The 576716-nt window shown below is 38.3% G+C and overlaps 1 long non-coding RNA gene and 1 pseudogene across 6 annotated transcripts; both read left to right on the top strand.

Annotated features, from left to right (window-relative positions):
* Positions 1 to 270107: 270107 nt before the first annotated feature.
* On the top strand, positions 270108 to 557924 carry LOC146407046 (uncharacterized). 6 transcript variants are annotated; one of them, XR_014822410.1, is made up of 15 exons: positions 270108 to 270328; positions 338442 to 338498; positions 379131 to 379192; positions 463737 to 463839; positions 474463 to 474511; positions 501777 to 501871; positions 512569 to 512903; positions 517191 to 517354; positions 520155 to 520373; positions 522198 to 522339; positions 527457 to 527551; positions 529281 to 530191; positions 531089 to 531188; positions 546366 to 546419; positions 549131 to 549756. It is a non-coding gene; the product is annotated as an uncharacterized LOC146407046 (long non-coding RNA). The 6 variants fall into 6 exon arrangements; XR_014822413.1 differs by lacking the exons at positions 338442 to 338498; positions 463737 to 463839; positions 474463 to 474511; positions 512569 to 512903; positions 520155 to 520373 and adding exons at positions 382763 to 382930; positions 523800 to 523894; positions 555643 to 555731; positions 557595 to 557924 and having other exon boundaries at positions 501777 to 501957; positions 549131 to 549243; XR_014822411.1 differs by lacking the exon at positions 474463 to 474511 and having other exon boundaries at positions 512572 to 512903.
* LOC146407047 (heat shock factor-binding protein 1 pseudogene) lies at positions 552053 to 552482 on the top strand (annotated as a pseudogene).
* Positions 557925 to 576716: the final 18792 nt, after the last annotated feature.

Raw genomic sequence — 576716 nt, 5'->3', positions numbered from 1 at the left:
CTGGGAAATGTTCTTCATTCAGCTCAAAAGAGTCAAATGCATATATATTAAAGAATATAATTTCAATACCACTTCAAGCAAAGGAACCAACTTAAAAGAATAACACAATCCATCAAGTATGCCCAGCGAAGTGGATTAATAGAGGAGACCAATCAGTAAGACCTGACAGGCTGTTATTTGGCAGCATGTCACTCCACATGCAGTAACAGTCTTTTCTGGTTTATGCAAATTTATAATGACATAATATATCCACATTTCACAGGACTTCCATCTGACTTTATGATTTTCAATTCAACATGCAAAAAAATTGGAGATATCCTCTGTTACTATTCCCTTTTACCTAATTTTAATCATAAGAACAAGCCTGTGCCAATTCAGGTTAGGTTATAGATCTAAAAAAAAATTCTAGCAATTACATCCTCAGGTATGTCTTTTTATATCTTCTCCTGGAGACCTATTGGAGTTATGTTTGAGTTCCTTAATATATGTTTTATATATATATTTTCCTTTAATAATTTTTATTTTTCTATATTTCTGTGCTGGGTTCTGATTGATTTAATCAACTGTGTCTTTTAATTAATTTACTACTTGTTTCTTTTTTTTTTTAATGGCTACACCAACAGCATATGAAAGTTCCTGGCCAGGGATTGAATCTGAGCCGTAGCTGTGACCTATGCCACAGTTGTGGCAGCACCAGATCCTTTAACCCACTGCAGTGGGCCGGGGAATGAACCTGTGTCTCTGCAATGATCTGAGCCACAGCAGTCAGATTCTTAATCCTCCTGTGCCACTGCAGGAACTCCTACTCCTTATTTCTTTATGTTCAATTTGTTGTTTATCCCATCAATTGAGGTTTTGAAAAGATAGGTTCTAAGCCATTTATTCATGAATTGATTATCACTGGCATTGGTTTTAAAACCTCCTGTTTTTGTCTTACATATACAAGTTTCCTCTTAAAGATTTTAGAAACCTACATTTATAAGTCTTTTCAAATTACCATATTACTTTTTTCCCTTGACTGCCAGTTTTTTGGTTATCATTTGTTATTTTTCACAAGGCTAGATTATTTTGGTGTACTTTGTAATTTTTGTTTGAGAGTTGTTGGGTGCTTTCATTTTAGTTATTCTTCCACTCATACCTCCCCTTAACATTTCTGTGATGTCTCAGCCTGGATAGTCAATGGGTGATATTCAGTGGGTGTACAAGCCAGGATTTTATACGTACTAACTAGGTCTTGTGGCTTCCTTGAATACTAAGTATAGTCACTACTCATCCTTCAAGATTTATGATAACTTTCCCTATTTCAAGGAACAGATATTCACACGAGTCACTGCTGGTTCCATTATTTCTTGGATTGTCTTCCTACTTTGTGAGATGATTGTGAGGATTCTCCCTGTAATTTCTGCGATGTAGTTACATACAAAACAGCAATAGTGTATTGAGGGAGTGTGGCTCCATGGCTGTGTGACACCATATGGGCTCTGCTTTTAATGTATCTGTCATCAGCCTACTCATTCTCCCTTGTTTGTTATGGCAAATCATCAGTAGCAACATGACTCCATTTTAAAACTTGAATTAGGTGAAAGAAGTTGATTCCGTGCCATTTTAAGCTTTGCAGGATAACTCCATCAACCCAGCTCATTGATCTGAAATGAGTTGGAGAATTAAATATGCAATACCTATGAGAGAGAGTGAGACCTTTTATTTTGAGGGGGCTCAGGGAGCCTTCTGAGGGTACATTACATTGTGATGCATGAACTTTGTAGTTAGAACCTCCACACTCTTTTCCATGCCTGCCTACATCCTCTTGTGAAGGGGACACCCTTTTCTCACCTCAAACACACCCATAGGGTCTGGTTCACATCTCACATTTTACCTTCTTATAACGTGGGCCTGGTAGACTGACTCAAAGCTTGGGGGACATGGAGCCCTCTATCCGTGAAGGTCTGAATTTCGGAGCACAGCCTGGGTCCTGGCTGCCACACACGCTCAACATTATGCTCCAAGAATATAAACTCTCTCATATCTCTGTGTCTTTCCTAAGACTTCACTTTCCTAAGACTCCATGTCCCCAAACCAGTGCTGCAGACATGTGCCCCCCAGTGCTACCTTCCCCCTGAGGATTTCCCTGATTCCAGCTGGCAGATATAGGGCTCTGCCCCTTATATGTCCCTGGTGCACACCTCTGTCACTGCAGTTACCACTTGGAGTGTGTTTTTGCTGTCTGATTGGTCAATCTGTGAGGACAGGGGCATGTTTCTTCATCTTTATGTCTCCAGGGCATAAGAAAGACATTAAACTTCTGGTTGGATGAACGACTGAACCTTGGCATCTGGAGAAACAGCCCATGTGCTGCTATCGGGGCCAGAGACTAACTCAGTGGCTCAATGGCTCCCCTTTGTTCAGTCACTGGCTTTCCGTGTCTCCAATTTGGGGATAACTTAGCTTGGCACAGGCAGAACAGTAGCGGAAACTGGGATGATTTCATTGAAATCCATCTCTCTGGAAAAAAGTAGCCAGTTCACCTCATTTGGTCAAGATAGTCTCAGTGAGGGCATACTTCTTAAATGATTAGCAAATATTGGAGCACTCTAGTTTGTTAGCAGGGAACATCTAATAATAAAAAAATCTGAGTTGTGAGAGACTTTAGGGTTAAAAGACTCCTCCTCCATTTGCAGCCTCTGTCCTCCCTTCCCCTGCCAGTGTTGACAGTTAACTTTGTTAAGTTACATTCAAAAACATGGTGACAGCTGGACACTCTTGATCACATGAATTTCTACTAGTCTATGTCCAAGGAAGATTATGGGTAATTGAACTGGGAAGAGGGTTGATGTGTACCTCAAATGCCATTTTCATAGTGATCCTGAGGGTGGCGGCCAGAGGTGTGCTGTCCAGCTGCTGTGCTGCGTGGATGTTCCTAGCCACGTCTAGAAAAAAACTCTGAAGCACAGATGTGCTGACAGTCCTCTCAGGTTCCAAGTGGCCCTCTGCATAGATACTCTGTCAGTTTGCCACTGCTGGGGAGACAGAGTTGAAGTGGTTACACCTATGGTCAGTGTGACATTTGCTGGCAGAAACAAGAGAATATGGGTTTTTAGAGGTGCTATCACAACATGATAAGGAATCATAGCTCCATTTTTCTCACATCCTCATTTTGTTTCACCTATAATTTAAATATATTTATCAAACATATTCTGAGTTTTTTTTTCTTTTCTTTTTTTATCTTTTAGGGCCACACCCGCAGCATATGGAAATTCCCAGGCCAGGGGTCGAATTGGAGCTATAGCTGCCAGCCTACGCCACAGCCACAGCAACGTGGGATCCAAGCCATGTCTGTGACCCTCACTGCAGTTCACAGCAACGCCAGATCCTCAACCCATTGAGCAAAGCCAGGGGTTGAACCTGCATTCTCATGGATACTAGTTGGATTCGTTTCCTCTGCACCACAACAGGAACTCCCAGTTCTGAGATTTAAAAATGTGTTAACATTTTCTCTTTGTGTTATGCATATTTTTAAAATATGCCTGGTATGTTACAACAGATAAGTTAAAGCTTGAAGGAGCCCTGGAGGTTATGCACTTTTTCAGCTTCTTTGTGGATAGAGAAACAAACTAAAGGCTGGAAGTTCTGTGGCTTCTGGACTATCACCTGTTCACAATATCGTTCTAAAACTGAGATGTGAACTCATATCCCCTTTCGAGGGCCCCAGGGCTGTTTTTAGTGTATCAGGAAACTTGATATGTTTGTCATCAGCGAAAGTCTTAGGTCATATTCTCAGTGAAGCAGGGCTCTTGAAAAAATATTTAATTAAATTAGTTTATACTGTAAATCAATGGAAATCAACCTGGAGCTAGGTTCTGTGTGTTCTAAAATCAACTTACTTTTTGTTTCCATTGGTAGTCTTTGCATCAACAAATATATCTGTAAAATAGCCAGTCAACCTCAAGAAAATATTATTAGTGGAAATAAGTATTTTTCTTCTGCCATAGAAATAAAGAAAATTGAAATAATACTGTAAGCCTCTGAATATTTCATATAGGAATATGGAATAATTTTGTGACTGATATTTATGCTGTCTTATTAACTGATAAGGGTTCTAAGTTCCAAAATTCAAAATAAAGTCATCAGTCTAAAGCCATTTGATAATATTTGTCAAATTCATCTATTTTTAAAAAATTCCAAAAAGTGGATGGACAGAAATATCTAGGTTCCAGAAGGCAGTTGTCACTAGGAATAACATCTTCTGTACTTTGCACAGGGTTACACATGAGTCATTCAGTTAATATTTGCATGTTTCCCAGTCTTACGTCTTACTTGAGTAAAGGGAGGAAGGGGCTGGAATTGGACTGGTCAGCTCTTCAGCAGTTGAATCCTTGTTCAAAGAGAATGAGAAAGAGTTTGCCTTTGAAACCTAACCACAAGCTACACACAAACAGTGAAGAAATCTGAAGATTTCTGGCTTAATTACTGTATTGAAGAGACTGACATGGTTGCCAGTGCCCTGGAAAGCTGTCCATCTGAAATTCTCTTTGAAAGTCAGGTGACTAGCTTTACGCTTAATGTAGGCATGAACCATGAGCACATGGACACTCAGGCTTTTCAGCTGAAAGTCTCCTGCTCATTGTAATTCTACATCTCTCTTTCACATCTCTTTCTAGTTCTCCATTGATCAACTGGGATTTGAAAGCTGTGAGAATCTCAGGCTGTGCCACAATGCTCTATATTCTGAGAATTCTCTGGGGGAAATTCGTATCCTTGATTATTTCTCTGCTAAGGTAGAGTAACCTTAGCCAAGGTGAAGCCACATCACCTTAGCCACTGGCCAAGGTAAAGTAACCCTGGAAACACATGGACTGCATTGATAATTGTAGACTTGCTCTTATATGATGATCTATGCATCTGCAAACTGAATCTATGTAACTCGTATTACTGGTGTTGAAATCACTCATTATAATAAGGAGCTCTTTTTTTTTTCTGTTAAAATCAAGGATGCCTATCATTGAATGCAGGCAATATAGCATTTATTATAAAAGTGAATGTGGAGTTCCTGTCGTGGCTCATCAGAAAGAAATCTGACTAGGAACCATGATGTTGTGGGTTCGATCCCTGGCCTCACTCAGCGGGTTAAGGATCCTGCACTGCCATGAGCTGTGGTGTAGGTCACAGATACAACTCAGATCTGGCATTGCTGTGGCTGTGGTGTAGGCTGGCAGCAATAGCTCCAATTAGACCCCTAGCCTGGGAACCTCCATATGCCTCGGGTGTGGCCCTATAAAAGACAAAAGACAATAAATAAATAAATAAATAAAATAAAACTGAATGCCATCTCCGAAGCCACAGTTGATATCAGGTTCCTCCCTCTCTCCCACCCAAGATCCTTTAAAGAAGAATGGGGAGAATAAATTTCATAGGCACTGACATTGCACTTTCTAAAGAATGCATTTAAATTATTTTCATTGCAATAAAACAGGGAAAGGGGACACTGGAAATGAGTTTGTGAAAAGACCACAGACCTCATAAGTAAATGCACCTCAGTTAACATACAGTAGGTAATAAGCTGGGTGACCTGGAAAATGACATAGCTAATCACTCTGAATCTCATTTGTCTCATCTGTGGAGTGGGACTAATAGAATTTCTCTCATGGTGTGTTCTAAACATTCACTGCAATACTTCATGTAAAGCCTGGCTCATAATAGAAATTTAATGAATGCTCATTTCTATCCCTGTTAGCAACTTGGATATTGTTCGTGAATTATATGCTGTATTTACCCTCGAAGTGGTTTTTAGGTTCAGCAGCTTTTGTTGGCTCTGTTGGAAGCTCCAAGGGAATAACTCTGGGCTGGGTAAAAGATCTGTTTGCAAGAAGCTTGAGGAATCAGCACCTTGTCAGCCACTCCATGAGGTGTAGAAGCATGGGTGTTGCCCTAGGTTCTGATGCTCAAATATACCAACTCCGGTACAATGCTTTCCAACACCTGCCTTGTGTTGTATCATTTCTCATATCTGATATCATCATCTTGCAACAGCTGACGATAAACTAATTTTTGAGTGTCTATGAAAGGTCAACAAACTGGTACTCTGTTAGCCTTGGAGATTGTTGAGGCTTAGGTGTGGAAGTCGAATGAAGAAAAAACTCCAGGGAAGATGTTAACAGTAGGGGCTTATCCTCACAGAGCAAGAGCTTGTGTAATGATGCAGAGGAGCTCTGTTTTAGTGGGGACTCAGGCACCAGATGTGCACAGCTGTGTGAGGGAAGCTAACCCTTCCAGAGCAAGAAAAGCCATACTCTGGTTGTTTTACTTTGAGTGAGAGTGAAGGGAAAATAAATCTCTCTCAGTAGAGAAAAACAAGGTTGTTAATGTTTATTATTTATCAACTTATTCTTTCTCAAATGAAGTCTGAATGGGCCATTTGTCTATAACATGCCTTTGCCAATTTAAGAGGATGAGAACAATTTTGCAAAAGCTTTTTCAATTCAAGTGGCCTGTTCAAAACAGGCTCCATTTGTTCAGGAATATGTACTTTAAAAAAGGCTCTGCTTTTCTTGAATTTCTTAATGTCATATCATGAAAGAAAATGAGTGGCTGACCCTGGGTGCAGAAGTATTGCCTTTATAACCAAGTGTATTTTTCTCTTAGAGGAAAGTTATTTTATTTAAACCACCACTGACAAATACTGTTGCTAATGGTCACATATACATTGGGACTAAATTTTCTCTGGCGTAGCTAGTCCATTGAAAATGATTTGCTGTGACTTGCTCCTTGCTGTAGGTAATATCATGGTCTCTAACTGAAAAGCATTTAAAACTTTGTCATATGTTATTAAGGCATATTTGCACTTATGGGACTGTTCTTAAGAAAATCAGAGCTTTTGTAACTGAGATGGAAATAAAAGCTATTCTGCCATGATTTAAATAGAAGAAAGATAATGTACAGAAGCCTTTTTTTTAGAGTTTCTATTGACTGTAAAGTTACTTGATACAGTTGGCCAGAGCTAAACTATTCCTTAATTTCAATCCCTTTAAAATGAGCTTTCCATTATAGCTCTACATATACAGAATAGTGTTTAAAATGAAAAACATGTAAGAAGACTGTATATTAGGTTTTCTGAAAATGTCTTTGTTTTTCTAACTTATAGTGATAATTCAAATTAGAGATATGCTAGTACATTATGATCATACCAAAAGGAAGATTAGACTAATAAGGTAATAACAGTAGCAGCAAAATTGCCTTTTCCTTCCTGCTCCCTTATTTGAGGGGAAGACTGAAACAGGTACTTGGTTTAAACCACATGGGAAAAATACCTTTTCAGTTGCAAACTGACCTATATGTCTGAGCAATGTAAACACATCATATGACTGCCCCCGCCTCCCACAAGGGCTGAGTTCTTCCCTGTGTAAATACTGCACGTGGGCACTAACATCTAAGAGGTGGAGAGATAAAGTCTGACAAACATCCCTGGAGGACAGATGTCTTCTCCCAGGGCCCAGGATTCCAAGACATAGAGGCAATGTCAGCCTGTGGGGCTTTTGCAATAGTGAAGGACCACTGCCACCTGGGGACAGCAGTAAGCATCAACGCCGACATGGTGCAGGCCAAATGGAGCACCACACGCACTGTTGGTGACGAATGATGTGCGCAGAAGCTGGGCCACCTGCTGATGCTGATGGTCTAAAAATCTCCCAACAGCGAGTGTTTTCATGGGTACATTTATGGCCTGGGGTAAGGCTTTTTTCCCACAAATCAATAATTATCCTTGCAACCACACAAAAGATATGATTATCTTGTGTTAATGTAAACAGGCAACTAGATAACATAGTTGTAAATGGATAAGAGCCATAGGGGCAGGGAATCGGAGACTAAACACCCTGCCTAGAGGCTTTCAATTTTATCAAGAAATATTTTTGGGGAAGACTGTACTCCATTAAGCAGCACACATTTGCAGCTCCAATTCAGCCTGCAACCATCTAGAACTGGAGGTCACTGGGTGGGTATAAAGATCCTTGGTGACATTTGAGCACCTGGAACAAAAGTCTGAGAATACTTAATTCACTTATTCACTGTAAAATATTTATTGAAGGCTTGTTTTATTTTAGGCATCATTCCATACTGATAGACAAGTTAGGAAAAGAGATATTAAACAAATAATTACCCAAATGGAGTTACAGTTATGATAAATGCAATGAAAAAAATCCAAGGCAGCTACATAACTATATGCTGTGTTTCATAAAACTTGCTTGCTTATAAATCACATAAATATTTTATATTCTACCGAGAGACAAAACCCTGCCAATGAAACTACAGCCCTTTACTTTCTTTTTTCTAAGAAATGAATACCCTATGCTTTTGATACATTTTACTTCATACTTATTGAAAGAGCTCATTTTAGATTTATGACATAGATATTTTATCATATGTCATTCTTGTACATACATAAGAAGGAAAGTATAAATTAAATAAGATATCTCATTGAAAGTTGAACTTTATCACTTTTTGACTCAGGGTCCTTAATATCCATACTTTTCTATACAGAGTCATTCATCAGGAGAGTTGGGAGAAGTATTTCTTAGAAGAATGCTTCACTATTGTCTAGAATTTTCTCCCCAGCATCTGACACTAATTCTCAGAGTTTAGATGCTGATGCTTTCTTGACCTTACTAAAATATGTCAACACAAGCTTTTCAGATGCTGACTAGGACTTCTACCCTTCCCTCCAGTGGTCCAGAATGGTTTGTAAACTCAAAAGGCAAGGGGCTTCAGTTGTACTGCCATGTTGTTAGGGCTCACATGCACATGTGCTGGCATGACAGCCGTGTCACGACCTGACCTATTGAGTTTGGAAGACCCTGTTGTTAAAAAGTCACATATAACTTCAGAGATGTGAAAATATGCACATAACAAAGAATCAGTGAAATATAGTCCGTTAATGTTCAGACCTGCTCTTCAGGACTAGAGACATTCTCTTGCAGAAGGTGACATTTACTGTCAGACCTGAAGACTAAGAAGTTATCCAGCAATTGAAAAGAAAAAGTGTCATACTAGTAGAGGCAAGACCAGATTATGGAGCAGACCAGATGGACAGCTCATCAGGCCACCAAATTATGGGAGTGCTTATAGCATTTCCAGATTCATAGTGAAAGTTGGTCCCTGCCAGCTCAGGTTTCTACCTGCACCTTCTTATCTTCCTAAAGAGATGTAAGTAGGTCTCACTTTCACTGAAGCTGAGGGAGTTGTTGAGTGCAAAAGAGAACAAAATAAGATGAAGCCATCCCTGGTTTGTTTCTTATTACTACAACTATCTCAAACTGGCAGTTGCGGTCATCTGAAATTCCAAAACCACATCATTCATGGCATAGAACAAGTGGCAGTCTTTGTGATCTCCATGTAAAACCCTTTTAACATCCGGTCCCACTTCCTAGGATATTGTCTTGTTTGATAATTGACAAAAGAAAGCCAAGGAGAGACCAAAAAACTAGAGAATAAATGAAAATAATCCTTTTTTTTTCAAAATATCATTTTGCTTCCTCAGGTGAAATAAATTGTATATTAAATTTGTCCCTATCAACAATTTTTGTTGCTTGAAGATTAGGTTCACCCAGTCTCAGCAGATATGTATTGAACAAATGTTTGAAGAATCAATGTTGGAAGGGGCTCCAGACTCCTGGTCTTCTAGGGAGTGGGTATATTTTGAGTGGGTGCTAGTCAGACTAGAACCAAGAGGTTTGCAAATTCATGGAACCAAAGGAAGGGCAGTGAAGCTGGGCATGGTTTAGGATGGAGGGGATAGTGTGTGTGGAAAGGCTGGAGGCTGGTCCAGAGTCATGCCGTATAAATTTTCTATGAAGGATTTTGGTCTTCATGCCAAGGGCATGTGGGAGTTATTGAAAGTGTTTTGATCAGTGAAATGCTATGATCATATTTGCATCCTCTCTCTGGCTGCAAGGAAGCAGATGGATTGTTGGGAATGAGTTATCTTCTCTCTGGGCAAGGTGGAGTTCTTCGTTCATGCAGCAATCTGGACTTCAAACACTGGTGAACTGGCTTTTAGGCATTTCCTCAAAAGGGGCATGTAAATTATTCATCATTCACAGCAACATTTGGAAATTTTACAGAGCTGAAGTGAACAGTTAACTGCAATAACAGTAATAAATCTATAAGAAGTCTGTTCAATGGGATCTTCAGTGGATTTATTTCTCTACTGTTTTTGTATTGGATAAATGAAGTAAATAATAAGTGAACAAAATTAGGATTTGGAGCCCAAAGAAAAGTTCTTTTGAATCTTGCCTGTGAAATAGGGTGAGAAGAGATTGAGCCCAGCATATCTTGTGAAATAACCCCTGGATAACACACAGTAAATTGAGTACGACTACATAAAAAAAAAAAAAAATTTATGACCCTGAGACCTTAAACCATTAATGGCAGTTTGGCTTAGTTGGTGGTAACTAACTACTTGCTTTTGTTGGAAAATGATCAATTCATTTGAGGAGAACTAAGTGATGAGAACTGATGGCCAAAGTGGATTTTTGCTCTTTAGTTATTCCCCCTAAGAACCTCTGTACATAACATTTGAATGAGGTACTGTGCTCTTTGTCTTTTTTAATTCTTTCAAATATTTTTGAGGGGCAATCACATGATTCTCATTTTATGAGCTTAACCTAAAGATTCTAATTAAATGAAAATAATTTTTAATAATAATGATGAAAGTTAATACTAACACAGTCTACTTATTATAAACCAGGCACTTGTTTAATCTTCATAATAACCACAGGAGCAGGCGCTATTGTGACCCCATTTTTACAGATCTGGAGAACTAACGCACAGAGAAGTTAAATAAATTGCCCAAGGCCCCACAGCCTGTCAGGAGTGTGGAACTGGAGTTTGGTCTCAGGAAATCTAGTTTCAGACACTATGTGCTTAACCACTGTATACGTCATCTCTTTAAAAGTAATGCTTTTTGAAAAGTCAGCTTGTGATATGTACATGTATGTATACACAATATTTTCCTTTTAACCATTTTCATAAACCCCTTAAACTGGATCACCCCAACAGAAAAATATGGGAGATTTTTGAAACTGAACCCAACTTTATGGCACAAGATGAGTAAAGTTTAAAAGCAAGCAGATGTTTGCAAATCATATAAAACTCAAGATTGCTCTACATGAGATGTTATTTGGAACACAGGCATAATTCTTTTCAAATATGATTTTTATCTAAATGGTGTCTCTTAAAACTTCATTTTAACACCCAAACGATCCCCAGCTGTTTGGGTGGATTGGCCCCTGCTGGGTCTGTTTCCCAATACTTCCCATCTTCCACCATAAATATTCATGATGCAGTACTGTGGCTCCCCAAAGGGGGCCAGCCTTCATTTTTATGAACTCCTCTCAACTGGGATTAGCATCTTTCACCTATTACCCAACTCCTGAATTATGGTTTTGTTCTGCTGTGCTCTCCATTTTCTTTATTTTTCCTGATATCTGAGAAGTCTGAAGAGAATGTGGAGTGTGAAAGAAACTTCTAATCCCAGGAAGTTGGCCCAAGGAGTATACAAAATCAATTTTTAAAACACAATATCTTATTCTAACTTTACACCCAGACCACTGTTAAACCACTGTTTTCTTCCTTTGCCAGATTTCCTCGGCAACAGCAATGCCTTTGTAAGAGGTTTGCAAACTTAATTTGAAGGCCAGGAGTAGGGATCAAGGAACAAGTAAGTGGAAGGGATGCTATTCCCACAGACAACACGTGCGTGGGCTACAAAAATGATGATTTTTTTTCCTCATGTGATTTATGTTTTGATGTGTTCAGAACCTAGAGAATGCTAGGATTTCATCTGCCTTTTTTAGGATTGAGACGTATCAGGACTGGTGTGAATTTTCCCACCTATATCACGTGCTCTCTCCTTGTTTTTAGAGGGTTTCTTAAATCAGGTCTCCCCCTTGCATATGTCATATGCACCTAGAGATGATTTTGACCTCATCCAGATGAAAATCAGGAAACTGTAACAACTTGCCTTGTCTGTGGGAAGAATGCTTATCTTTGACATTAGATTTGCATTCTGATGCTTGCTTGGCACTAACTAGTCAGATATACTTGAACATAATATTTAACCCTCATGAAACTTCTTTTTTTTCCATTTGTAGAATAGGGGAAATATTTATCACAGAGGCTTCTTGTGAAACATAAATGATATATAAATTGAGGACTTACCACATGCCTAAATAAGGGAAGTTAGCTTCCTTCCCTCTTCCTTTACATGACACCATCTACTTGGGTATCACAGGAAGAAACAAATAGTGGAAGGTTGATGGTAGTCCTTGGCACATTGGGCACACTGGCCACTTCACACTTTTCATGTATTTGCCACATCACACAATGGCAAGAGGTCAGCCTCTGAAGGTTCTGAAATTCCATGCAGTCCTGCAAATGTTTATGTCATAGTATGAGTGGATTGTGAGGAGAGGCAGCCTAAGTTAACTGCCCTGCGTGGGTTAATAACTACATGGTTGAGCGGACAGTACCTTCATCTCATTTTTCTGTAAATGGCACTCTTCTCACTTTGAAACCCATTGTGACCTGCCAATCACCACAAATTGCCCTTTTCAACCCTGCTAAAACTCTACTACAAGGAGGAGATCCTGGAAGAACTGTTACTCAACAAGGATGAATTATTGAGTTCCTGGAAATGGATGGCAGAAAGAGACACCTACTGATATCCTCACTGCCTGAGCCAGAGGGACTGGCTATAACACAGTCAGTGAACCCAAAATATGGAGGCAAAACATTGGAGTCATTAAGACATGAGATCTGCAGCCAGTCTGCTGGGGATTGAATCCTGTCTATGTTGTGTCGAGGCACTGTGAAATTGAGCAAATCTCTTAACCTTTCTGAGCCTGAATTTCCAATAGGACCTGCCTCTTAGGGTTGTGATAGGGATGAAATGAGATATTCCAGGTAAAACATTTAGTCCACAAAGCACAGTGTTGGCACAACGTAGTAAATTTATATTAGTTTACAGATTATTTTTGAAAGAACTTGTTAAAGGCAAACGTTAGGCCCCATCCTGTATACTTAGGCCTGGATACTTAATTGGCCATGCTGGCAGGGCCTTGAGCAGATTGCAACAAAGGTATTGAGTGTCTACTGAACACAGAGTACATTTTTAACAAAACTGAAGGCTGCTTTATATTTGTGCTCATATTTTAAGGGGGTGATTCTTGGTGGGTTGCTTTGTGTGGGAAGGTGAATAATGTGTGCATCTGGAAGAGGCAACCGTGCTTTCCAAGATGTGCACATGGAAAGGTCATTTTTTAAAGTATGAAATAGCAATTACTATATGCAGAGCCTGGTGCCACTTGCAATTTCATTTCTGAAATAGAACTGTCACCCACCAGGCAGATATGTCTGCTATTTCAATCACAGGCATCTTCAAGCCTACCCTATTATTTTAAGCCAGGCTTCAGTGTATATTCAGCGTATTTCTTCAACTTTTCTTGCTTCTGAGTTACAACACTTTAGTCCCTCTTGGACTGTCATGGTCTCCTATACTGCTGAGGAATATAGCCCTGTGTGGTAGTGAGTGTTGTTTAAATGCATTCCAGTGCCATCCTACTCTTGGTCAATTCACATCAATTAAAGTTAACTTAGCTGAGTGGCAACAATAATAAAATTGCTCAAGAAATGAGGCATAAGATTGTAGTGGTTCTGACCTGGCAAAGTGGGCTCAGAGACTGATAAGAAACGTCACCATCACCTCCCTCCACATTCTTACGCTTAGCTGTTTGCCCCAATACATAGTTTTTTTTTTTTTAAAGAACATTATTTGGATAGGAGGCAGAAATTTTGAACGAAGATACTTGATAGATGTCTGTCACCCATCTGATCCCTTGGGCTGGGTTTGAACCTCTTTTTAATAGAGGATGAGAGTCAGAAATGGACCAAATTCATGGGAAATTCTAGGTCTAGTATGGGCTATCTTGGCGTCAGGTCAGAAGATGGAGCACAGTCAGGTGAGAGGCCAGTCTTCTCAACTCCTCTCAGCATAAAGCAGAGTCACTAGCCTGACTCATGGAAAACTTCCAGCTCCTTGACACCTTCAAGAACCATTACTCAAGATAGCCCCATCAATGTGGTATTGGGGTGATTCCTTCAAGTAGCTTCACTTGGCATGGATAGGTTTCATGGGAATAGGAGGTCAGTAGTGACTGAAACTGACAAAATGGTTCACTTTGGAGACTCTAGGAAATACTGGCAGAAACATTGAGAAAGTCTCAGTTCTTACCTGGTGTGTCTAACTGGTAGGTAAGAGGAACTGCTGAAACTATTGTGGCTTAGGTGTTTAAATTCCATGTGATTCTTTTTTTTTTTTTTTTTTTTTTTGTCTTTTTAGGGTTGCACCTGTAGCATATGGAAGTTCCCAGGCTAATAGTTGAATCAGAGCTGCAGTTGCTGGTCTGTACCGCAGCCACAGCAATGCCAGATCCAAGCTGTGTCTGCAAGCTACACCACAGCTCCTGGCAATACTGGAACCTTAACCCACTGAGTGAAGCCAGGGATCAAACCTGCATCCTCATGGATACTAGTCAGGTTTGTTTCTGCTTAGGTACAATGGGAACTTCCAAATTCAATGTTATGTTAACCTTTATAAATTAAAGATTTTGGGGAAGGGATATATCGTTCTAACCACTTTGGGAGGATTCTTGTGGACTGAAATAGAAAAGGATTCTGGGTTATGTTTATAGAGTTAGTAGCCTGTAAGGATTTTCTTAACTTCATCATTGATAATTTTTTTTTTTTTGTCTTTTGTCTTTTTGTCTTTTTGTCTTTTGTTGTTGTTGTTGTTGCTATTTCTTGGGCCGCTCCCGCGGCATATGGAGGTTCCCAGGCTAGGGGTTGAATCGGAGCTGTAGCCACCGGCCTACGCTAGAGCCACAGCAACGCAGGATCCGAGCCACGTCTGCAACCTACACCACAGCTCACGGCAACGCCGGATCGTTAACCCACTGAGCAAGGGCAGGGACTGAACCCGCAACCTCATGGTTCCTAGTCGGATTCGTTAACCACTGCGCCACGACGGGAACTCCGATAATCATTATAACAAAGTAGTTAGAGTCAAACATGCACAGATTTCTAGATAATGTCATTTATGTGTTTTATTTCATTTTTAAAAGACCATTCAAATGATGGTGAATCTCTACAATAATCTGTAGTGATATGGTGAATGATCTGAAATACTACTGTGCCATGGTGCAATGTGTGTCTATTAAAAAAGCCGTTTGGTTTAAAGATGTTTTCTGATTTGTTTCCATTTTTCAAAATGTGCACCTGTTGTGAGGATAAAATGAGATCTCAAGTGTCTAGCACGGCAGATGCTAAGTAATTGGTAGACCACTCCTTATACATTAAAGGGCTTCATTTACTCTATCTGTAAAGACAGGGTTTCAGGTGAGAAATTCTGTTTTAAATTTGGAACCTTACTTTTAGAAGATGTGGATAAGAATGTCTGGGTATAAAGGAAATTCTGAATTCAAAAGTTAGAGATGCATCCTTTGTATTTGGTGGCCACATTTTGGAGTGCCAGTCTGCTGGAAGACTGATCCTTTTCTGGAATCCATTCCCACCAGGGGAGGCTATGTGATTTTTAAGATTCATTCCCCTACTTAGAGAAGATCAGATGAGAATGCTCATATGACTTGAGTTGGACCAGTCATACTATACCCCTAGGGTTTTGAAATCAGGGCACTGAGAGAAATTGCGTGTCTTAGATTGTTCCCCACCACCCAAACTCTAGGCAAGGATTTATTTATTAACAATTAAAATTCCCTTTTCTCCTCCCAACTCATCAAAACTACCATAGTCCTTTATGGAGAATTTGTTATGATTCTTTATATTTGAGAGCACCAAAGCCAGATCAGCAAACTCTGACTCCCAAGCCACTGCCTCTCATTACCCCCTAGCTCTCATACTCTGAACCCCATAGGATTCAGGAAGCCTTTGAGCTTTGCCAGTCATTGTGCCTAAATTTTGTCAGCAACTGGGCTTTTTGTGCCTTGTCTCATTTAATGTTTGCCAAAATTCTGGGATGTAGATAACACGTCTCATTTATAGATAACGAACCAGAGATTCGAGAAGGCTAAATGGTATGCCCAAGATCACAGAGTAAGTGGCAGGGTTGGGACATGAATGTAGTTCATTCTGATCCCACAGTCTGTATACTTTTTTGTATGTGTTGTATTGCTCTGCCTTGTCCTTGAGGCCTTTGAAGAACTTAAGGTCCATGGGTTGTTTTTGTCCCACCCAAAATCTGCCACACAGATTTTGTTCATTGGCATGGTAGCATAACCAACCGCTATACCTTTTTATGAGAAAATACCTTTCGAGGTTAAAATGTTTTGTTAACATCATTTAAATTGGAGTGCCTTGCTTATATTTTACATGTGGATATATGTGTACATATATATAATTACATATAATATATATTATATAGACTACATTATATAATTATATACTACACACAAAGTTATAAAATACATTAAAATTTTGTATATATACAGTACATATGCAATATATTTTTATGCAGATACAAAGTTTTAACCTATTATATGTGTATGTGTATGTTCATATGAGAGAGCAACTCTTTGTGTTGGAAATTACTAATTTATTTGTGCTATTCTGCATAAAACTAAACAGTGCTTCATTGATGCCTCATAATAATGAATGACATTCTCTAATATATTCAAGATTATTGATTGCCTGATTTTAAAATCTTTTTATTTTGTTATAATCTCTAGATTTACAACATAGCTACAAAGATAGTAGGGAGAGACCTAATATACCTTTACGTAGCTTCCCCTAAAGTTCACCTCTTACACATGAAATTAACATTGGAACAGTGGCATTATCCCAGCTACACACTGTGCTTTTTTTCTGTTCCAGGATCTACTCAGGATAACACTTGTCTTTAGTCTTCATCTTCTCCAGCCTGTGACCATTTCTGAGTCTTTTCCTGTTTTTCATGGCCTTGATGCTTTTGAAGAGCATTTGTCAGGTATTTTTTCAAATATGTTTCAGTTGAGTTTGTCTGCTCTTTTCTCATGTTGAGACTGGGCTTATGGGTTTTCTGGAAGAGCTCCACAGAGATGAATTCCTCATGCCTTTCACCTTGCGCTGTATCCAGGGTACACAATATCACGTGAATTCTCACTGGCCGTGTTGGCCTCGATCACTTGATTGAGATGTGTCTGCCATGTTTCTTCACTTTGAAGATGCTTATCATTCCCTTTTCACACTCTGTGGTTGGAAAAGAGTCACAAGTCCAGCCTATACTCAAGGAGAAAGGAATTGCCTCTTGGAGGGAGGGGTATGACTGGTTGATATTTTGTGGGCAGTGGGAAAGAATATTTTTACTCCTGAACTAGTCCTGAACTAGCAGTGCTTTGGCTTATAGAAACACTTCTGGGAATTCAAACCTTGAGTCATCTACATCTTTAAATTCTTTATCATGGGATATATATCCCAAAGAATAATACCCACTCTTACTTTGCTACATGATTGAGAGCCAAGTTATAAGTGTGCTAAACATCTCTACCCTCCCCGCATAATGACAGGCTCTCTCTTGTTTCTTAAATGTCAAAATATATGATGTCTGAGATAAAGTATATTTAGCACAATTTCATCAAATATATAGGACTTCTTTCCACTGAAAGGAAGAAGTTATATATGTTTTTACCTTTAAATTTTCTCTGGCACCTAGAAAATAATAACTATTAGGAATATTACTAATCATACAATTTATAAACTATAGAGCATAATATTTTATAGTTTAACATATTAATTTATATTTATACAAATATGTATTTATATATAAATATTTAAATTTGTGAATATAAAGTTATAAAAGTCATAAATCTTATCAAATAATAATAATTCCCATTGATTAAATACTTCCTTTGGGTTGAGCTCTGTGGTTGGTAACTTTCAATCTTTATTTCTAATCCTTACAAAATATAAGGGAAGCATTATCATTCTCATTTTACAATGAAAAGAAGCTGATGTTTAGACAGAGAAATTATCTTTCCCAAGACTATATGGCAAGTGGCAAGGCTGGAATTTGAACCTAGGGCTCTTTGATTGTCTACTGTGAACCTGTTAAATGGTTGTAGATAGACTGATTACAATTTGGTAGGGAAAAAACAGCATTTGAAGATTGGACTGGCAATAAGTATTTCAAAAAATTACACACAATTACACATGATTGAGTAAGACAGGTGTTAGGCTGTGCTTGCATAAAGAGAAGCTTTCGCTTCAGTCAGTCAAAAGAATCACTCTAATGTTCAGATTGATCTGTGAAAATAGCAGCTACAGCCTGAATTCTGTGGGACTGGGGTCCTACCTTCCACTCCTTGCTCACATCTAGGATGGGTTGTATTAGTTAATTGCCCCATATAAAGTAATTCCCCTGTCTCCTGGGGAAACAGAAAATAACTAATATAAAAAAGATATAGAGAGATCCTAAAATATATAGAGAGATCATAGAATGGGAAAAGCAAAAAGTCACTATAGAATTAATGTGAGTAAAGCTCTGTATAATAATCAAAGGATCACACTAAAGATGAAGTATAAATTAAGCAGGTAAAAATTAATCTCTCTGTGTGTGTGTGTATGATAGAAGTAGAGAGAATATGAGGAAGTACCACAAACTCTCATAAGTTTTTATAGCAACATTGCATCTCTATATTTTCTAGAAATCTGCTTAATTTTTATGTGTGTTCCCTTACTGTTGTGCTTTGGGATGCTTTGCTTATTACTTGAATTTTCTCCCAAAACGAATTGTGTTGAGAGGTTTCTGGGGATCTTGATGTGGACCTGGGAGGCCCTTGACATTGGCCTATCTGCCACGGTACCCACAGAAATGTCCAATATACTTTCCAGGGTGTCCCTTTGGATTAAGATATATCTATCACTTCTGTGCCCCATGTGGGAGAACGATATCATCACAGGCTCAGTGGCTTTCAACTCAAATGAGAAGTTTATTCAACAAAAAGGGCTAGAAACCCCTCCCACTTTTGTCCTGTTGAGGTGGATACCAAACTCCGGAAGGAATAGAGGGACAGCTGTGGCTCAAGACCTCATGGCTTGGCCCCTCACATGTCATTCTCTCAATGGGGCAGAAATTCTGGGGCATGAAGATTGCAAGCTGTGCAAAACGCATGTCCCATCAGGAGAATGTGAGTTACCATTCTGAAACTGACTTGAGGATTCCTGAATGCTTCATTTGTTTCTCTCCTCCTTGATTACTTGGCTTAATATTTCAATATTCTCCATCCACTGGGAGACATCAAGAACATCCTGCTGTCCCAGGCTGGCATGGTCTCTTCTGCAAGCTTCTCAGAATGTTGCTGTAGAAAAAGTGTAATGGGCCATGTGCGGTGACACCCACCTCTCAGAGCAAGGCTGGCCCTCACAGTTCCCTAGTCGCTGCTCTTTCCCACCAACCCAACTGCCCGTCGTTTAGCTGAACACAGGCCTTTCAGTTTAGCTATGGTGAGGTGTGAGTAACCGATCCTGAAGGACAAACACACGAAACTCTGCATGTCTGCTCCCTCCTAGACACCCAGCGCCCACCCTCTCCCTTTCCCCTGTTCCCATCTTAATTCTGTAATTTCAAAGTGAAAACAGAACTCCTACCCTGCTTTCTTTCTTCCAGAAATCCTCTATCAAGGATTACTGTCTGTCACCCTTTCTTCCCCAATGTAAACAGCACCAACCAGTCTTTTAAAGTGTTGATTTGAGAGACAAACCCATTCTCATTTCTGCTGCTGGGCTGGGCTAGAAAGTGTTTGAAGACTTCAGGTTACACTCAGCAAGCCTGTGCCCAGTGGGTCGAAAGGGTACATGGGGCAGCCCTGCTTCTCAGCTCTGAGTTCATTGATTTGCTACAGCTTCTTTTGTTACTGCTGAGATGGGGGCGGGGAAGACTTGGATTAATAAAAGCATGAAATAAAATACACGTGTAAAATGTGGTAAATAACAAGGAAGGGTGTGGGGGTGAGGCGTGGAGGGTCGAAGAAGCTCGGTGTGTAAAAATTGTGGTTTCTGTGATCTATACTGTGGTTTATTTGGGAAATCATGACATAGGGACCTCAAGAAATTCACTGTGGACAGTTGACTGATGGATTTCCAAATGAAAAGCCATGCATGAGAAATTAATTTCCAGGTGTGCATGACCATTTAATTTAGATTTTCTCCCCTGGCTAATGTATCCACAGGCATGATTTTTATAATGTAATGAATGTACCGTTTGTGTCACTCACGGTAGCCATTCTGTATTTTATGGGGCGTGGGGTAAGACGATCACTCAGCACAGGCAAAGGCCCTCTTCAAGGAATTGGTCTTTATTGTAAGATATGTCTAAACTCTTCAGAAAATGCCAAAGAACTTGCCCATGTTGCGTGGGAGTTAATGTATGACACAAAAAATAATTATTAGCCTAAAATGTCAATATTTGTGTTACTGTTTTATCTAAAGGTTATGAGAAGGCAAAATAACAAAATACCTCCCTGCTTCATAAAACCAGATGCTGCATTCTAGTTGCTGTGCTTTGTGATGATCATTGTCATTAGAAAGCAGTTATGACATATCTGAGCTCCATCAGAACTTCTATATAGAGACACAAGTCAACTTCCTGACTTTGGTGCCAAATGCATGTATGGCATCATACAAGCTCTTTCACTTGTCTTATCTGTTAAAAGAGTAAGTCAGTCTAGATAAATTTTTTTCTGGGAGTTCCCTTCGTGGTGCAGTGGTTAATGAATCTGACTAGGAACCATAAGGTTGAGGGTTCGATCCCTGCCCTTGCTCAGTGGGTTAATGATCTGGCGTTGCCGTGAGCTGTGGTGTAGGTCGCAGACGTGGCTCGGATCCCGAGTTGCTGTGGCTCTGGTGTAGGCTGGCAGCTACAACTCCAATTAGACCCTTAGCCTGGGAACCTCCCATATGCTGTGGAAGCGGCCCAAGAAATGGCAAAAAGACAAAAAAAAAAAAAAAAAAAAAAAGATAAATTTTTTTCTTTTGGATGCGCCTGCAGCATGTGGAAGTTCATGGGCCAGGGATTGAACACAGCTGTAATCAAAGTGACAGCAGTGACAACACTGGATCTTTAACCTGCTGAGCCATGAGAGAAGTCCTAGATACTTTTTATTTACATGTAAATTATAAAAATTCTCTGATTCTAAGTTGCAAGGACATAATGAGTGAGCACTGATCTGAAGTAGAATGGGCAAAGTGAATGATTTATGTTATATCAATGGTGCCATCCATGTACTTATGAGTTGCAGGAGGGTAATCTTAAGCCTTAGGTTAAGACAGGGGAAGACAAAGGATTCAGTTTTTCTAGTCCTGTAAAAGTCATGTGCTGCAATGAATATTAGAGTACATCTATCTCTGGATAGATGCCCAGCAGTGGTTCATATATACAATGGAATATTACTTAGCCATTAAAAGGAAAGAAATAATGGCATTTGCAGCAATACGGATGGACCTAGAAATTATCATGCTAAGTGAATTCAGTCAGATGGTGAGACACCAGCATCTATCACTTATATGTGGAACCTGAAAAAGGGGCACAATGAACTACTTTGCAGAACAGATGCTGACTCATAGACTTCAAAAAACTCATGGTTTCCAAAGGAGACAGGTTGGGGGGTGGGGGAATGCACTGAGGGTTTGGGATGGAAATGCTATAAAATTGGTTGTGATGATCATTGTACAAATATAAATGTAATAAAATTCATTGAGTAATAAAATTTTTAAAAAGCCGTGCATTGAGTAATAAAATTTTTAAAAAGCCGTGCGGAGAATGCCTACTTTAATTACACGCAACTTACTTGCTTTAAATGGCATCCTTAGACAAGCTAAGCGTGAACTGAAATTCTTTCAGTATGTATTAGAGCTCAAAATCTGACTAGTGTGGCAGGCCTTCCCCAAAGCTTCCTTATCAGATGTTCTTAACTGCTCCAGCAGTTTCATTGGTCTTCATATTTCTAACTAAGAAAAAGTCTTATTCAGTTTGTGTTTTTTTAAATGATCAGAAGGCATCACAGATATTTGAGAGTCACATTGGATTTTACTCCTTGCTTATTTGCAAGTGATTCTTTTTCTTTATGATTTTTTATGCCATGTCTTATATTTTTATTTTCTTATTATAAAAATAAGGTAAAATAACAGGGAATTTAAGAGCAATGTCAAGCTCCCATAATTTGTCTCCCACGACTTTCCTTTTGGCGTATTTGTTTCCAATCAGTCTCAGTGAAAAAAACGTGTCTTTATTACACACAGATAATCACTATGTTTGGGTATAAATTATTTTAGTCATCTCAGTGTCAGTAATGTTTCACTTACTTGAATGTTCTTTATGTTGAAGAGTGTTTGATTAGGTTTGTGTATGTGCCCCAGCTTTTTCCTTCCTTCTCATTTTTTATATCCCCTATTTAAGAAGGGGTTAATTTGGCACAAATAAAAAAGAAAGGCTAGAGAGTAAAACTGAATTACTCTAGCCAAACAAATGAATGGGATGCAAACTGACTCCAGAGACTGATAGCCCAGCAGGGAAGAGAGCCTGTATTACCTAATTGTTCTTAGAAGAGGAGGAGAGGAGTGTTTGTGTGTGGAAATAAGTGATTCTCTCAGCTTGCTGGGCAGCCACCATCTGCCTTGTGCCTAAGTTGTTAGTGTTGGTTCTCTTCTTTGATTAAATAGGTTATCCACATCTTTCACTTGAGCTCTTATCCTCATCTTTCATGAGGTTGATTCTTGTGTCTGTAAAGATGCCTGTTTGGCCACTTGATTATTTGATGAGAATATACCATGACCTGAGCTGCCCCACTGTGGTTGGGAGTTAGATGGTCAAGGTTCTAGAATCAAGGCATAAAGATGAGCAAACACAGCCTCCAGCCCAAAGCAGGGTCTGCAATGCAAATATTTCCAATTGAGTGATTCACCAGCTTTCAGTCTTCCAGGGTGGGATAGTCACTGCCTATGTATCAGTCTATTCTAGAGGTACAAGCTCAACTACTATGTGTGCTGTCTATGTAACTGCTGAATAAAGCAGGCCCAGAACCTGAAAATTAAATGCACAAGTAGATTCAAACTATTTTTATAGATATTGAACTATGGCATAAGGATGTAACATGATATAAATATGTAAATATGTAAATATTTTAAAGTCAAAATTGAAAAAAAAAGAAAAATAGAAACAATGATTCTTTCAACACAGCATCCTTTGTATGCATATTAAACCCATATGGATTTTCTCATTTTTCTTGAAATGTAGCATTTTCAATCTGTCTTTTATTTTCTTGCATTTGATATAGATGCAGGTTCAGAGAAATAATTCTCTATTCCAAGGGAAAAAAATGGGTGAGCATGATGCTAAGTGGCAACTGATATTAAACCCCAGAGTCAGGAAGATGATAGGCCTGTGGTGGGGTCTGTGGTGACCCAGAGTGTCCACGTTCCCTCCAGAGCAGGCAGCCACTACTCAACTCCAGACAAATGTTGACACTTGTTGACATGTAGGAATGCAGGCCCTATGTTACTAATCTTCCACTTTCTCAGGAACAGCTAGGATTCTCGATTTTTAAATAAAACCCTCTAACTTTTAAATGTCATCTATTTTAAAACAGTTTGGGCTCAGGAAAATATATCCAGGTGCGAGGTGATGTCGTGAGCCATCATTTTGCTTTCTCTGGCCTATGTTAAGGGTTAGAAAACTAGAGCCTAAAGGCCAAGTCCAGCCCACTAACATGGTTTTGTAAATAAAGTTTTATTGAAGCACAACCATGCTTATTTGATTATGTGTTGCCTGTGGCTGCTTTTGTGCTACAGGGGCAGAGTTTCTCAGGACAGAAATTGCATGGGCTGCAAAAACTAAAAAGCAAACAATCTGGAGCTTTACAGAAGTGTGTAGACACTTTTCTAATCCAATTTGGTAAAAGTCAACTTTTAGAAAGCCCCTCCTATTTTGAATTGAAATCTATCTTTCAACAACTTTTATTCATTTTTCTTGTATCTGTTCCTGATTACCCTTGAGCATTCATAAAAGATGTTTAGACCCTTTGGGATTATTTAGTTATAAGACCATCCAAGGATGAGTTGATCATCTTTCAGGTCTAAAAGTTGTTGCTCAAATTAAATCTGACTTCTTAGATAAATGGTGCATTTTGGCATAATCTAAAATATCACATGCTCATCCAGAAAATGGATGGAGCTTATTCACAAACTGCAGATACAAGAACCTCAAAAAAGAAAAATTGTCTAGATGTGGTCAATAGGAACACTAGAATTGTCTTGGGCTGTGTAAATGTAGCCATGAGAAGTTGATGGCATGTCCCTATGAAGCCTAAATTCTTCATTCCTCTCAGAATAACATCTAAATTTGTCCCATGGCCCATGAAGTTCTCTCTAATCTAGTTTCTCCATTTCGACTCCTTTCTTTTCCCTATATTCATATTGCTTTGGTCACCTTCCCCCATTCAATTGCTCAGACTTTCAAGCTCTGTCCTAGCTCAGGCTCTTTGCACTTTCTGCTTTTTCTACCTGACACACTTCTCCTCATCTCTTCACAAGGTGGATCATTTTCATCTTTTAGATTTTAGTTTGATGTTGTTGCCTTAAAGATATCTTTCCTGACTGCCCTCACTTTAGTGGCATATCTCCTGCTAGAAATAACCTCTTAAGCACAGCTTTTCATTTATCAAATTCTTTGTACATATTTGTAAGCATTGTGTTTATTTTTCTAGTATTGTATTTTCTATTATTATATTCTAGCTTACTGCCAGTCTCCTCTCTTAGAATAAGTGTGGTGAGATCAGGATTTTTCATGTTGTTTTTCTTAGGACCTAGAAAATTGTAGACATTCAAAAATACCTGAGGAATGAATGAATTTCACATCAGCAGTAGTTTAGCATTGTATACATTATAATCCTGATTATTTTCTTTGATAAATGGAACTTGCAAAAACTCATCTACATCGTCTTAACAAAATAACCTTCTTATTATGCAGAGGATGCTTTGAATTAAATTATTATTGCTTAGTTATTTTTTTAATTATTGAATTAAATTATTATTACTCAATGGCTGGCCATATAGCTATATTTGGTGAGGGAAGTTTTAGGTTTTCATGTTAGTGGAAATCAATAATTGTATACTGATGTGTTGATTATTAATAATCACTAAATAGGTGATGGGACTATTTTCTATACAATGCTTTGTGATTTGCAAAACCTGTATTTCAAAAGCTCTGCTTTGCAATTCTCGCGTGAGAGGAAGATCAGAAGGGATATTTGTGATTTTTCCACTTTATTTTATGGATGATGATACTGAAACTCAAAAAGTTTTCTCAAGATCACACAACCAGTTAGCTGCAGAGCCTGGAGGACAAGTGAATTGCTTCATTCTCAGCTTCTGTGCATTTAACTGTGTTTCCTCTTTGTTGGTGATTAGCCTACTTTATAGGTTCTGGTGACAGTAAAAACACCTCATGTCTTGATAATAGTACTTTTTTTCGTTATAATGTACCCTTCATGTGTGTTCTCCTAAATCGCAATATTGGCATGAGATGATCTGAACAATTGCTGTTACTCTGTTTTTTCTTTTAATTTGAGGAATGATCAAGTGGAATTTGGACAGTGTTCATGCTGTGAACCAAGATCTCACAGGTAGAATGTGGTAGAAACAGAATGTGAGCCTAGATGTTCTTTCTTATCCTTTGGTGTGGTCCCTGCCTGTCCTTGTTCTTGTTTTAATGTGGGGGCTAGAATTTAATGCTGAGCTTAGTAATTAATAAAAATTAAGGTGTTTAATACATGTTAAGGATTAATACATTATAATGATTTATTGAAATATTAGGGACTTTCGTATTTATAACAATGGTGAACACTTTATGTAGTGCTTCACATATGTAGTCATGGTCCTAAGTACTTTACATTTATTAACTCATGTACTTTTTGCAGAAAGCCAACTCATGTACTTTTTGCAGAAAGCCTATGAGTTAGATGTTATCCTCTCCTTATTTTACACTTAGGGTAACTGATGCACAGAGCAATTAAATGGCTTGCCTGAAGCATCATGGAATGAACAGTAAATTTGTGATATGAAGCTAGGTAGCCTGGCCCCAGAGTCTATCCCTTTACTAATAACTGTACCAAGTGGCTTTCTTTCTGGCCTAAAGAATCATAAAACTGAAGTAATGGGCACATAATGAAGGCTGAGCTTAAGCCCTGAATGACCTGACTCTGTGGGAAACAGCAGAATTATAAGCTACTGGGGCTACCCATCTCCTCTCCCCCATTGCTGTGTTGGCCAAGGGAGAGGGGACCCCTCTAACCTTCTGAGGGTGTGTGGCAGGGGAGGTTCTTTGCTCCTGCTGGCTGGCTCCTCTCTGGAGAATGAGAGATATGTCTGGCTACAGAACTGGTGAAAGTCTGTCCTGTGCTGGCCCCACACTAATCAACTCTGCTGGCCAGGGTAAGATGTTACAAACCACAGTTTAAGGCCAAAGTCCTTATCTTTTTTTTTAATGGCTTTACCTGTGGCATATGGAAGTTTCTAGGCTAGGAGCTGAATCAGAGCTGCAGCTGAGGCTACACTAAACAGCGGATATGAGCTGCATCTGTGACCTATGCTGCAGCTTGTGGCAATGTGGATCCTTAATCCACTGAGCAAGGATTGAACCTGTATCCTCATGGAGACTACGTTGGGTCCTTAACCTATGGAGCCATGATGGGAACTCCAAAAGTCCTTATTCTTTTTTTTTTTAAAAGTTTTATTGAAGTATAGTTAACTTACAAGGCTGTGATAATTTCTGCTGTACAACAAAGTGATCCAGTCACACATATACACATGTTCATTCTCTTTCAGATTCTTTTCCCACATAGATTATTCTTTTCCCACACAGAATACTGGGTAGAATTCTCTGAACTATACAGCAGGTTCCTGCTGGCAATTGTTCCATATACCTCAGTGTTCATATGCCAATCTGAAACCCCCCCCGTCCATCCCTCCCACTCCCTGAACCTGTCCCTGTCCCCTTTGGTGACCAGAAGTTTTTCAAAGTCTGTGAGTCTGTTTCTGTTCTGCAAATAAGTTCATTTGTATTCTCCCCCCTTTTTGGATTCCATATATAAATGATTTCATATGATGTTCATCTTTCATTGTTTAACTTCACTTAGCATGATAGATTCTAGGTCCATCCGTGTTGCTGTAAATGGTATTTCATTCTTATTTATGGCTGAGTAATATTCCATTGTGTATAAGTACCACATCTTCTTTATCCATTTCTCTGTTGATAGATATGTAGGTTGCTTCCATGTCTTGGCTATTGTAAATAGTGCTGCAATGAACATTCAGATGCACACATATTTTTTTGAATTATGGTTTTCTCTGGATAGATGCCCGGGAGGGGGATTGCTGAATCATATGGTAGTAGATTGTTGGATTGTGTGGTAGTTCTATTTTTAGTTTTTTGAGGAACCTCCATATTGTTTTCTGTAGTGATGGCACCAATGCACATTCCCACCAACAGTATAAGAAAGATCCCTTTTCCTCTTTTTTTTTTTTCGTTTTTTTTTTTTTTGTTTTTTTTTTTTTTTTTTTTTTTTTGTTTTTGGTCTTTTTGCCATTTCTTGGGCTACTCCCGTGGCATATGGAGGTGCCCAGGCTAGGGGTGGAATTGGAGCTGTAGCTGCCAGCCTACGCCAGAGCCACAGCAACACCGGATCCGAGCCGCATCTGCAACCTACACCACAGCTCACAGCAACGCCAGATCATTAACCCACTGAGCAAGGGCAAGGATTGAACCCGCAACCTCATGGTTCCTAGTCGGATTCATTAACCACTGCGCCACAACGGGAACTCCCCTTTTCTTCTAAAAGAAGATCTCCTTGCTGAATATCTAAATAGACATTGCTCTAAAGAAGGCATAAGGATGGCCAAAAAACACATGAAAATATGCTCACCATCTCTAATTATTAGAGAAATGCTAATCAAAACTTACTATGAGGTACCATCTTACACCGGCCAGAATGGCCATTGTCAAAAATTCTACACATAACAAAAGTCCTTATTCTTAATACTCAGTCTGTCATTTGCCAGAATGTTCCCACTGCTTTCATTATTGGTGATAGAGGAATTTCTCCAAGTAGTTTTGCTTCTCATTATAGCCAACAGTTGGATGGTGAGGAGAAGGGAGTAAATGTACAGATTCTGAAGGCAGAGAGTCCACTTGGGAGGCCTTAGTGCTCACAGAGGAGGGGAGCAGAGAGAGAGAAGAGAAAACAGCTCCCTGAAATAAGGCAGTTTTGTGCATATCACCAGGGAACTGAATGCAGAGTAGGAGCAGATTTCATTTGCTGAACAGATGTTTGCTTGAATTTTATTATGTGTCAGGCCTTGGACATTCAGCTTTGAACAAAATAGACATCATTCTTGCTCACTCAGGACTTACATTCTAGTGGAAAGAGATGGACAGCAGGCAAGTGAGTGGATAAATAGGATCATTTCAGAGAGGGGGAAATGCTCTGAAGGAAAAACAACTTGACAGAGTGACTAGTTTGGGGCTGGAGATGGGCTACTTCACTTTGAGTGGTTGGAGGTGGTGGGGCTGAAAAGGTGACAAAAGCTGAGTGACAGCCTTCTGAGCATCCTGGCAAGTGTTCCTGCAGAGGAAGCTACACCATGACCTGCTTTTCCCTTTTCCTCCTATCTTAGATATGTGGTCAGTTTCTTCAATGCCTCTGCTACTCTGTGCCTGCTCTTGTCTTTCCTAGTTTGCCTGATTCCACCAATGGAGAAAGCATTAGCAGATGTCAGTAAAGGCTATCAGGTACCTTGTCCAAATGACAGCCCCTCTCTTCTGCAAATCTCTTAGCCCAACCAAAAAAAAAAAAAAAAAAAAAAGAAACAAGTTTAGTTTGGCATGATGTGTTTGCAGGGAGCCCACACTTCCTGTGCTCAGAGCTCAAGAGCCATCTGTTTAATAACCTCTTGAATTTATGCAAGGGTTGATGTCATATGCCTTGGGATCGAGTCTCTGAAATTCACCAATCCCCTTCTTCTGAAAATCTGGACAACATTTGTAAATTTGCTGTCTTCTGGAACCATGCCTGCTTCCTCCATTTCCTCTAGGATTGCTAACACTGATTCTGTGACCACATCTGCATGTTCCTTTAGTAACCTGGGATCTGATGTGCAGCACAGGAAACCTCAACCCATTTGTTGTAGCCATTTCCTCTGTCTCTCCTCATCCAACTTGGGTGACAAACCTCTCCTTTCAGTCTCTCCATTGTATGTGGTTTTCCGATTAGAAAAGTAATACATGTTGTAGAAGATTGTGAATATCCAAAAATGGGAAAAAAAAGCCATTCATATTCTCAGTACTTAGTGATGATTACTTTTAACATCTTGGGATTTGTCTTTCCAGACTTCCCTCTACTGATACTGCCATACACATACATGTGTGCACACACATATATGCATTCACATACATGCACATGTAAACACATGCATCTTCATATGTTAATGTTGACAACTTTGTAAAGTAGTGCAAAATCTACTTTGATTATATTTTATTCATTTAAAATATTTTTTCAGTATTACCCTTTATAGCTTGAAAGGTCAGTGCTTTTATGACAGAGATGGTGAAAGCAAAACAGAACTGAAATGTCCCTTTCCTCTGAAATGTAGTGTTATATCCTCAGTCTCAAACAGAAGTAATGTGTAAATTCTACATTTTCTCAATCTTTGCTGACTATAACTAAGGCAGACCGGTGGCCTCTTCTCTGGAGATATGGAGTGCAGAAGAAAAAACATGTTTTTCTGCCTCTCTGGGGACTTTCAAAACTCTTGGCCATAGGATTGTGTCTCTCTCTTGCATTTGGGGTTGTGTAACACTTCAGTCAATACATTTGTTCAAGGACCTTTCTCCAGGTAATTCGTGTTTTGCCATTTAGCGGAGTATTCATTTATCTATCTCCTGGCTATATCCGAGAGAAAATCGTTCCTTCCAAAAAATTAAGACTTGGAATTTATAGAAAATGGCATGCAATTCACACATCCAACAAAAAATTGGTGACATCTTATAAGTGATGCAGATTTGTAGTCAGCCTCAGTCTACAAAATCCTCAGTCCTTCTATAACACTGATTCTGCTCCTGAACTCTTGGGAGCATGGAGGGGATTTTGGGCTATGTTAGCATTGATGTTTGGCCTTTCAGCCTCCTAATTCTTATTACAAGCTCTAACCTCTGAACTCTCAAAGTTCATCTTTGCATGGTTATCACTAAGCTCTGCAGTGCATTCCTTTTCTGAATACCCATCTCTGAAAACACACCATAAACTGGAAGCATTTAGAGAAAACACTCCATTCTTTGTCTAAGCTAAATTCTTTTTTTTTGATGGGGGTCCATGGGCTCCTGATTCCATGTACCACCTTCACTTTGCAGGAACCACTTCATTATAGTGTAAAGAACTGAATTCATTTTTTGGGATGGGAGATCCTCTCTGCATCTCCATGAGTAATTATTTCAGGTCTTTCATAGGCTATTCTGAAAGACTGGCCTTCTGAAAACCTCTCTCTGTAGTATGCTCCTACACTGCACCCCATTAGAGTTGGTTATGTATCCTTTTTTCCTGTTTCTATAATATCACTGTAGCTATTGCAGTAATACCACAGTAACAGTCTGAGCTGAGTTCATGGAAGTGGATCTTTTATAGATCATAATTAGACTGTGAGCTCCAGGAGAGCAACAACCATGTCTGCCATTTGGGTTATAGCCTCAGGGTCTAGTAGAATGTCTGGCATAAATTAGGTGTTCAGTAAGTATGTGTTCATTTATTTAACAAATATAACATGATATTACCAACATTCTAGGAAGTGTTTTAGAGACATAGGATATTACAGTCAATAAAACAGACAAAGTCCTTGCCTTTTGAAATTTAAATTACCATTGTGGAAGACATAAAATAACAGAATAATAGAAGGTAAGTGAATTATATGTTAGAATATGGTAAGTGATACTGAGAAATCAGAGCAAGGTAACTGGATTGAGATTGCTGGGAGTTGCAGTTATAAATACGGTAGTTGGGGAAGGCCTTATTTGAAAAGGTGACATTTGATCAAAGACTGGAAATAAGTAAGAAATTAGCTATGCTGTATCTGGGGGGATCTGTGGACAGAGAGCATCTGGTGCAAAGGCCCTATGGAGAGTGGGAACTTGTTGGAAAATTCGAAGAAGAGCAAGAAGACCCATGGATATACATAAATGAGAGGTAACCTATTAGGAAATTAAGTTGTAGTGGTAAAAATCTAAAGATGAAGCACCATAAAGTAAGATGTGGAAGAAGTAGACCGCAAATTGATCCAGGATGTTAACCTCAAGATGACTAGTAGACATCCAAGTAGAGGGGTCGAGTAGATAGTTGGATAGATAAGTCAGAAATTTAGAAGAATGGACTGAGCTAAAACTTTGGGAGATTTCACTAAATAGATGGTTTAATGCCTATAGAACTGATTTCAAGTAATTGTGTTTATATAAGTAGAGGGACCAGTGATAGGAGCCTGGTACACTCCAACAGTAGGATATCTGGGAGAAGAGGGGAAATGCAGCAAAATAAAGTGAGCAGGAGTGACCAGTCAGGCTAAAGGAAAATCAGGAGAGCACATTACCTGGAAACTAAAGGAAGAAAAGACTAAAGGAAGGCATCAATGCATTCCTTTTTTGATGTTCTTAAAGTATTATTAGAGGTATGAAAGGATGTTGATGAAAGAGATTCTGAGAAAGTTGAGGACTGAGAGAAGTGGTAGAAGAGGAAAATCAAGCATCCTTGAGATCCTATGAGAAATGGTCAGCATCTCATCAAAGTCTTATCTCCTTTAGTGAATATGATTCTTTGACACTGATTCCTATACAACTTTTATTGTGATATTTAGATTTTTATTTCTTTTATTGGAGTTTTAGTATTTTTATGCATACATATCCTGTGCATATTAGTTTGATTTATTTTTAAAAAAATTTTTATTAGAATATAGTTAGATTACAATGTTGTGCATTGACAGAGAAATGGATAAAGATGATGTGGTACATATATGCACAGTGAAATATAATTTGGCCACAAGAAAGAATGAAATGATGCCATTTGCAGCAACTTGGATGGACTTAGAGATTATCATATGGAATGAAATAAGTCAGACAAAGAACAAATATCATATGATATCACTTATATATTGAATCTAATAAAAATGGTACTTATTTATAAGAACTTATTTATAAAATAGAAACGGAGTTTCCATTGTGGCTCAGTCGGTTAAGAACCTGACTAGTATCCATGAGGATGTGAGCTAGATTCCTGGCCTCACTCAGTGAGTTAAAGGAACCAGTGTTGCTGTGAGCTGTGGTGTAGGTCACAGATGAAGCTTGGATCTGGTGTGGCTGTGGTGGAGGCCAGCTGCTACAGATCCAGTTTGACCCCAAGCCTAGGAACTTCTGTATACCATGTGTGGGGCCATAACAACAACAACAAAAACAAAAATATGGTCATGTAGTCTCATTGAGCTGCAAAGCAGGCTGGAAATTCTATCCTCTACAAGTGTCTAACTTCTACTTTCTATCTAGAGAAGTGAAAACTAGATTTTGCTAGATAGTTGTGCATGTCTACCACCATCCCTCAAAGTGCTTTCTGTCTTGCAAAGGAGATAAGATGGCATGACTTTTTCAAATAACCCTGTTACTCACTAGACTGCAAGTCCCATGAAAGCTGCTATGATGTGACAGAGGAGAAACTAAAAGTGTTTCTGGTTGGAGAGATAAAGGGGGCTTCTAGGATGAGATGACAATTAGGCTTAGGAGGATAGCGGTAGGCAAGAATGCATAGAGGTTCAAAAGAACATTCCTGACAAAAGATATTCAGGTGGGAGCATTAAGCTGGGGATGTTTAAAGAATAATAAATCATCCCTTTGAGCTAAGGAGTAGATTGTCTAATAAACCAAATGTGACTTTACACCAAATCTTGGAGACCTTTTGTAGAAGCATCAAAAAATTGTAGAACTTCTTTGGACAGAGAATGATGTGATCCAGACCAAGGATTTTCACACTGTTCTGAGTGGCCTTGGGGTCTGGGCTTTGGGGACCAAGGGAAAGAAAAGAACACTTGACTCTTGAACTTCCACTTCTATTCAAACAGCAGCAACTCTTTCATCTGCTTGTATAAACAGTGAGCAAGATTTCATTGAAAAAAAGCCTTCTTTTGCCAAATAAAAGATTTGAAAACTCTTGCTTTAAGATGCAGTTTGGAAAAAGTTATGCAATGATATTGTTTGTATGTGGCAAGTGTATGATCTGGCTTAAAGTCTTTCAAAATTAAAAGCTTTAAAAATACTGTGGGAGTTCCCGTCGTGACGCAGTGGTTAACGAATCCGACTAGGAACCATGAGGTTGAGGGTTCGGTCCCTGCCCTTGCTCAGTGGGTTAACGATCCGGCGTTGCCGTGAGCTGTGGTGTAGGTTGCAGACGCGGCTCGGATCCTGCGTTGCTGTGCCTCTGGCGGAGGCCGGTGGCTATAGCTCCGATTCAACCCCTAGCCTGGGAACCTCCATATGCCGCGGGAGTGGCCCAAGAAATAGCAACAACAACAACAACAACAACAACAAAAGACAAAAAGACAAAAGACAAAAAAAAAAAAATACTGTGTATATAAATGCACATTCTTGCAGGCTATCACTTGGCAACTTTTGATCTCAAGACATGTAAACGTGGTACTTTTCCCATTGAACTTCAGTCATTATTGACACCTCATGAAGAGGTATGTAGCTCTCTGAAGTGTGTGTGAACATGACAGTGATGGGCAACCTCTGCTTAGCACTGGGAGTCTGATGTTAATTTCTGTTACATGCTTCTTTTCATGAAAAGGGTAATTTGAATAACTCTAAATCAAGATTTTTTTTTGTTATCCTGACTTGACTGATTCCTCCTTCCCTCTTTCCCTCTCCTTCTTTCCTTCTTCCTCCTCTTCCTCCCTCTGCTCCCTCCTTCCTTTTCTCTTTCTTCTGTCCCTCTCCTGTTCTCCATTTTCTCTCTTTCCCTTCTTCCATTATTTTCCTTTGTCTATCTTTTCTACAATTTATTTATTTATAAATGTATTTAACATACAGTACTGTGTAGGTTTCAGGTATACAGCATAGTGATTTGACTTCCATATACCATGAAATGATTACCAGAAAAAGTTAGTGAACATCTATCACTTCATATAGATACAAAATTTAAGAAATAGAAAAAAATTGTGGGTTGAGATATACTTTTGTTTTTCTCTCCTCTATCTTTTTGTTTTTTGTCTTTTGTCTTTTGTCTTTATAGGGCTGCACCCATGGAATATGGAAGTTCCCAGGCTAGGGGTTGAATCGGAGCTATAGCCTCCGGCCTATGCCAGAGCCACAGCAATGCCAGATCCGAGCTGTGTCTGTGACCTACACCACTCACAGCAACACTGGATCCTTAACCTACTGAGTGAGGCCAGGGATTGAACCTGCAACCTCATGTTTCCTAGTTGGATTCATTTCTGCTGTGCCACAGCGGGAACTCCTGAAGTACACTTTCTTAGTAACTTCCATATATAGCATGTAGCTGTGTTAATTATATTTATTTTGTTGTGCATTACATCCATAGTAATTACTTATCTTATAATGGGAACTTTATACTTTTTGACTGCCTTCAACCAATTTCCCCCCCGCCACCACTTCCACACATGAGTAACTACAAATATTTTTTTTTTCTATGAGTTTGTTTTTATTTTTGAAGTATAGTTGACTACAACTCTGTGATAGCTCCTGTTTACTGCATAGTGACATGGTATCATCTGTATACATTTCAAAATGATCACCACGAATCTTGTTAAGTCACCATATAAGGATACTACATAGTTCTTGACTATACTCTCCACACTGTGCATTTCATACTCATGACTCATTTATTTCACCACTGGAAATTTGTACCTCTTAATCTCCCTTATCTGATTATTCCTACCCCTTATATCTTGTGATTTTACTTAGACATGGCTGCTCTTTCTCCTTTTAGATTTTTTAGAGTTTATTAGAATAACACCTGTCAAAGTAAAACAAACAAACAAAAAAATTCAAGGAGTTCCCGTCGTGGCACAGTGGTTAACGAATCCAACTAGGAACCATGAGGTTGCAGGTTGATCCCTAGCCTTGCTCAGTGGTTAAGGATCTGGCATTGCTGTGAGCTGTGGTGTAGGTTGCAGACGCAGCTTGGATCCCACGTTGCTGTGGCTCTGGCAAAGGCTGGCGGCTACAGCTCCGATTAGACCCCTAGCCTGGGAACCGCCATATGCCACAGGAGCGGCCCTAGAAAAGGCAAAAAGCCAAAAAAAAATTTAAAAATATATAATGGCACATTAAAATAGAAGTTGTTACATTTTGCTCAAGTAATAGTCTTACTGTGTAGCTTAGCATGGCAGCTCTCCTCCACGTGGTCCCTCGGGGGCCCAGATTGATAGTGGCTCTATCATCTTCAACATTTAGCTTCCATGATCATCTTGAGGTATGGTGACCAACCATCCCAGTTTGCCTGGGACTAAAAGGTTTCCTGGGATGGGATAATTTTAGTGCTAAAACTGGAAAATCCCTGGCAAATTGGGACGGTTGGTAACACTATCTGGAGATAAACATATCAATGAACTGGAGAATCAAATGTAAGAGGTTTTTGTAGGTATCATTTCTGCTTACATTCTCTTTGAAAAATCTTAGACACATGATCATACCTAATGAAAGGGCATGTTTGGAAACAGTCTGTGATGTGCTCAAAGCAAAGAAAGGATCTTGATATATAGCTAGAGGATTCTGTCACAAAGGGAAACCAAGATTTCTCAGATCCTTTCCCACTTTAATATATTTTTTGTTGTAATTGAATGATTAGGGACTAGCTTACTTTTTAGACTTAAACCATCAGCAGTTTTCTGTTTTCATTTTTGTTATGCAGCTGACAAACTTAGTGAAGGGAACAGCTTGTCAAGAAGATGCAATAATATCACATTTTAAACATTCCCTTTTCAAAAATTCTTTCTTCACCACATAAATATCACTGAAGCTCATGCAAACACTAACCTCCACACAAGTGCTGCTAAAATGAGATTAAACATGAATACATCAATCTAGTGGTCCTTCCTGGGTAACAGTACTCTTTGGTATAGAGGGCCAGCAAGGCAGAAAGGGGCAAAGTTTAAGGCCTCTAAGATGATGATGTTTCTGAAAGGAGTCCTTAAGAGACTTGTACACACAAATGTAAGGGAGGTGTTTTTCTCTAACACTGGGTTAAAAACATCCTAGAAACAGAGATAATTTTTAGTACATCCCCAAACTCTGGATAGAGCATTTATTCATGCCAAATTATACTCCTTACTGTCAAACATTCAGAATTAGTGCATAAACTTACAAGTAACCTAGGGAAATGAAAAGTTCAATAAACAAGGATAGGCTTAAAAAAATCCCCTTTAGAACTACATCCATCTTGGGTTAGACCATGATAGAAGATAACATAGGAAAGAGAATATACTTTGCTGTATAGCAGAAATTTGTACATCATTGTAAGTCAACTGTACTTATAAAACCAAAACTTTAGAGCTAGTCATTTCATTATAGAGAAACAGTATCTGAGTTTTGAAAATGTGATGGCTCCTCAAAGGACCAAAGTCCAAAATCTTAAAGCCTCAGAATAAAGTTCCACTTTATTTTCACATAACTTTACATTGAAATTATAAAGAGACCTCCCAAAAATTTTCTTTAGAAACTTATTGTGACCTTAAGATTCCTTTAATGAACTCTTCTGCCAAGTTTCATATGTCATGGTGCTCACTCTTAGCCCTGATGGCAACACTTCTCTCTGACAATGAAAGTTACTATAGTCCATACATGAGAAACAAAGCTAGGCTGAGTGTTAATGGGACAATCTCAACTGACTTTTATTAATGGATTTAGTTACTTCTTTCACCCAGAACCTCCAAGTTATTGGTTCTTAAACTACTTATCAAGGTCCTGGGATGGAGATGAACTGTCTGGAATAGTTTTGGGTTGATCCCTTCCTTCTCTGAACTCCTTAGTATTTTTAAGACTAGATATTCTGATGCTTAGCTGATTTTCTTGTTTCACTTTTCTTGTGAACATTGAATTACAAGCTCCCCAACATCAATGTTTTTTTCTTTATATAAATCCAAAAGAATATAGGATCCTCCCTTAGTATCTACAGGGAACTGATTCCAGGAGCCACATCATCTTCCCCTGAAGGTACTTGGATCCCCAGATGCTCAAGTCCCTTCTATAAAATGGTTACTACAGTGATTACAATAGGACCTGCATATCTGTTGGTTTTACATCTATGGATTTAACCAAATGGATGAGAAACTAACTTGGTGGTTAGTTAAATCCTGGGATACAAAATTTTCAGGTACAGAGCTGATGGTATACATACTAGCATCATAGCCTTTTAGATCAGAGGCTTTATGCACGCTACCTTTTCATTTTAATTTTAGGGAACACTGCAGGGATAGAGCAATGGGTGACCAAAGTGGGAAAAAGAGAGGTTTGAGAGTTCTCCAAAAGTTTGATTTGTTTCATTCCAGTATTAATGGAAAATGACAAGATAGAATGAGTCTGTCTTTTTTTACGGCCTCTTTCTTGAGTCTGCTTGGATGGTCTGGTAGAATCATGAAAATTAACTTTTATAGAATGTTCTAGAAATTGTCTGTGACTCTATAGGCTTTATTTCATTCAGTCCTTATAATGGCCCTATAAATACGGTACTGCATGGCTCCATTTCACAGACAGAAGATTTAGTGCCTTGACTGTATTCCCATAGATAGTAAGTGTAGAGCTGGAGTTTGTCCCCAGGCAGTCTGCTTGGAGAGCCCTTTTTCTTTTAACACTTTTTGTATGGTTTTCAGTGTCCTGAGACTATCATGGTAACAATATAGAAAAAATTGTTTCTTAATTTAGTGGTGGCATTTTCAAATCTATTGTCATATTTGAAGTTCATTAATTTTTTGCTATAGTTGATTTACATTGTTTTGTCAATTTCTGCTGTACAGCAAAGTGACCCAGTCATACATACATATATATATACACACATATATACACACACACACACATATTCTTTTTCTCATATTATCTTCCATTATGTTCCATCACAAGTGATTAGATAGTTACCTGTGCTATACAACTACACTGTGAGCCACAACCTGTCCTTTTATAAATGATGAAGTGGATCCAGAGAAGATAAGTGATTAACTAAACTCATACAGTTTGCTACTTAGTGTTTGGGACCAGAACTCAAAATTCAAGATGTGCATTCTTTTTTTCTCCAGTAGACCATATTAATTCAATAAACGCTTGCTAAATGTGCAGTGAAAGAATTGAATAGAAATACCTATTAATAAACTGGAGCTGGATATTCCAGTTAAGGATCTGGGCATTCATCTCAATATCATCATTTCAATTGATTTTAGAATATTGTGGTTTTCAGTGGAAACTGGTTACAGAAATTGGGGTAGCAACATCTTGGTTAATATGAGAAGGTGTTCCATCTCTCAGATGATGGTTTCTGTTAGGTTTAAATAAAAATGTATTGTATTCACACCACACCTCTTAGTGCAACCATATTTAAATGGTTCTTAATGCCAGAGGCACATTTATGACCATTTGGAGGCTGAGTCATGAGGAAAAATTACTCAGTGTTACAGCAGATGTCATCATTCATTCTCTCACTTGAGGTGATGAGTCATAAATTTGGTTGTAATTTAAAATTAAGGCAGAGTGGTATGTTATATATGAAAGTTGTTAGGAGAGTAAATCCCAAGAGTTATTATCATAAAGAAATTTTTTTTTCATTTCTTTAGTTTTATTTCTATATGAGATGATAGATGTTCACAAAACTTATTGTGATTAAATCATTTCATAATCTATGTAAGTCAAATCATTATCCTGCACACCTTAAACTTACACAGTGCTTTAGATCAATTATACCTCAGTTAAATTGGAAGAAAAAAATTAAGGTAGGATATATGTGTGAGACCTCACACAACTCACAATTTAGTGTCCAGAGAGCAAAAAATAACTTAACAAAACTTGCTATAATTGAGCTTAGTGAGTTCAACACATATAGCATTATCAATGACACCCCCAGTACACACACACACACACACACACACATACACACACACACGCACACACACAAAATCTCTCTTTGTCAAAACTATATAGGACTTTACTTGGTTTGGGGGATAGAAACAGAGAATGGTCATACACATACACACACACACATATACACATATATATTTATAACATATAAAACCATTTGTTCTGGGCATTTGATATGGAAATTTAGAATGAAAAAATTAGCTGTAACATACTAAATGTCATTCCCCTTGGAGAAGACACAATTCTTTGGACCATTTTTGTGTGTAAAATTTACCAAATACAGGAGTTCCTGCTATGACGCAGTGGGTTAAGGATCTGGTGTTGCCACTGCTGTGACATAGGTTGTAGCTGAAGCTTGGATTCGATCCTGGCCTGGAAACTTCCAGATGCCATGGATGTGGCTGAAAAAGAAAGAAAAATTACCAAATATAGAGTAGTTGGGGCATAGATGCATGCTCCATATCAGAAAATTCCTTGAATGACACACAATTATACACCTGGTAGGATCCTAGGAGCATGAACATGCTCAAGCTATAGCTGGAGGCCCATTGCAAATATAAGGATGTGGCAAGTATTTCCTGGGTTCCTTACAATGGGGCCAGTGGGAGGAGAGAAGAAGAAATCAAATTTCATGATGGGGCTCAGACTGCTGGATAAAAATCCCATTAACATGTGTGAAGAGTTTATTGAATTCAAACAAATAATTATCCAAGCTTTTATGAGCATTGTGAAGAGTTACAGAAGAAATGGGCTGAAACTGTGAGTGATGGGGAGGGCAGGGATGCACTCAATTCCTGCACCACCTGTAAGCTCTCTTGAAAGGTCTGCATGGGAAACCGCAAGCCTCTGGCAGGCCTGAAATTAGCATGACAAAAGGAAATTTTGTACAATATCATTGTTGAAGATGCTCTGCAAAATGATCCACTGCAAAGAGAATATCATGTACTAACCCAATCCCTTCCATCCTGGCCTCTTAAAACATTACAACACAATCCCATACACTTGATAGGACAATGTGCAGTGCCTCACACCTTACTAGAACCTGGAAAATATAACACTTGTCTTACTCTTGTCCCATCTTATTGCTGCCATTTGTTCTTTTTCTATAAACAGTCCCCACTTTACACTAACAAGTATGCATGGAAATGAGGAGATTTGCTAATAATTTGTATAAGCTAAGTGTTTGGGGTCCTTTAAGTGTTTATATTTTTAAAACCCATATTTAGAAAGAAAATTGGCAAGTCCAGAAGAAGGGTGGGAAGGAGTTTCTGGCTGCTTGAGCAGCATGCATTGGCTACTTGAATGTCCAGAGCGATTCATCTTTTGGCAAACCTCCACACCTCACTCAGCAAAACAGCAGCTCTGCAGAACACAGCCCCACCTTCCCCAGAAGTTCATACAGTGACCATTTGTGGTCACTGTAGTATGTCCCTGGCAAGGTCTTATTCCCCCTCTTCCAAATAGGTTATAAAAGGCTATAAGCCCATATAGTCCTTTTCCTGAGAGCTACTCTGGTAAATCTGAATGTTTCTATCTGGTGCATTATTTAGCCAGTGATTGTTTAGTGTTCCTTATTGTAACAAGGACATTTCCCAGCTGATCTGCTACTTAAAGGGGCTTTGCCTGCAGATTCTGTCTTAATGTAACATTTAGAATTTGAAGTTTTCAAATATACTTTGCACTTTCTCATTTGACTCACAGATATAGGAGGATTATTATTTCCAATTTATGCATGTATAGAATGAAGCTCAGAGCTGGAGACTCCCAGGTGTGGTGGGAAGGTGAGGGATGAGGAGGAAGGAAGCCTGCTTTGATCCACTTAACCACTAGGGGGTCATCTTGCATATCCAGGAATGCTTTGTTCCATCTGCAAACATTGAAGAAAAGTTCAGAGACCAGTAGAAACTGACAATGAGGGTTTAAGGCATAAAGAAGTGAGGCCTGGGTGTATTTGTGGGCTGGTTGAGTGTTGGGAGAAGAAAAAAAGGTAAACTTGGTTAAAGGATAGAGGTTTTCAGGGTATTTTCCTTATCAGGACGTGCACTAAGATGGCTTGCTTCAGAGAGGGCAGAAGGAGCCTGTGCTTTGTGCCTCCATCATTGTGTGTATACAGAGCATGGGGGAAATGCTGGTGAAATAATGCTGAGGAGAGCACAGGGACCTCCTTGCAAAATTAATAAGTGGAGACTGAGGACAGTCATGGGTAATAAGAACTTGTTAGAAAGGCAATCATTGTAATGATGTGACTGAATGGATTCCCGGTCACACAGAGCTTCCTGGTCATAATAGGTCCTAGATGGTGACTTGATGATATTCTTGTCTGTACAGTTGAGGCTTGTTTTGCTCTCCATGGACAGGACCCAAACCTCGAGACGGTGACTTGATGATATTCTTGTCTGTACAGTTGAGGCTTGTTTTGCTCTCCATGGACAGGACCCAAACCTCGAAGTGCAGGGCTCACTGCTTAGTGAGAAATGAAGATGAAGTTTCCTGAATGAGCACCCTACCTCCCGCCCCCTACCCAATGACCTATGTAGGAGGAATAGGCAATAGGCACTAAGGGTTTTCAGGTCATTTCAATCACATTATTTAAAAATAGTTAAGGTGATGAGCTTTCTGAGGGGAAGGACAAGTTTGAGTCTGAAGTCCAAATAAAGCACATGGCAACCAGCAGATGCTCTGTTATAATAACTGTACACCTGGATTTTCTGAAATAGGCCTAATTTCAAGTCACCGTCTTATTATCTTTTTTGGATGGCAAATGTTCCAGAAATGCCATCATGTGGGAATGATTTTAAAATAAGTAATATTTATAGAATACCCACCTACTATTCACCAGGTGTGCAGCCTGGGGCTGATGACACAGAGTCTTCCGGTGTCCCTGAACTTAGAGTCAAGAGGCATGGGCAGGCCTGGAGGCAAAGAATTACACATGAGTCTGATGGAACTAGGATAGTGGGGCGCAGCCAATCTCTGGGAGAACAGAGGACAGTGGCCTAATGCAGGCTGGAGGGCAAGAACCCTTTCTTGGTAAAGGAGCCTCTAAGATGAGCCCTCCAGGGCCAGTGAATGATGGCCAGGTAAAGGGAGGTAAATAGAAAGGTAGCAAGGGAAAAGCCTAAGTCAGATATAAGAGTGTGCTTGGGGTTATCAAAGAAGTTTTGTTTGATCTTTAGAAGCCATTTCAACCCAAAATAATTTGAAAATAATACATAAGTTACTAATTTGTTTAAGTGGATCTGCTGATCTTTGTCAAGGAGAGGAAGTCTTGTAAGTGTCACCTTCAAAGTCTTAGTCTTACTGAACTTTCAACATAGAGATAAAAGAAGGAAAGGCAAGCTTGGTGGAAATAAGATAGACTTTGGCAACATGACTCTTTTACAGAATAAGAGCCCTGGTAGACATTTAGATTCTTTGAAAACTAGGATTTCTGCAGGATGTGAAATGAAAATAACTTGACTGCTTGTCCATTGTACTTAACCAGTTTTCCACCCATACATTTTTGAGGTTCACTCGAACTTGACTGTGTCTTCACACTTCCATGGCCTCTCCACCTTTCTATTATTATCAATCAAAAGAGTCCAAAAGCTATAATTTTCTTCCTTTTTTTCCCAGATGCTGTTCACTCTTACACTCCCTTTTGGGTTTGTTCTAGCAGTGAAAGATAGACTGTTTTTTTAATAAGTCGACCTCCTTGGGTGGTCAGCTGTCTTCTGAGTTTCTATGTAATACTGGAAGATGTGAAATTACTCAATACATGCAGAATTATATGAGCAGCATGAATGAGAATCTTTCTGGGATAGAAAGAGATGGTCTTTTATTTTCCTTTGGGTTCCTTGAAGTTTCCATTGAAAGCACTTTAATAAGTTTAGGAGTCAGGCAATAAATTTACATTTTTTAATAATGCTCCATTGCAATTCAGGCACAGGTACCACACAGTTCTTAGTCACAGATTATCACTGTCCAGGAATGTGTTTTCAAGTATTCATCTCCAATACAAGAATAAAAGATACTGTTATATACCAGGCACTGTGCATTGTAATAGTCTTCTCTTAAAGCCATAATCAATTGCCTGCAATCAATAAGATACACAAGCACATCTTCTTTTATTGCACTTCACTTTACTATGCTTCGCAGATACTGTTTTTTTTTTTTAAATGATGGTTTTTGGCAGCCTTGTGTTGATCAAGTCTATATCAGTTATTTTTCCAAAGCATTTGAACCCTTCATGTTTCTGTGTTGCATCTTGGTAATTCTTGTAAAAGTTTAAACTCTGTTATTACTATTGTGTTTGTCATGGTGATTTTTGATCAATGATCTTATATTTTACTATTGTAATTGATTTGGGGTGCCATGAATTTCACCTATGTAACAATGCAAAGTTAATTGACAAATGTTTTATATATTTTCACTGCTTCACCTACTGGCTGTTCCCCCATCTCTATCTCCCTCTCCTGGGACTCCCCATTCCCTGAGACAACCATGTTGAAACTAGACCAGTTCACTCTATTATGGTTGCTAAGTGTTCAGGTGGAAGAAGGAATCACACATCTCTCACTTTAAAAAAGCTAGAAATGATTAAGCTTAGTGAGGAAGGCATGTTAAAAGCTAAGAAAGGCCACAAGCTGGGCCCTTGACCCCAAATGTTTAACCGAGTTGTGAATAGAAAGCAAAAGTTCTTGAGGGAAATTAAACATGATCACAGGACTGATAAGAAAGCAAAATGGTCTTATTGCTGATATGGAGAGGTCTAGACAGAACATCAAACCAGCTTCAACATTCTCCTAAGCCAAAGCCTAGTCCAGAGCAAGGCCCTAATTCTCTTTAATTATCCAAAGTATAAGAGAGGTAAGGAAGCTACTGAATAAAATATTAAAGCTGGCAGAGAGGTTGGTTCATGAAATTTAGGGAAAGAGGTCATCTCCATAACATGTAAGTGCCAGGTAAAGCAGCAAATGCTGAAATAGAATCTGTAGCAATTTAGGTAGACTATCTAGCTAAGATAATTCATGAGGGTGTCTACACCAAACAACAGATTTTCAGTGTAGATGAAACAACTATCATCATTTCCTAAGTGAAATAGCAAAATACAGAAAATTGAGTTCAACTGATATTTTTATAAATCCAACTCAGAGGCAAGATGCCACTGCTAGCTGTTTTATTCACTGCAACTTGTGCATTGTGAATAAATTTTACTTTTTTTGTAAAAAAAAATCTATTGGAAGAAGATTTCATCTAGGACATTTGTAGCTAGAGAGAAGTTAATGCCTGGCTTCAGATCTTCAAAGGGCAGGTTGACTCTCTTGTTAGGGGTTATTGCAGCTGCTGACATTACATTGAAGCTGATGCTCTTTGACCATTATGAAAATCCTATAGCCCTTAAGAATTATGCTCAATCTATTCTACATGTGCTGTCAAAAATGGAACCACAAAGCCTGGATGACAGTACTTCTGTTTACAACATAGTTTATCATATTTTAAATCCACTCTTGAGAACTGCTGCTCAGATAAAATATTCCTTTCAAAATTTGACTGTTCATTGACAGTGCACCTGGTCACCTAGGAGCTCTGATGAAGATGTACAATGAGATTTATGTTTTCATGCCTGCTCATACCACATCCATTCCACAGCCCAAGAGTAAAGGAGTAATTTTGACTTTAAGTTTGAATATTTAAGAAATATATTTTCAGGAGTTCCTGTTATGGCTCCGCAGGAATGAACCTGACTGATATCCATGAGGACGTGTGTTCGATCTCTGGCCTCACTCAGTGGGTTAAGTATCTGGCATTGCCGTGAGCTGCAGTGTAGGTTGCAGATGTGGCTTGGATTTTGTGTTGCTGTTGCTGTGGCTGTGGTGTAGCTCTGATTGGACCCTAGCCTGGGAACTTACATATGCCACAAGTGTTGCCCTGAAAAGTAAAAAAAAAAAAAAAAAAACGTGTGTGTATGTGTGTTTATATGTATATGTATATATATGTTTTTTCTGGAGTTCCCGATATGGTGCAGTAGGTTAAAGATCTGATGTTGTCTCTGTGGCAGTGCAGGTTCAGTCTGGGCCTGTTGCAGTGGTTTAAGGATCTGGCATAGACACATCTGTTGCATAAGTCACATTTCTGGCTCAGATTTGATCCCTGGCCCAGGAACTTCCATGTGCAATGGGTACAGCTAACAACAAAAACAAAAAGAAATATATTCCTAAAGCTGTAGCTGCCTTAGACACTGATTCCTCTGATGAATCCGAGAAAAGTTAATTGCAAACGTTTTAGAAGCCATTAAGGATTCACCATTCTAGATAACATTAAGAACATTTGTGATTCATGGGAAGAAGTCAAAATATCAATATTAATAAGAGTTTGAAAGAATTTGATTTCAGTCTTCATGCATGACTTTGAGGGGTTTCAGGACTTCAGAGGAGGAAGTTACTGCAGATGTGGTGGAAATAGAAAGAGAACCAGAATTGGAAGTGGAGTCTGAAAAATGTGATGGAATGGCTACAATGTCATGGTAAACTTTTAATAGGTGAGGAGTTTCTTCTTATGGATGGGCAAAGAAAATGGTTTCTTTAGATGACAACTACTCTTGATGAAGATACTGTAAAGATTGTTGAAATGACAACAAAGGATTTAGAATATTACATAAACTTGGCAAAGTAGCAGCAGGATTTGAGAGAACTGACTCCAATTTTTAAAGAAGTTCTAAGTAAAATGCTACCAAACATCATTGAATGCTACAGAGAATCAGTCATGACAGGAAGAGTCAATTGATGTGGCAAACTTCATTATTGTCTCATTTTAAGAGATTTACACAGCCACCCCAACCTTCAGCCTGGTCAAAAGCCATCAGCATCGAGGTCAGACTCTCCACCAGCAAACAGTATGACTCAGTGAAGGCTTAGATGTTGGTTAGCATTTTTTAGCCGTAATAACTATTTTTTAATTAAGGAATGAACATTTCAGACAAAATGGTAGTGTGCACCTAATTGATTATAGTCTGAACCTAGCTTTTATATGCCCTGGGGAATAAGAAATTTCATGTGGATCACTTTATTGTGGTATTCACTTGATTGCAGTGGTCTGGAACTGAACCTACAATATCCTTGAGGTATGCCTGTAATACATGTAGTAGTATTTTTAATTTTAGGATTAGCTAGCATCTTGTACACTCATGAGAAATCAGTAGAAACTTCATGAAAACAAACACAGATGTGGGAGATCCTGAATTCAGGAGTACTTCACTGAATTCTCCAATATAGGTATGTAAATTATATACAGGTATGTCCCCTGGTGGGTAACCATATTCCATGCAGGCAGAAGTACACTTAATTTTCATGAAATCAAACTAGAGTTTAGGCCAGGTAATGAGAAAGTTCAACTCCCCTGAGAAAGAAAGAAAGGAAAGAAGAAGAAATGCTAACTCCATAAAAATCTGAGACTGGCAAGCATTACAGAATGTTCATTTATATCCTTGTGCAAAAGAGTGCCCACTTTGCCTGGGGGGTAAGGAGTGAAATATTTGGAGTTAGAAAACACAGTTTGTTTGAAGCAGTATATATTTAAAATCCTGCATAAGTTGTATCACGTTCCCACTAAGTCTTCCATGTTTCTGTGAAGGTATTTTTGAAGATGAGATTAACATTTTAATCAGTAGACTTTGTTGTTTTAAAATGTTTTTTATTAAAGTATAGTTGATTTGCAATGTTCCTTCAATTTCTGCTGTACAGAAAAGTGACCCAGTCATACATATATGTGCATTCTTTTTTTTTTTTTTCATACTATCTTCCATCACATTCTAACCCAAGAGATTGAACATTGTTCCCTGGGTTATACAGTAGGATGCCACTGCTTATCCATTCCAAATGTAAGAGTTTGCATCTACCAACCCCAGCTCCCTGTCTATCCTAATCCCTCCCTAACCCTTAGCAACAAAAAGTCTTCTCTCCATGTCTGTGATCTGTTTCTGTTTTGTAGATAGGATTATTTGTGCCAATTTTAGATTCCACATGTAAGTGATATGGTATGGTATTTGTCTTTTTTTTTTTTTTGTCTTTTTGCTATTTCTTTGGGCCACTCCCGTGGCATATGGAGATTCCCAGGCTAGGGGTCTAATCGGAGCTGTAGCCGCTGGCCTACGCCAGAGCCACAGTAATGCGGGATCCGAGCCATGTTTGCAAACTACACCACAGCCCACGGCAACGCCAGATCATTAACCCACTGAGCAGGGGCAGGGATTGAACCCACAACCTCATGGTTCCTAGTTGAATTCGTTAACCACTGCGCCACGATGTTAACTCCAGTATTTGTCTTTTTCTAAGTTACTTCACCTAGTATGAGACTCTTTAGTTGCATCCATGTTGCTGAAAATGGCTTTATTTTGTTCTTTATTATGGCTGAGTAGCATTTCATTGTATATATGTGCCACATACTCTTAATCCATTCATCTGTTGGTGGACATTTAGGTTGTTTCCATGTTGTGGCTACTGTGAATATGCTGCGATGAATACAGGGGTGCATGTATCATTTCGAATGAATATTTTGTCTGAATGGATGCCCAGGAATGGGATTGTTGGATCATATGGTAGTTCTATATAGAACTACTATAAATCAGGATACTTTGAATAAAGCACATTGCCCTCTGTAATGAGTATGGGTCTCATCCAAACAGTTGAAAGCCTTAAGAAAAAGACTGACTTCCCCTGAGGGAGAAGAAATTTTGCCAGAAGACTGGCTTCAAGCTGGAACTACACCATCAACCCTTCCTTTGGTCTTTTGCCTTTGAGTCTACCTTGCAGATTTTGAGTACTTTTTAGTTCCTCGAAATAAGCATCCCCCCACCACACATGCATATGTGTACACACACACACACACACCTTAATGGTTGTGTTCCTTGTTTCTCTGGAGATTCCTGACAAGTCCTTACCTTAGTATCTCTCAGAAGGAGAGGGTTATAGGTTCTCAATTCCAGGTATTCAGGATGGGTGCCTTTGGTGGACTGAGCTGATAATGAAGATTCTAATTGCCCCTATTATATTTAAGGGCTAACACAGCAAGTGACCTTGACCCAGATGAGCTAAGTTAGGCAGAGACTATTAATTGGTAGAGGCCTCAGCACAAGCTGATCCTATTATGTTCTGACACCAGAAGATATCTAGCTGGGCATGGTAGTAGAGTTGGGGGAACATGATGTGATATCATATGGCTATATCATCTATTGCCCTGTCTTGCTGGCTTCTTTTTAAAATGGGCTCGTGGCACCCCACCCCCATCCCTGGTTCCCTGAAAATTTTGGCTCCTGGCTCTAATTCTGTCATTGTTTTTCATGTCTTCAGCATGTACAACTGATGACCCATCTAACACCTTGGCATCTCATTCCTTTACTTCCTCATTTCCAACAACATATTATTTTCCACCACACTGCAGCCAAATTTCATCTTAGACCTTGTCATCACTAGTAACTGCTTCAATTCCAAGGTCTCAGTTTCAAAATCCAATTACTCCCTATATTGCTTTCTATACATCCAGCTTACTTACTCTCATATTCCTCTGCCATAGTTCTTTGACCAGGGAGGCCCACAAATTCCTTGATATATTTCTTTCTCATTATCCATCAACACCTTCTTGTTTTGTTTGACCCCCTCCTTGTTCAGCTTATCATCACACAGTCCCTCACTCTGCTAACACCATAGCAAATGCCTTCAACAAAGCCAGATGCAAAATGCATGCATCTCATTGGTCACCTGAACCTGTGGATTCTTAAAAGACTAGGCCCCCATCATGTTGAAGGGCAATATATTCTTAGAAAAGTTGATGAGGTGGCAGGGGCATTTTAAAGTCTTAAGGGAATTGGAAACATATTTCTCAGCAGTTAAAATAAAGTCATTTTTTTCAAGTTTATTACATTGGAGGTGTTCAGGATTAACCTATACGTTCTGAATCCTAAAGAATAAAGCAACTTCATGTAGCCACTAGTCTAAAAATCTGAATGTGCCCAAAGAGAGAAGATTTTTTTTTATAGCACTTTGACCACTTTGGGGACCTTCTGGATTTTTGTATCATGTTAAGTAAAGAGACCTATCAGTTACATTCTCTATTTGCTAACTGTTGAGTTCCTAAATATTCTGCTCATTCTAATTTCAGGAGATTGGTAGTTTGGCCTTGAAACAACCTACTTATGTAGGCAAATCAATACCCATATAATATTATTTAAATTGAAATTAATTAAAATGAAGTAAAATTTAAAATTCAATTTCTCAGTTGGACTAGCCAATTTCACATGCTCAATAGCCATATAGGGCTAATAGTTACCATATTGGGCAGTAGAGAAATATTTCCACATTACAGAAAGTTTTGAATGGTTCTTCTCTCTTAGGTCAGGGTGGCAAACTATATCCCAGAGCCAAACCTGGCTCTTGGCTTGTTTTTGTACAATCTGCAAGCTTAGAATGGTTTTTACATTTGTAAATGGTTGTAAAGGAAAACAAAGAAGAGCATATGGCCAAAACCATATATATATATATGTAACCTACAACACCTAAAACATTTATTATCTGGCCTTTTATAGAAAAAAAATGTTGTCAGCATTTTCTTACGAAATCATTTAAGTGTATATGTTTATGCAGACTGTCCCCAACTCATGATGATTGAACTTATGATGGTACAAAAGCTATACAGGTTCAGTAGACTGGCCTTCAAAAGTTGACTTTTGATCTTCTATGCTATCTTCTATGCAGTATGATGCTCTCTTGTGATGCTGGGCACAGCAATGAGATATTCAACACTTTCTTACAAAATAGGCTGATGTCAGATGACTTTGTCTAACTGTAGGCTAATTAAGTATTCTGGGAACATTTAAGGTAGGCTAGGCTAAGCTGTGATATTTGATAGGTGAGGTATGTTAAATGCATTTCCCACTTATATTTTCAAATTTGATGGGTTTATTGGGACATATTCCTACTGTAAGTTATGGAAGATCTATATCATGTATTATGTAATGTAAGAGCTTGTGATCCAGAATCATAGTTTTCATGATACTATTGCATAGACTCTAGTACATGGCTAATGCTTATTGAGTATTCAGTCAAATGCTATTGGAAGACTTTTAAATGCCTATTATTGGAGATTTTTAGGTGAATAAGACATTCAGGAAATTCAAGGAATTTTAAAATTTTGTTTGCTGTTTATGGCCACACCCATGGCATATGTAAGTCCCTAGGCTAGGGATCAAATCGAAGCTGCAGCTGCAACCACCACCACAGCTGCAGCAATGCTGGATTCAAGGAGTTTATGCTTTATTTGAGCAGGTAGACCTATAAATTCCTAGCTATATTACTAATTAAATTATAAGTACTGCTAATAATGGTATGAAAATAGTAGTGTTAGATTAGACAGTGATGAGTTCTGATTAAGGTTATGTGTGGCTACAGAGTAAAGAATGCAACATGTAAATTGGAGTTTTAGGATGAGTAGGCATTAAGTAGGCAGAGAAGCAGAGAAAAGCATTCTTGTCTATGGGAATGGTGAAACATGTGGAGAGTGGTGAAAACATCAAGGTGAATTTGAAAAAATGTCAAGTAGCCAAATGTAATTGAATCATAAGATGAGACATAAACAGTATGTCAGGAGACAAGGAGTAGTTGATATTTGGTGAAATGCTGACTTTCTATCACTAAGTGAGTAAGATGATTGTCACTGGTTCTCAGGAGAAAGCCCTATTCTACTGAGTGCCTGAAGTGGAAAGTGCTATGTCCATTTTTCCATTTATTGGTTTGGCTTCCATACTTTTGAGGTATCATCAAGGGATTTGAAGCTGCTGGAATGGTGGACTCAAGGATATTACAACAATGGAAACTGACACAGCACCCTGAGTGATTAGCCTGACTCAGAACTTTTCAGTTTCCTTACTGCTTAGGATCACCAAGTCTGGCTTACTGGGAAGTGTGGATTGTGAAGATGGTCCCAATCAAATTATTTGTCAGGCACAACTGCAAAAATGTATGCTCTGCTTGAGACTATAGAAAAAGATAACTGAATGAAGACTTTTTGCTCTCTCTTTTTTCTTTTTTTCTTTTTTCTTTTTTGTCTTTTTAGGGCTGCACTCACAGCATATGGCAGTTCCTAGGCTAGGGGTCGAATCAAAGTGGTAGCTGCTGGCCTACACCACAGCTCACAGCAATGCCAGATCCTTAACCCACTGATCAAGGCCAGGGATTGAACCCGCAACCTCAGGTTCCTAGTCATATTCATTTCTGCTGCTCCATATGGGAATTCCAAGAGTTTTCTCTTTTGCATAGCTGTTGTAGAGTTGATGGTTGCAGTCCCAGGAAAGTAAGCAGGGTGACAGAGTCAATGTAAGAATCATAATACCATACAACAGCGTGGGCTTGCATCTTGTGAACAACCCCGTTTTCTGGAATTTTATGATTAGGATCATTTGACTAAGAGCTTAGCTGAATCCTTTGAAATTCTAGTATTTGTTTTCTGGGCACAAAGCAAGTGGCTCTGAGGGTCTTAAACAACATCAATGGTTGATCCCAAACTTCTGAGAAGGCATTTAGATCGTTCTCTTTTCCATAAGATGGCATTCAATGTTTTATCATTAGCTGCCTTTGTTCAGCTTTTTCATTTTATTTATATCTCAAAATTCATTTACTCAAGGGACCTTTTTCTTTAGCCAATGGCTATATGGGCCAAAATAAGATAGATTGTGGAAACTTTAGAACCTATTTACAATTCATGGGTGTGAAGTTTCAACCTTAATGTAAACTTTTTGGTGTCTGAATTAATTTATATTTGGCAAACCATAATTTCCAGGGTTCAGATAGGGAAAACCAAGAAAAAGAAACCGTCTAAGGAAAGGTATTTTAAGGCTTCTTGGATACCATAACCTCTTAGGAAAAACATACATGGATGTTTGAAGAGAAAACCAATCAGAAATACCTGGCTTAAATTGCTTTTAAAGAAAGAAAACTTTAAATATTAAGAGGGAATAGGATTTTGGAAAAATCTGATGATGTTTTCAAGACTCAGAAGTTTGGAAGAAAGTGACTAAAACCCAAACATACCCTTAACATAGACATCTTTCTATCTGACCAAAATTAATAATCAATGATTTATCTCCTACTGCCTCTGCATTATGGATGAGGAAATTGAAACAGTAGGCTCCCAAATTTTGCCACATGGAGATTAAGACTTTATCCATGAGTTTATGATGTCACTAACTCTCGTCTTAGAGTGTGTAAAGGGCAGCTATTGTAACAGTTTGCTTAGACATAGTGCTCTAGTTCATGAACTTCTCCAATCATTTGGACAGATGTTCCCCAGGGATGGGCAAGGGAATCACAGTGGTCATCCATAAAACCTAAATTGTGGATTTAATACTCACTAGGAGTTATATAGTGTGCTCAATATCTATTTTAGTGCCCTTGCATCATAAATGCATTTAATGTGTGCAAACTCAACTATTTGTGCTGTCCAAAGTTTAATGTGAAAAGGGAGAGAAAGATACAAAGAACAAAAAATTAGCAATAGTTGCAGGTTATTCAATTACCATTCTACTTGGTGAACATGAGATGGAAGGCATCCCTCCAGCCTCAGGTGTCCTCTATTGCCATGTAACTTTCTTAGAATGTCTTGCTGCATTGAAGGTAGTTCAGGTTATTAAATATACTAATCTGTGTCTTTGTACAAAGTGACCCCTTGGTACCTGCAACTACAGCTCAGCCAAAGAAATGGTGAATTATTTTCCAAAGTTAGCTGTGATATATTCACTGGAAAACTCTTACAATGTGACACTAACTTTGTCTAGATACTCATGTTGCAACAGAAGAAAGGGTGGGGGAAAAATGTAATTGTAATGTATACATGTAAGGATAACCTGACCCCCTTGCTGTACAGTGGGAAAATAAAAAAAAATTATATATATATAAAAAAAAGAATTTTCCAAGAGAAAATTTGGTATTATTCAAATATACTTCTTATGCCTTGATTTAGAACTTAGCTTAAGCATAAAACAGAATACCACTATTATCTACCTGCAGAAGCCAAAGAACTTAGTAAAAGGAAATTCAGAGGGGTAGAACATTATACCTGTGGCATAGCATTATCAGCTAATTCTAATGTTCAATGGAAAACATTAAATAGAAAAAGAAGGAGGCTCACATCATAAGGAAAAGCAACCTTGGCTTACTTGTTTGCCCCTCTCACTGGAAGGTGGCTACATAGGACCTCAGATAATCCAGTGCTATCAAAAACATCTTACACTGAAACATGGATTCAGTCTTAGAAGAGATGGGATTAAGATGGTGGAATAGAAGGTCTAGAGCTCAACTTCTCTCATAAAAACAACAAAATTACAACCAAATTTTGAACAACCTTCAACCACATGGTCTGGACTCTTTAAAAAAACATATCCTACTCCAGAAGACAAAGAGGAGGCCACATCAAAAGGTAGGAGGGCCAATTACATGATATAAGCAACCCCATACTTCCCAGGTGGGAAGCCCACAGATTGCAAAGTAACTGTATCACAGAGACTCACCTACAAGAGTGAGAGTTCTGGGCCCCACATCAAATCCCCATGCCTTGGGATATAACATTTGGAGAGAGAGCCCCTGGAGCATCTGGCATTGAAGACCAGTGGGGCTTGTGTGCAGGAGCTCCACAGGACTTGGGAAAATGGAGACCCCATTCTTGAAAGGCACCCACAGACTTTCATATGCACTGGGTCCCTGGGCAAAACAAATGCTCCAATAGGAATCTGGGTTGGATCTGACTGCATTTGTTGGAGGATCTCCTGGGAAAACAGTGGGTGACTTTGGCTCATTGTCAGGGAAGGACATTGGAGGCAAAGCTCTCAGGAACATTCATCAGCATGTGTTTCTCTGAGGCTGGCCATTTTGGGAAAATATGGCCCCACCCATCAGTACTGAGAAGCCCAAGCCCAAACAATAATCCATGTGGGGTCACAGCTCCACCCATCAGTAAACAGGCTGCCTAAAGTCCCCCCAGACACACAGCCACCTCTCACCTCACCCAGAGACAAAACCCCACCCACCAGAGGGATAGGAATCAGCCCCACCTACCAGTGGGCAGACACCAATCCCTCCCATCAGGAAGCCTACAGCAAGCCCCTGTACCAACTTCAGCCACAAGGGGTGAACACACCAGAATTAATAGAGGCTTCAATTATATTGCCTGCAAAAAGGACACCACACCAAAAACCTATAAAAATGAAAAGACAGAGAACTATAACTCAGATAAGGAAGAAAGGAACAACCCCAGAAAAACAGCTAAGTGATCAGGAGATTCTCAGCTTCCAGGAAAAAGACTTTAGACTGTTGGTGCTGATGATGATGCGAGACATTGGAAATAAACTAGGCAAAAATTGATAATTTACAGGAAACTTTGAGAAAAGAAATACAAGATTTAAAACTTAAGTAAGCAGAGATGCAAAATAAAATAACTGAAATAAAAAATTCATTAGAAGCAACCAATAGCAGAATACAGGAGGCAGAAGAACAAATAAGTGAGGTGGAGGACAGATTAGTGGAAATCACTAATGCAGAACATAAAAGAGATATAAGATTGAAAAGAAATGAAGAGAGTCTCAGAGAAGTCTGGGACAATGTTTAACACACCAACATTCGTATTACTGGAGTGCCAGAAGGAGAAGAGAGAGAGAGATATGGACAGAAAAAATATTCAAAGAGATAATAGCTGAAAACTTCCCTAACATGGGAAAGGAATCACTCACTCAAATCCAGGAAGTGCAGTGGGTACCATATAAAATAAACCCAAGGAGGAATACACCGAGACACATATTAATGAAAATGACCAAAATTAAAAGACAAAGAGAAAATATCAAAAGCAGCTAGGGAAAAAAAACAAATAACATACAAGGAAACCCGGTAAGGTTATTGGCAGATTTTTCAGCAGAAACTCTGCAGGCCAGAAGGGAGTGGCATGATATACTTAATGTGATGAAAGGAAAAAACCTCCAACCAAGACTACTTTACCTAGAAAGGCTTTCATTCAGATTTGAAGGAGAAATAAAAAGCTTTACAGATGAGCAAAAGCTAAGAGAATTTAGCAACTCTAAACCAGCTTTACAACAAATATTACAGAAACTTCTCTAGGCAGAGTAGGAAAGGCCAGAACAAGAAACAAAAAATACTACAGATGACAAGGCTCACCAGTAAAGGCATATATACAATAAAGATAGGAAATCATCCATGCACAATTATGCTACCAAAATCAGAAATCGTGAGAAGAGGATGGTACAAATGCAGGACACTGGAGATACACTTGCAATTAAGACCAACAACTTAAAACAATCGAATGAATATATATATATATACACACACACACACATACACACACACACACACACACACACACACACACACACACACACACACACATATATATATACACACTTAGATCCAAACTTACAGGGCAACTGCAAACCAAAAATCTACAATTGATATACAAACAAATAATGAAAATCAACTCAAATATAGCACTAAAGATAGCCATCAAACCACAAGAGGAGAGAACAAGAGAAGAAGGGAAGAAAAAAGAGCAACAAAAACAAATCCAAAGCAGTTCATAAAATGGCAATAAGAACATACATATCAATAATTACCTTACATGTTAATGGACTAAATGCCTCAACCAAAAGACATGGACTGGCTGAATGGATGCAAAAACAAAGACCATATATATGCTGTCTTCAAGAGACCCACTTCATTTCTAGGGACACATACAAATTAAAAGTGAAAGAATGGAAGAAAATATTCCATGCGAATGGGAATCAAAAGAAAGCTGGAGTAGGAATACTCATAACAGACAAAATAGACCTTTAAATGAAGAATATTTTAAGAGATGAGGAAGGACATTACATAATGATCAAAGGATCAATCCAAGAAGAAGATGTAAAAATTTTAAATATTTATGTACCCAATGTAGGATCATCACAATATATAAGGCAACTGCTAATGACCTTAAAAGGAGAAATAGACAATAACACAATAATAGTGGGGGACTTTAACATCGCACTTACAGCAATGGACAGATCATCCAGACAGAAAACCAATAAGGAAACACAGGCCCTGAATGAAGCATTAGACCAAGTGGATGTAATAGATATTTATAGGACATTCCATCCAAAAGCAACAGAATACACATTCTTCTCAAGTGCACACAGAATATTCTCCAAAATCCTGGGCCACAAATAAAGCCTCAGTAACTTTAAGAAAATTGAAATCATATCAAGCATCTTTTCTGACCACAATACTATATGACTGGAAATCAACAAGAAAAAAACTGCAAAAAACACAAACACATGGAGACTAAACAACATGTTACCAAACAACTAATAGATCACTGAAGACCTCAAAGAGGAAATTAAAAAATACCTAGAAGCAAATGACAATGAAGATACAACACTCCAAAACCTATGGGATGCAACAAAATCAGTTCTAAGAGGGATGCAGCAAAAGCGGTTCTAAGAGGGAAGTTTATAGCAATACAAGTCCATCTCAGGAAACAAGAAAAAGCTCAAATAAACAACCTAACTTTACATCTGAAGCAGCTTGAGAGAGAAGAACAGACAAGACCTAAAGTTAGTAGAAGGAAAGAAATCATAAAGATCAGAGCAGAAATCAATGAAGTAGAAACAAAGAAAACCATACAAAAGATCAATGAAATTAAAAGCTGGTTTTTGAGAAGATCAACAAAATTGAAAAACCCTTAGCCAGACTTAGCAAGAAAAAAAGAGGACTCAAATCAATAAAATTAGAAATGAAAAAGGAGAAGTAACAACCGACATCACAGAAATACAAAGGATCATAAGGGACTACTCTACGCAACTATACACCAATAAAACCAAAAACCTAGAAGAAATAGACAAATTCTTAGAAAAGTACAATCTTCCAAGACTAAACCAAGATGAAAAGAAAAGATGAATGGACCTATCACAAGAACTAAAATTCAAACTGTGATTAAAAAACTTCCAACAAACAAAAGTCCAGGACCAGATGGCTTCACAGGCGAATTCTATCAAACATTTAGAGACGAGCTAACACCTACCTTTCTGAAACTCTTACAAAAAATTGCAGATGAAGGAACACTCCCAAACTCATGCTATGAGGCTACCATCACCCAAATACCAAAACCATAGAAATATACCACACATACACACACACACACACACACACACACACACACACACGCACAGACACACATTACAAGGCCAATTTCACTGATGAACATAGATGCAAAAATCCTCAATAAAATACTAGCAAACCGCATCCCACAATACATTGAAAGGATTGTACATCATGATCAAGTGTGATTTATCCCAGGGATGCAAGGATTCCTCAATATCTGCAAATCAATCAGTGTGATACACCACATTAACAAACTGAAGAATATAAACCATATGATCCCCTCAATAGATGCAGAAAAAGCCTTTGACAAAATCCAACACCCATTTCTGATAAAAACCCTTCAGAAAGTGGGCATAGATGGAACCTACCTCAACATGATAAAGGCCATATATGACAAACCCAGAGCTAACATCATTCTCAGTGGTGAAAAGCTGAAAGAATTCCCGCTGAGACCAGGAACAAGACAAGGATGTCCACTCTCACCACTGCTCTTCAACATAGTTTTGGAAGTCCTAGCCATGGCAATCAGAGACGTAAAAGAAATAAACGTAATCCACATTGGAAAGGAAGAAGTAAAACTATCACTATCTGCAGATGACATGATAGTATACCTAGAGAACCCTAAAGACTCTACCAGAAAACTGTTAGAGCTCATCCATGAATTCGGCAAAGTCGCAGGATACAAAATTAATACACAGAAATCGACAGCATCTCTATTCACTAACAATGAAAGAGCAGAGAGAGAAATTAGGGAAGCAATCCCACTTATCATCACATCCAAAAGAATAAAATACTTAGGAATAAACGTACCTAAAGAGATAAAAGACCCATACTCTGAGAACTATAAGAGAAATCAAAGATGACACAAACAAATGCAAAGACATACCACGCTCGTGGACTGGAAGAGTCAGTATTACCAAAATGACTATACTACCCAAGGCAATCTATAGATTCTATATAACCCCTATCAAATTACCAAGGACATTTTTCACAGAACTCAAACAAAATATTTTAAAGCTTGTTGGGAAGCCCAAAAGACCCAGAATAGCCAAAGACATCCTGAAAAAGAAAAATGGAGCTGGAGGAATCAGGCTGCCTGACCTCACACTGTACTATAAAGCTACAGTCATCAAAACCGTATGTACTGGCACAAAGACAGAAATATACATCAGTGGAACAGGCTAGAAAGCCCAGAATTAAACCCACGCACCTACAGTCTACTACTCTATGACAAAGGAGGCAAGAATATACAATGGAGAAAAGACAGCTTGTTCAATAGGTGGTGCTGGGAAAACTGGACAGCCACACGGAAAAGAATGAAATTAGAATACTCCCTAATGCCATACACAAAAATAAACTCCAAATGGATTAAAGGCCTAGATAGAAGACCAGACACTATAAACCTCCTAGAGGAAAACATAGGCCAAACACTCTCTGACATAAACGACAGCAACATCTTCTCAGATCCACCTCTTAGAGTGTTGACAATAAAAACAAAAATAAACAAATGGGACCTAATCAAACTTAAAAGTTTCTGCACAGTAAAGGAAACCCTAAACAAAATGAAAAGACAACCCACAGAATGGGAGAAAATCTTTGCAAATGAAGAGACTGACAAAGGATTAATCTCCAAAATTTATAAACACCTCCTACAGCTCCATAGCAAAACAAAGAAACAACCCCATCCAAAAATGGGCAGAAGATCTAAACAGACAGTTCTCCAAAGAAGACATACGGATGGCCAAAAAACACATGAAAAGATGTTCAACATCACTCATGATTAGAGGAAAGCAAATCAAAACCACGATGAGGTACCACCTGACACCAGCCAGAACGGCCATCATCCAGAAGTCTACAAACAATAAGTGCTGGAAAGGGTGTGGAGAAAAACAAACCCTATTACACTGTTGGTGGGAATGTAAATTGGTGCAGCCACTGTGGAAAACAGTATGGAGATTCCTCAGAAAACTAAAAATAGAAAAATAGAACTACCATTTGATCCAGCAATCCCACTCCTGGGCATCTATCCAGACAAAACCATGACTCAAAAAGACACATGTACTCTGGTGTTCATTGCAGCACTGTTTTCAATAGCCAAGACATGGAAACAACCTAAATGTCCATCGACAGAGGAGTGGATCAAGAAGATGTGGTTCATATACACAATGGAATATTACTCAGCTATTAAAAGGAATGAAACACCAGCATTTTTGGCAACATGGATGGACCTAGAAATTATCATGCTAATTTATCATTTGAGCAGACAGTGAGACACCAACATCAAATGCTTTCACTCAACATGTGGAATCTGAAAAAAGGACAGACCGAACTTCTTTGCAGAACAGATGCTGACTTACAGACTTTGAAAAACTTATGATTTCCAAAATGAGACAGGTTTGGGGGGTGGGGTGATATGCTTGGGCCATGGGATGGAAATCCTATGAAATTGGATTGTTATGATCATTATACATCTACAGATGTGATAAATTCATTTGAGTAACAAATATATGTATATACCCTTAAAAATAAATACCAAGTAAAATATGACAGATAAACATATGAAATTATGTTCAAAATCATTATTCATTAGGGAAAGGCAAATAAAAAAAACAGAATGAGATAAAATTCATATCCATTAGAAATGGCTAAAATTAAAGAGATTGACAATATCAAGTGTTGTCAGGGAGTGGAGCAACTAAAACTATTCCACACTGGTGATGAGGATGAATAAAATGACAAGCATCTTGTAAAGAAGTTTGTCATTTTCTTATAATTTTAAGCCTCCAGTAATTACAAGACCTAGAAATCCCACATCTATTTATTCAAGAGAAATGTAAATATATATTCATGCAAAGGCTTGTATATATATGAGTGTTCTTAGCTTTTAATCCCAACATCCCAAAAGTGGAACAAATCCAAAAGTCCCTGAAATTGTGAATGGGTAAACTAATTGTGGCATGGCAATAAAATGGGATTATCCAGTCATCAGTTAAAAAGGCATTAATGATGATTTCAACAATATGGATGAATCTCAACATAATGCTAAGTTTAAAATAATCTAGACACAAAAGACTGCATACTATATGATTCCATTAACATAAAATTTCCAAAGGGGCAAAACAATAGTGAAAATAAAGGAAATAATTAATGATTGCCAGAGACCAGAAGTTGGTAGTTCATTGACTATAAAGGGGGTACCAGGGAATGATGAAAATAGTTTAGAGTATCATAGTGAGGATGGTTACATGCCTTTTTACATTTGCCAAAATGTGATGAATTGTATACTTTAAACTGTTGAATTTTAATGTAGGTAAATTACACCTCAGAAAAGGTGACAAAAATAATTTACTTTATCCATGGATCCTACTGTGTATGTGTGTTTCTGTATATAAAATTGTCAAATAGAATCCCAGAGGTAAAATAAAAAAGGATATTTGAAATCATATTGACAGATGTTTAGACCCTGCTATAAATTCAAAAACATTTTTTAAATGTTACTAATTAGAATATTTGAGATCATTATGCAGTGTAAAGCATAATTCAGAACTTCATCTCACAGGCAAAAGTAATTCAAAAAAAATTTAATTATATTAAAGCTGTTTGAGTACTATAAAAAAAGTGGAGGAGAGGAACTAAAATTGAGTTAAAGCTATACGTTGAGTTCTTTCAATGTACTTATTACTTCATTTAATGCTTACTAGAACTCTGAGGGTTGGACTGAGTTATCACCTTAGGAAACCAGGCAGAGAGAGAAGTGGAAGTGAATCAAGTTTAAGTCTATTTGACTTCAAAACATTACATCCAGCCCTTATTTTCATATCCAGGAAGATGGAGTTTTATTATAAGGTCATATAAAATCTGGCAGACACATCTACATTCAGAATTTTTCTGAATGCCCCAAGTAAAGATGAGGTTTTCCTACATTCCATTTGTCAAGTGCTATGCCGGACATTTTGTCATATCTCATGTAATCCTTTTAACAGTCCAATGGGCTAAACATTGTTATTATAGCCATTTTGCTGGAGAAGAAAGTGAGTTTCATATGGTTTTTATCTCATACAAAATTCTGTCTTCTTTCTACACAAATTGCTATTTCATAAATGACTTTCAGTAGATTTAGGGGCTGTAATTTTCTATTGAAAACAGTAACAACCTAAATGTCCATTGACAGATGAATTAAGAAGATATTATATATATATATATATATATATATACACAATGCAATACTATCGGCAATAAAAAATAACAAAATAATCTCATTCGCAGCAACATGGATGGAACTAGAGACTCTCATATTAAGTGAAGTAAGTCAGAAAGAGAAAGACAGACACCATATGATATCACTTATATGTGGAATCAAAAATATGGCACAAATGATCCATCTACAAAAGAGAAAAAGATCAGAGACATGGAGAGAAGACTTGTGGTTGTCATGGGGAGGGGAGAGGGAGTGTGTGGATGGGGATTTGGGGGTCAGTAGATGCAAACTGCTACATGTGGAATGGATGAGCAATGGGGTCCTACTATGCAGCATAGAGAACTATGTCCAATCTCTTGGATTAGAACATGATGGAAGATGGTATTTTTTAAAAAAGATGCTACTCATTTGTAGGACTGAGTCATTTTGCTGTATAATAGAAATTGAAGGAACATTGTAAATCAACTATACTTTAATAAAAAATTTTTGTAAAAGAACCATAACCTCTTTCCTTCATTTTAGGTCAAATACTTAGAAGTCACATATATGCCCAACATGCTATTCCTTCCTATTGGGCCTAGTTGTCATAGTTCACTTACTCTTCCCATGTTCCCAACCTCCTCCCATTTGTCATTACTGTGTATTCTCTTTCCTTCATTTATTACTTGCCATTACAATTCTATTCTCTACCTACTAGGCTTTCCTTTAGTGCAGAAAATCAGAATTTTGCAAAGCATGGCTCTTTGTAACCATCCCTTCCTTCCTTTTCTTTTTTTTTTTTTGAATGTTATTATGTTTATAGTTGTACAACAATAATCACAACCAAATTTTATAGCATTTTTATCTCACATCCTCAGTTAATCCCCCCCACCCCCCAACCTGTCTCAATTTTGGAAATCATAAGTTTTTCAAAGTCTGTGAGTCAGCATCTGTTCTGAGTCAGCATATAATTTTAAAGGTGCTAATGTTTTGAAATACAGAGAAAAACTGAGTAGGTTTTTTCTAGATTAAAAGAAACTTAAAGAAGCAGGACAACTAAATGAGTGAATGATCCTATATTGGATCATTGGACTATATTGAATCCTCATTGGATTGAGGAGAAAAAGATCTGAAGCATATTAATGGAACAGTTACAAAATTTGAACGAGATCTGTGGATTAGATAATAGTAATATAACAAAATTAAGTTAATAAATTTTACTGTAGTTGAGTAAGTCAGTGCTCTTAGGAAATACATGCTGAAGTATTTAGGAGTAGGGGTACAAAAGTTTCTTTCAAATTCTTTAAGACATTACACACATTCACCTGCACATGCACACAGTCACATATCCATAACACAAGCAAACAAATGATAAAGCAAATTAAAGAAGATGTAAATAATTGCTAAATCTGAGAAAAAAGATCTATAGGAATTATTTGTATCATCCTTTGGTCTTTTCTAAAACCTTGAAATTATGTAAAAAAAAATACCAAAAGTGAATTGGCTCTAAGACATAGTATTGAGCTTGTTTTTATTCCTAGGTGTACATTGGTTAGCCTCTTGGGAGAGTTGATGGGTTTAATCTACACATGGAGAAAGTGGAATGATTTATTATTTTCTCCTGATAGCTCCCCCTTTCTAAATCAAATTTGAGTTACAAACCAGAAGCTATCTGATGCCAGGACTGATGTGATAGTAACTAATCTTTGTCAGTCAAGGAGACAGTCTGCTACATGTCTGTATATGTCACTCCCCATTACCAATGGCATGAAGCTGACACTGGAAAAGATGACATTAGAAATTGCAGCCCTTTCTTCCTAGAGTCATTCATCACAAACTTTAGTAGCACAATGCTCCCAAATTCTTAGTGTAGCCTCATGAAACCAGAGCTGACTTCTTGCTAAATTCCAATATTAGTCACAGCTTTGTGGTCATGGTACTTTTTTGGATTTTTTTTTGTTTGTTTAATAAAAAAGATTCTCCTGACTATAGCAGCTTATTTTAGGTAGAATGTTGGGGCCAAGGGAGAAGAGGGAAGGATTATTTGTCATCCTTCATTACAGGTGACCACAGAAGGCACTAGAGGGGAAGAAAGTCTCTCAGAATTTGGTGGTAGTTGTCAAACTTGGTAAAGTGGGAACAACGTGGTCAGTGTTATAGTGAATGAAAACTTTTTGGAGAGGATGTGTATGTGGGAGCAGGGGGAACTAATGAAAGGTAGAACAACACACCATCAGTTGCTCACAGCTTCACTCACCTAACCCTGGTCATAGATCACCCTATAACCCTTTTGGTCTTTGCTCGTTAACAGAGAAGAATGTATCTGATCTCAATGTCTTGTCCAGATGATTAATGGGGATGCTACTTCAGGGATAAATGCTGCTTCCTTTCATGCATCCTTGGCATCAGGTAGCACCTACTCAGTTACCAAGGCGTGTTATCTTACCATCAGTAAATAAAGTTGGGCTGAACTGAGTAAGTGTCCTGGACTAATGGCAATGTTTAATAAGAAAGGAAGCTAAGCTGCAAAAGGGGTGTTTGGTTTCTTTAATCACCTTAAATATCACCTTGGTTAGAGTCATCTGCAGACTGTTCTATGAGAATCATCATCCCTAATTCACCAACTTTTCCCCCAGGAATACATTTAACAATTCCAGAAAAGTTGGTGTAGTCACTATGCACAGATCTGGCCCTAAAGGGGCCATGCTCTACCCCCATGTTTCACTTTTCTTTTTTGGGACTCTTGTCTCATTTATTCCTTCCCCTTAGAGTTAGTATTCTTGTAAGACATATGCTGAGTTTTTAAATTGAGCTGTGGATAGATTTACTTAAAATTGAAAGTTTAAAGGAAATTGGTCAAGTACAGCCTTGGGTGATTTTTAATGATTTAAATAGTTTCTTGTCAAACTACACACATTCTGTATGTATTATTAGCCTTATTTTAGACATTTGGAATCTGCGGGATGTATGGAAATGATAAACAATTTGCCCAGGGGAAAATAGGTAATATGTGGAAGGAATGGGATTCAAGACTAGTTCTTCATGACTCCAAGAGCTGCCTTTGATACCAGGTTATGGAAATGTAAATCTACCATCCTACCTCTATCCTTCCCACAAAACACTGCCCCAAATCCTTTCTTCTCTTTGTTCAACAAATATATTTTGAATACTCTCTATGGCAGGTGCCAGGCCAGGCATTGGGGATGTGAAGGAGTTTGATAAGTTTTATGAAAGGAAAAACACATAGTGACATGAGAGAAGATACAAGTATATGGAAGTGTTTTTGTTGTTGTCATTTGGTGAAAGATGATCTCTCTGAGCTGGTGACATTGAGACCTAAGACCTTAAGGATGGGAAGGAGGAAGCCATGCAAATCAATGAGCTATGAGCATTATAGGCCAAAGGACAAGCAAAGGAAAATTCCTTGAAGCAAGGAAGATGTAGTCTGTTCATGGAACTGATAATAGACCAGTAGAATAAGCACATAGAGAAGAAGACAAAATTATGAGCTTATATTGGAGAATGAGGCTGAGCAAGATCATGGAAGTCCCTACAGGATGTGGTTGAGCTAAAGAGCTTGAAGCAGGAGTCAGAAGTCATGTCACCAAAAGCTCCAGTGGATTCCAAAGTTCAGCTCTAGATTGCCAGTGAATCTTCAGTGTTGCATTGAGTTGATTTTGCCTTTTAATTGAAACTTCTCTTGTTAACTTTAGTGATAAATTACTGTCGGTTAAGTTGAGAGATCCTAGATGATTACCCTTGCCACTTCCTTTGAAGCATTTATCTCCAGCGGTAATTGTATGCTTGAACTTTTCTGTAATTTCTAAATTGGTTTCTGTTCCCATAGATTATGTCATAGTAACACAAAGGATTTCAGCAGGTTGCTATCTCCAGTCCCATTAAGTACTTTGTAGCTTAGCAAGTTTAATTAAGTCAAAAAAATTATCATATGGACTATACTTTGATTTTTGGCATCCTTCAAAACTAAATTTCTTTTTTTTCATTTATAATGATTTTTATTTTTTCCATTATACCTGGTTTACAGTTTTCTGTCAATTTTATACTGTACAGCAAGATGACCCAGTCACACATACATGTATACATTCTTTTTTCTCACATAATTCCACATCATCAGTAACTAGACATAGTTCCCAGTGCTATACAGCAGGACCCCATTGCTTATCCATTCCAAAGGCAATAGTTTGCATCTATTAACCACAAATTTCCAACCCATCCCACTCCCTCCCCCTCCCTGGGCAACTACAAGTCTGTTCTCCATGTCCATTATTTTCTTTTCTGTGGAAAGGTTGATTTGTGCCATATATTAGTTTCCCAATATAAGTGATATCATATGGTATTTGTCTTTCTCTTGCTGATTTACTTCACTCAGTATTAGTTTCTAGTTCCATCCATGTAGCTGCAAATGACATTATTTTGTTCTTTTTTATGACTGAGTAGTATTCCATTATGTATATACACTACATCTTCTTAATCCAATCACTCGTCAATGGACATTTGGGTTGTTTCCATGTCTTAGCTATTGTGGATACTGCTGCAGTGAACATGCAGATGCATGTGTCTTTTTCCAGGAAAGTTTGTCTGGATATATACCCAAGAGCGGGATTGCTGGGTCATATGGTAGTTCTATGTATAGTTTTCTAAGGCACCTCCATATTGTTTTCCGTAGTGGTTGTAACAATTTACATTCCCACCAACAGTGCAGGAGGGTTTCCTTTTCTCCACACCCTCTCCAGGGTGGATTTATGAATGATGGCCATTCTGACTGGTGTGAGGTGGTACCTCATGGTATTTTTGATTTGCATTTCTCTAATAATCAGTGATGTTGAACATTTTTTCATGTGCTTGTTGGCCATATGTATATCTTCTTTGAAGAAATGTCTATTCAGCTCTCTTGCCCATTTTTCAATTGGGTTATTGACTTTTTGATGTTAAGTTGTACACGTTGTTTGTATATTTTATTTTTCTTTGTCTTTTTTTTTTTTAAGGGCAGTACCCGTGGCATATGGAGGTTCCCAGGCTAAGGGTCTAATTGGAGCTGTTGCTGCCAGCCTAGCCAGAGCCATAGCAATGCCAGATCTGATCCACGTCTGCAACCTACACCACAGATCACGGAAATGCTGTATCCTTAACCCACTGAGTGAGGCCAGGGATTGAACCTGCAACCTCATAGTTCCTAGTGGGAACTGTGCCACGACGAGAATTCTTGTTTGTATATTTTAGAGATTAAGCCCTTACCTGTTGCATCATTTGAAACTATTTTCTCCCATTCTGTAAGACGTCTTTTTTTTTTTTTTAATGGTTTCCTTTGCTGTGCAAAAGCTTGTCAGTTTGATTAGGTCCCATTGGTTTATTTTTGCTTTTATTTCTGTTGCTTTGGGAGACTGACCTGAGAAAACATTTGTAAGGTTGATATCAGAGAATGTTTTGCCTATGTTCTCTTCTAGGGTTTAATGGTGTCTTGCCTTACATTTAAATCTTTCAGCCATTTTGAGTTTATTTTTGTGCATGGTGTGTTCCAGTTTCATTGCTTTGCATGCAGCTGTCCAGGTTTCCCAGCACCACTTTCTTAAAAGACTGTCTTCTTCCCATTTTATGTTCTTGCCTCCTTTGACAAAGATTAATTGACCATAGGTGTCTGGGTTCATTTCTGGGATCTCTATTCTGTTCCATTGGTCTGTATGTCTGTTTTGGTACCAGTACCACACCATCTTGATTATTGTGGCTTTGTGATATTGCCTGAAGTGTAGGAGAGTTATTCCTCCTGTTTTGTTTTTGTTCCTCATGATTGGTCTGGCAATTCTGGGTCTAAAACTAAATTTCTTATCAACTTTATTGTAAGCCTGACTTCATCTGAAAAAGAATTATTCCAGCTAATTCTTTTTTTGAATGTACTTTTATTACTTACCTTACCAAATTTTAATTATTTACACACATGGTTCATGCCCTCTAATAAATAATTTCTGAACTCATTGGGTCTGTTGACCTTATGACCCTGTCTCATTCATCCTTAGACCTCCAGCACTTAGCTCAGTGCCTAGCACAAAGTAGACTTTAAATAAATGCTAAATGAAATGAGTGCTTAATGGAAGTTCACACTCTGCCATTAACTCAGAATTTGATGTATGGTCTTAGGTGACTCATTTACTTTCTCAGGGACCTTAATAAGTTATATAATTTATAATACTACATTTGAGTGAATCATATACTTTGTAATATTTATAATTATTGAGTACTTACCTTGATTAATTACCCTGTAAGTTTCTATATTAGGTGCTTTATATTCATTATCCCAATTGATACTTATGTCATATCTGTAGTTCTCATTCTCATTTGACAGACAGAAAGCTGAGATCTAGGGCTGAAAAATGACTTGTGCAAAGTCACACAAGAGAGCAGAGTTTAGAATATATTAGAACTGAGTCTGTTGGACTCTAAATCCCATGTTCTCAAGTATCGTGCTGAATTGGTTTCAGTTCTATGGATTAGTGATAGAAGCACCTCATGATGATACTTCTCAATCTTTTTCTTTCTGATGGAGGAAATGCTCAAGCCACTGTAGGTGATGATTTTGTTTATCTGTCTACCATGAAAGTTGAGGAATAAGAGTCTCCCTTAGACTCATAATTGTGAGTCTTTAATAGGCTGTTCTGAAAGTTGATTTGAAAGTGACCTTGTGGGGAAGGCTGGTCCATCTGCTAAGAGAGTCATGAAAGACTAGCACCATGCAGGGAAGACAAGCTGATCTGGACCCCAAAGAAACAGTGTTCTTGGGGGTGGGGTTAGTGATAGGAGTAGGTGGAATTGAAGAGTGAAATAGAGGGCTTATGGCAAAATGTAACCAACTTCAAATGCAGAGACTTTGAAACAAAAAGAATTCATCCTAGAACATGACTATATTTAACCAATGGAGATTTAACAACATGCTTCTGTAATTTAATCTGGGGAACAAACATGACTCAAGTTACAAATCTCACTGAAATGACTGTGGCAGCCTGGGACATGAGACATCCAGGTGGGAGGCATCTATCACCAGCATACAGCCGAGCCAGTCAGCATGTGGCCTGAATAACAGCTGTGGGTGTGTCTTGGTGGATTCTGATCACATCAGACACCTGAGGTAGGACAGGTGTCATGGATCAGAGGGTAGGAACATGGAGGCACACAGAAGCATTTTAGTGAATATAAATGGCATAGGATCCAGAGTTCAGAGTCTAGGACTGAGGGGCAGCTGAGCTGTATAGGGTGGAGAGGTGGGCAAGGAAAACCTCCAGATTCATGTGTGAATAAATGCAGAAGCATATAGTGTTTCCTAACTCCTGGCCAAGCACTCTCATTACCAGTACTGCCATGAAAATCAGACACCAAACCAAAGGTCTAGTGAGAAGAATTGACTGAATTCTGGACACTCACCCTGACTGCTGCTTCCATTTTTGCTCTGATTCCCTAGGCAGCTGCAGCCCATTTCAAAAACTCTTCTTTATTTGATTCTTGAAGGTCTGCTACTGATGTAACAATTGTCTGCGACTTGTCTTGAGTTCAGGTTTGCCTCTAATTTTCTGGTTTACTAATTATTTTCCCTCACACGCTTTCATTGCGGTCCTGAGACATATTGTTTCTATCTGCATTTTACATATAAAAAAAGCAAATCTCAGAGAAACTCAGTGATGTACCCAGGGTCACGGGTGAAAAATCAACATTGTTAGGAAGAAATCAAAATCACTTAACATGGAATATTTGGCTTTTCTTTTTTTTTTCTTGTTTTCTCATGGCTAGTAGTTTTAGAGTTACTTCCCAAGCAAAGTCAATGCCATAGTCTTTGCTGAACTGATCCTGCCCCACTGCTCTGCCTCTATTAGAGAGTATTAGCTATATTTCCAAGTCTCAATGAGTTTTCTCTGAAATTTAGTGTGTGAGAACTCTAAGTTCATAAAACTATTGATAATTTCTTCTAAAAAGAATATTTTCATTAGGATGACCATAAAATTGCTTGTCCAAATTGGCATATATTTGAGATTAAAATGAGCAAAAAAAATAATTTAAATTATATGATTTTGAAATATTCACTAGACAAAAACAGTTCTATTAAAACAATTTTCCAATACAAAATTCTTAAAGTAATAATAGTATATAGCAATTTAGTATAAATCAAATGTAGAAAAATGCATATTGCTTATAGGAATACTAAAACTAATGTGCAAAATAACTATTCTTCATATTTATTCACATACTTTATAATCAATTTCTTAGACAAATATATTTCTAAAACCCTATCACTGATATTTTTCCTAAAGAAATATTTTTAATATGGCCATATTATTATTTTAAAATAGCTTGAAGTCTTTTTCAAGGTAGCATTTTATAGTTAATAACTTTTAAACATTTTTTTAACCCAAGAGCAGTCTATTTTCTCATGTATATAAAACCTTCGGTAAGAAGTTGTGTTCCACGTAGTTATTCAAGGACTCAAGCTAATGGAGGATAGTGAGTTTTTCAACCTGTGATCCCCAAAGTTGTCTTGAGTCTTGACACCCCAGTTAGCAAATAAGGAGGTGAGAGAGTTGCATAAAAGGTTTTCATGGTCAGGTACCCTGATTCTGCCCACTTTCCATTGGCTGTAACTTAATCACATGACCCCACCTGACTACAAGAGGGTTCACCCTGAGTCCTGCAACTTTCTCCTTCCTGTGTGACTAAGGTAAGGCAAACAAATTTCTTGAACAGCTACCCAGTATCTTTCAGAGATGCATGGTGGTGATCACCAACATTTCCTGAATTTTACAAATGAGGCAACCTAGTTTCCAGATTAGGTAACTTGCACAGAGCTACTCAAGTAATAAGGGTTAAGGAAGAGACTCAAGCTTGAGGGTTTTGAAAAATAAAAAAAATAAAACGCCCATTTTCCCCCCTCTTCTGCCATAAGTATGCTGTTTTAAGAAACACACATACTATTAAATCTTTATGGGATATCAGCTAATCCCAAAGGGAAAATATGAATTACTTGATTTTTTTCACATTTCTCTTTTCAAGGATAATGGTATGTTTCAAGTTGTCTGCTGGGCTTTATTTTTTAATTAATTAATTAATTAATTAATTATTTTTTTTAGGTTATATACTTATTTTTTAAAATTCTCATGGTTATTTTTTTATTTTCTTTTTAATATTTTTTTATTTTCCCACTGTACAGCAAGGGGGTCAGGTTATCCTTACATGTATACATTACAATTACATTTTTCCCCCAGCCTTTCTTCTGTTGCAACATGAGTATCTAGACAAAGTTCTCAATGCTATTCAGCAGGATCTCCTTGTAAATCTATTCTAAGTTGTGTCTGATAAGCCCAAGCTCCCGATCCCTCCCACTCCCTCCCCCTCCCATCAGGCAGCCACAAGTCTCTTCTCCAAGTCCATGATTTTCTTTTCTGAGGAGATGTTCATTTGTGCTGGATATTAGATTCCAGTTATAAGTGATATCATATGGTATTTGTCTTTGTCTTTCTGGCTCATTTCACTCAGTATGAGAGTCTCTAGTTCCATCCATGTTGCTGCAAATGGCATGATGTCATTCTTTTTTATGGCTGAGTAGTATTCCATTGTGTATATATACCACCTCTTCCGAATCCAATCATCTGTCGTTGGACATTTGGGTTGTTCCCATGTCCTGGCTATCATGAATAGTGCTGCAATGAACATGCGGGTGCATGTGTCTCTTTGAAGTAAAGTTTTGTCCGGATAGATGCCCAAGAGTGGGATTGCAGGGTCATATGGAAGTTCTATGTATAGATTTCTAAGGTATCTCCAAACTGTTCTCCATAGTGACTGTACCAGTTTACATTCCCACCAAGAGTGCAGGAGGGTTCCCTTTTCTCCACAGCCCCTCCAGCACTTGTTATTTCTGGATTTATTAATGATGGCCATTCTGACTGGTGTGAGGTGGTATCTCATGGTAGTTTTGATTTGCATTTCTCTTATAATCAGGGATGTTGAGCATTTTTTCATGTGTTTGCTGGCCATCTGTATATCTTCCTTGGAGAACTGTCTATTCAGGTCTTTTGCCCATTTTTCCATTGATTGATTGGCTTTTTTGCTGTTGGGTTGTATAAGTTGTTTATATATTCTAGAGATTAAGCCCTTGTCAGTTGCATCATTTGAAACTATTTTCTCCCATTCTGTAAGTTGTCTTTTTGTTTTCTTTTTGGTTTCCTTTGCTGTGCAAAAGCTTTTCAGTTTGATGAGGTCCCATGGGTTTATTTTTGCTCTAATTTCTATTGCTTTGGGAGACTGACCTGAGAAAATATTCATGAGGTTGATGTCAGAGAGTGTTTTGCCTATGTTTTCTTCTAGGAGTTTGATGGTGTCCTGTCGTATATTTACGTCTTTCAGCCATTTTGAGTTTATTTTTGTGCATGGTGTGAGGGTGTGTTCTAGTTTCATTGCTTTGCAGGCAGCTGTCCAGGTTTCCCAGCAATGCTTGCTGAATAGACTTTCTTTTTCCCATTTGATGTTCTTGCCTCCCTTGTCAAAGATTAATTGACCATAGGTGTCAGGGTTTATTTCTGGGTTCTCTATTCTGTTCCATTGGTCTGTCTGTCTGTTTTGGTACCAGTACCACACTGTTTTGATGACTGTGGCTTTGTAGTATTTCTTGAAGTCTGGGAGCGTTATGCCTCCTGCTTGGTTTTTGTTCCTCAGGATTGCTTTGGCGATTCTGGGTCTTTTGTGGTCCCATCTAAATGTTTGGATTGTTTGTTCTAGTTCTGTGAAAAATGTCCTGGGTAATTTGATAGGGATTGCATTGAATCTGTAGATTGCTTTGGGTAGGATGGCCATTTTTACAATATTGATTTTCCCAATCCAGGAACATGGAATATCTTTCCATTTCTTTACATCTTCTTTGATTTCTTTGATTAAAGTTTTATAGTTCTCGGCATATAGGTCCTTTACCTCCTTGGTCAGGTGTATTCCGAGGTATCTGATTTTGTGAGGTACAATTTTAAAAGGTATCGTATTTTTGTATTCCTTTTCTAATGTTTCATTGCTGGTATACAGAAATGCAACTGACTTCTGAATGTTAATCTTATATCCTGCCACTTTGCTGAATTTATTAATCAGTTCAAGGAGTTTTGGGGTTGAGTCCTTAGGGTTTTCTATGTATAGTATCATGTCATCTGCATACAGTGACAGTTTGATCTCTTCTCTTCCTATATGGATGCCTTTTATTTCTTTTGTTTGTCTAATTGCTGTGGCTAAGACTTCCAAAACGATGTTGAAGAGCAGTGGTGAGAGTGGGCATCCCTGTCTTGTTCCAGATTTGAGTGAGAAGGCTTTCAGTTTTTCCCCCTTGAGTATTATATTTGCTGTGGGTTTATCATAAATGGCTTTGATTATATTCAGGAATGTTCCCTCTATACCCACTTTGGCGAGGGTCTTGATCATGAATGGATGTTGAACTTTGTCAAATGCTTTTTCTGCGTCTATTGAGATGATCATATGATTTTTGACTTTTCTTTTGTTAATGTGGTATATGATGCTGATTGATTTGCGTATGTTGAACCATCCTTGTGAACCTGGGATGAACCCTACCTGGTCATGGTGTATAATTTTTTTGGTATGTTGTTGGATTCGCTTGGCTAAGATTTTGTTGAGAATTTTTGCATCTATATTCATCAAAGATATTGGGCGATAGTTTTCTTTTTTGGTGGTATCTCTGCCTGGTTTTGGAATGAGGGTGATGGTGGCCTCATAGAATGTCTTTGGGAGTATTCCTTCTTCTTCAACCTTTTGAAAGAGTTTAAGGAGGATGGGCACCAATTCCTCTTTATATGTTTGATAGAATTCACCTGTGAAGCCATCTGGTCCTGGACTTTTATTTGTAGGGAGTGATTTTATGACTTCTTCAATTTCATTTCTAGTGATCGGTCTGTTCAGTTGGTCTGTTTCTTCTTGATTCAGTTTTGGCAGGCTGTAAGATTCTAGAAAATTGTCCATTTCTTCCAGGTTGTCAAACTTGTTGCCGAATAGTTGTTCATAGTATTCTCTTATGGTTTTTTGTATTTCTGCTGTATCCGTTGTGATTTCTCCTTTTTCATTTATAATTTTGGTTATTTGGGTTCTTTCTCTCCTCTTTTTAGTGAGTATGGCCAGGGGTTTGTCAATTTTGTTCACCTTTTCAAAGAACCAGCTCTTGGTTTTATTAATTTTCTCTATTGTTTTTTGAATCTCTATTTTATTGATTTCTTCTTTGATCTTTATAATTTCCTTCCTTCTGCTGACTTTAGGACTTTTTTGTTCTTCTTTTTCTAATTCGTTTAGGTGGAGGGTTAAGTTGTCAATTTGGGATCTTTCTTCTTTTTTGAGAAAGGCCTGGATTGCTATAATTTTCCCTCTGAGCACTGCTTTCGCAGCATCCCATAGATTTTGAGAGTTTTTTTTTTTAATTTAGGTTAATTTGTTTTACTGTAGTTATCTGAGCTTTTGCAGTACCAAATCTGTGAGAACTTCCTTGTCTTTTGAATATTTCTTGGCTACTTAACATTTTTTGGCTCATTTGTTTCTTTTGTTTCATTTTTTATTTGTTCATAGCATACAGGCTTATAACAGAGAAAGAAACATATGTTTTAATCAGAATACTCTCAGTCATACTATAGGATAAATGCCTTTCATGGAAACATTCTGCAAAATTTCTGTGTTTTAGTTTCTATGTTTAATATGGCCATATTTTAAAAAATAGCTTGAAGTCTTCTTCAAGGGAGCATTTCATAGTTAATAACTTTGAAATTTTTGATACTTTCATTGACTTTAGTGTGTAGACCATATTTTTAATTGAAAAAAACAAGTTTTCTTTACAGGGAAGTTCAGAGAAAATTTTGCTAAATAAAAACAATTCCAATTATAAATTTTCATTTTGAAATTTATAAATATTTCACCCCAAATATTTTCAGTGGTATTTTCTTATGGCCAGGATTCTGCACATCTTTATTTAATAAAATATATCTAATATAATCAAATAAATTGTACTTATGATTCTTTTAATTACCTTGCCAAATCTTGATGTTGCAAAATATAGACTTTCCCACTCTCATTTCATTCTGACATGGAGTATAGGCTTAATCATAATAGGAGCTCTGCTCCATCAACAATTTGCTATAAGTTAAGATATTCCAAAATACAATGATAAAAATTTCAAAATTAAATCCTGTACACCATTAGAGTCCTCATTATTTAATTTGTTCAGCTTCATCCTAGATTATACAGGAATAAATTTCAACATTTTCTCATTAGCAAGTATTGTTTTCAATAACTGCAATTTAATAAATGCAAATAATAAGGTACTTTTTGTGCTCCACTCATTAAATTTTCTAATTAAAGCTTTATAAATGATTTTGAATGATATGCAAACAAATCACACTCAAAAAAGTTTGATTATTATTATAGATACTTAAATGGATTTACATAGTAGTTTTCCCCAGTGTCAAACATTTCTAAAATACTTTTGTTATAGAGAAAACAGAAATTCGATAAAATAGAAGATTCGTATGAAAAAAGTAGACAGAAAATAAAACATATACCTCCATGCTATATTTTTTATTTAAACTAAACTTCATTTTGCTATTCACTCTAATTGTACATGAATAAAATATTCATAGGTTTTGATATTACAAATTCTATTTATTTACTTATTTTAAAAATAATTACCAACTCACAGGAAGTTTGAAAAAATGGTAGTCCTGTGTAACCTTCTTCCAAATCCCCCAATGGCACCCTCTTACACAGATGTAAAACAATATCAAAACAAGGAAATTGATGCTGATACATTACTACTAACTACAGTACAGGCCTTATGTAGTTTTCCCCATTTTTAAACTTTCATTCATTTGTATGTGCGTAAGTGTAAAACTTCTCCGCAGTTTTATCCCATATGTAGAGTCATAAAAACACCAGCACAATTCAGACAGAAAACGCGTCCATCATCCTAAAGGAAAACCCCGTGTTACCTCTTTGCATATGCACCTTCTCAATCTTTTCCCTATCCATCACCACCCCCCATCCCCATCCCTCTCCTCTGGCAACCACTAGTCTGTTATCCATCTCTATTGTTTTCTTTCATTTTAAGAATGTTAAATAAGCAAAATCATACAACACATAACTTTTGGAGGTTGACTTTCTTTCAACTATGAATAGTGCCCTTGAAGTTCATTTAAGTTCAATGGAATACATCTGTAATTCATTCTTTTTATCACTAAATACTCTTGTATTATACAGATATACCAGAGTTCATTCTACCATTTGCTTATTAAAGTAATTTGGGTTGTTTCTACTATTTTTCTGTTATGGAAGAAACTGCTGAGAACATTTGTATACCAGTTTTTATATAGACATAATATTTCATTTCTCTGGGGTAAATGCTCAAGAGTATGATTGCTGGGTCATGTGGTTTAGTTTTGTAAGAAACTACCAAACTATTTTTGAGAGTGTGTCTGTACCATTTTAAATTCCCACCAGGAGTGTATGAGAGTTTTATTTTCTCCACATCTTTACATCTGACATTATTGTTACTTTTAAAAAACTTTAAATTTTCTAGTGCATATATAATGGTGGATTTTTATGGTTTAACTTGCATTTTCTTAATGGCTAATGATATTGAACATCTTTTTACATGACTTCTTGCCATCCATATTACCTCTCTGCTGAGGTACCTGTTCATGTCTTTTGTCCACGTTTTAATTCAATTTTCTATTTTTTACTATCGAGCTTTGAGAGTTCTCTATTTATTCTAGATATAAGGTATTTGTTATTTATGTGATTTAAAGATATTTTCTACTTATCTGTAGCTTGCACTTTCATCTTTTTAAAGTGGTATTTTACAATATAGAAGTTCTAATTTTGACAAAGTCCATTTTTGGATTTATTTCCTTTCGTGGACTATCTTTTTGGTGTCATGTCTAATAATTCTTGACCTATTCCTAGATCCTGGATGTCTTCCTGTATATACTTCTATAAGTTTTATAACTTTATGTATTATTTTGAATTTTTTGAGTACAATATGAAAGTTGACTCTTTTTTTGCTTATGGTTATCCCATTGTTCCAGCATCATTTGTTGAGGGGACTTTCCTTTGCCCATTTAATTACTTTTGTACCTTTGTGAGAAATCAAATAGGTGTGTCTGTTTCAGTCTATCTGGGTTCTGTGTTGTGTTCCATTGACTTATACGTCTATTTCTCTGCCAATGCCTTGCTGTATGGATTACTATAGCTATAAATTAAGCCAACATCAAATAGAGTGATTTCTACCATTTAAACTTCTCTTTCAATTTTTTTAGTTACTTCTTATGTAATTTTAGACTTTTTTGTATATTTAAAAAGTCTTTGCAGAGAATAGCTTTAACTTATTCGTAAAACACTTTATTGAGATATGATGCACATACCATACAATTTACCCATATAATGTACCAATTTAGCGGGTTTTAATATGTTCACAAAGTTGTGTATTCATGACCACAATCAGTTTTAGAGGATTTTTCATTAATCCATAAAGAAACCTCACTTCCATTAACCATCACTTCCCAATCTCCCCATCCCCCAACCCTGGGCAACCATTAATCTACCTACCATTGCCAAAAATTTTGCCCATTCGGGACATTTCAAATGAAAGCAATCATAAAATATGTGTTGCTTTGTGACTAGCTCTTTCATTTGGTATAATATTTTCAAGATTCATACATGTTGCAACATGCATCAGTACTTTGTTCTATTACCAAATAATATTTCATTGTGTGGATATGCTACCTTTTATTTATCTATTTATCTGATGGTTGATATTTGGGTTGTCCCCACTTTTTAACTTTTATGATAGTGCTGCTATGAACATTCACAAAAAAGTTATTTTGTGGGTATTAATTTTTTATATCTCTTGGGCATATATCTAGGAATAGAATTGCTGGATTATATAGTAACTTAGTATTTAACCATTTAAGGAACTGCCAGACTATTTCCTGCATCATTGTACATGTATGAAGATTCCAATTTTGCCATATCATCCCTAAAATTTGATATCTTTCCTTTTTATTATAGTCACTTTAGTGTGTTTGAAGTCATATGTAATTTTATTGTGAAATGTGATATGTGTATGTGATATATGTAATTGTGATTATGATATGTTTCTCTCTTGGTTACTCATGTGGCTTCTCCTCCTGGTGCTTACTGGCCATTGTATGTCTTCTTTGAGGAAATATTTATTTATATTCCTTAGGTACTTTGCCAATTATAAAATTGGATTATATGTCTTTTTATTATTGAGTTATAAAATTTCTTTGGATATTCTGGATATAAGAACCAGATGTATAATTCAGAAAACCTACCAATCTGTATTCTGTCTTTTTTTGTATTTATTATTTATTTACGTAATTACTTTACTTTCATAATGATTTTTATTTTTTCCATTATAGCTGGTTTACATTGCAGCAACATAGATGGAACTAGAGACTCTCATACTAAGTGAAGCAAGTCAGAAAGAGAAAGACAAATACCATATGATATTACTCATATCTGGAATTTAATATATGGCACAAATCAACCTTTCCACAGAAAAGAAAATCAAGGACATGGAGAATAGACTTGTGGTTTCCAATGGGGAGGGAGAGAGAGTGGGAAGGATTGGGAATTTTGGGTTAATAGATGCAAACTATTGCCTTTGGAATGGATAAGCAATGGGGTCCTGCTGTATAGCACTGGGAACTATATATAGGCACTTATGATGGAGCATGATGGAGGATAACGTGAGAAAAAGAAAGTATGTATGTATGTGTCACTGGGTCACCTTCCTGTACAGTAGAAAATGGATAAGCAATGAGATCCTGCTGTATAGCAGCTATGTCTAGTCACTTATGATGGAGCATGACAATGTGAGAAAAAAGAATGTATACATGTTATGTGTAACTGGGTCACCTTGCTGTACAGTGGAAAATTGACAGAACACCTTTTTCTGTCTTTTCACTTTCTTCATGGTGTCCTTTGAAGCACCAAAGTCTTTAATTTGATGATTTCAGTATATATAATTTTGATGTTTTTGTTGCTCTTTTCTTTTGGTATCATATCTAGGAAATTATTGCCTAATCCAAAGTCATGAAGAAACAAATTAGAGTATTCATACTTGCTGATTTCAAAACTTATTACAAGCTACCATAATCACTAATTGTGGCACTAACATAAGAATAGATATATAGATCAATGGAATAGAACTCAGAAATCAGAATTAAGTCCATATACTTATGACCAAACTATTTTTGACAGAGAGTTCACAATCATTCTTTGTTGGAAAGGACAGTCTTTTCAACATATGGTACTGGAACAACTGAATATCTATCTACAAAAGAAAGAATTTTGACTCTTCCCTCACAATGTATACAAAAATAAAATAGGTAAAAACAGGTAAAAAAAGAAAAACCCTAAATGTCAGAACTAAAACTATAAAACTTTTAGAAGAAAGTAAATAAATTCACTACCTTGAATTTGGCAATGGATTCTTTTTTAAAAATGATTTTTATTTTTTCCATCATAGCTGGTTTGCAGTGTTCTGTCAGTTTTCTGCTATACAGCAGGGTGGCCCAGTCACACATACATATATACATTCTTTTTCTCACATTATCATGCTCTATCATAAGTGACTAGATATAGTTTCCAGTGCTATACAGCAGGATCTAATTGCTTATCTTGGGAATGGACTCTTGGATATGACACAAAAAGTACAAACAGCAAAAGAAAAAAAATAAAAAAAACCCAGATAAATTAGGCTTCATTAAAATTAAGAACTTTTGAGAATGAAAGAACACTATTAAGAAAGTGTCATGAATTACAGAATGGGAGAGAACGTTTGCAAATTTGGTATCTCATAAGGGACTAGTATCCAAGATATGTAGAGAAAACTTACACCTCAACAATGAAAAGACAGAAAAACTAATTAGGAAATGGGCAAAGGACTCAAAAACACATTTCTCCAAAGAATGTAAACAAATGGCTAGCCAGCACCTGAAAAAAATGCTTACTTCATTAGTAACTAGGGAAGTGCAAATCAAAAGTACGATAAGATGTCACTTCATATTCACTGATGTATAAAATTAAAAAAAACCCAAAGGAACAGAAAACACAAGAGTTGGTGAGGATATGTAGAAATTCTCAACCCTTGTACACTGCTGATAGTAATATAAAATTGTTAAGTCACTCTGGAAAACAGTTCCTCAAAAAGTTCCTCAAAAGCTAAACATAAAATTTCCCTGTGGCCTATCAATTCTACTCCTAGGTATATACCCCTCAAACTGAAAACATGCATTTAAACAAAAACCTGTACTCTAATGTTTATGCCAGCACTGTTCACAAAAGCCAAGTCAGAGAAACAATCCAAATGTCCATCAACTGAAGAAAAGATAAATAAGGAGTTCCCATCGTGGCTCAGTGGTTAACGAATCCAACTAGGAACCATGAAGCTGTGGGTTCGATCCCTGGCCTCAATCAGTGGGTTAAGGATCCAGCATTGCTGTGAGCTGTGGTGTAGGTCAGAGATGCAGCTGGGATCCTGAGTAGCTGTGGCTCTGGTGTAGGCTGGTGGCTACAGCTCCAATTAGAACCCTAGCCTGGGAACCTCCATATCCCACAGGTGCAGCCCTAGAAAAGACAAAAAGACAAAAAAAAAAGAATAAATAAAATGTAGTATATGCATGCAATGGAATATTATTATTCAGTTATAAGTAAGGAAATATAGATACATGTTGCAATGTGGATAAACATCAAAAACGTTATGCTGTGGGAAGAAGCTAGACACAAATGGTCAAATATTTTGTCATTCCATTTATATGAAACATCCAGAATACATAAATCCATAGAAACAGAAAGCAGATTAGTGGTTGCTAAAGCCTGGAAAAGAGCAAAGGTGTCTACTTAATGGATATGGAATCTCCTTTGGAGTGACAGAAATGTTTTGTAGTTAAATGGTTATACAACATTGTGAATGTACAGCACCAAATGTCACTGAAGTGTATGCTATAAAATGATTAATAATAAGTTGTATGAATTTTATCTCAAAAAAAAAAAGATTCTGGATAAATGTTAAACCAAATGGGAGATTAGGAAAATAGGCATAAACTAGGTGAACAATTCATATGGTGTCCCTAACTTCTACATATTGTGACTTAAGGCTAATGAAGTTTCAAAATGAAGTTGAAGGAGTTCATGTTGTGGCTTGCGGGTTACGAACCCAACTAGTATCCATGAGGATGCAGGTTCAATCCCTTGCCTTGCTCAGTGGGATAAGGATCTGGCATTGCTCTGTCTGTGGCTCTGGTTGCAGCTCCCATTTGACCCCTAGGCTGGGAACTTCCATACGCCTCAGGTGTAGCCCTAAAAAGCAAAAAACAAAAAACAAACAACAACAACAACAACAACAACAAAATTGAAAGATTTATTAGCTATGTGCTCTCTTACTAAATTTCCACTATGCTCTCTTAAGTCTAAGTTAAATCCAGTTTACCGTGGCAGTCTTTTCTCCTAGTCTCTCTTTCACTCAGAGATTTACTATGGATTACCTGTAATTTCCTTCTATAGCAGATCTTCCCAAGGACTCATCTCAATGTACCAATTTTATTTTTTGTCAGTTGAGAAGCTAGTTGCCACATTGGAATTTCCAAGAGATAACTGTCTCTTTTACTAAGGTTTTTTTTTTATTGTTTACTGTTATAATATTTTTGATTAATCAAGATTACAAACTCAACATCTGACAGTGGCAAAGAGAATAAATTAGATGAGGAGTATCATAAGAAGATTGGGCTTTGTAGCAAAGTAAGATACATTGCCTAAAAGAAATTTACACTTAAGCTTTAAAATACTGTACTAGCTAAATAAAATCTATCTACAAGCTATGATTCAGCCCACAGTTCTTGAGTGTATAACTTCTGCAGCTAAATCCACTGGATTCTAGAAAGTATTTTCTGTGCTCTCACTCAAAAGGATTTGATGACAATTAAGCAGAATAAAAAGAGTATTCTTTATGGAATCCCCAAAATTAGAAACAAAACTTTTCTGTAAGGGAAAATAATTTTAATTAATTTGTTCATTTTATTTTCTGGACTCACAGAACCTTACATGCAAAGAAACTGAACCTCATTTTCCACTTAAGTGTGAATCTTCCTTTAACAGAAAGCCCCAGTCTCCTTTGAACACTTCAGTTTGATAGTCAGGACTTTATAACACATAGTAATGGTCATTTCATTACTGGCCTGCTCATGTTCTTAGCAGTTTTTGGAGTTGACTTGTGTTCTAGTTCCTTGTCTGTTTCTCCTCTCCATCTTGGTTCTGCCTATTGTGATGGGACAAAATGAGTCCAGTACTGCTTTTACATGTCTTTTTCTTTCAAATATTTGAAAATAGCTCTCCAGCCTCTCATTGGATTTATCTTTTCCAAGGGAAATTATTGCACTTCATTTCAGGCACTCCTCAGTTTGATACAGTTTGTATTTCTTTATCTTATAGCACACAGTCCTCTAAAGGCACTCTCTTTTTGACTTTGGTGGACTTAGAACTAAATATTACAGCTCACAGGATAGATGAGGAGAACAAAGCTCAGTGAGTCCATTGCTTCCTGTGTTCTGAAGTTGAGCTATCATTCAGTGTTTATCATTTCCATTGGATTATAAACTATATGATGGCGAGGACCATGGCTGTCTTGTTCACCATATCATCTTCAGTACTTTGCACAGTGCCTGTAATTACATATTTCCAACATGTAATTGGTCAATCATTAACTAGATAACTGCCCATGCAATGTCCCTTCATTGGCTAGCTACACATAAGGGCTGGAAATCAAATTTGGGAGAACCTGGTTCTGTTGAGCTTTCAAGCGTTCCGTTTTATTTTTCTTTTTTTTTTCCTCTTTGCATCCCTCCTTCCTTACTTCCCTCCTTCCTAACTCCCTCCTTCCTATGCACCATCCCTCCATCCCTTCCTGCCTTCCTCCTTCCTTCCTTTTTTCATTCCTTCCTCCTCTTCCTCTTCTTCCTCCTCACCCTTTCTCCATTTCTTTATCCTGAATTCCTCCTAATCTTTAGAGATACTTAGAGATTTAAAAAATACATCTAGTGAACTCATGAGACCATGTGAGTTTAAAAGCCATCCATACATTTTCAGCAAAATACTGTCCTCTGGGCTGTATAGAATTTTTCACCCAAAGTAAATTCCAACATCCAAATCTAGAACTAAAGTAGAGGTCCTTTAGCCTTTAACTCCTAGATCACTGTAGAGCTGTTTTCTTAGGGAGTAGGTGTATACTTGTGCATGCGTTTTAGTGTGTACGTGCGTGTGTATACATTATGTATATGAGTTTATGGGATGCCAGAGTGAGACTTGTGCCTGAGAACTGGGCTGGTCAGCTCTATAGAGCAGTGATTACCAAACACTGGTTTATGGGACCAATGACAAAAGAATTACCTAGTGTGTTTGTCAATTATGGGGCCCCATCTCACACCCCTAGAATCCAACATTTCGTGAGTTTAGGAATTTGTATTAACAAGCAATCCTGGTAATTCTCTATAGGCTGAAAATAAGACTTGATGTTTAGATGTTTTGTCCTGGATATTAACTAGGGAAAATCAGCCATAGGAGGAATTTACTGATGTAGGGAGCGGTGTTTGAAGTGAGAAATCAGTTTACAAAAAATTGTCAGGTGACAGATTTTTATAAACAAAAGACAAAGAGGAGTGAATTGTAAGTAGCTCAGAGGTCTAAGGCCATTTATTTGGGGACAAATGGTCATGCTTATCCAAATGACTGGCACCTGGGAGCATCACAGGACATTGCAGAGTAAGATAATTCACATCACTATAGATGACAGGTAGACATTTAAAATCTGAGCAGCTAAAAAAAATATATTCATGTACCTCTCTCTCTTAAAAATAGGGGTCATTAAGAGGAGTGATGAATTAATTAGCATGTTGCATGCACTTTCCTGATTGTGTGTTGTAGTTCTCAAAAAAATTCTTAAAGCATTTCTATTAAAAAATGGCCAAACTTTGAAGTTTTACATCAGCAAGTAATGTTTTAATTGTCTGGAAATTTTGCTTAGAATGAATAACCCAGTCTAGCTTCTTCTTAATTCCTGGAATAGAAACTTTAAATGTTTACATTAGTTCATGATTCAAAGGGATAGATTTGATTTTAAACACTTGCCGTTAAGGATCTCTTGAAAATAACTTGCTGGTTTAAAAAAACATACTGCACTCTAAAACTGAACCAAGATTTTTTGGCTTAAAACCAGTTCTTGGGTTTTGTTTTTCATTAAAATTAATTTTCTCACTCTGTTATTTTAATGTTCCTTTTTGTTTTTTCAATGGCCGCACCCACAGCATATGAAAGTTCCTGGGCCAGGCTGTGACCTATGCTGCAGCTGCAACAACACCTGATCCTTTAACTCACTGCACTGGACCAGGGATCGAACCTGCACTGCACTGGGACCCAAACCACTGCAGTGGAATTCTTAATCCTCTGCACCACTGTGGGAAATCTAAATGTTCCTTTTTAATTCTAAAAGGTGAAACCTTATAAATCCAAAGCTTTCTGTGGGTTGCACACAGCAGGCTGGACTGTTTGATTTGATTTAGTCCTTAGAGTATTTCACTAAGGCCATAGAGAAGTCATCCCTAATCTTTTCCAGACTCAAAATTTCTCATTTCTGAAGTAAGTGGAATTAGCTCAGCTATTGTCAGTCATATAGCTAATAATGGGTAGAATCTAGAATCAAGCCCAGATCTTATGAATATAAGTATAATACTCTACCCATTATGATGTTTCTTTTTTTTTTTAAAAGGCAAATATTCTCCAAATTAATTTGTCCTCTATTTATGAGGCTCATGATTTTATTTTTTGAAAGAGTGACCCTTGTTGGAATAAAAATTTCCCCAGCTTTGTCTGGACTCAAGGGTCCAGTTGTCATTATTTAGTTCTACTTTACAGATAAGTAAACAGTTGCTTAAATGAAAAAAATTCCCATTAAATTATAATTTGCATACAGATAAGTGTACATTGGTGTGTCACTCAGTTGATATTCACAAACTGAAACAACCTTGCAATAAGCATCCAGGTCAAGAAGTACAGTATTTACCAACACTCCAGAAATTTCCCTCATGTTCATTTCCAATCAGTGTCCACACTCCACAGTTAACCACTATCATGATTTTTAGCACCATAGATCAGTTTTGTCTGTTTATGTGCTTTATATAAACATAACCATACAGGATCCATTCTTGTGTCTGTTTTCCCACTTTAATATTACACATGTGAGATTCATCCACATGACTCTTTGTATTTTTAGAATACTCATTTTCTTTGCTCCAATGCTTCATTGTATGACCATATCACAATTTTTCTGTCAAGTGTTGATGAGTATCTGGAGGCTGGTACCACTAGAATACAATGATCATTCTAGTCCAGGCGTTTTGGTAACAAATTGTACACATTCCTTTTGGGGGTATAGTTATAAGTGGGATTGCTAGGTCCTCACCTATGAATGAATGTTTTCAGATTTAACAGATAAGGGTGAAAAGCTTTCCAAAATAATTGATATACCTACATGTCCCATTATAACCAGATTGGGAGAAAGAGAGGAAGATGACAATTATTTGGGTTAAGATAATTAGATCTCTCACAGAAGATTTGAACCCAGACACTGGTGGGTTGCAGGGATCCTAAAAGCAGATACAAAGAGGCAACGAGCCAAGTTCATGGAAGAACAGCTGCTTCCAAAGTCAAAGTGCTAGTGTTGCCCAGACTTCAGAACTTCTCTCCAAATTCCTCTCCTAACAACTGTAGTGATGCTTCCTTTCCCATATTGACATCCAGGAGGTTGTGTCTTTACAGTGAAATCCAGCAGTTTTACCTACCTAGATTGCCTGTATTTTAATACTTTCAACTAATATATCCTTGGCGTTGAAACAATTGAAAACCATTTGTTGGGTGTTGAGCTTCTATATGGTCCCTAGTAACATTTTTGTAATCGAAAATTTAAAAAATAATTAGTTAATGTTATCCTGATAAATGTTATAACAAAGTAAGTAAAAAAGAACACTACAAACAAAATAAATAAGTGGTGACTTCTATCAGGGTGCACTTACTCTGGAAGTCTGCGTCTCTCCCTTGCAGGAAACCCATCCTAAGCTCTGGAGGGACACTACTCATTATGTTTCTTTAAATGTTTCAAAGTTAGGGCATTTGAACTGAAAATTAGTGAAAGTTTATATTATTTTATTTTTAAATAATAATTTTTATTTTTATAATTCCTTCCCTGCAATTATTTATCTTTTGTGTGCTGCAATACCTGGATCCTCTTTATCCTGGGGAGTTTAGTAAAGATTTTAGAGAAGAGGAGACTTTGGGTTGAATCTTGAAGCATGAAGAGGGCTTTTTTTTTCCCAGTGGACAAAAGCAAATGTGCTGGGCCAGGCCACAAGGACAGCACGTGTCAAGGCACAAGGCAGAGCTGTGTGAAACAAATGCGATTGTTTGAAGACAGACAATCATTTGATGCTAGAGCTGAGTGGACAGTGTATGGTTGTAGGTAGTACTATAATTGATGAATAAGGAATCTGAGGAGGTAGCCAAGGGCCAGTCAGGGAGACCCATATATGTCATGATTAAGATCTTGTATTTATTATGTGAGTGAGGGGAGTTGGGGGAGTGTTGGCATGAAGGAGTGCTACACAGCTTTTGTAGCCAGAGCCTTTCCCAGAGAAGAATGCTCCCAGTTTTAGAAATGCTCAGCTAGATCAGGAGTTTTTGCCGATTCTGTATCTGTAGCTTCAAGGAAGAGGAAACATGGCAAAGGCTAGGAAAGGAAACAACAATCTATATATTTAGAGATAAAAATAACACAATGACACAAGAACAAAACATAAATCGAGATATTGTACAAATGCACCTTTAGGAGTTTGGAATTAACATACACATACTACTAAATATAAAATAGATAATCAACAAGGACTTACTGTATAGCACAGAGAACTCTACTCAATATTCTATAATAACCTATATGGGAAAAAATCTGAAAAAGAATGGATGTATGCACATGTATAACTGAATCACTTTGCTGTGAACCTGAAACTAACAGTGTTGTGCATCAACTATACTTCAGTAAAAAAAAAATTAATTAAAAAAAATTATTGAAAGCAGTTTCCAAGATGTCAAGGAGGAAGACTAGAAGGGCGCTGGAGACTAAGAAAGCAAATATTTGGACCAGCTACTATTTAAAGCATCCATTGCCATAGTGGGTCTCTATATGGAAAAGACAGGACACAGTTTAGCAGAAAGAGCAAGCAGTTGGAATTTCCCCAGGACTCTGCACACGTGTTTCTGTGAATGTACACACATTAAGACCTGCTTAGTGTAGGTCAGGGGCATGAGATCCAATGTGACAGGAAGGGCCCCTTCCCAAACGCCCACATCCTTATGAACTATGGCTCCCCAGCCACTGATATCCCATGCTTCCATGAATTACAACATAACCTATAGACAGTCGGATCTGGGATTTCAGCTTGGCTGTGCACACCCATAACCCAGGTGTCTTGGCGGCAGTTACCCTCTCACCCATGCTCCATAATTCATATCTGGGCATGAGAAAAACTTTTAAATTGCATTTGGGACTAAGACTTCAGCAGCAGTAAGTTAAATCCTAGAAATAAGCATGCAATACTGTACATGTATTTCCATGAAGCTGTTGTGTCAGGCAGGCATCAATTAGGTGGTTGCCTCAAATGTGGCCATCAGTAGATTTCACCTATTACAGAGGCGCTTCTTCCTATGTTTGACAAAGCTGTGGCTCAGTTGAGTAAATAGACATGGAACTATGACATCACATCAAGGAGTGTTCTCACTCTGAGTGTTCCGTGCTTAGCATGAGGAAACATTCATTCAGTTTAATTGCTAATGAAGATCCTTTCAAATGGGCACCATTCACTGTCAACTTCCTGTATCTGGTGTCACCTGACACCAGAAAATTTGGGCAAAGGGAACCCAACAAATAAGAGACATTGCAGCCTTATTGTTTTTGCCTCTATCCACACTTCCATAGTCTTATTACTGCATCAATACCCAGTGTATTTACTACATGTATTTTAACAACAACAAAAGAGATTGAGTCAGGAATAGGTGTGATTCAACTGAAGTTTACTTTGACTCAGTGAATCCAACATTTCTGGGCTTATTGTAAGGTTGTTATAAACACACTGATTAAAGATATCCTATCCCACTTGTCAGGAGACCAGCTTACTCCTTGTGGGCTGGGACATATAGACTTAATTTTTTCTCCCCAGTGTCTTTCTTGAATCCTTTAATTCATGCCAGTAATGGCTCCCCAAACACGTGGTCTGACACACTTCTACCAGGACAAGAAAACCAAGGACGGGACCAAGATATTAAATGTGATTAATATTTTTATCCATGGGTAGTATAGTCATTTTGATAATATTGATTCTTCCAATCCAAGAAAATGGTATGTCTTTCCATCTGTTTTGTGTCATCTTTGATATCACACATCATCACTCAGAGTACAGGTCTTAGGTCTCTTTAGGTAGGTTTATCCCTACATATTTTGCTCTTTAGGAGGTTTATTCCTAAGCCATGGCGAATGGGATTGTTTCCCTAATTTCTCTTTCTGATCTTTCATTAGTTAGTGTATAGCAATACAGTCAATTTCTGTGTATTACTTTTGTGTCTTGTGACATTGCCAAATTCACTGATGAGTTCTAACAGTTTTCCAGTAGCATATTTAGGATGGATCATAGTATCATGTCATCTGCAAATAATGATAGTTTTACTTCCTTTCCAAATTGGATTGCTTTTATTTCTTTTTCTTCTCTGATTGCTGTGCCTAGAACTTCCAAAAATATGTTGAATAGTGGTGGCGAGAGTGGACGTCCTTGTCTTGTTCCTGGTCTCAGCGGGAATTCTTTCAGCTTTTCACCATTGAGAATGATGTTAGCTCTGGGTTTGTCATATATGGCCTTTATCATGTTGAGGTAGTTTCCCTCTGTGCCCACTTTCTGAAAGGTTTTTATCAGAAATGGGTGTTGGATTTTGTCAAAGGCTTTTTCTGTATCTATTGAGAGGATCATATGGTTTTTATTCTTCAGTTTGTTAATGTGGTGTATCACACTGATTGATTTGCAGATATTGAAAAATCCTTGCATCCTTGGGATAAATCCCTCTTGATTATGATGTGGCTGCCAAGGGGGAGGGGGAGGGAGTGGGATGGATTTGGAATTTGGGGTTAATAGATGCAAAATATTGCCTTTGGAATGGATAAGCAAGGAGATCCTGTTGTATAGCACTGGGAACTGTATTTAGTCACTTATGATGGAGCATGATATTGTGAGAAAAAAAGAATGTATACATCCATATGTAACTGGGTCACCTTGCTGTACAGTAGAAAATTGACAGAACACTATACACAGGCTATAATGGAAAAAAATAAAAATCTTTATTAAAAAAAAAGCTTATCTCTCAAGAAAGCTTGCTTTAGAGTTAGCTCAAGCCACATGCTTCCCAGGCATAGTTACATGGAAAGATTTATCCTAATGCATGGTTTTGAACAAGGCATTCATTGCCAGGGACTTGATGTCATGTCATAGATAGTCACCTCCTTGGCTTGTGTGTAGAACAAACTTAGTAATGACAACATTTGGAGCTGCCTGCTCACATAGAGAACATTTGTACAGGCAAATTTTCTTAAGAGATGGATAATGTGAAGGAAATATAAATTTCTTGGAAACACCATTTAGAAGTCCCCAGGAAGAAGGATGATCCTTCTTTTCCCAAACATTGCTGAATGACAACCCAAGTGAGTTCCAGGTCATCAAGTTCTGAAATTGTGTATTTATCAATCTTTCTTGAGATGTCCTTGTGTCACAGACACCATTAACTTGGAGAGAAAAAGTGTTCCCTGCTAACAGGCAGCCACTCCCCTACACTTTTGGGAGCATATTGGAAAGAAGCGAACTTTCATTCATTTGACTTATTCCCTAGCTACTTAAGCACTGATTCTGTGTCAGAGCCCAGTACCAAATGGAAGATTTAAAGTTCCCACTTGAATCTGTCATGAAGTAGGATCACTACTTAGGCCAGTGAAGCCACAGGTCCTGGGTACTGGAGGAGGCAACATGTACAAGTTATTTCTTTATCAGGGGCTGTGTTTTCAGGGAATCTTAAAGATGCTCTCCTCAGATTAGTAAGTTCTATGGTTTATAGGTCTGGCTGAGATCATTCAGAAAAAAAAATTATGGTTTGAGCTAAATGAGAAGGATCCTCAAAGATGTCATTCCTGCAACTGGTTTTAGCCATATAATTTTAGATAGGCACACTTAAAAGACATGTGGCTTATAATCAGCCTATTATACTCCAACAATAAAGGCTGGGAGGGCTCACAGAATGTTTTATGCTGAGACAAGAACAACTCTAACCTTAAGAATGATAGTAAATGTAACTGAAAAATGATACAAAAGAACTTATTTATAAAATAGAAGCAGACTCAAAGATTTTGAGACCAAACCTATGGTTATCAAATGGGAAATGTGGGGAAGAGGAATAAATTAGGAGGTTGGGATTAGCAAATACACACTACAGATAAACTTGATAAGTAACAAGGACCTACTCAATAGGGAAATCTATTCAATACCATCTAATAACCTACATGGGAAGAGAATCTGAGAAAGAATGGATATATACAACTGATTCACTTTGCCCTACACCTGAAACTAACACAACATTGTAAGTTAACTGTGCTCCAATAGTTTTTTTTAAAAAAGTGTAATAGTAACAATGAGTTAAAATATTTCTTTCTTTCTTTTTTTTTTTTTTTTTTTTTTTTTTTTTTGTCTTTTCTAGGGCCGCACAAGCGACATATGGAGGTTCCCAGGCTAGGGGTTGAATTGGAGCTGTAGCCGCCGGCCTATGCCACAGCCACAGCAATGCGGGATCCAAGCCACGTCTGTGACCTACACCACAGCTCACAGAAATGCCGGATCCTTAACCCACTGAGTGAGGCCAGGGATCAAACCTGCAACCTCATGGTTCCTAGTCGGATTCATTAGCCACTGAGCCACGATGGGAACTCCTCAGATAGTTTCTTATATTTTATTAGAGTTGTGCCACACTTCCATCCTGTCTCTACATCCTTGAATGGATTTTCTGGTTTACTTAACTGTAGTCAGAATTAGATGGGAATTAAGAGGAAGATGAGTTAAGGGACAAAATAGTAGAGGAATGAGAGTGGAACTGGTGATCAGCATTTTATGAAAAGAAGCACTTTGTGTTTCAGAATGATAGTTTAAGGCTGCTCCAATTTCAATGATCAATCCACCTGACATCCTGTACTACAGGGCACAGCCTTTCGGTCAAACCAAGATAATGTCTCTGCTGGAGTAAGGAGAACAGTCAGTCCCCATGTGAAGAGGCTTTGAATGTCTCATAATCAGGAATATTTGGGATTAAATTATGTCACTGTATACATACCAATGAGCAAATAATCTTTCCAGAGCAAATGAAATCTATAACATGGGATAATTCCTCATCCCCAAATACTAACATTATGCTAGGATTCTAGTGTATCCCAGTTAGACACATAACCAACACTGCGAATTATTGTAAATTCATTACTGTTAATGAATTTTACATGACACAATTAAAATTCTTCATAGGTGCTTCTTTTAAGGTACCCCTTTTAAAAGAACATTCACTATTCCTCAGCACTCCCCTCCCTTCCCCATATGTTAAGGACTCCAACACACCCTCTAGTGACATTCTAGTTCTGACTCCTCCACTTAACTAGCTATGTGACCCCAGATAGGTAAGTTGCCTATCCTCTCTGTTCCATCACCTGCGAAAGGGGCGTAATGAATAGATAGTGCAGTATAGTACAGCCCCTTATCCTCCTTGTTTTGTATTACAAATTAATAAACAGTTTAGGGAGGGTGGTTATCAAAACTGAGTTAGGAATTCCTGTTGGGGCTTAACAGTAACAAACCAACTATTATCCATGAGAATGCAGGTTCGATTCCTGGCCCTGCTCAATGGATTAAGGATCCAGCATTGCCCCGAGCTGTGGTGTAATTTGCCAATGTGGCTCAGAAATGGTATTGCTGTGGCTGCGGTATAAGTCAGCAGCTGCAGCTTCAATTAGACCCCTAGCCTGGGAACTTCCATATGCCATAGGTATGGCACTAAAAAGATAAAAAACAAAACAAACACAACAAAATCTGTGTTAATTTATATAGATATATCACTCAATACCAGGCTCATCATAAGTGCTCAAAATGTTGATTATTACCATAACCAAAATCTTTTTCAAAATCTGAATTTCTATTTCCATCTCTTGTGAAAGTAATGGAAAAAAAGCAGGGGCAATGGAGTCAGAGATTTGGTTTGCCACTTACTAGATCCTGACCTTGGTTACTTAACTCTCAATCCCACCAACTGATTCAATTTCCTTGTCCATAAACTGTTCACATTAACAACAATATCTGCCATACAGTAGGTGTTCAATAAATATTAGCTTTCGTCTTCCCTCCTGTTTGATTCACAGACCTCATAAGACAAAGCGATAATCCACATGAACTTATTATTGGGAAGGGACACTCTAAAAAACAGTGGGTGATATTGAAGGCTTCTAGTTCAGAAGTATTTAATGAAGAGTAAAACTTCAGATCTCTGTTTTGCTCCTGATAGCAAGAAAGAAGAGGGCAGAATAACTGAGCAGTTAACCAAGGGTAACATAGCCAGCCCTGGAAGCTTTACTTTTGGGCCCAGAATTTAGATGTCTGCCACTTATTGTCTGTCCTCTTTGTGAAATGTGGCAAGGTAGCAGGAGGATATGGGAATATACAAGAGATCAGAGACACACTTCCTTTTTAGAAAGGGTTCCTAACCCATTAGAAGTAATACAGTTCTGTGTAACTTCCAGTCAGATCAAGATATATATAGTGGCCAAGAGGAGAAGGAGAAGGAAGACATGACCTGGTAGAGAGGACTGGGGAAGTCTAGTCAGAAGTCAAATGAGCCTCTATATTTGATCAGAGCATAAAAAGTATCAAAAGTACTATGACATTTTTCTTTAATTTTTTAAATTATTTTTTAATTCCAAGAAGGAAGCAGCAAATACTTAATTAGGAGACATATTATTCCTCACAGCAAACAACTGTTAGACAATTATAAAATTTGTTTGTTGATGATGTTGATATAAATTACATATGGCACAAAGTACCATAACATTTAAAAAGAATTGTATTTTCTAATAAAAAGATAAACAACCACAAGCATAAATAACCAGCTAATTAATGTGATCTTTTTGGGGAGTGACTCAAAATTAAGGAAACTAATTCTCGTAGAAAATGTTGCAACAAGGACATGAGGGAGCTTCTGGGATACTGATAATGGATTCCCAGGATTGAACTGGAACCGAAGCTATCTCCTTCATTGAGCTGAGAGATTCCTCCTCTGAATATCATTTTGAAGTGTCTGCCCTGGAGGGTATATCTATGAAGAAACAACACAATTATTAAATCCCAGGTGGGTAGAGATATTAATTTTTACTCCAGTGATATAAGCCCTCCCTGGGTAAAGGTTTATTGTTCTTAATACTCATTTGGTTTGGCTCTACTAAGCTGCATATCATAAGTACAAAAACCAAACATTTCCTATATTTTAGCCCCTTACATAAAATGCATAGACCTATATGGCATCCTTTGGGCACTTTATAAATGTTTGTTGGAATCTGAGGGGTTGAATTACACATAAAGCATTTGGCTTATGTTGTAAGAAATTATTCTGATCTTGTAATAGCCCTAGTGCAAGGTGTATAACTTAGCCGTGCTAGCATGGGGTGGACTCCAAAAACTGGCAGCCTGAAAGATTAGGTGTAAATGAGACCACGGTAACATCTGAGAAGACCTGTTACTGGGCTGTGGAAAGTTGATTGGTTCCAGACCTTTTGTTCTTACTGTGCTTCTCACAGCCATTGGCTTCCATCTGCAAGTTCCACACAGCAAGCATGCACACAGCTGCATGGAGTCCTGGAATAAGCTTGACAGCTTTGGTCCATTTAGCCAAAAGAGCTGTGTGCTTAACTCAGTGTCCCAGGTGTCCCATGGCCCATTTGCCATTGGTTTCCAAGACACAGGTTCTGTAATGGAATAATAGTCAGACAAGCACAGGAAAGGGTACATTCATCAAGGCTAAGCCATGAGAGGGGGATGGCTGAAAACTTTAAGAACAATGTATATTGGAAGAAAGTATTTACCCCCTAACATATCTTAAGGACCCTTCTTCCACAAATCACCTTGGTTCTTCACTTACTTTGAATTAGCGGTTTTAAATTCTATCAGGCTAAACACCCCTTTCCCTCTTTTTTTCGTAATGTTTATTTATAATGCCCCCTGTGGTATCCTGAAATTGAAATGTGTTAAATACCATAGATGCACCTAGATTCATAAATGTTAATGCAATGTCCTACTTAAATGTAAAGTTGAAGAAAATTATAACAGAGGAGTTCCCATTGTTGCTCTGTGGGTTAGGAATTTAATTAGTATCCATGAGGATACGGGTTCAGTCCTGGGCCCTGCTCAGTGTGTTAATACTCAGTGTTGCTGCAAGCTGTGGTATAGGATGCAGATGCAGCTTGGTTCCAGTGTTGCTGTGGCTGTGGCTGTGACCAGCAGCCGCAGCTCCAATTAGAGCCCGAGCCTGGGAATTTCCACATGCCGCAGGTTTGGCCCTGAAAATGACAAAAACAAACAAACAAATAAATAAAGTTATAGGGGAAAAATTGCTAATGTGTTTGACTGTGTATAATATTTTGGGTGAAAGAGAACTGTAAGGTACAGTTTTTCCTTTACAAATAATCAATGCCAAGATACATATGCAGACAGAACCTGGTGTTTATTCTTAACTACTCACATATTACAAGTGGTATTGTTATGGGTGATATGATTTTTCTTTAAAGGTGAACACCTCTTGGTAAATATGCAACAACATAAAACATATTCTTCTCTTGATTTTCAAATTAGTTGTATTCTTAGAAAATTCAGCATGTGTTAAAGTCAAGCAAAAATATATTTATTCTATATTTAAAATGGAGTTAGGGTGTTTGGCTAATTGAAAGCAGATGTGATAATTTTTTTCTGTACAACACAGTGATTCAGTTACACATGTACACACATCCATTCTCTTTCAGATTCTTTTCCCACATAGATTATCACAGAATATTGGGTAGAGTTCTAGGTGCTATACAACAGGTGTCCCTTGGCCACTTATCCCGTATACCTCAGTGCATATATGCCAACCCCAGGAATTTGCATCTTTGACCACATCTTCTCATACCAGTGGTGGTCCCTACCCTGCAACCTCACAGTCATTGTGATAAGCAAGTACTATCTCCAAAATGTTCAAAATGGGAAACTCCAGTTTCCCCTGAAACTTTCTTTTGAGGGTAGTTTTTTTCCTTAAAGAAATATGTTGCTGGTGCTGGTAATGGAAGTGAGAAGCAACTGATGAATTGAAAGGGATTATTCTCAGTCAGAAAAAAAATATAGTCTTATATAGGGAAAATCATTTATGTTTGGAGGTATCATTTAGATATATCTTGACCATAGTTTATGAAGGAAATTATGTGATCTGTTAACTTGAGAATGTAAGAGAGTCTTAGGACATAATTTTTAGGAATATCAAGAGTAACTTGTAAGTGATACTATATGCATTTTTCTTGGGTCCCCAAATAGATGTGACTACCTGAGAATAAGGACTATCTTATTTCTCCATAGCTCCTAATATGGGTCTTTTCCCACATATATATTGCTTGTTAATATCCAAAATTTTCAGGTGCAAATATAGCTAACACACTTAATGATAAATAAATGGTTAAACTGAAAGTGACCTGCAGTGGCTAGGCGGATATTGGTTTCTCTTCCACTTCTGTCTATGTGCTAATGTAAAAGTCAACTCTCCATCAAAAGTAAGTAGGTTAAAATCCCCCCTTCATCACTATAATATTAGCCACACGTAGAGGCAGCTGGTAGAAAGTGCTCAAAGAGGGAAAGAAAGTTTGAAGCCATATTGTTGGAATGAGAATCCATTTCCTAGATGAAAGTTACTTGACACAAGGCATTTGGTAGATAGTGCTGGAGGAAAGTGACTGCCTTTAATAGATTTAAAGTGAACTTGGAACCTTTGAAAATACAAAGATAGGAGTTCTCATTGTGGCTGAATGGGTTATGAACCTGACTAGTATCCAGGAGGATGCAGGTTCAATCCCTGGCTTCCCTCAGTGGGTTAAGGATCCAGTGTTGCCATGAGCTGTGGTGTACATCACAGATGTGGCTCAAATCCTATATTGCTGTGGCTATGGTTTAAGCTAGCAGCTGCAGCTCCAATTCAACTCCAGTCTGGGAACCTCCATGTATCACAAGTGTGGCCCTATAAAGACCAAAAAAAAAAAAAAAAAAAAAAAAGAAAGAGAGAGAGGAAGGGAAAAAAAGAAAAGAAAATAAGAAAATACAAATACTGTATGTCACTTATATGTAAATTCTAAAAATTAATGCAAATGAATGTATAAGCAAAACAGAAACCGACTCACAGACATGGAAAACAAACGTGTTGGTTACCAAAGGGGAGAGGGACAGGGGAGGATAAATATTAGGGGTATGGGACTAAAGCTACCAGCTACTAGGTATAAAATAGATAAACCACAAGGATATATTGTATAGCACAGGAGATTATAACCATTATCTTGTAATAACTTATAATGGAGTATAATCTACAAAAATCCTGAATCACTATGCTGTACACTTAAAATTATTATAGTATTGTAAATCAACTATACTTCAACTAAAGAAAGTACAAATAAATTTAAAAAAAAAGAAAATGCAGATTGGTGATCTGGAGGCTTGGTGTGGCTAAGTGAGCATTGTCTTATAGAATATGTGAAGGCAGAACAGCATAAGGATGACGCAAAAGAGGAGAAGCAGACTGGGATGCGAGAGAGGTCTGGCAGGGCCATTATTCCAGCTGCAGCCCTCAGTGAGTTCAGCTGGAGTTACAAAGCTGAGAGCCTAGAAATATGCAATCAGAATTCCATGTTGCAGCGTATGGCACAAACTGAGGTCAGTGCATGTCATTCTTGTTTCATGTAGAAAGTTAAATACTTCCTGAGTTAAAACATCCCTCTAGGTATTGGTATAGAAAAGGAAACAAACCTCATGTGCCTGGTCTTAGTATTGCAGACAAGATGATGCTATTCACATTGGGCTAACTCAGGCAGAGTACACCCCTTTATTCAATGCTTCTTTTATAAAGTTCTTTTTGTCTAGGTGGACTATTTGTTACACTACTTTTAAAGGAAGCAGAAAAATCATATTTTCTCCAAAATCATTCAGTAGGTCAATACTAAGTGGTAGAATTGTAAGTTTCACAAGAGAAGAAGCTGTTAAAAGTAATTTTTACAAGTCTCATAGCATATAATAAAAATAGTCCAGTAGACTATTCAATTGAATATTTGGTAATTATAATAAAAACAATAAAAGAAGGAAATAATTAAACTGTGCTCTTGGACACCATCATTCTAAAATTTTCAGGCACTCTAGATTTCAAATAGTTTGTCTCCAGGGTCCTCATAAGCATGTTTCTTGGTTATGAGTCGTCAGTTTTCATTTAAGATAATGACATCATTTCAAAATTCAAAGTGGGAAAACCACACAATGTTTTGAATTTATAAACCACATAATCAGACTAACTCAAGGAAAAAAACAACATGTTATTATTGAGGAAATTACTGTCCCAAAAAAGTCTCTTTAGATGCTCTTGGGTCCATGATTTTCTGTTTTTTCATGTATTGCACAATTACAATGGTTACGGTTTTATTCTTTTCCTTTGGTAAAAGGAATAGAGTATGATGAAGTGTTAATCTCCCATGTGGTTCTACAATTTTTGGATCGTTTTTTCTTGTAAAGTGTGGCAAAGCTTTGTAAAGTCAGTGGTAGGCCAATACAGAACACTGGGAAGTTTTAGTAGAAGTTTTCAATGGGTACTGTTTAGTGATCTAGCCTCTGCAGCCAAAGAAGAAAGCAACCACACACATTAGAGACAGCATGCTCTTCTTACCTTCTCTGAGTGAAAATATTTATTTAAAAGCTGTGAAAGATCCTGTGTCTGGTTATTTCCTTTTGTATTTGGTTCCATATAGTGATAAATATGAGTGTCTCCAGGGAAGGGGCCCTGTTATGGATACATTGAGACCCTGTACAGTACGGTGCAGAGTGCCTGGTGCAGGAAACCTGTGCTGAATTCCATTGAGTTGAAGGAGAGCAGCAAGTTATTGCCCTTTCAAAATATCTATGGTTGTGGGAACTTAAATCTTCCGTGTCATTGAGGAGGTTTGTCCAAGATGGGTGATGTTTCTGAAACCCAAGATTTTCTCTGGAGTTTGGAATAGAGTCACTGACTGGTTTATCACCTCTGTGCATACACTAATTTGGGGGACATTGTGGGAAATGTACGGGTTCTGAAAGGATAGTTAACTTACTACGTTCTGATGTTAAAGGTGCAATGGAGTTTAGGCTGTAGTTGTGATTGGCCTGCAGCCCAGTGGCTCTTTAAAGAAAGAAAACAGTGAACTTGGTATAGTAAAGAATTCCAGAATGTTAGCAACTGTCAGAGACGGACACACATTTTAGCACTTAGCCATGTGACTCTAAAAAACACAGGTATGTTATATATCAGTTAGGAATTTTGATGTTGCACACAAAAGGAGTCCAACTAAATTGGCTTAAATCTCAGGAAATTTACTGTCTCAAGTACCTTATAAGTCCTTGGGGTAGACTAGAGGCTTAAATCATACACTCAGATGCAGTTTCTCTGAATATCTGTCTTTTCTTTCTCTATGTGATGCATTCATCTTGAATTGGCTTCCCTCATGGTATAAAAATGCAGGAACCCCAGCCTAATATCTTAATATTATCAAGTCCGGTGGAAGAAAAGAAATTCCTCTTTCCCAGAAATCTGGACATACATTTCCTTGAATCTCATAGGCTCTGGCTGGAATACCTTCTCATCCTTGAACCCATCACTATGTCCAAACACACTGAATTATAAGTCTCCTCTCCCCCCAATTTGTATTTTAAAGGCCTACCTCCAAGGACCTTAGAATGTGACTGTATTTGGAGATAGGGCCCTTAAAGGGGTAATTATGATAATATGGGGTCCTTGGAATGGGCCCTCATCCAATATGACTAGTATCTTTATAAGAGGAAATGAGGACAGATATAGGGGAGCACCAAGGAAAAAAACATGTGAGAACATAGCAAGAAGGCCACATGCAGGCTGAGGAAAGAGGCCACAGAAGAAACTGAACTTGCTGACACCTTGATCTTGGACTTAGAGCCTCCATAGCTGTAGGGAATACATTTCTCCTGTGTAAGCCATCCCGTCTGTGGTATTTTGTTATGGAAACCCTAGCAAACTAATATAAGGAAACAGAATACATTGGTATGAGCCAATCAGGGCCTAGGCCTAGAAATGGGGGTGTGATCAACCTCTTTCAACTTTATGATTGAGAATGAAAAAGAGCAATTTCCCAAAGGAAGTTCCACTTTCTGTCTCTAGATGGAGGAAGGCAATGAATCCTGAGTAGTCAAAATCAGATGCTCCTTATTTATCAGGATGTAGCATCAAGAAGAGGGTTAAATAAGACAACAGACATAGCGCAAGGTCTGCCTTATGGTACATATTTAATAAATATATTAATATCCATTACCCTGTCCTTTCATTTTTGCTTTCCCTTCTATTAGGGCTACTTCTATTTAATCTCTATAATTTCACTAAATCGGTTTTATAAGACACCACAACTTTCCAGTTCCTGAGCACAAAGATCCTGATTTTCCTTCATCTCTGCACGCTCTTTTGGCCCCTCAAGGAAGGAAGTCTTATAGTTTTATCAGGATTTGCTTCGCTCCTTTCTGGTGTGTCAGAAGTTTCTAGACAATGAAACTGGTAATATTAAGGAAGTACATTAAATCTCTCTCTACCATAGAGGAGGATTATCATACCATTGAAAATTAACTGAAACCTACAGGGATGCCTAGTCAACGGGGCAAATGGAATAAGTAGAAAGTGAGATCTTAAGTTTCTTAAGGTGCCAGGTAGGCAGTGTGATTGTTCTGTAATTAAATAAGCGTCAACACAAGGAGAAAAATTACCTTTCTAATATTATATGACAAGATAGAGTTAGGAAACATAAGATTGGGTTCAGTAGATTCAAGTCCTGATTCTGCCACCAAACTGAATGGTCTTGGTTGAGGGTCAGCCTTGACCTTCAGTATCTTCACCTGCTACCTGTCCCACTGTGTGTTCTAGATGGTTTCCTGTTGCCCCTGAAGTCCACTCCTTACTCTCTATACTTTGGTTTCTTCCTGGGAAGGCAGACCTGCTTGGACTTCTGGTTTCTGGTTAGGCACAGCTGATAGGGAATAGCAGCAGCAGAGCAGAGGGAGGGAGGAGAGGAAGCTTAGTGTGCTGAGTCCCATGGCCTCTTCTCTTTATCATCAATTTAAAGCCACAAACCTTGTCAGACACCCTTCCTTCAGAATCCTCTCTGCCTCTGGTTTTCTGTGACTGCTTCTACCCCCTCTTCCTTCATACCAAGCATTGGGAAGAAAACCCAGTATTCCTAGCCCTGGGACACTGCACTGTTTTCTATGGCATCCCTCTATCCAGCTCACACCCTTACAAATGGTTTATTAATCTATCCTTAAAATACTCAATTTCAGCGTTTCATCCCTTTCCTTCAGAGACAATGACCCTGAAACATGGTGGTTGATGACTATTTTCATAACATGTCACAACTACAAAAACTCTTCAAGATAATCTGCTTATATCATGATATTTTCATTTTTAATATATGTAATGATTAAGTTCATGGGCTCTGTAGTTTCTAAAAATATGACTCAGGCAAGGTTCATAAACCTTCTGTGCCTCAAATCCCTTTATCTGTAAAGTATAGATGATGATAATGTCTAGCCTATAGGTTTATTGTGTTTTTTAAGATAAAGTAAAATGTTTAGTGAATATAAGGCACTCAGCAAAATTTCTGGCTTATATTGAGTGTTCAGCAAATGTTACCTGTTGCTGGTACAATGTTTGTCTATTTATACAGCTTGTATACTGCCATATTGCTGGATTCTCTAGAAACAAATGGTGAGACAGAGTTTGGGGTGCAAGGTGTTTAATAGGGATCAATATCTATGAAGGGAAGAGGGAGAAAACCAGCCTGGTCAGAGAACAAAATTGACCTTCAAGGCAGGCTGACAAATCTTCAGTCCATCCATTGGCAGACTCTCAAGGGAATATTGCCCATCTGGTGCTCGTGAGCCATAATGGACTAGCCTTTATTTTTTTTCTTTTTTTTAAAAATTTATTATTTATTTATTTATTTACTTTTGTGGACCACACTTATAGCATAGGGAGATTCCCAGGCTAGGAGTCAAATTGGAGCTGCAGCTGCCAGCCTATGCCACAGCCACAGCCACAGCCACAGCATTGTGGGATCCGAGCTCACGTCAACACCAGATCCTTAACCCACTGAAAGAGGCCAGGGATGTGACCCACATCCTTATGGATACTAGTTGGGTTCCTAAACCACTGAGCCACAAGGGAACTCCTGGCTCAACCCTTTATGCCCTCGCATCCTTCAGTTTCTTGATGTTGGCTGCACAAGGAAGGGCATCTTAACTCAGGTGACTCTTTGCAACTGAAGCCAGTCCGAAGGAGCTGATGGCTGGAGGCTGTCTGCTGGTGGCCACAGAGCCAGGCAGAAAGCCCATCCTTGAAGGGATGCTGAGCCATGACACTTGATGTCTACATAGTTCCATTTAGATCAACTTCTCCATGGACATTCATTGAGCTAATACTCCAGGGTTCCCGTGGCCTGCCTCCCAAGGGAAATTAGAGGAAGGGAGTGTGTGGGATGAACTGCGGTCCAGGCTGCTGCTGTTGACCTCAGAACTACAACTGGCACTCATTTATCTCCTCTACTATGTGGTCTATATTACTCTTACCTCTTTCTCTATTTACCTGTTAATGTGACCCAACTATCATGCACTGGGGGCCTATACCTCTGGTCACTATATCCTTCATTGCTTCAGATTGCTGTACTTGCCTATCTACAATAAATTTAGACAATGGAGTACTAAGTAGATCACCTACGTCCCATGAGTATTCCTCTCTGGCCCCATGTGTAACAACTTTACCATCTCCTGCCAGAATGGTGTCTTTTCCCTAGCCATCTAATTCCTGAATACGAGTCCTACATGTCTAGGTGGCAGCTATATCTGATAATTTAGTGGTACTTTCTCTGTCTCTTGTAAGCAAAATATACCCTATACTTTAGAGCAGAATCTCTATCCATGCAGAACCCTGATTTCTGAGGTTAGGAAGTACAGTGATCCCTAGTGTTTAATTGAGAATGATGGTAAGTGGAGTCATTACTACTTCCACCCCTGGGTTCCTGAACACATGTATTTTCCCCATTGAAGACACTTATAATTTATATGCTTTACCCTGAAGAATGTCTCTCCATCACCTCACATTGTTGTATGGGAGTTGGCACACTATCTGAGCCTTTAGCACCCCATTCTAATGCTCTATCAGACATTCTGGGGATTGTGGTACATGACAGGACCAGTGGGTCCCACAGGCATGAGACCACTTCTGTACCTCCTTTGCTATAAAGTTAGTCACTTGGCCTTATGTAATATTTCTGGGATTCCACATCGGTGGATCAAGTAGTCCATACTTAGGAGTGTTTCTCTTAGGCTCTCTGGGCAGGAAAGGCAAACCTATATATGAAATAAGTATCTCTTCTGATGAGAAAGAACCACTGGCCCCTCTAGGATGAAAGGACTCAATGTATGCGGTTTGCCACCAAGTGGCCAGTTGATGTTCTAGAGAAATGGCACCATATTGGGGGCTCAGCACTGGATTCTTTTGCTGGCACATTGGATAATTAGTTGCAGCAATAGTGAAATTATACTAAATAAGTGGGTTCCATGCTGTCCATGCATAGCCTCCATCTCTGTCATTTTGGTCATTTAGTTCATGTCTGATTTTACCTACACTTTAGTGGGCAATAACATGGACTGGCTGCTATTAACTGGCTAAATAATTATGTCTGATGGGTATTAACAAACACACATAAAACATCTTCACCATTCAAACCCACTGCCACATGTCTATTTACATGACTGAATCCATATCCCTTCCAGTCTTTTCCCATCCAGAACCCTGACAGCTGTTTGGGATTTTCATTACTACCTATGAGTCCATATTTATTTTCAGCTTGGGTCTCTTCTCTTTCCAACAAAGAAAGAGAATGACTAGGTGTGATGCCCAAAGCTCCTCCCATTGGAAGGGTTTTCTTTCATTTAAGGCTACCCTTGAAGGTGGTGCAGCTGTACCCACATACAAAGCCAGCTCATCTAAACCAGACTCAGGTTTTTCCCTCCTTCGTCAGCTGATCATAAGGGATCTCTCTCACACACATATGTGTGAGCTCTTGATGCATGCCGGGGGCTATTTTTCAGAAGGTATATACTATTCCGTTGCCATAGTCTGGCTCCAGAAGTCCAGGTACTTGTACCCTGAATCTCTCACATATTTCACAAGACATCTTTTCCCACAAATGATACCTGTAATACCACAGGTTCTGCCAATTTGTATGTCCCATTCCCAGGGTCAGGATTCTAGTTTTTCCCAAGGAAGGCCTTGACCTTGGTTTAACCTATCTGCTTTGGTTGGACATTTAATAACATTTAAGTTTTAGCCTCTGATGGGGACTGGTCCTCAGCTCTCTCTGTTATTCCTCTGTCTCTAGAGACCCCCTGCATTTTACACTTGGTCTTCAGTTTCTTGTTACCCACACTCAAGTGTTCATTACCTTTCTGTAGCACATTCTTTTTTGCAAAATTCCTAAATAGCATTATGCCAATAGTTCTTATCAGATGGAACTTCCTCCGTGTCTCAAGTGCCTGATACATTGCACCTCTAGTGGTTCCCTCTTACTGGTTCACCATCCTGGTTCACGTCCACTGAAAGCTTTAACAATTGGAGGACTGCCAGCCTGTGCCAGGAGCTTCCTGTTCACTCATGATGGTGTCCTTCCTGGTTGGCTGAGAGGGACCTGATCCATCTCCAAAATCCTATCTTAGCATTGTTTCCTCAGATCACCCCTGTAATAACTCCCATATTGGGCTCTTTGGATCCAGACCTTCAGCTGAGATGGAGTTTAGGACATAAGATATTTATTATGGCTCAATACCTGTGGCAGAAAATGACTGGGCAGCAGGACTGAGCAGGAAAGAACCTTAGTTGCAGTGCAGATCTGACAAACCTCAATCAACCAGCAAGAAGAGAAAATTGCACACCAGTCTGTCCCACATTAAGGGACCTCGATTCCTCTGCCATGCTCAGTCACCTGGCAAGGGCTGTCTTGGGAAAGGCATGACCTTGGGCAAGATGATTCTCTACAGCTCAGGCAAGCCCTGAAGGAGCCATAGATGGAAATTCTTGTCAGGATAGCTGGGTAGCCAGTCTCTCCTTGAAGGGGGAATGAGACAGTCCATCTCCAGCCTACCACATATGTTACTGTTTTAAGATTTGTCATTATGTGAAACAGTATCAGGCAAAGGCCACTTTCTCATGAGTAGAGTAATATCATCAGCATAAATCATAAAATCTTACTGAGATGAATGGAATTGCCAACTTGAGACAGAACGGCTTAGATGGCCACTTCTCCCAAAGTATTTTCCCATTGTCATTAGTTACATGAGAAATTTGGAGAACAAAGGTGCTTAAGTCAAATCAGGGAAGTGCTACATGCTACATACCTTTCACAGAGATTCATAATAACAAAGGTATATTTCAAGCTTTGAGAAGTTCTGCATTAAAGACATATGTTTATTTTTATGTGTTTCCAGAACATATTTGATTATGTTGACTGCCTCTATCTCTTTGTTAGTAACATCTATCTTCAGCCTATGGAAGCAGAATTTTTGGAACACATTGAGAATGATGCTGGGCCAGAGCACTCCTAGTGGTGGGCCACGGGAATTGAATCACCTTTGTGTTGCAGTGGTGAGAACTAGCTTTATCCATCACGCTTAACTCTGGAACTAATGAGAAGATCCTTAGAGGTGCAAAAGTTGTGAAACAGGAAAAAGTTCTTGTTGAGGCATGAACAGTGTTCCTTGAAGGAAAGAAATGATGTACTTGGGTGTATTGTTCCCACACACAGGAGATGCAGAGGAACTATGGCTACCAGAGCCTGTGGAATAAGAGTCTTGCTTTCAGTAAGTGGGTACAGAGGCTAGGATCCATTCTGTAGAGAGCAGATGGGAGTACCCTGTGAGATGCAGATAGCAAGAGGGTTACATGGTCAATGGTGGGACACATGAGTGGAATCCCAGGCCAGATGGACACCTTGGCCTCTGGCTGTTCCAGCTGTTGCTTTATTTTCATATAAACAAAGCTAATATCAGTATAGAGAAACATTTGTATCAATAAGCACCATGAATGGAACATGAACTTGGAATTATTTTCATATTACATCACTTTTATAAATCATGGATGACACCTGTTTGCACAGTGCTTACTGATTAACCAATTTAGACATCATGTGCAGAGAATTAATTTGTAGATGAGAAACAATATAAAATTATAATTTCCCCCCATAAACTGCCCCTTTTATACTCATATACTTGGAGCACATTAAGGTTACAGTTTATAAACATCTAAATAAAGTCGGTAAAAGTGTCTTCCAAAAGCAGCAGAGAAGATAAAAATGGAATATTTTAAAGAGATTAAATAATGTTACAAAGATCATAAAATCAAACTGGGAAAGCAAAACACACTATCTTTTTTTCTGCTGCAACATTTCCCCCTTTCCTTACAAGATTCATGCATATGCTTTTTTAAAAATGTACTTTACATTATCTTGGAAATAGATCAGAATTTTTATTGTATAAAATTCTATTAAGTAGGAAAACAGTGGGTTTCTTTTCTTATCTATAGTTGCATTGACAACCAACTGTTTCTTTAGGAAGAAGGGTTTGCTTGATAAGTCTAAAGAATCGATGAATAAGATAAGGTTGATGTGCATGGAATCTCTCCTTGTATCAGAGAATTCCTATAGTTTCTGTATTTTCCAGTTCCTTTTGCACTGATATGGGGCAATGTCACCGAGTTTTAATGATGGAATATACTCAGAATCCATGTATTCCACTTCCAGCTCTAGCACATAAAACCCTCCCATGTACTCCTTCCTCTTGTCTTCTACTATCTAGTGGCAGAATGGAGAGCATCTTGTACTTCTGTAAGATGCCCGACTAAGGCTGTAGGAGCTGGTGGAACTACATGGAAGGCATCCATTGACCAGGGACATGCACATTAATTTTGCTTGATTAAGATACAAACTTATATTCTACTAAGCTTCTGAAGTTTTAGAATTTGTTATAGCAATGGGCATTTCTTTCTTTCTTCTTTTCTTTTCTTTTTCTTTTTTTTTTTTTTTTTTTTTTTTGGCTGCATTCCCAGGCCAGGGACTGAACATAAGCCACAGCAGTGACCCCACTTGCTGCATTGACAAAGCCATATCCTTAATCTAATGAGCCATAAACTCCCATGAACATGTCTTATGTTAACTAATACAACAAGTAGGAACCATCATTGAGTCAATTGTCATTAAAAAGACATATCACAACTAAGGGAGGGAAGAGGGAGACGACAAACAATACTTTTAATGTATTCTCTTTTCCTTCCTTTTTAGTTAAAAAGAGATGCTCTTTATCAGAGCCAAAGACTTTGTTTACATATTTCTTTTCCTACTATAACATTACATCAGGTTCTAATTTTTACAGATGAGGATATCAAATCTCAGAGGGGTGTTAATTTTCAGTGTCACTAGTGACTGGTAGATCTGGATCTTGAACCAAGTCATATGACATTAGAACCAAGATACATTTTTTTTCCTATTTCATTATGACACAAATTGGTATAGATATTATTAAAGGACCTTGTACATTGCCTTCCCCAGAATCAGGGGGCAGGGAGACTTCACTGGATATAGGTATAGACATATAGCATCATTTTATCAAATATTTAACTGCTAATACAATTTGAAGGCCACTGGACTTCTAACTCTGTGCTTGTAGAATTCTAAAGAAGGTGGCTTAAAGCATAGAGATGTTGCTGAAGTGACAGCCTGGCTTAGCATTTGGGTTATTAGGTTTTGTCCCAAGCATTCTCAAGTTTGATAACTCCACTTCATTTCATTGTCTTCTATTTTAGCTCTGCTCTTTTGAAATGTCACTCTCTATGATGCCCTACACAGGAGAAAATTCCATTATGCAAAATACCTTCACTCCAAATGATATCACCCCATTGCTTCACCTTTCCCGCCCGCTTATATTCCACCCCCAGACTTTTGCAAACATAATTCAAAATGAATATTGCCTCTTTCATCAAGACTGAATTTGAGGCTTTGCTTGATATCACCTTGGCATATTCTCCAGGCCGAGGGTGAGGAATGACAAAATGAGATCTGAAAGTGCTGAAATTCTGTGTCTCCAATTGCTTCCAATCTCCCACCAGCTGACGTTTCCAAGCTACCCAACTTGCCAGGCATGCAAACTCCTGTTGCCTCCTGTTCACTTTCTTCCATCAGAATTTAACTTGCCTTGTCAGATATAAAACTTCCAAGCAACAACCATTGGCTTTCGCATAGATTTCAGTTTCTGGTCCTACTTTGTATGGAGGCCTAGGGCTGCCAGTGTCTGGTGATTCTAAGGAAAAGGGGTTCTTTTCTGAAAAGTAACAGCTCTAGACTGTCCAGTGGCAGGTTCCCAATCTTAGGGCATCTGTATTGCAAAGTCCAGGGTGATGGCTTCTTTAGGACTGCTTTGCTTTTATCTGAAATTCTTAAGCTTGGGTCTGGAGACCTGCAGAGGGCTTAATGTAATTTTAAGAACAAGATTTAGAACAAAACATTTAATAAGAATGCTGTCTCTGATTGAAATTGAGTTGTTTTTGGAACATCTTATTTACAGGGAATCTGAGTCATGGCTCGACAGAAAAAAAAAAAAAAAGATGTAATTGATTTTAACAGTGGCCATCAGAGATACTGGCAGAGTAGTGGGTTTATGTGCTGCATATTTGCAACCCTTATCTAGTTCAAATTCTTCATGGAACAGAGACTAGAATCAAAACTCAGAAAGGACTTATAGTGAAGAGAGACCAATTTTCTTGTCAAGGGTAGGAATCCCTGAATCCTCTATTTTTCTGCAACCTTGGTTAAATTACTTGTATTTCTGAGTTTTATTTCCTTTTTGTAATACAACTGAGGATATGCTCCTAATATGCTGCTTAGATAATTAAACAAAATTATGCTTATGAAATTATCTATTATAGTTTATAATCCATGGTCTTTTAAAATAAATTCTGGTTCTTTCCATCTACAGAAAAAAGATAAACTTGAAATGTAACATGATATAGTCTTTTCGTCCTTCCCCCATAAGAACAGTGCATCTCAAAGTTGCAATAAATTGTTTCTTAACTGTTTCATCCCCATTTCTATCCTTGCTGCACCTAACATAAATTTCAAAACAGAGGATTCTCAAGTAGCAAAAAACTTGTTGAGAATACCAAGCAGAAATAAATAGGACAGATTATTTGTTTTCAAAAAGTTGTGTGAGTAATATTGACAGTTTGGAGATAGAATATTTTATTGACTTTTCCAGTGATGAAATTGTAGATAGATTTCCCTGGGACTGTGCCCTTAATTTATTCTTGGGTAGTTTTCCAGACATTTTCAAAGGACTTCAAACTTCAATCTAGTTGTCTTGTTACAAGGAGGTTTCAGGTCAACTTAATTTCGGAGAGTGTGGTCAGACATGTGAAGAACTGGAATCTCTTTCACCCAAACCCAAACCCTAAATGATGAAGCTCTGAAGCCTGTGGAAAGTTGGGCCAAAGAGATGACTATGGTCCTTGATTCTTCCCTGCAGTTAAAAAGTCAGTAGCTACAGTTTTGACTGTGTATGTACACAGAAGCTAAGTCCTTCAGAAGTGCCAAAATGTCTGACAGAAGGGAGAAATGTGACTTGATTCATGTAAGAATACTTAAGAAAGGTCATTTAGTGGTACTGACTTTCATGACATTTGGAGCCAGAGATGTGACTGGCACCAGGACTGCTCTCTCTAACCATCTTTAGCTTTACTCCTGCTTAAAAGCTATCTTCTGCTTCATTCTTTCAAAGAAATAGTGGCGGAAGGTAGGGAGTGATGAGAGAGGCCATGGGCAACTCTGAACTCCATTCTTACCTCTTGCTAGTCAAAGAGAAAAGGTTTCTCTTCTTCCAGCTTGAGATTAACACTTTATGGAGAAGACACCTGGCTGTCATGACTTAAGTCATATGCCTATTGAACTGTACCTAAGACTTGCCCACATTGAGTCATGTGAGTGACTTTATGGTGGGGATGGAGGAGAAATAAGTGGCATGCATGCTTCAACTGCCAGCCTCTGCTAGAACCACTGGGGCTGGAGAAACATTTACTAGACACAGGGGCAGGAATGGATGGTACTATCCTGGACAAACAAAAGAATAGACATCTACTTCAGTGAGGACATCAAACTCCATTTACAAGAGGGAATTTATAAGTGAAGTCTCCATCAAGAGGAATATCATCTCCTGTCATTGATGGTGTTTTCTGGCTTATGTTTGGTATTCTTATACCAGAATTTAAGTAAAGCAAAATTTTATACCCTTGGACAAAAGGGCAAATGGAATAAAAGGAGAAAGTAGAGAGAAATAATTAGGTAATTAAAATTCATAATAGACCACTGGTGCTTTAAGAGAGATTCCAAGAATTTTCTTATGATCTCTCTCTCTCTCTATTTATATATATATATATATGTGTGTGTGTGTGTGTGTGTGTGTGTGTGTGTGTGTATAAGTGAGGCTAAATTCACATACATAAAATTATTAACCATTATTAAGTGAAAAATTAAGCAGAATTTATTAGTTCCCAATGTTGTGCAACCACCATGTCTGTCTAGTTTGAAGATATTTTCCTAATCCCCAAATAATATCTGTACCCATCAAGCAGTTACTTCCTATTCCCCTCTCCCTCCAACTCCTGAAAAACACCAATTCACTTTCTGTTTCTATGCATTTACCTATTCTGGATCTTTCATATAAATGGAATCATAGAAAATGTGTCTTTTATGTGTGACTTCTTTCACTTGGCAAATTGTTTTCAAGTTTTCATGTTTTCATTCATAGTGTAGTGTGTATCGGTACTTTATTCCTTTTTAAAGCTGGATAATATTCTATATAGATATACCACATTTTGAAAATCCATTGATTTGTTAATGGACATTTGAGTTTTGGCTATTGTGATTGGTCCTTCTATGAACAATTGTGCAAAGATACTGTTTGAGTACCTGGTTTCAGTTTTCGGGGGTATATGCATAACAGCAAAATCACTATGCCTTGGAGTAATTCTATGTTTAACTTTTAGAGGAACTGACCAAATTTTTTTTCATAGTTGCTATACCATTTTGCTTTCTCAAGAGCAAAGTACAAAGTTCTAATGTGTTGCAGTGAACATAGGGGTGCATGTATCTTTTTGAATGAAAGTTTTGTCCGGATATTTGTCCAGGAGTGTGATTTCTGGATCATATGGTAGTTTTATATTTAGTTTTCTGAAGAAATTCCATACTGTTTTCCAATTTACATTCCCACCAGCAGTTTAAGACGGTTCCCTTTTCTTCACACTATCTCCAGCATTTGTTATTTATAGGCTTATTAATGATGGCCATTCTGACTGGTGTGAGGTGGTACCTCATTGTAGATTTGATTTGCATTTCTTTAATAATTAGTGATGTTGAGCATCTTTTCATGTGTCTATTGGCTATCGATATGTCTTCTTTAGAGAAATGTCTATTTAGGTCTTTTGCCCTTTTGTCGAATGGATTTTTTGTTTTTATGTTGTTTAGTTGCATGAGTAGTTTGTGTATTTTGGAAATTAGGCCCTCATCAGTTGCATTATTTGTAAAGATTTTCTCCCATTCTGTGGGTTGTCCTTTCTTTTGTGTGTGTGTGTGTGGTTTCATTTGCTGTGTAAAAATTTTTGAGTTTAATTAGGTTCCATTAGTTTATTTTTATTTTTTATTGTGATTATTCCAGGAGGTGTATCAGACAAGATGTTGCTGTGATTAATGTCAGAGAGTGTTATGCTTCTGTTTTCCTCCAGAATTCTTATAGTATCCGGACTTACATTTAGGTCTTTAATTCATTCTGAGTTTATTTTTGTGTATGGCGTTAGAAAATGTTCTAATTTCATTTTTGTATATATAGCTGTCCAGTTTTCACAGCAGCACTTATTGAAGAGATTATCTTTCCTCCACTGCATGTTCTTGCCTCCTTTGTCATAGATTTGTTGACCATAGATGCTTGGGTTTATTTCTGGGCTTTCTATCCTATTCCATTCATCTATATTTCTGTTTTGTGCCAGCAATACACTGTTTCAATGATTATTACTTTGTAGTATAGTCTGAAGCCAGGGAGCCTGATTTCCCTAATTCCATTTTTCTTTTTCAATATTTCTTTGGTTATTTGGGGTCTTTTATGTTTCCACACAAATTTAATTTTTTCCTGTTCTAGTTTTGTGAAGAATGTCATTGTTAATTTGATAGGGAATGCATTGAATCTGTAGATTGCCTTGGGCAGTATAGCCATTTTTACAATTTGATTTCTCCAATCCAAGGGAATCATATATCTTTTCATCCATTTGTGTCATCTTTGATTGATTTCATCAGTGTCACACTTTTCAGAATATTGGTCTTTTGTCTCTTAAGTGACAAAGATGCAATGATAAGGGGATGATTTCCTTAATTTCTCTTTATGATCTTTCATTGTTAGTATATAGTAAGGCAATAGATTTCTGTATATTAATTTTGAATCCTGCAACTTTACCTTATTTATTGATGAGCTCTAACAGTTTTGGGGTAGTGTCTTTAGGATTTTCTAGGTGTCATATCATGTCATCTGCAAACAGTTTTCTTTTTCTTCTGTCTTTCTGTCTTTTCTAGGGCCACACCTGTGGCATGTGGAGGTTCCCAGGCTAGGGGTCTAATTGGAGGTATAGCCACCAGTCCACACCAGAGCCACAGCAATGCCAGATCCGAGCCACATCTATGACCTACACCATAGATCATGGCAATGTCAAATCCTTAACCCACTGAGCAAGGCCAGGGATTGAACCCACAACCTCATGGTTCCTAGCCAGATTCATTAACCACTGAGCCATGATGGGAATTCCTGCAAACAGTTTTTAATTGCGTTTTCCTTTTGTTATTGATGGTAAGCATTTTTTACATATTCTACATACTGCTCCCTTATCAGTACATGGTTTGCAAATATATTCTTTCATTCTTGAGGTTATCTTTTCACTTTTTTGATAATGTCCTTTCATGCACAAAATTTTTAATTTTGATGAAGTTCAATTTATTTTTTCTTTGATTGCTTTTGATTTTGGTATCATATCTAAGAAGTCATTTTGGAATCCAAGATCATAAAGGTTTACTTCTATGTTTTCCTCTAGGAGTTTTATAGTTTTAGCTCTTATATTTAGGTCATTGATCAATTTTGAGTTGATTTTTGTGTATGATGAGAGGTAGGATTTTAATTTAATTCTTTTTTTGTGGCTATTTTTTCCAGCACTGTTTTCTCCATTAAATGATATTAGCACCCTTGTTGAAGATCAATTGGCCATGAATGTATGTGTTTATCTCTGGGCCCTCAATTCTGTGCTACATGTTCATATATTTTTGGAAATTTAATTTGAACATAATAAAAATTTACTGTGTGTATAACCAAGATGATTTTGAACTCACTAGGCTAAAACTTTTGGGTATATTTTTCAGTCAACATATAAGACCAACTTGCATCAGCCATCAGTGGATGTTCAATATGGAGATCCTTTCAGGATTAGATTACTCTGCAGCAACATGTCATTTACTGTCAATATTATGCCTTCAAACAAAATTAAGGCATAAAATTTCCATCCAAGTCCACATCTGCCAAGTTTAAATGACTCTTTTTAGATTTTCCTGACCTACTGTTTCCCGTTTTGCTTTCCTACTACCAACTTTCACACACACACCCTTAATGGCTTGGAAATATCTTCTTTACCTTCTTTTCAGTGGGCAAGAAATACTTTGAATGGATATTACTTTGCTTACTTATCTTTAAGATCTCATCTAAATGTAAGACAACATGTTTGAGGAGGTTTTAAAGGGGGGTTGTACAGAAGAGAAGAAACTTGGAGAGTAGCTCTATACTTGAGGCTTCCAAAAAAAATGCAGCCACAGTGGGAAAAAAAGGAAAGAAAATCATACTGTGGTTAGCAGACATTTTAGATTCTTTTAGAATAAGCTATATGCCTGATTAGGCTTATGATTGAAGATGATACCAGAAAAAGAGGCTCCATTTGATGTCAGGTGTTGATTTTTTTGTTATGCTACATAGTAGATTTTTTGATGATGGCAAGAGATTCTGCTTCCTGGATTTGCCATGAAAACCCTATTTCTTTAAAAATGTAGTCCTTGGCATGGCATCAAAGCACCTGCCTTCTTTTTAAGTGGAGCTGCTTCTTGGGAGTTCCTACCTAGTAACTCAAAATGAACAAGGTGTGAAACCGTATTGCATTTACCTATATGACAACCACAATCCACTCTATTACTCAAGGAAGTGGTCCTTTTCTATTTTGAAAGGATAGCGTGGGTGGGAGTAAAGTATCACTATTGCACATGCAACTCCTAATTTACATGCTTCAAATCATTGTGGGTGGGAGGAAGGCATGGACAGAAAAAAAATTTCCAAGTATCTGAGACTGAGCTGTTGAACTAAGATAACTTTCAAGATACCATTGAACAAGGTAAGAATGTAATATTAATTCCTCTTTGTGAGAACTGTGACCATTGATTTTCCTTCTGAAGTCTCCTTTTCAGCAAATCTTGGTTATGATGTTAGAATTTGACCATTCGTGTAAGTAGAGCTAGACAGCTAGCTCTGAGAGGACTCTAGCTCTATTGCCACACATCTGATGTCCACCACTTGCCCAGATGCTAGTCCTCTTGGTTGAGGCTTTGGTTACCTGTAAACTGAAGATATAGACAGGTGAAGACTGTAAGTTACTACAGCAATTTGTGCATTAATGTGAATGGATATTTGAAGTTCAGGGATCTGACATTTTTATAGCTAGCTCTGATTTGGGGAATGCTGTGTCAATTGAGAGGCACATGAACACAGTCTGATGAGGTCTGTGTTGGGGGCAACTGCTAACTTTGCCTCAGTTTACCTGGATTGATGAATAGTTGCCACTTGTTGCTAAAAGTCAGGCATGGCCATTTTGGCCTATCAGAAGTTGGGAATGTGTAGATGAAAGAATGCTGAGCTTGGAGCTGGAAGACCTCTCAGTTACCAGCTGTGTGATTTTACAAAAGTCATTTGATCTTGCCAAGCTTCTGTTTCCACAGCTGAAATATATGGCTAGTACTTCTCGCACTCATTGATGTGAGGATTAAATGATCCAGCACATATAAAGCACTATTTAAATGTATTTCTATTATTATCTGAGGTATTTAAAACATCAGAGGTGAAGTGTAAAATCTTGCAATCCACTCATTAGCTCTGTCAGTGGAAGAAGAAGAAGGGATTAAATCTGGCAGGTACTAAGCTTTGAGTTTGATTTAAGTTCATTCCTCCCACTCTCCTATTTGCAAAGAGTTTTCTTCCATTGTTGAGAGTCACTGGAGCTTGGGCCAATTACTTGTGTTGACAAGTCATTAGAGAAAGTCATAAGCACCTGGCTGTAAAGTCTAGGAGCCCATCAGCAGCTCCAGGGCCTTCCAGGTTGTGCGCACTATTGGGAAAACCTGTTCTTTCCCTACCCTGGGCACAGACCTGCCCTGGACACTAATAACTCTGCTTTTAAAAGCATTAGTGACCTGAAGTTTTGAAGGGGCTTATTGTTTTGTACATGAGTACAGACTCTCTTGCATAGTTTACTCACTCTGAGAACATGCCCTTACTTATAATGGTCATTTGAGATTTACTTAATCCAAATATATATTCATAACTATTTTTGCTTTTTGTCTAATATATGGTAGTCATAGAAAAATTTTAGAAAATGTGTATATTTAACCTTTTATATTATACAAGGGTTTTTTTAAGTTAAATATTTTACTAGTAATACAAAATGAGAAATAAACTCATACTATAGAATTAAGTTGGAATATCATTCAAGGTAGAATATGTATACCTACATATGCATATACACACATATTAAAATATATACAAATACATGTATATATACACATATACATAGTTTTACATTATGTGCATATACATGTGTGTGTGTATGCATATATATACACACACACAAATAGCATACCGGTAAATAAATAACCTGCTCTCCAAACAAACAAAAAGCCCAAATCTGTAGTGTTTGGCAATTTCTATCATGTAAATACTCCCACTATGGCTTATTTGCAGCTATCACAGTCACATCAGTGAATGTGGTTAGGACAAGATGTGAATAGTCAGGTCATGTGAGCCAGTGGGGACTGGCTTTAGCACACCACTGATGGAGAGGCACATTCGTTACCCTACTGGGTGGATACATATAACATACACACAGAAATCTGTAAATGACACACACAATGTGAGTTTGCTGTTAAACATTGCAGTTCTGTTATTAATAGCCAACCTCCTTTCACTAGGGAATTGTTAACCTCTTTAGGTACAACCTGAATGAATCATATTTGGCTCAGCCTTTTTAGAGTTTCTATATTTTCCATCCTTTTATCTTCACACATCTTCCCCTAAAAGCCTTATAAAGTGTCTTGTATGGATAGATCACTCAGAGAAGAACTCACTTTGGCCAAGTACCATTCTGAAAGATTGTCCAGGGAAGTTTCCAGTTTGTACGTGGCTCAACCAGTACCCTTAGGGAACCACTGTTGTTAAGGGTAGCATGCTGCAGGGGCAGCAAACAGCAGAGCATTAATCATTAGCGGACACACTCATGTACTGCCTCTACTTTGTTCTGATGGAGCCTGTGTTTGTCCTCTGGGCTGGCCTACAGCCAGGGGGAGAGGCTGCCCATGCAGTGTGACTTAAGGTTGCTGGGAAGCCTTCCTCCCTCCTCCCTTCAAAAGTATCTTCGACCAGCCTGTAAACCTAGGGTTTTTCCTCACTCTATATTTTCTTCTCCATCATTAGGATCAGTTTGTTCTCATTAAGAACGTTTTCCTCTTAAAGAGCTTAGCCTACTTTTTAAGAGGGGACCACAGGATGGGGGAGAAGAGCATAGGAATGACAGACAGGCAAAAATGCAAAGATAAATTTACTTTTTACATGACTTGGTCTAAGATAACCTCCCCAGATAGCAACTTTATTCCTCTTATTTTCCTGTCCACCTGCAGCTCACCTTGCCACTTATAGATCTGCCCCTATCTCATGCCCCTGGTCTGTGCTTTAGTTAACACTAATTTTTAGACTCATTCTCTAAACCTTGAATCATTTGAAGGGTTGAAGTAGCAGGTCATTATTAATTTATTAAATTGAACATTGTACATGGGCCCTGCCCTTGAATATCTCACAATTTCTTGGGAGAGTCATTAAGAAAACAGAATAATTACTCTGCAACTATTACACCCTTTGTCCTACTATAGAGATAGTTCTAAAAGGCTTGATGGAACCCAGAGAAAATATATCAGTGAGTTCCTTGGAATTAGATGGGCTTGGCTTCAAATACTGATTCCGATGTTTACTCATGATGAAATTTTGGGTAAGTTGCTTAATTTCTCTGACATAATTTTCCTAATTATGCCTATTACATAGGTGTTTACACTGGAATTACAGTAACATTCATGAGGGCAGGCATTTTATTTTGTTCACTCCCGTACTCCTTTCAAGTGGAACAGTACCTGGCATATAGTAGGTGGTCTGCAAGCCAGATAAACTGCTTAGTACAGTGTCTATAGGTACATGATAAATAGTAGCTGTTATTAATTATGCCGTCATATGAAATAAGCGGCAATTCTTCCTGTGGGATTAGAAAAAGGTTTATTGAATTTTCGTCTTGAATGAGACATAAGAGTTCTAAAGAGGAGAAAGGCCACTGGGCATTCCAGGGAGAGTATATAGCATTGACCATGGCAGTCACATATGACCTAGCAATTCAAGAAAGAGTGAAATGTGAGACTAAATTAGGGATGGAATGGCCTAAAACAGATCACAGCACCATCAACTCCACTCATAATCTGCCTCTTTCTAGGCTAACCACTGGATCCTGATTTTCATAAGTTAGTAGTAATGATTATCAGTTACATAGCACTTAACTACATACTAAGCACATAATGTATATTATGTTGTTTAATTCTTTTAAGAATCCTTTGAGATAGGTACTACTCTTACTCATTTTTAAATGAGGAAAATAAGTCAAAGAGTGATTGGATAACTCATCCATAGTCCACAGGTAATAAGTAGAAACACTGGAGTTCAAACCCAGACATTTTTTCTCCAGAATCTTACCATCATTGCTTATGTGATGTAGCTTCCAGGTCATAACTAGATTTTGTGATCAACACTAGTACTGTTCTCTGAAATCTTCAGGCTGACAGGGAGAGGGATGGCCATGTAACTTCCTTCAGGCAACCTAATATGACCAGAAAAGATGTCCTTTACTTCCATGCTTCTGGTGTTCTCCCCTAATATAAGGAGCATCAGTTTGGCTATGGAGTAGTAGAGCCTCTGTCAGTCCAAATTTCTACACAGAGCACTGTTGCCTTGGAAAGATGACTAGGTCCATAAGAAAGAAAGAATTAAATTTTGGGATTCTTTGTTACTGCAACATCACCTAACCTCTCCTGAAAAATAGGACTTTTCATTCCCAGACCCTTATTCTGACTCTGTGGGACCTGTGCTTGAATTCTTGAGCTAACCCTTCCTTCCTAACATCTATCTCTACTCACTTATCTGGGGTTCCACTGGTTCACTTTGTGGGGGCTAATGTGTCTATTATACCAGTCCATTTCTAATGGTAAACACATTTAATGGCACTTGCCAATTGCATTTCCCTAGGAGTTGAGGTTTTGGTTCATAACTCCTATTTGTAGATGGGCCAATAAAATATCTGCCTAGCTGTGTTGACTGATATTACCCACCTGATGCTGAGATGTACCCAGATGAAGCATGCTATATAACAACAATCAACTGAGTTCTACCAACTTGAATAAGCTTAGAAGGGAGTTTTCAGCTCCAGGTGAGATCCTGGTCCTGTCAATTCCATTATTTCAACTTTGCATGATCTTCATCAGAGAAGCCAGTCATACCATGCCTGAAAATGTGACCTAAAGAAACTATGAGATACTAAATATGTGGTAATTTTTTATGAAGCAGTAGGAAGCTAATGGAATAATTAATTGTTCAAATGGAGAACAAGAAATAACTTATTGGATTCCAGAATAAATGTAAAAGAAAAATGAGGTTTGGTATAAAAAAAGTTCTTATGAATGTCTTTAAAATTGTTAAAAAAATACATTTTAGTGAGAGAATAAGATTCCCATTGACCTCCCTCCAGAATAATTCATTGAAAAGTTGCATTAACTCTTTGCATTTAAGAATTGTGCTGTATTACTGTTAATAGAGTTACTGAGATACAATAAACTGAACATACTCAAAATGTGTGATTTGGTAAGTTTTGACATATGTATGCATTCGTGAAGTCATCACTACAATAAAGATTATAAAAACACCCATCACACCCAAAAGTTAAATATGACCCCTTGTATTAATCTTGCTCTCCACAATAGGGAACAGCATGGCCAAGTGGCAACATAAATCAAGATTATTACATTAATTTCAGCTCTTTCCTCTAATATTCTCCTCATAGTATATGTTTTAAACTAGTCTAGATTGGCAATCTCAAATGTGGCTTAATGTGAAATCAGGGGAGGAGTTTGAGGTTAATAAAAAAGGGACAAAAAAAGACCCTTATTACCCTATTTTCAAACAAATTATTGTTAGTACAACAGTTGCAAGTTTTGGCAGTCAGATATAAGTCAGAGTCTCTCAATCTTGTGAAGCCAGTAACACAACCTATGCCATGCTTTGTTCAGGAAAACAAGGTGCTCTCCCCTCTTTCCAAATCCATCCATTAATCCATCCATATTTCTTTCCTTCTAGCATTTTCCACATATACTTATTAGAATTTATTCCTCTCTATCTCCTCCGGATTATTTTTGGATCTACCCATAATATAGGAGTTAATAATGGAGAAGGACAACAGTTACCTCTTTTATTCTTGACCTTCTATTAGATCATTATCTTAGGAAATATTTATTTTCAGAACTAGCTGGACATGTTTTCAGAATACAAAAGAAACCTAAAATAATTTTTTTCAATGAAGTATATAAAATAGGCACTAACCCCTTAATTTTTTAGAGTTCCTGTAAATGAAAGGTTCAGAAAGAAAATGGTGAAGACCATAAGAGTAATTATCTTTTATGGTTCATATTTCACCTATATGAAGGTTGAAGTCTTTATAAATACCATCAGTAATTTTACTTTATGAATCATAATATTCATTCTTAAATATGCATATATGAAAATTTATATTTGAGTACCAGATAAACATTTTAAAGATAAGCTCATTCAAATATAATTTTCTTCTCAACTTTTGATGAGATGATATTTTCAAGACTGCTGCTATGTCCTGCATTATAGCACTTCACAATTCTTCCAAGCACATCACTTACATCCTCTCTTCTGATATTTTTAGTATCCCTATGAAGCAGGTAGGGCAAGTGGTTTTATTCCCATTTAAAGACAGAATAAACCTGAAGATTAGAAAGATTAACTGGCCTGCCAAGGATGGGTGGACAATGGTGTTGAGAGTAAAACCCAGATCTTATAGGTCTTTCTTTCATGCAACACTATTTATCCTTGTTTTCCCTCTAGGCATAATTTTTAATAAACCATACCAAATAATGAGTAAGAGGTGATATGTATTTTATTGCCTTAGTACACATTCTGAATGAAGGAATTCCTTGTATTTCTCCGTTTCAGAGAAATCAAACTAACATAGTTATAAAAAATATTTTGCTAAATCACTGTTCAAGAAAGATAGTCTTGAAATAGTTTGAGTCAAAATTAAAAACTAAAAGTTCCCTCTTCTGTAGGAAAAGATAGAAACATTGCACTTGTGCAAGTTCCTGCAGGTAAAGCAGAGGGTGGAAAAGGTCCTCCCCCATCTGTGTTTATTATGACAAATACTGTTTAATCTTCCACCTTAAGTTCAAATTGCTAGATTTGTTTTTCATTAAAAAATGAGAACAAAATGGTGACGACATGAAAACAGGAGGTAAGGCCCTCTTAGAGTCCTTATTTTCTACAGAATAATTCTGAACCAATCTCTGCTCTGGGCTCCATCTGTCAGCTCCTTAAGTGGAGGGGAAAGACAGAAGAATGGACCTGTAATTTCCGTGTGAATAGGAAAACCCTTTCTGTGATCCATTGCTCAGGGTACACAAATGAAACTGTTAAAAGATAGATTCACCAGCAGGAACACACACACACACACACACACACACACACACACACACACACACACACAGAGAGAGAGAGAGAGAGAAAAAAAAAAAACAGAAAAAGGCAAATAGGAATATTTGTTTTCTTGCTCAGACAGTGCTAAGAATGGGAAAATAATATTTTTAAGGCTGCAAAAACAAAACTACTATACTATAGTGTGTGATGAGCCTCAAAGATAGCTCTTGACATCTCTTGCTTTCATGAGCTCTGGGGACTCCAACACTTGGCTTGCTGATGGAAAAAGTAGGTGGAAGGAAAGAAGCTATATACATATGTGAGGGTATGTAGATAAGACAGAAGCAGAAGCCTTTTGAGCCATCACTCCAGCCCCCCAGGCTGATGTGGGGTGCAAACATCTGTCTTGGAACGAGAAGGAATGAAATGGCTTGAGTAACTTGTGATTTGTGTCTTCGTGACTTGAATACCTACCTACCTTTTCTCCTCCTTCTTCCAGCCTCCTTTCTCCCCTCGACACTTCACACAAGCTACACGTGTGAAGTGCCACGTCGTCGTTCCATGCTCTCACCTTAGCTAACTACCTTAGCGAGCCAGATGTCTGCAGAAAACCTGGAGCTGCGAAGAAGTCTTTCCTTCCTCTTCCTTGCCCATTGAAGTATAGTTCCAGGCAAGCTGTCACTGGTCTCCTCCCCACTATTTGCTCTTCGGGATAGATGCTCACTGGTGTTTTTCTGATTGCTCTGCCTTTCCTCTTTTTTGCTTCATTCTGCCGTGTATATGACCATCTAATAAAAAATCAGTCCAATGCCCCCTCCTCAAATCATTCTTCTGCTGAAAACTTCCCAACCACTCCTTATTACATCCAGATAAAAATCTAGACTTAGTCTGGCCTTCATGTCTTTTGAGAGAGGCTGTTCACTGTGGGCCAGGAGGATCCCTGTACATCCTTACTGAGTAAGATAAGGGTAAGTTCTGACCATCCTGTGGGACTGAGCCACTTCCCTTTCTTCCTTTCTCTCTTTCCTTCCATCCTTCCTCTTTTTCATTTTCACTATTTTTTATTGTTATTTCCCCAACAGCAATTTTTTTTTCCACTGTACATCATGGGGACCCGGTTACACATACATATATACATACTTTTTTCTCCCATTATCATGCTCCATCATAAGTATCTAGACATAGTTCTCAGTGCTGCACAGCAGGATCTCCTTGTTAATCCATTCCAAAAGCAATAGTTTGCATCTTTTAGCCCCAAGCTCCCAATCCATCCCACTCACCTTTCCACAGAATATCATGGACTTAGAGAATAGACTTGTCCTTCCTTCCTTTCTTCCTTCCTTCTTTTTTGTCTATTTAAGGCTGCACCACGACTTATGGAGGTTCCCAGGCTAGGGGCTGAATTGGAGCTGTAGCCTCCAGCCTATACCACAGCCACAGCAATGCCACATCTGAGCCATCTGTGACCTACACCACAGCTCATGGCAAAGCCGGATCCTTAAACCCACTGATAGAGGCCAGAGATCAAACCCAAGTTCTCATGGATACTTGTTGGGTTTGTTATCGCTGAGCCACAATGGGAATTCCCCTAGTCATTTCTATAGCTAGTCACGTGGCAACTGGATATGTCAAGGTGACTGCAGCCTGATTGCATGGAGACTGCTTGCTCCCTGGAGGAAGGTGGACTGGCTTATAACTACCTACTATAAAAGGTGCTGAGCCCTGAGCCCTAGGATCCCCTGTGGCGTCATAACTCACTACTCACTTAACTGCCATTTGTGTCCACAGCATCACCCCTCTGGGACAGGGAGGCTAGCACAACCTTGGCCATGCTTCTCCTATTTCCTGTGCTCTGGGTAATAAACCGTCCTGTGCAGATTCATCAAGTTTTGTTTCCTACTTTTGACAGCTATAAAGCTTTGGCAGGTCAACCCGCTTGCTTAATCCATGGGAAGGTGTTCTTCCTTGCCAAAGTCTTTTCTTAATCTGTAATTCCTTTAGTGCTGAATATGTATTTGTTTATTGAATCAATTAATAGATGTTTCCTTGGAAATGATCAAATCAATCTAGAATCTTTTCACTTATAAACCCAATACAGGAGTTCCTGTTGTGGCTCAGTGGTTATGAACCAAATAATATATATGAGGCTACATGTTTGATCCCTGGCCTCACTCAGCTTAGTGGGTTAAGTATCCAGTGTTGCTGTGAGCTGTGGTGTAGGTCGCAGACACAGCTCGGATCCTGTGTTGCTGTGGCTGTGGCGTAGGCTGGCAGCTGTAGCTCTGATTACGCCCCCAGCCTGCTGTGGGTGCAGCCCTAAAAAGACAAAACAAACAAACAAAACAAAAACAAAAACCCAGTACTTGCCCACTTATGCTCAGACTGTTCCCCCTTACTGAAATTCTCTTTTCTCATGTTACACCTTGTACAAATCCTTCTCTTCCATTAAGAACCCTCTCTAGGGAGTTTGCGTCATGGCTTAGCCAAAATGAATCTGACTAGTATCCATGAGGATGCAGGTTTGATCCCTGGCCTTGCTTAGTGGGTCAGGTATCCAGCATTGCCATGAGATGTGGTGCAGGTCACAGATGTGGCTCAGATCCTGCAATGCCTCTCTAATGCTACCTTGCCCAAGTCTGGTGTAATCAATCTCTTCTTCATTTGACTTTCCACAGGACATTAGATGTACCTCTTGTATGATACTGATTACTTGAAGTACAATATTATATTTAGGTATATTCAGTTTGTTTCCAAAATAATAGGCATTTGTTGAATGCTTAATATATGTCAGGAACTGAGCTATTTACCGGAAATATTGGAAATGCAAAAGTGAATAAGATATAGTCCCTAAGTGCATTAACTCTTAGGGTGTAACAGAACAGTCCTGTCTAAAGGAAAATGTTCTATCACAACAGGTGTGACTAAGCAGCTATTGCATTACCGTAGGGGCTACAATTGTTTCACCTAAATTGAAGGTCTAGGAAAGCTTAGAAACATGTTTTCCTGTGTTTTTCACTTATGTCTCTTATGCTCATGGGGACAGGATTTTTCTGATAGTAGTTTATTAAAAAAATGTTGTATCGTGTCATTTTTAATATCTCACAATTAAATAAAAGCATTTAATTAATTTACTTAAATAGTGATTTATTTCATATTAAATTTGTACAGTAGATTTACCGAGCACTGCTTGGTAAAAAACATTAAATTAGGGACCAAAGAATATACCGTTCCTATAAAAGTACTCCTATAAAATTACCCTTCCTTTAGGGAACTACATCCTCTTAGGAACTAATGTCTGTAAAGCTCAATTTAGAGAATCTCAAGGTCCTGCAGTGATATGTAGCATTTTAATTTAAGATGTTCTAGCTCAAATTAAAAATTGATACACGTTTCAACGGGATTATGCTTTTTTACATACGTAGTTTCTGTATGTGGCATAATTCTGTGCATTCTTAAATGCTCAGGTCATATGTTATCTCTTCTCAAAGCCTTCATTGACCTTGACCTTTAGGCAGAATAACCTCACTACTCCCTCTTTGCTATTCTTGTGTCTTTTGTTAATATCTTAATTATATTTTGTGTGTGTGTTTAATATTGTGATGTCCCTCTAACAGTGATCCCCTTGAAGGCGGTGCTGTTTATTTTACCAAAGCCCTACAGTTTCTGGCACTTAGAAGTTACTAAGCAGCTATTTAATGAATGATTCGAAAACCTCTACTTTCTTATTAAGATTTCTGACACCCAATCAAGCAATTTCAGTACATACTTTAGAAATAATTTTTAAGTGCTATATATGTAAATCAGACCACAGATTTGTATTTAGAATATATAAAGGACTCTCACAAGTTAAGATTAAGTAGACAGATATCTCAGTAAAAAGTAGGCAAAGATTTAAACAGATGCTTCACAAAAGAAGATTTATAAATGACCAATTATTCATGAAAGATGATCAATATCAATATCACTAGTTATCTGGGAAATAGAAATAAAACCACAATACCATGTTATGCTCTTGAAAATGCAATGCCAGATTTCCCTGGTGGCTCAGCAGGTTAAGGATCCCGTGTTGTCACAGTGGCTTGGGTCACTGCTGTGACACAGGTTTGATTCAGGGCTAGGAACTTCTGCATGCTTTGGGTGCCACCAAAAAACAAAACAAAAAAAAATGTAATGTCCTATATAGTAACAGAAGCAGATCAGCAGTTGCCTGGGAATGTGGCAGAGCTACTGATAGATTGAAAAAAAGTGTACTAAGAAACATTTTGGAGTGATGAGAATGTTTGTTATTTTGATTATGATGATGGTTTCACTTGTGTATAAATATTTAAAACTAATCAAATTGTACAGTTTACATATCTGAAGTTTATTATATGCCAATTAACCTTAATAAATTATGTATCAAGAAAGCAATAGAAGTAGTATTGCTTTTGAAAAATGATGCCACTGTTTTTCATAGAAACCACATAAATGACGTTATGTATCAAAATATTCAGAAAAATACCGCTAGAAACTGCCTCTTGTAGTTGTCAATACCTTTGCCCAACCCAGGCACCATCCAGGAGCAATGGAGGGATGCCGACTCCCCACAAATAGCATTTGGGAACCGTGGACATTGACTTCTTGGCACAGACTATGGGATTAACCTAGGAAATACTGGGGACTATTTAGGGGTTTTTATTTTCATTGCAGTTGCTGGGATGAAAAAATCCCATTTGCAAAATTTTCATGGCATAATTTTCACTGAACTGAACTCCTTAATAATGTTGGTATCAGAGGATAAGACAAATACTAGTAGCATAGTAGCATCCTTCTTTTTTGGTAGCGTCATACCAGGCTCTTAGGTATGAGAATGACGTTTGGGGTTGTGAAGCCATATAAGAGTGAGGAGTGATACAGTGGGATTCCGTTATTTATTTATTTATTTACTTGCTTGCTTGCTTTTTAGGGCTGTACCTGCGGCACATGGAATTTCCCAGGGTGAAATCAGAGCTATGGCTGCCAGGCTATGCCACAGCCACAGCAACTTGGGTTCCGCGCCGCATCTTCAACCTATACCATAGCTCATGGCAATGCCAGATCCCCTCCCCACTGAGCGAGGCCAGGGATTGAACCCGCATCCTCATGGATTCTAGTTGGATTCATTTCCACTACACCACAAAGGGGACTCCCTGGGATTCTATCTTTTAGAACCACATGGTTTATTAGGAAATATGACATAAGTACCACCAAGAAAGACCTAGACTATAAATCATATATAAGAATGAAGAAATATTCATACACAGAGGAGGAAAAAAAGAACAACTTTCTGCTTTTATGGGCAGGTGGACAGCAGCTTCAGGGTTTGGAATTTGCCATTTGGTCCTGAGATGGTAAGAAAGGTTTATACAGTTTGGAATTTTTTAAATAAAAATAAAATATAGCTCTGACTGTGGCTGAAAATATACTCAGTGTGTGAGGTATGTGATTCACACTGTAGTGAAAATATATCTGGATCAAAGGCATTTTTTTTTTTTTTTGTCTTTTTGCCATATCTTGGACCACTCCTGCAGCATATGGAGGTTCCCAGGCTAGGGGTCGAATCAGAGCTGTAGCCACCGGCCTACACCACAGCCACAGCAATGCGGGATCTGAGCCGTGTCTGCAACCTACACCACAGCTCATGGCAACACCGGATCCTTAACCCACTGAGCGAGGCCAGGGATTGAACCTGAAACTTCATGGTTCCTAGTCAGATTCGTTATCCACTGAGCCACGATGGGAACCCCAAGGCATTTTTTTTTTTTAAAAAAAGAAGAAAGCAAAAATGATTAAAAGTGGGAGGATGGGGGTTTTGAGTAAATGATTTTGAAAAGCATATTTTGAGTGATTTCTCCAAAATACATGAACTTAAGACTGTGTGTGTGTGTGTGTGTGTGTGTGGTTGAGAAACAGAGAGACAGAAAAAGAGACCAAGAGATGAGAGAAAGAGGCAGGAACAGAAACAGAGTTAGAGATACAGACAGAAAGATAAAGAGAAGGAGATAGAGACAGAAATAGAGGGTGTTTCTCTAAATCGAGAACAAGCTAGAGAGAGATCGAACTAACAAGCTTAAGGATTTCTGTGTTTTTAGCAGCCTTTCATGGGTGTGTCTTTGGAACAATTGCTATTTTCCCTGTGTCTTCCTGTGTATTCTTTTTTACTTAGCATTTCTCCTAAATTGCCCTGGGAGTGGTTCTGGGATGATGCAAGAAGCCCTGTGGTCCCAGAAGGGAGAGGGGACTCACAGACTGGCTTCTGAGGCACGTGCATAAGAGCTCTTTTAGTCCCGACTTGCAGCTGGAGCGCTGACAGGGTATCAGTCATCAGGGGCTGTCAACAAAAAAAGAATTTTAAAAGCCTGTCTGCCTTGCTCTCATCCAAATTCCTCAAGTGCCATGAGAAGCAAAATTCTGACAAGAATAGTTGTTATTATTATTTTTTCTTTTAATCAACCTGGGAATGATGTGGCTTTGTGGAATCTATGAAAAGCAAGAGAGAAAAAGGAAAAAGGGGCAATGGAATCCTTGTCCCTTTTCATGTTTGGAGAACTCTCACAGTTGCTAAGATGAGATTTGTTCTAACATAAAAATGGGTTAAGGAAGTGGGAAGAGGGGGAGGAGCACTTGGGAAGGAGAGGAGAGTATACATTTCATAAAATGCCTGTCTTGGCACGCCTGACTGGTCCTGAGTGATAGGGCTCTTCCATTCTGGAGACAAAATAAATGCCTGCTGTTAGGGAAAGATAATAAGATCTGTGCTCTTAGGAAAGGTTAAAAACATACAACGAGGTTGTCTTCCTTTTCTGGCACTTTTCCTCTTCCAAAATCAATTCTTGTATGTGTTCATTTTGCTATGTATTTTGGTGTTTTCATCTTCCCAGGTTTGATTTTCCTCCCGGAGGTGGGGGAGGGGCACAGCAAGGGGAGAACTTGCGCTCTGAAGTTAGACAATTGGGCTCAAATCACAGGTTCACCACTTACTATGTGTATGAGCTTGGGCAAGTTAGTTAACCTCTCTCAGTCTTAATTTCTTCATCTAAAAAAAAAATAGGAAAAGGAATAATAATCATTGCAAAGAAATCTGAATTTATTGAACAGTCTATAAAATAGATTTTGCAGAATACCTGGTATATAGGAAGTGCTCAGTAAATGTAACTCTTTTATGATGTTACTTCCCAGCCTCAGCTGCCTCCTTCTTCCTCCACTTCTTAACACTAGACAGGCATTCTGAGAGTAGTAGTATTCATGAGCCCCAAGTTTTCGTTAAGTGAGGTCTCAAGTAAGGCTAGATCCTTGTAATATTCCTAGGTTTGGTTACTCACATGCAGATTCTTAGCATAGCATTCTGGTAAGACCAAGCATTTCTAGACCACCTGCTCTTCCAAGTAATTTCCCATGGAAGAGGTGGAGTTGGTGAGGGTGGTGGGGGTGCTAGGGAAGAAGACAAGCAAGAGAGGGGAGAGAAAGGGGAGGCAAGTTTATATTCTATTTTGTGGCAGCAATAAACGAGATTATTCAGAAATTATTAACTAAAATGAGAAGCCAGAGTCTCTGTAAATCATACCTATTAGTATTATAAGCAATATAGTATGAGCACAAAATGAAAAAATAAGTAAGCACACTTAAGTATGGGGACGAGAAAAAAGAAGAAAAGCATATTAAAACGTTGGTGGAGTTCCTGCTTTGGTGCAGTGTGTTAAGAATCTGACTGCAATGACTTGGCTCATTGCAGAGGCACGGGTCCAGTCCCCAACCCCACGCAGTGGGTTAAAGGATCTGACATTGCTGCAGATGTGGTGTACGTTGCAGCTGCAGCTTGGATTCAATTCCTGGCCCAGGAATTCCATATGCTGTGGGTATGGATGTAAAACAAAGAATCAGTAATGGTTGTCCTCAGCTGAAGAGATCAGGGATGTTATTTTCTCGTTATTTCTATTATGTTTTGTACTTTCCAAATATGTAGATGGATAGATAGAGAAGGAGATGTATATCTATATCTTTGTATATCTATCTATCTATCTATCCATAATAGCCACAAGCCTGTGTACGCCTCTATCTATATCAAGGTACTTTGAGGCCAATTGTAGATCTCTTATGAAGTGACACTTTGAGAACCTTAGTATTCAAGAGAACTGGAATGAATAATATTTTCCCCTCTCTTTGGCTTTCCTCATGCTTTATCTTAGAAAGACATGCCATCTCTCTTTCAAGGATAAAAGATGAACACTTAGGGACTCTAAAAGTCTTAGTGTCAGAGAAGCAGACCAGCAAGAAGCCACAACTATAGAGTAATAACACTAACATTTGTCTAATACTTTGAGACCTTTCAAATAGCTTATCTCATTTGATCCTTAGACCAACCCTGTGAAGTAGGCAATGTTGCAACATAATTTATTGATATTCATCTCATTAAATAGGTTCATGGAGTCATTCACTCATTTCTTCATTCATCTAATTAGTATGTATGAGGTCCTACTGTGTGCTGGGAATTTAGGCTGCATAAGGGATAATAATGTGGTAAACAGAACAGACTTCTGGTTGGGGGAGATACACAGTAAACCAGTAAATAAGTACATAAGATAGTTTGAAATGCTGGTAGAAAGAAATAAGATGATATTTAATAGATCAATAAGAAAGACATTTTAAAATAGGGTTGTCTGAGAAGACCTTTTTGAAGAAGACATTTGCACTGAGACTCAAAGAATAAAAAGGAGCCAGGATATGTGTTGAGTTGAAGAAGGAGTATTTGAGAAAAGAGAATAGCAGACCTAGAGCCTCTGAGGCATGAAGCTGGAGCTATTCCAGGAGTAGAAATGATGGTTTGAGAAAAGTGAGGGGAGGTGGAGAAGAGAAGGGTGAAAGTTCTTCTCTCCAGGTTTCCCAGCAAAGGACCTTCCTGACTATGGAAATCCTGTAAAAACGGACAGAAAAATAAGGCTGTCTTGGTGTATTATACAGAGTATTATAAAAGGTGGATGAAGGGGAGGGAGGGAAAAGAATTTCTCCTTGGCTGCTAGATACACAGACATAAATAGATGATAGAGATAGATGGATAGGTAGGTAGGTAGATAGGTAGATAGATAGATAGATAGATAGATAGATAGATAGATAGGGTTCCAGAAATGGAGAAGTAGACAAATGGTAGCAGTTCCAGAAGCTGGAAAGACACATGTTTCTGGGATGTATCTTGGGGAGGTGACATGCCCTCAACTAAAAATAAATATATGGTGACCTACGGAGGCAAACTGCAGGCCACAGGGAATTCTAGGCCTGAAAGGATCATTGAGGCTAAACTACTAGCCACCAAGGAGTTACCATTGTAAGCATGACCAGCGGGCCTCAATTTTTTGTACTGAGAAAAACTCCAGGAGCCTGGCTCAGGCCCTGAGGGTTGGGAAGTGCAGGTGGGAAGTAATAACTAAAACTGATATTGTGATGGGACAGGGTATGGTGCCAGAAACACATAATTCACTGGTTATTCTCTGTGTGCCCCTCCCCCAGATCCTCCCTGCTTTTTACCCTGGGATAGTCACCACTATGGTAACTATCACCCCCTTTCCCTGATCCTCTGACTTCCGCTTGGATTCAGCTGCCCACCAGGAGACATGGGCAGCTAGAGGATGCAGAGAGAAGCAGAGTCAGGTTCTGGACTTATCTTCTTCTTCCTGGCCACTGTTCTGGCAGTGGCTATGTTTCTGGGGCCACTTCACCTGGTTATCAACCCCTCTGTCAGTGTTCTGCTTCTCTCCCTGACCCTGGTAACATTTTTACCCCTGCCCATTTAGGCTCAGGAGAGGTCATAGCTTCTTGCTGTTGTTAAATCCTATGTCACCCTCCCTTTCCTGTTTTCTGTGCACACTCTCTCAGTGGTCCTTGAAATAAATCCCTTTAATTACATGGGCCATTGATTCTCACTAGGACACCAACAGACTCAAGTTGATTCAAAGAAAAACAAGTAATATTTCGTACAAATTCAAATTTGCATACTAAGATGCATGCTTTCTCCCTTAGGATAGGAATTACTCTTCCTTATTTTACCTTGATAGAGAAAGGTTTAGCAAGTTATCCAAGTTACACAGCAGCTGGTGTCAGGCAGGGCCAGGACTTGAACTCAGTAATTCTGGCTTTATGGCCAGTGTGCGCTCTTATATATCAGAGTTAAAGGAAACATAAATCTCTTCATCCCACTACAAGTAGAAAGTACTGGCTGATCAGAAAGGTACCTTCTCCTGTATTATTACAAGAACCTTGGTCTTGGATATGAAGATCCTTTCTAGCTCAAAATTCCAAGACTATCTGCCTTCAGGTTCTCTAAGCCTATAACAAAGAAGCAACATTGGCTTCCAAAGAGAAAACATATTTGTTCCTACAGGAAGAGCTTCCACCCCTTGGAGCCTTCCAGACCCCCATACAAGTAGCTGCCTTGTTTTCAGCAGGGTGGAAATTGATGTTCATTGCCAGCAAGCCTCATGGCTGCTACTGGGGAAAATCAACTCAGCCTCATGGCTGCTAGTGGGGAAAATCAACTCTTGTCTTAATGGACAATGTTCAATGTAGCTTATCCATTTAAAGTTCTTTTTTTCAGTACTCATCAGTCGTGTCTCAGATAAGCCTGTTGTTTCCTTTTCTAGTTGACCTATTAAAGAAAAGACATGTGCAAAGACAGATATTTTTGGTTTTGTTTTTCCTTAAAGACAAAATATCCCTAGTGATCCTAACCTGAACACCCATGTGCCTGAGAGTTATGTGCACAGAATGTTAAAGGTGAAGTAACTGGTTTTGTATTTTGTCTGGAAACATCGCTACCATTTAATCCCTAGTGCCTTTCACCTGGCCCTGTCACTTTGGAAGGTCATGCCCTAGCTGCAGTCATTTGTGTTTGTGGACATTGGTCTAAATCCACGACAAAGAGAATATTTCTTCTGTTAGCAAGTGATCATCCCTGTTTTTCTAATAACTATTAGCTTTCCCCTGACCACCACTATTCTTGGTGCTGACCTGCAAACAGCTTCTTATTACATTTTATTCACATTTAAAGTCTTTACTTTAAGTATAACATACAGGTAGGAAAGTGAAAAATGATAAAGGTATAGCCCAAATTTCACACATAAATTCATTTAAGCACCATCACAAGGAGTAGAACATTATGTTCATTCAGGAAACCCTTCTGCAAAGTCTCCCAGTTCCTAGAGGTAATGATTCTACTGGTATCTGTCACCACAATGGGTTTTGCCTAGTTTTTGGTCATTATATAAGCAGAATCGATTTTTTTTTCTGATTTATTTTGCTCGCTATTATAGTTTTGAGTTTTATGAATTTTTTAGTGTAGCAGTTTCACTATTACTGTATAGTTTTCTCATTACATGATTTTATCAAAACATGTTCACTTTACCATTGGTGTACATTTGGGTTTTTTTGGGGTGTTTGTTTTTGTTTTTAGTGTAGTTTTTTTTTTTTTCCATTACAAATAATGCTACAAATGAAGGCTTTGAGAAGTTTTAGAGATGTGCATAGTTATTTGTGTGGGTTTCTCTCTGGACATGGGATGTTTGGGTCATAATTTAAGGATCTATTCAACTATATAGATATTGCTAGTTTTACGAAGGATTTATTTACCTCCCCTCTCCCCAAGTAGTGTTTGTATGAGAGTTACTGTTTCTCTACATCTTTGCCAGTACTTGGTTTTATTATTTTCTTTAGTTTTAACTGTTCGTTTGTGCATTTAATTTAAATTTTTCTGTTCACTAAGAAGCTTAACCATTTCCTGTCCTTATTGTCTATTTGAGAATACTCTTTAGCAAAGGGCCTGTTCAGTACTCTCTCCATTTTTTTTTTATTATGCCATCTATATTTTCCATATTGATTTCTAAAAATTTTTTATTTATTCTGTATGAGTGTTTTAATAGTTACAGATATATTAACTATCTCCCTGAGTTGAAGATTTGCCTTTTCACTCTCTGAAATGATGTCTTTTATGCACACTTTTTTAAACTCTTGTTATTTTTGTGTCTTTATATGTGTATCCACTCACCTTTATAGCAGATAGTTGGATGCTCAGGTAAAGACAAAAATCTTCAGAAATGTGGATATTTTTGCTACTTAGAGTCTAAGATAATAGACCACAATAAAAAATAAATAGAATAGAGTGAATGGCCTGAGTCTATGCATGGACAGGAAAGGGATATATCAGGAGAATGAGAATTGAGACTTTGTAAAATTTTGTGTGTGGAAGGCCACAATTTAAAGTTATATCCTATAATTTAATGTGAGAAATTAGAAATGTAAATAATCTTCAGTCCAAAGTTGCTTTTCATTCCTCTAATATATGAACACTTCCAATTATTTTACTTATCTCTACTTTTATCTGAGTTTTCATCCTGTAAGACATTGCAGCATTTTTCCTATCTTGAATCAGTAAGAAAGACTGGATATAATGATATCTATAAAACCCCTCAAACAGAAAAATCATTCCATGGTAGGCCTAGGAACAGGGTCATGGTCATGACTAAAAAGAACATGCAATAGTGCTAACTACAGCGAGTACTGAAACACAGTTGATGCGCTTGTGTTTAGAAACTATTGGGAAAATAAAAGAGACAGTATTTGATGATATTAAGAGACTTCTGCAAATTTTGTTTAGATATTTTAGTTGAATATTTAAAAAAAGTAGAATCCTTATCTTTAAATATATATACTAAAATCTTCTCAAAAAAATTGTATTTTGTCAGGGTTTTTAATTCAAAATTGTCCTGAGTACAACAGTATTGGACACAGTTGGTAATTGCTGAAGTTTTTTTTTTTTTAATATAGAATTCTTTATACTTTTCTAAATGAAAAGTTGAAAATAGGCACAAAAGAGTGAGAAGAGAGGAATTACAGGTATTGAATCTACATTATTCTTCAAAGAAGTTTTGGTACAATGGGAAGGGAAATATATACTATCTTAAGTAATAGATAGGATCAAGAAATAGTACTAGCTGGGTGTTCCCTTTGCGGCCCAGTAGTTAACTATCTGGACTAGGATCCATGAATATGCAGTTTCAGTCACTGGTCTTGAAAAAATCATGGGTATCAAAAACAAGATGTGTGTTTTTTTTTTTTTTTTTGGTTTGTTTAGTTAGTTATATATATATATATATATATATATTCTCTTTCTCGTCAAAGCATGTCTGGGTGGGAATAATCTAGTAGGGAGAGAAAATTTTATATGCTACAGCAAGAGAAGACAGTTACATGATATTACATGATATTTTGCTTATAATAGCAAAAAGAGGAAGAATATTCTAAGAGGAGGAATAATACGGACAAAGTCTTTAGAACAGAAGTGAACTTAAGGTATTTGAAGAGCAGACAGAAGACCAGAAGGCCTGGAAGGAAGTGAATGGGAGGAGATTGGGTGGCTTCCTACCAACCAGTTATTGTGGACCTAGTAGACTCTTGTAAAAAATTTAGGTTACATTCTACTGGTAGTGGGAAGCTTTTGGAGGATTTTTAAATAGGGAAGAGATAATGATTGAAGTTGAGCTTTAAAATGATCTGGCATGCTATGCGGAAATAGATTGTATGTATGCAAGTGTGTGTACATGTGTGTTTTGAGGCAGGAGGTAAGTGTGGATGTAGGAAGAGCAGCTTGGAGAAAATTTCACTATTCCAAATGAGAGCTAATGATGGCTTAGGTTGAGATTGTGGAAGTGGAGTATTACAGATTAATTTGTGCACTCTCAAAGTTGTATTAAGGTTTGAATTCCTTAGATTGTAGCTTTGTTTGGAAATAGGGTCATTGCAGATATATTAGTTAAGATGAAGCCATGCTGGAGTAGACCCTAACCCAACATGTCTGGTACCTTAAAAGAAGACAGCCATGTGAGAAGGTCACATAAAGATGGAGGATTAGAGTGATGCATTTACAAACCAAGGAATGCCAAAGATAGGTAATCCGCCAGAAGCTAGAAAGAGACAAGGAAGGATTCCTTTACAGATTTTATAGGGAGCATGGTCTTGATGACACTTTTATTTTGAACTTTTAGTATCCAGAACTATCAGAAAATATATGTTCTTTGTTTCAAGCCATCCAGCTTATGGTGCTTTGTTATGGCAGCCTTAAAATGGAGGTGATGAACACAGCTACACATTTTGAATAAAATGAATATATATTGTATATGTGATATGTTATTAAGGTATATTAATTATGTTAATATAATCATTCATTTTATTAATATATTATAAATATACTATTCAATATTTTGATTAACATACTTACTGATAAAATTTAACTTTTACTGGAGTTCCCGTTGTGAATCAGTGGTTAATGAATCTAACTAGGAACCATGAGGTTACAGGTTCAATCCCTGGCCTTGCTCAGTAGGTTGAGGATCTGGCGTTGCCGTTAGCTGTGGTGTAGGTTGCAGATAGGGCTCGCTGTGGCTCTGGCATAGGCCAGCAGATGCAGCTCCGATTGGACCCCTAGCCTGGGAACCTTGGTATGCTGCAGGAGCAGCCCTAGGAAAGGCAAAAAGACAAAAAAAAATTTTTTTGACTTTTATTGAAGCACACGGAAAAGGAGCTGAATAAATGTTCATATATGAAAAGGCCATATATCATAAAGAGGTCAGTGGTTCCTCAAATTAATCTATATAATTCCAAAGTAAATCACAACAGGATTTTTCATAAACTTAAAAGAGTTGTAGAATTTATATGAAGAAGTAGAGTTCCAGGAATAATCATGGCAGCATCAATGATAAAAAACAAAAATGGTACTTGATCACATAATAGCAGATATCAAGCCATTTATAAAGCTGTAATAATGAGACTGACGTGGCATTGATAGATTGTCAGAAAAAAATAGACAAATGAACAGATAATGAGCCAAGAAATGTACCTACATAACTGAAAGGGTGATATATTATAGTAATTCAATGAGTAGTTATACAAATCAGAGAAAGATTAAGACTTTTCAATAAATGATTCTGGGGAAATATTTAAAATGTCAGTATGTGTGATTCTCAACTGATACTTGAATAAAAAAAGTAATTCCAAAAGGTGAAAAATATAACATTAAAACATTTAATAGGAAACACAAAATATACTTTGTTTCTTAGTGGCAGAGAAGGATTTTTAATCAAAATACTAAAAGCAAAAATACAAAATAAAAAGGTAAATGAATTGGATTACATTAATATGAAAATCATCCATTAAAGGACTCCTGAATGTATCAGATCATATAAAAAGAAGATTAGGCCACAAAAATAAGAATCAAAATATAGTACCCAGGTTGTTAAGTCCCCTAAATCAGTAAGAAAATGAGAGGCAATGAAGTTGGGAAAAAAAGGGGAAAAAGATATGCACAGGAAACTTTTAGATTAGCCAACATGGCCAATAAATACACTTAAAATATATTTATTATCACTAGTAATTAAGAAAAGTCAAATTACAAAATAAAGATATTATTTTAGTTAAATAAAAATGGCAAAATAAAAATACTTAAAATGTGAAATATTAATAAAGAAAAACAGGAATTCTAAAACTCACCTGCTGTGAAGTTGGAGTGAAAATTGGCAGAATCACGTATGATGATGAATTGGTAATATTTAATAACATTCAAAATTTATATTCACTAATGACCCAGAGAGTCTACTTACTGGAGTATGCCATGCTGTAACCTTTGTGCACATACACAAGGAGATATGTATAAGAATGCTCACTATTTGTAATAGCAAGCAATTAGAACGCATCTAAACATCCACCAATGGAAGGTGAGGTCTAATGGTGTTCAAATGAAAAATAATTATATATTCATTAACATGTACATGATCTTTACATCTTAACAAAGATAGAGTGCAAATCATACCGAATAAAAAGATTTTAGATATAAGCCAATGAATATGAGGTCAGTCATGTAAAATTTTAAAACACGCCAAACAATACAATTCACTGATTTTAATCCATTGAAACAAGAACTAGCAGTTGACATACTGACTTTAGGGTAGTGGTTTCTTCATGTCAGGGAGAGAGGGGGATTAGATTGCAGAGATTTAAAAAGGGTCTTAAATTCTAGAATGTTTTGCTGTAGCAAATATTAGCATTTGTTAGTATGGGACATATGAGTATTTTATACTTTGTATTTTTCTCTTTGTCTCACTTGAACAGGCAAATCTCAGAAGTGTAAATACAAAGGTCAATATGCTTATGAAAAGGTTTTCAGCATTAGTAGCATACAAGAAATGCAAAATCATACAGTGCTTTCTAAATTTTTTGAATGAAGGACAATATGGTAATGAGCATCAACATTTCATTCCTGAATTCTTTTTGAGCCAAGAGTCTACTTTTAATTCACCCTTTGAAAATAGTTGGGCAACCAGGAAAAGATGCACATATGGCGATATTCCTCACAGAATATTTCTGCTATAGCCAAGATTAAAAACAATTTAAATGTCTCCCAATAAGAGATAGATTCATTAATTCATGATGTGTTTGCTCAATGGAAAATTATGCTGTCATTAAAAATCAAGGTCTATTTAATTGTCATGAAAGGAGATACATATAGGTATATGTCTGAAATACACACACACACACACACACACACACACACACATCTTTGGGGATTATGTGCACAAAAATCTGGCTTTATTTTAAAGTATACAGTGAGATCATGAATGATTATTAATTTATTTGTAACTTTCTTCAGTCTTGACGGGGAGAATTTCTCCCTAGCCTTCTCAGTTCTTTCTTTTGGATAGACTAATAATTAAGTTAAATTGACAGGATAGAGTAATAGTAGAAAAGCAAATTAATTTCATAGATGAAGTGGCCCGAGCAGGCAACTTTTATACTTTTAGACAAAGAAACAATAAATTTGTGAAAAATAGACAAGATGCAGAGGTTTGGACTTGGGGGAGTAAATTAGTAAAGAAGTAACAAGTTTCATTTGTAAGTCTTCTCAGGTCTAAATTCCTCTATCTGTTGGTGAGGATGTTTCTCTACCTCCTGGTACAAGGAACAAACTTTTCACATGGAGATCTCTAAGGAGGTTCAGAGTGTCCTTCTTATACCAGTTGTTTCTTAAATAACTTTAATTAAAATAATAAGTATGCCATAAGTGGTATATTTCGGGGTGAGCTGTCCTGAAACCCATGAGTCTCAACATCTTTCTAAATAAATACGCAAAAATTTTATAGTAAAACCTTGAGATTTCTTATTTGAAAATAAGAAAATATTAGGAACTGAAGACACGAATTTTTTGAAGCCAAAAGATAAGAATTTGGCAAGTTTCTGAAGACAGTTAAGTCACCACATGTAGAACTGTCTACCCTTCCTGTCCTCTCACTAACCACTTTCACCCGTGCCATACACACCACACACAATCTCACATACCTACTCAAACACAAAGGTGGGGAGAGAGAGTGGAGGTGGAAAATAACAGCCATGACAGGGCTTCTTTGTGAATGGGCTGAGGAAAAAGATGTATGGTACATGCCAAGGGATTTCACTGAGCTCTTGATGGATGGGAAGGACAATGGAGGGAGGGGCTTGGAAAGGATTTACGGGGACCAGGATTAAGAGTGCGTGTGAGAATGCCATCACTAAGCTGGCTGGAGGTAAGAGAAACATGTGGAACACTTCAATAAGACATTAACTAATGCTTCTGCACAGGTGCAGCTGAATGAGGCTAACACCTTATATCAGATGCTCTTCATGTTGTCCAGGATGTCTGGATAAACAAACAGAGGTGGTGCAGACAAGGGGGCCCGGCAGGGTTGGGAAAACATTTCTACATTCCTTGCACTCTAGGCTTAGAAACGTAGCTTGATTCCATGCCCAGAATTTTCCCACCTGTTTCTACCCACACTGTTAATCACAAACACTCTTACTGGGAACCTTTCTCTCTGTTCCCTTTGGGTTGCTGAACACTAGATTCCTCTGTAATACATTGAGGTCTGAGTCAGCTTGTTAATATGGCTGCTGTTAAAAGTTCAGTCTGCTCCTAAGATTATTTACCTCCAGGTAAACCCCCCTAGTATAATGCAATATAACTGTAGGGTGGGGGGTTGTGAAGGAAAACATTTATTAAGTGCCTACTATGTGCCTAGCATGCATTATTGCTGAGATTCTCAAAGCCACCCTATAAAAAATGTTTACTTTTTGGTTTTATAGGTGAGAAAGCTGAGTTGCAAAGGGATTAAAAGAATTTCTAGTTCAAGGTTTCAGTGTTAATTGTCAGAACTAGATGGAAAAAAAATTCATTCTTTCTGGACCAAATTCTAGACAATTATAAATATCCACAGGGTCTTACAATTGAATTTCTTATGTCAGTTAGTTGCAATTAATATTTTTGTTTTAATGATATACATAACTAAGTAAAATAGAAAACATAGGGTAAACTGCACACATTCAGTTTTTTTAATCATGAAGATTTAATGTGTGTGTATTATAATACTTGGAAATATATTTTTTTTTATTGAGGAGTGAAAGTGTTCAGAAGTTACTATATTACACCCTGCTGTATGCACCTACCTTTTCATCATTCCTACACCCAACTATAAGCAGCAGGACCTCTAAACTGGGCCATGAGAATAAGCATGGTCCCTTCTCTTTTGAACAGTATCGAGACAGACCTAAAGGGGACCAAGAGGGTTGTTAAATTAAATATTTCTTGTAAGATGAAAGAGACTTGTGGCTTCCTTTTGAGTTTTTCTCTGATGTTTGTGTGAATTTGAGGGCCTATTAGTTCTCTGTTATTTGCACCACTATTAATGATTCATAGAGTAGGGAAATAAAATAAGCAAGGGGAAGTGAGCAGCCTGAAAAAATGTTACTGGAGTCATTGCCCACTTGCAGGCTGCATGAACTTTTGAGTTTTGAAAATTATTTGGAAGATTGAATTATATTGTAACTTCAGGAAAAATGTGTAGAAGAGACATGGAAAAAGGAAAAATAGCATATAACAAATAGAAAAAGTGGTTCTAGGACCTTGTCCTTCTTATCACTTAGTGTCACATTCCCTGATCATTTTTCATTACAAAGTAGATCATTGAGCATTTGGAATACTAAAACTCTGGGGAAATCAAGTCAGCAGGGCAACCATCTCTCATAAATAATTTCATATGGAGTATCATTACTTTGTATTAGTGAGAGATATACAGCAATTCTCTTCCTCATCTGGCTAAGAAACATCACTGAGGGTGTTCCCTGATGGTTAAGGATCCAGCATTGTCACTGCTGTGGTTTGGGTCATTGCTGTGCTATGGCTTTGATAGTTGGCCCGGGAACATCTGCATGCTATGAGCAAGGCCAAAAAAAAAAAAAAAATCATTGAGCTGAGCACTTATTTAAGGCACAGGGCTAGGGGCTGTGACATAGCTGGAGACATCACAGAATAAGGTGGAAGAGAATCCAATTAAACAATCCAGTGAAAATGAAGATGATTAAAAGCTAGATGACATCAGTAAAATAGATGTCATGTGAGTAGATAAACTTAAGGGAAGTTATCATTGTCAGCAATGTGTGTGTTATTTAACTTTTTAAAAATTTTCAACAATTTTAGAATTACTAAAAAGTTATGCAGTTGTATGGAGAGTTTGTATATACACTTATCCCAGCATCCTCTAATACTTATATATAATATTGTCAAAACTGAGAAATTGACCTTGGTTAATTTGGTTAATTGGTTAAAGTATGTAACTAAGTTACATACTTTATTCAGATTTCATCACTTTTTCTGTAACTGTCATTGTTTTCTTCTGCTATGCAATCCAGGATACTCCCTTACCCTAGAATGTGCTTAATTTTGCTATTTTTCGTGAAAATAATGACTGCTTTTCCAAGTTTGACAATTTTGTAGCTGGCAGAGGGAGTAATGTAACAGAAGCCACCTGCTAGGATATTTTACTGGATCACAAAAATTTTGATCAAAATGGAACTCATATATCATTCTAACAGTCAGCTAGAGAAGCTGACTTTGAACATGGATGATATAAAACCCATGAGATTTTTAACTTGAATTTTGTTATGAGAAGTGCTTTTAAGCCTTTCTAAAATTATTTATAGAGATCTACTAAAATTTATAGATATATAATTACTAAAATTATTTTTAGAAACTTACTACAATTGTATGTATTCAGTATTATACCTATAATTGAAATGAGTCCAGCAGTTCATCTGGTCCAGCCCTCTCGTTTACAGCTATAGGAATGAGACTTAATAGAAATGTGACTTACCCAGTCACTTGATGAATTAGTAGCAAATTTAGAATCTACTTGTTGTTCTTTTCCTCACTTTGGAGAGGGACACAAATCATTCCTCGGGTCATATAAGAGATAAAATGTAACTCTTTGGGGTGAACAGAAAGATGACGAGAACAATTAGAACGAGAGTTAAAGCATTCAGCTATCTTCTTTCTCCCCAAATTTCATTCTGTTTTTATCAAACATTCTATACATTTTGAAGAAGTTTTTCCATCTCTACCTGTGTGGCCTTTGGAGAAGACTTATCCTTTTGGGTGGATAATTACCTGTTCTTAAATTTCTGCCACATCATTTCAAAGTTGGGCTTCTCAAGTCTCTGGAATTCCTCAACAACTACTTCATCTTTCTCGAGTTTTGGGAGCTAGTTTATCTCTCTTTTCCTTCTTTTCTATATTCTTTCTTTCTTCTCAAGTTTTGCTTTACCTGTATTGAGTTTTAGTTAATATTTCCTTACATTACTAAGAAAACCAAACTGTGGCCAGGTACTTTGGAAAGAATGTCTGTGGGAATCATAAAATGCTTCCTCTTAATCCTCTACGATTAATTTTTCTGTAAGAATTTTGAGTCTATTCAGCTTGTTTTTATAGCAGTTACTGAAAAAGGGTATCTGTCAGGCATACCATATATTTATTGTAGATACCGTTGTTAATGAATTGAAGTCAACATATCACTTTTCAGTTTTAAAGTGGTAGGTATCAAATGAATAACTAGAAGCAAAACTTGTCAGTTGTGTCTGGAAAGCCATTGTTCAACATACACTAAATAAAATAAAGTGCCTCACTTTCAAAGAGATGAGGGCTCAGTTTTTTTTTTTAAACCTATCACTTAGCCTTACCTCACACAGAAACAAAAGAGTCTTATTCCTTTTTGTAGTATGAAGAACTCTTTAATAAACAGTGGCTTGGTATTCACCTAGAAATGTAAGAAATCATAATCCTTTTTGGGGTGGACTATTTAGTTATGTCTATATGTATATGTGGAAAGAAATTTTACTTTGAAGTCAGAAATGGATTTAAATACAGGCTCTTCAATTTAGTATTTGTTTAAGAGTGGGCAAGTTACTTATTACTTCTGAAGATTCAGTTTCCTCAACTGCAAACTCTTCTCATGACCAAGTCTAAAGTTAAAATTGAAAATGCTGAATTTTCTATACCCTTTTAGCATTTGCAGTATTTCATAAGCCAAAATACTTCTAAAATCACACCTACCCAAGTTATGAAATGAATAAAAGTACTACATTGCACATTTAATTCCGAACACAACTCAAGACTTCTTGATCTCTCCATGTTGCCAGTTATTGGATAAATGTAAATCAAAAACTACAGAGAGACAGAGTTCTCTCTGTAGCATAGTGGTTAATGATTAATGGTTTAAGGATCTGGCATTGTCTCTGCATCCATTTGAGTGGATGCTGAGGCATGGGTTAAGGATCCCACATTGCCACAGCTGTGGCATAGATCACACCTGTGGCTTGGATTCGATCCTTGGCCCAGGAAATTCCATATGCCAGAGATGTGCAAAAAAAAAAAAAAAAACAATCAATGAGGCATCACCTTACACTGGTCAGAATGGCCATCATAAAAAAGTCTACAAATAATACATGCTTGCAAGGATATGGAGAAAAAGGAACCCTCCTACAATGTTGGTGGGAATGTAAATTGATGCAGCCACTAATGAGAACAGTATGGAGTTTCCTTAAAAAATAAAAATATAACTACCATGTGATCTAGCAATTCCACTTCTGGCATATATTTGAAGAAAACTAGTTGATCTAGTTAATTCTTCTTTATCATGTATATCCATCGAGGTTATAAATACTTTGAGGATCTAGCCATACTATTGGTTCTTGCATTTTGATTTTTGTATTATTATGTTCCCTAAACAGAGAGTTATTAATGAGATGAAGAGATAAACCAAACCAAACTGGTGGAACAGTCTTATAATGACTAAAGGGAACATTTGATACAGAAATCCTCTGAAGAATAGATAAGGTAGGGTTAGATATCTGTGGTAGGCAGAATAATAGCTCCCTAGTGATATCCCTGTCCTAATCCTCAGAACCTGTGACTATCTTAGTTTAAATAATAAAAGGGATTTTACAGATATGATTTACGTGTTATCTTAAATTATCTGGATGAGTCCAATCTAACCACATGAGCTCATTTAGGACTTCCAACACAAAGGATTGTAAGATAATAAATTTTTGCTATTTAAAGCCACAAAGTATGTGGTCACTTAGTATAGCAGCAAGAGAAAAAACAATACTCTTTTCCTTGAAGGCTCTTAAACTTAAAGGAGAAGAGATAGAAAAAAGGTGACATAAGGGACCAGAATACCCATGAATATTCCTTTTTCAGTTCTTGGAAATTCAATGTCCTAAAGTGATAAGAAGGATGAATAAGAGATCTTCCAACAGCAGAACCCAAGAAGAGGTCAATATTCTTATCACAAGGATGATCCATGGAAGAAAAGATTCACTTCCATAGGGACTTTCGGGGCTAAAACCCTTTTTGGATTGAGGTCTAGGAAAGAAGTAGGGCAAATTATTAATTATCCCAGGAAAGATGGTTTGGCTTGATCCTGGAACTATTACTTACTAACTTTATGAGTTTGGGCAACCCTCCAAACTGCTCTAAGCTTCAGGTTTCTCACTTGTCAAATGATAATAAAAAGTGAACTTTACCAGTGGGGATTCATGAAGCTTATGCATAGAAATCCTAAGCGCAAGTCTGTGTGCACAGTAAGTATTAAATAACCACTAGCTATTTTCAATTATTCTTACTGAAAAAGTCTTGCAGTTCCTAAACTCCAGCAAACTAAAACAGGGTAGACACAGGGGATAAATTTTTTGATCAGTCAAAAGATTCCACTATGTATCAGATGTGGTATCATGCACTGGACATAGTACAATGAATAAAACAGGCACAGACCTGCCCTCACTGAGCTTACAGTCTTTGACACAAGAGAATATTTTTAAATGATGTGTTTTTTAAATGTCTTCAATCAGTAACAAGGTAACTGAATAATGAAAATATAAACTCATTTACTACAAGTACAAATAGTTCCTATCTCACACAATATTCTCAATGTATGATCACTTTGAAAATAGTCATAAATAAATATTTATTGAGGATTCTTATCCTATTAAGAAAATGACAATAGAATGCCATTTAATAATGTCAGAAAGACAACAGGTGAATTATTATATTAGTGCACAATTTGAGGAGTGACTCTGTTTTGTCACTGTCCTTTCCTTAGACCCAAATTCATTATTAGAAATACATTACTGTTAACAATTGTTAAAGATACAATCAGACAAAAGAAAATCTCTATCCACCCAATCAGCAAATGAGTAAAATGGTTTATATTGAGAGGGAAAATAATTTAAATTTATCCAAATAGTATACAAAAGATCAAAGTTCTCATTTTTTAGTTCTTCAGTTGAAAGAAAATACAATTTCAAGACTAAACAGAGGGAAGTTGGGGAGCACAAAATTTGACATCTATACTGTGTAAGGCCAGTTCCAATCCAAGCAAGGGCAAGGGACAGGATGATAGTTCCTTGAAGATGGTGGGTTGTCATGAAGGTGGAGTTAGTATAAACTCTGCCCAAAGATAGCCTTGACAAGTGGTAGCAAACTTTGTTATTTATATATTCCTTAGAAAACATCATCTTTGCCTATCCAATGAGCATAAAAAAATATCTTATTGTGGGCTTTATTTGCATTTTCTTGACCACAAATTAGGTTGAACATGTTTTCATGAGTTTATTGGCCCTATGAGTTTCCTCTTCTCTAAATAGCTTCATGTCTCTTCATGTCTTTTGCCTATTTTTTCTTCCTATTGGATTGAGTGCTCTCTTTTTTTAGGTTTTATTGATGTATAGTTGATTTACAAGGTTCTGACCATTTCTGCTGTACAACAAAGTGATTCAGTCATACACACGCATGTATCCATTCTCTTTCCCCACAAAGATTATCACGGAATTTTGGGTAGAGTTCTCTGTGCTATATAGCAGGTAACCATTGGCCAATCATTCCACATACTTCAGTATGCATATGCTAATCCCAAACTTCCAGTATATCTCTCCCACCCCCTACCTATCCTCTTTGGTAATTATAATTTTTTTCAAAGACTGTGAATTTATTTCTTTCTGAAAATAAGTTCATTTGTATCCTTTTTTTTATTCCACATATAAGTAATATTTTATGATGTTTGTCTTTCACTTTCCAACTAATTTTACTTAGTATGATAGCTTCTAGGTCCATCCATATAGCTGAAAATGGCATTATTTCATTATTTTTAATGCTTGAGTAATATTCCATTGCATATGTGTACCACATCTTCATTATACATTCCTCTGTTGATGGAAATTTATGTTGCTTCCATGTCTTGGCTATTATAAACAGTGTAATTTGTAGAGAATTCTTTATATAATTGAAGGTGGTTTTAAATTATAAATTTAATCTCAGATTCTTGTGTGTATGTGCATGTTATAGTTTGTTCATAGTGTTGCCTATTATACTTCTGATGCATGCACACTTTGTAGTGATATTCCTTTTCCTTCCAGATGTTAGTGATTTATGTATTATCTTTTTTTATCATTAGTCTTGCTAGAATGCCAACTTTGTTGAACCAATCCTTTGTTCCATTGATTTTTCTGTTTTTTTCATTTACAGTTTCACTGATTTCTGCTCTTTGTCATTTTGTTCCTTTTGCTTGCTTTGGTTTTTTTTTTTTCTATTATTTTTCTAGGTTCTTGAGTGGAGGCTTAAATTATTGATTTGAGACGTTTTCATTGTTCTAATGTATACATTTAGCACAATGACTTTTCCTCTGTATTGCTTTTGCTGTGTCCCTGAAATTTCAATATAGTGTTTTTTTATTTTCATTCAGTTAAATGTATTTTCAAAAAAATCTCCTGATTTCCTCATGACTCATTAATTATTTAGAAATGTCTGGTTTTGTTTCTGAAGATTTGGAGATTTTTCCTATTTTCTCTTTATTATTGATTTCAAGTAGACACCATTGTAGGTAGAGAACATATTTTGTATGATTTGAATTCTTTAAGATTTGCTGAGGTTTGTTTTATGGCCCTGGATGTTGTCTATCTTGGTATGTGTTCTATCGGTACTTGAAAATTTATGTTTTGCTGTTATTACATGGCATGTTCTTTAAATGTGAATGAAATCCTTTTGGTTGGTGGTGTTGTTCAGGTCTACATCATTACTGATTTTCTGTCTAATCAAGTTTTGAGAGAGGGGCGTTGGTGTCTCCAATCATAAATGTGGATTTATCTACTTCTCTTTAAATTCTGTAATTTTGCCTCATATTTTTCAGTAATGTTTTCTGGTCATAAACATTGACAATTGTTATGTGCTCTGGTGAAGTAACTCTTCTAGCATTACATAATCTCCTTTGTCTCTGATAATTTTCATTGTTTTGATATTAAAATAGTCACTCAATTTCCTTTAATCAATATTTGCATGATGTATCTATCTTTTTTTGATGCTTTTAATTTGACCTTAAGTTTCTTAATTGAATGATAAAGGATAATCAATAGGTGGCAACATCAAGATGACAAAAATTTTAGAATTAATCTGACAAATACTTTAGAGTATCTCTGATAAAAGTTCTCTGACAAACAGAAACATGCATGAATTATAGAAAATAATATAAAATAATATAAAATAGAAAGTTTTTGCAGAAAAATAGAATAGTTTTTTTTTTCTTTTTGCTTTTTAGGGCCATGCCCATGGCATGTGGAGTCTCCCAGGCTAGGGGTCCAATCAGAGCCACAGCTGCCAGCCTACACCACAGCCACAGCAATGCCAGATGTAAGCCATGTCTACAACCTACACCACAGCTCATGTCAACGCCAGATACTTAACCCACTGAGCAAGGCCAGGGATTGAACCCATAATCTCATGGTTCCTAGTTGGATTCGTTTCTGCTGCACCATGATGGAACTCACAGAATAGAATATTAAATAGAAACAAGTAGAAATTTTAGAACTTAAAATTACAATAGCAGAAATACAAAGCTCAGTGGGTAAGCTCAATAGCAGACTGGAAGGGACAGAGGAAAGAAACAATGAACTGGTAGGTAGAACAGTAAAAACTCCCCAGTATGAAAATCGGAGAGAAAACAAGCTGAAAACAATGAACAGATCCTTAAAAACTGTGGGGCTATATAAAAAGATTTAAGATTCATGTCACTACCAATCCTGGGAGGAGAGGGCAAAGATGATAAGCATGAAAAGTATTTGAAGAAATAGTGGCTAAAAACTTTCAAATTTGGCAAGATACCTAAACCTAGACTCAAGAATTAGTTAATGCATGCATGCAAAGAAGTAAAAAAAAAAAGTGTCCCATACATAAAATAATTAACAGAAAATATCTGTGAGGAGGCCTAGACATTTCAATTATTAAACAAAAACTTTAAATTGACTGTTTTATTTTATTTTATTATAATTTTTAAATTTCATTTTATTTTTTAATTATTTCCCCAACATTCTTTTCTACTGTACAGCATAGTGACCCAGTTACACATACATGTACACATTCTGTTTTCTCACATTACCATCGTAAGTGATTAGATATAGTTTCCATTGCTACGCAGCAGGATCTCATTGTAAATCCATTCCAAGAGCAATAGTTTGCATATATTAACCCCAAGCTCCCCAACCACCCCACTCCATCCATCTCCCCCTTGGCATCCACAAGTCTATTCTCCAAGTCCATGATTTTCTTTTCTGTGAAAAGGTTCATTTGTGCCATATATTAGATTCGAGTTATAAGTGATATCATATGGTATTTGTCTTTCTCTTTCTGACTTACTTCACTCAGAGTGAGAGTCTCTAATTCCATCCATGTTGCTGCAAATGGCATTATGTCATTCTTTTTTATGGCTGAGTAGTATTCTATTGTGTATATATACCACATCTTCCGAATCCAATCATCTGTCGATGGCCGTTTGGGTTGTTTCCATGTGTTGGCTATTCTGAATAGTGCTGCAATGGACATATGGGTGCATGTGTCTTTTTTAAGGAAAGTTTTGTCAGGATATATGCCCAAGTGGGATTGCCGGGTCATATGATAAGTTCTATGTATAGTTTTCTAAGGCACCTCCATACTGTTCTCGACAGTGGTTATACTGGCTTACATTCCTACCAACAGTGCAGGAGGGCTCCCTTTTCTCCACACCCCATCCAGCATTTGTTATTTGTGGACTTATGAATGATGGCCATTATGAGCATTTTTTCATGTGCTTGTTGGCCATCTGTACGTCTTCCTCGGAGAACTGTCTATTCAGGTTTTTGCCCATTTTTCCATTGATTGATTGGCTTTTTTGCTGTTGAGTTGTATAAGATGCTTGTATATTCTAGAGATTAAGCACTGGTCCATTGCATCATTTGAAACTATTTTCTCCCATTCTGTAAGTTGTCTTTTTGTTTTCTTTTTGGTTTCCTTTGCTGTGCAAAAGCTTTTCAGTTTGATGAGGTCCCATGGGTTTATTTTTGCTCTCATTTCTATTGCTTTGGGAGACTAACCTGAGAAAATATTCATGAGGTTGATTTCAGAGAGTGTTTTGCCTATGTTTTCTTCTAGGAGTTTGATGGTGTCCTGTCGAATATTTACGTCTTTCAGCCATTTTGAGTTTATTTTTGTGCATGGTGTGAGGGTGTGTTCTAGTTTCATTGCTTTGCATGCAGCTGTCCAGGTTTCCCAGCAATGCGTGCTGAATAGACTTTCTTTTTCCCATTTGATGTTCTTGCTTCCTTTGTCAAAGATTAGTTGACCATAGGGGTCTGGGTTTATTTCCGGGTTCTCTATTCTGTTCCATTGGTCTGTCTGTCTGTTTTGGTACCAGTACCACACTGTTTTGATGACTGTGGCTTTGTAGTATTTCTTGAAGTCTGGGAGAGTGATGCCTCCTGCTTGGTTTTTGTTTCTCAGGATTGCTTTGGCGATTCTGGGTCTTTTGTTGTTCCATGTAAATGTTTGGATTGTTTGTTCTAGTTCTGTGAAAAATGTCCTGGGTAATTTGATAGGAATTGCATTGAATCTGTAGATTGCTTTGGGTAGGATGGCCATTTTTACAATATTGATTTTCCCAATCCAGGAACATGGAATATCTTTCCATTTCTTTACATCTTCTTTGATTTCTTTGAGTAAAGTTTTATACTTCTCGGCATATAGGTCCTTTACCTCCTTGGTCAGGTGTATTCCCAGGTATTTGATTTTGTGAGGTGCAAGTTTAAAAGGTATCGTATTTTTGTATTCCTTTTCTAATCTTTCATTGCTGGTGTACAGAAATGCAACTGATTTCTGAATGTGAATCTTATATCCTGCTACTTTGCTGAATTTGTTGATAAGTTCAAGTAATTTTTGGATTTAGTCCTTAGGGTTTTCTATATATAGTATCATACCATCTGCATGCAGTGACTGTTTTACCTCTTTTCTTCCTATTTGGATGCCTTTAATTTCTTTTGTTTGTCTGATTGCTGTGGTTAAGACTTCCAATACTATGTTGAATAACAGTGATGAGAGTGGGCATCCTTGTCTCCTTCCAGATTTTAGTGGGAAGGCTTTCAGCTTTTCTCCATTGAGTATGATATTTGCTGTTGCTTTGTCATAAATGGCTTTGAATATGTTAAGGAATGTTCCCTTTATACCCACTTTACCAAGAGTTTTTATCATGAATGGATGTTGGACTTTGTCAAATGCTTTTTCTGAATCTATTGAGATGATCATGTGGTTTTTGATTTTTCTCTTGTTAATGTGGTGTATGATGTTGATTGATTTGTGTATGATGAACCATCCTTGTGAAACTGGTTGTGGTGCACAATCTCTTTGATATGCTGCTAGATTCAGTTAGCTAAAATTTTATTGAGAATTTTTTGTCTATATTCTTCAGCAATATTGGCCAATAGTTTTTTGTTTTTTTTGTTTTTTGGTGGTATCTTTGGTTTTAGAATTAGGGTGAAGTTGGCATCATAGAATGTCTTTGGGAGTTTTCTTTCTTCTTCAACCTTTTGAAAAAGTTTAAGGAGGATGGGTATAAATTCCTCTTTGAACATTTGGTAGAATTCACCTGTGAAGCCATCTGGTTCTGGACTGTTATCAGTAGGGAGTGTATTTATGACTTATTCAATTTCATTTTTAGTGATAGATCTGTTCAGTTGATCTATTTCTTCTTGATTCAGGTTTTTTTTTCTCAAATGAAATTTATCACATCTGTAGTTGCATAATGATCATAACAATCTAATTTCACAGGATTTCCATCCCACAGCCCAAGCACATCCCCCCACATGTCTGAGAGTCAGCATCTGTTCTGCAAAGAAGTTCAGTCTATCCTTTTATCAGATTCCACATGTCAGTGAAAGCATTTGATGTTGCTGTCTCATGTATGGCTCACTTCACTTAGCATGATAATTTCTAGGTCCATCCATGTTGCTAAAAATGCTGGTATTTCCTTCTTTTTAATGGCTGAATAATATTCCATTGTGTATACGTACCATATCTCCTTGATCCACTCCTCTGTCAATGGACATTTAGGTTGTTTTCTTGTCTTGGCAATTGTAAATAGTGCTGCAATGAACATCGGAGTACATGTGTCTTTGCGAGTCGTGGTTTTCTCTGGATAGATGCCCAGGAGTGGGATTGCTGGGTCAAATGGTAGTTCTATGTTTAGTTTTCTGAGGAATCGCCATACTACTTTTCACAGTGGTTTCACCAATTTACAGTCCCACCAACAGGGTACCAGGGTTCTTTTTTCTCCACACCCTCTCCAGCACTTATTGTTTGTAGATTTTTTGATGATGGCCATTCTGGCTGGTGTCAGGTGGTACCTCATTGTGGTTTTGATTTGCATTTCTCTAATGATGAGTGATGTTGAACATCTTTTAATGTGTTTTTTGGTCATCTGTATGTCTTCTTCGGAGAATTGTCTGTTTAGATCTTTTTTGATTCAGTTTTGGCAGGCTTTAAGTCTCCAGAAAATTGTCTATTTCTTTTAGGTTGCCAAATTTGTTGGCATATAATTGTTTATAGTATTCTCGCATTTTTTTTGTATTTCTGTAATATCCATTGTGATTTCTCCCTTCTCATTTCTTATTTTGTCTATTTGGGTTTTTTCCCTCCTCTTCTTGGTGAGTCTAGCCAGAGGTTTGTTAATTTTGCTTACCTTTTCAAAAAACCAGCTCTTGGATTCATTGATTTGTCTATCATTTTTGAATCTCTATTTTATTGATTTCCTCTCTGATCTTTATGATTTCCTTCCTTCTGCTGACTTTAGGTTTTGTTTTTTCTCCTTTTTCGAATTCATTTAGGTGGTGGGTTAAGTTGTCGAGTTGAGATTTTTCTTCTTTTGGGGGGAAGGCCTGTATTGCTATGAACTTCCTTCTGAGCACTGCTTTTGTGGCAGCCCATAGATTTTGAGTGGTTGTGTCTTTATTATTATCATTTGTCTCGAGGTATTTTTTTTTTAATTTCCTTCTTGATTTCCTCATTGACCCATTGGTTTTTTAGTAGCATGTTGTTTAGTCTCCATGTACTGGGTTTTTTTCTCATTTCTTTCCCTGTGGTTGATTTCTAGTTTCATGCCATTATGGTCAGGGAAGATACTTGGATCCATTTCCATACTTTTAAATTTTTTGAGGTTATCTTTGTGCCCCAATATGTGGTCAATTCTTGAGAATGTTCCATGTGCACTTGAGATGAATGTGTATTCTGATTGTCTTGGATGTAATGTCCTGAAAATGTCGATTAAGCCTAACTTTTCTATTGTTTCCTTTAGGATCTCTGTTGCTTTATTAATTTTCTGTCTAGAGGATCTGTCCATTGATGTGAGTGGGGTATTAAAGTCTCCTACTATGATTGTATTCCCATCAGTTTCTCTTTTTATGTCTGTTAGTATTAGTTGTAGGTATCTGGGTGCTCCTATATTAGGGGCAGATATATTGATGATTGTAATATTCTCTTCTCGAATGGATCCTTTTACCATTAAATAGCGTCCTTCTTTGTCTTTCTTTAAAGCTTATTTTGTCTGACATGAGTGCTGCTACTCCTGCTTCCCTGTCTTGTCCATTGGGATGAAATATCTTTTCCCATCTGCTCACTTTCAATCTACATGTATCCTTTGCCCTAAGGTGAGTTTCTTGTAGACAGCAGATTGAAGGTTTTTTCTTTTTTATCCAATCTGCCTCTCTGTGTCTTTTGATTGGAGCATTCAGTCCATTGACATTTAAGGTGATTCTTGATAGACATTTATTTATTGCCATTTTAAGCCTTCTTTTCCAGTTGATTCTTGGTTTCTGTTTTCTTTTTTTGGTTATTTTATACTGATTTATATTTATTTTATACTTGAGTATTTTTCTTTTCAGTTTTTGTAAATGTTATGTTTGGCTATGATTTGTGGTTTCCTTGTTTTTTAAGTATGTTAATACCTTCCTATATCTGCTTACTTTAGCCTGATAATCATATAGGCTCAAACATATCATTAAGATTAAAAAAGGATCTATTTTTACTTACTCCCCTTACCCACATTGTATGATTTTCATGTCTTTTTATTTTTTTTTTTTTTAACATCTTAATGTGTGGATCTGTATGCTGGCTTATTTAAGTGACTGCTTTCCACTTGTGGTTTCCTCCATCCTAGTTCTTCCTTTTTTTTTTTGTAATTTAGTGAAGCCCATTCAGTATTTCTTTTAGAATGGGTTTCATATTGTTGTACTCTTTCAGCTTTTGTTTGTTGGAGAAATTCTTTATTTCCCTTTCTACGTTAAATGATATTCTTGCTGGAGAGAGTATTCTAAGTTGCAGATTTTTTCGTTTCAGTTCTGTAAATATCTTGCCATTCCCTTCTGGCCTGTAGTGTTTCTGTAGAGAAGTCAGCTGATCGTCTTATTGGAGTTCCCTTATAATTAACACTTTGCCTTTCTCTTGTTGCCTTTAGAATCCTCTCTTTATCTTTAACTTTTACCAGTTTTATTATCATATGTCTTGTCGTGGGCCTGTTTGGATTCAGCTTGTTTGGGGCCCTCTGCTTCCTTTATCTTGATATCAGTATCCTTTAGATTTGGAAAGTTTTCAGCCATAATTTATTTAAATATATTTTCAATCCCCTTTTCTTTTTCTTCTCCTCCACTTTATATCCCATTGGTCTCTTATATTCCTTTCATATTATTTTTCATTTGGTTTTGTGTCTGCTGTCCTGTTTGGGTGATTTCCGTTATTCTATCTTCCAATTTGTTCCTTTGCATTATTCATTCTGGTCTTTATTGTCTTTAGCTCGGTTTGTATCTCTGCCAATGAATTTTCTAGTTTATCTTGGCTCCTCCTTATATTTTCTAGCTCCTTTCTGAGGGAATCTGCATTACAGTTTATATCCTCTCTTAATTCCTTCAGTATTTTCACTGTCTCCCTTTTGAACTCAAAGTCTGTCAGACTGCAGAAGTCTCTTTCATTGCTGATTGCTTTAGGTGAATTCTGTTGCTTTAACTGGGAATGGTTTCTGAGCTTCTTCATTGTGCTTGTGTTTTTCTTTTTTCTGTGACTTTGGGGAAGCCAAACTGGCCCCATCAGTCCAGGATGGTCTGATGGGGCCAGCTCTATGAGGGCATGGCACAGGCGCTGGGAGTGTGTGAAGGTGTTGGCAGGCCAGATCCACATGGGCAGGGCATGGGTTCCAGGAGCATACAAGGGTGCCAGTGCGGCCAGATCCATGCAGGCTGGGTTGGGGCAATGGTAGTGTGTGAGGGTATCAGTGGGGCTGGTTTCATGTGGGTTGGGCATGGGTGCCAGGAGCACATGAGGGTGCCAGCAGGGCTGAATCCACTCTGGCTGGGTGCAGGTGCCAGGAAGGAGTGCTCTGGTGGGCAAGTGTGACCACTGGGGCCCAAGGCATTTTCTATAGTGGCCTGCCCCTCCTTCTCTCCCCTTCCCAACAGTGGTGACTTGCCTCTCCTGTGGGTATGGACCTTCTCCTGGGTTCCCTCTGCCATGTCTTTCCACTCCCCAGCCCTTAGCATACCACTCCCCCCACCAGCAGTGCACCACTCCCTAGTCCCTTAGGCTGTCTCCACACCACCAACCCCAGCCCACTTCCTGGGACTGACTGCCTGAGCCTAAGTCTCAGCACCCAGCCCCCACCAAGCATCTCAGTCTGTAGTGTCTGTTCCAGTAGTTCAGATGGTCTGTGCATCTCTCACTCTGCTTTTTGGATCTCAGACCTGCTGTTGTGCTTTTCTTGGCTTTTTGGAGTTCCCTCTGACTGAGCTGATGCTTCCATTGGTTAGGTGACTTCTCAGGGTGTAGGTTCCCTTTCTCCTTCACAACTCCCTGATGGAAGTGTTAGACCTGTCCTGATTTCTTTTCTCTCTCTATTTTTTTTTCTTTTGTTCTACACAGTTCTGTCAAGAGTTTATTGCCCTTTTTGGAGGTTTAAATTCTTCTGCCAGCATTCAGTATATATTCAGTGAGAATCATTTTACATGTAGATGTGGTTTTTTTTGATGTGTTTGTGGGAGAGGGTGAGCATGTCCTTTTACTCTTCTGCTCTCTTACAAGACCTCCTAAGTTGGCTATTTTAAATACAATTAAAGACCTCAAGGATTTTATGAAAGTAATGTCTCACCAACTAGAGAATATAATTTAAAAGATTGAAATTAGAAAAACAGAACCAAACAGAAATTCTGGAGTTGAAAAGTATAATAGCTGAAATAAAAAAATCATTAAATTAATTCATTAGCAGATTGAGTAGTAATAGGAAAGAATTTGTAAACTTGAAGATAGGATAATTAAAATTACCCAGTCTGAGTAATAAAAAGAACAAAAAGAATGAAATAAAGGTGGACAATACCTAGGAGATTGATGGTATAAATGAAGCCTACATGTGCATAATAGGATTCCCTGAAGGAGAGAAAGGGAAAAAAGGATTATTTGAAAAATAATTGCTGAAAACTTCCCTGATTTTGATGAAACATACACCTATACATCCAAGAAGCTTAACAAATTAAAGGTAGGCTAATGCAAAAAAAAAAAAAAAAAAAAAAAAAGAAGAAGAAAAAGAAATCACACCAAGCCACATTGCAATCAAATTGCTCAAATCCAAAGACAAAGATAATCTCAAGAGGATCATGAGAGGTGATTCACATACCAAGGATACTTATTAAGATTAATGGCTGATTCCTTATCAGAAACTATGAAGGTCAGAAGTTAGGGATATGATGTATTCAAAGTGCTGAAAGAAAAACACTATCAATCAAGAATTCTCTATCTGCCAAAACTATGATGCACAAATGGAAGAGAAATTAAAATATTCCCAGATAAACGGAAACTGAGGGTTCATCATCAGAAGACCAGTGCAACAAAAATGCTAAAAAGAATCCTTTGTATTTATATTAAAAGACACTAGTCAGTAACTCAATTTCAGAGAACTTAAACACTGGTAAAATAACCATATGACTAAATATAAAGGTCAGTATTAATGAATTTTTGGTTTGTAACTCTAAGACAAATCCTTAGAGAAGACCAAGTGGGGTCATTACTACTCACTTTCAGAAAGAAAAAGTATTATGAGAAAATATTATTAACAATAATATGTCAACAAGTTAGATAACCTAGGCGTACAAAGTACCAAAATTGACTCAAGAGAAAACAGAAAATCTAAATAGACATATATTAAGTAAAGAGATTGAATTGGTGACCAAAAAGCTTCCCACTAAAACAAGCTAAGTTCAGCAGCTCCACTGATGAATTCTAACATGTATTTTAAGAACAAATAACATCTATCATTCCCAACATCTTCCAGAATAGAAGAGAATGGAACACTTACTAACTCATTCTGAGTGTTACCTACGTACCTTGTGGTTTTTGTTTGTTTTATTTGGCCACACCCATGGCATGCAGTAGTTCTAGGGATTGAGTATGAGCTACAGCAGCAACATGAGCCATAGCAGTAACCTGAGCCACAGCTGTGACAGTGCCAAATCCTTAATGGCTAGGCCACTAGGGAACTCCAGAGGGCAGCATTACTGTGATACTAAAATCAGAAAAAGTAATCACAGGAAATAAAAATGACAGACCAATACCCATAATGAAAATACATGCAAAAAGTCTCAATAAAATGTTAGCAAGTGGAATTCAGTAGCATATTAAAAAGAGATATACCATGACCAAAGAGGATTTGTCCCAGGAATTTAAAGATGCTTAAATATGTGAAAATCAATTTAATATACCATGTTAATAGAATAAAGAAAAATCTTTTATGATCATCTCAATTGATGCAGAAAAATTATTTGATGATGCCCCCCAAAATTTTATGATAAAAACATTCAACAAACTGGGGAAAAAATGGAACATCCTCAGAATGATAAAGGGCTATGTGTTTACAAAAATGCATAGCTAACACCATGAACGAGGGAAATATTTTCCCCGGTATTGAGGACAAGGTATGGATGTCCACTCCCATTTCTTCTGTTCAACATTATATTGTGAGATCTAACTCTGGCAATCAGGCAAGGAAAAGAAATAAAAGACATTCAGATTGGAAAGTAGAAGTAAAACTACCTTTAGTCACAGATGATATGATTTTATATAAAAGATACCCCAGATAATCCACAAGATATGTTTAGAGATAATAGACAAGTTCAGGAAAGTTACAGCATATAAGATCAATGTACAAAACTATAGGTATTTCCGTACTAGCAATGACTAATCCAAAATTTAAAAAAACTTCATTTTATATCATCAAAAATAGTAAAACATGGAAAAAATCTCTTATTGATTCCAGAAGTTGGGAATGGTGTGTGTGTTCAGATTGTGGTGAGATGTGAACTTCCTTCAAACTTTTAATGTCTCTGAGCCCACAAACTTGTGATCACTTGAGTAGCAGATGGGAAAAGGGAGACAAATGGTAGACCTAAATGATCACAAAAAAGCCTTGGGCCGTAACTAAAAAAAAAAAAAAAAAAAAAAAAAGGTAAAACATAATGAATAAAATTAACCAAGGAGGTAAAAGAATTGCACATGGAAAAATGAAAAAAGAAAGGCTGAAATGAGTGGAAAGACCTCTGTGTTGTGGATTTGATTAAAATTAACATTAATTATTGATTAATATTAATAGTTCAATGTTTATATTAATGATATTAGTGTTATTGAGAGTGTAATGTTTCCCAAGGAAATCTACAAATTCAAAGAAATCCATATCAAAATGTCAATAGCTTTTTTTTCCAGAAATTAAAAATTTGGTTCGAAAAGTCAAATGTAATTGCAAAAGGCCTGAATAGTCAAAACAATGAAGAAAATAAGAATGAAGTTGGAGGACTCATACTTTCTGATTGAATAACTTACTCTAAAACAACTATAATCAAAACAGCATGGCACTGGCATGAAAACTTATGTTTAGATAAATGGAATAAAATGGAAAGTCTAGATATAAATCAATGCATCTATAATAAACTGATTTTCAGCATGAGTACCAAACCCAGTCAATGAGAAAGAACAGTTTTTTCTAAAAATATGGTGATGGGACAAATGGATATCCACATACAAGAGAGTCAACTTAAATTACTACCTCATTCCATATACAAATATCCACTCAAAATGTATTAAAAATATAAATGTAAGAAATAAAATAATGAAACCTTTAGAAGAAAATACAAGGGAAAACCTTGATGATATTGGATTAGACATCAGTGTTTTAAAGGTGAAACCAAAAGCATAAGTAACAAAAAAAAAAAAGCAGATAAATTGGACTTCATCAAAAGTTTTAAACTTTGGAGCAGAGAATGACAGAAAGTAAAAAGATACCCTACAGAATGGAAGAAACTACCTATGATCATATATCTCACAAAGATATAGAATATAGAATATATAAAGACAACTTAAAATTTAGGAGTTTTAAGTTTAGGAGTTCCCATTGTGACTCAGCAGGTTAAAAACCCAACTAGTATCCAAGAGGGTGCGGGTTTGATCCCTGGCTTTGCTCAATGGGTTAAGCATCTGGCATTGATACAAACTGTGGCATAGGTCACAGATGCAGCTTGGATCTGGTGTTGCTGTGGTTATGGCATAGGCCAGCAGCTGCAGCTCTGATTTGACCACTAGCCTGGGAACTTCCATATGCCTCAGGTGTGACCCTAAAAAGAAAAAAACAAAAAACAAAACAAAACAAAAGGTTAATATTAAAAGAGGGGAGCTCAAGGTGACAGAGGAGGAGAATGGAGAATTCACTTCCCACCCATGAACACGTCAAAAACGCATCTAGATGTGGAACAATTCTCTATGAAAACTAACTGGAGACTGGCAGAAAGACTCGATCAACTAGCAACAGAAAGTACCATCAAGCCTCTAAGAAATGCTCACACAGAATCGGGGGGAAGGGAGGATAAGCCATCAATCAGTATTTGTGTTCCTGGGAGTAGAATCAGAGGAAAAGGGAGATTACACAGGTGGAAGTGAGCAGTTCAAGCTGTCTATTGGGTGCTACAGCTCTAGGGGGCTGACATGGGGAAGATGAGCCCCCTTGGCTAGTTGAAATGCTGGTGGGACTGAAAGGAGGGTTGTGTAAAGCCTGGACTTTGCTTATAAGGAGTTGACACATATTGCTTGGTCCTGAAGCAGGGCAGAGAGGACAGATTGAAAACTGCACTAGTGGCTGGTCATTTTAACACAACTGCCCCAGCAGGTGACAAGCCTGAACCAAGTAAACCCTTCAGTCTCACTTGGAGGCTTGGCTGTGAGACACAGAAGAAGCATCTGAGCAGAGCAGGGGCAGCCATTGCTGGTACATAACAAATAGTACACTGATGCGTTTTATAGTGTCACAATGAATATGATAATGAGTACCTAATAAAATTAAAAATCTTGGTTTGAAAAAAAAAAGAAATAGCCTCATCTTGGTCTGGCAACTGACCACTAGAGCCCATGAAGGCAGGCGTGAGCTGCAAAATAGAATAATGGAAATCACCCCCAACATTAAAAAGAACATTAAAAAGAAAAACTAGGAGTTCCCATCGTGGCGCAGTGGTTAATGAATCCGACTAGGAACCATGAGGTTGCGGGGTTCGGTCCCTGCCCTTGCTGAGTGGGTTAACGATCCGGCGTTGCCGTGAGCTGTGGTGTAGGTTGCAGATGCAGCTTGGATCCCACGTTGCTGTGGCTCTGGCATAGGCCGGTGGCTACAGCTCCGATTTGACCCCTAGCCTGGGAACCTCCATATGCTGCGGGAGTGGCCCAAGAAATAGACCAAAAAAAAAAAAAAAAAGAAAAAGAAAAACTAATTTAAAAAATGAGAACAGCTTAAGGAATCTCTGAGACAATACTAAGCATGCCAACATTTGCACTATACAAGTACCAGAAGGAGAAGAGAGAAGGGAGTTGAAAATGTATTTGATGAAATAAAGACTGAAAATTTCCATATCTGAGGAAGGAGAGATACGCAGGTATAGAACGCACAGAGAACCACAAACAAGATGAACTCAAGCAAACACAAATCAAGACATATCTTTATTAAAATGGAAAAAGTTAAGGACAAGGAGAGAATTCTAAAGGCAGCATGAGAAGTTAAAAAGATAAGACCATCAGCTAATCTTTATATGAAAACTTCATTTCCCTTTTCTTCTTTTTTTTTTTTTTTTGGTTGGATTGTTTCCATTTGTTTTATGCTTGAGTACTTTTCAGTTTTCGTGAATGTAATGTTCAGTTTGATTTGTGATTGCCCTGTTTTTTAAGTATGTTAACCCCTTCCTATATCTGATAAGAAGAAAAGAGAAACCAAGAATCAACTGGAAAAGAAGGCTTAAAATGGCAATAAATAAATGTCTATCAAGAATCACCTTAAATGTCATTGGACTGAATGCTCCAATCAAAAGACACAGAGAGGCAGATTGGATAAAAAAGAAAAAACCTTCAATCTGCTGTCTACAAGAAACTCACCTTAGGGCAAAGGATACATGTAGATTGAAAGTGAGCAGATGGGAAAAGATATTTCATCCCAATGGACAAGACAGGGAAGCAGGAGTAGCAGCACTCATGTCAGACAAAATAAGCTTTAAAGAAAGACAAAGAAGGACGCTATTTAATGGTAAAAGGATCCATTCGAGAAGAGAATATTACAATCATCAATATATCTGCCCCTAATATAGGAGCACCCAGATACCTACAACTAATACTAACAGACATAAAAAGAGAAACTGATGGGAATACAATCATAGTAGGAGACTTTAATACCCCACTCACATCAATGGACAGATCCTCTAGACAGAAAATTAATAAAGCAACAGAGATCCTAAAGGAAACAATAGAAAAGTTAGGCTTAATCGACATTTTCAGGACATTACATCCAAGACAATCAGAATACACATTCATCTCAAGTGCACATGGAACATTCTCAAGAATTGACCACATATTGGGGCACAAAGATAACCTCAAAAAATTTAAAAGTATGGAAATGGATCCAAGTATCTTCCCTGACCATAATGGCATGAAACTAGAAATCAACCACAGGGAAAGAAATGAGAAAAAAACCCAGTACATGGAGACTAAACAACATGCTACTAAAAAACCAATGGGTCAATGAGGAAATCAAGAAGGAAATTAAAAAAAAAATACCTCGAGACAAATGATAATAATAAAGACACAACCACTCAAAATCTATGGGCTGCCACAAAAGCAGTGCTCAGAAGGAAGTTCATAGCAATACAGGCCTTCCCCCCAAAAGAAGAAAAATCTCAACTCGACAACTTAACCCACCACCTAAATGAATTCGAAAAAGGAGAAAAAACAAAACCTAAAGTCAGCAGAAGGAAGGAAATCATAAAGATCAGAGAGGAAATCAATAAAATAGAGACTGAAAACTTTGCAGATCACAAAAGAGTAGCATGATATATCCAAAGCTGAAAGGCAAAAACTTACAACTTAGGATATTCTGCCCACAATTATCATTCAGAATTAGAGGAAAGGTAAAAAACTTCTCATACCAGCAAAATCTGGAAAAAAAAATCATCAGTACTAGACCTACCCTAAAAGAAACATTAAAGGGACTTTTCTCAATGGAAAAGAACTGATATAACAAGAAATTAGAATCTATAAGGAAGGAAAAAATTCCACTAGTAAAGGTAAATATGTTGTAAAGGTTGCAGATCAAGCAATTAGTAAGCTAGTATGAAGCATAAAATAAACCCATACACTTATGGTCAATTAATTTATGACAAAGGAGCAAGACTATCCAGTGGATAAAATACAGACTCTTCAGTAAGTGTTGCTAGCAAAACTGGGCAGTTACATATGTAAAATAATGAGATTAGAACATTTCCTCACACCATATATAGAAATAAACTAAAAATGGATTAAAGAGGTAAATGTTGACCTGAAAACTCCCAGAAGAGAACATAAGCAGAGCAGTCTTGGACATAAATTATAGCAATTTTTTTGAATATATCTCTTAAGGAAAAATAAATAAAGGCAAAAAATAAACAAAGGGGACCTAATTAAAACTAAAAGCTTTTGCACAGCAAAGGACACCACTGACAAAATGAAAAGATATCCTACTGAATGGAAGAATGTATTTGCAAATGATATTACCAATAAGGGGTTAATATCCAAAATATATAAACAGCTCATACAACTCAGTAGCAAAACAAACAGGGAGTTCTCATTTTGGTTCAGCAGTAATGAAATCAGACTAGTATCCATGAGGATGTGTGTTTGATCACTAGCCCTGCTCAGTGGGTTAAGAACCCAGCATTGCTGTGAGCTGCAGTGTGGGTCACAGATGTAGCTCAGATCTAGTGTTGCTGTGGTATAGACCAGAAGCTGTAGCTCTGATCCCACCCCTAGCCTGGGAACTTCAATATGCCATTGGAGCAGCGCTATTAAAAAGGAAAAAAAAAAAAGTATAAGTCCTTTACCTCCTTGGTCAGGTGTACTCCCAGGTATTTGATTTTTTGGGGTGCAATTCTAAAAGGTATTGTGTTTTTGTATTCCTTTTCTAATATTTCATTGTTAGTACAAAGAAATGCGACTGATTTCTGAATATTAATCTTATATCCAGCTACTTTGCTGAATTTGTTAATCAGTTCAAGCAGTTTTTGGGTTGAGTCCTTAGGGTTTTCTATGTATAGTATCATGTTGTCTATATACAGTGATAGTTTTATCTCTTCTCTTCCTATTTGGATGCCTTTTATTTCTTTTGTCTGTCTAATTTCTGTGGCTAGAAATTCCAAAACTATGTTGAATACCAGTGGTGAGAGTGGGCATGCCTGTCTTGTTCTAGATTTGAGTGAGAAGGCTTTCAGTTTTTCTCCATTGAGTATTATATTTGCTGTGGGTTTATCATAAATGGCTTTGAATATGTTAAGGAATGTTCCCTCTATACCCACTTTGGTGAGAGTTTTTATCATAAATGGATGTTGGACTTTGTCAAATGCTTTTTTGGCATCTATTGAGATGATCATGTAGTTTTTGACTTTTCTTTTGTTAATGTGGTATATGACTTATATGATGAGAACTATAAAACATTAATCAAAAAATTAAAGAAGATGTAAAGAAATGGAAAGATATTCCATGTTCCTGGATTGGGAAAATCAATATTGTAAAAATGGCCGTCCTACCCAAAGCAATCTACAGATTCAATGCAATCCCTATCAAATTACCCAGGACATTTTTCACAGAACTAGAACAAACAATCCAAACATTTACATGGAACAACAAAAGACCCAGAATCGCCAAAGCAATCCTGAGAAACAAAAACCAAGCAGGAGGCATAACTCTCCCAGACTTCAAGAAATACTACAAAGCCACAGTCACCAAAACAGTGTGGTACTGGTATCGAAACACACATACACACCAATGGAACAGAATAGAGAACCCGGAAATAAACCCTGACAACTATGGTCAACTAATCTTTAACAAAGGAGGCAAGAACATAAAATGGGAAAAAGACAGTCTATTCAGCAAGAATTGCTTGGAAAACAGGACAGCTGCATGTAAACCAATGAAACTAGAACATGCCCTCACATCATGCATGAAAATAAACTCAAAATGGCTGAAAGACTTAAATACATGCAAGACACCATCAAACTCCTAGAAGAGAACATAGGCAAAACATTCTCTGACATCAACCTCATGAATATTTTCTCAGGTCAGTCTCCCAAAGCAACAGATATAGGAGCAAAGATAAAACAATGGTACCTAATCAAACTGAAAAGCTTTTGCACAGCAAAGGAAACCAAAAAGAAAACAAAAAGACAACTTATAGAATGGGAGAAAATAGTTTCAAATGATGCAATGGACCAGTGCTTAATCTCTAGAATATACAAGCATCTTATACAACTCAACAGCAAAAAAGCCAACAACCCAAGGAAAAATGGGTGAAAAACCTGAATAGACATTTTTCCAAGGAAGATGTGCAGATGGCCAACAAGCACATGAAAAACTACTCAACATCCCTGATTATTAGAGAAATGAAAATCAAAATTACCACAAGATACCACCTCACACCAGTCAGAATGGCCATCATTCATAAGTCCACAAATAACAAATGCTGGAGGGGTTGTGGAAACAAGGGAGCCCTCCTGCACTGTTGGTGGGAATATAAGCTGGTACAACCACAATGGAGAACAGTATGGAGGTGCCTTAGAAAGCTATACATTAGAACAACCATATGACACAGAAATCACATTCTTGGGCATATATCTGTATGAAACGTTCCTTGAAAAGACACATGCACCCGCATGTTCATTGCAGCACTATTCACAACAGCCAAGACATGGAAACAACCCAATTGTCAATTGACAGATGATTGGATTAGGAAGATGTGGTATATATACACAATGGAATACTACTCAGCCATAAAAATAACAAAATAATGCCATTTGCAGCAACGTGGATGGAACTAGAGACTCTCATCCTGAGTGAAATGAGCCACAAAGACAAAGACAAATACCATATGATATCACTTATAACTCAAATCTAATATATGGCACAAATGAACCTTTCCACAGAAAAGAAAATCATGGACTTGGAGAATAGAGTTGTGGCTGCCTGATGGGAGAGGGTGGCAGTGGGAGGGATTGGGATTTGGGGGCTAATGGATGCAAACTATTGCTCTTGGAATGGGTTTACAATGAGATCCTGCTGTGTAGCACTGAGAACTATGTCTAGATACTTACATCGCAACATGACAATGGGAGGAAAAATTATGTATACATGTATGTCTTAATAAAAATCAAAATCCAGTATAAAAATAGAAGTACTTATATAGACATCCTTAAAGAAAGATATAAAAGGAGCCAGTATGCACATGAAAAGGTGCTCAATATGATTAGCCACCAGGAAATGCAAATCAAAACTACCACAAGATAGCACTTTACCTGCAATACTATGTTTATAATTTAAAAAGTGATAGACATTAACTCGTGTTAGATATAATATGGACAAGTTGGGACCCACATATATTCCTGGTGAGAATGTAAAATGGTGCAGTGACTGCTGGAGGAGCCCCTTAAGCCCAGAAAAAGCTAGAACAAGCTTGGCCGGGTCGTGAAAAGATCTGCCTAATTTTTGGACAGTCCTTCTGAGTCAGGCTGCTCTGGGGAAGAGCCTCTTGGGTTTGCAGTGGCCCAGCTAGCTGTTCCATCCCTCGGGGGGGGGGGGTGCCGCACTCCTGTGGATCGGATCCCCAGGACTGCCAGCACCCTACAAGAAACCCTGCACCCCAGAAAAGCTAGAACAAGCTTGGCTGGGTTGTGAAAAGATCTGCCTAATTTTCTGACAGTCCTTCTGAGTCAGGCTGCTCTGGAGAAGAGCCTCTTGGGTTTGCAGCAGCCCAGCTAGCTGTTCCATCCCTCAGGGGGTGCTGAAGTCCTGCAGAACAGCTGCCCAGCACTGCCAGCCCCCTAGAAGAGACCCTGTACACCAGAAAAGCTAGAACAAGCTTGACCAGGCCGTGAAAAGATCTGCCTACATTCTCAGACAGTCCTTCTGAGTCAGGCCGCCCTGAGGAAGAGCCTCTTGGGTCCTCAGTGACCCAGATAGCTTCTCCAACCCTGGGAGGGGGGTGCTGCACTCCTTCAGAAGAGCTGCCCAACACCACCAGGCCCCTAGAAGAGCCCCACAGCCCAAAAACACCAGAGCAAGCTCTGCCCAGCCAAGTGAAATCTGCTCCCATCGTAGTGTGGATCTCCCAGTCCTGTCTGCCTTCAGGAAGTCCTCCTTTGCTTCAGAGAGACCCTGTTAGCCCCACCAACACTCCAGAAAAGCCACACTGCTTCAAAAAAGACTGACCAACAACGCCAGCTCTCAGGAAACATCCCACGGCAGTGACAAGGCAAACACTGCCTGGCCACGGAGAGTATACAACTCCACCAGGAAAAAGAAAACAACGAGCAAGATGAAGAAGCTGAGAAACCACCCCCAGTTAAACCAACAGGAGAACTCACCTAAAGCAGTCAACAATGAAACAGATCTCTGCAGTGTGACAGACCTGGAGTTCAAAAGAGAAATAGTGAAAATACTGAAGGAATTAAGAGAAGATATGAACAGTAATGCAGACACCCTCAGAAAGGAACTAGAAAATATAAGGAGGAGCCAAGAAAAACTAGAACATTCATTTGCAGAGATACAAACAACTAAGGGCAGTAAAAATCAGAATGAATAATGCAGAAGATCGAATCAGTGATGTGGAAGATAGAATAATGGAAATCACCCAATCAAGTCAGCAGACAGAAAATCAAATCAAAAAACATGAAAGCAATATAAGAGACCTATGGGATAATATAAAGCGGGCCAATCTACACATAATAGGAATTCCAGAAGGAGTAGAAAAAAATAAGGGGAAGGAAAATATATTTGAAGAAATTATTGCTGGAAACTTCCCAAATCTAAAGGATACTGAGTTCAAGATACAGGAAGCACAGAGGCCCCAAACAAATTGAACCCAAATAGACCCACACCAAGACACACAATAGTAAAAATAGCAAAAGTTAGTGATAAAGAGAGGATCCTAAAGGCAGCAAGAGAAAAGCAGAATGTTACCTACAAGGGAACGCCCATAAGATTATCAGCTGATTTCTCTGCAGAAACTCTACAGGCCAGGAGGGAATGGCAAGAGATATTTAAAGTGTTAAGAGGAAAAAATATGCAACCTAGAATACTCTATCCAGCAAGAATATCATTTAAAATAGAAGGGGAAATAAAATTTTTTTCCAACAAACAAAAGCTAAAAGAATACAGCAACACAAAACCAAGGCTAAAAGAAATACTGAAAGGGCTTCTCTAAACCACAAAGAAAGGAAGGAAAGAAAGGGAGGAAAAAGGAAAAAAAAAAGAAGAAGAGGAAGAACTAGGATTGAGGAAACCACAATCAGAGAGCAGTCACTCAAATAAGCCAGCATACAGATTTAATCATGAACATGTTTCAAACAAAATAAAATTAAAAAGAAAAAAAAGAGTCATCAAAATTATAAAATGTGGGCAACGGATGTTAGGAAATAAATATACACTTTTGGTTTGTTCGTTCGTTTCTCTTCTTAACTTTAATATAGTAATGAAGTGTTTGAACCTACAGGACCATCAGGCTAAAACACAATTATAGGAAGGGGTTAGCATACTTAAAAAACAAGGCAACCACAAGCCAAAACCAAACATTGCATTCACAAAAAATGAAAAAAACAACAACACTCAAACATAATAACCAGAGACCATCCAACCAAAAAAAGAAAGGAAGAATGGAGAACCATAAAATCAACTGGAACACAAGGTTCAAAATGGCAATAAATAGTCATCTATCAATTATCACTTTAAATGTCAATGGATTGAATGCTCCAATCAAAAGACACAGAGTGGCTGAGTGGATAAAAAGGCAAAAACCTTCAATATGCTGCCTACAAGAAACTCACCTCAGGACAAAGGATACATATAGATTGAAAGTGAAGGGGTGGGAAAAAATATTTCATGCCAATAGACATGACAGGAAAGCAGGAGTTGCAACACTCATATCAGACAAAATAGACTTTAAAACAAAAGACATAAAGAAAGACAAAGAAGGACACTGCTTAATGATTAAGGTATCCATCCAAGGAGAGGATGTTACTATCATCAACATATATGCCCCAAATACATGAGCACCCAGATACCTACAACAAAAATTAACAGACATAAAGGGAGAAATCAATGGGAATACATCATAGTAGGAGACTTTAATACCCCACTCACATCAATAGACAGATCCTCTAGACAGAAAATCAATAAAGCAACAGAGATCCTAAAGGAAACAATAGAAAAGTTAGACTTAATTGATATCTTCAGGACACTACATCCAAAAAAATCAGAATACACATTCTTCTCAAGTGCATATGGAACATTCTCAAGAATTGACCACATATTGGGGCACAAAGATAACATCAATAAATTTAGGAGCATAGAAATTATTTCAAGTATCTTCTCTGACCACAACGCCATGAAATTAGAAATCAACCATGGGAAAAGGAAAGAGAAAAAAACCTGCTACATGGAGACTAAACAACATGCTACTAAAAAACCAATGGGTCAATGAGGAAATCAAGAAGGAAATTAAAAACTACCTTGAAACAAATTATAATAAAGACACAACCTCTCAAAATCTATGGGGTTCAGCAAAAGCAGTGCTCAGAGGGAAATTTATAGTGATACAGGCCTTTCTCAAAAAAGAAGAAAGATCCCAAATTGACAACGTAACCCTCCACATAAATGAATTAGAAAAAGAAGAACAAAAAAGGCCTAAAGTCAGCAGAAGGAAGGAAATTATAAAGATCAAAGAAGAAATCAATAAAATAGAGATTCAAAAAACAATAGAGAACTAAGAGCTGGTTCTTTGAAAAGGTAAACAAAATTGACAAACCCCTGGCCAGACTCACTAAAAAGAGGAGAGAAAGAACTCAAATAACCAAAATTATAAATGAAAAAGGAGAAATCACAACAGATACTGCAGAAATACAAAAAACCATAAGATAATACTATGAACAACTATATGCCAGCAAATTTGACAATCTGGAAGAAATGGAAAATTTTCTAGAATCTTACAGCCTGCCAAAACTGAATCAAGAAGAAACAGACCAAATGAACAGACCAATCACTAGAAATGAAATTGAAGAAGTCATAAAAACACTCTCTACAAATAAAAGTCCAGGACCAGATGGCTTCACAGGCAAATTCTACCAAACATATAAAGAGGAACTGGTGCCCATCCTTCTTAAACTCTTTCAAAAGGTTGAAGAAGAAGGAATACTCCCAAAGACATTCTATGATGCCACCATCATCCTAATTCCAAAACCAGACAAAGATACCCACCAAAAAAGAAAACTATTGGGCAATATCTTTGATGAATATAGATGCAAAAATTCTCAACAAAATCTTAGCCAACCGAATCCAACAACATATAAAAAAGATCATACAATATGACCAGGTAGGGTTCATTCCAGGTTCACAAGGATGGTTCAACATATGCAAATCAAACAACGTCATACACCACATTAACAAAAGAAAAGTCAAAAATCATATGATCATCTCAATAGACGCAGAAAAAGCATTTGACAAAGTCCAACATCCATTCATGATTAAGACCCTCACCAAAGTGGGTATAGAGGGAACATTCCTGAATATAATCAAAGCCATTTATGATAAACCCACAGCAAATATAATACTCAATGGGGAAAAAATGAAAGCCTTCTCACTCCAATCTGGAACAAGACAGAGATGCCCACTCACACCACTGCTCTTCAACATAGTTTTGGAAGTCCTAGCCACAGCAATTTGACAGACAAAAGAAATAAAAGGTATCCATATAGGAAGATAAGAGATAAAACTATCACTGTATGCAGATGACATGATACTATACCTAGAAAACCCTAAGGACACAACCCCAAAACTCCTTGAACTGATTAATAAATTCAGCAAAGTAGCAGGCTATAAGATTAACATTCAGAAGTCAGTTGCATTTCTGTACACCAGCAATGAAAGATTAGAATAGGAATACAAAAATAAGATACCTTTTAAACTTGCACCTCACAAAATCAAATACCTGGGAATACACCTGACCAAGGAGGTAAAGGACTTATATGCTGAGAACTATAAAACTTTACTCAAAGAAATCAAAGAAGATGTAAAGAAATGGAAAGATATTCCATGTTCCTGGATTGGGAAAATCAATATTGTAAAAATGGCCATCCTACCCAAAGCAATCTACAGATTCAATGCAATCCCTATCAAATTACCCAGGACATTTTTCACAGAACTAGAACAAACAATCCAAACATTTAGATGGAACAACAAAAGACCCAGAATCGCCAAAGCAATCCTGAGAAACAAAAACCAAGCAGGAGGCATCACTCTCCCAGACTTCAAGAAATACTACAAAGCCACAGTCATCAAAACAGTGTGGTACTGGTACCAAAACAGACAGACAGACCAATGGAACAGAATAGAGAACCCGGAAATAAACCCTGACACCTATGGTCAATTAATCTTTGACAAGGGAGGCAAGAACATAAAATGGGAAAAAGAAAGTCTATTCAGCACGCATTGCTGGAAACCTGGACAGCTGCATGCAAAGCAATGAAACTAGAACACACCCTCACACCATGCACAAAAATAAACTCCAAATGGCTGAAAGACTTAAATATACGACAGGACACCATCAAACTCCTAGAAGAAAACATAGGCAAAACACTCTCTGACATCAACATTATGAATATTTTCTCAGGTTAGTCTCCCAAAGCAATAGAAATGAGAGCAAAAATAAACCCATGGGACCTCATCAAACTGAAAAGCTTTTGCACAGCAAAGGAAACCAAAAAAGAAAACAAAAAGACACCTTACAGAATGGGAGAAAATAGTTTCAAATGATGCAACCAACAAGGGCTTAATCTCTAGAATATACAAGCATCTTATACAACTCAACAGCAAAAAAGCCAATCAATTAATGGAAAAATGGGCAAAAGACCTGAATAGACATTTCTCCAAAGAAGATATACAGATGGCCAGAAAACACATGAAAAAATACTCAACATTGCTGATTATTAGAGAAATGCAAATCAAAACAACCATAAGATACAACCTCACACCAGTCAGAATGGCCATCATTAATAAATCCACAAATAACATGTGCTGGAGGGGCTGTGGAGAAAAGGGAACCCTCCTGCACTCTTGGTTGGAGTGTAAACTGGTATAGCCACTATGTAGAACAGTTTGGATATACCTTAGAAATCTATACATAGAACTTCCATATAACCCCACAATCCCACTCTTGGGCATCTATCCAGACAAAGCTCTACTTAAAAGAGACACATGCACCTGCATGTTCATTGCAGCACTATTCACAATAGCCAGGACATGGAAACAACCCAAATGTCCATCGACAGATGATTGGATTGGGAAGAGGTGGTATATATACACAATGGAATACTACTCAACCATAAAAAAGAATGACATCATGCCATTTGCAGCAACATGGATGGAACTAGAGAATCTCATACTGAGTGAAATGAGCCAGAAAGACAAAGACAAATACCATATGATATCACTTATTACTGGAATCTAATATCCAGCACAAATGAACATCTCCTCAGAAAAGAAAATCATGGAGTTGGAAAATAGACTTGTGGCTGCCTGATGGGAGGTGGAGGGAGTGGGAGGGATCGGGAGCTTGGACTTGTCAGACCCAACCTAGAATAGATTTACAAGGAGATCCTGCTGAATAGCATTGAGAACTTTGTCTAGATACTCATGTTGCAACAGAACAAAGGGTGGGGGAAAAATGTATACATGTAAGGATAGCTTGATCCCCTTGCTATACAGTGGGAAAAAAATATTAAAAAAAATAAATAAATGGTGCAGTGACTGAAAATCAGTGTATTCCTCAAAAATTTAAATATAGAGTTACTATTAGGCCCAGCATTTCCACCCTTAGGTATATACCTAAGAGGATTTAAAATATGTATTCAGAGAAAACTTAAAATGACTATTCTTAGCAGTATCATCTATAATAGCCAAAAATGAGAACAAGTCAAATATCCATGAATTGAGGAATGGAAAAATAAAATGTGGTATGTCTATGCAATGGAATATTAACCAGCCATAAAAAGATTGAAATGCCAATAAAAGCTGTGACATGGATAAAACTTGAAAACATCATATTAAATGAAAGAAACTAGTCACAAAAGACTATATATTTTTTTTCTTTTGTTTTTTAGGGCTGCACCCACAGCATATGGAGGTTCCAAGGCTATGGGTCCAGTCTGAGCTACAGCTGCCAGCCTAAGCCATAGCCACAGCAACACCAGATCTGAACGGTGTCTGTGACCTACACCACAGTTCACGGCAATGCCAGATCCTTAACCCACTGAGTGAGGCCAGGGATCGAACTCATATCCTCATGGATACTAGTTGGATTCGTTTCTGCTGCACCACAGTGGGAACTCCCAAAGACTATATATTGTTTTATAACATTTATGTGAATTGTCCAGCATAGGCAAGTCCATAGAGATAGAAAGTAGATTAATGGTTGCCAGAGGGTTGGATGGTGGAGGGGACAGAGCATAATGGGTAAGGGGGCTTAGAGGGTATGGTGGTTTCTTTTTGGGAGTAATGAAAGTGTTCTGAATTAGATTGTAGTGATCAATTCACAGCATTGTGAATGAATGAGAAGTCACTGCATTGTATACTTTAAAGTGGTTAAAATGCGAAATTTTATGTAGATTTTACATCAATCAAAAAGAAAGAAAGAAGTGATTTCTCTAGTATTCACCATCTCAGCAAGTGGGAAAGAAAAAAACCATGCAAGAGTGCATGGCAAATTTGGTAGATTCAGCCTGGAGCAGCTACTCAGTTTCAACACTCTATTAGCTAGAATACACTCCCATGGCTACACCTCACTCACTGCAAGCTGGGCTGGGATATATGGTGTAGATGTGTGTGCAGGAAAAAGAAGTGAACTTTTGCTAAGAAGCCAGCAGTCACTGCTCACAACAGAAGGAGAATCTTTGGGAATTAAATCAGGAATCTACTAGTTGAGCAAACTTCCCTGGTGAACCTCATGGCCACCAATGTTTGAACTGGAACCATTCTAGACATTCAGGATCCACAATTCTGCTTCTGCTATTGTCTTGCAGTTTTCTTTTAATGGGTAAGAAAGTAAAGCACAGAAAGAAGAAATACAAAAGTGTTGTCAATAGAAAGAAAATTTAATTCTAATAGAAATATCAGAGGTTGCAAGTTTGAACATGCTGGGCTTCTACATCAAACCAAGAATGTAAAAAAAAGTCAGCAGTCTTTCATTGATTCACAAAAGAGAGTAAGAGACAGAATGAAAAATAGAGTAGTTAATCATTAGTCCAAAAGTAAACAATTAAACTATAAGTGCAGATTTCTTCTTCTAATGATATGAATAGATATTTAAATATGAACAAAACTGTCATCATTTTTAATGAGTGGATTTTGGATCATAAGCATAACCGAACAGAAATGCATGAGATTTTTTTCCATGTGCTATGCATATATCCAAAGTCCACCTGTTAAAATACAATTCATAAACTAGCCAATATGCCAATATGCATTGTCTGTTCTTAGGATTTCCTTGGTGCTAAGAACAAAGGTAGAAGTAAGCTTTTTTTTATGCAGTTTAAATGGAAGGCAATGCCAGTCATACTACTACAGCAGAAACCTAGTCACTCACTACTCTCCTAACAACAACAAAAATAGCAACAGAAAACCAAAAGCAACCAAAAAAATTTTTGTAGGCATCTAGATGGTTAAAAATAAAGCTATGTCCCTCAATCCCACATGGGGAAGGTTAGAATTGAACTTACAAGGGGAGCTAGGCATGAGTTAGGATGAAATCTAAAAGGAAAATAATCTGTAGAAGAGCTAACCATTAGCTTCCTGAAGCTCTCACTCCACCTCCGTAGACCACCCGCAGGAGCTTACTACTCCAAGAGCTTACCCCCAGTGAGAGAAAAACATGTGGAGAGAATGAGAAAGGGAGGAAGAGAGGAGGAGAAAGAGCAGACAGGCAGGCAGGCAGGCAGACAGGCAGGCAGAGATAAAAAGAGAGAACAGAACCTATATATTGAAAAATATTTGTAAGATATATCAATTGCTCAGCTAATGTCATACTCAATGGTGAAAGAGTAAATGCTTCTTTCCTAAAATAAGGCTTAAAACAAAGATGTCTACTCTTTCCACCTCTATTCAACATTGCACTGGGAAGTTTTAGTCAGGGCAATTAGGCAAGAAAGAGAAATAAGACACTCAGGTTGCAAAGAACTAAAACTCTATCTGCAGGTGAAATGATTTCTATATAGAAAATTCCAAGGAGCCTGCACAAAAGCTGCTAGAACTAATAAGTGAGTTCAGAATGGTTGCAGGATACAAGGTTAATATACAAAAATCAATTGTATTTCTCTACATTAGAAGAATATGAAAATGAAATTATGAAACAATTCCACTTATCAACAAAATTATAATAGGAATGAATTTAACAAAATAGTGCAAGATTTGTGTACTATACAAAATATCATTGAGAGAATTTAATAAAGATCTAAATAAATGGAAGGACATTCCATATTCATGGATCAGAAGATTTAATATTGTTAAATGGCAATACTCCTCAAATTGATCTACAAGCTTAATACAAGACCTATCAAAATCGCAGCTGGAATATTTTGCAGAACTTAAACTGGTCTAAAAATCTTGGGGAAATTCAAGGGACCCCAGATAATAAAAATCATGTGATCTTGATAAAAAAAAGAACAAAATTATAGCTCATACTTCCCACTGTGAAAACTTCCTATACAACTACTGGAATCAAAATTGTGTGTGTGGCTGACATATGCGTAGATAGACCTTTGGAATAGAACTGAGCATCCAGAGATAAAGCAGTTATGGTCCACTGATTTTGACAAAGGGTATCAAAGTACATGAATGAGGGAAAGTGTATCTCTATCTATCTAATATATATATATACACATTAATTCATCTACTTCTCTCCAGATAAGTTTCTTTTCCCTTAGATGGCAGGGAAATAAGTTGGCTATAATGTTGCCCAACTATTGGAATTTTCCTCCGTTTATGTCTTTTCTTTTGCAGGAAGGTTTAGGAAAATCCTAACATAGAAGAGAAGAATTGAGTAAATACTAACCTAGGTCTTACTGATCTCTGCCCTGGGTTTGTCATCTTTTGGCCACAGAGCCATAGACCAGCACAACTTGACACTCTTACTTGTTTCACCCCATCACTGAGCATTTTTAATCGCCTACTACTGTGTATTACAGGATGTGTAAAGGGCTAATATTTGCTGATGAACTGGTAGGGAGATGAAGAGAGACGTTTTCCATGTAATTAACTACATGTTAGATGATTTGCCAAGGGTCACACATATGTAAGAGGCGTAGCACATAGGGCCTTAGAGCAACTGCAGAGTTGGATGCAGCTCTGGAGGAGATGGCTTCTAAGCTGTGGTTTTTTTTTTTTAATTAATTAATTTTTATTTTAATTTATTTTTTAAGCTGTATCTTTTAAAGAACAGTTTATTGAACTATAGTTGATTTACATTACATTAATTTCTCCTGCATAGCAAATATATATATATATGTATATATATATATATATATATATATTTGTTCCATAGATATGTTCATTTGTATTGTCTTAGACTCCACATATAAGTGATCATATGGTATTTGTTTTTCTCTGTTTGACGTACTTCACTTAGTATGATAATCTCTAGTCCAATCCATGGAGTGACAAATGGCATTATTTCATTTTGTTTTGGCTAATATTCCAGTATATATATGTACTACATCTTTATCTATTCTTCTGTTGATGGACATTTAGGTTATTTCCATGTCTTGGCTATTGTGAAAAGAGTTGCTATGAACATAGGGGTACATGCATCTTTTTTTTGTTTTGTTTTGTTTTTTGTTTGTTTTTTTCTTTTTAGGGCCTCACCTGTGGCATATGGAAGTTCCTGAGCTAGGGGTCTCATCGGAGCTGTAGCTGCTGGCCTATACCAAGCCACAGTAACACCAGATCCAAGCTGTGTCTGCAACCTACACCACAGCTCACGGCAACACCAGATCTTTAACCCACTGAGTGAGGCCAGGGATCGAATCTGCATCCTCATGGATACTGGTGAGATTCTTAACTTGCTAAGCCACAATGGGAACTCCAAATGTATTTTCTGAATTATAGTTTTGTCTGGATATATGCTGAGGAGTAGGATTGCTGGACCATCTGGTAGTTCTATTTTTAGTTTTTAAAGTAACCTCCATGCTGTTGTCCACAGTGGCTGCACCAATTTACAGTTCTACCAGTAGTGTATTACAGTTCCCTTTCTCCACAAGCTGTGTCCTGAGTAGGAACTTATGCCTCTGCCTGGGTCAGGCTTTCATCATCCCTCAGCTGTTTTGTTGGGAAGGCTTCCCAACAGGTCCTTGTCCCTACAGTCTCTTGTAGCAGTCTTCCATCTTCCTGCTGGGGAGTAAACATTACTGCTCTTGATTTACAAGACCCAAGGATCCTACTAGCTGAATAATAAAGAAAAAAATCCTATCATTTGTTATAGCTTGGGCTGCCACAACATAATACCAGGACTGGATGTCTTCAACATCAGAAATATACCTTGTTATAGTTCTGGAGGCTGGAAGTCTGAAAAGGTGATTCAGTTAAACAGTTTTTTTCCAGATTATATTTAATTGTAGGTTATTATAAAATATTGAAAATAAGTCCTTCTGCTATACAGCATGGCTGGATTCTGGTGAGGGCTCTTGCTGTGTGCTTCCTTGGCCTCTCCTCAGAGCATGCACACAGGAAAGAGTGAGCCAGCTCTCTGGTGTCTCTTCCTAGGAGGACCCTAATTCTATAGGTCAGGGCCCTGAAATTGGGACCTCTTTTACCTTAATTAGTTATTTAACATTACCATCTCCAAAAGCTTGCATGCTAGTGGCTAGAGTTTGAAAGTATCAATTGGGGGGAGCACAAATATTCAGCCCCTAACAGCATGCAAGCTGCAAACTACTGAGCCACAGTCTGTTCACCCCCCCCACCCCACTCCTTCTTGTACATCCAAACACCAGGTATAGCAGAGGAACTGTGGTTTTCTGAAGGGCTCGTGTATTTTCATGCCTCCATTTCTTTGCACATAGAGTTCCTTTCATTCGGAGTATCCCTGCCCTCTCTGCCATCCCTTTTTCGCCTGGTAAACTGTTCCCACTTCAGGGAAAATGCAAATATTCCCTCTTCTAGAGTCTTCTCTGACCGTCACTCAGGGTCCCTAAAACACTTTATTTAATTGTCCATTAACTATGGGATCTGGGTTAATTACTTATTTTGTCCATGTCCTCAAATTCCTCTCTGTTAAATGGGAATAAAAATAACAGCAAAATATTTTCTGTCTCCCAGGGTTGTTGTGAGGATTAAGCAGGTTAAGGAACATGGAGTACCCGTAGCCCACTGAGAGGGCTGTTATTATTAATTGAAATTATGTGTTAATAATATGGTCCTTGAAACAGGAACTTTGCATTCTTAGGACATAGTGCCCAGCTATGTGTTCAAGAAACCTTGATTGACTCATCAACCTGGAAGGATCCTTCCAGATCATCTTCTAGTCTCTAATTTCACAGATGGGTTCACTGCAGCCCAGAAGGAAGGAACTTGCCCAAGGACCCCAGTTAACTAATGAGGGGGCCAGGCCTCTGACACTAGAAGAATTCTCTTTGCTTTATCTCATGTGACCCTGTGTGCTCATAACTTCACAGACTCATTTTTCTCTTCCCGGCAAAATCATCTGAAGCTGTTGCAATGATTAAGTGACAGCAGGAAAGGGCTGCTCTTTTTCTGAGCACATTTAGATGAGGCTAAACTCTGCCTGGGGCAGGATTTCTCTGGACTGGATGGTGCTGCCTGCCCAGGCAGCTGCTGCAACACCAGGGGCTGCACATCCAGGTGCCACATTGCACCCCATCTGCAACCTGACTTCCCATAAAGCGCTACAGAAGTTTTGCCTGATTGGACTGGTGTGTGGTTTTTTTGTGTCCCCGACAGGCATTCAGCTGAGTTATTGCCAGTAGAACATGAACATATTCATTTCACACATATGTACCGAGGCTCTGGAATTTGTCTAGACTCATTAGTATCATAGTCTGAGACGTTTGTGACCCAGAGATGAGAATCTGGAGAGCTTCTGGAATACCTAATTTACATTATGTTTTATTATTCCCTATTTTTTAAAAACAAGAGTTTTTGTTTTGTTGTTTAATATTGAACAGATGCTTCTGAAACATTGGATAGAAGGAGCCTCAACAAAGAACCCTGATTTCTCAGTGAAGTCGCTTGGGTTTTAATTCCCACTCTAACTAACCAGCTGTGTAGCTTCAGGCCAGTAGCTTAATCTTTCTGACCACCAGTTTTCTCATGTTAGTAACAGAAATCTTTGATTTCTAGGATCCCATCCAGCGTCAGCACTTCAGGTGTCTAAATCTACCCCTATCAAGCTTTTAAACAGCCCTCAGAAAGTGTTCTCTCCAACATTTGGGATACTCGAGAGTTCCCGTCGTGGCTCAGCGGAAACAAATCTCACTGGCATCCAAGAGGGCACAGGTTTGATCCCTGGCCTTTCTCAATGGGTTAAGGATCTGGCGTTGCCATGAGCTGTGGTGCAGGTCACAGATGTGGCTTGGATCATGCATTGCTGTGGCTCTGGCATAGGCCTGCAGCCACAGCTCCAACAAGACCCCTGGGAACTTACATATGCCGCAGGTATGGCCCTAAAAAGACCAAAAGAAAAAAAAAAGAAAAAAGAAAAAAACCCAAAATCCCCAGCAACCTTTGTGATACTTGTATGTTCCTGTGACTGGCATTTGTGCCATCTCCCCCTGTGTCATATGGAAGGGGGGGAGAAAAATACAAGAGTAATGCCTATTCTGTAATAGGAAATCTCATGATACAGGAAAGAGAAATAGACCAAGATTTAAATCATATTTCTGCCAGTAATATTCTATGTGGCTGTAAATTAATTATATATAAATATATAATGTTCATAGCATGGTGAATTATATTGATTAAGTTGAAGTATGTGCATAGCATACACCTAGCACGATACCTGGCATATAATAGGTGATAACTAAATACTAATTGCTTGTCTTCCTCCTCTTACTGTTTTGGCCCCTCAGTAAGGATTCCAGGGGAATAGGGGGCAGCTGCCAGTCTGCACTGTTCTTGGAAGTGCTTTCACCTTGGATTCACCTGGTGAACAATCCCTGAGTCAGCCTCCCTAGCTTACAGACCACTTACATGAAGACAGACTTCATGTAACAGTTTCTCTGGTAATCATGTGATTTGTAATCAAGGCAGGCTCATGTCTGGCATTATTTAGTGATTATTTCAGGTTGGAAGCAACAAACAGGCAGACTGGGTGGAAGGTGCTTTGGATATATCCAAGTAAGATTTAATTAGAAATGCCAGGTCACCTCAGACCTTCTAATTCCCCATGACAACTTACAAATGTTTCTGTAGGACCCCCTTCCTATAGTGTATTGAGGCATTTACATGAGAATTGGATCTTCTTCCCTTTCCTCTTTCTGTTTCCTCATTTTTAATTTTCTAAATTAAAGTATAGTTGTTTTATAGCATTGTGCCAATTTCTGCTGTATAGTGTAGTGATCCAGTCATTCATATATATGTGAATATAGTATGACACACACATTCTTTTTCTCATACTATCTTCCTTCATGTTCCACCCCAAGAGATTAGCTATAGTTCCCTTGTGCCATAGAGCAAGACCTCATTGCTCATCCATTCTAAATGTAATAGTTTGCATCTACCAACCCTAAACTCCCCCTCCTTCTCCCTCCCCCTTGGCAACCTCAAGTCTGTTCTCTATGTCTGTGTGTCTGTTTCTGTTTTGTATATAAGTTCATTTGTGCCATATATTAGATTCCACATATAAGTGATATCATATGGCATTTGTCTTTCTCTTTCTAACTTAGTATGAGACTGTAGTTACATCCATGTTGCTGCTAATGACATTATTTAATTTTTTATGGCTGAGTAAGATTCCATTGTATATATGTACCACATCTTAATCCACTCATCTGTCAATAGACATTTAGGTTGTTTACATGTCTTGGCTATTGTGAATAGTGCTGCAGCACACATAGGGGTGCATGTATATTTTGATTTATAGTTTTTCCCAGATAAATGCTCAGGAGTGTTTTTGATGCAGTCTTCATCCTGTCCAATAGGCAATTCTGTTGGACTTCTGCTTCCAAGAGGCTTTTTGAAGCAGTTCCTGTTCTCATCAAACACAATGCACTTTATAGCCTCGGCCATAGGATTCCTTAGACTCCCACTTACATAGGATTACTTCCTGTGCTGCTTGGAGGTACTTTGCTCAGTAACAAGCTCACAGCACAGAGATGCCTCAGCCATCATCTTGCATTTAATCCAACCTTGTTCACAGAATCACAAACATTTGGAGAGGAAAGAGAGACAGGGGAGATTCTCCATTCTCAAGTTTATGCAACCACTTCCCTGGCAGGAGATACAATAATCTATTCCACAAACTAGTCATTTACCTGCTGACTTTGAGGGGCCGAGTAATGCACTGATGGGTTCTGCCTGGCAGTTTTAGTTTGGTGCTTATCCAGTGTCCTCCCTCAGCACTTGAGCATGCCTCTTTAACACAAAAGTTATTTTATCCCTGGGTGTTACATGCTTTCAAGTCAGTTTTTCAAGGAAGTATTAATTGTGAGAAGGAGAATATAAAGTAGATTGGAAATTCCTATCCTGAGGGCAGCTGGGAAATGTATGTTGCTTGCCAAAATGTTTTCTGGGAAGAATGTTTAAACCAAAATTTAAAATGAAGATAAAAATTACTCTCTTCCTCCTCTTTCACTTCTTGTTTCTATGGATTCTGGAAAGAGGAAAGACGGCTTTACAAAATACTAAGTGTGTTTGTCTCTCTGTTCAGTCATATTTGAACATAACAGTATTTCAGTCCTTTCAGAAGTTGATGTACTGGCTTAACTTTATTTATGACCATAGAATTTTTTACATTTTTGGAAGCCACTTGAAATATCCTGTTATTTGTGCTTATTACATGCTGTTCCTAAAAGAAAAATATATATATATATTCACATTCAGTTCGTTTGATGGTCTCAAAGCACTTAGTGAGTAGACCCTGCAGAAATCCACTTTTCTCTATTGATGAAGAGGGATCCACCTCCTCTTTCCAGAGCAGATTCTGAGGGCAGGAAAATGGCACATGAAAGCCCTCCTTTAGCAGCTGCCCCTGGCTCTCAGCCAGCAACTCAGGCCCACTACACACCTCCCCAAACGCTGTGGCTTGGCAGTTTAGGAATACTGCAAGCCATCAGGGCAGACTTGATTAGTAAATATCAAACTCAGACAGTTTTAGTGTGTGTGTGTGTGTGTGTGTGTGTGTGTGTGTGTACACAGAGTAATCTGGTGCATAGGGTAACACTGGGACAGCCGACTGCCTGGATAGGACTCACGTGGGGCAGCTCAGGTTGTTCCACTAAAGGAGTGGAGAAGGCAGAGTAGTTATCCACCTAATCTCCCTGCCTGTGGTTAAGGGTCCCCTCCCACAGAGCAGGAAACCTGGTATTCCCAGCCTGCCCTGTGGCTGTCTAGCAAGTTTTCACAAGCAGAGTTGCAGGTGCTCACAATAAGATGCCACCCAGAGGTCCTAGAAGGGTGAGTGCCAAGTGGCCGGATATGGAATACTTGGAACACCTGCTACACATTCCATGTAGCACTTTGGAAGAAAGAAGTTGGAATGGAAATGAGGAGTAGCTGTGAGGTGTGAATTGAGATAAATGCACCAACAAAATGGACAGGGCTCCAAATCCTTCTTAATTTTCATGGCTCAATCATTTACACTGTGCTATAGGACCTAAGATACGATTTTAAAAAATGAATGTATAGTTGATTTACAGTTTTTTTTAATTTTCCCAATACATTATTTTTTTCAACTGTACAGCATAGTGACCCAGTTACACATACATGTATATATTCTTTTTTCTCACATTATCATGCTCCATCATAAAGGACTAGACATAGTTCCCAGTGCTACACAGCAGGATCTCATTGCCTATCCATTCCAAAGGCAATAGTCTGTATCTATTAACCCCAAGCTCCCAATCCCTCCCCCTCCCCCTTGGCAACCACAAGTCTATTCTCCAAGTCCATGATTTTCTTTTCTGTGGAATAATAAGTTAATAAATAACAAATGCTGGAGGGGGTGTGGAGAAAAGGGAGCTCTCCTGCACTGTTGGTGGGAATGTAAGCCAGTACAACCACTATGGAGATCAGTATGGAGATACCTTAGAAAACTATACATAGATCTACCATATGACCCAGAAATCCCACTCTTGGGCATATATATGGACAAAACTTTCCTTAAAAAAGACACATGCACCCACATGTTCATTGCATCTCTATTCACAATGGCCAAGACATGGAAACAATCCAAATGTCCATTGACAGATGATTGATTTACAATATTGCACTTGTTTCAGGTATACAGTAAAGTGATTCAGTTATACAGTTTTTTTCAGATTATATTTAATTGTAGGTTATTATAAAATATTGAAAATAAGTCCCTCAGCTATATAATAAACGCTTGTTGTTTATCTATTTTATGTGTAGTTGTTTTTATCTGTTTTTATCTGTTGTTTATATCTGTAGCTGTTTTTATCTGTTACTCTTCCCCTCCTAATTTGTCCCTCCCTCACTCATTCTCAACTTTGGTAACTGTAAGTTTTTTTTCTATGTCTGAGTCATTTTTTTTTCTCTATAGACTCATTCCTTTAAATTCATGTAACATGTAAGTGTTACTGTACAATATTTGTCTTTTTCTGCCTGTCTTACATTACTAAGTATAATTTTCTCTAGGTCCATCCATGTTGCTGCAAATGTTAATATTTCATTCTTTTTATGGCTGAATGATATTTCGTGTGTATGTGTTTGTGTGTATCACTTCTTAAGTCTGTTCCTGCACACTTGGGTTGTTACCATGTCTTGTCTATTATAAACAGTAGTGCTGTGAACATTGGGGTGCACATATCTTTTTAAATTAGAGTTATAGTTACTTCCAGATAAATACCCAAGAGTGAGATTTCTGGATAATATAGTAACTCTATTTTTAGCTTCTTAAGCAATCTCCATGCTGTTTTCCACAGTGGCTGCACCAATTTATATACCTACCATAAAGTATGAGGGTTCTCTTTTCTCCACACCCTCTCTAGCATTTATTATTGTCCCTCATTATTATTATTTATTTTGTCTTTTTTGAGAGCCACATCCACGGCATATGGAAGTTCCCAGGCTAGGGGTCTAATCGGAGCTGTAGCCACTGGCCTATGCCACAGCCACAGCAACGCCAGATACAAGCTGCATCGGTGACCCACACCAGAGCTCATGGCAATGCAGGATTCTAAACCCACTGAGCGAGGCCAGAGATCAAACCTGCAACCTCATGGTTCCTAGTCAGATTTGTCTCCACTGCACCACGATGAAAAATCCTGTCCCTCATTATTTTGATGATGTCCATTCTCACTGGTGTGAAGTGATGGCCTCATTTTAGTTTTGATTTGCAATGTTCTAATAATTAGTGATATGGAGCATCTTTTCAAGTGCCTCTTGGCCATCTGTGTTTCTTCTTTGTAGAAATGTCTATTTAGATTTTCTGCCAATTTTATGATCTTTTTTTTGCCAGTAGGTTGTATAAACTGTATATTTTGAATATTAAAGTCTTGTCACATCATTTGAAAACATTTCTCTCTCTCATTCCATTGGTTGTTCTTTTGTTTTGTTGAAGGGTTCCTTTTTGCACAAAAGCCTTTCAGTTTCATTAGACCTCATTCATTTTTTTGCTTTTATTTTGCCTTGGGAGACTGATCTAAGAATTATTGATATCATTTATGTATGGAGAATGTTTTGCCTGTGGTTTTGTTCTAGGAGTTTTATGGCAACATGTCTTATAATATTTAGATATTTTTAACTATTTCGAGTTTATTCTTGCATATAATGTGAGGGAGTTTTCTAATTTCATTATTTACATGTAGCTGTCCATCTTTTCCAACACCACTTGAAGGGACAACCATTTCTCCATTATATATTCTGGCCCCCTTAGTTGTAGATTAATTGACTATATATATATGTTTATTTCTGGGCCCTCTATTCTGTTCCATTGATCTACATATCTGTTTTTTATTACCGTAGCTTTGTAGTATAGTCTGAAGTCTGGAAGTGTTATGCCTTAGGTTTTATTCTTTTTTTTTTTCTCAGGATTGCTTTAGTAATTCTAGGTCTTTTGTGGTCCCATATAAATTCTAGGATTATTTGTTCTAGTTCTGTGAAAAATGTCATAGGTATTTTTTTTATAAGAATTGCATTGAATGTTTGTAGATTGATTTGTGTAGTATGGCTGTTGAAAAGGATCTCACACAAATATGAAAATTAATTCATTCAAGGATCATAAGAATGGCTCAATATGTGCAAATCAATCAATGACATATACCACATTAACAAAAGGAAAGACAAAAACCACATGACTATCTCAATAGATGAAGGAAAAAGCACTTGGAAAAATTCAGTATTCATTCACAATAAAAACTCACCAAGGGAGATGGGATTAAGATGGCAGAACAGAAGGACTGGAGCTCAACTTCTCTCCTAAAAACAACAAAATTTACAACCAAATGCTGAGCAATCTTCAACCAAATGGACCAGAAACTTTCAAAAAGATATCCTACTCCAGAAGACAAAAGAGGAGGCCATATCAAGAGATAGGAAGGACGATTACATGATATAAGCAACCCCATACCTCCTGGGTGGGAAGCATCATAGACTGGAAAGTAACTGTATCATAGAGACTCATCTACAGGAGTGAGAGTTCTGAGCCCCACATCAAACCCCAGTGCATGGGGATCTGGCACTGGGAGAAAGAGCCCTTGGAGCATCTGGCATTAAAGGCCAGTAGGGCTTGTGTGCAGGACCTCTATGGGACTGGGGTAAATGGAGACCTCATTCTTGAAAGGTGCACACAGACTTTCATGTACGTGCACTGGATCTCAAGGCAAAGCAAAATCTCCACAGGAATCTGGGTCTGACCTGACTGCAGTTCTTGTAGGAACTCCTAGGAAATCAGGGGTGAATGTGGCTCATTGTGGGGGCAGGACATTGGAAGGAAAGCTCTTGGGAATATTCATCAGCATGCCTTTCTCTGGAGGTGGCCATTTTGGGAAAATCTGGCCCCAACCATCAGTGCTGAGAAGCCCCAGGCCAAACAATAATCCAGGTTGGATCACAGCCCCACCCATCAGTAAACAGGCTGCCTAAAGACCCCCCCAGGCACACAGCCACCTCTAATCTCACCCAGAAGCAAAGCCCCACCCACCAGAGGGATAGGAATCAACTCCACCAACCAGTGGGCAGGTATCAGCCCCTCCCATCAGGAAGCCTACAGCAAGCCCCCCATACCAACTTCAGCCACAAGGGAGGCAGGCACCAGAAGTAAGAGAGGCTACAACTCTATTATCTGTAAAAACGTCACTACAGCAAAAACCTATAAAAATGAAAAGACAGAGGACTATAACTCAGATAAGGGAGAAAGAAAAAAACCCAGAAAATCAGCTAAGTGATCAGGAGATTCTCAGCCTCCAAGAAAAGGACTTTAGACAGTTGATGCTGAAGGTGATGCAAGACATTGGAAATAAACTGGAGGCAAAGATGGATAATTTATAGGAAACACTGAGCAAAGAGATACAAGATATAAAACTTAAACAAGAAGAGATGCAAAATACAATAACTGAAATAAAAAATTCATCAGAAGAAGCCAAACAGCAGAATACAGGAGGCAGAAGAACGAATAAGTGATGTGGAGGACAGATTAGTGGAAATCACAGATGAGGAACAGAAAAGAGAAAAAAGATTGAAAACAAATGAAGAGAGTCTCAGAGAACTCTGGGACAATGTTAAACACACCAACATCCGTATTATAGGGGTGCCAGAAGGAGAAGAGAGAGAGAAAGGGACAGAAAAAAAAAATTGAAGAGATAATAGCCAAAAAATTACTAACATGTGAAAGGAACCACTTACTCAAATCCAGGAAGTGCAGTGAGTACCATATAAAATAAACCCAAGGAGGAATACACCGAGACACATATTAATCAAACTGACCAAAATTGAAGACAAAGAGAAAATATTGAAAGCAGCTAGGGAAAAAACAAAAAACAAATAACATACAAGGGAACCCTGATAAGGTTATGACCAGATTTTTCAGCAGAAACTCTGCAGGCCAGAAGGGAGTGGCATGATATACTTAATGTGATGAAAGGAAAAAACCTCCAACCAAGACTACTTTACCCAGCAAGGCTCTCATTCAGATTTGAAGGAGAAAACAAAAGCATCACAGATAAGCAAAAGCTAAGAGAATTCAGCAGCACTAAACCAGCTTTACAACAAATACTAAAGGAACTTCTCTAGGCAGAAAAGAAAAGGCCACAACAGGAAACCAAAATTCCACAAATGACAAGACTCACAGTAAAGGTATATACATATATACTGTATATATATACAGTAAAGATATGAAATCATCCACACACAATTATGCCACCAAAATCAGAAATCGTGAGAAGAGGATTGTACAAATGCAGGACACTGGAGATGCACTTGCAATTGAGAGACCAACTACTTTAAACAATCTCATATATGTGTAGACTCTCATATCAAAACTTCAGAATAATGCAAACCAAAATCTACAATTGATACACAAACACATAAGAAAAATCAATTCAAATACAACACTAAAGAGAGTAATCAAACCAGAAAAGAAGAGAACAAGACAAGAAGGGAAGAATAAAGAGTAACAAAAGCAAATCTAAAGCAATTAATAAAACGACAAGAAGAACATACATATCAATAATTACCTTAAATGTTAATGGAAATAACACCCCAACCAAAAGACATAGACTGGCTGAATGGATACAAAAACAAGACCCATATGTATACTGTCTTCAAGAGACCCACTTCACTTCTAGGGACACATACAAATTGAAAGTGAGAGGATGGAAGGAAATAGTCCATGCAAATAGGAATCAAAAGAAAGCTGGAGTAGCAATACTCATATCAGACAAAATAGACTTTAAAACGAATAATTTAAGGGGCAAGGAAGGTCACTACATAATGATCAAAAGATCAATCCAAGAAGAAGATATAACAATTTTAAATATCTATGCACCCAACACAGGTTCACCACAATGTATAAGGCAACTGCTAACAAACTTAAAAGGAGAAATCAATAATAACACGGTCACAGTGGGGGACTTTAACACCCTACTTACAGCAATGGACAGATCATCCAGACAGAAAATCAATAAGGAAACATAGGCCCTGAATGAAGCACTAGACCAGATGGACTTAATAGATATTTTTAGGACATTCCATCCAAAAGCAACAGAATACACATTCTTCTCAAGTGCACATGGAACATTCTCTAAGATTGATTACATCCTGGGCTACAAATCCAACCTCAGTAACTTTAAGAAAATTGAAATCATATCCAGCATCTTTTCTGACCACGACGCTATATGACTGGAAATCAACAAGACAAAAACTGCAAAAAAACCACAAACATGTAGAGACTAAACAATGTGCTACTAAGCAACCAATGGTTCACTGAAGAAATCAAAGAGGAGATTAAAATATACCTAGAAGCAAATGACAACAAAGATATGACACTCCAAAACCTATGGGATGCAGCAAAAGCCATTCTAAGAGGAAAGTTTATAGCAGTACAAGCCCACCTCAGGAAACAAGAAAAAGCTCAAATAAACAAGCTAGCTTTATATCTAAAGAAGCTAGAGAGAGAATAGATAAGACCTAAAGTAGGTAGAAGGAAAGAAATCATAAAGATCAGAGCAGAAATCAATGAAATAGAAATGAAGAAAACCATAGAAAAGATCAATGAAATGAAAAACTGGTTCTTTGAAAAGGTCAACAAAATTGATACACCCTTAGCCAGACATATCAAGCAAAAAAGAGAGAGGACTCAAAGCAATAAAATTAGAAATGAAAAAGGAGAAGTAACAACGGACATCACAGATATACAAAGGATCATAAGGGAATACTATATGCAACTATACGCCAAGAAAATGGAAAACCTAGAAGAAATGGACAAATTCTTCGAAAAGTACGATCTTCCCAGACTAAACCAAGATGAAATAGAAAAGATGAAAACCCCAATCATAAGTACTGAAATTGAAACTGTGCTTAAAAAACTCCCAACAAACAATAGTCAAGGACCAGATGGTTTCACAGGGGAGTTCTATCAAACATTCAGAGAAGAGCTAACACCTATTCTTCTGAAACTACTCAAAAAAATTGCAGATGGACACTTGCAATCGCATTCTATGAAGCCACCATCACCCTGATACCAAAACCAGATATCACAAAAAAAGAAATTTATAGGCCAATTTCACCAATGAACATAGATGTAAAAGTCCTCAAAAAAATACTAGCAAACCACATCCAACAATACACTAAAAGAATTGTACATCATGATCAAATGCAATTTATCCCAGGGATACAAGGATTCTTCAATATCTGCAAATCCATCAGTGTGATACACCACATTAACAAACTGAAGAATAAAAACCATATGGTCCTCTCAATAGATGTCGTAAAAGTCTTTGACAAAATCCAACACCCATTTTTGATAAAAACCCTTCAGAAAGTGGGTGTAGATGGAACCTACCTCAGCATAATAAAGGCCATATATGACAAACTCACAGCAAACATCATTCTCAATGGTGAAAACCTGAAAGAATTCCTGAGATCAGGAACAAGACAGGGATGTCCGCTCTTGCTACTACTATTCAACATAGTTTTTGAACTCCTAGCCACAGCAATAAGAGAAGTAAAAGAAATAAAAAGAATCCACATTGGAAAGGAAGAAGTAAAACTATCACTATCTGCAGATGACATGATATTATACCTAGAGAATCCTAAAGACTCTAGCAGAAAACTGTTAGAGCTCATTCATGAATTTGGAAAAATCACAGGATACAAAATTAATGCACAGACATTGACTGCATTTCTATATACTAACAATGAAAGATCAGAAAGAGAAATTAGGGAAGCAATCCCATTTACCATCATATCAAAATGAATAAAATACCTAGGAATAAACCTACCTAAAGAGACAAAAGACCTGTCCTCTGAAATCTATAAGATACTGATGAAAGAAATCAAAGATGACACAAATAGATGGAAAGACATACCATGCTCTTGGATTGGTAGAGTTAATATTACCAAAATGACTATACTACGAAAGGCAATCTACAGATTAAATATAATCCCTATAAAATTACCAAGGACATTTTTCACTGAACTCGAACAAAATATTTTAAAGCTTGTTGGGAAGCACAACAGACCCAGAATAGCCAAAGACATCCTGAAAAAGAAAAATGGAGCTGGGGGAATCAGGCTCCCAGACTTCAGACTATACTACACAGCAACAATCATCAAAATTGTATGGTACTGGCACAAAGACAGAAATATACATCAGTGGAACAGGATAGAAAGCCCAGAATTCAACCCATGCACCTACAGCCAACTAATCTATGACAAAGGAGGCAAGAATATACAATGGAGAAAAGACAGCCTGTTCAATAAGTGGTGCTGGGAAAACTGGACAGCCACACGGAAAAGAATGAATTTAGAACACTCCCTAATGCCATACACAAAAATAAACTCCAAATGAATTAAAGGCCTAGACATAAGACCAGACACTATAAACCTCCTAGAGGAAAACATAGGCCAAACACTCTCTGACATAAACGACAGCAACATCTTCTCAGATCCACCTATCAGAGTGTTGACAATAAAAACAAAAATAAACAAATGGGACCTAATCAAACTTAAAAGTTTCTGCACAGCAAAGGAAACCCTAAACAAAACGAAAAGAATGGGAGAAAATCTTTGCAAATGAAGAGACTGACAAAGGATTAATCTCCAAAATTTATAAACACCTCCTACAGCTCCATAGCAAAAAAACAAACAACCCCATCCAAAAATGGGCAGAAGATCTAAACAGACAGTTCTCCAAAGAAGACATACAGATGGCCGAGAAACACATGAAAAGATGTTCAACATCACTTATTATTAGAGAAATGCAAATCAAAACCACGATGATGTACCACCTTACACCAGCCAGAATGGCCATCATCCAAAAGTCTACAAACAATAAGTGCTGGAGAGGGTGTGGAGAAAAAGGAACAGTGTAATAGACACTGTTGGTGGGAATGTAAATTGGTGCAACCACTGTGGACAACAGTATGGAGCTTCCTCAGAAAACTAAAAATAGAACTACCATTTGATCCAGCAATCCCACTCCTGGGCATCTCTCCAGACAAAACCATGACTCAAAAAGACACATGTACTCCAATGTTCATTGCAGCACTATTTGCGATAGCCAAGACATGGAAACAACCTAAACATCCATTGACAGAGGAGTGCATCAAGAAGATGTGGTAAATACACACAATGGAATATTACTCAGCCATTAAAATGGATGAAATACTGGCAGTTTTAGCAATATGTATGAACCTAGAAATTATCACACTAAGTGAATTCAGTCAGACAATGAGACACCAACATTAAACTCTATCACTGACCTGTGGAATCTGAAAAAAGGACAGACGGAACTTCTTTGCAGAACAGATACTGACTCACAGACTTTTAAATACTTATGGTCTCCAAAGGAGACAGTTTGGAGGGTGGGAGGATGTGCTGGGGGTGTGGGATGGAAATCCTATAAAATTGGATTGTGATGATCATTTTAAAACTATAAATGTAATAAATTCATTGACTAATAAAACGAAAAGAAAAAAAAACTTGCCAAAATTGATGTGGAGGAAACATATCTTAGCATAATAAAAGCCATTTATTAAAATTCACAGCCAACGTAATACTTGGTGATAGAAAACCAAAAATTTTCCTTCTAAATTCAGAAACAAGAAAAGGATGCCCACTCTCATCACTTCTATTCAGTGTAATATTGGAAGTCTTAAGCTACAGCAATCATACAAGAAAATAAATAAAATATATCCATATTGGAAAAAAAGAGGCAAAACTGTTAGTTTGAATATGGAATGATGCTCTGTATAAAGAACCCTGAGGTCTCCACAAAAAATTATTAAAATGAATTAATGAATTCAAGCAAAGTAACAGGTTGCAAGATTAATATACAGAAATCTGTTGCATTTCTTTATAGTAAAAATGAAATATCAGAAATCCAAAATAAAAAATCCCATTTAAAATTGTGTCAAAGAATGTACCTGAGAGTTAACCAAGGAGGTGAAAGACTCACAGGCTGAAAACTATAAAACATTCATAAAGGAAATTGAATATGATTGAAAGAAATGGAAAGATATCCCACACTCTCGGATTGGAAGAAACAATATTGTTAAAAACACTACCTGTAAATATAGCTAAGTGAGAAGCATTTTCCTTTGTGTATATTCTTGCCCTTCTCAGTTTTCCTGTTTTCTCACATCCCTAATATCCTATACGTACTAGATGCTTGGTAAGTTTTTTTTACAGCTCTTATCTTATTTCTCAATACCTAACTTCCTAACTTCCAAATTCAGTCTGCAGCATGCATTTCCAGTCTCCCTTTGTCTCCCAGTATTTGTAGAATCTGATTTAACTCCTAAACTCATGAATTTGGACTGTTGTGGTTTTGAGAGGAGACCTACCTTGGCCAAGTTGAGTAGCTGAGTTTTCTTATTGTCTAATTCTCTTCTTACTCCACCTTGTTACTTCTGGTTCTTTTTTACTTAATTGAAAGTGTTCTGCCTTCTAAATCCTAAGAGAGCCCCATCGGTTATGCTCCTTAGGTCGGAACATTCACTTCTGCTTTGACTCTAAGGGCAACTTGTGTCCATTTCCATCCTCCCTCCTGTGACCCTCTCTCTCACTCTCAGGGGGCCAGCTTTTGGCCAGCATTGCCTCTCCATCCTCAGTATTTACAAGGCTTCTGATGTGAACACATATTTATCTTAGATTTACACACTATGTTTTCTACTGTTGAGAGTTCTGTCTCAAGTACTAAGAAATAATCTAGACTCTTTCCTCCTAAAATAAATAACCCAGCTTCTCATTTTTGCCTTGTCTGTTAAACCAGACAAAATAGTGCAAAATTATGCTGTATATCTTTAAATTCCCTATTGGATTTAAACTATAGATCTATTGATTTTTGTTCACTGTAGTAAAACTTTGTAGTCAGACTTCAATCTATGGCAAAAAGAGTGGAGGTAAAATGTCATAGTCCCACAGCCACAATTTACAAACTTCCCCAACCCCTTGGCTGGTTGGCTGGTGGCTGTATCAGTGGCACAAAAGGCAAGCAAACAAACACAGCATACAACAATTTATTTTGGAGGGATGGGAGATTGTCTTTTCTGTTGTCACAGCATTACCAGGTAAATATTGTTTTCCCAACCAGAGTGGAGAGCTGCTATTAATAGTAAGTGAATTAATAGATGCAAACTATTGTATTTGGAGTGGATAAGCAATGAGACCCTGCTGTATAGCACAGGGAACTATATTTAGTCACTTGTGATGGAGCACGATGGAGGATAATGTGAGAAAAAAGAATGTATATATGTGTATGACTGGGTCACTTTGCATACAGTATAAATTGACAGAACACTGTAAATCAACTATAATGGAAAAATTAAAATCATATATAAAAAATAATGAATGACAAGAGGACTAAACAGTAAGTGGACTGTGTGAGGTGACCTGGTAGGACCTCAGCTCTTACTAAAAACCATGGACTGTGTGGAAAGCATATTTTTAAATTCTGGAGCTAATTAGTCATGTAAACATGAACAAAGGAGTTGTTTGTTTCCTCAACTAATACTGCCCTACTCACCTAAAAAGTATTTAGAGAGAACAAAATAATATAGTATGGGGGAGATGCTATTTTGCAATCACAAAGAGTGAACATTATTGAGACTAATTCTTAAGAGGCATAGGTCCTAAGATCATTGTTTATTACTGCTGTAACAACACTTGTTAAATGACTTTTCCTGAGTCCTGCAAAGGTATGTTATTTTAATTTTCTGTTGAGAATGGATGATCTCATTCCTTTGAGTTACTACCTCTGCCCTGAAATTCTCAAAAAAAAATTGGCAGAATGTCAGAACCTTGCTTTGGCAATAGTGAGATGTGGACTTTCCTCCTTTGTAGTCAGATGCTTAAGATTAGTTTACAGCTATAAAACCTACCATGGTACTAAACATCTCCTGAAATAGGAAGTACCTGTTTTTCCCACTGAAAGATGTATTTCACACATTAGCAATGCTACAATTTCCCTTAATCTTTGAGGTAAGACTAAGGTGTTTACTTGGCCCTTATGAAACTGGGGATGCATTTTGTTAACTCACACTGCATGATAAGAACTCAAGTCTTATACTCTGGCACGCAGTTTTCATTTGTCATAGTTAAGTCCACTCTGCTTTAATTAACTGATATGTTAATTGCTTTAAGCGCCTGCTATGAGCCTTACGCTTTTTTGAATTCCAAGGAAACATTTTAGATGGGCTATTGTGGATGTATTCTCTTTTTTTTCCTTTAGTCCTTTTAGGGCTGCACCCACAGCATATGGAAGTTCCCAGTCTAGGGGTCAAATTGGAGCTGTAACTGCCGGCCTACAGCACAGCCACAGCAATGCCGGATCAGAGCCACATCTGTGACCTACGCCAGAGCTCACAGCAGTGCTGGATCCTTAATCCACTGAGTGAGGCCAGGGATTGATCCTGCATCCTCATGGGTACTAGATGGGTTTTTTACCGCTGAGCCACAAAAGGAACTCCTGTGGATGTGTTCCTTTTTTGTTTGTTTATTTGTTTTTTGTCTTTTTAGGTCCACACCTACGGCATGTGGAGGTTCCCAGGCCAGGGGTTGAATCAGAGCTGTAGCCGCTGGCCTACACCACAGCCACGGCAATGCCAGATCCGAGCTGCATCTGTAACCTGCGCCACAGCTCACGGCAACGCTGGATCCTTAACCCACTGAGTGAGGCCAGGTATTAAACCTGTGTCCTCATGGATACTAGTCAGATTCCTTTCTGCTGAGCCATGATGGGAACTCCTCCTGTGGATGTATTCTTGATGAACAAGCAGGAATTCTTCTCCATTACTGACTTGAGACATATGCTGAATTTGGGAGTCTGAAAAGCTTTGGTCAGCTTAACCACAGGCTCAGTTTACTTTCTGCCCCTGGGTGACTGTTTTTTCTTTCTCTTGGTGAGTCCCAGAGAGGTGAATATTACTTCTGATGTAGAGGCAGAGCCCCCAGTGCTATTCAGATTTTTTTCATCTTTATCATGAATATTTTCCTTTGGTAGTCTGAGGAAACCAAAGAATGCACCTCAGAATAATATTTTTAAATTGATCTGATAAAATACACTAAGTTTACAAAGGGAAAATTTATATAGAAATAGACTTTCACTTCAGAAGAATTTAGGTAAAAAAATCTCTATGGGTGAAGAATTCTTTCTGATAAAGAATAATGGCGCAGGAGTTCCCATTGTCACTCAGCGGTTACAAACCCAACTAGTATCCATGAAGATGCGAGTTCAATCCCTGGCCTCACTCAGTGGGTTAACGATCTGGGACTGCCATGAGCTGTGCTATAGGTTGCAGATGTAGCTCAGATCTAGCATTGCTTGTGGCTGTGTCCTAGGCTTGCAGCTGTAGCTCGGATTCAACCCCTAGCCTGGGAATCTTCTTATGCCACAGGTATGGACCTAAAAAGAAAAAAAAAATAAAGAAGAATGTTGTAACCACAGCAAAAAAAAAAAAAAAAAAAAAAAAAAAAAAAAAGATTCAAACTATTTATTTTGAGTTTTATAGTGATTTTCCTTTGAAAAGTTTACAGAGTTATATTAGAAACTTTTGACCTGTAATATTATTTCCTCAGTATAGATGCAAAAGTCTACCCAGCCCAAAGATTGCTGCAGTGGAGGTCTTCAGCTCTTGACTTCTCCTCTCATTGCTGCCCCATACAAAGGAAAGGACCAAATCCATCTTATATCTTGAGTTGCCTGACCATTGAGTAGAGTCCCAGGGGCTGAAGGTAGAGCTGCTATTGTAAATGTGGGGAATGAATAATGCCAGAGATTGAGTATAAGATTGGTTCAAAACTAGGAGGGCTGGAGTTCCCGTCGTGGCGCAGTGGTTAACAAATCCGACTAGGAACCATGAGGTTTGCGGGTTCGGTCCCTGCCCTTGCTCAGTGGGTTAACGATCCGGCGTTGCTGTGAGCGGTGGTGTAGGTTGCAGACGCGGCTCGGATCCCGCGTTGCTGTGGCTCTGGCGTAGGCCGGTGGCTACAGCTCCGATTCATCCCCTAGCCTGGGAACCTCCAAATGCCGCGGGAGCGGCCCAAGAAATAGCAACAACAACAACAAAAAAGGCAAAAGACAAAAAACAAAAAAACAAACAAAAAAAAAACTAGGAGGGCTGAAGTGGATAGAACAGAGGAACAAAGCTAAGATTACAGCTAAGAGTCCAGCTACACTTCAGTGTAGCTCTAGAACAAGGACGAGTAGAAAAATGCAGTAGAACCCAAGATTGTGTTAAGGGTTGATTTCTAGTTATATTAGCTTTGTCATGGTATGCCTCTGATATAATTTAAAATGTCTAAATCAATAAAGAATTAAATAATATTTTGCATAATGTAATAATATTTTATGTTACAATACAGAAGTTTATGCTTTCTACATATTAATAAAAAGTTTTCATTCTTGCAAAAAAACTAGTCATGAAAACCAAGCCTAGAAATGTTTTATAATTTCACTTGGCTAGTTCGGATAGTGTATTTATTAATAGTTTCTTCCTGAGGACTTAAAAAATTTTTTTTTGGACAGCAGAGAAAACATCCTCCTTATCCCTATAGCTACTTAAGAAGCACTATTTCTGTGTTCTGACCACCAACTTTCTTCATTAACCAATCTGCCCTGACCAGCAGAGCCACCTAGTGGTCATTATATGAAACTCTACAATCCAGAGTTTCTTTACTGTAAATGCTTCTCAAATTATAGCCTGCAGAATATCCTGGAGAGCTTGTTAAAACACAGATTGCTACACCCCATTTCCCGAAGTCTGAGTCAGTAGGTATAGAGTTGGGTCCAATAATTCGAAATTTAAAAAAATTACTATGCTTGATTTATAGCGTTCTTTCAATTTCTGCTGTACAGCAGTGACCCAGTTATACATATATATTCGTTCTTTTTTTCACATTATCCTCCATCATTTTCCACCACAAGTGATTAGATATAGTACCTGTGCTATACAGAAGGATCTCATTGCTTATCCACTCCAAATGCAATACTTTGCATCTACTAACCCTGAAATCCCAGTCCATCCTACTCCCTCCCTGCCTGCTTCCGCCCTCCCCTACACAGCTCCCCGGGCATTTCTAACAAGTTCCCAGTTGGTACAGGAAAACAGAGCTGCTAGTCTCACACTTTGAGAACCACTGCTTTACTGCAATGTTCTTTCTTTTAAGAGGGATATGTGCAGGCCGTAGTCTATGGTTTTCAACAATCTCACTGACCAAAAAATCAGTTAAGATCACACTTAGGTCAGTCTCTTTTTCATATGGACACATACTTTCTTATGTAACTGCATTTCTGTAACACACTTTGTTCACCTTTCACCTAAGACATCACAGACAACTTTTTTTCTGCTTTTCTTTTCGTTTTGTTGTCTTTTTTCAGATGTAATTAAAATTTAAAAAGGAAAAAGAAATGCCTGACATGGTCTAATAAGCAAGACTAGTTAACACATCTGATTAAGTAAATAACACCCCAAGTTTTGAAATTCGCCAATTGCCATTATATTCTGAAGCCGTAGAAGTGTCATATTATTTATATCTCCACTGAAGTCCCCTCTGGCTTCCACATCTTCTGCTAATTAAAAAATGTGCTTTCATCAAAAAATAATATTCACAGTAGGAGAAGTTATTTTCTATGTTTTGTTGTTATTAACTATATGTAGCTGAAAGCACAGAATAGTATTAATACATTATGGGTTAAGGAGATTTTGAGGCTCCATTAAGCATGGTTTCTAATCTTACTTCTCTGTGGAATGGGTTTTGCCTTCCAAAACAATATCAACTTATAAATGAACCTCTGAAAGTGACTTATCTATAAGTTTAGGGCCACCAATACTCAGAGAAGACTTTGACAGTTCAGATGTGCACAGCTGTAGAAATCACAAAGAGGACTATCTCTGTAATAATAATAATAATAATGATAATAATAATAATAATAAATAGTAATATCCACAAGTGACAAAGAATCAGATCTTCGTGCTTAATATTTTTAGTCACAACCCAAGGGATTGTGAATCTGGGTTACCCTGTGCACTTCAGAGTCATAACAGTGGTAATGTAATTCTTAAAGACCTTAATCTTTTTATTTTACCTCAGGAGCATTTTGAAAATAAAACCAAACAGCTGTTTCCCCCAGTTGATTTTATCTTTTCAAAAAGATAAAAACCAAGCAAACACTAACTTCCTGAGACAGTGATGCATGTGCAGGGCACTCAGAGCCAGCATGACAATCCATCAGTCATTTCCCCTAACAATTGTGTCTCCCTGACGCTACAGTGAGAAGCTTCAGTGTCCCTTTGGTGGGAGTTTTGGGTGGAGATGAAAGATGCGTGGAGGATGCCCTGACCCACCTTTGTCAGGGTCCCCACAGCCCAAATGACTTTATAGGCCAAGTGAAAAAATACTGGGGACTAATTTGTAAACAAAGGCTTTCTTTGAAGTTAGGCAGACAAGTAGATTCAAAATAGTTGTATGTGTAAGCAAAACTGGGCATGCCTTTTTTTTTTTCTTTTCTAGAAACAGCCAGAACTTTTGACACAGTAGAGCCATGAGTGTGTGGAGCACTTATTTAGTAAGACCTTTGTGACCAGCACTCTTAGATCTCTGGATCTCAGAGAAAGAAGGAAAATAATTTGGCAAACTGAGATGCCGTGGCTTCCATATATCTATTTCAAGGTTTCTTTTTGACAAAAGATGGGCCATAATTCTGCTCTGCATTAAACCCTTTGATCTGGCTTCCACAGCACAAGGCATGATAAGACATTGGTTTATGGAAAATAGATATTCAAGAGCAGAAAGTATTGCAGAGACCCTTAACCCCCAGAGACATATGACCTTGAAGGAAACTTGAAAGTCTGTACCCTATTACCTTCTAGATATCTCTCTTCTGAGACTTTTCGTAAAGGACCCCAAGATCCTGGATCATTAGTCTCTCTGACTGGGAGTGAGACTCTTGGGAAATAAGACCAGTGCCTGACTGAGACTGCAGGATCTGGTGTGGGGCTGCCCCTCATTGCCCTTGGGCAGGATATTCTCTCTGTAGGCTCCTATAGGGTAGCTAAAGACTTGACTCTGAAGGACAAATGCTGCACTGAGTACCATGGAGGATGCCAATCATGTTGTAATCATTATCGTTCATACTTAAGTTCTCCAGCATGTGCCTGCTTGAAATTCAAAGCCAGACTTATCAGTGGCAAACATTGCATCACCTTAGGAAAAGTTTTCTTATAATGTTTTGGACTCATGACACTTCTGCAATTAATTCCCACCAATACCTAGTTTTAAACATCTTTGAATCAGTTGTTTTTGAGAATCAAGCAGTCCAAAATGACCTCCAGAATCCTGGAGAAGCATGGGAACCTTGGAAGCATGATGGACGCTCCTGCCTGGTAGGTTCCCAGGAGGATCGTGACAGACCTCCCCCCTCTCCTGAATGTGGCTGTTCACTTTGGAGACCTGCTGTGGACATGGGTATGGCCCAGCACAAGATTTACGACCCTGTCCCAGAATGTGGGTAGTCAAGTGGGACAGCAAGAAACAGTGGTTTGCAGAAAACAACTGCATGCATAGATTAACACCCTACAAAGATTAACTGCCCTCCCCTCTGTCATGGGACTCAACCCCCACCCCTCCCCAGACCTTCCCCTCCTCCTCCTTCATGGTTCCTGCCACAAGTCCCCATCCCAAACTCCCTCCACAGATTTCTGACACAGATCTTTTATAAGCCTAACATATCAGTTGGTCCTGGTGCCATCTTGAGCTCAGCCCAACCACTTTGGATGCCTTAATAAATTTCTCTTGCTTTACCAACATGGCCTTGGACATTTCTCCCTCAGCAAACCTATAGCACTGTCAAGAGTGAGGGATTTTTCCAACGTGGGTCTCTTTTCGCCTTCTTCCTTCTTTGCCTTCCAGAAAGGATTTCTACTGTCTCTTGGTATTTTTGATCACTGAGTTTCTCCTCTGCTCACCAGCTCAGACATTTCTGCATTGATGCCAGAGAGCCCAGGCAGAATACCAGTGTGTCTCTCTGTCCAGCAGGCAGCACATCTGTATTTATCATGGTAGGAATACCATCAGCATATGCAAAAAAACAGCTGTTGCCTTCAGGGCTCCAGCACCCAAGAACAAAAATAAGTCCCACCAATCTAACATATTTTCCACTGTGTGTCCTAACAGTTTGAAAAGAACTCCTTAAACTGCTTTTGTTTCCATTTTTATGGCCCCGGGGGGGAAATATCTATCAAATTTAGTATATGCATTTTACTTTGTGGCACTTTGAGATTCAACCGTATCATCTGTAACGAAAACAGAGCAACCTTTAAAATAAATTTGAAAAAAAAAACCTCTCTGCCAGAGACATGGCCTGAACCAGTGCCAAAGATTTCAAGCTGGTGAACCAGAAAAGGAGTCAGATAAATCAGAATGAGTGTAACAGATCTCATCTATTTCAGCTCAGATTAACCTCTTTACTATGTCTTCAATGACCAAAAATCCTGCGTTGCAGGAATAAAAATGTTTAATAGAGCAGAAACTCTGGGGAAAAAATTAAAAAAGAGAGAAATTGCATAAAGAAAAGTGAGATGTGTGACCATAGTTATACATGACCTGACTATGGTGAAGATTGAGAGCAGAGGAGGGAAGGAGTCTGAGCCAATCTGAGAACCAGATTTATTTCACTTGTATATAATAATTCCAGATCCCAGTGACAATTTACATGAGTTGGCAACAGCTGCTTATAGGTCAGGTAACAATAGCATTGAATAATCTTGTAATGAACAACTGTGAATTTCACATCGGTGTTAATTGCATTTCATGCTTTTAGAAAGCCTTGAAAAGCTGTGTGAAAAATACAGAACCAAAAAATCCAGTAAAAACTGGGCAGAGGATCTAAATACACATTTCTCAAAAAAAAAGGTAAATGGCTAAAAAAAACACATGAAAAAGTGCTGCATCACTAATTATTAGATGCAAGTCAAAATTACTTGGGGTATGTATCATCTCACTCCAATCAGAATGGCCATTATCAAAAAGTTTACAAATAATAAATACTGGAGAGAATGTGGAAAAAAGGGAACCCTGCTAAACTGTTGGTGGGAATGTAGGCTGGTTTAACCACTATGGAGGGCAGTATGGAGATTCCTTAAAAAAACTAATTATAGAACTTCCGTATGATCCAGCAATCCCACTGCTGGGCATTTACCCTGAGAAAATCATGAAAAGATACATGCACCCCAATATTCAGTGCAACACAAATTACAGCAGCCAAGACATATAAGCAACCTTAATGTTGTTAACAGAGGAATGGCTAAAGAAGATGTGGAACATATATCCAATAGAATATTATTCAGTCATAAAAAATGCAATAATCCCATTTGCAGCAACAAGGATGGACCTAGAGATTGTCATATTGAGTGAAGGCAGACAAAGACAACTATAATGAAATCACTTAATATGTGGAATCTAATAAAATTATACAGAAGAATTTATTTATGAAGCAAAAATAAACTCACAGATTTCAAAGTCAATCTTATGGTTATCATCGGTGAAACCATTGGGGCTAGGGAAGAATTGGGAGGGTGGGATAACATATACACACTATCATATGAAATAAATGATTAATGAGAACCTACCTATAGCATAGGTAAATCTACTCAATAGTTTATAATAACTTACAGGGGGAAAAAAGAGTGAGTATATTTATATGTATGACTGATTCACTTTGCTGTATGCCTGAAACTAATACAACATTATGAGTTACCTATACTCCAATAAAATTAAATTCACAAAAGAAAGAAAAATACAGAATCAAGTTCTGCTTTTCTGATTCTCCACCTCACCTGTCCTAAAAGAAAGCCCCTTCCACATCTTCAGAAGGAAGGTGGAGGGTGAGAATATGCTCATGAGTCATGGACCAAGTGGGTTTTCTTCTGGGCCAAGATTTGCTGACATTTTCTAAGAATGGAAGACAACAATGGAAGCAAAAAGGAGTCGAAGGAAATGTAGAAGTCCATTCCTGGGCTGACCAAGACATGGACAGGATAAACAAGGGAATTAACATATAAGTCCCCTTCCCTGTTTCAGTCACGATGTTTCATTTAATTCTACAATTTAAGTATTACAGTGATTGAAACAGTCCAATCTGAATCCAGATCCATAGGATTTGGGTGAGTGTCTTAGGCTGGTGTTTCTCACATGTTTTCCCCAAGTTTTATCCAGATATTATTAACATATAGCATTGCATAAGTTTAAGGTGTACAATGTGATTATATTTACAAATGCATACTATATAAATGATTACCACAGTAAGTTTAACTAACAGACATCACCTCACATAGTTATTTTTTCCCTGTGATGTGAGTTTTTAGGTTTTTATATTTTAACATGCATATGAGTTTACCTGGGATCTTATCCATTGCAGATGCTGATTTGAAGATCTAGCATCGGTCCCCAGATTCTGCATTTTTAATGAGCCCCCAGGTGATGCCAGAAGGTCCTCAGACCATGCTCCCAGTGCTGAATTACAAACCCAAGGTATTTTGACAGTTTGGGGACTTGACAACTTGAACTCTGTTGAAATTTGAATTCTCCAGGACAGGAGATGAGTTATGTCAGGTGACACCCAGTGATGGTAAATGCATCCATGCAAAGGCAAGTTGACCTATTTTCTGATGGCTTTACCTCATGATTCACTAGAGTTTCTCCAAAGAATCTGCTGCAGCCACAAGCATTGTATTTATTTCCACTATAGATGTTTTCAAATTTACTCACGGACATCCTGGAGAGAGCTATGACAAAGCCTTGGATATATACGCAAGTCTGTGACTCTTCTCCAGCTCTGATATTCAAAATATCACTTACATATAGGAAAATATAAGTTTCAAACACACACAGTTTCCCTTTTGAAAACCCACGTTATTATTTAAGTATTTACTGAAAAGGCAAAAAGTATATAGCATCAAACTAAAAACTTTAATCTTTCATTATAACGTAAAATTTAGCACAGAAGAATCTCATTTGACACTTCCTCAGGTTCTGTGATAAGATCAAGAAGCTTTATGTGAATTGCTATAAATCAATTTATATTAATATATGCATTTAATTTTTAATTATATTACTATATCCATGTGAATTGCCCCTGCAACAAACTCATAGGGTATTTTTCTTCCAACTATGGAAACTATGTTTCATTAGAGCTGCCTCAAAAGGACAACAAGGTGTTGCTAGCCATAAGGTCAGTGAAAATGCATGACTTGGTAGGATGGTTAGAGATAAATATAGGGATTTGAGAACTTTTCAAAGATAGCGATAGTTGGAGTCATGGGATGGAAGAGGTAAGGTTTTGGGATCTTGAGAAATGTCTCCTTCATTCTGATATCTCCATCTCTAATCCAGCTGAGAGGGCCCTTCTTTTATAAAGCTCCAACCCCTAGGAAGAACATTGAGCAAGAATCTTAACGTTGAAAGGGGTTTTAGAGTCATCTAATGTAAGGAGGATGACCATATGATTTATCTTCCAAACTGGGACACTTTTGAAAGTGAAATGGAGAAGAACTAATAATTATGCTAGAACAATAGATGTAAACTAGAACTGTTTGGGGGAAAGTGGGATGTGTGGACACCCTAAATAGAACCCTGCCTTCCAAGGAGGATAAAAATCCACCCAATTATACCCAAACAGTTGGTCATTTGAATTCTCTGGTGAACACCTCTAAGGAAGGGCACTCAATCCTACCCAGGGAGCTTATTCTACTGTTAGTCTGCTTCTTATTATTTATTGGAATGATCTTTCTACCATTTGCATGTTGTTTGCATAACATTCCCTTAATTTCATGCTGCCTATTGGGTCAAACAAGTGGGCTCTCTTTTCTTCATGTGACTGCACAAAAGATCTAATGTTTTCTCTGTTAGGTTGAGTTCCACAAAGCTGCTATCATGTCTCTCTCTCCCTTATGTTTCCCAGTTCCTTCTAATGGAGTGAAACTAATGGACTGAAGCCTGGTTCCTCTACCAAATAATCTGAGTCTCAGGAAATGTCCTAGTTAGAAAGAATATTGAAGGATACATAGTTCAACCCTTCACCCAGTGTTCACATTTCCTCTACGACACCACTTCCAGGTTGTTATCAACTCTTTCTTTAAACACTTCCAATAAATAGGGGAGCTTATGCTTTCAGAGGTAGACTGTTCCTTCTTTCTCCAACTCACAATTGAATGAAGGATGTTCTGCCCTAGCTCTTCAAAGACTGCTTCCCAATACTCTGTGGAGAGCTTTAGCATAGGTCAAAATTAATTCTAAGAATTTTAGAGTCAATAATAATACTGAGTAAATCCAGTTGTTTCTGAGTAAACTTGTAACATCGATAATGAATCATCACTGCCTTTCATTCATGCAGTAAATACTTGTTGACCATGCACTATTTTTTAGAGATTAATCATGGCACAGGCCCCCAAGGAACTGGCAATGTGGAGAAGAAATAAGATGATTCAATTGTATTAAAGCACTTACCACATAATATTTTAATTTGCTTATGAAAGCCATGTAGTGATGAAGAGGAGGGAAAGCCAAGTCAATGTTGACATGACAGGGCAGACTTCAAAGGAAGAGGAAAGTGAACAGATAGAATAGTATTTCCCTAGACAAAGAAGATGGAAAAACTGTTAAACAGAGTATACAGTATGAACAGAGATGACTCAAGAATCTCGCATTAGGATGACTCAGTGGTTCTCAGAATTCATTCCACTCGATTCATGGATTAAGTGACTTGGCAATTCTTATATTAGATATTTTTCCTCAGATTCATTAATACCATGTTTTTAAATTTTAGCTTTTTTATCTTTGATGTATAATTGACATATAAAATTATAAGACATTGAAAGTGTACCTTGTAGCAATTTGACATATGCATGCATTGTGAAAGAATTTCCTTTATTTAGTTAACACATGCATTACCTCATGTATTTATCTTTTTGTGTGTGAGAGAATGCATTCAAGTTCTCTTAGGAAATTTCAGTTATGCAATATAATGTTATCAACGAGTGTCACCATGTTCTACATAAGATCCTCAGACCTTATCCATCCTATAGGTGAAAGTTTTTGCCCTTTTCCAAACTAGTCCCCCAGCCCCTTGCAGCCACTTTATTTTTTCAGAATGGATAAGTCTCAGCTGGAAACTCTTAAATTGTTCAGTGAGAGGATTATTGGAAGTCTTAGTTCTTGTGTTTATAAAGAGACATGAATTAGGACATGTCTAATTCAATTAGAACAGAACTCAAGGCTCAGAATTCTGTTAGTATCCTGGGTGCAGCAGTAAAAACATTCCTGGAAGGGGAGACTGGGACCTTCCTGTGTCCAGGTCTCACTTTTAATTAGCTTTCATGACTAAGGAAGGTCCTTCTTCTCCTTAAGGATTTCCTTCTTTGTAAAATTAGGAATAGTTCTATAAAATCCTTGAGGTTCTGTGTGGATCTAGCCATTTTAGAATAACATCTTTCTTTCCTTTATTATGTTCTATATCCTTTGTGAGAGAACCGCCGTCCTTTTCTTGCATGTTGTCCCAAAATCATGTCTTGACTTGGGAACTGGCTTTTCCTGAGCATAGACATGATGAACGGACATTTCCATTGAGTGAGGGAGCTGAGGATAAAGGGAAGGAAGTTGGGGCTGGAGAAGGTAGAGACTGCTGTATGTCAGTGCAGCGGTCAGAATAGGATACAGAGGAGTTCTTGTTGTGGCGCAGTGGAAATGAATCTGACTAGTATCCATGAGAATGTGGATTTGATCCCTGGGTTAAGGATCTGGTGTTGTCTGGTAACTGTAGCTCCAATTTGACTCCTATCCTGAGAACTTCCATATGCTGTGGGAATAGCCCTAAGAAGCAAACAAAACAAAACAAAACAAAACAAAGGAAACACAAAACATATCACAGATACACAGTAAAACAGAATTTTATCACATACATAGTATCTGCAGCCCTGGAAGGATAATTCCCAGGTTCTTAGAATTAACCCATAGTTTCCTTCTTCCAGCATGTCATAGGGCATCATAATTATTATTTTTATCATAAAATATTTTGTAAATACTCAGAAGTATAGAGAACAACATATGGATATCAGTTTACTTACCGCAAAAATTCAGTGACTATCAACATATATCTATATATTTGGTTCAAATCTTTTTCTTAAAAATATAATTTACTAATATTATTTTAATACTATTATTACTAAAATATAACTAAAGCCTCAGTGCTCCCCCATCCTATTATCCCACTACCCAAGTGTAAAACTATCTTCACATATATCACTCTGTACATATATATTTTTTTTACTTCTGCAACACATGTGTATCATCTTCAAAATATACAAGCATGATGTTATATTGTGTTCTTTAAAATGTTACATAACCAATGCCATTCTCTGCGAGTCTGTTTGTGCCTTACTATTTTTCACCTGATACTATCTTTTTTTATATTTGTCCATGTTGATACTTGTAAATCCAGTTCTCTCAATGTCACTTCAGTATAGGATTCTACTGTATAAAAATACTCTTTTGTTTATTCACTCTTCTATTGAGTATTTTTAGAAAACTATTCTGGGAAGGAGAACCCAGAGTTTAATTAAGAATCCTTTCTCTGTGCTTCTGTTATACCTTAAGTATGGCCCTTTCATAGCATTTATCATGCTGCTTTTCATCCTTGATTATTTTTTCTTCCTGGAAAGCAGAGCCGGTTTCAATTCATTTATGTAGTTATTCATTCAGCAAGCATTTAAAATTAGCAATTGGAGTTGCCATCGTGGCACAGTGTTTAACGAATCCGACTAGGCACCATGAGGTTGCAGGTTCGGTCCCTGCCCTTGCTCAGTGGGTTAACGATCCAGCGTTGCCCTGTGCTGCGGTGTAGGTTGCAGACGCGGCTGGGATCCCGCGTTGCTGTGGCTCTAGCGTAGGTTGGTGGCTACGGCTCCAATTAGACCCCTAGCCTGGGAATCTCCATATGCCGCGGGAGCGGCCCAAGAAATAGCAAAAAAATAAATAAATAAAAAAAATAAAATAAAATTAGCAATTATATTCCAGGGGCTTGCTTGTGCATATTTTGAAAGGCAAAACCTGAAAAGGTTCAGAATAGAGAGATATAACGAGCAGAAGTCGTGAACTGGACAGGAGATGCATGGGCTGGCTTGAGTAGGAAGGCAACTCTTTTGTTGTATTTATAATTAAGCTAATATTTGAAAATTGAGAAAGTACATATAAATCGAAGGTTCTATTCTCTATTGAAAAAGTGAAAAACTTCAATACGGCCTGTACTCTTCTTTGTTTAAAACTGGCTGAAGGAGTTCCCGTCGTGGCGCAGTGGTTAACGAATCCGACTAGGAGCCATGAGGTTGCGGGTTCGATCCCTGCCCTTGCTCAGTGGGTTAACGATCCGGCGTTGCCGTGAGCTGTGGTATAGGTCGCAGACGCGGCTCGGATCCCGCGTTGTTGTGGCTCTGGCGTAGGCTAGTGGCTACAGCTCTGATTCGACCCCTAGCCTGGGAACCTCCATATGCTGCGGGAGCGGCCCAAAGAAATAGCAAAAAGACAAAAAAAAAAACAAAAACAAAAAACAAAACTGGCTGAAGCTAGGCGATGGTCATGCCCTTCAGATGAGGCAAACTTTCTCTGCTTGGACAGCTTTTCTCATGGATAGTATACATCTGGGCCCCATGATCTTTAAGTTAGTCATATTTCATGTAGAGGAATATGGGAGAGCTCTTGAGAGGAGCTTGTACTGACATCCTACTTTCACATGTGACAGGGAAGGCCTGTTTGAGAGAGAGCGTATATTGAGGGGCAGAGCAGAAGACAAGAATATGCAGCCCTAGCCAGTAAGGCATGGTGTTCAGGAGTACAGACAATCTGTTTACCACACAGACAGATTATTCTGTCTAATCTCCCACAACAGTTGTGTTTCTGTTTCTTTCTTTCCGTGCTTCACTCAGTTTTTGCTTTTTATGAAATATTTGATGCATTGCATGACTTTAGTCTCCACCATAATTTCCTTATGTACTTTGATAACTCAAAATGGCTTTATTTTTCCCACACAATATATTTTCCGCAAATTCTACCTTGTATAATAATAATATCCATTTTTTCTTCCTTCTTCTTTGCAGTTACCTGCTGATGGATGTTTGCTCATACCTTTTTTTTTTTCATAATTTTTTAGTGTCATTTTGTTTTTTATGTCTCCCCTATATATCTTTTCCTTTTTTTATTTTTTATTTTGTTTAGGGCCACACCTGCCACCTATGGAAGTTCCTGGGCTAGGGTTTGAATCAGAGCTGCAGCTGCCAGCCTATGCCACAGTCATTGCAATGTGGGATTTCACTTGCAACAATACAAGATCCTTAACCCACTGAGCAAACCCAGGGATCAAACCTGCATCCTCATGAAAACCATGGAAAACACAATGGGAACTCCTGTAATACATTTTTTTTTATTTGTGCATTTTATCTTTTCACAAAGGAACCTAACAATATTATATTTATCATCTTTGTGTTTCAATAAGGAAATGGCTTCAGTGATAGAGAACTTCCAGTTCTATATTTCCAGGCAAGCTCTTGATCCTGTTCCACCTGTTCCTTTGACACTTCCACCAGTGGAAACTGCAGAACCCTCAACTTCATCATATCTCAAAGTACATGTCTCTCTGTCCCCTCTATCTTCTGTGCTCATTCCACACTCCCTGATTCAGGGAAAGTACGATGTTCCATGCAGGGACACAGGCAGAAGCCCTAAAGTTCATACTGGACTCCCCTTGCTTCTTTGCCAGGTTGCAGAGCCCATTGAAGTCCAACTTGAAGTAGCACCAAGCCAATCACACTCTCGTCAATCCCACCACTGCTGATTTCTTCTGATCTTTTCCATTCATGCTTGGATTAATGCCAGAACCCCATTGCTTTCCAATGCATGTCCTTATCTGTTCTCCTCATGCTGGGAGAATGGTTGTTTCAAAATCTAATATTGCTCATGTTATTTCTTCTCCCTTTGAAATCCTACAATACCTTCTCATAACCTTTGGGGCAAATCTCCAAACCCTAAGCATGGCAAATAAAGCCTTTCATCACCTGACCATTGCCCTTCTCTCTGGCCTCACCTCTTATCACCTTCTCATGACCTCCTGGGGCTCCGCTCATGCCAAAATATGTATGCACTTCCTTGAAAAGTCTATGGTTGTCCTTGCTTCCTTACCTTTAAACAGGACCTTCTCTTTGTCTGAAACACCTGCCTTCTTTATCCTTTATCATCAGATCACTTTATCATCCATAATTTCCTCTTATTCTTTAAGTCCTTTTGTCACCTCTTTCAAAAGGCCTTCCATAGGACTCTAAGATTCCCATGAACTCTTTCAAACAAAAGTGACTTTTTTACTTATGAGCCCAAACTGTGAGAAGTAATGTGCCACCTCCGTCCCTCCCTTTCTCTGCCATAGAACATTGAAGGCCACGTGTTATAGATGGTATGGTTATAAGAAGGCAGCCCAACATATATCAGCCTTCACAAGAGAGAAAGAGAAATGATGCTATGTTAAACTTAGGTTTCAGAGTTGATTTGTTACTGCATCAAAGCCAAGCTATCCTGAATGGGACCATCTCCCCCAAATTCAATGAAGGACACTTTCTCTTTGGCTCTTCAACATGTCTCCACTGGAATTGTTGACTTCTCTTTCTACCTTACTAAATTATGAGCTCCTTAGGGGAAGAGATTGCTTTTTATCTCTATGGCTTCCACTCCAAAACAGTGCTAGCAAATAATAAGAACTCAAGAATTGCTTGCTGAATTGAATTGCATTGTATCTGTCCTAAGCATAGGTAGAGTAGCCACAATAACATCCATCTTCTGAAATGATTTAGAGTGTAAGACGACTCTGCCTAAACTCCCTCAATCTGCTAGATGTCAAATACGCTTCTGCTCAGCTCTTGTGGTTGGTGAGGCTACCTAAGATTCAACTTGGGATAGTTAAGTCTCTTCTTTTTCTCTTACCTTTATTTGTCAGGGTCCCACAGGAAACAGATGGCCTTTTTGTACAGACTTGTAAATACTTTTTTAAATGAAATAATGATTTAGAGAAGTGTGGTAAGAGTTAAGGGAACCAACAAGGGGCGTTAAGGCTCCTGGTTACTAACATCAGGACAAGGCATAAATGGTGTTCCTAGAGCTCCACTGAAAGCTGCAGGTAAGAACGAAGGTCTCTGATGGGAACTACAGTCATAGAAGGATGCAAGGACTAGCATAATTACAACAACTATGAGTTATAAATACTGTCACCTCTCTTCTCTTTCCATAGGATTGTCTGGTAGTGCTTCCATGTTGGCTAAACCCAACTGAAGCCCAGGGGTGATGGAATAGTATGTAGTCCCTGAGGTTAGACTCTAAGGGAAGATGGTGCACATCATTTGGGGGGGTAGAAGGAAACCAAATGTACCTCCTAATTAGCATATGACAGTCAGCTGAGAAATGGGGAAGGTTTTTATTCCAAGTGAGTTTCTAGGGAAGAGTAGGAAGCAAGGTAAAGACTTGGTCTATTTTGATACTAGCCTCTAAATCCTCCTTCAAGGCCTAGCTGATAGATCATACCTTATAGCAATCTTTCTCTGAACCCTCAGGTTAGATAAATGCCCTTCTCTGTGTTCACTTACCCTCCAAAGCCTGCCTCTTCACAAGTTACCAAATGAGGCTGAAATTATATCTCTTTATGTGTCTGTTTCTCTCAGTAGATTCTAAGCTCCTTGAGGGTATGGACTGTATCTTATGCATCTTTGAAACTTTAGCTTCTAGCAAGTGTCTGGCATCTGGAATTGCTCACTTTGAATCACAGACTTTTAAACAAAATCATATATCTTACGTCAAGTTTCCAAGTCCTCAAGTTACAAATTCTCGCATGTGACACACAGAAAACTAAAAAACATATAAAATTGACATGGTAGATGCAATTGAATTTCCAGTTCATTGAGGGAATAAAGTAAAATTCTAATTGCTTTATGTATTATATTAACCAGATATCTCAACCAGAACATTAAAGAAAGCAGTGTAGGGCAGGCATAGTCTCTTATAGTCTATGGCCACTCCCAATACATCGGAGTGCCCTGAGGCTAAAGAGAGTATTGTAATGTTTGTTGCAGGTTTACTTAGTTACACAGTATCTTTCTATTGGAAAACAGTGTAGTATAGTGCAAAGTCCATGGACATTAAAATTAGGCTATTTTGATATTAAATCATATAGTACTACTTTGTGAACTTGGACTAGTTTATTAACCCTTCTGAGCTCTATTTCTCTCCTCTGTTATACCTGCATATGTAGTTGCTGTGAGGCTTAAAATGAGAAATTTTTGTAAAGTACAAGGTTCAGTGTAGGAATTTTGCTTTACCTTATGGCATACAAGAGAGTGTATTCTGTCCTACACACACTATTATGGAATTGGAGCCATGGAGTTGCCAGTGTAGATGAATATGTGTGGATACTAAGGGGAAAAAATAAAATTTTGGGGAATGATTAATCCAAACCAGTATCTGAATTGCTTAAAGTAGAATAACTGGATTGGTTCTAAATCTCCTCTTTGTTGATTTGCGAACACTACCTGAGTCTTTGAATCTGGCACTGTGGCAGGTGGGAGGACCTGTGTTCTCACCCAGATTCCTTTTGCACTTTATTTTATCATAGTACATCAGTGCCTTCTTGAGGCTGTCTAAAACTCATTTGAACCACATCTGCTTCTTTACAACCCAAATACTCACCACAACCATACAACACACAGTGAATAAAGCTAATATGGGAGGGAGGAACAAAATCTTCCCAATAAAATGAGAGATGTGAAGCCACTCTGTTTCCATTCTCTGCTGTTGGTTCTGAGTGTCAGAGCACAGTCCTAGAGTAGACAATGCCATCTTGTGGCTCTTGTGAAAATCATTCCTTAAAAACATTCAAGAAGGTCATTGTTTAAATCTCAACACTAGTGTTCCTTCCTATCACATTTTACAACATTATGACTTCATCTAACAAAAAAAGTGAGCAGATCACTCTAAAATGGGAAAAGTCCACTACCCTATCTTTAAAAAATCTTAGTACAGTTAGTACAATTCTGCCTTTGACAGAAAGATAGAGGCAGGCTGGATCCATGGTTTGTTTTCCTTTGAAGCAGTCATACGTTACTTTTAAAAATAACATAGCCTGGAATACTGATTCCCATGCCACACTGTCATCCTATGTGTCAGCACTTTGTGTATTGAATCCTCTACAGAAATCTCTCATCCACACTTGTCCAAAAATGTTTCCTCTATATTACAATCTGCACATAAAGTTTTCAGCAACAGTGGCCATTTGGGCCATTTTTGGTGTTGTGTGAATGTTGTGGGTTTGGTTATATTTCCATGAAACGTAAAAATAGGAGGTTTGGGTTTGTCACATTTGCAGCCTCAAGGAACTCAAAACCAGAAATCATTTTCAGATGCCTCAGTGATTAATTCATAGTGCCCTCTGAGTTGAAATAGTGCACTGGAATACTTTCTGCAGCAATATTATGTCTCTGTTCCATTCAAGAAGTGACCAAAACAACGTTTTTAAAAATCCTACAGTAGCACTCTTATGTATAATAAACATATCAGTTAAGGTTTCTTTTGTTGTTTCTAATCCTATTCCAGCAGAATTTTCTAAAAACCAACTTAAATTAAAAATGTGTTTTCAATCATTAATACTTAAATTTAATTCATCATGCCCTGGTACTAAAACACTTAGATAATATCTATGGGAATAAACTGGCAGTGTTTGGGAGGGTAGTTTAAATGAATCTCATAAAACTTATTCTTTCAGTCAATAGATACTTTTTGAGGGCCTACTATGTCTTAAAAACTCTATGAGGGGTTAGTCCCAGAATAGAGTAGGAAGATTCCTACATTCAAGGTATCTACAATATAATGGGAGGAAGAGAGAAGCACACAATCAATTACAAATACATATAGTTAGTTCTGTAATGGGAAAGTCATAGGTTATGTGGGAAAACATTGGCACAATACAGAAATCCAGTCTTAGATGTCATAGGTTTTCATATGAAAGTGACAAAATAAAAGGTGAGAGTTCAAGTTAAAGGAGTGAGAAATAATATTTCAGAGCGAAGAACATCTGCTTCCTTGGGGAGTTTCACCAATGGCAACACATAAAGGAACTATCTCATCAATTCAGGATCCAAGCTGGTTTGCAACTACAGCACTGCTCACAGCAATGCCTGATCCCCAACCCACTGATTGGGGCCAGGGATATACCCATGGATACTAGTTGGATTCTTTTCTGCTGTGCCACAACAGGAACTCCCTGCTCTCTCTTCTTTTAATATTCCCACCTTCATATTCATTCTAGACACAGCAGCCTGTGATCTTTTAAAAACTGTGATCTACAGAACAGTGACAAAGAAAATTATATGAAAAGATATACTCAGAAATACCATTAAAATTAAGTTCAAATTCTAAAAATTGTTCAAGTAACCCAGAGAAAGGCAGAAAACAGAAACACAGGAACAACAACAACAACAAAAACAGAGAAAACATTTTTTCTTTTTTACGACCACGCCTGTGACACATGGAAGTTCCCAGGCTAAGAGTCTAATTGGAGCTACAGCTCCCAGCCTACTCCATAGCCACAGCATCTGTGACCTATGCTGTAGCTTACAAAACTGCCAGATCCTTAACTAACTGAGTGTGGGCATGGGTCAAACTTTCATCCTCAAAGACCCTATGTCAGGTTCTTAACCTACTGAGCCACAATGGGAGCGCCAAGAAAACAAACGTAAAAATTAATAAAATGTCTATTATTTTTTCTGCCCATTTTAAAATTGGGCTGCTTGTTATTTTTGTTGTTGTTAAGTTGTATGAGTAGTTTGTAAATTTTGGAGATTAGGCCCTTGTAAGTTGCATCACTGGCAAATATTCTCTCCCATTCTGTGGGTTGTCTTTTCTTTTTTTATGATTTCTCCTGCTATGCAAATCTTTTGGGTTTAATTAGGCCTCATTGGTTTAATTTTGTTTTTACTGTCAGTTTTCTAGGAAGTGTATCAAAGGGATGTTGCTGCAATTTATGTCAAAGAGATTTCTGTCTGTTTTCCTCTAGGAGTTTTATAGTGTCTGGCCTTATGTTTAAGTATTTAATACATTTTGAGTTTATTTTTGTGTGTGGCATTAGAGATTATTCTAATTTCATTCTGTTACATGTAGCTGTTCAGTTTTAAGCACCACTTGTTATAGAGACTATCTTTCCTACACTATATGTTCTTATCTCCTTTGTTATAGATTAGATGATCATAAGTGCTTTGGTTTATTTGTGGGATTTTTATCCTGTTCCATTGATCTACATTTCTGTTTTTGTTATAGTACCATACAGTTTTGATGTCTGTAGCTTTGTAGCATGTTCTGAAGTCAGGGAGCCTGATTCCTCCAATCCTGTTTTTCTTTTTCAATATTTCTTTGGCTACTCAGGGGCCTTTTGTGTTTCCATACAAATTTTAAAATATTTTGTTGTAGTTCTGTGAAGAATGTCATTGGTAATTGACAGGAATTGCATAGACATTTCTCCAAAGAAGAAACAGGCACATGAAAAGATGCTACATCATTAATTATTAGAGAAATGCAAACAAAGCTACTGTGAGGTACCACCTCACCAGTCAGAATGGCTATCATTAACAAGTCTACAAATAAATGCTGGAGAGGGTGTGGAGAAAAGGAAACCCTCCTTTACTGTTGGTGGGGATGTAAACTGGTTCAACCACTATGGAAAACATTATGGAGATTCTTCACAAAACTAAATATAGAACTAACATATGATCCAGCAATACCACTCCTGGGCAACTGGAGATTCTCATACTAAGTGAAGTTAGAAAGAGAAAGACAAATAACCTATGATATCACTTCTATGTGGAATCTAAAATATGACACAAATTAACCTATCTACAAAAAAGAAACAGATGCACAGATATAGAAAATAGGAGTGGGTAGGATGTGGAGTTTTGGGTTGGTAGATGCAAACTATTATATTCAAAATGGATATGCAATGAAGTCCTACTGTATAGCTAAGGGAACTAGATATATATCCAAAATCTTGGGATAGAACATGATGGAAGATAGTATGAGAAAAATAATGTATGTATATGTATGACTGGGTCACTATGTTCTACAGCAGAAACTGGTACAACACTGTAAATAAACTATATATTAACTTAAAAAAACTGATAAAATGGAAAACTTAAGTTCTAACATATGAACAATTATGTTAAATGTAAATGATCTAAATAAACTAATTAAAAGTCAGAGATTGGCAAAGTGTATAAACTCTTCTTAGCTTTAACATCAAAATCATGGTATATAATCAGAAAAATTGATAAAATGAACTCATAAAAATTAATGTTTGTTCTACTAAAGATCCAGTTAAGGAATTAAAAAGACAATTTATAGAGTGGGAGAAAATATTATACAAACCATGCATCTGACAAAGATTTTGTATTAGGATATGGAAAGAATTCTTCAAAACTGAACAGTTTTAAAAAAGATAGTCTTTTCAGCAAGTCTTCCTGGGAAACCTGGACAACTGCATGTAAATCAATGAAGCTAGAACACACCCTCATAACCATGCACAAAAATAAACTCAAAATGGCTGAAAGACTTAAATATAAGACAAGACACCATCAAACTCCTGGAAGAAAACATAGGCAAAACATTCTCTGACATCAACCTTATGAATATTTTCTCAGGTCAGTCTCCCAAAGCAACAGAAATAAAAGCAAAAATAAACCAATGTGACCTTATCAAACTGACAAGATTTTGCACAGTAAAGGAAACCATAAAAAAAAAAAGACAACCTACAGAATGGGAGAAAATAGTTGCAAATGATGCAACTGACAAGAGCTTAATCTCTAGAATATACAAGCAACTTCTACAATTCAACAGCAAAAAAGCTAACAACCCAATGGAAAAATGGGCAAAAGACCTGAATAGACATTTTTCCAAGGAAGATGTGCAGATGGCCAACAAGCACATGAAAAAATGCTCAACATCCCTGATTATTAGAGAAATGAAAATCAAAATTACCACAAGATACCACCTCACACCGGTCAGAATGGCCATCATTCATAAGTCCACAAATAACAAATGCTGGAGGGGTGCAGATAAAAGGGAGCCCTCCTGCACTCTTGGTGGGAATGTAAGCCAGTACAACCACTGTGGAGAACAGTATGGAGGTGCCTTAGAAAACTATACATAGAACTTGTCATATGACCCAGCAATCCCACTCTTGGGCGTATATCTGGACAAAACTTTCCTTAAAAAAGACACATGCACCCGCATGTTCATTGCAGCACTATTCGCAATAGCCAAGACATGGAAACAACCCAAACGTCCATCGACAGATGATTGGATTCGGAAGATGTGGTATATATACACAATGGAATACTACTCAGTCATAAAAAAGAATGACATAATGCCATTTGCAGTAACATGGATGGAATTAGAGACTCTCATCCTGAGTGAAGTAAGTCAGAAGGAGAAAGACAAATACCATATGATATCACTTATAACTGGAATCTAACATACGTCACAAAGGAAACTTTCCACAGAAAAGAAAATCATGGACTTGGAGAATAGACTTGTGGCTGCCCAGGGGGAGAGGGAGGGAGTGGGATGGATTGGGAGCTTGGGGTTAATGGATGCAAACTATTGCCTTTGGAATGGATTTACAATGAGATCCTGCTGTGTAGCACTAAGAACTGAGTCTAGATACTTACATCGCAACGTGACAATGGGAGGAAAAATTATGTATACATGTATGTATAACTTTGTCCCCATGCTGTATAGTGGAATAAATAAAAACAAAACAAACAAACAAAAAACAAATGGTGCTATAACAACTAGACAGACACATGCCCCACTCAAATGATTTTCAGATACATACCTTGTAGCCTTCACAAAAAATTAATTCACAGTGGATCACAGACCTAAATGTAAAATGCAAAACCATAAAACTCCTAGAAGATAACACAAGACAAACCTTAAATGACTTTTTGCACAGTGATGACTTTTTAGATATAATATGAAAGTCACAATCGATGAAAGGAATAATTGATAAAGTGGACTTCATTAAAATTAAATTCTTTTGTTCTATAAAAGACAACATCAAGAGAATAAGAAAACAACTCAAAGACTGGGAAGATATTTGCAAAATAAATATCTAATAAAGAACTGCTGTTTGAAATGTATAAGGGTGGATAGGGGGTTTAGGATGGAAATGTTCTAAAATTAGGTTGTGATGATGGTTGTATAACTATAAATATAATAAAATTCATTTAATTATTAAAAAAACAAAAAGCCAAAATATACAAGTGAACTCTGAAGATACAACAGTATAAAAACAAACAGACTAATTTTAAAAATAAGCCAAAGACCTTATCAGATATCTTACCTAACAAGGTACACAGGTGACAACAAAGCATAGGAAGAGATGTTACGCATCATATGTTATCAGAGAATGGCAAATTAAAAAAACTGTGAGGTACCACCATATATGTATTAGAATATTTGAAATACAGAACACTGACAACATCAAATGATAATGAAGATGTGGAGAAAGAGGAGCTCTAATTCATTCTGGTGGGAATGTAAAATGGTACAGCCACTTTGGAAAATGTTTCTTACAAAACTAAACTTACTCTTATGATCCAGCCATCATATTTCTTGGTATTTACTCAAAGGAGTTGAAATCTGTGTCTACACAAAAACCCATGCACAGATGTTTATAGCAGTTTTATTTACAGTTTCCAAAACTTGGAAGCAACAAATTTATCTTGCAGTAGGTGAATGGATAAATGAACTGTGATATATTCAGGCAATGGATTATTATTCAATACCAAAAATAAATGAACTATCAAGCCATCAAAAAGACACAGCAGAAACTTAAATGCATTATACCAAGTGAAAGAGGCCAATATGAAAATGCTACTCCTGTATGATTCCAACTATATGACATTCTATAAAGGCAAAACTATGGAGATGTTTAAAAGATCAATGGCTGCCAAGGTGGGGAGAGGGGGGATGAACAGGCAGAGCACAGAGGATTTTTAGGGCAGTGGAACTACTTTGTATGATACTGTAATGACTGAGACATATCATGAGATATTTTTCAAAATCCATAGAATATACAATACCAAGAATGAACCCTAATACAAATCATGGAATTTAGGTAAATCATGTATAAATGTAGGTTTCTGGATTGTAACAAATGTGCAACTTCTAGGCACCATGTTCATAGACCAGGAGTCTGTGTGTGTGTGGAGGCAGGGTGCATATGGTAACTTTCTGTATTTTTTGCTCAACTTTTCTGTTTACCTAAAAGTGCTCTGAAAAATGAAGATTATTAAAAATGGCATAAACCAGGAGTTCCCATCATGGCTTAGCAGTTAACAAACCTGAGTAGGATCCATGAGGATGCAGGTTTTATCCCTGGCCTTGCTCAGTGGGTTGGGGTTCTAGCGTTGCTGTGAGCTGTGGTATAGGTTACAGGCATGGCTCAGATCCCACATTACTGTGGCTCTGATGTAGACCAGCAGCTACAGCTCCAATTTGACCCCTAACCTGGGAACTTCCATATGCCATGAATGCTGCCCTAAAAAGAAAAAAAAATGGCATGGGGCAAAATAGATACATATACACATACACAAGAACATAGAAAACTTGGGAAAACTGAATAAAATTAGTGGATTGTATCAATGTCAATATTCTGGTTGCTGATATTGGACTGTTGTTCTGCAAGATATTACCATTGGGGGAAATAGGGTAAAGAGTACATGGGATCTGTCTGTTTTATTTCTTATAGCTGCACAGGAATCTATAATTGCCTCAAATTTTTTTTAAAAAGTTCAATTAAAAGATATAAACTTGATCAATTCTCCATCCTGCTTAAAAGCATATAGCTTCCATTCCTCTTTGAAAAAAAGCAGAGCTTCTTTCTATATTGCATATGATCTTGTAAGCTATGTCCTTTGTCATTCTCTCCACTCCTCCTTCTCTCTTTCAATAGGTTTCAACTGCAGTAGCTTCAGGATTCTTCCTTCTCTGAGCCTTTATATTTGAACCTTCGGCCTGGACCCTTTGCCACGTCACTTGTATGGCTGCCTCAGGCTTAGGCATCAGTTCAGATGTCTATGTGCCCCTGATGATTCTATTTAAAATGGCCTGCCTGGGCACTCTTTATCATGTTACCTTATGCATGCTAATCATAATTAGGAATTCTCTCTAACTTTATTGGTCCTTCTCCAGCCCTCTGTACATGCCTACTTCTGCTGAATGCAAATTTTCATGAGTGCGGAGATGTTTGTCAGTCTTGTTTTCTATTGTGCCTCATTACCTTATTCTTACTAGGTACTCAGTAAACATTTGCTAAATGAATGCATTTTTAATAAAGAAGATCCCTTTAAAAGAACAGAGAAACAAACAGAAGGAAGAACCATAGCTTAGCATCTCACAATGCAGCTGTTTGAATTGCAATTTCACTGAGAAAAAAAAATAGATTTAAAATAAGGAAAGCATATTGCTTGGTGGGAACCACAATCAATTTCCCAGTTTTTTGAAACATATGTAGAAGCGAATATGAAAAGTAATTAACTGCAGGTTCCTGACTCCCTGGGCACAGAGTCTGAGAGGAGGTCATTGTACGATCAGGGCAAATAAAGACCTGCCTTCTTCCAAGATGAAGATCCAAGGTCTAGAAGAATTACAAAGCATGCATTTTGGTACACGGCAGTAGGGTGTTTCATTTTAGTTCATTGTTACATCTATTATTTGCCTGCTGTTAGTCTGATAGTTCCCTCTTTCAGCCAGGTTTGGTGCCTGAGATCTTTGAAACCATGAAAGAAAAAGAAAATGCCCAACTTTTCACAAAATGTGTTTATTCCCCAGAGCTGACTTTGGCCTGACTCCATCATGTAAGAACTGTTCAGAAGCAAAGTTCAGAGGAGCCAGGAAGACATTTGCCATGCTCACCTCTCACACTGCACACTCTTGTGATGTGTGCTATTGTAGACAGGCCCCTCGCTGATCTAGGGATGGTTTTTGATTTGTGTCATATTTTAGATTCCACAAATATGTAATGTCATATGGTATTTGTCTTTTTCTTTCTGACTTACTTCACTTAGTATGAAACTCTCTAGTTGCATCCATGTTGCTGCAAATGGCATGATTTTGTTCTTTTTTATGGCTGGTTAGTATTCCTTGGTATATATGTACCACATCCTCTTTATACATTCATCTGTTATCAGACATTTAGTTTGCTTCCATGTCTTGGCTATTGTAAATAGTGCTGCTATGAATACAGGGCTACATATGCCTTTTTGAATTATAATTTTGTCTGGATATATGCTCATATGGTAGTAGCCCTATCCATAATTTTCTGAGGAACCTCCATACTGTTTTCTATAGTGACTGCACTGATTTTCATACCCTCCAACAGTATAGGAGGGCTCCCTTTTCTTCACACCCTTTCCAGCATTTGTTATTTGTAAACTTTTTAATGGTGGCCATTCTCACCAGTGTGAGGTGGTACCTAATTTTTGTTTTGATGTGCATTTCTCTAATAATTAATGATATTGAGCATTTCTTATGTTTATTGGCCACTTGTATTTCTTCTTTGAGAAATACCTATTTAGATTTTCTGCTCATTTTTCCATTGTGTTTGTTTTTTGTTGTTGAGTTGTATGAGCTATTGGTGTATTTTGGAAATTTTAGAAACAAGAATGCAAGCTGTACAGGCAGCAAGCAAGAGGTGATGGGATAGTTGAGAAAACATGCAAGAGAAAGTTAAATAACTTTGAGTCTAGGAATATAAACTGAGTCTGAAACATCAGCAATAACAGCCCCTGATTCAAGAGGACAGCTTTTACTTTGAGGTGCAGAGGTCTGAGAGGAGCCTTCTTGGTGACGAAGTTGGATACTGGCCACATGGGTATGGTCCATGTGAGGAAGAAGGGTTTGGGTACCCAAATAGAAGTCACCAGCCAAACTGCTTGAGGGTTAAAATAGATGGCTGAGGGTTGGATGTCAAGGACAAAAAGTAGATTTGCCTACATCCCATCCTATATCTAATATTATGTCAATGGCTTATTTAATTTCATGATGAAGAATTTTATGAAAACCATGTAACTATACATGTATATATGTATATATAATTAAGATAAATAATTTTGTTCTTTATAGAACAACCTTTTTATGAGTAAAATAGTACTAATTTATTGAATTAGAAGTTTAAAAAAAAACCCAGGAGTTCCCGTCGTGGCGCAGTGGTTAACGAATCCGACTAGGAACCATGAGGTTGCGGGTTCGATCCCTGCCCTTGCTCAGTGGGTTAACGATCCGGCGTTGCCGTGAGCTGTGGTGTAGGTTGCAGACGCGGCTCGGATCCCGCGTTGCTGTGGCTCTGGCGTAGGCCGGTGGCTACAGCTCCGATTCAACCCCTAGCCTGGGAACCTCCATATGCCGCGGGAGCGGCCCAAGAAATAGCACAAGACCAAAAGACAAAAAAAAAAAACCCACTTTTTTTTCCAATTTCACTTCTCATCCTATGGACATTTTTCCATGGACAAAATAATGGGAATACCCACTTAAAGGTCAAATGGTTGTCTCTGTTAAGACATCAATGAGTCTGTTGGTTTGGATGCATCAACTTTTTTGGCCGCCTTTAATGCTGCCCTGTTGAGCTTTTTGTTGCAATCCACCCCTCCCTCCATTCACACACATGTATAGACCTTCACACTACACACTCACAAACACCAGCTAATTTCCATTTGCAAATAGTTTCTTGGACAAGTGTTGTTCACACTTGTTCACATCCATAGCTAATAGAAGTCATGGTCTTCCTGTGAAACACTGTGACATAATGTTGGGAGTCCAAACAAAACCTACCCTGGTTTGTGAAATATACCTGATCTAACAACTTAAGTAAAGTCTTGGAAGAGAAAACAATTTTGTTCCAATTTTGGTATTAGTACAGCCTACTTACTCCCAGAGGAGAAGTGCTAAGAAACATGGTATACCATTGAACTTGACAGGCCTGACTTTTAAAACTGGGTTCATTAGATTCTTCTGCAATAGAGACAGCAGCACAAAGAGAGGTCATCACACTCCACCTTGTCATCTGCTTCATGCTGTATTCTTTTTTGCTTTCAGAGTACAATTCAATAGCCATTTCCCTGCAGGCAATCTTCCCCCATTATTGCCAGCCCACTTAGAAACATAGCAGTTTTCTTGAGCCCTGGCAGTGAAGTGCAAGAATACTGAATCATACAGATGTGGAATCTTCAGTTTGTTAATGAAGGGGGCTTTTACCTGCCTTATCTTCTTATCTGCCCATTTTGCAGTATTCTCTGTGGAGAGCTCAGGTTAAAATTTTAAAAATTAAATATGTATTAATATACATGTAATTATAGAAATAAAATTGTATACTAATACATTAATATTAAGGGTTGGGACTTAATTGGTTGAGGGTATATCTCTGGTAGATAGCATGTCTTTAAAGGTCACCAGGCGCTTTCTATTTGCAGCAAGGGTTAAAACTACTTGCTTGGGACAGGTTTGGATGCATCTTATATCAACTCTACAAATTATTTTCTCACATTATAAAAAAGACTAATAGTGAATACTTCCCTGAATTGTTATTGCTTGAATGGGATCATATCTTCCCCATTCCCAACCCTGCCACCTCCGGTAACCACTTAACCTCTCTAAACTTAGATTTTCCTTTTGGAAAATGGGGATTTTAATAAGTATCAATGCTTAGGTTTGTTGTAAGGATTAAATGAATAAATGTGGGTAAAGTATTCAGGCTAGTATTCAGAATATAATTCTCAGAGGAATTACAAAGACTTTTGCAGTATTCTGCAAAAAGTCCTCACACCAGCAGCATCAGACAGAAAAGCATAATCCCAGTCCCATCCCATATCTAGCAAATCGGAAGCTGCATTTTAACATGATGCCCAGGCGATTGATGGGCACATTCAAGTGTGAGAAGTACTCTTGTTAGATAGTATTTTGATAGTTGACAATTGAAAGTACCCAGGAAGTTAGATTACATAGGTTTCCATATAATTTCCTCACTACCATGCCCATGGTCTTCAGCCCAGTCTGACAAGTCAGTTGCTAGGACCACACTGGCATTGTCCGTCTCACTGAGTCTGAAGCATCTCTGAAGCAGACACCCAGCCCCATTAGATGAATATACAGAATGCTTGTCATCTTCATGAGCTCTGCTTTGAATTCATCACTGTTTGCCCATCCCCACATTTCCGGATCTGATCCTGACCTCCTAGTCTTCTGACTCGTTGCCTCACTCTGTAAAGTGATTCTCTAAGAATCCTTGTACTTCCTTCCAGGATCTGACCAATGGTGATGCTCTTTTATTTCTGATGCTTGGCTTTTCCTGTTTTTCTCATGTTTTCTTCCTCTCACTCTGGAAAACACTCTTACCCAGGCTCACGCTATGGCTGAGAGCTTCTGGAACTCTACTGCCCACTGTGAAAGGAAAGCAGACCAGGGAGGCAGATTTCAGTGAGTCTTTGAAGACTGAATCATTCTGGCTCTTCATTGGCATATGGCTCTCTGTAGCAACCTCCCTTGGAGAAGGTTTGGGTAGGAGAAGGAGCCTGTGAGCTGTGAGAGGGTACATTTAACTTGGCAAAGAGAACACTGCCAGTGGCTAACTCAATTCTCCGTCTTCTCTTTAGAAACTTCCATTTTGTAATAGCCTGCAGGTTCTGGCCTTTCTCTCTATCTGAATTTTCATCTCAACCAAATTGGTTAACTGAAAGACACTCTCTGCTTTGCAAACCACAATTATGTTGGGAATGAAACTCAGTAAAACCTGCATCTGACATGTAAATCAACAGTGATCATTCACTCAGCAATAGCTAAAGAGAACCCACCAAGCTGCCCTCACCTGCTTTCCTGCAGATATGGTATTTCAGTTTATTTTAGTACATATTGTTTGGAATTTTAAATTATATATTTTTTATCCCAGGCATTTCACAAGCAAAACTGACTTCCCTGATAATTAAATTTCCCCCACAATGGCAATTTCACCACTTATTTTCATTTTACTACAAGCTGCCTGTGGATTATTAGGCTGGTGTCAGCTCTCACCCACCCACACACTTACATGGTGGGTGGGAAAAGGTGTCAACATATCTAAGGTGTGCCCATATGATATGCAGTTACCACAATTTGGAGACATGTATTGTGTTCTTTATATGCATTTAGGCTAGTTCAGTCTATCTTTAGGATTTATTTTAGAGGCTACTAAATTTGGGAAGCTTGGAATACAAAGATATAGCTTTTAATTGGCTAAATTATATTAATATATAATATTTAATTGAATTCAAATATTCTCATTGATATTATTTAGATTTTGAATAATATTTTATATTCCACAAGTTCAATTTCTGAAGAAATTTGACTAGAAAAAATAATAGTCTATGAGACTGGCAAATTCAGGAAAAGATGGTCTGTCACCCCTGTACATTTAGCATTTCAGGTGAAATGCCAGGTTGACTTGACCCATTCTGTTTGATGAATTAACTGCTCTCCTCATCCTAATCATTCCTTCTCCCACTACACTAACACTCACCCATTACCACTTGGACAGATCCTTCTTTATCTAGCCCCAAATACTATATTTTTCAAACTGCCAGTTTTAGTACTTTAGTGAGTCATAAAAACAATTTATTGAATTTTATACAGAATTAAAAAATAAATAGAATGGATCGGAGTGCCTCACAGGCAGGAAGCATAAGTATTGTTTTGTGAAATTTTTATTTCAGTGATAGGTGTATATAGATGATTACATGATAATGTAGTTTATATCCCTTAATGTGAGTTCTAGTAAAAGTGTTTGAAATGCAAAAATGGACCAAATATTCATTCCCTCCTGAAATGATTCTATGATCTAGAAATCGAGAATCTTTGCCTCTTAAGAAGCCAGAGTCTCTTTTTTTCACATTTTAATTTATTTATTGTTGGGAGATTAGGAATGGGTCAACTGGGTTGTATTATTACTTTAGTAAATAAAAATATTGGCCTAATGACACAGAGGTAGTGTTGTTTTACTTACATGATTTTATCTCATGAGTACAATCATTACTGGAAGAAGCCAGAGACTTTAGATTGCCGCTAAGCTACTAACGGCCATGGCCATGACCTAGTATTGGCAGTAGATTCCATAGTTAAGTAATAGTACTGAGAATAATCGAATTATCAAAATTTGCCATTCTCAGAGTATAGTTCCTGGACCAGCAATATGAACACTAGTATTTGGGAGACTAGACACATATTCTTACATGGGGTTTTACATCTGAAGGGGCTAATAATTCTTCTGATGTCAATCTAGGTACTTAAGTGACATGTAGAGTTACCTGAAGGCTCAAAGGGAGGCAGAGGACACTTGAGTTTGGGGCTAGAGATTTCTATCATTCCAGAGACAACCCCCTATACACACATCACAAACACCCCCCACCATTTTCCCCTGAACCACATCTTATACCATGTGCACCAGACCACATACCTAACTCTCTCTCTCTCACACACACTCATGAATATCTTGCCTCCATGAATTGTCTTCCCTTTGCCTCTGAGCCTGTTTCTACTCTCCCTCACTCAAAGTCTAAAGAAGCAATGTTCTTTTGCTGATATAGATGGGAAAATGTAAACTGTGGTAAAAAATCTGAAGAGACCAATTACCATGAAAAAATATTAAAAGTTGTCAGAGAACTGCTCAAAAACGGCTTCAAGTCCAAGCAAAGTTACAGCAGTGAGTTGCAAGCCTTCAAGGAGTAAATGTTTCTCTCCATATAAATTATTCCAGGATGTAGGAAAAGAGAAAACTTCCCAAATGACTTTACAATATGAACATACCCTAGAACCAAAGCCAGACAAAGAAATGGCAGTAGCAACGACAAAGCATATCAGCTGTATCTGTGATTATCGGTATAAATCATATAATCAAACTCCAAAATTAAATATTAGCAAATAGATCCATCAGTATGTTAATAAGGATAAATACAAGACAATGTGATGCTTTATCTGAAGAATATAAAAACAGATCACATTATCATGCTTCATCCAGCTATAATGGAAAAAAAGAAAAATCAAAATTAAATAAATAAAAATAAAAAGAGTTCAACATAAAGAAATCTAAAAATATAACCTATCACATTAGTAAGGTAGAGGAGAAAAATATATGATCGTCTAGATAGATGTAGAAAGAATTTTGATAAAAGTCAACATTCAAAACAACACCAAAAATGACAACAATGCTTCAGGAAACTTCTACACTCTGTAAAATTATACAACTGAAACAAAAGTATTAATAATAGACACAAAAATATCAGAAAAATAACAATAGGTACTATGATCATTATTACACAGCATTGTTCTTTATATTTTTTCCATATAGGTATGTATCCCTAAATAAAAGTGATTCATTTTCATATCATGCTCCATCATAAGTGACTAGACATAGTTCCCGTGATACACAGCAGGATCTCATTGCTAATCCATTCCAAAGGCAATAGTCTGCATCTATTAACCCCAAGCACCCCATCCATCCCATTTCCTCCCTCCCCCTCCCCCTTGGCAACCACAAGTCTATTCTGCAAGTCCATGATTTTCTTTTCTGTGGAAAGGTTCATTTATGCCATATATTAGATTCCAGATATAAGTGATATCATATGATATTTGTCTTTCTCTTTCTGACTTACTTCACTCAGTATGAGAATCTCTAGTTCCATCCATGTTGCTACAAATGGCATTATTTTGTTCTTTTTTATGGCTGAGTAGTATCCCATTGTGTCTATATCTTACTTAAGACTGTAACTAATCTACCTCTCTTTTTATTGGAATTTTTCCGGTATATCATGTCCATTCTTTTATAGTCAAGCTAACTGAATCTTCCTGTTTTAGTTGTGTTTCTTTTAAAGAGCTTTCAAGCTGATTTTATCGAGCTTTAACTGGATTTCATTTTTTACAATCTAACAGTTTTTTGAGCTGACAAGGCAAATACATTTGCCTGATTCTTATTACTAAAATGTAAAAATTCATTAAAAATTTTATTTGTGGTAAAATACAGCATAAAACTTACCATTTTAACCAATTATTAACTGTACATTTTAGTAGGTTAAATATATTCACATTGTCGTGCCACCTATATCCAGAATTCTTTTCAGCCTAAAACTAAAATTTGATACTCATTAAACATTAACTTTCCATTTCACACTCCCACTAACTGCCAGCAATTGCCATTTAACTTTCTATCTCCATGAATTTGACTATTCCCAGTACTTCATTTTATTGCAATCATAGCATATTTTTTCTTTTTATGATTTGGTTATTTTGCTTAGCATAATGATGTCATAATTTATCCACGTTGTATAGCTTCTGTTAGAATCTTCTTGTTTTTAAGCCTGAATAACATTCTAATGTAAGTAGTTACCATGTTTCGGTTTATCCATTTATGTGTTGATGAGTACTAGAGTTGTTTTAATGTTTTGGCTATTATGAGTAATGCTGCTGTGAACATTGGTATAAAGATGTCTCTTCAAGAATCAACCTGCTTTCAAATTGCTTGGGTATATGCCCACATGTGAGAGTGCTGGAACATATAGTAATTCTATTTTTAACTTTTTGGGGAGCCATACAATTTTCCATAGTGACTGTACCCTTATACATTCCCACCAACAGTGCACAAGGGTTCAATTTCTTCACCTCTTCAACAGCACTTATTTTCTTTTTTTCTGATAGTAACCATCCTAATAGGTGAGAAGTGATATCCCATGGTGGTTTCAATGGGCATGTCCCTAGTGATAAGTGAAGTAGAGCATATTTTTATGTGCTTATTGATCATTTACATAACTTCTTTAGAAAAAAAAATGTCTTTTGATGTCCTTTACTCATTTCCTTTGTCTTTTTTATGGCCATACCCATGGCATGTGGTGGTTCCCAGGCTAGGGATTGAATTGGAGCCATAGCTGCTGACCTACACCATATCCACAGCAATGCCAGATCCAAGCCACATTTGCGACCCACACCACAGCTCGTGGCAATGCCAGATCCTTAACCCACTGAGTGAGGCCAGGGATCAAACCTGCCTCCTCATGGATACTAGTCAAATTTGTTTCTGCTGAACCAGAATGGGAACTATTCCCCCCCATTTTTTCATTTTTTTTAATATGGTTGTTTGTTTCGTTGTTGTTCAATTGTAAACCTTCTTTTTTAAGATTTTTATTTTTTCTATTATAGTTTATTTACAACAGTCTGTCAATTTCTGCTGTACAGCATAAACATTCTTTCTATATTCTGGATATTATTTTAGCAAATATAAAGTGAAAATATTTTGACCCATTCTATAGGTTGCCTCTTCATTCTGTTAATTGTGTCCTTTAAGGTAAAAAAATTTAATTTTGATATAGTTCATTTTTTCCCTTTTGTTGCATGTGCTTTTGGTGTCATATATAAGAAATAAATCCATGCTGTACAGTATAAAAAATATGTATTGGAGAAAGAACAATTGAATATAATTTAAAAAAAGAAAAAGAAAAAAAAAGAAATCCAATGTCATAAGTTTTCTTTTATCTTTTCTGCTAAGAGTTTTGTAAATTTAGCACTTACATTTAGGTCTTTGATCCATTTTGAGTTAATTTTTGCATACGGTGTGAATTATGGGATTAAAATCATTCTTTTGCATGTAATTATCTAGTTTTCACAGCCCTGATCATTGAAAAGGATGTCATTTTCCATTGAGTGATCTTGGTACCTTGAACCACATATGCAAGTGCTTTTTGCTGAGCTCTCTATTCTATTTCATTTGTCTTTATGTCTCTCTCTGTGAAGCACAAGACTGTTTTAATTACTGTAGTTTTGTAGTAAGTTTTAAGATCTAGAAGTTTGGAGGATATCAAATTTTGTCCCTGTTTTTCAAAGTGGGTAGGATATTTGGTGTTGCAAGAGATTTTGCTATGAATTTAAGCTGGATTTTTCTGTTTCTATGAAAATACCATTGGACTTTTGACAGGGATTACATTGAAGTTGTAGACCACTTTAGATGGTGTTAACATCTTAACAATATTGAGTTATCCAATGCATGTACATGGGATAAGTCTTTCCATTTGTCTTCCTTAGTTTCTTTCAACTAGGTAGTTTTCAGTGTACAAACTCTTCAAACCTACAGTTAGTTTATTCCAAAATATTTTATTCTTTTTGTTATTGTTATAAATGGAGTTTAATTTTTTTCTTTTTAGAATTGTTCATTGCTAGTGTAAAGAAATGCAACTAAATTTTTTTTAATGATTTTTCTCTTTTCCATTATAGCTGGTTTACAGTGTTATGTCAATTTTCTACTGTATGGCAAAGTGTATACATTCTTTTTCTCACATTAGTCTCCATCATAAATGACTAGATAGAGTTCCCAGTGCTATACAGAAGGATATCATTGCTTATCTATTTCAAAGGCAATAGCTTGCAATATTAACCCCAGATTCCCAGCCCATCCCACTCCCTCCCCCTCCCTCTTGGCAACCACAAGTCTGTTCTCCAAGTCCATGAGTTTCTGTTCTGTGGAAAGGTTCATTTGTGCCATATATTAGATTCCAGATACAAGTAATATCATATGGTATTTGTCTTTCTCTTTCTGACTTGCTTCACTTAGTATGAGAGTCTCTAGTTCCATCCATGTTGCTGCAAATGGCATTATTTTGTTCTTTTTTATGGCTGAGTAGTATTCCATTGTGTATATATACCAAAACATCTTAATGCATTCATCTTCCAATGGACATTTAGGTTGTTTCCATGTCTTGGCTATGATGAATATCACTGCAATGAACATATGGGTGCATGTGTCTTTTTCAAGGAAAGTTTGTCTGGATATATGCCCAAGAGTGGCATTGCTGGATCCTATGGTAGTTCTATGTATAGTTTTTTTTGCCCCCAAACTGTTTTCCATAGCGGTTGTACCAATTTACATTCCCACCAGCAGCATAGGAGGGTTCCCTTTTCTCCACACCTTCTCCAGCATTTGTCATTAGTGGACTTATTCATGATGGCCATTCTGACTAGTGTGAGGTGGTACCTCATGGTAATTTTGATTTGCATTTCTCTAATAATCAGGGATGTTGAGCATTTTTTCATGTGCTTTTTGGCCATCTGCATATCTCCTTTGGAGAAATGTCTATTCAAGTCTTGTGCCCATTTTTCAGTTGGGTTGTTGGTTTTTTTGCTGTTGAGTTGTATAAGTTGTTTGTAGATTTTAGAGATTAAGCTCTTGTCAGTTGCATTTTTTGAAACTATTTTCTCCCATTCTGTAGGTTGTCTTTTTTTTTTAAGTGGTTTCCTTTGCTGTGCAAAATCTTGTCAGTTTGATCAGGTCCCATTGGTTTATTTTTGCTTATTTCTGTTGCCTTGGGACACTGATCTGAGTAAACATTTGTAAGATTGATGTAGAGAATGTTTTGCCTATATTCTCTTCTAGGAGTTTAATGGTGTCTTGTCTTACATTTAAGCCTTTAAGTCATTTTGAGTTTATTTTTGTGCATGGTGTGAAGGTGTGTTCCAGTTTCATTGCTTTGCATGCGGCTGTCCAGTTTTCCCAGCACCACCTGCTGAAAAGACTGCAAGTTACTCGCTTACTTTGCAGGTTGCATAAGAAATAGTTTAATTATTAATTAAAACTTTAATAATTGAGAATGATCATGGTTTAATTTGTTTCCTCTTTAAGGTATTTCCTTTGTGAGGGCCTCCAGAGACTAAACACCTTAATTCAAATGTCAACAGTGGAATTTATCAGCTAATCATGAACTATGGAAAGGGAGGCTAATAATAATAATAATAATAATAATAATAATATCTGAGGCTTCCCTTCACACCAGAACCACTTTAATTGCTACCATTTACTGGTCACTATCTACATGCCAGGCACAGCACAAAAACCTGTGCTGTGTTTTCTGACTTCGTCTTCATAGCCCTATGAATTATGAATTACAATGACCATGTTTTTTTTTTTCTTTTTAGAGCTGCACCTGTGGCATATGGAGGTTCCAAGGCTAGGGGTAGAATCAGAGCTGTAGCTGCTGGCCTATGCCACAGCCACAGCAATGCCAGATCCCAGCTTCATCTGCGATCCACACCACAGCTCATGGCAACGCCTCATTCTCAACCCACTGAGCAACTCCAGGGATCGAACCTGTATCCTCGTGGATACTAGTCAGATTTGTTTCTGTGGCATCACAATGACCATTTTAAAGATGAGAAAACTGGAGTTGCCACTGTGGTGCAGGAGGTTAAGGTAAATGCAACTAATTTTTATACATTGATTTTTGTCTTCTTAAATTTCACTGATTATTTAAATTACTTTTAACAGTTTTTTTGTTGTTGTTGCTGATTCTTTAGAATTTTGTACATATAGTATCATATCATCTGTGAACAAAAATACTTATGAATAGGGATGCCTTTTATTTCTTTTTCTTGACTAATTTTTCTAAGACTCCCAATACTCTGTTAAATAAAATAATGAAAATGACTATTCTTATATTATTTCAGGTCTTAAAGGAAACTTTCAGTCTTTCATCATTGATTATGTTAGCTCTGGACTTGGCATATATGGTCTTTATCATAGTTAGGAAGTTTCCTTCTATTCCTAGTTTGTTTTTAATATAAAAGGGTGTCAAATTTTGTCCGATGTTTTTCGTACATCAATTGAGATTATCATGTGGCTTTTTCGCCATCATTATATTAATGTGGTGCATAACATTGATTGATTTTCATATGTTGAATCATCCTTGCATTTCAGGAATAAATCCCACTTGGTTGTGGTGTATAATCCCTTTAATGTGCTGTTGAATTCTGTTTGCTGATATTTTGCTGAGGATTTTTACATCAGTGTTCATTATGGTTATTGATCTGTAGTTTTCTTTTTAAAAATTTTTATTAAAGTATAGTTGATTTAGAATTTTCCTTTAATTCCAGCTGTACAACAAAGTAGACCAGTTACACACACATACACACACACACACACACACACACACACACACACACACACACACACATATATACATCCTTTTTTTTTCATACTATCTTCCATCATGTTCTAACTAACCCAAGATATTGGATATAGTTCCCTGTGCTTTAGTGTAGGACACCATTGCTTTTCCACTCTAAATGTAATAGTTTGCATCTACCAATCCCAAACTCCTTTCTTTTCTTATAACATTTTTTGCTTTGATGTCTGTAAGATACTGGCCTCATGGAATATGTTTGGATATGTTGCCTTCTCTTCAGCTTTTTGGAAACGTTTGAAGATAATTGCTGTTAATTTTCTTTTAGATATTTGGTAGAATTCACCAGTGAAGCCATCTCATCCTGGGTTTTTCTCTTTTTGAAGGTTTTTGATTTCTGATTCAACCTCCTTTCCTCTTATAGATCTCTTCTGATTTTCTATTTTTTGGTGATTGAATGTTGATAGATTGTGTGTTTATCCATTTCATATAGGTTACTAATTTTTTGGGCATGCAATTGTTCATAATATCTTTTATGATCCTTTTTATTGATGTAATAAATAATTGTAATATTCCCTCTTTCCTTCTCATTTTAGTTTCTGAATATTTTATCTTTTTTTTTCCTAATCAGTGTAGCTAAAGATTTGTTAATTTTGTTTGATCTTTTCAAAGAGAAACTCTTGGTTTCGATAATTTCCCTTATTGTTTTTCTACTCTGTATTTTATCTCTGCTCTATATTTATTACATTCTTCCTTCTGCTATCTTTGAATTTAGTTTGTTCTTTTTCTAATTCCTTAAGGTGTAAAATTCAGTTGTTGATTTCAGATCTCTCTTCTTTTATTGTAAGCAGTTACAGCTATACATTTCCTCTTAGATTTTACTGCATTCTATAAATTTTAGAATGTTGTATTTTTATTTTCATTTGTCTAAATATATTTGCTAGTTTGCCTTCTGATTTGGCATTGTTTTATTTAGCCAATATTTGTTTAAATCTCCCAAGTATTTACTGATTTCTTATATCCTATCTCGAATCTTCCTTCAGAGTTCATTTTTCTTTTCCTGAAGTTCATCCTTTAGAAATTCCTACAAACCCTTTTCATTTTAGCTGCTCTGAAAATATCTTCATCTCATTTCTTAAAAAATAGTTTTACCAAATATAGAAACTCAGATTTCAGCATTTTAAAGATATCATGTCACTACCTTTCTCTTCCAATGTTGCCGTGATAGACTGAATGATAGTGCCCCAAGATGCCTATGTTCCAATCCTTGGAACCTATGAATATGTTACCTTACATTGTAAAAGATACTCTATAGATGCGATTAGGTTAAGGATCATGAAATGGGGGAAATTCCTGGATTATTCAGATGAGTCCAGTTTAATCACAAAGATCGTATATGAGACAAACAGTAGGATCAAAATCAGTTGTAAGACAAGCAATAACAGGAGCAGAACAGGAGCCATATGGTGGCAGCCTCTAGAAGCTGAAAGGGGCAAGAGACACGTTCTCTGAGGTCTCCAGAGGGAACCATTCTGGCTGACATTTTGGTTTTAGTCCCATAGGACTCATTTTGGATTTCTGACTGCCAGAATAAAAATAAATAAATTTGATAAACGTTTAAGTTTTTAAGCCACTAAATCTGTGGAAATTTGTTACACAGAAATTAGAAACTAAAGCAGCTGCTTTTGAAAAATCTGCTATCAGATTAGTTATAGTTCTATCATTGATAATTTGTTTTTTCTCTTTGGTTGCTCAACTTACAAGGTTTTCAACTTTTCTTCAGTATTCTGAAAGTGTATCTTACTGTTTCAATGTTGATGTCTTTTTATACATCTTGCTTGAGTTTCCTATCTGGAATCTTTAATCACCGCTGGAAAGTTCTTGTTTATTGCCTCCTTTGGTATCATCTCTCTTCCCATCTCTCGATTTTCTCCTCCTGGAACTCCTTTAATGTTTATAGGCATTTTTCAATTTATCCTCCATGTCTCTTAACCTCTCTTTACATTTAAAATCTGTGTTTCTAAGTGTTGGATCTACTGTAATTTCTCACATCTATGTTCCATATTCCCTCCTCAGCTGTGTCCAGTATTATTCATAGCATATCCATTGACTCTTTGATGAAATTTGATACATGTCATAGTTCTAAAAGTTCTGTTTGCTGCTTTTTCAACAATATATGATCAGTTTTGATAGCCTTATGTTATTTCATCATACATTCCACACTCTCATTTATTTCTGTAAACACATAAAACATACTTGTTTTATATTGTGTTTGATCATTTCTGTTACCTCCAACTTTTATAGCTCTAATAATGTGCTTCGTTGTTTCTCCTGACTCTTGTTCATGATTTTTTGTTCCCTCCTGTGTCTAGTGAGTTTGTAAACTGCTGTGCCTTGCAACTTTTATCTGTGAAAATTTTTTTAGGCCTTTGTACAATGTGGTCCTTCAGAAAAAAATTGCATTTGCTTCTACTAGGCACCTTGGAGGATTATAAACCAGGAAATACTTTAAACTAAATTTGAGCTTAGGATTTTGTATGTCACATAGTTCATATCAACTCTAGTTCCAGACTTCTAAGTTTCATGGGTTTATGGTGAGGGACTTTAATGGAAGACTTTTTTCTTTTTCACTCCTCTCTCTGCTCTATCCACAGTCAAGCCAGAGACATATCACCACTATCTCCCTCTGCATGATAGATTTTTTTCTAGGTCACCTACCGAGTATGTCACACTTTTGATGACAGGGATGAGGGAATTCCAATCAGATCTCTCACACTGCTCAGGCTCAGGGCTTTCCTGATGTCCTGTCAATCCATTAAAATCCAGGACCTAAGCCACCAGGGAATGGTAGATATCTTCAGGGCAAAACAGACTCCAGTATTTGCTTATCAGTTACTTGGTTTTCAGATCTTGTCATTTCTAGCCTCAAAGATTCCTTTATTTTCCTGGCAGCTCATGTCTACATGAAGAAATATATCATCAATATTCTATGCAGCATCTTTAGGTGTGAGTTCTCTAAAAATCCAGTATGCCATACTATTGTAAAGCTCTTTAAATTAGCTAATGCTGTTTAATGCATTACTACAATACTTAATATCTTCAGGAAACAGCTATTGCCTCATAAGTTCTATGGGTCAGGAATCTGTATGCAGCTTCTCTCTCCCAAGGCAGCAATTAGGTGTCAGAAGGGGCTTCACTCAGTTCAAGGCTCAACTTGGGAAGGATCTGATTCTAGGCTCACTCATGTGACATGGGCAAGACTTAGACCCTTGCTGGCTGGTGATTGGAGACATTAGTTTCTGGTCATGTGTTTCTTTCCATGGGGCTGCTCACATCATAACCTCTTGCTTCTTCCAGAGTGAGGGCTTCGAGAGAGGGAAAGAGAAAGTAAGAGAAGTGAACCACATGGAATTTACGGTCTTTTAATCTAATCTCATAAATTACATGCCATAACTTTTTCCATCTTCTGTTCATGAGAAGTGAGTCACTATTTCCAACCCATTCTCTAGGGGAGGTAATAACACAAGTGCGTAAATACCAGGAGGCAAGGATCATTTGGAATCATTTTGTCTTTTTTTTTTTTTTTTTGCTATTTCTTGGGCCGCTCCCGCGGCATTTGGAGGTTCCCAGGCTAGGGGTCGAATGGGAGCTGTAGCCACCGGCCTACACCAGAGCCACAGCAACGCAGGATCCGAGCCGCGTCTGCAACCTACACCACAGCTCACGGCAACGCCGGATCGTTAACCCACTGAGCAAGGGCAGGGACCGAACCCGCAACCTCATGGTTCCTAGTCGGATTCGTTAACCACTGCGCCACGACGGGAACTCCCTGGAATCATTTTGAAGGCTGCGTATCTCACTTCTAGAAATCTTTTTTTTTTTTTTTTTAATGACCATCAAAGTAAAAAAATTAAGAAATATGAATAGGTAATTTTTTCAAAGAAGAAATATAAATATCTGATACATGTATAAAAATGTACAATAATTCTAATCATTAAAGGGATGCTAATTAAAACAACAATGGGATAACAGTTTTTACCTATCAGATTAATTGACAATGTTCTTTTAAATATCAACAAGTATAGATAAGAATAGATAGAAACTAGCAACCTTGTGTAATACTAGTGGAAGTGTAAATTAGTATTTATTTTGGAGTTTAATTTGTGAGTGTGTCAGTGTATAATATAAATTTTTTTAAAATTTTTAAAATATTTTTGTCTCTTTAGGGCCACATCCACAGCATGTGGAGGTTCCCAGGCTACAAAGTGAATCAGAGCTGTAGCTGCCAGCCTACACCACAGCCACAGCAACATGGGATCTAAGCTGTGTCTATAGCCTATACCACAGCTCACAGCAATGCCAGATCCTTAACTCACTAAGTGAGGCCAGGGATCGAACCCGCAACTTCATGGTTCCTAGTTGGATTCATTTCCACTGAGCCACAATGGGAACTCCCAGTGTATAATATAAATTTATTTTCTAAAAATTTTACAGCGAGAGACTTGTACTAATAAAAATGATAAAAGCATGAAGCTGTTTAATAAACAATGCTCTCTTTGTGGTAAACCCATTGGAAATAAATGTCTAAAAGAAGAACTTTTCAAATAAGTTACCACCCATGCTTATAAGATAAAAGTATGGCTCTGTTAAAAACAACATTGCAAGGCTGCATATGTTAACATGGCAAGATGTACCCAAATATATTGTTAGTAAGAAAAATAGTATATATTGTGTGATTCATTTTTATTACATATAATGTTCAAATACGTGCTTATGTAGAGGGAGAAGTTAGCAAGCTATAACTTGAACAGTTATTAGGTCATCCCTGGGTAATAGAACTACAATTGATTTTATTACCTTTTCGCTTACTGTTTTGCCTAAATTCTTTAGCAATAATACAATATATTATCAATTATCATAATTTTAAATAAAAAGAATGTTTTTATTCTAAAGTTGAATCAAAAAGTATAATCCAAGCAACTTCTTATAAGATGTAACTTCCCAATTATTTAGTCATTTCTTCCTGATATTCTTGTTAAAAGTTCATAAATATACATTTTTTACTGCTTGAAAGACAAGCATATCATGCAAATATTTATTTTGCATCCAGGAATCCTGACATTAAGAAATTCCTACTCTTGGAGTTCCCATTGTGACTCAGCAGGTTAAGAACCCGACTAGTATCCATGAAGATACAGGTTCTATCTCTGGCCTAGCTCAGTGGGTCAAAGGATTAGGTATTGCCCCAAGCTGTGGTGTAGGTTGAGGATGTGGGTTGGATCTGGTGTTGCTGTGGCTGTGGCATAGTCCAGTAGCTATGGCTCCAATTCAACCACTAGCCTGAGAATTTCCATATACCATGGCTGTGGCCCTAAAAAGCCAAAATGAAACAAAACAAAAACAAAAACAAACAAACAAACAAAACTTCCTACTCTTGACCCATCATGTGATTAATCTCATTTTCTCATTGGAGCCCCATTCCCAAACCAATAATTAATCAAACTTCTTACAATGCAGAGCACAATATACAAAGCAGTTTCTACATCAGCAGTTTATTTCATCATCAGTTTTTCTGTGAGACTGTGAGATGGGTATCCTAATCATTATTTATTTTACAAGTGAGGAATCTGTCTCAAAGAGACCAAATAAGTTGCTAAGGACAGGATTATTAGCAAATGGAAGAGTTCAGTTTAAGAAATCTGTATTATTGACTGCAGGCACCTGGAAGTCCTTTCAGAGTCCAACATTTGTATGCACCTCTTGTGTGCTGTGGCACTGTGCTAAATGCAGGGAGCAGAGAGATAAACGGAACATTGCTCTATCCTTGAGAAGTTAATCTTCAGACCTCCAGGTACCCTTCTTTCCTAACAGGTAGTTTTGTAAGTAGATGTCCAGCACAGAGGAATTTTTCTAACATTCACACTGAGATGCTTGTATGTTTCCCTCATTGACGGAGCCTGTGTGCCATTCACATAGCGATTTCCATAGTTGCATTTTACTTCTTGCCAGAGTCTTGGGTGGCTGGATTTTCTAATTTCAAAAACTTCCTTTAATTTTGAACACTGAACAAAGTTAAAACATTTTCCTTTGCACCAATAATGGGAGAGGAGAATCTATGGAGCCCAATAGGTTACTGTAGCACCGTAGATGAAACTCCAAAATGGTCCTCATAGGAAAATGTAAAACATGCCCTCACAGCACTGTTCTTTGACTGCAATAAGGAGCCAGGAAACGGTAGTTGGAACCCTCTGCAGGGCAATCTTAGAAATTTGAATTAGAACCACTGAATTTAGTTATTGCTTTAATTTCTATCTGATATTTACTTTTAATATCTATGCCATTTTATGGGTATTAGTATGAAGCTCTGTTCTCTTAGTTGTGTTGTGTAACATTCTTTGTCTACAAGTATTTTTAAAATACCCTAGCTGTCCTTCAAGAGAAGAAAGTGCTATGTCTCATTGAAAAGAAAATCTTGGGCAGAATCAAAATCATGCAGTCCCTTTTTAGAGTTTAGTCTGAAATGTGATCATGTCGGGTTTCGTTAATATATTAATTATCCTTGGTACATGTCATTCATACCCTGAACTTCCATTTTGAAATAATAATAATAATAAAATAATATAATAATATTAATAATAAATGTCCTCATAGCTCTGTATTTATATTAACTGCCACCCAAAGAGAGAAAGCAATCAATTGTTAGAGCAGCCGTGGCTTAGGGAAAAAGGAAGTGGAATACAATTCAGGACACTTAGTAGGAATAAAAGGGATTCTGTACCCCAATCTACTAATTTTATGATTTTGGATAAATCACTCAGCCCTCTGAACCTGTTTCTTGCCTGGAAAATACGGATAAAAATGGTTATAAGGTTATTGTAGGATCAAACAAGAAATTCACATAATGATTCCAGCTCATATTTACTGAACATTTATGAGGTAGGTCTGGTGCTGTTCAAGGTTCTTTAGGTGAATTATTTTATTGAGTTGTCATACATTGTCTTTCTGTAAGTACTATTATTATCATAATTAGCCCTAGTTTATAGATGAGGAGACCAAGGCACAGAGTGTATTGAATAATTTGCTCAGAGCTTCCCAGTTGATAACAAAGGAAAAATTCAAATTCAGTTTGGTTTCAAGGATCACAACCTCAACCACTGGGCCACCAGAATATATTTCAAGTAAAATCTCTGGTTGGGTTTAGCTCTTAATGGTGCACAGTGAAAAATAAGTTTTTCTTATAGCTAATTACTATACAATGTTAAATACCACCTTACAGAGCTATAGAGAAAAGGTAAATCAGACTTATATATATACGAATTTATATGGCATAGACCAGCTTCTCAATATACTCACAGAATCTTCTGAATTCAATTATTTAAAAAATTTTTTTCATTTTTATTTTTTTCTTTTGGTGGCTGCACCTGCAGCATATGGAACTTCCCGGGCTGGGGTCAAATCGGTGCTGCAGCTGTGGGCCTATGCCACAGCCACAGCAACACCAGAGCCCAGCCGCATCTGTGGCTGACACCACAGCTTGTGGGAACATTGTATCCTTAACCCACTGAGCAAGGCCAGGGATCAAACCCGCATCCTCATGGATACTAGTCAGGTTCTTAACCTGCTGAGCCATAATGGAAATCCCTGAATTCACTTCTCCATAGCACAGGATGAAAGAGGAGACAACATAACCTTGGTGAAAAGAAGAAACCAAAGATGCATTGTGAGGTAGCAGTGGGGGACTTGGGACCTCTTTAGGCTTCCTAGGAGGAGCTTCAGATACTTCTCTTCAATGCCTCTTACTGCTCCATTCCAAGGCTTCAAAACCTGGAGCCCAAATTCTAACTATTCAGCAAAAATATCTTCTCTGACATGAAGTTGTCACTGTAAGTAGGATTCTACAGAAGAAGGACTTGCATTAGAAGCTAAGGCAAAGGAAAATGCTTAGATATGTTTCAATGCTGAGAGGAAAGAGCCAGCACTGAAGATGCAGGAAGAAAGGACTAATTGATTGTCACAGTTAAAACCATAGGCTTTGGATTCAAAATGGCTTAGATTCTGTCTCTAGCTCTGTCACTCACAGTGTGTCATCACATGTACACTCTAAGCTGCTCTTTATTGATCTGTAAATGGGTATAATAGTTGCTTCTGCCTCTTAGGACTGTTGTGAAGAGTGTTATGAAGGGAATATTGCATGCCAACCACTTAGCACTGCGGATAATAAGAACTGAGTGATTAGCTATGTTATGATCATTATCATAGTTGATGTGATAAACACTGCTGTAATAAAGACAGCACCTTGTCTATGCATAATGGCACGTAGCAGGTGCCTATTACCTAGTCGTTATTATTAGCAACATCATTGTTGTTAGTACCGCCATTCTCATCAACTAGTCATGGTATTTGGATTCTTTTCCCCATTCAACCCTGTGACCTCATTTTCCCACTGTGAGCCTTGTTTTTTCTGTATGTTAGATGGAATAGTTGGAGTGAAATAGTGGTTCCTGAACACGGACATGTAGATCTATGCTAGGTCAGGACAAAGTTTTCTCTGGGTCATGTTGGAACTAGCTGCATAAAACCGCTAACTCTTCTTTACTCTGAGATAAAATTCCTTCCTACATTTTCACCATTACTAGTTTATTTCATGAGCTGATGACAATAGACAGTAGACTTAAAAAAACCGGTATTTGGCAAAGTAACTATGTTGGAAGCTTTATGAATGTCTGCCTCCTTTCTTTTAAAAAATATATTTTAATTTTACTACTCATTGAAATAGAGAGTTTTGGCAACTGTCCTTATTATGGTGATCTCTAAGATACTTCCCAATGTTATCAGTGTAGAGCACAGAACTTGGAGAACTTATTCTGTAAAGTACAGAAATAGGTGATGGAGAAGAGATTCAGCCTGTGTCAGGACCATGGAGAGACTCTCAAATGGAGACAAAAGATGAAGAAAGCTCTGAAAAGGGGGCCAGAAGCTTTCGTTCTTTCTTTTATTAAATATTTATAGATCATTTACTATAGCTCAGACACCGCATAAGGCTCTTAGATGTGAAAGGGTCAGTGAGGTAGGTTGAATGGTGGCCCTGAAGAATATGGCCATGCCTGTAACTAGGGCAGAAAGTTTGTACCAGGAGAGGGGACAGAACACTGTAATAAACACCTAAAACATGAAGGGGCCTTGCATCTGGGTAGAGGGTGGAGGTTGTTGAGAAAGACTACAATGCCATAAATGCAGTGTTATAGTGATTTTCCTGAGGGCTCAGAAAAAGAGGAGAGCTGTTGAGAAAGCTTCAGTCTTGGTAGGGAATTACCCACATAGTCCTGATAGAAAGCTGGTAACATTATGAGTAGTAGAGGACATTCTGATGATGTCTTAGATGGCTATGAGGAGCATGTCACTGGAAACTGAAGGAAAAGTGATCCTTGTTATAAAGTGGCAAAGAGCTTCACTGCTGCTGTGTTCATGCCCTGTGTTTCATGGAATTTTCAACTGTGAGCAATGAAACCGGGTATTTGGCTGAAAAATTTCTAAGCAAAGTATTGAAGGAGCACCTTGGCTTTTCTTGAATCCTTAGAGTAACAGTGAGAGGGAAAGAGAGAGATGATTTAAAGGTGGAATTTTTCATCGAAAGGGAAACTCAAGTTGAAAATTTGCAAGTGTTTCTGCCTATCCATATTGACATAAGAAAACATGCTTCACTTACTTCACTTAGTATGAGAATCTCTAGTTGCATCCCTGTTGCTGCAAATGGCATTATTTCATCCTTTTTTTATGGCTGAGTAGTATGTATGTATGATTGGGTCAACTTTCTATACAGCAGAAATTGGCACAACATTGTAAATCAACTATAATTTTTTAAAAAAGAAAGGAAACACATTCCAGAGAGAACAAAAGTATGACAAAACAGGTTTTTGAGAACCTCAGTCAGCCATCTGAACAGAAGCCAGGGCCCATCATCCAAGGCAATGCAGGAATGACTATGAAGGCATTTTGAAAATCCTGGGGCTCCCTCTCCCATCACAGACCCAAAGTGCAAGGGCCTGCTAGACAGCAGAATTTCAAGGGAGGGGCTGCTGCTGCACAGTGCTGTCTTATGTCACTGCTGGGTTCCTCACTTTCTAGTGCTATACCCCTTGGTTCTCCATGGGCCCCATGCAGTACCAATGTGGTGGCCAGCCCTTCCAAGGGTACAGGTGCTAACCTCTGGCAGAATCAAGGTGGTACCTTCTCTGCAGGCCTACAGTGTATAAGAGCTGCGGAGGTGGGGCTGCTTCAGAGATCTCACTACTTGAGTAAGGACTGATAGAACCATGGGAAAAGTCGGTCCCAGGACCCCAGTCCAGGGGAATTGCAGTACTAGCTGTGCCCAGCAGAGCCCTGAAGGGCCTCCCAAAGCCATGGAAGGCAGAACCCCTGCCTCAGTGGGTCTTTAGATTTTGGACTTGGTAGGGGCCTGTCACCCCTTTCTTCTTTCCTGTCTCTCCCTTTTGGCATGGGCATATTTCTGATATGGGGGTCTCACCATTGGATCCTGGAAGCATAGAACTTGCTGGATTTCACAGGTTCACAGCAGAAGAGCAGTTTGCCTTTGAGGAAAGGAGTCTCACCCATATCTGACTTAGATGATGTTTTAGATGAGACTTTGGGTTTAGACTTTTGAGTTAAGGTTGGAGCAATTTAAGACTTTGGAGCTGTTGGGATGGAATGAATGTGTGCCACATGTGAAAAGGATATGAATATTGGGCCAAGGGAGGAATGCTGTGGTCTGAATGTATCCCCTGAAAATTCTCATGTGGAAATCCTAACCCCCAAAGACAATGGTATTAGGAGATGGGGCTTTGGCAGATGCTTCCATCATGAGGGTGGAGCCTGTATGTATGGGGTTAATGTTTTTATAAAAGAGACCCCACAGAACTCTCTTGCCCCTTCTAATGTGAGAGGACAGAGCTAGAAGGTATGAATTATGAACTGGGAAGAAGGGCCTCACCAAAAGGCAACCAATACCAGTGCCTTGATTTTGGACTCCCCAGGCTCTAGTGCTGTGAAAAATAAAGTTCTATTGTTTATAAACAGCCCAGACATGGTATTCGATTATAGCAGCCCCAGTGGATTAACACAGGGTGACAAAAACATTTGCTCTTCTTCCAGTGAATATTTATGTCATTTACTACAGCCTAAGTGCCCTGCAAGGCAGTTGATGTGAAAGTGTTCCATGTACTTGGTTGCATGGTGACCACCCCGCGCCCCAATACACCTATGTGCTAGTGCTTTGAACCTATGGATAGTATCTTATATGGCAAAACACTGAAGAATATTGTGGTTAAATTTTCCTGGTTCATCTGGCAAGGGAGAGAGGGTGGTTAAATCCAATGACAAATGTCCTTATAAGAGATAGGAGACATGAAGAAGAGGAGGAAACACAACCCCTGGAGCAGAGATTAGTGCAACATAGCCAGAAATCAAGGAACACCTAGAGCTGGAAGGGGCAAGGAACTGATTTTCCCCTCCTGGGTTTTTGGGGGGACTTAGCCCTGACCACACCTTGATTTCAAACTTCTGGCCTCCAGAACTGTGTAATAATACATTTCTGTTGTTTTAAGCCATCCAGTTTGTGATGACTAGTTGTAGCCGCTACAGTAAACCTCAAACAGTCAGTAACTAGTACCTTGCCCTTCTGGTGCTTAAAGAAAGAGAAAGAGAATTAAACGAGCCTTGCAATAAGAGAGACAACAGCGGTGGGTGATAGAATGGGAGGATGTGGGCACTCTGCAACTCCTGATTCGCCAATAACAGTCTACTTCAATGAAGGATCTGGGAAGCTTCTGCACTGCAGGTTGAGCAGGAGCAGAAGATGCCCTCCATCATTGTGCTCTTGCCTCTGTGTCATTAAAACCCAGGGGGCGGGGGGGACACACTCTGTATTCCTGAATCCCTACTCCTCCAACTGGAAAGTATGTAGGGTGGAGCTGCCTGTCCTCTGGGCCTGCACTCTGATGCTGCTGGTCAGATTGATAAAGCAGAGACTTGCAGGTGATACCAAACCCTGGAAATGCTGCCACATATGTGCAAAGAAAGGCCCTGCAGGTCCAGCCAGGATTGCCTGTCAGAGTGCAAGTCTGCATCCTGCCAGCTCCAACACATGCTGATTGGGCAGCATGCTGTTAAATTGGATGTCCTTGGGCATTTATGAGACAGACTGAGAGTTAGTCCCAGCTTAAATTTCAGGAAGTTTATCATTCAAGCCATGAAGAAGGCACTGATGGTATAAAGACAAATTTCATTAATTTTGGCAGGGTGTGCCTATGTAGGGTTGAAATAGGAGTCCTCTTCGTGCCATTTTTTACATTTTCCAGCACTGAAATTTTTCTCCTTTTAAAGCATTCTTCTTCAGGATGTATGCAAGCATTGACAAACTAGACAGGAAGCTTAGGGAATATGAATATGTGTAAATACCAAGTGAGACTTTTTTTAAGGATGTCATTTATTCTAAAGTGTGTAAGAATTACTTTAAAGCCATTAGTGTCTGAATTCTTTAAAGGTAGAGACATGTTCTAAAAACATACTTTTCTTATCAGACTTTAATAATGTTAAAGGCAGATCCTTTTTTCAACACTAAAAAAAAACAAAAAATATTGCTTTTGACCTGACAAACTATAACATCTGCCTGTAAGCTTTTCATTGGGATCTCAAACACAGCATCTTGAGGGGTTCAGCTGTAGAGTTGTTCTGATTAAAAATTTCAGAGAAAAACTTGTGATGTTCAGTTGATTGCTCTAGGTTCTATATTTGGGGCTAAGTCAAAGCCTGAATGGCATTTATTGTTTGACTTCAGATTATTGCAGATTTTGAAATGTTTCATTTTCCCTTTGCCATCATTAAATAAGAGGCAATGAATGATCTTTTCTTCTTTCTTACCTTCATCCGTCCTAAACTGTGTTTCAAGAATCTGTGTACTGCAGTGCACCCCATAAATCACTTGAATGACATAAAACAGGATAAAACATTTAATTAAGTGTCTAATGCCAAAGCTTTTAAGTGAAACATGAAAATCTGCCAGCCTTTAAGAGCAAACTTATCTTTACAAAGGATATTTCTTTGGCTTAAAATAAGAAAGATAATCATGATAACTCCATTTGCATTTTATTTCTAGCAGTTTGCACAGAACTCCATCATCTCTTGGTGCTTCTATTCCTATATATTTCAGAGAAAGTCAGAAATTCTAAATCAACATCTTGCCCTGTAAAGACTTACTGGGAACTACTTTTACCAGCTTGACAAGATTTGCTCTTTGCATGCTCTCTGAGAAATTACAGTCTGATGGCAATTGATTCTAATTGTGGATGGGAAAATGGATTTGGAAGGAAGAGAACTCTTGCTGGAATGATACTTCTGCAGATTGTGGGAACTGGTCTGATTTGAAGTTGCAGACACTTGCCTGAAATGACGTAGCATCTCTCTCCCTGCCCCCCTCTCTTTTTTCTTGTGAGAAGAATGTGAACAAAGAACTTTCTCAGAAAACTCTACCATCAGTTTTACTGCTGAAATATAGCAAGGATTTTGATTCATGGCACCAAGAATGCGGAAGGGAGAAAGCCATAGAGAATGGATAGGAGATGAACAGGAGAGAAAAAGAAGGAAAGGAAAACACTGCCCAGACACTGTGTGTTTGCAGCCTCTGTCCCAGTGACATATTCACTCATTCATCTGAACATGTACCTGGAATTAATATTAGTTCTTGCAGACAAAGAGAAAGATTCCTGGATGGTTTAAGTCATTCATTTAACCTTCCCCATCATTTTTACTGGTAGAATAAATAGAAAATAACTCTCAGACCAAGCAATGTGTTGGAGGTGATAATTCTGTGATGTCTGTAAATCTAAACTTTCTACTCACCACTCTGAGAAATAGTGCTCTTGTCAGTAAGGAACCTTGAGATGATAACTAAAGGACACTTCTATTGCTCTGTTGGTGTGTTGAAGCATTTGAAAATATATGGCATGCAACATGATCATGGAAATAAAGATACATTATAACTACCTTAATACAAGTTTGATGGTCTCATATAAAAGAATACCTGAAGATTAAATGATTAACCTATGGGAAACCCTTAGAACAGACTGACACCTGTTAGGTGTTCCATAATATTAGCTCTCATCATTATTACCCAGGCTTTCTCTTCTGGTTGAAAATGTTCTTAAGCTTTAGTACCTGCATGTTTATAAGTATTAGGAGAAACTGGAAAAACAAGTTGAGTTTAAAAGGAATCTGAGGAGTTCCCGTTGTGGCGCAGTGGTTAACGAATCTGACTGGGAACCATGAGGTTGCGGGTTCGGTCCCTGCCCTTGCTCAGTGGGTTAATGATCCGGCATTGCCGTGAGCTGTGGTGTGGGTTGCAGATGCGGCTTGGATCCTGTGTTGCTGTGGTTCTGGCGTAGGCCAGTGGCTACAGCTCCGATTCGACCCCTAGCCTGGGAACCTCCATATGCCACGGGAGCGGTCCAAAGAAATAGCAAAAAGACAAAAAAGAAATAAAATAAAATAAAAGGAATCTGAATGGTCACATAGTCCCAGGAGATTAAAAAAAAAAAAACAACAAACTAGGTTTGTCTTCCTGAAATGGAGGCTTGCATGTGCTCTAGTTTTATTTCTAATACATATTCAGAAAAAAATGAATATTAACTTAGAATTACGATGAGAAGGATATAGGATCTGGAGTCAGACTGCCATGTTCTTTGTGATTGGAGTTGTTACTTTTGGTATAATCATCAGTAGCATCACCTCTGTAAACAAGAATAATTATCCTTGTAGTTGGAGGGAAGATAGCATTAAGCCAAATGTGAAAACTGGATAGCTTTAAAATGTATTCAGTTTTAATCTGTTATGATATAAGCATGTTGTCTTCTGAGGGATAAGAAAAAAATTACTGAATCATCCAGGAAAGTAGCTCTCAAGACCTCACCTTATTGTTCTAGCTCTCTCTAGGATCCTTAATAAGGTCTTAGATTGGTTTATCTTTCCCTTATCTCCCCTTTCCTCCTATCTGGAAGGCCCTGGAAATGAAAACATGTGCTGGATGGGATTCCTGCCCTGCTGGATGCTGGAGAATCTGGTCCCATTCTGGAACATTCTGTTCTAGGCATGTGCAAAGAGAAATGAGAGAATGAGAGAAGAAGCTTCTGATACCAACCTGAACAGTCCAGGAGGCATCAGGGAACTGAACCACCAGAAATGGGTCAAGTTTCTCTCAGCTTTGAAGGTGTTTATAGGGGAACAGTATTGCTAACTGAATGCATAATGGATATCACATATAAATTTGACATCCATGTGCACCTGTTTCCTACCAGGATTGTTAGACCAAAAACATGTTTTTAGGTGAAAAGCCACATATCTTAATTAACTAGAAATGTCACTTCCAATACTACTAATAATACTTTTTGCTTATTATATACCAGATTCTGTCTTATATATTTCATATATATTAATACAGTTAAATCTCATACAGTCTTGAGGACACAGCTATTATTATACCCATTTGACAGATGAGAAAATTAAACACAGAGATGTTAAGGTACTTGTTGAAAATTATGCATTTAGTAAGTAGGAAATTGGGCATTTGATTCAAGTCAGTCTGAATCTGGATTCTAGGCTGGTATCCACTGCACTCTTGCTGCCTCTATAGCAACATTCTGGCAGTTGAAATACCAAGATGTTATTTCCAACTCTTTAAAATACTATTTACACTACAAACCAGTCTAGGTGATTTTCTAAAAACAGACCTTTGGAATTTGGCAGTTATTGCCAAAGCATGTAAAATATAAACTTGGGGGATTTACTAAGAATTTGAAAATCACTTTCAGATTCATACATAGAATTCCAGGGGAATAGAAGAGACACCAGTTCATTAGTGTAAATGTTTGGCATTGCATCCATCTCTATTGGGAGGATACTGAATTAACTCTTTCATCCTGACCTCACTTAGCCATTCAGTTAATGGTCCATGTCACAAAAAGCAATACGGTTGAATTAATGTTAAAAATTCACATGAGGAGTTCCCACTGTGGCTCAGCATGTTAGGAACCCAACATAGTCTCCGTGAGGATGCGTGTTATATCCCTGGCATCCTGGAGTCGGTTAAGGAACTGACATTACCGTGGCTGTGGTATAGGCTGGCAGCTGCAGCTCCAATTTGACCCCTAGCCTGGGAACTTCCATATGCTTCAGGTGCAGCTGTAAAGAGGAAAAAAAAAAAAAAAACACTTTGAAGAAATCAGAGGAAAGTTTGTTTTGAAAGTCAGAGGAAAATATTTTCCTTCCTTCAGAGTGATTCATTGTTCTTCCGGGTGAGAGCTTCCAGGCTTCCTTCTCCATTGAGAGCTGAAGAATCTGGTTTGGCTGCTGTGACATTCAGGTTGCCACACTGAAAATATTATGCTATTATTGTTAGTAGTAATGGCAGTAGTGGTGTTTAATGATTTCCAGGCTCTGGCTTTTTGTTGCTACAAACTTGGAGAAGGTGCTCATTGCGTTGAGCTTTGTTTGGCCAGTGCCTGCCTTTCTGCAGGTGCCCAGGGCTGTGCACCTTGAAATCCCAGCATCTGTGTATTCTCTGGGAACTCACTTCTCTTCCTTCCTCTTTCCCTCATTCTCCCACTTACCTTCCTTTCTTATCCCCTCTCTTCCCTCTCACACATCCCACCTCAGATGCTAGGCTCTGCCTTTGGACTGAAGAATAGCTTTGATTACAAATGCCTGCTCAGACAGGCCCAGCCTCCCCAAAAAGAAAACCCGCCATGGCCTTGGCAGCATCGTAGGTGGCACTTTGAGCTGTGCCAGGGTCACTCATTGCCTGCTGCAGCCCTTGTCTCTTGATTAAGTCTTGGAGCCAAGGCTCCAGGAGGAGCCTTGCTTGTCAGCTGTCAGTCAGGAAGCAGCCTGTCCCTCCCAGGCACTGCCCCTGCCACAGGGGGGTGACCAGACTGTAAAAATGAAATAGACTTCAGTGGGATGCCAGAAATTCATTTTCTCCCTCAGATGCTTTCATCTCACTCATTTCACTGTGTTTACAGGCCCACAGGTTTCCTGAGGGCAGCCATGATTTAGATTTACAGTTCCCCAGGCAGTCTGATTCTCAGGAAAAGTTATAACACCTGTAATGTATTACTGTCTCCTAGAGGACCAAAGCATGTCAGGGGCTGTGGAGGTTGGCTACCCCAATAACTGCAGGCTCTCTCTGCATTGCGGCACCAACAAAGGCAGGCTGGGCTGGCTGGCCTTAACTTCTCTCATTATCTGTTCACATGTAAGCACACAACACACACGGGCTTTTAGAGATTTGGTGACGGGAGTGAAGGTGGGGGTGGTGGCAATATCACTGTGTCATTAAAAGAGGCTCTATAGAGCGGAAGTCCAGGCAGCCACTCCCCAGACAGTAGACAGGACAGAGAGAGTTCAGATATTAGGCCTGGAAACTAGCCTGGATTTGCTGGGCAGGGCAGGGGTGGGGGGTACCAGAAGGCAAAAACAGAGCTCCCTACAAAGCCTTGATTCCTTTCACTTAGAATTTGGTGCATCTTTGCTAAGAGAAGTACAATTGGCATTAGGTGAGTCTGAAGGGACATTATCAAATGGAGGCACAGTAGGGGAGGGCAAGGCGACTAACCACTGCCCTGGAAGGCACAGACTCTGGTTGTTCTCAGATAGGAACTCTGCTCCCTTCAGGGTCTGGATATTGCTCAGTACCCTCACAGGGAGAAAAACCACAAGGAAGTCGCTTTCTGAAATGAAAGGATATGATGGGCATTTGAAAGGTTGATCCAAGTTGGTTGTCCAGCATCGGCTCTGGAGCATGGAGATCTACAGGCTTCACTGTCCTTCCTCACTGTGCCCCATCCTTTTCCCAAAGATCCCATCTGAGTTCACTTCACTCTTCCTCATATGTATGTGTTGCTCTGGCTTTCCTAAAGGTGGAAGATATATGGAGATGCTCATTTGCTTCTGTACCTCCACAAGTGGTAAGAGGGCCAATGGCTCCCACTGTGAGCTGTGAGCTGTTCTGGTCAGTGTGTACAAGGACCAGTTGGATAAAGATGTGCTTGAATAACTAAGCAATGATCTTTATGACTATATAGTTAAATGTGCTTATTAATAATAAAAATGTATGTAGCATTAGAAGACTGTCCTCCAGGACCCAAAGATCATCTCAAAACCAGAAAAACATGATGGGCTCTAACATCAATGTTTATTCTGCTCCCCCCACTAGTGTTAATGTTTAGGAGGTGCCTACAGTTTTGAGTTCAGTGCATAATTTTTAAAAAATTTTACTGAAGTATAGTTGATTCATAATGTTGTGTTAACTTCTGCTATACAGCAACGTGATTCAAATTATACATGTATATAATAATCATATTATGTATATATATATGTTCTTTTTCATATTCTTATCCATATGGTTTATCATAGGATATTGAACATAGTTCTGTGTGCCATGCTTTAGGACCTTGTTGCTTATCCATCCTATATAATGCTAATCCTCTGCTAATCCTAAACTCCCAACCTTTCCCTCCCCTACCCCTCTTCCCCCTTGGCAACCACAAATCTATTCTCTATATCTGTGAGTCTGCGCTTGTTTTGCAGATGTGTTTATTTATGCCATGTATTTTTTTTTCTTGTCTTTTGACTTATTAGGGCCACACCCACGGCATATGGAGGTTCCCAGGATAGGAGTCCAATTGGAACTATAGCTGACAGCCTACGCCACAGCCACAGCAATGTGGGATCCGAGCCATGTCTGTGGCCTACACCACAGCTCATGGCAATGCCGGATCCTTAACCCACTGAGAGAGGCCAAGGATGGAACCCACAACCTCATGGTTCCTAGTCAGATTCATTTCCACTGCACAATGATGGGAACTCTAGATTTATGTCATATTTTAGATTCCACATATAAGTGACATCAAATGGTATTTGCCTTTTTCTTTTGAACTTACTTTGCTTGGTAGGTTAATTTCTATGTCCATCCATGTTGCTACAAATGGTGTTAATGGAGGAGTAATAATTTTAAAATTTTTACTAGATTTATTATATATGATCTGAGATACTGAAAAAAATCATTTCTTTAAGTTTTAATATTTCAGTCATGATTATTGGATATATTTAAGATGCAGAGCCATTGGGAAGAATTGGCCCAAAAGCTTGGGGATCACAAAGGGAAATTTGATCATAAAGAGAGGCTGAAGACTAAATGTCTGGGTGAGCAACAGAGAGGGTCCAACACCCTAGTGGGCTGAGCACACACTGTTTCCTTTGCTTTCTGGAAACACATTTCCCAACTTCCCATGTGATTAGCTTCTGGCCAGTTTCCAGATCTGTTCTCATGTTCAATGCATACTATCATTTCCCTTCCACTGGATGGTTGCAAGGGAGAATGAGGATCTAAAGCATGTGGAGTCACAGGCCACAGGGAGTCTGGTCCCTGAATGACAGCAAGGAGCAGAGGCTTCACTGTGCCCTTCTCTCCACTCCACTGTTAACAGAAACTCACATTCCACCCCATGTTGGATGCTGACAGGGTAAGAAAGAAACACCTATCAAGCCAAATGGCTGAGATTTGGGGGTTTACATGTTTTATATGATGAAATCAGCAGTTTTTCAGCTGGTTAAAAGTAGTATAGGAACTTCATCTCTTGATAAAATCACCATACTTCCTCCATCCCTTGTTGCTGATGAACTTTCTCTTCCACCATCACCAGTGTTGACTTTTATTGAATAAGTGCACCTTGCCGAAGAAGACAGGTATGATTGCCAGTTTGGATAAATACCCCTGGAATGATAGGTTGATTTCCAAACAGTAACACAAAGAAAATATTTAGAAGAAGAAATTAAGATTCTATTAGACAGGCTTTTGCTTCCAATCAATCCAGTTTAAAACATTAATAATCCTAAGAAGAGCATCTCCCATTTTCTTATGTACTATAAATAAATAAATAAATAAATAAATAAATAAATAAATAAATAAACTTGGAGAACAGACTAGTGCTTGACATGGGGGAAAGGGAGGGAGTGGAATGGACTGAGAATCTGGGGTTAATAGATGCAAACTATTGCCCTTGGAATGGACAAGCAATGAGGTCCTGCTGTGTAGCAGTGGGAACTATATCTAGTCACTTGTAATCAAGCATGATGGAGGATAATGTGAGAAAAAGAATGTATGTATGTATGTGACTGGGTCACTTTGCTGTACAGGAGAAAATTGATAGAACACTATAAACCAGCTATGATGGAAAAAATAAAAATCATTTAAAGAGAAAAATAATTTGCACCAAATGACTGTCTTACTGTAAAAACCATGTCTAACGTAATATTTAGTACACAATTGGATCTCAATAAGTTGTTAGATGGAAAAAAAAAACAAAAACCACTAAATACATACATACATACATACATAAAATGGTTTGTAAGATATTAGCACACTCTTAAGGCAATTTTATAAGTAGGAATTATAATAGCTTACAATTATAGTATGGGTAGTATGTACCAATCATTGTGCTAAGAACTTTACATAAATTATTTTTATTTTCCCAAAAGATAAGGAAATTGAATCCTGAGAGGTCATATAATTTGCTCAAGTTTACATAGCTAGGAAGTGGCAAATCCAGGAATCAAATAATCCAAGACAGGCTGGCTCCAAAGTCCATGCTCTTAAATACCACATTTTCCCAAATAAAAGATCAAGAAATGTCAAGTCATCCTTAAGATGAATGGTGTATTCTGACCATCTATAGTGAAAAGAACAGATCCATATTTCTAGACCAAAAACGCCACTTTAATTTGCTTTTTGCAACAAAGGCCTTTGAAACAGCAGGTTGGTTATACCACTCTGTTTAGGACTTCTGACTTGTAGGCTATCTAATCAGTTCTGAATCCTCACTATTGATTTTCCTTCCCCATGGATATGTTGCTTGGGATTTATGTGATTTTTCTGCACTACGTTCTAATGTGGCCAGATCCTCCTTACCTGATCCTGTTTTCCAAGGGGTACTCAGGCCTGCCTCCTGTGTTGAAAGCAAACCCAGGGTGAAAAAGACATTCTGAGAGTGCAGCTGGCCAAGTTTGCTGAAGATTCAGCTTTGATTTTTATCCTTCTACAAGATGTTACTGCCATGATGGCACTCTCACATGGCTTGGGACAGTTACAGCAGAATTTCTTGCTGTTCCTATATTAAGAATGTGTTCTCAGAAACAGCTGGTGTGTTACAAATGCAACCGAGTGCCTTAAGAAGTGAAATGATTGGAATCCCACTCCTAAGCACACAGGCTGTTGATCTTGGAGAGCTGGTAAATGACATGGCAGGAAGGGGTGCAGTGGAGGAGACTAAAGGGGGTTAAGCGTGAGAGAGCCAAGCCCCATGTGTCATGTCTGCTGGCTTTGTGAACCTGTCTTTCACCTAATCATGACTGTGGAGGACTTTTGTGGAAAGTAGTTGGTTTATATGTGTTAATCAGTTCTCAGATCTTTACAGTAAGAACTTGGCTGAGGAGAATGCTTTATGACAGTCTTCATGGACAAGCAGGGGTGGCATATGGGTAGCTGTGAGTAGTCAGTCATTCTTCATTTCTTCTGAGATAAAATGGCCAAATTAGGGTTCAGAAGGTTTTTTGTTTAATTAGATATTAGGAAAATGTCCCAAAATTAAGGGTCATATTAGCAGTAAAGGACTCACAACCTCTTAAGAATACTCACAACTAACATTAATAGGATGCTATATAGTTCGCAATTCAATTTTATATGCATTGTCCTAATTGATCTTTAAGAAAAGTTAAGTGGGAGAGACAAATGTTACTGTTATTTTCCCCATTTTAAATATAGAAAAACTGAGGTTCTAAGAGGTTAAGTGACTTGCCAAGCCCATCTACCTAAGTAGTGATGCTTCATAAATTTCCTCTCTGACCTCGCTCCTTTTTCATCTTAACTTTTGGCTTCTAGGACAGTGTATCCCCGGTTCTTCATTTACCGTCTTGATCATTATTTTGCAGTTTTGTTCCTTGGATTTTTTTTCTGATTTCCTTGAAATACTGACATTCCAGATTTTCATTTGCACCTTCTCTTTTCTCCCTTTTTCTACAAACTCTCATTAGGAAAACTCAGCCACCCAATTTGGAAAGAAACCAAAGTTTTATTTGTTCAACATTCATTTCAACCTCTTAATATTTTATCTTCCCATACAGGAAAATCTAGAAAGCTAAAAATTACACTTCCAGACTCCCTTGCAGCTAGGTTTCAGGGTACAGAAGAAGTTCTGCCAATCATAAAAAAATGTAAGATATTTTAACATCTTTAACGCAATGATTACATACCATACAATTCAGTCATATAAAGTTTATCATTCAAAGGTTTTAGTACATTCATGGAGTTTTGCAACCACCACTACAATGAAGAATAGATGTACTTTTGAAAGGCAAAAAGGGGCGAAAGCCATCTTTTGCTGCTTTTGATGGTTATTGCTGGTGAGCACAATTGTGGAGGCATTGGATTTCTCTACAGAAGTTTTGTAGTATCCAGTGACTGGCTTCCTATATCTCAGGAGGCAATTGAAGCAGTGGCTTCCTGATTCCTTGATTAAGCTTCCTAATTATGGTGGTGATTGTAGCTCTCCTAGCACATTATTTCCGTAGCCATTTTCTGTAGAAAGCTCAGTTAATAACCTCATGTCAAACTCGGGTCAATAACCTTGAAATCATGCTTAACTATGTTTCCTCCCAACTTCCCTCTCCTCCACTCAATCATTTAATCAGTAACCAAATCCTAGATATCAAAGTTCTTTGTTATCTCTGCTTAGATTTTTTCTGTTGCTTGGATTGTTAAAAAGAATAACAATCTTAGGTCCTAACTGGACCCCCTCACACTCTCCAGCCAGCCCACCCAGAGACCAGAGTGATATATTTATAGTAACGTTCTCATCATATCATGTTCATTCTTAAAATCTTTCAGTAGCTCCTCTTGCCTAAGAAGCAAAATGTAAAATTTAAGCTCCTCACCACAGGCCCCTTAAGAGTCCAAAGCTCTTCACAACTGGCCTCTGTCTGGTTTTCTAGACTCATTTTCTGTTGTTTTTCTTTTCTCACATTTTATACTTCAGTCATATTAAACTATACCTTATGGCTTTTCACACTCTTATTTTGGAGTATGCAGTTTCTCAACTTTGAATTCTTATTTATCCTTCAAAAATCCAACTTAAGTCTCCTCTCTGTGACTGTGAAGGCTTTACTGACCAACTTTCCTAAATGTCCCCTGCATAGCTCAGTGTAGTCAATCACTCCCTCTGCCCTTCACTTTTGGCATTGTATTATTGTCTATACCACATATGTTGTCCTTGTCCTACTAATCTAATCCTGGGTTTTACTACATGTGCACCCAAAGTACCTAGTCCAGAGTCTGACACACAGCAGATACCCAGAATATATTTAAAGAACTTAGTTGAATTGGACCTCATTCTCAGATCCAAACATCTTTTCACTAAATGTTTAGGGGAAAAGTGAGCAAACATTAATATCAGTATGGGCTACCGTCTGCCTGGGATTTGAAACATCATGGTAAAATTAAGAAAGCATTCTTCTCCAAGAATTCCATTTGTAGATCTATAACCAAAATATTTAAAGTGGTATTTGAACAGATATTTTACACCATATGGTCATAACAGTACCATTCGCATTAGCCAAAAGGTGAAAACAATCAAAATGCCCATTGGCAGATGAATAGATAAACAAAAACGGAGTATTTTCACATTATAGAGCATAATTCAATCTTAAAAAGGAAGAAAATTCTGATACATGCTAAGACATGGATGACTTTGAAGACACTAGCTAAGTGAAGTAAGTCAGACACAAAAGGACATATATTATGTGATTCCGTTTATATAGGGTACCTAGAGTAGTCAAACTCATAGAGACAGAAAGTAGAATAGTGATTACCAGGGGCTGGAAGGAGAGATGAATGGGAAATTCTTGTTTAATGGATATAGAATTTTGATTTGTGATGATAAAAATGCTCTAGAAATAGAGTGGGTATGGCTTCACTACAATGTAAATATACTTAATGCCACTGAACTGAGCACTTAAAATGGGTAATAGGGTAAATTTTATGTTAACTATATTTTACCGCAATAAAAATAAATAAATAACTGTTTCATTCAGGATACATTAGTTCTGTTCTCAGATCTTCCATCACGCAGCAATATAAAATTGAACTTGATTCTCTACTTTCCCAGGGCTCAGTTTCCTCATCCATGTAATAAAACCTCTGTAGTAAAGGCTTGACAGTCTCTCCTAGCTATAAAACAATTTTTCTTCCTACTGGAAGATCCAGTTCTATTTGGTGAAGGGTCCATGTAAATGACCACATTACAGAAGATTCACCACAACTCAACCCTGGAGAAACTTCACAACTTTTCTCCTGCAGCTTCTTGGGGTGGTAAGTTTTAACAGAATGCTCCTAGTGATGACTGACTGGAATGCGATATTTCCTTCGAGTCCATGAAATATCACCGGTGGAACAAAATGTCTCTCCAGGATTCAATTAAACATCAATTCACTCAGCATTTGTTAAGTATTTGGCATATGTCAGAGAGACTCCTAGGTGTCAGGGATGTAGATATTGGTAAGACTAATGTGGTTCAGAGCATCTACAGTATAGTGGAAGATACCAACATATTAACAAATACTTAAAATAAAGGTGTTTAAATAAAGAGATACAGAGTGGAAAAAAATTGTGTTGGGGAAATAACAATTAAAAAAATTAAAATTAAAAAATAAACAAAGAGATACAAAGAACTATGGGATTTGTTGAGTTACTTATTGCCACTGAGGAGTAAAATATCAGAGAGAAGGGTGATTCTGAACTAATCTTAAATGAGGAGAAGTTCATGAAGCAGGAGCTTAGTGAGAGAATTCCCAATTTTCCTCTTTCTTCATCTACCCCCTATGTTCATGTTACCCCAACACGGCAGCTGGGGTATGAGAAGAATTCAGAAAAGACTGCTGTATCCATGGTAGGGTGGCTTCTATAAGTAGCATTTTTTTCCCTTAAACTTGATATATTCTGATACATTCTTATAGATACACCCTTTCTTAATATCCTTTAAAGACTCCCTTAGGCAAAGATTAAATATTACCCACAATCTGCTCTTCCTTTAATAGCTTTGCCAATGTTTGCTGTTCCAATGTCAACAGTCATTATAGAGCTTGGCTTTCAATATGGGATTAAACCTCTTTTATTCTTGCAGTAATCAGAAAAGCAATTGGATAGTTAGTATGCTCTTTGGAATTCCATTGCAGAAGAATGAAGTTCTGCCAGATCCTGTCACGGAAGAAGAAAACAGACGCGAAAGGTGAAAAAAAAAAGCTCCTGAAAAGGGAAGTGCTGACAGGTTACACCAGTCACAAGACAGACTTTCAGTACCCAAGGGTCACCAACTTGGAAGATGTGCCAAAGCTGGCCAGCAGGTCCCAGCATGCAGGGGCTGGAAGGGAACTAATTAATTAAAGAGTGTCAAACATGTTGTCAGAGTGAAGAAAGGAGAATATAAGATGGACTTCAAATGGATTAACCAGTAGAGGAAGAATAAGATCACACTAAACTCATGGAAAAATTCTTCAGAAAAAAATAAGTTCTAACACATTTTGATTATATCATGATTAGAAGATCAATGTTCTTTCAAATTTGGGCCAAAATAGAGGAACTAAAGTCATCCTTTAAAAAATAACTAAAAGTTAACATTTATTGAGCACCTACCATGTGTCAAACTCAGAGAAATCCTCTGGGAAAATAAGTTGGAACTAACATTGCCATTGTATTCTACATAGAGTTTTGTAATGTTTTAGCCCAAGCATCATTTTGTATGTTGAGTCATTTAACTCTTGTGAAAGCTCATTGGAGGAGATGTTGGTTTCACAGATGAAGAAGCAGGTAACAAACCTGGGTCTTACCTCTGGTTTCACAGTGCACTCGCTGTGTTGCTTTAGAAAGTTACTACCTCACTGGACCTGGAAGTCCTTTCCTCCCACCATTCCATATGGATGCCAGGCAGCAGCCATTGCAGTTTAATGACTTCAAAAGGAACAACTGAGGAAGAGTCCATCTGCCTTGCTTGCCCAAGCCAAATGCTGACATGGGCATGGCTTGCCTCACCTTTCTTTCTCTCTCTTAAAAAGTCAACTCCTCAAGGCATAAGACCTTTTGAATTCTCTTTCTCCCTTCTTTCAAAAACCCACTCTCAAGTCCTGCCTTCATGCAGGGTGTAAAATACCCAAGAATCTTTTTTGGGAACTAAGTATTGAATTACGGTTCCTAAGCAATCATTGGTATCTGTCTGGAAATATTAGTTTCTTACCTGCAAGAGTTCTCCTGCCAGGCTTCTTTAAGGGCACACCATTAGCATGGTGTCTCCATTAGTGGATGCTGTTGGAATACAGGCTCATAGATTCATATCATCACCAGGGAAGAATGCTGTACTATTGCCACCACAGGCAGGTTTTTGAACCCGTCAGCAGATTTTTATCTTCTGAGCCTTTACATTTTGATGTTCTCTTTGGTCCTAACCATAAAGTTTATACATTGCTCATGATGGAAAAAAAAGATGAAAAGAGAAAGAGCAGGTGTTTCCATACCTACACAACTGAGACCACTTTTCTTACCCATTTCCATGCCTTGTGTCTGTGGTTTGTTGAGATTCCTAGCAGAGAAGAGAAAAATCATTACTGGGCTGGGCTGCCTTTCCTCATCAACTCACACTCAGTCTTTTCTTCTTCTTTGTGACCCACTGCCAAGCGATATTACAATTGCAGAAATAAAACAAATAAATGAAGTAGGTGTCCCTTACAATGGACACCTTTTAGAAAAAATTAGAAAAATATAGGCTTTGGGAAATTGTTAGAGGCTAGAGGACATGGTAGCTCATGATATCTCCTCATGCCCTAAAATCCCATTAGTAAACATCAACTATTCCCTTAACCATAACATTTTGTTTGGGACTACTCTCTTGAAAGTTTTGAAAGAGCTGGAAAAAGAGCAGGACAGAAGTAATATCCATTGGGCATTTATTGTATACTTGGCCTTTTGTATAAAACCTTTATTAAAGCTCTCCTAAATATACTCTGATGTATATCTTATGATTGCTATTATACAGTTGGGTACACTAAGTCCTATACACTGTACCAATCTTGTCTGAGGTCCCATAGCTATGCAAGACCTGTGACGTGAGCCACTCTACCAAACCACCTCCCTCTACCATTGCCCCTGACTATCATGATCCCAGGTCTAGACTCTCTCTTAGTTATCTACATAACATGGAGAAACTATAAGGTTCTTAAGTTCTACCACAGTCACTTGGAGAGGAGTAGTAGTTTCTTCTAACTCAGGAAACCATTCTCTCCCCAAGCTACAGTGAGGCCAGAGGAAACACTGGAGATGGTTTGAATCATCAGTGCTAAGTCACAGTACGAGGAGGGACTTGATGATCATCTCTTCCCACTCTGAGATCAGGGGCCTTGAAACCCAAAAAGAAACTTTGATATGTACAGGTTCATACAAGGAATTAAGCTTAGTTTAGAATGCAGACTCTCAAACCCAGTGCTTCAAAGCACATCTATGTGATCATACACAGTGCTTCTTCACCCACATCATGCCACAGCCCTCCACCTCTAAGCCTTAGAGAGAGGTCTGATTGTTGTGTCTAGTGGTATACTGAGAAAGAATTATCCCACACATGGCACTATTTCAAGATATCAAGTCATTCAGATAAAGACCCTGAATATTCACAGGCCAATCAACCCCAATGACAGGATACATCCAGTGGTAAGATCAGAACTAGCAGTGCAGTTCCTAGCATATGACACTTTGCTTGTTTTGATTTATCCATTATCTAAAAGATGATCTAGAAGTTGGGCCCTACTTCTAAATCACCAGGTTTTTCATTGTAAGTGACAACCTTTGCATTTTATTAGCCTGGTCTACTTTTTAATAAGCCTTTACAGGGCCAATATATCATAACAACATCATTAAAACATTCCTCTCTACTGGTTATAAATTGCTTTGATGGTGCTGTGACGACATCTCCCAGAGCACTTTTGACAAAATGAGTCTTAAGATCCAAACATGTCATTGTCATAGCGAGATGACATTGCAGCCCCTCCTCATGGAAAAGGGCATGTGGTGGTATAAGAAAAGGAGACAGGCAGCTGTCCAGGGTGCCACTGATGAGTTTGTCACTGATAAGCTAACTGTTAGACTTTGGAAAAGCCACTTAACCTCTGTGCGCCTTTTCTTTATCTTTAGAATACAACCTCCCTTGTCTACCTCACAAGGTTACTGTGAAGAGAAAATAGTATAATATATAGTGAAAGCATTTTGAAGAACCTGTGAGTTCTCTAAAAAGAAGACTCTGAGATAGATTTTAGCAAGCAGGATATTTATTGCAGAGTACTCTTGGGATCATACCTCTGGAAGAGGGGAGAAGGAAGCAAGTTTGGATAGGGAAAGAAAACTAGTAGGTTTTTCAGACCCAGTAATGGCCTCAGCCACACCTGGGAGAAGACCTAGCGTTAACATGTTTTGTCAGTGGGGTCTCATCTTGTCTAAAATGGCCAGGCCTTTATAGATAACATCAATGAATCATTAAATGTCAACTGCCTCAGGAAGCAGTATGAGCCTGGTCTTGGTGGATCTCTGAAACTAAGATGTGACAGGTGCAGGCTGTCTGCTGAGATCTCTGAAGCTAGGATGTGACAGGTGAAGGCTACCACTCCTAGTAGCTAGGGTGAGAATTCTTTCCTTAAAGGGGAAATCTTGTTGGCATATCAGTGTCTTCCACAAAGCCACATTTTCGTATACATTCAGGAATCAGCTCTTCTACAATTCCTCTAAACAATTTTTTCCCTTGGGAAATACTTGAAAAGGGAGTCCAAGTTGGACAAAATATAGTCCTTGCTGCTTCAACTGGTCTCAGGGCAATAACAGATATTTTGTCTCCCTCTCTCCCATTATCCATTTCAGATTCCCCTCACCTCTGCTAGTGCTTCTGCTTGTCTTGATTGATGTGTTGATCTGGACCCTTGGGTTTGATGGGTTTGAACACCTGATCCTGGTGCCTTTCTCAGGCCAGGCTTGCTTTACTTATCTTCTTTCATTCATCATTAGGTAACAGAATACTGAGAAATAGCCAAATATATATCCTAGATGAAAAACATCGTCTTATCTGCCTCCATTGTGCAAAAGTAGCCCTTTGATGAAGGTCAATTACCTCTGCAAAGATGGCATCTCTTTTTACCTGCCAGTCCTTAGATACAAAAATTCAATAATTCCCAGATAACATCCTTAACTTCCAGTTCAATTACTCTAGCTGTGCTCCTTGGCTGAAATGCTACTCCTTAGTTGACCAAGACCACTAAGCCTACAGAGGTCAATGTTGTGAGGGTGGAAAAGCATAAATTTCCTAATTGGGCTACAGAGAGTATTAGTAAATGGACCACACTTGTTTCTATACCTTGATTCATGGGCCTTTGTGTCCTGTGTTTTGGGGACAGAGCCCCTAACATTGATCTTTGGCTCAAGGTTTATACTGTATCCCAGAGGTTGGTCCACCTTTCTTATAGTAAAGTATTGCTTCTCAGTTTGTAGTTCAGCCATGCCTTCTATAAGCCATTCCAACATACTATCATGCTGGCAGTGTCTGGATGGTGGTGTATGTTGTATGGCCAATGAAACTTATGGTTGACACTTTATCAGACTTTTGCTTTATGGGGTCCCACAGTCTTATCCTAAGATAGGTAGAACTCTGTGGTGGTGAATCAAACATTCTATAAGCCCTTGGATAGTCCTTTTGCTGAATTTCCATGAGCAAGAATGACACACTCATACCTTAAAATTCTGTCTACTTTTGTCAGAATGAATATGCTCCATTTTCCGGAATGAAAAGGTCTAGTGTAGACAAGTTGCCACCAAGTGGCCAAGTGGTTCCCTGAAGGAGTGGAATCATATTGGGAACTCAGCACTGGTCTCTGTTTCTGATAGATTGGACAGTCAGCACTAACTGTTTCTAGGTCACATTTAGTAAATGGGAATCTGTGCTTTTGGAGCCTGAGCAATCTCCATCTCTGTGACGGTGGCTACTTTGCTCAACTTCCCATCATGCTAAAACTAGGGTGGCCAGAAACAGAGGCTGGCAGACATCAGTTGGCAGGAGTCATTTTGTCTAATTGTTGTTTTTTCTCTCTACTGCTGCAGAAACTATCTGGTGGGGATTAACATGCAATACAAAGATTTTCACACACTGAATCTACCCCATGCACAATGTCCTTTCTACCACCACCAGTCCCTTCCCCCCAATTATCTTGGTGGTAATCTTCTAATCTTTCTCCTTCCAAATCCATGACCAGACAACTAAGTCATTCACCACTCTCTGTGAATCTATATAAATTCAGATATTGGGACATTTATCGTCTTCATTCTTCCTCTCCTCCATCCACTATCCATTTCATATTTCCTCCACCTCAGCCAGCTCCTCTTCTGGTCTTGGTTGCTTACTTGGTATGGTGACCAAGACACTTAAGTATGAAGTGTCTTAATGCCTGATCCTGGAGTCTTTTTCAGGCAAAGGAAGAGGAGATGGTCACATGCACTTCCTAAAGCTATGCCTTTTAGGAATATTTTCTCTTATAACTATTTTTCAAGGCCAGCCCTGGGTGAGGCTGTAGTATATCCATGCATTTTCAGCACTGACACACAGAATGAGCCAACCCATTCATCTGTATTGCATAATTTATTTTCTCCTCAGTCAGTTGGTCATACAGAAGCTACCTTACCCACCTCATCCAACTGAGGGTATGGTCTGAGAGAAGAATACTGGTGAAACAGTGGGAGATGACATTGGTATCGGAGCTCCATGGCTTGCTTTTTCCCTTTGGCTCTGCTTGTGATTTATTCTAGATGAACCACTTCAATCTTAACAACATATTGCTGGGTCTGCTTGATATTCTGACTTGGTGGATTGGACAGAACCCAGTTCATGAGAGGTCATTCTTGATGCATGGTCACCTGATGTACCATGGTCAAATGCTCTGTATGTATCTATCAGAGGCCAATAGCATGGCAAATATATTTCAAAAAGTATATGATTCTCCAATTCAAATGGTATGTCCTTGTTCCAGGAACTCAATTATTTATATTGTTATTCTTCCATTGGGGCTTGCCATATACTCTATAAGATATCTTTTCCTATAAGTGCTATCTGTAATATCATAACATTTTCAAGATATTTGCACTGCATCTTAAGCCTGATTTACAATGTTCTCTTCTACTTTGGGCTTTCTAAAAAGTGGCAGCCTTCATTAAATGGGCTGAAACACCAAAGCAAAACTATAAATGTATATTGATGTCTAGTCCAAATGAATTAAACTGATACTGGTCGTTTATTTTATAAGGAAAGAAAATAATACACTTGCGAAATCAGTGGCTGTATCCTATGTACCTGGGGCCATATTAATCTGCCCTAGCAAAGACTTCACATCTGGCTCTGCGACTGCAATAGGAGTTACTATTTAGTTGTGTTTGCAGAAGTCTCTCACCATCCTTTAGAATGCATCTGTTTTCCCCTCTCCAGGGAACATACTGGTAAATTAAATGAGGGTACTGATGGGTACCAACATTCATGCAGTCTGTGGATCTCATGGATGGTGCTAATTTCTAGAATCCCTGAGTATGTAGTCTTTAAAATGTTATTATCTTCTCCAGGAGAGAGGAGAAAGGAGTAGTTTTAGCCATTGCACTAAAATAATCATTGCCCCACAAGTCAAAGGACCCACTCTAGGAGTTATGCTGATAGTGAGTTATATCTGTCCTAAATGTATATTTAGAGAGTGGTGAAAAGACTAAACTGGTTGGTTTGAGGACCTAATAGACCCACTGTGACCTGAATTTTGGCCAGAATTTAACTTATTAACTGGTTCTTCTAACAAAGGACAATGTTGTTACTTTATGTCTCTAGCCACTCTGACTGCATATCAAGCAGTTCTGGAAATATTTGGCTAAGAGACTCAGGACCATGATAGTGTCACAAAGATTCCTGAATTTCCCTTCTCCTACTGATATACTGAATGTATAGTTGCACATGGAACAGTTCCTTCTGAGAGAAATCTAGAATTAGCTAATTGACGCCTACACATCAGAAGACTGAGAAAACACCCACATTGAAGTTGATAGAAAAGGCTGAGGTCCTCAGCATAAACCCCACTCCCTGACACAACAACACACAATCAGGAGGGAATCCCAACTCCCAGTTTCTCTATGAGGCGTGAAGGTTTGGACTGAACATCTACAGTCCAAAATTTTAAAGCACCCACCCAAAAGATGGGTCCCCCCAAAATACCTAGCTCTGAAAACCAAAGGAACTCTCTTAACAGGTCCCACTGGACTCTAGAAAACGAAGTTCTTAATGGTGCACGAGCACCCACCACAGCTATTCCTCCAGGGCTCAGTGCAGAAGCAGCAGGCAAAAATGCCCATCTTCTTTTTTTCCTTAGAAGAGGTTTAACTGCATACTTTACAAGCTTCTACCTGAATATTCAGCTTCTAATTAGCACACATCTAGGTACTGAGTGCAGTCCTCCTTAGAGTCCAAAAGAACAGATTGTCACTTCTACCTTCTCCCTTTGGCTCATCACAGCAACAAAACAAAATTGCCAGTATCTCCCAGGAAGGTGCTTGTCCACACATCTAGCACCCCAACATTTATGACTGCCCGAACATTTATGACTGCCATCCAAGATATAGGACCTCAAATCACTTAGCTGTGATAGCCAGTGGTGTGTGCATCCATGAGGACTATGGCAAGCAAAGAAACAGTTTTTAAATGGATTCAGGAGCCTCCATACCTATATACCCAGACTCAAGTGCAGAGAGAAATTGGCAAAAATGCTCATCTCCCAATTTCTTCCTGGAATGGGCTTAACTGCATATTTTGCTAGCTGCTCCCTGAGGGTCTGCCTTCTAATCATCCTCCATCTGGGAGATGACTGTGGTCTTCCTCTTTTGGGACACTAATGGTTCTTGGCACACCCTCAACTACCAAGAGCCAGTAGAGCAAATATGGCAGCTCACACAATCACAAAGGTTTGAGAGGAGCTCAAATAAACTCCTTAATAAGGAGCTTGGTCAATAGGCAGTGAAGTTCATCTCCTATATGAGACCATTCTGGCAAGGTTGGAAGAGGTAGTTGTTTTATCTAATGTGCAGAAAACAACATAGAGACTCAAGAAAAATAAAGAAACAAGAGAATATATTTCAAAGAACAAAATAACATGAATGTCCAGATGCTGATCTTAATGAAATGAAAATAAGTGGCTTACCGGCTAAAGAGTTTAAAATATGCAGTCATAAAGAAGCTCATTGAGATCAGGAGAGCAGCACATGAGCAAAGTGATAATTTCAATAAAGACAGAAAATATAAAAATAACCAGACAGAAACCATAAAGCTGAAGAATACAATAACTGAACTGAAAATTTCAATAGAGGAGTACAAGAGGAAAAATGATTAGAGAACTCAAAGACAGGGCAATGGAATTTATTCAATTAGAGGAGCATGAAAAAAAAAAGAATGAAAAAGAATGAAGATAGCTTAAGGGACTTATGGGTCACCATCAAAAGAGCCACCATAAGCATGATAGTGGTTCCAGAAGGAGAAGAGAGAGAAAGGGGCAGAAAGCGTATTCAAAGAAATAACAGCTAAAAATCCCCTAACTTGGGAAAGAAACTAATGTGCAGATTCAGGAATATCAGTGAGTACAAATAAGATGATAAAAAGACCTGTATGTGATACTTTATAACTAAAGCTACATGTAATATGCTAAGTTTAAAATCAAGAGAAAAATTTTAAAGCAACAGGAGAAAAACACCTTGTTATATATACAGGCGGACTCTCATAAGATTATCACATTTTTCAGCAGAAACCTTGCAGGCAAGGAGGGAGGTGGAAGATATATTCAAAGTGCCAAGAGAAAAAAAAAAAACAACTTTACATGGTAAAGCTGTCCTTCAGAAGTCTTCAGAAGTGAATGAGAATGAAGACTTTTTTCCAAAATATATAGGGAACTCAAACTAGAAAAAAAAATAAAACCAGCACAAACACACACACACAAAAACATTTTAGAATGATCAAGAGAACTGAATAGACATTTTCCAAAGAAGACACACAAATGGCCCAAATGTACATGACATGGTGTTTAACCTCACTAGTCATCAGGGAAATACAAATAAAAAACCATAGTGAGATATTACCTCACACCTGTTAGTATGTCTTACCAAAAAGACAAGAGATAAAAAATGCTAACAAGGATACAGAGAAAAGATAACTCTCATATACTGTTAGTATACATGCAGACTGGTACAGCAATTATAGAAAACAGTATGGAGATTTATCAAGAACTTTTAAAAAAGAATTACTGGCAATTCCACTATTGCTGAATACCCACTTTGTGTATGTGTCCAAGGAAATGAAATCACTATCTTGAAGATATGTCTGTATTCTCATATTCATTGCAACATTATTCACAGTAGCCACGGTATGGAAACAACCTAAGGATCCATGAACAGATGAATAAAGAAAATGTGTGTGTGTGTATGTGTGTGTTTGTGTGTGTGTGTGTGTGTGTGTTTATTCAGCCAAAAAGAGAAGGGAATCTTGTCATTTGCAATAACATGGATGGAGCTGGAGAGCATCATGCTAAGAGAAATAAAATCAGACAAAGAAAGACAACTACTGTATGGTATCACTTGCATGTAGGATCTAAAACAGGACAAAACAAAGTTGAACTCATAGAAGAAGAGAGTAGTGTAGTGGTTGCCTGGGACTGATGTGGGGAGTAGGGGGAACAGTAGAGAGTGGCTGGTAAAAAGGCACAAATGTTCAGTTATGAGATGAGAAAGAGCTAAGGATATAGTGAATAACATGGTGATTATAGCTGAAAAAACTCTATTGTGTAGTTGAAATTTGCTAAGACAGTAGAACTGAAGTGTTCTCACACACACAAAAAGGTATATATGTGAGGCAATAGAAGTGTTTAATTAACCAACTAGTGGTGGATATCCTTTTTACAATGTATACATAGATCAAATCATCACATACATTTTAAATATATCACAATTTTTATTTGTTAATACACCTCAATAAAACTGAAAAGAAGTCAAAATTAAATACATTAAAATATTTGGGTGTCTCCTTGCCATTAGTGTTTGGTTTCCTGAGTAAATCACAGGGTTTCTTTTGAGAACGACTAATGTGTATCTTTGTCATCATGTAACAGGATTCTCACTCCTGTCAACTTAGTTATCTCTTCAATCAATCAATTGAGTATAGACCCAAAAACTGGATCTGGTCCAGAAATTGGGCAAGGGATTGTGATATTTTATTGAGGTAACTTCATTCAATTGTCTAATCATCCTTCCCAATTTCCTTTTGTGGTACAAGTGGGACAGTCCCCTGTTGGTTGCCTAGCCATTTTGCCCCTAGGGATGCTGCATGCCAATTCCCTGAAGATCAGACCCCCTGGGTTACTGTTTTGACATTGCTGCTCATTAAAGTAATAACATCCCCTTGTCTTTAAGCTGCAAGCTTTGCCACCTGGTTTCCATTGTTGTGCTGTCCTACCATCACTTTGCCTATCAGAGAGCCTAGTTCTGTAATAACTATTCCTGCAAGTAGCTCTGGTTTGTAGGCAAGATACAGACCATGTAGATGCAGAGAGTAGAGTGACTGTTGCCTGAGACTGAATGTGGGGATTGTCATGCTACTGAACTCTCACAAGATCATTCCTTACAGCCTTGAATTAGCATACCCTTCTGGCTTTCCTGTGGAACATGATCACCTGGTTGGTTTTCTGGCCATACATAGTATATCCATTTCAGCATGAGCACTTCCCTAATTCTTTTAATTCTCTTCCTTCTTCAGCTACCATGAGAATTCTGATATCTGAACCTCAGTCAGTGTGGACCATCACCTTTTCCAAGCTTCTAGGAGTCATCCTCACAGCAAGTTCACATTATCTCCTGGAGTCTTTGCCCAGGTATTAAATTCTATTTCTTAGGAGAATACTCTCAAGTTGTTAAATTCTATTTCTTAGGAGAATACTCTCAAGTTGTTAAAATCTTCTTTATCTGGTTTCATGTTCTTGCCCTCTTTTATATAAAAATATTTGGGTATCTCCTTGCGATCAGTGTTCAGTTTCCTGAGTAAATCACTGGGTTTCTTTTGACAATAATTAATATGTATCTTTGTAATCATGTAACAGGGTTCTTACTCCTGTCAACTTAGTTATCTCTTCAACTTAGTTATTTCTTGAAATACCTAGTGGCTAGGTTTTACAGGTTCTTTAGGATATAGTCTCTTTGATCCCTCATAAAGCCTAGAATGTCCCCAGCATTTTGGTTTTTAGGTTTTGTTATGATTTAACTCCAGACTCCAAAAGGGGAGGTGGAAGCAGATCCTGAGAGAGGGATATGCCTCCTTGCAGGAGAGAGGTTTGTATTCAAGCAAAGAGGTAGTGCCGGCTGTTAACTGAAGAGTTGTAGTCCACTTGCTCAGAATCAGGAGGTTCAGGGAAGCCTGAAGAATCAAGATTTGGGGGAAACAAATACAGATGTTTCCATTCCATATGTCAGAGTCCCAGATTTTCCCAGGGCCCTGACCTTGAAATAGCAGAACTGGCTTGGCTCACAATTTAATCTTCTTTGGAGGTTGGTGGTATGGACAAAATGTTTGTGTCCCCTCAGAATGCATACAGTGAAGCCCTAATCTCCAGTGTGATTGTATTTGGAGGTGGTATCTTTGGGAAGTTATTATGTCATGTGGCTGAAGCCCTCACGAATGGGATTAGTGTTCTTATAAGAGAGCCCCAGAGAGCTCTCTTGCTCCTTCTGCCATATGAGGACCAGGGGGTAACAACATAGTTGTCTAGGAATCAGGAAGAGGGCCTCGCTAGCACAAAATATGCCTGTGCCTTGATGTGGGACTTCCCAGACTTCAGAATGTGAGAGATAAATTGTTTTTATTTATTAGCCACCCACCCAGTCTATGGCATTTTTGTTAAAGCCAGCCCAAACATACTAAGACAGTTGTCTATTCTCACGATGAAGTTCTGACCCTGGTCCTAAGCTTTCTCTTTCCTTCCATTGTAGGAGATGAGACTGTCTCTCCTGCCACCAAGTAACCCTCTCATATTTACCTTTCAATTGGCTGTTAATTGCTCTCAGACTCAGTATCTTTTTCTAGAATGTCATTCAAGCTTAACATTAACCACTGGAATCTATTGTACTTATAGTTTCTTTCCTCCTATAGTTTTCAAAAGCCTGATATAGAGTGCCAGTTAATGCACTTCTTTCTGCCTATATACCTGTATACTATTCCAGGTCACTTCCATGTGTCCATTTAACAAGTAGACAGTTACCTTGTGCTAAAGACTCAGTATTTCACTGTTTAACAGTAATTAGGTCTTCACTGACAGCCAGGCAATGAGTGTGTGATCTATCTTCAAAACCCCATCTTGCCATCTTCTTTTTCTAGTCAGTCCTGGTAGAAATGGACTCATCTGTGTTCCCCAGAAAGCAGCTCTGAGTCAAAGTTCAATGTACAAGTTATTTATTAGGAGTGCCCTTGGACTCATACCTCTGGGAGAGAGAAGAAGGGAACATAGTTAGGTAGAGAGACAAGTCAAGTTGCAATGACACCAAAGTTATAAGCACTCTGGAGGTAAATGACTTATTAGAGCTCTTATGGAGTTTGACTGAAAGGCTAGGTTCTTACAGACACATTAGTTGGTTACTGGATGTGGGTTATAGCTCTAGCAAGTAGCAAGATTCAGAATAGGAAGCTTTGCAGCTGAAGCCATCCCTGAAGGGGCTGATGGCTGGAGGATTTCTGCTGACACCACTTTCCACAGGTGGGTCAACAAATCTTTCAGTGAAGGGGGTGGGGTCTGGGCAGCAGCATTCAGCATGTAAAGTATTGTTGCTCTTACTTCTCCCGCCATCCCTCATCTCACCTCTCAGGCTTATTGCTAACTTATTCTCTCTGGCCATATTGAATCTTTGCCATCTTGGTTTCTCATAGGTTAAATGGGAGTGACAAACACTTCTTTGCCTACTTTCCATGATTGTTAAAGGGGTCAAGAGGGATAATGGACATGAAAAGTCTTTGTAAACTCTAAACAACTTTCCAAATATTAGGATGTATTATCATTGATAACTTTCAGGATTATTAAGCATCATGAAGTATTTGGTAACAACAAATTCTCCCAATAATCTCACTTCACAAAACTGCCCCATTTCTTAGGTTGACCCATGGGGACTGTGCTTTTTGTAACCGTGGTGCTCAGCAGATACCAGATCTTTTCAAAGCTATTTTGAATGCCAGAAAACTATCTTTATATACGATTATTATCAAACCCTCAGTAACAAAAATCTGATATTTGATGATGGAGATGAGGAGGCAGGTGTGGAGACAGGAAAGAATTACTGAGTTATTTCTATTTATAAGGTGCTTTTACATGTTGCTTTTCCACATCAGCCACATGAGGTTTGCATGCAGAGTCTTCTAAACTCCAGGTCAAACAGCCAGCACTTTACTTTCATTTCAATAATCTGTGTTGCTCCTTTAAGAGACAAGAAGACCCACAAATCCTATCAGGCCATACCTAAGACATAGAATCTGAAGTCAGTTCTCGCTTCCTTTCTTGGAGAAATGTAGTTATGTCTGCAGAGCATAAATCTATAAAACCACACAATTAATACATCATATCCATCTTCAAAGTATCCACATTTGGGAATTGGGAAACTATAGCAAGTATTTTTCCTGCAACAAATCAGAGACTAAGCCAGGCACCACAGCCCCAGAATGCACCTGTGTTCGGCAGCTCTATCTGGGGAGTAACCAGGCATGATCTACTGCACTGACTCTTTCCAAGAGAAGCCTCAGAAGGGAAGAGAAGAATGTCTGAGGGTTTGCCTGGGGAAAAATAAAAGAAATAATTGTTCTAAAAAAAGGAGAAATTGGTATTTCACTGGCAGTCCAAGTTGCACAGAAGCACTTTAAACTTCTGTGACTGGTATCCTTCATCTGAAAGTCACCAGCTTGTTTAAAATTCCTTCATCTGGGGATTGGGCTGCTACAATCACACAGCCTGAAACTGAGTGTGTCTAGATACCGTACGTCCTCAGAGAGAGCCCTGGGGTACTCTGGTGTGCTGTGGCCTGAATTCCTCTTGCCCACATTTGCATGGAAAACAGCAGAACTGGAAACTCAATTTTAACACGTTACCAGCTATCAAAAGGAGCCACCTGGGAGCAAAAGCTTGCCATTGTGATTTCATTGAGTCCCAGGGTGCATGGCAAAGAGGGGATTTTGCCCCAGACAAGGCACTCTCCCACACTGTGTACTCTTCCGGGTTCTGGCTCTATTAACATAGAGAGACAAAATGATCCTGTCTGAAAACAATGCAATTGATGTGGTACACAGAGCAGTGGGTATGTGTATGTCTGTGGGCCACAAGCACTCCTTTCAAATTGTTTAGTTTCATGTTTTTCCATCTTCACCTATAGCATTTAATTTCTGTCTTCTCTTATTCAGCTTGAAATTGTACTCTTTCTCTCGGAAAGCATTTTGGCTTGGTGCAGGGATGAATGGCACTGTGGAAGATAAAGCTAAATTATACAGCAGTAACAATATTAAAACAAATCAGAGAGAGGCTGAGCAGACCCTGGCATGGTGAGTGGCCATGTGGATGAGAAATCAGGACTTAAGATCTCCTCCTCATTCTATGACCACACCAACTTGTAACCTTAGCCAAAGTATTTGCCCTTCTCCTTGATTCCACCATTGGTGGAATGAACAGATTGCAAGTGGTCTTGCAAGATCACATTCCATCTCAGCAGATTCTTAGCAGCATCCTTTTGCTACTGTCCTTTATTCACCTGCAAACATTTGTCTCAATAATGATGATTGCTGATTACTAGCCTGGTGACTAGGTGAATGGTAAGAATACTTTCAGCTGCAGGTGATGGAAACCAAAGTAAAAGTGATTTAAGCCTTGATAATAGTTAAGCTGCGATGAAACATGGCGTGAGTGGTCTTGGAAGGTAAGGTTTGTTTTTTAAATCAGCTTTATCATTGTGTTCCAAAACCCTTTTTTCATGTTTGAAGCTATGTTTGGTGTGGCATCTACCTGGTGGGTTGACTTCTGTATTATTATGAAATTGACCTCTCTTGTTTTTGCCTTATACGTATATCTAGTTTCGTATCTATCCTTGCCTTAGAGAATAATTGCTCTGATACTAGTAGTCACACTGGTGTGTTTTTTGTTTTGTTTTGCCAAAGTGTGCATGGTATATGGTTTTATTTAAATCTGCTGTGTATTTATATTTAAGGCATAGCTTGGTCTTGCGGCACATAACTGGGTTTTGGTATTTTATCCAGCTGGTGTATTAATCTCTTGCAAGGAGTATTTATTTAGTATAAATTCAATGTAATACAGATATATTTAAAATTTATCTTCCATCTTAATATTATTTTTTATGATCCATCTGTTTTATATTCTTGTTCCTCTCTTTCCTTGGTTCTTTTACAATGATCAAATACTTTAATATTCAAACTCCCATTTCTAACTTGTTAGTTATACATTCTTTTACAGTTTTTTTAGTGGTGATGCTAGAGGTTACACCATTTATCATCACCTAGTCATTATCTAAAATTATTATCTCTTCTTTTTGTATTTAACAGTTAGGATTTTCCCCTTCTGCCTTTGGCATTATTATTGTCATATATTTGAATTCTATATATATTTTAACCCCCCCTGAGATATCACTCTTATTGTTTTAGGCAGTCAGTATTTGTTTATATTTACTCACATTGTATCTTTTCTGTTGTTCTTTATTTCCTCCTACAATTCCCATTTCTTCTGGGATATTCTTCCTTCTCCCTACAAAACCCATTTCTTTTTCTTTTCAGAGCAGATTTGCTGGTGATGAATTATCTCAGTTTATGTTTGTCTCAACGTGTCCTTCTTTGAAGTTCAGTTTGGAAGGATAGAATTCTAGATTGTAGTACTGTCTTTGAGTATTTTAGAGATGTCATTGCCTTGCTTCCTGGTTTTCATTGTTTCAGTTGAGATGTAGTCTTTTTTTATCGTTGCTTTATTGAAGGTAGTGTATCTTTTTGCCTGACTTCTTTTATGATATTTCTCTTTATTTCTTTCTATGATATACCTAGGTGTGGTTTAGGTTTATATTTAAGTTGACCTTTCTCTTAGGCTTTTCTATGTCTCATCTAACTCATACAATGAATTCTTAACTTCAGATTCTGTACATTTAGTCCTGAAATTCCCATTTTTTTTCCTATAGATTCTATTCTCTGGTGAAGTTGTGAGCCTTTTATCTATCTTCTTCATCTTTTCATGTTGCATATTGAATATATTAACCATAATTGTATTAAGGCTCTTTTCAGCTAACTATGTTGTCTAAATTATCTGCAGCTTTATTTTTAGCATGTGTGTGTTTTCTTCCTGATATTCAATCCTGTGGTTCTATCCTTTGTTAGGCCAAGTAATCTCAGATTGAATGCCAAGCATTGTGTATTAAACTACATATAAATTCCAGATTATTTTATCTTCCTCTAGAAGGTATTTACTCTTCCCACTGTCAGGCAGAGAGAGCAGTAACCGATGACCTTCCTCAGTCTGTTCAGGGACAGGACTGTATTGAGGCTGGTATCCCTAGGAAGGTCCAGTCTGTTTCTAACTCACCCTCACTCTGCAAGATTTTCAACCAAGAGCCCAGTGTGTTCTTCAAGACCCTTTACTGGGGGTGGGGGTCAGGGGAAGGAGACTGAGTTCCACTATTTGTCTCATGAAACTCTTGAAGGCTCTACTCTACTTCTGGAGCCAGAAGAGGGCTTCTGCTTTGGTTCAGCCTTCTTTCCCACTCAGCCCTAGAAGTCAGCAAATGTCCTTAAGGGAAAACTACCTGCATACTAATCCTCTCCAAGTCAGAGCCAAAAACTCTGCCAGTTTCTCCATTGCAGTAGTTGGTACAAATCCAAAAATCTAAAGCTCTTGCCCAAGCCCACTATCACTAAATTCTCCCAGAGTAAAAATGTCTGTAGAATTCGCCTTGCCTCCCAAGGTCTTTGCCTCCCCAGAGTTTTAGCCCATGCAGTTCTCATTGCCTCAGCAGCTTTCCAATGTTTTTAGCCAGATGATTGCTGTATTTTTTCCTCTGGCATTTTTAGCTTCATCATTTGATCTGACACAAGCTATTCCAACCCTTCAAAAGTGGGTGGGATACTTCTGCTTTACATACTTCCCTTGACATACTTCTGCTCTATCAGTCTCAGAGTGAGGACTTGTGCTTTTTTGTCTCCTGGTTGCAGCCTGAGACACTGCTTCTGAGTGTGTCCTATACACTCAAAAATGAGATGGATAGAAAAGAATCCTCCTCCTGCTTTAAGCAAAATCATACTCATAAGTATGCTTTTTGTATACATTAAAGAACTAGGTCACATGTTCACTTCTGGTGAGGTAGGAGTCTAGAAAAGCTTCTGAAAGGAAGTGAAATTTCTGTTACTGATTTACTGTTTATTTTCTGGGTCATGCAGTTTGCCATCCCAATCCAAGGTAGTCTTCTATTTTCAAGGTATGAAGTGACCTTTGGATGAAAAATCACATCCTATTTCACTGTGGTTCAAAGACATGGGAATACAGTTTAAAGGAATATAGTTGGTAGTCAATGCCTTGTTCCTCAAATGAATGAGTAATGAATAAATGACAAGATAGTCATTTTGGACTGGTTGAGTGGAGACCAAAAGTTAAGTACATGAAGATGGTCTTCCTGTTTCCTCTCCTGAGTAACATGTCTACCTGTGTGTCCTACAAGCTTCAATAAGGGTAGAGATTGTGCCCCATCATCTTCATAGTTAATGTGTTATCAAAAAGAAGGCATTCAGCTGCCATTTTTATTAATTTATTTTTTATTAGAGTATAGTTGATTTACAGTGTTGAGTTAATTTCTGTGGTATAGCATAGTTACCCAGTCTTAGATATATTCACATTATTTTTCTTATATTATCTTCCATCATGGTCTATCCCAAGAGATTGGATATAGTTCCCTGTGCTATACAGTGTGACCTCATTGCTTATCCATTCGAAGTGTAGTAGTTTTTAGATGCCATTTATTGATTAGAAGAGAACTTGAAAGATTTAAAAGGATTTGGATAGTTCTGGAGAAAAGTGCAACTGCTGATATCATGAAGGGGTGTGTGTGTGTGTGTGTGTGTGTGTGTGTGTGTGCATGCACACACTAGGAGTGAACAATTGTGAATGTAGGCTGTGTGAGAACTGGACAGTGTGCACTGGTCTCTCTATGATAGAATGCCCATGTTAGCAGTAAATGAAGAACTACCTGCTAGGACTGAGTATTTAAGAGTTTTTATACAAATAGCATGTGGAATGATAGGTATTTCACTTAGCAGAAAAGGAAACCAAAAGAAATAAGAAAGGAACCAGCCCAAGGTCACAATATCTAAGATAGAATTTATTAGAGCGTCCAGAGCGCAGCCCCAACTCTCCAACCTTCCATTAATATGAAATCCTTCCAGCAGATTTTAGGGAGTTTTGAAAGACATTCTTTGACCTAGACACCAGATAAGTTATACACAGATGAGCTCTACTTAATTGCATAATGAATGAATCAACTACTTTATATCACTTTACACAATCCCATACACTATCACATTTCCTTCCTTGTTACCAATACCTGTTAAATGCAATCCTTATAGAGAAATAATTCACTTCATTGTATTAAAAAATGCCTGCTTAGAGTCCTTTAAGTGTTGCAGTTCTCAATTATCTCACCCCAAATCCACTGTGAAGTGATAATTAGGGGCTAAAAGCTAAACCGATTAAGGCAGAATTTTCTCCTGACAGCCATTTAATAGCTAATCAGGTGTTAAATCCCCAAATTATGCATTTCTCAGCAGCACACAGATACAATAAATTTTAAAAGTTTTAAGTTATCAACTTGTCTTTTACAACTTTACCCCAACACACCAAAAGTAAAGGAATTAACAGTTTAGTGGATTAGAAATCCTTGGCAATTTATTCCATTTCTTCCCTAGAATGTTTGTTTTGATTAATAATGACTTAAATCCAGATTCTGGGCATAGATAGCATCATACCATAAGACCTGCCTTTGACTGGTGAAAGATGCTATGTCTTATTAGCATCAACATATTATTGTTGCCTGATTTGTATACACAGGAATCCTACAACCAGATGGGTGGTCAAGGAGCCACTATGTACACTAATTATGATATTCAGGAGCAACATTTATAGCTTTACTAACTTTGAACACTCTGAGCTTTCACATTTCACAGGTCTATGACACATGCTCTTGGTAACCCATTAGGCAACTGAGAGGGAGAGAGAGGACACATATTTACACGGTGAGTAGTGAACTACTATCACAGACACCCTCCTAGCTTCTGTGGCCTTCTTCCCCTACCAATAAAATAGAGGAGTGGATAAGTTAATAGGAAGGCCTTTTAAAAAGAGGTAACTCAAATAATTTATATAGAAGACAACTTTTCGTTGTATTGAACAATTTTAAAGTAATCTAAAAATTACTGTTAACTATTACTATAATAGATACTCTATACTGTGATATGCTGAGTATTGCCCATATTGTTCCAGTAAAGTCAGCGGAGTGAATGTAACATTGATTTCACACGAGGTCTATGGTTTTCAACCAAGGGAGATTTTGTTCCCCAGAGGACATTTAGTAATATCTGGTCACATTTTGGTTGTCAAAACTGAAGGAAGGATGCTCCTGGCATCTACTGAGTAGATGCCAAGGATTCCATTAAACATCCTATAATGCACAGGCCAGTCTTCCATTAAACAAGGAAATAACTGGCTTATAAGACCAATAGTGCCAAATTTGTAACACACTATTCCATGTCCTAGATCCCTGTAGCTTTAACACTCTTTCTACTGGATGTGTGTTCTCCAAGGCTGTGTGGACAGGTCTGGGGAAATGACAGAGCACAAAAATAATATGCTGTAAATCTGGGTCTTCATTCTATTCCCCATCTTTTACAAGAATATGTGATTCTATCTAGACCGAGCATCCTGTTTTCCCACCTTTTCCAGGCTTTACTGCTTTTCCTCATTATTTACCAAATTGCCTCCTCACTGCCTAGCAGCATTGTCAGTTTAATTATATGTTTACATGTTCATTTAACATATACTTTTTGAGTGCCTCTTGTATGCTATGTATGGCTTCACTGATCTTAATTGGGTATTAGAGGTCAGTATTGTGATAAAGGTAAAAGTTGAGAAAACATATGTATATGTGAGATCACATATATTTGACGATCTTGTTAGGAATTATTTGGACTAAAATATTCTTAGAGGGATAAACAGAAAATTACAGTAAAGAATAAAATTGGACAATGGCCTATTTAAAAGGAATGGTTTCAGACCTGGGAGTGTTCAACCTATAGAAGAAAAAGCCAAAGTATAGTGTCATAAATTCATAAAAATCCCAACAATTTTCTTTTAAAAAATTCCTCTTCTAATCAAAACAGTATGTGTGCTCAGTTTTGAAGTAAAATAGTACTTACCAATGATTAGCAATTTCCTGCCCACCCTCCTTGTATCTTCACATCTAATCTCTAAACCACTAGCCTTTGCTTATTTTACCTATTTCTTTTGATATTTAGTGTGAAATTTCTAAATAACACTCTTATATTATTATTCCTTGTTTTTTCTGTTAAATCCCAGGACGAGGAGCCTCATACTATAGAGGGCCCCACCTGTCACAGAGACACAAAATTATTATGAAACACCAGATACTTCTATCACTCAGGACCTGCGTTCAGGACTCACACAACGCAAACTAGTGTCCTAAATGTTGGCCTTTGTGGCCCAAACTACTCAGGCTCTAGGGAAGCACTTTTCTATATTTCTTACCCTTTTCTGAAATAAAAAAGTCTGATATTTGGTGTATTGTAATGCTATGGATACACAAAAACCACTTCATAGCGTGGCGGTAAAGTGAGTGCCAAAAGCTTTTAGGGAAGATAGAGGACAAACTAACCTGTCAAATCCTTCTTCTTGGATTTTCCTATAAAGACGATTCATTTCCCAGGAGTTTATAATGTCCATTTTCTAGTATCTAATTCATAGCTCCATAAGTAATCACAAATTGGCACAATATTTACAACAATTGCACTTGGCAGCTGAGGAATATTTCACTTCATTAAATAATAACTGCTACTCTTATCAAATTTGGGGAGTTTTTTGAATCAGTAGAAGTTACTTATTAAAGCACTTTTAGATTTACAGAAAAATTGAGCTGATAATACAAAGAATTCCATATAAACCTCTCTCCCTTACACAATTTCTCATATTACTAACATATTGTCTTAGTGTGGTTTATTTGTTATAATTATTGAACTAGTCTTGGTATATTAACTAAAGTTCATAATTCACATTGTTTCACTTTTTGTGTTGACAGTTTTGAAACTGCATAATGTCATGTATTTATCATTACAGTATCGAACAAAATAATTTTACTGCCCTAAAAAAATATCCTGTGCCTCACCTATTTATCCTTCCACCTACTCTCAAATCTCTGACAACCACTGATCTTTTTACCTTTTCTAGGATATCATATAGTTGGGATCATACAATATATGTAGCCTTTCCACACTGGCTTCTTTTACTTGGCAATATGCATTTAGTCTCCTCCATATATTTTTTGTGGAGTGATAGCTCATTTTAAACTGATGAGTAATATTCTATTCTAAGGATATATTAGTTTTTTTATCCATTTGCCTATGAATGTTATCTTGATTGCTTATAGTTTTTGGTATTTATGAATAAAACTGTTACAAACATTTATGTGTGGGTTTTATGTTTACAGACATTATTTTGAAAAATACTTTCTGTCCTTATATTCCATTCTTGTTCATTTAAAATTCTAATTACATGCATGCTGGGCAGCTTTTTACTTCCCCACAGTCCTGTAATGCCTTGTTCACTTTTGCGCAATTTTTGAAATCTTCTCCTTTTTCAGATTGTATCATTTTATTGCTGTAAGTTCAAGTTCATTGATAGCTTTTATAATCAAAAATCTGTCATTGTAACATTTCACTCACCATGGTGAATTTTTAATTTCAGTTGTACTTTTTGGCTGTATAATTCCTACTTGGTTCTTTTTTATAGTTTCCATTTCTCTCTTGGTATTTCCTATCTTCACATTCATTAATGCTATATTTTCTTTGAATCCTTTGAACATACTTTCTTTTCATACTTTGACATATTTATCGTATTTATATATTTATAATGTTTATTATAAGGACTTTTCTGCTAAATACAATGCCAGGATACACTTGATGTCTGTTTCTGTTGAATTTTTTTTTCTTTATGTGTGCAACTGTTTCCTGATTCTTTACATTTCTAGAAATATCTGGTTGAAAACTGCACATTATGCTTTAGTGACTCTAGATTCTGTATGATTCTTCTGAAGTTTATTGGATTTTTTTGCTCTAACATACAGTTATATTGTCTGGACTCAGACTATAAAAGGTGACTTCTCAGGCTGTTCAACAGCCTATTTTGTTCAACTTACAGTTGCTCTTTTTAAAATATGTCCATAGAAGTATTTCCCTTATGCCTGCTTATTTTAGTAGTCAGTCAAGAATTTGACCAATTTTATATTAAGATTTAGGCGTTCATTCTCTCTATGGTTACTTTGCTTTGTTTCTCCTTCAGCCCCAAGTTCTTGCCTCTGATATCTTAAGTTAGTAAGGCTTTTGCTTTATGCCACTTGGACTATGTGTGGTAGGCAATGCACTCAGCCAAAGTCATATGAAATTCACAAATCTCATCAGGAGCTATGGAGTCTTTTATGTGTAGACTATCCTCTAACATCTGTCTGCCTTTTTGATGAGCTCCCTGGGAGTCTCCTGGGTACATGCGTAGTTTAGGATTCAGCCAGGGATTTGGGCAGTTTATATTCAGACAGCCTTTCTGAGCCTCTCTCACTTTCAAAAATTGTTCCTTACATTTCAAGCTACTCTTATAATCTGAACTCTGTTATTGGTTACCTTGATCTCACAAGACTGCAGTTTTCTGTCACCAGACCTAGGGTGAGAGTTTGAGGTATAATTAGACAAAAAAGCTAGAAAAATCATAGTTTTCACCCAAAACACCAGCAGTCTATCAAGAGTACACCTTCCTGTAGTCTCTGTCTGCTACTTGTCATTTTTTGGTGACTTCCATTGGTAGCTTTATTTATAATTTTATACAGTTTCAAAAATAATTGTTTACTGGAGGTCATCTTCTTCATGCCAACAGCACTGTATATTTTTCTTTTGTTACATTAAGTTTTAATCTTCTATAGAATTTAAAAGATAACAGGGAGTTCCCGTCGTGGCTCAGTGGTTAACGAATCAGACTAGGAACCATGAGTTGTGGGTCCAATCCCTGGCCTTGCTCAGTGAGTTAAGGATCCAGCGTTGCGGTGAGCTGTGGTGTAGGTTGCAGACATGGCTCAGATCCCACGTTGCTGTGGCTCTGGCATAGGCCAGCAGCTACAGCTCCGATTAGACCCCTAGCCTGGGAACCCCCATATGCTGTGGGAAGCGGCCCAAGAAATGGCAAAAAGGCAAAAAAAAAATAAATAAAAGATAACAACACTAAAAATAATATAATGATATATCTAGGATAACAGGCACATGGCATATTGGCATATGGCATACAGACACATGGCATATTCTACATATAAACATACACAGAGTTGTAATTGTGACTTCAATAACATAAACGGTGAGGGAGTGAAGTAAAGGAGCAGAGTTTGAGTGTGTGCATGATTGAAATTAAGTTAAAATATGTTGTTATAAAGACATTGTATGTAATTCCCATGGTAACCACAAAGAAAAAATATACAGAATATATACAAAAGGAAATGAGAAAAGAATCAAGCATATTACTATAAAAATTCATAGTAATTTAATTTTTGTGTCCTTTCTTACTGAATTTTTGTGAGACAAAAATTCAGTAAGAAAGGAAATGAGAGACAAAAAAGCTATAAGACACCCAGAAAACAATGAGCAAAATAATATCAAGTCCTTCCCTATCAGTAATTATTTTAAATGTAAATAGATTTAACTCCCAAATTCAAAAGATACAGATGGGCTGAATGAATAAAAAAAAAGGATTCAACAATTTTACTTCTATACTATAAGAGATTCACTTTTGAGTTGACACATATGGATTGAGAGGGAAAGGATAGCAACAGATATTCTGTGCAAACAGTAACCACAAGACAGCAGGGTGGTTATACTAATATCAGATAAAAGAGACTTTAAGTTAAAACTGTTACAAGAGACAAAAAGGACATTATATGATGATAAAAGTGTAAACTTAAAAGATTTAACAATAATAAACATATATGCACTAAGCTCCTAAATATCTGCAGCAAATATTGACAAAACTAAAGGGAGAAATAGATCTAAAATAATAGTAAAAAACTTTAATACTCAGTTTAAATAAAGAGGAGAACAACCAAAGAGAAGATCTGTAAAATATAGAGGACATCAACATCACTCTAGACCAATTGTTCCTAATAGACGTATACAGAACGCTCTATTCCTCGGAACAAAAATAAACATTTTTCTCAAGTACAGATGAAATATTCTCTAGTATAGACCATGTATTAGACTATAAAACAAGTAAATAAAATTTTTAAAAAATATCAGTCATACAAAGTATTTTTTCTGATCATAATGAAATTAAAATAGAAATTAGAGCAAAAAACTAGAAAATTCATAGATTATGGAAAATAAGCAAAGTACACTTAATCAGTGAATCAAAGAAGTCAAAAGAGGAATTATAAAATTTTTTGAGACATATGAAAATGAAAACATAACATATCAAATCTTATGGGATGCAGAGAATACAATGCCAAAGTGGAAATTTATAGGTAAAAATGTTTACATTATAAAAGAAAAACAATCATGAATCAACAATCTAACTTTATACATTAAGAAATGATAAAAAGAACACACTAAATCCAAAGGTAGCAGAATAAAGCAAATATTAAAGATTAGAGTAAATTTTTTTAAAAATAAAGAATAGAAATGCAATAGAGGAAAACAAAACCAAGAATTTGTTCTTGGAAAAGATCAACAAATTTCATACCTTTAGCTAGGTTGACTGAGAAAAAGAGAAGACACTAAAAACTAAAGTCAAAAATGAAAATGGAACATTACCATTATGCCACAGAATAAAAGCCTAGTACCAGATGGTTTCATTGGTAAATTCTACCAAACATTTAAAAAATAATTAACACCAGTCCTCCTCATACTTATCCAAAAATTGAAGAATACTTCCAAACTCATTCTATGAAGCCAGCACTATCCTAACACCAAAGCCAGACAAAGACAATGCAAAAAAGGAATATTAAAGACCAATATCCTTGATGAATATTGATTTAAAAATTCTCAAGAAGTACAAGTAAACTGAATCCAACAGCACAATAAAAGGAATATATACTGAAACCAAATGGTTTATTACCAGAATGCAAGAATGATTCAACATTTGAATATGTCAGTGTAATACATTGACATGATGATGAGGAAGATCCCACATGAAAATCTGAATTAATTCAGAAAAGGAAATTTGACAAAATTCAATAAAGTTTCATGTTAAAAACACTCAACAAACTTGGAATAGAAGGATATTACCTCACCATAATAAAGATCATATATGAAGAACACACAGCTGAGGTTATATTAATTTTCGAAAGACTGTAGGCATTTCCTCTAAAATCTGGAACAAGAAGAGGGTTCATGCTTTTGTCACTTCTACTTAACACAGTACTTAGCCAAGCCAGAACAGTTAGGCAAGAAAAAGATAAATTTTCCAAATTTGAAAATAAAAAGTCAAATTATCACTTTTAACAAATAATATATTCTTATACGTAAAAAACTCTAAAGTTTCCAGCAAAAAAAATGTGTTAGGCCTAATAAATAAATTCAGTGAAGTTGCAGGATATGAAATCAACACACAAAGTCAGTTTTATTTCTATACACTAACAATAAATAATCATAAAAAGGAATTAAAAACACAATTTCTCTTGCGACAGCATTAAAAAATACTTGTGAATAAACTTATTCATGTGGTGAAAGTCTTGTATACTGATACCCAGAAAATATGGGTGAAAAAATTAAAGGAGACACAAATAACTGGAGAGAGATCTTGTATTCATGAGTTGGAATAATTAATATTGTTAAGATGTCAATACTCCCAAAAGTGATCTACAGATTTCGTGCAGTCCCTTTCAAAATCCTAAAAATGATTTTTTCAGAAATAGAAAAATTCTTAAAATTCACTGAATCTCAAAGGGACACTGAATACCAAAATAATCTTCAAACGAAAAAAAAGAAACAAAGTTGGAGATCTCATAATTCCAGGTCTTAAAACTTTGCAAAGCTACAGTAATCAAAACAGTGTTGTTCTAAATAAAAGCAGACATGTAGAGCAATGGAATAGCAAAGGAAGCCCAGGACAAAAACCAAACCTACATATGGGCAGGTAATTTTGAGAAGGATTCCAAGGTCATTCAATGGAAAAAGAGAATTCTTTCAGTAAATGAGACAGGAGAAGCTGTATATCCACATAAAAATAATAAAATATTTCTCTTTCCTTAGACAATATGTAAAAATTATCTCAAGATGGGTCAGAAACCTAAATATAAGAGCAAAAACTATAGAATTCTTAGAAGAAAACAAAGTAAATCTCCATGGCATTAGATTTTTTTTTTAATGAATTACTGTATATGACACTAAAAGCATAGGTAGCAAAAGAAAAAATAGATAAATTGGACTACTTCAAAACTGAAAATTTCTATGGATGAAAGCACCCAATCAGTAGAGTGAAAAAGCAATTCATGGAATGGGAGGAAATATTTGCAAATCATATTATGTCTGGTAAATATGCATAATATATAAAGAACTTTTACAGTTCAACAACTTAAACAACACCCTTCCAAAAAAGAATCCTATTTAAAATGGGCAAAGGACTTACTTTTCCCAAAGAAGATATAGTTTGCCAATAAGCATTTAGAAAGACTTAATATCGTTAATCATTAGGATAATGCAAATCATACCCATAGTATATCACCTGTGGCTACTGATATAAACATTTGTGTGGCCACTATCATAAACATAGATCACCCATGACATTTTTCACAAAACTAGAACAAACAATCCAAAAATTTACATGGAACCACAAAAAACCCAGAATTGCCAAAGCAATTCTGAGGAACAAAAACCAAGCAGGAGGCATAATTACAGACTTCAGGCAATATTACAAAGCCACAGTGATCAAGACAGTGTGGTGCTCGTACCAAAACAGACAGACAGACCAAGGGAACAGAATAGAGCATGCAGAAATAAACTCAGACACCTATGGTTGATTAATCTTTGACAAAGGAGGCAAGAACATAAATGGTAAGAAGACAATCTATTCAGCAAGTCTTGCTGGGAAACCTGGACAGCTGCATGCAAAGCAATGAAACTAGAACACATCCTCACACCATGCACAAAAATAAACTCAAAATGGCTGAAAGACTTAAATATAAGACAAGATCCTGGAAGAGAGCATAGGCAAAATATTCTCTGACATCAACCTCCAAATGTTTTCTCAAGTCAGTCTCCCAGCGCAAGAGAAATAAGAGCGAAAATAAACCAATGGCACCTTATCAAACTGACAAGCTTTTGCCTGTCAATGAAAACCAAAAAGAAAACAAAAAGACAACATACAAAATGGGAGAAAATAGTTGCAAATTATGCCACTGACAAGGGCTTAATCTCTAAAACATACAAGCAACTTATACAACTCAACAGCAAAAAAGCCAACAACCCAATTGAAAAATGGGCAAGAGACCTGAATAGACATTTCTCCAAGGAAGATATGCAAATGGCCAACAAGTACATGAAAAAATGCTCAACATCACTGATAATTAGGGAAATGCAAATCAAAACTACCATGAGATACCACCTCACACCAGTCAAATGGCCATCATAAATAAGTCCACAATAGCAAATGCTGGATGGGGTGTGGAGAAAAGGGAACCCTCGTGCACTGTTGGTAGGAATGTAAGCTGGTACAACCACAATGGAGAACAGTATGGAGATATCTTAGAAATCTATACATAGAACTATCATATGACCCAGCAACCCCACTCTTGGGCACATACCCAGACAAAACTTTCCTTAAAAAAGACACATCCATCTGCATGTTCATTGCAGCACTATTCACAATAGCCAAGGCATGGAAACAACCCAAATGTCCATCGATAGATGATTGGATTACAAAGATGTGATTTTATGTATATGTGTGTGTGTATATATATACATATATATATATATATATATATATATATATATATATAATGGAATATTACTCATCCATAAAAAAGAACAAAATAATGCCATTTGCAGCAACATGGATGTAACTAGAGACTCTCATCCTGAGTGAAGTCAGAAAGAGAAAGACAAATACCATATGATATCATTTATATCTGAAATCTAATGGCACAAATGAACCTTTCCACATAGAAGAAAATCATGGACTTGGAAAATAGACTTGTGTTTGCCAAGGGTTGGGGTGTGAGTGGGATGGGTAGGGTTCATGGGGTTAATAGATGCAGACAATTGCCTTTGGAATGGATTGGCAATGAGATCCTGCTGTGCAGCACTGGGAACTATGTCTAGTCACTTATGAGGGAGACTGATAATGTGATAAAAAAGAATGTATACATGTATGTGTAACTGGGTCACCATGCTGTATAGTAGAAAATTGACAGAACACTGTAAATCAGCTATGGTAGAAAAAATGAAAATAATTTTATAAAAAATAGAAGAAAAGCGATGTTGGTGAGGATGTAGAGAAATCAGAATCTAGGTGCACTGTTAGTGGAAATGTAGAAAGTACATACATTATGGAAAACTGTATGGTTGTTCCTCAAAATACTAAAATGGAATTGCCGTATGATCCATCCATTACATTTTTGTGTTTACATAAGGGAATTGAATGGAGAGGCTTTTAGAGATATCTGTATACCATGTTCATTGCAGCTTTACTGGAAATAGCAAAAGGTGAAAAACAGCAAATGAACATCGATTGATGAATAGGTGAACAAAATGTGGTATATGCATACAATGGAATATTAGCTTTAGAAAAGAATGAATTTTTGACACAATTTTGATGATATTTTGCTAAGGGAAATTAATCATTCACAAGAAGACACATACTGTATTGTTCCTTTTATATGTGGTATCTAGAGTAATCAGATTCATAGAAACAAAGTAGAATGGTGGTTGCTAGAGGCTGGGGGGAGCGTAAAATGGGAAATTATTGCTTAGTGGGTTTAGAGTTTCAGTTTTACAAGTTAAAAATGTTTTGGAGTTTGGTTGCAAAATAACATGAATATATACTACTACACTATACACTTAAATATAGTTATAATGGTAAATTTTATGTTGTGTGTATTTTACGGTTTAAAAATCAGATGCATTTTCTCTTCAAACAACTGTATTTTTTATTTTTGAGATATTTCTTTCACAACCATGGACTAGTCTCTCTTTAGACTCATTCTACAGCTCTTGTCCAGCTTTCCTTTTACCGTTAATCTTAGAATTTAACTTGGATCTTTTACTAGATCCTCTGGTTCTTGGATCCTCTGGCTTTCCATCCTTTAGTTCACTGCACTGTTTGGTGCAGTGCTTCTCCAGTAGATCTTGAGAAGGAATACATGAGATGTAACATTTTTGAAACTTTGCATAACTGAAAGTCTTTTTTTCTATCCTTATACTAAATCAATTACTTGGCTGATTATAGAAATCTTGACTGGAAACTGGAATTTTGGAAATATTACTTTTGTCTTCTGTTAGATAGTTGAAAAGTCTACTGTCATATACTTCCTCATTTTTCTAATAAGATTTAAAAAAAATCCCTTGTTCTCAGTATACTGGCCCCCATAATTAAAATTTCAATCATCTACCTTGTCAGGTGTCCATTGCGATGCTCATTCAGTGTGCCCTTTGATTCTGGAATCTCATGTTCTTCAACTCTAGAAAAAAAATACTGAATTGTTTCTACAATTTATGTTATTCATTTCCTATATTTTCATTTTCTGGAAATTTTACCATTTGCACATTATGCTAATCCTCTTCCTTTTTTATATTTCCTCTCCCATTCACTATCTCTTTGACTTTCTCCTTTTGTTTTCTGCAATATTTCCTCAAGTTTACATTCTAAACACTCTAAACATTCTATTGGATTCTTTTTTCATTCCTGCTATAATTTAATTCCAACTTCAAAAATTTATTTTAAAAAATTTTACATGTTTATCCTTTTGCATCTTCCTTGTTCTGTCTTTTTTTCAATGATCAAAAAGTGGTAATGACAGTTTTTTGTACTTTTATTTTTCTTATATTGTCTGTTTTCTTCACATTTCTTCTGTTATCTTTATCTGTTTTATTTTTCCTCTCTTATGTCAGATGCTTTCCTCAAATGACTGGTGTTCTTTGGCCATTCATATTTAAAAGTCCGGTACTAAATACCTAACTGGAAGCTCTGTTTCTACATGTAGGCATATGGATTGGTGAGCTTAACTTTAGAGTTATCAGGCATGAACCTTGCTGTTTTGTTGGGTGCCCACCAAAAGAATCTCTTACTCCAATCTGTTTCTCTATAAAAAAAAAAAAATATCCTCCATTTTCCTGTTTGGCTGCCAGTGCTTTGAGAAGCCAAGAAATGGGAAGTTAAGAAGGGCAGAGGGCTAGTGTTAGGAAGTTTTGCTTAAAACTCCTTTTTAACATCTTGCCTTCCCTCTACATTTGCCATGCAGTCATTTATGAGTTAATAATCCTCTGAGTTCCAGCCCATTCAAAGCCTTAATCTGGAGTCTTCTAGGGTTGTGAGGGGCAGTTCCTTAGCTTTGTGGATTGGAGAGAGTATCTTGAGGTGGAACTGATTCTTAGGCAGACTTCAAATTAATCCTCCTATTCTCAAACCCACTCACATTCCCACAGTCATTGTTCCCTGGCATTTCTAGTTTCTGGGTCTTTCTGGATTCTTCAGGCAATTGCTGGCTTCTGGGTATCCATTACTACAAATGTAGTTTCCAGTTCTCCTTGGTCTTCTAATTCAGCTATACATAACCATTTGCTTTTAATTTCCATCAGTTTTTTACTGATGTCTCATAACCCATTCTCCTTGATATTTTTAAAATGTCATTTTACTATGATCTATTGCTCTTTAATAATAGAAGTAAAAGCAGGTGCTCATCTCTCATAATTTCAAGAATCTTAAATGCTTTATCATAGCCCATCGACAAAAATTGAGTTTTCTATATTGAATAGTGTTTTGGTCTACTCTTTACTGTTGTTTACTCATGTTTTTAGCACCTACTACATGCCAGACATTCTAGTAGGCTGAATGAGACATTACAATACATGGCAAGAAAGAGAATGATACATATATGTCACTTTGCTGTACAGCAGAAATTGGCACAACATTGTAAATCAACTATAGTAAAAAATGGAAAAAAATACATGGTAAGAAATAGCCTACTCTTGAGAAACTTGTCCCTTCTGTTGATATAGGAAGGTTTTTAAGGAAAATATTCACTGCATAAGTCTCTATAGATCTCGCCTTCGAATGTGGAGAAAATATTTGCTTCTCTTAAGTAGGCACATTTTCCCCCTCACCCAATATAAGCCATATGACTCATCACAACTCACTTTGCACCTGGACTTCCAGGAAGCTCACAATCAAATGTGATTTTTTAACTACAAATTTACAAATTATAGGCTTTTCATTTTACCTCCTATTTTTGATTTCTGTTCTCTGTCCTCATTTATCTTAATTTTCAGTTAAAACATATTGTACAAGTTTTTGAGGATAATTCATATCTTTTGCTCAGTAAGATAGCATAGGTATTTCTATCTGCACACACATACACGAATGAATAGAATTAGTAATCATTAATTAAGCACTTCTTGGAGTTCCCATCGTGGCTCAGCGGAAACAAATCTGACTAGGAACCATGAGGTTGCAGGTTCAATCCCTGACCTCGCTCAGCAGGTTAAGGATCCAGATTTGCTGTGAGCTGAGGTGTAGCTTGGCAGCTGTAGCTCTGATTCAACCCCTAGCCTTGGAACCTCCATAAACTGCAAGTATGGCCCTAAAAGGCAAAACAAAAAACAAAAAAACAGGCACCTCTTGCTAAAGTAGTTAAATAGAATAGACGTTAAGTGAGAAACTCAGTCAAAGAAAATGACGAGCATTTCTTATTTTCTACTATGGGTAAAACAAAAGCTAAGTAATTATAGTATCTGTATCAATGCCAGGCACATAGCAGGTCCTTAAAAGTTTCCCTGAGTGAATCAATGAGTAAAGGGATTTCTTGTAAATTTTCTAAGTACTGGAATGCTTTGTTTCCGAAAAATTAAAGAATCCCTTTCACTGGCATAAATCAATCAACATTTATTAGGTGCCTTTTTAGTTGAATGTCATCTTAAATTAAAAAGATTCATTTTTTGTCTCAAGAGAGAATTAACCTGATGATCTCTCAGTGGCCCTTCCAGCTATAGCATTTGATTATTCCTGTGATTTTTATAATACTACTAGCTGTTTGGTTTATTATTTTGTAGCAAGTCCCTAAGCACATAACAAGTCAGTGAAGTAATTTAGACCTTCAAATCTTCACCTAGATCAATGCCTTGAGCTTCTTCATACTGGGATTTTGTTGTCCTCTCCCTGTTTAGAATCCTATAAAACAAAACAAAATCATTATTGGTCATGATATGAGTATTTTTAAAGGGGATGGCTGTCTTTTTTTCATGTATTAGAATATGTAGTCATTCTCTAAGGGTCATATCCTTCAACTCTCACCAAGTTTTCTAGTGCAGATATCTCACCTTTCCTAAATAAAAATGGCAAAAACATATAATTTTGATGGGTGGAATAGTGTGGGATCAAGAAAGTTTTCACACTTAGTAAAATCTATAAAGGTTTGGTCTTGAAGAATGTTTTTAAACAGGCTTCTCATGGATTCAGTTGTTCTGTTATTATTACTGTAAAACTTACTTGATCTTTTGGCAGAACCAGTCAATACTATATTACTAGTTCAGGACACCTCCAAAGTATTTATACAATGCAGTGATTTATAATCGAGTTAGATGCCTTACTTTTCTCCATAAGGAAAGATAGAAGAAACAAGATTGACCAAGTAAATGTTAATATTCAGAACGTGATTTAGAGTGCCGGGCTCAGATTGGTTTTCCCATTACACTGAAGGATTACAGAGATGTACAGAAACACTGTTGGTTCATCATTACTAATACACACATGCCAGGACATATGGGCAGGTAGAAAGATTGAAAAGCAACTGCCCTAGCTCTAGATTCCAGGGAGTTTGGAGGCTTAAATCACAGAGTCTTGACATCAGGCAAATGGAGTTTCTGAGGCTGAACAATAATTTGGAAACCAAGGTATTTGTGAATGCCAGTTATTAAGAAAAATTATTTTCTTAACATTGCCATGCCAAAACAACTGCTACAAATGTAGTTATCCTAGCACTAGCCTTCCATATTTTGAGCTCTGCTTTTTTTTCACTTGAAATAAATGTTTTGTCCAACAGGGTTTTACATTTCACCCTGCCCTGTGATAAGATAGGGAAAATTTATGATAGAGATTCTTGGAGAAAAGAGTACCTCATATCTGTTAGAAGACAAGTCAGATTCAGCTTTGAACAGGATTACATGACATTTATTCGAGTAGTGGGGCTACTTGCACTTATCTTCTTAGTGGAAAAGAGGAACTTGACCCTATCTGAACTTTCTTCATTCTTAAGTGAGAAAAGGAGAGTTTGTGACTGAGCATGTAGTAAACATTGAAATTTTAGGATGCATTAAAAGAAGAGAAGGCTTCTTCTTGGCAGCCATGTGGCAGGAGAAATCACAATTAGTGTCAACACAACAGACACAATGCTTAGATCTTGTTGGTCAAGGATAAGATTGGGAGACCGGAGAAGGCAGCAGCTGCACTAATTTGATGCTTCTAGTACCGTTGTTTAATGTTTTCATGTCCTATTACTACAATTATATTTCAAGCCCCTTAAAATCAGGGGCCAGATATTTGCTTCTTTGTTTCTCCCAATGAAAATAACATATTGCCTTACATTCTAAAGTGAAATATCCTGATATAGGAAAGAAAGAAACTTTGGCTTAAAGGAAGAGAGATCTGAGGCAAGCTACTTCAATATTTGCCAATATTTGAATTAAACTAAAGAAAGAAGTACAGGTGGGAGAAATAAGCATGTGATAGGACAAAAATTCAATATAATTGCTTTATATTTAGGTTTGATTTAAAAATTATTTTTTGTTTTCTATGTTTTGTTTACAAAACTGTTCTGTCAACAAGATTTCAAGCTCTCCTACCTAGTTTCATCAAGCTTTTTCCTTACTTTCTTTTCTGGGTTTTATTCATTCTCTTCATTTTTCAAGTTTTTATTGCCTAAGTTCATTGTTGGTGTGAGTACATATTTACATACTTTTAAAAAATAATGTTCAAGTGCCTACTCTGTGTTAAATATAGTCCCTGACTTTATGCATCTAAATTAGACATTAATGGCAAAGAAATATGTGATATAGATTTAAAAATTAAATCATATATGTATATATCAGATATATATATGAGTGTCCTGGTGGGAAGTATTTTAGTTAGACCAAGATTTTCTTTTCTTAGAAAATACGCAAGGGAGAATCAATCACATTAAAGAATAAAAATTGAAAATGACTGATTTAAAAGGAATGGTTTTAGAGCTATAATTATTTGATTTACAGAGGGAAAAACTAACAGTTTATAAAAGCCCCAAAGATTTTCTTCTTTAGTATGCTTTTTCTCTTAAAGCAATATATGTACTTAGTTTAAAAAGACAAATAATTACTGAAAAACAGCAGTTCCTGCCCAACCTCTGGGCATCTTGATACCTGATCACCAAAATAATCCATTTTAGTTTATTTCCCCTATTTATTTTGATATTTAGTAGCATATCATGTTCAAGTCTAGTTTAAAAACCTCCTTTTTAATTCATGAAACTTGTGTTCTCAACCAGATTGCAAGCTCCTGGGGTACAAGGATTGTAGATGGAGCCTTCTCTCTCATGGTGTTTACACTACCACGCCAGGCACAAGATAGTTATTGTTTGCTACTGATCAAATTTAGCAATCTTTCCTGAAGCTTCTCAGAATTAATAAGTGTCAGTGAGCCTCTGTGGCCTTTCTAAACAGCTGGGGATATTTAGTTTTAGAAGGCAGTGTGATGGAGTAGAAAATACAGAAAGGGTTTGGAATTGAAAGAAGCTCTTGGCTTGACCTCTGTGTGATGTTGGGAAATCATTTTTGCCTCTCTTGGCTATAGTTCCTATCTATAAAACAGGATAATAAACTTCTGCTTTTCTTCAGAGATTTGCCTATGCACCTATAAAGTCCTCATTAGGCTGTCATCCTTATATTGTCTAATAGTATGTCCTGTGATGATGGAAATGTATATATGTGCTATCCAATATGGTAGCCAATAACCACTAGCTACATATGAGTATTAGGCACTTGAAATGAGGCTAGTGTGACTGAGGAAGTGAATTTTAATTGTATGTAATTTAAATTAATTTCAGTTTCAGTAGCAAATTGGGCAGAGCAAGTCTAGTCTAACTTCCTAATTTCATTGATTAGTTAATTGAAGTTCAGAGAGATTATATTGCTGATGTCAAGGTCACATGACTGGTGTCTGGAAGAAGTAGAAACAGAACTCATAAATAGTTTTTTTCCCTTCTTTTTTAGGGCCACAGGTGTGGCATATGTAAGTTCCCAGGTTAGGGGTGGAATTGGAGCTATAGCTGCTGGCCTACACCACAGCCATGCCAGATTCGAGCCATGTGTGTGATCTACACCACAGCTCACTGCAGTGCCCAATCCTTAACTCACTAAGCAGGGCCAGGGTTCAAACCTACATCAGCATGGATAGCAGTCAGCTTGATTTCTGCTGAACCACTATGGGAATGCCGTAAATGATTTTTAAAATGTAGTAAGTGTATAGTTATTGTTGAATGATCAGCATAACCTTTCCCTTTCCATTAAATTATGTTTCATTATAATCAAGGAAGAGTCATCTGTGAAAATTGGATAGGGAAATCAAGGTGATATCTAGTTCCTTTGTACTGAGATGAAATGTTTCCTCTTAAATTGAATGGGGCTTAGTGACTAGATATAGTATAAATGTGGGGCAGATAAAATTTTAGGGACACATGGATTGAATTATAATTTAGATGAGAACTTTTTCATCTTTTATTTTTGAAGCTAATTGAAAGATAAAAGGGCTCTTAAACTCCATTAAATTTCTTCATTTGTAAATGAGGTAACTTTGACCCCAGGGAGAATTCAGACTCGTTAACCTGTATATTCCTGCCATTGAACTCCTAGTTCAATGCCACATTCACAGATCTAATTTCTTTTTCAGGATAGCATTTATTGTGCCAGTTTATTTAAAAGCAAGTATTTCACTATAGAAACTTCAGAAAATATTTTTATAACAGAAAAATATAAGAACAGCTTATATTTCCTTTACCTCCGGATAAACATTTGTTGGGTATTTTTCCCTATTCTTTTACATTTAAGGTAGTTCAAGTAAATTTGAGATTATTCTGTTTGACAATATTTTTCACCTACATTTTTTCAGAGTCAGGTTTAGCTTTAAATTCTAGAACTGATTTAATAATCTGTGGGATACTGAACAGATTACTTGACTTTTCTATGCCTTGGTGCCCACAGTTTCCTAATAGTAATAATAGCACCTACCTCATAGGGTTTTTATAAGGATTACATGAAAATGTGTAAGTCCAGTTTCTGGCACTATTAGTTTACATTTTAACCTGATATTTTTGCTTTAGCCAAAGTTATTTGTCTGCCCTGAGTAAGATTTCTTAGTTACTCAGAAAGGTAAAGCAGGGGTCACATCATTAGACAGCTGCACATTGACTAAAATCAATGTGAATCCAGATCGGGCCCTTGAGAAGTGTTACACAAGTTTCAGATGAAGAAAGAGTGGAGAGGAGAAAAAGATGAAGCTAGCACTAAGAAAAGGAAAGAGATCAGCTTCTAATCCTTTTCTCTATCCTATGTCTCTACCATATTACTATACAGCTCTCAATCTTTAACTTGTGGAAAGAACTAGGAGTCCCATCTCCATCACTCATTATCTGAGGAACCATGTGTAATTCTCATCCTCTCTGGTTATGTTTCATCATCTGAAAAATGAAGGTTTTATGCCACAGGGTCTTAGGGGGTATTTTGACATATTCCAGCACCTTATGTCCTGTTATTCCAGTTGTCTTGCTAGCTCCCTCCTAGGACTTCTTACAACTACCTTAGGCCCCCTCTCTTTACATCCAATTCAAGATTCTTCCTAGAATCTGTCCAAAGGCACTCAAAATGAGGTAGAGGGTGGCAAGGAGAATGGATTAACTTCCTCATTCTGACCATCTCCAAGGATTATACAAAATATGACAAATACACACACACACACACACACAAACAAGCTTTGTCACTTCTGCAAGAAAAAAAAAAGGCAACTCAGGTTTCTTCATTGTCTGCTATTGACCAGGCATAATCTTCTCAAAAATCCTTTGAGGTAGGTATAATTATTATCATCCCCATTTTATAGATAAAAAATATTAGCTACTTTACCAGGGTGGAACAAGTAATGGTTTACATTATTCTGTTCTGAAATGGACAATCTACTCCAGAGTCTTAATTATGAGACTACAAAAACTTCTCTAAAAATGATCAGTATAAAAGAAGTCACTTGAAAAGAATAGCTGGAATCTTACAATGCACATGATGGTTGGTAGTTTTGGAAGAAATCAAGCCTTACACTATCATGTGCTTTTGCCTTCCCCTCCTCTCACTATATGATTAGTTATCTTATATAACAAGTGACTGCCTAATGGGCTTGCTACAGTGCAAGTATCCAATACATGATGGGTGAATGAATAAATAATTAAATGAATGAATGAAAAAGACGACTTGCCTCTGTTACCTCAATCAAAAGCAGAAAATTTGAGATACTATTCTGCATGTTCAGCCTGAGACTAACACTTCCTTTCTACTGAATCTGTATGGAAATGCAAACAGGTGTTAGAAAGCTAGTGTTACACTTCCACAAAACCCATTTAAATAAACATGTCTCAGTTTGCCATAGTTCTTTGAACTTGGAATGTAACATGACAACAGTCAAAAAGCGGAGAGGGCATTTTACTGGGAGATCAGTGTAAAGCAGTTTGCATGGGAGATCTACATATCAGCAACTTCTTTTGCAAAGAGGATGATTTGGTGACCTTAAACCAGATTTTAAACCAGACGCTAAGCAAGATATTATAGGGCCCTCAAACATCCAGAAATCTGCTAAATAATCACATTCACTTATCAAAAGAACCTCTAGTTAATCGCTGCTTTATTCAAATTTTCATCTCTACGAAGGTACTTTTTTAATAATGAAGTATATGGCTCTTCCATTTGAAAAGAATATTGGTGATGTGAAAGAGTCCGATTACTATAAGAATTATCCCTCTTACCTTCAAAGTTCATGATTGTAAAAATGGAATCTTAAGACTTTTGAATATACCTTCTGCTTTTAGGAAAATAAATATGAAACATTTAAAAGAAGGGCTTGAATGTATGAGGGAAGACTTGTAATACAGTGTGTATTATCTACCTGCATCATTTGCATCTGTGCAAGTCTCCCCAGTGAACTCTTGTGAGCTCCTGAAGAGTAGACATTTTTGTTCATCCCATTTTCTGTCTCTCAGTACCTAACACAGGGTTTTTCATATAGAAAGAGCTCAAAAGAGGTTGAATTGATTTAAATCAGCTTCAAAAGACTTATCATGTAAAAGCTATTTTTGAATGATCTTCATGACTTGAAAATGGAGAAACTACACTTAAATCCATATGCCTGCAAAGTGAACCCTCCAATTAACTCAAAAATGTGGATGCCATCCAATCACTTGTGATAGAACATGATAGAAGATAATATGGGAAAAATTTTATATATGTATATGTCTGTGTGTGTGTGTATATATATATATATATATAAAACTTTGCTGTAAAGCAGAAATTAACAGAATATTATGAATCCACTATAATAAATTTTTTTAAACAGTGGACACCAGCAGTTCCCATCATGGCTCAGCAGAAACAAATCTGACGCAGGTTCGATCCCTGGCCTTGATCAGTGGGTTAAGGATCCTGTGCTGCTGTGAGCTGTGGTGTAAGTCGCAATCACTGCCCTAATCTGGCATTGCTGTGGCGGTGATGTAAGCTAACAGCCACAGCTCTGATTCAACTCCTAGCCTGGGAACTTACATATGCCATATGTGCAGCCCTGAAAAAGACAAAAAATAAATAAATAAAAATAGACACCAAATATGGACAAAGGGCAGAGAAAGACTAAAAAATACTGCAACAACACATTTTATTGTAATTGCAACAACACATTTTGCCATATTGACCCTGTGGAGGCTGCAGCTCTACTACGTTTGGTCATAAAGGAATAGGTTGAAGTGCATAAGTTGGCTGGAACTGGGGAACCATGTTGTTTGGCAAGAATGTTTGGCCTAACCTCATGACCATGGGTACGTGATGGAAAAAATGAGTAGTCAATTTACTCAAATCAGTCAAACAGCTGATCTCCCTGTTCCTGGCTCCTTGAAAACCTGGAGTGACCATAGAAGAGGCAAATACTAATTTGTCTCAAATCAACTGGGCAGTTTCTCAACCTTAGTGTATAGTTGGCCACTCTTTTGTGGTTTGTGATCTTGGCTCTCCCCCACAGCACCTGTTGAACAAGATGGACCTCAAGCTTGTCAAAACATGAGCATAATACCACAGAACTCAGTTGTTACTGTTATTTTTCTTTGGACACTGTCTGCTTAGTAAACTTTCTTGGATCCCCATACAATTTGTCTCATAGCTATGACAAAAAGAGTGGAGAGAGATGCCTCCCAGGGACCTGGTACATATGAGATAGGAAAGATGATTCAGGAATGCTGAAAAAGAGAGACTTTCCAAGATGTCTCCATGAACTGTTCTGGTTCTTTTCTTAGGTACCACAGTGCCAAGCCTATTCCTTAACTATTGACACCGACTATTCTCCAACAAAACTAGATGAGAATGCTGTCTTGCTATGTAACTCCCTCAATTTTTATAATCACACTCTGGACTTAACTATAATATTTTCTCATGTATCCAGCAACAGAGGACAATATCTTTCCTTATTTCCAAAACTAATTTTTTAACCTAAATATGTTCTCCCTTCCAGCCTCTTTAAAGACTTGAACTATTAGTTGTCTCCACTCTTAAGTCTTAGATACCTTCTTCTCTACTGATTTTTCCTATAATTAAGGGAACTGTTCAAGTCTTTTACACCTTTAGAAACAAACCAACCAGATTCTACTAACCTATAGATCTCTTTTCAGCTATAATTTTTATTTATATAGATAGAGTTGTCAAGCAGATGTTAACAATTCCTATGCATTAAGATTATAAAAGAATTGTGTTTTAGAGAGGAATTGTGGGAATTGTTAAGCATGTGTTCAACAACTGCTTTGAGATTTTGCATGGTAGTCCACAATCTGTCATCTTAGAGAATGTTCAAAAGTCCATTTTTATAGCCAGTAGTCCATTTTAACATCTGAAAAATTGCAGAGAGTATAGGTACTTAGGGACAGGGACAGAATGACATGTCTTGGTTATCAATAGTCTTACTTGGATAGATGACTGCCCTGAAAATATCTTCACTGTGAAAGTGAACCCTTCTAAATGCGTATGTCTTCATAGAGCCTTATCATCCTTAGGGGCCCACTTGTTTCAATGATATCCTAATAGCATGATCTTCACCTCCATTAAGTTCCCTGTCTTATATAAGATAATCCTGGTGCAGGTCAAGATTGTGGAGTAGGAAGACCTTGAGCTCACAACACCCTCCAAATACATCAAAACTCATGGTTTCATATAGAGAAACTCTCTAAGAATCATATACTAAAATGAATTAATAGCAGATTAAGTAATATAGGGGAACTTGTAAGTGATCTGGAAGACTGAATAGTGGAAAACAATCAGAACAGAAAATAAAAGACAAAATTTTTTCAATGAATATAGTTTAAGGGGCCTCTGAGACGAGAATATTAACCTTTGCATTATCAGGGTCACAGAATAGAAGAGAGAGAAAAGGAGGGAAGAAAATGTATTTAATGAAATTATAGCTGAAAAAAAAATTCCTAGCCTGATGAAAGAAACAGCTCTCTAGGTCCAAGAAACACAGAGAATCCCAAACAAGATGAACCAAAAGAGATTCACATCAAGACATGTTCTACTTAAAGTGACATAGGAAGCTCTATAAAACTGTCAACTGTTTTTGCAGCAGAAATATTACATAGTATTGGGAGTCCTAGCCATAGCAATAAGGAAATAAAAAGAAAGAAAAGGGATTTTAATACGAAAGGAAGAAGTAAAACTATCACTGTTTGAAGATGACATGATATTATATATGGGAAACTGTTAAGTTTCCACCCAAATGTTATTAGAATTAAAAAATTAATTGTTAAAGGATACAAAATTAATATGTTACATGCACTATATACTAATGAACTATCAAATATATATTTTTAAAAATCCCACTTACAATCAAATCAAAAAGAATAAAATACCTATGAATAAGTTTAACTGAGGAGGTGATCTATACTCTGAAAACTATAAAACATTGATGAAGGAAATTAAAGATGATACAAAAATGGAAGGATAACCCATGTTCTTGAATTGCAAGAATTAATATTTTCAGTGTTTATACTATCCAAATCAATGTACAGATTTAATACAGTCTCTATCAAAATACCCATGACAGTTTTTCACAGAACTAGAGAAAATAACCCAAAACTATATGGAACCACAAATGACCTCAAATAGCCAAAATGTCTTGAGAAAAAAAATGCTGGCAGTATCACTGACTTCAAAATATATTACAAACCTGCAGTAATCAAAACATTATGGTACAGGAACAAAAACTTATATATAGTTCAATGAGATGGAATAGAGACCCCAGAAATAAAACCCACACACTATGCTCAATTAGTCTATGACAAAGCAGACAAAACTACACATTGTGGAAACCACAGTCTCTTTAATAAGTATTGTTATGAAAACTGGGCAGGTACATGTAAAAGAATGAAACTAGAACATTTTCTCACACTATAAACCAAAATAACTCCAAATAGATTAAAGATTTAAATGTAGGACCTGAAACCATAAAATTCAAAGAAGAAGGCATAGGCAGTATGTTCTTTGACATTAGCATCAGAAATATTTTTTAAGATCTGTCTCTTCATGGAAGGGAAACAAAACAAAAATAGATAAATTGGCCCTAATCAAACTTAAAATTTTTTGTACAGTGAAAGTAATCATCAACAGAATGAAAAGACAACCTACTTAATGGGGGAGAGATATTGGTAAATGATACGTCCAATAAAGAGTTTATCCCATCCAAAATACATAAAGAGTTCATACAACCCAATATCAAAAAAAAAAAAAAACAATTAAAATACAGGAAGTGGAAATGAATAAGGATTTTTCCAAAGTAGATATACAAATGGCCAACAGGCACATGAAAAGATACTCGTCACTGTTCATCAGGGAAATGCAAATAAAAACCACAATAAGATATCACCTCACACTTGTCAAAATGGCTGTCATCAAAAAGACAGCACATAAGTGTTGACAAGGACATAGAGAAAAGGAGACCCTCTTACATTTTGGGAATGCAAATTGGAAAGCCACTATTTAAAATAGTATGGAGGTTCCTCAAAAAGTAAAATGGAATTTCCCTATGATTCATTACATCCACTTCTGGGTATTTATCCATAAAAAGTACAAATTTGAAAAGATATATGTACCCCAATGTTCACAGCAGCAAAATTTACATTAGCTAAGATATGGGAGGAATTTAGGTGGTTGTCAACAGATGGATGGATAAATAAATGATGTATACACATACATACAGTGAAATATTTGTCTGAAAAAAAAGAAAGAAATTTGGCCATTTATGACCATGTGGATGGACCTGGAGAGTATTAGGCTTAGTGAAATGAGTCATACAGAGAAAGACTAATACTATATGTTTTCACATACATCAAATCTAAAAATAGGATAAATGAGTATAAAAATATATGAACAGACTCAGATCCAAAAAACAAACTAGTGGTTACTAGAAAGAATAAGAATAAGGGGAAGGCAAAAATAGGTGAGGGTAACTAAGAGGTACAAACTAATAGCTATAAAATAAGTTACAAGGATGTAATATACAGCACAGGAAACATAGTCAATACTTAATAATAACTATATGGAGTATATTCTATAAAAATATTGAATTACTATGTTACACATCTGGCAAACTAACAAAATTTTGTCAAAGTAGTTCAGTTAATGAAAAGATAATCTCTTGTAGAACATGTCCTATTAGAAGGCTGCATTTGATATGAAATTGAAAAAATATAAGAATTAAAACCTGCAGAGAATGAGAGTAGGGAAATTGAAAAAATATAAGAATTAAAACCTGCAGAGAATGAGAGTAGGGATATTCAAAGAAGAGATAGTAATTACTTTTGGGACAGATCATCTAGCATTTTTCATGTTGAGGTTTTCACTTTACTGTACAGAAAAACTGGATTTCTACTGTCCAAAGCTATATCCTTAAATATCAATGAATGGTAATTCTATTTGGAGGGGGATTATTATTGGAGATGCTGCAGAAAGAGTGTTCTATGTAGCTCAACAATTAATTGTCATTACTAAAGTAAATTGAACCTGTCTGTTTCACATATAATCTGAAAAATTCTATCAATATAAGACTCACAACTAAATTAATAGGAAGAATTTATTATATGTCACCTTCTATGTTGTTCCCAATGGCAGGTGGTGGTTTGGGCAATTGAAAAGCCTAGATTCTAAAATAAAAATATGGAAGTTTCAGAGGTGGTTTGTGCTAGGGCTAAGTTAGGAAGACAGTGATTGAGAAATTAAGAGTGGGATAAAAGAGGTTGAGGTTGCATTGAAAGGACGTGATCTCAAAAGTTGGCCTCAGGAAGTTTGGATGGACTAGAGTTAGAGGTACACCAGGGCTCTAGGCAAAAGGAATTGGTACAGGGGTTGAGTCGAGTTGGATGGAGATGGAAGAAGGCTATCTTAAAGAAGAGAACAAGGCTCCCTCTCCCCTCTTGGCCACAGCCTCCCAGAATAGTCATAATTTATCTGTATATCTAGACTCTCCATTAGGAGGGGCAGAAAAACAGAGGCTGCCTATGATATTTTCTCTTTCTAGAATGAAGTTTATCAAACAGACAGGTTAGCTCTGGGGTCAAAGCCAAGATTCCAGACTGACTGGCCAAAGGATAGAGTTCTTGGTACCAGACATACCCAAGCATCCAATTCTGTGTTCTCCACAGGCTATGGGCAGGAAGACATAGTGGGAAAGAAGGATATAGGAGAGACACATCACGCTTATCCCCTATTTGACTAGAGTGACTTTTAAAAAATGTACAGCTGACCATATAACTTCGTTACTTTAAAATTTTTCCAACTCTAACAGAAGAATAAACTCCATAGTCTGGCAGACAAATGCACTTCTCAATATGGCATTGCCTTCTGGCCTCTCTAAACTCATCTTTCACATATATCCTATGCTCTAATCATAGGTGCTTCCTGAACTGCAGAATATTCAGTACTCCAGTACTTGTGTCTTTGTTCACGTGCGCTTCCTGCCTTTACATCCTTTCTTTGTTTTGTTATGCCTACACATACCTTCAAACTCATCTCCCCTAATATCCTTAGCATGACCACCTCCAACCTCCTCTCTACCCCCAGAGCACCCAGCTTTAATTTTTAATTCTTCAGTCCTATTTGACATGTAGTAGAATTTGTTGTACCATAAGATTTGCTGGTTACAGTAGAATCAGACTTTGGCCTTACTCTGACTTTGCCACCTGCTAGTACGTGACCCTGGGCTATTTCCATAATCTCCTGTAGCTTCATTTGCTCATTTTATTATCTGAAAAAAAACAAACAATAATGAGTACATATTGCATCAGGTTTAGGATTAAATGAAATAATGCATGTAAAGCATTTAAAACAGTGCTTAGAACATTTAAGCTTTCATTAAATGTTACTTGATGTTAATCATAGCATTTATGGGGCTTCTCATAGTACCAGACCAATAAAGAAGCAAAGAAGGATACATTTTCCCCTCCAATTCTCAAAGCATTCATAACGTGGAATTCCATTCCATTAAAAATTAAACCTTTGCGAGGAGGGCTTGGAAGCACTCCTAAATCAAAGTAGACTAGGACACAGTCGTTCCTCAGGGCCCACAGGCTGCTTCCTGGCGAATGTCCATGCCTTCCTCTTTCTCCACCGTAAACCAGTCATCCCAGCCATGAGCGTGCGCAGGGCAACTGTGCCGTGGGCAAGAAGCAACCCCCTCCCAGGCCTAGAACTTTCTCCTTTTAGAGGAGAAAATGGCAAATAAATAAATAAACTCTGTATAAATTTAAATAATTGGAAGGCAGCTTGACTGAAAAAGACACTTTTCTTTTTCACCACAAATGTCACCATCTGGACTTTTCCTTTTTTAATTTCTTTGGGACCTGACAAGTCACTGGGCTGATATAATCACACCCAGTCAAAAATGACAGACACATCTCGGCAAGTTAGGGTGGGCAGAGTTCCAGGGTGGCCAGGGAGGACCCAGAAACCAGTGAGAGAGCTGCCCCCACTGACTCGCTTTCCTCAGAACACAAGAGCTCCTGAGTGGGCTCAGCTGAAAATATACACCATGCTCACACACACACACACACACACCCCACACATGAATTTATGGACATGTGCATGCTTACCAGAGAGCATTCAATTAACTTGCTAGTTAACTCACTTTCCAGTAAAAAAACTAAAGGGCAGGAAAGGCCAGTCAGCAGACGGTGCTGCTATTAATAAACTACATGTGGCCATCCTGTTTCTGTACTTGCCTTTGTTTCTCCCAAACATTCCTTTATCCAGCAAAGCAGGAATAACCTAAGGGAACCAGCAAAGTGCATCCAGTGTGCTTTGTTGGTCAGCTCAGCAGCTTTGTGTGGCCATAGGTCCAGAGACTGACTCACAACTGTCACATATAAATATTCCTATGCCCACAATGACCTTATTTAATGTTTCATTTTTGCTAGTTCTATGTTATTCTGGTTATGATTGTCTGGATAAACAATGTCTTTGCTGTAGATCTTGTGGACAGTATTTTTCAAGCAGGAAAATGTATCACTTTGCAAATTTTCTTCTATGGCAATTTATAATGTTCCAGTCTTTAGGAATATTTGCCTACTGCTTATTTTATTTGTTTGGGACTTAATGTATGTGTGTATGTGTACATACACATACACATATATAGATATAGGTATAGATAAATACATATATTCATTTGCCAAAGTTGTGCAGTGTGCTGTGTACATGCGCTATGCTAATGTTATAAGAATAAAGTCTAAGACACTGCTTTTCTAACTTGAATGTTCTTATGTATCACCTTAGGAAGTTCTCTAAATGTAGATTCTCATTCAATAGTCTGTGTTTCCCTGTGGCCAAACCATGAAACACACTATGAGTAGCAAAGGGTCTGGGAAGTTAGACATAGTTTTATATGAGAAATGTGTGAGTCTTTCTGGGCCTTTCTCTAGGCATCACACCCCATGCCCAATCACTAACAATAGGAAGCATTTCTTAACTACCTCTAAAATTCATCTTCCATCGCCATCCTCACTGCCACTACCCTGGTCCCTGTGCATCACAGTCTCTTGTCCCCCAGACTGCAGTAGTGGTCTGCCAATGGCTTCCCCATATCCTCTCTTATCTCTATCCAACTGTATGTAACACTGCAGCCAGAGTGATATATTTAACATGCACCTCAGATCTTGGGCCTCTCTAGCTTAAAATTCTTAGATGGCTTCCCTTTGTTCTTGGGATAACAACCAAAGTTCTCAATGTGTCCTATAAAGTCCAGGGGATCAGCTCTCTTCTGTCTCTATGGTATCATCATTGTCCAGCAGGCTTCCCCTCCATCACCATACTTCACCCATCCTGGACTTCTTTTGGCTTCCAGTATGTAAAAAGTCTTCCTGACCAGGGGTTCAGACCTGACATTTATAGCTCCTGCCTGAAATTTTTCTCATTCTTTCCTCACTGTCCACTCACTCCTTTCTCATCAGCTACTCCAAAACATTTACCTTAATTCCCCTTTCAGGTCTCAGATGAGATTTAAACTATCCACCTAGGTTTCCATTTTCTGTTAGATGCTCTCAGAGCATTTAGCTTTCAGGATACTCATTAAGGAATCACTTTCATAATTGTTTGCTTAGTGTAAGCTCCATTAGGGCAGAGGCCAGGTTTGTCTCATCCATCCTTGAACCTCTGGCACGTGGCTCAGTGTGTCACTTACAGTTCTTAGTGAATAGTGCCAATAATAAATGCAAAAAGAAACTGAGCTGGTGATCAGGACTGTTCCAATGATTCATAAAGCTATAGTGAGAGCCAATAATCATCAGAGTTTCCTGGGGCTGAGAACAGGAGGGAGTGGGGGTCAGATGTTGCGAATCATAGCGGACAAATGTCTAGGTATTAGAGAAAGAATATGTATTCACCAGGTAAAGAGGGAGCATTCCAGATAGCACAGTGGGGGGTGGAGGTGGGGAGAGGTAGACAGCAGTCATATGTTGAGGGTCTTTTATGCCATGAAAAAATGCTTTGATCTTTAGCCTATAGGTGAGGGAGAAAGGGGACTATCTTTGATTTTAAATCTGGAGCAGATGTAATTAGTTGTGTCATAATTAAATCCATGCTACAGAGACACCTCTGTGAAAGCATAATAAAAGATGAAAAGGGTAAAGATTGAGACGGGTGGAACAGGTGAAAAATATTTGTTGTGTTTTGCTTTGGCTACCCTTGCAGCCGTGTGAAATTTCCTGAGCTGGGGATAGAATCTATGCCATAGTAGTGGCCCAAGCCACTGCGGTGACAATGCCGGATCCTTACCTACTTCACCACAAGAGAATGCCGAGAAATTCTGATATTAGCCCAGGTCAGAAATGAAGCAAGAATAAAGGTCACCATAGAAAACAATATTTTTCCTAGCCTTCCTTTTAGCTAGGGCCTAAGCCTATGGCCTGAACTCAATCAACCAGCTACTCCCACCACAGACTTTGAGTTGAGAGCTAGTGACCCAAATATGCAGGAACAGTTGAGAATCAGTTCATTCTTTAGTTCATTCAATATGGATTAAATGCTTACTCCATGCTAGGCACTTTTCAAGATACTAGACATATAGCAAAGAACAAGGAAGATAAAAATCTTCACCCCCAGAGCTTATGAGTCTATAGAGGGAAGAGAATAAGCAAGTGAATGAGTTAAATACATGCTTTGTCAAGAGGCTGATAAATGATATAAAAAATGAAAACAAGTATTATAGAGTAGAATATGCTAGAGGAGGGGCAGATGTGGAAGGTACAAATTTAAAGAACGTGATTGTTGAAGGCCCTACTGAAAGGGTGGCATTTGGGCAGGACATACAACAGGTGAAGAACAAGCCAGGTGGGTGTCTGGAGCAAGAGTGTTCCAAGCAGAGGAAACATTAGGTGGAGGTTACAGCAGCAGCATCCAAAGGCACAAGCTGCTCTGGTGCCAGCAGCCGTGTTCTGCCTCGATGGCAGCAAGCCACAGCAGTGGCCAGGGTGTTCAGAGGCAGCTTCAACAGTGGTATCCTCACCAGATGGTTCTCTGATGTGATGCGAACTCTAATTCTGGCTACTGCCTGGCCTCCCTTTTTCCTGCCTGTTTTATGAACTTGGCTCTCTAGCCTTCCTAGTGATTCTCTGGATGCTCTAAAATCCCTTCAGTTAATCCCTTTTTTTCTGTCAGCCATGAGTGGTTAACTAAGAACTCTAACTGCTCTAAACAGTGAGGTCCTTATCTGTGGGGAACCAATGTCTCTGAAGTTAAGAGGAAATCTCAGTCCCATTCTCTTACCTATGGCTCTTGTTCAAGATGGCATACGGGATTTTTAACTTCTATGACATGCTGCCAGCTGCCTTGCCCAGAAGAAATGGCATTGCACATACATTGCACAGAACAAGTGGCTAGAATCACAGACTTGAGATAAAAATGGGAGAACAAAAGGCTGCCTTTGGAAAGAATCCTTTTGTGTTAGAAAAGGGAAGGACAAAAGAGACCCGGTTAAGACATCTGGGTAAAATGTCATAGCTTCTGAGTTAAGAACAAGAATCAAACTACCATGACTATGAGACAAAAAAAGGGGGAATGCCAGGGGTGAGGTAACTGTATCACTTAGGGAATATGCATTTCCTCAGTTCTGAGTTGGATTATTTTTTCAGATTTTAATAGCACTGACATTGGTATGTGTCTTACTGCCCTTTCTACAAGTAATGTTGTATCACTCCTCTCCACCTCTGAAAATTTATGATTAAATGATGGGGCACCCTACAATGGATTCTGCACTGGAGAATCTTCAGAATAGGAAGGCGATTTTGACTTGCATTCCTTGCCCAGTTAGTGCATACACAGTTTAGCTCCAGAACTTAGTGATGTGATATGGGAAATGCCAGCAATGAAAGTACGACATGCTTATTTCTGAACATTTAGACTCCCTAGGTACATGGGGGTGGGCTTTGTTTCTGAGGCTCACTGCTGGCAGAAGGCCACAACAACTGTGCAAGGGACAATGCCACAGAATCAGCTACTCACAAAGTCACTTAGACATTTCTCCTGAGAATGAAAGGGCATCTAGACCAAAGGCATGAAAATAAACTCGTAGCAGGAGAAAAATCACGGTATGAAGGTCGTGAGGAGCAAAGCTGCCTCTCTGATGGGCTCCTGGTAAAGTTGAAATATGACAGCATACCTTCCAGCCTAGTCGATCGTTAGGCCCACAGTAACACTGAGCACATCCCGGAAGCAGACATGGACCTCATTCTGTCAGTGGTTTCGCCTGAGCTGAACTTCAGCTTTCTTTATCTGACATCTCTGATCCAACCCTTCCCATTTCACCTAGGCTTGTTCCCTTCCTTTCCTTCCTTCCTTATTTTCTTCCTTCCTTCTTTTCATTTTTGTCTTTTTAGGACCACACCTGCAGCATATGGAAGTTCCCAGCCTAGGGGTTGAATGGGAGCTACAGCTACCAGACTACATCACAGCCACAGCAACGTAGGATCTGAGCTGTGTCTTATACCTACACTACAGCTCACAGCAACACCTGATCTTTAACCTGCTGAGTGAGGCCAGGGATCGAACCTGCATCCTCATGGATACTAATCAGGTTCATTACCACTGAGCCATAGGGGGATCTCCTTGTTCACTTTCTTGAAAGTGGTCATACTCTGAAAATACAGGAATTACAAACAGAACTATAAATCCATCATCTGGGTGTTGTTAGACCAGCCATATAACTTTAGATCTCTCATTTATAAAATGCAGTCATTGCTAGTTGTTCTTCCAGACCTATGGTGCTATGATTTTTGCTGTAGTTACTGATGGGCTCCTATCTGACCTGGAAGGAACTAAGTGGCTTCTGGCTGAGGCTAAAGTGTGCTGTCTCTCCGTTTCCTGGCTATTATCAGCTTTCCCCATCTTGGCCACCATTAAGAGAGAGTGAAATTAATGACATCTGTTTACTGCCTGTATTTATTTTCTGCATAACAGACAACCACAAGGTCTTGGGGCACCCAATATCCAGCATTTAGCTAGCTATGTCTGGGGCTGGTGTGTGCGGGCTGGTTCTGCCTGGGCCTCATGGGGGCAACCCAGACTTACATGCCTCTCATCCTCCTGGACCAGGAGGCTCACCTGGGCATGTTTTTCTTCTGGAACTGATAGAGAACTGGAGATCCAGCCCAGTTGTGCAAGTACACTTCAATTACATTCCACCAACATTCTCTTGGCAAAAGTGAGCCATAGGGCACTCAAAGTCAAGATGCAGAGAAGCATCCTCTGCCCATGGAGGTGGGGTGCGAAGGTGGGTACTCCCCTACCTCTTTCCTAAGCAATGATTGGTCCCAGTGTGTGATCACCAGGTAGTTTCCAGGTTCTGGTTTTCACCTAGTTACAACCAACTGGTCGGCCCGGACCCTGGATTTTGGTTTCAATTCCAATCACTGAAACAGATATTTGTTTAGTACCCATGAGGGGCTGAGAAGGCAAACTCATATTTTCTGAGCCTTTAATATGGTTCAGACTCTGTGCTACATACTATGCACTTGTTATACAGTCAGTTATCTCTAGGCAGGTAAGTAGTTATCCTTAGCTGTAGTAGAAAAACTGATGCTCAGAGTGGGTGAGTACCATCCAGGTACTCTGAGTTGTCTTAAGAGGGTATAAAGATGAAGAAACAGACCAGAGCTTATTGCTTTCTGAATTGATGATTGCCCATTTTAATTAAACTTCCTGATTTCCTATATTCTTAGCCATCTAAGCCTCAGCTGTCAGAACTCTCTCTCTCTAATTACTACCCACCAGAGTCCTGATATGACTCTTCAAAGGACTGAAAAACAGCTCATATATAGCAGGCTGCCCATCATGATGACTTAGTTATTATATTTATCCCTTACCCAAACTGGAGGGAACTAGGAGATTTCTTACTGAGGATAAAGTATGCTGATACCTTCTTTCTATTTCCTGGCTATTATCACCTTTCTCCATCCAAGAAAAGAGTGGGATTAATGGCCTCTCTTTACTGCCTGTATTAGCTTGTTGCATAACAAATTAACACAGAGTCTCAGAGGCCCACAACAATCAGCATTTAAGCTTATGTGTCTAGGTGAGGCATGGAATTCAGGCTGACCTAACTATGAATATTAGTTGACCTCAATTTCTCTGCAAAGAAGTGAAACTAGTAGGACCTATCCTGGAGTGTATGCATGTGTGTGTGTATGTGCGTGAAGATTAGCTGGATACACCAAGTAAAGATACCCAAAACAGAGCATGGCACTCAAAATATTTATAGATTTTCTTCTCTCCTTATGTCCAAGGAGATCTGACCATCAACCACTTTGTCTGATACTCTCAAGTAGCAGATTTGAGAGCCATCCTGCCTCAGATTTTTCAAGACAAAAGAAATAAAGCTTCGTGGAGGCTTCATCTGAGTAAAAAATATATACATATAAATGTGACACCCGTATAATGAATGCTTGATTTGCATGTGTGGGTTAGAAAGGAAGGAGTGCGTTTGGGGAAATGGAACACAGCTAATAAGTTCCCGTCTGTGATTTGACCTGCTCTCCGCCTGACTACCTGCATATTCATGTCAATTTCTTCCCAGTTACCTAGGGCAAGAAATGAAGAGGAAAGATCTTTAATCATTTTTTATTCTAATTGAAACATTTTCCTTGCAAGTGGAGAGAGAACAGGTGCCTAACGAGCCCACACGATGATTCACAAGGTAGTAGATATCGCCACAGATATAATTAAACTGGAAGATCAATGAAAACTTCCCTTTTGGACTGCTGCCAGATCTGTGCAGACTGGGAGCCAGCTAGCTGTATTTATGCACAGTAATACCTCGAAGTGTGTACTCACACAGGTGTGCCCCACAATATCGTATCATGATAAATTAAACAGGCACAGACTCACACATTGAGGATGACTTATTTAAAAAAACATGGCTCTTTCTGTGTACAGTTAATGATCCTGGACTGCCGACCTCATCTGTCAGAAAGGCAGACATCTTTCCAAGTTGCTGCATCTTACCAAGTCTTACTTTCCCTTTTCCTTTATTAAGTTTTTCATTTGGGGTCTTTAAAAATACAACCACATAAATAAGCAGTGACCCACAGGATCAAGACCTGAAAGAAAAAGAAGGAAGCGGGAAGAAATGAGCAGAAGGAAGAAGGAAGGAGGGGAGTCATCAGGGGAATGAAGCATTGCAAATATGTGGCCTCTCCTTTGGAGCGCCAGAAGATTGCACTGTATTTATGCCAGATGTCTAACTTCTCTGGCTCTTAGGACCCTCAATCCTAAGACTCTGTGGGTCTATAAATAAGCTCATGCCCATCTGGAGAGTCCAGGTTTCTTCTGATAAAGGGAGCAAGGGAAAAACTTAGGGGAGTGGGCTTATCTTTGAGATTGGCATTTATGCAAATATTGCAGGCCTGCTAAATTTTTCACAGCCTTGTATTTTTTTTTAAATTTCCTTACAAAAGTGAAAAGAAAAAGAAAAACAACCTGAGAATTCTTTTCAGCTGTAATTGAAAAAAATCATTCCTTGAGTTAGATCTTCTTTTAGTTAGCTCAGGCTACTGTAACAAACTGCCATAGACAGGAGCTTAAATAACAGACATTATTTCTCACAATCTGGATGCTGGGAAAGCCTGAGATCAAGGTTTTGGCAGATGTGTTGTCCTTTGAGAAGCCTCTTCCCAGCTTGCAGATGGCTGCCTTCTTGCTGTTCTCTCACATGGCAAAAAGAGGCAGTGTTGATGTTTCTGCCTCTTTTTAAAAGGGCACTAATTCCATAGTAAGGGCTCCACCCTCATAATACATGACCTCATCTAAACCTAATTATCTCTCAAAGATTCCACTTTCAAATACCATCACACTGAAGTTAGGGCTTTAACATATGAATTTTGAGGGGCCACAAACATTCAATCCATAACATATACCAAACACACTTGTGGTCAGTCCACAAAAGAGATGTGAGTCTGATGCCTAAGGTTGATAGGAAGATCAGTGTTTTTCATGTATTTCATTTAAGAGAAGACAATGGGAGCTACAGTCCAAATATTGTCCACTCATATTTTTAAAAGAAAAGGATGTAGGAGACTATTAAAAAATATAAATTATCATGTTAGAAAGATTCTTAAAGGAGTCCCCACTGTGGTACAGTGGGTTAAAAATACAATCTCAGCAGCACCCATTAGATTCAATCCCTTGCCTGGGAATGTCCATATACTTCAGGTATGAAAGAAAGAAAGAAAAAGAAATAAAGGGAGAGAGAAAAAAAAAGAAAGAAAAAGGACAGGGAAAGAAAGTGAGGGAGGACGAAAAGCAGGGAAGGAGGAAGGAAGGAAGATTCTTAAAATACTTCTGTGTATTTATTAGGATTGACTAATTGCTCTATCAATTTAATAATCTCACTGGCTTAAGGGAATAAGGATTTGTTCTCATCCACATGAAGTCTTGTCTAGATGTTCCCAGTTGGCAAATCTCTTCTATACAGTTAACTTAGGGATCCAGCCTTCTTCCAGTGTGAGGCTCCCCCATCTCAGAGTTTTTAGGGTCCTTTGTAGAAGGTGGAAACTCACACATGAGGCATTTTATTGCAGTGGTTGAAAGTGGCCTGTGTTCCATTGACTAGAACTTGGTCACATGGTGTCATCTAGATACAATGGAGGCTAGGCTCTTTAGTCTTCCTGTATGTGCAAGAGGAACCCAGAGCAGTATTTCTGCTACACCCTCTGTTTTCCAGTTAAGGAATGTAAGGATCACTGAGCTGTCTGGTGTGTTCAGAATGAATCAGTGGCCGAGGAGGGAGTAGAACGCATGTCTCTTCACTCCATCTTCTTTCTTTTATTTCCTATTCTCTCAGGCTCTTTGAAGAAGTAAAGCAGGACTTAGGTTTTCTGAAGGACAATTTCTAACCACAAAGAAGGACTTTCTCCTTAGATTCTAATGTCAACCTTTTGTACATGTATCAGAGAATATGTCTGGAGAGAATTTTAAAATGGTTTGATTGACTTAAATTTGAGGTTTTTTTCAAATTATTTCTTAAATGGTTCTTTGACTCCTGCAAAAAATCACACATTTACCAATGATGAAGACAGTAGATACTTTCCTTTGATCTTTTATAATAGCATAGGGCATGTGGTTATTGTTTAATAAATAGTTATTGCTGGGCATGGTCATACTGAGTCTTCAAAACACATCTATGGAACATCAGTAAGGAAAAGACAAATAACTTTCTGATAAAAGGGTAGACAATGATTCTATGCAGTCATCAAATACTTATGAGGATCTAACACACATAAAGCATAGTTCTGAGCCCCTGGGATATGGTAGAGGGAGAACCTCAGCCAATACCTCTAGCTTGAACTCAGCGTTCTCCTAAGGCTGACTCTGTCTAATTCTTGGCATGTTTACTGCTCCTGCTTTACCTCCTTTTGTTTTCTGTAAAAGAGGAATAGCAGCAGTTATCTAATACCTCTCTGGGCTATTAGGCAAATGGTAACAGAGCAAGTGGAGATCGAGAATGATAGAAAATAAAGGACCCAATGATAAATTTTTAAGGGAGGCAGGTTAATGAGGCATGTATGTGGAGGGCAACCTGGCTGACTCCAACTGATGGTTATTAGTCCTTTCTTCAAAAGGGCTCATCCTCAGATTGCACCTTCTGGAAATGAGGTGGCAATGAAGGAAAATGCAGAGCAGCAGCACCGAAGAAAGAATTTAAGACAGCCATATACATATGAAATGAGTTCATCAAGATTTATGTCATTACAATAAACCACTAACAGAATTTATAGCGATGAGATCATGATGAAGGATTCCAAAAAATGCAGTTAGCTGGCCACTGTGACCTCATTTCCCACAATCCCCTCCACTTTAGGCACAGCTATTTTTTTCCTTTGCAAAGGTATATTTTTTTAAATTTATTTGTGTGTGGGAAGCCTCAAGATTCTCCAGTTATCTCATTCAAAGAAAGAAGAACATTCAAATGGCTACTTCCCCAATAAAGAAGTCTCAGGCTACATAGTAGTGATCATTAACTTGACTCCTAACTTGTATTTCCTTTACAGAATTATCATGTCAAAGACTTTCTCACTAAGGCTTTAACCTTTCTCCTTGTAAGCACCAGCTTCTTGTCCTGGCCTATGGCTTTTGTATATTCAGTGTATGATTTATCTCATTCTAGAGACCAAGCACCTTAAAAACAGCAACTGTGTCTTACTGAACCATGCATCTCACATGCTTTCCCCAGAGATCACCTCATAGTAGTACATGCTCAGTAAGCATGTGAGAATGAAAGAATGCAGTTTTCCAGTATGAGAATGAGACTGAGAGCCATGTCTTCGTGTATGGTTTTTCTGTCCTGCACCACTTGGAAGAAGTAAGAGTCATGTTTCTGATCAGAGGTCAGATGCTTTTTCTGTGAGGAACCCAGTAGTGACTATTTTAGGGTTTATAGTCCATACAGTCTTTGTGGAAACTGCCACGGTAGCACAAAAACAGCCAGCGATAGTGCATAAACCAATGTGCATATCTCTATTAGGGAAAAAAAAAAAAACTTACTTTATGGACATTGAAATTTGAATTTAATGTAATTTTCATATGTGAAACAATGTTACTCTTCTTTTGATTTTTCTCAACCATTTAAAAGTGTAGATAGCATCCTTGGCTCATTGGACATACAAAATCAGGTTGTGGGTCATGTGGACAGGGGACCGCAGTTTGTGGACTCGCATACCAGATCTTGAGGCTGCTGGTGCCAATTTTGGTTGTAGGGTTTACTGATGAGATAAAGCTATTTTCTGAAACCTTCAACTCTATTTCCTTAGCCAGTTCACCAGTGCTTTTGTTGGTCTAATTCCTAAAAGGGGAAATACTATTTTATCTGACTGCTGTCTTCAAGGATACTTTAATGAATTAAGGTGGTGTATCCTGGGCAAGACACACCACCTTAGGTCTAGAAAGTTATGATTAAAATATTAAAGTGGAAGAATAAAATATAATTCATGATTTATGGTGAATCATATTAGATACTTCTAGGAATCAATAAGCCATTATCATCATTCTTACTTACCTCCATGACATTCATTCATTTAGCAAATCAAGAATTTCTGATACTATAAAATATATTCCAGACTACAAGCAGAATATGCATCTAAAATTCTGGTACTCTTGTGAGACATGCATGAAGAACAAATACATCTGCCTATACTTTAAAAATTCATTTCAGATTTTAATAAATTATTGATGTTTACTATAAAGTATACCACTTTGATAATTTGGCTACAGAAAAATACAGCCAATTTGATGTAAACAAAGACAAGGGACAATAGTTAAAAAAAATCAGTTGGAACATAGCATCCTTACTTTAAGTAATTCAACCTCTATTTTTCTAGTTGGTTGAATATGAAAGAACTGCACTCTGTCACTTACCTGCTGCCTTTTCAGAGACAATGACTGCAAGAAGGTTGATTTATAAGTAAGTACATGTACTGGTTCTTATGCAAACCTATTTCTGCCCCCAAATTTTAGTGATTTAAATGTCTAGATTTTGCAGTCATGTAGTTCTTGGTTCAGCATTCTTGGCTTTGTTACCAAGTAACTGTGTAACCTTAAGCAAGTTACTTAACCTCTATGAGCTTCAATTTATTCCGCTAAAAAATGGAAGCATTAATAACAACTGGGGATGCAAGTGAGATAATGCATGTAAAGTACATGTTATAATTCTTGCCCATTAATAGTAAGCATTCACTAAATAGGTGTTCTTATTAATAAATTTGTCATTAGCAAGTTAGCAAACTTTGGAGATGTTTCATGTAAGTTCAAATATAAGGCGCTGTTGAAATTCTAAAACACTTTCCCTTGCCTAGGCTGGGAAGATGGTACTGATGTGCATGTCTCTGTCTTGGGACTGCATAAACACTAGAAACATCTTGCTTTGTTTTTCTCGTTGGCTGTTTTTTTGTTGTTGTTGCTGCACTGGGGGTAGTGGGAATGTCCTCTAGAATTTCTACTGTATTTTTGCAACTTCTTTTTACCTAATATTTCAGAATTTTATCTTAATTGTATTTTTCGTATTCTTATTCCTATCTGATTTCCTGTCTGCTTAGTTTATGGGTTCTTTATAATTTATCAAAACCTTACTTCAAACCTCTGTTTTCAAATTATTTTTAATCAAGATGTTGTTTATTTACATAACTTGAGTAAACCAGTGAATGGGCAATTTCAAATCCTTGTCCCATAAACAGTGTTGAGATTCACAAAACCCAGGATACCCAGGATAAAGGCCATGTCAGTGAGATGGGAAGGCTGATTTATAGACTTGCATGCATCCCGGGACAAAGAGTATGATAGAAAGGGTGTAGAGGAGGAATCATCATGTCTGGCTTTGGGCGTCCTCTCAGCCAGTCCAGACCATGGGCATCTCAACAAGTTCTCTAAATTCAGACGTATTGGCCAATAAAATGGGAATGACTAGGATATTTACCTCATGTAGTTTAATGTAAATAACATAATCACTATAATAGTCACTTTGTAAATAAAATCACCATGAATACTGCTATAGGATTATTAGTATAATTGTCATTATTCACCCACGCATGCATTTATCACATGGATTCCATTTAGGGAACAAATAATTTGTGGTGGTAAGTCAAGTCCCATCTCTGACCCTGACATTAACTGTATAACTTAGGACAAATCTTTCATGTATTTAAGAACTAATTTCTTTCTTTTTTTTTTTTTTTTTTTTTTTTTTTGGTCTTTTTGCCTTTACTTGAGCCGCTTCTGCGGCATACGGAGGTTCCCAGGCTAGGGGTCTAATTGGAACTGTAGCCACCTGCTGGCCTACGCCAGAGCCACAGCAAGGCAGGATCCGAGCCTCATCTGCAACCCACACCACAGCTCACGGCAATGCCAGATCCTTAACCCATTGAGCAAGGCCAGGGATCGAACCCTCAACCTCATGTTTCCTAGTCGGATTCGTTAACCACTGCACCATGACGGGAACACCTAAGAACTAATTTCTATATCTACAGAATAAATTAGAAACTTAACAATGGCCCACACTGGCATAAAAGATTGGAGGTTCATGAGTACCACGAAATAGGTATGGATAGGCAGGGTGGCCAAAGTCTTACAAAGCAGGAGTAGTGAACATGTGATGCTCTAGGTAATTTTGACATTAAAGTGTCAAAGCCTGAAGATGGCACAGAAAAAGGGACCCCAAAGGAGATTCACTGGGTAACAATATCTGTTGGGCCCACGGGAACATTACTTCACAGAGAGCCCACATTGTTCCAAAACTGACAAGACTTGGAACTAAACCCAGAACAACTAGAGGGAACACTACTGACCAATGTTGTCACTGTCTAAAGTGGTGAAGATTGAGCCAGGTATCTCCACAGAAGGAAGAAGGAAGAAAAGCAGAGAAGCTTAAGAAGTTATAGCCTCTGAACCTGTTTCATGACTCCTGTCTCCTTTTCAAGTCCATCCCCCATACTACCACCAGAGGGACCCTAAACTCAAATATGGTCCTCCCCCGTCCAGATTAGAAATCTGATTTCCTTTAAGAAAAGACTCTCAGTGTCACTGATCATTAGCAAGTGCAAACCAAAAGTACAGTGAGATATCACCTTACATTTGCTAGGATTATCAAATCCCAAAGACAGTAAGTATGTGGAGAAATTAGAATTTTTGTATGCTTTTGGTGGGAATGCAAAATGGTGTAGTCACTGTGAAAACAATATGGAATGTCCCACTTTTCACAAGGTGAAAGCTAAAGTCCCTTGCTTAAGGAGTCCTTTATTATAAGTAGGGTCTGCTATAATTCATCAGTATTAGGTGCAGTTTCTCTTTCCCAAAAGCAAGCCATGCTGAACTTATCATCTTTTCTTTATAGCTCAGTGCCTTTGCACATCCTCTGCCAGGAATATGCTTATACAATTCTCTGCTTGGAGAATTCTTTCTTTTCCTTTTGGACCCAGTTCAAATATTATCTTCATTACCATGTGTTATGGCAAATACCACAAAGTTAATTTTTTGAGGAGGTATTTTCATGGCTGTTTTTCTACTAGCATATGAACTTGTGCTGATGAGCCCATATTTTATTGTACTAGTAGTTGCTTCAGTAATCTTCTGTAGAGCTTACTAATGGTTAATTGAAATGATCTAAAGGATGGAGACATCTGGAGAGAAATGATAAAAGAATAGGGTTCTTAAGAATATAAAGATAAAACTTAAGGAAAAATTTTAGATTCAATGAAATTGCAAACAAGGTACATTTTCCAAATTAAATAATTTGTTCAGTAGTTATCTAGTATGTGTCTTTTAATCATCAGATACCCAAGGATATAAAAGCAAACATGCTAACTTAGCATGTTCCATCAACTAAAATGCCAGTGTTCCTGGAGTATGATGGGCAAGGTTGAGAAAGGCATACAGTGAGGAGCGGAATAGCCAACAGAGGACAAATCACCCAAGGCCTTGCAAGGTAGGGTGAGAACTTGACTTTTACTATAAGTGCAATGGGAAGGCTTTGCTTTAGAAGTTTTAATCAGGAGAATTGAACCATCTGACCAACATTTTGAGGAGGTCACACTAGCTCTTGCACGGAGAATAGACAGTATGTGAGGATGCCAGTTAGGAGACTGTGCATGAGACCAGGTGAGAAATTATATTGGTCTAGTGACCAGAGTAGTCCAGAGGGATATTTAGCAGAGATTTCTGGGCTGCACTCCTAAAAATTTCTGATTCTATAGGTCTGGTGGTGATGTAGTTGGGGGCAGGGTGGACAATTTGTATTTCTAAAATTTCCAGTGATGCTGATGTTGCTCTGTGGAGACCACACTCTGAAAACCCCCGTTCTCTACTGTGGTGATAGATGTGCTAATGAAATTGGAACAAAGTGTGCTGATTTGGAATGTCATCTTGAGATAAGATGAAGAAAACATACCAAAGCTAGAATATTCAGACAAGGAGTGTCCCTATGAAAACTGAATGAGTTATGGACCAGAAAATACTAAGAAAAGCAATATTAATCATCTGAAACTTAAATGAGGTTTAAAACAAAGCAACAAACTAAAGGAACACCCCATCACACAGTATATAATAGACATATGAACATCACTTAACCCCCTATTTCCCACCACACGCATACACACACACACACACACACACACACACACACACACACACACACACGTAAAAGCAAATGGTTTCCCAGAGTGTTTGAAGAAAATATCAATTATAGGACCAAAGCAGTGGCTAAGAATTTAGGGTGTGCAATTAGTTAAGATTAAATAAGGGAAGAAAGTATCTGTGCTTTTCCATTGTCAGACTCTCAGAGGCAAAGGGGGAATAGGGTGAAGAGGCTTTGGTATGACCTGGTATAATTCTTTTCAGGGTTCTCAGAAAACCAGTCAGTCACCCAATCAGGTTAGCTCTACTGCTCAGGCTCCCATGATGTGTCTCTCTCTCTTTTAGAATGGACTTCTTACCTAAGCACCTCTTTCCTCACACATGAGCTTCAGGAGTCCAATTAAAAAACAAACACTCTACATGCCAGGGTCTTGAGAACTCTGCCCAGGCTCTGTCAGTCTTCTGCTCCATCTTGATATATCCAATTCCTGCCTTATTAGCTACTATAAAGTATCTAATAAGTATCTCTGTGTCTTTGCCCAGCTGTTATGAGCTGAATTGCGTCCCTCAAGAATTGAAGCTGTAACCACCCTCTCTCCCAACTGCAGTGTCTCAGAATGTGGCCTTATTTGAAAATAAAGTCATCACAGATGCAATCAGTTAAATTAAAATGAGGTCATTAGGGTGGTTCATAACCCAATCTGACTGGTCTCCTTATGAAGAAGAAATTCAGACATAAAGATGTGCATGCCAGGGAAAACAGCACGTGAAGATGAAGGCAGAGATTGGGATAATGCTGCTATGCCTGAGACAGTTAGCAAACCACCAGAAGCTAGGGGAAAGGCTTAGAACAGAGTTTTCCTCACAGCTCTCAGAAGGAACCAAGTCTGCCAACACCTTAATTTTAGACTTGTAGACTCTGAAACTATGAGACAATAGGTCTCTGTTAAGTCTCTCGGCTTGTGGAACTTGGTTTTAGGAGCCCTAGCAAACTAATACAAGGCCCTTGTGATTATTGCTTCAGTTGTACTCTTCACTTAGCTCTTAACTCTGCCTTCCTTGTCTCTCCAATCTGCTTCTCTTCTGTGCTCTCTAGCCAGTGGGCCAACATTGACACTTCCATTGTGTAAACCAAGTCTATTTCCTGGGACCCCAGTCAAGGCACAATGTCCTGGTTTCCAGAAATGAGATTGTTATACTTTTCCTCACTGGACATCTTTCTCCTTAAGAGTCTGTTCCTTGTTTTGTTATTCATCTTTGGGTCCTGCCAATGATCAGATTCCTAAAACATAGCTGGTGTGTTTGTTGAATGAATAACAGAATTAATGAACTCGTCATTCTTTATCTACTTGTCCCTCCAGTAAATGGAAAAATGCAATGGCTTTTGACCTTCATGCTGTTGTCTTTTCGTCAATACAATGAGTGGTATATTCAGGAAGCATCTGTTTTTGGATCACATTACTCAGTAAAAGTGTATTCTTAATGAAGGTGATCAGTGCAGATCAAGCTGACATCAACACTATAGATACGGAGGATTGCTTTGGTGTGCAAATGGAAATGGTTTGGTGCTGGGGGATAATGAATACACTAGAATTAGGACTGCATTATTAAACGGAGGGGATGAAACTTGTCATTAGTTCCCACTGCTTCTTGGAGTTATTGTTAATAGCTCTTTGAGTGACGAGACGGGAACATGTGGAGAAGAGGAAGTGAAGAAACAAATGTGTAGATAACGTCTGCTCACTCAGATATGTAGTATTTGGAATTGATCATCCTGCAGTTTTCACTGAGAGGATAGTGATTCTGAACTGATCTGTTTTCCCAAACTCAATCAGAGGTGCAAGCAGCTGACAACTCTGCAGATTCTTCCTGCTGTCTGCACCAGACTTTGATTTTCAATGAAATGCAAAGTCCACCTGCCATATTTGGGTACCAGACTCTAAAAAATGATGATCTTTGTTTATCCAGGGAGGGGTTGTCCATAGAAAGAATGGTGGTAAAATTACCATTCAAACAAAAACATTTTTGTGAGGGAAAGAGGCGCTATTAAATTTAAGTAGGGACAATAGGCACATGAGAGAGCACCACTTATCTACTCAGGGACCACCCAAAGCCCTTTTAAAACACAACCAAATTCCAAAAAGAGTTGATTCATTTATCATTAATTAAGTGCCCATAACCATTAACTTCTGCCAGGAACTGCTATCATCTTTTTAGATTTTCATATGCTATAAGAAAATTTCTCAGTGTAAATCCAATATAATAATATAGTCTGTTGTTTCATGAAATGCCCCAAATTTTCTAAGTTACTTTTTTTTGAACTCAGATAATGTGCATCTGTTTAAATTTTATTGAAGTGTAGTTGATTTACATTATTAGTTTCAAGTATACAGCAAAGTGATTTAATATTTTTATCTCCATTTAAAGTTATTATAAAATAATGGCTCTATTTCCCTGTGCTGTACAAAATGTTCTTGTTGCTTATGCGTTTTATACATAGTATCTCATATATCTTAATTCCATACCTCCATCTTGCTCCTTCACTCTTTCCTCTCCCCATTGGTAACCACTAGTTTGCTCTGTATATTTGGGTATCTGTTTCTCTTTTGTTATATATATAAACTTGTTTTATTTTTAGATTCCATGTATAAGTGGTAATATTATTTGTATTTGTCCTTCTCTGTCTGATATATTTCATTAAGAGTAACACCCTCTAGGTACACCCATGTTGCAAATGGCAGAATTTCATTCTTTTTATGGTTGAGTAATATTCCATTTTGTGTATGTTTGTGTATGTGGGTGTGTATGTGTGTGTGTCTTCTCTATCCGTTCGTCTGTTGATGGACACTTAGGTTGCTTCCATATATTGAGGGCTGTAAATAATGCTGCTATGAATATTGGGGTACATATATCTTTTTGAATTAGTGTTTTCATTTTCTTCACATATATAACCAGGAATGGAATTACTGGATCATATGGTAGTTTTATTTTTAATTTTTGAAACACAGTCATAGTTTTCCATAGTGGGTGTACTGGTTCATATTTCTACACACAGTGTACAAAGTTTCCCTTTTCTCCTCATCCTCCACAACATTTGTTACTTGTAGAGTTTCTGATGATAGCCATTCTGACAGGTATATCTCACTAATTTGCATTTACCTGATGATTAGTGATGTTGAGCACCTTCTCATGTGCCTGTTGGCCATCTGTATGCATTCTTTGCAAAAATGTCTATTCAGGTCTTCTGTTCAGTTTTTTAACTGTTATTTTTTTTTAATATTGAAATGTATGAGCTGAGTATTGCTAGCCTTGCTTTCTTGTGATTTATATTTGCAAAAATATCTTTTTTATCCCCTGATACTCAGTCTCTGTGTATCTTTAGCCCTGAAGTGAGTCTCTTGTAAACAACATATAGATGGGTCTCATTTTTTAATTCAATTAACCATCCTATATCTTTTGATTGGAACATTTAGTCCATTGACACTTAAAGTAGTTAGTAATAGGTACTACTTCTTCCCATTTTATTACTTGTCTTCTGGTCATTTTTGCAGTTCTTCTCTGTACTTCAATGTACTTTTATTCTTTATGTTTCTTCCCCTGTGGTCTGATGATTTTTTTTAATGGTTTGCTTTTGTTTCATTCTCTTTAGTTTCTGTTTATCAATTGCAGGTTTCATTTTGAGGTTACCATGGCATTCATACATATTCTAAAAGGCCTACCCTTTTTGTTTCCCTTTCCCCCATTTTGGTTTTCTTGATGTCATAATTTTACATCTTAATATTTATCATTTTATTGATTGTTGTATTTATAGATGTTTTATAATGTTTTTCTTTTGATCTTTGTATTAGCTTAAGTAGTTGATTCTCAGTCTTTACTATACATTTGCCTTCTTAGTGGGATTTACCTTTTTTATATATTCTTTCTTCTAGTTACGGGCTTTTCTTTTCCACTTAGAGAAGTGCTTTTAACATTTCTTTAGGGTAGGTTCAGTATCGATTAACTCTTTTAGTTTATGCTTATCTAGGTTGTTCTTTATCTCTCTTTTAATTCTAAATAATGATCTTGCTGTGTGTAATATGCTAGGTTGCAGGTTTTTCCTTTTGAGTACCTTGAATATATCATAACATTCTCCTCCAGCTTGCACATTTTCCCCAGAAAAATCAGCCGATAGCCTTATAGGTATTTCTCTTGTATAGTACTCTGTTTTCTCTTGCTGCTTTTTATCCTCTCTTTATCTTTAAATTTTGCCATTTTAATTATGATACATCTTGGTGTGAGTCTGTTTGATTTCATCTTGTTTGAGACCCTTTATACATCCTGTACCTGGATATCTCTTTCACTCTTCAGTTTTGGGAAATTTTCAGCCATCATTTCATCAAAAACATTTTTGACTCCCTTCTTTCTCTTCTCCTTTTGGGTCCCACATAATGCACATGTCGGTAAATTTAATGTTTCCTCACAGGTCCCTTAACTGTTCTAATTTTTCATTTGTGTTTATTTTTGTTGTTATGATTAGGTAATTTCCATTATTCTATCTTCTAGATCACTTGTATGTTCTTCTGTATCACCTGGTCTACTATTAATTCCTTCTAGTGTGTTTTTCACTTCAGTTATTGTATTATCTACTCTTGACTGATTCTTTTTTCTATTTTCTAGTTCCTTGGTAAAATTATCACTGTGTTCACCTTTTCTTTTCCCAATTAAGTTAGCATTCTTAATTAGCAGTTCTTTGACTTCTTTATCTGGTAAATTGTTTATGTTCCATTAGTTGTTTTTCCAGACATTTTCTCATGTTCTTTCAATTGAGACAAATTCCTATGTCTTCTCATTTCGTTTAACTTTCAATGTCTCCAAGAAATTTAAGTAAAACAGTTATTGATTGCCATTATGGGAGCATCCCAATTCAGCCTCTCTGTGCCCAGTGGCTTTGGTGGGAAAACTGTATCTGATATGAAAATAAGTTACATCTTTCTTCTGGGTGTTCTGGCAGCTCTCACCTTGGTAGGAAGTGGAACTAGAAATGGAGGAACTAGAGCCAGTGCCAGATGTGAGCTGGGGCTTCTCCTAATCACAATTGCCATCACTGCCCTATTAGGTGCAAGGTAGTATCTCAAGTTATTGAAGCAGAAGACCTGAGGTTCTGGTCCAAGCTGATTCTGTTTGCTTTAAGTGTGTGTTCTCCCCTTTGCCAGCACCAGCACTCTCACCCGAGAGGGGAGCAGTGCTGGAGAAAAAAGTACCTGGTGAGGGAACTCAGTATGTGTCAGGACATAGGCTTTGGCCCTCCAGCCAGAGTTGGAAATCCAGACTGCTTATGATGTACTGTCTGTTTAAGTGCCTGTAATGGCTATCCCCACCCTGTTCAGATGCTACTTCAGATCTGAATCTCATTCATCTTTGACAGCTGGGCTCTCTCCTTGGCCTCTGCTAGTCTCATTCTGGTGTGGAGCTGAACCACAGAGCCAGTGAGGCCTGTATGGGTTCTTCCTGTGCGTTGGGGTACAGACTATGGCAGTCTGGCTTCAGGGAGAGATGGAGCTGCTTCTGATGAGCTGCCTGTATAAGTACCAGTAATGGCTATCCCCACCCTGCTCAGGCACACCTTCACTGCTTTGAGTCTAAGTCACATCTGTATCTTGTAACCATCCTCCCAAGCAGAGCTGGAACATTCTTTTGGCTCAGGCTGGAGTGCATATAGTGTTGGTGGTTGTAAGAAACAAACCAGCCATTTTGTAGTTGTCAGTCCACCCTATTCACCTGCATCAAGCATGGATGTGCTCACAAGTGAAGTCCAGGCTTCCCACAGCACTTCTGTTAGTTTCACCAGCCCTCTAACCAGCCCAGAGGGTTCATCTTCACTGTTATGGACCACAGAGCTTAGGAGTCCAATATATGGCTGGAATTGCTCACTCCTCAGATAGGATCTCTGCCTGTATAATCTCCCTTTTCCTCTGAGTCCCCTCCAGGGGCACAAGCCCTGACCTGATTGCTTGCCTTCCCCTCCTACCCTATTCTGTGTGCATCTTTCTTACAACCTTGCTTGTACAGGATCTTTCTGCCAGTCTCATTAGTTTTCAGTGAGAATTGTTCCACAAGTAGGTGTATTCTTGACATGTTCACTGGGGAGGTACATTCCATGTCCTCATACTCCACCATCTTAATAAACATCTTCTAAAAATTTCTTTTAATTTATTGAAATTAAAAAAACGTAAAACTTATGCACCACCCTCAATCACTCACTATGAATAATTAGAAGAAGTAGTACAGAGGGAGAAGACAATTTGGAAAACAGAAAAGTTAGACCACTCATTAATGGATATCCAAAATGCAACTCCAAAAGGGTAGACATCACCAGTAGTCATATGAAGTTCATGGAAATAGTGAAATGTTGGTACACTAACATTTGGAATAAAACACTTTGAGTTGAATCCCAGCTTGGCCTTCCCTAGAGGTGGGATGGTGGGAATGTCATTTCACATCTCTGAACCACAATATTCTCATCTATGGAATGGGACTAATATATACAGAATTTTTGTGAGGATTGAATAAAATAATGCATATAAGGTATAGAGTACAGGGCTTTATAGATAAATGCTTGCTTAACAGGAGCTGCTGATATTTAATCACACATACTCTGTTTTAGCTACGAACCATTTACACCAGCTCTAATTATTTGAAACAGCATTCTTACAGAATTGTTCTAGTAATTTTATAAACATTAATTATATCCCCCTGCCCATTTTAGGATTTTTTTTCTTTGTTTATGAGACACTAAGTGGCCTTAAGTAAAAAATCAGAAATTCTTATATAAAGTTGAAAGATAAGCCAAAAATATTTATGAAATGTTTCTTGTTGCCTGTGATGTATCTTTTGACTTGAACATAGTAAAACCAAATTATTTCTGAAAAAATATAGTATATCAAATAATTGTTGGCATTTAATTCAAAGAAGAATCAGATGACTTCTCCAAATGACCATTATGGATATAAAGTTGTTTATCTCCAAAGTACACCACATATGAAGGAAACAAAATTTTGAGCTGTTGATTTCTATGACCCAAGGTCTTCATCATGAGTCTTTATTACGAAGCTCTCTAATGTTCAATAATATTATGAAAGTCTGCAGACTACTGCTCATGAATGATTAAGTAGGAGTGCCCCCCCATAGGTAAAGGGTAATATGTAATGACATAGTAACTAATTTTTTGATAGTTTTATGTAAATAGCTGAAGGACATTCTTTTTCAGTGCAAAGTCTAATCAGGAAAAGACTCTTCCCATTGACAGGAATGAAACAGCCATAACATTGTACTATGCATAAGTTGTAAATGGAAAAGCCCAGACAGCTGGTGAGCTTCAAATTCTGCACCATTTGATAAGTGGCAGCTTTCCCAAAGACCATAAAACTCTGAGAGGAGAATAGAAAGATTAATGGTGGGTGAAGAGGAGAAGCACTATATATTTTCAAGAGAAAGAGAGAACTTCTAGCAGAACCAAAGAGGAGAGCAGCAAGTGGGGAGGAAGAAGATAATGCAGGGTTACCCATTTGGAAGTGATGAGAGATGTGACCACACCTGTTAACAGGAAAGGGGAAAATGGAGAGGACCACTCTTAGTATCCCTGAGAGGGTACAGGTGTTACAAGACCCCAGTATACTTGAAGAGACCCACACATCATTAGAGACCAAAAGGGAGCTCACAGAAACAGAAAATCTGAATTGGTAGTTTCATAATACAACAATGCAATAAATCATGCTTTCTGTAAATGTAGCAGGTATTGCTCCACAAAACGCCAAGTTTTCTTTGTTTTTCTAAATCAAAATCAGTCTCTGGGTCTCAAACACTAAGGTTAGCAAAACATTCAGTATGAGTCACTTTTCAAGAGCCACTTTCAGCTCCCTTGGATTGTACTAAAGCCTTAAAGACCACAATTGTTCCATATAACTGGAACAAGTTGGAGGTATTTAGTTATGTGGCACCTGCTCCTTTTGCTCCTGCTTCAGATTTGTGCATTCCTTTTGTAGGGGGGTGCCTCTGCCTCTTCTTCAGGTCTGTGTGGAATAACCACAAGACAAACACCACCAATAACTAGGAATACTTATTTTGGACCTTTAGGTTACAAAGAATAGATTTTCACTGTACTTGAGCCATTTCATATTCTTAAAATTGTATTGTCATTATTAAAATAATTTAGTCTAACCCAGTCTATGGTTCAAATTCCATTCTATATGACAACTATTTCCAGGAGAAAAAGTGGGGAACCTGGTGATCCATCTATATTCCATAAAGTTAATCACTAGGGAAAAATGTAAAAAAATAATTTCAGGTTCCACATAGATGGTGATGATAGTAAATAATAAAAATTTAGGATTAAGTATTCAGAGGCCAGCAGATCTATAGAACTCTTTCCAGGGTTAACAAGGACAACTAGTCCTTTACAGATCGCCTTAGAAATCTGTGAACAAAGATATAATATTTACAATGTCCTTTGAACATTTGAAGAAGACTGAATTTTCTGTAAATAGAAATAAATAAGGGCTCTGATATAAAGAATTGACTTATCCCAGGAGAGATGTATAATGAAATGTTAGTTATATTTCATCAGTGGAAACTGGAAGTCTCCAGACTGGACCAGAGCAGAAATCATTGCACAGAATATATCAGCAAAAATGCTTTTGTTGGTTTCTTAATAAAAATTGACTGGAACTTATTTAGGAGATTTATATATATTTTTATTTTAATTAATTATAATAACGTATATAAACCTCATATCATAGTTTGGCACCAATAACTTATATACTTATGGCATTCTAATTAAGTCCCAAGTTCATTAACCCATCTAGATATTGTTGCTTGTGGATTTCTGGATTGAAAATAATGTACTTACAATTTTAGTGAATCCCATAATGAATATGCAAAACTAAGCATATTCTCATGATAAAATGTCATATTAACTAAATCTTTTCTTTCTGGGTCATCCTAAACTTTACAGTCCTATTTATTAAATTCAGATGTGCAACTCTGATATTTCAAAATTGGATATACAAGATTTAAAAATAATAGACTTTTGAGCCACTTGGAGAATTTGGCCCCCATATATCAATTATTATTAATATTCAAAGTTCACTTGAAATTCATAATCATTTCCCTGAAGCAGCAATCAAGTTATTTCTTTTTGAAAAGCACTGTAGATGATAGAACTCAGTATAAGGAAATACTTTCATTTACATCATTATATTATTCACAATTAAATCACTGGGGCCTGATTTGTGGAAAGGCACAATGTAGAAACACAGCAAATATTTGGGTTTTTTTTTACTTTGTTTTTGTAAAAATTTTATTGGATTATGGATGATTTACAATATTGTGCTATTTTCAGCTGTACAGCTAAGTGATTCAGTTATACATATATCCATTATTTTTTCAGATTGTTTTCCCATGTATGTTAATATAGAATATTGAGTAGAGTTCACTCTGTTATAAAAGTAGATCCTTGTTGATTATCTATGTTATATATAACAGTGTGTATATGTTAATGCCAAACTCCTTAATTTACCTCTCCTCCCAACATTTCCCCTTTGGTAACCATGGATTTGCTTTTGAAATCTGTGAGTCTCTTTCTATTTTGTAAATAAGTTCATTTGTATCATTTTAAATGAAATTCCATGTATAAATGATATCATGTGATGTTTGCCTTTCTCTGTCTGACTTACTTCATTTTTATGATAATCTATAAGTCCACCCATGTTGCTACAAATGGCATTATTTCATTCCTTCTTCTAACTAATATTCCATCGTATATATGTATGACATCTTCTTTATCAATACCTCTGTTGGTAGACATTTAGACTGCTTATATCTCTTAGATATTATAAACAGTGCTGCAAAGAATATTGGAGTGCTTATACCTTTCCAAATTATAGTATTTTTTGGATATATGCCTAGGAATAGGATTTCTAGATTGAATAGTACTTCTGTTTTTAGTTTTCTGAGAAACACCAATACTATTTTCCATAGTGGTTGTACCAATTTACATTCCCACCATCATGTAGGAGGATTCCTTTTTCTCCAAACCCTTTCCAGCATTTACTGTTTATAGACTTTTTGATGATGGCCATTCTGACTGGTATGCTGTGATACCTCATTATATTTTTGACTTGTATTTTCCTAATTGCTAGTGATGTTGAGCATTTTTTCATGTGCTTTTGGCCATAATACTATCTTCTTTGGAGAAATGTCTATTTAGATTTTCTGATCATTTTTTGATTGGATTGTTTTGCTTTTTTTATAGATATATAATAATTTTTATTTTTTTCCATTATAGCTGGTTTACAGTGTCCTGTCAATTTTCTACTGTACAGCATGGTGACCCAGCTACACATACACATATACATTCTTTTTTCTCACATTATCTTCCTCCATCATAAGTGACTAGACATAGTTCCCAGCGCTACACAGCAGGACCTCATTACCAATCCATTCCAAAGGCAATAGTCTGCATCTATTAACCCCAAGCTCCCAATCTATCCTACTCCCTCCCCCTCCCCCTTGGCAACCACGAGTCTATTCTCCAAGTCCATGATTTTTTTTTCTGTGGGAAGTTTCATTTGTGATGCATATTAGATTCCAGATATAAGTGATTGTTTTTTATATTGAGCTACATGTGTTGTTTGTATGTTTTAGAGATTAATCCCTTATCAGTTACATTGCTTGTAAATGTATTTTCCAAATCTGTAGGTTGTGTTTTTGTTTTGTTTATGGGTTCCTTTGCTGTGCAAAAGCCTTAAGTTTAATTGGGTCCCATTTATTTGTTTAAAAAAATTATTACTCTAGGAGATGGATCTAAAAATATATTGCTGAAATTTATGTCCAAGTGTGTTCTTCCTATATTTCCCATAGGAGTTTTATAGTGTCTTGCCTTACATTTATATCTTTAATCCATCTTGAGTTTATTTTTGTGTATGGTGTTAGAAGATGTTCAAATTTTATTCTTTTACATTGTAGGTGTCCAGTTTCCTGAGCACCACTTATTGATGAGACTGTCTTTTCTCTACTATATGTGCTTGCCTCTCTTGTCATAGATTAATTAACCAGAGGTGTGTAGGTTTATTCTGAGCTTTATATCCTAATCCACTGATCTATATTTTTGTTTTTAATGCCAACACCATACTGTTTTGGTGACTCTAGCTTTGTAGTATAGTCTGATGTCAGTGAAACTGATTTCTCTAGCTCCATCTTTCTTTCTCAGGGTTACTTTAGCTATTCAAAATCTTTTATGTTTCCATAAAAATCTTAATTATTTTTTTTTGTTCTGTGAAAAATGCTAATGATAATTTGATAGGAATTGCATTGAATCTATAGATTGCCTTAGGTAGGATAGTCATTTTGACAAGTTTCAATTCTTCCAATTAAAGAACATGATAGATCTTTCCATCTGTTTGTGTCATCTTTGAATTCCTTCATCAGTGTAATAGTTTTCAGTGTACAGGTCTTTTGCCTCCTAAAGTAAGTTATTCCTTGATATTTCCTACCCTGCCAGTTGTTTGGCCTTAGGTCTTCCAGCACTGGACTCTTCAGGCTATTTGGTAGGGCCAGGTCTTTGTTTTAAAATAGTGACCTCTGGGAGAGCTTCACACCAATCAATATTCCCCTGGTACCTCTGTCACTAGTGTTCTTACCCCTACAGTAAGTTACAGCTAACACTTGCCTCCCCAGGAGACCCTCTAACACCCTCAGGTAGGTCTATTCCAGGCTCCGATGGAGTCACTACTTTTTGCTTGTTCCAGTGCGTGTGATATCTTGTGTGTGCCCTCCAAGGGAGAAGTTTTTGTTTCTCCCAGTCCTGTGGAACTCCTGTACTCAAGCCTTGCTTGCATTCATAGGCAAACACTCTGGAGCCTCTTCTTCCCATTGCCATATCCTCAAGCTGGAGAGCCTGACTTCAGGCTCAGAACCCTCACTTACGTGAGAGAACCTCTGTGATATAATTCTTTTTCAGTTTGTGGGTAACCTAACAGGATGGGTTTTGATTATATCGTAAAAGTACCCTTCCTACATCTCTGTGGCTTTTTGTCTTTGGATGTAAAATAACATTTTGGATAGGTTCAAGTCTTTTTTGTTGATGATTGATTGTTCAACAGTCATGATTTTGGTATATTAATAAGAGGAGATGAACTCAAGTCCTTCTGCTCCACCATCTTGTCCAGAATCAGGGGCTGCTTTTAGTTCGAATGCTTGCTGCTTCAGGGTGTTCTGGCCATTATCCCCTTGATATGGGGTATGCAGGTGTGGTGGCACTTGCACAAATCCAGGATGCTGGAGGAAGTGTTTAGTACCTTCTTGCGGATCTCCTAGGGGCCACGGTGTCCTGCATACTCCTGGGACAGTGAGAGCAGCACCTGGCATCTGCTTGTGGGTGTCATAATGGCAGAGGCAGCTTGTGCCTACCTCTGGATCCCACAATGATGGCAGCAGCTTGTATCCACTCCTGGAGCTCCTGAAAATGATGACCTGTTGCCTGAGAATGCTCACAGAGAAAGACGCTCTTAGGGTAGTCCTGCCCCTCTCCTCATACCACCACCCCCTGTAATGGCATCTTGCCTCTTTGGTGGACTCAGGCTTCTTCCGAGTATACCCTCATTTGCCACTGTCCAGCCTCTCCAGGCTGTCTGCAGGCAGCCAACCATGGTCCTTTCTCGGGGTCTGGACCTCTGAAGTCTGAACTTCAGTACCCAGCCCCCACCCATACCAGCAGAAGAGTCTCAGGCGGGGGAGCTCAGGGTGGTGGTGCCAGACTTCTATGAAGGTCGTTCTTTGTTTTGCCTTCCACAAACCATTTGTTTCACTCTCCTCCTAGGCTCCAAAGCTCTCTGTACAGACCGATCTCTCTGCCACTTAGGGGTCTTCCCAGGGTGCAGGAGCCTTTCCTTCTTCACAGCTCCCTTCCTGGGTTGCAGGCCCTGTCCCTATCCTTTCTCTCTTTTTTTCTTTTTCCTTTTGTCCAACTCAATTATGTAGACGTTTTCTTGCCCCTTAAAAAGTCTGAGGCTTTTGCCAGTGTTCAGTAGAGGTTCTGTGTCAATTGTTCCACTTTTAGATGTATTTTTAATGTTCTGTGGGAGGAGGTAAGCTCCACATCCAACTCCTCCCACCATTTTGATCCTGTCTCCAATAATTATTTGTTGAATAAATGATGGAAAGAAAGAATGAATGGAGTAAGAAGAAATATTCAGACTTAAAGTATTGTGAGTCTTCATTGTAGCAATCATATTGACTCTATTATACAAACAGCAGAACAAGGGAATGTCAACTATCTCAAGGGGCAGAATTCTGGGACATAAAAACATGTCATTACACACACCTCATATAGCCTCTGCCCAGCCTGAGGCTACTCTGCCTGGCTGGAACATTACTGCATTTTTGTATATTGTTGTTTTTTAATTAAGCAGCTAGGTTACTTCCTGGGTTAATAATATTAATGACATTCTGAGTCTTGATTTTTCTCCATTTTTAATCAGAAATGGAGACATGTCTTTTTAATAGTTTTAATGATTTCTAATTTTAGGAATGTTTATGAAATCAAATAGTCTGAATTTTAAACAGAGCTACAGGTATCAAAATGGGGTGATTTTTTTTTAATTTTAGAAATATACTATTTTTCAGTAGAACAGAAAATGTGTGAAGATTTGCATACCCTCATACAATTTCCATTCATTTACCCTCACGAAAATGAGATAGATTGAATTCTTATTTTATTAACCTTTTATAAAGAGACTCTGCTTCTTAGCTCTCAGTGGAATTTAAAGTATTGTTAACTCACAAATCAACATTGTGATTATAAACTCCTTGAATCCAATCACTGGAATGCATTAAGTAACTAGCAAGATTACATGATATTTCTAGCCTAATGTGGTACAATTCACATTGCAATAATTGGTGCCCAGTGAAGAAAAGTGTCTGTCAAATCAATAAACTTTCTCTTATACATTGATAACTGAGCCTGGCTGTTAAAAGTCATTGATTACCTCAAGAACAGCTATTAAAAGAAAGAGGCCAATAAGCTGACTGGGATGTTTTACTCTAATAAAAAGTAGCTCCATTAAAGTAAATAGTTGTTCCTCAGCAACTGGTCAATGTCTGGAAGCACACGCCAGTCATTTCCCAGAGCAGATTCCCTCCACCATGCTGACCTGCTCAGCTCATGTATGTTTCTTTCAATTCTATTTCGCTGGGTTTGGTGGTAAAAGACAGAATGGAGGAGGGAATATGTTGACATCTTATTGCAATATTGTGCTAGATTTGAAGTACTGGGGTTCTTGGAAACAATGTTCAACCCCATCTGTGTTGCTTGCTATTTCAGAGGCTTCCATGAGGCTTTCCCCCGTGATAGCTCTTATTCCATAGGCAAAGGGCTAAATGAGAAGTTTGTACCAGCTACCATTTCTTTGGTCTGGGTGGTTTCATGGACCAAAGAGATAACAACTGGGTGGTTTCATGGACATAATGGACCAACATGGCTCCACCATGACTGTGTGCGTAACCTGGCTTCTGTAAGCACCCAGTGTAAGGGGGGTATTAGGATGATGCTTTGAATTTCTGGGTATCTTTGTCATTTGGATTCTGTGTCCAACAGTCCTCTGGATGTTTATGCATCACCCTCTCCCTAGTTCACAGTTACCCAAGTAAATGGCCTTCAGCCCCTTTGGAGAAGGACTGGGAAATTGGTGTCTTTCACACTTATCAGGTATTGCAGTGTCCCTCCAGGGGACCCAGTCTATTCTGTAGTCAGGGTCTTCCTGAGGAGAAAGCTGATTCAGGATTGGAGAAAAGACAGTGAGCCATCACTTTTCACTGGAGCAATTCCCATCAGCTCCTTTTTTTAATAATTTTTTTCTATTGAAATATAGTTCATTAACAATGTGTTAATTTCAGGTGTACAACACAGTGATTTGGTTATACATACATTTGTATTCTTTCACATTCTTTTCCCTTATAGATTATTACAAAATATTGAGTATATGTCCTTATGCTATACAGTAGGTCCTTGTTGATTTTCTCTTACATATCATAGTCTGTGTATGTTAATCCCAACCTCCTAATTTATTAACTTCTTGATCATGCATCCTTGATTTCTCTTGCTGCTACAAATTGGCCCAGCTCCCAAAGCTCTCTGCTTGTACCAATTGTTGTGGATTGGGTTCCCTAGGAAGCAGATTCTAAAATGCAGTTTGGATGTTTATTTGTAAATGCCCTGGGGATCAGTATCTGAGAAGGGGAGTAGAAGCAATCAGGAGTGGGATGAGGGGCAATAGAGGTTCTCAGAGGACCTGTAGAATCCTACAGAGGATTCTAGAGCCAGAACTCTGTTGTCCTCCAGTTGTGTTGAGACAGCGAGGCCTTTATGATCCCTGAAATTCACTGGATATGGGCTCATCCTGGAAAGGAATGTGCATTAGAATGAGGTGTGTCTCTGCAGCTGAGGCAGTCCCTGGAGGGGCCGAAAGCTGAAGGCCATCTGCCTACAACAAGCAGCAGCAAGTCCTTTATGAGAGGGATCTGAGCAATGCATTCTGTGTCCACCATGGTAACCATTATCACTTTGAATCTAGACCTTTTTGGTGAACAAGTAAGGGAACTATTAATAATGATGCTGTAACAGCAGGCATAAACCAAGGCTGTTTGTCTCAGGCAAACACGTAGTCACTCTGGCTATGACAAAATCTATGACTTCCCAAACAGACATTGGACAAATTACTGCAGCACCCACGATGTGCTGATGTGGAAAAGCAGTCAGTCATCCGTTGTACTTTGAATTTCTGTGTATCTACAATGGGGGGTGGGTAGTTAGTTCTTCAAAGGATATTAAGATGGATACCATATGAGGCCTTCTCTCTATGGGTTTGCTCTTTGTAAGAAACATTTTAATAAAACTTTTCTCATAGCCAAACTCATCAGGACTTGGTTTGATCCCTGACCTTGTTCATTGGGTTAAAGGATCCGGTGTTGCAGTGAGCTGTGGTGTAGTTCATAGACACAGTTCAGATCTGGCACTGATATGGCTGTGGCATAGGCTGGCAGATGTAGCTCTGATTCGACCCCTAGCCCAGGAACTTCCATATGCCATGGCTGCAGCCCTACAAAATAGAAACAAAAAACCTTTTCTCAAGGCAAAACTATGTGTTTTTGTGCAAAGCCCTTAAATATAGGTAAGTTCCATTAAACGAAATATCACCAGGTTTATTTCTCTAAATCCTGACCTAACAGTGTAGAATTTCATTCTCAAAAAAATGTCCTTTACTGTATATCATAAGTTATTAAGAGTTGTTTGGTACATGGTGGCTTAAGGAATTTTGATCACAAGAGAAATGGAGGATGAAAAATGAAAAAAAAAAGTGAGAGAAACTGAAGTATTGAAAGTGTTTCACTTGGGTGTTCATATGTCCTTTCTTCCCATCCCATTAGCACATGACTTTAACTATTAAATTATTCCTCCTCATCCCATCTTAGTAAAATTCATATTGCCCAAACAATTGGAGCTAATTCACAAGAATGAGCCCTCCTTCCCAGAATTATCTCTAATGAACTACTCAAAAAACTAACTAAACTTTGGCACACCTTTCTTGCTAAAAATGTCCCATAAAAGATCTCCTCTTCTCCCCAGATTAAAGGTCCCGTCAGAACCTCTCCTGACCAACATTTAGAATAAGGCTTATGCTAACAGGCTCTAGTTGATTTTCTTCTACTAGAAGAGATATATTAACATTAAATAGGAGTCAAGTATTCAGAGAAAGTTACTGCTTCTATGACTGTCAAGATTAATAGATGAGCTGGACTAAAAGGACAAATGGAAGGCTTAAAGCCACATATACGATAGGCTGGACTTGGGATATTTTTTTCTTTCCTCTGAGAAGCATCAAGAAATAATTTCTAAATCATAAGAAATTCAGTCCTTGTGGAATAGGAGTGGAGTGTCCTCATTTCTATAACCCTTGGCATTCACAAACAAGAAATCATTTGATCATTATAGGAAGGTCCTGAAATAGATGAGAACAGATATTAATAATATTAGTATTCTATAAATAAAGAAACTGAGGCTTAGGAATATTATATGAATTGCCCTAAGTGGGAGAGCAGCAATGTGTTGAAACATACATTTTCGGTCATGACTTCTGGAAATTGATCTTACCCTGAATCAATAAAGTCATCCAAATTCTGGAAAGGGACCCTTTTTTGGTCATTGCTTTATCTTAGCACTAGCAGAGTATCTTGCACTTAATAGGTGCCTGATAAATATTTACTGAGTGGGAAATTGAAGAACTGAGAGTTCTAATGAACTCTACTACACAAGCCTTTTTATTTAGCAGTGGTGGTGAGAGAAGTGGTGTTGAACAAGAAAAGTAGGCAGAATTCTTAAGAGACCTATGTGGGAGAGGGATCTCTGCTAACAAGGGCCTTGAATTGAGTGGCAGGAAAGACCCATGCAGAATCAAGGTATTTCTAGGTGAGGCTATTTTATGAAGCACAACTGGCATTATTCTAACCATTACTTTTAATAATCCAGAATTTGTTGGACTTAGAATAATTAGCTGGTAATTTTAGGCAGGCAGATGTAATAAAGGCAACTCATCAGAAAGCAGCCCCAAGTCTTTGTCTTCTCTACCCTTATGTAGGGCCCAGTTGGACTTTGGACTAAAATAGCAAAGCTGTTTTTAATACCTAAAGTCAATTCAAATTGATAAAAGTGGAACATATGATAACATGATTAAGATGAACATTCAAAATATTTTTGAACCACTGCTTTTTATACTCAGGACTTTAATACAAATGGTATTTATTTTTGTATATGGAGTGAAACAGGGATATAATTTAATTTTTTTATATGGATGGCTATTATTGAATAGGTAGCTATTACTGACTGAATAGTCCTTCCTGATTGGTTTCATTTGCTCATTGGTCTCAATCACCACTAATGTCATTGAAGTGTTCATATATAAATGGATCTGTTTGTGTCCTCTCTATTATATATTTTTTTTCTTTTTTTTTTGCTTTTTTTTTTGCTTTTTAGAGCCACTCCTGTGACATATGAAAGTTCCTAGGCTAGGATTTGAATCAGAGCTGCAGCTGCTGGCCTACACCATAGCCACAGCAATGCAGGTTCTGAGCTGAGTTTGTGGCCTATACCACAACTAATAGCAACACTGGATCCTTAACCCACTGAGCCATGCCAGGAGTCAAACCCATAGCCTCATGGATACTAGTCAGGTTTGTAACCCCCTGAACCACAACAGGAATTCCCCTCTCTGTTCTATTTCTAATTTATTCTATGAAATGTATTACAAAATGCAAATTCTTCAAAAGAGTGTGCATTTATATAATATAACAAATATTATACAACTTTATTTCTCTAGCTGTATGTCTCTCTCTAATCCTATTTACTCTTTACAAAATGTTTTACTTCACATTTGTTTGAATCATAGCATGGTAAGGCTGGAATATCTTCTAGTCCAACGCATCACTTCATTAGTAAGGGAATAGAAATATACTGCTATTAAATGACTTCTATGTGTATCAACATGGATATTTATAAAAACTAGGTAGAGTGGAAAAGGTGAGGGGCAAAGGGCATATAAGGTATGGTATGATGTATATATTTTCAAACATTTTATATGGTATTTTATGATTAGTATTAAATATTTTGTATACACACATAAATTATAAGGGTATACATTTATTAATTGAAAGGATAGATCCCCATTTCATAATAGTGGAAATTTCTGGGGAGGGAAGGAGATAGAGAAGGGGAAGATCTTAGGAGAATGTAGCCTCAACCATTGCATCTAGTGCTGTGTAACAAAACACCTCAAGACTTAGTGACTTGAAAATGACAGTCATTTCTTATTGCTCATGATTATGTGAATTAAGAATTGGGGCTTGAACTTGCTAGGCATTTCTTCAGGTCTTTTTTTTTTTTTTGCTTTTTAGGGCCACACCCATGGCATATGGAAGTTCCCAGGCTAGGGGTCCAGTTGGAGCTACAGCTGTCAGCCTGTGCCACAGCCAGAGCAATGCAGGATCTGAGCTGCGTCTGCTACCTATACCACAACCCACGGCAACCCCGGATCCCTGACCCACTCAGTGAAGCCAGGGATCGAACCAGCATCTTCTTGGATACCAGTTGATTCATTTCTGCTGTGCCACAATGGGAACTCTGACTCCTCTGGTCTTAGCTGGACTCATACATTTGCAGTCTATGAGCAGATCAGCTGGAGACTGATGTCATTGGGGATGTGGGTGTGACTGGAACTAATGTCTCGCATCACCCAGTCCAGTCCTCATCACATAGTAGCTGGCAGGATTTCTTTTAAGACTAGTCAGAACTGGTATATATTGACCAAATCAAGCCACAGTTTATATGGCTACATCAAGTTTTAAGCCCAGCCTAGGTTCAAGGTATACAGAAGACTATCCTTGATAGGAAGAAGTGCAAAGTCACATTGGAAAGGGCATGTATACAGAGAGGAGTGAAAAATTGCCCCCCCTATGTAATTTCATAATTGACCACTTCCACATCTATAGATTTACTTTTTAATCAGAAAAAAATCGTCAAAACTTTGAAATTCTGAGATATATATATATATATATATATATATATATGTATGTATGTATGCGCACCTGTTATTTCTGTACCTTTCTGTATGTTTGACATAGTTTGTAAATTAATCATTTTAATAACATTAAAATGATCACCTTTCCATAACAGAAATAGATTTTGGAATCCCATCAAATCAATGCATTGACCCATAGTTACACAGCTAAGCTTCTAATCCCTTGGGTCTTTTAACATAGTTTAGATAAAATTTGCAGTATGTTGGGGACCTAGCTGAATTTCCATTTAAATAGCAATATTCAGTCTTCTGATTTGCTCATCTTGTTCTAATTACTTACCTGGAGAAATTATTTTCTCATATTCTAACCTATCCTGCCATAGTCCTCTTCTGTGCTGGATTAGACCCTGGCTAAGGAAAACATCTATAAAGCATGATAATAGAAGAATTATAGCATGGCTCTCTGTGATGTTTTGTGCATGTATCCACTGATACACCTATTGCTATAAAATGAATGAAACAAAATGTGTAATAGATAGGAAATATATTACTGTCACTTTTCCATTATCTATGGAGAAGTTGTCCACAACTGAATTTTAATCTCCAGGTCCTCCAATGTATTTCTCAGCTCTCCTCTCCTGCTGGGAGATTGTGGGTAAGGAGAACATAGGCTGATTCTAAAGCAGTCTAAGAAAGCATAATTAAAGATGCAAACATGGTGTTGACAATACATTCCAAATGCTACCCCATATTATGCTGTGGAATCTGCTATTTTGGTTATCCCTTTGTTTCTCTGGGTAATTGAGAATTGTCTATATTCACAATTAACTCCCTCATTATATATAGTTAAGCCCTTTTAATTTTTTCTTCAACCTACAATGAGACCTGCTGTACCCAAGAATTAGGCTTTTTCCCTGCCACCTTTCCAGACCTCTGGGTCTCCCCATTCAGCTACTTGCGACAATCTGTCCCAGAAAATTGGAAAACCGTTCACTTTAATTGGTTCCAAAATGGAGGATTCTGTGCTTGTGCTGAGTTTGAGGATAAAACTAACATTTTACAAAGCCCAGCCCAGCAGCAGCTGCCCTTTGGGATTTGGGAGGTAGAGCAGCAAGTCACCATGAAATTCAGAGCTTTACTACAAAGAAGTGCTAACTCTTCTGGTTCTGCTTATAAATGGAATAAAGGGAGAATCTGGCTCACCCACAAGCGCTTTAACCTTGTACATGCTCAATATCCTTATGAAATGCAATATCTTATGATCCTTTAAATAACAAATGACCTTATTCCCTTTTATGGGGTCATTAAGGCCTCTAACAGTCCAGGTATAAATCCCAGCTACTACTGCACATCTTAATTTACTATTCATATGTGAATCTCTCTTTGGTTCTCAATTACTATACAACAGCAACTGGCTCATCAAATTATCCCCATCGGAATGTGTCTGTTAAAGCCATTGCCGTTTACATTTTAGGGCCCTAATTAAAGTCACAATACTTGATAAACCTTGAACAACTAGTAATTGGAAACTAACAATTAGTCCCAGCCACCTTAGTTGAGATCAGTTCTACTGCTGACTACATGACTAAGCACAAGGAAATTAGTACACCAGAAATGGCCCACTTGCCAAATATGTGTTAACGTCCACTCCTGGGTTTCAGCCAAAGTAATGAAAAGAGCTTGGCATTACAATATTATTAGCTAAAAGTCTTTATATAGATATCTGTGCCATGGAATAGATCAGTCTGATATCCCTGTGGCTTTTCAGCCTTTATCATGCTCATTACTGTTTTCATCATCCTATCTCTGGGAATCTGTGGAGATGGTGCTGTAAGACCACCTTTTTGAGCTTCTTTTCTTCTCAAAGGCCTACAGTTTGCTTTCTTTCTTAACAAAGCGTAGGTCACATCATCCTACAGCATTCTGCATATACTCCCCCTCTTCGTGCCCCTTATTGTCTATGTCTTCAGGATATCTGAGGCTCAAGGCATGGCAGGAAGCACACGGATTGATTTGGTGAGTCTAAGAGAAGCTTGAAGGACTGCAGGCATTGTGACAAGACTCCCAATTAGCCAGCATACTATTCTGAGATAACACATTTTGGAAGGCAATGGGGAAGAGTATGTTGTAGTTCCTTGTCCTAGAGACTTGCTGATGGGCCTTTTCCAACTAGAAATATGTTAACAGTGGTACTTCGCCATGGGCAACAGGAGAAAAAAATCTCCTTAGAATGACCTTGTGTTTTTCTGGTCAGCATTGCACCCCCACTCTTGTTCCCATTCCACTGAATAGTTAATGGAATGGAATATTGCTTAAAGGAGCTTCAGCAGACTTGATGAAGCATTCTGAGTATTCTCTCCCTAATCCACTTACCTCATGTTTTTCTAGTTCTTGGAAGTGGGAGAAGAGTGATGTTTCAGCAGTCTTCCCTGAAAACATTGTTTCGCTTACCTTGGCAGATACAGTTTAAGATGGTTTTCTAACCTTTGTCACTCTCTTTTTCAACTTATGCCAGAGAGCCAACATGACCATTCCAAAGTGTTTCAAGAAACAGATCACACACATGAATGGAGTGGCACTCTGTGTTCTTTTATAAAGTGAACAAGTATGCCTTAAGAAGTTTTGTAGTTTTATTGCAGAATGAATACATTTTCTTAACACTTTAACTGCTCTAAAATTTGACCAAATAAGTTTTTCTTTAGTTTTGCACTAGCTTACTTTTAATGTTTAAATTCATTCACTCAATTAAATATATTCTTCACTTAGCCAGTCCTGTAAGTTTTTACAAAAACAATTGCATCCAGATTATTTCCATGGCAGGTTCTGGGATTGGCTTCAAGCTAGTCCTTGTGCAGCCTTCTGCAACTTTGTGCATCCTGACTTGGATATATACCACGTAATCCTCCCACTCTCTCCTACCATGGTAGACTAGACCCAGAAGAGAATTGAGTCAAATATTATCCAGTATCAAGTTACTGCAAACCAAAGATAAGATGTTCTCTTGTATAAGGGAGCTCCTTACCCCCTGGGGTATCCTCAAGGAGGATAACTGAATAACCTCAAAAGACATGGTCAGTGTACACTAACTGGAATACTACTTAACTGGATTTGTGTAGAGCTCATTTCATATCATTAAGTCTAATCAGTGCATCTTTGAACTACTTAAAATTAACTCTAAAGTAGAAATCAAAATTTGTCAATAATTTCCTGTCAAATATAAGTTTAAAGCTATAAATAGATATTGGCCAATGTTTAAGTTAGCCAGTGGCTTTCCTATAGGCACTTTAATTGGCCAGGAACAATGCTTATGAAAACTATCAAATGGGTATATAGAGCCCCCTCTCCTATCTACTCCACAGCTTCTTTGCCACCCTTCTAGCTGCTCCCTTGTCTAGAACCTACCCTATGACATTAATAAAGGGAAGGCTTTAAGCTGGTTCAAAACCGGTTCACTTTAGGAAAAATCATGATAACAATAAATGTTAATGGGCACTCTATAGAGTTTGCTTGAAGCCATCAAGAAAGACTCTGATCATACAGGTGGTATAACAAGGGGACAGCTTACTGAAAACTTGCTAACAAAAGAATTAAGAGGAAGATACTGTAGAAAACATAGGCATAAATAGGAACCTATACTTTGTTGATAAAGAATGAATTCTGTATCATATCAAATGAGGCTTATAGAGGGCTGCCAATCACCTCATGGAGTCTTTGAGGCTCAGGTTTATACAACTTAAAGTTCATTTAGGCTAAGATTTTTTTCTAACATGTTAACCCTTCTTGGATGGTCATTTTCATAACCACAGGTACAAGGGATTCACTAATTGCAGAATGTCCTACTATTGAACAGCTTTGCTTGTTCATGTCAAATCCAAGTGCACTTCTCAGCACAATTTTCCCATTGGTCTTGGTCTTCTTTCTAGAGATAGTCTGAAAAATTTCTATTTCTTCTCACTCAGAGGCTGCTATCCCATCATTTCAGCCCAATTTCCAACCTTTTTTTACTCTCGTAAAAATTTTTATTTTAGAAAATAAACAGAAAAATACTGTTAGTAAACTTAACCTGATATAATCAGCATGTTAATATTTTAGTATACATCTACTTTTTTTGTCTTTTTAGGGCCGCACCTGTGGCATATGGATGTTCCCAGGCTAGGGGTTGAATGGGAGCTGTAGCCGCTGGTCTACACCACAGCCACAGCAATGTCAGATTTGAGCCACATCTGAAACATACGCCACAGTTCATGGCAACTGTGTCTGTGATCTGTACCACAGCTCATGGCAACACCGGATCCTTAACCCACTAAGTGAGGCCACGGATTGAACCTGCGTCCTCATGGATACTGGTCAGATTCATTTCCACTGAGCTACGACTAGAACTCCTATATCTTCTAGTTTTTATACTTTATGTACCTACTCTTTATAGTAAAATTAAGATTATAGTATATATTTTGTTTAAAGCTGCTACAATGATCAAAAATGTGTTTTGTCATATGTTTTCTTCTACAGCATTATTTTTAATGGCTGTATCATATTCATTTTTGTTAGACCATATTTTATTTCCTTCATTCCTGCTGCTAACCATTTAAATGTCTTCTGATATAAAAACACTACAATTCATATTTATCAATATATATATATATGATTATCTATTGGCTGCTCATTCTGTGATAGCAGTTATACTAGGTGCTGGGTAACAGAGGGTAAAACAATTCCAAAATGATCCCTGCCCTCAAGGAGCTTATATTCCTGTAGCTTATTTTATAGTTATCTTATTCCCATAGGTAATGGTTATTTTACTTGCCTGGAAGTAAATATCTGGGCCAGAAAAAAATACGCATTATATATTGGGTCATTTGTCGACTTTGAAATAGCCATTTAAGAATTTACCCTCAAAAGGTATTTGAGCCTTTTTCCTCACACCCTTACCAGCACTGAATTTTTATCATGTTGATAAGTTTTCCAAATTTGATAGGTTGACTGTTAAATCATTATTGTTTTAATTGGAATTTCTTTAAATTCTGCTGATTGATCATTGAAACAGACCATATTCAGCAGATCAGAGTATTCATCATAAAATACTTTTACTAGGATAAATGCAAAAATAAAGCATCTCGTCACAAACGAGCAAGTTAAATCAAAATAGAAAATATCTATGACCTCATATCTTCTGTGAACTAAATCAAATTGTTTGCTTGCACCTTCAGGTGTTTGGTTTATATTTCAATAAGTGTTACAAGGTGTTCCAAACATAATGTTTTCTTTTACACCTGATTTCTTCTACTGAAAAGCCTTTGACCCTATGAAAACAGGTTTTAATAGGGTTAATTTAGTTATTCAGCTTGTCACATTGATTTAACTCCTAAATATCTTGCAGTGCAATGTATTTGTCTCAACCTACACATTATTTTAATATAGCTGTGTTTAATTGCATGTGGAGAGAGTAACCACGTATGGTTTTGTTTAACAGAGTAGCCCCTGATCTGTTCAATAGCCACCACTGGGCAACAGAGAAGAATGAGTTGGTGTCGGAGCATGAGAACAGAGTCTGAAACAGGAGACTGGGCCTTAATTATATGGCAGCTTCTTTCTCGGGTCTTGCTGTGGCCCTTCCCCCGTCTGCTCCTCTTACTGAGGTGGAGTCACATAGAGGTAGCTAGACACAGCTTCATCCCACTGTTCCATGGGTATGTGACCTGCCCAAGAAATTATCTCATCCTGCCTGCTGGCCCTCAGACATGGCAGATGCCCCAAATTGTGGACAGGATTCAGGGTAAGGAAAACCCAGGCACCCTAGTACAATGGTGGTTTCTCCTTTGTCTGAAGGAATCAGACTCCCCACTAGAGGTTTCTTCCTCTGTTCCCTGGTCTACTTGCCCTCACCTTTCTGCCACAACTCTCTCTTCTCTGACATCATTAGAAAGATCCATGCAGGTAAATTCATGACATATCTGAACCATCTTAGATGCCACTTTTCCATGAAGCTTCTTTTTGTCCTCTCTAATGAATGTAATAGACCCATCCTCTGAAGCCCTAAGGTTATAGTAATAGCAAAGGCATCTTAATGTTTATTATTCTAGCCACTCTTATTCTAAGTAACACATTTAATCCTCACAACTCCTCTGTGGGCATAATATCACTATCTCCATTTTGTGAATGAAGAACAGAGAGGTGAAGTAACTTGTCCAAGGTTATAGCTGATAAGTAGAAAAGCCAGAATTCCAGCCCAGGAAATCAAGCCACAGAATCCACTATGCTATAGTATTTAACCTCTCCTTTTGCAGATATACTCAAATACCGATTTTTTCCCTGGAAAGGATAATTTAGAATCTTTTTTTTTTTCTTTTTAGGGCTGCACTTGTGGCATATGGAAGTTCCTAAGTTAGGGGTCAAATCAGTGCTGCAGATGCCAGCCTATGTCACAGCCACAGCAACACAGGATCTGAGCCACATCTGTGAACTACACCACAGCTCACAGCAATGCCAGATCCTTAACCCACTGAGCAAGGCCAGGGATCAAACCTGTATCCTCACAGACAGTGCTGGATTCATTACCACTGAGCCACAATGGAAACTCCTGGAAAGGACAACTTAACTTTCTCTCTTACCTTGAACAAAACTACGCCCAGACTGACTTATCCCAAATCACAATGTCAATGAGAGACAAAAATGAAATTTAAACTAAATGTTCTTGTTCCTCCATTATGTTGCTCAAATAGTGTATCATATATCATAGTTAGAATATCTTAACCTGAATCTGAAATCATAGGTGTTATACTCATCTTAACCACTTGGCTGGATTGCAAATATCTACAGCATGGAAAATGCATTGTTTAGGAGTGTTAGCCTTCTATAGTTTCTCTATCTGTACTATTATTATTATAATATTTAATTTAATTTTTACCTGCTTTGATATCATCCTAAAAAATAATACCACCAAAACAAGGTCTTTTCTGTGCTGATTTTATTTTTCCAGCACATGAAGCTAAATACCTGTTATTTTTCTATATTTGCTTGTATGCTTACTAAAATATGGAACCCACCACCAAAAAAAAAAAAAAAAAAATAGCACCACAATCAGGAAATACTAAATTAGTGGACAAAACAAGGAACACTGACTTATAGGTGGGGTCATGTGCTTGATCTGTCACTTATCACCTTTTGGGCTAATCCCCAGAGGTCTCTTCACACTTTTGTAAAATGAATCAAAGTGTCCTTGTCTTTTGTAGGTTTCTGGCTGAATGGAATAATCACATGAGGAAAGAACTGGTTCCTAATAAATTCAAGAGCACAATCATCATCATCATCATTTTCACATGCACCTTTGAATTCCCTATAACATCAGCTTGAGCATCTGTGGGTAGTAAATACTCATGAAATACTTATCGAATGAATAGAAATGTTCAAGTCTTTGTAACTCCCAACATCCCCACATCCACTGGAAATACAGAAAAGTAAAAATAAGGTTAAATCTTACTTGGTCTCCTGCGCCTACCCTTTAGAAGGCGTTTCCTGGCACGCTGCGTCACAACTTGATTCTAACTCTCTTCAAAGCTCACTGTTTCCCATAGGGAATTCAATCACTTTCAGCATTTCTTGACTTGGTACATTACTGAAGGATTTAGAGATTAATGGAACAGTATCAAATCCCAATCCACGTAGCTTCTGTCATTTCCCTGGTTTTCATTTTCATTCATATTCATTCTCTCTCTCTAATACACACTTACACACACACTCTTTGTCATTATCTTTCTCTCATTCATATTCATTCTTTCATATAAAATATTTCTCTCTCTTCATCTCTCTTCCTAGTGCAGTTCTCACCTACTCTTACCCTTGGAAAGCTCAGGTTATTCAATGTTCTAACTGTAACTATAGCAATTAAAATAATAATAGCAACCTCCTCCTGCCATATACATTTGTCGTTGTTCCTATGGCAATCCTATAAGACAGATATCACAAATACAAGGCAAGTCTCCATTTCATAGGCAAGGAAACAGAAGCCATAATACATCCCAAGTCAGTTGTAATGTTCTCCTAGAAAGTCAACATTTGAAACTTGATCTCCTTATTCTGAGTCCAGTGTTCTTTCTACTGTGACGAAGATGTTCTCAGGTCATTGGTCATCTCCTCTATGAAGAATAATTGGAGCACATGTGATCACCTAAGGAAAAAGTTCAACTGTATAAGGAAAGGAGCAGATCCAAAATGGAGTCCGGAGAAATAATGGCATTTAGAATCAGCTTTAGGAAGATAATCCTGCAATGGTTACTGAAATAGGGTGGCCAGAAAAGTAGGAGGAAAACTAGGAGGGGGTGTGATCATATGAACCAAAAGAAGATAATGTTTCAAAGTAAGAATTGTGGTCAAGAGGGTTTAATCATATGAAAGATCCATTTGGAAAAAAGTCGGAGCATCAGACATAGCAAAGTCCATTGGACATAGCAAAATAGAAAGCACTGATGCTCTGGGAAGAAAAGCTTCATTGGGGTGATCGAGGAGAAAGCCATCTGGAGGTGGGTTGAAGGAAGAATAGGAGGTGAAGATTTGAGAATACTATGTGTAGATGAAATGAAGAAAAGAAAAACAGAACAAGGTAATGTCTAGAAGGATATGCTAGTCCAAGAGAGGGAACTTTCTTTGAGATCAGATTTTCTAGTGCTGATGATATTAATATAATTGAGAAGGAAATGGAATATGCAAACAGAGAGAAGAGTTGAAGCCTTTTTCAGTTATTTTCAGTAACTTTTTACTAATCCCTTCACTTCCCCTCTGTCTCTTTCTGTCTTGCTATCTGTTTCTTTATATCTTTCACTTTCTTTTCCTCTCTCTCTCTGTTTCTTTTTCTTTCTGTCTCTTTATATCTTTTCTCTCTCTCTCTCTCTGTTTCTTTCTTTCCACCCACACCCACACCCACCCTCCATGGATTCCCATGGATATAGTACTTACACACTGTCTCCTTCAGGGCCTACCATGGAAGATTGCAATCCAAAAGCCCAGCCTGCCTATCCTCAGTTCAAAATGTAACCTCATTCTCTTACAACATACACTTTTCAAATTGTTTCTTTTCCCTCACAGCATTTTTGCTCCCTCACATCATGAAATCCTTCAAGTCAATTCCATTTTTTTCCATTTCTCAAAGGGTATTGACATTTTGAAAGAGATGCAATGGAAATAATAGTCACCCTGTATATTAGTTTTCTATTGCTTCTTAACAAATTATCACAAGTTCATCAGTTTAAAACAATACCAACTATTATCTCGCTGTTTCTGTATATTGGTAGTCTAGCATGGCTCAGCTGGATTCTCTGCTTAGGTGCCATAGGGCCAAAATCAAGGTGTTGGCCAACTGGCCTCTCCTCTGGGGACTCTGGGAAGGAATATGTTCCAAACACATTCAGATGTTGGCAGAATTCAGATGTTGCAGTTGTAGGACTGAGGTCTTCTTTTCTTTTCTACCTGTCATCCAGGGCCTTCTCTCAGCTTCTAGAGGCTATAAGTGTTCCTTGGTATATGGCTGCCTCCATCTTCAAAGTCAAGGACAGCGTGTTAAATCTCTGAATTCCTTTTCTACTTCCAGCCAGAGAAACTATTGCATAGGCCAGGCCCATGAACATAATCTCCATATCTTAAGGTTAACTGACTTAGGACTTGAATTTGATCTGCACAAGTCCTTCACAGCAGTATCTAGAGTAGTGCTCAGTAGACAGTGGGGCATAAATCTTGTGACCGTACACCACACTAACTAACTAAATAATTTTCTGGATTTCCTGCTGTGGCACAGTGAGTTAGGAGTCCCACTGAAATGGCTTTGGTCACTGAGGAGGCACAGGTTTGATCCCCAGCCTGGTGCAGTAGGTTAAAAAGGATCCTGCATTGCTATAGCTGTGGCACAGATCACAGCTGTGGTTGGATTCAGTCCTTGGCCCACGAACTTCCATGTGTTGTGGGTGTGACCATAAAAGAAAAATGAAAAAAAGAACTAAAAAATTTTCTGATATCTCTAAGAAACCCTCTCCATCATACTTCTAGCCATCTGCAGTGGATGCTTTTCTATCCACAGCTCCCCAGGCAGCCATATTTTGTACCATGAGACACTGGGATGATAACTTATTGGAGTAAGTGTAAGTTCTAACCCATGGAGTAGACACAACTTATAAATTTCAGTGCCTAGCCCTAGTCTCTCAAAAAAAAATCATTTGTATTTCCTGGCCTTGAGTTCAGCAAAATAAGTAGTTTCCCTCTTGTTGAAGCTACTTTGAGAATATGCTCATTACTTACAACAAAAAGAGATGCACTTAAGAGCTAGGGCACTTGCTAGTGACACTATTACTTCCAACCATTCATTTCAAGATATTTAGCATCTTCTATGGCCAAGGTGCCATCCTAAGCAAGCACTAGGGTAGAAGGAATAAAAAACAAAAACAGTGTTTTCACTTCTTGAGGAAAGCTACCACTCTTAAGTTGCAGGGAATTATCACCATGTTTTTGCAAATGTGAAAGAGTAAAATGATAGTCCCCTATAATGCCCTTCCTGTAGCCATGCTCTTGGACTCTCGAATTTCTTTGAAGTCAGAGAGGCTACACTTGGCTGACAGTTGGTTCAACCATGTGACTTGCCTTGGCCAATAGGATGCCAACAGACTTGACATAAGTATAGGCTTGGAAAAGCAGTAGCTCATTTTGCTTCCTCTCTTAGAACCCTAGAACCACAAGGAGCATAATCCCATGTAGCCTTCACGAGGATAAGAGACCATGTAGGGCTGAGCAGAGCCCATCTTGCCCTAACCATCCTGAACCCCACAGATCCGCACCAACATAAGTCAACCCCACAAGATACGAGAACAAACCCCACCCAGATCCACAGGATCACCCACCCCATTCATAGATTTGTGAAAAATGATAAACATTTGCTGTTTTTAGGAATCAAGTATTTGAGTGTTTTGCTATGCAATGACAGATAAAGGATACAGAGAGAACCCATATGTAACTTTAGAACTATGGGCCAGATATTTTCTAACTTATTAAAATTATTTGGAGAGAGGGAAAAATAAGCTACTTAAGCTTTATGGCCTTATACATTTGAAAGACTTGAGCAGTAAGGAGGCCTTAACTGCTTCAAGCACAGCCCAGCTCTCCCTCTGTTCAAATTTTAACAAATCTGCCAGCTTTTTCTGGCATCAGTGTCAGGTCTTTTAATTAAGTAATAGAAAGGTAATTAAGACAGAGACATGATTATATGAGTTATGCACCACAGAGGAAGAAAAGAAGAGATTGCCAGCTGCAAACATCTGCAGTAAAAGAAGTCTTGGGACAAAATGCAGTTTCTGCTGCAGCCTCCTCCCCCTCTTTCAGAAAACGCCAGTCTTACAGGGTAGTAAATCAGTAGTAACTTACTAGCCATATAATACAGGCTGTCTATCTCTTGAGATATTAAACCAAGGCCCCTTTTGCTCACATTCTGTGCCTGTCACCAAATGTCCAATAAAAATCCTATTCTCTAAGGGCATGTCAGGAAAGAGCAGTACACAGACTTGCCCAGCCCTCCCTCACCAGGCCAGGAGAGCCCAAGGCAAGGCTGTCCCTGTAGCCTGCCCCCAAGGCTGAGTCATCAGAGTTGCTCATCTGCAAATCCCACATGATCTACGGCCACTGGCAATCACACAGAGCTCAGAGAAGCCAGCATAAGAGTTAGGGTGTAACTGTGACACACTCAAGTCCCTCCATCTCCAAGGTGGTCTAGGGAATTTCTGAGATAGACATCACTTGGGTAGTGGGGGAGGATGAGCATGGAGCCAGAACTCAGGAAACCTGGAATCAAATCTTCATTTTGTCATTTAATTGTGTGTCCCTGAACGATATCCCTAACTTCCTGGACAGATCTTATGTATTATTGTCCATAAAATAAGGATAAGGATGTTTGTTGGCCAAACTCATAATTCACCTTGATTTCTTTTATGTTGGGTAATGTATGGGCAATGGGCTTGAAATTCTAAGAAACACTAAAATTAGACACTCTTTCTTTTTTGTTATTGTTTCAGTTTCATTGAGATGTAAGTGATACGCAGCACTAAGTTTAAGCTTACAGTGTAATGATTGACTTACATACATCATGAAATTATCACAATAAATTTAGTGAACATCTATCATCTCACATAGATAAAAAATTAAATAGAAAAAACTATTATTTTGAAAATTCCCAATAGTTACTCTCTTAACAACTTTCATGTATAACATACAGCTGTATTAATTATATTTATTATGTTGTATATTACATCCATAGTACTTATCTATCTTATATCTAGAAGTTTATACCTTTTAATTGCCTTCATTCTATTCCCCCTCCCACCACTACCCTCTCTGATAACCACAAATCTGATCTCTTCTGCAAGTTTGCTGTTTGTTTGAAAATGTAATCTACCTATAACACTATGTTAATTCCTATTACACAACGTAATGATTTGGTATTTCTATACATTTAAAAATTATCACCATAATAACTCTAGTCACCATAGATCACCATGCAAATATATAGTTATTGATTGTACTGACCACATTTCATACCTGTGACTCATTTATTTTGCAACTGGAAGTTTATACCTTGTAGTGTTCCTTACCTTATTATCTCATCCCTCTATTACCCTCTGCTCTGATAACCATCTGTTTATTCTCTGCATCTGGAACTGTGTTTCTGGAGGTTTTTTGGTTTATTTTTCCTTTTTAGGCCACACCTGTGGCATATGGAAGTTCCCAAGCTAGGGGTCTAATCAGAGCTACAGCTGCTGGCCTAAACCACAGCCACAGCAATGCAGAATCTGAGCCGTGTCTGCAGTCTACACCACAGCTCTTGGTAACAGCAGTAGGTTAACTGAGAGAGGCCAGGGATCACACCCACAACATCATGGTTACTAGTCGGATTTGTTTCTGCTGTGCCACGATGGGAATTCCTATGTTTCTGTTTTGTTATGTTTGTTCATTTGCTTTGTTTTTTAATTTCACATATAAGTGAAATCATATAGTATTTGCCTTTTTCTGTCTGAATTATTTCACATAGCATGATATCCTCTAGGTTCATCCATGTTGTTGTAAATGGCAAGATTTCAATCTTTTTGATGGCTGAGTAGTATTCTTTCTTTTTTTTTTTTCTTTTTGCCATTTTCTTGGGCCACTCCTGTGGCGTATGGAGGTTCCCAGGCCAGGAGTCTAATCGGAGCTGTAGCCACTAGCCTATGCCAGAGCCACCGCAATGCGGGATCCAAGCTGCGTCTATGACCTACACCCCAGCTCACAGCAACGCCGGATCCTTAACCCACTGAGCAAGGCTAGGGATCAAACCCACAACCTCATGGTTCCTAGTCGGATTCGTTAACCACTGAGCCACAATAGGAACTCTGGCTGAGTAGTATTCTATTGTGTGTGTGCGTGTGTACCATATCTTCTTTGTCCATTCATCTACTAATGGGCACTTAGATTGCTTCCATATCATGGATGTTATAAATAATGCTGTGATAAGCATAAGGTACATAAATCTTTTCGAATTAGTGGGCTTTTTTTTCCTTCAGATAAATACCCAGGAGTGGAATTTCTGAATAATATGGGCATTCTAATTTTTTTGAGGAATTTGAGTACTGTTTTCCATAGTGGCTGCCTTTATTTACATTCCCACCAACAGTGAACATGGGTTCCCTTTTATTTACTCTTGTTATTTGTTGTCATTTTGACAATAGCCATTCTGAAAGTTGTGAGGTTCTCCTTGTGATTTTGAACTGTATTTCCCTGATGATAGTGATTCTGAGTATTATCTTTTTCATGTGCCTTTTGGCAATCTGTTTGTCTTCTTTTGTAAAATGTCTACTTAGATCCTATGCCCATTTTTAAACTGGGTTATTTGATGTCTTTCTTTTTATGTTGAGTTGTATGTGTTCTTTGTATATCTTGGATATTAACCATTTAATGGATGTATCATTTGCAAATATAATTCCCCATTAAATTAGGTAGCCTTTTCATTTGGTTGATAGTTTCTTTGCTGTGCAAAAGCTTTTGACTCTGATGTAGTCCTGTTTTTAAATGTTTGCTTTTGTTTCCCATTCCTGAAGAGACAGATCTAAAAAATATTACTAAGGCCAAAGTCAAAGAGCTTCCTGCTTATGTTTTCTTCTGTAAGTTTTATGGTTTCAAGTCTTGCATTTAAGTCTTTAATCCATTTTTAATTTATTTTTGCACATACTTTGAGAGAGTGACCCAGTTTAATTCTTTTGCATGTTGATGTCTAGTATTCTCAGTAGTATTTATTGAAAAGACTATCCTTTCCCCATTGTATATTCTTGTTTTTTTGTCCTAGACGAATGAGCCATATAGGGTGGGTTCATTTCTGCGCTCTCTGTTTGGTTCCATTGGTCAATATGTTTTTGTATCACTTTTAATACCTGTAGCTTTGTAGTATAGTTTAAAATTAGGGAGTGTCATCCCTTCCTCAGTGATATTGGCCTGTAATTTTGTGTGTGTGTAATATCTTTGTCAGGTTTTGGTATCAGGGTGATGCTGGCTTCATAAAATACATTAGAAAGAATTCCTTCCTCTGCAATTTTTTTGGAGTAGTTTGAGAAGCATTGGTGTTAATTCTTATTTCCTTAGGTAAGCTTGTGTCATTATAAACTTCCATTTTAGAACTGCTTTTGGTGGATCTTATGGATTTTGGAAAGTTATGTTTCCACTTCATTTGTCTCCAGATTTTTAAAAATGTATTCTTTGATTTCTTCACTGATTTATTTTTTGTTTCATAGAATATTATTTAGCCTCCACATGTTTGTGTTTTTTGCAGTTTTTTTGTATAGTTGATTTTTAGTCTCAATATTGCATTCAGAAAAGATACGTCATGGGATTTCAAATTTCTCTGATTTACTAAGTCTTATTTTGTGGCCTAGCATGTGATCTGTCTTGGAAAATGTTCTATGTGCACTTTAAAAGAATGTTCACTATGATGCTTTTGGATAGAATGTTCTCTAAATATCTATTAAGTCCATTTGGTCTAATGCATTGTTTAAGGCCAGTGTTTTCTTATTTTGCAATTGTTATATCTTTGTGTTGGATTGATGCTTTGATCATTATGCAATGTCCTTTTCAGTCTCCTGTTACAGTCCTTATTGTGAAATCTATTTTGTCTGATATTAGTGTTGCCACACTGGCTTTCTTTTGATTTCCATTTGTATGGAATAACTTTTTCCCTCCCTTTACTTTCACTTTATGTATATCTTTAGATGTAAAGGGAGTCTTTTAAAGGCAGCATGTGTATGGGTCTTTGTAACCATTCAGCTATTCCATGTCTTTTGATTGGGGTATTTAGGCTGTTTACTTTTAAAGCAATTATTGGTAAGTATTTACTGACTGACCTTTTGGTAATGGTTTTGTAGTTATTTTTTGTTCCTTCTTTTATTGTCCTCCATTATAATATGATGACATCTTTAGTGTTATGTTTGGATTTCTTTCTTTTTTCTCTGTGTGTATCTGCTATATATTTTTCATTTGTGGTTACTATGAGGTTTATACAGCCAATCTGTATATATAGTAATTATTTTAAGTTGCTAATCTCTTAAGTTCAAAAGGATTTTAACAAACCTACATCTATTGCTGTCCTCCCATGTTTACTGTATTTGACATCATATTTTATGTATTTTTTGTTTTCTGTATCCCTTAATTATTTCATATTTAGATTATTTATTTATTTATATCATTATTTCTGTCTTTTAACCTTATTAGCTTTACACATGGTCAATTTTCTACCTTTACTGTATATTTGCCTTTACCAATGAGACTTTTTCTTTCATAATTTTCATGTTTCTAGTTGTGGCCTTTTCTTTTTTACTTAGATAAGTTCCTATAACATTTCTGGTAAATCTTTTGGTGATGCTGAAATTTTTTAGCTTTTGCTTGACTGTAACACTTTTCATCATCACTTTAAATGTATTGTGCCTCTCCCTTTTGGCCTACAGAGTTTCTGCCGAAAAGTGATCTAGATAGCCTTATGGGACTTCCCTTGTATGTAACCTGTTGCTTTTTCCTTGCTACTTTAACATTCTCTCTTTACCTTTAATTTCTTTATTTCAGTTATAGTGGTTCCTGTTATGGTTTTCTATGGATTGGTCCTGTTTAGGATTCTCTCTGCCTCCTGTACCTAGATATGTGTTTCCTTTCCCAAGTTAAGGAAGTTGTCAGCTATTATGCCTTCAAATATGTTCTCAGCCAATTTATCTTTCTTCTTCTGTTGGGCCTCCTGTAGTGGACATGTTAGTATGTTTGATATTGTCCCAGAGGCCTCTTAAATTGTCCTCATTTCTTTTCATTCCTTTTTTTATGTTCAGCATCCATGATTTCCACTATTCTCTCTTCTAGTTTACCTACCCATTTCTTTGTACCATCTCATCTACTGTTCGTCCTTTCTAGTGCATTGTTCATCTCATTTACTGTATTTTTGATCTCTGCTTGCTTCTTCTCTGTATATTCTCTTTGTTAAAACCTTCTTACATAACTGGGTCACTTAATGTACAGCATTAAATTGACAAAACATTGTAAATCAACTATAATAATAAAAAAGAATATGCAAAACTGTTTTCCAAAGGGACTGTACCATTTTGCATTCTGATCAGCACTGTATTGGGAGTTCTAGTTGCTCTACATGCTTGTCAGCACTTAGTATTAGCACTTAGTATTGCTAATTTAAAATAAATTAATAGCCATTCTAGTAGGAAAAAAAGCCCTTCTAACATCTCACTCTGTTTATTTGTTTTTCTCGTGAGTTCTTCAAACATTTTTATGATTATTACCCTAAATTATTTACTGGGTAGTTTGCCTATCTCCAGTTTACTAGTTGTTCTTCTAGAGTTGTCCCTTCATTTGAAACATATTACTCTATTCCTCTTGCCTCATTTGGCCTAATTTGCTGTTTTTATTTCTATTATTTAGTAGGCTGGTGATGTTTACTGACCTTGGAGAAGTGACCTTTTGTAGATGTCCTATGTGTCCCAGCATTTCGCCCTCTCTAGTCATCCAAGCTTTTCACTCTAGAGAAGCCCCCTCTATGGGCTGTTCCAGTCTTTCTGTTGTGGTTGGCTGACAACTTGGAGTGGTCTGTAGGTATGGCTGGCACCTGGTTCAGTGGGTTTGTAGGCCTTGCCTTGTAGGGAGGATGCCAGCCACTGGTAGGTGGGGCTGGGTCATGATGTGGCTGCTGAGAAGCCCCAGTGGGGTTTCAGGGCTATTGCTGACCCACTGGTGGGTAAAGTTAAGTTCTGTACTGAGTGGTTGCAGGGATAGTATCTCATATCTAGTGTTGGTCTGTTGGTAGTTGAAGCCAGTTCTTGACATGGCTGTCTGCAAGCTCCAGGGTGTCCCCAAACTGGTACAGGCACACTGGTGAATGGGTCTGGATTCCAGAGTGACTGACTGAGGGATCCCAAGCATCTGCATCTTGGAGCTGGTTTTACCTTACTGTTGGGGTTTCCAGTGCTATTGCTGGCTCACCAGGAGGCAGAGCCAGGTGATGAGGTCTCTGGTTATAGAGCCCTGGGGGTCCAGGGCTGATGTCAGCCCACTGGTTATCAGGCCAGTTCATGACACCCTAGCTAAGAATCTAGAGTGTCCTAAAGCTGGTTTGGACCACTAGTAGGTGGGGCCACATCTCAGGGTGGCTAGCTGAGGAGTCAAGGTGTCCTGTCTCTGGTGTTAGCCTACTGGTGTGCAAAGCCAGTGCCTGAGGATCCCAGAGCTAGTTCAGGTAAGGTGGAACCTGATAAGGCAGGCTACTGGACTTTGTGGTCTAGGGGTTGGCATCTTTCCTCTGGTGGGAAAGCTGAGGGGCCCTGAAGGATTCTAGGCCTAGTACCAACCCACTGGTGGGTGAGGCTGTGTCCTGGGATCACCAGCTGTATGACCTTAGGGGTATCAGGGCTAGTGCAAGCACGTGGTGCTTAGGGCCAAGTCCTGATAGACATCTGATAGACAGGGCTGTGTCCCAGGACAGCTTTGGGCTTGGTAGGGGAGATCTTCAGACAGACAGCCTGCTGGTGAGTGGGGCTGCATCTCTGCCTGGTGGTTGCTTGACCTGAAGCTCCCTATTACTGGTACAGAGAGGCTGGTGTATGGTGCTAGGTCCCAGGGCTAATAAGCTAGAAGGAGGATTCCAAAATGATGCTTGCTGGTACTGGGTCCTTATGGTAGAAAGAGTGCCCCAAAATGTCAGCTGCCATAAAAAGATAAATTGTTTTTTCAAATTTTCTACTATGGTTTCTTTTCTGAAGGATTCCACACTAATAATCAATTTGTCTCCATATTACAAAGGCCTCTACCTTGTTGAGATCATAGACTGGAAATATAAGATCTTTTGGAAAACTCAGTGCTACAAACAGTAATTGTTCTATTACTTGGCATATATTCTGAGGCACAATACCTTATCCATGTACCTTGAGCATATCACAGGTAAAAGGTAGAAAAGACCAGCAGTAGCATAATGTTCAAGAGAATCTCTATCATAATTCTCCCTGCCGTATCCTTTCTCTGGTTCTTGAGCTTAAGGGCTGAGGCAAAGAAAGTAGGTAAATGTGGAGGCAACCTCCCCTGGGTTTTGACATTAAGAACTTAAAACTGACTTTTAATTACAGTTCATTTCCATGGGAAAATAGTAGTCCAGATGGATTTCTTACAGTAGATCTAGATGTTGTATTGGACAAAGGGCTAGAGTACTTCTAAAAGCCTTCAAACTCACTGTAATATAAATCTACAAAGAAACAATTTGTCTAAGATTACCATAGCCAGTAAGAGATATCACTCAAGTTCAAGTCTCCTGATCCCAAATACAAGAATTTCAGACTTGTAATAGGTGGAAGGATGGATACATACATACATACATATATACATCCATACTACTGAGACTTTATGAAGAAGAAAAATGAGCCAGATCCCTGATCACATTTTACCAAACATACTACCTTAATTTTTAAGTCTGAGTCCTCTTTCCCAATTATTTTTCTTTGTAAAAACAAGTGCTGTATTGATTATCCAGTTGCCCAATCTGATGAGCTTAAACATTAAGTGCTCTCCCATTAGCTATCTGCAGTCTGCCCAGCCTGTGACTGGTCCATCACCCACTCTTGTCCTTTCTGTGCCATGGTCATCAACATTTGATGCATAACAAGCCATCCAGTACCCAGCCTGACAATATCATCTTGTGTTTCCATGGAGGGGAAAAAGAAACCAACCAACCAACTCCCTAGAAAGGCATTTGCTAACTGCCCACTAGCAATTGTTGAGTGATAACACATGCAGTTCTCCACATGTTTATGCAGAGTCTCAGATTTATCTGACAGTTTTACACCCCCAGGCATGATACACAGTAATTAAAATTAAAAATGTTTTGACAGCCTAAACAAATGGCTATATAAATTAGAAAGCTGTAAAAAGTCATGGTAGCCAAAAATAAAGATATATAGATAAATCATAAAATTATAAACAAGAATGTTTTAATACAGGCATGTTTATACCATGACTCTTAAAATACAGGCTAACTTTTGCCTGGAGGAAGATGGTGGTAAAAAGCAATTGTGGAAACTAGCAAAACTATTCTTTCCTGCTTAGCAAATCTTTTCTCTGCCCTTCTCTGGTAACTAAAGAAGAAATTTGTTGAGGCTTTCCAACTTCCTCTAAATCTATAGTCAGTTGTAGAATCTCCAAATTTTAAAAAGCACCTAAATCAGTTGCCTAGAATCTTTACTATTAACCTTCCCAAATGTGTAAAATGATGTGAGCTATATAAAACCTGGCTTGATTTCACATTTCTCGAATGCATGGCATAAAACTTGTTTATGAAATGAGCCAAATATATGATCTGCATGTGGATATAATTCCTTTCAACTAGATGTGCATGAAAGTTAAAGTATCATCTTTCACTTAAATTTATCAGGTTAAAACCAGAAGAAACCATCATATCACCTGGCCTCAATAATTTTTACATTTCTCCCAACTAAGCCTGCTCACCACTTCCCTAATGCATTAAAGAACTAAGCCATTTCAAAAAAGGGAACAAAATAATCGGAAGTAATCAAAGGGATTTTCTGTACCTAGAAGGACTAAATTGACAGAAACCAGACGTATCATGTGGCTAGTCTTTGTGATGAATTTTAAAAACAGTCCTTTACTTGACATAGTTCTTAAGGATTTACTGCCACTTCATTATCATGTCTCATCATTCCATCGATTAAGAAACGAAAACTGAGGAAATACCAAAGCTTTTCATGGTAATCATCCTAGACCCTCCTGCTTTGTCCTGACCTCTTTCTTTCGATCCTTTGTCTTCTTGGCTTCATTTCTTATTCTTGATCCCACCACTGACTCTCTTGACTTGCTCTTTGGTCTTCCAGTTTAATGCTCCTTTCTACCCACTCCAGTAAACAAAGGACCTGGTTGAGATCTGCTCTGCTGGATCATCCCACTGTGGTACAACCTGCTATCCTTGAACTAAACCCTCATTCTACTTTTAATGCCTAGATAGTCCTGCCCTATTTCCAGAGGAAGAAAGAGTATTTATCCCTATTTTGAAATATAAATACATGATCATAAAATAACCATGTTTGCAATAATCCGTGATTGGAAATATTTACACTTTAGAGTTTCCCAGATATTTCTTATGAGTACATTTGGTAATCATGGGAGTTTATTTGTTTTGTTTCAGCAGCAAAACTCTTTCATCCAGTAAAATCTTTAGAAACAACAATGACGGCAACAAAAAACACTTAATATTTAAAATGACAATTCCTGCTAAAATAAGGACATTATAAGGTGCATGAATTCATTTGCTGATAGATGGAATCCTTAGCCAAGGATAGCAAAGTCAAGTGCCTACTCATATTTAAATAAATGGAACAGATCAAGTGTGAAGCAACAGAGTCAACAAAGGACAGGGTTATGTTAAAAAATCTTTTTTTTTTCTTTTTAGCACCACATCTGCAGCATATGGATGTTCCCAGGCTAGGGGTCAAATCAGAGCTGTAGCTGCCTGCCTATGCCACAGTCACAGCAATGCGGGATCTGAGCCACATCTGTGATCTACACTACAGTTCATGGCAATGCCGGATCCTTGAACCACTTAGCAAGGCCAGGGATCAAACCCACATCCTTATGGATCTTAGTGGGTTTGTTACCATTGAGACACAACAGGAACTCCCAAGATCTTTTTATTTTTTAAAGAAAGTAACAAATTGAGACTTTAAAAAAATCTCCCAAATGTAAATGTTGACAACTGAATTTTAAAAACTATTGTCTGTCCCTCTGCTACAAAACCAAATTGTATCAGCAGACCAGGAATAACCTCACAGTCCTCAGTTTGCAAACTGTAATTTAGACATTTGTATTAGTTAGCTATTGCTATGAAATAAATTTCCCCAGAATTTAGCATCTTAAAACAACAAATATTTACCTCACACAGCTTCTGAAGGTCATAAATCCAGAGCTGGCTTAGCTGGTTCTGGATCAAGATCTCTCACAAGTTACAGTCAAGCTGTCAGTAGGGACTGCAGTCAGCTCAGGGCTCAACTGGAGTTTACTCACTCACCTGACGGTTGGCTGGAGGTTTCCATTATTCTCTGCATGGGCCTCTCCATTGGCCACCTAAGCATCCTCACAAGATGCCAGCCAGATTCCCCCAGAGAGAGTGATCTGAAACAGAGAGCAAGGCAGAAGCCACAACCCCTTCATAACCTAGTCTCAGGTCATTCATCATCAGCTCTGCCTAACGTTATTGGTCACAAAGACCAGCCCTGGTATGATGTAGAGCTGGACTGCACAAAGATATAATAGCATGAGGTGGGAATCATCTGGGGCCATCTTGAGAACTGGCTAGTATAGCTTTAGAAATGCCAAAATGGGCCTAATGGCTGTTCAAACTTGACTCGGGATTATACCATAAATCTGGCACCCTTTCTTCCAGCTCCTTACCTTCATCATTTATTTGTCTTGTCCATCCTCCATCATCACCAGCTTGACTCACAAGAAGCTCTTGCTTTTCTGTTTAATTTTCTCTGCAGACTGGGGTTTATCGGCTAGTTCTTACACTTTTGGTCCTCTAGTCTTGATGAAGTAAACTGCCTTTGTATTTTAACTTTTGGCTCCAGATAGCAATTTGTAACACCATATGTCAGGGGTCTTGGATGAAGAGAATAGAAATTAGAACTATGAGTCTGTAAGTAATTCTAATTCAGATTCCAAGACAATTCAGCAAACATGTATAGAGAATAGAGTATGTGCCAACCTCTTTGCAGGTATTGGGGATGTAGAAATAAATCTGATACATCAGTGAAATCAGGAATCAAGGCTCTAGGTGGTTATATAGAGGATTAGGGAACCAGCCAGGAAGGCAACCATCCTAGTGAATGTGTTTAGAGTGGCAAAGAGATAAGAATGTAGAAGTTGGGATGAGTCGAGGCATAGCACAATTACTAAAGAATATGTCCCAATTGTCCAACAATTGTTTTCTCCAGGAAATGGTGTCAAGATGTAAGGGTCCCTGGACCCAAGTGTGAAGAGTGTTAAACAACTGCCTGAAGGAAAGGCCATCGTGACTACAGTTGAGTTCAGATGATGGTTGACAGTTTGTGGTGATTTTGTTTAGGTCTTCTCATCTATAAAATAGAAATAATAGTAATATATTACTATTTAACATAAAATGAAAATAAATACAAATATATAAATAACATATATATATATAAAACAAATGCATATATATATAGTCTCACAGATTTGTTTTGAAAATTAGCCTAATTTAATATATGCTAGGCACTTAGAGCAGACACTAGTACATAGTAAGCATTATATAAGCATTAGCTATCATCATTCCATAATCAGGGCTTCATTACCTAAATCCAGGGGGAGAATGTTTACACACCTAGGTAGCTTAGATCAAGCATCTACTCAGGATAATTGATAAGAAAACAGTGGAACAGTGTACTGAGAGGAAAGAAAGATGAAGTCAGGCAGAACACCAGATAATACCAACAACTGAAATGGAATTAGAAAAAAATGTATATTTTTTCAATTTTAAATATGTTTGATGGCAAAAAGAACTCTTAATTGGATTATACATTTCTCTAGTCTCTTAAAGTATTCTCAATATGGTAGATACTTTCTGGATCTTACAGGTTATCATTACACTTTGTTTGTTTGTTTGTTTGTTTGTTTAAGGCTACACTCTCAGCAAATAGAATTTCCCAGGCTAGGGATCAAATCAGAGCTATGGCTGCCAGCCTATGCCACAGCCACAGCAATGCCAGATCCCTCACCCACTTAGTGAGGCCAGGGATTGAACCCACATCATCATGGATACTGGTCAGATTCATTTCCACTGCACCACAAGAGGAACTCTGCAGATACTGATTTTTATACTTGTTTATAATATTATTCTACTTTGGGGGGCTTTATTACATGAAATGTTGTATCCTATACTAAAGGATCTCAGACTTCTAAACTTCTAAAGTTCTTATATTTACTGTTTTGAAAAGGATTCAGCAAAACTATACTGCTGATGGTTTTTACCTATTAGTGCTATCAGAATTGTAACTTCTGATAAACTCTCCCTTCTTTCCAATTTGCTGCTTCTCTTTGTTCCTTGGGAAACAATGACTGATATTATTAGAATTATATGCAAAAAAATAAGGTAGAATTCTAAGTAAGAATCTGATAAGTAGTCTTCCCTTGAATAAAATATATTTGGTCTTTATTATGTCTATTTAGATTGAATAAGGAGTTACTCTTGCCTCTTAATGGTTGGTATAACCTATCTGATAAGTGACTATATCACTGAGGATTTCAAATTGAAAGAAGTTTACACAACAGTAGGAATTGTGATAGAAATTTCAAGGGGAGTACAAATTAGGAATATCTCTTTGGAGAAAGTGTGGAAATGTAAGAATCACTGGGAAGCCACAACAATGATTCTAACTTCCTATTTTTATGACTCAAGAAGCCAGCTGAAGTCAGTGCTAGTGATTGTAGATGTCTACAGAACTTCAAGGGTGATTCTCAGAAGACTCACTGGAATTCATGGGAAGCCCCACCAATTAATGATTTCAGGAGAATCCCCTGAAGCCAAGGGAATCAGTCACAGATTACCTCAACTGTCTACCTATAGCTACTGCCAGAATAATGACTTCTCTTTCTCTCCTACTTTCAAATCTTCTATCCCAGATAGTATTCTAGAACCACATAAGGAAAGGGATTCTGCAAAATGCAGATCCATACTTCTCCTCCAAATGTAGAAGGGATCAGGGGTGATGCCTATTTGATCATAGAGAGTTTGACACAGTCCATCCCTTTATTGATTTAGCAGTTATGCATATCTCTCTACTCATATTTAAAATTTCAAATAACAACATTATGCTTATGGCTAACATATGCAAATATACCTTGATGTACTCACTTTGTTTCCCCAAATGGGAAACAAAAACTTTGTAAGTTACTCTCTCTTTTTTGAGTAACTCTCATTCCTTTTCTTAGTAAGTCCTTTTTTGATATTCTGTAACTTAAAAAAGAAGAACAAATATTAATTAACATATAAAATATGTATATAACAAAGCGAGGAACAAAATATTATATCTATTATAGTCCTCATTTCTGAAACTGGTCATAAGGTCATGTTGTTTATTTTTCTTCTTCCACAGTTTATTCTATATTCCATTTATTTCAGCTAGAATCACAGACATTTTGACCCAAATATTAAGTTCTAGAGTTATTAGTAGTCCTTCCTGAATTTCATTTACATAGTCTCCTAATAGCTTTTACGCTATACATATAAGTTCTAAGAGTTTTACCAAAAATACCCTACTTGCGGACATACTCTTTTATGTCCAACTGTATAATGTTACAAAACTAATCCCGTTTCTCTAGCAAAACTGATATCTCCATTCAGTACTACAACGCATCTTTGCCCAAAACATTAGGCATTATGACATTATAGCTAGCAGCAAAATAAGCTCCAAAGTGTTAGGTAATAGCCTCAACTTCTAGTTAATTGCATTCATTGTGAGGTACTCCTCCTTTGGGAACTAATATCTTTAAACTAGAGACTCTAAATTCGCAAAAGCAAGAACAAAGAAATTTTGGAGTAGGTTATTAAGGGATAATAGATAAAGAAGAAAATGGTACTCTTTCATTCCCCAAATTTTATGGTCTAGCTATGGGAAAAACAGCCCTATTACTGATTTCTAACTCAGAAAAAAAAAAAAAAAACATGGTGCCATCCTGGTTGTTTCCAGATCCATAACTGCTAGCACCATAACTGGGATCTTCAGTTGACTCTTGTACTGTTCTATAAGGAAAGCTACTTTGGGGTTATACGAGAGCTAAAACTGATAAATATTGTGGTTGTGCATCTATTCTTTTGTTGTCAGGTGAGTTTCTTTGTTAGAAGGAAAGTTGAGTTGATTCCCTGATGGTGAAAAAGATATTCAGTATATCCACATATGATGATGTTGGTAGAATCACTGCAGAATATAGGGAAGAGAAGCAAATAATATGCAATTATCAATTCTAGTGAGTAAAAATTTCAGACTTCATGATGGAGTGTTCCAATGTGACTACTTGTGACCAAGGGGTTGACTAGTATTCACAGGGAAAAATGCCATATTGACCACTCAGTGTCGTCTCTACTGTTGATAAAGTGTTACCTGTACTATTAAATCTGTATACTTTAATTACTGAAAGAGGCTGGCTGAGGTTCACCAAACAGATCCTCTTGTCTACCTGATTAAAAAGAGACTCCTTTTCAGGGATACTTTGTAATAATTCAAATGGATACAAATACTCTCATATCCTGTGATCACTCTGAGATAGTTCCCACCATGTATTTCTCCCTCTGTCTTCCTTGTCATTTACTCCTCAGATTTACTTCCTTTGACCATCTGGCTGAACCATTAGCTATTGCCCACCAATTGACAAAACTCTTAACCTCTGCAAATGTATCTTTCCAGGTAAAGGTAACAACTGGATGCATTGCTAAAAGTTCTTCTGGGGTTATTTAAAATAGGCCTTTAGAATAAGGCTTAAATTCATTCTCTCTTACAATCAGTGGCATGAATATTCCATGGGGTTGAGAGAGAAGTGGCTGTGTATCAATCTTAGCTACCATGAGAGTCAACCACACCTGAATTGGTCCTTAATAACCTGCTAACATCCAGTCTCACGTATAGACCTTTCATTTGATGATTAAATGCCATCACACATGACCAAATTTATGTCTTGGTCATGAACACAACACCCCATCCCTGAGCTGTAACTCAAGTAGCATGGTCACTTGGTGTTTTATGGTCAGTTGTTCAGTTTCCATTATGGCACAATAACAAGCCAGGCACTGCATTTTCAAAACGAGAACATTTCTCTGCAAAACAGGGATATGGATGCCATTCTATCCATATTCTGGGGTTACATTCTTTTATTCTCTTCTTGGAATGGCCGGAGATACCATATTAAAACCATATGAATTATAGATAATTGGATTACAATTCTATCTAGAGAATCATATGGCTAAAATGGAAAATCAGCTTGCACTGTAGCCTGGACCGGGTAGGAAATCTCTTCTTGCTCTGGTGTTTAGTCACAGCTGGCACCACTGGTAACTTACGTAAATACTCAATAAATGGATGTAATACACATTCACATGTTGTCTATCTAGCTTCCAAAATTCGACTATCTTTACTAGTCATTGTGGCTCCATATTTGTAGTAGAAGGTACAAGATACATTAGTTTGTCTTCCTCTTTAAATAGGATGTCTCATTATTTCCTAGATCACTGAATTCCTATAAATCTTACTGGGGTAGCAGGCCCCTGAATTTCCCTAGGGTTTACTTCCCACCCCCTGACATGCATATATTTCATAAATTCACCTTGAGTATTTTCTATGTCCATGACAACTCAGCAGTGTTATCAGTGTAGAGGACCTCTGAAGAGGTGACAAGAACAAGTTCCTTTTAGGCAAGATAAGTGCTTTTCAAACCCTTAATATGCTCCAAATAATCAAAATGTATATTTTGATTATGTAGGTCTGGATTGGGACCTGACACTCTGCATTTTTAACAGTCTTCCAGGCAATGGTAGTCACACTTTGAATAGAAAGAGACTAGTTTCAATTAGAGGGTCAGGAAGTTGACACATCCCTGAGGAAAGTCACTCATGGTATAATTCTTCCTTCCAAGTGAATGCAAACTGCTTCTGGTGATCCTGTCGATTGATACAGAGAGGATGCCAAGTCATTATCTGCACATCAGTTTGCAAGATTTATTTTGGACATGCCCCAATAAAGAGACCACAGTTGGAACAGTAAATGCAAATGGAGCCACCACCTGATTAACTTAGTGAAAATGCACTTTCATTCTCCAAGAGTAATCCATCTTCTGCACAAGTTAAATAAGGAGATAAAAGAGAATTAATAGAAATCAGCACATGGCATCCTTCATATCTTTGACGGTGAAACTAATTTCTGCCTTTTCCCTAGGAAAGCATTAATATTGATAGGAAATGTAATCTAGGTGGTTCCAGTTGACCCTTTCTACCATAACAGCCCTCATTGCATGGAGGAAGGAGTAACCAGAATATCAAACATGTGTATTGGCCAAGTATATCTGGTCCTGCTTTACATCTAAGAACTGGAGAAATAACTATAGAATAGGGCTGTAGACTCACTGGTCTTGTAAATGGACTCAAGCTTAAACTTCATTTATCAACCAAACTTTTGAAGCCCCATCAGTGATAGATCAGCTTCACAAAGATGAGTGTTTGCATTCATTTTTGAGGTATGTGGTAATCTCTGAAAAGTTTGGGTAGTTCTGTTTTCACAATACACAGTTACTCTGATAAATAGCCACTTTGGGGAAATGCTTGGAGGAAGAAATAGAGATCATACTTGTGGCAGCCTTGTAAAGTCTTCCTTCAAGGGACTTTTACTTACCCTTAATTCAAGAAACCCTGTGTCTCTACTGGTTTGGGAATTGAATGAAGAATCATTCCTTTCTCCTTTCTCATCTCTATTTCAGATCTGATATCTGAAGTCAGATTTCCATTCACTAGAACTAGAGGAGGTTTTCTTCTCCCCCACCCCCGCCCCACTTATATGGAAGGATTAAGTGCATCTTGATAAGTCTGTTCATCAACTTTAGTCATAGGGGCATCATAACCACTATCAAAGATTTCTACAGGCTAAATCAAACCATACTGAATGGGGCTATAGACCTGATACCTATTACTATAATAACATTGATCTTATCATTGGCACTTAAGCCCTGCCATCTAATCATCTCCCACTCCTGGAGGCCATCATCCTCTGATGAAATCAAGGAACATTTTTCAGTAGCTGTATCTCTTACCATCATTTCAAGATTACAGAGAGAAGCCATAACAAATCCTTTCAGGGTTGCTGGTGCAACATTTATCAAGTAATTTCTCAGTACCATAGAGAAAAGGGTGCCATTTTAGCTCTCTTAGGAGCCCAGTGGATGTGGAGCTGTGTGCAGGAATTGATATGATAAGTCAACTTTATCATTTTTTTTTCATTTTCCCAAAACATTTTTTCTACTGTACATACATGTATACATTCTTTTTTCTCACATTATCGTGCTCCATCATAAGTGACCAGACATAGTTCCCAGTGCTACACAGCAGGATCTCATTGCTAATCCATTCCAAAGGCAATAGTCTGCATCTATTAACCTCAAGCTCCCAATCCATCCCACCCTCTCCCCCTCCCCTCAGCAACCACAAGTCTTATCTTCATGTTTTTGAATTCCCTACTCTGCATCCTACCAAGAAAGTTCTAACAATTTAAACATCACAGAAAGTAGGTTAATATTGAGTCTTATTGTCATTCAAATAACCAAGTAAATTATTAAATACTAGCTTAATGAGATAACATATTAAATGCAAGATCTCTGCTAAGTGCCCCCATATTGATACACTTAGCTTTTCTTTTCTCTTGTCTTAAAATCTGTTTCCCTATACATTCTCCAGGTTCTGCTGATATTAGTGGGCAAAAAATCTTCTTTTGATGGAAGTTACCACTTCCAGAATCAGACATTATAATTTCTCAAATTCATAGGAATATTTCTCAGATTTTGAATCTGGAAAAAACAAAAGGTCATAGAAGTGAGCCTAAAGAAAAATGAATATCCCATTGCAAGGCAACTGTTTCAAATGAGGTCCTTCAAAGAGCTTTAGGCAAAAGAAGGCTAGCATTCCTAGTGATCTGTTAGTTAAGCCAACAATCACAGATGCGTTCACGGAAAGAGAAGTACATTCAATCAGCACCATTTATCTTGTGGCCTTAGACAGACATGCCTTAGTTTTGTACAAAACAGATATTAAGGGTTTACCTGTGGTGTGAATAAAATGTACAAACTTTGAAAAAAGAATTACATATTTAAATACTACACTTCCATTTAGTATTAGATATTCCAATTTTTGTCATTGTATTATCTATTTACATATTAATTATCTAAATAATTGTATAATTTAAAACAAAAGAAAACAGTACTAATTGTTTAGATAGATTTATTTTGCTCACAGGTTTATTTTGTCGATAGTGTTCTTCTATTATTTCTGCAGTTTGTATTTAGGTATTATATGTTATAGTCTCTAAGAAATAACACTAAAAATTGTATAATGTCTTCTATTCCACCCCACCCTAGCAATCCAGTCCCTGATTCAATGGCCTTCAATTCAAAGCTGGTGAAAAACCTAGTCTCCTTCTAGATTTATACACAGGAGCTCAAACTTGATGTGCTTTGATGATTAGTGAGAAATGCTTTTTTTTATTTTGGAATATTCCATTAATGCATTTTTAACTACTATGTTAAGAAATAGTAAATCATATAATCATATTTGAATATATATAAACAATGTGGTCATACTATGAACCAGTATTCTTTCTGGGGAGGTACAAAGAATTATCATTTAAACTACCATTTAAATTATTTTGAGATTAACTTCCAAACAGAACATTAAAATGCATAATCTTCACCTGCATAATATTGCTCTGGAAATCACTGTCTCCATTTAAGAAGTGCTTCTATTTAGCAAAGATAGAAAAAATGTGCCAGTGTTTAATTCTCTAGACAGGCACCATCGAGTGTATATGCATGTTCCAAATAAGGAGGCGACTTCACTGAAGCTAGTTTTTCAGCTTGTGTAAAGTTTATAATGTGATGTGAAGTCTCTTGACATTAATGCATGTTTATTTATAAGCAACCAAAAATGATTGAAAATAAAAAGTGTCAAGTATAAATTATGTGAAATAGACACATTGAAAAAATGAAATGATATAAAACCACATACAAAAAATAATCACAGCTTTTTTTCTAAATGGATGCCTGATTGCTTTTATATTTCCCCTGAAGGTTTTCCTTCAGCCTCAAAGGATAAATTACACAAAAAGGACAAGTTTTCATTAATCTACAGACTGACATTTCTATAGTAAAAAGAGGGAAATGTTTAAATAATACTAAGCGTTGGTCAGAGTGACAAAAACCAGGAGACTAGAAAGCGAAGCCTGGTGTGCCATCCTTAATTTGTGTAAGCAGAGATCAGGGAATTTAAAACCAAAAACAATATTCTGCTGGTGAAAAGTTGCTTATATAAAATAGCCCTTCAGGTTGAATTTAGTCTTTCTTAAAATCATATATACTGAGTTGATTAATTAACTGCTTGATTTGTCAATAATACCTCTGTAAACACTTCAAGCTGGGATTCAAAATTTGGGGAAGGGCATTAGGCTTCAGGCAAATACAGCTCTTTGTAGACATCAATTCTGTCTTAATGGCTAAAGAAATCAATATGTGTACTGTCCAGAGTGTGACAATGCATGTGGGATAGCTGATCACGTATCTGGAACATTGTTTATGACCATGAGTCCTAGTTATCTCAGAAAATACTAGTAATCAGAAAAGACAGTTCTCATCTCTAACCACCTACCTACTATCTGCCTATGTCTGTGTTTATACCACCTGCCTCCTGTAAGGATGCACTGAGCACATGCTTACTGAGACCCACCTTTTCATTGTACACAGTCCTATAGAATACACTGCTCTGGCACTGGCCCCTCCCCTTTGTTTCATCCTTTCTATGAGATGATTTACATGATTATAAAGCATGCTGTAATAGATGTATCTTTCCAAAACCCTCTCCTGACCTCACATTCCCCAAAAGTTTTTGCCCATTTCTCTGCTCCCTTTTATAATAAATCTTCTCAGAGAGTTACCTTGATTCAGCATCTTTACTTCTCCCATTTTCTCCCAAACCCCTTCCATCAAGACTTTGTCTCCATCACTTTCAGAAAAACAACTCTTGTCAAGATAAACTCAGGCCTCTTTTCTGCCAAACCCAGTGGGAATTTCTTAGACCTCATGGTACTCCGTCTTCTCATCTTGGCACAGCTGGCTACTCCCTTCCACATAGTGCCCTGTCTTTAGTTAACTGTCAGGTACTGTTCTCTCTGGTTCCTCTCTTGTCCAACAGGCAACTCCTTCTCAGACTTCCTATCTGGTTCCTCCTTACCTCCCCAGCCTCCAACTTGGGAATGCCTTGTGGCTTACATCTAAGGCTTCTTCTATATTCAGACTCATTCCTCTGGTGATAGAGTTTTGTCATGACTGCCAAATGCTCCCCGATTTAATAATCTACCCCAGGCTTCTCCTCTGACCCACAGACTGGCACATCCACTACCTCCTTAGCATCTCCACTTAGATGTCCACCTGTCATCTCAAACTAAACATGTCCAAAGCTGAACTCCTTATTTGTTCACTGAAGGCCTTCTGTGGCTTTCCCCTTCTCAGTGAGCTCAACTCCATCCTTCCAGTGTCTTAAGCCAAAAGACATGCAATCATCCTTGACTTCTTTCTTTCTGCCATACTCCCACCTCCAAACCATCATCAAATCCTGCCACCTGTACCTTTGAATTATTTCAGACTCCAATCACTTGTTACCTGATCACCACTACTGTCCTGGTCCAGGTTACTGGACTATTGCAAAAGCCTAATCAGTGTCCCTCCTCCTCTGGCCCCATTATTTTCTCTCCTTAGTTCTCTACACAGCAGCCAGTGTGATTCTTAGCAACACTAAATCAGGTTGTAGGACTCATTTGCATGGAGCTCCTCAATGGCTACCATCTTAGAAGCAGACTTTAAGATGGGGTTCCTAACTTCAAATAATTTATTAAAGAAGTGCTATGAGAGGAGAATATCAAGGGAGAAGGATGAGCAGGACATGAAAGTGGAGGAAGACAAGCCAAGAGCATGTTTTCAGGCAATGGTCCATCTCAGCCTGACCTGTCAGGAGATCTGGAGTATAAATTTTACCTGAGAGTTATCCTTGAAAAGCATGGAAGCTGGACCTTTGCACTCCCCAATTGATCAATTATTTGCTTTAGGTCACTCTTCTTGTAGCTCCTCAAGCAAGCCAAGCTCCTTCCCTATTCATTGTCCATCTGGAGAGATGTTTGTACCCAGATGTTACCAGGATTTGTTCCCTCATTGCCCTCTGATCTGTGCTTTAATGTACCCTGGCCACCTGAGTAAAAGAACAACTCTGTCCCCCACTATGGCTCCCTTTATGCCCTTTAACTTATTTTTAATTTCCTTAGCACTTAGTACCTCGATATAAAAATGGATCACTTTGACTTCCCTCACTGTGGACCAGGGCTCTGTTTTATTCTGCTATAATACCGCAGAGCCTAGCACCATGGCTCGCATATAGCAAGCCCTCAGTAAGCGTTGGTTGATAAAATGAAGAAAAGTGAGGACATCACAAAGCATCATGAGGAAGATTAATCTTTGGGACAACATGGGCCCTTAGGATAGGAAGGCAGATTTGACTCCTTTGTTTGTATCAAATCCTCTACCTAAAATATTAGGAAGCATTTTTTCCCATGTAAGTTGTTAAAACTAAACATACAGTGCTTGCCTCACTCTTACCTTCTAGTTCACACTGAAGGTTGGTGAATTATTTCCCCTTGGCCCTTTGCAACTTATGGAAGGAAACTCTTTCATTGTTATCATACACACCATTCTTCTGGTGACTAGAGATCCTGCCACCTTAGGAAACAAAGGGCAACCCAAACTTCTATGGACAAGGTATCCTGGACACCAAGAATGAACTGCTTTCAGGTTTGACATATGTCCCACCCTCTGTTCTAAAGCCTCTAAGATTCTGAAATCAGTTATTAGAGACTGGAATGAAAAAATAGAGTGAAATTTTTTTCTCAGAAAACTGAAGATTCCCTACTCCCACTAGCCATGACTCTTCCCAGAATCTTTTCCAGACATTTCCAAATGTTAAACTAATAAAGGAGAGTAAAATTATTATTATAATTACTATCATTATTAATAGATAAGTAAGAAAGTACAGATCACAGTTGTGGGAATGCTAAAACAAACTGTAACAACATTTTCTTCTGAATAGTTATCATTAATAAGTTATCTTTGAAAGTCAAAGGGAGGATAAAGGGAGCATATATCCCAGGAGAATGGATACCCTGCCCACAGGGATTCTGAAAGCTCCAGAAGCATGCTCATCTGTGCACCCACATTCAAAGGTATGTAGTAAGAAGCACATTCACAGAGCCTTTGGGGGAATCTTCATTATGCTTTCATATTTTCCTCATTTAAATATTGAATGAGTATCCCCACATATGGTGTTCCGTATAAATTGGCTCCTTTCTTCCTAGAAGTATTAGCTTCCCTAAAATGGCATGCTTAAATAAAAGAAGAAATGGCATAATAGAGAAAACTGGGGCTCTTGACTGCAGTACCAGAGCAAAAGCATGACATCACCATTCTTCTGATAATTTGGCTTGGAGAACCTCATTACTAGTGTTTCATTTAAAAGGGTGAGTTGGGAGTTCCCATCATGGATCAGTGGTAAGGAACCTGACTAGTACCCATGACAACACGTGTTCAATTCCCTGGCCTCACTCAGTGGGTTAAAGATCCGGCATTGCTAGGAGCGATGTGTAGATGGCAGACACAGCTTGGATCCTGTGTCTGCTGTGGCTGAGGTGTAGGCCAGCAGCTACAGCTCTGATTCATCGCCTAGCCTGGGAATTTCCACATGCCTCAGGTGTGTCTCTAAAAAGACAAATAAATAAATAAATGAAAATGTGAAATGATGCAGTCTTTTGTACTCTCCGCATGTGGTGTCATTCTAGACAGAGGCCTTGGTACCTGCTAGATAGTCCTCTGTGCTTTAGGCTTGAATCTGTCCAGGCAGGGTGACTATGGGGAAAGGCCCTGGTTAAAATAAACTGAAGGAACCACTAAGAAATCTGATCCATCTTTTGAGGAAAAGAGGAGAGGGTTGAGGAGAAAATCTAGCCCTAGGATAAAGTATGTATTAGTTTTCTAGCTTTGTTATAATGAAGGACCATAAATTGCTTAACCTAGAGACACATACTGCCTCAGAATTCTGGCAACTTGACAGCCTTTAGTCAAGGTGTAAGTAGAGTTGATTCCTCCTGAGGATGTGAGGGAAAATCCATTCCCTGCTTCTCTCCTGTTTTCCTGAGTTTTGCTGGAAGTCTTTGATATTCATTGGCCTATGGCCACAAAGCCCCAATCATCACATGGTATTCGTGTCTTTATGTCCAAATTGCCTGTTTCTATAAGGAAGCCATCATAGTGAATTATGACCTCATCTTACTTGACCATTTTGGAAATAAAGTCCTATTCCTAGTTACTGGGGGTTAGGACTGCCACATCTCTTGGAGGAACTTGATTCTGGGAACACAGAAGTTCCCAGGCTAGGGATGGAAACATGCCATAGCAGCGACCTGAACCACCAAGCTGGATCCTTAACTGCTAGGCCACGAAGGAATTCCTGGAGGGTTGTGATTCAATACATAGCAAATGAGGGCAACACACTCCATAGGATATAGTGGGAATTGGACCTGAGAGACATCCTTTCTTTGTTTCCCTCTTCCTTTATCCCTTTGTGACATTCTCATCCAGGCATCTATAAAATTATGGTAGGAAGGGGTGGGGCCTGAATTCCATTTAAAGTCTCCTTTAGGGAGCTTTTCAGTTGAGCTGAGGTACTAACTGACTCTGTAAAAAAAAATGCAAATAAATATAATATACTCAACCTTACAGGAAACATAGAAAGTGGAAATTCAAGCAGTAAGATATATTGAAAGGAATATAAATTGGGGAGGGACATGGCCTGACTACTTTCTCTTTTTTTGTTTAGTTTTTATCTTTTAAGCTGAAGTACTGTGAAAGTACAATATTATATAAGTTGCAGGTGTGCAGTATAGTGATTCAAAATTTTTTAAGATTATACTTCATTTACAGTTATTATAAAATATTGGCTATATTCCCTGTATTGTACAATATATTCTTATAGATTATTTATGTTATACATAATAGTATCTCTTAATCCCCTACCCCTATCTTGTCCCACCCTCTTTCCCTCTCCCCACTGGTAACCACTAATTTGTTCTCTGTGAGCCTGCTCATTTTTTTGTTATATTCACTAGTTTGTTGTTTTTAAGATTCCATGTATAAATGATATTATATAGTATTTATCTGTCTCTGACTTACTTCACTTACCAAATGTCCTCCAAAACAATCCATGTTGTTGCAAATGGCAAAAATTCATTTTTTATAGCTGAGTGATATTCCATTATATATATGTACTATATCTTCTTTACCCATTCATCTGTTGATGGACACAAGTTGCTTCCATAACTTGGAAATTATAAATAGTGCTTCTATGAAAACTGGGATGCATGTATCTTTTCAAATTAGCATTTTTTTTCAGATATATACCCAGGTGTGGAATTTAATATATATAGCTATGGTAGTTCCCTTGTGGTACAGTGGGTTAAGGATCTGGCATTGTCACTGCAGTGGCTAGGATTGCTTCTATGGCATGGGTTCAATCCCTAGCCCAGGAACTTACACACACCATGGGTGCAGCAAAAATAATTATATATATATATATAAATTTATATGTATATATATATAATTTATATGCATGTGTATATATATATATAGCTATGGTCAGATATCAAGAATTAAATAGGTTAGATTTAAGATTTTTATAATAGAAAAATATTAATCAAACCCATAAAATTATCAATACAAAAATATTAATTTGAAATTCATAAATACCAAGACTTTAGCAACCTTAATTGGGATTATATGCCTATTGAAGGAAAACCAGACAAAAACCCATCCATTGATTTCCAGGGACACCCTGTATGGAGTCAGAATAAGTGAATTTTTAGAATTAGGCCCTTTGAGAGGAGGTTAGGTTTAAAGGGCAAAATAGTTTAAATAATTTCTTCTGAAAGGAATGATCTGACTCACCTCTCTTATACCAAGAAGTCTGTAAATACCCAGCAGGCGATATGCCCAGTCTGGCCAGTGAAGGTGCTGTGGAAGAAGGCAGGCAGTGAAGGATAGTTTTTCATGACTGGCCTTTGGAGATAAAGAGATCGCAAGCCCTGTCTCAGTCCTGTTCTCTACTGGCTCTGAACCCTGGCCAGGTCACCTCCCCTCTCCGAATCTCAGTTTGCTCATCTTTAAAACAAACCGGTAGGTGCAAAGCTTCTAGAGTCCTGGCAAGGATGAAATGAGATGATGAATGTACCACCGGAAAGTGCTAGGGCCTTGCCCAGCATATTGTGAGAACACAGTGAGTTTATCCATTTTAAAATAGTGAGTTTAGCCAGGAGAGTGGCTTCTTCCATTTCTTCAGCTCCGTGAGAGAAAAACTGTGTGATGTATTAACTTCTAAATTGACACATCCCTGTACACTGCCTTTTATGCCACTAATGAAAGGACATGCCTTTTTTCAAATGCCAAAAGCCCCACAAAAGAAATGACTGAAAATTACATACATCACCTCAGCACCCCTCCCTTCCAAAAGAAAGAATCGGTTTTCATTTATAACCCCTGGACATCTTAATCCAAGAAGAATCCTCATCATATTATAGACTGAAGCCTATTACAAATCAATACCACAGTGCATCTTTCCTAGTTGTCCCAAATTTCAAAGGACTGTATTACCCTGCTGTGTATTTCTTTTTCCAGTTCAAAGCTTACAAGAAGCTGACAAGAGGAACTGGCCCATATAGTTCAACTGACTTTAGTGAGAAACAGCATGTTCACTGGGTAAATATAAAAATGAGGCCCAGACTTCCCAAGACTCAGGATTTCCATGCTAGTTGAACTGTCGAAAAGTATATAAAAATAAAGAATTTTTACAAATGTGCAGTTTTTCACAACACTGAGAGGGATAGGTAGTATCCAAAATCAAGGTGATGCAAGGGCAAAAAAAATTTTAAATAAGTATGAGGAAGCAGACATCACTGTTTTCTGTTATATACATTTAAAGCCAGTGTGCTGTCTTCCTTATATGTCTTAAAAATTTTCTGATCCTTCAATTTGATTTCAAATATATGACTACTTTCCAACTCCTTTCAGTTCATTAATTTTTGACAGAAGGCTATTAAAAAGTCAAAACTCTGTACTAGGCTAATTTAATTTACATTAGAATGCAACATATTTCTCTCCCTCAAAGTTGGTTTGGTTTATTGTGTCAGTATTAAGAATATGCTTTTTGAGGTAGCATTGTATTGGCTGAATAACTGGAAGGGCTTGGTTTCCCAAAGGCTCGGTTTCCCAAAGGCTCATGGAATAGAGTTTCCTTTGCCTGATTGACAATCGGTATTAATATGTTCTGGTCACCATGGGTAACACAAAGGCAGTAAGACAGTCTTTGCCCTTTGGGAACCAACAGTTTAAATAGTATGGAATATTAAGAGACCACAGAGACAACAGGTAGTATATGATAAGGAGTGAACATTTGTTGTAGTGGGCACAGGGAAGTTCTCCAACTGAGTCCTGAGGCAAACTTCAGAGTCGAAAAAAACAGTGGAGGATGTTACATGTTTAGGGTTGAGGAAAAGTGAATGTCCTGAGCCAAGCTGTGGAGATGGATATGACCTAGATAATACAGTTGGAAGGAGGGGACAAGAAGCCTGCTTTGGGTGTTTATCAGACACTATTGATGCTCTGCCCCACAGGCCCATGGCCGTTTTGAGTTCACCCACACCTGTGCGAGAGAGACAACTTCCCACACAGGTAACTTCCCATTTCAACTTTCTGTTCTCTCTGTTTCTCTGCCTGAGAGGAGGGAGGGCAAGCAGTGAGCAGGTTCAATCTAAAAATGCAAGAGTGTGTATGTGTGGGGCAGGGAGTGGGGGAGAATCTTAACACCCCTGGAGTAAACCTCAGCCCAGAGGAGATGGAAGTGGTGAATAAATTCTTTACCATGTATGATTCTAGGTATGTTACTCTTCACTTTCCCAGGAGATTCCAGAGAGATTGATCCCCAGGCGCCCACAGACATAAGCCACTCATTAACTCAGCCTTTGTTGACTTTTTCTCTCCTTTGTGCTTCATAAGCTAGCTTCACCCGTCTGTCTGAACATCGGTTTGGGGGGATATTGTCAGAGTCATTTGGGATGAATGATATTGCATGATGTGGTCCCTGCAAACAACACCAGGAAACCTGCTGCTGCTTCTCTGTATCATCCCACTGCAGCCTTATCACCTGCTTGTAGTTCCTCATATGTACTTGCTTGACCACACCATAGGTCTTTTGCTGGTGCTCTGCCCACCAGGAAAAATAGTCCCTGTGACCATTCCAGCTCCAGTCTTCCGTAGAAGTATTATTTATCCCTCCAGATTCAGTCCTGGCATGGGCGTCTCTGTGAAAACCCCCCTCCAATCCATTTTGCCAGTTCCTTGCAGAGCTGGACACACCTATCTTATCATATCCATTACCATCATAGAGTTTACCACAGGATTGGGGGCATCTGGTCTACCTGTCTGTCATTGACTTAACTATGAATTCCTCGGGGACAAGCTGAGCCTTCTTCCTTTTCTCTGGATTCCTAGGACCTAACCATGGGTCTGGTAAATAAAAAAATTTTCACTATATAGTTGTAGTTGTTGTTTTTAATAATGATGTCTAGAGGTAGTACCCTCAGTGACTTGGTTTTCTGGTTTCCTAGTGAAAATCTGTGCAACTGGGTTTTATTTTCAGAGGTCTTCTTTTGCTTTTATTCTGAACCTAAATTTCTCAGGACTAGGAAGTGTAGAATTTGGATAACCTCCTAAACATAAGTGAAATCTACTAATCTCCTGAGGCTAGATTAATGTTTTTGCCCCTCTCCCTCCACTCTGCAATGGCAGAAATGCACCCCCTCCCCCAAAAGCCTACTTGTATATTTTCACTCTCATTGGGATAGTAGATCTTCTAGGAGATATATTTTCCTTTTTGCAACAAATTTTGCCTGATAGGCTCATTCTCAAATTTTCCAGCTGCTTTCGTTCATATTTTAATGCCATTCGCTTCTTTTTCTTGACTCATCACTTTGATTCTTATAGATTTTTCCTCGCCTTGCCTATCTCCAATGTCAGAGCTTTTGTTTCATTCAAGTTCCTGAATTTATTTCCCACTTAGTGCCTAAGTAGACTAAAAGACCCAGCAACGTATGAACTCTCCCGAAGTTCCTGTCGTAGCTCAGTGGTTAATGAATCCAACTAGGAAACATGAGGCTGCGGGTTAGGTCCCTGGCCTCGCTCAGTGGGTTAAGGATCCGCATTGCTGTGAGATGTGGTGTAGGTCACAGATGGGGCTCAGATCTGGCATTGCTGTGGCTGTGGTATAGGCTGATGGCTGCAGCTTCTATTGGACCCCTGGCCTGGGAACCTCCATATGCCGCAGGTGCGGCCCTAAAAAGACAAAAATACAAATAAATAAACAAATAAATAAAAATAAAAATAAATAAATAAATAAATAAATAAATTCCAGAATCCATCCACCAGCCTTTGGCTGGCTTACATTAGATTTATTTCCTTGTTTTTGCTGACCTGTCCAGGTGTCCCATGCTTACTTTGGAATCTTTCTTTTTCTTTACTTCCCCTTTGCAGATTTTCTCTCTACCTTTATGTGTAGGCGCCTCAGTGTTCCATCCTCAGTCTCTGCTTTGCTCTCTCTATTGTCCCCACAGCACTTAAACCCATTCACTTCTTTCACTGCCCTGGCCCACCAGATAGCTCCCTTTTTTTGTCTCTAGCCCTAAGATTTCCAGTGAAATTTGAGTTCTGCTATCCACTTTCCTTCCTCTTTAGTGTCTCCACTTTCTGTTCTATGAATAAATCCAGCTCATATGAAGAATTAAACCCATCTTCTTTCTTTTCTAGTTTCTATGCTCTCTAGGCTTCCTGATCACAATCATTGTACTAGTCTATGAGTCTTTCCCCTTGGTACCCTGATAGGCAATAAGATATACAGTCATAAACAACATACCTCCAAAAGAGCTACTGCATCCAAATAAACTCCTCTATTCTTACTACAGCTACCATCTTTAAATGCCCTCCTGACCCTTATTTATGGTAGACTTTTGATTCATCTTGCCATGTGACTCTCTCCTTCAGTCCCCTCTCTTTATTCCACTAAGTGAATTTATTAGTGTCATCATTCAGCATTATGTATCAGTGAGAACCCTTGAGTGGAAATTTAGAAACCTCAACACTTACCAACTGGAAAATAATCATTTTTACCCCATAGGACCTCACTGCACCATCTTTAAAATGTAAAAAATGGACTCAATAAATTCTCCATCTCTGTCTTGCGCTATAACTTTTTTCCAATATCTTTATTGATATATAATTTACATAATTTATAAAGTTAACTTGTTTAAGGTGTATAATTCAATGTTTTGAGTATATTCACAGAATTATGCAACTATCATCATCTGATTGTAGAATATTTTGATCACCCCAGAAGAGGCCCATTAGCAGTCACTCCCCACTTTCCCCAGCCCCACCCTCCAGTCCTAGGCAACTGCTAATGCACTTGCTGCCTCTATAAATTTGCCTACTTTGGACATTTTATATAGAAGAGATCAAACAACATGTGGCCTTTTGTGTTAACCTTTTTTCTCTTAATGTAATGTTTCCAAGGTTTATCACTGCTGTAACATGTATCAGTACTTCATTTTTATAGCTGAGTAATATTAAATGTATGGCTATACCAAGTTTTACTTATACTTTCATCAGGTGACGGACATTTGTATTTCTACTTTTTGGCAATTAGGAATAATGCTGCTATGACAGCTCTAAAATTTTAAACATTATTCCTATGATCCTACAAAGAGAAGTAGAGCAATATTCCATTTTTCGTTATTCTTTATACATAAGCTGTAAAACTATCTTTACACAGGAATGGGTTGCGGGGGGACTCTCAAAGGAAAAACCTACTGACAAAAGCCTACGGAGGTGTCTCAGCCCCCCTCCATGAAAAAAAGAACTTGAAAAAGTTTCTGTTACTGCTTTCAACTGTGTAGCCATGTCTATTAAAAGCCACTTGTAAATAGCTAACTTCAGCTCTGGCATGCCAGAGATTAGCCATATTTGTTTTCCAGGGAAGATTATAAATAGAGGGGGAAGGGGGGAGTGAAACAGAATGTATTTTGCAAATGAGCCCAGATGGAAAACTAACAGATGGCCATGCACTGTATTTTGTGTGTTCAGACCTACATTTAAATTAAAAATTTTCATAATTATGATTAACGTCTGTAGCAACACTAGTTTTCCTGTGGTGGCATCATATATCATGTATTGGAGGTATTGAATAGAACATTTTCATGAAAAGGTTTCAGACTTTATACAAATTTTGGTACTTGCCTGCCCTACACTTATGAAGGAAACAAAACAAAACCTCACTCAGCAATGATGGAGAGCACTGAGAAAACTTCAGTGCAAGTGGACTTTCTATAATAAGCCCGTCTGCCGCCATCTGGCTTTTCCTCCCATGTTAAAACTCAAAGCCAGTCATTCCGTTCAAAGGGGGAAATAATGGGCCCTTATTTGCATGGCTGTATTTTTTTAAGATTCTGATGTGAAGTGTTTTCTTTGGGATAATAGACTTTTTTGATTTTTCATCAATATAAGCATTATTTATTTTCTAATGGGAAATGTCTCATCTTAGATGTTATCCAGTTTCATTTCCTTCTATCCTTCCCCTTTTCTTTGGTGACTCTGTGTCTTCTTATTTTCCCCGTCTTCTTGGAGATGGGCAGTGGTGAGGAGGGCCCATGAAGTATCTGTCCATCCAGTATCAGGACTTTGGAGTCCACACTGTAAGAGTGTAAAGCCTGACTCACTCTTTCCAGAATCTTTGGTCAGTTGGATGGATGTTGTGCTGACTCAGATTCTAGATGTATAAAATGGGGGAATCTCACATCTCTTCAGAAGGTGTCTGATCCACTGTTTTGTTTTTTTTTTTCCCTGCCATGGTGCTCTGCTCTGGGATGTATCTAGGCTGCCTCCCATTTGAGTGGTACCTTATTCTTGTCTCCTGCTCCTCTGACATACTCTTCTCCTTATTTTGGATTTTTACCTCCATCACAACATCACAACTGTGCCCATTTTTGACTTACAATTCTGTCTCAATGTTGACCTTTTGCCTTGAGCTGCATTTTTCTTCCCCCACCATAATTTTTCTTTCTGGGTATAAGAGATATCAGACACAATTCTGTTACTTGGCTCCAACACAACACATTCTTCCAGATGATCCTCTTAGGCCCTCCATTGGTAAGGGTCCCCTCCAGTGGGAAGACTGTGGTGAGAAGCTCCAGCTGGGCCCCAATGTATCGCCCTAGGGTGACACTGACCACGGCAGGTCTGTGCATAGGAGGGGATTTTCCTTTGCCGATATCCTACAGCTGCTACTTTTGATCAAGGCAGCAAATAATACCGATAAGCATTCCAAAGTTTATTCTTGGAACACTGGTTATCCATATTAACAATGTCCATTGAGTCTGGAAAATGGAGTTGAAGAAACTTTCTTTTAGATAATTTCAGCTTATCAAGAAGTTGTGTTTATGGGTGGAGGGAGTAGTGAGGGATAAAACCAAGCTCTGGTACTCCATCCCTTTGATTTCTGCTTTCTGGTTTTGCATTAGAAATTTTACCTTCTAAATATACTAGAGAGAAGAGAGGGTAAGGTGGAGATGGGACTGAGGACAGAACAACTACTTTAGGATATTTAACTTAACAGTTTTGAAAGTTTGGCTAAAGTTTTAACAAAAACTCATCTGTCTCTTTGCAGGTTCTCAGATCTGAGGATGTGCAAAGGACAAATGAGAGGGATGAAACAGCAGCTGCCTATTTGTAAGTTATGCCAGCATCTTTGTTCTATGAATACTTTAAAAATCATATGTGCTTATACATTACAGAATGAATATATTTGATGCCAAAAAAGTCTCGGAAGAGCTGCCGAGCACTTAACAACATCACTAATTACTTATGTAACGTTTGGCAAACAGTCAAAACCAGAAATTTTTTTCTAGTAAACATATTTTTACACATTTGTCCTCCCTACAGAAATAACCAGTCAAGATGCGTGTATTTTCACTTGCACATGTTTGCATTGCTGAGGCAGAAACCAATCCTCCCTTAAAAGGTTCGTTTCAAAGTTATTAGCTAATTCATAAGCCCAGAAAACCTGGGGGCCTGCAAGCATATGCTTTGCATTGAAACACCAGCTTGGTAATCAAACGAGGAGCAATCTAATATGAGCTTTCAAGGCAGGTGAATTTGACTGTAAATCATGGTTCTGCACATAGGTTTGTATTTTCTACTCTTAATTACATCTGTGCAAATCTCCATTTGTTTATGGTTGCCTAATACATCGAGTGGGCTATTTGCATTCCCAGAGGCACATTTCCATGGTGTGCACTTCCCTGGGGGAAAAAAATTGGCTCAACCATTCTTTCAAATATTAAGTGCAAAAAGATATATGGAGGTGAATGTTCTTCAATTCAGACAATACTTGTGAAACACCTGTGCAAAGTGCTGATAGGAAAACACAGGAAATCCATTTCTCCTAAACTCATCAAAGCTCAATTTCCTCATCTATAAAATGGGAGTCATAGAGGGAAAAAATTATTGATTTGAAGTGCTATATAAGGTAGTAAATTGCAGTCCAGTAATTTGTGTTTTGTTTTATCAGTATCATTTAATTACAGATATTTTTCTGTGAAAGATTTTGTGAATGTGATGGGAACAAACACAGAAGGCAATTGCTTTCATATTCAGGTTTCCTAATTTTTCATTTTTAGCAGTTTTTCCCTATCTTAGAAAGGATTTATGATAACCAATGCCAGTTGAAAGTGTGTGTGAGATACAAGCAGCATGACCTTGGGGTATGCCTTCTATTTGGAAGATGCTACTGGTTCTGTGATAAGATAAAGAAAGCAGGGGGCTGACTGCCTCTACATAAGTTTAAGTAAGTGTGAAAAAGAAGACTTTCAGATTGCTTCTAGGTGACTCAGTGGGTTTCCTCAGATAGATAAGAAAGCAAGGAACACCAACAGATGATTCATCTGGTATTAAAAATGATGTGTCTATGTATAGCCTTCCCGGAACTGCGTCTGCCTATAAAATGGAAATATACATGGCCTACCTACCACAGTGTCCTTATGAAGATTCAAACCCATAATGTATGTGAAAGCTCTTAATAAATACTGACCAGTCAGGTCTTGATTATTTTCCTCTTAATCTGAGTTTAGGAGAGGAGAAACCAGTTGTTAAAGAACATCAATAGATGTTCTTCCTCAAAGGAGCAGGAATAAATGAGTAACTCAAGACATATCTTGGAGAGTTCCTGCTGTGATGCAGTAGGTTAACAATCCAACTGTGGCTGCTCGAGTCTCTGTGGAGGCACAGGTTCAGTTTGGTCCCAGGCCTGCTCGGTAGGTTAAGGATCTGGCATTGCCATGGCTGCATCATAGGTCACAGCTGCAGCTTTTTTTCAGTCCCTGTCCCAGGAACTTCCATGTGCCCCAGGTGTGGCCATAAAAAAAGAGAGAGAAACACCTTGGGCTTTGCCTAACTTTGACATTCACATCCTAATAATCCTCGATACTGTCTCCTCACAGCTGTCATAATGAGAGTGAAGTATAATGTCAGGCTGGATCGATCAGTGACAGAATGAGTGAGGAAAAGTAAGTTGTCCGAGTCCATTCAGACCCCTAGTTCTTCCTCTGTAATATAAAGATGCTGGGTCAGATGCTCTCTGATATCTCTTCTGACTCAGTTCTTAAGTCAGAGAATAAATGAGTTCTCATAGAGGTGTGTGAATGTAAGTGATGACATCAGTGATAAAATAGGTACCCCTGTTGATTATCATGAGGGATGAGCATCAGAAAATTCTCCTAACATAAGACAGCTGGGAGCTGTGCTTTATGGAGAAGTATGACCTTTATGGAGGCTTAATGGAGAAGGGTGGCCTTCTCAGGTGGTGACTAAGGACCAGAGAAGCTTGCTCTGAAAAACCAGGTCTTCTGCAGGCCCAGCTGATTGGCTATATACCTACCATTTATTAGTTCTTTATCAGTGTTACGCATTTCCTTCACATGCACCGCCAAAGTGTGATTTCCCCAGGTAACCCCAGTCACCGCAGTGACAGAGAATCATACTTGCAATGGCCTTTCAAGAGTGTTTCAGATTAGAAGTGACCACAATTTATGGCTTCAGAAGCCATGGGCAATTGACCTTTTCCATTTAAGAATCTCACTTGAGAAGAGCCAGTAAATGCTTCTTTATGTTCTTTGTGTTTCCTATGCTTTTCTCATCTGTCCATATTCTTCTCTCTTTTATTCATCCACTTATTAACTTATTGAGTAATTCATTCATTAATGTTCTTTCTAAAGAGCTATTTGCCGCTGAAACATCAGTCAGTTTAGTAATTGCTGATTGACTGGAGACCTGGGTCATTTTGGGAAAATGGCTCCCCCAATGTGACTTTCCCTTGCCAGAGTATAAAGTCTTAATTAGAAATGTAAGTTCTGAATCAAGCTGAAGAGGAAGATGTGGATAAGAAAGCTATTATGTTTAAGAGCTAAGAGGTTAAGTAATATTCTTGGGGTCCCTATAAGTGGCGGGGTTGGAATTCATACTCCAGCCTTCCTGACGCCAAATCCTATATTATTCCAGGAACACTACACCATTGATAGGTATGAAAATTATCCAAAAGAGCAACTGCTCACTAAAAGCTTTCTTCCTGCCTTCAGGGTTTCCAAGAGGCACCACAAACTCCTGCTTTTTAATCCCAGGGATGCTCTTCATGACTGAATCAGTGCAGCAATAACTGAATCTTTGGTCCTCACCTGCTGACCTCAGCATCTTTACAAGATGCTCAGTCATTCCACTATATGACCTTGATTTAACATTTTTCTACATTTTACATTCAGGATAAGTTGATTTCCTGGGAAATCATGATCAAAAGGCTTTATCACAATATAATGAGTTTGATGTACTTAGTACTTGGGGTTTGTAGCATCAGATATGTATGTCCCGAGAGTTTCCTTCTCTATTGTCTGAAGGCCTTACTTCTTGGGTGGTCTTGGCAGTGGCAACAGAAGCCTTCACAGTGAAGCACAGGAAATCCTTCCTTTAATATCATGTAGCAGAGCTGGAAATGCCCGCCAGTAGCCCTGTGTGTAATCAGAGCTGTTCAGAAAAACTTCCATTTCTTGAGTATTAAATGGCCAGGTATGTAGTTGTAGTTTCCCATTCACTAAAATAGGTTCTCTCTGTGACAGGGCTTTTAATTGATCTCAGGTGTTTTTTGAGTTGCTCTTTTCCATTTTATTTTGCCAGAGGTTGTTTTATAGAGAATATAAATCCCAGGTAACTGACAAGAGTGTGTGAGAACAATCTAATCTCTTTCTATTCCAGAAACTAATGGATCACTTTCAGCTCTCATGTGCTGGACTGGTGAGAAGCAACTTCAGTTAGCATTGTGTCAGGTTTGTCCTTGGTTGGTCATGGTGGAACCAAACAACCCAGATCCATGTGGCTCATTCAGGGTGACAGCACTCTATGACTTCCTGGCCATGCTTACATGTAAGTTTCTTGGGTAAGCATCTCCTCTGCATCATTTGCCTCTGAGCTTTGCTTACCAAGGATGTGCTCTCTCCATGCTGGTCCTGCCATGGAAGCAGGGCTGTGATGTTTACTCTTACGTGTCAACTTCATAGGCCAGGGTCTACCCAGACATTTGATCAAACATTATTCTGGGTGTGTAAGTGAGGGTGTTTCTGGATGCAGTTAACAATTGGACCAGTAGTCCGTGTAAAGCAGATTGCCCACCCTAATGTGGGTGGGCCTCATCCAATGAGTTGAGGACCTGAATAAAACAAAAAGGCTGGCTCTCCTGGGGCCTGCATGACTGTCTTTCTAGTTGGGACATGGGGTTTTTTCTTCTAATTGATATATAGATGACTTAGTATTTTATTAGCTTCAAGTATACAATGTAATAATTAAATATTTTTAGATTATACTTTATACAAAGTTGTTATAAAATATTGTCTATATCCCCATGCTGTATGTTACATCCTTGAAACTTATTTCTTTTATACCATAGTTTGTACCTCTTAAACCCCTTCACTTATTTTGCCCATCTTCCACTCATCTCCCCTCTGGTAACCACAAGTTTGTTCTCTGTATTTATAAGTCTGTTTCTATTATGTTAATTTTGTGTTTGTTTTATTTTTTAGATTCTACTTTTAAGTGAAAGCCTATATATAGTATTTGTTGTTCTATTTGTTTTTTGACTAAACGCAGTCCTGCCAGGTTCATCCGTGTTGTCACAAGTAGCAATTTTTTTTTTTTTTTGTCTTTTCTAGGGCTGCATCTGTGGCATATGGAGATACCCAAGCTAGGGGTCAAATCAGAGCTGTGGCTGCCAGCCTACACCAGAGCCACAGCAACACCAGATCTGAGCCACATCTGCAACCTACACCACAGCTCACGATAACGCCAGATCCTTAACCCACTGATCGAGGACAAGGATCAAACCCGCAACCTCATAGTTCCTAGTTAGATTCATTAACCACTGTGCCAAGATGATAATTCCACAAGTGGCAAATTTTCATTGTTTTTTATGTCTGAATAATATTCTATTGTATATATAAACCACATCTTTATCCTTTCCTCTATCAATGGACATATAAATTGCTTCCATATCTTGGCTATTGTAAATAATTCTGCAATGAACATTGGGGCACACGTATCTTTCTGAATTAGTGTTTTTCTTTTCTCCTGATATATATACCCAGGAGAGGAATTGCTGGATAATGTAATAGTTCTCTTTTAAATTTTTTGAAGACCCTCTATACTATTTTCCACAGTGGCTACACCAGTTTACATTCCTACCAACAGTGCTTGAGGATTCCTTTTTCTCCATATTCTTGTCATACAATACATGGGGATATAGGTTATTTTCATATATTTGGGCTTAAACTGAAAGATAAACCTTCTGGGTTTTCAGCTTACAGATCTTGAGACTTGTCAGCCTCTGTAATTTCATGAGCCAATTCCTTATAATAAATCAATATCCATCTATCTATCTGTCTGCCTGTCTATCTCTCCATACATCCACCCTATTGGTTCTATTTCTCTGGAAAATGCTAGCTAATACAAAGCATGGTTCTTCTCTGTTGCTGCCATTCACAAATCTCTCTACTCACTCTCCTCTCCTCTTGCCCAGGCTTCTACATCTACTTCTGTCACACTTCTGTCAAGATAACTGAGTATGTACAAGTATCCCCTCATATTAGCACCCTAGGTCTGCAGTATCAAACACAAACTGGGTGGTTTAGAAGATAAATTTATTTCCTCACACTTGTGGAAGCTGGATATCTAAAATCAGATGTTCACAGGCCCAGGCAGGATTGAGGGGAAGATCCTTCCTTGCCTTGTATAGATTCTGGTGAGTGGTACTGGCAACTTTTGGTGTTCCTTGGCTTGCAGCTGCACTAGAGATTTCTGCCTTTATCTTTACATGACTGATCCCTCCCTATGTATCTCTAATTTCTCTTTTTATTAGAACATCACTCCTAGGTTTAGGGATCTCCCAAATCCGGGATGACCTCATCTTAACTAAATACATCTGCAAAAAGTCTACTTGTAGACTATTTCTATTCCCTGTGAGAATTGTCTCTTATACATGTGTACACACACACACACACATACACACACACACACACACACACACACACACACACACACCTTGCTCTTGAGGTAATGGTCACAGAGCCAGCTGTGATACATGCTTGGACATAAAGTAGTAAAAGGATAAAATAAAGAGAAATTACAGATTATAATTCCCGGAAGTGTTTTTCTGACTCATTGGTAAGAAATGCCTACTCTTGAAAGGCATGGCACAGTATAACATTTACTCGACATGCTCAGAAGTTTCTCTTGACATATCTAGATCCTCTGTGATGCAAAACAGTCATATGATGTTCCCTTTCATGCTGAAGGCACACATTAAGGTTTTAGGTCAATATGGTAATAGTATGAAAAGTCAGTTGCCCTGGACATATCTGGATGCTTCTAGCCCGTCCTACCATCCTCAATTCAATCTACCATAGCTATGACAGCAGAGTAGTTTTCACTAACCAGGAATGCTAGGTGAAAATAATCTGCATTCCTCAAAAGGCACCAAGTACTTGGCTGCCAGTTAATGCTTTTGGGAGACTTTGCTCAGCCTGTCCAATTCATTTCTATTTTCTGTTCACAACTCGTGGTTTGTGTTCTCTAGTCAAAACAGAATTTCAATATGATTTTTGGACTCATCTGGATGTTTTATAGGGGTTGAGGGCCATTCTGTCAGGATGAGCTCATCTCTCTGGTGCAGGTTCATAAGTGAAGATGACTGACTGGGGAACCACTCCCATCTCCAAACTCTACTTCTACCAGCATCCTTTTGGAGTTGTTCCCTCATAAAAACAAATATAAATCTGAATATATGCCAAACAATTCATTCCTTAGCAGCCCAAAATATAAATAATGTCACTCTAACTGCTACACTTTAAGTTCTTCTGTTATTCTTAGGTACTTGTTCACATAGGATCACTCTTCAAACCCCCCTTCTCAAGTATTTCTGGGAATCCACATAAGAGCATATCAGACACTGCAGCAAACACCTCTCCTGCCCCACCTTGTATCTTCTGGACAACATTTTATTCCAGTCATTAATGTAAGAGCCACCCTTTCAGGTGTAACCTGAGAGCACGTAGACTTATAGTTGCACCAGTAGGCTCTTGTTTTCTGTTATGGGCTTCTTTGATTCTGAGTATGCCTAAGGGACAGGCACTTCCATGTGTGCCTGGGTTAGTAGGGGATGAGAGTCACACCTAAATGTTTCTATCTTCCATGAACTTTCAAACGTGTAATTCTGAGGAGAATTCTGCATGGCATTTCAGAGGGTTCCAGAAGGATGGAGATTTAATTACACAACTGGTGATCAATTCACTAATATATTTTTTACTTGCATTTCCTCCCTCCTACTCAATATTTCCAGCTCCCGAATCCTGTCCCCTGGAGTTACAATATGCAAGCCTGTGACTTGAGCTCTATTTTCTGGGGCAAACACTCATGTGCTGAATATATTCTTTGCTACAAATACAGAATAACATCTACCATATTCTCTTTAGCTCAACTCCAACTAGTCAACATACACATGCTACTTGTGAATCTTCCTGAAGGAATTTCATTGTTGCCCTGGCTGATAGTATCCCCCATAAGATTAATGATATGTTAAGGATACTTCCTTGAAATGTGTAAATCAGCAGAAATGAGAAGAACTCATTTCTCCACTCCCTATCTCTGCACTTTGACACCTGGGTCCTAAAACAGGACAGTTTGACCAAGAATATTAAAAAGCCTCTGATGAAAATAGCTTCTCCATTAATTTGGTGTAATTTCTCTCTAAACACAGAAAGCAGCTAAGACCAAGAGGACCTCCAGAGAAGGGCTACAATCCAGATATTTCCTCCAGCCTCTCTATCACTCTCCTCCCTCTCACCACCCCCTCTTTCAAAAACAAATATACCAAGTTCACTTCTCTTTTAGCCAAAGCAAAAAATTTGTGTGCTGCATACAAATAACTGTATGTTGGGCCAGGAGGGTAATGGGTTATTTCATCCTGAATCAGCCAAATTCTGAGTCTTAGTGTGCTAATTAACTAATGTATTTATTTATATTTATATTTATACAATTTTTTGTCTTTTTTTTTAAGGGCCATACCCACAGCATATGGAAGTTCCCAAGCTAGGGGTTGAATTGGAGCTGCAGCTACACTACAGCCACACCAACACAGAACCTGAGCTGTGTCTGCAAACTACACTGCAGCTCATCACAACACTGGATCCTTAACACACTGATTGAAGCCAGGAATAGAACCCACATCCTCATGGATACTAGTCAAGTTGTTCCTAATAATGGCAACTCCTATTTTTATGCAATTTTATAGATTAATTTCCATTTACAATCAGTACAAAATATTGGCTATATCTTGTGCTGTTAAAATACACCCTTGAACCTATCTTATACCCAAATACTTTTTACCTCCCACTCCCTCACCCCTATATTTCCCCTACTGCTACTTACTACTACTTACTGCTATTACTACTACTGCTACTACTACTACACACACACCCTCTCACACACTGGTAACCACTAGTTTTCTGTATGTATGAGCTGCTTTTTCCTGTTATATTCACTAGTTTGTTGTATTTTTTTTAGATTCCATGTATATGTGGATCTTTCTCCAACTTATTTCATTTAGCATAGTGCCCTCCAAGCCCATTCATGTTGCTGCAAATGGCAAAATTTTATCCTGTCTATGGCTGAGTAATGTTCTATTGTATATATATACAATATCTTCTTTATCCATTCAATTAATGGACACATAGATTGTTTCCATATCTTGGCAATTGTGAATAATGCTGCTATGAATATTGGTGTGCGAGTGTGTATCATTTTAAATTAGCATTTTTGATTTTTTTCAGATATGTAGCTAGGTGTAAAATTGCTGGATCATATGGTAGTTCTATTTTTAGTTTTTTGAGAAACCTCCATACTGTTTTCCATAATAGCTGCACCAATTTACTTTCTCTCCAACAGTGTACAAGTGTTCCCTTCTCTACATATCCTTGCCTATATTTGTTACTTGTGTTCTTTCTCATGACAGCCATTCTGACAGATGTGAAGCAACATCTCATTGTGGTTTTGATTTGCATTTTCCTGATGATTAGCAGTGTTGAGCATCTTTTCATGTGCCTGTTGGCCATCTGCATTTCCTCTTTGGAAAACTGTCTATTCAGTTCTTCCGCCCATTTTTTAGCTGAGTAGTTTGGTTTTTTGATGTTGAGTTATATGATCTGTTTATATGTGTTAGCTCTTAATCCCTTGTTGATCATATCATTTGCAAATATTTTCTCCCATTCCGTAGGTTGCCTTTTTTGGTCAATGACTTCTTTTGTTTTGTCAATGACTTCTTTTGCTATGAAAACACTTTCGGGTTTAATTGGGTCCCATTTTTTAATTTTTGCTTTTATTTCCTTTACTTTAGGAGATAGATCCAGAAAAATATTGCTGCATTTTATGTCAAAGAGTGTTCTATGTTTTATTCAAGGGGTTTTATTGCATCCAGTCTCACATTTAGGTCTTTTATCCATTTTGAGTTTACTTTTGTATATGGTGTTAGATAACATTCTAATTTCATTTTTTTACCTGTATCTGTCAGATTCCCCAGTACCATTTATTGTTTTTTTATTAAACTGTAGTTGATTTACAGTGTTTCTTCAATTTCTGCTGTTCGGCAAAGTGACCTAATCACACACAGTTCCCTGTGCTGCACAGTAGGGTCCCATTGCCCATCCATTCCAGATACATCAGTTTGCATTTCTACTGTACCACATATTGAGCAGACTGTCCTTTCCCAATTTTATATTCTGTCATAGTTAGAAAAGACACCCCCTAAAGTGTGGGGGTGTTTTTTCTAGGCCTCCTATCCTGTTCCATTGAACTATGTGTCTGTTTTATGTGTGAATTTTTACTTTCTATGTGTATCAGAACTTTACCTATATACATATAAAATCTAGTTCTTCAAATTTGTTACCAAAGGTAGATTTCTTCTTCCCATTTGCCCTTTTAAAAGGCACCCTTTAAATTTTGTACTCATTTAAACTTTTCACAGTTTACTTCCATATGCCTAAAAATGGTTTGTATCAATAATTAATTTTTAAAAGATAATATTATTTCTTTCTTTCTGAATTAAGAATATGAAGAGTTAGTGTTCACTTTAACTCAGCACGATCACATTACACTGCTTTCTTCCTGTACCCTCCTAAAAAAGTTATATAACAATTTATTTGTGTCAATACTCATTATTTGCTTTACTATGACTGGCTATGCAAATGCTATTCACAGCTAAGAAATTGCAATAGGATTTCTTTTTCCCTGCAATACTTTTTCCTTTGCTGCAGTTAATTTTTTTTTTTTTTTGCTTTTTCATTTGTATAGTTTTAAGTCAATTTATCACTATTTAAACCCCAAACTTTCTGCCAACTATTTAAATATGCTGTAACCAATTTGCACACAAGGCATTCCAACAGTTTCATCTTCTTAGACATTTCTTCTCTGGAACCTTCTGACATTCTTCAGCTGGATTAGCTGCTGATCAGCTACTTGATAGCTCTTCTGTTGAAACCTCCTTTCACCATCATCAGAGTACTATCTCCACCTTTCTTCAATGTTACCTCTTCTGTTTCCTGTACTCTATATTACTCACTACTTGATTTACTCTTGTATTGGCAGAGGTCATCTTCTAAGAGCTACTTGGGGAGTCATCCCCTGGAGATAAATTATTTAGGACTGTACATGTCTATCCCAGTACTTGAGTAATGTTTAGCTGAATATGGAACTCTAGGTTGGGAGTCATTTCCCTTGAGAATTTTTAAGGCATTTTCCATTTTCTTATATTTTCCATACCTTTCCTAATAAATCTAAAGCCATATTGATTACTAATCTGTTATGTGATACCTAATTTGTTTTCTTACCTGGAAGATTTTAGGACTTGTTCTTTGCATCCAATGTTTTAAAATTTCACCATTATTTGCTAGAGCCTGCTTTTATTCATTACTCCAGATAGTCAATGATCCCCTTTAATCTGGAAATTCATGTTCTAATCCTGAAATGTAGCTTAAATGGTATTGTTGGTGATGCTCTTGTCTCTATGTTCTCTGTTCTCTCTTCTTGAACTGTAACTTACCAAACTTTCTACTCTCATCCTCTTTTTTTATACTTTATCTACTAATTTTTTAATCTTACTATCCTTTCAGACTTTCAATTGAGGTTTTCATTTCTGCTATAATTTTTATTTTTTTCTAAAAACCAGAGTTGTTATCTGAATATTTCTTTCTTTCTTTTTTTTTTTTTAATCTTTTTGCCATTTCTTAGGCCACTCCCGTGGCATATGAAGGTTCCCAGGCTAGGGGTCTAATCTGAGCTGTAGCTGCCGGCCTACACCACAGGCACAGGAAGGCGGGATCTGAGCTGCATCTGCGACCTACACCACAGCTCACAGCAATGCCCGCTGAGCAAGGGCAGGGATCGAACCCACAACCTTATGGTTCCTAGTCGGATTCGTTAACCACTGCACCATGACGGGAACTCCTGAATATTTCTTTTTTTAGATAGCATTCTGTTCTCCTTTTGTTGCAATATTTACTATCACTGAGGTTACTAAGGAAAATAATATTTAAGTTTTTTTTTCTCATTTCAATGTCTATTTTCTCCAAGTTGCCCTTTGATATTTGTTTGATTGGTTCTATTTTTCTTGTTAGAAGCTTTCCTTTGAATTTTTGTGATTTTTATCATCTCCTTACATGAGAATGACAGACTAAAAACTCACTGAGATTCAAGAAACTTACATAGGGTTTGTGGACTGTGACATGCTCAGGCTATTGTACTGAGGAGTCTCTAATGTTACTTCATTCCTCTTTTATCCTTGTTTAGATCTTTCAAGGAAAACACTATCCACATCCTATATGGAGGATAAAAGGCCTGGCACAAGAATTCTAGAATCCTGGTAGGGAAAATAGTTGGGGGTCTTAGTATCTAGTATGCATATGTTCACTTTATTTCCTATTTTTATCATGAAACAACTATTGACAATGTGGAGAATCAAGCCTTTATACATTTTTATGGGATGTAATTTTACCAAAACTTGGAAGCATCTGGTATAACATTCTTAGGGGAACTAATAAATTATGGTACATCCATTCAATTGACTATTATTTAGCAATAAAATCAAATGAGCTATGAAACCACAATAAAATATGATAAACCTAAGGTGCAGATTACTAATTGGAAGAAGCCTGTCCGAAAAGACTATGTATTTATTATTCCAGGTATATGACATTTTGGAAATGGACAGAAATTGAAATGAACAACAAAAAAACCAGTGGTTGTCAAGAGTTTGGGTATAAGAGGGGAGGTTGACTAGGTGAAGCATGGGAGAATTTTAAGTGATGAATCTATTCTTTATGCTACTATAATGCCAGATACCTAACATTATGCATTTGTCAAAACCCATAGAAATTTACATCACAAAGTAAACCTTAACCTGTGTACCTTTTAAAAACTCATTTAAGAAGTGAGAGATCTCAGGAAGGGAAGCAGACTGTGACAGGAAAATCTAATTGTGTTACGCATGTAGGAAACAACCTTACTGAAGGGAATGAAGGGAAGTTGCTGAGCTAAGTAACTTTGGAATGAGTCAAACATGTAAGACTAAAGGCAAAAGGAACTGTATATAAGTACTGCATTCTAGTTAATAATATTGTTTCCCATGGGGATAGGGCTTGACAATTCTGATGTATATGTATGCATACTATACATATATACTTGAATTGAAAAATTAAGTAAATGTATAGTAGATGGTGGGAGCCAGGATTTTTACTGTGAGAGTATTAATCTATAGTTAAGCAAGGGGAGGAGGCTAGAATGATCCATGTGGTAATGAATTTGAGTTGGAGACATTGGTATTTACTCATTTTTAACTTAATATAGATAGATGGTTATATATGAAAGGCTCAGGTCGAAGGGATGAAAGATAGCCAGAAGAACCTCTTCTCAAGACAATTTCAGAAGTATCAGCATATTTCGTTTTTTGACCTTTGCAATTACCACATTTTTTTATACAAATTGAAGTTTTATGTCAACCTCATGTTGAGCAAGTCAATCAGTGCTATTTTTTTCAAAAACATTTGCTTACTATGTGACTCTGTCACATTTTGGTAATTCTTGCAGTATTTCAAACTTTTTCATTATTATTATATTTGTTATGATCTGTGATCAGTGATCTGGGATATTACTATTGCAAAAAGACTGATTTGCTAAAAATTCAGATGATGGTTAGCATCTTTAAATTAAGGTGCCATGTTGCTTATTTAGACAATGCTATTGCACACTCGATAAACTACACTGTAGTAAAAACCTAACTTTTATATGTACTGGGAAACTAAAAAATTAATGTGACCTACTTTATTGAGCTATTCACTTTATTATGGTGGTCTAGAACTGAACCCTCAGTACCTCCAAGGTATGCCTGCATTAGAAGGGAAGTCTGACTCTACAAAGAAATTTAAACTTCTTTTTGGGTCAAGTCCATTAAACATAACATTGACCAAAACTAAATTCAAATTCTTGATGTTTAAAAGTATATTCCACTGGAGTTCCTGTCGTGGCTCAGCTGTTAGTGAACCCAACTAGCATCCATGAAAATGTGGATTCAGTCCCTGGCCTTACTCAATGGGTTAAGGATCCAGCATTGCTGTGAGCTGTGGTGTAGGTCACAGACGTGGCTCTGATCCCATGTTGCTGTGGCTCTGGTGTAGGCCAGCGGCTACAGCTCTGATTGATTGGACCCTAGCCTGAGAACCTCCATATGCCACGGATACAGGCCTAAAAAGACAAAAAGACCAAAAAAAATTATATTCCACCTCTACAGAGAGTGGTTACAAAGTCACCATATACTGGATATAGATAAGGGAAAAGTGAAGAAAGCAAAAGAACAAGAACAGAATATTGAGAAATGTCTAGACTTAGGGAGTAGTAGGTTAAAATAATTCATTGAAGGAAACTAAAAGATTACTACTATAAGTCAGGGCAAATTCACACCAAGAACTATGTTCTAGACTCTTGTGTCATAAAGTTTAGGCATCTATCAAACGATTGACAAATGGTATTTTAGTTTCAAAATGAAAAATGAGAAAACACTTTATTCACATATTTTTACAATTTTGAAACCATTTTACAATTTTAACATCATTAAGAATGATGTTAGCTCTGGGTTTGTCATATATAGCCTTTATTATGTTGAGGGAGGTTCCCTGTATGCCCACTTTCTGAAGGGTTTTTATCAGAAATGGGTGTTGGATTTTGTCAAAGGCTTTTTCTGCATCTAATGTGAGGATAATATGGTTTATCTTCTTCAGTTTGTTAATGTATGTATCACATGGATTGATTTGCAGATATTGAAGAATCCTTGCATCCCTGTGATAAACCCCTCTTGATCATGATGTACAATCCTTTTAATGTATTGTGGGATTTGGTTTGCTAGTATTTTGTTGAGGATTTTGATCTATGTTCATCAGAGAAATTGACCTGTAGATTTCTTTTTTTTTGTGGGTCTTTGTCTGGTTTTGGTATCAGGGTGATGGTGGCCTCATAGAATGAGTTTGGGAGTCTCCTTTCCTCTGCAACTTTTTGGAACAGTTTCAGGAGGATAGATTTTTACTCTTTTCTAAAGGTTGTTAGAATTTGCCTGTGAAACGATCTGGTCCTGGACTTCTGTTTGTTGGAAGTTTTTTAATCACAGTTTTAATATCAGATCTTGTGATTGGCCCATTCATCTTTTGTATTTCATCTTGGTTTAGTCTTGGAATATTGTACTTTTCTAAAAATTTGTCCATTTCTTCCAGGTTTTCCATGTTATTGGTGTATAGTTGCATGTAATACTCTCTTATGATTCTTTGTATTTCTATGATGTCTGTTGTTACTTCTCCTTTTTCATTTCTAATTTTATTGATTTGAGTCCTCTCTCTTTTCTTCTGTGATAAGTCTGGCTAAGAGTTTATCAATTTTGTTGATCTTTTCAAAGAACCAGCTTTTCGTTTCATTCATCTTTTCTATGGTTTTCTTCATTTCTATTTCATTGATTTCTGCTCTTATCTTTATGATTTCTTTCCTTCTACCAACTTTAGGTCTTGTCTGTTCTTCTCTCTCAAGCTGCTTTAGATATAAAGTTAGCTTGTTTATTTCAGCTTTTTCTTGTTTCCTGAGGTGGGCTTGTACTGCTGTAAACTTTCCTCTTAGAACAGCTTTTGCTACATCCCATAGGTTTTGGAGTGTCATATCTTTGTTGTAATTTGCTTCTAGGTATTTTTTTTTTTTGTCTTTTGTCTTTTTTGTTGTTGTTGTTGTTGTTATTATTGTTGCTATTTCTTGGGCCGCTCCCACGGCATATGGAGGTTCCCAGGCTAGGGGTCCAATCGGAGCTGTAGCCACCGGCCTACGCCAGAGCCACAGCAACGCGGGATCCGAGCCGTGTCTGCAACCTACACCACAGCTCACGGCAATGCTGGATCGTTAACCCACTGAGCAAGGGCAGGGATCGAACCCGCAACCTCATGGTTCCTAGTCAGATTCGTTAACCACTGCGCCACGACAGGAACTCCGCTTCTAGGTATTTTTATTTCCTCTTTGATTTCCTTAGTGATCCATTGATTGTTTAGCACATGTTGTTTAGTCTCCACATGTTTGTGTTTTTTGCAGATTTTTTCTTGCTTATTTCCAGTCATCTAGCATTGAGGTCAGAGAAGATGCTTGATATGATTTCAATTTTCTTAAAGTTACTGAGGTTTGATTTGTAGCCCAGGATGTGATCAATCTTAGAGAATGTTCCATGTGCACTTGAGAAGAAGGTGTATTCCGTTGCTTTTGGATGGAATATCCTATAAATATCTACTAGGTCCATCTGGTCTAGTGCTTCATTCAGGGCCTGTGTTTCCTTACTGATTTTCTGTCTGGATGATCTGTCCATTGCTATAAGTGGGGTGTTAAAGTCCCCCACTATGATTGTGTTACTGTTGATTTGTCCTTTACAGGTTGTTATCAGTTGCCTTATATATTGTGGTGATCTTATGCTGGGTGCCTAGATATTTAAAAATTGTTATATTTTCGTCGTGGATTGATCCTTTGATCATTATGTAATGTCCTTCCTTGTCCCTTAAAATATTCTTCATTTTAAAGTCTATTTTGTCTGATATGAGTATTGCTACTCCAGCTTTCTTTTGATCACCATTTGCATGAAATATTTTCTTCCATCCTGTCACTTTTAGTTTGTATGTGTCCCTAGAAGTGAAGTGGGTCTCTTGAAGACAGCATACATATGGGTCTTGTTTTTGTATCCATTCAGCCAGTCTATGTCTTTTGGTTGGAGTGAATTATAATTTTTTTCATTAAACACTTTTGTGATTTTAAATGTCTTTATTTTCCTAACAGGTGGCATTCATCTTGGCTAGAGAAATTTTTTCCTATCAATATCTTTCTTCTTAAAATTAGCTTTATTAAAAAATAATTTACATAAAATAAAAGTGTAAGTTGTTTTGACAGATGTGTATAGTTATGTAACCACTGGTATTATCAAATATAGAATACTAGCATCAACCCAAATAGTTCCCTTGTATTCCTCTGTAGTCAGTTTCCTTTCTGTTCTCCCAAGATTTGACAACCACTTATTGACTCTATCACTATGGCTTTACCTTTTCTAGAACTTTATATAAATGGATTCATGTAGTTTCCTGGGCCTCAATTGATTAATTAATACTGTAATTATTTTATGATTCATGTATAGTCGCATGCATCAGTAATTTGTTCTTTTTTGTTGCTGAGTAGTATTCCATTATGTGGATGTACCAAAATATGTTTATTCATTTACCAGTTTATACGCATTAAGATTGTTTTCAGTTTGAGGCTTCTATTAATAAAACTTCTGTGTGCCCTTCCTCTGAAGCTCACACTTTTATACTTTATTCACCAATGAGGTTTCTACAAACATTCATGTACATTCCTTTATGTAGATGGGTACTTTCTTTTCTCCTTGGTAAATATCCAGGAGTGTTACTGTTGGGCTATGTGGGTGTGTGCTTACCTTATAATAAAATGCCTACTGTTTTCCAAGTTAGCTCTAATATTTTACATTTCATCAGCCATGAGAGTTCCAGTTGTTCCATACATGTACTAAGATATGGTATTGTTTTACATTTAAATTTTAGCAATATTATCAGGTATATAGATCTATCTGGTTATGATTTTTTCTGCATTTCCCTAAAAAATAATGAAGTAAAACAACATTTCAGTGCTTAATTGCCATTTGAAATATCTTCTTTGATGAAGTTTCTGTTCAAATATATTGCTCATTTTTTTGATTGGTTGTTTCTCTTATTACTAAGGAATAAGTGTTTTTTATATAGATTGGATACAGGTTTTATCAGATGTAGGAGTTGCACATATTTTCTTCTCCAAGTCTGTAACTTGTTTTTTTTAATTTTCTTAACAGTATCTCTCAAATAACAAAAGCCTTTCATTTTTTGATAAAGTCTAATTTTTAAATTTTTTATATTTTATAAATTTTATCTCAATTTTATGAATTTCTAAGAATTCTTTAACAAAATGTGTCAAAGATTTTCTTACATATTTTTATCTAGAAAATTTATAGGTTTTTCTTTCACATACAGATATGTTATCCATTTTAAGTTAATGTTTGTATATGTTGTGTGGTAAGCAGAGAGATTGATTTTTTTTATGTGATCATCCCTTTTGAGTATCATTGTTGAAAAGATTGTCCTTTTTCCTTGATATTTTTATAAAATGCAATTGACCTTGCATGGGTGAGTACATTTCTGGACCCTGTTCTGTTACAGAGTCCTATATGTTTCTCCTTATGCCAGTACTATGCACCCTTGATTATTGTAACTTCCTAATGATTCTTAGAATCAGGCACTTTAAGTCCTCCAACTTGGTTTTTTTCTTATCTGTTTTGTCTATTCCAGATCCTTTGTGTTTACGTAAATTTTAGAATCAGCTTGTCAGTTACAACAAAAAAAAAATCCTACTGAGATTTCAACTAGAATTTCATTGAGTGCATAGATCATTTGAGGGAGAATTAAAATTTTAAAGTATCAGACTCTCAGTTGATAAGCATATTATATCTCTTCATTTATTTAGGTCTACCTTAAATTTCCTATGCTTTAGTTTTCAGTGTACAAGTCTTGCATGTAACTTGGTACATTTATTTCCATTTTATTTTTAAAAATACTATAAATATATTTTATTAGTTTTCATTTCCAATTGTTCATTTTTAGTATATAGAAGTACAATTGAAATTTCTATATTGACCTTATATTCTGTGTGAGACATATCTGTTTCAAAATTTACTTACTAGTTCTAGTAGCTTATTACAGAATCCTTAGTTTTTTTCTGCAGACATTCATGTTGTCTTTGAGTTAAAAGTATTACTTCTTCTTTCCCAATTGTTTGCATTTTGTTTCTTTTTCTGGCCTTATTGAACTAGCTGGAACTAGTTAAAACTAGCTTGAACTATTCTGGTGAATGGAAGTGGTGAAAACATATATCCTAGAATTGTTTCCGTCTTACAGAATGGCATTTTGGTCCTTCCCCGTTAAATATAATGTTAACTTACAAGTTTTTAAAGATTCCTTTTATTAGTTGATAAAATTACTTTATATTCCTAGCTTTCATCATGATGGTTGTTGAGTTTTGATAAATGCATTTCCTGGATCTGTTAAGATGGTCATGCATTTCTCTGTTTCATTTTATTAACATGATGGATTATATTGATTGTCTTTTAACTGTTATATCAAAATTTCTTTTCTGAGATAAAATCTACTTGCTTATGCTGTATATCCTATTTATATGTTGCTTAATTTGACTTTCTATAATTTCATTTATAATTTGTAAAATTTTTGTTAAATATTTTGCATCTATGTTCATGAGGTATATTACTCTTTAGTTTTATTTTATTATAGTGTCTTTGTGTAATTTTGGTATCAGAGTAATTTTTGCATCATAAAGCAAGTTAGGAAGTTTTTGCTCCCTTTCTGTGTTCTGCAAAAAATTGTGTAGAATTAGTACGTGTTTATGAAACATTTGGTATAATTCATTACTGAAATCATCTGAATGTAGCTTTTATAGGATAGTTTTTAATCTAAAAACTCAGTTTCTTTACCAGATACAGGACTAATTATGTTTTTGTGTATTCTCAAGTATACTTGGGTATTTTTAATCTTTCAAAGAGTTTTTCATCTATGTTGTTGAACTTATGGACTAAAGTTGTCCATAATTTTCTTTTGTCCTCTTTCTTCTTTTTTTTTTTTTTTTTTTTTTTTTTGCTTTTAAGGCTGCACCCACAACATGTGGAAGTTCCCAGGCTATGGGTCCAATCTGAGTTGTAGCTTCTGGCCTACACCACAATCACAACAATGCCAGATCTAAGCCACATCTGCAACCTCATGGATGCTAGTCAGATTTGTTTTGCTGCACCATGGTGGGAACTCCTCTTGTCCTCTTTTTAATATCAGTTGATTTTGTAGTGACATCCTCTTTTTTGTCTGTGATATGGATAATTTGTATCTCATTTTAATCAGTCTGATTACGGATATTTTATTTCTTTAATATTTTAAACAACTCTCAGCAAGCATATATGTATTATGTGTCTTTTTGTTTGAATATCTAAAATTACAAATTTGTGCTAATATTATGTTGCATTATATCTTTTCTTCACAAAATGGCCTATGGCTTAAAACAAGTTCAGGTATTCTTAAAAGTAATTCTTTTTTTTTTTTTTAATTTTATTTTTTTTTTATTTTATTTTCCCACTGTACAGCAAGGGGGTCAGGTTATCCTTACATGTATACATTACAATTACAGTTTTTCCCCCACCATTTCTTCTGTTGCAACATGAGTATCTAGACATAGTTCTGAATGCTATTAATATAAATGTTGCCATTGAGGAAAAATATTGTAAAGTTAAGTAGTTAAAAGAGTGTCTGTGCAAATATGGAGGATGAGTTTGAATATGCTGTAAAAAGTGAATTTATAAGTATAATGATTTTGTAAAAGTAGTTTAAAATGAGATACAAATAGTAAACATGATAATTTTCTTTGAAAATTGATTTTCAGAGTTCCCATTGTGGCTCAGTCGTTAACGAATCCAACTAGGAACCATGAGGTTGTGGATTCAATCCCTGGCCTGATTCAGTGGGTTAAGGATCTGGCTGTGGTGTAGATCGCAGATGCGGCTCGGATCCCACATTGCTGTGGCTCTGGCATAGGCCAGCGGCTATGGCTCCGATTCGACCCCTAGCCTGGGAACCTCCATATGCTGTGAGAGCGGCCCAAGAAATGGCAAAAAGACACATACACACACACACAAAAGACAGAGATGAAATAAAACATATTCAAAGTTGCAGTGAATAAAATAGGTATAATTCAAGTTATTACAGAGAAAATATAAAACAAGCTGTAAAGTTGATAATAATATGTACAGAAGGAAAACAGAAATGTTAATTATCTATTGATAATTAATAAAACAACAGAAAACCCAGAAGCTTAAAACAACTTATATTCATTGGAGTTCCCATCATGGCTCAGTGGAAACAAATCTGACCAGCATCCACGAGGATGCAGTTTTGATCCCAGGCCTCACTCAGTGGGTTAAGTATCTGGTGTTGCCATGAGCTATGGTGTAGGTTGCAGATGTGGCTTGGATCCTGCGTTGCTATGGCTATGGTGTAGGCCAGGGGCTACAGCTCTGATTCGACCTCTAGCCTGGAAACCTCCATATGCAGTGGGTGCAGCCCTAAAAAGATTTTTTTTAATTATATTATCTCATAATTCTTATAGCTCAGAAATTTAGGAGTGCCTTTTCTGGGTATTTTTAGCTCAGAGTGGCTAAAGAAGCTGTAGTCAAGATGTTGACCATGACTCTAGTGATCAGAAGGCTTGATTTGGGCTAGAGAATCTGTTTCCAGGAAGGCTCATCAATATGACTTTTGGAAGGAAACTTCACTTTCTTTAATGATTGTTGGATCAACTCAGTTCCTTGATGCATGGCCTTTCCACATGACTATATGCGTGTTCTCACAAAATGGTAGCTAATTTCCTCTAGAGCAGGCAATCTAAGAGACAGCAAGAAGAAAGCCTTAGCACTCTTTACGACCTAGTCTGAGAAGCCTTACACCATTTCTGTTATATTCCATTTGTTAAGAATGAGCTACTAAGTCCAGTTCACACCTACTAAGTCCAGTTCATGCCCAAGTGGAAGAGAATTAGCCTGGAGATTTTAAAAGGAAGAGTGTCAAAAATATCATGGGCATATTTTAAAGTCATAATACATTTTCACAGAACTAGAACAAACAATCCAAAAATTCATATGGAACCACAAAAGACCCAGAATTGCCAAAGCAATCCTGAGGAACAAAAACCAAGCAGGAGGCATAACTCTCCCAGACATCAGGCAATATTACAAAGCCGCAGTCATCAAAACAATGTGATACTGGTACCAAAACAGATATACAGTCCAATGGAACAGAACAGAGCATGCAGAAATAAACCCAGACACATATGGTCAATTAATCTTTGACAAAGGAGGCAAGAACATAAAATGGGAAAAAGACAGTCTTTTCAGTAAGTCTTACTGGAAAACCCAGACAGCTGCACACAAATCAATGAAACTAGACCACACCCTGACACCATGCACAAAAATAAATTCAAAATGGCTGAAAGACTTAAATATAAGACAAGACACCATCAAACTCCTGGAAGAGAACATAGGCAAAATATTCTCTGACATCAACCTTACAAATGTTTACTCAGGTCAGTTTCCCAAAGCAACAGAAATAAAAGAAAAAATAAACCAATGAGACCTAATAAAACTGACAAGCTTTTGCACAGCAAAGGAAACCAAAAAGAAAACAAAAAGACAACTGACAGAATGGGAGAAAATATTTGCAAATGATGCAACTGACAAGAGCTTAGCTCTAGAATATTCAAACAACTTATACAACTCAACAGCAAAAAAGCCAACAATCCAATTGAAAAAGGGGCAAGAGACCTGAATAGACATTTTTCCAAGGAATATGTACAGATGGCCAATGAGCACATGAAAAAAATGCTCAACATCACTGACAATTAGAGAAATGTATATCAAAACTACCTCAAGATACCACCTCACACCAGTCAGAATGGCCATCATTCATAAGTCCACAAATAACAAATGCTGGAGAGGGTGTGGAGAAAAGGGAATCCTCCTGCACTGTTGGTAGAAATGTAAGCTGGTACAACCACAATGGAGAACAGTATGGAGGTACCTTAGAAAACTATATATAGAACTACCATATGACCCAGCAACCCCATTCTTGGGCATATATCCAGACAAAACTTTCCTTGCAAAAGAGACATGCACCCGCATGTTCATTGCAGCACAATTCACAATAGCCAAGACAGAAACAACTCAAATGTCCATTGACAGATTATTGGATTAGGAGATGTGTTATATACACACAATGGACTACTACTCAGCCATAAAAAAGAGCATAATAATGCCATTTGCAGCAACATGGATGAAATTATAGACTCTCATCCTGAGTGAAGTAAGTCATAAAGAAAAAGACAAATTCCATATGATATCACATATATCTGGAATCTAATATATGGCACAAATGAACCTTTCCATAGAAAAGTAAATCATGGACTTGGAGAATAGACTTGTGTTTGCCGAGGGGGAGGAGAAGGGAGTGGGATGGATTGGGAGCTTGGGATTAATAGATGCAAACTATTGCTTTTGGAATGGATTAGCAATGAGATCCTGCTGTGTAGCACTGAGAACTATGTCTAGTCACTTATGATGGAGGCAGATAATGGGAGAAAAAAGAATGTATATGTGTATGTGTAACCAGGTCACCATGCTGTACAGTAGAAAAAAATATATAGGGGAAATAACAATTAAAATATTATTAAAATTATTTTTAAAAAGTCACAATACGAAGAAATCTATTGGTAAACTTAATCTGTTAATATAATGTTTTAGTATTTTAGTGTAATACACTATAAAAAGCAACTAATATCATGTGTGCTGTTAGCAGATAATTTGCTTTAAACTTTCACCAAAGCACATTTGGCATACAACCAACAATAGGTAAGAAGTAAGTGCTGGAAGACTTTTGTTTGTTCATCAGTGAGAATTTGTGCCATAGAAGATTTTTGTTTCTTTAGTCAATAATTTTGTTAGGCACTTTGGCATTGATTTCTTGGAATAAGTGCTGAATGTTACACCAGTTATGCATATAAAAAGGAAGAATCATTAGACAAAGAAAAAAGTTGTTCCTGCATACAGAGCACTTTGTTCATAGAATACAGATGATGTCAACCACATTATTGCTAATATTCTTTAAGTTTTGAGGGAAATAGTGATATTTTAAATACAACCAAATTGTTAAGTATTGATTGTAGTTCTTTTCAGCTTTTATGGCAAAGAAAATGGCAGCCATGTAAAATGTTGCTTTTCCAATACACAAAAACACTTGATTTAGAGGAAGTAATGTTTGCATAATTTTTTATTAAATGATGAATGAGATCAAAAGTTTTTTTATTACTTAATTTATTACATTTATAGTTGTATAATGATCATCACAATCCACTTACATAGGATTTCCATTCCCCCGAGATCAAAATGTTTAAATGAAGTTGATACTACTGGCAATAACTTTTTCTAAGTGTCTTTTTTAAATAGTATAATCAAGAATGAAAGCATAAATATTAATACTTAAGGCTCTGGAGTCAGATTTCCTGGGTTCAAAACACAGCTGTACCCTTCACAAGCTACATGATTTTAGACAAGTCACTTAGTCTCTCTGTGATGCAATTTGATCATCAGTAAATACAGTTTATAATAGTACCTACCTCAACTTAATTATCCTCAGGTTTATATGGGTCAATCCCTATAAAATACCAGCATATAGTTAAAATGCAAGAAATTTTTTTTGTCTTTTAGGGCCACTCCTGCAGCATATGGAGGTTCCCAGACTAGGGATCCAATCAGTGCTGTAGCCACTAGCCTACACCACAGTCACAGCAATGGATCTGAGCCATGTCTGTGACCTACACCACAGCTCACAGCAATGCTGGATTCTTAACCCACTGAGCAAGGCCAGGGATTGAACCCTCATCCTCGTGGATGCCAGTTGGATTCATTAACCACTGAGCCATGATGGGAACTCCCAAGAAATATTATTTCAATAATGGCTATTATATCCTATACATATTATTACAGGGATGAAATATCATAAATTTCAGTCAACATATAAAATTTCTTAGGAAGTCATATTTGTGGTGAAAAGTGCTCAATTACCATGATTTTGACCCTTTCTCAATACCTAGTGAATTTCTTTAATCATCTTTGAAGGCAATGGGGTCCTTCTGTATAGCACAGGGAACTATATTCAATCTCTTGGAATAGAACATGATGAAAAACAACATGAGAAAAAGAATGTATGTATATATGTATGACTGGGTCACTTTGCTGTACAGCAGAAATTGGCACAACATTGTAAATCAACTATACTTTAAAAAAATGTTGTAAAATTAAAAATAAATAAATCTCATAATTTAAAATGAGGGAAAAAACTATAACTTACTATTGAATATATTTTATACCCATATATACACACTTCCATGGATTATGAAGAATTATTTAGCTAAGCCAAAAGCAACCAAACATTGGGTTAGGAATCCTTCATTCCTCTCTCCCAATATAAATCACTAAGCTTTCCAGTTTTGCAGTAGAATGTGCTTATCAACTTAAAGTAGAAAGCAGTGCTGTAATTAGTCTGATAATATGCCTACCTTCTGGTCTATTTTCAAGTCTAATGTTCATAACTCTATGAAAACTATAAACTATGAACAGGAGCAGTACTAGAGAAGAAGGGAAAAGATGGCCGAATGAATAAACTGGCTTATAAATGTGGTTATTTGTCATTTAGCTGAATACATATATTTTTTTTTCTTTTTTTTTTTAATTTTATTTTTATTTTATTTTTTTTTGTCTTTTTTGTCTTTTTTTGTTGTTGTTGTTGTTGTTGTTGTTGTTGCTATTTCTTGGGCCGCTCCCGCGGCATATGGAGGTTTCCAGGCTAGGGGTCTAATCGGAGCTGTAGCCACCGGCCTACGCCAGAGCCACAGCAACGCGGGATCCGAGCCGCGTCTGCAACCTACACCACAGCTCACGGCAACGCCAGATCGTTAACCCACTGAGCAAGGGCAGGGACCAAACCCGCAACCTCATGGTTCCTAGTCGGATTCGTTAACCACTGCGCCACGACGGGAACTCCTGAATACATATATTTTAATTAAATGTTTCAGTAGTATTTTTCCTCTAGTAAATATGAAATAACTACTAATTTTTTTAATATTATGTTTTTAAAATTATATAGGGATCAGTCAGGGTTTTTTTTAATTCTTCTAAAATTGATGCTTGCTTTGTTCATGAAACACCCTAATAGGCATTTGTCCACAAAAGCCAAGAGTGTGAGTTATCTTGCTGCAGAGAGATACTTGAAAGACAATGTACACACAAGAGTCACAGGACAAAACAGACAATACAAGTAGTAGAAATTTGGAGGAAGGATTGAATACTTTAAGAGGAGGAAGTCAGTCACCAAGAGATTTACTTCTTGGTGGAGGAGGTGGGATTTGGATGGGACCTTAAATGAGGGATGGAACTTTTACATGTATGAATTGGGGGGGACAACTTTTCAGGTAAGAAAAACAATGTAAATGGTATCATGATAGTAGAAAGCCTTCAGGCAGGTTAAAGAGATAGTCATTAGAATAGTTTGACCAGAGCAAAGGAGTAAGAGATTAAGAATATCTTGTTTAGAGCTATACTGTGAGATCCATCAAATGTTTGGCACCAACTCAGTCCAACTCAAATGTTAAGGCATCCACTTATAAAATATATTTAGAAAAAATATGAAAAAATAAGAGGGTGGGAGAGAGAGTCTTCACAAAAGGCATTGTGAGGGGGAAATCTTTATTTGCCTTATCTCTACACTTCAGTGTCCCCTATCACCAAGACACACATTTCTGCCCTTCTGAAGAAGTATCCATGAAGGGTATCTTTCTCTGTCAAAAAGAGAAACCTTTCTTTGTATAATAAAAGTGGTGTGAGGGAATCATTAGTTAAATTGTCACAGTGTTGTTTGGGGCTATGAAATGGCAGATTTAGTAGCCTTTACTCTGTATTTATGACTGTAATGGGGGAGACAACCAAAGTAAATATATATCTCTAAGACTTTGAATAGAATTCAAAAGTCACTTCAGCAGTTGGAATTAACAGAATACAGTGCTGTTCAGAAATATAAACAAGGTTTTTACTCAGTCATCTTCTATGTTAAGTTTTATCTGTTATAATTTTATGGAAAGGGGGAATACTCATTTCTATGTGAAAAACAGCTCCTTGAGCAGGTTCCCTGTCTATTTCTTTGTCTTTCATTGCCCAACTACCTGGCTTTATTTCTTTGTAAAGAAAAGGTTTGACCTTACTGTTTTATTGCTCCAGGGAAATTCATTCTTTCGTTTGTGATGGTTTAACAGCCATTAAAAGCAATGATTAACAGCCTTCCCCATTTTCCATCCCCCAGAACATGGAATTTGGGGAATGCTGTAAACGCTCACACTCTGCCTCCTTCTGTTTTTAGAAAAAATATTCTTGAGAAAAACATATACTCAGATGAAAATCCCTGCTCTGCAAGTGGTGTGCCACTTTTTTTCTTTTTAAGGATGACCAACAGCATATGGAAGTTCCCAGGCTAGGTGTCGAATGGGAGCTTCAGTTGCTGGCCTACACCACAGCCACAGCAATTCCAGATCCAAACTGCATCTGCAACCTATGCCACAGCTCATGGCAATGCCAAATCCTTAACCCACTGAGTGAGGCCAGAAATCAAACCTGCATCCTCATGGATACTTGGGTTCTTAACCCACTGAGCCACAGTGGGAACTTCTGGTGTGCCACTTTGGGTGGAAGGATGTGCCATGTCAGAGGACACACATGGTATATGTAATAGTGTGGAGGAAAGAGGAGCTAGATGGTTAAGAGGTTGAGGTAGGTGGCATGGATGTTAGAGAGACAGATTTTTCATATTAGTTGCTTGAAGATACCTTAAAAATATTGTGCTGGACCATAGGAGGGAGCAGAGATTTTAATAGGAGTTGCTGTGACTTTTATATCATGATGGCTTACTCTACTGACTCATTTTCTCTGTTCTTCCTGACAGTGCATGTAAATTATATCGATGGCTTTCCTTTTTAGATAAATACACAGCATATAATGAATAAGGGACCATTATTAGACAACATATTTCAAAAATTTTCTTAAATACACAAAGCAAATTGAAAAATAACCCTGATTGAAGGAAGTAGAGAAAGTTCAACCTAAGAGTCTTGCTAAGGGGCACAACATCAAAGGGAATTTTTCTTCTTATAATTTCCATGAAACTGGGAGCCTGGCAGTAGCAGATATGACAAAGTAGGGTATAAGTGGGACTGAAAACAATGTGTCTATGTAAAGATCTGAATACAGAATATGTCTTCCCCCTCCCCATGGGCAGAACCAACAGCCAACTAAGTATTTGGCCCTAACTTAAAAAAATCAACAAAACCCTATAAATCTCTTTTATGAATTAATTGAATAGATTGTAAACTGTCTAGTGAAGCATTGGGAAAGGTATTGTAGATGCTAGAACTCTAAGTAAAGACTTTTTGGACTTCTGGGGACCCATCTCATCTTCCTCCCAAGGTTAATGGCTGGCTCACTGCTCTTCACACTCTAGCAATGTTATCAGCCTACAAGACCTATTTCTACATTAATAGAGCTTGCTGTCAGGATTCTTTCATTCATAGTGTAAACTGACAACCAAGAACTCCCATATATTTCTTCAAAACTTTCATTGTAAATGAAAAGACCAAATTAAACAAAAATAAAAACTGACTGAGAGGGAACAGAGATAATGTAGGAAAGAAGAAAGAACTTTAAAAGCCTGTTTTCCTAAGAGAAAGTTGAGAAAATACTATACCCTAAACTAAGAACAGGGGGCTATGAAAAAATGGGACAACCAGAAATTAGCTCTCAAAAATGATATATATCATTGGCAGTTCCACTCCTGGATATGCATCCAGAAAAACAAAAAAAAAAAAAAACTAAAACAGAAATTTGAAGAGCTACGCACACACCATGATGTTAATAGCAGTATTATTTACAACAGCCAAGGTGTGAAAGTAAAATAAGCGTCCACCAAGAGATGAATGAATAAAGGTGTGGTACATGTATACAATGGAATATCACCTAGCCATAAAAAAGAACAAAATGTTGCCATTTGTAGCAACATGGATGGGCTCAGAGGGTCTTAGGCTAGGTGAAATTAGTTAGAGAAAAACAAATAGTGTGTGATATCAACTTATATGTGGAATCTAAAAATACAACCAACTAGTGAATATGACAAGGAACAGACTCAAAGGTATAGAGAACACACTAGTGGTTACCATTGGAAAGGAAAGGGGGGAGGAGCAATATAGAGGTGGGGGACTAAGAGGTACAAACTATTATGTATAACATAAATAAGCTATAAGGATATACTGTACAGTACAGGGACTATAGCCAATGTTTTGTAATAACCACAAATGGAGTATAACCTTTAAAAATTGTGTGTCAGTGTATTGTATATCTGCATATGATATTATACATCAACTCTACTTCAAGAATATGTGTGTGTATGTGTGTGTGTGTGTGTGTATGATATTCAAGAGAGTGGAAAATAAAGATAAGATATTCTCCCAGAACATAAAGAGAGAAAGAGAAAGACTTCCTGTCGTGGTTCAGTGGGAATGAATCTGACTAGGAACCATGAGATTGTGGGTTTGATTCCCAGCCTTTCTCAGTGGGTTAAGGATCCAGCGTTGCTGTGAGCTGTGGTATAGGTTGCAAATGCAGCTCAGATCTGATGTTGCTTTGACTGTGGTATAGGCCAGCAGCTGTAGCTCCAATTCAGAGAGAAAGAGAAAAATTAAGGAAGAGATCAGAATCTGTTTAAAAGAATTTCCATAAAGAAAGAGAACGAGGAAACATAAGAGAAGTATATTAACATAGAAATAATAAGAAAAATTTTCAAGTCTGAAGAGAGATAGATGAATCTTCTGAAAATAGCTACCCAACATGTATATTTCCTCTCTCTTCTGCTTTCCTCTCCTCTTTCTCTTTCCCCTCCTTACTCTTTCTCTCTCTCCACTTAATAGGTGATATAATTTGCATTTTTGTTTATCACAGGAGAAAGTTCATCAAATACCTAAAGTGGGAAAATAATAGAATTGAAACCACTGATATTTTTCTCTTGGGAGAGATTTTGACGAGGTAGAGTTTGGATAATGAACAAGTGTTTGGGATTTTGTTTTTGTTTTTTCTGTTATAAGCTATCCATGTTATTTCATTTTTAATAATCAAGGATATATTTTACTTTGATTTTTAAAGATGTAAAAAATATTTAAATAAAAACTGAAGACTATATACCTGTTAAGACAAATAGTTGATTAAAACTGTAAAGTGGAAGAAGAAAATACTCAATAACTTCTAACCCCTTGTTCTCCAACCTCTTCCCCAGATTTTTGGTGGTCACTTGTTTTTATTCCTTCCTTCTCCATTCAGGTCCCAGGGTCTCCTCATCTGCAATCTGATATCAAGATAAACCTTAGTCTTTGCACAGTATCTATAAGCCTTAAACTCAAGTTCTTAGGTATGAAAAGAACAAGTTCTCTTTACTGGAGTCTTTTGCATTGCCTTAGTCCTATACATTAACATTATCCCTGAATACACATTTAGTTCAGAACAGAGAAACAAGCAGGGAGATAACATAACTTTACTGCATCACCTATTTGGTGACAGGGGTTCTTACTCTAATGATCCACTCTTATGCTCAGGAGGTCCATGAATTTCTTAAAATCAAACTCTAATTAAATTCATTCATTTTTTTCCACCTATGTGGGTTCTCCCCTTCTCCAGCAGAAAATCCATAGCTTTTATGAAAATCTCAAAGGATTCCTTGGCTTGAAAATGTATAGCATTATTGACAGGCATGCCCTCATTGAATCCTCTCCACAACCTTCAAGGCAATGGAAGATGACAAGTAACATTTATTGAGCATGCATTATGTTTATATATTTATTGTTTAGTTTTTCTGATACCCCCATGAGTTCATTGCTATTATTCCAGTCTTAACAAGGTCAAACGAGGAGGGGACCAAGTTAATAGTCAAATTTATGTCTATTTGCGAGACCCCTGCTTTTTCTAGTATGTGCCTCCTTGTCTCTTCATTTAGTTATTAGATAATATTTTTTTTCCCCACTGGGGGAGAAAAGTGAGTAAGTTGTGTGAGGAAGTCCTTTGTTTTGCCATAATGATTTACATGGCAAAATAGATGACTCTGTTTTATGCTGATCCCAGTGTTCCATGGGATTAAAGGCAGCTAAGAGATGGGCAAACCAGTGTCTTGAACTACTGGCATTGCTTGCTTTCTGTGTATACTAGCATATACATTCACTCTCTATAAAACTAGAGAAAGAACCAAGAAAGCAAATAAGCTTTGACACCTGAAAACTCATTTCATTAGATAAAAAAACCCTAGAAAATAAAAACTCAAGACGTCTGTTTTCAGCAATAAGCACAATTAAAACGGAGTTGCCCAAAACGAAATGAAGTTGCCAAATGAGCCTGAAATCTCAATGGTGCTCACTTAGCAAACACAACATCAACTGCCCCAGATATACTGCTGGGCATCTGCTTTGTAGCCAAGATAGACAGCCCCTCCACTGCAGTATCTTAGCTAGTTTTTCTTACCACTCTTGTTTTCCAAGAAATAGCAAAAGTAGTTAGAGTGAAAAAAATCGCTTAAAACCCATGTAACATTTGGTAAAAAGCAAAAAACAAAAGGACACAAAGGAACCTTTACAATTGATAAATTCCTAGTTTACTCGATGGATTCTTCCTTCTCATGACAAATGAATTTGTAGTCATGGCAGGAATATTTTAAAAATATGTATTAGGAGCTCTCTTGTGGCACAGCAAGTTAAGGATTTGGTATTGTCACTGCAGCAACTCAGGTTGTTGCTATGGCATAGGTTTGATCCCTGGCCTGGGAAATTCCATATGCTGCTGGTGTAGCCATACATACATACATACATACATACATATCAGATTCTCAGAGTAGTTTTATATGATAGATACACAAGTTTTTAAAAATTTGGATGAGAAATTAAACTGTCTGTTGGCTGGTAAGTCAATGTAACAGTGCTTACGAACTTAAGTAACTGATTATAAAAACCATCCCGTATAATTTGTCATGCCAAGGATGTATCTTTTCTACAATTTCTTATAGGTAATTCCTCTTGCTTTTTTTAATTGGAATGTATTGGGCATATAACATTGTGTAAATTTAAGGTGTACAAGGTGTTGATTTGATACATTTATATATTGTAGTATGACTGCTATTGTAGCAATAATTAACACCTCTACCATGTCACATGATTATCATTTCTTTTCAGTGGTTGGAATAATTAGGAACTAGTCCCTTGGTAAGTTTGATTATAATGCAATACCGTTGCCTATATTCACTATGCTGTGCATTAGATCTCTAGGACTTATGTTTTTCTCATTGCAAATCTGTGTTATTGAACAATGTCTGTCCTCCACCTTCCCTCACTTCCCCAGTCCCCTAGGAACTACCATTTTACTTTCTGTTTTTATGAGTTTGGCTCTTCTAGATCCACATGTAAGTAATATCATACAGTATTTGTCTCTCTCTGTCTGACTTATCTCACTTAGCATACTGTCCCCAAAGTCTACCCATGCTATTGCAAATGGCAGGGTGTCCTTCTTCTTCATAGTGAAATAACATTTGTGTGTGTATGTGTATTTCACATCATCTTTATCCATTCATCCATTGGTGGGCACGTAGGTTGTTTCCATATCTTGGCTATTGTGAATAATGCTGCAATAAACATAGATGTGCATATATCTCTTCAATAACTTGTTTTCATTTCCTTTGGGTATATTCCCAGAAGCAGAATTGTTGAATCATATGGTAGTTTTATTTTTAATATTTTAGGGAAAGTCCCTTTTGTTTTCCATAGTGGCTGAACCAATTTACATTCCCACCATTAGTGTATAAGGATTCCCTTTTCTCTATATCCTTGATAACAATTATCTTTTGTTTTCTGGGTAATAGTCATTCTAACAATTGTGAGGTGATAATCTCATTGTAGTTTTGACTTTCATTTCCCTGATGGTTAGTGATATTGAGCATTTTTGCATGTACCTCTTGGCAATTAGTGTGTCTTCTTTGGAAAAATATCTATTTAGTTCCTCTGCTTATTTTTAATCAGTTGTTTCTTTGTTTTTGAGTTGTGTGAACTCTTTATATATTTTGGATGTTAACCCCTTATCCAACGTGGAGATTTCAAAACTTTTCTCCTGTTCTGTAGGTTGTCTTTTCTTTTTGTTGATTGCTCTTTTGCTGTACTTTAAAGTTTGATGTAGCCCTACACATTGATTTTTCTTGGTGTGTGTGTGTGTGTGTAAGAGTGTTTGTGTGTGCACTTTTGATGTTTTATCCAAAAAAAACCCACTCCCAAGACCAATGTCAAGTAACTTCTTGCCTATGTTTTCTCCTAGGAGTTCTATAGTTTAGGTCTTAGGTTTAAGTGTTGATTGATTTTAAGTTAATTTTTGTAAGTGGTCTAAGATAGGAGTTCAATTTCATTGTTTTGTATGTATTTATCCAGTTTTCCCAGCACCACTTGTTAAGGGAACTGTCCTTTCCCAATTGGGTTTCTTGGCTTCTTCATCAAATATTAGTTGACAATGCATGTTTTTTTTTAATCTGAGCACTCCATTCTGTTGCATTGATCTATGTGTCTAGTGCCTATTTTTATTCATGTAATACACTGTTTTGATTGCTATAGTTTCGTAGTATAGTTTGAAATCAGGTAGTGTAATTTCTAGCTTTGTTCTTCTTTCTCAGGATCACTTTGGCTATTCCAAGTCTTTTGTAGTTTCATACAAATTTTAGGATTGGTTTTCCTTTTCCTGTGAAGAATGTCATTGGAATTTAGACAGGGGTTACGCTGAATCTGTAGATAGCTTTTGGCAATTTAGCAATATTAATTCTTCTTTTTCATGAACATGAGATGTCTTTCCATTTATTTCTGTCTTCAGTTTCTTTCAACAAAGTCTTTTTAGTTTTTGTTGTATACAACCTTTACTTCATTGATTAAATTTCAACCTATTTATTTCATTATGTTGATGCTTTTATGAATGAGATAATTTTATTTATTGCTTTTAAGATTATTATTATATAGAAATGCAAGTGGCATCTCTTTGTTGATTTTATATCCTACAACTTTACTGAATTCATTGATTAGTTCCAAAAGGTTTTTTTTTTTTGAATGAGTCTTTTAAATTTTCTATATATAACATCATTCATTCATAATTAACAATTTTACTTCTTCCTTTCTGATTTAGATGCCTTTTATTTCTTTGTGTTGTTTCATTGCTTTAGCTAGGACTTTCAGTACTACACTGAGTAAGAGTGGTGAGAGTGAACATCCTTGTCCTGTTGCTGATTTTAGAGGGAAAATCTTTAATTTTTCACCATTGAGTATAATGTTATCTGTGGGTTTGTCACAGATGGCCTTTTTATCCTGAAGTTTGTGGCTTCGATATGTTAAGTGACTTTATAGTGCATCATGCTTTAGTTGATAAGGGTGCAGTGGTACCTTTGGTGACATTAGCACTAATCACCAGAAATGGAAAATGATAGCTATGTTATGGAAGACTAGATACTAGAGCTAGTTCTCAAAAAGACACACGTGATACCCCTTGGAGACTCCTAGAAACATTAGTGCAAAGAAGACTTGGAGTCATCACACCTCAGATTGGAGAAATACTATTTTATTAAAGCTATTTGGGCCCATTTTTAACCCTCAGGCTGGGGTAACTTGGGGTATCTACACATAGTCTCAAAAAGAACCTGCTGGCCTCCAGAGTAGTCATATAAAAGCCCTTCAAATATTGAAGACAATTAGGAGGCCTTCCCTAAATCTGCCCTTCCACAATCTATACCTGTCTTTCATCACAGTAATTTCACCGTTTTCTTATCTGTCCTGGGCCCCATACATCAGACATGTCCTGTGCATCAGAATTACCTAGAACACGTGTTCTAAATATATAATACATATTCTTGATCACTTTTCTAGAGATTCTGAGTTAGTAGGTCTAGGATGGGAGCTATAAAATCTCAGTTTTTAAACAGATGATTCCTATGTCACTAATCCAGTCCTGGCATTATTATTGACAGTTTTACCTTATTGATCTGTCTACTTTGAAAATAGGTAGTTAGTGAATCATGTGACATTTAGAAAAGCTACTGCATTCTTGTTAGAGCCCAACACAACTGTTTATCATTTCTTTACCCTGATTCTATCAATGCCTTGAATAACATGAACTTTTTATCAGTTTCTGATGATTCATTATAACTTTGTAATCATTATAACTACATAATGAATTAAAATTCATGCATTGTTTTTGCATAAACAACTTTTGGTCTATTCATACTGTACTTGTACAGTTTGTATTTTGAACGAAAAAGAAAAGTTTGCATTTCCAGTTGAAATTTTTCCCTGATTTGATTCACGAAGGTCTTTTAGAATCATCAGAAGTTTAAGCAATATACATGCTCTCCTCCCAAGTTTTGTCTTATATGCAAATTAAAGAAATATGCTTTCTATGACTTTATATAAATTGTTAATAGGAATTTTGTATAGGTTGGACCAAGGGCATGGAATTAATTAGAAAAAGGTTGCAGGAAAGCACTGTATCCTTTTCCTATTGTTGCTGTCATAAATCATGGCAAACTTAGTGGCTTAATACAAAACTACCGTATTCTTTTATAATTCTAGAAGTCAGAAGTCTAAAATAGGTCTCACTGAGACTAAAATAAAGATTTTGGCACAACTGTATTCTTTCTGGAGGCTCTGAGAGAATCTGTTTTCTTGACTTTCCAGCTTCTAGAGGTTTTCTGCAGTCTTTGGCTTGTGGCCCCTGCATTCATTCCTTGGCTTTTTGCTTCAAAGCCGGTAATACTGGTCACGGATCATTCTCGTTCTGACTCTTGTGCCTCCTTCTTCCCACGTAGAGAATCTGGCGATTACATCTATTCCTGCATAATCCTGGATAGTCTCCTTTAAAGTCAGCTGATAAGCAAATTTAATTCCTCCTTGCTATGTAATGTAACATATCCACAGGTTCTCGAGATTATGTTGAGAACATCTTTGGTATTCTGCCTGCCAATAATTAATAATAATTCCGTACATGTATTAGACCTTTTAGATTGCAAATCCTGTTTCCATATACTTTATCAACTTGTTTCATGCTCTCATTCCTGTGTGCTATAAAAGGCACCTCTCTTATCAGACACAACTTAGAATAGATTTACAAGGAGATCCTGCTGAACAGCATTGAGAACTATGTCTAGATACTCATGTTGCAACAGAACAAAGGGTGGGGGAAAAAATGTAATTGTAATGTATACATGTAAGGATAACCTGACCCCCTTGCTGTACAGTGGGAAAATAAAATAAATAAATAAATAAAAAAGGCACCTCTCATTAGACCCATTTTAAAGATGAAGAATCCAAGCTCAGAGAAGATGAAAGCAACTAGGGTAAAAGTAAGTAAGTGATGGGGTTGGGATCAGAGCCCAGTGTTTTATTCCTGCCCCAGTGATCTTCATAATCATTTAACCATCTTGGAATCCACCTAATGTCTTATTAAGTAACATCTCCCTGTTTTTGTCAAAAGACTATCATGAGAGACATTATCAGGTACACATTCCTCTGTGTCACTGCACTAATCAACAGGCCAAGTAACTTATCAGAAAAGGAAATGAAGTTTGATTTTCCATCATGTCTCTAGGGAACTCCTGGTACCTCCTCATGAGAGCTGCTTTTCTTTTCCTTTTATCTATCTATCTATCTATCTATCTATTTATCTAAAGAATATGAAGACAATTAAACATCCGGTATCAGGAGTCCCTTTGTGGTTTAGAGGATGAAAAACCCAGCATAGTGTCCATGAGGATGTCAGTTCAATCCCTGGCCTCACTTAGTGTGTTAAGGATCTGGCATTGCCACAAACTGTTGTGTGGATCGTAGATGTTGCTTGGATCTGGTATTGCCATGGCTGTGGTGTAGACTGCAGCTGTAACTCCAATTTAACCCCTAGCCCACAACTTCCATGTGTAGCTATAAAAATAAAAAATAAATTAATAAAAAATAAAAGTACAGTGTCAGATTGTATTTTAGGTTAATGACCATCTTTCTAGCCTGTAGACTCGTCAATGCACCTTTTATGCATTTGTATAGTCTCTTCAGAATTCCTCAAACCTGCAAGAAGCTGAATCTTCTTTACCATTATTTGAAGGAACAGAGCCTGAAACATTAACTGCTTCAGGAGGTGGAAAATCATCAAGGGTCTAATCTGTTATTTATCTCTAGAGAGCTTGTCTGCCCTTCCTCTGTTTCTTCTATGTCACCATTTTAAACTTTCAAACTTGTTGGTACCAACTTTAATTCTCTCTTGATTCTTAAAAAACTTCACTTTCTTGGCTTCCTTCCTGTATTATTTCTTCCGACCTATCCCAGAAATCTTCAGCCTGTTTTAATAAGCTCCTCCATGGAGACACATACTTAAAGTGCTTTTCTTTTCTCATCAAGCAAAGAGTCCAGATTGCATTCACAGCGAGCAAAATTGTGTGCTCAAGAGCCCCAGATAGGAAGATGCAAACAGCTGTAGCAGCCACAGCAACATTATTGTTCTTGCATATTGCAGACACAGGTAGGTTGCATTATCCCCGTTTTGTAGTGTTTTCCACTGTAGTCCCCCCCACCAAATTCTTTTATTTCCATCACAAGTCTGGTTGAGAGCCTTCCTCTGTGAATCTGCATTTTATGTTTATGTTTTTTATTTCCTTCTTTCCTCTGCTGTCCCCCCCATGAACATCTTCCAAGGTCCTATCCTCTTTTCTTTTACCCTGTCCCTCCCTGAGATCTTGCCTCTTCTTGTGATTTGTCCTTCCATCTGGTCCTGAACATCTGACTCCCCCAAACTTCCCAGTATTTATTAAATCCTAACATACCCAAGATGGAAACTTTCACAAGCCCTAGGTGACTTGTTCTCATGAATTCAGTCTTTTACAATTTTTTTCAGAGCAACCCATCTTTGTTTCCCCCATCTCCTCCCTACCTATAATAATTTCTCCCTAAATATTATAGCTATTGCTTCCTCCCTTACCTCCTTAGTGTCTGCTGCATTTGATCATTTCCCCTGCTATCATCCTAGCCCAAAAACTTATTATATGCTGTATGATTGCAATAATCTAACTCAGTGATTCTCAACCTTGGTTGCACTTTAGAATCACCTGGGGAAGCTTTAAAAAAATTCTTATGTCTAGTTCCAGCCTCAAAGATTCTGATTAAATTGGGCTAGGGTAGGGCCTCCACACACTTTTTTTTTAATTCCCCAGGTAATTCTAATATGCAGCTAGGCTTGAGAACCATCAGGTAACCTTCAATTTCTCCCCATATTGAATCCATTTTTCATACTAGATTATGATTTGAAAAGTTTCTTTCTTCAAATATACCCACTCCAAATCTTTAAATTCATTAACACCTTGTAATAATTTTCAAACTCTTTAACTTCTGCTGCCTCATAATCTGACCCATAATCTGACCCTCTTAGCATGAATCCATGATCAACTAATACATCTCCTGGCCCTTCCTTGTAATCTCCTCTCTTTATACGCTGTTGAACTCTTTCTCTGTACTCATCTCTGCCTACTGAGAACATGTTCAACATTTCTGTATATCCAACACAAAGTTTGTCTCTCTTTTGCCACCTGATCACATTGTCTGCTAAAATCCAAAATCATTTCCAATTTATGCCAATCTTCAGTCACTTTTATGATAGCTTAGCATTGGTAAATCAGGCTTTTGCAGTAGATAGAACAAATTCCAATCTTAATTTCTTTGCTTCCTTCAAGGTGACTTTGGGGTGTCATGGAATCTCCATGATTTCTATTTCTAAATCAGTTTAATGAGATTACACATCTCAGCATCGTCTGACAATTAGGTTAAGCGAAATAATGAATAGAAAATCTCTTCCACATAGAAGTGCTAGATAATGTTAGCTATTTATTATTATTATTAATCATTATCATCCTTGTTTGTGTACACGTGCCATCACCCCAAATTGATTATATTAGACTAAAAGAGTCTTACAAAACCTTTTACCCTCAATATATAATTTTGTTCCCTGAACATAGTAAGTGTTTAAAAATGCCTGTTTAATAAGAATTTATAAATAATTCTAGGGAGTTCCCGTCATGGCTTAGTGGTTAACAAATCTGACTAGGAACCATGAGGTTGTGGGTTTGATCCCTGGTTAAGGATCTGGGGTTGCTGTAGCTGTGGAGTAGTCTGGCAGCTGTAGCTCCGATTAGACGCCTAGCCTGGGAACCTCCATATGCCACAGGAGTGGCTCCAGAAAAGACAAAAAATGACAAAAAAAAAAGAATTTATAAGCAATTCTAGGCAGAACTTCCGTGCCTGTCTGCTTGCATCTCTCACAAGTATCCTATCTTAATAAATCTATTTTTGCCTATCAAAAAAAAAGAATTTATAAATAGTTCTAAATATATCAAATGCAATTTAGGTGACCATGGCCTCTAGCCTGGCTATAGCGCCCTTTGGTAAGAGATGGACTATATACAAAATTCTGATTAACAGCTTATCTTTTTATAGCACAGCTCTAGAAAGTGATATAAAAACATACCTTGAAGCATTTTAAAAGGTTTACAATTCCCTGGGTGTAGTTCTAATGTCACTCTTTCAGGGTCCCTAAATATCCTGAAGTCCTGCTAAATATATGTGGCGAACTTCCCCAAAAATGAATGTTCATCTAATCCTCACAAAAAATGGACCAGCAGCATGAAGTGGAGTTAATTCATTTGAGGCCAGTTTCTTTGTCCAGGACAGCATTGGCAAGTGAAACATTTCTTATTTGAATACAACTATGATTAAAACTCTGTGCAAACATATTTCCAACAGGATTATATAAAGAATACTCATGGTCTGACTTTGGTCACTCTGAAGATCAGCATCCCAGCTTATTACTTCATGAGGTTTTAAGTCACAGAGAATCTAGTTTAAGATATTTCTCTTTTCCAGCTTATTCTTTTAGGATTTTTTCTCCTTTTCTTATGCTTGCCTCCCCTAATCCATATCAGAAGAGCTGATTCTGAAAGGCTAATCCAGAATCAGTTTGCCTTTTAATAAAATGAACATTATAAAACCTAACAAGAAAATTTTGCCAAATGCCAAGAGCAATCAAGGCTAAAACCACACACACACACACACACACACACACACACACACACACACACACACACACACACACACACACACACACTGTTATGGACTGAATTACATACCTACTAAATTCTTATGCTAAAAGCCTAACCCTAATGTAATTGTGTTTGGAAAGAGAGCCTTTAAGGAGGTGACTAAGGTTAAATAAGGGTGGGGTCCTGATTCATTAGAACTGGTGTCTTTATAAGAAGACATGAAGCATATAGTAGTCTATTAACGATCCTTTGTATTTCTATGATGTCTGTTGTTACTTCTCCTTTTTCATTTCTAATTTTATTGATTTGAGTCCTCTCTCTTTTCTTCTGTGATAAGTCTGGCTAAGAGTTTATCAATTTTGTTGATCATTTCAAAGAACCAGCTTTTCGTTTCATTCATCTTTTCTATGGCTTTCTTCATTTCTATTTCATTGATTTCTGCTCTGATCTTTATGATTTCTTTCCTTCTACCAACTTTAGGTCTTGTCTGTTCTTCTCTCTCAAGCTGCTTTAGATATAAAGTTAGCTTGTTTATTTCAGCTTTTTCTCATTTCCTGAGGTGGGCTTGTACTTCTATAAACTTTCCTCTTAGAACGGCTTTTGCTGCATCCCATAGGTTTTGGAGTGTCATATCTTTGCTGTCATTTGCTTCTAGGTATTTTTTAATTTCCTCTTTGATTTCCTCAGTGATCCATTGGTTGTTTAGCAACATGTTGTTTCGTCTCCACATGTTTGTGTTTTTTGCAGATTTTTTCTTGCTTATTTCCAGTCATCTAGCATTGAGGTCAGAGAAGATGCTTGATATGATTTCAGTTTTCTTAAAGTTACTGAGGTTTGATTTGTAGCCCAGGATGTGATCAATCTTAGAGAATGTTCCATGTGCACTTGAGAAGAAGGTGTATTCCGTTGCTTTTGGATGGAATATCCTATAAATATCTACTAGGTCCATCTGGTCTAGTGCTTCATTCAGGGCCTGTGTTTCCTTACTGATTTTCTGTCTGGATGATCTGTCCATTGCTATAAGTGGGGTGTTAAAGTCCCCCACTATGATTGTGTTACTGTTGATTTGTCCTTTACAGGTTGTTATCAGTTGCCTTATATATTGTGGTGATCTTATGCTGGGTGCCTAGATATTTAAAAATTGTTATATTTTCGTCGTGGATTGATCCTTTGATCATTATGTAATGTCCTTCCTTGTCCCTTAAAATATTCTTCATTTTAAAGTCTATTTTGTCTGATATGAGTATTGCTACTCCAGCTTTCTTTTGATCACTGTTTGCATGAAATATTTTCTTCCATCCTGTCACTTCTAGTTTGTATGTGTCCCTAGAAGTGAAGTGGGTCTCTTGAAGACAGCATACATATGGGTCTTGTTTTTGTATCCATTCAGCCAGCCTGTGTCTTTTGGTTGGGGTGTTTATTCCATTCACATTTAAGGTAATTATTGATATGTATGTTCTCCTTGCCATTTTATTAATTGCTTTGAATTTGTTTTGCTGCTCTTTTTTCTTCCCTTCTCTTGTTTTCTTCTCTTCTGGTTTGATGACTATCTTTAGTGTTGTATTTGAGTTTATTTTTCTTTGTGTATCAATTATACATTTTTGGTTTGCAGTTATTCTGAAGTTTTGATATAAGAGTCTATATGTATATGAGACTGTTTTAAGTTGTTGGTCTCTTAATTGCAAGTTCATCTCCAGTGTCCTGCATTTGTACCCACCTCTTCTCATGATATCTGGTTTTGGTGGCATAATTGTGCATGGATGATTTCGTATCTTTACTGTATATGTAACTTTACTGCTAAGCACTGTCATTTGTGGTATTTTTGTTTCTAGTCATGGGCTTTTCTTTTCTGCTTAGAGAAGTTCCTTTAGAATTTGTTGTAAAGCAGGTAAAGATCTGTCCTCTGAAAATTATAAGACACTGATGAAAAAAATCAAAGATGACACAAATAGATGGAAAGATATACCATGCTCGTGGATTGGAAGAGTTAATATTATCAAAATGACTATACTACCTAAGGTAGTATACAGATTCAATGCAATCCCTATCAAATTACCAAGGACATTTTTTCACAGAACTCAAACAAAATATTTTAAAGTTTGTTTGGAAACACAAAAGACCCAGAATAGCCAAAGACATCATGAAAAAGAAAAAGGGAGCTGGAGGAATCAGGCTCCCGGACTTCAGCAACAATCATCCAAACCATATGGTACTGGCACAAAGACAGAAATATAGGTTGGTGGAACAGGATAGAAAGCCCAGAATTAAACCCACACACCTACAGCCAACTAACCTATGGCAAAGGAGGCAAGAATATACAATGGACAAAAGACAGCCTGTTCAATAAGTGGTGCTGGGAAAACTGCATAGCCACACGGAAAAGAATGAAATTAGAACACTCCATAACACCATACACAAAAATAAACTCCAAATGGATTCAAGACCTAGATAGAAGACCAGACACTATCAAACTCCTAGAGGAAAACATAGGCCAAACACTCTCTGACATAAACAACAGCAACATCTTCTCAGATCTACCTCTAAGAGTATTGACAATAAAAACAAAAATAAACAAATGGGACCTAATCAAACTTCAAAGTTTCTACACAGCAAAGGAAACCCGAAACAAAACAAAAAGACAACCCACAGAATGGGAGAAAATCTTTGTAAGTGAATCAACTGACAAGGGATTAATCTCCAAAATTTATAGACAACTTCTGCAGCTCCATACCAAAAAAACAAACAACCCCATCCAAAAATGGGCAGAATATCTAAACAGACAGTTCTCCAAAGAAGACATACAGATGGCCGAGAATCACATGAAAAGATGTTCAACATCACTTATTATTAGAGAAATGCAAATCAAAACCATGATGATGTACCACCTTACACCAGCCAGAATGGCCATCATCCAAAAGTCTACAAACAATAAGTGCTGGAGAGGATGTGGAGAAAAAGGAACCCTATTACACTGTTGGTGGGAATGTAAATTGGTGCAACCACTGTGGACAACAGTATGGAGCTTCCTCAGAAAACTAAAAATAGAACTACCATTTGATCCAGCAATCCCACTCCTGGGCATCTATCCAGACAAAATCACAACTCGCAAAGACACATGTACTCTAGTGTTCACTGCAGCACTGTTTTCAATAGCCAAGACCTGGAAACAACCTAAATGTCCATTGACAGAGGAGTACATCAAGATGTGGTACCTATACACAATGGAATATTACTCAGCTATTAAAAGGAATGAAATACCAGCATTTTTATCAACATGGATGGACCTAGAAATTATCATGCTAAGTGAAGTCAGTCATAAAATAAGACACCAACATCAAATGCGTTCACTGACGTGGAATCTGAAAAAAAGGGTGCAATGAACTTCTTTGCAGAACAGATACTGACTCACAGACTTTGAAAACTAATGGTTTCTAAAGGAGACAGTTCAGGGGGTGGGGGGATGCACTGGGGGTGTGGGATGGAAATCCTATAAAATTGGATTGTGGTGATCATTTTACAACTATAAATGTAATAAATTCATTGAGTAATAAAAAAAATAAAATAAAAAGAAGTGGTGAGGCTCCAGAGATCTCTCAGATGCACAGAGTAAAGGCATGTGAGAACAGAAAGGAAGTGGTTGTCCAGAAACCAGGAAATTAGAACTCAGCAAAAACCAACCCTGACAGCACCTTGATCTTGAACTTCTAGCCTCCCGAACCGTGAGAAAATAAGTTTGTTTTAAAATCACTCAGTCTGCTACTTTAGAGAAGACTTTTCAGCATTTCTTTTAGAATGGGTTCGGTATTGCTGTACTCTTTTAGCTTTTGTTTGTTGGAGAAATTCTTTTTTTTTTTTTTTTTGTCTCTTGTTTTTTTGAGGGCCACACCTGTGGCATGTGGAGGTTCCCAGGCTAAGCATCTAATCAGAGCTATAGCCGCTGGCCTAAGCCACAGCCATAGCAATGCCAGATCTTAGCCGCATCTGCGACCTACACCACAGCTCATGGCAATACCAGATCTTTAACCCACTGAGGGAGGCCAGGGATCGAACCCACAACCTCATGGTTCTTAAATTCCTTTCCTCTGCACCACCAAGGGAATGCCTGTTTATTGGAGTAATTCTTAATTTCCCCTTCTATTTTAAATGATATTCTTGCTGGATAGAGTATTCGAGGGTGCAAATTTTTTCCTTTCAGCACTTTAAATGTATGTTGCCACTCCTTTCTGGTGTGTAGTGTTTCTATAGAGAAATCAGTAGAAAATTGACAAAACACTGTAAACCAGCTATAATGGAAAAAAAATCATTATATAAAAATAAATTAATTAAATAAATTAAAAAATTCAATAAAATAAACTCAGTCTGTGGAATTGCAGTATGGCATCCCTAATGGACTATTATATATACTCAAACTCACATTGATATAAGCACACAACAAATGCAAAGCTTTATTTTCTGGGAGGAAGATGCTGGTTTTCCTCTCCTCCACTTCCCCCTCTATTCAACCACCACTGTTAACCTTACTGCAGCCTTCTTAACTCTCTGCCTATGACCCCAAGACTTTACCATCAGCTATAGTAAACTTTAACAGTCATATACATAAAGTATTCCTATTAAACCTAGAATGTGATGAGGACATGTTCAACCATAACCCTGGGGAAAGTTCTTCTGAATTGCTGTATTTTCCAGATGAAGCCCTATAAGCACTGGCTTCATTTCATTCTTGGAGGGACTTTTGAACTTCAAAACCTTTCTCAATATGCTATACACACCCATGCCACCTTAAACCTTAGGTGAAATGTGTTTCCAGCTCCCATTTACTCCGGACCATTTTTGTGAAATACTGCTAAGAATGCTAGAGATACATACAGAGGTGGTTATTGAAGTTTTGATAACAAACCCTCACTTATGTATCAGTGACTGCTTTAATCCACTTACATATAATAACCCACTTATATATGGAGACAAGAACCCAGAAAGGTTCTTATGAGTAGGAAGGGGAGAAGCTGGGCTTTGAAATGAGGCCGAAATGACTCTAGAGCCTGTGCATGATTGGCCATGATTACTTTCACTACCTCTATAGAAGACTGAAATATGAAACCCAGTGAGGGACAGATACCAGCCATAGCCCTAGAGTCTACTTTCTTAACAAATTCCTTGATGTCAGCTTATGTTTAGATAGTTGACTCCTTTTCACAAATGTCACACAAAGCTTATGCAGATGCAGCAGCTTCTATGCAGTGTGCAGTGGAGCTGGGTTCTGCACAAGACATGAGTGTTCAAATGCTAGAAAACCCCTATCCCCAGTGGAGTTCATGGATTCTGGAATATCACTGTCTTCTCAATGTGGCTCCTTTGACCTTTCAGGACAATTCAGATCATTAGCTACAACTGCAGCATCCCTAAAATGCCAGATCACATTTGTGGTTGTATTACACAGTGGAGAACTCAGAACTTTTAAAAAGTCATGCTGGCTAGCATTTAGATCTTGGTTCTTTGTTTCTTTTGTTTGTTTGTTTATTTCAGGGCTGTCCCTGTGGCATATGGCAGTTCCAAGGCTAGGGAGAGAGGTCAAATCAGAGCTACAGCTGCCAGCCTACACCACAGCCACAGCCACGCCAGACCCGAGCTGCAACCTATACCACAACTCACAGCAACATTGGATCCCCAAACCACTGACTGAGGCCTGGGATCAAATCTGTATCCTCATGGTTATCAGCTGAGTTTTTTATCACTGAAGTACAATGGGAACTCCAGGATCTCTGTTTCTAATACCATGTCTTCCATAAAAGGAACCAGGTTTTCTTAGAGAAATGACTGAGTCTAAGCCTGGGGAAGGAAATATTTTGAATTAGACTGAAGCCTCTTGTAGTGCTGGAAAGTAAGGAAGTGTTCAAAACAAATAAACAACCAAGTAAACAAGTCCACAGTGATGGAGGGAGGTCAAAGAGACACAGAAGCCAACTAAAAGAGGTTCCAATGGTTAGAGCTAGAATAATCTGAGCAACAAACTAACTAAAGTAGTATTAGATTATAATCCAAAGTATAAAATTAATAGCCATAAATCCATACTCTTGTAAATAGAGTATTTAATAAATAAATAAATAGAGAAGATACAAATTTCAAAAAGATATAGGACTACAAATAAATTCTCTAGCTAGTTCCTCCGTAAGTCAATGGGGCATAACTCCCCACTCCTTAGGCATGGGTTGTGTGTTCAAAAGTGTATAGTATTGAAAGAACAACTTCACAGTGGAGAAACAAGACAGACCCTACCCCCACAAGATGATCAAGGTCAACATCAATGGTGTTAAGTCATAATGGTAGACTGTACTGTGGATATAGTGTGATGAAACTGCTCTCTGTGGTTTTCCAGCCACATTACCACCCCACCCTATTCTAATCAGGAGAAAAACATCAGACAGATCCCCCTTGAGGGACATTCTACAAGGTACCTAACTAGTATTCCTCAAAACTGTCAAGATCATGTGAAAAAGAAAGTGAGAGACTAAAGACACACGATGATTAAGGGTAATGTGGTATCAGGGATGAGATTCTGAAACAGACAAAAAACATTATATAAAAACTAAGAAAATCTAGAGTTCCTGTCATGGCACAGGGGAAATGAATCCAAATAGGAACCATGAGGTTGTTGGTTCAATCCCTGGCCTCACTTGGTGGGTTAAGGATCCAGCATTGCCATGAACTGTAGTGTAAGTCTCAGATGCGGGTCGGATCCTACAATGCTGTGGCTGTCGTGTAGCAGCAGCTATAACTCGGATTTGACCCCTAGCCTGGGAATTTCCATATGCCACAGGTGTGGACCTAAAAAGCAAAAATAAAAATAAAAATAAATTAAAACTAAGAAAATATGAATCAAGTGTGGACTTTAGGCAATAATGTTTTGATATTGGTTCAATGACAAAGGTACTTCCTAATATCATATATTAATAATAGAGGAGACTAGACATGAGGTATATGGGAATTCTCATGCCACCTTCCTTATAGTTCCGTAAATCTGGAGCAATTCTAAAGTAGTTTATTTTTTAAAGTCACTTTGCAGGATATCTGCTGCCCAGACAGGGTTGCCTGGAAATGCAATCACATGATCACCCATGGTCCAGCTAGCAGCTCCTTGGGTTCAATGTAAATAGCCTACTTCTCCTCCTCTCCTTTGCCTTCCTCCCAGTATGCCTTGGATATCTGTATGTATGCTCCCTCAAAGTTCCTAGGATCCTTGGCTCATCCTTTGTGTTTTTCTAGTTATAATGTCCTCAGTTTTAATGATGTGATTATATATTTAGGTAAAAGTAATATTTTATAAGAGTCATATTTCCTATACACACCTCCCCATATGTTATTTATCTGTAGTTCTGATATTGCAGCATCTTCACTTTCACACAAATAAGATTTAGTTCAAACTGTTTCCTGCAATTCTGTCTAGCTTTCTACTGCTATGTTTCAGTTTGAAGTTCCAACCTTAAAAAAATCAGATCAGAATACTGGATCATTTTGAAAAGCTTTGGGTCATGGAAATGAGTGTACATGTCACTTTGCTTTTTCTCTCTGAGAACCACTCATGTGATAGACAGAGTTCTAATTCAACACTAAGTAGTGCTGGCCCTCAGTTCCCCATGACACAGAAGCCATACACATACACAAAACTGACAGCATCTGATTATTGTCTTTTCTCAGTTTTAATGCCATTCAGAGAAAATTACTCTCTTGATCTTGTCCAACTTAGTAGCATAACACACAGAAGTGTCCTCACAAGTTATGAACTGAATCACAGATAACATAATTATCAAAAAAAGTGTGTTTGTGGTTTACTTATCAAATAGAAAAGTAGCGTAGATTCAAATGCACCCTGATATAATCTAGTATACCCCCTGTCATAGTGGAGGGGAGACAATGTGTGTTAGCAAGCAACTTTGCTATTAGAAAGTCAACACACCCTGATCATTCAGAGGAATTGTATAAAAATTCTTGCCTTCAACTTCAAGTCATATCTTCTGATCTATGAGAAGTCTATAATGCAGTGGGGTTTGTCCTTGCCCACCTACTCAGTAGTTACCCATGCTGCACTCTGGGTGTTTTGGGGAGCTTCTCCGCACAGCCGTCTCTCTCACATTCACCATAGAAAAACCCTCCCCTTTGGTTATGTCTCTCTTCTCCTCTGATCAGATGCCCACAGGGCAGTCAGAATTGTGTAGCCCTCCTCTCTCCCCTTCCATCAGCATAGATCATCAGTCCAGTCCTTGTACACATTTACATTCAAGGTGTGTGTGTGTGTATGTGTGAGCGTGTGAGAGACAGAGACAGAGAGTTGAAAGGCTGGATAGATGGTAAATTGGCTCTTTGTGTAGAGCAGACATTTCCCATGCTCAAGCTGGGCCTCCTCTATGTTAAGCTGAGAAAGCTCTGAGGCTTCCTAGCCTGGAGTTGCTTGACCAAAGGCTGCCTTTTGTTGCTCCTAGCTATGGTGAGTGCTGTCCTTCAGGAGGTAGGATCCTTCCCACCACTTGGAGATGAACACTGCCCTTCCCTGCATTCTAACATGCTTTATGAGAAGGTGAGAGTGCAGTGGCAGGACCCCAGCAGTCTTGCTTCATGGCCATCAGAACCTGTCTTGCCTGGGAACCTTGCTGTGTACCTCCCACCCAGAAACGTTGAGGAGTTCCTGTTCCAGGTCCCCATACTGAGATGCAAATGTTCTTCCTCCTACACTGAGCAGAAGTGACTGCTTTGTAGGGCTTCCACATCCTTTCCTCTGCACCACAACACTCTTTCATGGTCTGATCATCACCAGCTCTTTTCTTCTTCACCCACAGAGGGTCTGTGCACTCTGCACTGTCCTTGTCATCGAGCATGATTTCTGTGATGCGTACACCCTGACTGAAGCCATTCTCTTGTGAAAGTTGTTCTTCTCTTGAGGTCCCTTTGTCTTATCGCATTTTCTGTTTTTCCTGGACTTGCAGATGCTACCCTCCATTCACTGCTGCTGACTCCTGAGTGGTTAAGTGACCCAGCTCAGCACAGCTGGACCTCTGTCTCTTCAGGCTTTGTTTTCTACAGGACGTGGAAGCGTTGATTTTTCTTTCCCACTACAGACATTTTCCTTCCAGCTGCTTCTGTAGCTGAAGCAATTCCAAAAGCTTTAGGGTTACATTATGACCTCCCTTTCCAAATCTTCCTTTCTTTCTGAAAATTCAAAATAGTAAAATTTTTAGTTCAGGCATTAAAGGTTGGTTTTATAGTGCTGCCTAAAAATTCAAGATGGGAACCTTGAAGTTTTTGCTGGCCACTGACATACCTTAAATGAGTGTACCATTCCAGTCTGGACAAAGAGCAGGGCACAGAGGAAATTACACACAGGCCAGGTAAGATTTCTACAGGGAAGGCGGTAGTTGTCAGCACTTAAAAATATTAAAATAAAAATATTTTAAAATGTTATTAGTTGGAATTCTCTTGTGGTACAGCACATTAAGCACCCGGAATTGTCACTGCAGTGGCTCAGGTCGCTGCTGTGGTATGGGTTCAGTCCCTGGCCCATGAAATTCTCTATGCTGCAGGAGTAGCCAAAAAAAAATTATTAGTTAAATGAACAAAATAAATAGAGTATGGGAAGTGCTTTAGAGACACATGAAATATACTGGGAATTATAAAGTCTCCATCAGAATCATCTGTAGGATACAAAATAGTCACAAGTCTTCTTTGCTTTCTAGTGACTGCAAATTCAACTCCAAAGATATATAACTGCAAGGACTCTTAGTCTAAGAACAAATCATGTTTTTGTACCATTGGCTAAAGATCACATACCTCACTGCCTAACAAGATCATAGCCATAGGTAAAGGTGAGATTTTAGAGGAGACATGTATTTATTTGGCCATCTGTCTTTATGTCTCCCTGCTTTCATTTTTCTTACCATCATGAACTTGAGAAATGACCCCCAAGGTCCCTTCATATTTTTAAGATGTTGCGATGCTGGGGAACATTTTATCAAGGGTGCTCACAAGTTACAGAGATCATTTTTTACCCAGCAATCAGGAGAATGATATGATCTGAGTTTAACCTCTACTCTTTGCCCAGATCAGCCCTCAATAGACTTGCTGGAGAGTCATGAATGGACAATAGGAAGCCATCAGGAGGAGGGGAGAAGGGATATCCCAGATATCCATCAAGAGAGAATTTAGCTCCCAAGAAACATTTGCAGGGCCTTGGGAAAGAGTACAATAAAACCCAAAGCCCAACCCCACTTATCATCCTACTCTACTTCCACTCTCTTCTGCTCTGCCATGAATGGCATTTTGCGTGGTTGTGTAGATATCCTGAGCTGCGCTTCCAAACTTTACCATCACCCCTCCACCTGCCCCTTTCCTAGGTTACTCCTGCTTAGGATTGTGCATGCTGAAGGCATCATCTACTCTAAGAAAGCAACGCCTAGTGAAGAAGACCTAGCAAAAACTTCAAGTACCAGGATCATCTAGACAGGGAATTCTGGAGTCCCACTTGGAGTTCCTATCATGGCTCAGTGGTAATGAACTAGTATCCATGAGGATGCTGGTTCAGTCCCTGGCCTTGCTCAGAGGGTTAAGGATCTGACATTGCTGTGAGCTATGGTGTAGATCACAGACACAGCTCAAATCTCACATCACTGTGACTGTGGTATAGACCAGAAGCTATATCTCCAGTTCAACCCCTAGCATGGGAACTTCCATATTGCTATGGGCGCAGCTCTAAAGAGACAAAACAAATAAACAAACAAACAAAAAACAAAGTCCCAGGTACCAGGTACCATGGTCTGAAGGAAGAGGCAAGGGAGAGGCATTTCTTCTTTGTCCCTGTTCTTGCTCCACAGTGCTCAGTGCAACCAGAGCAGGGCTGGAGAAGGGATCCCCAGAACATAGGGCCCAGGGCAGTGAACCTTCTAGCCCAGGTCTTAGGTTAATTCAGTTCTATTCCTATGTATAACAGGAAAGTAGAAATACATTTGTTCAGGTATTATCCTGGCTATGCCATGTGTTAAGAAATACAACAAAGATGGCAAACATATGCTAAAACATAACCTAAAAAAACCCTAATGGCAGATAACATAGAGTTTTATTACCCAAAAGCTGAAGAATGGTGGGCTGGATTAGCCAGGGTAGATTGGTTTGAGGATATGTCTAAATGACCACATATTTTTATACCTGATTGTAGCTCTGTCTGAGAGTAGAATCACCTTATTTGACACTAAATTGCACAGCCAAACAATCAAAAATCTCACACGGAAGCAATAGGGCCACAGGCCAAACCTCCATGTTATGTCCCTAAGCTAAAATTTTCTGCATATTTCAGCTCCAAACAGGCTAGATTATCTCTCAATTCCTTGCTGTGATTCTCAGATTCAAATTCAGCAAATATTCCTGTAGCATTTGCTAGTTGTGCCATGCCAGGTCATTTCCTGTATTCTCTGTCCATTTAATCTTTTCTGGGAAATATTATTAGCTCCACTTAAAGGTGAGGAAATGAAGATGCTGAGAAGGCTAAGGACTTGGTATAGAGTGCACAGCAGTGCATGCACAGAGACGATTCCTAAACACAGACCCTTTATCTCCAGGTCCAGAGGCACTGAAGCTACAGCATGATGTCACCCTGAGTCCTCCCCTTGATGTCACACTAGGGCAGAACCAGCTCTTAGAGAATAAGGACTTAGTCCATGGATGTAGTCCCAGTGCCAGAACAGGGCCTGAAACATTCTCAGCTCTCAGAAAATATGACTATGAGAATAAATCAACAACTGTAGAGCTGCTGTTACTTACCCACCTACTAAATTAATGGAATATTTTGACATAAACACTTTCTTTCTAAATTTACCCTATTTTCGACAACATTCTGGGCAACATTCAACACACATCCTGGCTTTGTGGGATGAGTTTCTGTTCTGCCTTGAGGATATGTCTTTTCAGTTAATATTTTTAAAGGACATTTTCTCCCAAAGTTCTCCCATCAATATCCATTTGATGGTGCTTTTGCTAATCTTTTTCTGACTTAACAGCACCAGGCATTAATACGTCTATCTGGGTGAGAAAACACTGTTAGTCTAAAAAACTTACAGCTACTCTGCTATGAAATAGATCCAAATTTTATCAAAACCATCAGCTGCTCTTCTATTTGTTTTATATTTTAATTTCTTTCATAGGCTCATAGCTTTGGAAGATAATGTTGGCCATTTTTTTTTTCCAAATCAGTACATATGATGTACCATATGATATCACATTGCTAGTGTGATATATGAGATGACTTTTAGGTGGAATACAAGTATTTTTCCCTAATAATTATGTTTTTCAATATTTGTTTATTTTAATGTATTTTCAAATACTATTGTTTATTTTTTCTAATAATTATACATTAATGAGTAATCAAAAATATACACACACGTATAAATATCTGTGTATTTAGCACGCCAAACCTGAAATGTTATGAGTGTCATTGTTCAGGTCAAGATACAGTGGGCAGTACTACTTAAAACATTAATGGATTTAAAGAAATCATGAAAAAAAAATAAATGAGAAAATATAAATTATTCTTATATATGGCAAAAATAGGGTTGAGAATGATTGAAATTTTGAAAACACCTTGTAAATCCACCAGCATCATTTTGTGGCCATGGCACAGGGGGGTGAATGACCTGCCCAAGGCCCCAGGGTTAATTAGTGAGAAAATGAGGACTAGACCCAAAGTCTCCAGGTTCCAGGTAATTTGTTCACGTCAGTAAAGACCCACTTTTAGATTCTGAGCATCGTTAACTTTCCCTTATGTGATTCAGATTATGAATAAATTTTTATCCACCACAGACAAATGCATAAGATTCTAACTTTCATAATTGAAGTTTCAAAGACAGAAAAGCCCTCTGGTTCCCTCAGAGGAGAAAGCACTCTCAGGTATAATTACAATTTGTGTTTATAATGTGCCTTTCATTAGGGGACCTGAATGAACTCTAGAAAATTGATCTGATGACTGGTATTATCCTTGTTGTATACATTGAGAAACAGTGACCCAGACAGGTTAAGTGAATTGTCTAGGGTCGACGGGAATGTCAGTCACTGAGAAGGAGACAGAATTAAATCTCTAATCCCCACCTCACCTCTGAAGCTCTCGCCTTTCCTGTGCAGCCCCTAGTCACTTGCCAGATTTCAAATTGCAGGGATTGCCATTAAGTGGGACTCTATCCAACTCTCTACTTTGAACCTTTCCAAAGGGCATGTGGTAGGTGTCCAATTTGGGGACTTCCTATTGTAATAGCTTGCTTGTTTTTATTACTTTAGTGTATAACTGGGCTTAAGCCTGTCACTTATTGTTCTCTGCTTGTCTTGAATTTCTTTTTGTATTCCTAGATTTCTTTTCATGTATGTTACCACGCAGATGGGAAAATAGCTACCACTACTAAGTCAGACAGGACCCTCGCTGAGATGTTTACACTCTTACCTGCCCAGAATTCCTAACTCAACCACTTGACTAGCTACTGACCAAGAGAAACCAATAAATAAATACATTGTTTGAGTCATTTATTTCCTACTTTCGCACAGTAGGTCACAGGGAATGTTTGGCCTTTGGTTGACCACAGGAGGTCGACTCCTATTGATCTGGTGTCCTTCAAATGCCCTCTAGTGGTTGGAAGCCCACATGAGCTCCACCCTCTCTCCTGTGAAACACCAAGGGCTCTGAATAAATAGATAAATAAACCTGTCCTTTGAAAACTCATATCTGAAAGATCCCAGATGCGTACTAAGGAACTTAACCATCTCTTTTGTTCCTTTGGTCAATTAAGCAATCTCCTGGATAGCAAAAACAGGGTGTGTGTTCATTGCTCTACAGCCTTCAGAAGAATTACTTTTGCACACCTACCACAATGTCACACACTTTAATGTGTCCATTGTATACATAATCTCCAAATTAGTTACCTAGGGTTGCATAACAAAGTACCACAAACTGGGTCCCTTAAGAACAACAGAAATGTATTCTCTAGCAGTTTTGGAGGCTAGAAGCCTAGGATCAAGGTGTTGGCAGGACAGGCCCTTTCTGAAGTCTCAAGGGGAAGTGCCCTCCATGCCTCTTCTAGCTCCTGGTGGCAACATAATGCCAATCTCTGCCTCCATCTTCCCATAGCTGTCTTCCTTATATGTCTTGACATGGCTTTCTCCTCTCTGTGTGTGTCTGTGTCCAAATGTCCTTCCTCTGAATAGACCAGTCATATTGGATTAAGGTCCACCCTAAAGACCTCACCTTAACTTGATTACAAGTACTCAGACGATGTTTCACATTCACAGGTCCTGAGAGTTAGGACTTCAACATATATTCTTGGGGGACACAATTCAACTCATAATAACTGTTTGAGGTAGGAACTGTTTTCCCCATTTCAGACAAAGAACATTTGAGCATCTCTCCATACAACATAATGTATGGCGAGGTTAACCCTGTGGCCCAAGGTAAAACAGCTAGCAAGTGGTAGTGCAGCTCTTCTGAATCAAAGGCTGGCTCTCTTTCCTTGACCTTTGTGGCTAGGAAATGTAGGACTCTAACAGCTCTCAGGGTCCTGGTGACTAGGGGTGCTCTTCTGTCATTTAAGGAGGAACCAATAAGGGAAATCATGAGAGCTATAAAAAAAATCCATGTGATACAGAGTTGCAGGTGAAATGCAAAGTGCTGTCATTTCTTGATTCCTATCAAGGGCCAGGACCTGTTCTCAGCCCTTTGCTTGTATTAAGTCCTTGAGCTTTCACAGTGATGCTGAGAGAGACTTTCATACCCAGTTCACAAATGGGGAAACTCAGGCAGAGTGGTGATATAAACTGACCCAGATCACATCACTGAGTTGCAGAGCCAGGATTCAAAGCCAGGGAGTCTGATACCCAAGTCAGACTATCCTGACAATGTCTGGTTGGATTTTCCTAACATTCTCCTTTTCCAGTCCTCCCCCCAAAGTCATTGTTACACATTATCCCTCTTGTTTCCTGTTTTAAATGTAAGCTTAACATATAACCTAGTGGAGAGCAGGTACCCAATACTACTATGCACCTTTCACAAATTTGGGTACATGGCTGGTCATATCTGCAGCTTCTCCAAGAAACTGAGCTCTTGGGTACAACCTAGAGCCACCCCGGAATGCTAATGACAACAGATTAAGATGAATCCTGAGTCCTCAGTGGAATGATTTTGCAATCCACCAGCGAATCTTCCTACACACCTTAGAAATGCATGTAAACCCAAGAGGGGACCAAAGTCAAAGATCAGTGCCCCTTTCAGATCTGGTCAGAATTGACCACTGGGACCAGTCTGCCACCAGAAAGTACTTTCTCCTGAGGGAAATCCTCAAGAGATACTTAGATGCTCTACTGCAAAGGGAGTGTTTCCAGGGTGGGGATCAGCCCTTATTTAATACCATCTCTTGAACATAGCTGTGAATCCTAGATCTACCCTGACACCTATTTCTTCTTAGGAGCTTGAAACTCATTTGAGAAGAGTGCCAAAGAGGTGAGATGCCACAGATTTATCCCTCGAATCCTCCCTGTGAAAAGTCTAAATAATCCAAAAAGAAATGCTGCCAGTTGCATTTGGGAGGTCTTAGAAACCACGCTGTTCAAATCTTCCAGTGGGCTGCCTCAGAACTTGGAAAACAGCCAGCTTCTCTCTAGGCTAGAGTGTGTACGCAACTTCAACCCTGGGTGCCCGCAGAAGAAGAGAATGCCCTGCTCAGTGCTATATGTGGATGTGTAAATTACAGCAGATGATGCACTTAGCAATTATGTTCTTTGCATACATAAGCAGGAACAACAGCTCCCAAACTGCCAATATCCTTCTCAATTCTCACAGAATGACTATGTGTCACACGGTCACGCAGCAGGGGGCCTGGAAATGAGATGAAGGAATGGCACAGTATGAAGTTTCAATTTTGGAGAAGCACCCCTCCTGTGGTAGTGAAACAAGCAAACAAGGAAAGCCTCAGAAGGCACGATGGCCTGGCTGCATGCCCAAGCCCTCTGAGTGTGGAGATGGTACACGGAGGATACTGGAGGAATAGAGAATAGGACCAGTGGCTCCAGAGGTCTTGTGCCTAGTGCAGCTGTGTGAATATCTGGAAGAGCCAGCGACTGTTGCTAACTACCTGGAAACTGGGTGGGAAACTTTAATGAAACAGCTGAAATTAGGCTGCAAATTTCAGATGCTTGGATCGGACAGGCAGGTAGCATAAAGGGGGAGGTAGGGCTGATGGGAGCTCCAGGGAACTCTACAGAATGTATGATCCCCATCCAAAGGGTAGCTCTACTCAGTCTCAAGCAATTGTTGCTAAGCAGGAAGAGCTAACTCTTCTCATTCTTCAGGAAAAGATGAAAATCCTTATATGGGCAAGGGTGAGTGTGTATGAGAGAGACCTGTCTCCATTTGTAACCATTAGCAACCAACTCAAATTATTCTTGTCAAGATTGTATTATTGTTTATCTACGCTGAGTAACAAACAATCCCCAATTAGTTTACAGAACTTTATTCTACTCATGATCTGTGGTCCAGGAATTTGAGAAGGGCTCCACTGAGTGATTCCTTTCTGATCCACATGGCATTGGCTGAGGAGGCTGGGGCTAGGGATCTGCTTCCCAAATGATGGTTTCTTACCCCTGTGTCTAGCACCTCTATATGTTCCTTGGTTCTCTGTCTCTCTCTGTGGTGACTCATCCTGAGGGCCTCTCCATGTTCTTGACCTTCTCACAGCATCGTAGTCTCAAGAAGTTGGGCATTTACATAGCAACAGGCTTCCAAGATGCAGAAAAGAGAAACTTCCTGACCAGTTAAGAGCCATGCTTGGACCTTCCACAGCACCATTTTTATCCTTTGCTCTTTGTCGAAGTAGTTACAGTGCCTACTTAGTCTCATGGAAGCAGAGGCAGAAAAGTAGACTCCAGCTCTTGAAGGGAAGTGTCAAAGTCATACCACACAAGAGCATGTGAGGTAAGAGATGTGGTTTCATGCATCTCTGGGAAGGTTAAGCAAGACACATGTGGAGTGAATATGGCCTGAAACCCACCAGTCTGAGTCTTTCAGATAAAGGATATTTACTAGGGAAATATGAGATGTGCATTCCGTAGTCACACTGCCTGGCTTCAAATCCTAGCCCTGCCACTTACTATCAGAGGCATGTTGGGGAGGTCACGTAACTTCTCTGGATTTTAGTTTCCTTATCTCCAGTAACAGTAGTAATATACCTACCTCAACGAGATTTTGTTATACTAAAGGCGTTAATACCTGTGAAGTGGTTAACAGATCCTCACACACAAGTGCTCAGTAAGTGGTAGTGTTTCTCCAAATTGTTCAGGCTGCTGTTAACAAAGTCCCACAAACTAGGTGGCTCAAACAAAAGATACGTATTGTCTCACACTCCTGGAGGCCAGAGGTCCAAAATCAAGGTGTCAGCAGGGTTGGTTTCTTCTGAGGGCTGTGAGGGAAGGCTCTGTTCCAGCTTTTCCTCTTGGCTTTTAGATCCCATTTCTTTCTTGTTTCTTCACATGGCACTCCCTCTCTGTGTATAAGTCTCTGTGTCCATACTTCCCATTTTAACTAGAACTTCAGTCATACTAGATTAGGGCCATCCTGGTGACTTCATTTTAACTTAATTCCTCTGTAAAGATCCTGTCTCCAAATGAGGTCACATTCTGAGATCCTAGGAGTTAGAACTCTGATATATCTTTTTTTGAGGGGCACTATTCAACCCATAATACACAGGATTTCTGTGATTCGTTCACTCAATTGATATTGCTGATATGGCTATCAGACATGCATGCCACAGTCCTCATGAGCTAAAGACATGCAGAAAAGAATTATATATAATTATATATATGTATATAAATACAGATTATCTTTTGTTCTTGAGGAATTGGAGAGACAGAACACTGAGAACACTTATGAGTATTAGGAAGGCATAAATGACCAAACGCCATGAGAATAATACAGTAAGTATGCTGGTGAAATTTGGAGGAGAGATAGAGCCTATATCTGATGCCCCTGCCTGAGACCTGTCATGTGGGCACACCTAGGCACACACAGAATGCTTGACCCTGGCTGTTTGACCCTCAGTCTCTACCATGGGCCTCACTTGACCTCCCCTGAACTCAGGTGCAGCTCTGGGACAACTCTCAGAGCCTTCTTACAAACTGCAATCACTGGGCCCTCAGTTTGATGAAGACACTACCTCCTAGACAACAGATAACTCTTTATACCTAATCAGCATCCCCGGATGAGAACCTCTACCCTGTTGCTAGCTGTTTGTGAACAGTCTTGGAAATGGTTTTTGTGTGATCAATCTCAGTAAGAACCATCACTGAAACTCAAGCCAAGTGATGATACTATTTGAGAATAACTCCTCTATGCTTGACTCACCACATACCTCTGGGTGACTGAGAAGGAACTTCCAGAAACAAGAAGAGCATCTCCTGTTCTGTTAGATGTGTGATGTCTATGTATCAGATTGCCAAATTAGACTCACTCGCCTTACTTCCAACTGATACCCCAGTCTGATAAAGTACAGAACGAAAGTGAGCTGAACACCCGAATGCTGCTTTTTCTCTAGTGGCATGGCTTGTCATTCATGTAGTCACCAACTGTCAGTCTCTAGGGGACACCTGGCCTCTTATTGCTTCTGAACACAAGACAAGAATGACATGGCAGAGTGATTATGAGCTTGGACCCCAAACCAGGCTGCCAAATTCTAGATCCACTTCTTGCTAAGAGTGAGACCTTGAGTAAGTTACTTAAAACTTCTATGCCTCTGTTTCCAAATCTGTAAAATTGAGACAGTAATTGTATGTACCCATTCAGTGAACAGATGGCAATCCCTAAGAACCATGTGGAAATGCATAAGAGACACCATGTAAGTATTAGCTCTCATTAACACTGGCTGCAGAATTGTTCAAACTACATACAACCTAGTATAAATCTGAAAAAAAACTCAAGAATCTGAAATCTTGGTAGAGAGAGGAGCCTCTGACCCTGCAGAAAGCAAGGACTAAGAATACATAGCAATCAGCTTCTCATTTAACTTTCTCAAAGGAATCCAACTTGGGATGCCACAAAGATGAAATAGTATCTGTCTTGCTCTTGATGAAAGAACAGAGTCTAGGAATTGTTAGAGGCCAACCAAGATAAGGACTCCAACTTAAAGAACTTTAAGATGCTGGGGGTAAATCAGGGAGCAGTCATCTTCTCCATTCATCAAATCTCCCTTTTCCTTCCCTCTGCCTCTGAGCTCATCCAGATCTCTTCTTAAAATAAAAAAAAATTTTTAAAAAAGTAAGCTCATCAGCCTTCATAGCAAATAGGCTCAAGGAAGTAGCTCTGAAAACTTTCAGCACCTGGGCATTATCTTTATCCTTAGACATAGCACACAGATATATAGGTAGAAGATATTTATATATCTCTGTGTATATTCTGCTTATACATATGAAAGATTAGTACCACACATGCAGACATATATATACTGTGTTTGGTATGTTTCTTAAACCCTCCATGACTTGTTCAGACTGCATCTCTTGCCCTCCTAAATGGTGCTTTAAAAAGGAACAACAACAATAAACTATAATTCTGTAGAGAGTTTAACATAGTCTAGAATTACTGATCACCTAGATTTTAAATCAAGCTCTGGAAAAAATATGTTGAGATAATGTGCACCACGTTCAAAACATACAAATAGAAGCCAACAATAAAACTTTATTTTTCAAATTGTAAGAATGGGGGTAAGAGTACTTTAGAAGATATTATCTTAGGCGCAAAGGAGATCAGAGCTAGACAGGGAGCACAGTGGGCTGGTACTACAGGGTTTGAGGAAAAGGGCATGGTTTTCACCTCGTACCCCCACATGTTTGGCCTTGGCCTCTCATTTCTTTTCAACACCATGCAGACCTGAGGAAAAAATCTTGGCTAAGTTGCATGTGAAAATGAATTTGTAGGTCTCAACCCAGCTCTTGTACTGAGTGTAGCACTGCATAATTTGCCAGGTTTGGGCCTGACTGACAGTGAGAGGCAGTCTGCAGGAGCTCACAGATCAGGGCAGAAAAAAAAGGGCTTGGCAGAAGGTCCCCAGAGCATGCTGGGTAGCAGCCTGTACTCAACCGAATTCTTCCTACAGATGAAACAGAGCAAGAGTCCAATAAGCTCGTCTGAGAAGCCTTGAGTTGTCCATTGAAAGGAAGGGAAGTTACACTACAGAAGGTCAAAGTGAGGTCTTTCAGCCTAACCAAACTCAAGCAGGGGACGAATCCCCTAGGGAGGGAAGGCCCACAAAGCAAAAGACCCTCACCTGCTGACTGTTCACAGGCAGGAAACCATGACCTTCTGAGAGCCTCAAGAATCTATTCACTGCCAGCCCCAAAGACCCTTTCACTGCTACTGCTCCAATCTTCATTCTGATTCCAGCCATGGCTTCAGCCCAGCCATACTTTCCCTAACCTGGTCATTCACCTCCAAAAGCCTAATGATTTTTAGGGTAGACTAGATTTTTTGGCAGGCATGCTTGATTCTGAACTTTCCAAAGTCATTAGCATTTGACAGATACCTCATGCCCAGTTAGCAGATATCATTGGGTACCTGCCCCTCAATTGGGCCATACAGCATCATTCTCCCCCATGACCATGTGCTCTGGGTGGTAATCATACCCCTAGCTCAAGAGTAATCATCAACAGGTCTGAGCTGCTCTTGTTACTGCTATTCTCCTGGCCACCTATTTGTTCAGGGGAGAACAGAGCATCCAGTCCTGAGCAGTGAGAGAAAGTCTTCTGTGAATAAATAACTGATAGGGTTTCTCAAACAGACACACAAGAGGAGTGTGTCTTGTTCTTCTGTTGGGTGTTGTCATGTAGCTGTAACATGGATGTTAAGACCACCCCAGCCTTGTCTGTGACCGAGACAACAGTAGGATAAAGACCACATTGAAGGTGATTTGAAGACTGCCCATGGAGCACTTCCAAAGGACCTTATGAAAAACCAGCTCTACAACTATGGGCTAAGAAGAAAAAGGGATATTTTGAAGAAAATATTTCTTTAGAGAGAGTTGTCTCCATGCTGCACTTCCTCCATCCTCCAGAGAAAACAGGGACAGGCATCACCTGCTTCACTTATGGCTGGAGAGACTGGGCTTCCTCCACCACCCCTGCATCTGGGAGAAGCTGTAGAGTCAGCTTTTCCTCTTGCCTCTGGAGAGCATGAGAAGAACCAAGAGCCAGGAGAGACCTGGTACTGTGACATTGGTCTGCACTTGCAGAGTTGGTCAGGGTGAAGGATAGAGGATCCCCAAGAACTAGCCATGGGCCATGCAGAGGAGAGGCAATACCTCATCATTACATGGCTACATTTAGAGGCAGAGAAATCCTAGTAGCAACAAAGTGACCCAGTTATACACATAAACACATTCTTTTTCTCATATTATCTTCTATAATTTTCTATCTCAAGATATTGGATGTAGTTCCCTGTGATGTACACTAGGACCTAATTGCTTATGTATTATAAATGTAATAGTTTGCATCAACCAACCTCAGACTCCCCATCCACCCCGTTACCACCCTCCCCTTGGTACTCATAGGTCTGTTCTGCATGTCTCTGAGTCTGTTTCTGTTCTGTAGGTAGGTTCATTTGTGCCATATTTTAGATTCCACATACATGTGATAAGGTATGGTATTTGTCTTTCTCTTTCTGACTTCACTTAGTATGAGAATTTCTAGTTGCATTCATGTTGCTGCAATTGGCATTATTTAGTTTTTTATGGATGAGTAGTATTCCATTGTATCCATGTACCACTTCTTCTTAATCTATTCATCTGTTGATGGACATGTAGGTTGTATCCATGTCTTGGCTATTGTGAATATTTCTGCTATGAACATAGGGGTGCATGTATCATTTTTAATTACAATTTTGTCCAGTTATATGTCCAGGAGTGGGATTTCTGAATCATGTGGTAGTTCTATATTTAGTTTTCTGAGGAACCTCATGCTGTTTTCCATAGTGGTTGTACCAATTTACATCCCCACCAACAGTGTTGGAGGGTTCCCTTTTCTCCACACCCTCTCCAGCATTCGTTATTTATAGACTTATTAGTGATGGCCATTCTGACTATCACTGTATCAGTGTGAGGTGATACCTCATTAGTGGCTAAAAGCTAGTCAGCCTTCAATTACTGCAAAGCACCAACAATTCTCAGTAATACCATGGGGCAGACCATGGCCACTGCATCCCCCTCCTTGGTACTCCACTGTCCTTACTTGCAGGACTCCTGATATTTGAGACAATGTTTTCCCTCATTGTTTAAGGCATTTGAAGTGTTTCTCCTGTTACTTGAAGTAAAAGACTCTGAGCTAGACATGAACAGAGTAAGATATTTGCCATCAAGATATTTAAAATTTAAATAAGTGAGGTATGAGCAGAAAAAAGTGTTGTCTAGGGTGGATGCCACACTTCCATCAAATACTAATACCAGCCAATTGTAGAGCTGTTAACCCTGCAAAATAGAAGATTGTTGAAAAAGGGTAAGAAAAGTCCCTTCCCATTTACTAGCACATTATAGTTGTTTTACCTGGATGTCTCAGTGTAGGGGAAAACCCCACAATATCCAACTCATTATGGACTTGAAGCCACATGAAGTAATTCAGCAAACAAGACAAGTGCAGGGGACATCTTGTCTGTTACCACACAGCTGTTTTTTTACTTCCTTCTTGTTTCTTTCCCAACACCACACCAATTCTGTTTACTGTCAAGTAAGTTGACAGTCATTCAACAAACTCCTATGGAGAATCTTCTAGACTCCTGTCACTGTGCTAAACACTGGGTCAGATATCTAGATAAACCAGTTTTCTAGAAACTCCTGCAGATGAGGAAATTGAGCTTCAAAATTGTTACATGGGATTCAAAACAAGTTTGGTCCAACTCAAAAATTCATGATCTTTCCACTTGGCTACTCAGCATCTAAAGATGCATAGAAATATAAGACTTGATCCCTCCTTCAGTGAGCTCATACGTAAAAACCTATGCAATCCTGAGGAAAATTAGAGAAAAGAAAGGCAAGTGATAGGTATTGTATAGCCACATTAGAAATTAAAGAAACTATATACCACAAGGAAAAAGTAAACATAGGTGATAACAGAAAAACTTATATTTTGTCCCTGGTAAAACACTTCTGGATTTCAGCTCTTATGTCCTAATTCATTATTAGAGCTTAATTTTAGAAAATAATATGTAAATGTCATTGATTCTCTTATGGATCTCTTTTTCAAAGGGGCATTTACACTAAGCTCTGCAAGCAGAAAACTCCCTTGGGGTTCTATTTTTTTCTTCTGACGTTATTTTCATTTTGATAGGAATAAATTCTTTTTTTTTTTTTTTTTTTTTTTTTTTGTCTTTTTGCCTTTTCTAGGGCTGCTCATGTGGCATGTGGAAGTTCCCAGGCTAGGGGTCTAATCGAAGCTGTAGCCACCAGTCTACACCAGAGCCACAGCAACGTGGGATCTGAGCCGCGTTTGTGGCCTACACCACAGCTCACAGCAACACCAGATCCTTAACCCACTGAGCAAGGGCAGGGATGGAACCTGCAATCTCACGGTTCCTATTCAGATTCATTAACCACTGCGCCACGACAGGAACTCCAGGAATAAATTCTTAAGAAAAAAAAATTTTTTTGCTTTCATCAGTCATTTTATTAGATAATTGGATTAGGAAGATGTGGTGTATATACACAATGGAATACTATTCAGCCATAAAAAAGAACAAAGTAATGCCATTTGCAGCAACATGGATGGAACTAGAAATTCTCATACTTAGTGAAATGTCATAAAGAGAAAGATAAATACTTTATGATATCACTTATATCTGGAAACTAATATATGGCACAAATGAACCTTTCCACAGAAAAGAAAATCATGGACTTGAAGAAAAAATTTTTAGTTAGTAGAGAAGATGAGCTACTTTAAGCAGGTGTCATTCCTATATCTCCCAATTTATTCCTAAGTGTTTCCCATCTCTCACTAAGGCCCTTTATCCTAGGAGAGCAAATGTGTTAAGTAATATAGTGAACCATTTTGGCATTTTTCTAGAGAGAATGGATGAGTGAAATGAGTGGTATAACTGTTTACATTTATTTTATACCTACTTTTAGGCTGATTGTCAAAATGTAAGTCACCCAGGATTCTTACCTCTCCTCTTTTTCTTGCCTGAGAGAATTTTTTTTCTAAGAGAAAAACATGGCTTGTATTTGAAGTTATCATTTTGTTGACTATCACATGTTTATAAAGAAAATTTTGGTAGGAAGATAGAAGAAGCCATTTTCTATTATCTAAACTATTATTCTTTTTTGGTTTCTCTCATATGTATGTTCAAGAGTTGTCTGTACTTAAAACAATCTTTACCTATACTACTTAAAAGGCAGATCTGTATTGACCTGAACTGCCCTTCACAGAATCAAAGAATTTCAGAGTTTAAAAGGATCATAGGAAATTTTCCCAGATTTCGAATAAATACCTAGATATCTTCCACAAATACCTCCAATCTTGGCTTGAAAACTTTCAATGACTAAAGGAGCCCTTTGAGGAGAAGGAGAGAAGTAACCATGAGAAGTAAGTTTTGTTATTTGCTTTAGCACTTTAGTAATTGGACCCACTCTGCCCCCTCTTCCATGACAGACTTTTAGATAAAGTCTCCTCATAAATCTTTTCCCAGGAGTTCCCCATCTGGCACAGCAGAAACGAATCTGACTGGTATCCATGAGGATGTGGGTTTGATCCCTGGCCTTCCTCAGTTGCTGTGAGCTGTGGTATTGGTTGCAGATTCGGCTCAGATCCCATATTGCTGTGCCTGTGGCATAGGCCCACAGCTGCAGCTCTTATTTGACCCCAAGCCTGGGAACTTTCATATGCCAAAGTTGCAGCCCTAAAAAGCAAAAAAAAAAAAAAAATCTTCTTTTTCCCAAGATAAACATATTCATTTCCCAATATCCCCAATATCCTATTGGGAAAATAATTTTCTCCCTCTGTCTTGATTCTGTCCTGACCCATAAAGTAGGAATTTTTATTCTTCCAGAAATATTAAGAATTATTTCACTTGTTCTCTGGCCCCTCCTTCTTCTCCCCAAAGGGGCTGAGGAGAACCTTATCTAATATGGAGATTTACACAAGTCCTGAACCTGCAAGGTTGAGCCCTTGGTCAACTGTCTTTTTCACACACCTGCCCCAAGATTCAGTACCTACACAGTAATAAGAAGGTCCTTCTAATGGCAAGTTCATTACTTAGGATGGGGTGGGTTGCTAGGGTCCCATCTCATTCTTTAACATGTATGAATTTGGCCAACTGTAGCAGAAACTTTGCTGTATTTGCTAACACCCTTAAATTGGGAAGTATTAGATACTTGTCAGATAAAGGATTGTAGCTACTTGCCATAGGCAGAAATACCTATCTTTGAACATAGCTGTCTCCTTCATGACTCCAGGTAACCCAAACTAGAGCCTTTCTCTAAAGCGTGTCATGAAGAGTGCTAGGAGGTCCTTGTTATACACTTTTCTGACTAGAGCACATCTTCTTTTTTCATCCTCTCCTTTGTATGGAAGTTTGTGGACATCACCTCAGATAAAAGAAAATTGCAATCAATTTTATTTGTTTAGCAGCATGCTAGGGCAAAAGTCTGAAGGGAGTTTTCTGGATGGTGAAGAGCTTCATCTTCTTCTGTTTTCCTTACTACAGGTAACTTGATATTGTATTTATCTTTGGCTAAGAAGTCATCCCCTATCTTCCTTCCTCTCTAGACTTCTATTTCTGAGAAATCACCACAAAAGCCTAAGGTTGCAAGGAGTTGCTTCAGGTTGACAGTGAGGACCCAAACCTTGGGTCATTCTTGGTAGACCACCACCAACTAGGATGATACTGTAAGAACAGGACACCCCAAATTTGCGTTGACCTGAGTCTAAGCCTCATCTCTCTCTCTCTCTCTCTCTCTCTCTCTCTCTATATATATATATATATATATATATATATATATATATATATATATAAAATATACATAATACATATATAATATATATATAATATAATATATATATATAAAATAATATATATATTGCTTTTTAGGGCCACACCTGCAGCAAATGGAGAATCCCAGGCTAGAGACTGAATCGGAGCTACAGCCAGCAGCCTACACCACAGCCACAGCAATGCCAGATCCAAGCTGTGTCTGCAATCTACACCACAGCTCACGGAAATGCTGGATCCTTCATCCACTGAGCGAGGACAGGGATTGAACCCACAACCTCATGGTTCCTAGTCAGATTCATTTCTTCCAAATCTCCTATCCTACCTCCTCTTAATTACTAAACACAAATCACTGTACCTCCTCTGGTACAGAACAACTTGACCTCTACCACCCCCTGGTGGATCATTAGTGTATGCTGAGTGAGTCACTTCTAAAATCACCACATGGGCCCTGAAGAATTAACAGAATCTAGGGTCACCCCTCACAAGCCTTACACCTTCTCAGTGTACTGATTATTTAGAGCTGAAAAATAACTTACTCCCAAATGGTGCTTGTATTGTTTGCCCTTCTGTTCCAGCTTGTTCTCCTTTTAGTCAAACGTGGCATTTTTTTACTGTAATCTGGTGACTTGTCTATCTCTCCAAATAGACTCTAGACAGCAGAAACCCAATAAGGCTAAGTGATTTTCTAGAGGCCACATAATCAGGAGAGAATCCCAATATAGAAATCAGGCTTCTCTACTCATGGTCCACTGTGCTCTTCATCAGTATCAAGGCCTGGTGTTCCGAAATCGCTTTTTCTCAAAAGGCACATTGAGAGAGGGATATGCAAGGGCTTGGAAGACAGATTCTGTTCACAGCTCAGTCATTCACCTCACTCAGGCCCCTGAATAAGGATGGAGGTTTCTTTAGATGATTTTTGAGTTCCCTGTCCAGCTCTAAATGCCCAAGACTCTACTGAAGGGATTGTCAGGCATTAAGAATTCAGAAAGAGAGATTGCATTCATCCATTCATTCCACAAATATATATTCATTTTATGAGTATTTAATTCACCGTCTGCTATGTGCCTGACTAGATGCCAGGTACACAGGTAAACAAAGAATACCACCACCCTGCATGCTGACAGTTTATGGCTTGATCTTGGTGAGTTCACTGGCCAACATCTCTCACTGATGATCTTGGGAAAACAGGGATGGGTCTGTCATCAGCATGCTGTTGTTTCAAGAATTCTGTCATGGGTGTGTGTGTGTGTGTGTGTGTGTGTGTGTGTGTGTGTGTGTGCATATGCGTGTTGCGGTAGTTGGGAGAGAGAATGCTAGAGAAAATTGCCACACTCAAAATGACCATGTCTCAAATTCCTGAAACAAACAAAAACCAAATCAACAACAGGATAGACTGTGTATGGCCAGCACAGGTATCTCCTTCCTTTTAATGTGCAGCTTCCCAAATCAAGCCACTGTTGTTCTCTTCTGCCTAGATGCCGACAGGAGTGCTCAATTAGTGCCAATTTGTTTCCTGTGACATAGATACCTGTCACCAAAGCACTTGACAAAAATAACCAACTTATTCACTGTGGATCCAAACTGGGCTCAAACTAATCACCTAGAGGTAAATAGGAAGCCTTCAAATCCCACTGCAAATCCTCCAATGGGCCCAGTGCCTCAGCCCATGGACAAATTTATGGTGTATTTCTGACTGATGGCAAGACACCAACTGGCAATTGATTTTTTTTTTTTCTTTAAATGCAAGTTATCAGCCTTTCCTTCCAGTCAGCTGCAGGCTCCCCCCTGGCAGTTCAAGACTCATAGTGATAATAGATTATCTTTTCTTTTAATAGCAAACCACCTTCCATGGAGATGGAATGAGAGTTGCAGGAGAATGAGGACAGATTTCACCAAGAAGTCCTTTAACACTCTAGTAGACACCTCTGGTTCAAGCATTAAAAAAAAAAAAAAAAAAAAAAAAAAAAAAAAACCCTTTAAAAATTAACCAGGTTTCCCCTGTGTGGCTGAGCCCAGCCACCAGGGTTGTGCTGGTTACAATGGAATTAGCTTTGCTTGACAATCACCTTCAAACTCTGTCCTAACTCATAGTTCCGCTCACTGTGCAATCATGTGAGACAGATGCCTTTAAAAGAGCTATCGGGCCCAGATTAAGAACACATAACATATAATAAGAAAATGAACAGGCAAAAAATTTTTTTCCAAAATCACTCAGGCAGAAGAATCAGTGTGTCTTGCTCTTCCACGGAGAGCCCATCTAGCCCACTGCTTTAGGGAGAACAAAATGTCTGGAATCTGCATCTGCTACTGGAGGGGTTTCTCTCCTCCTCCAAGTGCTATGGGTTTACTGGCAGATTTCATCATGTCCATTGTACGTTACCTCTCATTATGAGAAATCAAACACAGAGCCTGGCTCCTAACTGGAGTATTAATAATGAAAATGGATCATGTGCATCCTGTTTGCTAAGCAATTATCCCAAGGCAGGGATTGAGTCCAGATTTTTTGCCTCACTGCCTGAGTGGCAGGTCATGAATAGACAGACAGGTATTTGCATGCAGTGTCTCTGACCTGGAGAAAATGTCAGGAACTCAAGAGACTACGGGGAGAGCTGTAGATGCATATACTTTTGAAATCTGACTGGGTTTGCATCTATTCTTGGAAAAGGCAAAGAAAGGGGGAAAGAGTTTGGATTTTTGGTTGCTATTTAAAGATATCCTCCTGAGTCAAAGTGAGACCATTTTACTTGGTCTCACCTTAAGTTTTTCATTAACTGGAAGTGACTCTGGTTCTTACCTTCTCAAGGAGATGAAATGAGTTTTATATAGTCAGTGGTGAGTGATGCTTTCCCAGGATGTTTTATAAAACCAAGATCCAATCTGCTTCGCCTAGGCACTTTTTAATGAGAGGAGACATTTCTCAGATGCCCTGGGTCTAAATTTTCTTGTTTTCTTGTCCTCTTCTCTCACTTGCTGTGCTCCTGCAAGATGCCAACTGACTTCCTCTTTCGGACGCCCATGCGCTATTTAGGGAGTGAGCTTCCAGGCTGAGAGAAACCCTGAGATAGTGCATGCAGTCCTTTGGGGAGGCGTGGGGTCACTCAACTCCTAATGACAGTTTCACAGCAAGTGACAATTGGCTGGGGAAATCCCTTCCTATCTGTGGTCCATCTATATGGTGGAGTATGACTGGGAAATATCAGGGAATCAACTATGGATATTCACAACATGAAAGAATCTCTAATTCATTATTCTAAGTGAAGGGGGTCAGACACAAAAGGCTCTATATTGTGTGACCCCAAACTGGAGAATTACAGTGACCAAAACCAGATCAAGTTTCCAGGAGTAGGAGTAGAGGGAGTAGTTGACCTAACAGGTTGACTAGCCATCCCAGGTTGCTTAAGACTATGAGTTTTAGCCCAGAAAGTCTCCATCCCTGGTAACCACTCTGTTCTAGGCAAATCAGGACAGTTAGTCACCCTGGAACTTGACAAAGGGACACAAGGGAAATGAATGTGGGATGGGGTATAAAATTGCATTTTTTATCTTATTAAGTATTTATTTATTTATTTATTTATTGCATTATAGGCCTCGCGTGTGGCATGTGGAAGTTCCCAAGCTAGGGGTGGAATCAGAGCTACAGCTGCCAGCCTATACCCCAACCATAGCAACCCAGGATCCAAGCCAAATCTGCAAACTATACCACAGCTTGCAAAAAGGCCAGATCCTTAACCCACTGAGCAAGGTCAGGAATCGAAGCTGCATCCTCATGGGTACTAGTTGAGCTCATTTCTCATGAGCCATAACAGGAAGTCCAAAGTTGCATTTTTTAAAACTCCCAGAACTATGCACTTAGAGGTAAATTTTACTCTATGTAACTTATACCTCAATAAAGGCTGGAAAGAATTGCCTAGCCTCTTGCCCATCCCTCCATTAGATAGTGAGCTTTCTAAGAGCAGGGGTTTTGTGTTTCCCATGCCATATCCAACTCCCCCACCCACCTAGCACCTGGCATTGGGTCTGCTGTAACACAATTTGCTAAAAGAATGTGTCCTACTCTTTCTTCTCAGATGCTACCTGTCAACACCACCTATAGATTCCTTAAACAACTTGATCATCTCTGAACATGGCATTTTCTCATAGAAATACTCAGAAACATGTTTTTTTCTCTGTTTTCTTACAAGATGAATCTACGAATCAGTGCTTTCTAAATACACTAAGCATAATAAATTCCTGAAGTGCTTGTGAAAAAAAAAAAAAGTTCCTGGAACCCTGTACAGACCAGCCAAATCTGAATTTCCAGGAAAGTGGCCTAGGAATTTGTATATTTCATGAGTGCTTCAGTTGATTCTTAGGATCAAGTGTGGGAAGAAGAAAGTCAGAAAATCTTGTACCAGCTTTCAGGTCTGGCAATGCCCTGATTCCCACATTTCCGTTGTGATCATTCTACCAGAGTCTTTCCCATGATGAATCTCATAAATTCCATTTGAGAATTATTTATTGAACACTTGCTCTGTACTTATGCTGTAGCAGTGAAAAAAAAAACAAGACAAACAGATAAACAAGATACATTCAACCACTGATAATATGAAAGAAATACAACAGTGTGTTGTGACAGTGCCTGTGCCATGTACTACTTACGTAGAACACGAGGAAGGATGCTGTCTTCATTGATATCTGCCTGTAACCCCAGGCATGTTTCTCCTGGGAAGCATAGTCAAAGAGTCACAAACATATGTCTCAGTCCTAGCCTTTCCATCAGCAGCTGCCACAGACCAGCCTCTGAGTCCTCATCCATCAAATGAGGGGGTAGATCTAGATGTCGATCTCTAAGGATGCTTCTAGGCCTGACATTCTACATTTCCAGAGTTTATTGTTGTAATCAAATAAAGCTAAACTGATACATATTTAATGATATACATAATTGTTATTGTGCTGCATGATAATTAGCTATCGGTGGTAAGCAGTTCGCATAAATGACTGTAATTAGTGTTTCTTATACACAGGCCAACCCAAGTTTTTGGGTGTTCTCTCTTCTCACTTTGTTATTCTGTAATTAACATCACGGTCCTCTCTTCTTCTAGCCTGTGTCTCATTCTGTGAGAATACATGCCCTTCTCTCTCACACACCCGCGTAGTGATATTGATGCTTTAAAATATCAGGTTCCGGAGTTCCCGTCGTGGCGCAGTGGTTAATGAACCCGACTAGGAACCATGAGGTTGCAGGTTCGATCCCTGCCCTTGCTCAGTGGGTTAACGATCCGGCGTTGATGTGAGCTGTGGTGTAGGTTGCAGACGTGGCTTGGATCCCGCGTTGCTGTGGCCCTGGCGTAGGCTGGCGGCTATAGCTCCGATTCGACCCCTAGCCTGGGAACCCCCATATGCCTTGGGAGCGGCCCAAAGAAATAGCAAAAAAGAAAAAAATATATATATATATATATCAGGTTCCATTCATTATCTCCTGAGATGATACAGCAGTCCTGAGAGGGCTGTGTTACTGCTTTCTTCTCCATCATCAAGGTGCCTTTCATGTAATGTCTGCTCTTGGCTCTCTCATCTTCTCTCTTGAATACTAGGAGGACCAGGGACCAGAAGAAACCATCAAAAGTTTAGTCTATCAGAATTTTTTGGAAGGGATGAGAAAACCAACAGGGAACACAGTACATGAAAATCGACCCAACTCTTTATCTGCTTGAGATTCCATCATGATCAGGGAATGTGAATGAATTTTCTGAGGTTTCCACAACAAAATATCAGACAAGGGGATTTAAACAACAGAAGCATATTTTTTTTGCAGTTCTGGGAACTGGAGGTCCAAGATCAAGATGTTGGCAGGCTTGGTTTCTGCCAAGGCCCCTCTCCTTGGTCAGCCAGGCCAGCTCATGACCAGGCAGACAGGATTATGTGCAGTGGCCCCAGGGGGCCCAGGAACTCATCCTCCTCCTGCAACTTTTGCATTTGTATAAAGGCCCCTTCTTCCTCAGAGACCAACTATGATTCTAATGGTGTGATCTGAAAATAGAAATTCTAGGATGACACAAGCCTGCTAGCAAAGCATTTAAAACGAAGCAGTGGAGTTCCCATTGTGGCTTAATAGATTAAGAATCTGACACAGTGTCTGTGAGGATGCAGGTTCCATCCCTGACCTCACTCAGTGGATTAAGGATATGGTGTTGCTACAAACTTAAACATATAGGTGACATATAGGTGACAGATGTGGCTCAGATCCTGTGATGTTGTGGCTGTGGTGTAGGCCTTCAGCTGCAGCTCCAATTCAACCCCTAGCCAGGGGAATTCCATATATTGCACATGTATCCCTAAACAGAAAGTAATAGACAAAAATCAAAATAAAACAAAGCAGCAATGGGAGAAAGCCCCCACACCCCCAAGACAGTTTTCAAATGACCAAGAGCAGCCACCTACATACACTCTTAACAGGCCAAATGCATCTGCCTTACTCTGCCTAATCATCCATGCAACGTGAGAGACACAGAGCACTTTGTAATGAACAGAAATAAAAATGTAAGCAAAGTAGATCCAGGGACAGAATTGGAAAAGTATGATTATATAATTCTGGAAGGGATTTTACTTTAATTTGGTGTATAATATTAGAGGATTTTTTTCTTGTCTTCTTTTCTTTAAATCCCTTATCTAAAAATGGGAGAACTGGGTTTCACTCTTCTTGCTCTATCGCCGTGGCAAAGGACTGGTCATGTAACATCCGTGAGGGTGATTTCTGCATCCTTAGCTTAAAGGAATTAGAAAGCACTCTCTGAGATCCCACTTGGATATCTTCTTCTGCAAATATATGTAGACAAAACAGGAACTTATCAAAATAACTAAGAGGACAAAGCTTAGTTACTGTTGTACATATTTGGTTAGATGTCTGTGTTCATTTATATCTACTAAAGTCCCATATTCTGATGAAACTCGTGATTACTCATCTAGGAAATGGGGATAATACTTGTCTCGCTAGGTTTTCTGAGGATGAAATTAAAGAAAGGATGTAAATGAGACAATGGCTGCTACACAGCATTGGGCTGAGTAAGTGTTAGTTCTTTTCTTATTAACCCTGGTAATCCCCTTGGTGTCTGGTTTGGTTGATGTGCAGTAAATATTTGACCGGTTGTAAAAGTAGCCTGGATACATCACTGTGGTAAGAACCTAATGCAAATATAGACCAAATGGAGTAAGGTATATCAATAAGGTAGCAATGAAGTTGTCTACCCTCTCCTTCTTCTCTGTGAAATGTGATAGATATATATAGATATATATAGACACACACACACACACATACATATGTCATATATAAGCACACATATATTCTTCCTTAGCACAAATACTCAGGATCAGTGTGAACTCATACTTCCAACTACCATATCTGAACATATTTTTGGCAGAACCTGGTGAACCACAATGATACAAAATGGTCTAAGAGGGGGCCAAGACCTAGAAAAGACAATCCAGGTGATTATCATAATATTGGGACTGCAACTGTGTTCAAAGGGACAGGCTGAAGAATATGATCAGCAGCAGCATAAGCATTTTCATGTCCTTGAGTACTTTATAAGTTGTTCACTTTATCATCACATCTCTTCAGAGTCATATTGATATTCCCACTTTTCCAGTAAAGGACTCGTTGCTATAAAAGGTCAAGAATCTTGTTCAGGGTCATAGAGTTAGTGAATGGTAAATCCTGGATTTGAATGCAAGGCTCCTTTTCTCCAAAATTCTTGTATGCAGTGCTGGACAATCCACAAGCAGGCAGTCTTTAGAAGTAGAGACTTGCATTAGGGAGGGATATTGGTCAGGTGGTCCAGGTGATCAAGGCACTAATTAGAGTCAAGACAAAACTCCAGAGTTGGATGAGGACCAGACAAAAAGCAAGCAGTGACAGATTACTAAAGCAGAATATCAGACAGATTACTAAAGTAGAATATCAGAGCCCCCCAAGAGCAAGGTAGAGTTCCTAACTCCAAAACAGAGCATAGAAATAACCTAGGAATAAGGAAGGACTTTGTTGTATGAATTAATATAAAAGGTCTGAAGCAAAAAAAAAAAAAAAAAGCTAGCCTCAGTGGCTCATTGCTCCAACACATTGGACAGAAGCCCATTATGTTCTGACAGTGCCGTCTCCTAGAACCTCTTACGGAGCTGAATCGACAAAAGGATGGGAGAAGTAGAAGGAAGCAAAAGTTCCCTACTAGGAAGAGAAAAGTGTTCCAAGAGAATCTAATTCTGGTTCACTGGAAGCTCTGGTGATCAGACCTAACGTGTCTCCAAAGGATTTGAAAGATGAACTTTGGTGCCATCCGTTGTCATCAGTTTTGTCCATAATGCCCAAAAGGTATGTGCCTTAATCCCAAGAAATAAGAACTGTGTTTCATTCTTTGCCTTAAAGAAGTCTTTCTAAAGAGTTTCAATGAGCCCTCTGCATCTTGGTATAGTGCATAACTTAAAATGAACCTTTTAATGCCCATCTCAACATAGTATCCTACAAAAAATAAAAACTGATATTCAAATAAGCATTGAAAAGTTAATGTGTACTGCAATCTATCAGAGGCACCAAAGATGTATATTACATTTTATGGCCCAAAAAGATCCTAATGATCTTTTTCTTCGTTTATCTTTTCCTCAAAGTCCCATATGTTACTCTTGCAGCTTACCCCCTTCCAAATATTTCTTCTCCTTTCCTCTCCAATTATGTTAAAAAAAATCCCTACCCACAGTTGATGACAGGAGGGGAAAAGCTGTAAATAATATGCACCATTTAATATTTTGTTCCCATCACAGATGTCCTGGATGAATTGTGAATGGAAATCAAAGTAGCAGTAGGAGCACCACTGGCTATTGTTTATCATGTGACTTTACTCCTTGTTCCATTTTGCTTTCAAAGTATTTCCTTCTCATTGCCACCAAATAAATGCACTCATTCATTCAATCAACCAAACATCTAGTAAAGTCTTGATTTTACACTGTGCATAGGTAAGTGAGAGATGTACAAGGCATAAGCTCTGCTCTAAAAGAACCTAGAATTAAAAAGGGATGATAGAACACACCCCCATATTATTACAAGAAAGTACTATAAGTGATTGGTCCATAAAATGTGGATTAAGATTGAAGATATTTTGTAGGTTTATCCAAAGCCAATCGCACACTATACTTCCAGCTAACTCCTAATTCTATCCCCAAGATACCCAGGCAACCCTCTTGTTCCTTTTCTATTCATATGTTCTAAATGTATTTCTCCGGTGATATCATCTTAAAGTAAAATGAAATTAGATCAAAATGGACTTAAGTCCAGACGTGAAGGAAAAGCATACACTAAAAGAGAAAACTAAGAATGTTTGTAAAGGAAAGAATTATCTGACTGATAGCCTTGTGAGAATGGCCAAACCCCTCAAAAACTTTCTGTTATCAGTGGATTTCTCTGATCTTGTCTCTACAATGACTGTCACTAAGATAATTTCTAGAAAATAATATGGTATATCTCATTTAAGATATTGCATTGCTTCTGACATTCCTCCTTGTCCTCTGATTATGTCCAAATGCCTTAACATGACTCAGAAGTTCATTTTTTAATAGACTGCTTCCTATCTCTCTAGACACATAGTGTGCTTATCCTTGCCAGCATATTCTTTGCTTCAATGCTACTTAATCATTTGCAGTAATGGGTAACTTCTATATCCTGAGCTTACCCCATTGTTGTCTTTATTGTACTGCATTGTAATTGCCTTTTCCCAAATGATTCACCTCCCAAGCAATAAGTGCCATGCAGACATAGGCCAGTTCTACCATATTCACAATTGTATCCCTCAGAACCTGTCTCCGTGCTAAGAAGGCAATAAATATTTCATGAACATTGCTTGAATGAATAACTGAAAGCATAAGAGAATCATCATTTGTCTGGATTGAGTTCCCTAGAAACATACTCCAAGAGGAAGATTTTCATGCAGGAGGTTTATTGGGGAATAACTGATGTAGGACTATACAACAGGAGAAGTTGAACTGTAATGTGGATCCTATAACTAGCTCTGAAGTTGTGATGACCCTTCAGAGTTTCCCTGCCAGAGGCACCAGGGCTGGGTCTTTGCACCCCTGGGTCTACTAGTTAAAAAATGCCAGCTGCCTCCAAAGAAGAATATCATGTCCCTTTAGACAACGGCAGTTCCTGGAAAAGGACTCAGTTGTGAGCCCTCAGCATCTAAAGCCCCCTCCCAGCATCTGGAGAAATGAGTCTTAGTCTTAGAGGAGAATTTAGACAATATGCTGTGATATCTGCTACATCTCCCTTTAGCCTGCAGCAGAAGGCATGCATGCCTCAATTCACTAAATTCTCTACGTTCTCCTCTATGCTGAAAGCCATTTAACAATAACCTCCACTGCTCAACTACAGGTGAAATTAGCACCAGTACTGCCACCATCACGTTCATTTATCCATTCAGTGAGTATTTGTAGAGCACCTACAGCATGACAGGCATTATTCTAAGTGTAGAGAATCCAGCAGTACTTAAAACAGACAAAAAGACCCTGCCTTCATTGAGCTTTCATTCTAGAGGGAGACAAAATAAATGGTGCAAAGGGTGATGGAATACTAATACTATGGAAAAGTAAAGGAGAGATAGAAAAAATAGGCAGTTCCAAGATTTGGGGGAGAGTATTTTAACAGTAAATAGAATAGTCAGGGAAGGCCTCACTAAGAAGGTGAGATTTGAGCAAAACCCTTTAGATATTAGAGAAATAGTTTTGCAGGTAGAGAGAATAACAGATGCAAAGGCCCTAGAATAAGAGCAAGCTTGGATGTTAGAAAATTACCAGAAAGCCAAGGTGCCTCAAAAAAGGTAGAGAATTAGATACTAGTGGGAAATGAGGTCAGAAAAAAATGGAGAGAGAGATAGATAATAGGTCATTATAATGACTTTGTGCTATATTCTCTGTGACCTGTGAGGCCATAAAAAATTTGAGTAGAAGAATAAGAAGACACGACATACATTTTGAAGGGTTGCTGTGATTGCTATTGGAAATAAGTGTATGGGGAAAAGGCAGATACAGGAAGCCAGTTAAGAGGCTATTAATATACTCCAGGCACCAAATAATGGGGATTTTAGCCAAGCTAATAGCAATAGAGATGTTGAGAAGTGGTTAGATTCTGGAAATATTTTTAAGGTAGAGCTGCTAGGGATTTGATGGTAAATGGGATATAGTTTATAAGAGGAAGAGAAGAATCAAAGATTTGAGAAACTGGAAGGGTGGAATTTCCATTTACTGAGATGAGCAAAAGAATCTCAGTGAGGAGAACAGCTTTGGGGGAAGGAGATTAGGAGTTAAGTTCTGGGCATGTTAAGTTTAGAGATGCCTATTGGAGATCCAAGTGGAGATGTTGAATATATGTGATGTGCAGGGGAAAATTCCAGACCAGAAATAAAAATGAGAAGATCCATCAGCACATGGATGATCTTTAAAACCATGGGATTAGATAATATCACAAAAAGAATGAGTATGGAGAGGACAGTTTTAAAGACTGAGCCCTGAGGCATCATACACTTGGCCTTTCCATGCTTCACATAGCCTCCTACATCATTCTCATTCTGTACCATGAGAACTTGCATTGGACCAAAATGCATCCTTTACCATTCCAGCATGACCAAAAGAAGTTGGGCTTGAGAATGAAATACACCCAGGGTGGAATACATTCTCTTATCCACTACAGTAATTGAAATACTGGTTCTAATTCTTCACTTCCCCATATTAGTATCATATATTCATACCCTCATCATGGCCTTTTGATTAGAGATATGTCCTTCTCCACTCCATTGCCTTGCTTTTTCCAATGTGTTTTAGTGGTTGTGATGTATGTAGAGTCTTAATATGTGCACATTTTGGCTGGGATTGCTCACTTATATTTCTACAATTGGCATAAGAAGAAATACTTTGGGTATCATGAATCTCCAGCCCATGATTCAGAATGAGACACATGAGTCAGAGCCACACTACCACCCCAACAATGCTTGTTGTTCTATGCCAATATGATTTTATACTTGCTTATTATGCAGAAATAGCTGACCGATATAATATTGACCTATTAGCTGTGTAGCTTTGTAGCTGTAGTTTCTTCATCTACCCAAGGAGGAATGAATATGCTCCCTGACTGTGTTGCAATGAAGATTAAATAAAATACTATAAAATCCTGGAGTTCCCTGTTGGCCTGGCATTTAAGGACTTGGAGATGTTACTGCTATGGCTTGGGTTCACTCCCTGGCCCAGGAACTTCTGCATGCTGTGGGTGTGGCCACAAAAGAAAAAAGAATGATGCGAAATCCTAACATTTTGGCTGGCACAAATATGCATGCATGTTGCCAGATTATCAATATCCTGAGATATTGATTAACTTATCCTTGGACCATCCCCCTCCCAGCCCGGAGTTGATGGTCAACAATGACTTTACATACTAGCATAGTTTCCAAAAGTAAGCTTTTTGTCAAAAAAAAGGGTCACCCCTGCCTAACGGAAGGAGTGGGTATCCAAGTTGATTTGGCAATTGCCTTCATCAGTTAGAATTTTTTTTTGTCTTGTTGCTTTTGGAATTTCCCAGGCTAGGGGTCGAATCAGGTGTAGCCACTGACCTGCGCCACAATCCCAGCAACATGGGATCCAAGCCGTGACTGCAACCTACACCACAGCTCACAGCAACGCCAGATCCTTAACCCACTGAGAGAGGCCAGGGATCAAACGCACAGCCTCATGGAATGCTAGTCTTGTTAACTAGTATTAACCACTGAGCCACAACAGGAACTCCCATCATGAGCTATAGCAATGAAATTTCTTAGGTGCCCCAGTAAACAACTAGAGCCAGAAAAGCTGGTAAATCTAGCTCTACTGTCTCTTCATGGGACCCACTGTCTTTAGAAATATAAGCCTATTGCAGCAGTGCACTTAGGATACTCTATGTCCCTTGAGAATTAGCTGGCTTTCGTTTATGACGAGCCAGAATGCATGTACATATGCGCACGCTATAACACACACATCGCCCTTCATCAGCCCAGGCCTTTGTTCATCAAAATAATAGCAAGCAGTGGCATAAAGCCATTTTCTGAGAAATAATTCATTGCAAAAAAAAAATCATCCAAGTGCCAGTTCTTCTGCCCAGAATGACCTTCAGCAGGATGGCCCCCAAGACTCACCTGCAGCAGTCAGTGGCAGTAACACAACATTAACTCCAACAATGCTCATTGCCTCGCCAGGCTGTCACTCTCTTCAGCTAATCCTTTTTATAACTTTTACTTTCTGAAGCTGACCTTTAATCCTTGTAATTAGAATGCAAACAGTTCAACAGCTCAAGTAGCATTCTTTGAGGCTGTGGTGATGAGCTGGGTAACACTTCCCTGCAGCTTTTCAAGTAAAGCTAGAAGAAAAAGTGTGGCCAAAGCCTTTATATAGATCTGGGGCAGCTAGTCTATGGAAAAAATCATCAATTACAGAAAAAAAAAAAAAAAAAAAAGTTTGTTGCCAGTATGGATTCCAGTCCGCAGAAACAGGATGTGTGATGACTATCCATCTTTATTTTCTTAAACCTGCAGAGCACAGCAAAAAATGTAGTCCAGTCACTATTAGAATTTACCCCAGGATTAGGCTGAGGTCTTAAGGACTCACAAAAGGCCAAGATAGGATGCGTCCATGCTGGGTACCACACAGACACCTCTTATCCCAAACCACTCCACTGGACCTTCTGATCTTAGCTGCCACATGTACATGAGGTCTTAGAGTCTTTGCCAACAGCTGGAACCCCAGTACCTGGGTCCTAGCTTTTCAAAGGACGTCGTATAGCTACCTCCTCCAGAGGCCTGGTAGCTTGCCCTGGGGTTGGCCACAAGGAGGGCACAGGTCCTGGGCTCCTCCCATGTCACTCCCACCCTTGCTTCTGACTCAGTCTGACCTCTGGCCTCTCTTTTTAGTACCTCAGCCAAGCATGACCTCTCTCCTTCCAATTATCTTCAAAGACTGTCTCTCTCCTCTAACTGCCCTAAGAGCATGTCGCACCTCTCCAACATGTTTTACCTTCAAAAATAAATGACAGGAAAGGAAAAATCCTGCAAGGATTTCTTACTCTTGGTAGAAAATTCTGTGTGCAGGTTGGGTTGAGAGTAGGGGAAGAAGAACACAAATCAACATCTCAGAATAGTACTCTGCCAGAGGTTGATTATTGTATTTTATCTAGAACCCTTGGTTCATTGAAAGAAAGAGTAGAGTGGAGTGGGTGGTTACACTGTGAACCTATGAGAATGGGAAAGGAAAACTGGATATAGAACTTGCCTCTTAAATTGTTAGAAATTGCCTTAGCCTGTGTTTTCCAGAAAGCAGAGCCCAAGGCAGAGTCTTGGGCAGACACATATTAAGAAGGGCACACCTGGGAACCTGGAGTGAGGGGAAAGGGAAAGGGAACAGGAAAGTCAAGCTGAGGGCCAGAAGGAGCCACTACTGAACCAGCTCTGAGTGTGACTGACTGCTGAGCATTGCTGGACATCCCTGAAGAGGCTGAATACACTCCATTTCGGCATCATCCATCTTGTACGGGAGTGAAGGGAAAAGGTATCCACCATTTCCCACAGATCAAATCTCACCCCATGTGGAACTCCCCCACAATTCCAGTTGTACTTGTCTGGGTGCCAAGCACCAAGAGGCTCTCAAGTGATACCTATGTGGAGTTGGTTGGAACCCCAGAGCTGGTCGCCTCAGAGATATCTAGAACCTGAAATAGATAAGCCCAAGACCATCTGGACAGCTTTGTAAAATATATACAAATGGCAGAAATTAAGGGAGAGAGTGGGATGGACTGGGAGATGGGAGTCTAGGGTAGTAGATGCAAACTATTGCATTTGGAGTAGATAAGCACTGAGATCCTGTTCTATAGCACAGGGAACCATATCTAATCACTTGTGATGGAATATGATGGAGGATAATGTGAAAAAAAGAATGTATGTAAATGTATAACTGGGTTACTTTGCTATACAGCAGAAATTGACAGAACATGTAAATCAACTACAATAAAATTTTTTAAAAACTAAAAAAGGAAAAAACATGGGGAAAAAATCAAAATAACTAACTTAATAAATACATGCATATATTTAATATATACTACAAATAACATGTAATATGCATAAATAATACATAAATATAATGTATAAATATATTAAAATATATATTTAGAATAAATCTGGAAGTAAGTATAGTATATAATAATAGGTAATATTATAAATAATTTATTAAATATACATATTATATGTTTAATATCTATTACTTTCTAAATCTAAATTAGAATCGTCTCTATCAAAGATGCCACTCATTCACTCATTCATTTGGGGTGGTTTTTTTTGTTTGTTTGTTTTTTTGTTTTTTTGCTTTTTAGGGCTACTCCTGGGGCATATGGAAGTTCACAGGCCAGGGGCTGAATCAGAGCTGCAGCCGCTAGCCACAGCCCAACCACAGGTCACAGCAATGCTGGATCCCCAACCCATGGAATAACGCCAGGGATCGAACCTGCATCCTCATGGACACTAGTCTGATTTGTTTCTGCTAAGCCACGATGGGAACTCCCTGTTTTTGTTTCTTTATTGAAGTCTAAGTTGATTTACAATGTTGTGTTATTTTCAGGTGTACAGCAGAGTGATTCAGTGGTATATATATACATACACACGTACATATACATCTATATTATTTTTCAGATTATTTTCCATTATAATTTATTATAAGATATTGAATATAGTTTCCTATCCTATACAGTAGGGCCTTGTTGTTAGTATCTGTTTTATATTATGGTAATTTTTATCTGCTAAACCCAAACTCCTAATTTATCTCTCCCCTTTTCCCCTTTGGTAATCATAATTTTGTTTTCTGTCTGTTTCTCTGTTTCTGTTTTGTAAATAAGCTCATTTTTATTATTTTTTAAGATTCCACATATAAGTGATATCACATGATATTTGTCTTTGACTTACTTCCCTTCAAAATATGATAATCTCTAGGTCCATCCTTTGTTCATTTGTATTTGTTGGGTTTCCACTCCAGCAGTGAATAAAATGGGTGAAGTCCTTATTCAAGGATGATATTGTTGGAAAAAAAGTATTTGTGAAACTTCTAAAATTGCCTTAAAGTTCAGCATTGAATTCTTTTAATATCTTTAATCATTCTTTTTGTGGATCCATTTGACTTAGAATTTCCAGGAGCAAAAATATTCAGATCAAGAAATGGTGGGAAGTCAGCCTGAGTTATAAAGATATTAGTCAAAACAGAGATGCCAGTATAAAAAAAAAAAATGTGATGGGTTCCTTGTAGGATTTGGATGTAGGCTTGACTAGAAAATGCAAGAATTATTATATTGAGTATGTGTATTTTAAAAAGTACCATTTACTTATACTTTCTGAGACTCATCTCTTTTTATTTATTTTTATAATGATTTTTATTTTTTCCGTCATAGCTGATTTACAGTGTTCTGTCAATTTTCTACTGCACAGCGAGGTGACCCAGACACACATACACATATACATTTTTTTCTCACATTATCATGCTCCATTACAAGTGACCAGACATAGTTCCCAGTGCAGGATCCCATTGCTTATCCATTCCAAAGGCAATATTTTGCATCTATTAACCCCAAATTCCCAGTCCCTCACACTCCCCCCACCCATGGCAACCACAAGTCTGTTCTCCAAGTCCATGATTTTCTTTTCTGTGGAAAGGTTCATTTGTGCAATATATTTGATTCCAGATATAAGTGAAATCATAAGGTATTTTTCTTTCTCTTTCTGACTTGTACAAGAGTCTCTAGTTCCATCCATGTTGCTGCAAATGACATTATTTTGTCCTTTTTTATGGCTGGGTAGTATTCTATTGTGTATATATACCACATCTTAATCCAGTCATCTGTCAGTGGACATTTAGGTTGTTTCCATGTCTTGGCTATTGTGAATAGTGCTACAATGAATATGTGGGTGCATGTGTCTTTTTCAAGGAAAATTTTGTCTAGATATATGCCCAAGAGTGAGATTGCTGGGTCATATGGTAGTTCTATGGTTTTCTAAGGTACCTCCATACTGTAAACACTCCTTTGGAAGAGAGAGCAAGATAACTGCTAAATTGGTTTCTTTGTAATCTCCCCTCTTATTCTAGGATATATCAGGAAGCTATGACAATACTAAAAATTTTTCTCACTTAAGAATAATGATAGAAATAAAAGAGATTTCTTCTCCTTGCTTGAAAAATATACAAGCAACTTTATTGTTCCCTTCTAAAATGGAGACTAGCTTGAACTGGAGACTCTAGATAACAGTTTATTACCTTCACCAAAAAAATTTTAACAGAGATAATCCACCACAAAACCCAAAAATACTCTAAAATTTGAATTGGAATATAATAACAACTTTAAAGATTATAACCAGTGTTATTTTATGCTCACCAATCATTTTCTTAGTCTTTTCCACAATATCAATATGCACTTTTAACAGTATATTTGAGGATCTTTAAAATTATATGCTCCCCTGGGAGTTCCTGTCATGGCTCAGTGGTTAATGAATCCAACTAAGAACCATGAGGTTGTGGGTTCGATCCCTGGCCTTGCTCAGTGGGTTAAGGATCCGGCATTGCCGCGAGCTGTGGTGTAGGTCGCAGACATGGCTTGGATCCCACCTTGCTGTGCCTGTGGTGTAGGCCGGCAGCTACAGCTCAGATTAGACCCCTAGCCTGGGAACCTCCATATGCTGCGGGAGCGGCCCTAGAAAAGGCAAAAGACAAAAAAAAATTATATGTTCCCATTCTGTAAATGAGGAAACGAGGGACCAGAGAGAAGATGAATCTTTGCTAAAGTCACTCCATTAATTAATGGCTGTGATAGTCTATAATACAAGGGTTTTAATCCTTGGTCCAGGTATTTTCTTTTATAGAATTCTTCACAGGGGCGAACATTAAAAATAACTTAAATACATTTTATCTACTTCCATACAAATCCAACTCAATTTCGTAGAGCAATTCAGCTCTGTCTCAGATTTGTTTAAGCCCATTATCTCACTGCTTAGGCAAATAAAAAAAAACATTTAACTAGACACTTTAGATAATAATTTACTGATCATAAATTTTTACTCAAAAAAAATTAGGGGCCTCAGATCCAACCTTTACACCACTACCACCCCAACAGATTCCCAAAATACAGACCATTCATGTCAGAATATTACACCAAATGTAGTTTTTCCATCTAATTACATATATATATTTATATTTTATATTAAAAATAGAATATACTATTGAATCTTTGTTCACTCACTTATTCAACAAATATTAAGAACTTACTTAAAGTGTATGGCTCTTTTCTAATTAAAATATCATAAATATCTCTCCAAGTTACAAAATGTAATTCTAGAATATTGTTTCAAATAGCTATAAAACATGATATTGCATATTCCATTAATTCATTTTACCAAAGTATATTTAACAAGTCTGCTATTGAAGCATATTGATGGCTGATAATCTACCACTCCATATCTTCCTGAAAATGACGGCATCTCTGCAAATTCTTGTCTTCTAGATCAAAATGCTCTAGCGCTTCTTGTCTTATATCCTCTAACTTAATTTGACCAAATCGAAAGGAAAGGTATGAAGCAGCAATGAGCCATTGTCTTCTTCTAAGTGAGGAAACAGAAGAATTCACTCTTTCTTCAGCTGGCCATTAAACCAGCATCCATCAAGTCCCTTTGTCAGGTCAAAGGTACCTGATGTACAGTGATGTAGAAAGCAAGAGAGAGAGGAATAAGGGACAAATACCTTACTATAGAGTATCAGAATTAGAAGACAACATTTGCCGAAGTTAGACAGTTGTTCTTCAACTGAATCAGAGCAAAGACTAAGCTAACTTTACCAATATCTAGTTCAGAATGTGTGTTTTACTCTTGTGAATGTCTTTTCAGTTTTAGAATTTGTATTGGTTATCCACTGCTGCCTAACAAAGCACCCTAAAGCTTAGCAGCTTAAACTATCGGACATTTAACATCTCACAGTTCCTGTAGGCCAGGTATGGGGGAGCAACTTAGCTGGTAATTCAGGCTCTCTGCAGCTGAGGCTGCATCATCTAGAGGATTAGCTGGGCCTTGCAAACCCAGTTCCAGGGAGGGCTCGCTCACACGACTGTTCAGTCTCATTTTCTTTCCAGTTTTTGGCAGGAGACCTCCATTTCTTGCCCCATGGACCTCTGCACAGGACCAGTTGAGTGTCCTGTCATGGCAGCTGTCTTCCCCCTGAGCAAGTAATCCAAGGTACATATGTTTATATGTTATATGATATATACATTTATATATATGTTTATGTATGTATGGCTGAGTCACTTTGCTGTACAACAGAAATTGGCACAACATTGTAAATCAACTATAATTTTTAAAAAGAGAGAAGGGAAAAACCTTTTTAAAAAGCAAAAAGAAAAGAAAACCAGCAATAAAAGCAGTTCCTCATGTGGGTATCCATTATTTAATTTAAAAAAATAAAAAATAGGATTTCCTGTCATGGTGAAGCAGAAACAAATCCGACTAGGAACCATGAGGTTGCAGGTTCAATTCCTGGCCTCGCTCAGTAAGCTAAGGATCTGGCATAGCCATGAGCTGTGGTGTAGGTTGCAGACACGGCTTGGATCTGGCATTGCTGTGGCTATGGTGTAGGTTGGCAGCTACAGTTCTGATTAGCTCCCTTGCCTGGGAACCACCATATGCCATGGGCTAGCCCCTAAAAAGACAAAAAGACAAAAATAAAATAAAATAAAATACAATAAAATAAAATAAAATAAAATAAAATAAAATAAAATAAAATAAAATATAAGAAAAATCCCATGTAGCCTAAAAACTCAGAAAATAAAGGATATTGTCTTTATTGCAATAGCATGTTTAATATGGAGACCATAAGATTGATACAAATTGTCCATAGCTTCATGAGAGAAAATAGAATAAAATCTATAAAACAAGAGGCAAAGTTGGAGATTATTTTTCTAGTTTTCTAATTTGACCTGTATGTCAGGGTACCTGATGAGATGAAACTAAAAAAAAAAAAAAAAAAAAAAAAAAGGAAATTATAGCAGCCACTCCTATTAATAAGGCCAGAGACAAACTTCCACTTTAAGAAAGATTTTCATGATGACAGGAAAAATTTACTGGGAGGCCCACTTTGTTTCATAAACCTAAGGCCAGCAGGTACCCAGAGCCCTGGAGATGTGTAATAGGACCTCTTAATTTGTGTGTGCAATCTCAAAGACCGCCTATCCCAATCTCTCTCACTGTGCACAGAACCGGAAGGGTAGTATTCATAGAACCTCAAGATTCCAGGAGTAATCTGCTGGGAAAAAGATAATTAACACTCTAACACAGTTCCTCCAAAGTGAAGGAACGCTGTCTAGATAGCCCAAGGGATTCTGACAAAGGTTCAAAAGTAGGAAGGGTAATTAGATTCTAGAATTGCCCTAACTATGAGGGTAGACCCTGGTACTGGGTGGGTGAGAAGTAGAGTGGGGGGCAGTCTCTGTGCCTGTGAGCTGGCAGCTCTGCAAGGGACAGGCTCTTACCTTGGGAAAATAAATGAGGCTAAATCAGCAGAGTATTGGGAATGCTGAGTAATCCTTTGAGTAGAACCCTGGGGCAGGAGACTGTCTCCTGTGGAGGAGCACTGTGGGGGGCTGACCACAAATGCCTGAGAACCAAGGCAGAGAACAGAGATCAGGGATGGCAAGGGGCTGACTCTTAACACAGTTTGAAGCTCTGGAGCCCATCATGTAATGCCTGAAGACCAGGACCTATCATGAGATGAATGAGATGACTAAGTATCTAATCTGTTTGAGTTATTGTTCTGTGTTGTTTTTTCTTTAGGTGAACACAGGTCCACAAAATTGGATTATTCACAGTCCTTGGTTCATGACAACTGTTAGTTCAAGCATAAACCTCTTTTAATTTTTTAATAAGATAATGAAGACTCATAATTCTTTACCCCATCAGGAATTGTAAGTTAATGTCAGTGTTATGGGTTGCACTGTGTACTTGCACAATTCATAGATTGAGGTCCTAACCCCCAGTTCCTCAGAATGTAATCTTATTTGGAAACAGGGTCATTCTAGATATGATTCACTAAGTGAAGATGAGGTCATTAGGGTGGGCTGTCATCCAAAATGACTGGTGTCCATTTAAAAAGGGGAAATCTGGACCCAAAGACAGGCACACATAGAGGGAAGACACTCTTCTGCAAGCAAAGGAGAGAAGCCTGGACATATCCTTTTCTCACAGCTCTCCTGATTTTTGGATTTCTAACCTCCAGAACAGTGAGACAAAAAATTTCTATTCCTTAAGTCAGCTGGTTATTGGTACTTTATTAAGGCAGCTCTAGCAAACTACTACAATCAGTAATTTATGTTTACCAGCGTGCTGCTCTCCATTCCTTCCTCAGCCTTTCCTTTAGAATTAACATATTCTGAAATTTGTATGTGCATATTTACATAATTGAGGCATTGAATTAAAGCCAGTAGCCACCTAACCCCAGAATTCACAGTATATGAAAACTAAACATTTGTGTATTTAAATCACTCAGTTTCTGCTACTTATAGCTAAAATCATTACTGGTTAATATAGAAAAGGACTGTATTTCCTTGTGAAGTGCATGTAAAAGGGTGTGAGAATTGCATTTTGATTTTGAAACTCTAACTTGTAGAAGACAAAAGGTTTAAGTATTCAGATTACTACATGTCTGAAGTATTTATACATAAGTAAGCTGAGGCTCAAGGAAAGAAAGCCATGTGCTTATGGTTCCATATCTGGCAAGGACTAGCCTTGGGTAAAGGACTAATATGTGCACACATTTTTAAGATCGAAACTGAGGCTGGTAATGGTAAATACAGACTTGTCCCAATTCCCAGCTCTATAACTTCGATGGTGTTATTTCCGCTATAGCTTTCAATTTACTAGACTTAGTTTTATCTCAATCTGCCTCCCATTGAGCCAAAAGCATCTCCTACAACCAAAAGTTATATATCACTTTCATTACTCTTTCCTGTCATGAAGCAATACTGACATTCTTGGACGAGAACCCTGTGAAACAGCTGTTTCAATTAAGTGCTTCTCAGGTATTCAGAAAAAAATTTAACTGCTGGTAATGGCTGGATGCTATGTATGAGAACTGATGCTCCGTTCTATTCTTTTCTTTCTCTTTCCCATTATAAACACCCTTCACCCCACAAGCCAGCTTACACACCATCCTGGAGAACATATTCTTGGAAAATAATCTGTTGGGAAAGATGATCAAGAAATAACACTTGGTTAAAAAAAAAAAAATCTAATCACCAAAGGGCTGTATCTGGAGTACTCAGTTTTGTTAACAGGAAGAAAAAAGCACCATCCCTCTCTGCATAGACCATATCTTATGTTTTTCTAATTAAGTTCCCATTCAGTGGCCTCAACAAAGCTGCATTCTATTGTCTCTTAACTTGGTCCCCAAAGTGCTGGAAATAACTTTATGCCACTAAATTGCCACAGCAAAAGTGATGGAAATCATTAATAACTCTGATAATGTAGGCATTAAGGTTTGGATTGCTGCTTTGGGATACTCTTTCTAATGAAACCATGGTTTGCTAAGCTGCAACTATTCACCATATCACAAAGAACAAATTTCTACATGTGGACACTTGTTGGTAGCTGAACTGGGAGTGAAGTTGCAATGAGTTATGCCTCAAGAATTTGGAAGTAATGATGTTGGATCAGAGATAGAGTATAAAGTCCACACTAATGGAATCAATATATGCAAAGGTATCTTTAAAAAAGAGAATGGTTCCAAGCCATTAAGACTGAACTATTAGAAGAAGAAAGATACTAACAAATCCTTAGAAATGATATCAATCAGTAGAGGGGATGTTCTGAAATAGAAGCATAGATCCAAAGAATAACAATGACAGGTGTTGAATTACCTAACCAGATTTGACCAGGGGGAGCCCCTATTGTGGCTCAGCAGGTTAAGAACCCAACATAGTGTCTGTGAGGATGCGGGTTTGATCCCTGTCCTCACGCATCTGGTTAAGGAACTGGCTTTACCACAAGCTGAGGTATAGGCCACAAATGTGACTCAAATCAGATATTGCTGTGGCTTTGGTGTAGGCCTGCAGCTGAAGCTCCAATTTGACCCCTCCTCTGGAAACTTCCATATGCTACCAGTGCAGCCATAAAAAGAAAAAAAAATTGACCAGGGAAGAGGAATCTTACCCGTGGGCCTTCAATATTAGGACTTCACTGGCATATGCCTAACTAGAGATGATCTATCATTACAACAAGCTAATCTACCCTATGACACTTATCTTAACTACCTGACCTTTTTCTGATTTGATCCTCAATAGCCAGCTTATTGATAATACAGCTGCCCATGGAGATCTTCAAACGGGGAAATATGCCAACATAAATGTTGTAGTCCACAAGACAGAAATATTCTCAAATATAATTTAACAAATAAGGATTCTGATTTAGGGGTTTATATATCAATATTTTTTAGTGTGGTTAGGGTGAATCTTTCCCTGAAAATTCATCTACTTTCAGTGGATGAAAATCCAGTTTTGTAGACCTATGAGGCTAAGGACTGTCATAAATTCAATATAGTAACATCATCCTGTAAGACATTGCCCTGTGGCTCTGCCCAACCCTTGCCAATGTCTTTTAGGTCTGTCTTCAACAGATTTGGATGAGGATGAACCAAAATCATGAATAAATCCTGGGCTCTTATATTCCCTGCTCAAGCCTTGCAGGACTAACCTTCCATTTCTTCACTAAAGGCAGGCTTCATTTCAGGATGACACATTTGCAAATGTTATGATTAGGCTAAAGCTTGAATGAACATCTATTTCATCCCATGGTCTGCAATTAAGCAATCAACGTGTTTGTACCCAACACCCACTGAAAAGATGTCCATCAAGAACTCCCTGAAGGCAGATGCCATTTTTTCATTTCAGTTCCAAGTGGTTTAAGAGTCTTTCACCAAAGCTCCTCACTGACAGAATCTATGGACTTAAGTACCTACTCCCTGAGTTACCCTCAAACGGTTCACCTGCAAAGTTATAGGAACATTTTCTGTAGCAATCTTCTCACAAGCAACAGGCCAACACCAAACAGCAGATAAGACATCAGAGAAGGTTTGTAGGCAGAGATATACCATTTACTAACTTACCTTGTTCTGAGTAATTAAAAATTATGCTAAGTCCAGGAATCAGCTAATCTTTCAGCAAAGCCATACATTAGGAATTTGTTTTCTTCTTAGCACTTGCAAAATAAAAGAAAGTATTGAAAAGGAGGCCTTGGAGTTCCCGTTATGGCTCAATGGAAATGAACCCTACTAGTGTCCATGAGGATGCAGGTTTGATCCCTAGCCTCACTCAGTGGGTTAAGGATCCAGCATTGCCATAAGCTATGGTGGAGGTTGCAGATGCAGCTCAGATCTGGTGTGCAGAAGCTGTGGCTGTGGCCAGCAGCTGCAGCTTTGATTCAACCCATAACCATGGGTATGGCCCTAAAAGAACAATAATAATAATAATAATAAATAATAAATTGAAAATTAAAGGGAGTTCCCATTATGGCACAGCAGAAACAAATCCGATTAATATCTATGTGGATTTGGGTTTGATCCCTGGCCCCATTCACAGGGTCAGCCATCTGGCGTTGCAGTAAGCTGTGGTGTGGGTCTCAAACATGGCTTGGATCCCGTGTTGCTGTGGCTGTGGCATAGGCCAGCAGCTGTAGCTCTGATTCAACCCCTGGTAACTTCCATATGCTGCAGGAGCAAGCAGCCCTAAAAAGCAAAAAAAAAAAAAAAAAAAAAAAAAAAATTAATTAAAAATTTAAAAAAAAATTTTTTTTTAAAGTGAAGGAAGCCTTGCATGAGACACTTATGACCCTGAGGTACAATGAACTTGACTGAGACAAATGCTGCCCTGAATTTGCAGAATGACATCACATGTATAGATACACAAACATATGTGCATGTAAATAAAGAAGATAACACATGCTAAAAGAAAAAGCCATTCCCCAGCATGGAGAGAAATAATTTCTCAGCATGAAAAGCAAACACCATGACGGCCAGATCCCTTGTGGAGACAAAGCTGCTGTACTTCCTCTTGTAAGGATCAGACAATAAGTACAACTGCCTACCATATTTTAACTCAAAAATGATTAAGATGATTGGAAATTGGAGTTTTCTGGGATTATGCAAGCATGCATTCAATGGGCCATCTGGTCAGTGGATGCTTTCTGGTCCAGGCCAACTGTACCTAAGTTGATGGGAAATCCTTTTATAGATTTTGCTACTGTTTCATGTTATATTGAATAAGGGCCCGTGATGACAAGACCATAACATTATGGAATGGGATATAATGACAACCTACAGATTGAATGGGGGGTAGCTTTCATTTTGGAAGGGATGGTTACTACCCACCAGATTCAAAGTGCATGTGGCAGATGGAAGAAAAGGGAATAGCTTCTTTGCCTGTAGGGTTCAATGGACGGACAGAACTGCCTTGCCAACAAGCTGAATGACTCCAAATAACTTGGCAGGCCTCTGCCAGAATAATTACTAAGAGGGCATGAAAAAAATAATAGAGTACAGATTTAAATTTGAGGGGAAATTTTATATCAAACGAACCTGAAAAAATAATAAGTGATCCTTCTGAGTATTTTATAGATGCATCACTTCTTAACAAAATATGCAATTAGACATCAGGGCTTCCTATCCAGGTATTTTAGGAAGAAAATGTTTCCTTATACTACCCTGAACTTCTAGAAGGAAAGCTCCACTCAGGAAACTTTTTTTTATTTTAATATGGCCTTGTCAAGGTATAGACTTTTAAAGCACATACTTGGGCTTTGCCTATCTCTAATTACATGGTCTGAATTATTATGATGCTTATTTAGATTTTTTTTCTAATTTAACAAAGGACAACTCTGGCAATCAGTATTCTCAGAGGTCGATCATAAATAAATGTCTCCTGCCATTGACTGTGCTCTTTTTGCCATGATTAAAACTCAGCATTTTAAACTGCTATCTTTAAGTGTGATCCTCAGATAGGAAAAAAGATGTAGGAATGTAAAGACATTTTCAGAAGTCTCTTTCTTGGAAGAATGTGTTCCACTCTTCAAAGATACTTAGTATTTTACAGTTGGAGGCACCATAAATTACCTAAACTCCTTCATCCTATAGATGAGGATGAAACTCAGTTATGGGACATATAAATAGGGATGTTATCAGGCTACATTCCTACTCTGTTGCAGTGTTCTTTGAAATAGTGTCATCTGTCAAAGGGACCCTTGATCATTAAAATTGTATAGTTACTAAAAAAAAAAATCAAACTTTATTTCTCCCCTGCCCAACCCCAATTCTGCTACATAGATCACTTCCCTAAATACCTAACTCTAAATAATACACTACTGGAGTTCCTGTCATGGCTCAGTGGTTAACGAATCCAACTAGGAACCATGAAGTTGCGGGTTCAATCCCTGGCCTTGCTCAGTGGATTAAGGATCCAGCGTTGCCATGAGCTGTGGTGTAGGTTGCAGACGTGGCTCGGATCTGGCGTTGCTGTGGCTCTGGTGTAGGCCAGGGGCTACAGCTCCAATTAGACCCCTAGCCTGGGAACCTCCATATGCCGTGGGTACAGCCCTAAAAAAGGCAAAAAGACAAAAAAAATACACTACTAACTAGATTTCTTAATTCTTTGGTTTTAGAAATTACTCATAGCCTTTTCATTAACAAAGATAAGGATTTATCTCCCTTCAACTCTCCTTTTTCTACTTCAAAATTGTGTAGTATATTTACTATTATTTCTAATAGTACTTTGTATTGTTAAATGATATATTAGGACATCTCATGTCTTATGTCATCATCATTCTATAGTTTTTCTTGATTCTCTATATATAAAATGAGGATGTTCCTTCCGAAATCTCTATACTTCTAAACTCTAATTCCTGTCTTCAGGTCCTTACATTTATCTTATGTTCTATAACCATAATTACATATAGATCTTTCATGTTCTTAGTGGATTTTTAGAGATGAATTGAACAAATAATGTTGTTTATTATTTGCTTATATAGCACTAAGGATGTTCAAGGATTGCATTTCCTTTCTATGTGAGTTTGAGCAAATGATCCTAGAATCCAGGTAAAATGGAATCTCTTACACTGCATCACAGTTTCAAAATCATGTTACATTTTAGTTTGCTTTATATTTTCACCATGACTTTCCTATCAGACTTTTGTTTTTCCTGGAGTTAGAAAATCACATATTTTATTTTTCAGAGTAGAAATAACATGGTTTCTTTATCATATTCCTTAGGCTTTCCTTTCTAATGCTTAGAAATAACTCCATTCTTTTTCTTGAAGATACTCTTAGAGCTTGCTGACTTCCTATGTAAAACAGATCCGTTGCTTTCAAGGCATTGAAACATCATTCAGAGTATGATTTCATTTCACTGGACTATGTCATTCGGTTCCCAGGCCAAAAAAAAAACAAAACAAAACAAAACAACAACAACAACAACAAAAAGAAACTCCTCTAGATAATTAAAGCAGAGAGATGAATTTCCCCTTGAGGTAATTCATTACTAAAGTGTTGGAAGGACACACAGAGGAAAAGGAAGAAGGTGATATTATCCAGGGGCAATAACTGCAGTAAGCCACCACCACCCTTGCAGAACACCTGAGCCCACACTCCCCTCTACCACTAAGAAGCTCATAGCCTCCAATCCCTTGATGGTCTAGAAACACTTCCTCTATGGATGCTGGCTGGAGGTCCTACCAACGTGACAAGTGCAGTTGTGTTAAAGCTACTGAAGCCATGGCCAGAATCACAAGGTCTTCTACATCCCTCTTCTACTTTCATTCAAAATTCTATTGGATGAAATAAATTAGAACCAGTTAGAAGCAATAGAGTCTCAAAAAGTTAGTTTTCAGATTTCCAGGCCTAGGAGTACAAAGGAGAGTATAGGTATTCAGTGGGTAGCTGATCAATATCTGAAGAAACAATGTCTGAAACAGACTTTGATGAGCTTACATCTTCCATGTTTGTGTAAAAAAGTCTAATTCCTCAACTGATTCTCTGAAAATATTCTTAGAAGGTAAACATCCTGACTCTCTATGTAATAGAAGGTGCTGATATTCTGTCTTTACATTTAATTGGTAGTTTTGTTAAGTACAGAACTCTAAGTTCAAAATTGTTTTCACTTTAAACTGGGAGACGTTGCTCTGTTGTCTTCTAGAACTCTGTTCACCTCCTGAGAGGTATGTTACAAGTCAGGTTCTTGCTGTAGGATTTTTTTTTACTTCTTTTCTTACTGGAAAAAAAATTGCCTCAAAACCAGTTCTTCCTCAAACTATTTTAAGTGTATTCAGTTCTCTAACCCAAGAAATATCTGCCATCACCTTGGAACAGACCCATTAAATCTATCAAGTGAATTTTTGCAATAGCCTCCTAACTGCTCTCTATTTCTACTCTTGGACCCAACTTCCCAAAATATATTTGCCACAGAGCAACCAGTGTTATATTTTTAAAATATAAATCAGTTAATATCATCCTTTTAATTAGAATAATTCAGTGGCTTCCTTTATCAGTTTGCTTTTGCTGTATAACAAATCACCCCAAAACTTAGGGGCCTGAAATAACAAATACTTGGATTTCTCTTGCACTTTCATGTGTCAGTGCAAAGTGTTTCTGGCCAGGCTGCACTTGTTTGAATCTGGATGGTCAAAGTTGATCTCTTTCAAATGTCTGGCAATTGGTAAACTAGTTGGTCTAGCGTGGAAGGGGTGGCGCCTAAGTTGAAGTAGCTCATCTTTGCTCTGTGTGGCATTGCATCTTCTACTGGACTTCAAAGGAGAGTCTCAAGGTTCCTGACATCTGAAGAGAACAAATATCAATATATAAATGCTCTTCAGTTTTCTGCTTGCATCACACTTACTATGTCCAAGCACCCAAAGCAAAACACCTGGCCAGAGTTTCACTATACACATTCATTGTGGTCCATGTGGAACTAAGAAATCATGAGGAAAAATGTCTATTCAGGTCTTTTGCCCATTTTTCCACTAGGTTGTTGGTTTTTTGCTGTAGAATTGTATCAGTTGCTTGTATGTTTTAGAGATGAAGCCCTTGTCAGTTGCATCATTTGAAACTATTTTCTCCCATTCTGTAAGTTGTCTTTTTGTTTTCTTTTTGATTCCCTTTGCTGTGAAAAAGCTTGTCAGTTTGATGAGGTCCCATTGGTTTATTTTTGCTTTTATTTCTGTTGCTTTGGGAGACTGACCTGAGAAAACATTTGTAAGGTTGATGTCAGAGAATGTTTTGCCTATGGTACCACTCATATCTGGTATCTAATATACAGCACAAATGAACCTTTCCAGAGAAAGGAAAATCATGGACTTGGAGAAAAGACTTGTGGTTGCCCGGAGGGAGGGAAAGGAAGTGGGATGGATTGGGAGCTTGAGGTTAATGGGTGCAAACTATTGCTTTTGAAATGGATTAACAATGAGATCCTGCTGTGTAGCACTGAGAACTATGTCTAGACACTTATAATGGAGCATAACAATGGGAGAAAAAAGTATGTACACCTGTATGAGTAACTGTGTCCCCAAGATGTACAGTGGAAAATAAAAAAATTGTGTTGGGGAAATAACAATTTAAAAAAAAGAAATAGGAACACACAGAAAAAATAAAATAAAATCATGAGGAAGTCAAATGCAATAAAACATCATGCTATCAGTGGACGGATACTTCCTTTGCTAGGAGTTTTTCCAGACAATGCTAATCTTCATTATTCAATAACCCATCACTGCATGTCTATGAAGTACCAAAGACTGAAGATACATGTATGACTAAGACATAGTCTCTGGTTTTAGGAGGTCCCTTGGGTGAGGAAGCCACAAACACAAGCAACCTGGAATTAAGGTAATTAAAGGAATCTATCTGAATTGAAAAAGACAAATGAGCAAACTGAAAGAGCTCACTATGTCACATTTGGTGAAAATTGGCAAACCCACACTTAGATAAACTTTGGAAAATTTTTTACATTTTAAATATAAAGGGAAAAAAACCTTTTAACGAAAATTAACAAATGGAATGATCAAAGGAAAAAGATATAAGATTGACCTAAAATTTCTCTAAAATGTTGTATGCAAGAATTCATAGGAGCAGTATGTATAGTTTTGCAAAGTTGTGACCTAAGAATTTTTCCCCAAATTTTCTACCTTTAAAGAGAACAGTCCTCAGAATTAAAGGGCCTTCCTGTTAAAAAAAAAATTACTTGAGTATGCATGCTACTTAATGGAGAAATGAAGTCATATTAGGAGTTTTAGAATAGAGAATTCAAGATATAAAAAGATTTGAAGGTCATACCTTCTGTTTAGCCTAAAAACTCCAGATCCATTTAAATTATATCGATATATGGTCAGGTGGATATTACAGCCTGGGGCAAGGATGTAGCCTGTTTTCTGCTATTGTTTATTTTTATTTTTGCTCTTTTCAGAAGAAGAAGAAAAATTTTCATTAGTCATATTCTTCCTTCCACGCTTTAGAAGGCGTAACTTATTTATTTATTTATTTATTTATTTATTTATTTTAGGACTGCTCTTGCAACACATGGAAGTTCCCAGGCTAGGGTTTGAATCAGAGCTGCGGCAGCCAGCCTGTACCACAGACACAGAAATGCCAGATCTGAGCTGCATCTGAGACCTACACCACAGCTCATAGCAACATCGGATCCTTAACCCACTGAGTGGGGCCAGGGATCGAACCCGCATGCTCATGGATGCAGGTTGGGTTCGTTACCATTGATCCACAAAGGGAACTCCCTAGAGGGCATATCTTAACATCTTTGATATATGCTTCAATAGCTGTACAGCCCATCCCAAATGGTTTAAGTATTTGCATGGGTTAGACAGTGCTAGGATGATTAATGAACTTTTTTTCCTGCTGTACCAAAGCAGAATTGTGCTCATTTATTCATTCATCCATTCATTCATATGTCAGTTTACTCAACAAATAGTTATTTAGTGCCTCTGTTTGCTTGTCACTGTATTAGTTGCTGAGGGTGAAATGGTGAAAATCACAGATAATTCCTTACTTTATAGCATGTATCAATATGAGTAATATAAGAAAAATATCTTAAAGTCCATTTTTAGTGCTAACGATTTTAATCAACTATACAGTTTACATTTTTAAAACATATGTTGAAGATCTTGAGCAATTAGAGATTTGGATTGAGAAATATTTTCTGTCACCAAAACTCTCGTCATAATATTTCTGCCTAAGACTTATTCCTTTCTGGGTTATCTTCTCTTTTTTTAACTGTAAGATATTCATAACAATATTTACCATCTTACCATTTGTAAATGTATTAGTCTGCGGCAGTAACTTCATTTACGCTGCTGTGCAAATATCATCATTATCCATCCACAGTACTCTTAATCTTCCCCAACTGAAATTCTGTACCCATTAAACATTAACACCCCATTCTCCCTTGCCCCAGCTCTTGACAACCACTATTTACTTCCTGTTTCTATGAATTTGACTTTAGGTACCTCATCTATGTGGAATACATTTGTCTTTTATGACTTGCTTATTTCACTTAGCATAGTATCTTCAAAGTCCATCTTTGTAGTATGTATCAGAATTCCCTCCTTTTTAAGGCTAAATAATATTCTGTTGTACATAGATACTATGTTTTGTTTATCCATTCGCCCGTGGTTACCTCTTTTTTGCAATAATTTGCTAGAAGTAGGAAAGGAAAGCCAACATATTCCATTACACTGATTTCTGGCAACCGCTTCACTTTAAGCTACAGCCTCAATAACACATAGTCTGTTCTTCCAAGTCACCACAAACAACAGTTTTACCATGTGTTTTGTCACTGCATAATATGTCTTATTTTCCAGCCTTGAATATCAGTTTCCCCACTGACCTCTCCATCAATGTTCATGTTTTAAATGTTTGTTATGATAGCGTCCTACTTCATGAAACTACTTATTTTATTTCTCACAGTAATTCCAGGAGTTATAATAGATAAATCCTGAAATATCACCGCCAGTATTAATTTGGTTTCTTCCAAAGTCAGAAGTCCTCAAGGACCTAAGTGTTGGTAGTTTATTTGGAAGGTGATCTCAGGAGGCAAGAATGAAGGAATAAGGAAAGTGAGACAGGGAAGAGGAAAATCACATATGAAATGTGTTATTAAGGCCACTTCTGTGGGCTCCTTTCTGCAGCAATTGTATACAGAATTCCCCCTAGAACTATCTTCCTAAGGGTGGAGATTGGAGCAATATTGACCCACTTCATTAGATGAGAGTTCCTCCTGGGGATATTAACATTCTTAATTATCCATGATGTATTTACTTGTGTGCAGGCCAGCAGATTCCTGAAGGGATAGAGAAGACCCAGGACAAAATGGAGAAAGATGCTCAGGGTCCATTTGAGGTGGGAAATGGTCAACACAAATTCTATCCAAGTTTTTGTAGAAATCTTCACCTCAGTGGCAGCTGAAATTAAGATGGGCTAAGAATATGCAAGAATGTGACATGTAGTGCCAGAAGTGTCCACTGCAATGGCACAACAACATACAAGGCTTACTAATGACACAGCCAAACACATATATCCCCAGTAGCCCTCCTCCAAACAGCAAGACCCAGGCATCTTCCATATTGTAGCTCTGCCATCTTCAACATATGATTGCCAAAGTCACCATGGTTGTTGCTGGTTTTTTTGTTTGGTTTTGTTTTTTTGGCCGCATCTGCAACGTATGGAAGTTCCCAGGCTAGGGGTCAAATCAGAGCTACAGCGGCAGGCCTACGCCATAGCCACAGAAATGCTGAACCTGAGCCACATCTGTGACCTATGCTGCAGCTTGTGGCAATGCTGGATTTTTAACCCACTTAGCAAGGCTAGGGATCAAACCCAAACCCACATCCTCATGGATACCATGTTGGGTTCTTAACCCACTGAGCCACAGTGGGAACTCTGACCATGATTTTTTTTTTATTTATCTAACCAGGACAAGGAGGAAAAGAAGCATGGGGAATTGCCCATGGGAACTTTTCATGGTCTAGATCTGGAACGGGCAGCTATCACATCCATCTATAACCTGTTGACTAGAAGTCGGTCTCATGGCTGCAGTTAATTGCATGGGAGGCTGGGAAATATCTTTTTTGTGTTCCAGAGGGAAGAGGAAATGGGGTGAACATATAGAAGCCTCTATAATAGAAGTTAAAGACATATATATATATATATATATATATATATATATATATATATTAATTCCATTGTAATATATATTAAAGATTTTAAACTAATTATACTCTTTGACCTAGAAATTATACTTCTACAAGTCCTTCTCTGGGGGATATTCTTCATTAGATCCTCCAGATCCATTCTCCATCCTTCTTCCTTTCCACATCGTGGGCTCCCTAGTATTGTGCTTGGATTCAACCAATGAAAAGCACCGTCAGAGAATGAGAAAAGAGAAAAGCCTGAGCATATTGTTCCCTTGTGTGGCCACATGTTGGGTGTAGCTGAATTCTTCTAGTGCAGGTTACAGTTCATCTTGGGAAGCCAGCTCCTGCAGTTCCAGCCTCCACCACAGCTTTGACTCCCCTTCTGCATCTTAGTTCTAATCACTGCTCCCTCTCTTTGCCCCTTTGAACCTGAGATCTTTCCAGTTCTCCCTCCTCTGTCCTCGAATACTTTTCATCAGGATGAATTACTGAGTTGAAGGTGGGGGTGATATATCAAAAAGAGTGGAGCAAATAGCTTGATTTACATTGAAAGAAAAGAGGAAAGAAAAATATACTGGGGAGGGGAATATATGGGACCAGAAAAGGGGGACAGAAGACATAAGGAGTTAAATGGGCAAAGAAGACCTTTGCCATGTTTCTTGTTGTAAACACTCCTCCGAGGAAACCTACCATAAATATCTTCATTATTTATAATACTCACTGAAAGCCCTGAGATAAGACCCCTTTTCTTTCCCATTTATTGCTTCCTCATTATATCCCTCTATGCGAAGTGAGTTCCCTGTCTTATTTCGCTTCGTGTGTTTGAGGCATCTCTCTATTCAGGATGAGGAAACTGAAGCACAAAAAGGTTAGCTGTTTTTTTAATGCCACTCCTATGTGTTCAGGGATTTCTCTTCCTGTGATAATAATATTTTCTAGAAAGTGGGTTCTAAGAATTAGAAAAATCTTAAAACTGTGTGAGTTTTTAAATTGTGTTTTATTTTCTACTTGTAAAACTAAACTATTGAAGAATCTAAAAAAACTGTGTTGAGGGAGGAAAAGACAAAGAGAGGGAATAAAAAATGGAAAGGGAATACAGTCAATAGTCATAGCATTCATAGATTTCATTCAACAAATATTTATTGAACTGAGAAAACAGCAGGGAGCAAAATAACACTCTAATGGGAGAGAGATGCACAATCAAATGGAAAATAACAGGAAACAACATGACAGAATGCTAGCAGGAGGAGTAAAACCTTGGAGGAGCAGGGGAAGGGGGCCGTTTTAGATGGGCTATCCAGGGAAATGTCTCTGTGGAGTAAGGTGAACAGAGACCTAAGGAGGCCACATTCAAGAGACGAATGTGATGGAGGAATAGGCCACCAGACCATGGGAGGAAAAACATTGCAGCAAAGGAAACAGCAAGCACATGACCCTGGAGCAAGAGCGTTTGAGACGTGGCAAATGGAAGGATTTCCTTCTTTCTTAAAGGTTAATTTTATACATATATTTTTCAAGAGTATCAAATGATTTTATTATAAAACTTAAGCCACTTACTGATATTCACTTAAATATTCTCTTTTCTCTGTAAAGCACAAACAAGAAAATAAAATGAATACACCCAATATACATCACATTTGTTTGTTCATTTATCTGTTGATGGACACCTAGGTTGTCTCCATATCTTGGCTACTGTGAACAATGCTGCAATAAACAAGAAAGTACAAATATCTCCTTGAGATAGTGATTTTATTTCCTTTGAAAACATATACCTGGAAGTGGGATTGCTAGATCCAAAGGTAGTTCTAGTTTTCATTTTTTGAGAAACTTCCATAATGTTTTCCACAATGGCAGCACCAATTTACATTCCTACCAACAGTGCACAAGGGTTCTTTTTTCTCCACATCCTCACCAACAATTAAAATCTTTGGAAATTTTTATAATATCCATCCTGATAAGTGTGAGGTGATATCTCATTACAGTTTTGTTTTATGTTTCTCTGAAAATTAGTGATGTTGAGCATTTTTTAATGCACTGCTAGCCATTTGTATGACCTCTTTGGAAAAATGTCCTTTCAAATCTTTTGCTCATTTTTCAATCTGGTTATTTCATTTTGTTTTCTTTTGCTTGCTCATAAGTAGTATGGAGTCCTTATGTATTTGGGATATCAATCCCTTATCAGATATTTGCAACAACACAAAAGAAACTGGAGGACATTATTTTTAAAAATTTTATTGGAGTGTAGTTGATTTACAATATTATGTTGTTTTAGGTGCACAGTAAAGTGATTAAGTTATACATATACCTCTCTCTTTCTTTTTCAGATACTTTTCTCATAGATGTTAATACAGAATATTGAGTAGAATTTCCTGTGTGCTAGACAGTAGGTCCTTGTTGGTTATCTATTTTACATATAGGAGAATATATTTATGTTAATCCCAAACTCCTAATTTGTCTCTCCGCCCACATTTTCCCTTTAGTAACCATAAGTTTGTTTTCAAAATCTATGAGTCTGTTTCTATTTTGTAAATAAGTCCATCTGTATCATTTGTGTTAGATTCTGCATATAAGTGACATCATATTTATCTTTCTCTCTCTGATAATCTGTAGGTCCATCCATGTTGCTGCAATTGGCATTATGTCATTCTTTTTATGGCTGAGTAATATTCCACTGTATATACATACTACATCTTCTTTATTCATTCCTTGATCAGTGGACATTTATGTTGTTCCCTGTCTTGGCTCCTGCAAATAGTGCTGCAGTGAACACTGGGGTGCATGCATGTTTTTGAATTATGGTTTTCTCTGAATATATGCCCATGAATAGGATTGGTGTATCATATGGTAGTTCTATTTTTAGTTTTTTAAATGAAACTCCTCCAAACTGTTCTCCATAGTGGTTACACCAATATACATTTCCACCAAAAGTGTAGACGATTCCCTTTTCTCCACACCCTTTCCAGAATTTATTTGTAGACTTTTTGATAAATGCCCATTCTGACCACTGTGGAGTAATATCTCATGGCACTTTTGATTTGAATTTCTCTAAAAATTTATGATGTTGGGTATCTTTTCATGTATTTTTTGGTCATCTGTATGTCTTCTTTGGAGAAATGTCTGTTTAGATCTTCTGCTAATTTTTTCATTGAGTTGTTTGGGTTTTTTTGATATAAAGGTACATGAGCTGTTTGTATATTTTGGAGTTTAATCCCTTGCTGGTTGCTTTGCAAATATTTTTCTCTCATACTTAGGGTTGTCTTTTCATTTTGTTTATGGTTTCCTTGGCTGTACAAATGTTTTAAATTTAATTGGGCCTAATTTGTTTATTTTTTTATTTTAATTACTCTAGGAGGTGGATCCAAAGAGATATTGCTGCAATTTATGTCAAAGAGTGTTCTGCCTATGTTTTCCTCTAAGAGTTTTATACTACCTGGCCTTCCATTTGTGTTTTTAATCCATTTTGAGTGTTTTTTAAATGTATGGAATGAGAGAATTTCTAATTTCATTCTTTTACATGTAGCTATCCAGTTTTCCCACTTATTGAATAGACTGTCTTTTCTCCATTGTGTATTCTTGCCTCCTTTGTCACAGATTAATTGACTATAGATGTGTGGATTTATTTCCAGGCTTTCTATCCTATTCTACTTATCTATCTTTCTGTTTTTGTGCAAGTACCTGACTGTTTTGATGATTGTAGCTTTTTAGTGTAGTATAAAGTCAAGGAACCTGATTCTTCTGGCTCTGTTTTTCTTTCTCAAACCTGGAGGTCATTTTGCTAAGTGAAGTAAGCACATATCACATGATTTCGTTTATATGTGAAACCTAAAACAAACTCATAGCAACAGAAAGTAGAATGGTAGTTATCAGATGCTGGGATAGTGGGGGTAAAGGAGAGATTTTGACCAAAGGGTATAAACTTTTAGCTACAGGATGAATAAGATTTGGATACCTTAGTATAGAGCATGGTGAATATAGATAATAATGTATTATATGTTTGAAATTTTCTAAGAGAGTAGATCTCCATGTTTTCAACACACACACACAAAATGGTAACTCTGTGAGGTGATATATATGTTAATTAGTCTGATTTGGTAAACATTTCACAATGTTTACATATTTCAAAAAGTCACATTGTGTACCTTAAATATACACAATTTCTAATCATCAAAAAAGGTAAGCAAAACAAAACAAGAGCATGCAAGACAGACTTTATAACTGTCAAGAGGCCAGGATTGCTGGAGCTCAGTGAGTGAAGGAAAGAGCAGCATAATGTGCAGAAGGACAGCAAGGGATCATGTTGGTCTTAGAGGCCATTGTAGGAACTTTGGACTATGTTCCAGTGGAGTGGAATGCCATTGGATGCTTTTGGACAGAAGGATTGATTGTTATGATGCACATTTTAAATAGCTCACTCTGGCTACTCTGTGAAAATATTGATAACCTCTTGGTTACAACTTGGGTATTTTTCTGTTTTCTTTGTTTTTCTGTTTTAATAATTATCATATTTTATTTTTACAAGCCAAAAATAAAGCATGGTTTATAAGGACACATAGGCAATTATGTGTCGATGCATAATAAATTATAAGACTTAGCAAATGAAAACCACAAATGTTTATTATCTTACAGTTTCTGTGAATCAAGAATCCCAGAACAATTCAGGTGAATGCCTCTGGTCCATGTCTCTGGCTCATGGCATCAACAAGGTGCAGTCTCATGGACTGCCAGGACTGCAGTCATCTTCAGCTCACCTGGTGGGAGATCTGCTTCCAATCTCTCTCACATGGCTCTTGCCAAGCCTCACAACCTCTCTGATTATTGATCAGATAAATAGCAGTTCCTCACCAAAGGGGCCTCTTTCTTTCCCCAGGATGAAAATATCCAGGAGGGAAAGAGAATGAGAAAGAGTCCTTAAGGCAGAAGCCACAGTCTTTTTAAAACCCAATCTCATAAATTATACCCCATCACTTCTGCCATGTTGTAGTCATTATGAATCAGTAGATCCAGCCCACATTCAGGGGGAGGAGTTATACAAGAGCATTAATACTGGGAGGTGGGGAATATGGAGTCCATTGTGGAGGTACTGCCACAATAGCCATCTCCTCCACGCTCATTTTACAGAAGCAAAAACCCATCTGTACTCTACCGCTCACTTTGAGGCCACCACAGGGTGGTTATATTGATGCTGCTAAAAGGGCTTTGAAAACTGCCCAGCACAAGAAAATAGAAGGGCTTATTTTGCTTTGCTCGTTAATATCCTTTCCAGATTTGGCCTGTATTCTTCTTCATCCCTTGTATTAATGATTTTTCTTTCATCACGGGTAGTGCATTCTCTTTCTGTAGTGAAAATCTTCCAGTTTGAACAGAGAAATGACATCAGGGAGGATTAAAGCAGAAAGGAACCAGGTTTAGCATGGGCTTTCTATTTAACTGTCTACCTCCCATTAACAGAGGTTCTGACAACCCAGTTCCCAAAGACCTGAGCACAGCACAGAGAGGAGGCCAGCAGGAAGGATGGGCCAAAGAGGAGCAGGATGGTAAATCTCTTTGCCTTTGATGTTTGTCTTATCTTATTCCATAGTATCCAAATTTGATTGTAAACTTTTTGAAGGCAAAGACTTGAAAAATCTCTAAATTCTCTATTCAAGCTTCAGCATTAAATAATTCCCTAAGGAAAATCCACCTCTACTGAAGGCAACTCAGTTTTTTAAAAAAAAAAATCCAGATTGTAGGGAGACCAAATCAACCTTAAAATTCAGCCTTGTCTAAATTGTGTCATGCTATTCTATGGAAAAATTTCCTTAGAACACAGCTTCTGTTTCAAGATACAAAGATCCAACTCTGGGCAGTTTTCTAGCATCTTCATGCTGGCTTTTTCACCTCTGGCATCCCCTTCCCTTCCTGGGCTCTCCTCCTACTTCAAGTGACTTCTCCTTCAATGTCAGCATCCTCTCCAAGCACTACTACTTTACTCTTAAAATACTCTTTCTATTTATACTCTTATATGTCTCATCAGATTTCTCTGAGACAGATACCCATTCATACTCGAGTACTAATTTAGTCTAGTATTTACACAGACCCCATCTTTCCTGTCATCTAATTACAATACTGAAGGCACTGTTACCAGTTAGAGGAATTCTCAGACAGCCAGCAGGTGGCCATAGGGAGTGTGAAAAAAGGGAGCCCCTGCCCCCTCAAAGCACAGGAGATCTACTTGTTTGAGCCTAAAATTACGCAAGATTCAGTCACTTTAGGGTGAATGGATTAGGAGGGAGGTGTCAGAATGGAGTGCCCATTATCCAAATCTCTTGTGAATACATTAGCATTAATTAATACATACATGAATATGCTTTACATTAATTTGTCTTGTCGAAATATATGTGGGCTGACCATCTGCCTGAGGGCATGCAGGAAGCGTTCCCAGATTTCTCTCAGTAGCCACAAACTGGAGAGTTCACCCCTCTGTTCTCTGTCTGTGTTTGGACAAGAGTTGTTTCAGCTCTTCAAACAACTAGGTGAAGATTATTTATAGGGAAGAAGTCTAAGAAAGGAAAACAATGGTGTCAGCTGCTGTTCTGATAAAAATAAGAGGTGAATACTTGGATGCTGAATGTTTGGTGGCTCCTCCAGGCTGGGCAGGTACAGCCATGACCTTTATTGATAAAGCCAGAGGGAAAGGAAGCTCCAGCTTATGGAATGATTGATTATGCAGCCTCAGATGTGTGACACACATTATCTCATTAAGTCCTCCACACCAGCCCTGAATTAGACCAACTCTACAGAGGGAAAAAGCAAGGCCCAGAGAGTTTAGTATGTCCAAAATCATAGAACCAGGCTTAGTGTCCAGATATGTCTCACTTGGGCACTCCTCTCAGAGAATGTGGATCAGCTCTGACACAAGGAGACTCTGACGGTGAAAAGAAGTCATTTCCTGGAGTGAGAGAGGGAGGCAAAAATAGACAGAGGCTGGGAAGGAGAAAGAAAAGAGGGGACCAGAAGGAGGAGGCTACTGGAAAAGCAGGAGAAGACAGGAAACAAAGAATACAAGGTGAAAGGAAATGAGCTTTGGGAAAGCAGGAGGGAAAAGAAGTCAACAGAGAGTGGGGTGCTTTTCAAGACAGAAACAATTAAAATTTATAATATTCCTTAAGAATCCTATTGCTGGACAACAGAAAATTCAATTGCTATTTTTTTTAACTATCAAAAGAAATAATGACTACAGATGGGAAAAGAAGAAAACGTTTGTTTCGTGTCTTCTATCCTGTACTCTGCTAACCCATGGATATGGGAGAAGTTAGAAAGAGACATCCTCTCTTGCTGGAGGTAGCTCCATAGGCACAGGGCTTGGTGGATTGACTCTATCTTCAGTGCCTTCTTGTTCCCTCCCTTGGGGAGCAACCTGAAGAAATGCACAGGATGGCTGTACCTGCCATGTGTGAGGGCCTATTTTCCAGGAGTTCCTAGCAAATGTATCCTCAGTTCTAATTTGTCCATATTGGATCACATGTTCATTCTTAAACCTATCATTTTGAACAGGGCATAGGATTATGCTGGTAACATAAGCTTGATCAACATACCTAACCTCTAGAACCTGATGGAGTGTCAGCTTCTGCAAAAAGGATGACGGCTAAGGAATTAGATACCATTATGAAAATCAAAGTCATTACCAAAAGAAGAAATTGGTAGTTGGGACAACCACCTCCATATGTCCACCACAGCAAGTGTGGTAGATTGTATGTTATTACTTAATTTTTTCACCTCTTCCTATCTCCATGGGAGGAGCCCACTCTCTGATCCCCATTAAACCTGGGCTTAGGCATGTGACGTAACCCTCTTTGCCCCTAAGTTGGAGTTTTGTCACATGACTGGCTTTGGCCAATGGAATGTTAGCAGATATGGCCTAAGCACAGCAGGATCTTTCCTCTTGCATTCTGCCATCACCCCATAAACATAAACCTGGTAGAGATGGTCCATGGTCCAAGAGGGTGATAGACCTGTGGAACAGACCTGGAGCTAATCTACAGCTTGGGGACTGGCCCATGGAGAAGGCCAGGCCTAGGTCAGCCAACTCCCAGCTGACCTGGATCTATGAACAAAAAAGAATACTTGTGTTCAGCTGCTGAATCTCAAAGGGTTTTAGTACATGTCGTCATTGTGGCAAGAGGCAACCTGGAGAGCAACTGAGTCGAATCTGGCAAGGCTTCTTTCCTTACATGACAGCACAGAACGTGGCGCCATCCATGTTTTCTCTTCTGGGCTGCCAGTGAGCCTGGGTCTTAGCTGAAAATGAAGGCTGCGGCTTTATTCTCCATTTTCAATCTCACAAAAACATCTGAGAGAGTCGGCGGCTGCTTTTGAAGGTCCTTCTAGAGGGCTCGCTAGCTATCACACTGTGTTAGCTGGTCAGCTTCCTAAGGCAGAACCACACAGCCGCCATCTCTTCCAAACCCTGCCAAGCGAAACCCTGCAATATTGAGATGGCTGCACCTCAAACTGTCATGTGATTTCTGTATCAGAGGAATTTCAGAAACAGATGGTGAGCACAGACGACAGTGACGGTTGTACTCTGCGTACGGGGCAAAGGGGAATGAGTGAGCAAGGGGGTGAGAATCCAGCACATTCCACAGGAGTGCTGGGAGAAAAGAGAATTTCTGAGAGTGCACCTTCTGTCTGCAAAGGCAGCCACAGGTTGAAGTTGGGAAAGAAAAGCACCTCACAAGCAGTGGCAGGGGGATGAGTCTGGTGAAAAGAGATGTTTTGTTTCTAAAGTAGGAGGATGCTATGGGTAAGCAAGTTGTTTAAAAATCACACTAGAAAAATAGGGAGCAAATTTAATCAATTCACCTGAACCTGACCTTTAGGCTGGTGTATTTGTTGCTTGAGGACAAAGACAGCCTCAGAAGAGTCAAAGATAGAGCAAATGTACAGGAACCAGATTCAGATAAACAACTCTGTCCACCCCACGTCCAGCATGCCACCAGTGCCCTGCTCCCCACAAATTCGCTTGCGTTTTAAAAGGTGGAGGGCAGTTTCTGTGGATGTCTCAGACGGCTGATCTCCTAATTCTATCATGAAATGTATTTCCCCTGGAGCTGGCATTTATCGCTGAATCCTGGCACAGCTCCTGAAATGTTGCATCTGCACCACTAAACTGAGGTTACTTGTAGTTCATTAATATGCAAGAGGGGCTGTGAAACCATCCCTGTTTCTGACAGGAGTTCTTACATGCCTTTCTGGAATGCTTCATTTCTGAAGTGGTCTGGCACTGAGACTTTCCTTGTCTTCTTTTAATCAGCTTCATCTTGTCATGACATAAAGAGTTAAAAAAAAAAAAAAAGCTTTCTGAAAATCTCTAGGAAGATGCCGGGCATCTTTCTCTTTTCTTTCCTTTCTCATTTTTTTGTCATCCACCACCCCCCCTTCATGAACACATCAAAGTAAGAAGTGACATGCAGTGCCCTGGAGCTCTTAGCAACATGCTTTTAGGTTTGGAAAATTTCATTTTCTACCTTATGATGATTACATGAGGAAAGATGAAATGCTTGCTTTGAGGTTTATTTGAGAAAGAGATGTAATAAATGTTGTGGCTTCCCACTGAATGGAACAAATTCATTCTGGTCATGTGGGGGATATTAAAAATTACACATGTGTGTGCATGTACACAGTCTGTGTGACTTCAGTGGCATCTGTGGTCCTAGATGCTGAGAAAGGAGACCTTGGATGGCTTCTTTCAGAAAATGCTGAATAAAGTTTTTCATTTTATCCAGCTCTGAATGCATTTGATTCCAAATGAAAATGAGTTCCCACCCTGTTTGAGCTACAGCAATTCCCTTTAAACCAGTCCCCTACCACCACCACCACCACCACCACGAACTCACACACACACACACACACACAAGACCATAAGGTACACACAGATTGACACAGTTTATAGATTCTCTTTAGCTGAAACCCGCAAGTATGCCAGCCTGTTGAAGAATTAATCCAATGTCCCTTTTCCAGAAAGTTCATTTTGCCAAACAGAGTAAGTAGAGGACATTCGTGCTCTTTTCTGCCTATCCCGAATTTTTTTTTTTTTTTTTTTTTTTTGTCAGTGTTTTTGCTTTTGCCTGAGGAACTTCTCTATTAGCTGGGAGCTGAATAGAAAATGATAAGCTCATCTTGTCCAGGAAGCAGAGCCAGCAAGACAGGGAAATATCCTCATGGTTTCAGCCTATGCTCCTAAGTAGGAAAGGATGCTAAAAGAAATCGAGTATTCACTGAGTAAACCATTTTCCCACACACAGAAACATGCAATCTCAAGCTCTATTCAAAGCTCTCACATCACACATGCCGCTCTTTGTTCAGCCCACAGCTGGACCACACAGGTTGTAAGATGCAGGATTTGCACAAGCTTTGCCCATCAGCTCTGGCGGGCCAACCTCCACATACAGTCCATCATCAACCACCCTCAGGGTCAGTTCTTCAGCCTCTCTTGATCACGATTATCATTTGGGTTTGGAGCAGAACTATCTAATTTTTGCTGTGGCTGCAGAAAGAGGAGAGATCATGATCCTTTTTCAGAAATAACCTAAACCCAAGCTATTCAATGACAAGCCATTTCTGTTTACTTTCCTTCTTAAGGAAACAAGAAATCACTTTGATTGCACACTTACTATGTGCTCTCAAATTGATTCCTTGTCTTTATTCTGATCAGCTCTCTCTATTTAAAGGGAGGTGACAAGTAAAAAAAGTAAATGTTTTTAAATATTTAATTCTTAAAAGTGTTCAGTAATCTCCACACTCCTGTGAGATACACAGAATGGTTATACCTTCTTCGCAAAGAAGGAAAATACTCTTCCTCCTCTGAGTCTATACAGTTACCCTAAGGGCACACATGGGTGGAGGGAGCTGAGATTCAATTCCAGTGCCTCTGACTCCAGTGCCTCTGACTGCAGTGCCTGCGCTATCAACCACCTTGCTCTACTGCCTCCTGCTAGTGGGAGGTTCATGGGACCTAGCGGTCTTCTGTCCTTCTCTTGAGCACAGGTACTGCAATTTCTGTTTACATATTTACTTCCTCCATAGGTTGTGAGCCCCTGGAGTTTTCTTAAGCAGTTGTTCTCCACTGTCAGAAGTGGTTAATACATGTTTGTTGAGTAAATTAAAAAGTAATAGACACAGAATACCAGGAAGTGTTGCCAAGGGGGAGGGGGAGGGAGTAGGATAGACTGGGAATCTGGGGTTAATAGATGCAAACTATTGGATTTGGAATGGATAAACAATGAGATCCTGCTGTATATCACTGGGAACTATATCTAGAGAACAGTGATGGAGCATGACAGAGGATAATGTGAGAAAAAGAATGTATATATGTATATGTGACTTGGTCACTTTGCTGTACAGTAGAAAATTGACAGAACACTGTAAACCAACTATAGCAGAAAAATAAAAATTATTTAAAAAAAAAGAAAACTTACAGAAGGATGAGGAAAGAGTAAGATTCAGGACAGTAAAAGAATTAAACCCTGGTATGAAAACAAGAGGTGGAAAGACACAGGGGGCTAGACTCAGAGAAAGGAAAAGGATTTGAGGCTGATGGGTTGCCTTCCACCACCATTGTTGGAATATCACTGTGAAGCGAGTGGGCAGGGAGAGTGAACACCCAGTTGGAATGTTTGTTGATCTCCCTGGTTAAGATGAAAGGGCCATGGAATCAGTTACAGTTCTGTGTTTATTTCTCACAAGCTGAGCAAGAAAGGAATAAATTGGAACAAGTTATTTACCTTCTTTGGGCTTCCATTTCTTAGTAGGTATAGTGAGACAACTGGACTAAACAGGTCCTGAACACGGTAGAAAAGCAGGGGCATATGACCATATTACCAAATGGTTGCAAGCATTCTCCAAACACGGTGATATGAATAACAGTTATGATTATCAATAGTAAAAATAATGGATCATTGAGTGTTCTTTATGAACCAGACATTTCATAGGCACACTCCTGGCCATTTTTATGAAGGCTAAGACTGTGGGCCAAAAAATTACTTGATGTGCCTAAACTCAAGTAGCTGGTAAGGGTCAGTGCTGGGATTTGAATTGAGGTCAGTCTATCTCTGAAGTCCCCAAGAAGGCATTTCAGGGACCCCATGCCACAAGATTCTTCCTTAGAAAATGTCCCTCAGAGGAACCTGTCATCATCTTGACTCAAAAAAACAAAAAAAAAAAAAACAAAAAAACTCCTGATGACTGCCCGCCTCCTGTGAGTGATCCTGGCCTGCCCAGTGCTGACAATTTCCAGAGAGAAGCTCCCGGGGTGACCCTTTGGATCTTTTAAAAAGCACTCAGGGATGCTCCCTCCATTGCCACTGCCTCCCCAGCAGCAGCCATGCCTGCTGGTGTTTTAGACTAGAAGCCAGAAGCAGACTGAGGCACACTGTTCCCTAGAAACCAACCCTTCCCTGCTCCTCTCCCTCCTAGACCTTGAAGCCAAATCTCCTAGTTAATTCAGGCGAAATATCACGTGATGCCACTGTCTCCAAGGCTGTCACTTGTCCATTCACTCACTACTTATTGGCAAAAAAAATTCTTCTGTCTGCATGCCATCAAGTCTTTTTTCCTCAGTGTCTACTGCATTCCAAATTTAAAACTTGCTTCCATTATTGTATCAAAAACATCGATAGAAATTCAATACACAACATCGGAGCTTTTAAGTGAATCATCCTTTGGCTTTGCTCATTACAATCTAAACGTCTTTAAATAACCTCTTTAAAGACAACTAATGTTTGTAGTCCTTTCAAAATGGTTAAATCATCTGCATGTGTATGTATGTCCACACCTATGTATCTTCACACACACACACAGAGTTTATCCTGTTTTTTGAGTGGTAGAACCTGGACTGATCACTTGCTCATTTGAGCTCAGATGAATTCCTTGCTCTTGTTCTGCCCTGCTGTGTTTTTAAGGAGGTGACAACATGTAACTATTTCTAAGTAATTATTTTTTTCTTTTATTTATTTATATATTTTTTTTATTTTCCCACTGTACAGCAAGGGGATCAAGTTATCCTTACATGTATACATTACAATTACATTTTTTCCCCACCCTTTGTTCTGTTGCAACATGAGTGTCTTTGTTTGTACCACACTGTCAAAGATGTTGAGCCTAGAACCAAAAAACAGAAACTGGAGAGTCTAGTCTTGTGATGTGAGATTTTAAAAGAGCTTAACCCTATTAACCATATCTATAGCCAACCCTGTTAAATTTACCTCTAAAGAAAACATTATTTAAGTTTCTAGCTACTAGACAAGTTTGAGAAGGGAAAGTAATTTGCAGAACACAAGTGAGTCTTTAATACGCAGGGTCGAATCAGGCAAATAGAAGCCATGCAAGGTCATTCAGTAGAGGGAATGTAATAGGATGAAACATGTTTGAAAAGACAAAGGAGCAAAGAGTAAAGCAACTGGACTTTGGGAACTGTAAGAAGCCACCCTCTTCCTGGGACTGAATGGACAAAGGCAGAAGTCCATGAGCAGATGCTGCTCTCAGGATGCTGGAACCAACAGGAAGGGGGTAGATTCCTGTTGGTGGTCAGCAGCCCCCTAATTCGGGTGTTGGTGCCAGGCTTGAATGGTAAAAAGCTCAGAAAAATCCAGTGAAGAATAGAACTTCAGAGATGATAAATAGAATTATTCCATATCGTAGTCCTTTTTGGACAACTGATGTGTGGTGGTTTCTGGAGGTATGGAAGGGACACAACAATGGCCAGAGATGCTGCCAGAAGCAGGTAGAAGGGAGAAATTGCCTCCCATTTCTCCTTCTCTCATCCTCCAGTCACTAGCCTGAGCCTACTACAGAACAAATCTAAACAAACTCAAGGAAGCCCAAGGAATATATTTTGCAAGGATCAGCACTCTGAAATATATAGCAGGGCTGGCACGTTGATGGGATATAGCCAAGAGCAAATGGAAAATGACTAGCCCTGATTTCATCGTTCAAAAACTAATTAAGACCTTTCTTAATAATTGAGATCTATCTCTAGATGTAGATATCAGTGTATATATTGCAGAAGCTTACAGTCTATCTGTACTTAGGTTGCTGTCCACTTGACTTTCAATGTCTTCCCTCGGGAGGAAGCATACAGAACTCAGGACTCAGCAAGTGTGTGGCTGGCTTTGACTGCGGAATTAGGAGCAGAAATAGCATGTGCTGAAACCGAGCAGAAGCTACAAGAGCCATCCCAGGGCTCCACCATGTCTCCTTTTCCTCTGCCACAGATCTTCGATGATCCAGATTAGATAACAGGACCATATCACTTATTATCCAGGTTGGGACACGGTATTTATGATACCTTTTTCAAATTCACAGAGGCACCCCATTGTTTTCAATATATAGAGGGATTCCTCCAAAAAAATGTCTGGAGTTTGAAGGAAAACATTGTGCATCTTCCTTAAAAACACAACAAAAGTATTGTTTGAAAAATAAGTCTATCCTATATTTCCCAACATTTCAGACATTGTATAGTCAGAAGCTAGTAGAAGAAGAGTGTTCAAAAGTTTGTTAACTGCAAAATGGTTAAGGCCTCAAAACACAGACTCCCCAAGTTCATACAATGAGCACTAGCTTTGAGATGAGTAAACATTAATGGGACTCAGGATTTTCCTAGAAGTGATCTTTAAAAAAAAAAAATTAAAAGAACAGCTCTGGTCATGTCACTCCCTTGCTTATAAACCTCTCCTGGCTTCCTTCTGTATGCAAGCTTCCCAGAAGATGAAAACCAGACTCCTTGGCTTGGCATAAAACCTAACCCCAATTTATCTGCCCAGCTCTGTTCCTGTCCAATACACCATATATTCCAGAAGCTTAACTTCTCTGTATTATTAAGCTGTCGTTGTGAACTTTAAGCTTTTTATATCCTATTCCCTCTCTCTCCAGGGTTTTCTCTCCATCCCAACTCCTCCATCCCTCTTTTGGTAAAGTTCTATTCATCTTTCAAGTCCAGGCTCAAATGTCCCCTCTTTTGTGAAGCCTTCCTAAGTGGGCACTCCCCGTGCTGTCACTGCAGCCCTAACCACATGCCAGTGTAATTACCTCCTCCACTGGACCGTGCTCCCCACCCCCCAGGAATGTCCTCTTCATCTTTACATGCTGAGCATCTATTACAGAGTCCAGTATAGTCTAGGTCCTCTTTAAATATCTGTTGAATAAATACGTGAATTAACAAATAAAGAACTTCCCTATTTACCTTCACATGCTCAGAAATCATGAGATTTCCTGGAATCTTTTGAGAATCCCAGGCACCCACTGTTCCAAATATTTACTTATACTAATTACAGATACAATACTTTATGATATGACATATAGTTGGGTTTGGTTTTTATCAGGTAGAGTAATTAGTCATGGAAATTTAGAGCTAGAAAGAATCAGAGATTAGCCAATCCCCTTCAGAGAAAGATGAGGTGTGTTGGGCAGAAAGAGGTTAAGTTAGAAAACTATGGAGTTAGAGGTCCCACAACAAACCCAGTATTCCTTTTATTCTACTACACTTGACTGTTTGGTGAAGGTTGATCATGTGAATAGTCAAAAAAGAGGAAATATAAGAGAAAATAAAACATATGGAAAATAATCTTACTTAAATAAATGCAAATCAATTTTCATTTTATAGTTACTAATTTTTTTAAATGATAGAATCCAAGGCTGCAATGAAATTATATTCCTATATGCTTCTATTGCAAATTGGAACAAACTTTTTGGAATATAATAAGGAAATAAGGAAAACAAATCATAAAGTTCACACTGTTTTTTGCTTTGTTTTGTTTTGCCTTTTGGGCAGCACCCGCAGCATATGGAGGTTCCCAGGCTAGGGGTCTAATCAGAGCTACAGCTGCTGGCCGACACCACAGCCACAGCAATGCAGAATCCTAGCCAAGTCTGTGGCCTACACCATAGCTCACGGCAATGCCGAATCTTTAACCCACCAAGTGGGGCCAGGGATTGAACCCACAACCTCAGGATTCCTAGTTGGATTCGTTTCTGCTGTGCCACAAAGGAACTCCTTGTGTGTGTGTGTGTGTGTGTGTGTGTGTGTGTATCTTTTTAGGGCCACACCCATGGCATATGGAAGTTCCCAGCCTATGGGTTGAATTGGAGCTGTAGCAGCCGGCCTACACCACAGCCGCAGCACGGCCAGATCCAAGCTGCATCTGCAACCTACACCACAGCTCACAGCAATGCTGGATCCTTAACCCACTGAGCCAGGCCAGGGATCAAACCTGAGTTCTCGTGGATACCAGTCAGATTGATTTCCACTGACCCAAGATAAGAACTCCCACACTGTTTTGATGCTATCTAAAATACTAAGAATTTATTCTACAAAATATTTTAGCAATACTGAAAAACTATAAGTACTTAGTGCAGCACTGCCTAATGAAAACAATCATCTCTGTGTCCAATAGGATGGGATGACATATTAAAGCAATGGACAGAATTCCCTGGTGGCCTAGGATCCCACATTGTCACTGCTGTGATGTGGGTTCAGTCCCTGGCTGAGGAACTTCTGCATGCTATGGGTACAGCCAAAAAAAAAAAAAAAAAGGCAATGGAAAAGTTTACTGTAATTAAACATCATAACTATAGGGAGTTCCCGTTGTGGCTCAGTGGTTAATGAATCTGACTAGGAACCATGAGGTTGCGAGTTCAATCCCTGCCCTTGCTCAGTGGGTTGACAATCCGGCGTTGCCATGAGCTGTGGTGTAGGTTGCAGACACGGCTCGGATCCCGCGTTGCTGTGGCTCTGGCGTAGGCTGGCAGCTATAGCTCCGATTCGACCCCTAGCCTGGGAACCCCCATATGCCATGGGAAGCGGCCCAAGAAATGGCAAAAAGACAAAAAAAAAAGACATCATAACTATAAATCTTAGAAATACATGTGGACAACATATAATACAAATTGGATATAGTAGAAATCAAAACAGTATGTGCATTAGAACAGCAACTTTATAAATGCATTCTTACAGGAAGGTATCAAAAGGCAATGTTTCTAAGAGTTGTGATAGGATAGAATTATGTTTTTTCTATTTTTATCAACATTTTTTAATGATGCTATGACACATTTTTTTCTAATAAGGAACATGTGGAAAGTAAATACACTTGGCAGTGAGAATTGAAAGAATACAAAGGGACTTAAGGTGAATCGGATGTGTTTTTGCCCCAGGCATCACTTACCAGCAGTGGTGGGAATGGAAAGTGAAGTTGAGAGGTGTGTCCTCTGCAGGAAATCTGTTCAATTTGCAGGAAACAGAGGATGAGGGGAAACTTACTAGAGAAATCTCACTCGATTTTGCTAAGGAAAGAGAAAATGATTTGAAGGATGCTGCCCTAGTGCCCAAGCAAGAGCACTGGTTTCTTAGACCTTCACTGTCTGCTCACTCAGTCAACTTGTTCTCAAGATGGCACTAAGTGCCAGGCGTTGATCTTTTAAAACTTTGAGTATGTATTTCAAAGGATCCCCATTATAGTTCGGCGATGCGCTGACCATAGCGTTTTCTGTATTTCATGAGAGCAGATCTGGGACACAAGGCCTGCTGTGAAATCCCTTTCTGTTGAGTCAAACTGTAGACCAGACTGATACACTGACAAGAAAGTGTTCTCATTACCCAAAGGCACTGGAAAGGGGCTCAAATCACTTGTCTGCCTGCAAAGGGCCAGTCACGCTCTTATTTGGCTCTTTACATATGTTAACTCACACTACGTTATAACCTGAGATGGGTGTATAGCACAGCCCTTATTCAATTCCACAGCTCAAATAGCAAGGTCGCAATGCATTCCTCAGTGAAGCCACATGAGGCCTCAGCACATCCCTGCATTCAAACTTTCCTGCAGTTTTTCTCAAAGGAAGAGCTAATGGCACACAGGGCAGAGCACCTCCCTGTGTGGGACTGTCCCACAGATTGCAAGATGTGCTGTATCCCTAGCCCTGCTGTATCCCTGGCCCTGGCCACTAAAGGCTAGGAGCATCACTGCTCATTATTGTGACAACTAAACATGTCCCCAAGCTTTCAAACTCTCTTTAGGGTGGGAGGAGGCCAACTCCACTTGAGAAACATTAAGCGATTCATATTCATTCCACCAATATATGTTTATCAAGTGCCTTCTCCATGCCAGGCACTCTGCTGGCAGAGAGGCATTTAGTGGGGAAGAATGACATTTAAAGTGGTGCCATAAAATGCTACAAATGCGACAGCAGACCAACGTGCTGTGAGCACAGAGAGGAAAATGCATCTAACAGCCTAAAGCATCCAGGCCAAGCTTACTGACCTGTCACCATGAAGTGACTCCAAGGAGAGTTCCAGATTTGCTGTTCAAAGACCCCCATCCAGAGGCTCCATCCAAATCTTAATTATTGTTTCACTTCAGCCTCCTTGTTTATTTCTATGAAAAATTAACTTCTTCATATGATAAGGGGAAACCACACTAATGTCTGCCTACCTACCTTGCAGAGTGGATTCAGGAGAAAGTGCTGCGATGCACTGTGCACGTTCGTAATGTAGCAGGGATTCAAGTTTGAGCCTAATTTGTCTTCTCAGCTGGGAATCAGGCATGTCTGGAAATGTCCAATGACTTGGTGGGGCAGGCAGCCTACTGGCATCTATTTTTAAGAAGTTGGTTTCCCTGGATTTTCATCTGAGCCCTGTGGAGAGAGAGGTTGTTTACGGAGGTTGAAGAGACTGTTGTCATAAGGGGCTCTGTGAGATGCAAGGGCTCAAGCAATGTTCCTAGGGTACTCAGATAACAAAGTGAGACCCAGGGCTGGGGGCTAGGGGGTGGGTGGGAGTGGGACAGGAAATCCTCTCTCCATCTTTTCCCCAAACACAGCACGTCCTTGCTCCACTCTACTGCTGCTGAGTTCCCCATTTCTGCCTTGCCCTTAGTTCTGATGCCAGGTCCCTCACTGGCACCAGTAACAGTGAGGAGATGCCTACTTTTGCATGATTTCATAGGCAGGAGACATCAACCAGGAGGCCCTGGAGCAAAAGATAACAAGGCAGGTGACAGGTAAACACAGGTGAAATAAGCCCCACATACCTCAAAATCCCTACTGTGATTTGACAACAGATGAGAGTATTAACCAATGAAATCTGACTTATTGCTATTCATGTGAATTCATTTGTACCCCCAGGCTTGGAAAACCTGGATTACTGTTATTTGCTATAATAATACCATACATCTCCCTGACAATAGGAGAGACAATGTCTATCCAAAGGCCAGCTCCCAGCATGCACTGCCTGCCTCCCCAGGCCCGAGGGTGCCCATGATGGGAGGGTATTGAGCTGGAAGCCTGCTGCCATGGCAACCTGGGCTTGTCATTGCTCTTCCTCTCGGAGAAAGTAATTTCCCCAAAACCATCTCATTCTTAGTAAAAGCAAGATGACTATGGCATGTTTGTGGGCAGTGATGGTGCCTGGAAATTCGTACTTGACTCTTACTTTCATAATGTTTTATGAACCTGGTGACTTCTGGACTGCTCATAATGCTAATGAGTGGGAGGGTGGAGTTTCACCTCCTGGGGCCTTCCTGGGTATTGTAAGAGCTATTACTGGGTAGATTGCTCTCAGGCTAATGAGGTGATTGAAGCATTTCCCCTTTTCCTACCGTGAACTTGCTTTTCCTCCAGTGGTGGTTCATATTTACCCAAAATGGCAACAAGAACGTCTTCCCGCCAAATGATCTTTTTACCTGTGGCCTGGCATTCTTCCCACAGAGTAGTGGGGTCTTTGTCTGCTCCCCTTGAGTCTGGGTGAAGCTTCATGACTACCTTAAAAAGAGAGTATGGTTGAAGTGGAGCTATGTGACAGGTCTGAGTTTAGAGCATCAAAATGCCATGTGCTCTGCCCACCTCTCTTGAAGCACCACTCTTGGAACCCAAGCCCTATGTTCTGAAGAAGCCCAAGCAGCCTGTGGAGAGAAACCAAGGATCCCAGGCCCTGGTCCTGCTGAGCTTCCAGACAATGATCAGCACTGATTAGCTAGACATGTGAGTGAGGAATCCTGAAATTGTATCCTGCAGATTTTGTTGTAACTGTTTCTTCATGTTGCTAATATGCTGTTCGTAACCCCATTTGGGCTGTTCCTGGTCTGAGCTACTTTACTTTATTACTATAAAATAGGATTCTTTGCTTTCTAAATCCCACTGGTTTTTGCCTTAGAATTTGTCTCGTCACCAAGGATTCAGTTTTGGTTAATTCATTCTGGCCCTTCCTGTAGGGTAGTTGCAGAACTTGAGAAACACAAGACATCACTTCAATGCCCGTATTCTGATCACCCTTTAAAAATGATTGAAGATGTAAAGAGTTGAGCTCTTCTCTAAAGGCACCACGCCCTAGGGCTAGAAAATGATGCCTTAAGTTGGCCTGATGTGTTACTTTGGGGGAGATAGAAGGGGGGAATTTTTAATTTATCATCCACATCCCCCTTTCTTTTCACCTCATTTAATGTGATCCTCGGAAAGCTATGTCCTTGTCTTAGGCTCATTTAAAACAGACTCCTCTCATCACTTTCTCCAATTTTAAGTTTGTGAAGTAGGAAAGAAAAAAAAAGTAAGGTCTGGCTGTTAAGCTAATTTCACTTATTCTCACATCATTTCAAAACCACGTTATTCTTCCTGCTACATTTCTACCAGCCATTTTCTTCTGCAACCTGTGGGTTTCCTGCAGAGAGAGGACAATGGGCAAGTTAAGTGGGAGAGATGATTTGCAAGGCTTTTTTTTTCCTTTTGCTCTAATTTACAGGAAAATCCTCCTTGCATGGAAGAAAGGCTAAAGCCCACATCACTGAGGGATCCATCATGATGATGGAAGAAAATGAATAAACAGAATAATATTTTATATTAGTAATACCAAATGTATTTAATGATAATAGTTCACTTAGGCCTTGGATATTAGTAAAAATGCCCTTTTTTAACTGCAAGAATGTTTACCTTTATTTCAGACAGTATTTCTCTTCAATTCTTTTGTGTTAATATGTATCTGTTTCAGCTAGGTTTTCTATTTGATGCAGGAGAAAATAGGAAAAAAAAAAAACACAGAAAACCAAATAAAACAGAAAATCAAAATAGAAGAGGTTTGAAACCACAAAGTCCCATTCTTTCATGTGAAAGACATCCTGAAATGAGCAGTCCAGGGCCGGTAGGGCAGCACTACAAAGACATCAGGACTTGAGACATATTCTCTCTGCTTTGTCATTTGTAGCACACAGTTTCCATCCTCAAGCTGGCTGCTGGAGTTCCGGCAGTGTGTCTAGGATCTCAGCAATCAGAAGACGAAAAGGGAAAGGAGAACCCATAGGGCACCCAACTGAGTTACCTCACTTCAACAGGCATTCCTGGAAATTCCATATAACATTTTGCTTATATCTCAATGGCCAGAATGTAATCAGATGATCACCCATCGCTTCAAAGGAGGCTGGGAAAATATTAGCATCACAGCATAGAGGTGTTTCCCTTCACGGATGTGGAGAAAAGACCTGTGATTGGCAAGGGGGAGGGAGTGGGATGAACTGTAGATGCAAACTACTGCATTTGGATCAGGTAAGCAATGAGATCCTGCTGTATAGCACAGGGAACTATATCTAGTCACTTGTGAGGGAGCATGATGGAGGATAATGTGAGAAAAAGAATGTGTGTGTGTACATATATATATATGATATATATGTACACACACACATGTATGTGTCTGTGTGTGTATGACTGTACAGCAGAAATTGACAGAACATTATAAATCAAGTATAATAGAAAAAAATTAAAAATCTTGAAAAAATCTTTAAATAACTTTTTTTAAAAAAGAGGTATCTCCTTTCCCCAGGCTCCTCCAATGCTTTCATCTACTCTGCATGATATAAGATCCAACTCTAGCTTTCTTCTCTTGTCTTGGTTCCATGCATAAGCAGAGTTCTTTATCAGACTTGTAAATTCCTTGGCATAATTACCACATCCCTTTGACTGCCCCATCCTTTACCATTCCTGATATGAGGCTAGAACATATTGCCACACCCCCAAATTGTAGAAGTTTTGTTTCTCATTAAAGGAGAAGAACGGATTTTGGATTGGTAACCAGCCATCTGATACGCTATCAGTGTAAAGATCTCATTCGTCATATATATTCTATTTCACTTTAATACATTTGAATAAATAGTTTTGGATTCCCTCCTCTGTTCCAGATTCAAATCAAGAACTCTGAAGAGTGTAGTAAAAAGTTTGTCACATGGTAATTAATTCCCCTCAAGGAGCTTACAATTCTATAAAGAACTCTGCTTGCTCATGAAATACAGAACAGTAAAATAGACCGGTCATCAGGTCTTAAAGCATATAGTATAGATAATAAGCATTGGGAGAAACTGGAGAAGGGAAGGACCTCTAAATACTTTGATGCTAATGTTTTTATGAAAAAGAGAAAACCTGCAATGGGATTGAAAAATATGGTGGACACAGGTGATGTCAACTTGACTGGACCACAGGACTAAACTAATCTGAGTATGTCTATAGATAGTTTCCTGCTGATTCAGCATTTGAATGAGCAGACTGAGTAAAGCTGATCACCCTCCCCAGTTTGAGTTGGCCTCGTCCAATCCTTAGATGGCTTGAATAGAACAGAAATGCTGAATAAGACAGAATTCTCTCTCTCTGCCTGTCTTCAAGATGGAACATCAGGAGTTCCTGTTGTGGCTCAGTGGAAACGAATCTGACTAGCATCCATGAGGACGAAGGGTCAAACCCTGCCCTTGCTCAGCGGGTTAAGGATCTGGCTCCAATTTGACCCCTAGCCTGGGACCCCCCCCCCCAATATGCCTTGGGTATGGCCCTAAAAAGACAAAAAGACAAAAAAAAAAAAGTGGATGGAACATCAGGCCTCTCCTGCCTTTGGACTCAGACTTAGATTCTGTCTTACACCATTGGCTCACTTGGTTCTCAGCCCCCTGGCCTTGGGCTGGAACTCTTCTGTCAGCTTTTCTGAGTCTCCAGCTTGCTGACTAAAGATCTTGAAACTTCTTGGCCTTCATAATCTCATTCTCCAAAGAATCCTTACACATATAAGAATGCAGCAACTCTTTTAGTATACTGAACATCTTCTAAGCCTTAGGCAGAGTGATAGGCACATGAATGCAGAGATGAAAGATACATCTCTGTTCTTGAATTAACTTATAGACCACTAGTGGGAAAGAGGAGAGGCAAGAGCCCCTTAATTGTACCATGTGAATGTACTATGACAGGAGGATGCTCAGAAGGCTGAGGGAGCACAAGAAGGGACCCTAAGCTCAGCTGAAGGGGAGGGGATCTCCAGCGGACAGGGGATGGGTATCTCAGAAGACTTCCCAAAGGAAGGGTGAGCCCTGTGTGGACAGGTAGGGTGGACTTGAAGGAGAATGTTTTCTCTTTTTTTTTTGGACAGACCTGGATGTTTTTAAAGACTAAGAAGAAAGTACTGATAGAGAGACACTGAAAGGATGAGAAGAGGGAGGACATTGGGTGGAAAAGAAGGCAGAAGGAGAAGGGATTCAGAGGTTGTGGGAAAAGATGAGCCCACATTCAGAATGAGAAATGGTGAAGTGGCCCGGAGAGCTTGGAGCCAAAGGATTGGCAATCCTGGATTCCTAGTATGTAAAAGGAAGCATAGAAGCTGTGGGAGAAAACCTCATCTAGGGAATAAAGGCTGCGGATCAGGCACCTGATCACGACCTCTGAAAACTATCCCAGTAGCAGGACCCAGTGAAGGCACATGGGGACCCACTTCCTTTTCCTCTCTACTCTTTCTTATAACATCTCTCAGTCCCATCTCTGCTCAGTGTCTGTCTCCTTTCTCTTTGCTTATACACAATTCACTCTATTTTTAGGCTCACAAACCCAGTGGGTTTCCTTTGATCGTCTAGTCATGTGGTTTGTCAGCCATTTGTCACCATTAACCTGAGTTGTACAATCCATTCTAGGCCCCTGGATGCTGAGGCCAGCTACCTGGAGTCTCCAGCCCCCTCCCCCACTGCAAGTCCATGGATGCAGGTGCCTCTGGAAGTCCCAAAGCGATGTGGGTGTTACTACATGCTCTTGAACCCACCCCATACATGTCTTTGTGTGTCATGCACTGACTGTGGGTCCAGGGCAACTGGGAAGGTAAGAAGGGTCACAAATTAATTCAAAATATTCTGTTGTTACATAGTTTCAGGTTGGGGTGGTTTGATTTCTATGATTTGTAATAAATGCAATAAGAGCACCATTCATTTCTAACTCTCCAGTAAGATTATTAACTTTTTCTTCCAAAGATAAACTTGATTACATTACTTATTTATACTATGTACATTGCATTAGAGGTAAAAAAATGCATCAGGGTGAAAAAAATCATATACAGTTTTTTAAAATTAGTGTTTTCTTACCTGCTGCTAATAATGGCTTAGATTATTAAAAAGGAAGAATCTTAAATATGCAACTCACCTTCAGGCCTTGATACTGCTTGTTTGCTTTTACACATTTTGCTAAACTTGACAGACAATCTAGAAATATCATCTCTACTCACTTTCAATTCTTCATTTTTATACTAGTGCTGTGCTTTTGTGTTGAGGTCTGTGACATATCAGGAGAGGCAGCATGATATAGGAGAAAAAATGGGTGCTTTGGAGCTAAATAAATATATATGTAAATTATATATACATTTGTCTTTTTATGGCCTCACCCACAGCATATGGAGGTTCCCAGGCTAGTGGTTGAATCAGAGCTATAGCTGCCGGCCTACACCACAGCTGCAGCAACACCAGATCCAAGCTGTGCCTGCAACCTACACTACAGCTCACGGCAATATCAGATCCTTAACCCACTGTGGCTGCATACATTTAAGCTTAAAAGTCGAGTGTTGTTTTACTAGTTGGGGTCTGGGATTACACTATTGAACAGCAAATCAAATTTCACTTGTTTTAATTTGTAGATACATTGACAAATTCCCTGAGTGCTTGCTGTGAATCAGGCACTGTGCTAAGCACTTGCCTGTTACCACAGTCAATCTGGACAACAACCCAATGAAATAGGTATTACAATTTTTCCTCTTTTACAGATGAGCAAGGTGAGACTTAGATTAGCTAGATTAAGGGTAGTTAACAAATAAACTAGAGGTCAAAACTATGTGTCCAACACTAGGACAGCCCTCTTAGCCATTGTCTCACCCAGCCTGGCATGTACATCATCTCCAGACCTAGGAATAGCACCCACCCAGTAGGTGTCATCTCTAAATTATGATGAAGAAATTGAGGTTAGAAAAAGTCTCACATCCCACAGAAAGCAAGATCATTCAGTTTTGGAGTCCTTCCTCATTTTTCCCATTGTGAGCCCATTTCCTTTCTTGATGGAGGGCAAGCACTGGCCCCACTAGTCCTGTGAAGTATGCAACCCTCTGTGTTTGGGCTGAGATAGAGGGGTCATGACGCTTAATTTAATTCATGCCTTCCTTGTTACAGAAGGATCTAAAGTGGACTTGTCACTTCGAAATTTGTGTTCCCCTGCACCTTTCCCTTTCACAAAGTTCGCGAGTATAGGATCTAATTCAAACCTCCCAACAGCCCTAATGAAAATGAGGTTCAGAGACTAAGCAACAGGTTCAAAGTAACAGTGTTATCATTAGCAATATGAAGGGAATTTGACCACAAACCCTCTATGTCTGTGTTAGTTACAGTTCTTAGCTATCATGGTTTCTCCCTGAATGTTTTTTGGTTTTGTTTTGGGGGGGTTTTGTTTTGTTTTTTATCTTTCTGTCTTTTAGGGCCATACCCACAGCATATGGAGGTTCCTGGGCTAGGGGTCCATTTGGAGCAGGATCTGAGCCATGTCTGCTAACTACACCACAGCTCACGGCAACGTCAGATCCTTAACCCATTGAGCAAGGCCAGGGATCGAACCAGCGTCTTCATGGATGCTAGTCGGGTTGGTTAACTGCTGAGCCATGATGGGAACTCCTCCCCGAGTGTTTAAACAAGACATGAATGCAATAAGAAATGAGTGCTTAATTATGTGGTCATGGCATCCCCAAGCTTGGAAGCCTCTTAGGAAACCTCGTCACTGATGATGTCTAGCATGACGGATGCAGGCGCTGCCACCCATCCCCAGCCTAAAACTTCCTGGCTGCATTCTTCCCCACTGCCCTAGCCACACTGTCTCCACTCAGGCCATGACAGAGAAGCAGCCATTGCAGAACACAGTTTCCCTTCATCTACCCAGTCTTTGCTCTGGTGTCCTACTTCACGGCACCACTCTCGTCCCTGCCCCACTCTCTCCTAGAAAATGCCAACTACTATTTTAAAGCCCAAAACAGCTATTACCCTCTTGGAAAGCTGCTCCCAAATTCCTATCCCACCAAAAATGATTGTGCAACACTCTAGAAATGCAGACCATACACCACCATAATTGTTTGCTTACATATTTTTCTTCCTACTAGAATGAGAGTTTCAATATTTGGAGGTTCCCCCCATTCATTTTAATGCCCTCTGCCTAACTCAATGTATCAAACACACAGAGAGGCCTACAGATGGGCTTGGGAGCTTTTGTTACTGCTTTTTAAGCTAAATGCATTGAGTGTCTGCTATATGTCAGGACATTTATCAAAATGCTTTGCCTACATACAATAACACATTCAATCCTCACAAAAAATCCATGAGGTACATTCTCTCAATTTCCCTACTCTGAAAATGATGAAACTGTAAAACAATTTTGGAAAGGTAAAACAGCTTTCCCCAGGCCACTCTGTTAGTAGATGGCAGAATGAACATACAGACTAGGCAGGGGCTCTGGAATTCGCTCGCTGGCAGCTCTACTGTGGTGACCCTTATTTGTTGGTTAAATGTGTGTTGAGTGAATGAACAACCCTCCCAGAGCTCTTCCAGTTTGTCCAGTTTGATCCTGTACCTAAAGGGAAGGAGACTGGGAAACCTCCACAGTAAGAACCTGATTTCCCAGCTGCACCAAAAGTGAGAACTGCCATCACTCTCTCCCTCCATGGAAAGAGCACGGCTCCCCCATCCAATGGCCATGGTCTCTTTGCAAAGGTTTTTGAAAGAACAGTCTACTTGTATCATATCTTCACCATAGTTTGTGATAGCAACTATTTATCATCCTTTTAAAGGCCTCGTACAAGTCTTTTAAAACCTATCATTAGATATAGAACCCCTAGTTGTCCTTCTTTTTCTTCTGGCCTTACTGAAGGTAATATTTTAGATGGGAAGGAAGGAACTGGAAAACACATTGCCTCCAGCATCCTCAGGGAGGTAGGTAAGTAGGAAAACCCAGGGAATTTCTTCAAGGTGCCTCCTGATGTGAGCAGAAGGATGAGGACCATTTTCTCTTTCTTAAAGTTGCACAATGAAAATCTTTGGATTGATTCTCTAGTGGAACTCTGTACCACTGCAGAGCAGAACTGGAGGGTGAATTACAATGAATTCTCTTTCCACTCCAAGTCCATGAGAGCACCATATTGCATTCTCTATCCAAGTCAATAACTGTTTCAAACATGGTAGTGGTATCATCCAGGTGAGAGAAACAAAACTAGGTCTCCCTCAAAGGGCTTCACATCTACTGGAAAGAGTTGTCTACTCCACAGACTGTAACACAGTATTTACTTAAGTTATGGCTCCAAGAGCAATAGAAGCGAAGTGTTAGAATGGGCCATAGGGAGGAGTGATTTTCATGAAAAAATGGAAAATGGTTCCTTTCACCATTCCATGATTGAAAAAGAAACAAGCACACTGATCTCATTAATTCTCCTAAGGTCTTACCAAGTAGTTTACAGTCTGATGGAATCACACCATTTGACAGAGGAATGTACTATTGAAGGAAATAGAAATATAGATGGGAGGAATAGAGGGTGTAATAATGATATACAGCATTAAGCAAGTATCTACAAAATATCCAGTGCTTTATGTATATTATTTAATCCGTAAAAACCCAGCATAGCCCATTGTACAGTTGAAGAAACTAAGGCTCAAATGTTAAGTAATCTACCCAAGTCCAAGAGTTACCAGAGCTAGGATTTGAAAGTAGGTCTGTCTTGTATGACTTCTTTTTTTTTATTTTACTATACTGCCTTTTAAAAAAATCATATAAAAGGCAAATAAATGATTGATGTCGTTCTTCTTCAAGGACATGAAAGGATAGTACAAACAGCACAGTCATTTTCTGTAGTAAAATCTTTTAATTATGACCCAAATCACAGCACTGCTGTGCTAAGCTGATTGTGAGCTCACCTGAAGTCAAAGCACTTCACAGCAAGTTCAGTGGCAACAATTCAGCTCTTTTTCTATTAGCAAATAGAGAATCCTGGGAAGGTATGTTTTATCCAACTTAGACCAAAATATTATAGAGTGAGACATTTACAATGATGCCAGCAGGAGAGGAAAGAAAAGGAAAAGATAGAGTTTGCAACTTACTGTCTTTAAAACTTCATTTGCGAAGTTATTGTCATTAGCTTTCTGGAATGAAGTGTACCCCTTCTGAGGACTATTTTAGGGAATATTTGCAGGGAGTGTAAAGGTCTGAATGAAGAGGTTAGCAGGATTGTTTGACTGGGAGCATCCATCCAGCTTGATGGGTTCAGAACAAATTCTGCAGCCCAAATGAGGAGTCCCTGTTCCAAGCAATACTCATGATGCAATAATTGTTTTCTTTTTATAAGTAATGAGATAACTCATCTCGTTTGTTTCCCAGGGAAGCAGATGGATTCTGTCATTACTTTCAATGGTTTCTTTACTCTCCATCACTTTTTTAATCTATGAGCATTGTCAACATCTACAAAAACACTTTAGAATCATCTGACCCAAAATATCCTAAGCTTTTCTTCTTTTAAAAGGCTCTGAATCAGACAGCAGCATCACAGAACTTTAGTTTCTAACCCTGTGATTCTTCTGTATTCTTACATATTAGCTTGTTTATTGTTTTGAATGAGACGTGCGTGTATACAATATGTGTGATTAATACACACAGACACCCAAGATAGGAAAATTCCAAAAAATATCATCGGAATTGAGCAAAGGCTTCCTCAGTTCCACCTATGTTCCTCAGCAGATAACAGAAGAGGGTATGCTTAAAGATTCCAAGTGAAAGAATCTTCCAGCACGTAGAAGAGGGAGACATAAGGATGACAAAAAAATGAAGGATGTCCTGGAAGGAAATATACTTCCATGTGATCTAATGAAACACTGTTTTAATTAATTCAATATTCCTACTAGGTCACTCTTGACAACAATACATCCCATCTTGAACTCATTTCTCTGTAACATCATGACAGCCAAACTCATCACTTGTTGGAGCAAGAAAAATTCACTGGGACGATGGAATTTATTGACTCATCTCTTCAACATTTTTTGAGAACCCACTCTCATGACCCTTTGCCCATCCCTCTCCTCCCAGTTCTGAGCAATGAAAGTGGAGGAGTGAGCAAAACAATTTAGTCTCCAAGGCTCATAGTTAATTTGTTAATTATGCATATTTGTCACCAATATGAGTAATCTCTCTGACTCTCTCTGTAATAGATCATTTCTTCACTCACAACAGTTTGTAAGTGTGCCTTCAGGCCCAAAATAATAAGTATACTCCCATGAGTCTAACAAGAAATACATACATGCTAAGTTATTTTCATCAAAGTCATGATATATAAAATTGAAAGGAATTTGGCTTCTGGTATTGTCTCATTAAGGAAAATGGAAGAAATAGTGACTTAACCATAGTAAGGTAAATATCAAAAGATAAATGCTAAAATCTTAATGATAATTGTTAGGGTTTGCCTCACAGGAAGTTGAGTGGATATATTCTGCGTATTAGGCTCATGCTTCAGGGGCATATTGATAGCTAATTAATTTTGTTCATTTTGTTCATTTGAAAAAGGAGAAGGGTAGCGAACAGGGTCCCAATTACTGAGAGGGTTCTTCCAAGTCTGAAAGACATGAGAGAAATGCAAAGATAACATGGGAATTTTCATGGAGCACTGCCATGTGACATTACTGTAATTTCATCTCAGCAAAGGGCACACTCAGCATCCAGTGGGTGTGTTATTGACTCCCTCAGTGAAAATGGGAGCCAAACAGCTCTGCTGAGAAGGACTCCATAACAGAAGCTCTGATGGTGTTGACTGCCCCATTGTCCCTGTGAAATCTGGGCCAAGATAAATACCAAGGATTTGAGGTCAGCTCTCAAACAGAGAGACAAGAATGTGGTAGGAATGTCCAAAATAGTTACTGAAGCAAGATGGCATGGCTGTTTAACTATTCCCCCCAGGTTTTAACCTGCAGCTCCATATCCGTCCTGATCTGAACTCAAGGACAGTAGGTAAGTGCGAAAGTCAGGTAGCCCCCAGGCCACTGCTTGCCACCTAAGGAGACCACTGAGTTCAAAATACAGCTGTTTGTTTGTTCTTATTACGGTATATTTGATTTACAGGGTTGTGTCAATTTCTGCTGTATGCATCGTGACCTAGTCATACATACACACACACACACACACACACACACACACACACACATTTTCTCATATTATCGTCCATTATGCTCTACCCTAAGAGACTGGATATGGTTCCCTGTAGGACCTCATTGCTTATCCATTCTAAATGTTGGATATATTTCCCTGTGCTGTAGAGGAGGTCCCCACTGCTTATCCATTCTAAATGTAATAGTTTGCATTGACCAACCCCACACTCCCTGTCCATCCTACTCCCTAACCACCCCCTCCTGGCAACCACAAGTCCACTCTCCATGTTCGTGACCTGTTTCTGCTTTGTAGATAGGATCATAAGAGGGGTCAGAGGGGCCACGTCCTTTGAGAAATGTGACTCTTGCTGTGCATTAAGAACCACCACATTTTCTTGGAAGCAGCTGGTCTTTCGGTGCCCCTGAGCAACCACAGACTCAGAGAGGAATGTGGGTATTTTGATGAAGCTGGGTACTGACACTCATCATTTTCATAATGACTGTATTTCTCATCTCCTCCAATTCCATGGGCCAGGCATAAAGTGTGCAGGGAAGCAACTACCTGTGTGTGCTTCTATTTACTCAAGTTTACAGCCTTCGTACAATACTGATTAATCCTCCTTTCTCCATGACACTGAGGCAGTAGCATTCTAATGCCATCTTTATTATTGTTCGGCAGATCCCATACTACTGCATACAGAAATAGTGTAAATCATGGAACTGGTGTTTGAGGTCCATAAAATGCAAGGTTATGAATATTTCATTACTATACATTTTATTTCCCTGTCTATTCTGCATCTCCCAAAATGTGGTTTGTTTATTTATTGGCTCACTGTTCACCAGGAATACTTAATTCTTAATATCAGGTCTGGTCCGGATCACCAACCCCAGCCATGTGGTCTGAGCTACATTTGAAAGTAATGATAGATATTTGGGGGTTTGTTGTCCTTTTTTACCCTTTTTCCACACATGTATACTTGACTGTCAGGCGACCTTACTAATAGGAATTTCAGCTGCTTCGTCATAATTACATTGATTTTCAAGCCCCACAAATTGACCCCTAAACCTATCTCCTGTGGACTACGGCTATGTATTAAGATTTTTCTCAATGCCTTGTTGTATCCATCTCTGGCTGAAGTAAGCAGTTAGACTTGGGCTGCAGATCTTGGCAGTGAAAGACACATTGTCCAAGTGCAATTAGCTTCACTCCCTGAGCTGGTACAAATGATTTGTCTGAATCAGCTGGTCCTGCAAGAGATGCAGCCATTATCACCTGCTTCTGAATTTTCCTTTAACCACAAAATTCATATTAGTAAATAGCCAGGGGGATTCAATCTGAGCAAAATCAGAACCTGAGTGCCCTGCATTAAGGTGCTAACTTCTCTCCTGCTACAGGGCATAGTAGATATTAATACAGCTCTTTGGTACAGGCTGCAAAATATATAAAATATCATAATTATATCTGCAATTCAGCAATGAAACAATTTTCCCCCTTTCTTCACTGTCATCAGCATAATAGCAGCCTATGGGATTTGTATTTTCTGCCTGTGAGCCCTTTTATGGGCTGTTGGAAGAAAAAAAAATACAAGCAGGTTAGTTTCACAGCTCTGAGAAGGCCTCATGACAGAAATACTGCTTTTAATGTTATTGTCTCTTTCTAGCTTGTAATCCACTCTCTTTGGGTGGAGAGGCTTCTGTGCTGATGCAGCATCACTTACGTTTCTCTGATCAACCTTGGTGTTCCCCCCTTGCCTCCCCCTCCCATCCAGATGGGGAAATAATTAACCGGCTTTCAGGATCATGCTAAGTTATCTACAGGGAGGGGGTTAGTCAGAGGGGAATGAAGTCAGAAGGAGGCACGTCTCCAAGGTTTCTCTTGGAGACATAAAAGAACATAAGAAAGATGCATTCTGAGTGAATCTTCACATCCCGTTTATTTTTCTAGCCAAGACAAATATCACAGGTCATATCTAACATTTGAAAAGCAGGGCCAAATAAAGTGATGGATTAATAAGTCCAAGGACAGAATAATAGAAGGAAAATATGTTATGGAGAATGATGCCCATGTCAATCTGAAAGGGGTGGAAAAAGCTGAAATGGAAATGGAGGGGGGGAATGTACCATAGCAGTCTTAAATAAAAAGCCCTCCTGTAGTTATACTAAATATTAATTAATATTACTCAAGTCCCCTAGGATACTGTTACTTCAGAAACAGGTATCTTCCAACCATTTGAGATTCTTTTTGTTATAACATACACCATAGGCATTGTGAATTGAACACCAGGCTAAATAGTCCTTCTGTAATTATTGGTAATAATATTCCAGGCACATTTATATCCCCCATCATCATCTGTGATGAAGCTAATCCAGTACTTTCTGCATGAACTGTTATAATACCCAAAGCAGCAGGACGGAATATTATCAAGCATGGGTTTACCGATGGAAAACCTAATGTAACGGAGTTCATTTTTAGAAAATAGGCTAGGGGTGGAATTTCTTAGAAGCAACCATATAGATAGACACCTGGACCACTCTCCAAGGCAACTCACTGCAGTGACCATTTCTCGTAAGAGTATCATGTTAGTCCCAGGAAGCCATCTCAGTACAGTTCTGCAGAACTCAGAAAATATTCTGCAGTCAAGAGGAGCTTATTAATGAGAGGCGAGGTGATCTGAATTCCATTGTCATCTCAGGCACAGACACCTGTGTAGCGGTGTTTTGCTGCCCATTCTGTGACTCCATATCATAAATGGTAAAAGGTGGAATAAAGTCTTTCTGTATTAAAGGACACCTTCTAGGATTGAATATGATTTTTAAATCTGCAAGTTGCCTGGAGATCCCCAGAGACAAATATTTTCTCTCTTGTATTTTAAAAATAAGTGAACAGACCAATAGTTTCACAAGCCACAAATCATTATTTAAATAGAATTGTTCAAGATGTCCTATAAAACGAATTAATCGAAGGGAAAGCCTGGAAGCTACTAAAAAGGAATCAATTGTAAAATAGAAAAACTGTCATACATGTTAGACCCGCCTTGAACTCTATGATTATAATAAGGAGACCGCAGTTGTGCCCACATTTCAGGAAAAAAAAAAAAAGAAACTCATATTTAGCATAAAGAAACTCAGATTTACAAACCAGATCAATTAATGGGTGATTATTCACACTATAAAAGGATTTATCACTTTACAAATGGATTCCCTGCAGGGTTCCGTTTTATAACTGAGCGATCTCCGTGTTAGGACTCACTGCCAATTAAAAGTCAATCAGAAGCAAAGATAAAGTGCCTCTGAAATTAAAATATATGTCAGTGGGAAATCATCAGTAGGCTTACAAAAATTCACATTACATACAACTTTGTAAGGATATGGAATTTTTTTTTCACAAGCCTTTATTGAGCACCTACTACAAACTCAGATGTTCCTGAAGAGTCACTACCAAGAGATGGCAAAAATTGGAGTAAACGGTCCCTATCTGGGAATTTCTATAGTGTGATTGCAGCCATGTGAAAATGTTCTATCAGCATTTTCAGGGCTGGGGAAGAAGGGCAATGCTTTCATGTGGAAGTCATCCCACACATTGTCAATTCCCATTCACTAATGCCCAAGGAAGCATCTCTGTCATCACAGAACGCTATTACACAGTCCTCACATCTTTGGTGCCACCTACCTTCATGCTACCTTGAGAACCTTTGAAAGTCCACTTGCATCCTAGGACATTAGTGCTAGAGGACACTGTAGAGGCCAGGTGAGGGAGAAGTAGAGGCAAAATGAAATGAAGTGGCAAGTCTTCCAATGGCCACTCCAAGGATCTTTCTATTAAATAAATCTCCTTGGAGAAAGTGAGGATATTTGAATGTCTACTCTCTGAACTCAACTTTTTTCTACCTCAAATTCTCTCCATGCATTTCCACCCTTTTTCCCTGGCCTTTCTCTCATTTTCAGGAAATGAGAGTAGTACTCTTACTCTCCCCCAGGTTCAGCTTCCTTTGAACCTTTGCTCCTTCCAATTGTAGGATTTTAGAATAGGAAGGGTGGTAAGTGGTGATTCCAATGACTGTGAAAAAGGTTCTCTGACAAAGTAAGAAAAGTCCTTTGCTTGGGAGGGGAGAAGGTTTGGAGCTGCAGTGAGGGGTTTGACAGGGTGTAAACAGTAAGATGAATCCAAGAGATGCATATATATATACACACACATATATATATACACCTAGTTTGGCTAAGGTTCAGCTGATGAGATTGCACAAAAAAACCTTTACTGACCTAATCAGCATGTTTTCATTATTTTCTGCAGCAGCTTTCAGCAGTCAAGGGATGTGAGAAGAAAAAGCGCTCCTGGAGGTCATTCATACCTGATGAATGATCCAGTATAAGGAGAATAAGTGATTTGGATTCGAGAGCAAACATATCATTGAAATGTGTGACTGTGAGGTCCATCCAAGAGAGGCAATGTGATTCAACAGGTGATCTGGATCCCGCAAACAGGGTAGCTTCAAGGAGGTATTTGACATGCTGACTCCGGTGACAGAATGGAAGGAATGGAGGCGACATTTCCAGGAATGGAGGTGGCATTTCCAGGCATTTCAGATGTCAAAAATGCAACACTTTTGTGGAATCAAGTTGTCTCTGGTATGGCCAGCTGGTGTGGTTGGGGTGGAGCAGGAATAAAATTATTAAAAGAAATGTTAAAGCCTCTAAAAATGGTATGAAAAGAGAGAATGAGACAAGTGCTGAAGTCATTTTGTAAAGTAAATGGAAGTGAATTTGAAAAGAATGATTCAAATTTCCATTAAAATGCCTCTGGGACAAAAGATTACAAGCAGATATGCAACAATTCTCAACTGCCTTCCTATTGGTATAATGCATTTGGGAAACCGAAAAGGCTTCATTTACTCACAGAATTTGTATTGATGTCGTTATTACTCAATCGATAGGTATGTATTAGGATACAGTGTGCATAGTGTAAACAAAGTAAATATCAACCCTGTGTCAGATAATGTATGAAACATTACTTTGCAGGTGGGAATAAACAAGTACTTGGTTTTAAGTTCTTTACAGCCCAGTGAAGGAGGAAAAAGACTCAATCTCAGCAAACTGTAATAAGTACTAATGAAAATATATGATTAACATTGTTATGTGCTCACAGAAGGAATGCCTAACCTTGTCATTCATTTCTCAAATCAAGGAAGGCTTCCTGGATGAGGCAAGATCTAAGCTGGAACCTGAAAGGTAATATAAGTCAGAGACAAGGAAGGTGATATTGGTAATGTTGGCAGAGGTAGTGGCAGGAGCAAAGTCTCAGAAGCAGAGGGAATTGAAGATATGTAGGTGACCTGAAGTTAGACTGGGAGGGAAGCAGCAGTAGGCACTAAATGAGCAAGTACCTCTTATCATGCTAAGGAGTTATAATTTTATCCTGAGGTCACAGGAAGCAATGAAGAAGTGTTTACAGGGAGGAAGGACATGACCAGATCTGCATCTTAGAAAGCTAGTTCTCGTAGCCAGTTAGAGAGTGCATTAGTCTGAAGAGGACAGGCATGGGTAGACATAGTCCAGTTATCCTAAGTCATTATACCAGTAAAGGAGAGGGAAGACTAGAAGCTAACACCTAAAGACTTCCAGCTTATGCAAGAGAGAGGCAGTGGCCCATGTCTTACATATATGAGCAGTCATTTGGGGTGAGGGGAAGAGGGAGATGATTGTTCCATTTTAAGCATATTGACTCTGAGATGCTAGTGGGCTATCCAAATGAGCCTGGTCAGTTGGAAGGTGAGAAGGCAGATCCCATCAGAGTCCTAAGCTAGAGATAGAGTGTAGCACTGAAGCCCTGAGAAAGGAGGAAGTCCACCAGAGACCATGAAAAGAGGTGCAGCCTGAATCCTGAGAACTCTCATGTCACAGCCATTGCTATAATTCAAGTGCAAGATTATGCTGGTCTAGCAGTCTAAGAGATCATAGCAGTGGGAGCCAAAGGATTGGGTAGATTTTTGGAAATATTATCAAGGTGATTCCAAACTTCACACTTAGGAAGCTCCAGAGAGTCTCTAATTACAACAAATGCTTAGTTGATCCAAATACTTTATAGTATTTGGCCTTACATTTCAGTCTTTAATCCATTTTGAGTTTATTTTTGTGTATAGTATACGAGAATGTTCTAATTTCATTCTTTTGATGTAGCTGTCCATTTTTCCCAGAAAAGAAACTGTCTTTTCTCCAATGTATATTCTTGCTTCCTTTGTCATAGATTAGTATTCCATAGGTGTATGGATTTATTTGTAGGCTTTCTCTCTAGTTCTACTGATCTATATTTCTGGGTTTGTGCCAGTACCATACTATTTTGATGACTTTAGCTTTGTAGCACATTCTGAAGTCAGGAAGCCTGATTCTTCCACCTCCATTTTTCTTTCTTAAGATTGCTTTGGATATTTGTGGTCTGGTGTGTTTCCATATAAATTTAAAAAATTTTTGTCCTAGTTCTGTGAAAAATGCCATTGGTAATTTAATAGGGATTGCACTGCATCTGTAGATGGCCTTGGGTGGTGTAGTCATCTTGACAATGTTGATTCTTCCAATCCAAGAGCATGGTATATCTTTTCATCTGTGTCATCTTTAATTTCCTTCATTAGAGTCTTATAGTTTTCAGAGTACAGGTCTTTTGCCTCCTTAGGTACATTTATTCCTAGGTATTTAATTCTTTTTATGTGATAGTAAATGGGATTGTTTCCTTAATTTCTTTTTCTGATTTCCCTAAAGTAGAAGCAAATATAGAAGAAGGTGCAAGCCTTAAACAGATAATTTTACAGCAAAGACAAAATAGTCATTGCTGTCTCCTAATATCTCACTCTAATTCAGTAATTGGCTCTTCCTCATTGTCTTCTATTCAGTCAAAAATATGGTTCACTCAATATTTTCAACAGGGGAGAGCCTATGCATTCTGGAAAACCAGGAGGCACCCTCTCCATTTTGGGGTAAAGGTGCCATACACATAGCTTCCTAAAATCCAGGTTGCTATATCTCACTTCCTCAGATTCCACCAGTACCTCTTTAGCAATTCTCCTTTTTTGAATTATTTTCTCAGTCTGAAGAAATGGCTGTTTCCTACTCTCAATTCATTCCTACCTGGCCTGACTCTGGTAGGTAATGAGTCTCTGACTCCCTGTACCCTACCTGAGTTTCTCTCATCTCGAGGTTCTCTTCATCTCAAGGTTCTCCCTGCGGGCCCTATACCACTAACTTTCTTTACTCCCTAACCTTGCTTCTACTCTCAAATACTAATTCACTTAAAGTTCCCCAAGACATATAAATTTTTAAATCAGCATTTTTTAAACCTTACCTCTTCATTTGATAACAACTTGTGCTAGGAGAGTTCTCAGTTTTCTCATCCATAAAAATGGGAATAATATATGCTTACAAACAGTACCTGGCACATGGTTACAGCTCAGTAAATCTTAGCTATTATTCTTATAATTATTAGGTTGAACTCTCAGGTCCCATATTCTGAGTAATAAAGAGTAAGGTAGGAAGTTCCTGATGTGGTGCAGTGGGTTAAGTGTCTGACTGTAGTGGTTCTGGTTGCTCCAGGGGAGCAGGTTTGATCCCAAGCCAGATGCAGTAGACTAAAGAATCCAGTGTTGCCACAGTTGTGGCATAGGTCACAGCTGTGACTCAGATTCAATCCCTCCATGTGCCACGGATGTGGCCATTTAAAAAAAATTTTTAAAAAAGGAGTTCCCGTCGTGGCTCAGCAGTAACGAACCCAACTAGCATCCCTGAGGATGTGGGCTCAATCCCTGTCCTTGCTCAGTGGGTTAAGGATCCAGTGTGGCCATGAGCTGTGGTGTAGGTCACAGACCCCACGTTGCTGTGGCTGTGGTGGAGGCTGGGAACTGTAGCCCTAGCCTGGAAACTTCTATATGCCACCAGAGTGGCCCTAAAAAGCCAAAAAAATAAATGAATAAACACAAAATAAAATAATTTTTTTTAAAAAAAGTTCCCATATCCATAGGGATGCAGGTTCTATCGCAGGCCTTGCTCAGTGGGTCAGGGATCCAGAATTACCATGGGCTGTGGTGCAGGTCGCAGATGTGATTCAGACCTGGTGTTGCTGTGGCTGTGGCATAGGCCAACAGCTGCGTTTCCAATTCATCCTTAGCCTGGGAACTTCCTGGGTGCTACCATAAAATGTAAAAAAATAAAAAGGTACGTGTTCTCTTGTGGTGCAGTGGGTTAAGGATCCCACCTTGTCACTGCAGTGACTCAGGCCACTGCTATGGCACAGGTTTGATTCCTGGCTCTGGAACTTCCAAATGCCATGAGAGTGGCCAAAAAAAAAAATAAAAAAGATTCTCTAACTTTTACTTCCGGTTAAATTCACAAAAAGCTGTATACCTGAACCATGAATACTTAGTTCCCAGTAAAATGTCTTCTCTGAATTATTTAATGATACAAGACTACTGAAGTTAAGAATTCGTTTAAGAAATGACCATGTGAAGCATGTTCTCCGTGTAAAGTTCTCTTTGAAAACATTTGTCCGTTCTTCTGCTCAGCATTTATACAAATCTATACAAAAAATAACCAGCAGAAACTTAATACTAGAACTAAATTCATTGCCTTTTAATGTACATTTATGATATTAACTATGATACAATGAGCACCATGTATCATAATTTTTACCTTGGTTTATTAAAGGGATAGCACATGGTCTGGAACTAGCCAGCTACAAGGATTTAGGTTAACTGGGGACAAGCTGTTCATTTTTCCCCCTTATAGAATATGTACTTCTTTACTTGGCATGTCAATCTTGTCCTCTGCTTACTCATGATTTCTACTTATAACTCACCTGGCCCAGGTGCTGCCTCATGACCTCTTTTCAGCCTCAACTCTCATCACTAACTGGACAAACTTTCTTTCCTACAGTTCAGATCCCTGATGGAAGGGATGTGATTGCCTTAGCTGAGCATGTGCACATCTGTTTGTGAAGAACCCTCTGTAACAGGCCCATCTTGACTGTTGGCAAATTGGAACAGGGGACCATTCCCAGTCCAACCAGGACATGCTGTCCAGAAACTTTGCTTACTGAGGTTTGCTCTCTTACCTTCCTTCGTATTTTTGCTGTGTTTGCTTATTTTTTCCCAGTACATGGGAAGGTTAAAACGTCAACCTATAAATGTTCTTTGAAATAAGTATTTTTTAAAATGTAAATTGATATGTTGACTTAGAAGCCTTTTTGAACAGGCATGAAATCAACCTTATAACTTCTTTCTCTTTCTAAAAAAGAAAAGAAAAGCCTAATTAACTGAGAGGTTTTTTGAAGGATTCTAATTAATTGAGATTTTTATTAACAAAAGACCTTTCTGACATATTCCACAGTGTACCACCAATGGTGGTGCAAAGCTACATATCGTGTTATCTGTGCCCTTCCTGTTCCCAAAGTCAGATCTTACAAGTTGTAAGCGATCAGTTCCTGTGGCGATGCGCTGAAATCTGATTGTACCAGTTCTCAAGAGCTGTTGTTGAAGTTCCCGTCATGGTGCAGTGGAAACGAAATCAACTAGGAACCATGAGGTTGTGGGTTCAATCCCTGGCCTCGCTCAGTGGGTTAAGGATCTGGCATTGCCATGAGCTTTGGTGTAGGTTGCAGACGCGGCTCGTATCCCACGTTGGTGTGGCTGTGGTGTAGGCCAGCAGCGGTAGCAGCGGTAGCTCTGATTTGACTCCTAGCCTGGGAACCTCCATATGCTTTAGGTGCGGCCCTAAAAAGCAAAAAAAAAAAAAAAAGAGGTCTGTTGTTAAACTTTCAGGAATGTTGTGAGCTTCTTGTTAAACATAACTATTATTCAAATTAAGTTTAAGTTAATTTAATTTATAATTAAATGACTTACTAAAAACACAGGAAGTAAATATTTAAAACCCATCACTTTCTTATAAGTTTACTACATTTGCTCTTATCTTTGCTTTTTTATTTTTGTTGCACCCACAACATGTAAAAGTTCCTGGGCCAGGGGACAAACCCACACAGCAGCAGCTACCCGAGGCAATGTGATGACAATGACGGATCCTTAACCCACTGTACCACAAAAGAACTCCTGCTTTTGAGGTTTGCGATGTCTCCTATACCTGTGTGGTTGAAATAGTGTATAATGGTATTCTCCTGCTACTCTCTTTCACCTCTATGTATAGAGACATCATGTTGGCAGCTTGAAATCTCAAATGATGGGAGTATAGATACTATGGAAATAGACACTTGCTACAAATCAGCTCTTCCCCCCCAAACCCCCTTTCTGGAGAGCCAGTTGTTAAACATTTACCACAACATCACTGGGCATCTGTTTTACAAAGTAAAACTTTTTTAACTCTGCTCAAATTTCCAACAAACTTGGGGTTGGATAACAAATACTTTTTAAAAAGTTTGGAACCATCACTCTAACCCTGGGTCCCCTCTCTTTCAATCCATTACATTTGTTCTCTAGTAATACAGGCATTGAAGCCTTTATATATCACCTCCTTTACCTCCCAGTCCTCATATAACCTAAAAAAAATCTCAGGATGCATTACTTTTTGGAGGAGGTGGTTAAAGTTCTCTGAGGCTTGTACACATAAACCCATACATATGCACTGATACAAAATGCCCAAATGAAAATAGTGGTACATTCACCTTACGATAGAATTTAAGCTTCTGGAAACAGCTACAGCTTACGTTTAAATTCAGATGTTTTACTATCTCTTCCACTACATACATTCTTGAATGCAAATGAAGAAGTATACTAACTTTTTACTCCACATTTTTGATTCATGATGACCTCATTAACCACCAAGCAAATTAATCCTCATTATAACCTTTTGAAACATTACTGCATTAATAGGATGTAGAAGAGGCTTACTGATTGAATCTCTCATTAGTATATTTTGCCACTTAACAAATTTGCCAAAATGGGAGTTCCCATTGTGGCTCAGCAGGTTAAGAGCCCAACAAAATGTCTGTTAGGATGCGGGCTGGATCCCTGGCCTCACTCAGTGAGTTCAGGATCTGATATTGCTGAAGGATGTGACATTGGCTACAGATGCAGGTCAGACCTGGCATTGCTGTGGTTGTGGTGTAGGCCCACAGCTGCAGCTCCAATTTGACCCCTAGGCTGCAAACTTCCATATGTCACATGTGAAGTCATAAAAAGAAAAAAAAATTTCAAAAGTGGTTGCATGTTTCAAATTCTCATATAAAACAACTGGACAGAGTGACAGCAAAAGAAAAATATATGTGTATATGTAATCACAGTTGAAAAATATATGTATAGGCTGAGGAAGGGGAGAAATTGGTGAGTCTGGCAAACAAGCAAGGTGGGCCTATGGTAAGTCGATGTGTATGATGAGCTAAGGACCTTCCCAGGCAGAACTCATCTGAATGAAACAAAGAACCAGTTGGGAATAGAGCCAGGGAGGGGTGATTATGAATACATCAGAGCATCTGTCACTTGGATTAGCTTCTTGCCTAGTCTCCCACCCTCTATCTGAGTCCCAAGGCAAGCTGGAATAATATAAGGGAAAATGATAGGGCTACTCAGGAGATCCCTTCATTCTAAGATTTTAGAGCACATGTTATTGCTTTGGGAACCCTCGAGTGTAATGCAAGTCTAAGGAGAAGAAAAGCACCAGTGCCCACCCGCCCCCCATTTCACATTGGGCTTCTGCACAGCTGTGCCATCTCATGGGTACTTGGGCTGCTGTCTTTCTGATAAGGTGATAAGGATGGGAAGAGAGGTATCAATTCCTGGTAGAAGAGGTAGAGATCAGACATGATCCACACACCAAGTGCAGGACACAAAGAGCTGTGTGTGGAGAACAAAAACAAAGGTGATACATGGTAACCACTTGGTTTGTTTCTAGATTCATCAGAGGTACCACCCAAGATTCAGAGAAATTTGTGGGAAGGGGAAGAACTTGCAGAGGCCTGGAGTTTTGCTTTACTGGGTGGAGACAGGAGCATATAAAAAAAGAGTTGCATCTTTTCCTGACCTTTTGGAAGATTCCCGACGCAGATATAAATACACAGAGCCAGGAGCCCATTTCCATCAAGCTATTAGGCACTTGATGTTGTGGAGTTATGTATTGATGTTTGTGGGTTGTGCTGGTTATAGGGTTACTTCCCCAGAGAAAAGAAAAGCCATTGTGATAATTTCAATAGAGTTTCTCAAGGCACATCAAAATATTCCCCATCCTAGAGTGCCCACTTTCTCGATGGTAGTACCAGCAGCATGAAGAACTTTGTCACTGGGAAATTTGGGTATCACCAAGGGTACTTGAGGCAGGAGCCACCCCAGCTCCTTGGATGATAAGCTCTTTTAAGAGACATGGGGGAGTTCCACTGTGGCTCAGCAGTAACAAACCCAACTAGTATCCATGGGGATGCAGGTTCAATCCCTGGCCTCGCTCAGTGGGTTAAGGATCCAGCGTTACCATGAGCTGTGGTGTAGGTCACAGATGCAGCTCAGATCTGGGGTTGCTGTGGCTGTGGCTGGTGGCTGCAGATCCAATTCATTCCGTAGCCTGGGAACTTCCATATGCTGCAGATGTGGTCCTAAAAGGCAAAAAAAAAAAAAAAAAAAAAAAAAAAAAAAAAAAAAAAAGAGAGAGAGAGAGAGACATGGGGATGGTCTGTCTTCTCTCTGGGAATTAGTGAGACTGTTGGGAGGACAAAGACAATGAAAATGTGAGGCTGGCTCCCAGAGGGTGCAATTAGGAGGCAGGAGTGAAACACTCCTACCAACACCTGTCAGGGCAGCACAAACAGTGTCTTTGTACAAATAACCAAAAAAAGAAAAAGCAGCTTCTCTGAGTGGTCATGTTGTAAGAAGACACATCTTTCTCAGGCTCACAGCCCCTTACTGGAGGCAGTTTGTCAAGCAGGGAACAGGCCCCCCTCCGCCCCTGCATCTGTGTACTGCACAAAATGCCCGACTCTATAGAGCAGCCCACTGGGACATGACAGGCTATGAAGGGTAGTTCGTGGAGTGCATCCCTAGATAAGACCAGGAGTAAATCTGGAAGGATGTGCTTTTGGAGGTCTGAGCCAGAGGCTCTGCTTGAACTGAAACATCAAGAATGTGTGGCTGGAGCAATAGCCTGGGGAATTTTCCCTTCCATCTGACCAGACAGTATATGCATGGTATTGTTTTGCAGGCCCCAAACAGCTGCCAGTTGTAAAGGACACAAAAGGCCAAGAAAAGAACATGTTAGAACCAGAAAATGTCATACATGTGGCTGAAAAAAAATTATTACAGGTCTAGAAGAGATCCTGAAGTAGATGGAGGCCATCTCCTCCCAGGAAAGGCTAAAAAATCTGCTGGTGTCCTGGCCACCCTAAGCTTGCTCCAGGGACCTCCACAAGAGGCAAGCTCGTGCCTTGCTGGGCTCTACTGTCCCAGTGACCCTGGCACTTGAGCCCAGAAGAGATGGAGACTTTGGCAGAAATGACATATAGATATATTGAGAGCGGGGGAAGCAAACTGAGACAAAGTGTTGTCCACTCCTGGGCCTCAGCCACATTTGGCATATGGGGAAATTGTAAAGAAAGGGCTTATCAAACTCATCTTTGCATGACTCCATAGACAGAGATGAATCTGAATGCCAAGTGTGCTTTTGTTCAACAAGAATCATTCTGAGTACAGAGTGCATTGCATTGTCTTCTGGCTAGAACCCCATGTACATGTGGTTTGAGTCTGAAGTTGGGGCAGGGAGGCAAGTTGGTGGCATTGCCAGTCAGACTTGAAAGGACTGTCCCTGAACTGTTAAGACAGTGGTCACAAGTAGCCTTGTAGGCAAGCAATGTTGCAAAAAAGGGTATTTTCCCTAACTTTGAGGAAATCCTTTGCAGTTGGGACACCCTGAGGGTGGGGGTGTGGAGGTGCAGGTTGTTTGTATCTTTTGAAGGTGCCAGTGCTGTCTCAAGGCTGTGAAGGAGCCATTCCCAGAAGAGAGGACACCGGCCTGGGAACTCGGTGAGGCCAGTGGATGAGGCAGCATGCATAGAAGCAGCCGTGACTTAGGAGAAGACTGGTCATAGAGCCACATGGTAAGGGATGGTCTTATATGTGAGCCTGGGTGACCTTGGACTTCTAGAGATGACTGGGTGGGAAGATGGGGACTTTGTCAAGGCCTGGGATCCAGCATTCACAAGCCACGGCAAGAGCCGGTAAAACGCAAGCAATTATAGATTCTGACTTCTAAGAAGACACATTTATTCTCTGACAGTTGGGAGAACAGATAAACACTATTATACCCATCATCAGAAATGTTTTCCAATACCTTAAAAGCGCTTACCTTTTTAAGCTCAAAATCTAAAACCTAAAAGTAAGCAGACAGTTTAAATAAAGGTGCATCGTTCCCATTAAGAATAGGCCGCACTCCTCAAGGGCCTTATTTGTGCTCTGAACATGCCATGCTTGTTCTTACCTGAGGTTTTTTGTCTTCACTCCTTCCTCTCTCTGGAATATTCTCCCTCAAAGACTTATACAGTTGACTCCTTCTTGTCATTCAGATCTCAGCTTAAATTCCTCTTTCTCAGAGAGGCTTTCTCCGATGATACAATTTTTTAGCCCATTTCTCCACCCACAGTTACTCTCTCACATTATGTAGTTTTATGTTTTTAATGACACTTATCATTAGCTAAAACTATCTTGTTTTATTTTTTAAGTTACTTATCTATTGCCTATCACCAACAAAGTGTAAATACCCCCAAATCCAAGGCATTAGTCTATCTTATTCCCAGCTGCTTTCCCTAGCATATAGCAAGTCCTCCTTAAGAATTTGTTGAATCAATTAGTTTTGAATATTCATTGATAATTTATCTGCAATGGGGAGAATTACTCACTGTAGGTCAACATAAAAAACAGCATTTCAGAAGTTCTCCTGTGGTGCACCAGGTTAAAGATCAAGTGTTGTCACTGCAGTGGCTTGGGTCACTGCTGTGGCTTGGGTTTGATCCCTGGCCCGGAATCTTCCACATGCTGCAGTTGCAGCCAAAAAACAAACAAACAAAAAACGGTATCTCTAGAATCTTTATCTTACTCATTTTCCAGGTAAATGAGAACCAGGTAAACTTCTGCTTCAAACTTAGAATATAATATTGATTTGCTTATATGTGTTGACAGACAATTTTCAAATTCAGGTCTGTAACATCTTTGTACACTAACACTTTCCACATAACAATACTTTAACATTTGTTTTGCTAGAGCATCAGATGACTCTACTGTTCTGAATTTGCCTCTTCTAACTCAGTGCTATTCAAGCAACATATCACTAATGAGAATTTGAGATCTATCAGCAATGCACAGAATAACCTTTTACTCCATTAGCAACCCTAAAACCATCTGTCTCTTTTGAGGAAACTCTGATCATCAAAATTGTGCCTCTTGTAAAAATATGTATAACTTAGAGACTGAGTTTCAGATGGAATTCAAGTTCATCTCCTGTGTTTTAGCAACTTTGCATACCTACGGGGAATAATATCTAATATTTTCCGAGTCCTTTTAGGTGGCTAGTTTGACACCAAATGAGCTTCTGAGACACGCTGCTGAATCATCTTCATTGGAAAGTTTTAAGAATAGAATAGTAACTGCCTACATTAGGTAAGCTGTCACAGAACTGAGCGGCTGGGGATAAAAACAAATGCACCCCCTGAGATTTGTTCTAGCGAGGTGATTTTTCTACCTTTGGATAATAATTAGTCCTCCAAAACTGTCAAATTTTCCTCTTAACAAGCAAAATAATCTTGAGGGGGGAAAAAACCATATTAATCAATATTGGGTTTTGTCCATATATATGTATATATTTTTTCCATTAAATATATGGAGGAGTGACGAATTCTGAAGGAAGGTTTAAGACCAAAAGAGACCACTGACTTTTGGGGATATTTTCTGATGTTTTTGGCACTTTTTAAGTTTTTGCCATTTTTCCTTTTTTATGTAAATCTTCCCTGAATAACTAGCATGGGATATTTCTGAAATTCATTTACTGCCATTTTGTTGTATTGTCCAACAGATTGTTTCTAGTACCTTCTGATGTGTGGCAGCTGTGTTTTAACAATTCCAAGTGTACCATATGAAAGTAATCAAAGACATTAACACACTAGTGTCTGTAGCTCTGAAGGTATTTCCTGAACGCAGTAGTGCTGGGCCATGCAAAGTTGTACATAAATTACTTTTTTTTTTTTAGCATGCTGAAGTGTTCTTTAAATATACGTAGAATCATCACATGTCTGTACTTATATCCCTGTTTTTGTGGCATAGCTAGTTACAAAGGGAAAGCTGCATTCTAGTGCCATGTTTATAGAGCATAGAATGTATAACGCATTAATTGGTGCAAAGTGATCTCTCAGATTCCCAAAGGAGGAAATAGTTAAAGTTTAGTGTTTTCTCTGATAGAGTATGCCCTGGGTAGGGTAGTAATGGCGTACATAGCATCCTAATGTAAGTAGTTATTGGGAAATGTTTCACACAGTATTTTATTATAGTAAGATTGCACTGTACTTAAAGGAAATATTCCTGGATCCCCTCCAAAGCTGAAAGAGTAGAGTTGGGTTACAGAATCTACTCATTCAGCAATTGTGTATTATAATAAATTAGGGATTTGAAAAGAGGGTTGCTTTGCTTATCATAAAAGGTGAGGAGAGGTAGAATAACCTGAAGAAAGTATACTTGCAAAGGATTGTTTGTCAAGAAAACAATATGTTGCGTAATCTTGAAAAAGATATAATAGTCATGTTGTACTGCCTCCCTGATGGCTGTTTCATATATATTACATAAGCAAGGGATCCCAGGATGAGGCTTAAAACTTAGGGTTCCAAATGTGGCCGATGCTGTCATAGTCGTATTTTAAGTCTAACTTTTCACATATCCAGTGTCACCACCCTTTTGCAAACTTTATCAAAAAATGTAAACTCTTTTGGAGTTCCCCAGCAGCTCAGCAGATTAAGGATCTGGTGTTGTCACTGCTGTGGCTCTGGTTTCTGCGGTGGTGTGGGTTGGATCCCTGACCCAGGAACTTCATGCCGGTGGTGGGGGGGGTGGCCAAAAAAAGAGGAAGCTCTTTCATTATTTGACTATGTATTCCAGCTTTTAAACATATATAAATATTACAGATATGAGTGCAGATAAAGATGTAGAGAGAACACCTCACCTTTCATTTCAGTGCACCAAGTTCATTGTCCTGGCTAGATGAAGTAATCCTTTGAAACACACTTTAAATAAGGGGTTCTAGGACTCTGTGGCCAAGAGCCTGCATTTACTTGACATTCCATTTTTCCCCAATGACCACTAGTAACAGAGTTTCAGTGTGTCTGGACCATGTAGAACTTTCACTCTTAATTAAACAGTGACACCAAAAGCTTTAAATGGTTCCCCAAACACTATTATAAGGTACAGGGTAAATGTTAGAGCTGGGCCCCATCTTAAGGGAATAACTAAAATTTGGAAGTCATGTTTTCCGCACTGCTTCATCCACTGCCTTCCTTTGGCCTCCCTGAGGACTTTCCAGGCACTGGGCCACATCTAACCTTAACTCCTTACTGAAAGAATCTCTTTGGAACATCAAACACCAGAAGAGTACATTTTTCCAATCAGAAAAAGAAAATGGTTTAAGCTTTCAATGCTGTCTCTCCTATTCCTGGCTTTCTTCCAGATCCAGTTGTCTTCTTTACCCAGATAAATATGAAGAAACCATGAAGGAAAGTGTCCCCTCCCCCACAGCACCCTGAAAAACTTACATGTTTTCAGTCATCCATGGAGTCTGCATTTAGTGAGCGCTTATCCCTGGCAAATGGCAATACTCAAGATTTCTTTTTCAGCTAGGCAGAATCCCTATCCTTATAGTTGTGCATGAATGTGGTCTAATAGAGAGATGGAGGTGAATCTCTTGATAGACTGACAAATAGATGTGCTCTGAAAGAGAAGAGTAAAGGATTGACCTAGAGTACAGAACCCTTACCACTTACCTCTCTCATTTCTGAGCCTTAACTTTGCCTCTTCTTCTCAAACAAAGAAAATTAGAAACAGTTCCTGAAAAGTTGCCATTTGGATCAGCTACTTTCACTTATTTCACAAATTCTTTGGAGGATACTTAGAATGTGCTATGCAGGAGAGATGCACAAAATGAAGGAATTGTGCACTCTTTCCTCCACGAGCCCCCTAGACAGTGGGAGAGCTGGATGTGTGAAGGAAGGGACTATGGCTGGCAGAGAGGCTCAACAAAATCCCTGAGGAGGGCCACATGCAAGGTGGGAACTTGGTAGCATGCTTGGAAATGATGAGGTTGATCGATTTGGCTGAAGATTAATATGCAATGGAAGAATAATGGGAGGAGAGATAGAGGGACTAAGTAAGACTAGGAATAATGTCCACAAGAGAGCTTTGATCCAGATGATGGGAAACCAAATGCCAGGCTAAAGTTTAACATTGCATCCTAAGCAATAGAGGGCCTCAGTAGACTTTGGGGAAATAGTGACCAATGTTATCAAATATCTCTCTTTCCTATTTGCTGCTAAGGAGGTCTTCAATTTAAAAACTGAAGTCCAGAAACTGTAGTTCCCATTTTAGCTTAGCTGGTTAAGAACATAATGTAGTCTCTGTCAGGATAGGGGTTCAATCTCTGGCCTTGCTTAGTGGATTAAGTATCCAACATAGCCATAAGCTATAGTGTAGGTCACAGATGTGGCTCTGATCTGGTATTTCTCTGGCTGTGGTATAGGCCGACAGGGGCAGCTCCCATTCAACCCCTTGTCCGGGATCTTCTATATGCTGCAGGTGCCACCATTAAAAGAAAATAATAATAATAATAAAAACTCAGAAATTATTCAGGACAGCTTTAATAGCATCAATAGCATCACCCAAATTTTGTGAGAAAATGGTGATTTTAAAGCTAACAAAATTACCACAGAAGAAAAGATATATCTATATGTGTATACCGAATCAGTTTTCTGTACACCTGAAACAACATAATGTTGTAAATTAACTATACTTAAATTCTTAAAATGATTTTTAAAAATGATGACAGGGAAGGCAGAAATTACATTGAAAACCTGTATTTTCTACTTCCAGATGCTGTGTGTTATAGTCAAGGTAGGTCTTAGCACAATCATAGGGTAGCTTTGTCTTAGTGTGTCCCGTACCTAACTCACTTCCATCCCTCCTCCAGCTCCTGCAGCTCCAGGTATTCATCATCCATCCCAAGTGCACCAAGAAGAAGGAAACTAGTTCTCCACCCTCATCTAACCTAATGCTTTAATGGAGGTAAGGGGCAAGGTACTAGATAAAATTAATGTTAGAATAAGTGGAAGACTCTTTTTGGGTGTGATTTATGAGGGACAGGTTTAAATTTTCTTGCCCTTTCCTCTCCCACCAGCGCAAACTCCATCTAATTGTTTATCCCTGAAATTCCTCAGGACCAGAACTGCTCTTGCCATAGTTGGCCTTAAAATCATGAACAGCCACTGTAGAGAAAAAAACCTTGAACAAATATGTATATATTAATGTAAGTAACTACTAGTGTAGAATAGTGTTTCTGTCAGGTTCTGATCGGGAAATAGATGGCATGCTCCTATTAGGATCATCCCACAATAATTTAACAAAGAGACTATTTACAGAGTTGTGGAGAAGTCACAAGGCTGAGCTCAGCACCCTGGGATAATGAAAGCACAGCCATTTCTAGTCTGAAGCCCAAGAAAGGAGGTTAGGGAGCCGTTACTGGTGACCAGAGTGAGAGTCGTACAAAGAAGGCTGTCATTAGAGGAGCTCAGACCTTTAGGCAAGGGACATCATGGTCCAAGGTGACTCTGCATGGAGAAAGCCAGGGGAATAAATACCCTGATTTCACTTTTATCCCTCCATGCAGCCTGTCTCCAGGGCTTCTCATTGGCTGAGCTCCACCAGAGCTGGAGGGCAAGGGCATCCATTGATAAAGTTCTTATATGTCAGCTTTCCTGTTGTAGAGTTAGGTAGACCTGAATGCAGAGTACATTTGGGTGGGTAAATGGCTTACTGAGCACTGAGATGGAGAGAGAAAGAGAAAGTAAAAGCAACAAGCTTTAGATGGGGGTGGGAGATGAAGAGGGAAAGACTGAAACTTACTTTTCAGAGAATTGACCTTGCTCTTGAGTGCACACACACACACACACACACACACACACACACACCCTTTTCAAAACTCAGTAAACAGTGTAGTGACTTCCTTGTTTCTTCTATAAGACATTTTCAGTCACCCCTCATGCCACAAGATAGGCACTTTCCTTTCTGTGGGGAAAATGAGCTCATTCAAATCCATACCCTAATGAGACTGTACAGTATGAACACAATTCACTGTGAGTTGCATATACAGTCTTACTTTTATTAGCCTTTTGGGAGTGTCCTTGAAGAATGGCAGGTAGAACAAAATATTTCTTCCTGCTTCCTGTAAGACTGCCTTTCAGGACATACAAATCCAGCCTCAGATGCAAACCCTCAAGTTCCTGGAGTTTCTCTAATACTCTTCTTCTCTCCTTTACCCCTTAATCTTTCTCTAAGCAAGGGCCTACTCCTCTAAGTCAAAGTTTTAGAGAGCCTCATTCTTGGTTCTGTCCTGGAAAGGTATTTGGAAATTTCTGTTCTATACCTCCTCATCTTTCCCCAGAATAAGCTAAGGTTCTTGTGCCTGAAGTCTCTGCAAGAGGAAACTTTCTCTAGTAATTGATGAACATAACCTTGAGACATTATTATCCTAAAATAACTTCTTCCCTCTTGCACACATCTCACTCCTCACTGTACCGTCATCACGTCTTCCCCAAAAGGAGTAAAAGAGGCAAAAAGAATCCCAAACCTTGTTTTGTCACACTAACTTTAGGGAATTCTTTTGTCTGATTCTGATTGTAGTTAGGTAGTTAGACATTGGATTCCTCAGTTGATTCGATTAGTTTCATAAAATTTTCATTCTTCTTGTGTATACCTAAATTACTCTTTTATTCTTAATTTTTTTTATTATCTATAGCTGCATAGAACTGTGCAAAAATGCAGTGCCTTGAAACAATGCGTAAACATCTGCAATTTTATAGATTGTCTGGGTGCTTCCTGCTCAAGATGTCTCATGCGGTCTCTAAAGTCTTCAATGGGCTGGCCACCCAAGATGGCACCCTCACAAGGCTGGACATTATTGCTGGCTGTTGGGTGAGAGATGAGCTGGAGCTGTTGCCTGGAATACCTGTCCATATCCTCTCTGTGTGGCTTTCATTTCTCACCACATGCCAGGTTGGTTCTGAGCAGTGTCCCAGGGTGAACCTACCTACAGACCCAAGCAGAGGCTGCCAACTTCTTATACCCTAGTGTCAGAAGTTCCAGCACGGCGCTTCCATTTCAAAACTGTCCCCAAGATCGCCCATATTCAAGGGGAAAGGAATTAGACTGTGCCACCTGATTGAGGCAAGGATCATCATGCATCTACAAAGAGGGAAGGAACTGATGACGGCAACACTTGAAAACTAGTGAAAAAAAGTCATCTCTTCTTCTGTGTTTTCCTAATGAAGTCATTATTATTCATTTGTTCTATCATCATTCAACAGTCTGCTCAAGATAGTGGAAAGAGCAGTGAAATCCGAGTGAGAAGGCCAGGCCAAGCATCCCAACCAGGTGCCAATACCAAGCCAAAGCAGCAGTTGAGCTCTCAGGTACCTCTGCATCCACATCTAGCTCTTGGACTCTAGGGAATTTCCAGGCCTTCTAATCCTACTCCACATGAGTGCAGAGTTAAGAAGAACTAATCTGCAGTTGTTTCAATTTAGATTCTCCTACCCATTAATAGATTAGGGGAAGGAAACTGAGCCAGCAAGATTACCTCAAGAATTCAGGAGTGAATGGAATAGGGCCAAACAAAAATAGCCCCTCTTCAACCACGGGAGCTGAAGGGTAAGTGGGTCTCTCCTCTTTCAATGGCAGTGAGTTCTTCCTCCTCTCCAAAAGGCAGATCAATCTGTACTAATCCCAACTCTTTCACATACTACCTGTATGATCTTGGGTTAGTCACATTCCAATTTTCTTATCTTAAAATGAGGAGATTAGATATTTCAGAGGTGCTAGAAAATCAAGGTTAGTAAGAATGAAAATGCTGTGAACAGTGAAGGCTTAGGTACAGGTAAAATATTTCTAAGAGCATTGCCTAAATCAAGGCAAATTTCTTCTGTAAATGGCCAGATCATGGATATTTTCAGCTCAATAGACCACACAGTTTCTGTCACAGCTATTCAACTCCACTCTTGTAATGAGTATGAAGCCAGCCTTAGACCAAAAAAAAAAATGGTAACAAATGAGTGAGGTCCAATTTGGCCCTCAGGCCATAGTTTGCCAACCTCTGGTCTAATTGACAGTTTTACCTGGGAAAAGAATGAGGAGAAAAGTCAGGCTAAGTAAACCCTTAATAATAGGTTTTATTTATGCTTTAAACTATGGATCAGACACTGGACAAGTGAATTACAAAGGTAGAGTTATGGGAAAATACTGTTCAAGACCAGCCATGGATAACAAATTTCCTCCAAGAAAGAGAAGATTAAGAGAAAAATGACCTGACAAGTGCTGGGGAGTAGAAAGTGAGAACATGGGATGCTGGCAAGAGGAGGGCTGGTGTCTCTGAGAAAGGAGGAGTAATATTCCATTGATTCCACACAGGAGTTCACGTGATGGTGGGAGTCTAGGTGATTCTCAGTGTAGCCCAACCCCGTGAATCCCCACAGCCTCAGGGGAGTTATTTAAGTCACAAAGTGTGTAGAGTGAATGACTGGGGGCTTGTTTTTCTTTTTGTTGTTTTAGAAACCAGTGGAGAGATCGGAGCTTCATCCCTGAGTCATTTGTAGCAGACCCTCAGTATCATAGGGTCTCGGAGGGTAGAAGCAAAGAAAATTGTGAAAGGGTAAGTCCTGGAAATACCTAGAAGTCACGGGGAGGCCTCTGGACTGTCACAAACCATGGAAATTGGGTGCAGAAGCCTTTAACCTTATGTCTGGAGGGTGAGGGCCTCAGCTAGAGTCTCCGGCAGAGGCATCAAGTACCTCACAATGTAAGTAACAATGATGACAGCAGTCTTATAAGATATGCCAAATACTTTCTATCAAAATCATAATTAAAGTTTTTTAAAGGTCACTAACCACCCCATCCTGTTGATTATGGAAAAAAAAAAATTAAGAGGAGATTTAAGTTACTGACAGTTTTACATGGCTTTTCATAAGGTTTGTCCAAATTTTACCTTTCTGGGATAAAACTGTTTTCTTAGGTGATTAATTCTTTTTGTGAAGAGGTTTCTCATAATCATGTTATCTTCAATCAGATGTCCAAACTGCCCTGTGCCAATTTGGTTTTAAAAAATTTGGAAGGTAGCAGTTAGCACCAGGCCCTTGAAGAGAGAACATTCATAGTATTAAAAGGCTCTGGATAATCCTCCATAGACTAGTGACACATAAAGGTGTGTGTTCATGTCTCCGAGAGGGGCTAAAAATGTCACGGCCAGCTCTCTGCTCACATATTCTGGCATGTACGTGACACATGATAGTTAATTTTGGGCTGTAAGATTGGAGTGCGCAGAGTTTCCGTTGTGGCTCAGCAGGTTAAGAACACAACATTATCTCCATGAGGATGCATGTTCAATCCTTGGCCTCACTCAGTAGGTTAAGCATTGCCACAAGCTGCAGCATAGGTCATGGATGCAGCTCAGATCAGCATTGCTGTGGCTGTGGCATAGACCTGTAGCTATAGCTCTTATTTGACCCCTAGCCTGGGAATTTCCATATGCAGCAGTAAAAAGAAAGGAAAAAAAAAAAGATTGGAGTGAGCCATTGTTAATGGTGACTGAAGAAAATATTTCAGAATCTTTTATTGTATAAGAAAGGCACTGGGATAGAGAAGACTTTTTAACTAGGAAATGGATAATCTGAATTTGTATGTGACTCCTGCTGCTCCTTACCTCTGTATCCAAAGTTCCTGCCAGATTTTGGAGAGCCTCAGTTTCATCCTCTTCAGCATGGTAACCATACCTATCCTTCATACATTAACTGCTTGTTGTGAGAATTAAGTGAGGAAAGGTAGGACAAAAAAAGCGTTGCAATTTGCTATAGAACTACAAGTTCTTTTAAATTGATGTTTGGGATGATATTGCAACTAATTGTTAGGTGTTTTAAATATAGTTTCAGGTTTCACTAAGTAGGATTCAAGCATGAAGCTACTTAGAATGAGTGTATTTCAGTATAATCGCTAGTATATTTTAAGCATAGTACTGTCTTTGCTTCCAGTTCTTTCTCCCAATATTAGCAAAGTCTGTACACTGATAATGAACAGAGTGAAGGCAAATGCCAAGTTGTGCATTGTGTGATCAACACTGTTCATTGCCTCCACAAGAGTCATCCATCCTTTCTCCATCCCCTGTGAGCACACCCCAAGTTTTACTCATATGTCTGTATATAGCTACATGTATTTTGTTCCCATTTCAGGGATAAATATTAAATTTTCAGAGTCAATCACAGTAACCCCATTCTTTTGGTTCATGACTAATTAAGGGGTGGACATGTAGCTCAGTTAGTTTTGTCGAATGCATGATAATGAGCACTTATTGAACATTTACTCTACGCCAGGTACTTTTCCAAGTACTTTATATGTATTAATGCTAATTCCATCAACAACCCTGTGAGGTCGGTTGTATGAGCATCTAACTTTTGCAGCTCAGAAAATTGAGAGCAAGAGAGAGTAAAAATACTTGCCTAAGGAAGTATGTAATTAGAACTAGAATGCAAATCCAGGCCAGGTAGCTCATTTTCCACACTCATTGCCACTACGTGATACTGAGGTTGAAGCCTCGTGAAGGCTTTTGGAAAAGGTCCCCTCAATAATAACAACAACAAAATGTTAAACAAGGTATGTCCTGTTTCCTTCTGCTTGATATCTGATTAGAAGTAATGTCCAGGAGTTCCCATCAAGGCACAGCGGAGGAGAATCTGACTGGGAACCAGGGGAGGTTCAATCCCTGGCTTCCCTCAGTGGGTGCTGTGAGCTGTGGTGAAGGTCACAGATACAGCTCAGATCTGGGGTTGCTATGGCTCTGGCCTAGGCCAGTGGCTGTAGCTCCAATTAGACCCCAGCCCTAAAAAGACAAAAGGACAAAAAAATAAAAAAACAAAAAAGAAGTGATGTCCAGAACAATGGCAGCCAACTTGTGACAATGCTAAGCTAAAACATTAAGAAGAGCAAAGTAAAAAGATGGGAAACTCCTGGGTCTTTGACATGGTATTGAAACACTGACTTTACACATTCTGAAACTTGCCTACTTGAGCACTTCTTATTATAAAAATAATATATTTTCAATTTTGTTGAAACAATTTTTAATCACAGCTAAACACAGCCCAGCTGAATTAACATAGGAATGCTATTAGGTATGGTATGTCCAGGCAAAATGATTGTCTTCCCACTGAAGTAGCAATTTTCTATCCCTAGAAGTATGTTAAGGATGAAAGAATATGTTGGATAAATTAACCTAAGATGTCTTCCAATTCTAGGTTGCTTATTTCAGTGAAATTGTGGTTTTCCATATCAAGTAGTATCATTAAGATGTAAAGTGTTAAAAATACAATTGAACAACCTTCTGGATAAAATGTAAATATTTAGAAGATAAAAGAATAAAGGATAAATTAGCAGAAATATAGGCAGATCCTCTGGTTTAGTCAAGGAACTAAAAACAAAAATAACTTGGAGATTTAGTATAAGGCAAACATAATTTGAGGAACTGCTTCCTTGGTTCTGCCCTTAAAAATCAAGTGAACAAAATTCCTAGCTGTACATCAGCTCCCTACACACTTCTCTTTTCCCTTTGCTATTGGCTTCTAGAAGAACACAAGGCCTCTTTCTTAATTTCTCTCAAAATCCTTGTTACTTGACTTCTACTCCCCAGCTGAACTGGGACTCCTCAAGCAATGGTCACTAATAATTTCTTACCTTACAAATCCTAAGTGTGTTTTTAGCCCTTGACTCATCCAATTGCTTTGTGGCATTTGGCCTCCACTTTCACTTCTTGCTCCACCTTCCATCATCTCTCTCTGAATAACTTCACTGTCTCCCATTCACACATGCCCAGTTCTCTTTCACCACACCAGAGCTCTCTCCTGACCTGCAGATTTCCTATTTACAACTGTCTCCTGGACAGCTTCTGTATTCCCCCAGAAAACAGAAGTCATCTTGGTTCCTCTCTCTCAGACTGCCTCCCCATTTCTTACATTTCTTGTCAATTTCAACACCAAAATGTGTTCTGCATTTGTCCCTGATCTATGTCCATTGCCCAACTGCAGATCTTCTTCTCCCATCCATGTTTCCAAATGGCCTACCCTCAAATTCCATACTGACCACCAGCATAATATTTCTGAAGCACAAGTCTGATGATGTGTTTTTCACTTTGGATGCTTCCTCACTGGTTTGGATGGTTATGGCCTTCAGAATAACACCCATTTCTTAAGGTGTTATTGGCCTCATCCTACCTGCCAACCTCAGCTTCAGGTCTTCCCTCTGTGTACCCTATGGTCTCCTTATGTGCAGCTGCCTGCTTTTCCATCTCTGTGCTATGCGTTCATGCTATTTCTTTGAGTGAATTGTTCCTATCTACTATCCTTGGCTTGGAAAAGTCATTGTATCTCAAGGTATAGCTCAGATTGTGCTTGTTGCCTTTATCTTACCCACCACTAGGCAGATTTTTAGTTTCCTATCTGTTTCTAAAACATACCACCACCCAAGCATGTGTGAGAAAACAGGATTTACCTGGGTAAAGCAGTGTATCATCACCCCAAGCTCCGTAGAAGTGCCCAAGGCTCTAGAACCTAATGCAGCTGAGTTGATGTGTCTTTTTCTGGACAACTTTACATTTGAGACCAGAGAGAACTGGCACTGAATCTCTTTGCCATTAATTCAGGGGGAAATAATTTTTCTGCAAAGGAACAAAATCATTCCAGCCTCATACTATTGTAGAGGGCAGAATCAAGGAAGCAACTGTTAAAATATTTTTATAAGAAACATTTGTGACCCAATAATTATGTGGGTCACAATTTTATGTGTATAAGATGAGGGCTAAAGTTTAAAATGCCACTCATATGTTTGTCTTAAAAAATTCAGGAGAAGAAGCAAGCCTAGATTAATACAAGACTCGAAAATTTAAGTCACTGAAAACCAGTGGTTATCCAGAATTATTGTATTTTTATCAAAAGTAAACACAAATATCAAGTTCACTTGATAGAGAAGATAAGTTAAAATTATTAATTAATAACACTGACCTGGATATAAAATCACAGGAGACAAAACAAAACAGAAGACAAAGGTATTCACACTAACATTGAGTATTTTGTGAAGCTCTAGCCAATGCAGTAAGGTAAGAAAAATAAATGAAGTACAACTGAGAAAATTATTATGGCAATCTTGAGATTTTATTGCTTGTATGAAAACTCAAAAGAATTATTTGAAACTAATAAAATTTAGTAAGCTTATTATATGTGAAATAAATGCACATGTTAAATATACAAACTCCAGGACCTTTTCCTATGTATCAGCAGTTACTGATTACAAAATATAATAGGGGAGTTCCCATCGTAGCTCAGGGGAAGTCTGGCTAGCATCCACTATCCCTGGCCTCCCTCAGTGGGTTAAGGATTCAGCGTTGCCATGAGCTCTACTTTGGGTCGCAGATGTGGCTCTGATCCCCCATTGCTGTGGATGTAGCATAGGCTGGCAGCTACAGCTCCGATTTGACCCCTAGCCTGGGAACCTCCATATGCTGCAAATGTAGCCCTAAAATAAAAGACTATATATATATATTATATATATAATAGGGAAATAAACTGTGGTAATTATAATGCTTGGAGAGACAAATTGAAGAAAAGATAGTTTCTTACTAGAGGGTATTTTTCCCAAAAGTAGAGGTAACACTAGGCATGCAAAAGTAACAGTCACCAAAAAATTATTAAGGATAGTAACTAAAAAGTACATATAATAACTAAATAAAAAATATGCCCAAAAAGAAACTTTTTCCAGAAGACTAAACTTTCACCAAAGAATATAAAGACTGTAATAAATACAGAAACGTAGCAACAGGAATATTTAACATTAGAGAACTATCAATACCTCCTCAAATAATCCTTAAATTTAATGAAATCTGATCATTCTCAGTATATTTTTTCTTGAAACTTAATGATGATCTAAGGCTCACATAAAATCAAAACAATAAACAAAAAAATTGTGGGAGGTCAGAATGAAGGGTGGCTTTGCATTAAGATATCAAAATGTGTTACAAATCTATAAAAAATCAAAATAATGTGACACCAGTGTTATCTCCTAACTCTGATTTTTTTTCCTTCTCCTTCTCTGCCTATGATAATTCTGGCCTGCTCAAAAGTATACGTTTCTATGAAATTTTATTGAACCACCCAATCTGGAAGTTACTTCCCACAATATGTCTGCCCTTCTTTTTGGTCATTGATCCCATATTCTTGGCTATAAAGCACAATTTAGACATGCCTTTTCTCTTGCAGAGTTTAAGTTCCTATGTTTTTATCATCTTTGTCCTAATAAGCTTATAAGATACAAATAACTCTTTTCAAATAATCAATGGCAAAGCACAGTGTAAGATTTAATAACATAATTATGCCAAAGCTTCAAAGTTAGATCTGAGGATCACCAGTACCAGTAGCACCTAGGAGTATAAAAATGCAGGATTGCAGGCCCCATTTCAACTGTATGGAATCAGAAGCTGCATTTTAAGTTAATTCTAAAGTGATTTATGTGCACATTAAATTTTGAGAAGCACGGTCTTAAAGAATTTCATGGAATAAAAATATTTCATCACTCTCCTGAAGCAATCAAACATAGTGGGATATCTTTCTGTTCTACAAGTGAATAGAATTATTCGAATCTTACATTTCCTTGATAGGCAAAAATTTAGTGACACCAAAAAGAGCATGAAAGAAATGTGGGTTCAGGGAACAGGATAAAACAGGATAAAACTAATGATGATAAAGATAGACCAATGGGCCTTGTGCAGATAGTAGCTCATAATTTGATACCTGGTTACTTCTCCTTTAGGGCTTTCTCATTCTCTTTCTAACTCTGAGCTCCCTACTAAGGTATTTCTTTTTTTTTTTTCTTTTTTTTATTACTCAATGAATTTATTACATTTATATTTCTTCATTATCACCTACCTAATCTACATTTTAGCCTAGGCTCTCTTGATCTCACCTCCTACTACTTATCTTCTTGACAAAATCAGTTCTCTCTCTGAGGTCCTCCTCTTCCTATCAGCCTAAGCCACAGCCTCAAGATCCTCTACTAGAAGGTAACCAGATAGCTATGCTCTGCAGCCACCAGGTGTGGCTTTCTGGTTCACTTGGTCTATCTCCCGAGAACAGAATGGGACCAAGAGTACAGTAGGCTTTGAACAAGTTGGTGGACAACAAGTGAATCTAAGCAAAATAAATTGGATAACTTTTGTTATTCCAGGTCTTTCCACCTGGAATAATATCTAGATTGATTTATAGTCAGCCACCACATCTCCTTAGAACAGTGCTTATTTTTCCTTGTAAATTTATTTTCATCTGTTCAGATTGTATCACTACCATCTTCACCCCCTCCTGCCTGGACTATCATGTGAAATCTGACACATTCTCTCTACCTCCTTTCTCTGGTTCCCAAATTTATCTCCAAGTAACTTTTTTTACAGTCACTCTCACCCAAAGTATTAAATCCAAACCCTTTACCCTGGCATTGGATTTTTTTAGGAGTCTGAACCCAAGCTTCTTCTGGTCTTATTTCATGACTTCCCAAAAGAAATCTTCCTTTTTAGCCAAGATGATTTACTCATGCTTCTTTACTACCATTCCCTGCCAGGATCTATTTTCCCAAAATAAAGTGTCTTTCTCTAGTATATATGCTTATTGAAGTCTACGCATCCCTCAAGACATGGCTCATCCCACTGTCTCAATGAAACATGGTACCTGACCATTCTAATCTGACAGGATTTATCATTGATTCATTCTGAGCATATTAGTGACTTCTCCTCTGAACTCTTATGACAGGTGTTATCTATAATGAGCATCGCTTATTATGTATGTTCCTTTGAACATATATTCTTCTGCATGTATGTTGTACATATGGGTAAATAAAGAGATCAAGCTAGGATGACCTGAAATTTAAGTCTGCCTTTACCACAGGGTAACATTAGGGAATGCCCCCTCTCTGGGTTCCAGTACTCCTTCCTGTAAGAGTACCTATTTTACAGGATTGGGATGTTAAAATAAATCACATATTTTAAAAACCCCTTGGCAACGTTACACAACAATATTTGTGTCTCTTACCCAGAACCCTTTCCTTAGAGTTGGTGCTAACTTATATTCTTATGTATTTCAGTGCATCAAAAGATTTAGTTATTCATTGGTAAATTGATAAAGATTAGTCTTGGATAGCAATACAGACTGCCCACTGGGGGATTTCAGGAGCAAAATTTTCTACTCCTTTTGAACCAGAGAGTAGATACCCTTCTATAAAAGAAAGTGTTGGAGGAATATGTGAATGAGAAAGAGAATGTGATTAGAATCCTACCTTAAATAATTTACTCTGTCTTTGATAATAGGTTTTTTTTTTTTTTTGGTTTTTTTTGGTCTTTTAGCCATTTCTTGGGCCGCTCCCACCACATATGGAGGTTCCCAGGCTAGGGATTGAATCAGAGCTGTAGCCACCGGCCTACGCCGGAGCCACAGCAACGCAGGATCCAAGCTGCTTCTGCAACCTACACCACAGCTCATGACAACACCAGATCCTTAACCCACTGAGCGAGACCAGGGATTGAACCCGAAACCTCCTGGTTCCTAGTCGGATTTGTTAACCACTGAGCCACGACAGGAACTCCTTTGATAATGTATCTTGTAAGGGAGTTTGGTTTTGTCATTACAATTTTACTGAGAAATGGAGTATGTTGTAAAGAACCTTCCCTGTGTAGCTTTGGACAAGTGCTTAACCTCTCTAAGCCTCTTTCTTTATTCAACCTGAAATTAGACCAAATAACCCTGTTTGTCCCTTGGATACTATGAGGATAGAATGGCTTTGCTGTGGAATACTGAGATTGGATCAACTCCTTTATCTTTCATCTGTGTAGCAACCTAAGAAACATCTCGCATTTAAGCAGCAAAATATTACAAGACTTACTTCAGACTATAGAAGAACAATTCTACCAGTTGTAAGATATTAGGTTGTAATTTAATTATTACCTACTAGACCCTCAAATTTCTGTAGTCATTCTGAAAAATTATAACGCCTTATATTTTACTAGGAGGTGATAACGATGCTTAGTCTGACTTGAAAAGGCAAATTATTATATGCAAGTTGAACAACTTACCCAAAATTAACTCTTAGCTTAGAGGCCAAAATAAAGACAGCCCATGGCTTTCTTAATTTCTGTTTCTTAATTTTACTAAACATTACATATGAGCTTTGAATCTGAAGTAGAATTGTTTTAATATGACAATTGTCAAGTATGGCAGGGTTCAAGTATGTTACTATCACTTGTTACTCAGTAATTCAAAAAATATTTGCTATCGAGGCTCATACATGCCCTGACATGACAGGTGATATTGTGCTTAAAACGCATGCACACACACATATTTCCATCACATCAACATCCACACTCTAGGTGACATGAGATGTGAGGGCTTGTCTACACTTGCCTTTGCATAGATCTGTTGGTATGTGGTGGAGTAGAGTAATACATGGATATTTATTTCCCATCAGCCTTATTTCTTTGTTCTCTTTAAGAGTCTCTGGAAGGCCAGCTTAAGGCTACTCTGTGGCTGTGGCTACCCATTCGGCATCCTGTGGGGTGAGAGCTGCACACAGTCTCACGTTACAGCCTGAGTCCCCAGGCTTCAGTGGAGAACAACTAAGCAATCAGCTTAGGGATGAGTGGGCCTTCGGCAAGTCTGCAGCCCCCAAGTTCAGGAGTGGGGCATCCCATTTACCCTGAAACCTCTGTCACTGTCTTCTCAGCAGAGGCTGGATCTTTCTTACCCATCTTCTCTGTCTCTCTGAAGAAGAAGGGTTTGGGCATGACTACCCATAGGATCTCAGGAGACATAGTCTCTCTTACACTGGACTGTCTGAGCCAGCATCCCCTGCATCAGACCCACAGATGATCCCCTTATTTTTGCATAAGGTGACAGCATCTTTGTGACACAGGAACACTAGGGGGCCCCTGTGCTACAAAGCCACTGGAGCCATGTAAGATGCCCAGAGAGTCTGGGAATCTGCCCTGAGATTACTGTTCCCTCACATGGAGGCCCTCAGCTAGCTGCTTGGAGCTGGCCACACAGGGCTCTAGGTGTGGATTGTTATCAATGGAACAGCATGCTGGCTGGGACTCCAGGGGATGAGGCCTGACATCAGCTGGGTTTTCAATGGCAACAAAGGCCCCAAACTGCCATCAGCAGTACCTCCAAGTTATCCCTTCTCTCTGCAGGGGTGCGAGGTTTCCACCTCAAAGGCAAGGCTGGTGCCATCCAAGGGGATCCTGCAGCAAGGAATCTGAGGCTACTCTTTATCTGCAGGACATAGGGCTCTGGACATTGTGGTTTTCCTTTAAACTTAGTCAGGAATCAAGGACCACACCATATGAACCCTGTTAGGTTCGGTTTGTTTTTACTCACTTTGCTTGGACAAGACTCCCAGTAGGTTTGAATGAAACCTGAGGTCAGGAACCAGACAAATCTATTAGAATTGGATCACATGCCCTCAGCCTCAATGACAGACGCTGGTTATAGAGGCTAGAAGCACTACCACATTGATGAGACTCTTGCCTGCCAGGGTTTTACATGTCTTAGAACCAATCAGAATAATTTTTGAATGTGTGGAAATATCATCTCTGTTCCTAGCGATTCCTGGATTGGAATGCAGGAAGGTGGGGTTGGGGGGAGCTGGTCTCCTTGGATCCCTCACTGCAGCTAAGGGTCAGATCACCAGTGTGCCTAGAGAAACAGTGACTTGGCAAATTTCTCTCTCCTCCCACATGCTGGGCACAGGGGCAAATGAGGAAGGCAGGATGGGGCAAATTTTGGCACCATCACAGATGTTGGCCCACAACTGGTCAGCCTTAACTCTCTCCCTCATTACCCCTTTCCTTCTGCCTAAGGTAGCAGGCTGGATCCTTAGGACCCAAAGATGTGCTTGACCCTACCTTGGGCTGGACACTGTCAGCTGGCCAGTTAAACTCACAGTCTCGGAAATCCAGCTGGGCATGGTTGTACTTTGCCCACGTCTGTTACGGCATATGGTGCATTCTCTTGAAGTGACTGACAGAGCTATTTAATGTTACAGTTTGTTTGTCTGATGCCCCCACCCAAATACCACACATGCTGTCATGTGCTAATGCGTAAAGGCCTTGGCCAACAGTCTCCATTCAGATACAATCCATGAATTTCATAAGAGGAACACTTGCAAATTGGATTTGAATACCACTGCACCCAGGATGGCAGAGCTGGATGGAAACTTTGGGAGGCTCACAGACCCCTCAGTAGACTCCATCATTTTATTCAGGAAGAAATGGAGGCAGAATGAGAAATTGACCCCTAAGGGCTAAGGACAGCCAGTTAGATCAAGGACTAGGGCTGGAACCCTCAGCCCCGCCTTCCAAGCCAAGGCTCTTCCAGCCCAGGCTATTGCCACATGTTCAGTTAGTTTTACTTCATCTTCAAAATTTGGCCCCTCAGAACCTTTCCTGGAATTGGCCTTCTGAGCCTAAAAAGGCTTAACGCACACTTTTGGGAAGAGAGAGCCATGAGGCCTCTAAGTGGTTTTGATCAAGTTCGCCAGTATTTACACCGTAGGATAATCTGCATAAACCTCATAAATAATGTAAATTCCTACAAAGTGAGTTAACTGTGAGCTCCCTGGTCTTTTGAAAAATCCATGTTACGCAATCACCCTGGCAAAGTTAACAACGCAACAGAAGACCGAAGGTAACCACTGATTGCAGGCTCTGCTATTGACCATTTTAAGTGAGACTATTTTTAAAATACTGTATGCCTCATTAAGCTGTGCTCTGAAAATGAGAAATTTGCTTTAACGGCATTGTTTTGAATTGCTGAGAGAAGAATCTATCAACCACAAGGTGCCCTGCTGCTGAACTCAGCCAAAAAGCTGTTAATAACTCCAGCAGATGTTTCAGCTTTTTAGGCCAATAGACTCCCTCTCTCCCCCGCGCCCCATCCCCCTTCCAGAATCCGATGCCAATATGACTGAACTCCTGTTTCTGTGGTTGCCGCCACGGCGCTGCTGCTACTGGGGCCAGTGGTACCCCTGCTGCTGAGGAATGATGCTTTCAGCAACCAGTGGCAGCAGAACCTCAGCCCTTTAAGGTCAGAACATTACTGTCTTACCATCAGAAGTCTAAATCTTCAGGGAGGGAATGAAGGTAAGGGCACAGAATCGGTATTTGGGGTTTGTTGTCTGCCTTCATGGCCAGCCGTCTTGTTTTGCTGGTGGTGGTTTCTCCCAACACTAAAACCCCATAAATCAGAGTGTTGGGCTGTTGAGGTGGAGGGTCGTTAATACATGAGTGTCCCTATTGGTCTTGTAGAGAGGATGTTGGCTTAGTGGCTTTACAAAGGGGGCCTCTGGGTGATGCTCAGTTTTGTGGGATTGTTTGGCTGATCTGTGAGGATCTGAATGCCCTGCCCCTATGTGTCTGCAATATTAGAAGTGTGTACTATAAGCAGAGGTGCATCCCTGAGAGACAGGTAGACTGTGAGGGCATACAGGGCCACTGCAGTCCCAGATGGGGACTTGTCAAGGTCACTGGATTAGGATAAACCTGATATCTTCACCTGAAGTTAAATATATGTTCCAAGATTTTCCAAATGAGAAGAACTGAGAGGAAACACAAGATGGAAGAGTTCATACCCGCTTCCCCAACACCTTCCCACCCCTGCCTCTTACTCACTTATTTGAGAGAGAGCGCTTTAAGGCACCCCAGTGGCAGTCGGGTGACCAAGAAAACACAGGTGCACCACATTTGTGGAATAGCAAGTTGGCTCAGAACACATCAGAACTGCACATCGATACATTTTATCACACAGAGGATTGCCATTTCAAAGGAGGAAAGAATTGAGAGGCAGAATTAAGTTCATAAATATTTTGTTTCCTTATTTTGATGCAACACAAAGGGAGACTATCCAAGACTCTGTGGGCCTCTGTTGTCAGCTTCAACATTTGCCAACCATAGTAATTCAACCTCCAAATCTCTGCTCTATGCCATACTGGCTATAAAAAGTAAAGTACTTTTTCCTTGGTGCCACTGCTACCATACTGTTTACATCCTCTCTGTACTGTATATTTCACTTTCTCAGGAAAAGCTCAGGAATATGATTGTGATGCAAGTCTTAAAAAAAAAATGGACTGGATAAAGTAATAGATTCCATTGTGACTTGGTCCACATCCTCTTAGGTGCACATGCAGAGCACTCATTAATGCTTATGGAATTTGCACATATGAATTGAAGGGAAAATACAGTTGTCTCCACCTGTATATTCCTAATTTTTTTTTTATCAAGCACAACACTCTACCCAAGCACAACACTGTACCATTGGGGGTTCAATGGCATCTATATATTTTATTTCTGAAACATAAGTATCTCAGATTAAAAATCATCCCATTCATTCTGAAATGTGGTGTTCCCACCAGCAAATGGGATGGGCATTCCTTCTTAGATAAATATGATTCCAATAAATCAATGCCAGATGATGACTTTTTAGTAAAATAAAAACAAATATTGTAATAATAAAATAGGCTAAAAGAAAAACAGAAACTCCCTACTGAATCAGTAGAGAATATATTCTCATTATTTTAAAAAATTCCATATTAATCTACCCATATGCATCTCTGGAGGAAACACAAGATGAGGAAAATAGAATTGAAAATAATCATTGTTGAGTTGAGAATCCAGACCTGCCAGGAGTGAATATTGGTAATAGGCATTAATAAACTATATAGAGATGTCTGAGACCTATTTAAATCCAGACCACATACTTCATTAGGTCTTGAACTTTACCTGAAATCTTCCATTCCAAGAGACTATTTCCAAGCTATTTTGTTCTTGATTATTTCCAGTCCAAGTAAAATGGACAATAAAAAAAAGATGCTTCTATACTATTTCCATGATGGATGTTCATGACCAAAATAACTTCACCATCTGATGTATTTCACAGTTTTAAGTTAAAACAGACCTAGTATAATATGCTTGTACATCTGGCTCAGGTGCTTCATTTGCCATATGTTTGTGAAATAATCCAAGGAGATGTTACAATTGCACGTTCCCCTTGGGACCTGAATAAAATGTGCCCACAAAGAGTTATCTAATTATTCATTCCTGCCAACAACATCTTTGCCTAATAATAAGGGGGTGCTTAAAATGAGACAATGGTGCTTTCAATCTTGAGAGATGTCAGTGCCACTTATTGTTTCAAAAACAGAAAGTCTTTTGCATTTTTTAAATAAGAAAAAGATCTTTGGCCCACAAAGCAAATAAAATACTCTGCAGGTGGTATATTTGGTATTCTTTTGGGAGCAAGTTCTGGAGTGCTAATCAAGGTCAGTGTTCCCTGAGAGCTCTTGTAGCCACAATGGAAATCAGTGACCCCAAGGTTGACAGTTTCTAAGAAATACCTGTAGTATTGCTTAGGTAATACTACATGTTTAGGGAGAAACTTATAATTGGCAAATTGCTTTCATATAGGTTGCCCCATTTAACTCTTATAACAACCTTGTAAAGCAGATAAAAAGCCATACTTTATTTAGTCTGACCAGTTGTAGCACTGATTTTTTTCAAAGCATTCATTAGCCGGAAAGGTGAGCATCTTTTTAAAAAGTAAAACAATTTCGGTCTCAACCAATCAGCACTGGTTGCCATAAAGCACAATTCTACCTCTGAGCATTGACAGTCTACATTCTTTCCCCTTTTCCTGCTACTTATATCCTTATAGCCTCTTTTTTTTTCTTTAAATCTTTCTCTTTTGATTCAAAATGAATAATTTTATTTTATTTCAAGAGTAAAAAAAGAAAAAAGAGGGGAAATTAGTTTAATGATTAAAATACAGGCTGGCCCTGAAAATACAAATTTTAAGGCAGGTCAGGACAAAGGTTCAATAAATAAATCATACTCTAGGCCTAGGTCAATCCCCCATTAAATCAATTGAAAGAAAGTGGCAAAGATGAAGATATCAGCCAATAAACTCCTAATAGTGTGTTAATTGTATATTGACTAAAGTGACAAATGATACGAGGGTTGTATTTCCATAGGATTAGTCTAAAGGACCCTATGGGGAGTTCCTGTTGTGGCTCAGCAGATATGAACCCGACGAATATCCATGAGGACACAGGTTCTATCCCTGGTCTTGCTCAGAGGGTTAAGGATCCGGTGTTGCTCTGAGCTGTGGTGTAGGTTACAGGCACAGCTCAGACCTGGCACTGCTGTGGCTGTGGTTGTAGGCTGGCAGCTGTAGCTCTGATTTGACCCCTAGCCTGGGAACTTCCATATGCTGCTGGTGTGGCCCTAAAAAGTAAAAAATAAAGACCCTACGTAGCCAGATTAGGTAGAGGTTCTTTTTCTTGGAATATATATATCTCAGAGTCAAACAGGATATGAAGGATGAGAGAGGAAGGAGACTGGCCTTTGGTTACCCAGTTTGTAAATGGATGTCAATACCTAGATGTCTGCCTTCAACATGGTGATTCAAAACAATAGTTTATTTAGTTATTTACTGAGGTATAGTTAACTTAAAATGTTATATTATTCTGGGCATATAATACACTGACTTGATATTCTTTTAGATTATATTCCATTTAACGTCAGTATTAATTACAGGCTATATTCCCTGTGCTGTACATTATAACCTTTCATCTTATTAATTTTATACCTGGTAGTCTGTACTGCTTAATGCCCCATGCCTATGTTATCCTTCCTCAAACCCCTCTCCCCACTGGTAACTTGTTTGTTCCTGTAACCATGAGTCTGTTTCTGTTTTGTTATAATCAGGGTATGGAAGCAACCTAAGTGTCCATTAACAGATGAATGAATAAAGAAGATGTGGTAAGTATATACAGTGGAACATTACTCAGCCATAAAAAAGAGTAAGAATTTGCCATTTGCCACAGTGTGGACAGACCTGGAGGGTATTATGCTTAGTGAAATAAGCCTTACATATAAAGATACATAATGTTTTTTTTTCACATATATGTGGAATCTTTAAAAAATTTAGAAAGTATAAATGTAACAAAATCTTAATTTTTTTTTTATTTTCCCACTGTACAGCAAGGGGATCAAGTTATCCTTACATGTATACATTACAATTACATTTTTTCCCCACCCTTTGTTCTGTTGCAACATGAGTATCTAGAAAGTATAAATGTAAGAAAGCCTTAACAATTTTTGATTGCTCAATATATAATATATTCTGTGTGTGTTCTCCATGAGAAGAAGAGATAGTTATTATAAGGCAGTAATTGACTACTGGTCTCTTATTAGGGTGAGAGAAATTTAATGGAAAGTTCATAGATAAGAAGTGTGACAAATCACACTGGAAAACAAATCTCCATAAAAATCTTCCTTCTTCATACACACTGAGACCAGGGGGAGAAAGCTGTAATCATTTAAAGGGGCCCATATATCCTTGGCCTCAGCATCTGATGGCTCTCAGATGAAGGTCTGAAAAGTCCATGAGAAAGGAGTGGACTGGTGTCAGAAATACTGAAACCATCTCCTTGAAGGAATATGTCAGCAGAGCCTATGCACAGACCTCATCTAGTCCATTTCCCAACACCTGTTTTATCTAATTCCCTGAAGTAGTTAGATCCTGCTGGTCAAAGATATCCACTACCATGACCTAGAATTCTTAAAAATGTATACATGCCCTAGTGGTAGTTTGGCAAACACATTCTTACTATAACATAAATTGTGGTCAAGATACATCCCAGTCCATCTCAAGCTGTATGTGTGACCAAGTGGGTATTACAAATTATAATTTTGGCAGGGCATACTTTGTTCCCTAGACAAATTTTTTCCCACCCATTTTAATGATACACTTCTCAAAAATATATACATTTTCTTCATCCACTAAATGTTAACTGGGCACCTGTTAGTATAGCACATGCTATACATACAAAACGGATAAGGTTAAGATCCTACTCTCAAGGCACTGAATCAAGTAAAGAATCAGACTCACAAACAAGCAAATACAATGAGATTGACTAAACTGTGTGATCTCCAGAGTTGAGTGGCAGATTCAGATAACACATTTAAATCGGTCCTGGAAAACTTGCCAGTGAACAAAGAAACATAGATCGGTATTTTCCAGCCAGGCAAAAGATTTTCAAGTGAATCCTATGAGTTATGAGATGCCGATGATCAACAGTAAGCAAAGGAGTAACATAATCAAATTTTCTTATCTGAACTCTAGGGCTATTGCAAAAATGGAATTGGAAAAGGGAAATTCTGGAGACTAAGCAAATGTCAAGGGTTGTATGGCAGTAGTTGAAGGGGTTGATGGACCTACTCAAATAGACTGGTGGTCCCATTAGAGATGAGGGATATGCAAGAAGAATAAATAAAATAAATTGTTTGGAATGTGAGAAAGCAGTCAACGACTCCCAGACTGTGGGCTTGGGAAACTGGGGAAAGGGTGTAGAATTCACTAACATACACAATATAGGAGAGCAAGCAGGTTTTGTTTAAGAACCAAGGATGAGCATGAAAGCCGAGAGGATCATGTTCACTTCTGGACATACTGAGTTTTCAATGCCAGTGGAATGTCCAGGTGGAATCATCTAGAAAACAGTTGGAGATTTGGGACTTTGGCTCAGAATGGAAATATAGATGTAAAACTATAATATAGACCAGATCTCACCGAAAGTGATTATGGTAGAAAAAAAAAAAAAACAGATTTAAAGAGGGGGCAGAGAAATAGAAGCCAATAAATAAAATAGAAAAAAATAAATAAAGGCACCAGAAAAGGAGCAACCAGTGCAGAGGAGGAAAGCGGGAAAGAGAAATGTCAGGGAATGTAGAGCCAGAAATCCAAGTATATGAGAATAGTCAGCAGGACAAGCCATGTGAGATGAGGACTAACTGTGCTTATTTCACTGGCTGAGTGCAGCAGGACAGTTTCAAGTGCTGTGATATAGGGAGAGCCCAGTTAGAGTGGACCAATGATGTGGAGTGACGTGGAGGCAGAGAGAGTAAATCTAGGTTGCACCCTGTAAAAGAATAGCTGTCAAAGAAATAAAAATGAGGATGGTTAAAAGCATGACCACTAAGTGGGTTTAGTTTTTTATTTGTTTGTTAAATGAAAGGGATGACCATATTTTCATGCTAAAGGAAATAATCAATGGAGCATTGAAGGTAAGAAAAGGACATTATTGATAAAGCAAATTTCCTAAGGAGGCAGGGTAGAATAATATCCATCGCATCAGCAGATGGAGTTGGCTTTGATAAGAAAACTATCTTTTGCTAGAGATGAGGACAAAGAAAGAATGGGTGCAGATGCAAGTGGGCTTATAGGCAAATGGATGAGAAAATTTTTTTTAAAAACCACTCTTGGTAGCTAGCTTAGACACAAGGTCATCCCAAAGAGAGAAGATTGAAAGCTTTGAAGAGTGGTAAAGGTTTGGAATCGCAGCTCAGGGAAATGGGAGAAGCACATGTAATAGGACTGCTGAGTAACATTGAGGGAACAACTGAGATTAGTTTTACTCCAGATTTATGGCCTCCATTCTATATGGTTGTGATTTTTCTTTTTCCTCCAGCAGAGAAGTGTTCAAGGAATGTTTACAGCTCAGGAGGCCCCGCAGGGGATTGCCTGAAGGACATGAAGTCCATTCATCTCTCCAGATAGTTTGGATTATATTTCAAGATCAAGGTAAACCATCCAAATTAAATAGTTGACCCTTATTGTTCTGGCCCCCCTTTTACTGAATTGTATTTTGGCCTTGGGCCTCAGCTTCCAAGGAGGGACCAAAGGACAAACAGCGTTAGGCCTGTCACATTGTTATCACCATGAGGGATGTTGAGAAAGAGCGGCCTCTAATTCATTCATGTTCCACTCATGAGGGCACAGAGAGCCATTTCCTTAAAACCTAAATGCCAAGAAACAATTGGTTTTTCTCATGGTCACGACCATGTGTTTAGTTGGTATAAAACTGAGAATGGTCAAGAGCCAGGTTTTGAAATCAGAATGCTTGAGTTCAAATCTAATATCCATCACCTGTTAGCTGGTGGACCTTGAGTCTCTGTCTCTGTGCCTCGTTTCCTTATCTGAAAAATAATGAAATGTTCATACCTACTTCATAAGGCTGCAGTAAAAACTAAATGAGACAACCAATGTAAAAGTGTTTAGCACTGTACTTGTCAAATCATAAAAGTCTTCAACACATGATGGCCAGCTTTGTTATGGTTGTTATTGTTATCTTCCAAGTGTTCTTTTTTTGGCTTTGGTTTTGTGTTTTGTTTTCATTCTCAATGTGGCATGCATTTGCATGTATTAATTTACCTCTGGTCTCCACTTAATATTTTTTTTCCCATTTTCCTTTACTCATACTTCCTTTATTTCTTGTCTGATATCCCTCATCCCCATTTTGGAATAAGGCAGGATATAGGAAAGTAAATTAAAGGAGTTCTTATACCAGTCAATAATACTAAAGACTATTCTATTCTATCTATTTTTGTCCCAGTTTTAGGAAAAGTTTCAAAGATGAGAAAAAGAACTTAGAACTTTCTTATCCTACATTTGCATCTAGAAATGCAAGTTTCCTTGAAGTCCATTTCATCTGATATTTACTTTTTTTGCTCACATACTTCTCATTGCAAATAAACAACGTATTTTATTATTCTCAGAGAGGGGCAGATTGCTGTAGCTTGAGAAGCAGTTACAGTTTGGGGGAGAAAAAGGGCTGGACTTTTGGGTCAAAGGGCTAGGCTTTAGATATAGTTTTGCCACTTATGAGCTACTTTTGCTATTGGAACTCTGGGTTCTTTCATCTGTTAAGTGGAGTTTACAGTATCGACCTCACAATGTGGTTGTGAGAACCTAAAAAGGCGCTTAGCAAAACTTATTTAGATTTGGGTCTAGTGCAAGAAATGACATTCAAATAGCCATTCAAACTTGTACCTGAAAATCTGGGCCAAAGAATTCAATAATTCTTCTTAAATTTATTTAAAAGCAACCTGAATGTATTTTTCTTACCAAACTTAAGCACTTGAAATACGTATATGAGCCTTTTCATCAAAAGTCAAAACAAAAACTTTAATTATCTTTTAAGAATATTTGGGAAATCATGAAGTTCTCTTGTGGCTCAGTGGGTCAAGAATCTGGCATTGTCACTGCTATGGCTTAGTTACTGCTGTAGCACAGGTTCAATCCCTGCAATTCTGCAAGTACAGCCAAAAAAAAGTACAGCCAAAAAAAAAAAGAAAAGAAAAAAAGAATATTCAAGAAATCATTTCAGTATCATATATCAACTTAGTCTGTAATGTCATCAAGGAAACATGGAAAATATCTTGGATCGAATTCTTTGCTTTCAGCTATAAATAAATAGTCTGTGAAACCCCTTATGTATAAATAAGTCTGCGATATCGCCTGGCTGAGAGTAGCTTTGTTTTTTATTTTTCTTAGTTGTTGACGTTGCTGTTGTTGTTGTTTCATGGACCAATAAGTACTCATAGATGAAAGCAGCTTTTGTTTTGTTTTCACTCAGGGGATGTGAGTGTGGGAATGGTATATCCCACATGTTGAAAGGATATCAAAAGGAGAATAAAAGGGTTGAGGCCACTTCTTTAAGGATATCTGAGGACCTACTTCCTGTTCCCCTTCCCTCTTTCAGGCTCAAAGTTGAAAACCAGGGGATGTGTGTTGGTGGGCTACTCCCTCCATCACAGAACAGCCCTGAGAAAGCAGTGTCAGAAGCACAAAAAGAGCCTAAGTACAATGGTTAGTCTTCAAAGGCGCTCATTTATTATATTGCTCAGAGCCCCACAGAGTTGCTCCAAGCTCATAACCACCACTGATTTCAAAGGGAGCTCTGAACTTGCATACGCTCCGCAAGGCACGGCACGGGATGAGAAACAGGCTGAGTGGCTTGAAGCCATGTTCAGACATTTTTTTTAATGTTCGTAAATGTCTTTGGCACCATCACTTTCACATAGAAACCCACTTACCTCCTGCCGCAAAGTGTGAAATAAAGCCATTTTCAAGCCTGGGTAGGGGATAGTCTGGAAACTGGGCTAAATCTTAAAACCACATGAAGGCTGAAAATAGGATTCACGGACTGGAGCTTGGTTCTCACTAAACCACTTCCAAGGTCAGGTCACCATGACATTCTGTTCTGTTAGGTACCATCAATGCAGCCCTTAAAGGGTTAAGGCAGTACAACTTGGTCATCTCAGGAGCTCGCAAAATGAAGCCCCAGACTCTGAGGCATCCCATAGAAGCATTATCTCAATTGGGTCTTTATTGGACCCAACTAGAACAACCCTGGGGAACCTCAGGTTAGCGAATGGCCTTTCTTTCCATACTACTCTGCTTCTGGAGATTCTGTAAGTCCCCCCTTGGTCCAGAAGATTTGTAGGAGAAAATTAAGATCCATCAGAGGCTTTCTCTTTGATTGCCTACAGAAAGACTAGTTGTCTTCCCCAGTTCTGTTTCTGTCACACTTTAGTCACCAAGACAAGCGGAATGAGGTTCTTTAAGGACTCAGAAATGACTGTACAAAGGACAGTCTGAGACAGCACCACCGAACTGCGACCTGGGGAGATGGCCAAGACTGACCCCAAGACTGTGCAGGATCTCATCTCAGCTGTGCAGATATTCCTGCAACAGGTGCAAGATTAAGTTCGAACCATGTCTGATCTGATCATTGGAAGAATTGATGACATGAACAGACTCACTGATGACCTGGAGAAAGGCATTGCAGACCTCATGACACAGCCTGGGGTAGAAGAGTTGGAGGGGGAAAACAGGATCCCTGACCACACAGAGGAGCTGAAGGTTGCTCATTTATACTGAAATCTGGAATGCCCTTTTTACAAGCCAAGAGAAGATGGATGGCTTTTTGCAACTTACTACTATGTGTACACAGGTTTTATATTATAAAGTGTGCATTCTTCTTACCACATGTTACAGAGTGAGTTCATGGAGTTGACTTCCCTCCCCTGTCCCCCATGTTTTCTGGACACAGTAACTTTACATCTTGGACCTTGGTGAGTTGTGATATTAAATACTAAAATTTTGGTGGTTCCTGAAAAAAAAAATGAATTTAATATTCTCCAGGAAGCTCTGGGATAGGTAATTCCCCAGGGAACCTCTGGACAGGTCCACGAACACCTTGTTTTTGAAAGGATAAAGAAAAAAAAGTTGTCATTTTATGTCCCCTGTTCAATTAACATTAATTAAATTTTGGAAATGTATTATATCAGCTGCAATCTTTAGTAGGGAATAGAAATTTATTTGGGAGAAAAGGATGTAATTTTTTCCCCCTCTTTTAGGGACACACTTGTGGCATATGGAAATTCCCAGGCTAGAGGTTGTATTGGATCTGCAGCTGCTGGCCTACACAGCAACCACAGAAACACCAGATCCAAGCTGTATCTGTGACCTACACCACAGCTCATGGCAACAATGCATCCTTAACCCACTGAGCAAGGCCAGGAATCAAACCTGCATCCTCATGGATACTAGCCAGTTTTGTTACCAGTGAGCCACAACCAGAACTCCCAAAAAGGATATAATTAATGAGACACTAGATATGATTTTTAGAAATATAGAGATGCCCTCTATAAGATTAAAACCACACAATCTCTTCTCTAAAGTTTTTCAAGAAAATATTGCTAAGCATTTATCTATTCACAACGTCACTCTTTCTTTATTCCTTCAAACAATGCTTGCTGAGCACCTGCTACAGGCGGATGCCATTGCACTTGCTAGAACTCAGCCATGGACCAAGCAGACAAAAGTCCCCTCAGTGAGCTTGTGTCTGAGTGGCGAGCACATATATTATAACAAAATAAGTTAAGAAGACTTTCAAGCTCATGTTCTGCAGACAGTGAGTGCTGTTCACTTATACTTAAGATCCATAGTCTTGGAGTTCCTGCTTTGGTGCAGCAGGATCCTCAGTGTCTTGGGAGCCCTGGGACACACGTTTGATTCCCAGCCTGGAACAGTGGGCTAAGGATCAGGCATTGCCACCGCTGCAGCTTAGGTCACAGCTGTGGCTTGGATCTGATCCCTGGCCAGGGAACTCCATATGCTATGGGGCAGCTAAAAGAGAGAGAGAGAGAGAGTGTGATCCATAGACTTAGATCAGACCTAAAAATAATGCTTTTTGACAAAAAGAATTTTTCTCCATTTTTGTCTCGCCTCCAGAAGCCTGTGATTAGATATAGCCATACAGACAGATGGGGCATCACAGGTAGTTTCTAGAACTGTATCAGGTCATATCTATCCACAGTAGCATCCCAAATGTCTCCATCACCAATGTAAACACCTTCGGCTAATCTGTCTTCTTACCGCTTACCGCTTACCGCTGTCCTTAAATGCTTGACGTAAAATGCTGGCAGGCTGCCTCCGTTCTCTCAACCACATCTTCTTATCTCTAAAAGGAGATGGCCAGTTCTACCCCAAAAACATAATATATATCTCTGTTTTCTCCCTTTCTTCCTCCTCCCCTTAATCTCAACTTTCCTTTTTTTAACACCTTTGTTGTGCTGGGCATGGTGCATTCCCATGGGCCCCATGTCAATCACACTAAAAAAATTGTTAATGTAGATATTGTTAGAAACACTGAAAAGAACACTGTAGAATGGAAACACATGCATGTCAGTATTTTTACTCATCAGAGAAGACTTCTCAGTGGAATTTAAGAATACTACTGATGCCAATGGGGCTACTTTCCACCTTCTTTACCCAAGAGTTTACCATTCCTTTTAAGGGTATAATTTGATATAAAGTCCTTTGAACCCTTGCTTTGCAAAGTGTGGTCCACGAGGGAGTTCCCATCGTGGCACAGTGGTCAACGAATCCGACTAGGAACCATGAGGTTGCAGGTTCGATCCCTGCCCTTGCTCAGTGGGTTGAGGATCCGGTGTTGCCGTGAGCTGTGGTGTAGGTTGCAGACACGGCTCGGATCCCACGTTTCTGTGGCTCTGGTGTAGGCTGGCAGCTACCCCTAGCCTGGGAACCTCCATATGCCATGGGAGCGGCCCAAGAAATGGCAAAAAAACAAAACAACAACAACAACAACAAAAAAGGTGTGGTCCATGAACCAGGAACATCAACATCTCCCAGAAGTTATTAGAAATACAGAATCCCATGCTCTGCTCCAATCCCGCTGAACCAGACTCTGCATTTTAACAGGACATGCATGGAAGTTTGAGGAGCTCTCCTCTAAATAATCCTATGAAAAAATTTAAAAAATCTCATTGCCAGAGTTCCTGTTGTGGCTCAGTGAGTTAAGAACCTGACACAGTGTCCGTGAGGATACAGGTTTGATCCTGGCCTTGCTCAGTGGATTAAGGATCTGATGTTGTCGTGAGCTGTGGTGTAGGTCGAAGACCTGGCTCATGTCTGGCATTGCTGTGGCTGTGCTATAGGCTGGCAGCTGTAAGTCTGATCGAACCTCTAGCCTGGGAACTTCATATGCCGCAGGTGTAGCCCTTAAATGAAAAGGACCAAAAAAAACATTTCATTGCCTATTTTACGGATAATAAAACAAAGGAAACGAGGGGTCAGAGATATTTGATTAGTAAGAAAATGTGGAATCAAGGACCAATATATTTTCCATTACACTACGCCCCTTCTTGGAAGGAACTGTCGAAGACCTCTTCCTGGGTCACCATCCCCCAGCCTAGCATTTCATAGGAGTATCTGCACAATAATTACAGCCTGATATTGTCCCCTGGTGGTAAGTAGGCAAATGCTATTCTCCTGCTTGATTACATAGTCCTTGTGTAGAATGGTCCTGTTGCCTCTCATCTGAGAGGTCTAAGGTTAATGACATGAAAGAAGTTTCACATTTAGAAATTTCTCCAATTTTCTTCAATTCCTTTCCAAAGAAGACCAAGTTTACTGGTTAAGAATTTTTGAGGTTTCAATTGCAAATTTACTTTCCTCAACAGGCTCCTAAGGCTTTTCTCTGATCATCTTGGAGGGAAAGGCAACTATTCCACAGCAAACACTTCCTTGTACACCCAGCTCAGTGCCCTATATGTGTTATTTCAAGATGCTCAGAGAGACCTGAGAGACTGACTCTCTCGGTCCATTTTACAGATGCAGAAGTTGAGACTCAAAGGTGACACATGTGGTGATGCCAGGAATCAAGTCAGATCCTGTCCTACCATGCTGGCCTCTTCCTAGAAGTAAGTCTTGACAGAATTAGCATGGAAGGCCACCCAAGGAGGGGGAAGGGATGATCATTACCTTCTACTTTTTGTCACCATTGATGATAATGGCAGGTATACATTTCCTGAAAGAGGAAAATAGTTACCAAATTCCTCCTGATTTTAAAGGTGAAGTTAAATAACTGGAGTGAAATCTAAACAGTAAGAAACCAGCTAGAGGGATATAAACTAAACATGCAGAATTTCCCCAAAAAGGACACACAAATCAGTACAGTAGTGTTGCTGGGTAATATACTTTGAAAAGTCCTTATCCACACAATACCAATGGGCTAACACCCAGACATCTGATCTAAACAAGACTCTCTAGATGAGTTAGACTTAAATTCTTCATGCTTAACAGAGAAGCAGGGAAATATCACTTTATTCCTTAAGGAGAAGGATGAATAGATGTCTCAAACTGGTAGAGCCGAGAAAGTCATCTCCCAGCATCTCTTATACACAAGTTCTCCAGACTGCAGTTCTCTGACCTCTGTTCCAGCTCAGACATGTTGGACTGAAATATCCTCATATGTGAGTCTCTGAGAATCTGCAGATAGTCTGTGTGGAAACCTTTCCCCTGGTCTTAAAGAATTCAATAGAATGTTATAATTCCTCGGATTTCAAGGTACACTACAGCTGTTTAGCTAGCTTGGCATTTAAGGATGCAAACTTTCCAATCTCTGCTAGAACCATGACACTGCAAAAGGGACCACTGTAATTAGGACTATAAGTGGGAAGTCCTCATTAACCAGAAAAGCACTTTCTAAATTCAGGGAGCCCCTCCCTTGATTCCAAGAAAAGTCAGGAAAATGGTGCTGCAAGAGCCCAATAAAAACTTGGGGTCAACTTGTGCTTGCTGGAATTGACTGAGGTTATGTGCAATGACTTTAAAAAGCAAAGGACAGCAGATGCTTCTAACAGAAGAGATCTAAGTGGAGGAAAAGGCTGAAGAATCATGTTAAGCTGAATCTCGTTTAAAGTAGCATTATGATTTGAGTCTTGATTGCCTAAATTCATTCTGCCTTAATGCATTGTCATCAAGCCTGCCAAGGACATTATGGTGACTGGTTATAGGGCTACTGCTTTCCTGGTTACAACACGTGACCAAAAGAATGCTTTCTGAACTGGGAGTGATACGTCCCTGGTGACTCAAAATAGCTAGGGAGTGTATATAAAACCAGGCACAGGCTGGTCTCAAAGACGACTGCAGGCTTTGCTTTAGTTCCTTAATCTCCGCCTCTGTTTCCGTCCTGCCAGAACCATCTACACTGGGGCCTCCCTACAGCATTAACCATAGGAAGAGTCAAGTGTGCTGTAAGCCTGTGCCTTTTGATACATGTCTGAGACCTGGTCACTCAAATCACAAGTGAATCATGGTATAAAGGGTTCAACTGTGAGGCGGTCCCATACCCAGGAGGAAGATAAGAACTTTCTGAAAGGAATTCGATTGATTTATATTTTCTGTGTAGATACTTGAGATGTGACTGCTTCCTGGAAACTCAACATCGATCAGTTGCAGATAGCAGGCTTTCTAACTCATGTTCTCTCTTTTAGTTGAAGTTCTTATCACCATGTAAAAGCAAATTAAGCTGTGGTGCAGTTATAGCAAAAGGATGCTGGACAGAATCTGGGCTCCAGTCTCTGCTCTGTCACTAACCAGCTCTGTAGCTCTGGGCAAATTAGCTCTCCAATGGGATGCTGAGGCTTTGTCTTATAATCATGATAGCTATATTAAATACTTTCTCTGAAGTAGGGGTTATGCCAAGCACTTTAACTGGATGATCTCATTTAAACGTCACAAAACCCCCATGGGTAGGGTACATTATTACCTCTGTTTTGCAGATGAGGAAAAATGGAAGCATGGAAAGGCTGAACAACTTGTCCAAAGGGATATAAGGTCCATGTGGAAGAAGCACGATTTGATTGAGTTTCCTGAGTCTGTGCTCTAAATCCCTCAGCTACCTGTTTCTCTCATGGCCTCACTACCCAAATCAGGGAGGCCTTCTTGCACTAGAAACATTTGATTGTATTTAGAGATAATTTGGCTTAACTCATGTAGCACATCTATGATGCTGTGTGTCATTTCCTTTTTAAAATTTTAAACATTTTTTTTGTTTTTTAATCAGAAGCCCCAACCGAGTAAAATGTCTGAATAAATCAATGGAAAGACCACTTCCTGTAGGAGTATGAGTGGTTTTCAGCCCTTTTATAAATTCCTCTCTTTATAAATGAAGGTAATAATTCCTGGCTTATAAGGTTCTTGTGAGGTTCCAAGCAAAATGGCAAGAAGTGGAAAGCACTGTGTGAATAGAACTTTTTTACTAGTGTATTTCAATACCGGCTCCTTTAGGGAACAATTTCTTATAAGATGTACTCTCTGTAGCATAGAACTCTGTGCCCTCCAAGGTCTGGGATGCTAAAGGGGAGGTTTTGATCATGACTTTGATTGTGGTTTTCAATTAAAAACAGACTTCCATTTTTTAATTAAATTTTTTTCATTTCTAACAATTTTTTTTTTTGAGTTGTATACTTACTTTTAAAACTTTTTTTTTAAATTGAAGTGTAGTTGAGTGTTACAACAGTGTGTCAGTTTCAGGTACACAGTGGAGAAATATATATATATTCTTATATCCTTTTTCAACATTTTTTTCTGTCATAGGTTATTATAAGATACTGATTATTTCTCACTGTGCTATACAGCAGGACCTTATTTACCTGTTTTATATACAGTAGTGTGTATCTGCTAATCTAAACTCCTAATTTATCCTTCCCCTACCTTTTCCCCTTTGGTAATTGTAAGTTTGTTTTCTGTGTCTGTGAGTCTGCTTCTATTTTGTAAATAAGTTCACTTGTACTATTTTTTTAGATTCCACATATGTAGTATCATATGATATTTGTTTTTCTCTGTCTGACTTCACTTAGTGTGAAAATCTCTAGGTTCATCCATGTTACTGCAAATAGCACTATTTCACTCTTTATAAAAAAGAAATCTTAAATCCATTCTTATTTACCTTCTCACCATAAATTGATGTAGCAGGAAGAACAGTTTAATGGTGATAGTGAAGTAAAGAGAACTAACAGTCACTGAGTACCTAAATTTGTCCTAGGTGTTATCTCAATGAATTCCCATCATTGCTCTCTGAGAAAGATGTGAGAAAACTGAGATATAAAGATGTCAGGGAGCTTCCATAGGATGCACGGCTTTTCTTTGAGGGCAAGGGTTGGAACAAAGTTTTATCTGTCTCCAGAGACCAGAATTTTCACCATGTCAGACTGAAGATGAATTTTCTTTAAGCTTTAAGCTTAAAATTATGTGTGTATTGTTCATATATTATTGTATTAAACTACTTTAGTATATAGAAAATATAACATTTAATTTGTGGTGACAGACCATTGTAGCATAGAGCACAGAATCATAAAAGTTCACAGTGGAAAAGACCTTAAAATCAAAGAGTTCAACAATCAACCCATTGCTTTTCCAGTTTTGCTTGAATATCTATTACTCTGTGGAACCCACTGCCTCCAGTAGCAAACATTTTCATCTTTGAACATTTAGAAAGTATTGTTACTAGGCTATCCCCTCAGGCATCTCAAACTTAAGATGTTCACAACTTAATTCATAAAGTAGTTTCATAATTTTGTTTATGGTTAATTGGGGAGCTAGGCTTCCCAGAAGACAGTGAGCACTGAGGGAACATTAGCCCATCAATAATTAACTACAGATTACATTTTAAACATCCATTCACTTTTTCATTACTAAGGCCAAAGAGAAAGGTCAATAAAGATTGTTGCCCTATCTCCTTGGGATTTTCCAAGATCATCTTGTCAGAGCTTAGTGTTTCATTTGCACAGAAGACTATTGTATCAGGCAAGGTTTCCAGCAGGAAACCTGATGATATATTCAGATGGAACCCGAGGCAGGTTAATGAAGGGACTTTTACAAAGGTATGGGCAAGATCAGGGGAATCAACAGAGTCTCATGAAGCATATCAGGCTAGCCATAGTAGAAGACCATTAGCACATGTAGACCTAAGATGGTGAGAGGAAGGAACAGAGCCCAGAACCTAGGAAAGTAGCACAGAAGATGATCCCCCCACCCCACGATTTCACTCACTCACACACACAGACACACACATATGCACACGTGCGCACGCGCACGCGCTCACACACACACACACACACACACACAGAATAACTGGCCTAACGTGGAGGCATGCAGCCAATCAAAAGTTCATCAGGGGAATGGACATCCTGACCTTACTATCCCTAACCTCTAGGGTTCCTGCTGATGGCTCAGGGTTCCCTCTGGTATCAGTTGGAAGACAGAAGACAAGTGAGCTTACTAATACAGTCCAGGGATTTCAGCCTCCTTTGGGACACAGAGCAAGTCACAGAAGAGCAGAGAGTGAATTTGAAGGCAAATGGAGATTTCCAGCATGATAACATCCAAGCAACCTCATAAGTTCGCTGAATCTTGTTTTTCCTTCTCATTCCCTTCTTGCCACTTATCCCCACCATGCTCTCCTATTTCCATGTACTAAGTCAGCAACAGGATGAATAGCTAGCTTCTGGGGTCACAGAGGGAAATAATAATGCTATAGCTTGACTAGATTTTGCCATGAAGAGAGATTAGTATTTGTCTCTTATATGGCACTAATTAATTCTAAAAGAAATTGTGTAACCTTTCTTCTTTACTTCTGTGTCATAATTAGAAGACCAAACCTGCTAATAAACAAACATACACACACACACACACACACACACATACACATATATTCAGAGGCTACTTAAGCTTCACATATCAAATAAACTTTTTGTTTTTATTTTTCTCTGTGTTCCTTCTAAGACTATCTAATTGTTCTTTGTTAAAGCCTTTATTAAGCTTAAACACTGGTGTAAAGTCCTAAGCTCTGAATTACTAATCTAATTGCTTTCTCTTCAACTCCAGTATGTTCTAAGCCTTGCCTTTTGGGATTTACATCTTAACTAAAGTTTTCTGGGACCAAAGTTTTCTAAACAAAGGGCCACAGAACCAGCTCTTCCAATGGGATCTGCTCATGTCCTTGAAGATAAGAGGTCTGATGAATTCATTTCAGACAAACCAAGTCCACTGGGAGAAAAAAAAAAAAGGAAATCCTTCATTTTGTTGCAGAACCCTTGAGATGGAGTTGCCACAGTTTAAATGACAAGTTCAAGGAAATATTTTGCATCCTTTTTTGGATGGTGGCATGATAGTCTCTCTGTAGGCATTTTGAGCCCGAGATAGTTTTTTTCCAGACCTGTATAAATCACATACAAGTCTACCCCACCAGGCATATACAACATGTTTGACAGTGAGATACCAATCAAGACTAGTACACCTTGGTGATAAAGATGACAGATTCTTATGCAGCAGGAGAAGAATAAGGGCAACATATAGTCTTAAAAGGTAGCTGATCCATCAGCACGTTCACAAGTGAGGGCTTCAGAGTTCCATAATTCTTTACTGTATGTATATTTTTCCTGTTAATGTTAGTAGTGTGGCAGGTGCACTGAGAAATAAGCCTTTTTAATTTATGTACTCATTTATTCAAGTATTTATTAAGCCCCTTTTTGTGGCAAGTATAGCAATAAGGATATGAAACAGTAAGTAAGATGTGATCCCTCTTCTCAAAGAACTTATAGTTTAGTCTGGTGGCAATATCTCGTCAACATGGGGGGAACTTTCAAAAACAAAGTATTGTCAGAGACCCTGTTCCAGTGACATCTTTTCATTTGTTTCATGCCAAGCCCTTAAACTGGCAAGGATCCCTGAGACCACACATGGGAGAAGATGGTGGGTTTATCTGTGTGCCCTAGGCCCAACAGGTCATGACTACTGTGACTATCAATTGGTCCTCTCTCAGAAATAGTCCTGCATCCATCCCATTCCCCAACCTTAGGACACAGTATGGTCCAGGCACTTATTAGCTCTAATGTTGAGCAGTTGCCACAGCCTCCTAATTAGTTTCCTTGTTTATACTCAAGAGCACCTCCTTTTATTTTCACTAAGTCCATTCTCTAGCATCCCATAATAATCATTGTAGAACATGAATCTGATAGTCACACTTCCCCTTTTAAAGGCTTCATGATTGGCCATGTCCACCCCAATAAGACTCATCTTTGAGTGCCATGGTGACCTGATTCCTGCAGACTCCACCACCTTCTGTGGCCCCTGTATCTGCACCTTTCAATGGATTATGCCATAGTGACCTCCTCTGATTTGCCATGCCTGCTTCTGCTTCACCCTTGAGTGCCTCCATGCCTTTGTGCATGGTGTCCTTCAGCCTAGACCAGTCTTCCCCTTTCCCTTCCTAATTCCACCCCTGTACTGTAGGACTAGCTCCATTTTTCTCCATCTCTATCACCATCTTGCAAGCACCATCATTTGTTCCCGCCACAACTACAATAGCTTCCTAACTAGTCTCTGCTCTGCATCTACTCTTGCCTGCCTCTAGCCCATTCTTAACTGCCAGGATGAAGGCAGCCAGCACCATCCCTTCTCTACCTTTTCCTAAACCTTTAGGATAAAGGAAAAAATCTTTACCAGGGCCCTACGAGGCCCTTCTTGTCTCCCCAGCCTCATTTCCCACTTAGCTTGCTCCAACCACAAAAACCTTCTTTCATGTCCTTGAATGTCGTATTTCCTCCTGCTATAGGCTGGCTTTGCCCACAGTTGTCTCTCTTGCTCCCCTTTCCTACCCATTCCATAGATCTCAGCTTAAGAGTTCTCAGAAGGAGGCCTTCCCTGATCTCTGGTCTAGGTTGTTTCTTTATTCTGCACCATCATAGAATACTGTTCCTTTTCTTCATAACAGCTACCTCAGTCTGCAGGTGGCTGTAATAACACCTGCCTCTGCCCCAAATGCAAGTTCCAGGAGGGATGGATGGCATCTGTGGTTGTCCATTAGTGAACACTTAGCCCAGAACAGTATCAGGCACAAAAGTGTCACTCACAAACTTTTTATTAATCAGTCAATCCTCTAAGACTCTCTTGCTGCATTTGGAAAGCCCTACCACCATTATCACTATCATCACAGTCTGTGTATGAGTTAGAGCCACACCTTCATTCTATATTATTTTACTTGTCCTTCCCTTGAGAACCTCAAAATCCAGAAAGATAAGTGGTATCTTAATCAACCCTACGTCTGCTATGCCTGATGCATGGGTCATGAACAATATATACATCAGTAAGTTTTTCTGAATTGAGGTAAAATTCATAAAACAGAATGCACTATTTTAAAGGGTCTAAGTCAGTGGTATTTGTTACCTTTGCAATGTTGTACAGTCATCATCACTATCTAGTTTCAGATCATTTTCAACACCCACAAGGAGATCCCAACCTCATTAAGCCATCACTCCTCACTCTTTCCTGCCCCAGCCCTTGGAAACCGTGACTCTGATTTCTGTCTCTATAGATTTTCCTATCCTGGACATTTTAAATAAATGAAATAATATGACATGTGGCCTATTGTGTTTGGCCTCTTTCACTTAGTATAATGTTTTCAAGGATTAGCCCTGTGATAACATGTATCAGTACTTCATTTTTATGGCTGAATAACACCCCATGTGTAGACACATTACATTTTGTTTATCCACTCATCTGTTGATAGGCATGTGCATTGCTTCTACCTTTTGGCTGTTGTGAATGTTGCTGCTATTAAGTTTCATGTACGGGTTTGAGTACCTGCTTTCAGTTATTTAGGAATGTAATTGCTGAGTCATATGATAAATATATGTTCAGCTGATTGAGGCACTACCAAACTGTTTTCCACAGAGGTTGCATTATTTTACATTCCCAACAGCAATGCATGAGAGTTCCAACTATTTTTCCACATTCACATCAGTACTTATTATTTTCTGTTTTATTTTTTATTGTATTTTATTATTTTCTGTTATTTAAATAGTTTTAATTATTATTATAGACATCCCGATCCGTGTAAAATGGTATCTCATTGTAGCTTTGATTTGCATTTTCCTAATAGCTAATGATGTTGAACACCTTCTTGTGTGCCTATTGGTTACTTATGTATCTTTGAAGAAACATCTGTTCAATTTCTTTACTCATTTTTTGACTGGATTATTTGTTTTTAGTTGTTGAATTTTAAACGTTTTTATATATTCAGGATACCAGACCCTTAGCAGACATTTGATTCACAAATAATTTGCCCTATTCTTCTGCTGTCTTTTTACTTTCTTGATACTGCTTTTGAGGTACAAAGTCTTAAGTTTTGATGAATTTCACTTTTTCTATTTCTTTTGTTTCTTGTGCTTTTAGTGTCCTGAGAAACCACTGCCAAATCCAAGGTAATGAGAATTTAGCCCTATGTTTTCCTTCTATAAGATTCTTTTGAATTCTAAAATTCTACAATTCCAAATATTACTGCCCACCTATTAAAGGCAAAGAACTGTTAAGATTTCAGAGGAAACCAGATATTACACACCCAATTATTCGAATGGACTTTACTTAAACGCATTATTTTCTTGTTAGAATTGGATCCAAAATTTAAGCTTCAGAAGTGCGAAGATGGAGTTTAGTTGTAAGTAGACTGACAGATTTAGAAGTCTTTAAATATATATTCCAAGGTAACTTCAAAGACCTCTAATTAAAACAGTTAAAGCAAAATCGCAAAATGCGTAAAGGCTGATATATACTTTCAGAAAAGCTGGGGGAAAATCTTACACTGCCTGGACTAAAGAACGCCATGGTATTTGTGTAGAGGGAATGTTAACAAATACTATGTACATTTGTGAACTGAATACCAGGAAATCCATCTGAGATAATAGAAAAAGGAAACACTTAGTGTCTAGTTGAACTCTAAGAAATATAAGATGAAGACTTGCCCTACACATAATAAATGCTCAGGAAAGAGTAAGGGCTCAGTATTGTCTTTGTTGAATACACAGTCAAATTCCAGGGGAAAAAAGTGAATTTAATGTGACCATTATAATTGTAACTTGACTAAGAAATGACATTTTAACATAGATTATTGATAAGGAAAAAGTAAATAGCTACATTTCAGAGAGTAGCATCTCTGAAAAGAAGCAAAAGGAAGAGAGGGAGGAAACTTGTAGGCCTAGAGGCACAGAATAGGGGCAAAAAATATTCAGTGAAAAACAATTATTCACTGAATACTTGTGAATATCACAGAGATATAGCCATTTACTACAGGTAGAGGAAAACTCATCAATCCTGTGCTAACAGTCTAGTGTTAAACTTCTTTTAACTATGTCAACTTAAAGTAAACATACTATTTTTCCTCTCCTCTCTTGTCGTCTCCTTTCCTCTTCTCTCCTCAGCTTTCCTATCTCCCTTTCGTATTCTAAATGATCTTTCAGAGTTACCTCTTGACCTTAGTGGTTGAGGATCCAGTGTCATCACTGCTGTGGTACAGGTTCAACCCCTGGCCCCAAAATTTTGGCATGCCGTGAGTGTGAGGAAAACAAACAGACAAAAAACCCTCCTACTTTTATCAATAGTAGGAAAGGCCAAGAAGACAAAGATTGTAAGCAAGACTACTGATGTAGGCATGGTATTGTTCATAACAAATAGAGCAGTGTGTATGTGGTTCATACACACTACAGTGTTCTGTTTATTTAAGGCAGAGAGAGCAAATAGAAACCTTTAAAAATGTTCTACATCTTGAGGGAGTTCCTGTCATGGCTCAGTGGATGACAAATCTGACTAGGAATTGTGAAGTTGCGGGTTCGATCCCTGGCCTCCCTCAGTGGGTTAAGGATCCGGCGTTGCTGTGACCTGTGGTGTAGGTCGCAGATGCGGCTTGGATCCGGCATTGCTGTGGCTCTGGTGTAGGCTAGTAGCAACAGCTCCAATTAGACCCTTAGCCTGGGAACCTCCATATGCTGTGGGTGCGGCCCTAGAAAAGACAAAGGAAAAAAAAGGAAAAAATAATGTTCTACATCTTGATTGTCATGGTAGTTTCAATACTGTACAGGTTTGTCAAAACTCACTGAATTTTAAGTATAACGTACACCTTAATAAAGCTGATAAGAAGGAAATAGAAATCTCAGCCATAAATCACTCAATTGTAGTTCAGCAAAAAGCAGCCTACTGAGTGAAAGTGGGAGAGAGATATTTACCAAACTTGAAAGTCTTGCAAGATGACTTTCACTGTGAAAAACATAAAGAGAAAGACAACATTCTACTATCAAGGATGTAGCAGAGTTTAAGTAGACTCTGCAGTCTCTGTTCTCATCCTAGAAACAAAGTCCTGTATCTTAGAGCAAAAATGAGAGCAATAGCAACAATCAAAAATCAAGGGATCTTAAAAATTATGAGCATGGGATCAAGGTGGTATGTGATAGAAGTTAGATATTTTTAGCTTTTTGTTTAATAACATGTATGTTTTTAATGAAGATAGGATGACTATGATTAAAAAATTAAAAACCCAGAAACTAACAACAGCTGGTAAGGATGTGGAAAAATTGTGCACTGTCTTTTGTTTTTTTCAGGGCCTCTCCCATGGCATATGGAGATTCCTGGGCTAGGGGTCCAATCCAAGCTACAGCTGGTGGCCTACGCCACAGCCACAGCAACGCCAGATCTGAGCCACATCTGCGACCTACACCACAGCTCACAGCAACACCAGATCCTTAACCCACTGAGTGAGGCCAGGGATCAAACCTGAAACCTCATGGTTTCTAGTCAGATTTGTTTCCGTGGCGCCATGACAGGAACTCCCCTTGTGCACTGCTGATGGGAATGTAAAATGGTGCACAAAGGAAAATATACACTTACAGAAAACAGTATTGTGGTTGCTAAAAAAATTAAAAGTAGAATCACTGTATGATGCAGCAATTCCACTGCTGGGTATACAAATAACCAAAACAATTGAAAGCAAAGACTGGTACAGATATTTGCACACCCATGTTCATTTAATTATTTGGAAGCCAAAAAGTAGAAGCAACCCAAGTGTCCGTTAATGGATAAACAGATAAATAAGTGTGTTGTGTATAGACAATGTGATATTTTTCAGCTTTGGAAAGGAAGAAAATCCTGTTAAATTCATCAACATGGCTAAATCTTCAGGGCATTATGCTAAGTGAAATAAGTCATTCACAAAAAAACAAATATTATGATTTTACTTGATAAGAGTAGTCTAATCATAGAGACCAAAAGTAGAAAGGTGGTTGCCTGGGCCTGGGGATAAGGGAGAAATAGTAGGCAAAATATTAGAAGAGGCTTCTGTTCTCTCAAAATAGGAAGAATTCAAGCAGGCACTCACATGGGCTTGTAGCTTCACTGCTTTGCTGTCTCCCATGTCCCTCCAACAGCAAAAGGAGGCTCTTTTCTTCATAACGGAAGATGCCCTAACAGCTGATGATGACTTTAGGTGTGGCATATTCAGGAAAGAAGTAACAATTTAACAGCAATGAGAGGAAAGCAGCAGTGGAGAAAATGACAGAGAAGGGAATAAAATTTTCAAAAGTAAAATTAGAAACCACTTCCTGAGTGAAAGGAGATGAAGAATTCATTCAGAATTTGTAAAAGAGAAGGGTGATAGAACAGCTGAGCAAGAAAAGAAGGCATTCTAGAGAAAAATTCGAGGGTCTGGGGCTTCTAACTGATGAGCTGAGCCGTTGGTTGGTCAGTTATGTTTTTTTTTTTTTAAAGATTCCCAAACACCCCGTTTTCAATAGGTAGCAAGTATATATTGCCTGAGTGGTAGCTCTGATGAAACACCCAGAAAATTACAATATTTGTAGCAGATATTGTATAAGTAGAAGTCATAGAAACACTGATAGAAATAAAAAAGCAGAAAGTCTTACTGTTTTGAGTTATATATTTGAGGATTCTTTTCAATACAAAAATTCTTATTTAGTTTGTGTCAGCAAGAATACCAGGGAATAAAATTGTTTTCAAAAGAGGTTCAGTGAAGTACAATTCATATTTCCCCTCCAAAATGGACAATAGGTAATTGTAGCTGAATAAACTTTCACAACTAATTGTTTAAGTACGTAAGCCTTTCTTAAAATGATTATTCAGGAGAAATTATTCAGTTTGGATTATCCTTGCTTTTTATAACACTTTTCTTTCCTGGTATGTGGCTTTTAGCCAGTCCTCTGATTCTTAGAATGCTCCAGAAAAAGATGAATTAAGGAATAGGAAAGAAATTCAAATAAGTCAATGGGGCTGCTTGGCAGAAGTGAACATAAAACACGTGATTAGGAACAGGTTGAAATGAACTAAAATCAAGGCAACTACTATTTTTCAGTGTAGTTGCTATGTCTATACTCCATTTCTATAGAAAGTAAACTAAAATGGTATAATAAAATAGCTAATATTCATCAAGCTAAGCATATGATATGCCAGGACCAGTTTGAAGTGCTTTTATATATTAACTCACTTAATCTTCATACCAATCCCGTAAGGAAGGTATCTTGTAAGTGTCCATTGTAAAATTTTCAGGAATCTTGTGTGCCCGTTAACAGCTTGAAATCACCCAATGTGGGGGAAAAAAAAATTATACTGTGGAAACTGACATATCCTACAAATCAGGGCTGTTTCGGGGAGAGGGGGTTGTTAAACGTTTTCTAGAATACCACTGCTCTTGTCCTTTCACAGATGGGACAACTGGGCCCAAGAAAAGTTAGGTAAACTTCCATGGTCATGCAACCAGGAGTTGGTAGAGTTAAAATTGTAAGCTAGGCCACACCCCTTGGGAGCTCAAGCTTTTAACCATTCTACCAAACTGCTTATGATGTGACTAAAATGCACTGGCTGGATTTCCAAAACCTAGGGCTCTAATTTGGAATCTTATCCTGTCTACTGTTTAAGCCATCTGAGTCTCAAGACATTTTATAATAGAGATGGCACAATCCAAGTATATTTCACATTTACCTCTGCTATATCATAAGTGAAATATATTATGTGAAAATGCAAAGTAATCCTTCATTATTTCCTTCCTTCCTTCCTTCTTTTCCTCCCTCTCTCCTTCCTTCTAAACATTGATTATGTCTTTGCAATTGGAGTAGACTGTTTATAAATCTCTTAGGACTTTTGGCGGCATTTAAGGGCCATAGTGAATTTCCCCCCTAATGCTCCCCGACTGTTTTCCTCATTATCATAGGAAGCAGAACAGCTGTGCTGACAGTGGGTCTCATCATCATCATTAATAAATATTTATTGAGCATGCCTTTTGTGCTGAGCTCGGAGGACACAGAGAGGTAGAAGATGGTAGAAGATACCATCCTGGAGCTTGTCCAACAAGTGGCTCATGTAACAAGTAGAAGCTGTTAAAGAGAGAGAAGAGAATGAGCACAATGGCTGGGTCAGCTAGGGAAGGCAATTGCCGAGGAAATAGCACCTGAGCTAACAGAAGAGTCAAAGGGAAGGTGGGTGTTAACCGGCAGGAACAGTGGTTTGAAGGAAGGTACTGAGGAAATTTTTTTTGTTTGTGGAATAATTAGTGGTACTATTTGGCCTAAGGAAAGGTTCTATAATAGAAGATGAGGCTAGAAAGGATGGATTCCTGCTTGAGGAGGGGACTTTGAGCCGGACTTAGGAGCTTGGACTTCACTTTTTCAACAATCCGAGGAATCACCCAAGGTTCTTGAGCACACAAAAATGGGTAATCTAGTGCTGTCAACGAGATTAAAGTTAGCCAGGTGAGTAGAATGAACTGGTGAAAAGAAGTGCTGGAAACAGAGATAATTAAAAAAAAAACCTGGAGTTCCCGTCGTGGCGCAGTGGTTAACGAATCCGACTAGGAACCATGAGGTTGCGGGTTCGGTCCCTGCCCTTGCTCAGTGGGTTAACGATCCAGCATTGCCGTGAGCTGTGGTGTAGGTTGCAGACGCGGCTTGGATCCCGCGTTGCTGTGGCTCTGGCGTAGGCTGGTGGCTACAGCTCCAATTCGACCCCTAGCCTGGGAACCTCCATATGCCGCGGGAGTGGCCCAAAGAAATAGCAAAAAGACAAAAAAAAAAAAAAAAAAAAAAATATATAAAAAAAAAAAACCTATTACCAAAGCTTTTTCAACGTGGAAATATCCTTATGGAATAATTCAAATTGTAAGCAAGGTAAAATTAGAATTACAGACTGTGATAACAACAGTACAAAAACATATACAATAGGAATGATTAGGAAGAAAAGCAACTAGATTCTAAGAGAATGGTTCTGGTTAGTGGAGTTATGGGTGGTTTTTTTTTTCCTTATAATCAAATTTTGGCAAATGTGGTCATATTTTGTCATCACCAAAAATCCGTTAAATTTAAACAATTGACAGAAAAAGAGGTGCTTGAAGGGGATAGTCATTTTAGATAAAACGACGACTCATGCTTTAGAGCTGGTAAAAGAAAGCAAAACCATTTAAATGTGGATGGCATTGGGGCAGTTGGAGATATATGATTGAAATTTGGGAAAGCAGTCATCACTTGACGCCCTGTTTTGTGAGCCATAGATGACTCTGCATCTCTAGCAACAGCTGTATCTCCACCATGTCTCTAACTGAGAACCATAATGGTTTCAGATTTTATGGAGAGACCTTGGTCTCTCAGCTCTGTTATTTCTACCTCATCCCTTGGTTCCTCCAGTTTAGGGGAAATAGTGACTTCTTAATGTTGCACCTCTCAATTCCTTATTTGATTTCTCAGCTCTTCCATCACCTAAGCACCAATTTCCTAAATTCACCTCCTTTGTACCCTGATTGATACAATTCACTATGTACCTAAGTATGTGTACATTGGGTCATGATACATAATGCATTTCATACTGAGAGTGGTTGTTAAAACAGTTTGAAAGCCACAGTCTATAAAAATAAATTTGACAGCATGAAGTGGATAGTGGAGGGCCATTTCTTCACTTGGGGTTTGATGGCTATTACTGAACTGAGCAATATCAACTTGGAGGTTTGTTTTTTGATTTTTGATGTTTTGTTTGCTTTTTCTTTTAAAAAGGGAAACAGTAGAAAGTATCTGACTGGAAGTGAGAGGACCAAGATTCTAATCTTGGTGGCTGGCCATTTAATCGTGTGTTCTAGTACATTATGCCTACTTTGTGCATGGAACCAGAGATTCTGAGACTGGTTTGTATTTTTTTTTTTTTTTTTTTTTTTTTGGTTTGTATTTTTTAAACCAGGGACTACTGTGAGAAGTTACAGTGTTAACGTTCAAAGTGAGACACTGGTGTATAGTCTGTGACAGCTCAAAGAACAGTAATGTCAGCATTTGTAGGCTATTGAAAAGAATGAATAGTCATTATTTATCTAATGATTACATTAATTGTTTATTAATTATTTAACATTAAATAATGATTACTATTAATGATTACCTAGATCATTACATTGTGCTTTCACTATTTTCCTCAATTGATAAGTAATTATTATTTTAGCATTAAAAATAGTAGCTCAGCATTCTGGTCTTAAGCTCTTAGGAAAATAAAAACATTGATAGGAGTTGTGGGACTTGCACCAAGCATATCAGGTAGTGGTGATTATAATCATTAATGTCAGTAAATAAATCACATCATAAAATTGAGATCTCACATAAAGACTAATACCCCTGATAGATGGATGTATTTTTTAAGTAGTTCAAAAAATAGAGATAAAGGGGAAGTGTCAGCTTCCTTAAGATTCTAGCTATATCCCCAAACCCTGAGTCCTAAGTATTAAACAAACAAAAACCGTTGTATAATATGATGCTCTTTTATCAGAAAATGCCTTATTTCCCCCCTATTTAAGGACAGTCTATTACCAAAAGGCCACTAATAGTCTTCAAAATAGTAAAATTCCAACAGATAATACAATGTCTCTGGATAAGATAAGCAATTGAATATGCACAATTCCAGACCAAATGCGAGCAGTTCCTTTATGGCCTACACTCATTGAAGTCACTGACTGTTCAGCTGCGTTTATCTAAGATAAAAGCTTCCTGCCCAGCATTAAACCTTGCCCCATGCAGAATCCAGATGCTTACAACCCTCTCTCCAACCTTTTAATACTTGTTTTATATATGCATTGCTTTCTAGCTGCTAATACCATTGAAAACTGAAATAAAGCCATACTGTTGTGGGATCTATTTTATCCCTACCTATGGAGAGACTCTCCCCCCACTCCAAGCAGATTATTTATCTCAAATTCTTTAAAGAGTCACCTAAGGTAATTTTAGTGGTTATTTCTGTTTTTACAAGTTCCTGGCTTATTTTCTACTCTTCCCTTGAATTTATATAGAACTTTGAGTATAGAAAAGTGATTGAAGTAAGACAACAGCAGACTGTGCTTTTGTGTACTGAACTTGAAGTAAGAGTCTGGTGGGTGACGTAATGCAAGTCAAGCTGGAAAACGGTTGCACACAAATAAAAGGCAGTGAATGGTAACTGAAAAGATAAGTCCTGTAACAGCTAAAGGTGGTCTAAAAGTAAAAGACTGCAATAAAATCTAATAAAGCGGCATGTGAGATGGGTACAGCATATTCTGCCCCCATGGCATTTGGTTGAGGACCTTGGAGATGAGCTACAGAAGCATATTATCCCTCAGAAGAACAGAAGCCATCAAGGGGCGGTAAGTACAACGGCTGGCCAAAAAAACTTGGACTGTTTGAAAAGTTTATGACAATAATCAATTTGTAGACCCTGAATTCATGTTCTGATTCCTAATGTACAACTGTCCAAAGATGTGTCAAAATCTCAAAGATATGGTGATGACATTTATAAAATTATTTTTTTTCTAATCAACAATATGTAATGGATTATTGTTGAGAAAATCCCTTGTAATGAAATTATTCTGCCTTTGTGCAGTTAGAATTCATTTGAATTTTTTAGAGAAAGATTGAGTTCTATAAAGTTTTTTTAAAAGGTAGACATGTTTAGACATAAAAATGTGCACACTTAGTTTTATAAAAGTTATGAAAAAGATTAATTTCTTATCAGAAAAGTACTCCAGAGTTCCCATTGTGGCTTAGCAGGTTAAGGACCAGATGTTGTTTCTGTGAGGATGTGAGTTCAATCCCTGATCTGGCTTTGCTGAAAGTAGTAGCATAGGTCATAAATGCATTTGGGATCTGGTGTTCCTGTGGCTGTGGCGTAGGCCTGCAGCTGTAGCTCTGATTTGACACCTTGCCCAGGGAAATTCTGTATGCCCCAGGTATGGCCATAAAAAGAAAAAAAGAAAAAGTATTCTAGGACATTGATGTTGCTGATACCCTCTCTATAAGTCATTCTTACCCTACTGAGAAAGACCCCTTTGAGAATCTGATGAAATGTATGGACACTTTTCACAGAAAGTGCACAATAAAGATGAACGCAGGAGTTCCCACTGTGGCTTAGCCGAAATGAACCTGACTAGTATCCATGAGGATGCAGGTTCGATCCCTGGCTTCACTCACTGGGTTAAGGATCTGGAGTTGCTGTGGCTGTGGTGTAGGCTGGCAGCTGCAGCTACGATTCAACCCCCAGCCTGGGAACTTCCAGTATGCTATAGATGTGAACCTAAAAGCAAAAACAAAAACAAAACAAAACCAGGAACACGAAATTTCAAACACAGTTTTCAAGGGATTCTCAAAGGCTCTGAGGATCATTTATATTCCATCCTTCCCATCCCCCTGTACTGATGACAAATTACTGGGCAGTTTTTTACATGAGCAATATAGATCAGTCTGAGTCTGGAGTTTTATCAAGCTGGGTTAAAAATTCTGACTTCATCATTTAGTCATCTTCAAGTTGTCTGATCATATTCCTCTTGCAGTTAAAAAAAGGCAGGGGGGGAGAATAGAGGATGATTTATGTATATTTATTCATAATACATGTATTCAGTATTAATATATCAAGTGCATTTTAAAACATAGAAAATAGAGGTTATAACAGAATGAGATGATAGAAAAATATAAATATCTTGATAATTATGATGCTATCATGCTATCATTAGCTAGTATCTCAAGGTAAAATATACGCTTACATGAGAATTCATTATTATTTAAAAAAATTTTTTTTTAATTTAAAAAAAAATTTTTGGCTGCAGCATACAGTGGCTTGATGTGGGATCTCAGGTCCCAGACCAGGAACTAAACCAGGCTGCCACAGACGCAAGTACTGAGTCCTAACCACTAAACCACCAGGGACCTCCCCCAAATTCATCATTATTGGTGGTTAACATATATACAGATTTCAAGTATTCTTGATAACTGTGACTGTTTTTGACATGTTTCTTGTCAGATCTGTCTAGTCTGTCATTGTTTTCATTTCTCAATGTAGCTGGCAAAGAATTTTTAGAGGTTAGGTGGCAGATTTGATCTTGATTTTTACCTGTGTTCCTGTTATGGGATTTATCTCAATCTTCAGTTTCCTTGAAGAAATCTTTTTAAGCCACTTGCTTTTCAAATATGAGGGTTGATTTGTTAAAACTAGATAGCATAATCTGTGGAAACTAAACTTTAGGCAATGTTAGTGCCTTGAAAGTGAAAGAACCAGAGGGGGCTCCATTGTTACCCTCTGCCTGTGGCTCTTCTCTTCTGTTAGGTATTCCTTGGATACAGTGTTTGGTATGTGACGAGTTTACTTGGGACCATGTAAAGATGTTAGGGTAAATGAGCACAATAAACATTGACAATGCTCTTTTTTTCTTTTTCAGTCATTACATTTTTTAATTGTTAAAGCAAAAAAAATAAAATTTCTAACATTCTTCCCAGGTTACAATGAATTGCCTTGATCATTCCACTTTGGAGATGCCTGCCTCAGGTAAATTACTTATGGCCTCTCAGTTTTTTCATCTGTAAAATGGGGATCATGTCACATATCTCATAGGGTTAAATGGATTTAATGGTGTAGGTAAAGGTCTCTGCCCAAACACTGGCTTATGATTTAAAGGAGGAATAAAAGGGAGCTGCTGTTATAATTATTAATACTTTATTATGCAATTGCCACGTATGTACTCATGTTATTCCCAGCCAGATTAAAAACCATACAAAAACTTTTCTCAATGCTCTTCATATGACAGCAAGGCCTATAGCTTCTGGTCACCTCCCACCTATCCCCACCCCTAAAACTCAAACCAAAAACATAGCCTTTTCAGCTTGGAAAAATAACATGAAGATTCTGAACACTTAGTAATCTTGTTCAGTAGCATAATTACCAAGAGCAAAGACCTGCTAAATTCTCTATGTCGGATAATTTTAATATATATATATATATATCTCATTCTTTCATTCAACAAAGGCTTTTTAAAACAAAACAAAACCACATACAATGTGCTAGGCATGCAGCTAATTGCTAAGGTTTCAAGGATGAATTGAACTTGCCCTCTACCCTCCAGGCACTAACCATCTAGTGGAGGATACCAAACAAATAATTGCATCAAAGTGAGAAGTGCTATAATGGAGGTCCACACCGGTTGCTATGGGAGCAGAGGAGGACAGCTGCTTTCCTTTGCCTGGGGAGGGCAGAGAAGGCAAGGAGGGCCTCTGGAAGGTACCTGGGCTGTAGCTGAATTTTGGAGGATATGAACTGGGAACCTGCATTTTATTAGGAGGGACGCAATGTATCCAATATAGCTCCTTAGGAACCAGCAGGTAAACCAGGTTTCCTGAGCTCAAGTGTTCAGGGGGGTCAACAAAGCTGGCAGAGATCTGTCCATGCACAGCCTTGGCTGACATGCCAAGAAATCTGAAATTTATCATACAATGGATTGGGATTAGACAGAGGCTTTTAAGCCAGTGAGTGATAAGACCACAAAGAGAAGTGGAGTGGTATTTTGGAGGGCTGGTTGTGTAGAAACGAAATTTACTGAGACTCTTGATTAGAGAAAAGGAGAGAGGGGAGTGTTTATTTCAGAAATAAATTAACTTGCTAATCCTAAACTCTTCAGTAAATTAAATGGCAGCTGATTCACTTTGTCAAAGTTTAGTTTCCATTACTGTAGATGAAGTACTCATTCCCTAAATGGTCTTACTTGCCCCTCTTTGAAGGCAGGCCACATTTCAGCCAGCATGAACAGTTCGCCTGGTGAAACTAGGAGCTTCCTGACCTTGTTGTGCATGGAATTTTTCTTTATGAGGGTGTTGAGCTAGCTGTCAGTTTTCAAACCCCAAATCTACTCTATACAGGACATCAAACACGGCAGGCTTACGTAACAAATTGAATGTGGTCATACAGACATGAAAAAAAATGACTTCTCTTTCTTGAGGTCAAACTAGAAGGAGAAAAGAAAAGTTCAGAGAACACCTTATGACTCAACAGAGTCCAAAAGGAAAAGCTTCATGTGTATATAGCATCCTGTGCACCTCCCTGGAGTCTGTTTAGCCTCCTATTCTATTTGCTTTTGTGTGATTTTCTGCAAAACAAAAGAAACTCATCATGTTCCTCCTTAAAATCAATTGTTAAATTTTGCTTTCCCTAGGAGATGAAGTTCACGCTATACATTCTACAGTCTTCTCAATCTTCTCTTCATATTGAGTGAATGGCACTGCCTTTCCATTTCTCCTGAGCATAAGCCTTATCTTATAGAATTCCTACTTGCTTCAGTGCAAGCTACAAACAACAAGATTCCTTGGAGGAAAGACCTGAAGGGAGATGGTGGTGCTTTCTTAGACCAACATGAAGGGAAAGGGAGATGCAATATCTATATTTAATGTCTTCTTCCAGTGATAGATTTTATTTTTCTATTCCCATATTTGTGCAGATAATGCATAGATACCAATCCCTCCAAGTACTGCATCAAAATTTTATATGAACTGAAGAATGTACACATGTAACAAAGGGAGCGTTTTCTTCTTTACTTTCCTTCTGACAAAATGCCAAAAGAAATGGCCAGTCTCTTGCTCAGATGATTGTTCTCATTTTGAAATTTGGCATGGCAGGTGAAGGTGGATTCTTAATGGGATAAAGGGCACTTATTCACAAGGAAATAAAGATGAAGTCATCAATTTCTGAAAAATTGGCATGTGAGGCTGGCTTGCCAGGGAAACAGATAAGCCACACCCCCTTCCATCCTGCCC

This window comes from Sus scrofa, chromosome 1 (assembly GCF_054392235.1).
Source record: "Sus scrofa isolate SSC_HxYL_T2T_F1_AM1 chromosome 1, Sscrofa_HxYL_maternal_Yorkshire_Landrace_v2.0, whole genome shotgun sequence".
Taxonomy (NCBI): Eukaryota; Metazoa; Chordata; class Mammalia; order Artiodactyla; family Suidae; genus Sus; species Sus scrofa.
The sequence above is the reverse complement of the archived record's forward strand: the minus strand, read 5'-3'. Positions and strand labels throughout refer to the sequence as shown.